The sequence below is a fragment of the Vanessa atalanta genome, chromosome 15, assembly GCF_905147765.1.
Source record: "Vanessa atalanta chromosome 15, ilVanAtal1.2, whole genome shotgun sequence".
Lineage (NCBI taxonomy): Eukaryota > Metazoa > Arthropoda > Insecta > Lepidoptera > Nymphalidae > Vanessa > Vanessa atalanta.
The window spans coordinates 3,413,408-3,892,736 of NC_061885.1; the positions used below are offsets into that span (position 1 = coordinate 3,413,408).

General features: G+C 31.7%; 7 protein-coding genes across 15 annotated transcripts; 4 read left to right on the forward strand and 3 right to left on the reverse strand.

Moving 5' to 3' along the window:
* Positions 1 to 241: 241 nt before the first annotated feature.
* Positions 242 to 72,679, reverse strand: LOC125069110 (cyclin-dependent kinase 14). Of its 3 annotated transcripts, none has more exons than XM_047678479.1 (11): positions 72,485 to 72,679; positions 45,630 to 45,716; positions 24,087 to 24,245; positions 11,090 to 11,295; positions 7,730 to 7,821; positions 4,468 to 4,642; positions 3,959 to 4,083; positions 3,720 to 3,856; positions 1,931 to 2,070; positions 1,568 to 1,829; positions 242 to 875 (listed from the first exon to the last, which is right to left on the reverse strand). In XM_047678479.1, exons 1-11 carry the CDS (start codon positions 72,552 to 72,554, stop codon positions 826 to 828), a joined length of 1,503 nt encoding a protein of 500 aa, XP_047534435.1. In that variant the 5' UTR covers positions 72,555 to 72,679; the 3' UTR covers positions 242 to 825. The 3 variants fall into 3 exon arrangements, with proteins under 3 accessions (XP_047534435.1, XP_047534437.1, XP_047534436.1); XM_047678481.1 differs by lacking the exon at positions 72,485 to 72,679 and adding an exon at positions 65,970 to 66,397; XM_047678480.1 differs by lacking the exon at positions 72,485 to 72,679 and adding an exon at positions 60,527 to 60,920.
* A 290-nt stretch (positions 72,680 to 72,969) lies between these two features.
* Positions 72,970 to 75,801, forward strand: LOC125069474 (islet cell autoantigen 1). Its single transcript, XM_047678976.1, has 4 exons — positions 72,970 to 73,650; positions 73,760 to 73,990; positions 74,295 to 74,540; positions 75,038 to 75,801. The coding sequence occupies exons 1-4, from the start codon at positions 73,081 to 73,083 to the stop codon at positions 75,254 to 75,256; spliced, it is 1,266 nt and encodes a 421-aa protein (XP_047534932.1). The 5' UTR covers positions 72,970 to 73,080; the 3' UTR covers positions 75,257 to 75,801.
* A 2,885-nt stretch (positions 75,802 to 78,686) lies between these two features.
* On the forward strand, positions 78,687 to 89,215 carry LOC125069453 (85/88 kDa calcium-independent phospholipase A2). Its single transcript, XM_047678952.1, has 16 exons — positions 78,687 to 78,720; positions 78,890 to 78,973; positions 79,051 to 79,261; positions 79,344 to 79,434; positions 80,051 to 80,218; positions 80,425 to 80,556; positions 80,880 to 81,057; positions 82,428 to 82,869; positions 83,825 to 84,010; positions 85,068 to 85,336; positions 85,633 to 85,776; positions 85,983 to 86,109; positions 86,931 to 87,076; positions 87,227 to 87,342; positions 88,014 to 88,228; positions 88,614 to 89,215. Exons 2-16 carry the CDS (start codon positions 78,961 to 78,963, stop codon positions 88,615 to 88,617), a joined length of 2,442 nt encoding a protein of 813 aa, XP_047534908.1. The 5' UTR covers positions 78,687 to 78,720; positions 78,890 to 78,960; the 3' UTR covers positions 88,618 to 89,215.
* A 25-nt stretch (positions 89,216 to 89,240) lies between these two features.
* LOC125069454 (protein cueball) lies at positions 89,241 to 124,586 on the reverse strand. The gene is made up of 7 exons (XM_047678953.1): positions 124,366 to 124,586; positions 103,482 to 103,878; positions 102,757 to 103,410; positions 102,321 to 102,509; positions 101,664 to 101,858; positions 100,618 to 100,726; positions 89,241 to 91,677 (listed from the first exon to the last, which is right to left on the reverse strand). The coding sequence occupies exons 1-7, from the start codon at positions 124,427 to 124,429 to the stop codon at positions 91,567 to 91,569; spliced, it is 1,719 nt and encodes a 572-aa protein (XP_047534909.1). The 5' UTR covers positions 124,430 to 124,586; the 3' UTR covers positions 89,241 to 91,566.
* Positions 124,587 to 139,911: 15,325 nt separating this feature from the next.
* LOC125069574 (MATH and LRR domain-containing protein PFE0570w-like) lies at positions 139,912 to 246,198 on the forward strand. Of its 4 annotated transcripts, XM_047679105.1 has the most exons (5): positions 238,799 to 239,278; positions 239,821 to 242,829; positions 243,034 to 244,144; positions 244,347 to 244,863; positions 245,963 to 246,198. In XM_047679105.1, the coding sequence occupies exons 1-4, from the start codon at positions 239,222 to 239,224 to the stop codon at positions 244,508 to 244,510; spliced, it is 4,341 nt and encodes a 1,446-aa protein (XP_047535061.1). In that variant the 5' UTR covers positions 238,799 to 239,221; the 3' UTR covers positions 244,511 to 244,863; positions 245,963 to 246,198. The 4 variants fall into 4 exon arrangements, with proteins under 4 accessions (XP_047535059.1, XP_047535061.1, XP_047535058.1 ...); XM_047679103.1 differs by lacking the exon at positions 238,799 to 239,278 and adding an exon at positions 139,912 to 140,223 and having other exon boundaries at positions 239,821 to 244,144; XM_047679102.1 differs by having other exon boundaries at positions 239,821 to 244,144.
* A 1,247-nt stretch (positions 246,199 to 247,445) lies between these two features.
* On the forward strand, positions 247,446 to 434,578 carry LOC125069572 (supervillin-like). 4 transcript variants are annotated; one of them, XM_047679098.1, is made up of 26 exons: positions 247,446 to 247,687; positions 268,326 to 268,630; positions 268,924 to 269,896; positions 281,997 to 282,108; positions 348,548 to 350,915; positions 353,019 to 353,491; positions 354,055 to 354,327; positions 354,753 to 354,935; positions 355,244 to 355,579; positions 356,819 to 356,949; positions 357,365 to 357,931; positions 358,373 to 358,512; positions 404,440 to 404,511; positions 408,504 to 408,615; positions 422,915 to 423,025; positions 426,014 to 426,183; positions 426,797 to 426,975; positions 427,108 to 427,276; positions 427,497 to 427,648; positions 427,814 to 427,974; positions 428,948 to 429,060; positions 429,148 to 430,820; positions 430,931 to 431,020; positions 431,382 to 431,575; positions 431,868 to 432,029; positions 432,983 to 434,578. In XM_047679098.1, exons 2-26 carry the CDS (start codon positions 268,515 to 268,517, stop codon positions 433,067 to 433,069), a joined length of 9,117 nt encoding a protein of 3,038 aa, XP_047535054.1. In that variant the 5' UTR covers positions 247,446 to 247,687; positions 268,326 to 268,514; the 3' UTR covers positions 433,070 to 434,578. The 4 variants fall into 4 exon arrangements, with proteins under 4 accessions (XP_047535054.1, XP_047535056.1, XP_047535055.1 ...); XM_047679099.1 differs by lacking the exon at positions 247,446 to 247,687 and adding an exon at positions 253,929 to 254,087; XM_047679100.1 differs by lacking the exon at positions 355,244 to 355,579.
* Positions 434,579 to 435,202: 624 nt separating this feature from the next.
* Positions 435,203 to 438,236, reverse strand: LOC125069524 (uncharacterized protein DDB_G0290685-like). Its single transcript, XM_047679043.1, has 4 exons — positions 438,204 to 438,236; positions 437,618 to 437,832; positions 435,731 to 437,218; positions 435,203 to 435,607 (listed from the first exon to the last, which is right to left on the reverse strand). Exons 1-4 carry the CDS (start codon positions 438,208 to 438,210, stop codon positions 435,203 to 435,205), a joined length of 2,115 nt encoding a protein of 704 aa, XP_047534999.1. The 5' UTR covers positions 438,211 to 438,236.
* Positions 438,237 to 479,329: the final 41,093 nt, after the last annotated feature.

Genomic DNA, 479,329 nt, shown 5'->3' on the forward strand with positions numbered 1-479,329 from the left:
TTACGTCGGCGACGAGTGAAAACAAGCGTGCGATACTTTAGGATAAAATACCCGATGTATTTATTTCCTATTGGAACAACAACGCGTTGGTGATGCCGAAAAATTTCGACATCCAAATTTTAAATCTTCAAAAACATAATTCACCACCATCAGGTTCCTTCGATAGCACCTCAGGAATGTGCACTTTAAGACAGACGCCAAATAAATTTACTAAAGCTCTAATAGAAATGACAATTTATTTTACTTAGATTATAGATTAGCTCATCCGGTGCTCGGTGATTATGATACAAGGGTCACTTCATAAGACTGCACTGATTCCATATATCCCTTAGTAAATATAAATAAACATCTTCAAAATTTTTACCAAAATTATGAGCATATATCCAGCATAAAAATCTTTTTAAAATAACTCGTCATACTCTCAGTTATAGATATACATGGCACACTGCTCTGTTTATATATATTTATACAAATAAACGGTACACTCGACACCTATCAGTATACCTTGTCACCATAGAATAATTGAATTACATGGATGGATATTATTAGAAGCTTAACAAGCGCTAATGTAACATTAAGTCGAAGCGATCGACGGATGGATAGGTTCGACGCGAGCTCGAGAGAGACCCGGCGCTGCGCGGTCGAGTCCTTACACTAGGAGAGTGGAGGGGGCGGCTTGGACTACCAGGAAACGTTGGTCCGTCGAAATGAGTGAACCGTATTTCGACCGTTGATTAAAACTATAGGAATTGATAGGTACTAACTAAGAATGTCCCACTCGGGGAGGAACAAGTGAACAGATTCTACTACGCGTGCGGTGGGCGCCTAGTCTTCGGGGTGTAGGCTCACGCCTTCTACTGTGAAGATCGACACCTCTGCAACAAACGAACATTTCACGTTACAATCCATTGACGGTCACTGGTGAGTCTGTGCACGATGAGGCAATGCAAGCGAACAGGTAAATAAAAATTAACGATAAGTTAAAATACTTTAAATGTTGTCCATGCCATCTTTAAATTCGTCAACATAAACTCACGTTCAGCAAAACTGGAGTTTACTAACACGTCTATTACAGACTCCGCTAACCAAGGCACAGCTTCTTCTTTCAAATCGATGATAGCAAATGTGGTATTGTGAATTGTCGTCCGAATTACATATTAAGTAAGCCCTCCGTTATCCGACAGATGTTTTTTTAAGGCGGTATAGGATTGAGTTGGTCAGACTAGAGTGCCAGCAAACTTTTACAGTCCGGATTTTTAAAAATTAATGTCCCGTAATTTTGTTCATATGTGTGAAAACCGCAAGCAAAATGAGACAACATGAATCAAAACACGTGACGTTGTTTATGTCGGATTACAAGGGAGATTAGACACAGGCCGGATTACAGAGAGTCTACTCTATTGGCAAACTTTCAAATATATAAAGCAATTAGAATTAGATAAAACCGACTTCCTTGATTTATGTACATGCTGACTTAGTTACATACATATGAAGGGTATAAAAATTAAGGAGGCACAAAAAGTTAATCGATTATTTATATGTAATTGTAAGTACGGGGATGTGTTACCATCAGGTAGGTGCGAGAGGCGAGACGGCAGCGGCGAAAAGTACTCGTGCGCGAGCGCCCGCGGCGCGGCCAGGCGGCGCGTGGGGTCGGGCTGCAGCAGCGAGGCGGCCAGGCGCTGCGCGTCCCGCCCGGCGTCCCGCAGGCGCGGGAAGGCCGCCGCCAGCGGCCGCGCGGGACACGCGCCCCAGCGGGACACGTGCGCCCTCAGGCCCGGCAGGCGGGACACGCCGTTCCAACTGTCTTCTGTGGGCGTGCCGACCACCTAAACGAAGGAACACAATTGTAAGCTAGTTGATATCGACTATTACGAACTTCACCTGATTATAAATCTTCATCAAAATTAAATCAGCGATTTATAAATACCTTGAAGATTTTGTCGAGTTGATCGTTCGTGTCTCTGACTCCCGGGAACGTGGGTACGCCGCAGAGCATTTCTACGAATATACAGCCAACTCCCCACATGTCCAACGACGTTGAATACTCTGTGCTCCCGAGGAGAACGTCTGATTGAGAAAAAATATTTATATATTTTATTGCGTATAAGATTGTTATTATTTTAATTGTAAGCAGTTCATGTAAATTTTAATATTTCTGAACTAAAATATAGGTTTCAGACGAACCATCTTCGAATAAAGCTTATTTTATGGTAATTGTTTAGATTTTTTTCATCGACAGACTGGCTACCTCCACCTGTACCACTCGAGATAAATTGGGCGAGAGATCTGAAGCGTTTCAAGTGCTGTATCATCCTCGAAAAATCGATATTCTGATAGGCAGCCGATTGGAAGATATTAAAATAGAATTTTTTTTAAGGATTACCGTCCAGGAAAAGTTTAGAAAGACATAATATATGAATCTCAAGACCGCCACGATTACGAATTATATGGCTTATTTATTGAGGAAGTTTATAGGCTATGTAACCACACGCAACAAATATGATAAGCGGAGAAATAACCATAAACATCGACCAGTAAACTCATTAAGTGAATAAAACATTGATGGACACAGGCTTCCTGTACTCTTGAGAAGTTTTCGAGATTATTCCATCGCATAGTTTGAATATGAGTATGAAATCTACTTCGTGATAGGGCTTTATGTAAGCCCGTCTCGGTAGGTACCACTTACTCAACATATATTCTACCGCCATTTCGCTTGAGTTGTGTTCCAATTAGACGTGAGTTAGTCAGCAATGAGGGATATAATATCATAGTTCCCTTGAATGGTGGCGCATTAGCGATGTGAGTAGTGGAGATTATTTTTTAAGGTGCCAATGCCTATAACGTTGTTCTGACCATCAAGGTGGCTTATTTGTCAGTCCGCCTACCTATATCATAAAAAACTCGCACACACATCAGTGTGATGATGTGTGTGTGTGGCAGAATTCCATCCCACGAAACTGTGCTTCGAGTTAAAGACAACGTAAGCACATGAAAACTTAGTGTTCCTTGCCTTTATTTCAAACACTAATTTTCAGTTAAGACTAACGTAATCCTAAATTTATGTTATATTACGGCAGAATTACGCGTTTTAAACCTTACTTTGACCTGATTTGATAGCAATATGGACATTGCAGAATTATTATGCAAGAACCGGTACATCTGACATGCTTATTTGAGCGGGTAATACTATATCTGTGAGGTATTTAGGCCATTAACATATATTTCAATACAAATATAAATTCAATAACATCTGCGTTCATCTGCGTTAGGAAATCAGTGCAAGTATAATGTAGTTCAAATGGCGTTGATAATATCATTATATATGCAATCAAAGTATATCATTTGTTATACACAAATATTTTAACACTTTCGATTTCTTACAAAGTTATATAATTCAATAATTCCTATGACAAGAGCTGACTTCGTCTAACTGAGATAAGAATTGTATTTACTTTCCGATCGCAGCGCCACCTACCGTGTCTTATTTAAACCATCGAGGGAATAAAATACACACAAAAAAAAAACATAAAAAACGGTCGAACCGACGAAGTTCTCCTGCGCGATTTACAATCACGACTATCAATCCTAATTCCTAGCTAACTGGGTAGGAGATATTATAGTGCACTAAAGGGCGTCCGCTATTTTCTCTCTTAAAAGCTCCGATAGTTCGACCCGAGAGAGATCAGGCACATGGAATATAAATAGTCACTAACCTGGTGGCCTGTACCATAATGTGACGACCTCGTGCGAGTACGTGTGGCTAGGAACAGATTTCGCCCGTGCGAGTCCAAAGTCGGCCAGCTTCAGTTCACCGTGCGAGCTTATTAATAAATTCTGTGGTTTGACGTCCCTGTTTTAAAGAAAATTATATTAAAACAAATAAATAACGTTTAATTCTGTGTAGCAATATAGTATCAATTATATGTGAAAATGTTAAACGAATTTCAATTACCTGTGCAACACTCGTCTCCGATGGCAGTAGGCGAGACCTCGGAGAAGTTGGAACATGAAAAGTCGGACATTATGCCGATTGAGACCGCCGGGGTGCATCTCCATATATTGCGATAAGTCTGTGTCCTGTGAAAAATGTTAAAACTTTAGTAATAATAATAATAAGAATAGACCCAAAGATAACCAAACATAATTAGATATCTTAGGATTAAATCTCTACCTCTTCGGTATTACTAGAGAATATTTTAAAGACTCATTTTATTGACTCTAAAAATAATAATTAATTTTATTGAACGCAATTTCAGAAAGAAAGTAAGTAATACTATTAGATTCTTAAAATATATTTTTGAAAAAATCTCAATATGGCTTCGTATTATATATGTATATGATAGTGTGTATACACTGAAATTGTAGACAGTTTTTGTACAACAGTACCATTTCGGATAAGGTTTACGTATTGTATCCACTGGCCAAACTCTATACATGTATGTCTGTATATAACCAACTCACCACGAACTCGAACACGAACGTCAACGTTTCCCTCGTGTGCACGATGTCATGTAACGTTACAATGTTGGCGTGTTTCAGTTCTTTGAGAAGTGACGCCTCGCGTATCGCTGTGAAAGGCGCGCCCTCCTCTTCTTGCAGTCTGATCTCTTTTAAAGCCACAACTTGTTGTGTTAAACTGTGAAAGATTATTGTATGATAATATTTGTCGATGTATTAAATATAATTTTATTAAACGAATATGTGTTTAAATTTAAAATAGGATTTGGACGGAGACCTAACGAATGACTTCTGATCACCACCCCCAATGACTGTAAGTACTGTATGAAATATTAACTAATTCTTACATCGTAAACTCTTCGCAAGCTAGATCTAAGATGTTTTTACATGATATAAATATTAATTGCTGTAAATACCTATATGTAATATATGTAATGTAGACTATGCGATTACTCATATCGAGTACATATTGTTTCGATTACTCAAAGTTAATCTATAAATAATACAATCCAGTTAGAATATATAAATAATGCAGACAGCTTCGAGATAACTTAAAGGTTATTATTAAAGGAGCTATGATGTCAACCGAGCGCGCCACCCACATCTCATTGTATAAAACTACATAATGTTAAACACAAGATGCGACGCCATCGAAACTCTCACGTGCACGAGTTCCAAGTTCCTCACACCAACTTGTAATGGGGAGTTAATTATTCAATCTCAAGTATTCGTAAGCTAATTTGTTGTGTTGCTTCTTCAGAGAACACGTTTATCTCGGTAGTTCTGGTGTTTTCATATTAAAGCGTATATAATGTAATTTAATTAATACAAATATGAATATTACAATAAATAAGTTAAACTATTCAATACATCAATTTGACTTATTTTATTTATCTACGAATATTTGATATTTTTTGGGCAACTACGGTATCCATCGTCATAGAGCGGACGCGTCGAAATCAAGTGAAACCGGTTTAATAATAATATGAACACTAGAAATATTTATATAATAATATAAATAGAACATTAAAAATAAGATCGTAATAAATTAATAGGTTGATGTTCATCGAATATAAGCATCTAACTGCCTCATTGATCTAGCGGCTAGGTGATAAAGCCACACATACCGAGGTTTCGGGATCACCTCAAGTTAATTCACTACAATACAGTATGTACAAACACTTCTGCCCTATAACTTAGCTCTGTGTTATGCACAATAAGCGACAGGGTGTAGCAATGTACTAAAGAAATCGGACAAATAAATGAAATTTTTAAGAGACCATTCGCTTTACTGATGGTCCGACTTGGCCATCATTAGTGGCCTTGAGGCACGGCGCCTATTTTTTTTGCATCCTAGATTATGAGGGGTTTATGACTGCAGTAGCCGAAATCAGTCTGATTCAGTCATTTACCAGTCATTTATAAAGCATGAAATCTGGTCTCAGTAGTTTCATAGCACAATAATTGAACCCAATCTGTTCTACACGAGACACGATTTCCGGGAGGTGTGAGCCGACATCCTCTGGCCTCGATACTTTAAATCGAATATAATTGAATTTAAATTGAATATAAGTTTACTGATACGGCAACGTTTGAATATGGAATTAAATATTTATAATACGAGTATGTAAATACCATGGCTTAATTCTGCAACCCACGACTACACAGTAAAATAAAGTTGTTGCTTAATTCTGGTCTGACTCTTAAAACTGGGACATTTGCAGACTGTTACGTTACTTTTATAGTATAATATGCAATTTATATGGTATAAACAATTTGATATACTAAAAATAGTCTTTAATAATTAACGATTTCACTACATATTCTAACAGTTAAAGTATTCATGAAAAGTTGCTGCTTACATGACTCCTAAATGTGACAAAGTTATCGCTGAAACTTTCACATGATATGAACATAGCAATTCAGCAAATCGTACGTGCTCGTTACTTCTCTTAGATTTCGTTAGAAATACAATTTCACGTATAAAATCGTCAGTAACCAGTTTTACAACTGCTAATACATTTCGACCTAACTCTAACTCAGTAGCGAAAACTTGTGCATTAATTGGAGTTACCCTAATATCTCTAATTACGGTCTGGTAATTCAGTGAGCGTACACAAGTACGGCAATTAAAAGGTCTCGACTGATCTTATATAACGTGCTAATCGATTCGAACAATTGGTTAATCATTTGTGATTAGTTAACATGGATCATTAGTAAAATATAACATAGGAATTATTATACAACTCGTCATTTTTTAATTCACATATTATGAAGAAAATAACAATATTTAGGTTGAATAAATTACCAGTTTAAAGTTAATTAGTTTTCAATTTTACTGATAAATATGACAAGATAAATTTAACACATACTATGATAGTTGAAACAATATATTAAATGTAAAAAATAACAATGCTAATGACCGAATGATGATTGAAATAAAACATTTATTTTTAATATAAAAAAAAAATATATAAGTCAATTAGTTCCGGCCTATAGTCGTGTTTACATATAAATACCCATGTCAAGTGGAAACATATCTCATATTTCAAATCCATTCAGAAGCTCTACAATCCAGCATAGAGCATGCAACGTTGCCCGCGTTATGCAAACCGGTGTCAACAATTCAACGAAATATTCAGCGAAGCCAACAATGCTCCATTGAATATTTCAGAGCTCGTTTTAAAGCGAGAGGTCCGCATAAAACACGGTTGGTTCAGAACAAAGTAGGCTAAGAGGATCCTGTTTTGCATATCGACCAAGTCAAAGGGTTTACCGAATGTATAACACCCCACGCCGTTCGATATTTTGTGTCATTTAACGAGGGTGGTAATCGATTCTTTTAACGAATTAATGATATTGAAGTTATGAATCTATCGGGTCTAAAACATTAATTAAGAATTATTTAATATATAATTTAATTTATATAATATTATGACGATTATTAATATTTTTTTTTAATAATTCCAATAAAAGTGGATATAGTCTTTTCTTCGAATAAATGTTATACGTGCGATATCTGGAACTGATATGAATACAAAATAATTCTAAGATTTGTCATTACGTTATGAATAATAAGGTGACTTTTAATTCATAGAATAAATAACATTATATTTTGTGAGTTGAAAGTTATTCCGTTATTTTCATAGAAATATCATCCAATATCAATGTCTACCAAAATTTGTTACACATTATTACAATCATTGGGTTGAAGATATTTTTATACATGTTTTATTAGTATTATATTAAGATAAAATATACTCACTTGCTATATCCCTTATATACTGTAGCGTAGGAGCCTTCGCCGAGCTGCTCCAGTTTAATATAAGCCTCGGATTTTCCGAAGGGGGAGTCACCCTGCCGACAATAAGATGACCATTCGTCAATGTTCACTCGACAATTGAATCGCCCACGGGCCTCACGTAACTGAATAACTATTCTATCCTTATACATATATCTATCTATCTTTTTATAAAACCGCTTAAGATTCTAAAACTCAAAAATATTGATTTAGACAAATCTAAAAAAAATATTTAATCTGGAATAGTATTTGAGAAACTTAAATAACAGGAAATCAATAAAAGTAATTCATAGAAAATGACGTCTATTTATTGCGATTGTTCATTTGATTGATAAAATTGTATAAAATTATTTTATTCGGTATCGAATATTATTAAGAAGTGGACAAATAAAATAAAAGTAATCTATAATTTATATCTGTGTAACTTTAAACAATTTCTTATGTTAGATGGATAAAATTATATTGAGAAACATAGTAACAATCAAATAAATATATGTATATACATACATATATATGTATGTTAATGTATATATGGCAATACATATTTGATGAAATCAACCTAAAATACCAGTTTCATAAAAACATAAAATTGATGTAGGCTTTATAGCTCACGTTATTGACAATAAAATAAAACCTGAAAAACTACACGGCACTGAATTGACAAGGCCGAGTTGAGGTTCAGATTAAAAATACAACATATGAAAATATTTTGTGAAATTTTCAGTAGTTACTTATTTTTAACTCGATTTCCATCTGCCTTTTTTCATAACAAAATAACTAACATGAACTTTAAAATTTATATACACTCTTTTTTATTGTAAAGGTAGTAATCGGACAAATGGCCCAGTGGTCACCGGTCACCACAGCTCGTAGACATTGGCGCTGTAAGAAACATTAACCATTCCTTACATCGACATTGCGCCACCAACCTTAGAAGCTAAGATGTTATGTCCCTTGTGCCTGCAGTTACACTGGCTCACTCATCCTCCAAACCGGATCACAAAAATTCTAATCAAATCAAAATACTTTTTATTGTTCACCAATAAACACATACATAAATCACATTCAAGAAAGATGGACAAGAGGCGGCTTTATCTCCAAAACAGCGATTCTAATTATTATTGCTGTTTGGCAGTCGAAGCTGATGAGTGGATGGTAAATACCCAAAGGGGATTACATAATGCCCTACCACCATGCAAAAATACAGTTTAAAAGAAAAATCAATTATTTTGTATGTCAAATGACAAAAGTTATCATCTCATATAAATAGTAAAAATGATCACAATGATCACTTCAGTCGGTTCAATACAATTCTGAAAGCGAAGCCTTTTAATAAAGTATGATAAATATCTATCAATAATTTGTTCACAGGGGAAACGTATAAATAAGTACATACTCCAAACGTACGACTCCGTAGCGAAAGAATGTGGATACCGTAAGTAATGTCGCGGCAATTTATTATCGCTTAGAATATCTTCCGCAGCAGTTGTTTATAACGATTAGTCTATCTTGAAGTGCTCTCAGCTCCGCAGCTATGCTGCCGTATATTTTATATCTTATCTTCGCAATCATACATGTACAGTGTAAACGATACGTTTGTAGAATAATTTTATTAAAATCTATTTCATTAAAGTTATTAAGCACCAGGAAAACTTATTTAAAAAAAAATAATGATATATATAGTTATGTATGTATTTGTAACAAAGATGTATATAATATATGATTCGAGAGTAAAGATAATTCTTAGGGTTCCTTAAAAATGTATTTTAAAAAAGATCATTTTTAACTTGTTTAATGTACTAAGCCCGTTTCGTTAACTAGCATTTATAAATATAACGTAGTTTTCCAAAGAAATGTTTAGTAAGCGCTTGTTCGCGTTATCTCGAACCGTAGTTTAATTCCCGCTTACTTCGTTTCGCTTTCTTCGCTAGCGCCTGTCTAAATATTTGATTTAACTAATGTGATACGGTTTGTTACGGCAGTCGGTATGCGGGCTCAGGCGTCGGGGAAGTTAGAAATAGATGTTCGTTGTCGTTTTCTTAATAAATATTTATTTTCGTAGGAATGAAGCTGAGGAGTAATTAATGAATACATGCCAAATAAATATCTATTAAAAATAATTTTAGTTACGAAAGTATAACATACAATATGTTAGATAAAAAAAGTATAACGTCAATAGCGCAATGGTTTATGGGCCGCGTAGCGACGTAAAAGTCGCAGGATCGAACCTGACCCCTTATGAGATTGTCGTCCCCACTCCTAACACAATTGATAAACTTAAAAGGAGGGGTAAATAGGAATATTAGCAATTCTTTAATTAGTTTTGGGCATTGCTACTATTCTTTTTTTTTTTAATTAAATAAGTTTCGATGAATTCGATGTTACAAAAAATAAAACAAGCACTTTAGTAAAAAATATTATAAACAATGAATTAAACACACCCGAAGTTAATTTCCCACGAGAACCAACATTAAATAATTTGCGTTCGGTTAAAAATTACATATATGCAATAAAAAGACCAGATATTCGAAACATTAACACACAATGCATAATGGTTAAATTCGTTCCGTTTCACTTTCCGTCGCCCAAGTACGGTGCAATCAGATATTTCATTGTCTACATACTGTTCGAACGATTTTAATAAGACAGTTCTCACCTTATACGGATACTGTACGCTAAGGCAATGTCGCGGGTTATCTTTATATGCAAATATCACGTGAAGCCTTTAAGTGACCGACGGTTCGTTCTCCGACTGCATACGTGCTATTCTTGTGTCAACAAAAGAAATATCTCATTTCCATTGAACATTGCGAAACCGAGAATTTCTAATTTAAAAAACGTGTGAGATAACTTTGAATATGACTTAATATCAGACACATCTCTATGATATGAAAATATCACATCCGTCACTGTCGGAGCTTTCTTTTTGTATTCATCATCAATGCGAGTCACTGAGCGAACAGTGACTCCATTATTTTTCCCTCATGGGACCTTTACGAGTGACCGCCCTGACTTGCTAAATGATCCACGAAGATCTCGACACATAAAATGGTTCTATGACCGCAAAAACATTGTGATCATTCTCACTAAACCCAATTAATATAGATTTAGTAGATAATATTTAAATACGTACCTAATTAACAGTGTATACAATGTATAGTTAACACATTTTTGCATTTAAACACAATTAAATAAATAACTTCACGTACTTGAGATATAATATAAATGAAAATATTAAAGCAACTATAGAACACCAGATGCTCTGAATTAATTAGCACCATAATAACATTAAGACATACAAACCACTAAATAATTTTCACTCACCCCAAAGGCACTAAACCGCTTGGTCCGACGATTAGAATGTTCGTGTGGCCCAAGGAAAGCCTCCGACTTTGGCCTGGGTGGCCGTTTCGGCCTCATGACTACCCTCGCGTCCTCCCTCGCACCCTCGTCTAGGAGTTTCGAGTCTGAAGATACCGACAGCTGCCTCCGAACACGGTACTCGCCGTTGCCACCACCGCCACTCCACTCTACGACAATATATATAATGTTGTTAATATCACAAATGGAAGAGCATTCCCAGAGGCGATGGGAGCACTTCGGTAAATTAAATTTCTAGTACTTCTCTTCCTTCTCTTTGTTAAATCAGGTTTCTTCATACGAGGTGAAATTAATATTTATTTATTTAAAACATTTCATATTAAATAAATTTCATCTTAAAAACAAAAATAGTTTAAATATGAAAAATATCCAATAAATAACAATAATTGAAAAATTTAAATTGTATTCTATTTAAAGATCTTTATATGAAAAAGAAAACCTGTCGAAATAAATGAAATGCAACTTACAAGCACTTTATTTTATTCGTTTCTCTTTCTATTAGAAGAGAGGCGGTTAAAGAAAAAGTATTTTTTACGGCGTCAATATTACCGCTCTGAAGGGCTCTCCGAAGCGTTAGCGTCACAAAGGCGCTATCGGCGTGGTGTAAACACGATGCGAATAAATCATAGCAGGCAGCGAAATCGGTTGTATCATACAAATCGATTTCGAAGACAATCGATCACGTTGGATAAATGGGGGATAAGTTGGGAAAAAAATTGTGATTTACAGATAGCGTTTTTCAATATTTAGCCATAGATGTTTATGAGGGGTATTAATACCAATTTATTACAAAAGAAAATTAGGAGTTTGTGATTATATTGATGTATAATGTACATCGCAAACAAGATATCAATCTACAAAAAAAACCATAAGACAAAAAAAAATTGCGGCAATAATGTAACATTTTGCCTCCAAATATCTTCTTTTATGTATTATTTAACATCTTATTTTACTATATGCATATGTACTAATAACGAAAGAACACGTGGAATGTAAAAGTAACTTTAATTATTTAAAGTTTTTTTTACGTTTTTACTTTGACATCAATATGCACGAAAAGCAAAAAAACTGCGATATCGAAACAAATCTTTTATATAAAACAAATTTCAAAATACACGCAAATGTCGCATCATTACTAGAAGGATATTACTACAGAGATGTCCCCGATGCGTATATATAAAAATAAATTCCCCAGTCATTGCAGGACACTGCGACTATAATGAAAATAGGTCAGAGCGAGGACTTTTACCTTTATTTTCTAAACAAATGAGACTATATAGGGAGCTAAAACATCGTACATATAAATTAAATTAAAATTGCATGCATAAAATACACGAACACGCAATTATCATCTATATAATAATGTAAGTAGGTCACAGGAACATAGTTGGGCGCGGTTGGTGCCAAATTCAGGGATGGGTGTCGGAGTACCAGTCCTCACACAAATGATATCATTTAATATTTCTACGTAACACTAACTTAAATAAAAATAATAAATAACATAAGTAATACGGGCATTGTATTTTTTTTTTTTTTTTTTTATTGTCCGGGAGGGCAAATGACTCTGCTCCACCTGATGGTAAGTGGTAGTAGAGTCCAAACGCGACGACGGCTAGTGCAGTTGGGAAAGGTGATCTGCTCTAGCCGCCCCCGCCTTGCCGGCCCGCAAGATGCCTCTTCACGCCTCGCTTGAAGGAACCCAGGTCATAAGAGGAGGGGAATACGTGCGCTGGTAAAGAATTCCATGTTTTGGAAGTGCGACAAAGAAAAGAGTTGCCAAATTTCTTTGTACGCGATGGAATTGATGTCACAGTTAGGCGGTGACATCGAGAACCAGCACGCGTGGACTTGTGAAGGAAAGGGGAAGCAGGAATAAGGGAGAATAGTTCCTCTGAGCACTCGCCGTGACACATTCGATAGAAAGCGCTGAGTGCCGCTATCTCTCGACGCAATTGTAAAGGCTCGAGGGTGTTGGTGACCTTTACATCGCCAATAATGCGAACCGCACGTCGCTGCAACCGATCCAAGGCCTCCAGTAGGTACTTAGCGGAGCCATCCCAGAGGTGCGAGCAATATTCAACGCAGGACCGTACCTGTGTTTTATACAGCAGGAGCAGTTGAGCAGGCGTGAAAAAACGCCGCACCTTGTTCAGGACTCCGAGTTTACGTGAGGCTGTTTTTATAACAGCCTCGATGTGATCCTTTGGATTGAGGTCGCACCGAACGTCGATTCCCAGTATGGCGACTTTGCTATGTATCTCCAGCGTGGTGCCACAGAGGGAAGGAGGAGGGGAAAATGGTGACTTTTTCGCTGTGAGAGCGCACACCTGAGTTTTCTTGGCGTTAAACTCAACAAGATTGTCAGAGCCCCATTTGGCGATGAGTCCTAACGTCCTATCGAGCTCAACAACAAGATCCCTCCGTCTCTCCTCAGTTTCCGCCCGTCCAGCCGCTGCGCGTCCGTGGTATCCCCCGTGCACTGTACTGTCATCTGCATAGCAATGTATGTTCCCAAGAGAGAGCATATCATTGATATGCAGAAGAAAGAGCGTGGGGGATATCACAGACCCCTGGGGGACTCCAGCATTCACTACATGGGATTTTGAAGCGCAACCATCAACTAGAACGCGAAGGCTGCGCTTGTGTAGGAAGCTAGCAATCCAGGTGCAGAGCTGAACCGGCAGACCGTATGCCGGCAGCTTGGAGAGAAGACTTCTGTGCCAGACTCTGTCGAAAGCCTTGGAGATATCGAGGCTGACGGCCAACGACTCTCCACGCTTATCGATAGCTTCACCCCAGAGGTGTGTTACGTACGCTAGAAGATCACCTGTGGACCGTTTTGGTCGAAACCCGTACTGACGATCATTAATTAGACAATGATCTTCTAGGTAATGGATCAGTTGGTTGTTTAAGATCCGTTCCATCACCTTACAAAGAACTGAAGTGATAGCTATTGGCCGATAATTTGCCGGGTCAGATCGATCCCCTTTTTTGGGAACCGCTTGCACATTAGCTTCTCTCCAAGAATCCGGCACACATCCTGTAGAAAGAGACAGCTGGAACAGGCGCGTTAACACAGGAGACAGCTCCGCTGCACACTTCATCAGCACTATGGCTGGTATTCCATCGGGACCGCTAGCTTTCCGCACATCAAGTGATTGTAGCTCTGCACGTACATCACGTTGCCTGATTTTGATGTCAGGCATCGTGTAGCCACATGAAGGAATTGTTGGTGGCAGCGCACTACAATCATTGATTACGGAATTATCCGCAAAGAGTTTTGCCAGAAGATCAGCTTTCTCCTGCGGACTGTGAGCTAGCGATCCGTCCGGATACCTGAGCGGTGGCAGCGAAGGTTGACAGAAATTGCTTTGCACAGATTTGGTCAGACGCCAGAAGCTACGGGAGCCTCTAGGTTGTGAAATAAGGTCATGGCCAAACCGCGCAATGCGCTGTGCATCCGCTCTTGTGTATGCCTTCCTACAAGACTTGGAAGTTTTATTGTAGGTTGCTTTCAGTGAGTCAATGTTAGATGCCTCACTAACGCAGCCATTGATCCACGCGCGATAAGCCGCCTGCTTAGAAGACACAGCATCGGCACATTCGCGAGTGAACCAACGGTTACGCGTACCCTTACTGGCGAGGTCTGAGTTAGGAATGTAGTATTCCATCCCCAACAGGATCTCACCAGCAATAGCAGCGGCGCTAGCTGTCGGGTCATTCTCACTGAAGCAACGCTCCTTCCAAGGGACTGACGCATAGTAATCGCGCAAACCGTCCCAATCTGCCGACTTATAGTGCCAAATGCGACGTTTGCTTACCGTTGGTGGCGGCAGCTTGGCCTGTGGCACTTTGGTAGATATCAGGCAGTGATCCGAAGAACCAAGTGGAGCCCGAACCTCAACCTGATATTCCACCGGGTGGCTAGTCAGCAGAAGGTCCAGTAGGGAAGGCGCTTGCCCGTCAATGTCTGGGATCCTGGTGGGCTGATCAACCAACTGGGTCAAGTCATGCGTGAGAGCGAAAGCATGGGCAGTCCTTCCCGCATGGTCAGTTTTGGAGGACTTCAACCATGATTCATGGTGAGCGTTAAAGTCCCCCAAAAACACCAGTTCCGCGTTAGGAAACTGCTCTTGCGCAGCATCTGCCACCCGACTAAGATGGTCAAATAGTCGGCTTGTCTCCAAGTCACCATTGTGGGATCTGTAGAGGCACACGTAGACCCGACTCTGACGAACCAAGTCCACACGTACCACTAACAGGGAGAAGGAAGGGTCCTCCAAGCAGCGCAGACGGTGACAACAAACATCCGTCCTGACGAACAAGCATACTCCGGCTTTCGCTTTGAAGGATTCTTCAAGCATGTAGCCGGGATAATTAAGGTAGCTGGTATCGACAGGACGGAGTATTTGAGTCTCCGTCAGAAACAACATTGCTGGCCGTGCTGTCTCGAGATGGTGGTGGACAGCATTGAGGTTAGCGTGGAGTCCACGGATGTTAACGAACTCAACCTCAAACAGCGTGGGAATGGTGGGGGTGTGCACCGCTGTACGACCGTCATTTCTTTTATGCACTGTCATGGATAGGGGGAAAAAAGAGGAAGAGACGTGAAGCGAGCGATGCGTTGCCACGATAAGGACGGTCAAAGTGTGGAGCTGTGTTTCCCCAATAAGTTGCCAGAAGAGAAAATAAACTGACCCGCCGGGCGGAAGGGCCCCCGAACCCTCCCGGTAGTGGCCGCCGGGACCCCACCGTCCGGTCACCAACCGGCACGACGGTCCACACCGGGATTATGCGTGGCCTGGTGGGGCAGCCTCGCGAGCTGGTTAGGAACGCTAAATTGATTTTGGTAAACAACTGTCAATTCAATATAGATTAGTGTTATACTTTCTTTATATAGAATTTAAAAATATTTCAATACAATGGAAATAGGAGATAGAAAAGACATAATTCACGTTCATCTAACTTTCACGCTCCGAAAAGGCTTTTACACAATAATGACACACTAAAAGGCTGTTTCTTCATCGGTACATAATAACAAATTTTGCCGATGTATGTGAGTATAAAATGAGTCTTGCGCTGCTCTCGACTGTTTAAATTTGAAATTTAGAGAGTGGTTTACTTTTATTACATTGAAACCCGGTAAGAAAGGATTTTCGCAATTTCCACCGGGAGAAGAAGTGGAATATTTTAATATATTGGCTTCATTGAGTAATTAAATCGTTAAACAATATAAATATATTTTCACATATGTGTAAGTATGTCTTGACATTTGTGAAAATATAATTTTTATGCAGAGATTTAAAAAATGTCTCCGGCTAATGTTGTTTGTGTTTCGACTATTAAATAAATGATTGACACGACACTTTACTAAACACCATAAATTATTATTATCAAAATATTAATAAGTATTTTTTTTAAATGCAACATTCAACTTAATACCTCTGATTCACGATAACAAGTCGACTGCCTAACGGAGTCTCACGAGATGTACCGAACGGATTTAATTATGCTTTACAGTTACACACCACCGTAATACCGTCTTTATGGACTGAATTGAAAATAAAAATACACATGGAAGAGTTTATACATTTTTTATGAATGAGTGGTATATTCAGATAAAATTAAATATATGAAAGCTTGTATATCTCAAGAAAGAAATTGTTTACTCGGAGTGTCTTGGTCCACTCATCAGATCACTCAACCGCCAAAACAACAATACTTAGTATAGTTGTGTTCTGGCCTGAAGGGTGAGTGAGCCAGTGTAACTATAGGCATAAGAGTAATAACATCGTAGCTCCCTTGGTCAGTGGCTATTTGTGGTAGTTAATATTTTTACAGCGCCAATGGCATTGGGCTACGGTCGCCTAACTATACCATAAAGAAAATATAGTGAAACTCCTTTCTGCATCCGACACTTTACATGTGAAATTATTAAATTAATATACGAACTTGAAAGTTAACCGTCGTCGCAGCCAATGAATTAGTAAATCGGTAAATTAGTTCCAAAGACTAAAGACTACATAAATTATTATTTCCTGACATTTGGATATGGCAGGTTTATTTTACGGCAACGGTCTCTTGACATTCGTTGTGCGGCACGTGACGTACACGCGGGATTCGTTGGTATCGTAATTCATAGAAGAGAATAAAAATGTTTATTGGGCCCTAAAGCGACAGTCAATTTCAGCCGGCCGTTCGTTTTCGGTGACATTTCCGTAATTAAAATGGACATTTGGACATTTGCCATTTGTCATTTCAGGTATGAAAAAAGGTAAAATATGATTTAAGCAATTAATAAAAAATAAAGGTATATTTTATACAAAAACGATATGATATGATATGATATGATATTTGTTACAAATCATCTCGGTCCCCTTTTCATATAAATAATAATTTAATACAAAACAAGTGCTTTCAAGCGTTAATATCTGACATTTTTTTTTAGGTTAATAACTATGAACAATATATTATAACTGCAAATCGGGTTTATGATTACTGTTATAGCCTATTCTAATGGGGAGTACGAAAAAAAGATAAACAAACCTTAGATTTACGTATTTAATTCACGTATTAATTATATATTGTGCACTACTGAGAGTTAATGATTATTATTATTATAAATTATATATTAAACTTATTTCCACTTTAATTTTACTTCCAAAATTCCGATAACAGTTTCGTCGACGTTCAAAACGCCATTTTGTTGTAAATTCATAGTGAAAATCATAGATTAATCAAGCTCTCGACCAATGATATCGCGTCATTTCGCTCTCAAATGTTTTTATTGGCTTTTTTCCTGTTATGGTTGGAATAGAGTATACGTATTTTCATATACACTGAGCATGATCGGTATTCTTTAGAGTGTTTGCCGGTCACAGAGACTGGTATTCTCGGATTACCAAAGTGGAATCGGCGGTGCTCTGTCGAGAAGGTTGGGATCGAGATAGATTCTCCCCTATCGTAGTAACTCCTGAGTTATAAAAAAATTTTTTCCTCTTCCCTAAGGAGCGTTTTGCTGAGTACACCAAGCGAGATTAAAATAAAACATTTAGTGAAAGAGATAGTAATTAATAAAATTGTTTCAGTCTATAGAAGGTTACAAAAACATAAAACTTTTTTTAAAAATTCTTAATTAACTTACAATTATTTAGATTAATGTCAAATAAAAATTGCGTATAGTTGCAATTCCCTCCGGGTGATTGAAATACGTAAAATGGGAGTGCCAGAAGCGGGATTACTATGATTGATTACAACATTTATGTATTACTAAAGAATATTTTAATATAATAATGTCAACACACCATTAATAGAACCCGCGCGAAGTTCGATCGGATAACTAGTAATAGTATCCTATGAAATGTTAATCGATTACACATCGACCCCAATCATCTTAATGCATACAAGATGTAGACGATGTTTAACATTTAATCGAAATGTATATTCAGTAGAAACTTCGCACATAGTAACATGATTAATACCCTGAACTTCATGCATTACGTTATTCAATTAAAGGCCCAATTAAATACAAGTAAGTAGATAGGAACACGAGTATCAGGCGACGCTTCCCGAAACCGCTCGAGGGTAAATTTGACTATTAAATTATCTGTGTTGATTTAGAAGGAACTAATTACTACGTTAATTATATTGTTCGAGTAACTTTATATTAGTATTTATGAAACGGTCTCTTGTTACTTTATCAACTTAAATTTTGACATTTAATTAAAAATATACATATCACGTTATTTCAAATGGAATATTATATAACATATTTTCTCGTGAATTTATTAAGTAAAAACAATAAATACAAGTTATTTGTGAACAGTAATTACCGACTATTTTTCCGGTTCTTCTCCGTATAATTTACAAAACCCAAAACTGGTTAGTAGGTTTACGTTTAATCAAATTTAAAATTACTCAGAAATGATTTACCTCTTTCAAATAAACCTACTTGCATTAAGTATATTTTAAATAAAATAAAATAATTTAATAAATGTGCTTCGCGGCTTAACATATAGTTTGCCCGTATATGGTCGTAGAGTTTAGTTAGCCTTCTAACGTTACGTAACGTGGCTATTTAACGCAAAAATATTTTTTCCGAATCGAACGTTCGAACATATAACCACTGCAGCTCTATTCTATAAAAAATGATATCTGTTCCAGGTGTTAGAATATTTATTGTTTTGTATGTATACGAAATATTAATAAGAATTATGAAGGCCCTGGGGCTGCGACGTGTAAACCTGTGTCCGAAACACAAACATTTATTTCTATATTACTTGCTTATTCATGTTTTAGAGATTCCCTTCTGTGGTACGAATATTGTTTGCCGAGTGTTTTGTGTACTGCTGAAACAATAGCGACCAATTTTTTATTTTATTTATTCATATGATAAACAAATGCCAACTAACGAGAGAATATTTTACTTTAAATGAATATAAAAAATAACAACAATATCATTTGTCATTTACGTTTTAAAACAAAAATTCACGTACATTTCGAATTTTTACAACCTATTAATTAATTTTACCTGTTAAGTAAGGGTCAATTATTGCAACTGCATTTTAAGCCGCATCCGCCTACCTGATTAAGCTTAAATTTTGTACGACATAATAAATAAATACTTTTTCGTAAACAGATTTACTAAAAGTTCTTTTTTAATGTCTTTTATTATTCTCTTATTATATTTTGAAAGCTTTGAGAAAATTTAATTGATATTAAAGTCATGTTGAATGGCATGGAAGACGGTATGAAATTTCGAACTCCTTAGTTTCATATAACAAGATTATGATTATATTATGTGAGTTAATACGCTGTAAATATAGTTAAAATGTAATTCGTGTAAGACGACGTATTAAAAAGAACTATCGGTTTAGGAAAATTAATTTAGAATGAAGATATGCTAAAAATAATAACTTAAGACAATTATAGCGCGATTCAAAGAATTACTAACGGCATCTATTAACAACAATTTAAATTAACATAAATATGAACAGTGATATTCAACTTATAATGTACTGTGACTGTCTCTAATGTATTACTTTCGAATGTATTCATTGTAATGAAATATATCGAGTTTTTTGTTAAACACTTGAAATCAAATAAGATCACACAATTTTGCACTATAATTTCTCCTACGCATATCTTATCTCTGAAACTGAACACTGTGGTCGAAGTTCGGTCATTTTTATGTATAAAGTATACCAATAAAATAATAGAACTTTAGTAATAGCACTAGAATAACGTCATGGATTTTTGTCATTTGGTTACAAATGAAGTTTGAAGTAAGCTCCGAGCGTCATTATAAGTAAAAATATTTGTTCAGTTGTAAAACAGTTACAAACTATTATTGTTATACATATATTAAAATTGTTAATATTCATTCTTAGAGTAGTTGCTATTTTAATTAAAAACATAAGATTTTAAAGGCAGTATACGATTTTAGGAAGCAAAGAATTAAAAGCCGAACGGGCTTAAAAAACACTCCTTTCCATACTTCGGTTCATAAATATTTATGTAGGCGGTTTATTTACTCGTGTCAACCTCGCGCAGCCGATGTCAGAATGTCAGTGCGGGTACCGGCGTATGTTTGGAAGCATTTATTTACAGAGATAAAAAACCACATGCAAGATGATTCAGAATGAATATATTTTTAAGTTCGTGTATCTTGTTTAAAGTTCAATTTAAGAACTTATTATTACGTGACCAACCTGTGGACTGTGAAACGCTAAGATGTGTCGAAATATATATATACATCACCGCTGTCGATCGCGCCGCTAACATGGAACTTGGATGATCTATGTAGGTGGTACGTGGAACGTAATTGTACTGCCTCATTCAACCGAAACATTCTAATACAAAGTAATGCTGTAAAGCGGTAGAATAGTACGGTGGTACCCACCCTAATGAGTCTCCACAAATCCGTACAGTAGGAAAGAAGGTAAGATACTTGAGTTGTATATTGTTATAGTATGACAGTTGTTAACAATTTCGTTTAAATTATTTACGTAAATGCATAACGAGCACCTAATTATGTTTTCATTTAATTTAATTCAAATATTTAAATTTTAAAAACTATTCTAGTGTCAAAGTTTCATGGGATTTCGACACTGAAAATATCCTCAATCTTAAATGTGATGCTTTGGGTTATAAAAATAAGCACAGCAAGGGACATTAAAAAAAAATAACAATAAGATACACCAAAGGCACGGACAGCATGTCAGTGGAGATATAAACGAGAAGTGTCTTGGGACACCCGGTTGGAACGAAGTTACTTTCTATTATGTATAATAACAGTCACAATAAAATCGATTTACAAAATTAGAGAATAATTAAATGAAACTGACAAAACTTTTATTAAATATCATATTAAAAAATAAGTTTAAATAATATTATATAAAATCATGTGCAATAGAAAGAGAAAGAGAAAAAGAGAGAAAGATCGCCTGAACTTTTTCCTTACGTCACTTTATGTAAGTTCATCCCCCTAAAAGCCGCGTATTAAGAACTTTCTTAAAAAAAATACATACAAAAACAAAAATGGACCATTTTTAAAAGTTACAGTTCATAAATATGATTGCAACAATTGAATTGAAAAAAAAATTGAAATTAAAATATTTTCAGAAATAATAAAATCGCAATTCAAGCGAGATCGATATAAAGCAAACGCCTAGTGATTTGTGTTCTCAGATGCATTCGTGCGTTGTATCACGTAAATTGTCATCAACAATGTAAATCGCCCAACCGTCTGTTTACCCGAACGTATACGGTTGAACGGTTGAGTCGTTTACCATGCATATTGTAGATTTGTATACACACAAGTGTTTGTGATCAAAGAGATCGGTCATAGGTATACAATACAAATTCATAATTTAATTCTGTTTGAAAAGAAGTCGCTGAAACGGGACGCCCGGCGGATGTGCAACATTGACATCGATAAATTGAAAGAATTTATAATTGAAGAATGAAAAACCAATAAATATTTATTAAGTAAAAATTATAACAGTTCCCTCACTAAAATTGATGTTATTAAAGTAGTATTATAGTTAATCGTTTCAACTTTGTCAGGGTGAAATGAGAAAATTATTTATTTCCCGATCGCAGCCCCACCTACTTGATGCAGTCTAAGCCACATGAAATACACAAAAAAAAATCATCGAAATCGGTCTAAGCGTTTAGGAAGAGATCAGTTACATACACACGTACATAGCAACGAAGTACATGCATGTATAGAATACACAAGGGAGTAGAGATATCATGATAATTTGCCATCACAGCACACCGGTCGATCTTACCCAAAGGCGCAACAATTTTTCACATCACAGCTATTTAAATTTAAAATCTGAATCTAGCTCAACATTTATAATGGTTTTTGAAGACGTATCAAAATAAAAATGTCCATCTGATTGATACAATGTAACATTCAAAGTCAAACGAAAACTTATTAAAAATTATGTATCCGATGTTCATTTCGCTGTGAAGCTTCAAAGAAATTATTTTGTAACATGATAAGCAGAAATGGATTACGTCATCATTGATAGCTATTCACCGCGCCGCTGTAATGGGTTCGGCTATAGCTGTTTAATTAGCGGAGTAAGAGCTTGAAGCGCTGCATAACGATCCCATTAACGCATAACGAATCCGGTGCTTCTTTGCTAAAAAATATCGACTTCAAAAATTGAGAATAGTTGAACAAGTTTGTAATTACAAAAAAAAGATTAGACACTGTTTATTTATAATTGAAATATCTGTTATTTCTTTATTTTTCAAAAATATAAACTTTTTCCAAATAAAAAAGGTGCCTGAATATTACAAATAAAAACTTAACAACGGTCAATATCAATGAAATTATGACGGGACCAATTTAGAGCAAAAACAACGCCAAAACAATCATCTAAATACATATACATAAAGGAAAATATACACACATACAGACGAATTAGAACCTTTTCCTTTTTTGAAATCAGTTAAAAGGCACTGGAAATCATAAACATGTTAATAATATTACTCTTCCGTATAAGGATAAATCATTCAACAAGATAATAAAGGAATTATAAGGAGTAATAAATGTCAAGAGGCTGGATTTAGATAAGAATAATTCATCTACTCTATCGTTTAACTAAATACAGATACGAGTACTTGTGTCTCTAAACTGGCGAAATATATTTCCTGACAGTAATAATAGTAAATCCTCCGGGCAGCTATCAGCAAGTTGTACTTAATGACGCTACCGGCTCGAATGCCTATGGGATTCTCCGACCTTCGCAAATGTGCAGGAGCAGAATGTTCGAATTGAAACACGATGCTGGATATTGTGATACGAGTCTACAATGGATCATTGCTAGCTACTTATCAATGTTATGTGGTCTGTGTGTAAGTACAAAGGTCGGGGTGTTGAATATCACACGTGTTGCGGTGGATAGTTCGACTGTTTGAGGCTTGGGATGAAGTACATTGTGCTGGTATTACGATCTTAGTAATAGTGTTATCGTATAATAAACAAGTAAGAACATCTAAATAATTCTAAGTATGATTTGTAAATACTTGATAGGTAGAACAAAAATCAATAAGTAACGTAAAAGATTTCAAATATGCTTTTACGTTTGCTTTTCTCTTAAGCTACTTACTTTTTTAAATACTTCTTAAAATTAAGCGAGTTCTTTAAGTAATTTTAAAACTCGAACATTTTCTTCGATATCGAATTCCTTGACTTAATTTTACTTAAGTAAGTATGTATAATATTTATTAAATGAGAATCCTCATACATATTAGAATATTCATTACAGTTCTAGTCGATGTACTGTTATAAAAATAATAATAATGTTATCTTAAGCTACACTTGTGTGCCCGAAGAATTACACGAATGTGTTGTTATCTGCAACTTTCGGTAAACTTCTGTGTCTACTTCCCATATGAGGTTCAGCTTCAAGTGTATACTCACCATAATGGGAATCCTTATCATTAGGTATGTTGCCGTTGGGCTCTAGTCGATCGAGGCACTCTTCCGAGTATCCGTTGTAGGGTAATTTGCCGCGCGCACCGCCGCCACCGTTTTGTCGACCCCGACACTCCCCTTCAACTTCTGACTCGTCTTTTGTTGCTGTAACAAATAAAAAATGAATTATTTCATTTTCCCGTTACAAATTAATTAATTTGAAACAAATGAAACACCATTGACCTTAATATATTTCCGCTTACACCTATGACATCATTATTAAATGTAAAATAACATGAAATTATAATAATACATTATACCTATACATAATCTTAAAATGCAACAACTAATTTGTGAGAAATTCAATATAGGTTAAGTTTCTAACATGAATAAATAAAGGCAAGAATTTATTCAGATTAAACAATTACTATTAAGTTTATATACAATAGTAAGATCAAAGCCATTTATATCATCTGTAATGTAAAGTTTTATATGGAATGTTCATTTTATTACTTACATTAGGCCTTAACCCATAAATAGAAAATTTGCAGGCTAAACTTAATTAGTTACTTTTTTTTACTACACTACGTATTCGCAGGGGTACAATAAAAAATAATCTACATGATACTGTTAAAAAAATGCGTCATAGAGAAATACACAAATATTAAAAATGTAATTTAATAAATATACAATGGCAAATTAGTATTTTGTTGATATTAATGCATGATTAACTTTATTGTATAATATGATTCTAATATACATATGCAGTGATCCAAATAGCAAAGAATGGATATGCTTAAAATTAATGTATTATTTATTTTGATAGAGAACAATAATGTGTGAAAAATAAGTCGAACTAAATATATCGTAATCATTCCAATTTTTCTTTTTTACATCACAAAAATGTATATATTACTTCTCTGTGTATATTACTCTCTAATTGTTAATTATTATAAAGTATCTGTTATAGTTTAATCAGCGTTAGACATATTAAGACCGTAAGAGCACCCTTTAACGACTTGATTACAAAACAACAAAAATCCACCACTACCATAATACGAATTCACAATATAATAAAATGATATATAATTATACACAATATAATTCCAGAAGAAATTATAAGCAATGTAGTGAAAACTTCATCAGAATGCATGGTTTATTTCAAAATAAGTAATCGAACAGACGAATATATACTAAAAACGACATTGTATTACACAAACGTAATATTTAACCATTTAAAGTGTATATAATACATATCGCAATATAAGAGATAGTGCACAATATTTTCGAAGTATAAAAGGCCGTTCTATTTCGTAAAGGGATGAAAATAAGTAGCTATAAAAGCCAGATATTTTGCGGCAACAAACCTTTGTTGCAGGATAACGGGACGTGTTGATATGGATTAATTCTTCTCTAAGCTAACACCCACACCACTTAGCTTTATTGAAACTTGTCTTTAATTCTTATTCCGTGAAATATATACTGTATTGGCTTTCTGTGGATTCAATATAACGTCAAGTGTGTTTTATAAGATTGAAAGCGTTAAAGGCAGATTTTTTGAGTCTTTGGTGTTAATGATGTCCTTCGTAATTTAGATGTCTTATTAGAGTTTCAGTACCTCTCTAACTTAAATGGACTGTAGCGTCAACTATTAGCAAGCTCAATAGTTAAAGACGTATTATTTATGTATGTATTCAAAATTCATTACAACAAGTTATCATGGACGAATAAATTATTACGAAACCCTAACAAAACCTATTATAGCCCGTATCGAAGATCGAGATTAATTAGTTTAATATTTTTAATATTTAAATGAGTAAAATTAAAATATGCTCTACATAAAATACAAATTTCCGGTACATTACCTGTGTAAATATGATCTAAAATTTCAAACAAGTCAAAGGCTGGCCCGGCTCAAATGTAACTCACAATTCCGGCAAAAGCATACACAAGTGCGGTGTAAATTCGAGTGAATTCAGCCTGTCTACGAAATTCAAAACACAATCCGGGACAAATTGCGCAGCTTATCTTTTGTCTCCGGCGCTCGTCTCGTCTGCAGCCACCGAGTAACCGATTTTCTGGAGCACAACGGATATTAAGGAGACGGCAACTGACGCTCCTGGCTGTAATAGAAACCCAGCCCTCGCGAGAATCTTCGCTATTCACCTGATATAGTTCTCACTCCGAAACGCGTTAATTAAGCGATACGAGAGCGCGACGAGTAATCCGCCGTCCCAGCGGAGCGGCAGAAATCAGATAACTCTATTAAAATATCACAGTGTTCACACGGGCGATAATTCTTGCAAACAGTTTGTGCCTCGTGCAAATATGGTCAAAAAAACAAAGGCTCTTGGATATTTTCCGGATAGGATTAAGGGATTAGAGTCGAGTCGTGTTGGAGCACGTGCGGAGAGCGGATGCGATAAGACCGTCTTATAGTATGGGTAAACAATGGACGTGCATGTATGCGTGCCAATAATACCGGTTCCATTCCGTCGAGATGCAATTAGATAGATTGCATTGTTTCTTATATTCAAGCAATTCCCAATTCCGGTATCGATTTTATCGCTGTAGCTCATCTATCTCGACTTCCTCGTGTCACATTTGACAAACGTGAGCTATATGTCAGGGAATATTGAGTTTTCGCACGGGATATTATTATGAAGTTTACCTATTTTATCGAATCACAATATCGTACACACGTAGCGCTTTGTTATTAATACATTATCATATTGATATAGTTTATGCGTTTCACATGCCTCATTTTATACATATGTATCGAAAATAATATAATTTTGCAAATTGTAAACGCACTATGAGCATATACTTGAGCATTTCGATCTCTTTGTTGTCGATACGAAATGCAGTCAAGTAACGAGCTTGTTATTTTCGTTTGGAGATAAGTTCTTTGTCTCGAAGTTAAAATTAACATATCGTGAACTTGATTCGCTGAGGCATTGTCATTGTCAATGAATTTGACACGGTAATTTGGTTATAATTACCGTTGGTTAAGATTAAATACCGCTTGCATTCTATTGTGCCCGTACTCAGAACTGATTACTGACATTCTAAAAAGTAAATGAGATGGCCCAAGGAGCCGAGATGGCCCAGTGGTTAGAACGCGTGCATCTAAACCGATGATTTCGGGTTCAAACCCAGGCCAGCACCACTGAAATTTCATGTGCTTAATTTGTGTTTATAATTCATCTCGTGCTCGGCGGTGAAGGAAAACATCGTGAGGAAACCTGCATGTGTCTAATTTCAACGAAATTCAGCCACATGTGTATTCCGCCAACCCGCATTGGAGCAGCGTGGTGGAATATGCTCCAAACCTTCTCCTCAAAGGAGAGGAGGCCTTTATCCCAGCAGTGGGACATTTACGGGCTGCTTATGCTTATGTTATGTAAAAAGTAAAAATATTACGAATGCAATACTTAAATTGTCGAGCTCAATAAAGCTAACTTCTCCTAAGTAACTTGTTATAGGGTATTAGCTACGTATTCAGAGGAGTTGTGGTTGTTAGCACAACATGTTTTCCCTGAAAATGGCTTAACACTAAATATAATATTAATATATTTTTGATTCCTAGTACTCTTAAAGGACACATTCTCGACAAAAGGTTTCAAATACTTGAGTCATAGTACGGAGAGCGTTGCGGCTACGTGACTCATAAACTCGGCAACTATTCGACCTAAGGTCAAGACATAACATGAATGTTTTATTGTAGAATGAAACTTGCGCAGTATATGTGCAGTATAACAATTTATGAGCACAAAAGGGTTGTTTTATAAAGCAATTATGTTGGCTATATCATACCTCCAGTGACATCGCCAACTTGATTTATTATTATTCGGTTTAATATTAATAAAGTTAATTTATATTCTACACAAGGGGACCTATAGTATGAAAATATAGTTTGAAATTATAAACAAATATTAAATTACCTAATCATTATTCCACTCTACTATTATATGAATACGTCAATTTCTGACAAACAAAACTGTTTTAAATGCGTTATAAAAACGTTTATCGCCGACAAATGTAGACAACACTTAATTTAAACGCTGTTATATTTCTTATTGATTATATATAACTTAACATATTTATCTTACATATCGATTAGCTGGTAAGCGATATAATAAGACCTACTGATATTATAAATGCGAAAGTAACTCTGTCTGTTACCGATTTAGATGAAATTTGGTATAGTGATATTTGAGTCCCGAGGTAGGATATAGGACGTTTTTTTATCGAGAAGGTAAAATAGAGTTCAAGGTTTGTGTGATATAATTTCACAAAATTTCGCGCGGTCAAAGACGCTCGTTCAGCTAGTAAAACAATAATAGTATTTCAATACATGCATTTTAAATAATAGTTATTACCTACTTGTAGTAACAATTTTTTTTTTTCATAATTATAGTATCACAAAAAACACTCAGCTCACTAAAATAAAACTAAACTGTGTTCGTTTAATTCATAACAATATTGAACTACAATAAATATCAAAGAAACATTTCATTGTACATAAAAGTATCGGGTTGCGGAAATGAATCGCATGACCAACGACCTTGCAACGGCAGTGGTTTCATTTGTAGATATCAAAATACAATTGTATGCGATATCCATTACCTGTGCAATAATATCGTAATACTATATCGGATGTATTTTACGATTTCATATACATTAATATTTATATGTAATTTTTAAATCATATAAATAATAAATACATCATAAATCAAATGCCTAGTATTACAATGATTATATCTTAAAGAATATAGCGATTCAGGCCACGTAGCAGAATTAAAACATTTTTGCGTCAGACTCGAAAAAGAAACTAAAACGTTAAACTCAAATTCAAGCTTAAAGTTATATTATCATAAATCCTTAAGAAATGTTATGTTTTTAAAACTAGAATCCGATATTATTTTATGTTTTGTGCCTATATTTACATTGGCTCACTTACCCTTCAAACCGGAACAAAACAATACTAACTTGTACGGTTTGAAAGATTTCACAAAACCAAATAAGAAATATTATCATAAGTTAATTCAATAATAAATAAAACTACATCTACCGTTAATCTACATTTATGAATACGACGAATGTCAGACGCTTGTGTTTTTTTAAACAAAATGTATTCATTCATCGATTGATGTTATTCAGCATAATAACGAGATTTAACACGGCTATAAAAGCCGTGATTCATCAGATATGTAATGACATACGTCATACATCTTGGCTTGAGAATAATTTTACATATATATATTATAAACTTCTTCATACGAAATATTTTATCTGTAATATTTTAATAATATAGTCAAAATAAGTTTCGAAATAAATTACGTATATAGTAATTTATACATATCTACGAACTATTAAAAACATTTAAAACGATAATAAATTTAAGATAATAAATTTAAGACACTATACATATTTGGTTAACTTGTACATTTATCTCTTCGAACCCTAATTACACAAAAACGTTAGCTTTACAAATACGATTTTAAAACAACATATTATATTAATTTAGAAAGATAAATTTTAAATAATAAAATATTCGTCACCGTTAATGTAATAATATCTTTAAAAAAAATTCATTAATTGGACATTAAAATCAATAATAATTATTTATGAATGTATTAACATTAAACGAGTTCGATATTCTTGCAAAATTATATCAATAACATTAGAGTTTCAACAGAAATATCGTGTTTTATGAAAGGCTTGAACATGCTTATGCAACTGTACCGTAATGGATCGGTAAGATTGCACTTCGACTTCGTAAGAAGCGTTCTACCTTTCTTCTGAACTCCTTACGTGGGCGTAATTTTTACGACTATTATACGCAATGCAGGAAAACTTCGAAACGATTCAAACTTTGGTATTATACCTTTAGTGAGAAACAAGAAAGTAGTACGTAACACGATCAGGGTATTTGTTTTTGAGATAACTTTCACGTACAAAGTCGTATATACTAAATATCTATAGTAGTTTAAAGAACTGCAATTTCCCAGTGGATAGAACACGTGGATTTTAATCGGGAATCGAAGGTTCAAATCCAGGCGAGACCCGACTGTGTTTTCATGTGCTTAATTCGTGTTTGTGTTTAATCTCCTGTCCAGCGGTAAAGAAAAGCATAGTGAGTAAACTTGCATGACATTTCTTTTAAAATTCATGCATGATGGATGATACTTCAAGCCTTACTGCTCATGAGGAGGCCATTGCCTAGAAGTAAGTTTACAGGCTTTTTCCTTTCATTTTCTAATAATAATATCATACCGAGTATCTACCACAATAATCATACTAAATAAACCAACACGAAATAGAGTATTTATGTATCAATAATAACATTAGCAAACATATTACATAATAATGTTCTTAAAAGACTTTAGCGGTAACTATCACAGTCCATTAGCGGAGCTAAAATTATATCTGATATTTACATATTTTGTTACGTTTCACAAGCAAAGTGAAGTGCAAATAGTAATTATTAACAAACGAGAATGTTAACCTGGATATACAGTGGATCGACCAAGCGGTATCGCGCTATACACATATATCATTTTAATCGCTTAATTATTAATTTTACTCGTACAAATAATTCTGAACTAAATATAGCGCGCTAAATTCTTGATATAAACGATGTGAACGTGTTACGTAGAATCTATTTGCATTCGCTATCATCCGATATATGTGTATATTAAAGCTTTCTAGCGCAGGTGTTTACAATACAACATACGCTAGAACCCAATATGTACTAGTTAACAAAGTTTCATTGGGATCAAACCGATATTATAATCTAAGAACGTCATGAGTACTATTACTATTCTTCGTGATGTAAACTTTTATACTATGCTTTATTTATTTATGGAATCTTAGTAAATACATATATATAATCATATATACGTTCCCTTAAATTTAATACAGAAAAATCCATGCATACCCCTAAACTAAGCTATAATCTAAAACCATCCTACTAGCGATTTGAACGATTAAATAATGTTACATAAACAAGAAACGGTTCAACGCCGTCATCATAAAGCTCGCCGCATCATTGCCGTTTGATACGTTATCACTATGACACGCTAAAAATACCGTAAAACCTTAACGCCTGAAATTGTTTACGCAAATCAAGAATGTAACTTAAAAAAGTACAGTCACGCGGCGAAGTTTCAATCGTTAAGTTTTAGAAAAAAAAATACGAAAGAGGAATGGTTCCGCAACTCATTAGCGTTAAGTTAAAGAAAAAGTGCAAAGCGCGGAAACATAAATGAATGAATGATGAAGGTATAAAGGAGAGGGGAAGTTCTACTCAGTTTGTATTATACTTACATAGGTATGATACTTTTCCTCTAGCGAGGTTAGAGAGGCATGAAGCAATTGCACTTTATGAGGTCATATTCAGTGCTCCTGGTATTCATGAATGTGGAATATTTAGAAAATATGTATTAGGTTTATTCTTCATTTATCATGGTGTACTGCAATCGTGACAAACATACATAGTTTATTATATAATTGTTCTCCATGCACGTGCCAAGGAGTATGATATTTTATAAATAATTCAACTCACTCGAGGAAAAACGCACTTTATAAACAAATTTAAAAAGGACTAGGAAAATTAAATGAAAGCCATCTGTAATTCTGAAACAAATATTTACAACTTCCATTCCGTACCAGCAGACATAATACTAACAAGGACGTCAAACTTGTAAGTACTTTTGTAGATTTAAATCTATACGAGATGTTTTATGGAGGCACTATAACTACCGATATCGAGTTCAAAGGGATGACTAAAAGTTGTTTGACGACATCAAAGTTGGGAAGGGTCCATTCTGGATAGTTTGCGGTCAGCAATGTCCTCGACGATACCGACTTGTGGACAATTGATGTTAGAATCCGATAGCTGTATTGATTTTGAAGATAAGCTTTATGTAACATGGGCTATAAGATCTCTAGGACGAAGAAATATTCTTCTTTATCTAAGTAGGCTCATATAAGCACTTTTGAATCACGTTGCAGTATTAAATAAAATATATAACTTCTAACATAAACCTTATTGCAGAAGCGTAAAATATAACTAATTTCTATTTTTTTCGTTTAGTTTATGAAATCCATTAGTGGCTATAATCGAATAAAGAATTATCGCGGAAAGCGTTAAGAATACTTTACACATACATTTTTTAGGGTTGTTTTAAATTTGCCGCATCACGATTGTGGCGAAGGGCAGACATTTTTTAAGTTACTTTCCATGCCCCGAGTATCACGACGTTTTCTTTAGAAAATTTTAAAGATTTTTTTGGTCGATGCATCCAACTCATTGACTTTTCTGTCATATACATTTGCATTGAAATTGGGACCGTATTTCGGCAAAATTTATACTAGACCCTGTTAAATATAGTCATTTGAGAATATAAAGTTCGTTCGTGTAAGCATTTTGCAGGGCATAGTAACTCGTTCTGCGGGAAGTTTAACCTTTTCGTCGGGATTTCGGTTGCGACCCGTCCTTGTGTTGAAGTAGGTCGATTAAAATAAAATTTTATTTATTCCCAGTTTGGTGATCATACACAAAAGATTTAATACATGTGGAGTTCGTTAACTTGAGTTGATTTACTTAATGTAGAAAAAAATGTCGGCTTTTAAGGGTATTTTTTATTTTGTCAAATAATTTATATTTGACAAAATAAAAAAAATATATAATTAAAGTGATACCTTTAATCAAGGATGTTACGAGTACGAGTATAATCAAGAGACTTACATAAAAAGAAAACAAAAACATAGCTAAAAATACACATTATTTTTTTATATTTTTTTAATTTAAGCCATTCAATCTTTTATATTTATTTATATCTTTTCGGTCTTTATAACATTGTTTCACAGCATCATTACTTCGTAGCAACATAATACAAACATGGCTCTCAAAAAGGTAGACCAAGTAATATCGATTCTTACAAAGGTCAAGTTAGGTTGCTGGAAACGAACAGGTAGAATATAGTGCTTGAGTTTAACCTTTTTATCGTTAAACTATTACGTTAACGCTCTAGTGGTTTGGAAACTGAGATATAAATATTATAATTAATAATGAAATAATATCAAAATGAAGTATAACATTTATTATATTCAGAACAAGGCTTCTGTAGCATGTTGTTTAATGGCTCGTATAGTTAGAACAATTGCTACTAGCTTGAATTATTATGGATTATAAACAAAGCAGTTTTAAACAGTTGTAAACATATCAAATACAGTTATTGGATTAGATATTGATTTATTCAATGAAGGGCAAATGAAATAGACGCCAGTAAAAACAACTTTAGGGAGCAGTGTTAAGAAACTTTCCCAGGAGGCTGTAGGAGTCAGGGCCAGTCATTAACCCGTTAACAATCCAGGTCACACTCGCCGGCGCAGACTTAAACAAACCGACTGACGATACGTCAGGAGCAGACGCGTGACTCATTGTAAACTGTGTTAACACACAATACGTCATCGCCATGTTTAACTGAACCTTAAGTGGTTTAAAGAACTTTGGCCTTATTGTGTAACTGTTGACAACTCTCCACTCTCGTACTCGTACACTCGTAACAGGGTATGAATGTTTTGATTCTTCAATATGATCCATTAAACCGCCGACAAGGTTTATTATTACGTCGTAATGTTCCGAAATACGAGGTCTTCTTCAGTCAAGACGTTGAAAGGCTTTGCGATACAAGTAACAAAATTAAAGCTTAACAAACAAAACGATATATTTATGACTTAAAAATTGCAAAATCATATCTACACAAAATAATATAAGACCTGAGTCTGTAATGCCTAACTGACAAGAACATTCAGCGCATTTTGGAAAATATTTTAGTAGACTATTAACGTGATAAGGGTGAAATTCGTGTCCTTGATTTTTTTAAATAATTTTATACGAGGTTTTAATTTGTTACGTCACTATTTTAAAAATAGCTAAACATAACTGGATCAGAACATCTTAACATGAAGTCGATCTTTAAATACTACATGGTATTTGATAATTTGCCAAACGCAAAGGATGTAAAATATAATACAAACAGGTTCGTTGAACCGGTGGTTTTATCAGTCTTTCGAGAACAGAACTAGTATTAATAGAATAGGATAAATAATTCATTACAAAATGTCAATAAATAAATCGAAGACTTATAATTCAAGTGCGAAGTGTAAGTTATGACGGCAATAAGCGCTGATAATAATCGTAATAGCCCGCAGCGATCATGCACATGCCGAGACTGTTATTATCATTGCAAATTATTTAGTTCTTTATTGGTTGTTTGTGAATTTGTAACAAAGAAATATGGATAAGCCGGTTTCCATGCGCATAAACCTCGTAAAAAAAATATTTATGATAAATTATGCAACAAATCTATATACGGATATTACGATAGTGACATATTTAAGACCACCTATACCTATTTTTATTTACGCATTTAATACCTCAAATTACCAAGAATTTTAAGTCTTTATAATGCATTAACAAGCACTAACCTAAATTTATGCTTTACAAACAACATCAACAAGTCACACGGAAATAAAGAGACGACACTGTAATATTATGACACACACACACACACACACACAGGCGTAAAATGATTTGATCAACAAAACAGTGCAAGTGCACCGAACTCGGGGCGTAATAACAAAGCTTACATAACGTACGTTAAGTAACAAATAATTGAAGATACGAAGGCAAACATGATGGAATCTATTAAAACATCAGGACCATTCATATGTACCTATAGCGATAGGACATCGTTTTAAACCAGCAAACGAACGAGTTAAATCATCAAGAATTTGTTTAATTGTAAAAAAGCTGTTGCCTTTGTTTGTGTTAGTTAAACAATGGGGAGTCTACAAAAGGCCTTCCAGATTTCATGGCTGCGTTGGAGGGAAACAATGCAATGTTCCTGTCGGTCGAGTGACTCAACACACCCGCGTTAGGGCGTTTATTAAATAAAAAAACTTTCAACTTACGTCGAAATGTTTTAGACAGTATTATTCCATGTTGTGGTATAACATAAAGAAATACGTCAATAAATTAGAAACATGATATAAGACTTTGTGGATGCGTTTAGAGATTTGTATCGAGTTTAAACGGTGATGGGTATCAAAACTAGCGGGGCATTTATTCGTGAATACACGGAAGTCTGCTATCAATCAACAGCTAGATAATGGAGATGTTGAACCCCTGTGACGCGTGCCGGAAGACACCGATTCTGCTATCGTGTCAGGGTTTTTGGAGTTGCAACATTTTCGTTTATAAATAAATTTGGGTTGAATATTATTAACTTAATCAATTTCGCCATCGCCGTTTCGCTTTCGGTAAATTAAAATAGATACATATTATATGAGTGAATTTTCAACGTTTCGCTTTTACCTTATCCCAAAAACGTATATCACAATATTCGGTCGGTATACTGGTTGTAGCGCCTCGTAACATCAAAAAATCACAAAATCCTTTATCAGTTCGTCTTTACATAACGAAACGAAGGTCCTTTACAAATTTCAAGTCTTTTAACTGTGCTGTGTTAGACGCAACCATATGCAATAAGAATGTACATATGACGGATTTAGTAGGATATATCATCAAACGTTACAAGCTAACTGTCACAGTCCATACCTACATACTAATATACTATAAAATCTTAATAGTATTGACGAGATGGTTCCTCATATGGTCTTTGTGAGTCACAGTTGTAATAAGCTGATTCATACCTTGAAGGTTACACCTACATCGTGAGATAATAATCAATTAAAAGTTAGTTCTTCCGGCGCAACAACAATTATCAAATATAAAACTGTGGCTTGTTGCTACGACTAGAGAACACGAGGTCTTAGGTTCAAAACTCAGGCCGGGTTAGTAAAAAGTATCGAATACATCTATGAATTCTCAGTAGCAGTACTGAGTTATGAAGTTGACCGTGTTACACTACCGGGCCTTGAAAACCATGTCATGGCCGACAATCGATCAGGAAGCCATTATTATATTATATGATTAGCGATAGCTATACAAATTATTAATAGTAAAAATCCCAAAAAAAAATCATGTGATTAAACTAATATTTTTTTACACCTATATCAATCGCTGTTAATTAAACGATCATCCCCTTGTCGTGACAAACAAATATATATGTTTCTATACATATAGTGTATACAATAATTAGACCATGTTGTGCAAAAATGTTCCAACCTTCAAAAACAAGTAAAAGTTATTATGATTTAAAATAGAAAATAATTGTGTGACATTTGTATTTCGAGTTAGACGATTCACTAATTAGCCTTTTAGAAACCAGCCGTAAATGTTTTAATATATTGTTAAGCTTAAACAAAGATATGAATTCATTATGTATTGTGATATTATGCTAAGATGACCGTGATGTGAATATGTCGTGTTATTATTTCAATAACAATTGTGATTCACAGTTCTGTTTTGATGCCATTTATGCCACGCCGTATCATATTAAAAACATTTTAGAATATAATGCGACCGAACCTGAACACCAATATATATATACAATATGTTTTATTTAAAAATATTCCAGGCCATATATTTTATAGCTAAAGTAGGCGAAGACAAAACACACTTCAATAAATTTTAAATGTGTACACGTGCAAGCATGATGCTCTACTCGAAATGTTAACAAGAGGAACCCCTATAGCTAACAATTAGTGTGTTTTAAAAAAAATGTGTTAGAAAAAAAACTTAACAAAAAATCACAACGACAAAAGCAAGAGCGACATAATAGAAACTTGCACTAAGCGAACGATCTTTATTACAGCGTAAGTATTAATTGTTTCACTGAAAACAATGTCAGTCGAATCTTTTCAACGGGTCGGCTCTCAAGCGATCCGTAAACAAACCGCGTAACAACTTATAAACGCCGTAAACGATTGATGTAATCGCGTTCGTAGTAAACAACTATTGTATTCGATATCATAACGTGAAACCGTTCCAACGCACGATAGTTACACGCGTTATCTGTTTTACGTAACGTATACGTGACGCTGTCAATTACATATTCGACTGACCAAAGTCGATGAAAGAATAATGTTTTTGTTTACAAATTCGTGAAAAATGCTTGTTTCATTTGTGTTTTTTTATTAAACGAAGTATTGAGTTATTGCAATACATCTTTGATTTTTTGAAGTAATGAAAATCACTGATTTTTATGTAGGTATATCGGGCTCTTACATAAATTTCAAATGACTCACAAAATAAACCCCACGAATTTGAATTGACAATAAAATTTTAAAAAGCGAGACTACGAGTGCGTCGCATTTATCGATATTTATAGGTCCATAGCTCTTGTATTCCTATAAGACACATTATTAGCTTCATTCAGATAAATGTTCATTTTACCGACGTTCTTTGGAGAGTCATTTCATAAAATTCAAAATTAGAAACTAACATCTTATAACGTCAAATAAAATATGTTGATTTATCTATTCTAGAAACAACAAGAACAATTCCAAATAAACCAAATTATTAAGATGCCAAAGTATTTCCACATTACACATAATAATATATAAATTTCATGGATTCCTTTAATTGTTTGAATTATTTGATTATGTAATTCATACTCAACAGCATTATACTACGATACATTACTTGCCATATAATATTAATCTAAGAATCAATTCAAGCCATTGTAATGTGTAAATCAAAACATTGTGGTAAACCACACGTAGAGAGCGGGTACTGAACTCTACGCATAAATGATTTATAAACAACTGTTCGGAGAAGGTCATTGTGTTATTGATCCAAATAAACAGATTAAATATATATTAGTATGAAAAGCTTCTGTGGATTACCTTGTAAACATACTAGTTTGATGTTTTTATTAATTTCATTAATTCTAAATCACATCATTTTCTTTTAGTCTTTTTTTTAAATGATAATAATGTGATATAGTTACATTATCTTCAAACATATTTAACTATTTATATATTATTGTTTTATTTACTTTTACTCGACGTCCATTGTCTCGATTTATAACTTCCAAGAATCAGTCTGTATTATAGAATAAAACATATATAATACAAATGTTGTTTCTTGTATTTTGTTGTTTCGTTTATTACAAAATAAATAACGCAATACAATTTATTAAGAACTTTAACGAAAAGCAACCAGCAACAAAAATGCAGATACTTACAATTTTTATAACAAAGCCCATTACTTATTTAATTTGAGAAAAATGCTGATGAGTTTATTGCTGATTCTTTATGATAGAATCTACATGCCAAATCAGTAGTAGCTTTACATACAAATTAATCTCATAACACAACGTATTAAAACTAATTGCTTAAAACAACCTACTGGAATGAACTATATTACAGCTTGAATTATTTGTAAAATTACTCTTTTCTGTTTTGTCAAATGCAATCGTTTTCTTAAAGCTGTTATTAACTTATTATTATTTACAATGAGAACTTGAATAAGCATCCAAATCATAAATAAAAATAGCTATCGTACAGATCATGACTACGGAGAATGATGACAAGAAATGCATCATATCCCAGTCATTCGATTCAGTTGCAACTCTGTTGATGTTTGACGCTTCAACGTCGCTGACACGTGTGTAAATGTTTCTGGCATAGTATCATTAATGTATCTACAATAAATGACGCTAGATATATGAATATCATAGCAAACATGATTTATTTATTTATTAGCAATTAACTAGGAAAAGTAATAATAATAAGTAATGTACTAAATCAAGCTTGAATTGTTCTCCTCAAAGGGAGAGGAGGCCTTAACCCAGCAGTGGGAAATATACAGGCTATTAATGCGTGTGATGTGTAAGCTTGAATTATCGAATAATATACTACATATGTTTCTCGTATTGTACTATTTTCAAGTAAATACTTTTATTTTTTAGTAGCAAAGATTTTATCAATGAACTTAAATGCCTCGTGTCGTATCTCCATATGGTTATATTGATTAATTAAAATAATCGTACAAGCTAGATACATCCTTCCTTATTATCCTCATTTATTGCATTGCTATATAATTACAGTACACAGTACAGTACACGGCTATTACTTCCGCGTTATTTTTCTTTGATTGCAGTCTATAGTTAAACATAGTAGATGTTTTCATGTTATTAAAATTATGTATTTATTGATTTCTTGTATTAACAAGCCTCATTTACTTTTAAGGCTTTAACATAAATAATGTGGAGTTTTATAAACCAGTCAGTTCCAATGCAGATTGATATATTTTTATTTTAACTTTTTACTTATAATTGTAGTATGATATCTTCGTTAAATATGCATTTGAGGTCATACAGATATTTTACTAACAAATTGTCACTTTATCGGAATCGAATCGAAACAAACCATTTTCTATGCAATAATTATTGACACTACGCGTAAAGGTTGACAATTAAGATTTTTAAAAGTTGGCATGTATAAAGTAATAAATTGGTTTTAAGACTCCTTTCAAAGACACTCTTATTAATTGTTATAACGTGTGCCTCGTCAATCTAGTAGCAAGCTTAAAAGGCAGATCCTGAGGTCGGTACTATAAAATATGATCGTGTTTTTTCTGTCAAGGAATTCTCAGTAGCAGACCGAGGTTAATAAATTAACAGTTTTACACTCCCGTGCCTCTGAAAGTACGTAAAGCCATTTGGTCTTGCGCCTTATCTCTTCTGTCGTGTCGTACTGTACACATACAAAAAATATCCAATACGGTAGACAAAAATTTTATAAATCTGTTCAAACTCAGAATGACTGCCATTGCCGAAATTAGTATATAAATGTATATTATCATTATTATAATAGTAACTAAAGTAACAACATTAGATCAATTTTTTTTATAATAAACGATAAAAATGCATAATTCTTTTGGATCCACTTCTAAGATATGCTTATATTCTTAGATAATTACAGTCATATCTATGAGCTACGATTGTGGAAACGGAAGTTCTTTTTCAATGTAATTCCTTGTTACTAAAACTTAATCATCGTCCGGTACTTCGCCGTTGAAGTGAGTGACTGATAAGATTTAATCAAAGAGGGCAGCAGCCGCCCCGTTTAATCGATGAATCACTTCCTATCGTGACACAACAAACATTAACTATTTATTGTTGTCACAAAGATAACTTAACAATCTATTTACGGAAAATAGAATTTTTAATACAATATTTGTGTATGATAGTTGTAAAATTTCTTTAAATACGTACCTAATAAATTTTAAAATGTTTGTATGCTGTCATTAAATATTCAGTTATCATTACAACAATACATTACATAGAATATGTACTATTGTTTATTATTAATGTCACTGTTTATAATTAATTAAATAATAAATTAATTGTAGTAATAAATAAAGTCAGTCTTAATAGACATAAATATTTATTTATTGGAGTAACTGTCAGTGCACAGTTGAAGCCATAAATGCATAAATACTTCAAGATTCGAGGAAACCTTCATTTCGTAATTTAGATGCGCACTGACAAAGGATTTTCGAAACTTATACTTAAAGTAGGCGTTGTCTTAATCTTCAAGCGCATCAAATCCACCTGTTCAAATCGTTAATAATTTAAGCGAACCGTGACAAAATTAATATATTTATATAACATATTTAATTTCTAATTAGTTTTTTAATAGCTTATAATAATTGAAGTGCATTTATTACTTTGCGAGTAAAATCACAGTGGGTAATGCTAGTCTAATTTATAAAAATTATAAGCTAATCGTTACACATACTGACACTGTTATCTTAAGTATAGATTCTGCGACACACAAAGAACGATCCATATAACCTTAATCTCTCAACCCATATTTCTCTTTGAACATAATTTTTAAACAATTTTCGGCGCCTCTCACTATTGTATACTCGTAAACATGACATGATTTATCGCCTGTATCTCTTACTATAGTGCAAAGCGTCGTATAAAACGAACGATATTTTTAAAATATGCATTCAATTTTCGACTTTATTTTTAAGACGTTAAACTTGTTTTAGAATTTTTTTAAAAGGAACATATTTACTTGAATATTTTATATACAATATACTATCAATAGTCTGGGCTAAATTTAATAAACTATTAATCATGATAAGGCTTCATTATCTGATATAGTAAGAAATATTAAAGTTCACTTGTACCGAATTCTATAAGGGTGATGAGATGAGTCTATTATAAATGAACTGATATGTGATCAAAGAAGGTCCTTTATGATTTCATATTTATTTTAGATGTCTGTATGAGGTGAGCAACCTCATGAAGGTGATGATGTATCTTTGCGCATTCAGTCATATTTTATGGGGACACATGCTTACATATCTGCATTGGTTGAACACGATCATACGATGACTTATTTGATTATATTTGCTTCATTTTCACAATTATGAAAAATACCTATTCGTTTTCGTCTACCTGTCGGTTACCGGTGCAAATCCAAATAAAATAAGACAAGTATTTGCATTGACTGTCAAATACCATTATTCGACGTGTTAGTTCACGTGATTATCGTGTTTATAATATTTGGTCGAATAATGCGATATTGACTCGCAAATACGCTAAACCAAAAACTTATATATTTGTATATAATAATGACTTAAAAATTAAATATTTTATATAAATCTTTATTATATTATATAAAATATGACCTACTTAGAATATGTATTTCAATACTTTCTGTAGTTTCAATTAGGTAAATAACTTTAAACATTTTATAAAATATTTATTCCCACAAATATATATAATGGAATAGTTAATAAATATACTGAGTGTATAAACTTAATCGAAATGGTGCAGTTTATAGGTACGTAAATATATTTAAATTTCAAAAACATTGCTGTTTAAAATACGAAACGATTTGCAATAGAAAACAGCAGTTTCATATACGATAAAGACGTGTTTAAATCTTTACGAGGCAAACGGCCCTTTGAGGAAAATGGCTCCATCGAGGGGAGAGAATCATCAGGGATTATAGAAACGGCTTAACAAACAAACGTAAGTGTCGGTAAGAAGGTTACAACAAATGAAGCAATGGACATCGACTTGTGGAAAAAGAACGTAACGTAAGAAATTGCTTGATTGCTGGTAGAAAATAATAGCGTTAAGCAATGGACCGTAAATATATTACTTCAGGACAAAGATCTTTTCTACTTCTTTATGTGATGGAAAATGAGCTTTATTATTCAGGTATCTCATTTCATACATACAGATTATTCATATTGTATGAGAATCCATTATGCTATACACTTGTACGTTCGCTCAGAAAGTTTCCTATACTATCGAACAATAGATGTGTACTTTCGCGATGCATATTATCGACAATATATTATAAAGAAATAAATATATCGTCCAAAAGTTGTGATCACGGTTAAATGCCGAATATAATATATAAAAGTAGACGAATTGTAAAGAGAAATTTAACCCCTATAAGAATTCAGAAATACTTGAAATGAACCCGCGACCTTTATTTGAGATCAACGTACTCAGTGGACGATCTCGACTTAAATAACGGTATTAAATTAAAATTTAGTAACAGTTATTTTTAAGAAATCATATTTTAAAAATTTAAGTGCAATTGTTGCTTTAACTATTTATTTCAAGAACAATGTTATCGTTTAATTGAGGTTGCAATAAAATAAAATAAAAATGGTAGCACAATATAATGCACAAAGTTACGAAAGCTATCATGAAAATATACATTTATAATCGTATTTCGAAGTAACGTAACTCATTTATGCAAAACTTAAGCGACGTTTAGGTTTTATTACAGGCCATATTTATTTATTTCAACATTTCATATGCGAGCATCGAAAAACTCGCACAACTCACTTTTATTACATATGAGGTGTATTAAAGAATTACGACGGGCAAATCTCCAAAACCTCTTCACTTGATTGGTACTCGAAAACATGGTTCGTATGTTGTAAAAATAAACATTTTACCTTTAAATGGTACACTGCATCCAATGAGTGGTATACGTGGCCTTCTAAATATACACGCGCACATGTTTCATAACAAGGATTTACTGCAAGCTACGCGTACCCAGGACAGTCGTAAACAGAGTATTTTATTCGATACTAGGTCGCACGAAAGTGTCATATAATCAAAATATAGGGCGCCATTATTGAGGAAAATACGGATAACATTTCGCTAAGAAAGACCATATGAAAGGTCGCTTTAAAATTATGGTTTTATTTTAAGATCAATGACATTTTTAAATATGGAAGCATAATAAGACTATTTTTTACATAAAATAAATACAGTGACACGGTTCAATTTCAATTCGTGGGTAACTAAAAACTTAAAATGTAACAGTTAAACTAGTATCTGTAACGAAAACTTTTTTGATAATTTTTGGATCGATAGATCATTTTTCTAAATTTCAATGGAATTATTGAAACAGGGGACGAAACAACTAAGACTAGGTAGTGATGCATAGACACTAAACTTTGTGACTAATGCACAAGAATTACGTCGCTGTAGCACCGCGAGGACGAGTTTAACTGCCTAGCTGGTTGGTTACCTCGGTGACTAAAATTAACAAACGAGAGTTCGAATCCTGTGTATCGATACGTATTTTTCTCTCAAACAAAAAAATAATGAAACAGTGAGGTATTAAGAAACTCGCGACTAGGGAGTATAGCACGTGCCTCGCAAAGCTCGTAAAGTCTGTCTGTCTGTCCCCGCCACCTGATCCCTCCATTCATATTTTCGTCCCATCGGTATACGAGATTCAGGTAGAAGAAAGAACACCTGTGTTTACACATAAACTTGTGCACTATATTATATCTTGCGTAGGTCGTCGTTGTATGTTTGTATTCACTAAATATAACACTTGATTAAATAATAGTACGAATATAATTGTAACATTAATATTGGTATGTTACTTATATCCTATCTTAAACAATACATGTAAAGATATTTAATAAAATTCTAGAAACTTACGGATAATTCGTCAGTAACCCAAACATTTTTACACGTCAACAATTCGATATTACAAATACCAATAAAGCATACAAGACACAACAAAAATATTACAAAGGTAAATTTATGAAACTGTTCATAGTGATAAAATTAAATAATTAAAAAGAATACTAGATGAGTCTTGTTACACAATAGTCGAACATATATCATGGACCAAGGGCAACATTTTCAAAGTAAATTCATAACATGGCGATCCAAAATTTACCTGAAATACTTTATTTATTAATGACGAAGAATCCCTTAATATAATTGTAAGAGGAACCGCTTCAGAGAAATCACAGTTTCATCTGCGTAATTGCGGATTTATTAATCTCACTCGTTATTTATATAGTGAAAATCAATAAAATTTAACGTTCGTATATAAAAATGTCATCCAGTAGGTATGTAATCAATGCCAAAATATGATTACGCTCTGTGCGTCAATAGTCCGATTTGGCATGCTCTATCAATTTTATCATACGTCTATGTGACTGTCGAGCTAATGCGTGCTGATGAGATGGACGGACGCAAATGCTATGTTAATAAAGACTGTTTCCACGCTGTCTGCTTGTACCGTTTACAATTAACTATTTGCATTGTCGTGGGAAACTTGATATAACATTATAGTGATTTGACGTGGATATTAGGCTTGTTATTGTGAACATATATACGATTCTAATTGTCGCGTTTTTGGGGTTGATCGTCAGGTGTAAGACATAAAAATATGTATATGTCCTTCCTTGGAACTTAAGTTTGCTTTATACCAAATTTAATAAAATTCGGTTCGGTGGTTTATGAAAGAGCAACAGACAGACAGGCAGAGTTACTTTCGCATTTATAATATCAGTATAGATTGTTTAAAATTAAACCACGTATTTGTGTGGTTCATTAAGTAGGTATTATTATGTAGAATTTCAATTTTCTAAAACATACAATAACATAAAATGTGTATTAAATTATATAATTTTCAATTTCAAATTAGTTTATGACCAAATAAAATAAAAAATATAACAAATTATTATTTTTGTGTTTATTTATTTTCTTACAATATTCATTGATATGATATTTAAACATTAAAATAATAAGTGAACTCCGACTCACGTACAATGTACAGACGTACAATATCCAAACTCCAACACAATATTTAAACATGTGACCAAAATTATGTATATAGAAGCATATGACGTAAATATGAAATTCAAACCATAATATTCATTATTTACGCTATAGTATAACATGTCACTATAAAGATATTTCTCAAGGTTCAAGGTACATATTACCATAACATTCATAGACAAATAAAATTATAATAAAAATACTTTACATTATTTTTCGTGGGCGTCGCCCACAACGTGTAAATTAGAGTATAATGAAATTGATATTTTTGTTCAGTCCAAAAATAACCTCCTCATTTATAAATGATCGTCATTGTTACGTATTTTCGTTTTCAAATTAACTTTCGTGACGATATCCACACCTATTAAATTAGTCTAGTAGGTAATTACTTTTAATGTTTTGTATGTTTTAATAAATAAAAATATTTCTCGTTAGAAAACGCTTTTTTTATTTTCATTTGAAAAAGAAACAAAAAAATGTATATACTTACATAATCTACCGAAGCTTAGGGACAGGCGTTTCCTGAGCTTTTGCATTTTGCTCATAGCGCCTCCCCTTTTTTCTCTCATTGTCACGCCTGTGGGCAAAAACATATTGATAAAAAATCGTTCGTATAACAACACCGACAAATCTATATGTTCGAATCTTAAACACAAAAAAAAAAGAAAAGATATACTATTTTTTAATTGTATTTTATTCTGTGCGTTTAGTAAGGCGAACTCACCCTGAGTTCAATGATTTTAAAGTACGCAGACCGATCGAATATTACAAATTGAATATAATAATGCCGATAGAACCTTGTAATGAATATTCAGTCTTGCAATTTCTGTATTTCCACTAGCCTTGTGGTCATCATTACACGTGTAAATCTTATAATATATTGAATTTTAAACACGCGATTTCTAACGAAATACGCCTCTAGTTAATGCGTGGTATGAAAATCGGTTGTCACGGTACAGACAATCAGATAATACATTATTACCATAATATACTATGCAATTGGGTTCATCTTTAGAATGTAAACTTTTTCATGAACTATAAATAATGTTATGCTTTCACATCACGAAAACCTTAGTTTTATTGGTAATACAAATGTCAGAATAGTTCACTTTACAGTTAAGATAATCGGAATTAGGATTCAATTTTTTAAACTATTTAAGCCTCCTTGTTTGCTCGTTGAATTGTTCTCCTGTCATCATATGGGCATTTGAGGCGCTTACTTGCTCAATTGATTAACGACGTATACGATAATGACGCTTAGAAAAAAATATACTAATTGCTCTATTCTACAATTGTCCGTGGCGACAACGATTACGTATTAAATTGTAAAGAATTACATGATATACGACCTCTGATACAAATGCATGAAAAATGTGTAAGTAATTTCGTATTATATACCTAATTAATTTTTATTAATTTTTTTAAGCAAACATCGTATTTATGTGTGGAAATATTTAACATGCTTATTCAAACGCAATATGTACAGAAACTCGTAAGAACAGGTTATTCTCAAGACTGCATACATGTGCTTGAAATACCGCGTACGTCTTAATCTGTACTTTTTAGACAACAATACGATAATAAAATAGGAAACACCGTAAGTCATAGATTAAAACCATCCCTTTATGTATTTTTATATACTGATTAATTTTTAATTCATTGGATAGTGTGTATGGATTTCATCCGACAACAACGGGTAAAAATACGAGTAAGCACCTCAAACTTATCACATAGGTATATTACTAGTGTACAAAATTCATCTCGTAATCAGTGGAAAGAAAACATCCTCACGATGTTTCGGATAAAATCAGAGTAGAGCAACGTGGTGGAACAATCTCCAAAATTCTCCTTTCCATTCTTAACAGATCTTTCGCTCGCATTTAAGGGTGGTCTTTAAATATTAGGCATAAAAAGTAGCCTATATCCTTTCTTGGAGTTCAAGTTTGCTTCATACCAAATGCTATCAAATTCAATTCAGTGGTTAATTTGTTAAAGTGAAACAGACAGATAGACAGAGATACTCTCGCATTTACAATATTAGTATATTATTATTACTGATAAAATATATTAATTATTTTCACAACAAATTAATGAGGCTACGATGAAGTTAATTTATCTCAAGTTATACTTACTGACCCATTTAATTTGTTTCGCTAATGAAACGTGATTCAAAACAAGATCTCACTAAAAACTCGTAACGTCAACGTAAATTAAACGGGCAATTACAGGAGTAAAGCAATTTGAAAGTAGCTGAGAATTTTTATATTAAATTTCAGAATTCTCTGAGTAGGTCAAATGAGATTCGGTAAAATGTTTCATCATCATCCTCCTGCCCTTATCCCAATTTTACTTGGGGTCGGCGCAGCATGTCTTCTTCTTCCATACTTCTCTGTCAGACGTCATCTCACAAGTAACATTCTTTCTAACCATATCGTCTTTCACACAATCCATCCATCGTTTCTTGGGTCGTCCCCTACCTCTATATCCATCCACATCCATACTCAAAACCTTTCTCACAACATTCGGTAAAATGTTTAACGTAAATTTAAATTATGCAAGTTTGAAATAACATCATATGCATTGAAACAGTAATATAACATGTACGTGAAATGGGTAAATAAACGTATAAAATAAATATTTTACTATTGATCTTTGCCAATATCGAAACACTCGTTATATCTTCATAAAAAGTATATAAGTATAGTACTTATAAAATGTAAGCAGATTAAAATTTTATAACTGATAACAGCCTTAAAGGCCGTAAGATACAGTTTCTATTTGAAATGATAAAATATAGTGAAAAATACAAGCAAAAGAATATAAAATACAAAGTTGATGTCGTTCGTACAAATCTTAATGGTTGCCAAGTGTATCCCACAGGCGACATTGTGTCGCCACACCACGTTGAGCGATTATTCCTAACGAATTTCACAAATGGTTTTCATAAAAAAATATGTTTGCATCGAATAAATTCTTATAAACTATGATTACAACGAGATTGTACAATTATTCACATTCCTACATATTTTACAAATATAAATTAATATGAACATATGTACTAAAGCATATTAATAACATTTTGATAAACACAAAGACTCGGAGCATATGACGTTAAATTTTATCGATCAATCTGACGAGATGATCCTCAAAAGGCCTGCGGCATGACCTAAATAATTCCGGGTTGACGCAGATGGCAGCAATAACGAACTCATAAACAACTCTCAAGGAAAAAAAAAATGAGGAATACGCCAATTAAACGATAAAACCGTTTCGGCCCGATCGACTGGTTTTCTTAAGTTTGGCGCGCGGCCGAGTGCGAGACGAACCGCAATCTGCAGTCATTGAGGCTATTTTATCACAAGTTAACTGCATTGAATTAGATTGCACTGACCCAGAAAACGATAAACTATTTACCTAAACTCTTATTCAAATTTCTTTTAATTATATTTAAAACCTTGATCTATATATAAATAACATATTTTAGTAATTAAAATACGGGTCGTTTTGATTTGTTAATATTAGAACCGTATTTACTGATATATCTAATGTATCGAAGTAGAATAAGTAAAGATGCATTTGATAACCGGTGTTTAAAATGAAAGCACATATAGCCTAGATAATGTTGAAGAACGATGTATATTTATTCAGTCTGATTATAACCTGAGCTGTCCTAGAAAGGCTGATAAATTTTCGATTTGTAAGTGTTTGGCGCCAATAAAATCGATTGGTCGATGCGAGTTGGAATCATAAAGCCAAATTGCAGGGTTCAATATTGAATGTAAGCTACGGATAGGATTCGGCGTCAATGTATAGTGCGTCAGTCAACACGCCTAGGGCTTGCACAAACATGGCCACCATTGACAAACATTCACGATGTCAACGTTATCTAATCTGGAAAGCGACAGGAACTATATTCATTTTATTTTTACATCATTATTTATATTAAAATGAACTTAAAGTAATTTTGGTTCATTTTTGATTTTATCCAAAGAATATATTTTATTATTCATATTTTTATTATAAATATATCGAAACCGTAGAAACACAGACGACTCGATAGTAAGTGATCACTACCAATGCTCCGCCAACCTTGGAAACTAAGACATTATGTTCCTTGAGCTTGTAATTATACTGGCTCAACCTTTAAAACGGAACACAGCAAATTATTGCTCTTTGGCTATAGAACAATTGATAAGTGGGTGTTACCTACGACGAAGGGCTTGCTCATAGACCTACCTATATTAGCGACCTAAAAAACGAACGAATCAGTGTCCTTTAGACAAATCAATGTCCTTAACTATATATTATAATTTATAATATAATAAATCACATCTTGTCATTTAGTAGTTCATATAAATGGGTTGTACAACATGAAATGTCTTTTTAGATACTTTTACCCTGTTAATAAAGAAACATCCATATTTTTAAGATTTCAGTTTTAATTTACTTAACATTTTATTCAGTTAAAATATTAGAGAGGTTATAAAACGCGGCTGAGACCTACATTTGAAGCACCATTTGCAATTTTACAAACATAGACAAAACTTTTAAAAAAGTATGAAAACGCTATTATATACGAAAACTCACGAGGTTCACTGTCTACGATGGAGCTCTATAATTATATAAACCAGAGCGTTATTATTTTCAAGTAAAGTGATACGTATATAATTTATTTTTTATTTTTATGGAATAGGTGGCAAACGAGCAGAAGGCTCACCTGATGGAAAGTGATTACCACCGCCCAAGGACATCTGCAATACTGGGGGGTTGCAGGTGCGTTGCCCGCCTTTAAGCTATGTGTTTAAGCTTTTCTTGAAGATCGTATCGGTTTGGAAATACCGCCGGCGAGTGGACTGTTGTGGCTTTTCGGACATTTACGTGGTACGCCTCCTTATCTATACTAATATTATAAATGTGAAAATAACTTTGTCTGCCTGTCTGTTGCTCTTTCACGACCAAACTTCCGAGCCGAATTTGATGAAATTTGGTACGAAGCAAGCTTGAACTCCAAGGAAGGATAAGCCTTTTTTTAAGCCAAACCTGACGTCCAACCCCAAATAAAGCGAGCGAACCCGCGGACGACAACTAGTTATATATAAAAGTAACAACCTCTAAATGTTCCAATGGAGTAATTTGATCATATGTGGCAGGTTTTCATTGGATACGACATGATTACCTGGGGGATTTGCACAAACAATAATCGGTTAACATTCAAGTGTTAAGCACTGGGCTATCACATCTAATTTAACAAAAAGATTATCATATCAGAAATACATATTAAGAAATTTCTTATCACACCTTATACAACATATTAATAAATATGAAATTACTTTTAAATGTTAATGATAAAACGATATCAAAAGGAATGCATTTCCGTATCTTTGATAACGGCCTCGTTATCTTATTTCTTCCGTGTAAAGGATAAAAAATGTAATTAAAACATTACCAACAACATGTAACTTCTAATATTTTATAGATATTTATATAAAGTAGTCGGTATTTTGATGTTCGAATGATATCGCACTCTATATGGTATTTTATGATAGCGACCGTTTAGAGAAATAAATACAAATTGAAAAGGCAGAGTACACATAGTTTACGTAGTCTTTAAAGAATAAGGTCTGTGAAAGACCTTCTTTTTATTACTGACATTTCCTTGTCCTGTAGGAACGTAACTTTATGTTCCAAAAGTCTTTTATGCTCATCCACTTTAATTTCATTGAGAATCAAATAATAAATTAAATTTTTCAGCATTTATTTAGTATTAAACTTATTTTTACTACTTACTTTTATTTTATTAGACCCCTTCTTATAGCAATATAAAAATAAAATAGAAAAAAAAAATATTTTTCTATATTAGGTAATACTTACATTAAGTATTTGTAATTCAAAATAAGTTCGGTAATATATTTTTTATGTAAAGTACCTTACTCGAGTTCTTTTACTCAGGTAATAAATGCGGTCGTAAGGTAATTCCCTCCTCGCGTCCCGCGGGAAACTGTTTAACTGGCAATTTAAGACCGTAATCCATGATTAATGATGTAAAACATGAAATTAACCAATTTACGTTTATTACACTGATGTTGTGTCTCGCCGACACACTCGAAACAACGTGTTGAAGATTTATTCCTTGAAACTGTACTAACGTGTGAATAGAGTCCAAAATTGAACTAAGTTAGCAATATTTTTACTGTTTATATGTGTGTAGTTTATAACTTGAAGACTTCAATTGATTTCTATTCATTTTTAGGTATAATACGTATAATAAGACCAGTTGTAACGGGCGTATAAGGTTTTCACTTGATGAGCGGAAAATATATTAGAGTTTTTTTTTTCTTGTATTGCTACTATAAAGTTCTTGGACTTGCATATAAGAGTAAAAACCCTTTTACTTAGACATATCAAATTATATTTGAACATCAAAACAGGTATACCAATTTTGGGAAATTTAGTAGGGAGTAAACCTAGATAACGAGAAACCTTAAGACACTGAAATATGTATAGTAATAGGTAATTCCAATCCAACGAAGTCAGCTAAAGTTAGTATGAAATATACAGAACGGCTACCCTCTCGAATAGAACGAAACAGGTCTTGGCGTTGGTCAGTGTTTATCCACATAATTTACTTTAATAGGGTTTTCGTTTTAAAATCATTTGTTTATATTAAATAATACTATAATCTTTGAAAGTTTACAATTGCTTTTTTAACATGTCTAAAGGTATAATAAATCATAGTTTTGATTGTAATGTATGGCGAACACTCATGTTCTTTTCATCGTAATTTTTTCACTAAATGCGTCTTATAAAAGATTCTATAAATAAAAATAATTAAAGACTTAATAATTATTTTTGTTATTTAACATTTATTGACGTAATGCTGAAGTACATTACGTTGCAAATAATTTTCGATGTTTGAATTTACCATTTTTACAAAACAATTTCTTAAAAGGTTACGAACCTTAAACTTGTAACTGAAAACAAATTACTGTTCGAAAAGAGCAAGCTAAAGAAGGACGAATGGAAACCAGTTTGTGAGAAACAAAGCCGAAAACTTTTAATGGATTTTACCACACATGTACGCTCGAACTCGTTTAGAATTATCGATAAATTATTTTTGACCTGAATATGATCACGAAACTTTCCAAACTACTATTATATAAGCACTTTTTGTCTGTAATTATTATGAACCTTTGTGAAAAAACTTTTATTTATTAACTAAACAATACAATATTTTGTCACAATTGGGGTCTAAATCAATCATCCGTCCTACTTGCAGTCAAGTGCATTGGTGACAATAAATTGGAGAGCAGACGAACCAGATACCCAGTTCCGCATACCGGGATTGTCCGATGAACCCGATGTTCTCGTCTCGCCCACGCCGACCATCGCCACTCGACATTAATCCAGCTAAATGTAAGTGCTTTGTGCCAAACTGATATACTCAATTCGATTTCCAGAAAATTTTATTATAAATAAACGTAATTAAAGATCAGATGTAATGTACCTACTTCATTAAAATATTAATAAAATTATTTATTAATTAAAATGAAATAATTTAAACGGTGGATGCGTAACTAAGCAAAGACGAAATCAGTTTAAAAAAAATAACAAACAATACCAAACCATTCAATAATTAAATTCCCTATTTAAGCTTAAATCATTAATTAATCATTCTTTTAAGTCAAATAATATTAATAAACTAACTAAAATTACGTGTGCGTAGTCCTAAAATCTTTTTTATTATAAAATAAATCAATATCGTGTTTGTTTACTAGTTGGACAAGTCGAGTTTACTTTCACGAATCACACAGACAGTCATTCTATTGTTATGCTTAAAGAACTAAAAATAACACGGAGTGCTATGGTTAGATTTGTAACAGAAATAATGGACTAGCCATTTATGATCGAAATACAAAGTCTTGGCAAAACAGAATTTATTCGAAAGTGAATATGAGAATTTGAGAGTACAATTCACACTTTAGTGGGTGGTCTACGCGTGTATCACCCACATTTAGACCTTGAAGTCAGGGTTTTTATAACACCTTATTTTACCGTACAACAGAAACAAAGTTTACCAAAACCTATACTTACTTATTTAAATGTTCGCTTTAAGCAGGGTATTCATTTGTTTAAAGAATAAAATTTTACTAACAATTCTTGAGATATACAAGACAACAACAACGAGGAGAAAAGAGCTTTACAAATTTAATATATATGAGTAAAACCTAAACTAATCTTAGTTCGCAAATAGCACTAAATAAAATGCTTTCACTTGACATAAACCTTTAACGAGCCTTAAATGTTCACCATAATGAATTGTGGACTTAAATGGAAAATTACTTAATGTGAACACTAGTGCATATAATGCTTCAAAGCGAAAGCCGGAAAGAATCTGCAATTATAGTGCAGTTGAATTAACATTGCATTCTCAGTCCGTCCATTTAAATGTAAATTACAATATACCAAAATTACTGCAAAACATTTCGATTAGGACCAACTCACAGTCTGAAATAGAAAAAATATTTTTACAAACAGTATTTCGATCGTAAAATATTATGGGATAATTATGTTACGCCTTTAAAATAATGTTATTACCATTATACTAAATAGTAGGTTACATTTCTCAATGTTAAATGTCAGTGTATAATTTTAAAATAATAATATATAATCGTATTAATGATTATGTAAATAGATCTTAAACGAAATCAAATCAATCATTATTATTGCACATTATTACTGCTATTGCACATCTAAGCAATCTGAGCAATAGAAGCAACAAAACCAACACGGCGACTAGCGTGTTTTGAACGTGCGAAAGTCGTTCGTCGACCTTGCGCGGCGGACCGCGTGCCATTCCACCCACCGCGCTGCGCCTGCGCCGCTGCAGTTAAACTGGTGCAGTCACGGTGGGATCATTTAGTTACAATATTCATATAGTTTACGCTTATAAGTATTTTCATAATAATAATAAACCATAATTGTTCAATTAAAGAATAAAGAGAAGCAGTTAATACTGTAATCGTTAAAGTAATGTAAAACGTAACATGAAAGTCGTAATCTCCATCAACGGCTTGCGTTAAAACTCTGAATCATCCAAGCTATAAAACTAAGTGACCATTCTGTTTGAGAAATTATTGTTTGACTTTTTGAAGTAATAAGAGTCTCGAAAAGTATAATGTTGAGAGATAAAATGTCAATAAATGATGAGAAGACTGGCGCCGTTACGCGATGGAACTCATACCGTAGGCATTTGAATGTGAGCCAAAAATATGTTTTAATACGCTCCAGTTCTCGTATGTGACAATTTTCTGACTATTCTAACCGATATAGTAGCAAATGTGGCATTTGCTGATACGTATAATTTTCTATTGTCTCAATTGGACAATATATGATAAAGCGAGGTTACAAATATCGTTCATTGTTTAAGACCTAAATAATGTTGATGAAATATTTTTCAAGAATATTTGTGTTTGAACAAGAAACATTCGAATGCCTGTTACTGTTCGCATCATACTATTATTGTAAGCGTTAGCTAGAAACAGAACAGTAGCATTATTTTGATGATTCAGAGGGTAATGAGGCATATTATTGTTAAAACAAGCACTAACAAGTGCGTGGGCTATGATGGACTTGATTAGAGCGTTGGTTATTGCCAATCTGAGAAATCGAACAACAAAACGGTGGAATCCCTTAAATAAAGCTTATTTATTTATTTCTTAGACAAAAATAATAGATTTTTAATTATAAGCATCCTATTTTTATCCAGCTATTATACAAGAAAAATATCGAATCGCAGAACACTATAGTAAAATGTCAAAGTGATTTTAATAAATACCTAAACTCATCAATACAGCGTTTTTTCAACATTTCTCAAATGATGATATGAAGTGAGTTTTACAGAATAAATACTGCAGATCATTGAATCCGATTTAATTTTGTTATAAGTGTTTTCATTATTACATTGTGTGACGTAGTATAATTATCATTTAAAATGTTATTCTCTCAACAAACTGTTTCTGCTAATCTGTTCAGCCACACCTTGGTAGTCTAATAAATGACTGTTATCCTCTATAATAAATCAGAGTTCCGATACTCCAATTGTGCCTGCACACATTGCGTCAGCACTTACGGCCAATTCAGAACGATTCACAGGATCGGAATTCAACGATGATTTAGGTTTATATGAATCATTTACTTTAAAGACTGGTGTTTTATATACAGTTTGATATTGACTATCAAATAATTTATAATTTAACAATCGCTTAATAATAAATTCTATTAATTTTAATCATGTTTTAATAGCATATTCAAAAGCAATCACACCAATTGCTTTGTATTAACAAAGATACAATAAAGTAATTAACTATAGCGTTGACAATTAAGGAATGTAATTAACTTATATAGACGAAGAAAACACATAACAAATAAACTATATAATTATTTTAGTTTTGAGTTATGAATCCATACAAATCTTATATTATTATTATTTATTATTAATTATAAAATTCAATATTGCTAAGAAAGAAGCACAATTTCTTTAATTAATTCAAGCAAAATTTTAGCATATGTGTAAATGTTATTATCACTGTGTAAATATGGGAAATTTGTAAAAGTATTGTCCCTGAAATCTTGTTTATTTGCTTTGTCGAATCTACCTCGTAATGTTAGTCATATGACATAATTATCAAACCAAGGACCGCTTAAGCCGTTTTCAAACAAAGTGAGTTTGTATTACGTTTAATTATCTCATATTTATCTATGATATCCAACGTGAAAGTGAATAGATAAAGTTTTTGAATAAGGATAAATAGTCGTTTTCCAATGGAATTTTCATTTTTATATTCTTATTCGCGAATAATAATTAAATCGGAATTAAGACAGAAGTATATAGATAATAGAAAATCTTATTTAATATATATATATTTAAATCATAGGTGCATTTTTACTTCTAAAAACAGTTTGGACAAGGGGTCATGAATATGTAATATATGTAGGTATATACAATATGATAGAATATGTATATAATCTAAAACAATAAACATTAGATCCTTAAAGCGACATATTTGATTTAGCTTAGATTGAAATTGTTGGATAGCAGAATTGATGAATAAGTTACCCGTTCAATTTTAATATAAATCACTGCGGTAGGTTAATACTACGATTATCATTCACATACTCGAGATAGAGGCCATTCAGGACAAGGTTGAGAACAATAGATTGTACACAAAACCTATAACAATAAGCGACGAAAAACTATTCAACCAGAACTGAAATGAGATCCCTGCCTCGCTCCGAAACTCGCTTGGAATACTAAGCGTTCATTTTTTTTTATATAGTGCAGCAGGTGTTTATAATGCGTTCTGTTCCCGAAATTGTTAATAAAGCCTTGACGTTAACAACGTTCACCTTGTCCGCTTTGAGACTATTTCAAACTTCTCATTTTGCTCAAACTTTGGAAACCTTTTCAAATTATATCTCAATTAAGCAGCCTGCCTCGAGTATTCCATCAGATGCAAGTAATATTGTATTATAATATCTCTCAGAAAATGTAGATCAGAATATTAGAGGATGTAACGGTTGGATAAGAAACGTAATATTGCATGATCACAAAGGCATTACGAGTTGCGCACGTTACACGACCTCGAACCTGTGACCCTACACACAATACGATCTATTATAATGTAAATGCGAATTGAGCTATGCAACTCTTTGTATACCGTTTATAAAGAGATCAATTGAGAGGATTCGTTACCTGCATATTTTAACATAAAACTAAACATTCCATATATCAATAACTTGCTTCCATTCAAAGGTAAACAAACAAATCAATACACGGTATAATATACAAAACTTATTTATATATACGCAAATCACGTTACTAAGGTAAAATATTATTTATTTTCATTATATGTACTTAAACGTTTAATTGATCCGCAAACATTTACTTATATTAACAGATCACGAGATAGTTATACTTTATCCATACAAACTTTTTCTCGTGACTTAAGTACATAAATGCAATAGTATTTATCTTGAACGTTTCAATCTTTGTGATACGCTCGTATTTTCTGGATTCTGTGTAGGTTCTAAAATGAGTGAATGCAGCCCTGACCTAACGTCGCGGTCAGCCAAGCGTTCATTTCGCTCGCCAGACTTCGAATACCAGTACCTATCTAAAAGTATCAATTCTGATTTATTAGCTCTTCGCTAAGAACCTCCACTCTAACGTAAAAAATTAGCTATGCTTTATTTATTAAGCAACTCTAGCTCTCTATAAAATGGCAATTATACTCTTGTATGATAACTTGATCAAAGATACGATTTTTAAAAATCTCTTGTTGAATTTATAAGTATCTTTAACTGTGCTAACAGAGAAAGCAAGTAAAATATTAACTTTCCGTCTTCATTTTGGTTCCATTAAGTCTTTCAAGGAGTGAAAGACGGTTTTTACAACGTTATAAAGCATAATGTTGTCGACCGAACAGATTAATTTATACGGCGCGATAAAATCTGATTTCCCTCCACCCATACATTAAGCCCTGTCAGCGCTTCTTCAGGTAAGGAAAATCACCTCAGAATTGCGAAGAGCCAACAAAGTTAAGATATACTTATACACGTGTATATTTGAGCTATATTTAGAATCGCAATCTTACAAATTATTCAATTTCTAGTACTGCTTGTTTCCCGAAAATAAAAATAAAATAAAAACCTAATACAGTATATATATATATATATATATATATATATAAAGTATTAATAAAACTATCTCACACCACTATTAATAACTAAGGAGGTAATAAATATAACGTGCTAAAGTATCTACCGTCTCGTTTTCTCGTCCAAGCGTTTTAAGTCGAGCAACTAAGTAGCAATTATTTTTTCCACAAATTATACTGGAGCCATTATTTAAAAGAAACTTCAGCTCTTTTATATTTTAAATGGTACAAATTGCAAACAATTTATTTAAATACCTTTTTCAGTTAGGGTATCAATTGAGAAGACAGACTTTGGCGGCACATTATTCTTAATGATTAAAAATAATATTCATCTTGAAGCTTTGTAATTTAACCCATAACTTGTATGTAAATAGAAATACAAGGAATAATATCAAGAAGTTATAAAGTATACACGAAACATATGAAAGATTGCCAAGGTTTTCAAACATGCTATTCACAAGGTTTATGTTTGTTATTTTCAGTATTCCTTTAATACTTGTCATATTCTTAGGTATTTTTTAATCAGAGTCAAGCCTCATTTCGTTTTTACACCGCGTAAACCTTGATAGTGTGAGATCCACGACTGTATTGAAAATTACTAGACAGAAAAAAATGTAGAATAGACATCGTAGGATGTCGATTCTACGTTCAAAAATAATACGTATTCCTTAAATATTTTATAATTGCAACGGCGTCTATGAATGCCGCCAGACCACTCTAAAAATATTACTAATTGTAAGGACAAAAAGTTGAAAATCCATAAGGGTTTACTAGCATCAATTAATTCACCGAAGTGATCATTATTTTAGTAAAAATTAAACCTCTATTATTATATACATATATATGTTATACAACAGAAAATTTGCTAACTATTAAAAAAGTAACCGAATAATTTGTTAATTCTTGTTAACGTGTGAGACGTCAATATGGCACGCAATAAATCGAAGTGATATCTATCAAAAGACGAGCGTTAAATAAGAAATTACCGGCTCATCGAAATGCTACATACATACGACATGTAGGTTTTGAATACATAATGAGCTCAGTATCGCGCATACGCTACAAAAAATAATTGACCGAATCGAGTATTAAATTGATCAGATTGATTCATTACTTATAATTTATTTACATCCTGTAGTCATTGACCTGGGCGTGTCGGCACCTGCGCTTGCGACTAACATCTGACGCCTGGCGGATGCATCGTCAAGGTTGATATGTCCAGTTTCAATCGATTGCTTTACAGAGATTTCCGATATGCGGGTCATGCTAAGCATCTGGTGCCACTTCCTATCAAAGTCAAGCACACAAGGAACGTGTAACCTGTTTTAATAAATATATTGCCTTGGAAAAAATAAGACGGCGAAGTATTCCGTTTACAAAATAAACCTTTACTATACTTCCTTAGCATGTCAATAAATTGTAACAAGTTAGTTGCGTGGCATTATATCAAAACAATGAGATAATTGCATATTTTTTTTAAATTAGCAGTCGGGTCATGTACATATGAGTCAGTTCCTTATTACTGACCTTCATAAAATTTATCGTTTAACATTAAAAGTAATTATATTATTACATACCGACTAAAACATTAATTTAAGCGTATATTTAATAAATTGTTCCAAATAAATTGACCCAGATAAAATACTAAAAAAAAAAATCAGAATTTAATGTAATTGTTACTTACACCTCTTGAAAAATACAAATTTCGGATATCAACAGTAGCGAAGTAAAACATTAGTGGATAAAGATATGCAGTCGTGTGTTTATAATTTGAAATTACGAGACCGTTAACGTTAAAACTAGCTTTACTCAAACAGGGCGGAAAAAACACGGCAAAAAGTAGACGGCCTTTAGCAAAATACGTCTTTTGTTCAACTGTTTCTTTACGAGCATTTAAAAATAAAATCATTCGGATTATTTATTCTACTAACTTAATAGTTCTATTACTTAGATAATAATAAATTTAATTATTTGATTATTGTGATCTAATAAGATAACTTGAATTCAACAATGTTTTACATAATTCTGATGTAAAAATGATTAACAAAAACGAAGATCTTGGCAAAAGTTTAAAAGATAAACTAAAATAAATAATAATAAAGATGTCCTTAGGACAGAAAATATACTTTAAAATGGTGCTACAAAAATTATCAATTGATAAAATCTATGTAGATCAATTTTTCAAAATAAAATCATCCCTTATTTTCGCTATGCCTTTCTACTTTGACTTTTATTTGAAAAAATGACTAAGCATTATATGTATACGTATGAATTCAAATAAATAAAAAAATCTGAAAAACTTATAAACAGTTATAATAAGCAATTCTTTGGTTACACTTGACGCGGTGTATCAAGTTTATGTAACTAACAAGATAGAACACGCGCCGAGGGTTAGAAACACCTTAAGTGCCGGTCTCAAACGTCGAAGGGTGAGAAAAACAAGACATTTTTTATTAAAACAATATAAATTCCTTGCTTATGGATGTATAAGAAATATAATAATAAACCTTAGAATTTTGTTTGTTTGTTGTTCATTTTGGATTTAAGAATGTTATCTTCTATACATAATGTTGTTGATGTTGATTTGAAAACAAATTTAAATGCGGCTTACATTCATAGACACCTACAACATAAAGAACATTAGTATATATATATATCTTAGTAGTATTACCTTCTGAGATCGTGGGCAGCACGTTGACGAAGTTAACAATCCCGACGCCTGTTAGCTGACTCATTCACAAAATCAATTCAGCACTTCTAAGAAACGTCTGCAGACTGTATCCGGTCGGATTACAACAAATAAAAGCCTCAATTACGTTAACACTGCGGCATCACATAAACCACATAGATAAATCCGACATATTTTGGCACTTTAAATTTTTGTAATCACACCTGTGCATCGAGAGAGCGGAGAGATTATATTTGTAAACCGTTAGAAATATTAACGCGGCGCGGTCACTGAGCACTTTTTCTCATGAGCGAGAGAAATGTGAACTATCACATGAGTGCGACCTAGATTTATAAATGCGCTGCGCGCGCGCCGTCCTCTCGCACTGAAGCGCAGGGGCCTACTGGACAAACGAGTCGACAAACGCCCGTTCACTAGTTTACATACTCTTATCTCTCGATGACAGCGCACTCGCCTGCTAACTCGGCACTGCACTTACTCGGCCGCTTTCATAAGAGCTGCACAAGGCAGCACACAATTGAAAAAGCAAATTAAACCAAAACATAACCAACCTCCACGATAACTTAACAAATTGAAATCAAACACTAAATACCTAAATCCTAAAAAACTTTGACGCGAGCCGCAGAAAAGACTCAATTGTCTTTTCAAGTATGAATTTCGGTTCAGAAAATCGGAATATAATGTCATCATGGCACTATATCTTCTATGGAATTAAATGATTGGCATCGAAAACGGAAAAGAAGGTACTTATACAAAATGTAAACAATCCAATGACTACATGTATAAAGCAACTAATACATTTAGAAAGTTTTAATTCCAAACAATATTTTTAATTTATAGATAAGAGTATATCTGCGCAAAGGACAATTTTCTTCGCACGTTGTTTTAAATCATGGAACGCATACATCAACAAAATTTTATTTTTAAATTTGATTTATTGAATTTGCCTGCCTGCTTAAGTATAGATAGTTTCATTCTTGTAATTCAACAATTTAGTTTTTTATATATCTCGCATGTACAATGAAAAGGAAGGAGGAAAAAACATGGGTAAGATGTCTTGAAGACTGCCTTTTAATGCTATATAAGTGGCAACTACAATAATTAAAAATAAAGATGGTTCCTTCATTTACCGCCCCCTTAAAGTTGCTTTCTATCCCCAAACCTACTCTGCCTGCTGGCAAATCTACCCATGAATGCTAGTAGCATTGCTTTGAACATAAGAATCGATTATTGATTGATTTAAAACTGTAAGTAGTTTTCTCCAAACATTCCAAAGGAAAATACATTATCATTATCTTAAATTATCCTGTCTTAAATGAAACAAGCGCCTTGCACTCAGTCAGCAGTGTTGTGGCGAACTCCGCTCCCCCAAAAAATATATTCTAAAAGATCTTCTGGGGCGCTTAACCTATGTTTCCAGGCTTGACCATATCGTTGCGGCGACCCCATCGCGCAGTGACCGGGTTTTTTTGCACCCCCTGCACCTTGGGTTAGACGGGTCTTCATATATTTAATATGGAATATTGATTTTATAAACAGAGCTAACAGGCGCTTATATAGAGTAAGGCCTCTAGAAATATCAAACGTCTCAACCGAACATTTGTTAATGTTCTCATCGCGGATATTCACTAATTATTCGTGACTTTTGTATAGATTTGACATCTGTTTCAAATCAGAAATGTTTTTTCGGGAAAAACGGGTCTACTCAATATGTATTTGGTTATTATCAAATATTTCAAATAAACTGGTATTTATTGCCGCACTGACAAATACTATTTCATGGACAGCAACAAGATAGAACCGAACTAACAAAAATTGGTACCACCAGAAAAGATAGTCCTCAATTTAAAATTTCAATATAAACTCAATATTGTTTAAAGAACAAATTCGAGTTACATAAAATTCGAATATTTTAGATACTGTATGTAAAAATAATATACAAATTCTAATGTAGTTGTAAAATAATTGATTTCAACGGTTTATGCCACTGTAACGAGTACAGATTTGTGTGTGGCCTCGCACATTTTTGGTTGAGGGCCAATGCCAACAAAGGTTTCATCGTTAGTTCTTCGTGAAAATAAATAAAATATTTTTAGATAATCTAAAATGAATATTTATTTGTTATATAAGTATGATAAGGTATCATCATAATTATTATTATTTTCCTAATAATACTTGCAGATGTACTTGATACTATTAAATATAAAAAAGTTAATATCCCTCGGCTAAGCAAAAGCAGCACCTTCCGTAGAGTTAGTACCTTAGTAGAGTCCTCAGTAGAGTCCTTAGTAGAGTTTAGTTGATATACATTTTAGATGTGATATATGATTCAGAATTACACTTTATACTGAGCACAAAAATACGTGGTGATTTGAAATAAGGTTTCAATTTTGATATTTTATTTAAAATCCACGTATTCTACCACTACGATATCTCTTTTCTTTACAAATATTTCTTAACATGATTATCTATACTAATATCATAAATGCGATAATAAATCTGTCTGTCTGTTGCTCTTTCACAGCTAAACCACTGAACAGAATTGATGAACGAATGAACCAAGCTTAAATTCGAAGGAAGGCTAAAATAACTACTAAAACGCGAGCAATGTCGCCGACGACAGCTAGTCTTCTATATCTTTTAAAATATCTTTGTTTTTATTGAACCCGCATCACGTAAAAACCGATGAATATTTTGACATTAAATTTAATTATTATTTTTTAATTGAATCATTACAATAAGCGTGTTTCAGAAATGGTTTTCTGTTAAACATTATCATACAATATAATTCAAAGTATATTTTAGCCACAGGAACGAGTGGCCGGGACTGCTAGTAAATATAATCAACTGCAATAGAATTATATAAGAGCAAATTTATATGAAACGGTTCTAACAGTTCTATATTTTATCCGTATAATAATGTTATTTTCTTATTGCGTATTGTATAACGTAAAAACATTTTACTCCTGGAAAATACTTCCACGTAATCTAAGACTTATGTTTTTCTAAGTCGAGTTATACTTGTTTCCATGTTTAGTTTTCAGTGACTTAGGTAGAAATAAGATATCTTCAATAAGATCTAAGAGTCTAACATCATATTTTAAGTGAATAAAAATATGAAGATAAACTGACTAAAATTTCATTACAAAATCTCCATCTCAATGAATATATCGTAAGTTGATACAACATGTACAATAATTTAAGTCCATTTAATTAGTACCCCTACCTGAAAGAATTTAATTATTACTAACCGCATTAAAATTCTTGCCTTTCGCAAATGTATTTGCGGTTACAACTTGTAATTAACAATTGTAAAAGAGAGCGTTAAAACGATCGATGCTACATTTAAAAATGCAACCTTTTCATTAATTTGTTACACATTAACAGCTTGTAATTTTCCCACTGCTGGCCTAAGGCCTCCTCTTCCTTTGGGGAGAAGGTTTAGGAACATATTCTGCAACGCTGCTCCAATTCGGATTGTGTACACGTGTGGCTGAATTTCGTTGAAATTAGACATAGCAGGTTTCCTCGCAATGTTTTCATTCACCGCCCAGCACGAGATGAATTATAAACACAAATTAAGGACATGAAAATTCAGTGGTGCTCGCCTGGGTTTGAACTAATTGAACTGACCACTGGGCCATCTCGACTCTTATTAATATTAACGTATCATATAATTTTCATTGATCTCATCATGATGTGAAATCTCACAAAACACCCTTCGATAGAAAGTCGAACCTGAGCCCTCTCATGAGTTTTCCTTAACTGTCTGAGTGCTCACCACCCTTTGTTAAGCTATCTATAAGGCCACTAGGACAAAAAAAATTAAATACAACTTCTCACATGTGTGAATTAAATCACGCTATATTTAGTAAAACACAACAACAAACCGTTATCATTTATTGAGGTTAAAGTAGCTTCGAACTCACATGGATAGTTCGTGACTGCTAATTTTAGACTATAAGGAAACATATATTCTATTATTGTAGTACAAATAATAACATTGAATCATTTTTCCAGAGCGTATGTGCCTCTGCTAAGTAATGGTTTATTTGTGTAACAATTTTAACGTACTCGTCTAAATTCTGTCGGCTATTGGTCTTCAAAGGTTACAAGGTTATATATTTAATTATTAAACACTCCAAAAAGTTTTGATGCAGTATATGTATACTACAAAACCCTGAATAAAAATACAATTAAAATCCAATCAAGCCTTAATGTCTACCTCGAACGCTAGACATATCTGAAGAATGTGAAATATATTATAATACAAATAACACTATGCAAACATGGGACGAACAAATCGTGAACGTTTGCATACAAAGCATTAATTATTCGTATATGAGACAATATCGGGGACAATGAAATATTTGTTAGCTCACATCCTTACAAATGTGTGTCATCGATAATATCGCATGTGAAAACATCACGACGCTTATTTATCGATTGAATACTTCATACATTACATGTTATCATTAAAATTTCATGAGGCGACTTCTAGAAGCACGACTGTTTGATATAACGTCTTTGTATTAGTATCCAATTGAGATTCATATTATTGTATTAAGTTCTGAAAGTTAAATTCTTAAGGTAAATAAATTAATTGTTCAAGTCGATCTTGAGTTCGATTTTCGAATTCAAATTTTAAATGATCAGATTCGAAGCCGGTTTTCTTATAAATTTAGATTTTTTAGATATTAAAAAATAGAAACAATATAATCAAAGATTATTTTCTGTGTAAATTTGAGATATTACATCGACAGCAATAAAATACATTAATCCTGTCCTACTTGGCGATACTTGGCTTGACTTCAATCTTGGTAATAATGCATTTTGCTAGTGTGAACATGGGGAGTAGTTACCTAGAAGTGCACACTTGGTGCACATGCAAACGCCCTATGTCTATTTACAAACTAGATTAAACCTTTGAGAGTGCATTTCCTTCATTACATATTTCATTCCCATTCGCAGCTGGGACGGTTGCGTCATAATATGCTATCTATTATCTGTGTGATAATACAATATAAACATAATGGCGGACTTTACATTTCATTATGTATAACTATTATTTATTTAATATAATTTAGAATATGACCTCCATATAAGTTAATAAAAAATATATTGAAACCGAAATTGCAATCAGTTATCAGCTGTTTAATTAAAACCCTTAATTAGCGTTTAATTTGAATTCACAGACCGTTGCTCTATTAGTGTATTGTTATAGTACTATGACTAAACCAAAGTTTTTTTTATAAGACTAATTTAAACCGTGAATAAAATTTGAATTGCCGTAAACCTTTTATAAGTACAAATTAAAGTATAGTAGTTAAATTATAAATCTAAGACATTTAATGTATTTTTAAATACATCTACAAATCTACTACTACAATCAAATGATATATAAATTCAATTAATATGAACTTACTTTTCTTATGAGTCCCGAAGGTGTCCTCATGACCGTTGTACGCTCTGTCTTCATCGTACTCGTACTCCTTAAAACTGTCGAAGGAATACAGTTTGACGGCTTTCTTATCTCTTTCACTTGAATAAATGTTCTTTTATTTGACAAACTTTTAGTTTTGGCACGCGGTAGATTTTATTATCGGTTTATTTTTAATTTGGTAATTTTTTGAACAAACAAATCGTAAAAACGTCACTATACAGAATTTGTCAGGAGAACTTCGTCAGCACGTTCGAAGACAATTCAATAATCCGAGCCGGAAGCGGTATTACGCACGTAGCATTGTATATTCGAACAATGGATTTTCAACGAGATAGGTTCGAACTGAATTCGGTATTCGAATTTTAAAATGCACGAGTTCGTAATATGTTCGGGAGTCAGTTAGGCGGGAGCGCTCGTCAGGATGACCGCGTGTCGTCTGGCTGGGTTGCAGTCTCCCGACTCGCCGCGCCGGCGCCCGGAATTGTGTCAGACGGCACCCGGAGCACCCCGGCCTTTCATGAATACACCTCGCACGAAGCTTGACGCATCAATACATTCGTTACCGTATGCACGTCGGCTTCGTAATTGCCGCTTACCCTTTATTTACTCGGATATAAAATATTATGACACAAATTACGTACTATTTCGAGCTAAACTGCACTGCATTTATATATAATGTCTTGTTTGTAATTTTAAAAACTACGAACGGTAATAGCTGTTGTGAATACATAAAAAATGACACAAATAAAACGATAAATACAAAAGAATGACGTATATTCGTGTTCCGATTTCGTAATCAAGCACGCAGATAATAAAGATAACAACATTAATCAGAAATTTTTGAACTGATATGCAAATAAAATACTTCCCTATAGTTTGGCGGATTGAATAAATTCAATCAATGTATTGTACGACGCCAGGTGCAAAATTAAATCGAACATTTGTGATTTGCGAGGCAGTTTATTCAATACAGGCACAATGTACGTACACACTACAAAATACTAACGAGACCTTTGTTTATTTGCACATTAAAGTTTTTCATATATTCGATTGAAATAAGAAAATTAGTTCCTATATGAATACTCGAGTGCGTCTCATACTTCCTGCATTTATTGTTGTTTTTAAAAACGTTTTACCACAGCCCTCGGAACAAAAAAGTTTTTACAATTTGTAAAGGCCTTGTTTGCTTCAAGATGATTATAAAATTTAATGTAACTTTTAATTCAACCTTTCAATTACTAGAATTTCATTTGAAATACTGAAAACGTATTTTAAATTAATTTCGTTCATTCTTTCAAAAGAAAAAATACATTCCAAAATATAAAAGAACAAAGAGCAAGAATCGCTTTAACGTTCACGTAGGAGAAATTTCTATGAACAAGTTCGAATTATGCTAAATTGAAAGTCTCATTCGATCTAAGATTTGCTTTAATTGAAAATCAGAAGTATTTTGATATCATATTAAAAAATACCTTCTTCATTCTTGAAAGGTCTTAACATATTATAAATTTGAAAATTGCAGTAGTGAATTTCAAAATTAAAAAGGGTCACTGCAAAAAGTTTTTACATGACTTCGTAATAATTATTAAATAAGTACCTACGTTAATTCAAACGTGCGGAGAAATGTAGCGCATACTGCAGAGGATATATTTTCATTTTTCACCTTTATCGTATAACATCGACCTCTGACATTTGTAAGAGCATTACAGGCCAGCAACCTGGGAAACGTCCCGAAACTAGGATGAACCAGTGCTTACGTATCTATTCGGTTTTAAAGCTAGCTGTCTTCTAAACCTCATCCCGTTTGCAAAAGTAATATTATACATAAAAATTGATATTGTTATATCTGATTAAGATTAATAGATTTCGACACCGTTTGACTGATCACAATGAAAGTTGACCCTAGTAGTTTTTTCATAGACAAAGTTTTCATAGGTACTAGCACAATTTCTATACTGTTCAAAAATGCGCTATGAAAATTGGTATACATTTGAGTGAACATTTTAGCTCAAGTCGTATCGTATAATAGTTTACAAATAAAGTTAGAGGCATTGCAGCGCAGCCGGGCATTAGATAATTTGGTATATTTAATTATACCAAAAGGTATACGATACGAACCGATATAATCTATACTCCAAATACTTCAATCGACTAAACCAAAATAAATCTCTTATAACTAAGTACACGCAAAATAATTGAACCTCATGTTGTAACTAACGTAATGCGTTTTTCAATTAATTTCATAAGTATTATTATTTATTATGATCCCTAGTCGTGTTGATAAACAAGATGATTCATGTGAAAGTGTGATTTAAGAATCTTCCCTGATAATAGTTCTCAATGATGTACGTTGTTACGTTTTCGTGGCTAAACCGATTTCGATATATACTTAATTTAATATGGTTGTAGAGCTTGAACCCTGGCAAAGAATATAAAGCTTCATTTTCAAAATATCTATTTCGAGAAAACAGTAATGAAAGGTTAATGAACGAAGACGCGGCTTAGAAATAAATAAGATTCCGATATTAATCCTTTTTTTAGTGTAATGGTAATACAGGTATTTACCGAACAACATGTTTTAATAATCGCGTGAAAAATGTATACATTTTAACGGTAAATAAGAATTTACAAAAACTGCCAGTCCGCAGATATGTGCGATAAATCGCCGGCAACTCAAAGAATAAAAGCCTGCTGATTTCAAAGCTATTCAGAAACTTGTAATTTGTGTAATATTGTATGAATACAAGCGAAATAATTACCGACTCTGTTTATAGAGTTTTTTAATAGATGTTTATTTTTATCTGTTCCGAAGGCTACTGGACAAACTTTAAGAAATGTAATGCCCGGTTTAAGTTTAATATAATAAATATTCAATAACCGATTTTACTTAGGCTTTTTGCAAGCCCATCTTTATACCAAGCACTTATAACACAGTCTACCGCCAAACAGCAATACTTAGCATTGTTGGATTTTGGTCAGTAGGATTGAGCCAGTATAACTACAATCCTACAACAACATCTTAGTTCTCAATGTTGGTGGCACTTTGAAGACGTAAGGGATAGTTAATTTTTCTTACAATACCAATATCCAGGCGGTGTTAACCACTTGTCATCAGATGGTCGATTTGTCAAACCAAATAAATTTAAAAAAAACGTTTCTATTGCCGTACGGTTAGTAGAACAATTGTCTACTATACGTAACTCAAAAGTATGCGTGTAATCGCATCTATGTGACGTAAAAATGTTTATAGGAACCACTGACGGCTCGTGGTTATACATATATTAATAACGATTGAATATCGATTCTGATGTTATAAAGGAAACGGGCTTTGTATGTGATACACGATACAATTCTAATGTGCTCTAGCAATTCTATGTACACACGTGTATTGAGATTGTAACTGCACAAACGTGATCTTTGATTTGTTTTTTGGTAAGAAAGTTTTTTTTTTATTTAATCGCATCGTCGACCATGCGAAGTGAGCTGTGAACGAAATCTGTAATATGGATATGAAATATAGGAGAAAAGAGCAATCAAATGAGTTTAACGATCCTCTGTCGTGATCATTATATAATTGATTAAACGCGACTCTTTTAATTTCACACTCTTTTTTGTTACCCATGTAAGAACTTTCTCAGTGGACAAACAGAGTAGTATGAATGAATTCAAACTCCACTTTCCGTTATGTAAATGTTGATAATTATTTAGAATGTTTTTTTTTATTGTAGTAGATGTAGTATTCGTCCTAAGACATCATAAATAACCGATTTTTTTTTATTAAAAATAATGAATTTTGCTGCAAACGCGTGATATTCATTTAACCTATTTTTAGTATTTAAATATTACATATTTCATAACAGTCTCTCTCTATAGTCCATAGTAACAACTTTAAATAATAATGTCTTAGTTATTAAAATACATAAATAATATCGCGACTATACTATAATTACATAACTCGTAAAAAATTTTTAAAGAATTAATAAAAAATTTTGAAATTACATCACTTTAATTTCGATAAAATATTAAGATCTTATTAATATTTATTCATATTATTCCTGAAGACTTTAACGGCACACTAACTGAGAATAAAGCGACGTGGTTTCAGTTCGTCCGCTCAACGACGATGACAAACGTAGTCTTAACGAAATATATGAGTCAAAAAAATATAACCAAAATCAATTAATAATAACTTGATACTATGATTTTTAATACCAAAGTATTCTACATAATTTAGTTATATTAATAAATATTTAAGCGATGATATCGTCATTATTCTGGTGTATGTTGTACGTCCATTGATTGGAATTCATTTAAACGATGTCTACTAAACTCGTATTTTTATTTATGTACTTCAGTTGAAGTTCCTTATTAAATAAGCTGTAAAGAAAAATGGTTGAGGTAATGATAAAAATATATGAGCCCTTACGGTTCATTGATACGAACACTCACAGAGTAGTAAAAGTTTATGAGAAACAGCGTAATGATATTTGATTTTAATTGCAAACGTTAAACAAGCCGTAACGTTATACCTAAAGTTGGTTTTATTAAAATTACTAACATATTGTTACTATTGATATAAATGGTCGTATGTCAATTTTATTTCCTTTGCAGAAAGCAAGAAATAATAATTTCCATACTTTTACAATTATACAGTAATCTAAAAAATATACATCTTCCTTTTTTACCAATATCTAAACAATACATAGCATTAAATTAGTAAATGAATCGAACCAGTTTACGAATAACAACCATAATCAGTTTTGAACTTACAGTACTTTTAAAATAGAGACATGCATTAAATAGACACTACGTTGTCTATTTAAGTCATTTCAACTACAAGATCGTAGTTTCAATCGCCGCTTATAACAATGAACGTATAGGCCATGCGGGTGTTTTAGCATTCCGAAAATTGTTAGGAGAAATGATTGTACAGACAAGAATTCGAGGTGTTATATTCAAGTAAAGGTTTTTGCACGATTACTCCACGGTTCATCAAATGTTTCAACTCTAAACGGAACAAAGACATAATTTGGAATAAGAGACGAATACTTGTATCGTATATTCAATTCATCTTTTTCCGCGACGGTTTTCGCATTTAAATTCATCGTTTTTAGAAAACAGATCCGAATTGTTATTTTACATACAATATTAATTTTGATTTCACTTTAGCTAAACTCGAATCCGAAGATAGTATATTGATCGTACTTCCGAAATAGATGCGCTATTCACGGTACACGCAGCCTTGACCTTAGAATCGGCGAAACACCTAAAAGAATGATTTTTTTGTCTAAGATTCATAATTAAGTGCCAAATACTACTTAAAAAAAATGATTTATTGTATTTTGTACGAAAATTTATTATTTGTAATGGCAATACGAAATTGAAGCAGCATGTGAAGCTTGTGTATAAAAGATACATCCTATGTGTTGTTATTGTATTAATAATTACAATATCTATATAAGTAGTGTTTAGGGGAAAATATTTTCTTCATTCATTAAATTCCAATTTGAAATTAAAAGATGTTGAGAAAGTTTATGTACTGTGTAACTTAATCTATTTATATCAAATTATTTTAAACTATGATAAGGTTACAAATTGGATTAGGATACAAGCAATTTGAAAGAAACAACTTTTAATTCATATAATAATTAAAACAGTAGTAATTAAATTTGAAAAAAGTGTTTTTCTTCGTTTTTGTTGACTTGAAATATAAATTTATATTTTTTATTCAGCGAGCTAATTTGAACTGATAATCATCCAAAACATTTAGATTAACTATACATAATACTTGAGAAATTCTAATTATGAAGTTTTTCTAATTGAGAACACGAACAGCAATTTCATTCTAACTGATGTACACCATGTCTTATTTAAGTTTCTCAAAATAATATCCTGTATTTGTAAATTCAGCTTTTACATTTTTTTATAACTATAAGAAATACCTCATGAATCTTGTAAAAAAGTAAATAATATGTATATATTTTACCATCAATAAATTATAAGATTTATAATTTAAATGCACTTATTAAAATAAACAAAGAAATATTTTAAAATTTTACTCATGCATTATCAACAAAACCTTATCCTCTTGCCTTATCATTTATGATAATAAAAATATTGTTTCAAACCTCCATTAGAAATAGACATTGTTCTTGTGTGGTGATTTTATATTTTTACTAACAGATGTACTTATAACAAATGCTTTCAAACTATTAAAGATAATGAACTATTTAAAAAAAATGATGTAGGTAGATAATTTACAATATGAAATAAAACCCCAATATCGTTTAAAATAAAATCGACAAAATAACTGATGAAAATATTTACTTTACAATAACTACGATATTTTTGTAAGATCGGTGCAATACATGTTATGATTTTCTAAGTGCCGTAGTCTTTAATAATTCTCATGTATTCTTGATATGGAAATTTAATCAATTTAATTTACCTACATAACCAAAAACGTTAAAATTCTAAATTGACAACTACAAACTTACCATCTTTGACATTCTTCGAAGACTGCGAGGATGACACTCCGGGTATAGTTTTATCACTCGCACAGTACATCGTAATTGTCTTCACAAAAAATTGTGTTGCTTAAAACTATATTGTTTAGTACAATGTAGCATATTATTATCTAACAATCAGTATAATAACACAATACATTCGCACATAATGCGAAACGCGTCGGCCATTCCACATTCCGATTGTAAATATGGCGTCATAGACAAGAGACAAATAAGGCTGAATACCTACAATGGATGTTCCTAATTATTTTAAGCAGAATATTCCAACGCATTAAATATTATTAGAAATAATTTTAATCAATAAAATGAAATAAAACAATTTCTATATATATTATATGGGATTAGCTTGAGAAGTACATACCATAAATTTTTAAATATATTGTACAATGTCTGTGGCTATAATTCTATTATAAGCTGTGAAAACTGAAAAGTGACATTTTTTATCTTTCAGTCTCTAAAAAGTAAAAACTGAACGTCACTATTTTCAGTATTTTCAGGAGCAAAATGATGATATTTGTGACTATACTATAAATTTTCATATTTAAGTTAAAAGAAGTGTTGTAAATATGATGCAACATCAATATTGGGTGACTAAAAAGACTGTTTTAAAAAGATTAGGAACTAAAGAAGATGATTGTATTGTTTCATCCGACGCCGAGCTTGATGCAAAATTAGAATTGTTTCGATCAATATCCGATAGTTGTTTGCAATTACAACGAGTTTTAGATCAGTACCAAGAACGCCTATGTATTTTAGCTCAAGAAGAGAACGCTTTAGGAAAATTTTTACGTGATGCTGGAAAAGTTGGCGACGCTTCAGGGAAACACATGGTATCGGCTGGTAAAGCTATTTCTTATTCAGGCCAGCAGCGCCTATCTATAAGACCGCCATTGTTAAGGCTTTATCATGAAGTGGAGACGTTTAGAGTTCGCGCTGTGAAAGATATGCGAGCAACAGTGTCTGCGATGGAAAAAGCCCGCATCGAGTACCGCGCTGCTCTAAGCTGGATGAAGTCTACTAGCGCCCAATTAGATCCCGACACTGGACGTGGGCTTGATAATTACCGAAAAGCGCAACGACAGGTTCGCGAGAGTAAGAAGAGTTTTGATAAATTGACCTTAGATGTTTTACAGAAGGTGAGAAAGTAATTACTAATTAAATATATTACATTTTATATGTTAATTTGAATATCATATATTTTTTCTTTGAAGATATAAAGTCATTTATGGTGATATAACTTTTTAGATTGATTTATTAGCTGCTGCAAGATGTAACATGTTTTCTCATGTTCTATCAAACTACCAAAATTCCTTTTTAAATTTTTCAACAAAAGTGACTCAAACTTTGCAAGCTACTGTGGATACTATGAATGAAACTCCACAATACGAATTTAGTATTCTAAAAAGTTTAGGAGAAATGGAATCCAACCAAGATGAAGACGCTGCACCAGATAAAGATCAGATGTTATTTTTCCAGGTAATATTTGAAAGCCATAATTCATCATTATGCAAAACTGCTAATCTACATATATTTAACAGATTTCACTATCATAAACTAGCGACCCACTCTGACGTTACATGGAAACAATTTATTAATAAATAAAATGATATGACATAAATGTAATGTATTCCTTACAACACTCAGGAATAAAATAGCCTTCTACCTTCCTGCTACCCCTAAAAGCAAATAAATTTTACACCTTCATAATATTAGTATTATAAAGACTAATTAGTAATTTAGCTAAATGTTTAGTTAATCGATTTAATTAAATAAAATTCAGGATGATTACAAAGATGAAAAGCAAGAAAAGCCTTCAACTGATGCTAAAGATGCTAAAAACGATAATGAAAAACAACCATCCAATGACAACAATGAAGAACCATCAACATCGACCAATCTGATTGATACGGAAAACCAAGCATCAACTAACAATGAAGATATTAATGAAGATTTAGCAGGCCTGCAACTTGATTGTGGGGATATTCCAGCTAATTTTGGATCCTTTATGCCTTCCCAACTATTACAGGTAATAAGATTAATATAAAATAAACCAAATATTTTATTATTTTTATTTTTTTATGTGGATTGTTTTAATAAATCATCACGAGATATAATATATTCAAGCATTATTGATTTTTCTTGTCTGTGGCGAAAGATAACATTGTGAATAAATTGTCCTTTTTTGAACGAAAATCTGCATCATGTCATCAACCAACCTACTACATACTTAACAAAATAAGTCATCTGATTATATTGTAAGAGACTAATACTTCAAAAGCAATTTCATTTATAAAAAATCTGTTTTGTAAGTAAAGGATTCATTTGGAAGCATTTATCAGTTGGTATAAAGGCTTATTAGAATTAAATTTATAAAACTTTCAACTTTGTCTTATGTTTTAAATATGTATCTTTTAAATTCATCCTAAAGAAGTAATAAAAAATATACGTAGACATGTAACAAAGTATAATAATATAAAAAAAAAATGTTAACATAATTTTAATAAAAAGCATTTTCTATTTCAGAACATAAATACCAACCTTTTACAAGGATCATTGGCTCCAGTCCACATTAATAATGTAAAACCAACTAACCAGCCAACAACGAGCCAACATCAAATTACAAAAACTGTACCAAAGAAGGAAGACAAGGCAGCTTGGTTTAAATTATTTGCTGAATTGGATCCACTTGCAAATCCTGATAATTTACCTGGATCTAATGCGAATCAAAGTCATGCAGCTTGAATATTATAAAAAGAATGAATATTGTAAAAGGAAGTGGTCCATTGGTAATAATTTGAATAATTAATTTTCTTGCGTGTTGTCTATCATTTATATATAAATCATATAGATAATATTTAATTGTGTGAAAGATACAACATAATCTTAACATGAACAATGTTTAGGTTACAGTCAATATATCTTAACTTTGTCACTTTCCAATAATCACATGCTTACAGTTTTATAAAAATAATAATGTTTGGATAAAATGACAGACAAATTACAAATTAATTTCTAAATAGTGAAATCAAAAATATTTGAAATATAACCAATTTTGGTGATACCTTTGAAAGCTAATGCCTTTGAAATTGATTATCAATGATGTTGACTCTGTATAAGTTTAAAAAGATCCGTGATACAAACCACATACACCATTCCAGTGAAAATTTTATGTTTGTTCAATAAATAAAAAAGCATTAACATACTGCCACGCATTTGAGGTGCGCAATACCAAAAATATTGCTACAATAGTCTTGTGGCCTCAATTTTTATTGATTACTTAAACAAAATATATATATATATATATATATATATATATATATATATATATATGTATATTAATGCATGGTAAGGCTTACGGAACACTGTTTCTTTTATATAAATGTAACTATACTGGGTATATATAATGTTAATTAATATGTACCTAAGATATGTATGAGGGACAATTGTCCATTTATTTTTCAAAGTTTAAGATTATGTATTAGTTGTTAATAGTTTTGGTATTAATATGAGTGCACTGTTGATTGGAATATGGAAGAAATCATCAATCAATATATTTAGTTAAATCTAAACATACTAAACTTTAAAGGTCAATGTTTTTATTAAATTGACTTTTGCCAAAAAATAGAAAAAATCAAAATAATACAAAATAAATAATAATATAAATGTCAGTTAATTTTTTTTTATTTAATGTTAAATGTGATTTCATTTTAAACTAAATATATATATTATTGATATGTAGTGTACTACATACTACGTAAATTTAGTTAAATATGTTTTAATTTAATTACAAATATATTAATTTTTAAAAGATTATGTAAAATTACTTAATACTTGTTTATTTACCTAATGTTTATATAATATATTATTGACGCAAGTGTTTATGCTTTTAATATCATAGTACTATTATTTAAGAAGATATTTTTAGGTTGAACATTAAAATTGAGTGCATAGATCTATTCTCTTACGAAGTTGTGTACCTGTACGATAAATTATTAATGCGTGCATTAATATGACTGACTCTCATGCCTACAAGATTTCTTAGTGTGGGTGAGATGATTAATGTACAAAAAAAAAAACAGAAAAAATTTACAAATAAGGTTTTATTTGTTACTTATAGCGATAATTTAACATGAGGTGCGCGCTTTCGTAAGTGAAAAGATTATTAGCTTATGACGGATAATTTTTCACATCATTGACATATTAGATTAAGTCAAACATTCCTTAATTTACAAATACGTAGTCATTATTGTCTTGGCACACAACAAATTACATATGGTTGGTCGTCTTTATGTAATAACATTGTTTTTGTATTAAAAATATAAAATATTCCCCCATTTGCTCTTTCTAGTCAAGTGAATTTCATTTAAAATGAATACAATACCAAAGATTTTGTTGAAATATTATTATAAAAATATTTATGTTAAATTTACATCCAACAGCATTATTGTAATCTCTTTATATTTTAATCTATAAAAATAAAATTGGTGTTCTACTTTATTGCAGTTTGTTTTTTTCTAATAGAATAAGCAATAGTTATGTATAATAATTTATTACATTGCATAGGTGTAAAACCTTATAATTTCCACGAATCATTGATATTAAATAGTGTAAAATTAATCATAAAAAAAAAAGTTTATTTGAAGTACTTTACCATAACCAATTTAAAAAAAGGGATTACGGATTACCTTACGATGTTTAATAATGGTTTTCTAAATATCTACTAATTTAATGATTAACTTATTTAATACTAGGTATTCAAATCAAAGGTAATTTTGTCGAATTACGGCTCCACCTTAAAACAGCTCCAATTTTTTCCTAAGGTTATGGTGTACATCATTACCGAATATCTTAAGAATATGCAATAATATGGTGGTGCATGCTATAAATTGGGAATCGGAATTAATTTATTCTGATTTAAAATCCTCCAAACTCTAGGGGGATTCTCGGGGTACCTAGAACCGCCCTAGACCTTGCGGCGCCTATTGAGGCGGGGGGAGAAGGTGCGCGTACCGGTTTTTCCTCCTCGGTCGTCTTCGGCGGAGCGGGTTGCAATATTATAATTTCGAAGGAGCGCATCTCCGACCAGCACGCCTCGCTACCAAGCATCGCGTTAAGCCCCCACGGCACTCAGCAGTACGCCGTGTCCATTGGCGCACCACACTCGTGGCAGGAGGGTGACACCTCCCGCCAAGCTATCCCGTGCAGGTACTCACCGAAGCATCAGTGTCCGGTATGTACCTAAGCATGTAAAAAATCTTTTTTTTTTAGTTTTACGAGGAGGACATGCATTTACGCATGCCGCCTGGTCGGGAGACCGGGACGGGTTTGTGTGACTCAGGAGCCTTCTGTCCCGTCCTACCCACTGTAACCTCGTCGAGTTTCAACCGCGCCGCATAATTGTCGGGCTACGGGAACGCTCGTGGCTTACTATCGCGGCCCCGCCAGCGGCAAGGGCGCGCCTTCCTCCTCTGCCTCCGTCCCGTACCGTGACGGATTCCTAAGAGTCCGCCACTGGAGGCCATGGGTAAAATATTTTTTGTTGTTACTGACTAATCTTTTTAATTTACTGCGTTTCGATGGGTAGACTGCGAGAAAATAAATTATATATGTATATATATAGGTATGTACAACATATTTCACACGTTTATTATTTTACATAGTACAAACTAAAATCGAATTCATGGCAAGTGTTTGCAATATAAGGTAAAACATAATTTTAACTATAAGTATAAAGTATGTTGTTAATTTTTTTTTAAAGAAAAAGCATTACTCTTTTTATTATACGACTTTAATAATCCATATATCAGATTTTAAAATAAAAGGTAAATGAAGCGCGCGAATTATATATAATATAATAATTATAAATAATAGATTATGTGTAACAAAAGCGAATACAACAGTGCATTTATAATTAAATACAATTTTATGTAATTTCTTTATGAAAAATGATTTTTTTGTTAGTCAATTATGAATGTTGAAAACCTACTTCTAAACTATTAACATTATTTAAAAGAAATTATCGCATTATTCTAATATAAAATTCTGATCTAATTAAATTATTTGGATGTTTAACAACATCTGTGGTTCAATATCACTCAAACAAAGAAAAATAATCATAATACAAAATTACAAATCAGAAATCATTAAACCAACTCTGTCATATCTGTCAGAGTTGTGTCAGAGCATAAAATCACTTCAAATAACATGTACGTATAATTTGTGTTTAAATTTTCTAATAATTAGATAAATTATTTGTCTTGTGAAGTCGTCAGTAAGCATATAGTTACTACGTTTTATTAAATTTTAGCCAATATCTAACAAATGACCTTTTATTTAGTTTTGTGATTAAAAACTCTATTGGATTTTCTTTTACAGCATAAGCGGTATCACAACAATATAAAATCTAATTCGAAAAATTCTATTAATGTGAATTTTATAAATCCAAGATGTTGAATTCATGTAAGTGTATTTTAGGAAATTACACATCATTTTATCATACATATTTTGGCGTTAATAATGATTATTTTTTGCAATAGTTATCCGGGGAATTTTTAACATTGAGGAACCGCCTAATAAAGTTCTAGAAGTTAGATCAGACAATTATATATCTCGACCGATACAACAAAGAGCTGACTCAATGTTACTTTATGGACCAACTGCATCTTCTGATCGCAATAATCCACGGGATAAATATTATGAAATAATTCTACACAAACCATTTACAGTGAGCATGCACCATATGTACAGGTATGTCATTAATCTTTTTAATTTAATGATTTATTTCTACTATTAAGATGTACAACAGTAAATATTTTTCATTTGTCATCAGTTTATTGCGTACTGAGGATCTTCGGACTTGTGAAGAACTATTTACTGTATATAATGAAAAGATTCCGCATTATATTAAAGTAACAAAAGATGTGAGTAAATCTACACAATTTTAAATGTACAAAAGATATTATATACGTATGGCATTACATAACATTCTTAATAATCATATTATTTTATCTGTGTAAATAGGTCAATTGATTACAATTCATAGACATCACACTATTTTTAATTACAAAAACATGAAATATATTTTACATTAGAGTAAAAGGAATTTTACTTATTAGTTATTGTGCATATGCAATTGAAATATTAAAACATTCTTGCCATTTTTCTATCAATTACTAACTAATCATGTAGCTAGATATTGCAACTGATATTTGAGACAATATTTTTATTTTACCACATTTATTTAGTAGCTTTTATAAGTTAAGTAGTGATTAAAATTTAATAAAATAAATAAAATATAATCTTGACTATAAATGGCAATACTTGAATCTTGTTTTAATATCATTTTTGTTTTTTATTTGTGGTACATAATTTAAATTTGAATCAGTTTCAAAAATTAAATAGTGTGGTAATATGTCAAATTCATTATGTGTAATTTAAATTAAGTATACCATTGGTTTTTATTAAATGCTTAATAAGAGTTAATCTTATTGACAATTTTTCCATCCTAACTTATTTATTATATATTATAATTTATAGTGTTCAGTAGCGAGTTTGCAGAGAATCTGTGATACCTTAACTGAGAATAAGTCATGGTCATTAGCTCATATGGTGGCTCATTTTGGCCAGTATGAACTATTTAATGATCCTGATATACAGAGGCAAATAAATGAAGTGGACTCAGTCACGGGAATAACACCTCTAATGGTATAATTTATATTTTATTCTTAATAATTTATTATAGTAATGATGAACAGAGTTAATGTGGATTAAATAATAAAAAAGAGAGGACATTAACAGTAAAAGGAGGTTAACGTTTAATGAAAGAGCTGTAGTATAACTGTGATAATGTTGTTTTTTTTTTTACAAGTTTTCATAATTTAGACTAGTGTTCCAATTTTTTATCTGTGCAGCTATCAATAAAGAATGTCAATGTGCGTATGGTACAGAGCTTAGTTTCATTAAACTGTTCTCTGGACACATTAGACCATCAAGGGAATACTGTGCTACATTTTGCAGCTGCCAGCAACAAAGACATTGTTAATGTAAGTTGTTTACTTAGTTGTTAAATGCTTTTTAATTTTAGCTTGTAGTTTTTCATTGTATTGACAATTATCCATACTATATATATTATAGGATGTAGGAACTTAACAGCTTCAATTTGAATCATTTGTTCTTAGAAATCCATTAAATTATTTTCTAAGTTATAAATTTGCATAAAAATACATACAATACAATATTTATAGTACTTTTTGTATTTTTAATGAATAAATAGTTGTGTAGATATTTATATAGAAAAGAAAATGATTTTGTGAGTTATATCTTTATTTAATGTATCTTAAAGGTTGAATTTTCATTCAATATTTAGATCCTAGTAGGCAAAACATCGAATTTGCTGAACAAATATAACAAACAAGGCTACACCCCTCTGCACATGGCATGTATTGCAAATGCACCGGAATGTGTGCGTGCACTAATAGTTGCTGGGGCTGATGTTAATTTACCCGCTACTCCAGGGACTACTTACACCACTCATGCAATGCCAGGTATGTACTACTTTCGATTTTTCTAATCATTGTTATTTAAATCAGAGAAAAAAAAGACAAACTTCCTTATAATCCTTATAATAAAATAATAAATTCCTAATAATAAAGTAAAAAAAAAAATCTATGCCTTTTTTTCGGTATGAACAGATGAAATAATTAAATTTCAAATAATTGCGTTAAAGTGTATAAAATAAACAATTCGACTAAAAATAAACAAATATTAGATATATAGATAATCAATACAAACATCCTGTCCTTTTCTTGGTTAGAAACTAAACAAATATTATTTTATTTGTGATACAATATTTATTCATCCTATTTATTATTAGTTTTACTTTTATTTATATATTATGTAATAATTTCTCCCTGGTAGCTTCGTGATAAGACAATTGAAAATTATGTTTATCTCCATATAGTATATAACGAAGTCGCTTCCCGCCATTTGTACGCTTAGATCTTTTAAACCACGCGACGGATTTTAATGACGTTTTTATCAACAAACGAAGTTATTCCAGAGGAAAGTTTATGTGTACAATACATGCATATTGTAACAGATAAAAGCCGAGAATTTCAACTAGCTGAATTTCTTTTTATTTTTGCTCTTCGATCTAAAAGTTGTATATAGATCATATTGTACCTGTGACTGTGTAATGTAGTTTAACTATATATTAAAAGCAATATCTTGAATGACAATCTATAAATACAGTTTAATCTGCAACACATCGAATTTCTATAATATAATATATAGATATGAGTTTGTTATTTTTTTTTATTTTAATTTTGAGGTTACACTGCAAGTGCTTTCTCATGACATCCATCCAATGAACCCATTCAAAGTCTTATTCTATTTCAGCGCACCAATATCAATTAATATTGGTGTATAAATAATTTTCCGCGTTTTATGCTATTTCTAGCCTTATTACGCTTATCGCTTTCGGAGAATTCCTGTATTCACATGGGAATCCCGATCTTCATTCTAAACGCGTTAACGCGTCATTATTTGGCGCTCTTCCTAAAATTTAAAGTCATTGAAACATGAAACAATAGTAAATAAACTATAATATCGTAGTTACATTGTTGATATGGCCCAGCTGACTAAGCCACCGAAATACATTACCGCACTAATATAGCATATAAGCGACTGATATGATTATATGGTTTCAGTCTAAAGCGATTTGTTGTCGATAGTTCTTGTGCAAAATGGAATCGAAATGTTTTCTTGCTGATTTTCTACCAGAACTATCAAGTAATTGTCGACGATTTTAATGTTTTATTTTTTTATTAGTGATCTTCTGTGAAAAGTGTGTTAAATATTTTTATTTAATATTATGTATAGAGAAAATGTTCGTTTTGCCCAATGACTGTTACAGGTATAGTTGGTGATGTTCTCCAAGAAAGTCAATCGAAATTATTTCAACAAGACATGAAACGCGGCGGCACACCATTGCATTGGGCTATATCTAGAGAAGTCTTAGAAGCGTTAGCAGATAAAAACTGCGATATTCACGCTAAGAATTTCGATGGAAGAACTGCATTACATATGATGGTATTGCGAGGCAGATTGGAATGTGCCATAGCTTTATTGTCGAGAGGAGCGGAACATTCAATCGGAGATAATGAGGGGAACACGCCTCTTCATTTAGCGGTCAAACAAAAGAATATCACCTTAGTACAAGCTCTGATCGTTTTCGGCGCTGATTTAGAAGCGAAAAATAAAGCAGGCTATACCGCGAGGCATGTTGTCCCGACAGAAATGACAAATAGCAATTTTGACAAGATCTTATATGTTCTGCATGCCGTTGGGGCTCAAAGGTAAATTATATTCTTTTTTTTTTTAAATGATATGTTAAAAGTCTTCCTTAATCTTCAAATTCGAGTAAATGTTAAAAGAGAAGACCTCTGAGAGTAGAGACTGTAATCATTGTATTAAAATAATGTATTCATTGCATTTGCATTACATTTAGTTGCAATAAACCAAAATAAATAAAAATATAATCAGAAAATTTTAATCATCATAATATATAACTACAATATGTAATAGATTATTTACTAAATTTATCTTTATTCCGGCCAAATAAGATTGTACCTATAATAAAGGATTGTTATCCTTAGTTTAGTGATTTGTCGGATACCTCGTCGACGGGCGTGAGTTGGACGCGTTCGTCATTGTAAATTTTAACAAATTCCTAATAGTTCAGTCAGTAAAGACAAAAAGGAGCGTTTAAGGGTTTGGCTCTACAAAGGGTTAAGGAGAGCTGAGAGTTTTTGATTCACAAATGCACTTTTAAGGCTGATAAAATTGTTATCATTTTTTTTCCAGTTATTCTAAGAATCCCGAATATGAATTAGGATAATAAACTATAGTAACATTTACTAAATTTCAACTCTCCTTGATCTTTGGTAAAGAAGAACCCACCCAGTAACTGGACTATAAGCCGAAGAGACCTCCTAGAACACTCATATCGATAAGCCTTTACTTAGTGATATTCATCATATACTGTTTCACTTAACAGCAATATTTAGTATTGAAGGGTGAGCGAGCCAGTGTAATAACATCTCAGATCATCTAAGGCCGGTGGCTCCTTGGCGATGTAAGGAACGGCTAATATTTCATACAGCATGAATGTCTATGGGCGGTGGGGACCGCCCGCCATCAGGTAGCCCACTTGCCCGTCCACCTTCCTATGTAATAGAAAAATATGCCACGCATATGAGTAATGCAAACCGATCAGAAGAGAGTCGTCGGTACAGTGCGTGTGTGCCGCAGGTGCCCGTCGGACGCGAGCGGCTGCGGCGCGGGCTGCGCGGCGCGCGGCGAGTACAACGGCGTGCCGCCGCCCGCCGTGGCCGGCGCCGCGCCGCGCGCGCACGTGCAGGACATGCTCGCCGCCGCCGCCATGGAGCGCGCCGCCGAGCACGCCGCGCAGCGCCCCGCGCACGACAAGTGCGGCCGGTGAGTCGCTCCCGCTTGCGCGATGGCGCCTCACTCTTACGTCTCTTACGCCTCACATCGTACTCATTGAAGGAAACTCGTGCAAGTTTCCTTCACCGAGTACGATGTGAACATTATGAAAAGCTAAGATACAAGCGAGATGAAAAGCTTAACTGCCAGCGGTGAAACCGTCGTGTGATAAGGGGGGGGGGGGGGCAGATGTTAGGTTTAGCGTAGAGAAAACTAACGAAATTGATAATATGCACAACTCATTCAAAAATATTGATGGCTTAGTGTTCGACTCTATCGCACATCTCACCGGTTATTCCAAACTAGCAGTACTGATGTCACCGCGCTCTTAAATGGCTAATGCGTCAATTTAGATTCCAAGAGTGGCTGGGTGATACCATATTGTTTAATTGAGACGATGCCTTTAATGATCTAGAGCAACGGTTGTCGTCGTTATGTTATCAACGAGCTTATAACCAGTTTCTAAACGATAGTGTGCAATTGGAATTATTTAAAAAGTAACTATAGCTATTTATCCTGCATATCTCGATAGTTTAAACTGAACGCTTGAACTCTTCAGTTGCCGGCCCATTAAATTATGAGATTAATGAAATAGAGGATGCACTTGTGTTTACGCACATACTAAAGTTCTTTAAATGAAATAGGAAAAAAGTTAAACAAACCTTAGATTTACATCATTCGTGCGATTTCCTTATAACTCAACTATATTGTGCAATACTTACAGTTCTTGATTAATATATCTTTATTTATAACACAACACTATTACACTTAACTACTTATTTGCACTTTATTTTTCCTTCTAAAATTCTTAAAACACTTTCGTCGACGTTCAAAACGCCATTTTTCGCAAATCCACAGTGAATATCATAGATTAATCAAGCTCTCGACCAATGATATTGCGTCAATTTGCTGTCAAATGTTACTTATTTGGCTTTTCTCTCGTTTTATGATTGGAATAGAGTGTAGAACTTATTGAACCCTCGTAAAGCCGGGACGGGGCTAGTTGATACTAAAAAATATTTTTCATCTATAAATTTTATATTTTTAGCTTACTCTGCTTGGACGGAGGCGGTATAAAGGGCCTGGTATTGGTGCAGATTTTATTAAATCTCGAGGCAGTTGTCGGGAAACCGATCATCGAATGCTTCGATTGGGTGGCCGGGACCAGTACCGGAGGTATCCTGGCATTAGCCTTGGCCTGTGGAAAAAGTCTTAGAGATTGCCAGAAGTTATATTTTGGGATGAAAGAGCATGCTTTTGTGGGAAGTAGACCTTATCCTACCGAACCCCTGGAGACCATTCTTAAGGATTGCTTGGGTTTGTGTTTTTGTTTATTATTGTTGTAATTGTAAGACCTGTTAATACCATTCCTAAGAATTTAATCTACGTAATACAAGTGTCAATGTTAAGTAACTTAAATTTTTTAACCTAATGTTGTTAACACCACTTTATTTCTTTTCATTTTCTTAAATTTTTGTAAACTATATTATTTTCTTTCTTTTTTTATGTTTTTGGGTAGTCTAATTTTATCAAAGCAAAATTAAATTTTTTATTCAATTTGTGTTTCTTCTGATCTTATAATTGACATTGACATGACATTGACACATTTTCAGGAACTGAAAGAGTAATGGCAGATATCGACCATCCAAAGCTGATGATTCTGGCCGTACTAGCAGATAGGAAACCCTTAGATTTACATATGTTTAGAAATTATCAATCTGCACAAGAGATTCTTACCGAATACAATGGCACCTATAGTGAGTATTTTACCATACATGTTGCATTTTAGTTTGCAGGACAATTTCGTTATTGATAATATATTATATATCAATCAGTATATATATATATGTTAAGGGACGTTAGATATAAATTAGGTATAACTTGTCTTAGAGGGCTACTAGGTGGCTAGTCATAAAGTTTTATAACAACATTATCAATAAAACATATGTTTCAACCATTCTAGGCCCAATGATGGAGGGCGGCGACCAGTCGTGGGTGCTGTCACCGCCCCTGCCGCCCGCCGAGCAGCTCGTGTGGCAGGCCGCCCGCGCCACCGGCGCCGCGCCCTCATACTTCCGCTCCTCCGGCAGGTACGCACACGTAGACCGAGAGAGCGAGAGACGGAGAGGTAGGGGAAACGAGAGTAAAAGAGATAGCATATAGAAATAGTACTGAGTGATAAATGAGAATTATTTCTAATGGTACACTCTTCGTCTGTTGTGGTTGGTTAACATAAAATTTAATATACAAATATATTGTACATAAAGCATTTTACACATTCATAGATGTCTTAGATTTACTCCAATTGAAGGAGAAAAAAAGGCAGATAGGAAAAAGAAACTACTTTAACCTTAAATTGACATAATGATTTAATCATTAGTGACTAATTGTGGATTTAGTAATCAAATAATAATAGTGTAAAAATTAATCAGAGATTTTTTTTTAATTAAAAAATAGAATTTTTTTGAAACGGGCATTATTGACCAAGAAACTAAAAATTAAAAACTACATATTCGGGACTATATGAGTCGGGACCTATTTGTCAGCACATGAACTAAACAGAAGTATTTCTAATAGTATCAATCGCCATTATTTTTCGTTAACTTATTACTAACATGAAACCACATACCTAGGGATACTGATAAATGGACCACCTAATGGTAAATCGGCATCACTATCCATAAACATTGTAATTAAATAAATATTAATCATTCCTTACATCGCCAATGTGCACTAACCTTGGGAACTAAGAAGTCCTATCTCTATGCTGGCTCACTCACCATTCAAACCGCAACAATAATTTGTACGACTGTTCAATGGTAGTAATAAGTGACGTATATCTACCCAGACTTGCACTAAACCCCACCATAAAGTGTTGATCAGAATTCTACTGTTTTATTTATTTTTACAGATATCTAGATGGTGGACTTATCGGTAATAATCCAACTTTGGACGCATTAACTGAGCTGACTGAACTGAGTTACGCATTGGAAGCAACGGGTCAACATGATAAAGCTAAGGTGGCGCGTCCTAAAGTCATCGTTTCTTGTGGAACAGGTTAGTAAACACTAATGGAAGTGTTTTTTTTTTAATATGTGATGTGCTCAGCCTGTGAATATTCCATAGCCTCATCTTTTTCCACTATATTTAAGTAAGGGCTAATTATTTAATTTAAATGCTTAAAATTGAATTTATTTTAAATTTCAGGATTGGTGCCACTGACAGAGTTAAAGGATATAGATATTTTCAAGCCTGAGGGTCTCTTCGAAACGGCGGCGTTAGCTTTTAAACTGCCGAAAATGGGAAGCCTCTTGGTCGATCAGGTTTGCGCTCGTTTTGTTTATTGGAATATAAATTGATATATATTTACAGCTCCAGTCTCTTGTCGTTGAGGGTACCTAGGGTCTTATACTTATTTATATAAGTATAAGAATACATAATGCAAGGTGTTTTGGTGTAATAAAATGCGTACCTTTTGTGGTAAGGTGTTCCAAGACTAAAATGGGGGTGTCCTTATTACTTTTAGGCTCAGATGTTTCATAACAGTCGCATATATTATTTTTGATTTCACGGGCTCATATACATCTATATAATATTTAATTAATTTATTTTTAAATTGAGTTTACTATTATTGTCGTAGTATTAGAGTATAAAATTATTACTTAAATCTTCAATTTCTCTACAAGTTTTTACTATTAATTATTTATGTATTATTTGATTTTTAGCTGGGTCTATAATTTGTTCTATTCCTTCTCAGAGCCTTTGTTTTAACCAGTAAGGTCAATCGTTATTTTGGAGTCAGTGTGTGTGAGAGTATTAAGAATAGCTTTGGGATTTTCGAGATCTCATTTCGTGTCAATGACATTGATTCAATAAAGTCCTTCTTTACTCACTCATCCTTCCACCAATATCCGTCTGGTTAATAAGATTTAAAAATACCAAATAATCAAGACGGTTTAACAGTATTAAATTATGTTTATGGCTGTCGTTGCAGGCGACGCAGTCGGACGGGCGCGTGGTGGAGCGCGCGCGCGCGTGGGCGGCGGCGCTGGGCGCGCCCTACTACCGCTTCACGCCGCAGCTGTCGGACGACGTGGCGCTCAACGAGCGCGCCGACGAGCGCCTCGTGCCCGCGCTGTGGGAGGCGCACGCCTACATGCGCGCGCACCGCGACCGCCTCGCCGAGCTGGCCGCCGTGCTGCGCGACGCGTACGTACCGCGCGCCCCCCCGCCCCGCCCCCGGGCCCCGCGCCCCCGGGGCGATTTTGAATTTCGAAATGAAATTAAAAAGATATTTTTTTGTTTATTTCCGGCTAGAAAAAAAATAAGCACGAGTTTTAAATATAAAAACCTTCCTCTTCAATCGCTCTGTTTATTTATGAAAATCGCATTAAAATCCGTTGCGTTATTTTTATATTAGTTTACAAGATCTAAGCTTGCAGACGACGGGTGATGACTTTGTTTTATACTATGTAGAGAAGAATAAATAAATTAATATAAATAATATTATTTTGAAAAAGAGTAAAGATCATTTATTTGAGATATGTGTCCTTGTCTAAGTATTTTTGTTTAATTATTAATATTTTGTTTTCAGGTGAATTGTTATATAGAAAATATTCTACACGCACACCGCTTGGCTGTCAAGCGTCACGTACCTTGCTAGGTGTAATCAAGCTGAAAGCTTATTTATATTCCAATATTACTTATGGGTATGTCTTTTAGTTTATAGAGATATAAATCTGCATTAAGTCAGTTGTTACTTGTTACAGGTTAGTTATAACGGAAAAAATCTCCATAGTTGATAATTAGCACTTGTGTGTGATATTGAAATAGAAAATGTATTAATTATTACATTTTTAGTATAAGACGTAATATATGTAATCTATATGACATGAAATAGTAATTTTAATATTTATTTTCAAATGTTTTTTGGTGTTGAGAGTTGTGTGTATTGATTGTGTACATTTATTCTAGAATTAGAATGTGACTAGTCAACCTTTAAAACTTTATGTGACTTGGTATATCGTAATAATGAATTCTGAGCTTTCAATATTATGTACTAAATGTAATATGTAAACCTTGTAGCTTAAATATAAGGTCGATATTGGCGCAGCTGTTTTTTCATCCTGTATTGTAACTGTGATATTTCAAAATTCTGTAAAATGAAGAGAATAAATAATTGTTACCGAGGTAAAATGTATTTTATTACAGAAACACAGGATTTAATTTGCAAAGCACTTTATTTGTAAAAGTTTTCACTAATGGAGGCTCATACAAAGACTCAATAATATCACATTTCTGATGTGGATATTATTAATCCACGAACTAAGCTAATTCTAATAAAAATGTTATACTAAATTAACTAACTATACTAAGTACCAACATTAAGTGTTTGAAGCGAAACAGAAAATGAATGTGCCTCTCACGGTCAACAGTGTGGTAACATATCCAAATAAAGACAGAAATTTTGAACAAATTATTTAAAAGAAAATGTAGATGCGAGTAATTTTGTGAGATTCTACAAAAAAAAAAAAGAAAATTTGACACCAAGTATTATAACAAACGGCATACAAATTTGTTATATTCAAACATGTGTATAGCCAGGGTTGGCAACACCAACCAGGAGCAAAACGCAGTATAACCTTCGTACTACATCATAAATTGGTTGCATGTCATGTATTCACATGTAAAAAGTTGTCAGGTGGGTCTTTATTGAACACCTAATTTAGAATGCTAAGCGAGAATGCTCTGAGGTACTTAAAATGATTATACAAATATAGGAACGTAGACTCTTACTCTAAATGTATGTTTAACAAATTATTACCAAATATTATTTGGAAACTTAAGTTTAAATAAACAACGCACATGTAGGATATTCACAAGGTAAATGGTCCATAATGCTTTCAATTTAAATTAACACCAACAAAATTTTACTTTTAATACCATAATTATATAAATATACAATTATTTGTTCATTTTATTTTTCTTATGAATATTATTTGCAATGCTGAAATCATAAAAAGTCAAAAACTGTAATTATTAATATAGTTTTTTGAAATAATACAAGTCGCTATTAATATTAATATTTTCTTAACGTTCCCGGCGAACATACGGGCTAACCTTAACCAATCCTTACATGGCCAACGCAACGCAAACGTTGTGAGCTGTAATGACCCTTTTTAAAACTTAAAACAATAACAAATATTTTAAATCTATTTACAGTAAGCGATCTGTATTGTTTGACACAACTAAAAACCCTTCAATTTTGGTTTCTTTACTACTGATAATGAAAATCACACTACGTTATAGCTTATAGACTTTATATGAACCATGTAAATTTATATATTATTAATATGGAAATATTTAACACGAATTAAGAGAAAATTCTGATCGGTTAATATGTATAAATTATTCAACATTCAAATTCAATCCAAGGATGAAGGGTTGGTAATATTAGAATTTGAAAGCAATGGGACCATTTTCGCTCATTCGTTAAGTGTTTAAAATAAATAAAACTATGAAATTATATTAAATTATTGAATGACAATTTATATACGTATTTATTGCTTGGTGCAAGTTTCAAGTTAATTATTGTCAAAAGCGTAAGAATTGAAACACATTTTCACATTTTTTTTCATTTAAGTAATACAGTTTAAGTGTTTGATATATTTTGTTATAGATTTAAATGGCCTTTACGCTTTTTTTTTTATTTTGATATGCTGCATTTTAATTTCGTAAAGACTGCAACAATTACTTGCTTTTTTTTTAAAATCTTGTTCTTAATTTGAAAAATAAAATAAAGATGTCAGGATAAAATGACTTATTAATTGAAATTAATTTTGTTACAAGTCTAAATTAATAAATAATTAAATAATTTTGATTACTTCAAAAACTTATTTTTATCATTGAACATGTCACTAAGAACGATAAGTATAAAATTATAAAATAATTTAAATAAATATAGGTAAATGCGCCTAATGATCAACTTGCAAATTTACGGAATTTGAGAATTTTGAAAAAAAAATTAAAAAAAATATAACAAACAAAAATAATAATTCAACTAAAATTAAAAGTAAGTACGTGAATTTTTTAAATGTCGATTTTCATAAAATCCTATTAGAAGCCGAGTTTAGCTAAGTTTATAAATGAACATCATGTGAAAAGGCACCTTGTGATACAAAAAATCATATCAAATCAATAATCCGAAATACATTCCAATCTTTTGTACAACCTTAGAATAGGTTAGCTTAAAATCTAATTCTATTGGACTTTTAGCTGCCTTAAAAAATCTATGGGGTCATAGGTTATAAAAGTTACATACTTAATAACATTAAAATATGACAGTCTACTAACGGTATTGCTGTGTTAAGTATCAAAAAATAATTTGTAAATGGCAACCCCGTATTCATAACCTACAATCCATCGAAACCAAAATAACTTTAACGTAACCCGTTAACATGGTTCTCGCGCCCTACATCGAATATCACAATAACCTTTGGACTCATCACCAAGTACATAAGTACGTAAGATATGATTTTCTTTTTTTTTTAATAAATATCGTCTTGTTCCATATTCGCGATTAAATTACGCTTTTCTTCTTTACCAGGTTTTGCATCAACTAGAGTCGGTCGTATCGCGTTTCTTGGTTCAAAGCAGGGCTGAAACAAAAAACAATAAAAATGAAAGAGGTTGTATAGTTTAATACTTTAAAAATTTCTAATTAAAAAAAATATCTCAAATAGATTAAGGTGTTCGAGTTCTATACATATTATAATATAAATAATAATAATCAATACAAATATTAAAGCAAGCTGGAATCGCTATTCGCAGTTGACGTTCGACGTGACGACGTTCTGCAATGCGATTTTGTAAGAATTTATTTCGTATATCACTCGTGAAATGTTGACAACTTATAAATTTTATGATTAAAAAAGTCAATGTCACATATAACATTCTGACATTTCACGCACTTGTTATGCGGTGAGATTCGAGTTTCTTGTTACAGAATAGCCCTACAGATCTACGTTGCAAAACAAAAGAATGTTAATGTAATTAATACGCTTTGACATTATTAATTAGCATAGAAATTAGAATTTATAAATATTTATATGGGCCTGGATTAGTGTTTTCATTGAGGTTAATTAAATAGGTGGACTATTTGTGTACACTGTTGCGTTTCCATTCCATACAAATAGGCGGCAATTTATGTGTCTGGATGTGTTTGCAATGATGAATTTTTAGCAGCAAATTTAAATAGTTATTACAGTCATGTACGTCAGTCTTTGTTAAAATAAAAGAATTAAGTACAATTCTAAGGCGTGTTATTGGTTTGATACACAAACACACACACATATACACACACATAGGTAGTATAAGTTATCAATCGTAACAATGTTAAGTAAAAGAAGTGAAATGAAATCAATTATAATTGTTTTGATTGTGTGAAAGTATTATTATTTTCAAGAATATGAATTGTGCATTTTCCACATCGTAAGTGCTATTACGTTTCACTTGTTCGTGTGTGAAACCCGAGTACGCTACGTTTGAAGAACAGTTGTAGAATAAGATGCGAAAAATATAAGGCACATAATAATTTCATCTTAATTGCTTGAAATGTTTTTAATTGCGTAGCGTGTGTATCGCTAGATATTGTAAAATATCCTCACGCCGCGTCTGTACGCGATTAACTCAAAAACTACCAAACGATTTTTTATACAGTTTTCACTAATGGACGGAGCGATTTATGAGGAATGTTTAGATGTAAATTTTTGAAAAAAATTATATAGATAGAGATAGAGATACTGTATATTATGATATAAATATTTTATGAAGATCTTTATTCTACCCGTGCAAAGCCGGGTATCAAGTCTGATCTAATATATGAAATGCCATTGTACTTTTGTGTTATGAAATAAATAATTTACCAAACATAAACATTAAACGACAAAATGTTTTAAATATTGTTCAATAACATGAAAATATCTTTATCAATAGACGCACAAAAGTTATAAGCTTTTATCAAAGTGTGAATCCACGCGTGAACTTACATAAGTGGATATTGAAAACGTTATATGGATATTTGTTTTGAAATTGCGAGTTTGAATTTTAAACATGAAGTTTATGTGCTAGAATTTCTATACCTTCTAGAATATTCAATGTATGTATTTATTTATTTATATATGTATTAAGATAATAATAAATCACTTTCCTTTTAGATAAACTGTAGGTGTCAACTCTCTCTAAATAGGTATAATTTTAATTATTTAATTGTTTATAAGCTTGATAGCTTCGTACTATCTGTAAGGTCAGTTCTTAAACGTAATTTCTCTGAGTTTCGGTCTGTATTTGAACAAAATCAGTCCTTATGATAAGTAGGTAAGTACTAATATTCTTCGATTAAATATTCTCCATATCGATTTCGCTAATATGCGAATATTAGCTGCAAGACGTTAATTATAAGTATTATCTTAAGAATATAAATAGAGCCTTTTGAGTAGGTAGTGTAGATACATCATTTCTTTATAATTTTGTACAATAAGGTCTATTATTTTACAAAATGTCTATGTAGTACCATTTACTATTATTGCCAGAAATGAAGGAATGTAGACATGAAGTTTAAAATAAAGAAAAGTTTTCTTTCTATAAGAGAAAGAATGGATTGTAACATTATAAATTATCTTATTATGATGTCGTTCTGACCAATTTCGGGAATATCGGCCAATGTCGAGGGCATATTATAGTGTTCAATTGTGTGCCCAAACACAGGTGCACTCTGAAACTGGAAAGAGTTTAGGCGCAGGATCAACGACATAACGTGCTTTCCGCCTTCCGGGAGTGTACACGCTTCGAATTTCTAAACTTCGGACTGTTACTGAGAATTTTTCGATAGAGAAATCTTTTACCGGTCTGACCAGAGATTTGAACCCAAAACTTCGGGATTTGTGGCTATGCAGACAAACAAAACAAAAAAGGCAGTCAATATGTAATGTAGAAGCAATTATTGAGCAAGGCAACTTTACATGTGGTTACTGTAAGCTATAATATTTTACTTCCTGTAGTTGAAAACCGGAATATTATTATAAAATATTTGTATAGATTAAAGTCTTAACAAGTCTAATGCTTTATATATCGAGTAGGTCCAAAAGGCTGACCGCTAAATCGAAACATATATTTCCGAGCGGAAACCGAATCATTTAATGGCATTGAGAGGTCGTCGTTATCACTACGCCGGCGGTCATTTTCTATTCATATGATTAGTATATTTAGTCTTGTCTTTATGTTAATTATAATTTTGTAGTAAATATTTTCAATTACGAGGCCAAATATAGATTTTGGGAAATGTATTCTGAATGCGTCTGAATTTTACAAAAATCTGTTCTTAGACTAAATTTAAATTTCCTAATGACCTATTTTATAATATTATAAATGCGAAAGTAACTCTGTCTGTCTGTTGGTCTGTTGCCTAAACCACTAAACCGAATTTGATGAAATTTGGCATGAAGCAAGCATAAATTCCAAGGATTTTATGCCTAACGACTGACAACCCTTAAAACGTAAGCGAATCCGCGGGCGGCTACTAATTAGTAATAACTTTAACATAACGTAGATAAATATACATACATGAATGTATCTTGATATAGGTATTTTATACAATAGAATTAAAATGTTCCGAAAATAAAGTTAAAAAAATATGTTCAACTTCAAGCAGAAATTTCTTATTGAGAATAGATCATTAATTTAAGTTACGAATATCAATTGTATAAGAATAATCATTTTTAATATAAACTTATCTAAAGTTATATTATTACGTAACTTATTTGTCTGTATTGTCGGTCAATACACTCAATATTATTCAGAAAAATAAGGCGGGGTGTATATCGTTCGCGTATGGTTTTATATATTTAAAATACGCATTTATTTAAATTAAAAATCATTTGTTTTTATCTTTAGTCGCACTAATCTCAAGTAATATAGGCACAATTTCCATAAATAAATTTATGTACGTTATAGGTAGTCAATTACAATAGGTTATGTTTTCAGGCTTACGACCCTTAGGGGCGAAACAGTATGCATTATTAATAATAATAAATATAATAAACTCTATAAACCTATTCTCCTAACTTATAAGGGTAATGAATAATAATACGTTCTCGATGCAACTTCTGTTATTATTCACAAAATATAACCTCAGCTTAATCGTAACTGAGGACTTATATTTGTTTAAGTCGCGTTACGAATATATTCCGATCCGAATTTGACCGAACCTTTGTAGAGTAGGTAAATGCCTGAAGGGCAAAGATTACGTTTCGATTCGGTTGTAAGCTACAATATTTTGTTAGTAAATTTAGGCTCTATTGCAACCATAAGAGAAGAAAAGCCCAGTAAATAATAATTAACAGCAAATTAACGCGACATCATTTGTGGAGAACTTGATTAATCTATGATATTGCGATAAAATGGCGTTATGAACGTCGGCGAAACTGTTATCGGAATTTGTGAATATAAGTAGTTAAATGTAATAGTGTTGTATTATATATAAAGATATATAAATCATAAACTCTTAGTGCACAATATATTATTTATTAGCAAATCGCATGAAATACGTAAATCTAAGATTTGTTTATCTTTATTCCTACTCCGATTGGAATAGGCTTTAAAATAGGTAAAAGCTGAAGGGCAAAGATTACGTTTCTTTACAAATGAGGGCCCAGGAAATTCGTAATGTTCCAAATTTGAAAAGGACAAAGCTGATCATACTCGTAGTTTTGCAAAATATTTCAATGACCTCGAGAAGTTTTATGTTCCAGTCTAAAATAATCATTATATTAAAGAAGTAACATTAACTTACATTTAATAACATCACCGACGAATGTTACGTTGACCTTGGAGGTAACAAATAAAAATAATATTTAAGTCACAATTACTTACGATATACGTTTACGTTTATTTTTGTACTTAAAATAATTTCTCCTTGACTGTTAAGAAACTTTATCTGATTGTTTTAAAAACCATTGTTGACCGCGGTCGTATTATAATACTTTAATATAAATATAATTGGTGAAACCCTGAACGCCCAGGGTTAAATACTTATTATTAATATTAAAATGGTTTGAAGTTTACACATTCAAAGAATTATCAGGTTCGAAGATACTTTGAAATCACGCCTTTGTACGTATCGATTGTATAGTCGCACGCATAATTTCAGTTTATTTAATTTGAAGTTTTTTTTATATATTTTAAGAGGGAGGACCACCTGTTCGTCAGTGGCATAAAGCGATTAAGAAAGCTTATAACCTCATTAATAAATGGACTAGATAACGCGAGGAAAATATTAAAATCGAACTTGCCGTTCAACCATTAATATGGTTGAACTTATCAGCTTTATGTTCTAGATATGAATATATTGTTTAAAAGAAAAAAAATCTTAACTCTCTCTAAACTAATAAATGAGCAGACATACTAAACCAATATATGTATGTATATTTTTTAATGTAATAAGTAGACGAACCGGTATATTGGCTACCTGATGTTACGTGGTCACCAACGCCCAAAGACATTGGCGCTGTTAGAAATATTAAACATCCCTTAGATCGCCAATGTACCACCAACTAAGATGTGATGTCCCTTGTGTCTGTTACCCTGACTCACTCGCCCTTCAAACCAAAACACAACAACACCAAGTTTTGTTGCTTGGCGGCATAATAACTTGCTCAGAGCCCTACCACCAAGTAAAAATATGCATAAAACATATAATTATACAAATAAGTAACGGCGACTCGCAGTTTCACTGGCTTTCAAATTTTGATTATTGGCGTAACAATCGTGAACTTTATGTCCTTGTACTTGTGAATATAATGTTAATATGTAAAAGTTGTGTACAAAATAATATTTTGTATTATATATAATTACATGTATCGGGTTGACTAAGACCGCGACATATGCCTATAATAATTGTAAAGCGGTAATCGAACTCATGACCTCGCACGCATATGACAACTACACCAGGTGTTCGTGTATAGGAACGAGGAACTATTAAAGCAGAATTATTTAAATGAACAATTTATTTAAAATGTATAACTGTGCCATTTATTCGCAGGTTGAATTCTTTTTTATTACATATTAAGCTTAATATAACCAGAATTCTGGTTTATACGTCTGCTTTTTTTTACTTAAAAAGTTTTACTACCACAGTATATAAGATCTACATTCATAATAGATAATTCAGTGGAGGAACGTACAGCGCTCCTAGCGAATATGGCGGTTACTATAAAAGTTAGCACATACATTTTTAAAGGAGATATTCTATGAGATGTTATTCTATCGGAGGTCAAGATGCAGCAGATTAACTATACCGTTCAACCCATCGCCATGACAATTGGCGAAATTCAATACGGATTATATATAACGCATGTCATATCGGAAAATAGTTTTTACATTACATTACAAGCCTGTAAATTTTCCACTGCTGGGTTAAGGCCTCCTCTTCCTTTGAGGAGAAGGTTTGGAGCATATTCCACCACGCGGCTCCAATGGGGGTTGGTGGAATACACATGTGTCAGAATTTCGTTGAAATTAGACACATACAGGTTTCCTCACGATGTTTCGTTTGTAATAGTTATCAAATTTAATTTTAGAAACATTCCAACGCATGTCATATGAATACTATAGAAAATAACGTTTCTGCAAAATACCGTTAAGAACGTGATAATTCCGATAACAGTTTAATGACTATGTAACGCGATTAAGTAATAAACGCGATCATATGTAAAGTGCACTTAAAATATAAAATTAAAAACAAATACAAGCGTAACAAATCGGATAACAATAAGTTGAACTTGACCTGTTGATCTCGATTCGTTTACGTGACAATTCTACGTCCATTGTATAATAATAGCACGTTTATTTTACTTCGATGTTAATTTATAGAGATGCGATTATACAGAGGACATATTTGTTATTTGATTTAAATAAATATCGCGTTAAATCAGTAAATTGTTAAAAAATAATAATCGAATAAATTCGATAACATTCACATGATATCATATTTCGGTTAACAAATTTTATAAGAATTGTTTTTTTTTTTTTAAATATCGATGAGTAAAGTAGATTTATAATAAAAAATAATATCACCGGTTAGACGAATTTAAACGTTATACGTGAAAAAAATCTCACTAGCATAGACATTGGCAATCTAAAAGTTTTATAAACAACTTTGCTGCTTTCTACACGAAAGTATAATACTTTATGACTACCTATAGGTTTATATTAATGTAAATATATCATAATCTATTTCACTGCAAGAACAGCAATGTTAATGATGTGAAACTGCAGTAAATTTTAGTGCAATATTTTTATATAGGGCTACCACAATTAACCGCATTACGTTGTTAATTTCGTATCGTGCAACTTGATGTGTGATGCAAATTTTTAAAAAGTGCAACGTTAATCTTCACGAAGCAACGTCGCAACGTGCCACGGCACTATATCCTAACGTTCTTATGCCCTAAGTGTAAAGGCCTATCCGCATCTCCACGTTACGTTGCCGCGTCGTGCTAGTGCACGGTACGGCAACGTCGCCGTGGTACGGCGCGTCAGTCGGCGCTCGCTCAATTAATGCTTAATTGTCAGCGATAAGTTGTGATTTGTGAATAAAAATGGCGAAGAATATTGACTGATTTATTGATTTCACTTGTCGAAGAACGCCCAGTGCTTTAGGACAAGACAATAGATGATTTTAAGGACAAAAACTTAAAACAGAAGTCTGGAAGGATGTTTGTCGAATCATTTTTCATGACATTAACGACAAAACCAATAAAGAAAAGACGAGGTAAGCGCAAAGACGACGCGCAGTCTCACGGCGACGTTGCCGTACCGTGCATATGCACGTTCCACATTGACGACGTCGTGACGTGTAGATGTGGACAGGCACTAACCTAGCGAATTGCTTTAATGTCATTCAATAGCGATTGACATTAGAACAAATCTTTGGTTCGTTTTATAAAACGTCAACCCGTTCTAATTAATGTTAAAGGTGTCTTTGGAGTACGCAAGGTTGCCGATATCACGCCATTTCGTTGTATTAGAGTTATTGGTTGCTAAGTGATATTATTATAATTTACTTGACTATTTATTTTGATCTTGAACCATATTTAATTAATTATTGTAACTGTTACATAACAGTAAGGTAAATATATACGATAAAATATTAAAGGTAAGTTCGTTATTTTATAAAAAGATAATTAATTACTGATATAACTGTACATATTCTCAAAAATGATGATTAAAATATACATATATATTATCTACGAATATTCAATAAACATACGTACTTTTAAATTGTTTTTATAATAAGTTTTTTACAATTAAATAATGTCATTCATTTAAACAGAGATTTGTCTATTTTTGTCATTATTGATTTGACAAACCAAACAAGAAAACAATCTCCCGCTATACAACTTTTATAGGCAAAGTAGTAAACCGTTAACTTAGCATTAAAGAGTATATGGGGATAGACTTATACAAAGACAAACAGTCTCAGAAGGGTACAGTTGTATCTGACAGGTTCAGTAAATCATTATTTAGTATATTATTAACATACAAACACATTTAGGTAATCTATTATACGAAAAGAAAAAGATTTTATATATAAATAAATTGAAATAAATGCAAAGTCCAAACACAACACACTGATAATGGCTCATATATTATGTGATGTATATCATACAAATACATATATAAAACGAAATGATTTTGCGAATAGAACAAACTCGAAACTAACCGTAGAACACGATCGTAAAATGACAAAAATTGCCTTGCGACATTGACAGAAGTAAAAAGAAAGAAACAACAACGCATCATCATAGTATATTACTATAAGGCGGTTTACCACATTTATCGAGATGTGATTTGACGAGTTTGAGTACATTGCGCAGTTGTGATGCCAAACCTAATAGCCGAACAACTCAGCCAGTTTGGCCGCTATAAAGCTCGCTAAATTCTAATGAAATATAAATAAAATCAAATGTATCTCGTTTGCGAAATAAATAAATAAAATGTAAAAAGCCTAACAAAAGCCGGACACGGCGAACACCGTATATTTTGGGCGGACACGCAATCAAAAAGCCTAACTATGTTCTGCTTTATCCGGATGCCTGGCAACCCTAGTCGTGCATATGGGCCACTCAATGATAAGTGGTAACTACCGCCCATAGAAATTGGCCCCGAAAGAAATTTTATCAACTCCTTATATCGCCAACGCGTCACCAACCTTGGGAACTAAGATGTTATGTTGGGCCTGTAGTTACACTGGCTCGCTCATACTTTAAACGGGAATACAACAGTAAGTAATACTGCTTCGCAATAGAATATGTATGTAGTAGTACCTACCCAGAAGGGCTTGCACAAAGTACTAACCCCAACTAAAAGTACAAGTAAGTAACGAAGTTTTTACGGAATAGATAATTGATATTACAACTACAAGTCTCATTTTGTTCAAAATAGGGAACTAAAAGCCGAGTGAGATACAAGGTGAGTTCTTTCATCTTACGGAATAACGATATTGTTAATGAGGCACAAGGTGGAGCTGTCAATAAACTTACCGTTTCACAGATGTTCATGTTGCAGCAGTTCTCGATGGTGATCTCACACTGGTCGGGTCGCGCCGTCAGCGGCGTCACGTTCTTGTTAACAATAATACGCTTCTTAATCCTAAAAATAATGTTTTCAAATATTTATACAACATTATATATAATAACGCTCACGATATCTCCTACGTGAGATAAAATTAATTATCTATAAAATGTTTTTTAAATTTTGTAAACGTCATAATTATAAAATAAACAGTAGCCCATTGACGATAGCCGTTATCTTATGTCATGAAAATATAAAGGCGTAACTGTTTTCATTTTTTTTAAAGATTTATCGTTATGATCACGACTCTCGACTATAGTCAATCAAAATATTTTTTTTTTCCATAATAATAATTAATTTAGTTCGTACATAATCTTCTAAGTTCAAAAGAGCAATTTAGCTGTACATAAAAAAATACATCGAGCGAGATGCTCGTAACGATTTCGCTTAATTTATTTTATAAAGATAAGGTTTTTCTTTTTATGTTTATCTATATATAAGTTTTTCCTCAAAAAATTACTACTAAAATTCCAACCAAACGATATTTACTTATTTAGATAATAATTGTTAATAAACTCCCTGTGTATGATGTAATATACCTATAAACGACAAATATCATTATTGTAATTTTAAACGAAAATAACTATTTATGTTGTTTGTGCATTATTTATATAACTGTAACTAATTTTCTACTTGTAAGTATAACGGGTGGCTGTTTTTTTTATGTCTTAAAGTTTTTTAATTAATTCATAATTTTCGCTTAAAATTACTAGACCTGATATGTTTAAGGCTACTTAAAGCTATATACTGATTTACGCAACGTTCATGTACGTCCATAAAAGAGGACTCTAACGGTTTTGTACTTTTTGCGCTTTCTAAATACACATACACTTAAATAAATTGTATACCTTTGGGTTATGAGAACGAATTTGTTAGAAAATACAATACGAAGAGTCACACACACTCAGCCACTAATAAACAACACACATGCACAGGCGCGTCATTTAGTCATTACCTGGGGCGCCTCTTCAAATACAAAATCTTGGTTATAAGCATTGCACAAATGAGGCAAAGCAGTCCACAGAGTGTTCCAAGCACCATCAGTATGGGATCTCGTATCGGGTCCCATCCCGATGAGCAGTTCTCATCTATGTAAAGATCGTTAGAGGAAGTTCCTAAACTCCTTGTGGCGTTATCTCCTTTTGTGCAACTGGAACGAAAAAAAAGATTTGAATGTTATTGATGGTAAGCTATTTTTCAGTAGGTAAATGGTTATCAGAATTTAATTTTTTATTGAAAATCTTATAAAGTAACGACTCGTGACCGATCTTCAGATCGTTATGGTCGAGGTCTAGATCCTTTGTTAGATTAAATCTCAAAAAACTTGACACTAATTTAAAGTATGTTAAAAATTGACGTAATATAATTGTATTAAAAGTACAGATCATGTGTACAATTTATGTAGTCACAGTCCTAGAACAGATAGTTTTGTTTAAAATATTTTTTTTTTATAGTAATTTTAATTATAGAGTTAAAACATAATTTAATAATTAGCGCATATAAAAGCTTTAAGACGATGCACGTAAATAATTGCAGATACGTCTCTGTACAACGATTATGACGACATACTTTTCAATCAATGTGAATTTTTTCAACGATTTCATTAACTTACTTGCAAGATTCAATAGTCGGTGCGACTGTGGCTTCAATTTTGCGCGATTCACATCGTTCTCCAACGAAGCCGTTTGTACATTTACAAACTAGCTTGTCATTATTTCCCAAAGAACACACGCCTTCGTTCAAACAGTACTGAGAACAAATATAGGCTTCGCATCTCGTTCCTTTGTAGCCTCGTTTACATCTGCAGCGAAATTAAACCAATAACTAAATCTTTATTTAAGAAAATTCATTTATGTATCTTAAAAGATATTTTGGTCCATAGCTTCTCTCTAGTGCATTAAAACAAAACTTTTAATTTAATAAAGACATTAGATTGTAGCTGATAAAGTAATACATTTGTTAATGTATCTTTCACGGTCAAAAAACATAATGAACTGTTAAATGAATCGAGCGTTGCTGTAATGTATTTTATATTTTTATAAACTCACTTGCATTCTGGTTGACCTTTGTTGTTGACGCTACAATCGCCATTAAAACAGAAATTTTGGCAAACCGATATTTCACATCGCTCGCCAGTAAACCCGGGAGAGCATTTACAATCAGAAATGCCAGTTTTAACACCGTGCAGACAAAATAAGCCAACGTCCTTTGGAATATTCATTGCTTCATTGATAAGAGTCTTGTTTTCGGACAGACCAGCCAGTACCGTGCAATCGGTAACACCAGCCGTTTGGTCCGCTATTTGATAATTCGCTACGATTCCAAAAGGAACCTCGTTGTTGAAAGCTATCAATTCTTCAGGTTCTGTATTAGGAGGAGCGTTCTTTGACAATTTCCAAACTGATTTAAAACCCCAATCGACCCAATAAATATTATCTTTCGATACGGTTAAAGCGTTCGGCTGGTGGTAAGTTCCGACTAATCTTGTCTTTCTATCTTTTCCCTCTAAATCTGACGATTCAATGGAGTAGTGAATGCCTTCTTTATCGTCGGCCCAGTATAGGCGCTTCGTTCTCTGATCTATCGCGATACTGACGGGCATGTGGATATTAGTGTCAACGATAATCTTCCTTTCACTGCCGTCGAAACGTGCCCTCTCGATTGTAGGTTTTGTAATGTTGGTGTTCGTCCAGTAAATATAACTGTAATAGAATAATTCATAAGAAAATATTCTTTAAAATATATTTCATTGGATTTTCGTATGTAAACTTACCCCCTACAACTGTCAACGGCAATGTCTCTCGGGATTTCGTCGTCCATTTTTATTAAGAGATTACCGTAGATGTTATTCTTCGGTCTCGGCCAAAGTGATATCCAGTATACACTTCTCTCGTTAGTATCGGTCCAGAACATTTTGCCCGTTACAGGATCGAAAGCTAATCCTTGAATATTTTCATAAGATCTCCGACCAACTAGAGGTTGATATTTCCTAGTGAGTAAATTGTAGCTAAATATCGAAGCATTGTCATTTTGCTTATCGACAAATAACAGCATGTTGTGAACCGCGTCGTACGCTAATGCTGTGAGATCTCTAAATCTGATCCCTTCATTGCTCGTTTTTGTTTGATTCGTATAAAATTCTAGTTGGTCCCCAGTAGTTATAGCGATATCTGAAACAAAAATGAAACAATTAAGGACCGTTTAAAAACAATACAATGAACCACGTGTGTAGTACAACAATGTTACCCTTTTTTAAATGGGGACTAAGTCACAATCGGGCAAAGGCCTACTTCACTGGCGGGTATGAAATGAGTTACATCACAAATTAAGCTCATGAAAATTTAGTAGTGCCTGTCCGGCATTGCTGAATCGAAGATTGCATGGTCAGGCCATGCAATCTTCGATTCAGATTCGTGTGTGCTAACCACAATTTAAGAACACAATGCTTTTGTTTATAAACAAAGGTTATTTTAAAGACATTACTAACTACGAGTAGTCATGCCGATTGGATTCAATCTATTATTATATATATCTATTATATAATCATGCAAGCATTAAAACGATTTCAGCCATTGATACATATTTTGGCAGCAATGCATGTTGTAGTCATCTCGTGACCATTTCGAAGTTTGTAGCATTTTTACACTTACGTAATAATTGCCATTAGTGATCTATGATGTTGCTACATGCAGGAACAGTCTCGACATATCAATTACATAATCAGAAAATTTAAACATAAACAACTTTTGAGAAGAATTGAGTTCGAAGAACTTAATACTTTATATTTAAGAGTTAATATTAAAATACACTGTGAGTAGGTTTATATTTATATAACAAAGTTCTTCCTTTATAAAAGAGTCTGTCAATATACCGCTGCTGGAGTAATGATTGGAGCTTATTCCACCACGCTACGATACTTCACTTCAGCGCTCAGCCCGGAATAAATTTTAAATACAAATTAAGTGCCAATCATCGGTTAAGATTTACGTGTATCAACCACTGAGCCATATCAATAAAAAAATCAGATTGTCATATAATATTGTACATTAATTATGTTTGGGTAGCAACTGACAGACTTCATATTGCTCGTTATTCATAAGAGTCGCATCCTAACAGAGGTCAAATATTTTAATTTATTTGCTACCCATACATTGCTGGAGGGATATATTTATAAGACATGAAAATAATTATCAAAGGTATTCGACGAACGTATTTCTTAGTATGAAATACTTTTATTTGCAAGTCTGAATTGACTTATGAAACAACGTCCGAAAAAAAAAAACAGTTCTTTTTTCAAAAAAACTCAATGGTTCGTTGAAACAATGAATAAATTATGTATCATGTATAATTCATTATAAATCATTTAAATAAAACGAATATCGAAGTATAAAGTGGTAATGGTTTATAACAAATATTTTCGACCTTACTTGCAGACGTATAGTTAGTCTTGTTTGTCTCTTTCTATCATTACTGATTTGATATTTGAAAGAAAAAGACATCATAAAAAATATTTCGAACATTGCCTCATTAAAGTTTTATGTTTAAAAAATCTCAATAACATATTATTTTAAATATAAGCCAGGACAGGTAACTATCTATATATCAAGCAATGTGTATTGGAATCCGCCCAAGTGACTACGTAATTTTACGACGAACTCAAGACACCTTGTTTACGTTTGCGTGACGTAGGTGCGCATGCGCATTCGCTTTAACATATAACACCTACTTTCTGACTGACAAGATTTTCATTGATTATCATTACCGTCTTTACCATAGTGCTATGGGGCACGTGCCCATGGCCCCCATCCTGAGAGGGCCCCGAAGAACCAACAATTTTCTTCATACATTTACTGCTTGCACGTTGACTGCTATGTATATTTTCGAAAGTGATATATTTGTAAGAAATAACTAAAATATTTATCAAAAAAGGCTATTGACGATAGTCGATATTAAAAGTAGAAAAACGTGCTCTTCGTAATAGAAATCGATATACTATAAAATAGCCATAAGATTGTACAACCAATCAGATTCCTACGAATTTACGAAAAATTACGGCACCGTTTATTTGAAACTATACTTAAGGCCTGTCCATAAGCAAATTATTTGTACATGGCAGTAAATATCTACCAAAAGGGCCTCAAATTCATGGGTGCCTAAGGTCTTCAGCATAGCTGGAGACGGCTCTGTTGATTATAAAGATTAACTACGCTATGTCTATCAAATATTCTTACATACATTTGAAATAAATATCACAATAAGCTTTAACTGTGATTTAATATGATCTGACGAACACTTTGGTAAATTAAAAACGTGATACGTAATGGATAATGTTTTCAACGAACAATCTTTAATATTTTCATATATAACAGGGAAATTTTGTTTACAAGTAATAAATTATGAAATAAGGTCCCGGTCATTGTCAATATAAATAATAAGTTATAAATAAAGTTATTATCATATTTATAATTAATTCAAAGAACGACGGATAAGGAGTAAAAGATACATTTTTCAAGGATAATAAATTACTTCTGTGTAATATAAATTATGTTAATTGAAATTGCAATAGTTTTGTTCTATGAAATATTTCAAAGAAAAATTGATAAATCATAATTAAAAATTATCCACAGACCAATTTTCCTATTAAGAACTACAATTTAAACATCTAAAAATAATGTATTTAATTTGCTTTGAAATTGTAAGATTTATTGAAGTTGATTAATTTTATCTTACAATGAACTTGAAAGGCTATGAATAATGATTTTAATAAAAGTAGTTTTTATACTAAAATGCAATATTCTAAGGTAAAGAAAATCTGTATAGGGCTTAACTTTAATTTATCGATAGATAATAGTTCATCTCTCAGTACAAATACTGCCATCAAAAATTAATCCAACTGTAAATAATACATCTATGTATTAATAATATAGGTGTAGTACAAGTGTTATCAGGTCCAATAAAATATAATGAAAATAAATATACTTTAAGAGCAACGTTATATACTTAAGGATTATATTATGAAAGGAACAAAAAATTGGAATTCGTTTTTTAATGAGATTATGTATTTAGTCATTGAATTGTTTAATGGTTTGAATTAATATCATAATCAAACTTAAGTTCATCTGGGTGAAGTTGTTTTGAGCAGGATTAATCTCACATTTCAGAACAACTCAATCTTGAAAGGACAGAAAGATATATCAAAAAATGATTATAATAATTATTACAGTTTAAGGCTATATATATAATATTCATATTAATGAGGTATCATATATTTTCAATATTTTACGAGTGAGGTAAACGAAGTAAGGATACTGATTATCTCCTTCGCTATTGACGTCCTAAAACCAAGTTCTAATTCTGCTATACAAATAATTTGACCGGGCTTTGAATACAAATCAACTCATTATATGGTTGTCTGTATAGTAATACTTCCCATGGAAGTCGAAAATAGCCGAAACCGTCAACATTCAATGCTTGACAAAAGATAGTAAACATGTGCAAACGCATACGAATTTAAATAATTATAAACTAAGAAGTTGATAAATAAAACCTTGTAAGCGAACTTGTTTATTAATAACGAATGTTTGTATATAATGACGTGAATGTAAATAATAACATTAACAACATTCAGTGAGTTTGGATCGTGTTTGTGTATCTTGTGTTACGTATATTCTAGCAATGGGAATAAATACCGTATTCGGAAACTTATAAATTAAATATTAATGAGAAGGAACGATTATGTCTATCTATATTTGCTGCTTAAATACGTCATTGGTATGTTATATAAAGCATGTGACATACGAAATAAATTAAGATTTAAAGTTAAGAACAGACTCAATAAGTATTGTCTTTATTTATTCAAAGCATTTTTAGTCAAACGAAACCTTTTTTCATCTATATATAATATCCTGTCTATTTTTTTAGTTTTAAAACAAGTTTGATAGCAACTATGTTTCGTATTTATTTACATTTACATATGTTAATAAGCAGTGCATTTAAAATAGATACTGTACCCAAATTGTTGACAATCCTTAAGCGGCTTAGTCGCAATGAAACAATAAAATAATGATGATAATTCGATAAGAAAACATAGTTTAGTAACATTATTAAGCGTTTTTTTTAAATATACAGAATATGTAGGCAATTAGAAGTAGATTAACACTTCGTTCTCGATTCATAATTGATAAATATAAAAATTTTGGCGCCACTATTAATTAATACGTAAGTATTGTTAAATATATTATACATAGTATTATATACAATAAGAAACGATATAATAATCTTAAGTTTCCTTAAAAAATACTGACTGGTAAGCCACAGATAAAAAACCCTATTACCATCTATAAAATAAGTTTGTCAACATTTTATACTGTTTTTGTGTTTTTTTTATTATTTTATATGTGTGTCAGTGGGTACGTGACATATTATTAATAACAGATTAAACTTTGTGTACATTTTTATCGATTTATCTCTTAAATGATAAAATACAATGTTGTTTATCTGTGCACTTATCGCGTGGAAACCAACATGGATTTTAATGCACTAAACAAAAAATAAATACTTCATACAAGCCATTAAATCGCTATTTTATAAAAGTAATTAAAAGCAATTTGACCTAATTGAGAATTATATTTTGTATCGGTATCAGGATAGAAATAAAAAATTACAAAAAGTACTTCCTTGATTTAAATATATAATTTTAATATCAGTTTGAAATTTAATAAGTAATCGATACTCGGTTGTACCCACCAACTCATATTCTAACAATGTGGTGGAATAAACTCCCAATGTTCTCAAAAAGGAGATATAGGACATTTACAGGCTGGTAGTATATTTTATCTGTTGTATCATATTTTTAATCCTTCTCGCATAGGGTCGTCAATATGATCTATGTATGATATGATGTTCTAAATGTAATCGAAAAAAGTTTACTAAAATATAAAGATATGTATGTGTAAATTATTATTTTAATACGAAAAACACCGTTGCCTGGTGTGTGGAAAATATGTGGTCGAAGATCAGGCGCAGGCTTAGCAAATGCCTGTCCAGCCGTCGAATAGTACAACTTATTAATTTCATAATAATATGCCAAAAATTCAAAGAGCGATAAATATGTTTTAAACATTTGTTCGTGGGATTTGTCTGTCCACTTATCAACTTCCTTTAACCCATCTGACGCCCTCTCTATTTTGCAGATTTAACGATAAAAACTGACTTATACAAGGAAAATCAATAATATAAATCATGCATTGACGTGTTGGTTTCATTTAGTTCGGAGTCCATATGATTACTTGTACCAAGATATGTAAGATGAAAGTTCACGAACATGTGTACGTATACACACATCCATACACGCGAGACCTACACAGACACACTTTCTAAAGTTGATTTCCTAAGCCTTTGATTACACAGGTGTTTGAAGTTACCGACTTGATGGATCCTAAAGATCCGTACAGGCGAGTCCGCACAAGCACGGATAGCACGCTTCCCACAATTTCGATAGTTCAAAGTTCATTGTTATTGGTTACAACTAATTTTGAAATTAATAATCAGAAATTATACTTATATTATCCCAATCGCTAAGGAATAAAGATAAACAAACATAAGATTTAAGTATTTCATGCGGTTTGGTAATAGTTTAGCTATATTTTACACTACAGTTCAGCAACAGTTCTTGATTATTATGTCCTTATTTATATTATCACTATTTCACTTAAGTACTTATATCCACTTTGATTTTACTTCCAAAGTTTTGAAAACACCGTCGTCGACGTTCAAAATGCCATTTTTCGCAAATCCATAATGAAAATCATAGATTATTCGAGCTCTCGACCAATGATATCTCGTCAATTTGATAACAATATCGTTTATTTTATTTTTGCCCTCTTGTGGATAGAGTATACAATAGTATCTGATTGACATTTAATATTAAACTTTTAAAGAATGTTTCATAAACTTAATATTATACTTAGTAGATTATTAAGGAAATACATAAACGGAAAATGTATAGTTAGTTACATTCGTATTTACAAATTGTAGGAAGATGGGAGTTAATTGTTTATCCTGCTAGTGTTACCTAACTCCGCAAATTAGTATTTATTATATGTAAATTTGCGGAGGTAGGTAAAACTAGGTAGACTTAGGTTTGCTTAGATACAAATGATTTAATTGAATTGCTGTCTGCCTATCAGAATATTAACATAAGCACAAATTTGGAAGTTATTTTTCATTTATTTTATTGCGAATAATATTTAATTGAGTGTTACATATTACATAGTAGGTTTAATCCCTGTGTTTCATGAGCTTGGGTGACGGTTTTATCATTTTTTTTTAATTAATATAACAATGACTATTCTTAGAAACATATGTAAATGTAAAGTGATGTTAGATTTAAAAAAAATATATAAGTTCTTTTAATAAAGAAACATTACTTTTGTGTAGATAAATATAAAATATAAAGTTAGTAGATTAATTTAAGTAATCATTATTTAGATTTAAAGCAGTAATTGGTATGTACTAATAAACGAAAAAAGACATCGATTAAAAATAATTTTAGAGAACAATTTCAAACACAAGATGTCTTACGATAATAATGATTATGACAAAAAAGACAAAAAATTGGAAAACGCCTTAAATGTAGCGCTGAAGTAACCGACCGGAAAAATGCAAAAAAATTGCACAACTAAATAGCTACCGACAATCACTGAATAAATCAAATAAAATGGAGCAAACAAATGTTTTAAATTTATGAAATCCGCAAATGTTTCAAATTTAACCGTTTTAACATTACAAACGAAATAAGTTTGTAATTTTAGTTTTAATCAGATTTGTCTGATTTTAGCGGATTTGACCCGGACGAATTTTGAGATTAATTCCTAATATGATTTTAATTTTTACTGTAGAACAGTCCTCTTGACTTGTAGGACGGACGGATGGTTTACATAAAAAAAAACAGGGTAGCGACTTGTCGTAGGTACTTGAATATTAGCATAAAACTAAATGTAGGTCGACTGTTCTATAGTCATATTTTTTGTTCAATCAAATAAAGCATAAATTCATTTTTACATTATATATATATATTTTTGTTATCCTTGTTGGAAATAAAATCGACGATGATAAATGATTGTACCTACATATTTAATTTAATGATTAATTATGGGATATCTAATTTTTTTTAATGAAAATAATAACAAATAATTTCGCATAATAAATCAATATTCGTTGAAATATTAAGACAATTAGAAATTCATTCTTTTGTAAAGTGGGAAGCATTTATAATCATAAGTCCAATAAAAATATTCGGCCATTACTGAGAAAAAGGGTCTCGAGTCTCGACAGACTGATGGATAACGATGCGATCAATGTGGTTTCGTATTTCATTTGGGTAGGTACGTCGTTTTCAAATAATTGGATTATCTATCTAAAAGAACAAAAAACAGTGTGAAACTTAACATTTTTTTAGGTTATTGGAATATCATTTTGAAAATTCATTCAATTTTTTTATATATTAATTTGAGTAAGTACTGGTTCGACAACACCGACAAGCTCAGTATGCAATTAATAACAGCTAAAAGTTTTTATATTTATATTTAGGGCAGCCCCACGCCGGAACCATTCGCCTGTATTGTAACAGTTCAGATTCGAGCATTACATAAATTGATGAGAAAGACTGAGCAAAATAGTGAGCAACCTGTAATAATACAATATGTAACATTACATCACTGAGAGAAGAATCGAGCATTAGTGTGATAATATAATGTATGTATGTTTATATGTAATATCACTTTATAAAGAATCTTTTCTTTTGCACGTTAGTTAATGTCTTATTCGCTGGCGTCATCGGGATTGAACGAGTTTGTTTTTCGGCTCATTAAGAATCTATCAACACAACCCATATTCACATCTATTGCCTTAACTACAGTATAGTCCAAGAGCTAAGTGCTATTTTTTATTTGTATAAAAAATCCCTTCACTATAGTTTAAATTATATTAGCTTCAATTTTAATTGTTAAATTTGGATAACAAATTTATAAATTATATAAAGTTGCAAAAATGATTGTTTCTTATAATTAAATACTACTTTATCAATAATGAGTTATTTCTAATTGTTTTTTTTAAATCGTGTTTTGACCATTACTATATTTAACAGTGCAATGTACAATTAAATGTAATGTACACATAACATATCTACTTAAATGCATGGTATTGCGTAGTACTCATGTTAATGCCATTTCAAATTTAATATAGTTTTCTGAATTGTTATTTAGATGAAAAATATAAAAAAAAATGTTATGTGCCGTTTATGATTGTTTTGAGACATCGACTTTTTAAAGAAGTTAAAGAAGAAGTTTGTCTAAGTGTCTCTTAGACTATGGCCCTATCAATTCTTGGCGTACGTGACCCAAGACTCCAAGCAAGCAAATACTTAGGCTTCGTATTTCAAAGGCTTCTTGTTCGTAAACTATCCGAGTATCGTTATTATGAAACGTGAGCGATTATTCACGTAATTGTTAATAAAATTTGCATTATATAAGCTTGTAATTCGATACTTTAAAGTGGTCCTAAACGCTTTGTCAGCGTATTTGAACTGAACTCGAGGTTGCTTATTTGAATGATTTAAAAAGTGAGCATGTTTTTTTAAAATCCTATTGTATCAGGTACAAATAACAGTTCTTTTTTTGTCATCGATTATTTATTTGAATGAATTATTACAAATCTGATGAAAATCCGACTCGAGTAAAATAAAAAAATAAAACTAAACAAATACGTAATCATTTTCTTCTCATATAATGTCCCCGTAAACGTCAAACATGGCCGCCCGAAACTCACGTGATTATATTATGGATGGATATAACATCGAAACATAACGATTATACGAATTTTGTGGAATTTTTTGGATAGGTTTCGATCGGATCTATCGTTTTTAAAACAGATCTGCAAAAAATAAAAAATCGCCTGTTTCAGAGCTTATTCTGTTTGTACAAATACAGTTGAAACGCTAAGAGTTTAGGCAAATCAATTCTACTATGAAAATTTTTAACTTTACAAGCGGATTTAACTTTAACATTCCGAATATTATCATAAATTATATTATTTTTTATTTAAAATAAGTTCTTTATTTGAACTGAATGTTACAATATGTAAGTGGGTCGATATTGTCATGAATAACACATGATACTATAGTTGAAAAAACCGTTACAGTGTGAGGGAACTGTTTTGATTTAAAAAGAAGCAAAATTTAAATTTGCCTATTTTTATATACCAAGTCTTGACGGTTCAAGATGTTTTTTAGTCTATAATGCAGTCAGCGAGTTTCTAGTTATAAATAATTTTCATATAAATTATACCTAAACGTTAAAAGCTATAATTAATTTTATAACATACAATATAAAATGTAATTTTATATACCATGTAACATTATTTAAGACAATCTTTGGCTACCACTACGATCTATCTTAAACATTATAATAAACTAAAATATATTTTTTTTTGTTTTTTTTTTGTTTTAATTATTCGACATCTAAATCGACATATAAATTTCCAACATATTTTGTTCCTGCTGTTTTAAAAACGAAATTACAAAATGGCGACGTTCATAATTTTACTTTGTACCTAGTTTTTAATCAATATTAAAACGACAGATATGCGAATTATAACCGGTTTCTAAAATAATACTAGCGACGATTCGAAGAAGTCGTTTGCACATATCATAATATGCTCTAGACGGACGGATGTGATAGTAATTATTGTACAAGACTTGTTGATTCGGAACTTTAAGCATGGGATTTTGTTTGATTTTGGTTGTACTTTTGAGTAAAAAAGTGCGTATACTTTGATTTAATCTCATGGAACTTTGCTTTTATTGTTTATATTGCTATACTAATGTTATAAAGGCGAATGTAGATCGTATCTGTCTGTCTGTTACGCTTTCACGACTTAACCAGTGAACTGAATTTGATGAAATGACATTGACAAAGGGACATATACTTTATTTAAGCCCTTCGAACAACAATCATGGTGGTAGGCTTTGTGCTAGCCTAAATACCACCCACTCATTAGATGTTCTACCGCCAAACAGCACTACTCAGTATTGTTGTATTCCAGTTTGAAGGATGAGTGAGCTAGTGTAACTACAGGCACAAGGGATGTAACATCTCCGTTCCCAAGGTTGGTCGCACATTGGCGATGTAAGGTTTGGTTAATATTTCTTACAGCGCCATTGTCTATGGGCGATGGTGACGGTGATGGTGGTGTAGTAGTATTGTTGATCGAAGTTTAATCCTAATAGTTACGGCCCCGAACTTGTAGCACGCGGGTAAAAAGTAGTAATTAATAAATAAATTAACTAGAATACAAAACATTATTCTTATACGTAAGTATATGTCTTAACAATAGTTGGCTTAAATATATGCGTTTAATATAAATTGCGGTGAAAGAGGACTTATATGTTGTGAAGTGCTTGTTTTTTAATATCTTATCGAAACGAGTATGGCGAGATTAAATGTATCAGTATTTCAGGGAACCTAACAAAATAGCATTGTCATTATCGGTTTTGTATTTTATTACCGGTTCGCTGGTAAATTGCTTTTCGTTGTGCACTTTAACCATACTAATGGTATTTAGATTTCTTTCTTGATATCGGATTCACGTAAAGTTAGTCGTGTCAGACATATTTAATAATACAAAGATCCAGGGCCGGACCGTGAGTTTAGGTTGCCCTGGGCTAATACTACTTAGGGCGGCCCCTTAAGTAGTATTAGCCCACTTAAGACACACCTGCAGGTAGACTTGAATTAAATTAATTGAATGGGTTTAATTAATTGCAGGATTCGCAGGGCTGCAAACCATACATATATCTGTTTAATTTAATAAAATGATTTTCGTCTATTTTTGACTTTGACTTGAATTAGTTGGGGCCCCTTGAATGTACGGGGCCCTGGGCTGCATCCCAAAAAGCCATACGGTAGATCCGGCCTAGCAAAGATCAACCTTTTGTATAAGTAACGTTTTCAATAGGTTCTCAAAAGTAGTAGGACGTCACACTGTCACTTTAAGAAAGTTGGAGAGCGCGTCCTCCTATTGAAATCTTTTCGGTCGTGTCGGCTTTCGCAGAGAATCGGTGCACACTTGTGATCTATAATAGTACCAGAACAGTCGAATCTCTGTTCTGGCTGAAATTCGAAGGACATTTCCATCATCGTGATAATGTAATGTCCTTAATTTGTATGTTTAATTGTGTATAAATCCTGGAGTAAAAATAAATTAACTGTAAAAAGTTGCCAAGTATAATAGGAGCTTATCGGTTTCCCAATATTAGAGAAAAGGTATAAAATCGGTCCTGAACTATTTGAAACAAGTTAAGATTGTAGTAGATTAATACGTTTCAAGTCAGAGAAAACATTTCTATTAACGAAGTAATGATTGGTATAGATCAATCATTTTCTGCGTAATTTTAACCTTCCTCGACCTGTCATAATCTAGCTGATTTGAACTGTATTAAAATATCAAGACTTGGAACACAAAACTCATGTTGTTGTGACTTTAGATGCGTTAGTATAATTGTATAGTAGTTATTGATTCATGTTTTATCATTAAATTATGTATAGAATTATTTAGTACCAAAGGCGCGCCCCTCGACGGTAAATTTTATCTGCGTGCACGGTAAATTATAGTAAGGGTGAAGCTCATGCTCTTGATTCATAGAAGTATAAGATGGAAGAGTAAAACTAAAAACAGCTAAAAGAAATACAAAGTGGATTATATTTGCTAATGCACGCCGCGTTTCTTGGATTTCTTTTGTGAATACTAAGAGTATTTCATATTTAAAGTCGGTCTCGTAATCCAGCCAGAAGGGACAATTTCATTGTTTTCAGGGCATTGCTATTTTATTGTAAAGAATGTTGGTTTTTTTTAAAGAGCGAATGTCTTCATATTGTTTTAAATATAAAAAAGACATCAAACCATTTTAAAAATAACAAATCTATTGAAAAATATAGTTTGAAAGATAAGTGTGATCACTTCCTGGTGACACCGACCAGTGAAAAATTTCAACCTTGCAATGGTGAAAAATTTTGATTTACATAAAACAGATGAATACATTTTTATTATTGTGCTTTCTGTATAGAATTATAATTCGCTACATAATAGTGTTAATACATATAAATCTGGAGCATTAGTCATTAAAGAAAAACAAATTCGTTTTAATTGATGTTTAAGTTGTATATTTTTTACAGTTACGAAGCAATTATATTATATATTTTTTACCTATTTTACAGATCGTTATCAAAGTTCCTTGTGTCCTCCAAAGTATATTATAAATTTGCAATATTTTTAAATTGATTGCATTAACTTGTAACATTGTTTACTAGAGCTAAACTTGTTGACTTTAAGCCAGGATATATTACACAGTATTTAACTAACATAATATATCTCAAATGTTGGAAGAGATGTTGGTAGTTTCTTGCCGGTTTTACTCGGTAGAATCTACATTCCGAACTGGTTGTAGCTTTACTTTAATCTATTTGTAAATATAAAATAAATGATGATTCAAAAGTGCTTGTTAAAGCCTTCTTGAAAAATGTATGTTTTGATTTGATTTATACAAAATATTTATCAATTTATATGTTGGATTTCCTTATATAATTATTACGATTAAAAATAATTTCAAAATGTTTAAAATATTTTTAAAATTATACTTTAAAATACTTCCTATTATGATTATAACTTGGAAATGATAACTATAGAATAAAAATTAAATATTGACAAAAGACGAGAAATAAACTACTTCATTTTTCGTCTTTGGTAATATCAGGGAATGCGTTTAGTGATAAAAAAAAAATGTTTGTTTGTATATATTAATCGTAAGCCTTGTTATCTTGAAGTAGGTACTTAAGACTGAAACACATGATAATATTATTTATTTCTCAATTATCATTAATTAAAACACTAACTACTTATAGCGAGTACTTGAAAAATTTCTGATTTTATTATAATTTGCGTTTTCATGTTAATAATATCAATAAATAGATATTTTACCACTAATCAGTAGTACTGAGTTTAGAGGAGTATTTTAAAGGATGAGCCAGTGTAATTACAGGCACAAGGGACGTAGCATCTGTTCCCAAGGTTGGTGGCGCATTGGCGATGTAAGGATTGGTTAATATTTCTTACAGTTGTCTATGGGCGGTGTTGACCACATACCAGCAGGTGGCTCATTTGCCCGTCCGCTTAACAACTATCATACAAAATAAGTTCAGATTTTATTAGACGTTCTACAAGCTTTTTATAATAAATAAGTTAATTTATTATATGTGGTTCTTGAACCATAATCTAAGTCGTCTAAAGGCAAAAAAAAAAAGTACTTAATCAGACCGTAAACGACTCTTATAGGCGACATCACTTTTGACCCTTATTTAATAGAAATACAGTTACAGGTTATTTTTTGTTTTATTATCATCCCTGTAGTTCATCTAATCGAAGCGAATAAAATAAAAGCTTTAAAGATTCAGACTTCACGTCTAAATATTGGCCCACCAGTTTCAATATACGCTTTAGAGCGAAACTAATGACGAGGTAAAAGTCGACATTTATTTATTATAAATACAGATATCTAATATTAGTTATTATTATGAATATTTGCATATTAAAAAAAACACTTATTTAATGTAAATTATATTTCAATAAATATAAATTATATATCAATAATGTAAAAAGAAAACAAGTTTATTTATTTCCTATTAGCTATTTAATCTTCTTTGCGGGGAGCGAAAGTCGGTCCGGCTAATATTATCATTTCCAAGAGGTAAGTAGAATTTTCTACTTACCAATATATATGCCTCGGTTATCTTTCAAAGAAATACTGTTCAGCGGTAGAATCATTCGTAACAGGATGATATCTCCCAGCTGACGCGGGACCTTAATAAGGTCGGATCGTCGATCAAAATAACATATAGCTAAAGATAGTGGTTGACAATTTAAAATAAACAATTGTTCAATCAGCAAGTATTGCATTATCAGAGTTATATTTAAAACTCTTGTAAGACTGTTGCTATATTATTACATTGTAACAATCTTATAATATTATTAATCCTTATGATAAAACATTTTAATCGCTTAATTATTAATTTGTTTGACGAGTACTTGTTATGTAATATCATATATATTTGTACATAAGGAAAACAGAAGTGCAAATAATAATGGTAGTTGGTAAACGCACCGCCAACAAGAGAATCTATATCGGTTGGTATTTGGCATATGTGTTTCACTACCAACCGTCGGGGAGGCCAGGTATTATGCTCTCGCGATCCCATGATCCACCTCTGAAAAGACGGAGTGGTCACCGCTGGTTTTTAGTGGATATTCCGATGTAATGGGCGCAGGATATGTTTCACTATTTAAGTTCATGTGTTCGAATGACTTGGCTTGCATAAAGCCGTATCCATATTATTTTTACCTACCTATAACTAATATTTAAAAAAATTGCGAGTTAATTAATGTACACTTTTATATGCAAGATTGGTTAACCACTAATATACATTTCATAAATTGAGCTCCGAAAAAAAAAAAATGGGCGCTCGGCTAGTTGCAAGCCAAACTATTAATATCAATAAATACATCTATCCCACAAACCCAAAAAAATAATAGTTTTAATATGTAGATACATATATACATACAAAACATTTAATCTAATGTTTTTTTAATCATTTGTAAAATATATTCAGTAATTACTATTTTGACGTCTTAAAATATGTAATTAAAGTAAGAAATAGTTAAATAAAGTAAATAACTTATTGTTATTGTAGTTATTTATGTATACTTAACGTTTAGTATTCATGCCAAAGGGCAATGGTCCATATAACACGCCAATGACAAGAAAAATTTAAGCCAAAATACAACGTACGTATTTTAAAATCTTATAATAGTATTATTGTTGTGATAGTTTTAAAAAATACGATTTAAATATTATTTGAATATTAGATTAACGAGGATAGTATAAATATACCCACAATGTATAACAAAATTGGCAAGAATATTCAGATGATACATCATTAAAAACAATTAAAACATCGAACAGAAACCAAACTTTACGTTACTAGACTTCTGACGTAACGTTCGAAAAAGAACTACGAATATATCAACGATTAAAATTTAGTAAAATTAAATAAATTTGTACACACAGGTACAAGATCTATTTACGGACACAGGTTGTACGAGTAAACATAACGTATTTCAATAATTATATAGACATAATATTATGTAGACACATATGTAACATTCGCCCTTTAGATTGTTATGCTCAGTAATAAACAATTTCGGTAAAAAATCCTTTGGATTTTTTTATGAAGTCATTAAATTAAATTATCATTAGTAATTTAAGTTGGAAGTACGTAAAGCAACTAGAAACTTTGGGCATGTTCATTAAAGTTGTATCAGATGTAATAATAATGTTTTAAAATTCAAAAGTGTTTTTAGGAAATATTTGCGAATACGTTTCAAAATATTGTCTGTTACCAAATTATTAAGTGAAACTGTACGAAGTTAACATTTTTTATTAGAAGGTTAACGAAGATAAACTGCATTTTTAGAATCTTAATTAAGTAATTATAAAAAAACGATATGTATATTCAAATAATCCAAATCAAAATATACTTTGTTCAAGTAGGCTTTTACAATTTTGAATCATCATTTAACAAGCTATTTTATGTAAAGCTACCACCGGTTCGGAATGTAGATTCCGAACAGAAGAACCGACAAGAGACTCAGTAGTTACTCTTTTTCAACATCTAAAAATACAGTCATGTTAGTTAAATACATACAAATACAAAATTAGTTACAATTATGTAATATATTTTCCATCCATACATGACAGGATTTTTGTTTATTTCGGTTTAAATCAAACTAAATTAACTTTATAAATGTTCATAACTATCGCCTATCCCAACCGAAGAAAGAATAAAGATAAGTAAACTTAAGTTAAGAGAAGTATTACATGGAATTTGCTAATAACTTAGCTATATTGTACACTACTAAAAGTTTTCGATTAATGTATCTTTATTTATAATCCAACTCTATTTCTCATAGCTACTAATATTCACTTTAATTTTACTTCCTCAGTTCCGATAACGGCTTCGTCGATATTTAAAACGCATTTTGTCATGTCATAGATTATTATTATTCAAGCTCCCGACCAATGATATTGCGTTAATTCGATGTCAATAGTTGATTTTTTGGCTTTTGTCCTCTTATGTTTGGCTAGCTTTATTCAATTTTATCCAAATATTTCAAATATGTAAAATAATTCCATAAAAAAATAAAGGGACAGCTCAAAATCGGTGTTGTATCATTCAAGTAAAAATGTTCTAAGATATTATTATACAAAAACTTATAGAACCAAATCCGTGTCTTATAAACTTAGCCTAATAAAAATTTAACCGTCGTATCTAAAAACTGACCATGCCCCAGTTACTTAGCTGGTCATGTACTGACAACAATGAGAGGTTACAATTAGGCAATAGGTGATTAATGTCATCGGATTTCTTTATTCTTCGATTGAAGTGACGAGAATTTTCGCTTCGATTGTTATGCAATTAACCCATTTTTAAAGATATATTTAATAGCTATTTCAAGTTTTTAATTATCGTTTTAAGCACTCTGTGGTGTAAGACGTAATTTTGTATCGGAAAATTATTACGATCATTTCCTAAGGCTTTAATTCCATAAACAGTTTTTGCTAGAACATTCCAAATTTTATGCCCTACTAAAAGAAAATTTTAGTCATTTTTACTCAGAGCGAGAAAATTTGATTCTGATTTCTAATGATCGTTTAATCTGTTAAAAAAATAAAAAGATGTTATCATTATATATTTCAGAATTTTCTAATTTATGAGTTTTTTTTAAAAAAAAATGAATTATTTAGCAATCTTTTTCGATATATAGCAAAACAGATAATATTTTGTTCTTCAAATGAAGTAAAATGCGCTCATACCATTCATACTAATATTGTAAAAAAAAATTATTATTAGTGTTTACTATATAAACATATAATATATATATATTAGATACTTATAATTAGCCGATATCAAATTCTCAAAAAATTAATACGGAAGCTAAGTCTTTGATAAAAAAAATATTCAACAGACAGTAATTATGATAATATTTTTAATCAAATCAACTATCAGGTTTTATCTGTAAGCACAAATCATGAAGACTACATGAATATCTTTGAAAGTATTCGCAAGGTTTTGCTCATTGCTGTGTTCTTGTTGTTTTGTCACGATTTCATGTCTATCAAACAATATTCTCAAATGTTGCTCTTATTTGAACTAGATGGCGTTGACAATATATTTATATATATATATTTAATTCCGAAATTTACATAGGTGCAATTATTTATGTATATAATTTTAGGTAATAAGATTTTTTTTTCATTTTTGATTGCAGATAAATAAGTATATAGTATTCTATATACTTAATATAATTGAATTTTAAAATAATATTTCGCAATTAATTTGCTAAAAGAAAACTATAAAAAAAGGATATGTACCAATTTTATCTTTTATTTAATCCGAAATAATGGTTAAAAGAAAATCATTCATATTAAAATAAATTACATTGTTTTTTAAAAAATAAACTACATTCCCATTAGAAGCTAGGTATAGGTTTTATATTAATGCAAAATTAAACTTTAGATTTTAATATGTCTGACATTAAAATAATTCAATCATTGCAATTGCAATCATATAAAAAATAAAACATTACATGTTATTCTTTTTTAATTTTAAAAATGAATGCGGCGTAAATCATTTCACATCGTAATATCTGCTTTCTTTGCCTTGAACCTATCAACTCTGAACCACAGATAATCAACAGCAAAGAGTTTACTTAATTATATGTATAAAATAAATACGATAACAGTCGTTATTGAAAAAAAAACTGCATATTTATTATTATTCAGAATGAGTTTGAATTTGGTGTAATTGAGTAAATTATAAATTTATATCTAAGCAATAAATTCATGAAACATTATTTATTGTGTTAAGCCCATGACAAAGAAAAATTGGTAGGACAGATATCACTTATTACTTTAATGTAGATTTAGAATTGTGAAATTATATAATATATTTTATAATATTACCGGTTTTTACAGTTTTGTAAAGATATTTCAGTAAATGTTTTTTATATGTAAATATTCAGCAACGTATCGAATAACGATAAGTTATATATATTTATTTACTAATAATAAAGTATTTTAACTCTAGAATGATAATTATCTACCCTAGTGATGTAAAAAAAATTGCTATCTAACAATTTAAATCCATGTTTGTCGTCAGAGAGAGAACTTTACTTTTTAATATATACTTTATTACAAGGTATTGTCAATATGAACTTGTTTATTTCACATATTTTAAATACAAATTCTAGTTAATTGCGTATATTTTGTTTTTGTACTTTTACCAATTAAATAACAAAAACCTTGGCATAGTTTGACCATTAAAACATTTTTTTTACAGATAATAGGAATAAACACAACACAATGTTACAATACAATGAATTAAAAAAGATTTGCAGTCGTAACTAAATTTTATTAGGTTATAAAAAAATCTGTTGGTACCTATTTACTACCACTTATTAACCCTTCGGGTGCCTGGTGGGTCTGACAGACCCGTCACTTCAAAAAATCGACGATACCTTTTAAATTTTTGAAGCAAACTCGCTGCACACCTGTGTAGCTTCGCGATACTAACTAGCGGTCATTTTGACGTTCCTCCCGCAGTTCGCAACGTGCACGCGTCCGAACAATATGCATTTTGTATGCGCTCGGGTCTCAGAGACCCGACCAGGCACGCGGCGTAACTTTTAATCGGTAAGTTATTATTTTTGTTTTATCTTTTTATTATATTTTGTGTGGTAAATTATTTATTCAAACAATATTGTTGCAGTTAAAAATGGCTGGGCGATTAACAAATGATGAAATTAGTCAAGCTTTAGAGAGAGATTTTGAAGAAAATGAAGATGACGATGTAGTTTTTGATGAAAGTGAAAATGATTCAGACCACTTGAGTGTACCACATGATTCTGATGATGATGAGGAAGAAGCAGAAGTCTTTAATGAACAAAATAATAGTGAAAACGATGATAGTGATTTTGAGATGTCCCAGCCATTGAGTAATTTTGCTCACAGATCAATATATAAAGGGAAAGATAATACACTTTGGTACCATAATCCTCCGAGTTCTCGTGTTCGCACAAGAGCAGAAAACATTTTAACAGGAACACCTGGAGTAAAACTTCACGCAAAGAATGCTCTCCAAGAACTTGATTGCTTCTATCTATTTGTAACCGAAGACATGTTGAACATAGTGCTGGAACACACTAACAATAAGATCCGCAATGTGAGGCAGAGTTATGAGAGTTCAAACGAATATGCATATTCAGAGACTACACTGAGTGAATTAAAAGCAGTTATTGGGTTACTTTTCTTAGCTGGAAATCTGGGAGACAAAACCTCAAAGACATGATGCTGGTATAAACAGGCGTTGATATATATGTCCTAGCCAAAAAGATCGGAAGTCTAAATACACCTGTGTCTCTTGCACAAGTCATATTTGCCTGGAACACGCGATTTTGGTTTGCGAAAATTGTCACATAAATACTGATTAGTTATAAGCAATACCTTTGTTACTTTTAGATCAAAATATAATAGTTTGTAAGTTGATTAATTAGTGCCTTAAATTAACGTGAAGTCTGATTGTTGATCTCAATTAAAAAGTTTAATATTGTGGATTTAAGCATAAGTGTTAATTTTTGTTACGTAAATTTAGAGTCTTTTTAATTTTTTCAATATAACTTTGTAAAAGAACTTTAGTTTCATTTTATTTTTCATTCATATAACTAAACAGCTCTAAAATAAGTATAAACACATTATTTGGCATTCTGACATATTAAATAAGTAAAAAACAAACATTTTGTTACCGGGTCCCACAGACCCATCAGGCACGCCATGTGATTTTTACCCACCAGGCACCCGAAGGGTTAAGTTTGTGAAATGTCCTCTTCTTTTGACATGATGTGTATAAAAATGACATAGATATGTCTTGTATCTACAAAATTCCTAGCCTATTCTATATGTTACACATTTTCAATTTATTTGATTGACAAATAGATGAGTTGTTCTAACACAAAGTTAATAATAATCTACCTCAGACTTTGGAATAATCTTAATCTTAATTCGTCAAAATACCGAGTAATCGACTTAGATTTTTTTAAAGTTTCCGTTCTACGACAATATCCAAGTCTGCACTCTGCACAGCGCTTTTCATTTTCCATATTTTCAGGATGATTACCCGATTTTGTTGTATAGTACGAAATATGTTTACGCGTGATAAAATTTCTCTGCCTTCCCAATTCGGTCGAGTTGCCAGCGGGCCGCTCGAAGTGCCTACGTGACTAGCGGCCCCTTACATCGGCGTCGTGGCGCCAAGCGAATTACCGCCTTATTGCCATCTAGTGGTACTACACTTTATTGAATCAAAAACGTATAAAATAGTTCATTCTTGTATCATTCCGCAATTATACAAACTTAACCCTCATCGTTGCGTAACATCGAAAAATTCGCACGTGTTAAAAAGTCACGCATCAGCTGATCTTTTTGCGATACTTACCCCAGGAGTTCACTAGGTTGATCGTGATCGCGAGGATAGCGAACAAACACTGCATTCTACACATTTTGTTTCATAAATTTCGAATATTTCCCATTAAATGCACATTAGATTGGACAGTATATTTGTGCGAGTTTCAGCCAATGTCAGACAGAGGGCGCACGCTCACAACGACCGCACCGACCGCGTGTTAGACCGAAACTAAATACTCAAATCGTCGTCCGTTTTGCCGCGAAGAGAAACACAAAATAGGTTCATTGAAGTCACTGAGCGCATGCTCATGGAACAAGTACGCAAAGCGATATCTTATCAAACCGCGAATTTGTAAGATTCGGAAATTGCAAGGCGCTTTACCTTGGTTAGTAATTATCTTATAATCAAAAGATAATTAGTTATATAACGTAATGTCTGCGTTACATTTGTGTACAACTTTACGTTGATTTATATTATGCTTTAATGATGCAAAGTTTTATAACTTTCCTACATAAAAAAGTTTAATAGGTACTACTAGAATATTTTAGCTATTTAACTGATATTTTAGATACGTAAATATTGATATAATATGTAGCGTTATGTATAAATAATAACCATATATTCAAACACACAGTAAGTATAAATGAAACAATCACCAAAAAATAATACCTCGAAAATAATAAAAAAAGCTGGATTTCATAAATAATAAATTCAACTGAATTTTAAAGTAATTGCTTTGATTAATTTATTTTATTTTGTCTTTAATATTGTAATTTGTGCGCGTTGACGCCTAATTTATGTATTTCTATGATCCTTATTTTAACTAAACAAGAAATAACTGTCTCAGATTTTTATAATATCTAGCTAAAATAATTAGGCAGGCATTATTATGCCTGCCCGATGCTATTATTTTATTTTTAAATTCTGTCAGCTGTGAAACTTTTTATAGTCTATAACTATTATCTTTACCTATCAATTTCATCAACATTTAAATTTAAATAATAGCTTATCCAGAGAGCAATGAAATCAAAATAAAAACAAAAACCTTTGAAAAAAAATTAACTTATGTCGAACTTATAGGCTTTTTTCTAAGTTTTATGTTTATTATATTTTATCGTTCGAATTAAAACTAACCTAAAACCAATTTGCATAATACATTTTTTAATTAAGCGAAATCATATAATTTATGTTTAATTACTGAATTTATTGTTTTAATAAAATAATTATCAATACAAAAAAATACCTAGATTATTAGTAAATTGTCAATTCTTCTTAGAAACGGGTAACAAACTTTCTTGAATGATTTTATTGTCTTCAATAAGACATTGTAGATTTTTTATTCTTAAATGTAGGTAAAAGGAAAACTATAAAAGTACTTCGTTGATTAATTATTAAATTTTATGGTCGGTTGGAAACATTAACTGACGTCAAGAAAAAAAGGTAGGTAATTATTTCTTCTTTTGTAACAAAATTTAAACGTAGGTGTTAACAATTGTTTAATTAATGTAGGCCAATGTCAGGAAGTTGTACTACATTAAAGAAAAAAAGTTTTACTCTATTAACAACCGGCTTTTCAAGATTAAATAATAATTATACATTTTGAAATAGTAAGACGTAGTATTTATTAAATAACAGTTTTTTTTTAAACATTATTATGAATAAAAAAAGTATTACATAGATAGAGAGATATTTTACATAGATAATATTATTTAATTATCAATTTATTATACTAACAGATTTTTCAATCGTAAATTTATTATTATGTAGTGTAATGTATTATGCACAACAGGCGGTGCAGTGCTGAAGATCTCTACCCCACCCCAAAAATAACATTTACCGCCTCTTCGGTGGTGACTCCCGACGACGGATATGTAACCTTAACAATAATTCGCACATTTAAATCATTACATCAATACTATATTCTAAATGCTTTATTAAAAGTCATATTATGTACATAATTAACGTTTAAATAATTGTTATTAAATTAACTTTTTAAGCTATCTCAATTTATTTTTTATATAGTGTGATATACGTATACTAAATATTTTGGATTACTTATATAATAATTTATTATAAAACAATTTTATTGTTTTAATACAGTAAAATTAAGACAAACATGTATGTTGAACAAAGTTTTTATTTGACAAACGTATTATATAAATATTTAAGTTTAACAAAAATGTATCGAAACTACTGTAATGATAAAAATAAATAAATAAGATTTAGCTATTTATACACGGTCTTTTATAAAGATAAGTTGTATAAATTTTTGTAAAATAGATACACAATAACTGCCGATGTAGTTGCAACAGTTAAGCTTCCACTCCTGTATTATAAAGCGATACTCTAAAAAGAAATTCGGAACACAACTAATTAATTATTAGGATATACGTATCAAAATTGCGTATCACCGTAAGTCGGTCGCCAACATTTCACCAGTGATAAACGAAGAGAATTCTTTCAGAATCGCACGGTTGTTAAGGCGAAGGTATGAAACTTATTCTACTAGGTTGCTCTAATGTGGATTAGTATCCATATGGCAAAATTTCTTCCGAAATATGTGTTTCGTCACTTCTAAGTATGAAATGATTAATAATTCAAATTTAGGACGTTGACTTCTGTTCTGACTTACCTGGATTTAAACCCGGGTTAATTCCTTGCAGTTAAGACCTACATATTTCATTTACTCTATATTAGTTAGTACCGCTATTAGAAATAGATGTTACAATAAGAATTAAAAAAAATGCTTAGGTATATTCGAATCAGAGCATAATAGTATTATGCCGTAGGCATTTTATAAATTAATAAGTTAACTATTGACAACAGGATATAGAACAGCGTGAAGTCCATTTGATATGTAGTATATACCTTTTTACTAAATCGTTGATCACATAAATGTTTATTGTTAATTGAATGCGGATATCCGGTATCCAAACTTCCTGAAACAATAATTCCTTGAAAACGTCTATACGGACATTTCAGGAAATATGTCACCATTAATTTACAGTGTTAAAAGTTTTTATTTATGTTATTAGTAATTTATATTACATATGTATGTTATTATTAAGTTCAAACATTTTTTTTTAAACTATAGACAAATACCTATTAAAGTTTAATTTTTAATATCGCATTAACAACGCATGAATATGTTCCAAATTGCATATTTGGAAGTAGGTAGTTATTTATTTTCATATCAATTCTATAATAAATAATATTTCAACTTGTAGGTACTTGATATAATAACAATTTTAGCACTTTTAGTAAAAAGTTTTAAGGACTATTTCTGCTTTAATATAAATGTTACCTTAACCGGTGCGATACCGTACATCGTAATGGTATAGTGCTTAAATGTTCAAAATAGTTTATGTATTGTTTTTATTTCATAAAATAACGAATTAAATATTAGACCAAAATGAGTTTTGGAAATTCGTCAAAAGACTGTACATGTGGAATACAACGGTCGACGCGCTTATGTGGATCAAACATAGCAATCTTATGAACCTTAAAAGCTATCTGATGTCTCACAACAACCATTTTGAAAAAGGGGTTAATTTTATTTAGCCCTCAATAAGTTACTTACGTAATAAAATGTGTGGGTAAGATTACTTAAACGTACTAGGTACAATTCTTAAATACATTAGGGAAATGTACTTACACTTAAAATACCTTCCTATAAAGAAGTTTCAAACCGATGGTGAAGAGGCACATAAAAAATAGGGTCGACTACCTATCCCATCTTTATTAAAAAAAGTTAATTATCTAAAATAATATAAATACTAGTTGACCTTGCGGCTTTAATCGTGCGAAATTAATAAAGCATTACCTATATATAGCACAGCAACCGTTAAGCCCAATATTACCCCCCGAGGCGTCCAACTATCCATACTAAATTTCATATAAATAGGTTTAGCGGCTTAAGCTTCATCATCTGCCGCTCTCATCCAATCGGCTGTTTCGCTCCAGTCATGTCTAATTCTTTAAAAGCCTTTAATATTTGTATGTGAAATAATATCTGTTCTAGTCATAAAGTGTTGTATATATAGAATCGGTAAAAGCTCATTGTTCCGACATTCCATGCAGTTACGGTGTAGAAGGTTATTAATACGTTCTATGAATAAACTTACACATGTAATTTGTAGGCGTCATTATATAATTATCACTTAAATTAATATATAAAATATTATCATTATTATGTGCTATGTATAAAATGTTTAGTTTTTTATAAGATCGTGCGTAAATGTGATTTATGAAGTGTATTAGAATGAAGATTATATTTGTAGCTAAAACTTCTTTCGAGTAGATTAAACGCCCAACTACGCGCAATACTACGGGGCAATTGCATTAGATATTTTAACATGCTTTTCACATTAAAAAAATATTTTCAAGATTAATAGTACAATTATGATAGTAAACAAATTGTCGGTTTGTGTAAACAGACAATTTGTTTATAAATCACATTTAAGTTAAGTAATAATATCGCGTAATTTGTTTTAACGTTAATCACATATTTTTATTATGAATTGATTTCGCTGATGTAAATATAAATCCTAAGATAAAATGTAAATATGTATTACTCATTTGAGTTTCCGTAAAAGCTTGTAGTGACATCTAATGATCCGATTTGCTAATATTACGTTCCATATTTAACCTATGTCTAATGTTTTAGTAGTTAGTAAGCACGGCAACAGATGGCGCTGTTAACAAAAATGTTAATTTATTTAAATTTTATCGTTGTTGTTTCGTCTAACGTGTTAACCGACTTCAAGGAGGAGGTTCTCAATTTGATTGTTTTTTTAATATTTGTTAGCTCAGAATTCCATAATTTATAAGGCGATTTGGTTTATGTTTGATTTTTATCAAAATCCATTCTGATAATGGGATCCATGAGGAATTGACGGATCTCCTTAAATTATATTTTTTTTATTTTCAATGTGATATAATGCACTTATTGTTTTTAGAGAAGGTGAGAACGTATTAACAATAATATAAATGTTACGAATACTAATACTAATGCAATAATGATAGACATTGAGTCGTGGATAAAATCAATACCAATAATATTATAAATGCCAAAGTAAACGGCCAAAACACTAAGCCGATTTTGATGAAATTAATTATGAAGTATGAACTTAAAAAAACCTATTAATTTTCATTGTGTGCCATATGTCGTATTGTAAGTTACTATTATAAAGTATCATTGAGGGGTAGAGGGATATTTTTAAATTGTCAGATGTAGAACTCTCTCGTCCATCTGTTCAAATTATTACAAATTTTTTTTAAATATTTATTGTTAAAGACTCACAGGCAACCAGCCATTATCAAGTAATAACAATTTCTGTAATTAGTAATTTGTTTAGTAAATCTATATATATATAAAAGTGAAATACCACTCACTGATTAATCACGAATTCTCAGAAACTATAACACCTACAAACTGGAATTTTGTCAGGTAGGTTCCTTGTAAGGTGTAGACATCTGCTAAGAATTTAACGAAACGCCATCCCTAAGGGTGTAAAACGGGGATAAAAAAAAGTTTGTGTTTTATAAATTTCGCGCGGGTAAAGCCGCAGATTCACCTAGTATATTAATATATTGTTGATATTTTGTAAATTAGAAACGAGAACAATATCTATACTATATATTTTTATATATTTTGTACCTTTTATAGTGAAGATTATAAATTTATCATCATTTTCAATAATGCAGGCAAATCTGCGGTCAACAACTATCATATAATATCGTGTGAACAAACAGACATTTTAAATCCACCGGGGTTTGCGGGGTAAATGGATTAAGCTAACCATTATTGTATTAGCGGCACTTGTTTGCCGCTCCCCAAGGTCTACGAGTATGACATAGGGGCATCGAATTCAGAGAAAGTGTGAAATAAAAATAATAAACACACCGCTTTTATTACTTTTTTTTATAACATGGGTTGGCAGATGAGCAAATGGGCCACCTGATGGTGACCTCTGCATATAGACATTGTCCCCGTAAGATTTTTTATTGTGCCACCAACCTTGGAAACTGAGATGTTATGTTCCTTGTGCCTGTCGTCACTGGCTCATTCACCTTTTCAAAACGAAATATCAGTTCTAATTATTGCTGCTTGCTGCTGTTAAACCCGAAGTTAATGTATGCTGTAGTTTCGTCTTAACTTCTGTCACATTTCGTGGTTATAATTACAAGTATAATATTTCATTATTCTCAACCTCCACTCCTCCTCGCTACTAAAATAACCTATATCAAATAACACTTTTTATTGTAGACGCCTATATTTTTTAGGTTTTTTACACAAAGTGTAAAATGGGACCATATTAGTAAGAGTCCGCTGTTCCTCTATCCGTCCGTCACCAGGCTGTACCTCATGAACCGTGATAGTTAGACAGACTAGAAAACAGGATAAAATAAATATTTAAGGGGGCTCCCATACAACAAACGTGATTTTTTTGTTCGATATTGATAACAGCATCAGGTAGCCGTTTGATATATTCGCAGAATATTAGTTATATATTCATTTTAATAATAAATAATTAAATTAAAACTAATATTGAAGTGGGGCTCCTATACAATAGACATGATTTTATGCCATTTTTATAGATAATGGTATGGAACCCTTGGTGCGTGAGTCCGACTTGCACTTTGCTCGTTTTTGTGTCTAAGGAATAATTTATGATATGCCTGTAATTTTAGTTTTATTTTCTCGTTGCTAATTATATTTGAGTGAACATTTTTTTAAATATTATATATGTTTTTAAATACACATATTTTTAAGGTAAATTAGTATTTAAGGAATGCATATTTAGCCTCTGCGAGAATTATTAACCAGTCCTTAGACCATCAATATATCTACAACCATGAGATATTTCTCTTATCTTTAACTGTATTTTTAGATGTTGAAAAAGAGTAACTATTGAGTAGCTTGCCGGTTCTTCTAGGTAGAATCTACATTCCGAACCGGTTGTAGCTTTACTTTAAATAGTTTGTTAAATGACGATTCAAGAGTGCTTGTAAAAGCCTACTTGAATAAAGTATCATTTGATTTGATTACACTGGCTAGTTAGCCAGTGCTGAAGAGTGAATACATCATTTGACCAGTAACACAATCCCCTGTAATACTTGATGAATAATTAATGATCACCAGGTACCTTAAGAGGTAATGCCAATGAAGGAGTAAAGATACTTTGTCATTGCCTTTATATCATTTTGTCTCTTTAGGTCTTGAATAGTCTATGATGTTCATAATGGCTTCCCGAAAACATGGCGGTTTAAATGTCACTGAATTTGTAATGAAATTTTGGAAGTAAAATTACAGTAGTTTAGTTGAATAGTGTTTTATCATACTCGTAAATCTGTATATATAAAAGTGAAATACAACCCACTGATTAATTACGAAATCTCTGAAATTATAATACTTACAAACTTGAAATTTGGCAGATAGGTTCCTTATAGGGTGTAGACATCCGCTCGAGTCAGATCGGATTTTACGAAGCTCCAGCCCTAAGGGAGTAAAACGGGGTTTGGAAGTTTGTGTTTTATAAATTTCGTGCGGGTCAAGCCGCAGGTTCAGCTAGTAAATATATTAATCAAGAACTATTTGTATTGCATAATAGACCAGAGCTATTAGCAAATCGCATAGAATATGTAAATCTAAGCTTTGTTTATCTTTACTCTTCCTTCCACTGGAGTAGAGCTTGGATGCGTATATACAGTGTAATTCCGTAAACAAAGCATTAAAATCGGATGAAATGTTTTTTTAAAATAAATTTTAATATTTCTAAAAAGAATGAGCTTAGCCTTAACTAAAGTAATACTTTGTTTTTTTTTTTTAATTGAAAATACATTAATAATAATAACGCTAATGCATGCACTCATAAAGTACCAGGGTGCCATGAATATGAAATTAGTTAATCCTTTCCCAACTAGACCGTGGAATTTTATGTCAAAAGTTTGGTAGAACGACTCAACTTCAGTTAACTCAGTTTTCTCGAATTTAGTAAGCTATGTATATAGCTAAAATAATTTATATATTATAGCTTTATTTTAGCCGCGAATAGCTTTTCAATGGAAATATATATATTTATATATATTAATTGTATTGGACAACTTCGTTAATAACATGAGAGTGTGAGATCGCAATTATGAAAATCGGTTGGACGGATTTTGATAAAATTTAGAGTAGGTATAGTTTATAGCCTGACTTACCTGCCCACTCCCATTCCAAGAAGCTAGTAAGCCCATAAATAGTTATATTTTTAAATTGGTGGAAGAGAGTTCTTCGTCGTTTTTTCTCGATTTTACATATACATAAAATAATGTTGTGAAATCAGCTATTAAGTTTCTCGCAGTTAGAAAAGTCGAAGATCCAAAGACGCTTATTTCCTCCACCGGTGACAGGAATTTTTGGGCTAGAGAATCAGAATTTTAGTTCTAGAAGGACTATTCTGCTGTATTATTGCGACCCTTCCATTCGGTCATGATTTGTACAGTAACATTTTTTAATAATTCATGAATGTGAAATAAATAGCTTTTATGAATTATTATCCATGTTAGTTGTTTTAGAATGCAATGCTTACGTATATGTAGAATATTTTAACATTGATTCGTTTCTTTTTTTGTCAAGGCTTGTATTTTAAAAATCTTTGATAAGATGTTCGAAATAGATCTAAAGGGAACGTCATCACTAGCTTGCGCCTACAGAATTCAAACGAGCAATATTTGGAAAGGATTCAATTACCTACCTACCTATATGATACATACAGACACACGTAATGTAGATACGTATTTACATTTTGTTCCGCATGTGTTACAGTATCGCTGGTATCGACATCGAGTTTGTTTTCCTCGTTACCGAAGATTTTATCTCAGGAAATTTGTATGTATTCGGGAAAAAGATTTTTACGGGATTTCAAACGTATTTTATTCAGTTCTTTCATCTTAGATGTAATAGTTTCACTGCTGGGTTAATGTCACCTTTCTTTTTTGAGGCGAAAGTTTTAAGTTTCTTCCGCCACACTGCTACAATGTCACCGGTTTGAAAGGTGAGATATTTTAATTTCCAAGGTAGGTGGCGTATTGACGAAGCAAGAGATATTAATATTTTTCATGCTGCCATGTATGTAGGCGGTGGTGACTTACAAGTGGGGTGCCTCCGTCCCAATGTCTAGGGGGGAGATGACACTTTAACAAGTGACCCCTCTATTGTTCGGCTCAGCCCTACTTGTTAATAAATATGATGAAATGGCTTATGATATATTTCTTTTTTAAATTTACCGGGTAGACATATGACTCCGCTCCACCTGATAGTAAGTGGTAGTGTAGTTCAAATGCGTAGATGGCCAGTACAGTAAGGAAGAACAAACTGCACCAGCTGCCCTCACCATGCCGGCCTGCAAGATGCCTCTTCACGCCTCGTTTGAAGAAACTCTGGTTACAAAAGGAGGCGAACAAGTGTGCTGGTAGGGAATTTCTCTCAACACAAAACAACAAAGAAAAGTATTGCCAACTTTCTTCGTGCGCGATGGAATTGATGTCACAGTTAGGCGGTGACATCGAGAGTTAGCACGCACTGACTTGTAAAGGAAAGCGTCTTCCCCTTTAGATTAGAGAGAATAATTCCTCAGAGTACTCGCCGTGATAAAGTCAATAGAAAATGCTAAGCGTGGATATCTTGTGACTTAATTGTAAAGGTTCGAGGGTGTTTGTAACCTTTACGTCGCTAATAATGCGGACCGCACGTCGCTGCAACCGATCCAAGGCCTCCATTATGTAAAGTGGAAATAAAACATATAGCACTGTAATATATGTTGCTTAAAATTAATATAGTGTAGTGAATAATTCAAAAATATTTAAAACAATAACTACATTAAAAGGATATCGCCCCTGAATCCCAATGGTATTACTTCGCTCCGCAATTTTCCTGTGAAGAATACTTTAACACACGGGCAACACAAAGCAACACGTTTTTCCCTCAAGACTCTGGGGGATTATCAACAAATACATATTTTTCATAAGGTTTTGGATCGAAGTTCTTTTGCGCGGCTTACAGTAGAGTGAACTAGCAACAATCAGCACGTATGGAATAAACGTTTTGCCCCCTTAAGGCGACCTTTCCCTCTCTTTTTCTTTTTATTTATTATGTAGGGTTTAATAATATTATTTAAACATGTACTGTACAAATGAGAAGTGTTTTTATATATACATTTAGATTTGGTGTAACATTTTAGTTTTACACAAATTGAACGCTTAGGATAAGATAGTAAGCTTTTTAATCCTATTATAAAGCTTTACTGCAATCCAGCAGGCCCTGTTCCGCGCTCGATCATAGAGTGTACAGCCACGGCAAATCTGATGTCGCGTTTGTTTGTAGATGCCTTGAGGCTGTGGACGAACCTAGACAGGTTGGTCCTTTTTTGGCACCCGCCGCTTGGCCGATGAATCTGCTGATAGTGCCGTCAGTATCTTTTGTGTAATAGACGCAGGTGTTAGTGTGTCCAGTGATTGCCACAACTGCGTGAGAAACACTTTCGTGAATACGGAGTCTCACTTTCTTCGACTGCACTATGATAACGTCGCCGTAGGTTAGGCAGGCTGTTTCTGAGATGTCATGACGCCTGATCCTTCGCCTTTTCCATATCCCTGGTCAATTAGGATTTTCTTTTCTTTCTGCGTATGGACCAGTTATAAGGTTTTGGTTTGGTCGGCTGGTATGTCTCTCCATTTCGAAGGAGTGGACACTGGGGCTTGCGGAGTAGATGCTACGGTAAACCTCCCTAATGGCGTATGCGACTAACAATTATATTAATATTTACATAATCTACACAAATAAATAAATTATAGAAAGATTTACCCTGTTGATTGAGTAAGTATTGAAAGACCCATAGACACACACAAACGATACGCAGTATTTATATTAGTTTATTTGAAACTACAATATAAAAGATGAAGAAACATTAGGTTTGGTAAATAAATATTATAGAATATCTTGTCTGAGTTCCACATAAGCTTAACACTAATACCTAACAGTAAAACATAGACATAATTCTAGTCTCCGTACCATATTTTATTCTCAAATTGCGAAGCTACCTTTTCAAATGTTGTGTACATTTCTGTCCCTCGGTGCGCGTTCAACACCCGAAGCTGTGAAAAAACTTAAAATATTTACATTGACGGAACGTTGCGGACTGTGCGGGGTTATTTCGAACGACCTCGCCCGTTTCCCGTGCCAATTGCTTGTCAAAAATAAAATTATATGTATATAATATTACTTCTAACAATTATCTTGACGATTGACTGACGTTACAATGTAGGAAGCATAACGTTCAACTTCCGCCATTACAATAGAAATTTAAAAAAAAACCTCCACTGGTGACAGAGGTCTGCTGAATTTTACGAGCAAAATTTCATGATACCGATTCAACAGCTAAATACTGCTAACATTCTTCACTATTGCAGTCTGTCATAATTTGTACAGACACAAATTATGACAGCCTGGAATCTCGTATATACTTACTTTGAAAAATAACTAATACCTAACTAAACAAAAAGTACACTATTAAAAAAAATATATATTTTTAAGTAAAAACTATTTTACTTATTAAGTCCATAATATTTATAAAAATATGACAAACACACTTGTTTATTATTAATTAGATTTACAATCAAATATTAAAAAAAGGAACTGATTTGATTAAAACAATTAAGAAACAAAATATGATGTATGAAACGAATTCCATATACTTAAGAGATTCATAATTTTAGACATAAACAAATAATGTAATATGTTAATTTATTGAAATATTAATTGTATACAATTATAAATGTCATCAACGTAGTCAAAGAACAAACTGTTTAAATTTTATAATCCTTAGACCTTCAAACTGAATCCTGAATCGAGCGTAAAGTTGGGATTAAAGTATGAATATTTAATAACTGACTGCTATCTGACTTTGCTTGATGCTTGGTTATAATTTTGTATACATTTTGTCGTAATTGATTTAAAATTAAGATGCTTTCCACACAATAATAATACAAAATAATTTTACATAATATTGCTAAAATTTCTCGTATATATTTTGCTTGGTGTTTTGTTCAAATTTTAAGTCCTCAATGGAAGTATAATATTTTTCTTTAGATTTAATTTATATAAGTACAAAATATTTTACACAAAATTCAATATTGTTATTGTTATATGTTAAGTGTTTTTTGGACTTTGTACTAACTTATCAAATCGAATCGGGATTTTGTTAAGGTGATATTGTCTTTGGATTATGATATTGATATTGTCTATGGTGACGCGTGTTTGGATTAATTTAAGGTGATGTTGTCTATACTCGCATATGTATATTTTGTATGTTTGTTCTTCATGGTTAAGTCACTGGAGGGATGTAAATTTGTGAAACGTTCAAATATAGATACATTTTGGAATTAGTTAATTCGTAAGACGAATCCTTTTTTAAAACATAGTAACCGGATATCAAAAAAGTGTTTTCACCAACTTTTCTGATCATCATCATCCAAACAATAGGTTTTAATAACGATTACTAATATACAAGTGGTAATAAAAACTACAAAGTCCATTTCAAGTGCTCTATTGTCAAGAAATTACTCCAAGACAAGTTTCCAACAAGTTGGAAAGAGCTGAGATCTCGGACAAGTTGCTACAAACATGTTCGAATAGTAAGATTCGCTGAATCGTTGAATACTTAGATTAGTTTAGTTACGATACTTATTGAGTGAACGGAACAAACTTACATATATTTATGTCAAATTTGGCTTGAAACGCTAGTTAAGACCATTATTTAACTAATATTCAAACTGCGACAGTTCAAATGTTTTTGTTTGGTACTCAATGTCGCTAGGATTAAAGTTAAAATTAATCTTACTCGTATATTCCATGTGATTTGCAAATAGCTCTGCTGTATTAATTGTTCGCGATTAATACATTTTTAATTTTAATACAAGACTATTCACATTAACAACTTATGTCCACTTTAATTTTATTTAATATTATTTTATCCAATAACAACTTCACGAACATGCACCGCTTTTAAGCGAATCGATATTATCATAGATTTTTCAAGATCTCGACCAATGATTTTTATTATTCAAAATATTACATCAATTTATGATAGACTTTTGAAATAAATTGTAAAAGAAGTAATTTCTAAAATCTAATTTAAGATTATCTACGAGGGTTGTTCGTCTAGGGCGACGATAGTAAAGGATTTGGAAGGTTCTGTAGAGTGTCTTTTGGATGAAGAGCGTTTAAAGTGACTTAGTTTACAATATTACACTGTGGGTACAATTAATCTATATTAGATTATATACTTAATATACACTATATACTTATATACTTGAATAGGAAAACACAAATATTAACATAATTAGAAAAATATAAAACAAAAAATAAATTTGATAGTACCTTTTTCTTCTTTGCTTGACAAGCGATTTTAAATATTTTTTTTGTTAGACATTAACGTGCTAAAATATAAAAACTACTGTTTCCAACGAGAGTCGAATTTTTTTTTTTTTTTAAATAAAAATTTGATATTTTATTATTTTTTAATAATAATCATTTTCGAATTATGACCACAGAGCAAACACTAATACGCCACTAAATATAGCTGATTATTCTTATAAATACCTATTGTACCTATATTCACGTGTTCTAACTACTGGACATTCTCGGTTTTGCATCTTTTCAATAATATTCAATAAGTCAGCATGAGGCAGGGTTTATTTATTATTACAGATTGGAAAGAATTAAATAATTTAACGGCTTTAGGGCTGTATTTATAGGCCTCAGTTATAATACAGAACTTGGACAAACGGCCACCGCACGTGTGCGTTTATGCAGGGGAGAAATCTCTTGTTGTCTGCATATTTTTGCAATGCAAATATAATAAAATATTTTCACGAAGAGTAAATTTATAAGTTGGATTATACTAACATAACCAATTTTACATACGGATAATACGGAATTACCTTACTTTTAAAATGTTGTAAAACTACTTGCAGTACGAAATTGTAGGCTATTTCGATCTTGTATACTTTAAAATTTTGTTCAAGAACACTTGATGAGATTACTTTTACGTGTCCACTATTTTCTGATAAAATTTTGTTTTGTGATGAATTATATGACTTACCAATAGCCGTTATATGTTTGTGTACACACAGGTGAATTCTGTGTTCATTCCCGTAATCCGATTGGACGGCAATCACGACTCGAGAGAGTTTAGGCGCTAGACTATAGAGTGCTATCCGGAACTTGAGAATCTAACCCAAGCTTTAATTCTAAAATAATTCAAATATCAATCAATAAATATGTTAAGTCAACATTTCTAATTATGTATGAATAAACGTATTATTATTTTTTTTGTATTTCCTAATGTAACCAGCAAGTTGGAAAGTTGACTTTTAGAATGTAGCCCGGCTTTAGAACGATATACGTATTATATATGTACATATATATTTATATACATAAATGTATTAAATAAATAACGATGCAGTTTATTCCGTATGGACAAAACTTTTAGTATTTTTATTTATAAAATCTTCTTAAGTAACATGTAAAGAATAAGTTTTGTGTAAACACATTCGTGTTTGCTTCGTAAGTTTCTCAGAAATTCTTTTTCTTTCGAAACTCTCCGAACAAACTTTGTAATACAAATAGTATTTACCGAGACTCGTGTTAATAATTCTTATAAATATTATTGTAAGTACCGTAATTACGGTACATGGTTTAATTTTAGTGATCGTCACGTTGTCATTGTTATTTCGAATCATTTATTACATAAATTGATAATAAATAAGCAATTTCGATACATAAGCCGTACTTATGTATCGAAATTGCTTATTTATTATCATGTATGCTTCTTTCCGTTAATGAGATTTGTCAACATACATAGTTTATTCCAATTAATAAGAAATAAAACGTTTTTATTGATGAATCGATTAAATTTAGAATTCAGTACTGTTTAATGACGAAAATTTTATTTTTTATTTTTTCCTACAATTGTTTCAGCTGAATTATTTAAGTAATTAAATATTTAGTGCTATATTCAGTAAAATTGTTACGTAAAATGTATCAGAATTTAATATTCTATGTCCTATTATTAAAATTTATTTTAATCCTTATATTTATATTTGTGATTTAGGTAGAGCAAAGAGTTCTTAACGAAAACGGTTGAAACGCTTCTTAGCAATAAATTGGTTAAAATTAATCCAGAGATGCAAATAATTCATAACAATTTCCATTATTTTGATATATCGCTGTAATATCCAAAAATACATCTTACCACTTATACCGACAGTGTTCTAATTGCAAACGTATTAACTGACATAAATCTCTCATTCAATAATAGAGTTAGCTGAACTTTTGGAACTTTATCGCATTAACATTTGATTGCAGCGAATTGCAGTTTTAATTACACAAAAGGAAATATATTTGTCTCTTTCTAATTTACGTTACAACGCATGGTACGAGTGCGTGAGAGATACATGAGGTAGTATTTACAAGGTTCGCTGTCGCTTGTGCGTTGGATGGACATCGTCGCCTCAGTCAGTGCAGTGTTTTGTAAGGAGGCAGAAGTGTCGTTCGTTTGTTCCGTAAATGACATCGTATTTACAAACTTTATAAAATTGTTTTAATAGTGGCACTTTTGAACTGTAAACCGCGTTAAATGACCGGAAAATCGTGACTTGATTTTTTTTATTTGTTTTAGTTTCACTTGTTTTAATTTGTGTTAAACTAGTTAGTGCAGCCTTGTGTTTGTTGATCGACGTTGGCAGGAGTTATTTTGGCGGTTATGATGTAACCGGCGGGTCCCAGGTTCGATTTCCGTGGGATGGGACAGAACTGAAACGATGCACACCTCTATGATGATGGTGAGTCCTAGTTTATTTTAAGCGTTTCGCCAATACAACTGCACTAAGTTTATATTTACAAAACTGTGAGTCTGTCATAAAATTAGATAATTTTGGATAGAAATAAATTTGATTTTTTATATTTTTTTTTTATTTAAACAGTAATTGAAAAAAATATAAACTAGTGATGTAGTCCATGATGTCGACCGTAATTACTGAAATTGTCTTATCAAAAATGTGTATTCTGATAAATTGAATTACGTGAACCAGCTCATAGTGTAATTATTACAGATTAAAATAATTTTCATTATAAAAACTTTTCTAATACTCTCCTGATTAATCAAGATTTAGACGAATTTGAGTGCAACGATTATATGTAACGTTTCACACTAAAAAAAAATCTGACATCTCACTTTCATGTTGCACGTTTTTAGTTCTGTAATTTATTTTTACGTTGGTGAATAGTTTACTTAATAGGGAAGCAATGTGACATGTGTCATCACCTGTCTTATTGTTGTCGTCCAGCTTGCCCTTCCTGATTTTATATTAAACCCTCTCGGTTGACATTTCTATAAAAAATCGTAAGTTGCGGCATCTCTTACGTTCAATAAAGCTAACGAGTACTTTTTATTACTATTTAAATAAGCAATTGATATACGTAGTGAGTGTGTTATAAAAATAAAAATAATTTAATTAATTTAATAAAATTATTGATTTTTTTGTATGATCGCACTTATATACGGAACTAAATGACAGACTAGAAAATAAAAATTGATTGCATTACATAGCCCATTTATTGGGGACTTAGTTGAAACCATTTTCAGCTAATCCGTTATATTGTATATATGTATTACAACACTCAAGTTATTCCGTATACATATTATAGTGTGAAGTTGCTTTAGTATAACCGACTGCAACGTAAATAAACATTTGAATTTCGAATTGGAATAGTTGCAAGATAAGAGAAGTAATGAGTTATATAATTCTTTACTATTTAACATATCTTCTTTGCGCATGCGTTGCCGACCATGAACTTCTGAGAATACTTTTTTTTTATCTACAAATAATAACTGACTGTACTTGGACTTACTCTTTACATTAAAAATACAATTGTACTTTTAGCTTACACAAGGTTTTACTACGAATATTGTTCTTAGTTTGTGTATATTTTGTGACAACTAATCATTGTATTACGAGAGTTTACAATGTGTTGGTGAGCCCAAATTACTGACTGACTAATTTTAAATGACATTTAGTTTTAATTGTTGTCAAAAATTGTCAAAACAGCGATTGGTTACTAAGCAATTTATTGTTATTATGTTTCGGAATTATAAACAATTGTGAATCATTAGAGTTAATCTGAGCCAATACGAAACTCACCGTAAAACAATGTGATGGCATCTCAAACAGTTAAACATGGGCAAATATAACATTAATAGACATCGTAAGTCGGTTTCATCACGAGTGAAGTACGAATCGAGTAGGCATAAAACTACTGTGTGTTGTACGGTTCGAATAACTATCTATCAGCCTCTAAATCTGTCATTGCAATGTAATCGATCTATATGATTGCAAAGCGAGTGTTCTCAGACCATTTTGACTTTCTTTATATGTAACTGCCTTATATATTCAAAACGTCTTTCTTACTCATATGAATTACTATTATAGAGTACTATAGTATTACAATTGATATGATAACGATCTCAATAGAGTGTGTGACCGTGAATGCGATAATATCGTAATTATTACGTTGTTAACAAGGTCGTTCACAGCTACATATAACGCTTACACGTTTTTACCAATTATTACTAAATAAAATCGATTATATAACTAATTATGTAAGCGTAAATCATTTTTATATTACACATATTAGTATAGATTTTCAGATTTGTATTGATTTTGTAATAATGTTTATCCTACGGTAGCACGTAGGGATGAAAACCTAAACTAAAAATGTTTAAAGAAGTTGTCTTATCAAATTTCGGGTCGTATTTTCGTTGTTAATTTTTGAAATACAAGTCGATGAAATTTTAATTAATTGCTTAAAACGTTTTATGCTCGTCGTTTTGTATAAAAGAGATCCGATGCTAGTGCATGAAATATTTGTTTTGGTAAGTAACTAAAACAGTATTTTAGTTTGTGTTACGGTAAGCATGCTTCGAAGATGATCCTAAACTTCCTGGGTATTGTTTATAAGGTATATACATTGTACGATTATGAGATATACACACATTACCAGATGTACATTAAATATAACCCTGTACTATGACGTTACCAAAGTTCTCATAAAAGCCTACTTGACGAAAGAATATTTAAATTTTTGGGTATTTTTAGGTAGCTACTTGATCCTAAGGATTATGGTATGAAGTATTGTATAATGAGATCTATTAAATTTGACGTACGTTTCAATCGTCTCCTAGTTTAACGTATAATAAGTTTTGTAATGTTATTTTAATAAGTATTTTAGAATTATAACTGGCCTTACTATAAATTGTTAAGGTTGTATAGCGAGTGATTAGTGGAACACTGATTTCTCTGTCTCTTTCTGTCATCATTGATTTGACATTTAAAAGAAGGAGACACATTATTTAACTAAGCAACATTTTCATGTACATGTATAAATCTTATTTGAATCATGTTGAATGATGATGAATTTATATCTTATTAATAAAACTTAGGAACAGTTAAGAAAACGCACCTGCAAGTAACCCGGTGTTGCAGATGTCCATGGGAGCTGTTAGTCATTTTCCATCAGGTGAGTTTCCTGTTCGTTAGTCACCAATACCATGAAAAGTCATTCACGCTGGAACGGCTGAATGAATGAATATGAATGAAATTTGACACAGATATATTAAAGTCAAAATTAAAAATATATTATGTAACTCCCGCTAAGCTCTCCCCCCCACGTTGATGAAGAATACTTGTCTATTTCGTGTACGGTCGTCTCAAGGTCCAAACAACGTGTAATAATTCTTTTGTTCGTGATAACGAGTTATAAGTCTGTATCTCCTTACTTCCACGTTCGTCAGAGTACCAAATTAGTACGTGTTGGTTCACTTCACGTTTAATATTGGAATTGTTCGACTATATTTTAATTAATAACAATTTTTGTACCTTGAGCTATTCAATTATTAAAATATTAATACTGTTGGATTATTTTCAAAAAAAGTCAAGATAATAATTTTATAATTTGGTGTTTTTGTATAATAATTTATAATTTCAAAAAATTAAAATAGTAATTAAAATTTCCGAACGATATACATTATACAAGTCGAGTGACATGAAACCAATACTTACATCGCCAATGTGCCACCAACATTGGAAACTGAGATGTTAAGTCCTCTAAGTGAGCCTGTATACTGCCTCACTCACTCTTCAAACCGGAACACCACAATACTAAGTATTGTTGTTTGGTGATGGAACATCGAACCGAGACGGTCCAGTGGTTAGAACGCGTGCATCTTCGGGTTCAAACCCAGGCAAGCACCGCTGAATTTTCATGTGCTTAATTTGTGTTTATAATTCATTTCGTGCTCGGCGGTGAAGGAAAACACCGTGAGGAAACCTGCATGTGTCTAATTTCAACGAAATTCTGCCACTTGTGTGTGTGTGAAATACGCTCCAAACCTTCTCCTCAATGGGAGAGGAAGGCTTAGCCCAGCAGTGGGAAATTTACAGGCTGCTAATGGTAGAACATCGGATGATTGGTTGGTATTAAAAAAAATCTAAATGAATAGTACAAATATGAATTTATATTTTGTATGCATTTTTCAGTCGTTTGAGACACGGAAGGTATTGAAGCAGCGTCGTATACGATTAATTTGCTTCACACGATACCGTATTTTATTATCATTAATATCATATTTTTCTATGACTATTCGTATCGAAAACAGACAAAAACACAATATACAATATTTAATCGCATAAAAAAATATACATTAATATTATCCAATCACAACCAGTTTTATTTCCTGACACGTGATGCAATAGCGTTTATTGGTGAAAGTGTAGATCGTTGTTCAATACCCTTGTTGATTAAATAAAGGTATTAAGGTGTATTAGCGATTTGCTGATTAGAGCCGTGACTGTCGGCTTAAGTGGCGAGGCGTTAAATGTCACTGACTTGCTTTTTAATGTTATGATTTCTTACCCTACAACGCTGTCAAGGTTGGTATACCAAATCTTAAAAATAATACAAATAAATCATAAAGGTTATAAATGTTCGACTGCTTGGCAGAGACCTCCTGAAAATTGAGCAGGTTTAGAACTGTTTTAATCGGTTCGCTGTTTAGCGCGAGCACATGTAGAAGAATTTCATCCCTCAAAAATCAATAATCGACTTCTTATTTCTACTAGTATTATAAATGCGGATATAAGTCTGTCTGTCAGTCTGTTACGCTTTCACGGCCCAACTACTGAACCAATTTTTTATACCTATGTTGGGTATGACGATCGACCGCTAAAACGCAATCGAAACTGCGGGCGGCAATTAGTTAAATCTAATAATATAATCTTTATTTTTTAGTCAAAAAATTTCCACTAAGTAATAAGCCTAACATAAATCTTAAAGGTATACTTTTCAAAGTTAAAATAAGTTATGAGAACAAGACACATAATTTATAAAGATACAATCAAACCTCTGTCCCCGAGCTAGGTTAAAGTCTGTATTTCAGGCGACAGTAATGATCTTGAAAATAGCGGCCTGTAAATGTCAAAATGTGCTGGGTTTAGTTCACCACTCTGTGCCAATGCCTGTTGCTACACACACATTCAACTGACACATACATATATAGGGTTCCTCGCGAAGTTTTCCTTTTCCTAGCATGAGATGAATCAATTTATCAACAAAAATTGCACTATTCGTTTAAGACTGGTACCAGTCCATTTCGTCTCATTCATTAATATTTCAGAGAATGTGAATAAACTTCTGTGTATTCCAAGAAATATTCTAATTAATATAAATGTTGATAGCGCAATCAGAATTATATGACAGACCGCAATAATATCACATTGTCAAGTATTTATTATAAATTGTGTGGAGCTACGCTTGTCTAGCTGTCTGGTTACTAATAGTGAATATGTCAGTAAGAGCCCGTAAACCTTCCATTGCTGGTTAAGAGGTTGATGTATGTACCCCGTTGATTTTGCTCAATTGGCTTCCAATAGACTTTGCTTGTGCAGATCTTTTCCATCAGAGTTTCGTATTACCGGGATTTGTATTCGCTTTTTTTGCTTTAACTTAAATGTACGGTGCGATCCATTTGTTTCTTTTTTTTATAAAAAAAGAACCATAATACTTTAATACGTAATGAAAAAAGAAAGGTAGAAATATAAATTACTTGGTATTTTTAATAATTTGGTAGCGTGTGTTTTTGTGTTGTGTTCCGGTTTGAGGGGTGAGCAGTGGCGTAGCTATCGTAGGGCCAGGTGGTGCAGTGCACCAGGGCCCCTGAGCTCTGGGGGCCCTCTAACCTAAGCTATGGAAAGAGCTTTGAATAGAGATGAAGTATGGATTTAACTTACTAATGATATGTTCAACTCACTGTATCCTGTGTCCTATTCTTATTTCTATCTATAATTTTGAAGGCCAATATACGTTGAAGAGGGGGCAAGGGCACGATTCGTTTTCTATGCACCGGGGCCCTTACCCACCTAGCTACGCCACTGGGGGTGAGTGAGTCAGTGTAACTATTATTAAGGAAGGAAAGATTACAATTACTTACAGCACCAAAACATAGGGGCAGCGGTGACAACTTACCATCCTAACTTTGCTATAAAATATACAAACTGTATTACTCAATACAATAAGAAGTTTTACGGTAAATAAAATTGCATGCAAAGGCGGCCCCATCTCTTTCAGCGATCCGAAACGTATTACGGTAGTACTCAATTCTTATAATACACATAATTTAAATGTCTTAAAGACGATGTTAAAGGCAATTTAAATGTGTTTAAGTAATCCTAACAATTCGATAAGCATTAACACCATAACTTTCACAAGAAACACCCGGTTTTTAAATATAATATCATTTAAATTACTTTAATACGTAAAGAGAAAGTTGTGTTATGTTTTTGATTTAAAGATTAGTTAGAATAGATTCTTATGACCAGTTTAATTCGTGTATTGTTACTAAATAAATGGTGATATTAACCTATGCTATTATTACAGTTGGTTTCGTTTTTTATTGACTTGTATTAATATGTACAAATAAATAAGCAAATTAGTTTAATATATAACATTATAAATAATACCAAAACATACGAAGAAGTATTTAAAACGTGGTGGTTTAGTAAGTATAGGTGTAAATAATAAAAAAAACTAAAACAAGCTAACTAAAATATCGAATGTTAATTTCAGCAATATATACAGTATACAAATAAAAAAAACATGCATACATTTAAAAAAATAAACTCTATTAGATAGACAAAGATCTCCCATATTCGTCCGAAAAAAAGCCAAGTGCCAATTATACAGTCTACAAGAAATATGTATTAATTAGGTTCATCAATTGTCTCTTTATTTCACGAAGCTTTCATTCAATACCATTCATTCTTTTGTAAGATCATAACATTGAAGTTTATAAGCGTGGTTGTTAGCATTCCAATTTGTATGCAACGCATGAATGAACGGACAACAGAATGTTCATACATAAGGGACTTATATTCCTATGGTTTTAAATTACCTAATTTATTCTATATTAATTATATATATTTACTAATAAACGAGTTATAAGTGATTACATAATTCTCTGCGATCGAAACGAACAGATTTTTGTTATTATTTATAACTTTTATTCTAAGTTCTTGGAAATAAGATTAAGTAATCTCCTGCGTGAAACACTTAAAAATATCTCGAAGGAAGGTTATAGGAATAGATACATCAATAAGAAAAACAAAAAAGAAATTTCTAGAATATTTTAAGGATATTGAAGAAACGATCATCGTCTTGTTAACTTTTCATTTATGTATGTGGTTTTATATTCACAGTGAAGCGCTTGAAAAACCTAGCAGAAAGTTAGATAGTTAATGTGGCATGTGGTGTAGAGCGATTTGCACGTTCCAGAATATTCAGCTATTTGCATCAACACGTTACCGTCAACTACGATCACAATAATATATTTCATACAAATTTTAGATTTATTAAACTTTATATATGTATACACTAAAAAAATAGCTGTTGTTACAAATATAAATGATGATAAATTTTATTTAATAAATCGTGTAATAGACTAGCAACATTCATACATAAATTTGTATGTTGTATAATCACAAATGTATTACTACTTAGTAAAGGTTGAAAACATTATATTTTAAGTCTTAAACGTAAAAAATATTTTTTTTTTGTAAATTCAAGGGATTTTACAATTTATTTCAATAAGTATTGCCACGTGAGAAATGGTTAAACTTACAATCAAAATGTAAGTTTGTTATATTTATTAATAATATAAATACATTTCAAGTAATTTTAATATTAAGTCTCAATGCATCAGAATGTTTTATAATAAAAATTATGTATGTATATATAAATTACACGATTTCCATTGCATTCGATCGGAAAGTTCTAATATTTTTTGATTATATTGGTGGTAATTGGTGATCATAATAATACAAGTGACCGTCGAACAAATGAGCCACCTGGTTGAAGGTCAGTGGTTGAGCCCTTGCCCATATACACTTTATAATATATATAAACCACATCTTACAAGGTCACTTATCCTCTAAGCAAGATATGATCTCACTCTTTTTAGTGGTGCCCACTGTAGAGACAACATTACATACATACATTAGCAGCCCGTAAATGTCCCACTGCTGAGATAAAGGCCTCCTCTCCCTTTGAGGAGAAGGTTTGGAGCATATTCCACCACGCTGCTCCAATGCGGGTTGGCGGAATACACATGTGGCTGAATTTCGTTGAAATTAGACACATGCAGGTTTCCTCACGATGTTTTCCTTCACCGCCGAGCACGAGATGAATTATAAACACAAATTAAGCACATGAAATTTCAGTGGTGCCTGCCTGGGTTTGAACCCGAAATCATCGGTTAAGATGCACGCGTTCTAACCACTGGGCCATCTCTGTAGAGACAAATCACTTCCAAATTCAACGTGAAATACTGACTGAATTTCAAATGAAGTGAAAGTCAAATGAAACATAAGTAAATTAATTTATACAAAGATCTTACTTTTTAAAAAGAAAATAGTATTAATTATGAACTGTTAAAACGACTCCCAAAGGCATTAAGAATTTATATGAGTATTTTCGCATTCAGCAAAGTTGAATGAAATTTACAAACAGACTTCTTACTTTGCTAAGTTTTAAGTATTAATAATTCGCTAAGTCTCAAAAGAATATCAAGTTCAGAAACCTTTTACACAGGAAAGTGAAATGCACGTACTGTCCTATCTATGTATCTTGCAGTAAGATATCAATACTTAATGCAAAGGTATCTAACTTCAAAAAAGGTCACTGAAAAATAAAACGTATACAAAAAGAAATAAGGTCAAATATCGTATCAAATAATTTAATTTGTATTAGACTCTATCAATGTATCCGTAATAGAGTTTTCGGATAAGCGAAGATAACCGCCAGGCGACGTCAAGGACACACCGACTTGTAGACTTTTTGATAAATATTGTAAATATTGATATATTTATACCGTAATATATATTTAATATTTGTTGATCCTTTTTTGAATTCAGTCAGTAATATATTTGGGACGAGTCGATGTTTATTTACAGTGATAATGTTAAGGATTAAAGATTGTTTGATGAGTGAGATAGGTTGATGGAATTATAAGGGAAAATTGTTGCTAGATCGATAGATAGAAACTCTTCTAGTGTACACTGCATGCATGAACACACACACATATACATTCACAAGTAAAATTTTATACGCGCTAGTACAATAAGCAATTGAAACATATATTAATCGTTTTAATATATGTTTCAATCGTTGTTTTGAGAATGGATGTAGATGGATATAGAGGTAGGGGACGACCCAAGAAACGATGGATGGATTGTGTAAAAGACGATATAGTTAGAAAGAATGTTACTTGTGAGATGACGTCTGACAGAGAAGTATGGAAGAAGAAGACATGCTGCGCCGACACCAAGTAAAATTGGGATAAGGGCAGGAGGATGATGAAGATGATATGTTTCAATCATTAGAGTGAAATATTTAAAGATATGAGACTATATATATATATACTATATGTAGATAATATACATATTATAAATGTAATTTATTCGTTTTAATTATATGGTCTTTTACAAGTGTTTAAAATATATTAATTGTCTAGATTTGTAAAAATTTCGTGAAATCGCATTTCAGGGAATAATTACCTGAACTTATATAAAGGATTTTAAGTACTTTTGTTTGTATTTTGAAGAAATTATTAATTTTAAACCTTCATAATTCATTTTTATAATTACCATACTGTTCTTTAGCTATTATGAACATACATTGGTGAAAAACCGTAACTACTGAGTTTCTTGACTGTTTTCCTGTCTTAAAATTACTATCTAAGCCGTTACTAACTTGACATCTAATGTAATCTTGTAAAACAACGATACAAAAGTGCTTGTAAAAATTAATTATTTATATATAATTGCAAATTGCAAATGTAAGTAGAAAAAGATGTCAAGACAAACCTTCACTCACAAGATGGTAGCATAAATTGAAGATTAAATGTAGGTATATGACAAATTGCTTAGCTTAAACACACTGACTCAGAATAGCGCGCGGTAGGCGGATGCGTTCTAAAATTAACGCATCGCGTGGAAAAACGCGTAAACAACGCCCTTCAAGCGTTAATTACAAAGGTACTCGAGATAAAATGAACTTATTTAGCTCTATTATTCATTGACGTAAGTTGAGTGCGTTGATTGTTTACACTGCGTTTCGTTAGGAATGAATAGATATATCTTCTCTCTTCCTTTCATTATTGGTCGTAAACTTAGTTTTTTTTTGTTTTGTTTACTCGTCACTTAGAAAGCTTTTTATTCATTTCTTTTTAAATTAGATATGCAGATAATTAGGAATTTGGCACTTAAATAATAAATATTGTTGATCAAAAATTATAATAAATACTGTATGATATGTGTTCTGTTTATTTTTAATATAAAAATAATAGTAAAGCGTTAACATGTGTTACCGCATCTAATTCTCTTGTACCTGTAGTTACACTGGCTTATTCGCTCTTCAGAAACAACAATAGTAGATGTTGTACATAAGTAATATTCACGTTTGGAGGTAGAATATATGATAGGTTGGATGGATGCTTAACCAGACAGGCCAGATTCTATCATTCTTTACTAAAATCTTTTGTCCTAGCCTCTTCCAGGCTTATAATAAAAGATTCCCATTAAATCCTGCCTTTAAAAGTATAAAAGGTGCAATCTAAATCGATATATGATTTCAAAACGATGAAGTAAATATTAAATACTGCAATAAGTAAATTATTAATTCCTATCGACACGCGAGCTTTAAAGATTTATTGGCGGTTTAAAGATTTTAAATCAACGCCGTTCGGTTGGCAAACCTCCAGATATGTGTAAGATCTTTCATTAGCAACGTGCCTATACTTTATCTGTTTATTACGATCGAGGAATTATTGAACACGACTATTTAAAAAAAAGTTATCATCCATTTACCTTATAAACCTATTTGCTAATAATAATTGTTGACATATCGATTACGTTGATTCGTGTTGGAATCAATACATTTCCGAACATTTATAGTGAATAAATGTCTCCTGCGGCTTCGCTCGCGTTTAACGGCTTGGTCGTCAGATGCCGAGCATAAAAAAGTAGAATATGTTCTATCATCAAAATCAGCACATTGGTTTCACCGTAAAAGAGCATTAAATAGTTAGTACAAAGTTACTTTCACATTTATAATATTAGTCTTAATATGTATTATTTAGAATGACATAAAATGCTGCATGGTCATAAATCTACTTGAATGAAATATACATAATTTATTCATTGAATTTACTTTAATAAAGTTTATTTTGATTATGTTAAACTCGTTGATTCGATAGATAACAGAAGCAAATTTACTTATTACTGTAATTGTAATGGCACTCATATTAGCAGCTGTGTAAGATGTGAAAGTTTAAATAAATTAAGTCGTCACGATTTTCTTACAGTTCTTAATGCATAAATAACCCTATTTACTGTTCATAAATATTCTGCCGGCCATTTATTAAGAATTATATTTGGTATATTTGTAAGGACATATGTAGATATAACAATAATTTCACCGCCTTTAATTTCACTTTCCTCAAATAGTTTATATATAACAACACTGAAACACAGAATACAGACGAGGAAGATATACAAAAGCAGAGATTTTGCATTTTGGTTGATCCCATTCGTAAATTTTAATTACTGTGACCTCATTTAACTGTAATATGTCATTTTGGCATAAATAGAGTCTAAATACATACGGTTATACATATTGATGTGTTTATGGTGATTGGTACAATGCGCCTTCTTCACTCGATCGACGGCAAGATAAAACAATATTTAAGTAACCACATATAAACAACGATGAATAATATGAAATGACTAGACTTAAATATGCCAATAGTTAAATGCTGTTTCGAATTTTTTTTAACGTGTTCGAAATTTGTTTAATGTCTATGGGCATTCTACTTTTCTGCCTTCCTGCTATAAATAAAAAAAAAAGATATGTGAAATAGTTATTAGCAATTGAAAGCCCTGCTGACTCATCACACCTACTTATTTACGCTCGGATAAACGACTGGAATCATTTCACTTCGACGGAATCGCGTTCGATTTCACCGTCTCGCGACGCACGCGCATTCGAGTGCTACTAAAAATTGATTTCATACATTTTTTCTTATTTAACATGTTTAATTCGCGTTATCAACAGACAGTATGTAGTTTATTTTATTTGAAATAAAAAAAAAACCAGTTGAAGCTTTATTTAAATAGGTTTTTAAAGCATTTTTGTAATTAAGTACTTATTTTATAATTGTGTATGTTATTATTATTTTTATTTATTTACTATGAGGTATCTATTAACAGCTAAATATTAATAAGAAAATGTTCAAATGTCGATGGAATAATATTTTATTAAAATATATAAATTATTTCTAATTGTGTTCAAATACATTTTTAGTGTAGTAGTTTACATTTTACCTTGGGCAAATATTTATTTTAAGCAAAATATATTCAATTTCATTTTTTAAAAGGAGAGAGTCTGCCAAAAATTACATATCGTAAATGTTAACAATGTAAGTAAAAAAAATAAGAGACAACCATAAATAAAAAAGTCCAAAATTTCACCTTTATTGTCATCAATCAATGTCAAGTATATTAAAAAGGAGTGCAGTCACATTTTCTCTTATTAAAAATTACATTATTTATTCGAAAGTGAAATATTTCACGTGAATGATTATATTGTATTATCTATGAATTCTTTGGCGTTTACTCTTTTATAATTAAAGCGGGATGAGAAATATTCTTTAAAAAAAAATAAAATATGGGCCAGGATTATAGTCTTTATAATAAATTCTATTAACGTACGAGAAAGAAATATACAGGTATGTTTGCAAATTTACATGCAAATTATTTTGTAAACCTGGTTAGTAAAGGAGACGACTATAAGCCCCGAACAGACATAGAGAAAATTAAAAAGTTGGGTATTGTCTATGGATTATTATTATGTCACATTCATGTATACATAATTTTGTGTGCTGTGTACTATTTGTTTATTTTTTTGAAAGAGTAATTTTATAAACATGTAATAACATTATGTAAAGCGATAATATTATTTGGTAATTATTGCTCGGGTGATTATTAAGAAATGAAGTTAATTACTAAACCTACAATAATTAGTTTTATATTAATAAATAAAACTGTTACAAAACTTTAACGTATCAAGTTGGAAATGTATGTTGAATTGTGTGATCGGTTTTAAAGATAATGGGTAAAATTAATCATTAATAGCTTTTAAAGTGAATTTACATAATAAGAGTTTTAATTAAGAGGGACACATATTACTGTGCAATAATAAATAAAACATTATATAATTAAATATAAATGATTTTCATGTATTGTTTTAAAAAGATTAACGGTATTAAACATTTAATTTATACACTTTTTTCTTTTTTATACATAATGCATAGTTATTACCTTGGTAATGTAATATGTAATCAGTTTTTTCACAACTACGCGTGATGTAAAAATAATTGTTACTGTTCTGTTTTGTTCTGGGCAGAAGTATAAGAATTTTTTATAGATGCTATGGTGTGATATATGATAATATAGATAATTATATGGATAAAATTATAACATAAAAACTCAGAGGTTATTTCACCGGTACCAAACAGGACGAAGAAATTAAGAAAATTTGAATAAAATGTGCTAAACATTAAAAGTCCAGACCACATTTCGGCTTCGGCAACCAATGTCATAGACTAAAGATTTGTCTAGTAAATATAATAATTCCCAAGTGTATGCCCAAATACAGATGCATTTCTACGATGTCATCATCATACGAGCGCACAATCCCACAAATCTGCAGGTGCAGGAGCATATTTACGTGCTTGCGAAACGAGAGTATTTTTTTACCATTTATTGAGAATATCTCGATAATTTATTTTCATTAGCCCAACCCTGGATTAATAATCTTTACATGTATATAATATAGCCATTAATTAAGACAGTGTTCATTATTATTAATAAAAATGAACTTCCTAACTTCATATTTAAAGTCACGTGAACGAATCCATTGGTCCCATTTCTAAATCATTCATCGTGTTGAAATATCATCCGAATATAACAACCAGTTAAGTCTGTAACAGGGATGTATGATTAGAATCGTTTGTTCTACTTCATTTGTTATGATTAAAGTGATTTGGACTGAATGCAGTCTTATTTAAGGTATGCGATTCGTTCGACAAGGACGAAAAATGGCCTTATTTACACCAAATTACGTTAAATTTATATTTCTAGGGCATATCTAGAGTTTTTTATCGTCGAGTATACTTGTAATGTCAAGGTTAGAAGTAAAGTTGTTATGTTTTAGTAATGTAAATATTGAATAAGCCATTACGGTTGATTTTGAAAATCGATAACAACATTTCCCTACATACATTTTTTACTAAGTGTTAAAATATTTTTTTTATCTTTATCGCTCTGGAAGATTTGGTTTCACTTCAAACACGTTCAATAGCAAAATATTATTTGCTACAATTTTATTTATTCGTTTTGATAGTAATTGTTATCTCAGATTACATTCACGTGACCGTTATATCTATCTATGTAAACATATACTTTGATATTGTGTCATATAGTATCGCTTGCGATAGCCAGAATATGACACACTATGTGGGTACATACATTTTACACATTATATAAATACAGATAGGCTTATATAATAAAAATAATATTGTTAATGCAAAAGTAGCTATGTTTAAGAACTAAGTCTAAACTCAGAAATAAAACGACGTTATAAGAATAATAAATAAAATGTTTTACTCGATATGCAGTTAAAAATATACATTCGAGAATCAATTTTCCCGCCATGATGAGTATCTGTCAATGTTCATGATACCAGATTAAAAATATAATATTATAATGTGTAATAGACAAAGTGACAGATACTCGTCTGTAATATACAGATAATAATAATCCGTATAATATTTAATATAAAGTAAATTTCTACATACATATATCGGTCTAATTAGCACTCCAATTTCAAGATTAGACCATTGCAACCAACGTACATAGATCCTAATTAAATATGGTAGCAGGGATTGGTGGAAGCCTGTCTGTGTAGGTACCCTCTTAAAACAGTTGTTGTTTTGTCGTAAAAAATATTTAGGTGAGTAAGTGGAATTGCTGTACAAGGGACATAACATTTTAGTTCTCTGTGTTGGTTTCGCGTTGACAGTGTAGTAATAACTTAACATCAGGTGTATTATTGGCCAGTTTGCTTATTTATTTTAAATAAAAAAAAATTAAATACCTGATTGAATTAAGAATTTAAATTATAGAATTAATGGGGAAAATTTCGATGCAAATAGAAGCGCGAGTACAGTGAGTATGATTAGTAATAAAATTAAAACTGTCATCTAGAGCAGCTTATAGGGCCATTTCGCAATACTTTTTCCTAAGAGCTCACTTCGAATCTCACTCGTGAAATGTTGGAAACTTACGGTTTACGGGTTACAGTGGTTTATTCCTATAGAATAGATCTACTGTTGCCAAAAATTAAATTAGGCTCTTTTTCTATTCTTTCTACACGAAACACGATAACATGATAAATATCGTGATTAATTAGATTGATATTGGATACGACACATTCGCTACTAAGTTCGTAGTTTCTTACTTTTAAATTCTTACTATATATGGACAAAAATGTATGCGTAAATATGTGTCAATGCACACGAGTTACTATCTATATAAAGTATTATATGGCTGAATCTACTTACGGAATGAAGCCAGTGGCCTGTTGCGTAACCTAGTTGACTTGTAAGGTGCATTAACATAGTACGTGCGCTTAACGGTGGTGCGATTAGTAAAAAAATACGTTAACGAACCGTTTTTTCGTAATTATAGCAAACATGGGACTTTTAATAATTATACGGGGCGATAACTATGATTTAATACTATATAACGTGTAAAAGTAAGGTTTTAATAGAAATTTAAGTATCAAAATGTTTTATGTAATTTAAACTATTTGGAAGCAAATGTGTATTAATTACTAAGCCAGTATGTAATCTTATATTTACGTGTAAAACTAACTAAAAAAATGCATAAGGCAGACTACTATTGAAAACCAATTTGTTATGGAGCACGTCAATCAAACATATTTATACCTCATCTATTGCCAAAACTATCAACTATCGTATCTGTAAATTCATATTGAATATTAATAATATAATATATAATTATATATAGATCGAATGACTCATCTTATATATTCTCTCTATTGCTAGTATACTGTTTTAAACGACAATTAATTATATACTGTTTCTAAAATACAGTATATATTTATTAAAATTAAATCTCCATTACGATATATTCTCAAATGTAGAACAGATTAAAAATACAGCCCGTCATCGCTATGATTGTCAGTTTTGTCCATTGTCCGTAGATATTTTTTTCAAGATTGTTTTCAACGAAGCGAAAAATAACGTCAGCTTCAAGGTTTTGGCAAAGAAAACTAGTCAACTCGTCGATGTAAATAAACAGAAAGTCTATTTCTATTGTAGAAGAAGGTTATCTAAGAGTTATCGTTTAAAACTTAGCTATTTTAAAATGGGTCATACTGTATATTATTATTTATTGCATTATTTTTAAGTTTTTTTTTTTTACAAATGTTTACAATTGTATTTCTTATCTGGTATAAATAGTTTTTTTTTAATAAGAAAGATGAGCAAAATGTGCCACACTATAAGTGGTCTCAACTGTCTATGTATATGATATTGGCACAGAATTTACTAAGTAAATATATCTATTTGAAAGGTACCACCAACAGAAGTAACTAAGATGTTATATGCCTTATAATTGTAATTACTGTCTTGCTGTCTTCCTAGTATACTGGCTAGCTTATAACGCTGTATATTCCGACCTCATAGGTTCAGGCTGGATATTGGAAACTCGAGATTGTCTCGACATTTTCAACATTGGACATTCCGGGTTCTGGGACTTTGAGATGTTTCTAATTACACAGTTTAAATGTTGAATATTAGCAAAACTCAACATTTTTAACTGAATTAATAATTTTTATTAAATTTAATTTTTTATTTTAAATAGTGCACCTACATTCGTTGAATAGGTTATTAAGTTGAGTACATAAAGTGCGCTTTATAATTAACTGATAAAGATACGTGTACATTGTAAACATAGACGCATCCTGAATTCTTGATAAGTTCAAGTAACGTTGTAGTTAAGTTTTATCTACATATTCATAGATGAATATTTTAGGTTTAAAAATAAAAAACATTTCATGGGTACTGCGATTGATACGAATCATTGTACATAATGTAGTTGATATAAATTTACTTAAAATATTATAAAAACATAACTATGAAGATTGTATTGGGTTTGTTTTAGTTTAAAACAATTTGTAAACACTTGAAATATTGGTGGTTTTATCGAGTTAACGAGAATTATATATTTATTTATTGTAAGACACTTTTATTGCCATCATTCAGATGTAAAAGCTAAACAGCAGATTGATTCTGTATTTTCTGTTAGTAGTGGATAAGCGGTTAGTCCAAGTCGTGTTCAGAAATGCGGTCGTTTCCTGCTTTAACGCCTATGACGCGTAACGAGGACGTATAGAAGTACTAATTCTTCTCAAGGAATAAATTATAATCAAAAAATAGATCGTAAACATTACATAGGAGTGAGATTAAGACTACCACTCTGGGTTCTTAGACACATGCAAAATATGTCAGAATATCTGTCATGATAAACCATTAAAATCGTTCATCGCTAAGCTGTTTACTAAAAAGCACGTGACGTAAATAGTACGCTGTACTTTAGTAGCACTTTGGTATCATTTGGTTTCCCTGGTTAAGGGCTTTCAACTGTGTAGAAGTATGTTTTTATTTACAGGAAATAATTTGTATCTACTATACTAATGTCTATGAATAGAGGTGACCTCTTATAATGGTGGTTCATATGAGTACAGGGCCCTGCTGTCAAATCACGAGCTAGGAAAAGACCAAGTTAAGGATAAGTATACAAATTTTAAAATGATAAGGGTAAACTAATCAAACATTGCGATCATTACGTATGACTTGCTACATTATACATACATATGTATTCGTACGCGTAGTTTTTGAGGACTTTTAAAAACCGTTAGACACGATAATTTTTAGTGTTATTGATTAGCATTTGTCTTGTTTATTTATCCTATTTCCCTTTTTTAATTGTGATTTGTCCTTCGAATTCTATCATTATAAGTTTCGTTAAGTAGGATGTAATAATTATTGATTTGATGTTAATGAAATACAATTTGTAATCGGAAACGTAATCAATTAGTTTTAGCTTAATTGGCAATTATCTCGAAGTCAACTATTGTCTGTTCAATTAATAAACATTGTTAAACTATGAAAACTCAAATATATATATAATGTCATAAGTACCGGATCATTAACTTAGGGATGTTACATCTTTTCTCAAGTCGAAGTCCCAAAGATGATAAGGGCGCCCTACTTCCAAGTAATCTACATTTATTACTCAATATCTTTTGATATTTAAGTAAGGATAATGTTATGGTTGCCCCAGACGACATTTAGGTAAATGTAGAAGTTTTATTGTAAACATATATTATATAAATATATAGATTTAGTAATTTAAAATTAACTTATTAGATATACAAATAGGAACTTATAGTATTTATTTAGCTAGAGAGTGTTGCACTATAAAATAACTAAATCAAACGAGCCAACTTTCTAATATTGGTGTGCCTGACAGCTCGAAACGTCATATCAGTCAGATTTGACAGTCTATCTGGATATATAAATAAATTCAGAGAATAGGATATAGATAGATATCGGATTGCTAGTTTTTACATTACAATAGTAGTTTTAAGGTTTGTTTCACGTTGAATTTTTATGATTACTTTTAATGATTTTAACTCGTTGTTTTTGCGCGCAAACTATTGATGTCTACAGAAATAGAGCGTTGCTCAATTGCTCGTGACGGAAAAAGTTAACGAAAGTTTGCTGATTATTCGATTATAGCGTTAGATTTTAATCTGATTAATTAGGTCCGTAGTCTATTCATCGTCTCATTTTCACGGTATTGTTTTCACTTTTGCTATGAAAGTAAAACAAATTTGTTTTTTTTTTAAACTACCGTTATAACCTGTAAAACTTTTCGGTGTAAATTATATATTTTTTTTTACTTGTTTTAATGATTGAGCTAAGTACTAGTTATTTAGTTTACCCCAAAGAAAATTTAGAATTTATTTATTTATTTATTTATTTATTTTAAGGAAGACAAACAGTTATAAAATACACACAAAGAAATATCACATTACAGAAAAAAAAAACCAATCAAGTCTTCACAATAAACTATATCAAAATCATTACATAGCAGATTGATATAAATATTAACAAAAATTGTATAAAAAAATTAAAATTAAATATTATTACTACAATTAATAAAAAATAACAATTGAGTTTGATTAATTAAAATTTCATAAATGTTGATTACACATTCATTTTGTATTTTAATTAACTTAGATGTGTATGGTAATTATGTAAGTATTCATTTGTCTTAAATTCATAGTAATAGTGTAGTAGAGGGTAGGTATTTTTGTTTGTTTGTTACGTTTCAGCAACTGAACCACAGACACGTCCCTTTATACTGAAATTTGATATAGACACAGCTTGAGTTCTGAGGAACAATAAATTAAATATGTAAATCAAGGCTAGGGATAAACTATATCTAATTAAACGAAGTCACTGTAAAAGTAAGTCTCATACGTACGTGGCCTTTTTCTGTGAATATTTCACAGTGGTATAGAAACAAATAAATATTTAAGGTGTAATATTTACTTACATAATAAATAACGGGCTCAGAGCCAGACTGATTTATAACGCAACTCAAACGCTCGACCTATCTGAATAGTTAAAGAACGTGTGTACTAAATACATATAAGTAATTTTAATTTATAAAATACCAGCGACCCGCACCAGCTTCGCACGGGTGCAATGCTGATACTAAATATAGTACTATTGAATGTCTTATAAAGTTCACAGTTTTTTTTTGTCATTAGACAATACAAACCGCTATGTTCCTGCATTAAATCTGTAATATCTTCGAAAAATCTTAAATGCACAATGTACTTAAGGTACTTCATTGGATATGGATTGAAGCTGTTTTGCTTAAAATCGCTTCATAAATAGGCTATTATTTCTCGTAAAAAGTAAATGATAAAAAATTGTTGTTTTGAGCTATCCTTAAGAGATAGACATATACCATCGCGGAGTTTTTTGAAGATCTTTTTAAGGTGTACAATACTGCAGTTAATTATTTTGATCTATCTTGTAGGGTTCAGCCAGCGATTGCGTTTAAAAAATGTGTTTACTTACGACATTACTAAAATTATTAGTATTTCTCTACTATATTGTGCATGTATTATACATATAAACCTTCCTCTTGAATCAATCTATCTATAAAAATCATCACCGCATCAAAATGCGTTATGTAATTTAGATGCAGACAGCGGTAAGCGATGTAATATTGATGGGCGGATTGGTAAATTGACCAACTAATGGTGAGTGGTCAACACTAGCCGAAGACATTGGCGATGTAAGAAATAATAATGAATCCTTACTTCCACACCCACATTGGAAACTAAGGCGTAATAAATTGTGCCTGTAATTACATCGATGGTAATCCCGTACATTGTTTATTCAGCAAATCAGCAAAGTGTTATATCTATATAGTTGATGTTGTAACGAATGACCATGTTATATCAAGTCTCAGATAATTTTGTTATTTTTATTCTTTGTATACTAAAATATTACCAAATTTATCTCAAATGTGACACAAATGGGAAATATCAGAGGAATATCAGGTAGAAGTAAACATTTACCTGATTACGATAAAGGTCATTAACCGCTGCAAATAGACGCGGCTCGGGTTGTGAAATTTTAGAGCCTATAATCACGTTGTGATTTTTATTTATGAAGCTAAAAATATTATAGCTCATCGATCGATGCAAATGTTTGCACATTTTTGTGATAAATTGGATACAAATATGAATTGTTTGCTTATCGCTATCGCCATAACCTTGACTTTAACCTAACGATCGGACATACGAAATGAGCTTAGCCGTGACGGTTCAATGACCCATATATTATGCGACTGAATTACCTAGATGTTTAACGTAATGCATTCTGTCACTTCTATTTGGGAACGCTTTCAAAACCGGTTATTCAATGCCTATCTGACGAGCCGTCCGACACGATTGACGAATGTAGGTGAAGAGAAAGTGAATTAGGATCTTATTGAATTTCTTTTTATATAGATTGATTAATTAGGCAGCGGTTTGCAATGATCGCATACTATGTTAATTAAATAGTATATATTTAATCTTAGGTCACAGGCAAAGTTAACTATTCTCTAACTTACTTACATGTTAATTAGAGATATTGTAATTATATGTGCACTTATTTAAAAAAAAAAAGTATTGAATCAAAATAAAAAGACCTTTTTAAACGGACTTAATAATTCTTGAATAATTTACTTAATTAAATAATACTTGGTGGTAAGGTAGGGTAGAGAGATAGTTTCCAGGGTAGCGTATGTATGTATTGACGGTGTAAGAAATGGTTAATATGTCTTATGGCGCCAATTTCTATAGGTATTTACCCATTTACTTAGCCCATCTGCCCGTTTGCATACAAATATTATCAAAATCAAACTAATATCTTCAATAATAATCATACGTAGATTTTAAAGTACGAAGTAATTATGAGATAAATATTATGATATTTTATTTGTTAATAATTTTTTAATGCCTCTGCCTCCATTGCGTATTGTTGACTGACACGGCTTACGTACGGCCATGGACAAAAAACAACAGCATAGTTTTTTTTCCAATTATTTATACACGTGTTACGATCAAACTACTGATCGTAAAACAAAACAAAAAAAAACATTTTTGGGCAAAGTCTTTTTGAGTACACGATTGTAATGAAATAGGTGATTATAACTTATTTTTATTGTAAGTAAAATTACGATTTGCAAAATCAATGCTAGTGTTAAATTTTGCTCTATGAGAATTAAACTAAGATGCAGTATAACAATTTGTAAACAAAGTCATCACGATTTATACGTGCGATTTTATCATCAATTTCGTAGCCGCATTAATAACTATGAATGTTTCGCGAGATAGCGAGAATTAGGGCACCACGCCTGTCTTAGGGTTGCCATAACTATTGAACTAGCTTTATTCTAGTCAAAATTATAGTTCAATATACATTTTAGTATTTTTTTTATTAATTAAAATCGATTAATGACACGTATATGTTTTTATAATTATATTAAGTAAATGCTCAAATGGCCTTCTCTCTTCATGAGGACAGTTTAAAGCTTCTTCCATCACGCTGATTCAATGTGGGTTGGTGGATGTACATGTGACGGAATTTTCTTCAACACATATTATGGAATTATAATGATAAATTAAGCATATAAAAAAATGGTGGTGCTTGCACGCGTTTGAACCCGCGATCATGAGTTAGGATTTACGTGGGTAGCCTAAGGGTCTAAGTCTTTTTATTTAATTATACATACGGATGAAAACTCTATTTAATCTAAGAAATTATGTGTGCCAACTTTAATTTGCACACTATGTAAGTTATAATCAATCAAAATTATCTACAATTCATACCGGTATTTACATTTATTTAACAAACTTATTTAATTTCTTTCTCTTAATTTTCTAAAACCAATATATATTTTTTAATATGGCAACCCTGTCGACACACCTTAGATTTGTAGATTAGTATTAAGTACTCTGATAATTACTTTTATTTACTTTATTACTTACCTTACTTTATTAGTGGTAATTACGAGAGTGTTGTAATTGATTTCAGTTTCACTTTTCAAGTTACGTAACAAATGTTACAATTGTTTTAAATATTACATAAATATTATGTAATATTTAAAAATAATCAAGTGATAAATATGATGCAATTAATTGAAATAATTGTTACGATATTTTATATTTATTCTAATTAAAACTGAATATTTATAATTTTGTCATCAATGCGTTTTTAAGTGATTCATCCGATTGTGATGAAACTTTGGGGTCTCCTAAAGTCACACACACACACACAAGACATAAGCGAGACAAATTTATCCTGCCTATTCCAGTCCCAAAAGCAAAGACTTTTTTTTAGTTTTCTATTTTACTTTCTTAATATACCTTTATTCTACCCATTCGAACCCGGCATATATATGTAATACGTAAAAGGTAATTTCCTGACAATCTGACTCAGCTTATAGACACAGCTTAAGCTATAGGTCATCGAGACTCGGAAATTTGAGTATATTGCCAAATTTTAATGAAATATTTAAAAACGCATTGCGCCAGAACCATTGCCGGCATTTTGCGAGGACATCTAAATAACGACGACATCGAAAACATTTGGCAAGATATTATGTATTTCATTTGTAAGAAAAACATGTATTAATAATTCATATCGTATTTTTTAAATGCGCTGTTTAGATATTTAACTTATTTTTAAATTGAATATGATGAAAAAAGTTTTTACTAAATTTATTTTTCATAACAATATGTATAGTATTGCTTTTTATGTCATAGCTGGAAAACCTTCAACTCCTTGGCTTGGCTCGGCTCCTTTGTCTTAAACGCAAGCAAATATAAAAGTTACAAGTAAATATTCCACTACTGCCCAATGTCTCTTCTTAATTAAAATGCTTGGAGATAATTTCGCCACGCTTTAATAATGAGGTAATTGATATACAAGCGACAGATTTAAACTGATACAATAAGCATTAAGAATAAAAACTCAAGTGGAGAAAACTTGCATTGAACCTTATCTTCAATTAAGATCCATGTGTTCACTGAACTCGGGTACCTAATCGCTAGAAAAGTTGGGTTATGTTCAAAAGTATTACAAAGTTATGGATTTACTTGTCGAAAATCAACGATAGCTAATATAATAGCTTTGTTGTAATATCTTTTACTAATTTTATTGTGGAAGTTGTTAATATAATTGATAAAGAATTATTAGTATTCGCTACCTCTTATTCGATCCATTTAGATTCGTTGTGTAAGCTGCAAATAAACGCCTTGGCAGAATTTTATGGCTGGCCGCCTGCCTGACGCCAATCCACCTATGGAATGCTTTTACTACTGGAGTGCTCCCCTACCTTGCGGGTGGTTGAGCCGCTTAGGTGTTAAATGTAATTAAATGTAATTGATTAATACCTTCTTATTACTTTTGTGACTTATTTTATTCAAAATAAAGTTACTTCAAGATACGTCATATTAACAAAATATTTAGCTAAACTTATATACAATAAAAGTTTATTTGCTGTTCCTGTCTGAAAAAAAATACTTTCTATCGAAACAAAAAAACATCTTCAAAAATTAGCCCTAGTATGTTTTAAATAAAAATGAAACGATGTCCAATCAAAAGTATTTGGGATCCCCAGGAAGTTATGCTGAACCTAACGCAAATATAATTATGGATATCGATTATTAAAAATTACATAACACATGAATTGAGAACGTCCTCGGTTTTTGTCGTACACCACGCGTGCTTTAATAGGCTAATCAATAAAAATTCAAGACTAATAGACGGCTACTACATTTTTTCTAATAAAACTAATGTGCGTTTATCGGGGACCAATCAATATGGCCTCGTGTGTACAATCAATCACAATTTAATAATACCAATAATGGCCCTATTTTGGACCTCGTTTAAATGGTCAGCCCTTAAATGTGCCCCTAATTGAACAATAATGATTCGGTATAGGATTTTGATGAGTGGTTTTTTTTGACTTTATATATTATGTATTTTGATGAAAGAAATTGATATTCAGTATAGGAAAAAGGCCGTAAAGAAGGTATTAAAAAGTAATTATCCGCGATGGCACTGTTGATAGATTTTACCGATTGTAATTTATATTATAAAAGTATAAATTGTACCTGTAATGTCTAAACCGGATTCTGAAATTAAACTGTAAATTTTAATAATTTTGGAGTGTTTATAATATATTTCTTGTACTTGGTAAAGAATTTGATGAACTCCAATTTTTTTTTCAACGAAGGAGGATTCATTTGCCTAGCAGTGACTGACTGTCGGACTGTTAGTGCCGTAAATATCTTGCAGCTGAGCAAAGATCTTATTTCATTAAGGAGGTCACATAATCTCCCATTCTATTCTAACGTCAAATATTATATATATTATAAAATGTAAGCGAAAATTCAACAATTTAATTCAGTGATGCAGTTGATGGTCAAAGGTAATATCAGACTTATATTACATAAGTCTATTGAAGTCATTTTGACTCAATATATAGCAGCATTTTTCTAGAATTACTTGCGACATTCTTGTGAAGTAGGAAAAAGATGATTACGTTCGTATGAAGCGATAAGCCGACGATAATAATGGACGTTCTATTTAGCTCTTCGTAAATAATTATTTAGTATTTAATTTTGATTTTTTTATTCGTAAGTGTCGATGTTGACTAAAACATTGTTTAATGTTAGTAAAACATTCTGAATATCATATATATTTTTTCATGTTGCTCAGAAATATCGATTGAAAAACTTGCACTATTTTATCCCTATAAGGACGTTTGGAATTTGTGAACTGATCGTTAAGAAAATATATTTAAGGTTGTTCGCTTTTCAGAGCAGTAAAGAAATTTGATGGAATAAGGATTTCCAGCGCGACTTATGCTTAGTATTTCAGGACCCATATGAGTTCCGAGAGTAAAAAAAAAAATTCAACAAAAAATAATTGCTAGCGACAACCTCAAACGATTTAAATGATTATTGTTATTAAAATGTTTATTAGTAAATGATCACCATGTTTAACTAACACTCATCATAGTCATAGTGGTATCTGAATTATGATTTATTCTAATATACATATGTAACAATTTTGACCACGCAAATAAATGTCGTAATTAATATTGTTGGTGGGAAATGTTCATTAATTTGTGGTGAAATAAATCATAATTATTCATAATATGTCAACGACATCAGCTGACAGTTATATAAATGTTACTTTCGTTTCAGATCGGTGAATATTTTTAACATTAAAAAAACTCATCTTGTTTTAAAGCAAAGCAATAGCCTTTTAAAATCCCCGACTGGATTGATTTCTCTGGACCTCTTGAGGAGCTTATTCCACCACGCTGTTTTATTGCGGTATAGTGGATACTAATGTGATTGAATTTCACACACATAAAGATATCCTCACAATATTTATCCTTCAGTTGCCCGGATTAACCCGGCAATTTTGATTTAGAATCATGTTGTTTGTGATCTTAGTAATGCTATAGACGTGAGTTTGTTTTTTGTTCGAGTCAAGCTCTATTAACCTCTTAAATATGTCATTAAGGGCTTACCACAATGCTAGTAAAATTTTACATAGGCACATAAAAATATTGAATATTTTATCTCGATAATGTGTCATATAAACAGATCTATTACAAAATATGTCCTTTATTCATTATTCAAAACGGATCTCATAAGCACTTTTGAATCGTCATGCTATAGGGATGTAAAGTTTCCGCCGTTTCGAATGAAGTTCAGTAGTCATTCTTTTATTCAAGTCAAGTATGGATTTGAATGTTCATTATGGTATCAAGTATTTTTTACCGCACGTACCTATATCCTAACTTTTAGAGTAGAAAGAAATGAGTTTCCAATATTGTCCAACTCCCTTAGGAAGGGCTAATGTCTGAGGCCAGCCATTATCATACTAACGTCCGAATTTTCACTCCATAATGACGGTCTCGTAACCCAAAGTGGTACGCCGTCTTAGAAAAAATATTTGAAAAGTGCTGAATGTTTTCAATGTATTATATTAAACATCGGTACTCCTTTTGCTGTGTTCTAGTAGTTTAAAGGTGAGTGGGGCATTTAGAGGCTGTATGAGGGAGATATAAAGTCTTAGCACAAGTGGTTGGTTATGCATGAATGGTGTCTATTTCTTGCCAGTGCCAATATCGGTGGACGAATGCGATTATTGATCACGACCTAGTGTATTCCCTGTCGTTACTACTGATGATGTCATATTAGAATAAATTAAAAAAAAAACAAAAGCAGAGATATAGGAAATTCTAAATAATACTGAATAATGATAAAAAAAAATTAATAATTTTTTAAACATATAAAATACACTAAATGGGTACATATAATTAGTAAAGTAACAACTGTTGGCTAAAGAATTATTTGTCGTGCATTGAAATTGTTCTTTCAATGATTTTATTAGATTATACGATATATCCATACGACATGTATATACGACTCGCGTGTCAACTATTGTACGTTTATGATAGGTCATTAACTCAAATAAAAATTGTAAAACTGAATCAAAATAACGATGCATGACCGCATAAAATATGAACGAAAGCGAGCGTAAAATTTTTAAGATTCGTAAGAAAACAACAGAACCGAACAACCTTCACGCGAATTGTACTTGACAGATTTTTAAATATTGTTTATCATGAAACTAAAAAATGTGAAAAACTGGGTCGATTTTTCGAGGTTTACGATAGGTCATAAAGTTTTACGTAATCAATAACAATAACTCGTTAGTTAAACTTTGTAATATTTGACCAAAATCGGAATCGAACAAACGACCCGTGAACGCATAGAATACGAACCAAAAAAGCGTTAAAAATTCGTAGGAAAAATCGAATTATCTTCGCGCACGTCTGACTCGCACCTCACTTTTATTCAAATCACCGTTGCTTATGAAAACTAAAATAAGTTCAAAGCTGGATCGATAAAAACTAATTTGATATTCAATGCTTTTAAAGTAACATGAAAGGTAAAGAAAGTGTGTTCCAAAGTTATTCCCGCAACGTGTTTCGCATTTCAATGGGTTTTTTGAGCACAGATAAAAAAAAACATTCAACTTTTTAATTTTAAATATGAATTATTAATAAAAGCAAGTTCCTATTGAGAGATGTTTTACACGACTTTTAAAAAAATATTAATTAGACGGCAACACTTGCTTTTTTAACGTTAAAAATAGTTACCGTATATAATGTTTTTTATATGCAGGGTTTATAATGCATCGGACATAGAGTTCCAAAGTTCTCCCCGTTCCGTAATTAGTCACCTTCTGCAGGTAATCGGTCCTTCTGGCAGGCGACATGTCTGCCAATTTGCGACTTTCACTCTAGTAATTGTCTGCGTCGACGGCCCTTGATCCCTCAACATACGTTACCAGCCCACTGCCACACTTTGTTGCTAATTTTGCAGCCACATAATATGTTGATTGTCGAGAAATATGGTTCTTAGTCTGAATTAATAATTTCTTATTTTATCCTTAAAACATATTTCAAGCATAGCTCGCTCCATTAATTTTATTTAATTATCTTGTATTTGAGGACTTCTCCGCAGTGTCCATGATTCGGTACCATGGAAAGTTTTGGAAATGTTGTTGAAATGGAGTTCATATAAAAATTTGTGTTAATAATAGGCATATTTAATTTATTATCACTTTGAGAGCGAACATTAAGATGAAAAGTGAAATCAGATCCAAGAAAGTAAAACATAATCATGTTACGCTTTGCTTCTCCTCATAATAAATCATATTACAAATTGAGCACTTATTAAAAGTTATGACAGGTTTTATGTCAACGAGACAGCCATAACGAGATTGACTTTCTTTGAAGCTACGCTGCCATCGTGGAAAACATGAGTCATATTCACACCATCATTGCTATGTTTCCGTCTGGGTGATCAAACAAGTTATCGTACTTTCACGGTGGCAACAGGTTATGGACATCTTGATGTGGAAAGGCCCTTTACACTGCAAAATGAGGCAGGCATTAATTTTCTTTTCAAACAGCACCTTATTCTCTGATTGATTAAGTAATAATAGCAACTGCATTTTAAATTTAGAATAATAGTTTTTTTTTGCAAAAAAATATGGTTGACCTCCTTACATACGGTGAGACTATAAAAGTTATTAACCATTCCCTATACCGTGCGATCTCAATTGGGACTGAAGCAGGATAAGTGGGTGAACCCTACCCACCCTGTCAGTTTGCAACAACAAAGAAAATGTTCAATGTTAGTTTATATTTATGTTCTAGTCTTTAAAATTAAATAGTAATATCTCATCTAAATATCCTTTTGTAACCGAGGAAACAATAGAGTACATACGTGATGACATCTGCGCCTTCCACTGCATCCAATAAGACAAAAAAAGGTTCACAAAATTATACAAGGGCAGAACGAGAACAAAAGAGTCTTATTCAAATATTCCTTTAAAGGCTGTACGCATTTCCACTTCGCGTCATAAAAAGATACTCATGCGGGTGTAATTTGGTCGAGAATCTTAAATTTTTCCGAACACATCGAGGACGCGGGGCTTCAACGCGTATTATTACGAAATATTCCTCGCTCCTGTGTTTTCTTGTGTGCCAAATTATTACTTCTACTGCTTTTGTCTTTACCTGCACGTTCAGCCTATTACTAACGAAAAGCTATTAGGAGTATCGCTTGCGAAGTTTTTTTTCGGCATGTAAATTCCTTTATTCTTTTAATAAAGCGTATATAAGAAGAAAAGATTTTTCGGAAATTATGCGTATAAGTAACGGGTTATAGAGGAAAAACAGTATAATAAATGTTTTAAATAATTAAAGGAATTTCTATATCAGGTGACTCCTGGCTTATTCATACGTGGGAATAAAATTATAAAAGTAAATATTTTTGTAAAGGTGAAGATTACAGGTAACAAACAAAACACAAAAATGCCATTATTATTTTTAAATCGTAAACTCACGTATGATGACCAGGTTTCTGTACGATTTTACGTTCCAGCCATTATTATAGGAATTCTTATCCGATAATATCGATGGAATGGAAAGTGGTTTTTCAAGCTCGAAGTTTAACTTCTCGTTTTCACCTCTTATTTTGAAAAGGATATATCAACATATTGCGATATCAATGGTATTTATTCAAGTTTTAAAGAAAGCAGGCGTAATGTGGTCTTATGAGTAAGACCTCATAGTATCTTGAAAAACGACATTACTATTTAGCATCATACATTGTACAGCAGCGCATTGAGCACTGACTTTGTATTTCACTCGTGATGTTGAAAACTGATTTATCGTGAGATTCTATTTTGATGCGTGTCCTTAAATGTATGTTATATATACATATATAATAAGCTGTTTGTTGGTTTTTTGAACACAGTTATCTTTCGTTCTACCATATTGTTTTTTTTAATGTAGTGTAGCCCATTATTTGAGAAAGGTTATTAGATTATTATTATATCCAGCTACGACCTTCAGCGGTGCGTATAATAGGTAAAGTCGCGCTAGTAATATAATACAAGAAAATACTCGTAGTTGTCTTCGTAGACAGCAACTTCATGAGCCGAAAACCTGTCATTTTTATTTTTCGTTGTAATTTTTTCGTTTGTTATTGTTTAGTTACATATTTCTTGTCTGTTATTTTATGATATTCAAATAACTTTTTTTCGTGTAACACACACTGATTAAAATAGAATCAAATATTTATCAATTCATTTATTCAATTCCGATACAGAATACGTTGAATTTAATCTCGTTAACGATACTGTCTACCTTCATACGATATAAGACTCGCCCCATTCTCCCCAAGAGAGTAATTTCTGTTAACATTAAACGAAAGACTTCCCAGTACAAGTCGGAACGAAATAAAATATTAAGTACATCGCACTCCACCTTACGACCCTAATCTAGTATTCGAATACGATAAAAAGAAGGAAATCCCCTTGACAATTCAACGTATGTATACTGATTTGCAAATTGCACCCCCTTTTATGTTTACTTTGCCTCTGTTTACTTTGTATGTTTGTATGATGCAGGGTTGTTACCGTTATAGAACTCGTGTCTTAACTTTGATCTATCTATCTGTTTTATTTTAATAAACGGAACATTAAATATGTCCTCCTGTATGACTCATAGCTCTATTGATGATGTTGCTTGTAAAACATATTGAATACAGTATTTAAAACTATTATATTTACCATGTTTTTTATTTTTATTTGTTGGAGCTCGATATTTCGACATTATCTACGAATGTCTTGTTCACGAGTCTCGTGAACAAGACATTCAACATGGTAAATATCCCGTTTTAAATACTGTTAGTAATAAAAATAACCATGTTAATTTAAAATCTTATATTTAATACAAACGCAACGTCCGTATCATGTTTTATAAATATGGATGAAAGTTATCACTTCAGGTATTTATGCTCTCACTCCATCTAACAGTGGCGTGTACTACTCGTAATTCATTTATCGAAAGTTTCATGAATGGTTCCGTCCATCTTCGTTGTGACTTTTGGTGAACTGGTTTCGTTTTATTTATTTGATGTGCAAATGCGCTTTAAAATGTAATATATACGGAAGTCACTGGCTATTTCTTTTTTTCGCTTTGTCCAACCGATTCTGGCTGATAAAGATGTTAAAATCAATAAGTACCTACTTCTTAGTTTCATTACGTATACGAAATGTATTTGTTCTTTTATATAGTAAAACAATTATTATTGTTATATAAAATACTTCTAGCTTCTATGTTTAGGGAGAAGACTGATTATCCTTAACACAGGTTATTAAATTAGCCTAGCTGGGATACCCAGTACCTGATAGCGACCCCTATTGTCCTTGATCGACCACGTAATTGTTTATAAATATTATTTTTGTGGAATAAAATGTTATTATTATATACTATTTTCTTGTGGTATAAAATTAAGTACAAATAAAGAGCAAGGTAACAGACAGATGTTAGTTTATCAAACCAAATCGCATCGAACAATCACTGCACGAATATGCAATCGACGCCACATTCCTGTCTTCACAAACATTCACCTCAAATTACCATTGATATGTCAAGGTGTTAACGTTTGGCTTTTGATATGAGGTTCTGTTGGTTGTATGTTGTTGTATGTATTTCTTTTACCAAATAACAATTTTAGTCGTGTTTCATAGGTGCCCATAAACGTACTAGTTAGAGCCACTACTTTGTGTGCTAGGTACCAGACCACCTCAGATATACTGCCATTTGCCAAGCATCTATAGAGACTTAGTAATGTTTTGTTTTGGTTTGAAGGGTGAGTGAGCCAATATAACTTCAGATATAAGATACATAACATCTTCGTTCCCAAGGTTGGCGCCAATGGCTAGTGCCAATGGCTATAGGCAGTGGTGACCATTTGCAATTAAGTGATTTTTTAGAATCATTAAATATTAATTAATTTTTCAATGATCAGTAGATATTTTAAAGTTAGTGTAGAAAAATATGAGAAGATTTATTATCATCATCAACACGGTAAGATCTTATTATGTTACGTCAAATTATCCAAGGTATGTAACCGAGTAAATAACGCTGGTAAGCTGATACTTCGTGGGTTGCAGAGTTCACACGAAGATAGCTTCGTCTGTGGTCTCTTGACCGACTACATAAGATAAATTATACTAGTTCATTCATTACATTTAAGGTGATTACTGATAGTCTGATGTAACAGCATATATAAGCCAATAATAAAAGCATTAAGAAAATAAAGTTACTCGGACTAGAATCCTAATTGAGTTTTAATTTGAATAATTCGTACCAGTCCTTTATTCAATATAGAAGCATTACACTTACTTATTGATAGTAAGGTTAGGTTCTGGAAAGAAAATACCCAGATCTGAGAAGAACAGGCGAAAGAAACAGAGCGGGTCTTTTTTTTTGTTAATTTACGATTCATTTAATCGGTTATGTTTAAGTTACAAATACATAAGGGACTGATTGCGTAGAATGAAAAAAACGATGAACGAATAAGATGTATTGAGTACGAGTATCGTGAGTGTATGTATGATGGTAAATTACATTTGAAAGGGAGAATGGTAGTTGAAAGGGAATCTATTAAGAGGTATCTAAGCTGAATAAATTGTAAGATTAATTACGATTGAAAAGATTAAACATTTTTATTCCTCATCCCAAGTATATATGTATGATTTAAAGAAACAATGAAGCATTGTGTTGGATTCATTTTTCATCCTAACCTTTAAATCGAGAGGAACTTGTTTGCAAGGAGGAATTCGATTGATGTTCAACCCACTTTTACGTTTTAAGCTGACATTATAAAATTTTAAAATTCACCAGAACGATATTCCAAGACACCAATATACATATGATCAAAAATATTTCTTATTTGAATTCATATGAACTTTCCCGTGCTGTACAAAAAGGTCATTAACTTTTCTGACTAGGTTATTATAATCTATATTAATCTAACGGCCCCTTTCTCTTTATTCAGGTCTGATTCGATGAATGAAGGGTATCTTATTAAAACACAATCTAATCATGTATTCAATTCAAATTCCAACCATTGTTTTCAGACTACAGAGTCATGCATGATCCTTTTACATATCAATGAATTTTCTAGAATCTGTCGTATAGGATTTAAGCCGTTATTTCGCAAATATTAAGGACCACAATAGTATCTTTAGTATATAGTGTATTTACCTTCGTAGACCACACATGGTTTATTATCGTGTGGATGGAAGTTTCGTGATAATAATACGATGGAAATAAACATAACTTGCTTGTTATCATTAACAAGTTCTTGGCTTCAAGAAATCTAACAAATTTTCTCGTTATAAATACGTATATGAAGTGACTTAATCTCCATAAATTTACCTCAGATTCTGCTGATCTTTCGAAACTTGATTGTGTATTGCCACATTTGTTGCTCGTGGATTATGCTATTTTCAGTATAAGACAGCAATGGATTTAGAATGGAGATTTATGTTATTTCGCTCGCATCTTGGTTGTTATGTTATGTTATGTTGGAACCGCTCAAGATAGTTGCGTTAAATATGTAGCATTTCTGGAACACAAAGTGCTCTTGAAATTGTGGTACGAGAATTGTACTAATGTACAGACTCTTGGTATTTAATTTCAAGTAGAGTAAACATTATTGACATTACGCTTCTATAACCTTTTGTAAATAGCACTCGTATTCTGAGACTTCTAATGTTTTGTTTTGTGAGGCTTCGCTATAAGAGAACGTTGACTGCATGTTTAATAACAAGGTTCTATTACAAATAATGATCAGATATTTACTTATAGAAGTTTTATTATGATATCGAATTCAAATATTATTGATACTTTTTTTTTCTTGTTAGATAATCATCTAACAATAAAAAAATACACGAATCAATAATATTTGAATTTCAAAACGCAATTTTAATATTTGACTCGGTTTTGGTAGCATATTTTCGTTATTAACTAATCAGATGGTTTAGTGTTAGGCAGGTTTTCAGTACTCCATTTCTGAATTACTATTTCTTGAAACCTTATCACAATGAATCTAACAAAACCACGCCAAACATTGATCAATACGATGTCGTAAATTGCCTACATAATAAATAATTATTATTCCTTATACCGAAAATATGCTACCAAAACCGAGTCAAATATTAAAATTGCGTTTTGAAAAACGACATACCATAATTCTTGGCAAATATTATTCACATCACGCGTCGCCGAGTGAGATTATGTGGGGATGGTGAATCGATTCCGAAAAATCCTCTCAATCGAGAACAGGCGTTCGCTTTCAATTTATTACCGATACTTTTATCGTTAACTCGATATTTTTTACACGAGGGTTGGACTTTTATCATGATAAGCATCATTAATTTTCAAAAATGGAACGATGACATCGATATCTTGTTAGCGTTTATTTTGTATGGCAACCATTTTCCTGTCCATTTATGACCATCCGATCACATTCTAAGACTAAAATCCACAATGAACGATGCAACGGGCCAATAGGTCACGCATTATCATACAAAACCTAAATATTCCAACCTGCATCTTGCAGGTTCTGGCTCTTAATCCTATCGAGAATATAAACTGCGTCTTTCTTGCCATAGTTTTTTTTTTTTACTTCAGTTGATCTACAGCTAAAGAATCAAAAATAATGTTGATTGCCGTTACATCTGCTACATGAAGGATAAAGAGTGCCTGCGCTCTATAATATGCCGAAATTCTACGACGTACATATAATATTTCTTAACAATATCCATGTGCGCTGATAACCTCACCAAGAGGCCCAAGATCAACAGCCTACATAAAAAAAAAAAAACAAATTATTACTTACTTTTTATTATTGGATGAATCCTTAGGAAGTAATGTTGGCCTGTATTTTAATGGCTAAAATTTAACCTTACCAAATCGTGTACTTAGCCCTCGTTATTAAGACTGATCATACATCAGGGTTTTTTGTATTCATGCTTATGTTTCATTGCTCTATATTTTTGTATATGACATTAAATAGACTAGTAGTATAAAGAAATATATACTAAAATCGTTTTCTATAAATTGTCTGAGTAAAACAATTAGTGCTGGAAATCCTTTTAAGTAGTCTTTGTGTCTTAACGATACTGGCTAGTTCTATTCACAATATATATTTAGCAATGGTTGTTACGTTTAGAAATAGTATTAATCCGATATATAATCGGATATCCTTCATCTATACATTTAAAATGATTAAAATATATATACACGATGTTCATTTTAATATCAAACAAAACATTATTATAATTTTAACATTGTATTATAGTTATTATTATATATTTATATATTTGATAAATTTTGTTCAATTAATTTACGTAATTTAATTTTTACTTCAGTCATTTGTCATACTCGTAAATTATTCAGGATTATACATACATATCTGGTAGTGCAGAACAAAATTTTACTCAAGTGTTTTTGTAATAAGAGTTTTGAAAAATCGTTGTTACTGTACCTTATAATAAAAATATATATTTGAGGTATGCCCTCCATAACTCAACGGTGTATGATTCGCCTAATGATGACAGTCGCTATTTTAATTTGCAATCGCTTTTAGCATAAATGTAACGCTTAGATGGAGATTGATGGGGAATAAGAATTGATTAATTACTAAGACATTCATAGCAGCGGAGTTATTCTGTAACAACTAACTTCGTATCTCACTTGAGAAATGTTGTAAATCGCTAAACGCTATTTTTTTGATACATATATTATTCTCATGTTATAATTATTATAACTCATAATTTGTTAAATCACTTTCTGTCATTTCACGATCGCGTTCTGTGGTGAAGTTAGAATATTCTTACAGAAGAACTCTACAGGTACTATTAGCTAGTATTAAAGTGAATAATAATTCAGTTATATGTTTAGAAAATATACTAATTCTTAGGAGGTAAATATTGAGACGAAAATGTGACAACTAAGTTTATCTATATGGGTTTCTTTGCATGTTCAATTACAACAGGTGTCTTGAGAGTAACAACATTTTTAACAAATATATTAAAATTTACGTAACTTTTAGTTTTAGTTATCTCCTTTTCTGTTATCTCCTTTTTAGGGTCTAGTAAAATTACATAAATAAATCAAAATACTCTTAAAATATCTTGAATTTTTTTCTCGCCTTAACATCTTGTGAAATATTGTATCTTAACGGAAAATCAACATTTTCGCTCGTAATATCTTTCTCGGTATTGCTACGCTAAATTGCTTTTTACGACATTCGTAATCGAGGAACGTTTACGGCACTTACACAACCATGTAGGGTGAGACAACCGGTTCCCATGTAGAAAGGGACAGGGGTCACTTTCCCACATGAATCAATGGTTCTTACCCTTTAAGGGATACCCTCGATGTGAATTCTTTGAACGCGTGTTCGAATTTCTTTCACTGAATTTTTTGTTAGGCCTTTGTAAATTGGAATCTATTTGAGATGTTTGCTTTTTTTTACATTTGTAAAATGCGTTAATAGATTCAGCCGTGCCTATTGTATTTATCCAATTGAAATCTACGAATGTTTAAATAAATTGTATTTTTAAAATAAACTTTCGTCGTATAAAGTAAGACATCGTTTAAAAAAAATTACAATAAAACTGTATAAAATTTCTATCGACATATTGTTTATTTATAACGATTATCTAATAATATTTTATTACGACAGCAATAAAAAAATATTACACAGATCTCATAAGGTTAACAATTAATAATCTAGCTTTTAATGGCATGCCCATTATTAATAATAGGACAATGAATATAGTTTATATTGAAAATTTATACAAATTGAGCAACTTTTAATTGGTTTGTTCATAACGAAACAATTGAATATAAGGATTATTCGTTAAAACTGTCTTAATATTGTTTTTTGTAATATTTTTTTAATATTTCACTTCTTTACGAAATCTTAAGGAGTTTTTTAGCCTGTTCCACCACGCTCGTACATTTGACGAAGGATTTATGTATGTAATTGATCAATCAATGCAGAAAATTGTTGGGAAAAAAATACATTCGACGAATAAAAAACATTGCCTTTATTATTAATATTTTGTAAATTTCTAATAATACACTATAAGTTTTAATTTACATATGAGCTATATAAAGGGATTAAAGTTTTGATATAAAAGAGAATGTATGTTTTTATGAAACTTTGCCCCTGCTGGGATAACGTTATGAGAATTTATCTTTATTTTCATCATCGTACGAATAATTTTGTACGAACGAAAAAGAAAACCATTAAGTATAAAAGATACTTTCTTCGTATAATATTGATCAAAGAAAAAAATTCATTTTTTTCTATGTACGTATATGGTTTATGGTTATTTTCTACGCGTTACGTTCAGATGGTTTTGTCTTCATATGTGTTAAGCTTTATATTGGCGTACTTAGTTAAAAGTGTTTTTGACTATGAGCTATTTTTCGTTATTTTTATAGAAGTAAAACTATCTCTGACATAAATAATTTAAAAAAAAAAAACCACAAATTAAAGATACACCAAATGCATGTCTGTGGCATATATATAACAACGATAAAAAAAAAACTAAATTTAAAATACGATAAATTCTTATCAGCTTTGATTGAAAAAAATGTTAACTAATGGTGAACATTTTTCTTATGTGCATGATTTGACATACACTCACCTGATTTTTTTTTTATTTCGTAACGAATAGTCAAACTAATATTTAAGTTATCTATCATCACTTATTTATGAGCAGGTCACTCCTGCAAGGAATTATTCACAAAAATAATATTATATTAAATTGATGTATTAATTGTATTTGTGTATCTGTTTGTTACAGGTAAGTTCTTCAAAGGATTTTCGACGGAGATTTGGTAATGTAATCTCTTTAGTATCGAGATGAAACGAGCTGTCTCTCTGTGTCATGTGAGCTTTGTGAGTGACCGACATCACTGGGTATTATAACATTAACGTTCAAAGAAAATCCATTAAAAGATACATACTACTATACTAAGGAATATTTAGCCGTATGTAATTCCCTTTCAATTAGAAAAGGAATTAAGTTTATATCTTTAACTTAAGTTTTAAATTTGGAATAAACATAGTATGAATACTAATATTATACATGCTAAACCCCTTCTGTCTGTCTGTTGCTCTTTCATGGTTAAACTACTAAACCGAATTTGTTGAAATTTGGTGTGCAGCAAGCTTGAACTCCAATAAACTTATTATTAATTAAAAGAGTACATTTTAGAAAAAAACGCCTGGATTTAGGCTCGGTTTCCATCACAAGACACTAATTATTGTAATAAAACAGTTTTTTCTCGCTGGAGGCTGCTTTCCAAAACGGTGGTAGTAGTATTTTAATATTGACGATTCAAAAACGCTTCGTTGTGAAGTTTACTTGAATAAACTTGATTTGATTTGATTTGAATTATCAATTAACTTCTGACTTTTTACACCTAATATCCGACGAAAACCCCATAAAACGACAGCGAAGTCGTGGGAGACTATTTGTTGCCCGCGGCTTTTTATAATTGACACATTCTGTGCAATACAACATGATATATATGTTGACATCCTCAGCTAACTACAGACAAGTGTGGGCAAAACATATGGAAACAAATTTTCCATTGGAGGCCGCCATTGTGATTGTACTTTAATATATTTGAACAAAGTGATACATTTAGTGATAGATTAATTGCTTAACCTCTATTAAACTGTTTGTGTCAATGTTTGTATGTAATTCGGTGTATAAATTATAAATCATTGTTTTTATATCCCACTCTTTCGCTAAGGATTCCTGTTTTTGGAGATGGTTTTGAGTATATTCATCCATGGTACTTTAATGCTGTTTGTTGGATACCCGTGTATTCGGCTAAAATTCAGATATTCTAACGTTATGACCATTACGACTGTTGTGCAGAAACTAAACGTGGGATTTGAATGTTTATCTCTTGATATATGATTTTCAGCTATACCAATAATAATTTGTATTATTAGGCGTATGTATATATTTACCTAATATTATAACGTATTTAATACCATTTTACTAGTCCTTGTACAATTTCATTTTTTTAATTGGCTTTATATCTAAAACATGGTACTTTGTGTATGTAGGTATTGTTGTGTTTCCGGTTGAATGGTGAGTGAGCCAGTGTGACTACAGGCACAAGGGAGATAACATCTTAGTTCTTACGGTAGGTTGCGCATTGGTAATACTAGAAAGTAATAATATTTATTATTTTACTAACGTTTAGGCCAGTGGTGACTACGTAGCATCAGGTGCCAATTGCCTGTACGCCTATCTATATGATATAAATAACGACCATTTCCATCGTTAAGCTTAAGACGATACATTCCGAAGGCGACTTGACATAAAATCTCAAACGAAAAAGATTTTAAAAATGTGTAACTAATGTCATTAAATTTTTTGTCTCCGTCTTTTTATAAGGAACAATATGAGAAACGAATATAATTTGTGATCCGTTTTTATCCTGATAACCTTGAAAGGTCTATTACAAATAAGGGATTCCCTAGCAGGTAATAAATAGTTCGTGTTCTCAATTGAATAGTTAACACCATATAAGAGTATCGGAGCAGTCGCGGTCGTAATTCAATGTCATGGACCAGATGTCTTTTAAACTTATCCGCAGGTAAATACTAAGTACAGGAAGTTTAAATATCAATACAATTATATAAATGTGTGTGTTTGTTTGTGAATATCGGCCATATTCTAAAAAGAGGTAATATATTTCTAGCTAGCAATCCATATAATGTAAGAGTCTCACAAAATAAGTTTTCCTTCTAGAATTTTCTATTTCAGTCAAAACAGTAGTTTTTTAATTGCAACATATAAATAATAGACCAATTTTTATGTCTTTACAACATTAAATTGCTAAAATATTTATACGTTATAAAGTCGTGCATAAATATTAGCAGTAATATATGAAAGTGATTATTTTTTTCTAGTAAAGTTACTCTATGAGATGTTTGTAAGTCGAAGTAAGCTGCATTTAGCTATTCTAAATTAAAAAAAAAAACTACTTCAAAATTTTTTGTTGTGGTAACCCTGGACACATATTATTTTATTTAATATTAGTTCATACATGTGAAAACGTGAGATGATATTAATGAATATATTCTATAACAGATCAACACAGTGACAGAATGACGTCACGTCTATTTAATCTCTTTGCAATTGTAATGTATGCGTAATATATAAATATTTAGTTTTTACAAGATACTGCGTGCGAGGTGAATGACCGTCCAACACATGTTTTTATCAGACAAGAACAATAGTTATTATATTTGCACTTGCAAGAATGGGAACGCGTTCTTAATTACAATATATATAATATAACTTTGGTTATATAATAAATGTGTGGAGTAACAGATTTTTTTGAATTATATTATAACAGTTTATTTTATTTACAAATGAATGACTAAATTTATCGATACTAAACAAAATTAAAAATTGTCTTATTAAATTATCTTATAGACTTTATAAGTTCACTAGTGTTCGTTATAAGTAAGGTTAAGTCTGTACAAGAGCCCTAATATCATTTCTCTATAAAAAATAATAATAAAAGAGTGTGTTTTGTCTGAAAGAAGTGTACTAGATAATATCGTGTAAATAAATTTAATCATCCAACTTATTTGTTTGTAATTATATATTTTGTTGCCTAACGGTTCAATTTCTAAATCCGACGTTCAATCATTATTATCATAAAAGTGCCAAAAGCGATATCAATGAATCACATTAATAGATTCTATATTATATTTAGAGATACAGGATTATAATATATTGAGTGCGTTGTTACTTTTGTACGTATAATATGCTACCATCATTTGCAAAAGTGTCAACAATTTCTGGGCAGTTTTACAGCCAATGTGATAATTGGGATGAAGGTTAATGAGAAACGCATAAAAAACCAAAATCATTAGATACAACAGATTTTAAGCCACATTATCGAAGTCATTGTCGTGCGTATTTATTATATTTTTGTATTATATAACACGTAAATTTTTTTATATGAATAAAACGATAAAATTGTTTAATTGTTCAAAGTGAAACTTCCTTTTGAAATTATTTTTTATCGTAAATGGAACAATGGGTTTTCAATAGAGCTCTAGACTCGATGACGAGAGGGGTTTTTCAAATAAAACGCACTAACGACCTGGCAACGGCTTAACAAGTGCATTCAAACAGATTCAATTTTGAACGCTTGAATCGTGTTCGGACATTTTCAACGTAATTGGAACCGACATATGATATTAGATATTTTGCATAGTTCTCATGAAAAATATTATTTAAATGAATCCCTATATCCCTTGGTTACGCTATGGCTCGAAAACGACTTTACCGATTTCAAACATCTTTTATTTTTTAAGTTTGTCTAATATTTTGTAGAAAGTATATACTGAAAGAAAAATTAAGAAAAATGTGCAGTTGAAACTGGTTTTCTAACAACTGTCAGCCAAATATTTATCAGTGACTTAAACAAGAAAATACTAAACAGGACAACGTCTATCGGGTCAGAGTTTAAAATAAAATAATGACAACCTAATAGTGGTATGAGAAAACTATATATTAAATTATATTGCTACCTATGTTATGGCGAGTTCAGCTTTAATATTAAAGGTGGTCGTTAATCTCTTAAGTGAGTTTTAATTCGAGTTCATGAAACTGTGTAATAAATATCTGTCACTTCCGGTCTTCATATTGTTTCCTTGACGTGAGACGAGGCTAGATAGCCTACAATTGTAGACAAGATTGTCTACAATCGTAACGTCCCACAATTGGAACTGTCACCGTTTCCAGAGAACTAGTATTATGCTATCATCATGACTTAACGACTTATTACAGATGTCTTGTAATCAAATGTCCCGATGACAAATATTTTAAAAAGCGATTCAGTAAAATTCTATGCCACAAAAAAAGACACAAAATTAGCATACTTGGATTTTGTCATTGACTTTAATTAACATCGAGGCCCTGTTGTGATTAACAATTAGCAAGTTCGAAACTTTTGGAATTAATTAAGCACTTTCTTTAGTCTGATTACCCTATGAATATTAATTTATTATTGTGAAAGTACCTAATAATAACACAAAAAATTGGTGCAAATTTTGTATCTTATTATTTGATATACAAATAAAATCAATATACATATATATAAATATTAATAATAACAAGAAACTTTATTTGAGTCAATAGTTTGAACACGGGAATCTTTAATGAAATTGCTGGTTTAAAGCCAGCCGAATCGCCAGGTAAGCAATATCGCGAGGAAATTTGTATTTGTTGTACTTGTGTGCATCTTTGTGTCAAATTTCATATAAATCTATTCAGTCGTTCTAATGTGATCGAGTTACAAACTATCTATCCATCCAAAACTTTCTCATTTACAATATTGTTACAATATTAGTAAGATTAGTCTTCCCCGAAACGCACTACATATTTTGATATAAGTTTTACGTACACCATTGTACGTAAAACTTAGAAGGTATTTTTTTCAGGCATCAAAAATATTTAAAAAAAAAAACTTATTCACGTAATTATTACAGTAGTAATAAATACTTATGATGTTGACATACAATACGCGTTTTATCGGTCTGACCTTCATAGGTGTATTTAAAACGATGGAACTTGTTTCAGTTACGCTTTGTTTTTATTTCAGACATGCTTCACGACCAAGGTCGGTTATAAACAATATTATTTACATACTAATCATATGCAACACTATACCATGGGTTTGGCAGGTGTTTAAAATTAACGGATTTTGTTAATGCGTGTATATCCGTAGTTGATCTTTGTTATTCGAGGAATATTAGTACTTGATATTTTGTTTTTCCAAACCAATACGATTCGTCGTGAGCTTTAAAACAGAAGTCGTCAACATTTGTGATTTATCGAAAGTTTTGAGAAATGTGTTCTAAAATATTGGTAAAAATTGGTTAAAACTGTTATTTTATAAAATCTATTTTCTCAATATTAAAATATCTTTAATGGGTGTTTGGTGAACATGTCATGTTATGTATATAAAGTGTATATATATATAAACTACATATGATGTTATTTTATAATTATAACTTCAATGTCAATTAGACATAAATTAATAACAGGCTTGGAATGTGAGATGTGTTAAACACCGGAAGGAAACCAAGCAATTACTTTTATAGACTAATAACAGTACAAGTCAATTAAAATAATTATTCTCTATAATAATATCAACAATTGATCGACGCTTTTAAATAACAATTTAATGTATGCTTTATCTATTAATTATTTAATGGTATATGAAAAAACAAACATTCCGGCAAGACACCCGTATAGTCTCATGTAATAAATAAAAATTAATGTTAGTATGTTTGTCATCTATGCGTTTTTAAGCCATTCATTCGACTGTAATGAAACTTGGTGTGTTGTTCTTTGTATGTTTGAAAAGGTAAATTTTCTGCCTTGCACTAACACTCTGAGGAACTAGCTTTCAGCGACGGTTTTTCGGACCGATACGACTTGGTAACCTTGAAGAAAAGAGCCTATACGCCCCCCGCAGTTGAAATTGTTCATGGGCGGTGGTAGTCACTTTCCATTTGGTGATTCCTGCTCGTTTGTCACCTTTATCATAAAAAAAAATAAAAAAGCAAGGTTATTTCTTGATTAATTTGTCCTTTAGTCGAAACGATTTATGTAGACCCTTATTCTAGCCGTGAGAAGCCGGACCGGGTTCCTATTTGATTATAAAATTAATTAATGCATTAATTAGCATAAGTAATCGGAAACCAAGTATTATATAATCACAATCGATTATAAAACAAGGGCTTTATATCCGCACACAATCTGTGTATGTTTAATAACCAAGAACTAGAAATTTAATCGATAGTGCAGCTTATCTTAGTGTGTGTGCAAGTAATATAAGTCATTTATGTAGAAGTAGTCAATTAAATAAACAGACATTTAATGTTCTTGGCCAAATATCTATGAGTACTTTTGTCTTAGGTTATTCCACCACGTTCTTGGGATCGATCCTGTGACATTCCTGTCATCCTGCCACACCAACTCATAGTGTTGGTGGTAAATGTGACAGAATCGATATATACAGTATCCTGATTATGTTTCCTGTCACCAAAGTACGATATTTTTTTTCTATAATATATGTGTGAACCTGGTGTTAAGTGGACACCACAACTCATAGACAATATCACTGTAACAAATATTAACCATCCTTTCTTTGCCAATGCGCCACCGAATTTTTTTTCACCCTTGTGCCTGTAGTTACAGGCTCAAGCCTTCCTATTGAACGGAAAGCCTACCCTTCAAAACGGAACACAACAATACCTAATAATGCCGTTTGGCGGTAGAATATAAGATGAATACGTGGTACCTACCCAGGCACTTGAACAAAGCCCTATCACGTAGTGAGTAATACGTTTTATAAGCCCAAATGGTATTGTATGATTTCTTTACTTATATCAGGCTGCCCTGAACATCTTTCATATAAATATCATATTAAAAATGTGGACGTTAAAATATTTAAAGTGTAAAAGTTGTACTTAAACACTTTTTTTTTCACTTCGATCATTTTTTATAAGTGAAAATAAAGGGATAGTTAAGAATACCTGCCATATTCATCACTCTCACCACATCGTATAAAAATAAATAAATCAGAGCTGATAAAAAATACCATAGCGTCTAAAGGTATTTTATTAACATATTTAAACCTCCTTGCTAACGAACGATTTAATAATATTGTTATTATCTATATATAAGCATATATAGCAACAATACAATACTGTAGTCCGGTATTTTTAATTCACGTTTCTACCTCACAGCTTGAATATAAATTATGTTTAGTGAACTTAGTTTCCTACGTTACTTATCGTGCATCAGAACGATAACCGTTCATAGAAAACGTGCCTTCGTCTATCTCTATGACGCAATTAATAATCGCTTTATAATTATCTACTTACCCCATTGTTGTAATGCAGTGTTATCACAACAATTATTTCGTATAATTTATGAAAACGTTCGTGAATCGAGTAGAGTCAAGGTTTTCATGCAATTATCCTTAAAACGTCTATTCCTTATATCCAGTAATATTATTCGTGTGATGTTAATTTAAATAATCTCTGTATTAATTATTATACATTAATATTAGGCAGCGTGAAATATTATGTTGTTTAAATTAAAAATATCACCAATGTTACCTAGCTGCTAAATCGCAATCTGAATTTTGGGATGTATTTATTACAAAGAGACAACCATCCAGCTTTAATTTCCATCCATTCGTTAAAATACTTTGCAGGTAACGAATACAAGAAAGTCTACCTAAGTACGCTCACCAGGTTTTCTAGCGCCAAACACCAATAATTTATGTTCTTGCTTGAAGTGTAAGTGAGCCAATGTAATCTGTGTGTACGATAGACAATAGACATATCATATGCCATCTAACGTTGGATCTAGTGCTTTTTTTATTCTAGTATTTTTAAGGGGCCTTTATAGGCAACCTATCTTTCGATTCCAAATCTATTGGTTGGTGGGATATAGACGATGTAAGGCGTGGGTTATATTTCTGACATTCAGTGTAAACGGTGACCACTTATCAGACCGAGCAGTTACTAATATAATACCTTTAATAAAATAAATAAATAAATTCTATGATAATTATTTATAATAAATCCTCTTAATTTTTAAATTATTAAAAAAACCATTGTATATATATATCGTAATTTGAAAATAACCGTCTAAAAGTGCGTCGCAATATATATTTAAGGCATATAAATGATAGCCGCATAAAACTATTTCTGTACTAACATCTGTTTATTGCATACATTACACGTCTTAAAGACTACTAAATACCTCGTAGACACGGTACTGGGCGTGACATTAGTGTATCTCAAATTGAATGTCTGTAGATACGAGTATATTAGATGGTAACGAATGACTTGAGTTATATTCGAGCAGATGTCTTTAAATTATAAAACCCTGATTAATGGTACACAAAGTCCAAGATCAATTGTCGATCGATGAGCGATACCGACAAATAAAAAAAAGTTACGTAGGTATATATCTATAATATTAATATTTATATTGATCGGCTATCTTTTATTAATGTTAATTTACATTATAAAAAAAAAAATAGTTTCTCATTACTTTACTTCTATACTATTAAACTAATATGCCCTGGCATCGCAGGGAAACATAGGTATATTAGTATAGAAAATAAAATGATATAAATATAATTTATTCTCTACAGCATTCAGGAATAAAAGTGTATCAGTATTTTTTTTAAAATGAGATCATTAGTTTTGGAGATCACTCCATATATACAAACAAACAAATCGTACTTCTTTATAGTATTAGTATAGATAAAGCTGAAAAGTTTGTTTGTATGAACATGCTAATCTAGGGTTCTGCCAGTTATCTGCCAGTATCAAAAATATATTGTTTTATTCTCATTAGATAATATTTTTAATAATGACTAAAAAAATAATAAGTAGTCTTTCTTATGATAACAAAAATAAATGTAGGTACGATTAGTCTTTGTTGAAAGTTCATTGCACTTGATTACGTTTCTGTGTTAATTGCATGTTTTTATTGTCTACTTGTCTAAATCTGATAATAAAGAGATAAGATATTAAAAAAACGTTATAATAAATTCGTTTTAATATCAGAGTAAATAGTACAGTAGCAATCCAGATACTTTTTGTTAACTTACCAGGCCATAGTATGGTAACTTACCTTAGTCCATTTTTATCAATACGACCATCCTTTATACCATCAACGCACCGCTAATCATAGGATTTAAGATGTTATGTACATGTAACTAAACTTAGTCACCATTCAATGTAGGTAGATTGATATGTGGGTGGTAGCCAGCTTGTACGTGACCTAGGTTACTCAACTGATAAAGTAATTCCCGTTACTGACACCAAATGTAACACGATTATAATTAGATTTAACATTTAAAATCAACTCATTCAAGAATCTTGTTATACAAAATTACATTTTGTGACGCTTAATGTTGATAAATCTCATATTTTAACAAAAGGCGATTTGAATATACGAATAGCGATTTTTATGGCAATCAGTTGAAAAGTATAAAAGGTGATATGCTACAGCGCCATCTAGTGTAGAGCTACAGCATAGTTCATTGTAAAAAACCTATTCCATGTAAAATACATATATACCAACTTACATGTAAAATAATCGAAGCTTATTAATCTCAAATACATATATAACAATGAAATATAATACAGTTTAATATAAAATTTAGATACGTATTAAGACTTCCCTTGGTGTCATTTAAAAAGTATTAAATAAAAAATATATGGACACATTTAAAAGTTAATGGTTGGATTCACCGCGTACTTGTACCGTCTGAGTGTCTCAGTATTTCCATATCCTGTGGAGTTAAATTGCGGAAATGTACTAACATGACTGACGAGGAAAACGTGGCTTCGCTTTAAAATAGAAAATTGTGTAGATATTTTTAATGTTAATATTTATCGTTGGTACTGCCGTACACATTATACACTTATTATATGTATATAGAAGAATTACTTACATAGTTAATACATATTTATGTAATAAGTGAATAGTATTTAAATACTGAGAAAGTTCTTTGACCTTATATATATATTTATTTATTTATATCGCAGGTAAAGTTGCACGATTATTTAGATATAATGATGATTAATTCATTGATTTAAATCAAAACTCGAAACAATAACCTTTTTACAATTATTAATTTAAATTCAATCGTCAGAGCTAACATTATCAAGTTGAAATAATATTATCATGCAATTGTACGAACGCATGTTTGTTTCTATTTCCTCCGTGTATCGAATACGGTATTAGAAACAACATCGAAATATTTGGGATAATAGGTGACCTAGAGTTGGATTCAGTACGAAAGAGAGGTTCGATAAAATGCCATAGAGAGTCGTATCACGTCTCACTTGCACTATAACAAAATGTCAGTAACTGTCCCAGGGTAGCAAGTTGTCCTACGATAAAAATGGCCGGAACTAAAGGCCAATTTGTATAAATATACGAAGTACTCTGTACAGGATACGTGACTTTGCTTCACAAGTGGAATTAGACATGAATTAATTCATATTACATCGATGATCATGTCAATTGAACATATTTATAGAGACATTTTGTAAGAACGAATTCGAAACTCACAAAACACTTGGTATAATTAAAAAAAAGTGTTACGTGACATTCACCTTGATAACTATATTATTAAAAGGATACACGTATCAAAATAGTGTAAGGCAATTTTCAAGAGATTTCTTACAAAATATTCATATTTATTGTTACAATATAATTTATTTAAAATCATTGATAAATTACAGTAAATAATAAAGAGCGTACTCCTTCCTCAAAGGCCGGCAACACACCTGCAAGCCTCCCGGTGTTGCAGATGTCCATGGGCGGTAGTTGTCACTTTCCATCAGGTGAGCCTCCTGCTCGTTTGACACCTATCACATAAAAAAAATCTCATACACATTGCTGTAATTTCATAACTATATGTAGTATGTAGTCTTGAAAACGGTGAGTATTATCAAAGTCGCATCAAAAATAATCCTACTAATTCTGATATGTTTAATTCTCATAATGCTGTACTGAGATCGATCTATTATCGCTGACAGATACATCACTGACAATAAACGTGATATATTAGCAGAGAATCGACTAGCATGTCAAACAATGATCGCTGACAACGCTTATTCCCGTGATGATAATCTCGTAGTTGTAATTAAAATCAATCTGGAACCTTAACCATTGGTAGCACGGGTAAATCTCTGTTATTGATAGGAGATATTTTTATAATTATATATATTTTTTATTCATGATACCCGTTAACATATTTTATAATGTGATGACGGAGTTCCATATAAACGTTCAATATCATTTCACCCCCTTAGGGTTTGAATTTCCAAGATTCCTTTCTTAGTTGGTGTCTTCTGAATAAAACGATGTTACTCACCAAATTTCAAGGCCCTAACTTTAATAGTTTACGTTCGATGATGAATTTGTCAGTTAGGACTTTTATATTATAGTTATTTTATATATTAATAATAATGTGATCAGCGAAATAAAATTACGTAACTTTTCTCCATTAGGAACAAGCCAAATAACAGGATATATTATAGTGCATAAGTGTTTGCGCAAAAACGGATGCACTCTATTCCCTCACTGTCATAATCTTATGGGAAAGAATTCAAGCGGAACGCAGTTCAGGATCAACGGCTTCACGTGTTTTCCGAGGCCGGGAGTGTACACGATTCCAACGTCCAGACCAGATTATTCGAAAGGAAAATCCAATAATGCTCTATCGGATCGACTTGTAGTTTGAATTGAACCCAGTACCTCGGAATCTGTAATTATATCTAGCCACTAGAACAACGAGGCAGACAATTCAAATCTCCTTTAATAGCTTACATGAAAAAGATTACTAATTAAGGAAATAATTAAGAGATTAATTATCATTACAAAATATCGATACTTCGTACTACATTAAAAGGAATACGTTCATGTGACGAACTGTTCATTTTATGAAACTGTTGAACTCATAAAAGCTAAATTCATGGAGACAAAGAGCGAGCTGATCTCGCGTCAGGATACGTCTTTTTTCTTAATTAGTGATGTTTTCGAAACGGAACGTGGTCGTTATCTGTACTTACGTAATCTACTATTCTATCTCATGTGTAATTTTTTAACGTATACAAAAAAATTAAATATATACGGATATGCATGTATCAAACTTTTAGTTTCTACACGATGAGCCCGAAAAACGGTATAATTAAATACTTAGCTCATAAAAAAAATGAGTGTTTTTCTCACTTAACATATATCCACTGATCATAGTTTGATTAGAGCATTACATTATCATATATTTTTTAAGAACGTCACTGGGTCAAGTAGCAATGCACACCGAACATGACCGTGCCAAAAAACAGTACATAATATGGCCGGTTCTGCATTGCTACGTGATTCGTTAACCAATGCTTTGCAATGCTGACGAAGACTTTGAATCTTGTCTTGTTTGCTCCGAGCCCCTTCTATCTTGTTACGCCTTAGAGGAGTCTCAAACTTCGAAACAAAGGGATTCTGTTGATCTTATCCTTTCTGTCAGTTCGTTTGTTCTGTTTTTATTTATGTTGTGTAGTTCTGACAACTTAACAAACCGATACATTGGTAGTCTGTTTAAATACAATTGAGGAATATTGTACTGGGTATATTTTTAGTACTACATTAATTCTTAGAAAGGAAACTAAGGAACAAGCTAGACACTTGACGGCGCGGCTTCATCATAATTATTACTATTGATTATTTCAAAGTGCAATCAACCGTGGCATCTCAAAGGTTATAGTCTCTTGTATCTGTGATAATGACTTAGTCATCCTTGGAAAAATATATACAGCAATATAAATATGACAAAGTTGAAAAAAATGGTAAGTAGGCGTTAGCTACCAATATAAGAAAAACAAACCTCTTCTTCACTAAACAATAATAATATATTATAATATCCCAATAAAACCTAATGAACAAAAGTATAATCATGTGTTGTCGCCCATCAAATCAAAATAGTATCATGACCCATCGGTTTTTGATCGTAATTCAACTGGTGATTGTACCTATCCAGTGCCTTCTAAGACATAACAATAAGATTTTTTGTAATAGTGATGGATTAATAAAGTAATGGAATTAATTACGTCATCGTTCCAAAATTCTCTAATTATCTCAGAGTCCTAATGTGATTCCGTCCCTAATTTAATACCTGCTGGTGAGGTATTTTTCTTATTACTTTTGCTTGCCGGCGCATGTCATCTAATTATCTCGGGCCGAACACGTGATATCTCGACAAATAAACCAAAACAAATAATGGATGCTGTGGGGAATTTATCGGATTGCAGAGATATTACTTATTAGGAAAAGCCGTTGACGTAACGAACGCGATATTACTTTCATTTATAAACGAGACTAAGTCTCAAGAAGTATGCCTAAGTCGTCTGTTTGAGTCTAAACTTATTTTTTTTTTATGTCAAAAAGTGGCAAACGAGCAGGAGGCTCACCTGATGGAAAGTGACTACCACCGCCCATGGACATCTGCAACACCGGGGGGCTTGTGAACCCCGGGGGGTGAATGGTAGTGAGACAAGGATCAGTGCTTCCCCGTCTAATACCAATTCAGATTCTCTATAGCTGTTATATGTTTTAGAGTTGATGCGGCAGTATTACTACGTGAGGTTAGTGTTTGAACTGCAAGCCAAATAAATATATATAATTTGGAAATATTTGTTTAACAAAATAAGATAAATATAATCCTAGATTATAATTACGTATTCCATACGTACTTAAGATTCCTCGAGAGCAATTCCCACATATCAAACAACACAACAGAATAGCTATTAATACTTATGAAGAGAATTATTGTATGAAACGTGCGGTGTGTTTAAATGCGGTGAAATGTTTCTATCACAGACACCGCCTCGTATTCCCTTTGTATTGTTCATTTGAATATTAATAATATCGTGATTAGAAAATTATAATACATTCTTTCTGTATCAATACTATAATATAATCTTTATTTAAATATATAAAAAATAAAACAATTACGACATAGCTTAAAACGTGGAAATATATGTATTTAAGGTGTTCTTATTTGTGTTGCATTAAAAACTCTTTTAGGCCGAGATGGCCCAGTGGCTAGAACGCGTGCATCTTAACCGATGATTTCGGGTTCAAACCCAGGCAAGCACCACTGAATTTTCTTGTGCTTAATTTGTGTTTATAATTCATCTCGTGCTCGGCGGTGAAGGAAAATATCGTGAGGAAACCTGCATGTGTCTAATTTCGAAGAAATTCTGCCACAAGTGTATTCCACCAACCCGCATTGGAGCAGCGTGGTGGAATATGCTCCAAACATTCTCCTTAAAGGGAGAGGAGGCCTTAGCCCAGCAGTGGGAAATTTACAGGATGTCAATGTAAAAACTCTTTTTTTCTCTAAACGTTATATAAAACGTCACAACTGATTATTGGATTAAACGAATCGAATATACATAGTATTTTAAATATTTTTTTAGTCTATGTTACCTCAAATCGTTAATAATTGTGTTTCAGTAGCTTCAAGAATAAATTAGTTAATTACTCCTATACAGCTTCAAAGTATGTACAATGTACTTATTTATTATTTTATCGTAATTTCCTGTGCTTTCAACGTTTCGTAAGCATTATGAAAGAACTTCCTGTAACAAATCTTTGCAGGTAATTTTTCCCACAAATTCATTCACACGATATTTAATCACTCATCTGTTTATATCAGAAAAATGTTTACATAATGTGAAATATGTAATATAGCGAGGTCGTGGTCTTGAGAGGCCGAATATTTTAACTGAGTCAAGGTTAAACCGCTGTCTAGTGAGTTAATTGTATGGTGAATATAACAATCATACTAACTTGTTTGTTTTATTAATACTTTTTTATGATATGCGAAAGATTTTATATATTTATATTGGATGGAATTTGTTGAGGCAAATTATAATTAAATTTTCTTCATTAAATATTGGATTTTATATTTATTTATTGATATTCAAAAATGCACTGACCTGAGATGAAGCGACGAAAGAATTTCAGTGGGTTATTTCCATAAAATTAAAAAAGATAAAAAAATATTCAATATAAAATAGATATAGGTAGCATACGTTTCATTCTCAAAGTGAAATTTACGAACGCACTAAATAATAAAGTTTTGTATACAAAAGTTATTTTACATTACAACGAAAGGAATGTCATAACAGGGACGTAGTTAGTACGTTAGGCATATAATTGGCGATAATGTCGTGGATAGGATATTTTCTTAATTCATTCAAAAAAATTATATTAAAATTAAGTTCACGAACAAAATATTTCCGACATTAGCTAGTATCACACCAATATTATAAATGCGAAAGTAACTCCGTCTGGCTGTGTGTTGGTCTTTCCCGGACTAAATCGTGAGCGAAGCCGCGCCTCACAACCAGTTATTTATATTTGTCCGTTAATTTTATATATTTCTATAGCTATAACAAAAATGTTAGGACGACAAAAATCGTAATTAAAATCGCATATCGAAAATGTAACGGCAAATACACAATGTATACTTATGTTTATGTTTCGCACGAACGAAAAATGATATAGTATCAATCAAATGAAACACGACGTATTGGATTCAGATCACCAAACAACTACCACAAATAACGGCCTCTGTCAAAATAGAAAAAAAAGTAATTTCCTGCGATCAATGTCTATGATGTGACGGAATAATATACATAATTTCTCCTTTTTGCGACCACTCGGTATTATATTTCACTTGACATTTTATTTATACGGATATAACTGTTATCAGCAGTGTTATTCTGACAGATTTTTTATTCGTGTTTTTTTTATATCTGCAGTCGTGCTACTCCATAACCGAATTATGCTGATACTCCATTTTAATACCTATATCTTATGAATTTTATAATTATTATAATCAAAGTCGCATATCATACATTCTGTTATTTTACGTGTTACGCGCTGAGTTTCGAGATTGTTCTTACAGAATGCCATGTACTGATTTACGGTGATACGCTCTTTTGATATGTGTATCTTTTAAAAGTTATACTAAGAGTTTATTTTTCGAGTTTATTTACATTACTGTCGATAGTCAGAATAGATATGTATGTATAGAAATTCAATTTCCGTTTTTTTTCCACATTCGTGTACGTATTACGGAAGTGGATTTATATAACGGCTGATCGTTAAATGTACTTATATATTATAATATTTTGAAGTGATACTTCTTTTCAATGGAATAATTTCAAACATCGTGTTTAAATGTAACTTATCGTCTGCGTGAAATATTCTGCCGCAAATAGTTTAAACTTTAGCGTGTTCTAAATTGCACGCATTTGTTTTATTTTTTAATATTTTGCGTTTGTTCTCTATTCCCAATAGGTCCGAGTATTTTCCTATTCGCGAAGGTTCATTGAATTGTTTATGAGTGTGAGACGCTAATCTTTACATATAAGGGTGCGTGTGACGTATTACAGTAACAAAGTTGGAGTTGTTTATTACAGAAGCGTGACTTATTTTTTATTTTACGTCTTAATTCTTAATGTCACACCTAGGGTCACGTGACCATATAATGATTATAATCAGCAAAGGAATATTCTGAGTGTAATATAGTTGCATGTGCATGCACAAATGCATTAATTAATGCTCTATCGTAAGCAAGGAACGTTAATTGTTCAAATAAAGCGTAACGTTTTGGGATACCTATTCCAATCAAAGATAAACAATTAAATTTAGGTACATGATGATTTCCATGAGACCTCCCTTTTCCCAAAAAAATATTTTTAAGAGATCTCATGGTTCGCCTCATCGATGATCTCAGCTGACCATTATCGGAGAGGCGCCCTCAACACACGACGCCCGAATTTCTTAACCCAATGTACCCTGGGTTAAGACATTTATGTATTCAAGGTTTTATTAGAAAAAGATAAAAATACATTTTTGATAAAGTTAAGAAATTGAATTAAAATACATTAAAATAAACTTTTTCAAAACGACCTAGTTATCAATCGTCTATGTCACTCAAAGATACAATATCGGATATCTCTCGTTGAACATGCCCTTCAGCGGTAATCATCCAATTACATACCAGCGTAAGATCTCAGATTAGTCTTAGGTCATACATCGTCAACCTGTGGCTTGAAATAAATTTAATGACCAGGCATTTAAATATAGAACTTTCTATTAAAATTCCGGCAAACACCAAGTACCATATATATGTATTTATAATCCCCAGAGACTAATCCTACAATATTCATAGTATAGCCATCATGCACGACATTAGTTTCCTGTTGTTGTTTTATATTCTTGGAAGACTGTTGGAAATTTAATCATACAATACTTATTAAAACAGGTCAAGAGTATTAGGTTTTAATTGGTAACATGAATAAATGAACAAGCTTAACGGCAGATTCCTTGATTGCATAAGGCAAACAATATAGAAGATATTAAAAATATGTTAATGTTAAGTTAAAAACTTATTACATACAAATAAAATAAACTTATTACACCAAAGGTTGTCCGTAAGAGATTGCTGTGCTTAAGTGGTGAAACCGCCGTTGCGCACCATTTTATTTAAATAAATTCATTACAAAATATAATAATAAAAAAATATGGAAAAAGGTTGAGTAACACTGTCTAGTTATTCAGACTATATTTTATTCTCACCCCAAGGTTAGCGCCACGATGTATTGCGTAACAGGCATTAAGTTAAGAGTACCGTTTAAGGATACAATTTTTTAGCTTAACCTGTTTAACATAAAACTCGTTTTCTTAAGTATAATCCGAAGGAATTTCTTGTCGACTACACATGAAACGTGGAGCGCGTTGATCCTAACCAAAAGTTAAGCACACCTGTTTTCAAACATTTAATTTGTAGTAAAACATCAATTCAAACATACTATTTTAGATGTTATGTGATTTAATATATACTTACAGTAGTAAAACATCGCGCTGAAATGTATAGATTTGTTATAGATTATTTTATATTCGGTTACAGTTGAATTTTGTATTATTATGATATTTTAACAATGTAAAATTAATTTCAAATATAGAAGTAGTAGAGCTTGTCAAATCCATTGGGGAAAAACTTATATTCTCTATATTTTATAGTTAAAAAGTTTGCATACGTTATTTCATCCTCTTATCTACGAATAACTTCTTTTAATCAAATATTTTGTACTCATAGACAACCACAAACATGAACCAAAATCAAAAAAGTTCGTATGTAATTGATTTGAAAATAATATATTTAATTGCGTTTATTATTCAAGCTTATAAGGATGATATCTGTATATTATTATAAACTCTCAGCTGTCTACGCTTAAACCGTTTAGAAACCGATATAGATTAAATTTGGTATAAAGATATATAGTCCCATAATGTAAGAAGGACATAGACTTCTTTTAATTTACCTCTCGAATGGGTAAAATGGAGGGTTACGGTTGTATAAGGTTTTATAAATTTCGCGCGGGTAAAGCCGCAGGTTCAACTAGGATTAACTATCTACTCAGAGAGTGGTGAGTGATGATAGCTTATAACGATTATTGATTTCATTCTGTTCTGTTCAATAAAATCATTTCACAACTCGAAGATATCAAGGAACGTACACGAAATAAAAAAAATATTGATAACTCATAGGAAGAAAAAATGTAATAATTTTATGGGATATTAATTTTAAAAACAATGATTGCCTGTCAGTGTTCTTATAAACACAAACAAAATTGTCGTACGGTTCTTACACCTGATATTGGCTATTATTAAAACATCTTACGACTTGGCAGTTTCGTCGGACGCGATCGCCAGACCGAACATTTGTTCCATGAAATGCCAGCTGATATAAGGTCAGCCACATCATTTGGAATTCTTTCAAGCATTTTATAGTGTTTGTAGATATACGCGTTTAAAGTAAAGTAACAATACAAAATAACAATGCGGTGTGACATGTACTAGGTTTTTATTTTTTATTTTGTGCGTAATACTGGTTTCTCTAACAAGAACACATTATACAAAATACTTCAACGTTAATTGTGTCCTACTCAGGGTCGCCGAGAGGAGGGTGCAAGGGGGAAAAAATAGACCCAAAGTTTTTTTTATTATTAAAGTAACTATTTGAATTAAAACTTAAGCTGGCTATTCATTCATTCACCGATTCGAATTGATGTAAATCTCTTCTTTAATAAAACTCTATGGATGCACTACAAAAGATTATATATTATTTGTTCATTGATATGAAAATGCAGATGTACCTCCTTGAAATAATCCTGTAGAACGCCCATGGTCATACTAGATGCGAGCACAGACAGCTAATACTCAAATGACTTTAATTATTTAACAGTTTCAGACAGAAAACAAGCAATGTTTACGACAGGTAATGTAGTAAATTGTACACTTTAGTCAACGTATAGTAAAAATAAACGAGCCGTCGTTTGAATAAAAACTATTTACTTTCTATTGATTGTCAAAAATATTCAACACTTTAAACTTAAAGAGAAATAGCGAATATTTTTGCATATTTTTTTTGTCCAAATCGCTCTATTCTTTACTGAGTAATCAGTGAAGATAAATTAATAATAACTTACAAATTATGATATACCGTATGCTGCTCGTGTTTTAGGGGTAGGTCGTAATTGTTAAATCTAAAACGTAGCCTTATTTCCTTTCATGGAGTTAAAGCTTGCTTCAAAGCAAATTTCATGCAATTGCGTTCAGTGGGTTGACTGCGAAATAGCAACGGAGATTTAGCATTTATATATAAGAAAAAATTACTCCTTTTTTTTAAATATAGATAAATAACTGAAAGCGTTTATATTAAGAAAGGCAAGTTATCAGATGGTCTATCAATTTTTCGTCATATTCAAACCGTTGCAACTTTACGTGACTAAAATAATTTCTATAGTGAATTAGAATTGATTTTTTTTTATCCGAATGGAAGAAGGTGTTTTATTTTGTAAGTTATAATGGGTGTTTCATTGTACTTCGTCATTCAACTTTCTCCGCTCTTGAATATTCATTGCCTATCTCAATGAAAGCAAACGTCTATTGTTTAGCTTTTTCTTCATTTTAACTCGGGATTGTAAATAAACTATCGATATGCTATCGTCTAAATAGTAATGGCTCAGCGGTTACAAGAATCTTAACCGATAATTTTGAATTATTCATTTATAATTCATCTCGTGCTCGACAGTAAAGGATAATATCACGAGGAAACCATAATTTAGTGGACATGTCACGTGTATTTACCAAGCTTAAGTAAGCTTCAAATCATCTCAAACGGGAAGGACTTTGCCCAGTAGTGGGACATTAACCGACTGTGTACTATATGTAGTAAATAATTAATGATTTCCTTTTGTAAATAGAATAAGAAATCACGCTACTAACGGTGATCGGGTGACCGTTGCTTAGATATTGGCCATTTGTGACGTCAGTCGTCCGCTGTTACATCTAAATTATTTTCCGTATAGCTGTTAACTTTTATATTGCTTTATTTACTCTTCATTGTAGAAATTACCTTAAACAAAAAAAAAAAAAAACAAAAGTAAAATCAGACAAATGTCAAATATGACATGTGAATCTGACATAACACCTATTTCCCAAGATTAAAGGATTGGTTTTAATTACTTGCGGCGCTAATGGTCTGTGGTGAACACTTACCGTCAGGTGGCGGATTTGCTCGTCCAACCAATATTATATAAGGTATTCTAGCGATGTTTTCCTTTACCACCGAGCATGAGATGAATTATTTTAACAGTCACTGTTGCTTTTCCGGGTATGAATTTAATTATTACGTGTAAGACAGACGAAAAGTAATCTCAGTAAGCCATCGTAATAAATATTGCTCGTTTATCAACACGAGTGAGAGTTTGTATGCAATTTGTTTCAACAGAGGCACTTATTACCCTTTATACATTTCTATCTGATTTTCTTTTGTTTTAATTTAACTGCTTGCCAGTCGACAGAATTATTAGAAGTACTTTACTCTCGAATAATATCATTTGCTCATACTTTTACAATTATAGTCTTTATTATAAATATACAAGTATCATAGTCGGATGACACAATGATAATAATCAAGACGCTTCGTTACATTGAAATGACGTATTACTTTGGGCAAGATAGAACAAAAAATAACAATATATTTAAAGTTTTTGCGCGACTAATATTCTGCTATGTTTTTGAACTGCCCTTGAGGTTCATGTGGGTTGTACACATTCGAAGTAGATGTTAGCAAGGTGATTAATCGTAATAGTATTTGTTTGGGTGAACGATATAAAAGAATAGACCCGGCACCAGCTTGAAGATGATGAGAAGATGGCACGAGATAATGGCTTTTCACACTCTGACTGGCAAACTACAAGATATTATTTTGTTTAATATCTTTATTATAGTTTAGAATTCACAGACAAGAAAAAACTTAATGCTATTTTAAATCTATAGTGACGGGCATTTTATCCTAAACAAAAAATATGCCTCGTGCGTCCACTAATCAGCACAGAAACAGCGTGGCGGAAGCTTCTAACTTTAAAAAGGAGAGGAGGCCTTAGAGGCCTTAGAGGAGGAAGGGACATTTCCATGGTGCTATTTTACATATAAATAATTATTCTAAATGTATTAAATTGCATTTCGTTAATTAACTAATTTAAACAATACGAAATAAAAAAACGTTTCCTTATTTTTGTATATTTTCGACACTCTTTGTCCTTTAAGATTTAAAATAGATTTAATGTATGATGACATTATAAATTCTGGGACTTTTTGTGCGCACGACATTACTCATTTTTGTCAAAGTCATACTTTTATGAATATACGTCTTCCGCGAAACATTTAGTAGAGACGGTTTGTACATTTGTCATTTTATGCGTATTTTTAATTAGCTGTAAATATTAATTAATTGTTTATCAGCTTAGCATTCCAAGAATATTCTAATAAATATATTTTACGTCAGATTTTAGTAAAATATAGCTGTTCTGTGTAAAGTTATTCATAATTAAATTAAAGTTGCTTTTATATATAACTTATCATAAATAAGTAAAATATAATTTTAATATGTATAACATCTTGACTGCGTAACTTTAAATATATAGCTTAAACTTGACTGTAAAGCTGCTAAATTCTTATTTCGGAATTTCATATGGGCATTTTACCGTCTCAATGGGTAAATTTAATTAACCAACTCGTTTACATTTCGTTCCGTTGAGGAAACCAAGGAGAAAAATAATAGTCATCTCATTATTGAGATTAGACAAACGTTTCACGCTGAAGGCACACCAATACATTTTTAGGGTTTCGTACAAAATAACGAAACCCTAACAAGTATACTCCCGCGTCTGTCTATCTCAGCGGACTCTCAGCGGACGTAGCGACAAATAATATGTTCACAGTTCTTGTTTTTTTTAAACCTCATATTCCAACAAACCTAGCCTATGTCTTCGTATTACCAAGTTTATTGTTGCCGTCGTATTAAATGTCAATATTAGCAGTAAGTCAAATATAACAAAACCATTTAGGTTAATATTGCTGAGCTCATGTGTGTACTGTGTACCTCAACCCGAATAAACATCCTACGCCTACAGAATGATATATTACGCAATTATAGTTCATAACATTAAAAGCATAAGCATTATAATCCAAGGTATCTATATGAATCACTGTCTGTGTGGTTGCGGTTGTTTTGATACCTCATTATTAGGTTCAGGCCACATGTAACAGACACTCGTTTTTCAACATGTCTTAAGTCATTTATAAAGTCGGTTACATTTTTTGCTTTAATATTTTAGCTCTATATTATAAGAAAACGATATTTAATATAATTATAATACAGGACTACGATATTGTTTGTTTAAATTTTTATTTTTTTTAATCAAATGAGCAATTCCTTTTTTGAAATTATAGATTAGATCTATTTTTTATTTAATTAGTTTTTTGAAGTAAAACTCCTTGGACACGATATGTCAAAAAGTGCATTCCATGTAACGTTTCTATATATGAAATTTGACTGCGTAAAGTATCGTTGTAATGTTTTTGAAGTAGGTCACACACACGACTTCTGCCACGTATAATTAGTTTAAGGCTTTAATTAGACGTTTGTTTGATTTGCATAATTAAAATAATAAAAAAAATATTGTACCTGCGCCTTATTTAAAATATACACAGAAACTTTAGATTCGTAATTTTTACAAACTCTTTCTATTGAAAAAACACGCGCACATTTCGAAACGTGGATTAATCAAAAAATCCTAGAAAGTAGAGGCGTGTCAGCGGCGAACACAATGAAAATAAAAAGTTTTTTCCATCTATCCAGATGGATGACATAAAAGTCTTTGTACGGAGTTGTAGCGTCGATCAAATGAATGGACATCGACTCAGTGACATAAATACGATATCTTTGTCTGTTCGACAAAGATTTTTGAAGAAAAGGACTTGAAAGGTTTATTTCACATATCGACTTTTAAACAAAAGTGTTTATGTGATTTATCCCATTGTCCATTTCTATCTAGACATGTTATATCGATGATTTTATGAAGTTTGTGTCCACGATTGTCTAGTAGCTAGTAATTCGGGCTGATTTGGCCGATTTTGAGAACATTCGCAGCATCATTTAGAAATTGGCAGTCATTTGTTCTTCGGAAACCACATGAAGTCCTTGATCCTATGATCGTCGGTCGTATCTGATTGCTATCCATTAACTAATTATTATACAAACGTTGCATTAAACGTAGTATAAGGTGCTCTGTATTGAACAAATATATGGATTATCAATTTATTTTTATAGCTTATATAATACGTACACGATCAGTAATAAATCTGGCATTTGTAAGACTTTGATGAGATTACTTCGCAATCAATGTTTTTGATAAGGTTTCATAGCAATTGAATGAGATTATTCCTTTTTTTTAAATTTTGATGTTTACCTGTGAATGAATGATGCGCCAAATAATAGCGATTTAGCACTTGGCACAAGGTTTTGTGCAAGACCTGTGGGGTAGGTATTCCGCTCATCATCGTCAAACTGTGTTCTAACACAATACTAGGGTCAAGGCTAAACTACTTAATGCCCATCTTTAATGCCATGGTGCCAAAAATGACATTTAAGAAACATTTATTAATTTATTAAGTTCGAATGTCCGTGGGCTAAGGACCACTTACCGTCAGTTGCAATTGACCGTCTGTTTCTTATCATAAATAAAAAAGCTAATACAAATGACTAAGGCCAAAAGTTGTGTTTGTAACGACATAATCAGTTGACAAGGGAACAATATACTACTTTACTTAAGACTTCGAAAGTAAAAGAAAAAATAAAGAAAAAATGCTAAATTGTTATCGTTGAAAGGAGTTTATCATTATTGACAATATATAAACATTATCTACAATCATTTGTTGCAACATTCCAGCTCAATGATAAGTTGTTTTACCCACATAGTCATGTCATTTTCCTTTTTTTTTTTTTTAAAAGTGGTATTTTTTCTATCGATGTCAAAGTTGTAACAGATTTTTTTATAATGCCGAAACATTATTTTTATAAAGTATACTTTTGTTGTTTATAAAACTAAAAAAACGCTAAAAATACTATTTAAGAAGTAACAAAATACAACAAAATCTTATACGATTAGATGGTTTCGGTAGAGGGTAGGTAATCTCTCTATTTGCATGCACAAAATTCTGATTTTATAACCTACTTAAATAAAGTATATTCTGATATACTTTATTTAAGTAGGCCATACCACCACTTTCGAATAGTTATTTTTCATGATTGCATTAAACTTTTCATTGCACCTTTTGTATATCACCGTTTCGGAAAGTACACATTTGTTCTTCCTCCTCCTTCCTTTACTTCGAATATCAACTCATCATAATATGTTAATCAATACCGCTCTCTACAGTATCCCAGTTGATGTTTCTGTAATGACGACAATCGCTTATAATACGACACAACTTAGATGTAGAATCGGCAATATTCGTAAAACCGATCACATCCGAATTAAGTGACTTCAAAATCATCAATCTTTATTATTTCTTATGCGTAAATGATTTTTACGCAAACGTAATAATTTGTAATGTCATATAACCGAATACATTTTTTTTTTAATTTGTCGACGCTACATTTAAATTGTGTCGTACTATACTACGGCACTGTTTAATTACTTCCCCTAAACAGCGTTTATTTATATATAATAAATAATAGTATTAAATGTTATTGTGTCTGGTTTCAGGAGTAATGTTAGCATGTCGTTTAATTCTGTTAGCGAATTAGTTTAAAATTACGCATCGGTAGTCAAATTAACGATTGATTAACCGCCCGCTCGCTTTGATGAATCTCATTGGATGTGATTTAATTTTATGTAAATTATTAAATTATTGTTTTTGAATATATATCAATTAGACATACATGGTGAGGTTATCAAATATAATATATGTATTCAATAAATATGTAAAATAATAATAATTAATATTCTATAATAATATTTTTTATAAATAGTAGTATTCTGGCGATTATATAATTGTATTTAATATTAATTGAATTTATCTCAGTCATTATGTAAAAAAAAATTAAATTAAGTGCTCAGCAGAAATGGAAGCAAAAATTAATCTTTTATCAGATTCAAAAGGTTCTTGGACGTACAACGAATACGATTAAAACGATTTTTTTTTGCTTTTAATACTTTCTTTTGAATAGTCAGGAGACGTAGCGTTTCACGAGCGACTGCTTTAATAATTAATATTGATCGGTTTCGCTCATGTAATGAAAGTAGGAGCCAGCAGCGCTTTCATTAACAACTTAAATGCATAAATGTTGCAACTCACGACTCGTACATTCAATTTACACCTCTAAGTCAACGATATACGATTCAAAAATACTTGGCATGAACTAACGACGGCTTATTAGGTATAGCAGACTGATTAATCAAAGGTTAAGTGATGAGCAGGAAGAAAATCTCAGTTCTCGTATGTCAATGGTATTGTAAGTTTTTAATATGATGAGGTCAATTGTATGATAAGGTTTAATAACCATTTCATATCTCTCGGTAATTCTTTTATAGTTTTTTAAGACTTATAAACGTTAGTCTTACTCAGCTTTAACGGTAAAACATCTGATCATGGGTGGTACAAATACGTAATGTTTGTTCGTAACAGTTTTTTTATATAAATACACAAAGACAAAATATATCAGTATAAATTCATTTTAATTTTATTGGTCAACCGATTTTTTTAGCGTTAGTGTTAACACTAAAATATACAAGAATTATTATAGTTGGAATTCGACTAGTTGGCGATGACTATGTACAAATAGGTCTAACAAAAATGGTCTTGCATACGTTCAATTTTTAAATTTCAATCTTTTTTTTTTGAGTTCAATTAAAATAACATTTTTAAACGCTTTTTATGGTAACCGTATCCACGATACCGCACTAACCGACTCAAGCAGACACCTCGATGGACATTTTTTCCCGATCAGCTATCGTTTGGTTTACTCGGTTTCCGTGACAAGAATTAATTTGGAACTATTTGTTTTCATTGCTTTTTCCTGTCATTTAACACTTTCTTTCTTTCATTCTTGTGAGATATTTATCTCTTTAAAAGATTAATCCTTTTTGGTTTTTTCTTTTTGTTTATGACAGACTGCGGCTCTTCCCTTAATATTAAATTACACTTAAAATTCACAAGTGCCCGTTGGACATAATTAGGTGAAATATTACTCAAAAACGCTGAAAGCATTTTTTCCCTGAAACTTGTTGTGAAAACGCTTTTCTTGTACTAAAGGTACAAACGCTAGGCATTCTAGATTTTTCTTTTAGATTTTATGCTTTCTTATTTTTCCCGACCCTCTTGAGACTTAACGCAAAAGTCGAAGGTAGTAAAGACTATACAGAACTGTATATCTTAGTCATATTTTTTATAAAAGCTTAGTATGTGTTTTAATTAAAAAAATATAGTATAAAGCATTATGCCGGTATTAAGACAAAGAGACATCTTGAAGCTTCAATGTTCTGTTCCTATTTTTATAACATAATTTAAATTTGGAAACAGTACTGACAAAACAATCCACCACCAAAAAATTTTCCACGCCAAACGCCTAATTATTATTTATTTACGCGGTAAGCACCGTTCCTACTAATTTATTTTTATAATTCAATTATTGTCAACGTCTATTGAATAAGTCAGCATCCTTGATATTTTCGGATTCCTAAAATATCCTCAATATTTCTGGTATCGGATTCGATATCCTCATGTAATTTTGCATTCACGGTTCAAAATCTGGTGTATTGGACAATAAATTCATGTTGTATTGCAAATTTTATAAGATTGCTCTTTCGATAGCGGTTATTTTCAAGGGAAAATAGGCGATTTCTTTTGATTGGACGAACGGCTTTCGGCACTCCGATGGAAAACCTGTCCCTTTAAATCTGGGTCTGAATTGAGATTTATTAGTCATATTACCTTATTTTATTCATTATTTCTCAACTGGAAATACTGGAATTAAAGCCATTTTGGCTTTGTATAGATGTATAAAATAGTTAATTCATATTTAGTAAATATTATATGTTTACATTACATTTACATTAGCAGCCTGTAAATTTCCCACTGCTGGGCTAAGGAATCCTCGCACTTGAGAAGAAAGTTTGGAGCATATTCCACCACGCTGAAATTAGACACATACAGGTTTCCTCACGATTTTCCTTCGAGCACGAGATGAATTATAAACACAAGTTAAGCACATGAAAATTCAGTGGTGCCTGCCTGGGCTTGAACCCGAAATCATCGGTTAAGATGCACGGGTATTACATATAAATATATCAACTGTCACGCTTTCATTTGTTATTAATAAATATGTTTATAATAAAAATATTGTACGCTAGTCTCTTTCTTGAAAACAAATTATTATAATAATTAAATTATTACTCTCAATATATATTTTTTTAATATTTGCGAAATAATTAGATATTTTATTGCGAACAAAAAATACGTTATGAGATAAGATCAAATAATTTATTAATATTTTTTATACTGTAATGTTTCAAATTAGCATTTATTAAATTAGTATAAGATTCAACTTTCACTATACATGGTGCTGTTAATTCTAATGATTATGATAATATTATAAACGTGAAAGTACATTTTATGTTCTTCAAAGACTGATTTGGCAGAATTTCTTTATTTTATGTATTCCTTATTTGGTATAGTTGTCAATTGAGTTATAATATATACATATATATTATTCGCTATTACACTTAGGAATAATGTAGCTTCCTACCAGTTATTTTTTAGAACTGAATAATTTGTTCCATAGACTCCTACATGGAAAATTACGTACAATTTATTGTACCTCTGTTTATGCTCCGTCGTAATATCTACAGCGAATATCATATCTATTTATCATAAAAAAAATTAATACATAACCCCTATATACGAAATTAATTTTCTTCATATAAATTACATAATGTTGCCAATACAAAAAAATAATGTTTGGCTAAATTATAAAATATATTCTTGAACAAAAAAAATAAAAATAATTAAATAATATAAAAGCAAAACGAGATGAATCAAAGTAAATTTTACAATTTCACTCCATAATAACATCTCATCTCGTCATAGTATTAACTTTCCCTAATAACGTTGTAAGAACTTACTTTCTGTGGTTGTATGAATTAGCAGTCCTTGTGTTCTTAATACAAACTTTTATTAATACGTATAATCTATTTGCTATGCTGTATTGCCAAGACTTGACACATTAAATTAGTTAAACTTATAAATTAAAATCCGACCCTTATACTTATTCTCTGAGCAGTTCAAGCTCATTCCTCAATTGTAGGGAAAAATCAAGAATATTTGTAATTCCATACCACTGATAGGCCTTATTTAAAAATATTCTCTTGTCAGTGCCAAACAACCTATGATCAATACGTAAATGTATTGTAGCCGATATAAGAACCCACTGACCTTTACCTCGACCCTTTTTACGTGCATTTATAATACTTTATCGCTTAAGGTAACTTTTTATATTTTCCTGCACAAGTTTAATTGCAAAAAAATATATATACGTTTTTATAAAATATTTTAGGCAGCGGCTTAGGGATGGGATGGGGCTTAGGGGCTTTAGCGTAACAGACAGACAGGGTCAATTTTATTTCATTTGTTTGCGTTTAAGTCATTTTTATGGTAACACCAGCACTTGGTATTATTACTTCGATCGAGACGAAAATCGATAAAAACGCTGTCAGCAGCATGAATTAATATGCATTTAAGTAATATATTGCTTAACTGCCTCGTCGATCTAGTGTCAGCGTACAAGGCGGCAGATCTTCAGGTCCTGGGTTCAAACCTCGAGCTGGCCCAGTAAGTTATAGGTTTCCTTTATTTATTTTTTAATAGGAGTTCTTGTTGTAATCCTTTGCCTAGCGAAGTACGCAAGCCATTGGTCTTGCACTTAAAACTTTTCCGGTCTGATCGAATTTGCCTTACCATCTGATCATTCTTCACAAGTGAGTGGCGCAGCAACCTCACCCACAAAAGTACACTTATGCTTGAGTATTCTAATCAGCCGCGAAAATGACTTACGTGGCCAATATCGGAAATCGGATATTAGAACGACACCAAATTATTATTGTCATCATACTCGATGGCACATAGAAGATATATATGTGTATGTGACAACATGTAACAACATTTGTTAAAGTAATTTGATCTTTCATATATTATTTGTAAAACTTATAAAATCTCTAGAGTATACTTCGTTACAGATAATCTCATTTCTTTTGTCTTATATGACAAACCAAAGCAACTAATAAATATACTACACCGAGATGGGAGAACACATTTCACAAGTCGTTTTAGAAGAACTTTTTCTTTCCATTTTATTTTCCAGACTAGGATAAAATATAGGAGCTAAGTCACTGTGTCTGGATATTGACTTATATTTCTAAAGCTATAAGGTTTAAAACAGATTGTAAATGAATGTTGGAATCTTTCACAATATTCCCGACACTACACTACAATTCCATTACGCAATCATATCCCATCGAGACAATATACGTACTCTACAATAGGAATGATTACATGTCAGTCTACCCACTCATTGTGCTATTTATTTCTCGAAGACAGAACGCATTGTATGCAAATGTCGCGAAATATTCGCAGATGAGAGACGATGATGAGATTATAATGGTGGTCGAAGGACAAACGTTTTTTTAATTATTTGATTTCAAATAGTAGAATATCCAGTTCTTTGTAAAAATCTTTTTTATCTAATCCAATTTCTATGTATAGAAATTTCTCGATTAAAATACAAATTGTTTCTATTAAGTTTTATACGTAAACGTATATTAGATCTTAACTGACGAAGGCACGCCCGTTGATTAGATATTCACAATTATTGGCAATCAAATAGATAGGTTACAAAAATAAAATGTAAAAAAAATACCTACTGGAATCGTAAAATAAAACCAAATAATGATAATATACATTTAAAACCCGATTTCATTAACAGCTTCAATTGGTTTTAGTCCTCGATGAGTTTTAATTAGGCCTGAAAAAAAAACAAAACGTAGAATTTCAATTAGTAACGAAAACTTTTCTTAATTGTTTTTGATTCTGTAAAATTTTCTTTGTTAGATAACTTCAGTAATTTTGCTTAGGAACTCATTATAAAAAAAACTTTTTTGAATATTTTTTATTCTTCTAAGAATGTCTGACTAGTTACAAAAAAATATATGCCTAACTTTTTCCTGACACATTGTTAACGTTTAATTGGATAGAAGTATTTTTTTTACATCAGCGAAATGCCATCAATTCTAGCTTCAATCCAATTTATTAAATGTATCTTTTTCCACAACATTGAATAACCGCATGTACTTTTTGTAAATAGTCTGTGACTAAAATAAAAAAAAAAACAAAAATAAAATCAACCACCTGTAAGTATTTTAATGTTGGTCTTTATCCTCCACTACGTTTGAGGAAAATGTTGGGAGCTTTTCCCACCACGCTGCTTCAATGCTGATTGGTGGATTCACATGTTGTAAATTTGCATCTGACATGTGCAGGTTGCCTCATTCATTATGTTTTCCTTCAAGATCGAGTACGAGATGAATTATAAATACAAATTAAGCCCATTTAAATACTGGCGATTTCGAACAGCGTAGGCTATTAAAAAAAATTGCATTAGAATATTTTTGTAGTATTCTGATAGCTAGAAGAAGTACTATTAAGTAAGTATAGTAGTATTCATAACGAAAATTATGAAAATTATGTCTATTGTTATAGTCAGACCTAAGACATTTAGGACCGCACTAAAAAAAACAAGTAGGTACGTAATAATAATAAAGCAATAACATAAAAACATTTATAAATGGAACGAAATTGTAGCAATTGTCTTATTTCGACGTGCAAAGTTCTCGATAAGACTATGTACAGGCAGGTCGCGTCCGACTCATTCGATAATGAGTTTTATTACCGACCCGCCGGGACAAATACTGCGGGACGAAATATCACAATTCGACTTTTTTTGTAGACACAGAAAATATAAGATTTCAAGTATAATTTCAGATAGAGAAAGCTTTGTTTTTTATTCTGTATTTATTTTTTCATAGAATACAATTGTTCTTTTTGTACATTTTACATAAATGGCGAATGGTAAACGCTCTTTGCGAGCCTATCTGGGTATCGACTTCTGATTACCATACATTATTCTAGCGCTAATAAGTATTACTTAGTATTATTGTGTTATGGTGCGGGGGTACAAAAACCCTTGGAGCCGCGCTTTGGGCGGCGCCTCGCTGATAATGGTCAAGTCTGAGATCATCTACGAGGCGCACCCAGCAAGTCTCTTAAGGACTTTGTTTGGGTAGGGGCCATAAGATTGATTAATCTTGATCGCTTCTTGTGATTAAGACGGACTGGTTCCTAATTCCCATCAGTTTCAATGTCTATCGGCGGTGATGACTACTTACCATCAGATATTTGGCAATCTGCCAACCTATTTAAAATAAAATAAAATAAAAAAAAACTAACAAAATAACATATTTATTAAATATTCAAATAATATATAACTTCCGGTCTTATTTAAGACGTTTCATCGAAATAAGATATTTTGTCATAAAATGGATTGTTGTGTCGTAAAGTAGTATTGTGGAATACGTATAAGATGCTGAGGTCAGAAGGTCCGAGTTTCTGATTGATCGCATTTTTATATGCTACGTTTGGTTGGAATACAATATTACTTATTTAGGTATGTCGTAAAACAAATGTACGTGGATTTTATTTTGTACATGTATTTGTCATATATAGTTCACAATAGTGTACAACGAAACAGTGATATATATTTTTTAGCTTTACAATCCTGAACATGAGCCACAAGGCTGCCAACTGATCATGATTAGCGATATATATCTGGGAACTGATATTTTCTCAGATAATAAGAGCAAATTAATAAAAAAAATATCAAAATTGATCGAGTCGTGAAAAAAACAAATAGCCTAATAATCGTATTATTGTTAATAGTCCATTAATAAAAATAAAAAATGTATTAATAAACATAAAAACAAATAACGAAAACATATATATGTATTGTGAAACATTATGATGGTATAATTTATAAATTTTAGCGATATATTCGGAATATTAAAATAACGTAAATACATAAATATTCAAATTTACCTATTTCCGTTTAATAAATAAAAGTAAAAATTTCAAAACTTTAAGACACAAAAACATACGGAATAATCAAACGTCAATAAAACTCAAATTTAAAATTCGAATTAATGCATAAAGAAATCGTTAAATGTCGTAAAATGAATACTCGTATAAGAATATTTTTAAATAATTACCTTTTTCTGTGTATTCATATAAAAGATCTTTGCAACATTTAATAAAGGTCAATATTGAATGGTTTTGGGTGTACAGTTCCTTATTTAAAAATATAATTGCTTTTTTATTGATCATATAATTACGAATGTGTGTAATATAATTATTACGTTACTAATTGTTTCTTGAACTAGTGAGTTTATATATGTATTTAACAAAACTCGAATATAAAAAAGGTTATTTTTCTACATTTTATCGAAATTAATTCAAGAACGATTTTTATCATTCCTTCCGATACCTTCAACCATAAAATAGTTTAAATAATAAAAATGATAAACGGGCTCCTTATAAAGATACTTTAGCAACAAATCCAAGGATCCCTCGGTGTCTAAGCGAATCCCGTAATAAATTTCGTCGGAGGCGGAGATTGGATGTGTTTCCATTGACTTACGACTTATTTCTAAATCTCAAGTTAAGATTTAGGAATTCAATTTATAAATTAAATTTGTGTAAAATTTATATTGTATTATAATCAACCATTAACTAAAATACTTAAAATAAATATTGACGGACTAAATTTTAGTTATATACAAAAATACTATGAAATCCATTATGAACACAACTGACAGTTAAATTTTTTACCACAGTGACAATCCAAGATGGATGCCCCTTTCTTTTACTACGTCTCAAAAGTGACATCACTTCCTTGAACACGTCGCTCAGTTTTTGTCCAACAATAGTATATATTCATTTGTTAAATCACAGGAAAGTTGCGTTAATTTTTTTTACGTTTATTCAATCACAAGAGCATGAAATTCAATCTTGTCACGTCAGTAGTATAAATTTGAAGTGTGGGAAATAAAGCAGCGCAGCTACTCATATAAAAACTATATCTATATATATCTTATTAGTAACTAAAAGACTCAACGTTTTTTTTAACTTTTTCAACAAAATACTGCCACTAGTTGAGCCATAAAAGAATGTCAAGAAATTAATACATAGTTGAAAAAACGAACAATGAACTCAAAAAGGTCTTATGTAACTTGAAGCTTTGTGACCCACTCAGCGTAAAATTGGGACTAAAAAGTCACAAGGACCCTAGTTTTTGTTTTGTGACGTTTTAAGTCACAAGAAAGTAGCATCAACAGCGTATTGTAATGTTAACAACATAGCTGGCCTGGATTAAATCATCCGACCATTAAAAAAAACTACTCATTTTACAAAAAAAAAGTGTTTATAACAATTGACACTTACAAAAGTTATAAATTTTAATTAAATTTTAAACATCTGATTAATCAAGGTACTAAATGAAATAAACTCAAACTCCTTTATTCAATATAGAAACATTACACTAACTTATTGATAGTCAAATTAAACACTACCACCGCTTCGGAAAAGGAAACACCGTGACCTGAGAAGAACCGGCGAAAAAAACTCAGCGGGTCTATTTTTTGTCAAACTAATTAAATACATACATTGAATATGAATGGAAATAGCCACGAGGCGATCGTTTCATTCCCAAGGTGTGCTATCAATCATAAACTCACTAATTCTTAAGTAAACCTTTCGCACACGCGTTCCTTAACATTTTTTTTTTATTTGGTAACAGAAACATTTTGAACGCTTTCTGGGTATATCTTCTGAATTTTAATATTCGGTACTAGGTTTTTCTTACATAGTCAATTAATTTTATTGTTATCTGAGAGTTTCAACTGTATCTAACGATGAGACACAAAAGGCAAAGCCCGTGTGACATCCGATACTAAATATTTCCTAAATACTAAATAGTTCCAAACAATGGATACATTCTATTACACTAGGAAGATCACGCACAGCACCTGCTTCTAACTCGTGACTTCATATTGAATTTTATTTTGTTATTCCACATCTCTGATATTATTTTGTTATCTATAACTGTAAATTTGTTTTCAACAATATTCCTAGGGCTTACTAAACTTGTAAAAAAATTTTAAAAAAATGTGATTTTTGGTATATATACCGTGTATACACATATATGCATTTAGTAAAAAGCGGTTATTTTAATGTTACAAACAGACACTCCAATTTTATTATATGTATAGATATAGATAATAAATAAGTATGTAATAATATTAATATAGATTTGAATATAACATTTCTATCGCTTTTTTATCGCATTACTAGTATAAATGTAAATTATACGTGGATAAATTCCAATAAAAAAGTAAAACTGTCATAATCCCAAAAAGCCTTAAACGACACGCACCATTACGTTCACTTTGGCTTTAATAACGTTACTGTCTCATAAATTCAGACCAAATCCGGGCCAGGTTCACGTAATTAGTTCATTGTGTGCCTACATAGCGTCGAATTAGGGTAAAAAGGTAAGGAATGCAATTAAATTCACGAGGTTTTTCGGAACATAGGTTTGGGAGTAGAGATATAAATCCTGCTGGGTTAGCTGTCAGTTGCGAATACAGATTAAACAGAATAATTTAGTCGCTTGAACTGATACAGTGGAGAAAGCTTATAAATTACTTTAGTTTCCTCTAATATAGTGGCTTGAAGTTAAGATTAAAATTTACATTCGGGAAATATATATTCCATGAATTCACGAAATATTTGATTTAATTTAATTTCAGTAATTCGTATTTTAATATGTTTACAAAGTATAAGTGTCAAAATTAATTTGTTATTAATTTTTAAATTAAGTAGCTATTACATACAATATAATTGCAATCGCCTTGCATAACATTGGCCGAATATTTAAAACATAAAGCGAGCACCAGACTCATGATGTAGATACAAATATCGACTCAGAACAGATATCGAAGCGAGAGAATGCGCCCCGCGTGAACAGACGCGAACAACAACCATACAACAACGGGATTAGAAAACACACGTATCCAGCTACACACACAAAATTATAATAATAATAGCTGTCAAATATAATATGATTTTATCTCATATAAATAGTATTTGTAAGATTATATGTATTTTTTGATTCACGCTGCATTAACGTGCTCTAGTGTAATTTGATTACTCAAGACTGCGCCAGTTTATCCTTTCATACCAGTAGCTGTTCTATTGTATGGTCGATTTCCGTCATTCTTACTAAACAAACGAGAGTACCCCTCAGCGACGGCGACGGATGAACAAAATGGGTAATTACTATGTAATTGCTTCCCAGCAGTGCAGTAACATTGTACTCCGATGTCCTTGTTTAGTAGTCCAGTTTGATTAGAGCCAAAATCCGGAAGCTTTAAGTTTTTTGCTAAGTCATTGTTTGAAAAATGTTTAATTTAAATTATAACTATTACAATTTTATTTACAAATTAAATTAAAACATAAATAATGACAAAAGTTATTTGATTTTTAATTAAGAACTACTTAAAACTAGACGCTTTTTATTTCGATAATATTTTATATACATGACGTGTATTTAATGTATTTAATAAAAATAATAATAGCAAAGTGGATCACCCCAATCTTTAGAAGTACCAGGATCGCAGCTTAAGCAAGGAAGTAGTCGTTTCTTTCTTCTTACAAAGACATTTCGTGTTTATTAAAGACTATAAGAGAACCCACGGTCGCTACATAATGCGCAATAAACTGCTATATGAAGAGAATTTTGTAAACAGACCATAAATAATGTGTTTTGTCGTGAATTGCCGTCAATACAAACAGCTCGGGTTAATCTTGTCACATCCACGTAGGTAAATCCATGCTGTTCGCTGCTAGTGGATAATTTTTCCTTGAGCTAATATTGTCCATATATTAAAAAGTTTTATAATTAATTTGATTTCTCAATACTAGGCTTTCTTAAGGAGAATTTGGAGATATAACCAAGCTGCTTCGACTCTACATAATCTAAAAACTCATATAAATTATGATAGCACAAAATATATTTCGTCAACTTTAAATATACAAATGGCATAACAAAATTAACTATATCGTTTTTCTCAGCCATAGTATGTTTGGGGACGTATTATAAGTGTTCGTTTTTAAACTCGATGTCATGTAGTAAGATAAACAAATATGGCGATTTTTTTTTTGTTGTCAAGTCCTTATTCGGGATAAACACTTATGTAGAACCAAAAGGTCATACCCTCAAATGAACCTTGTATTGCTTAAGAAGGTAATTGACTTAAAGAAATTGGATTAAGGTTGAAATCCTGCTGTTAAAAGGCTTACTAATAAATAAGACAATAGCTTATTGATGTATAAAGTATTTAATTATTCTAAAGGATTATATTAACAACTGAAGTATGCTCAATTATATAGCTAATTATACGAAATATATAAACTTTAATTAAATGTATATAATATAATTAAAAGGAAATATTTCATTCCGTATCATTGTTAATCGTACCTATTCTGAGGCTCGCTAACATTTCTGCGAAATACAAGACAATGGAGTACGCTATCGCGTAGCGGTTTCTGTACTAATATTCTTAATAGGCTAACGCCTGTCTATCTGCGAACGTAAACAGACACCATTCACGTAATCCATGAATGAGTTTCTTGCTGCATTGTAAAAAGGATGTTCTTTTATCTTTTATGCTACTGTTTTGTTAGATCTCAGAAGAACTGCCAAGTCTGACACTGATGCCAACGTTGGCCCTATCTCTTCTGACAAATAATACTTCGTTGAAACGTATAAGTACGAATCGCATTTTAAAAGTATTTTATTGTTATTGACTTAAGTTAATACCTTTAATGTGGTTTTCCAATTAAGGAAAACCGACTTCCGATATAAAAAGTTGAATACTAAAACAGTTACAAACACTGCAAATGCGGGAATGACTGTTCAAATTTGCATAAATTCTCGACCAATATTTGTTCCAACGTTGCGTTAACGTAATAACAGGGTTGACAAAACTTCTCGTTTGCAGTGCATTATGAATTTCGATGTATCATTTATTGACATTTATAAATATATTGAATACTTTATTGTTCTTGTCACACCACTGACACTTGTATTTATCGATTTTTGTCATTTATCGATTCACATTAATATCAGTTAAAATCCTTATATTTTACTGTAATCCATTACTAGAGTACCTTAATCAGTAGTTTGTCAAAATGTAAGTTTAACTTTCTATAATCAAATATTTAGGTTGAGTTTTTTTCTAGTAGCCACCCTGTTTAATGGACGGTTAGGGCAATGTTGGATCCAACTTCTGATTCAGTAAAACAATGGATTCTTTTGCCAGGTGGTAGTGAGGCGGTGCGCCGTCACGACGGCATTCACATTAGTGCTAATGGGTTCATGTCGGCCTCTCCTTCCTGTCTACACACCTATCGCGGTAAAAGAACCTTTGCACACAAGCGTTTAATTTTAATTATTATTCTCTTAGATAAATCTGCGGATTTATCTAAGATACTATAGTTGTTTAATATTTATTTTAACCTCCTGCATTGTGCTTTATGGTACATATTATGAATGACGTTCATGATTTTTAATAATCTTTTATTGCTTCTTCTATTTACCTTGAATATAGTTTAGATTTAAACGTTTTACATTATCACAATTCGATTTTAACCCTTACCGGAAAGAAGGATCGTTTATGCAATTAAAAATAATAATAATAATAAAAATATGATGCAAAAATTATTAAAATCAATTCAACATTTTAATTATATATATCAAATGACACATAGGTACGTATAACAAAATATTTATTTCAATTTTAATTGCACCAAGCAACGCTGCAGTGTTTAAACGCTTGCATATCCGCACACAACGCATCCTTAGTCCGTTACTGGTATTGAAAGGTGACAACGGTAGTGCAATACAATGCAACTTTAACACTCCTATTAAGGTTTTGTACATGAATAAATAAACAATTGAACATCATTTTCGGAATGTAAAACAATTATTTAAATAAATCAATGGGCGAAATTTAATCTACCTGTAATAATAGTACATAGTTGATTGATTATTGTTTCAAGATTATATAGATACTAATGAAGCGTGGAGCTAATACTTGTTGACTTTCAGACATTATAATTATATTATATTTAATTATTTTTAACTAACGTAATATATCAAATGTTAGAAAAGAGTAACAACTGAAATCTTGCCGGTTTTTTTCGGTAGTAAAGAAGTAAGTAATTTACATTTCGGTGGTAGCTTTAGTTTTATTATAGTTCTTTAAATTGACGATCCTGAAGTGCTTGTAAAAGCCTATTTGAATAAAGTATATTTTGATTTAATTCTCATTGAATCATGTTCCCACAGTGTTTTGTGCATGCATATTTTGTCGAGAGCTTGTTTCGCATATGTACATCAATAAACATACAATATATTATTGAAAGCTAGCTCTACACATTGCTAATTGAGTGCACTAATTGAAAAACAAACTACATTTAAAGTATAAAGGCGTTTATACTGTTAGACGAACTAATTATACGATCACGGACGTTCGATCCTCTAACAATGCCACTAGCATCTAAGTGCATTAAATTTAGCGCCGTTTAGCCTTACTAAGCTTTCATAATTTAGAAAAAAATAATGTTTATAAAACATGATTAAATTTTAATTTAAGTACTTCATTGTATACCATCAGATTGAGTTGAAATTTTACAACAAAGTTCGATGCAAAATTTCAGTTCGATTCGCGGCTCATTTGGTTGGAAATGTTTTATAAGTCAGCAGTCACATTACCGACGAAATTTTTGGTCCACTTATATAAATGCCACATGAAACCAATTGAATGATCGGTCGTTGCTTCGGATGGCATCTAGAACTGGCACCGATAGCGCATTACTATAAGAGAGTTCAGAGACAATGCAAGGTTGCTATTATTGAGTTGCTATAAATAATTAAACCAATGCATTGGTCTACAGTGCTGTATACGATAATTGCGTCAGTACATATAAGTTTTATATACACCCTGTATAATTTACTGACGCTCTTGATTTCTAGTAAAATCCGACATAAATCGTCATGCTTGTATGAATTTACCAGTTGTCATAGCGATCGGTTGAAAGGTATTGAAGTTGATGTGCTGCGCCATTTACCGCCGAGTAACAACAAAATGAAAATCCTTATCCATGAACAAATGCACACGTCATCCGATTAGTAGAATAATCTCCTTGGTCTCTATTTTGATTGTCTCGTTGATCTAGAGGCTAGATATAAAGCCACATATACCGAGGTTCTGGGATTAAGGCCCAGTTCGGGCCTGTAAAAGTTTATTGAGTTTTTATGTCAAAAAATTCTCAGTAATACCCATGTATCCACCAAACCGCAGTGTGGCGAAATAAGCTCCAAGTCTTCTCCTAGAGAGGAGAGGAGACTTTTGTTCAGTTGTACATTGACTATATTTATGTTACAAGTAAAACGTCAAAAGACCCAAAAATATATATAAAATTGAGTTAGAACTGGGAGAAATAGCAAGTCGACGCATTACTTATTAACGTGCATTTAAATATTTATTCAAAAGGGATCTGTTTGTTTAATTTACATATACAAATTATTTATTTAACATGTGGTTATGCCCACGTGGAGAGCCCAGCCTTAGCCTTGGTCGTAACCCACTTTACGACTAAACAGCAAGTCGCAGATTAGCCGAGATGCTTGACCTAAATTTTACGACTATTACGTTTTTTTACGTTCTTCCACGTATCAAGTTTAGTTAACTGGTAATTGACACAACGACATTTATAGTTAGAGTTCAGTCTCCTTCAAATTTTTAAGGTTTATATCTTCATGTAAAGACACCTTTGAAGACGTATCGCTTTGAATGTTTGCAATATCAGTTGGTAATTTTAAGTATTTAGTGATAAGTTGATGATGTAACTATTTCAATAAATAAATAAACAAAGAAGCGACAAAGGAATAGTTCAGTTCCTTTTTCTTGTGTTTATCGACGGTTTATTTTTTTGTTTTTTGCTTATTAGCTAACGAGATTTAGTATTAATAAAAACAATTTGAAAATAAGAGGGAATAAAAATGCTCGAGACATCCAAAAATGTTTTCTTAAAATTTTCAATAATAAAATTATATTTAATTTCGGCCGCTGGTCGAAAATTATTGCTTAAAAATATTTACCATGTACTAATACTATATTTTTTATTTTCAGGTACGTAACACTATCGAGATTTTGTGATAAAAATTACAAACAAGCTTCCAAAGTATTTAAATAGGTATGCTATATATGAATGTAATGGTAAGTTGACATTTGAGCATTTTATAATTCAGGCAATACATGTTGTTAATATTAAAAAAATTGTAAACAAGTGGAATATCCTTATGTCAAAGTTGGACTAGTTCTTTTAATATAAAATTATTTTCATCTATCATCTATCAACGGTTTCGAAAGAAATTTATTACAATACTGTAACAATACAATATTATGTTTTCCTAAAAATCAAAGATACTTAACATCTTCTTCACCATTATATACCTAGATTAGTTCTGATAGATCTACCTAAGAGGAAAATAATTGTATAGTATTTGAAATGTAAAAAAAACCCAAATGACAGTAGCTCGGAATATTTGTTTTGAGTATTATTTTACGCACCTAATTAATTATTATAATAAACATTATTATATACGTGTCGGAGGAGCTTGTCTCAGCTGGTTTTTAAAAAATGACGTCGGCATTGCTGACGTTACGAATGTCAGGGTTCTGATCCATCCTCGGAGGTACGAAATTAAACGCAAAAAATATTCTTCTCTGATTTATTCCAAACTGAGGAGAATAACAAAAATGGGTGGGGGCACTATTCACTCAATATAACACCTATTTATGGACGGTAAAATATTTCAAACTAATTTAACATCTCAAAATTCCCTAAATATTATTAATCTAATAATCAAACAGTTTTCAATTATTAAAAATAATTAAAACAATAATTTCCGGGTACGTGTTTTTCTTAAATACGTGATTTCCCGCCGACATACTTATAAAAATATAATGCATATTATATTAGGCTTATCAAAATTAAAACATTTATATTTTATATTACATATGTACCTTGATTATCGAGTTTACTTTCAAATATATTACCTTATTAATATTTAGCACAACTTCTAATAAAAACCATAATATATTGTTTCATTTAGGTTTTTATTCGCCTTTCAATTTCTAATTAAAAATGTCTGAAGTTTGACCGGTTTGCTAGGTCAGAGTGCCGCACCTTGTTTAGTTTTTAGGGTACCGTATAAAATCAATAAATAATCATAATAAATAACATTGTGATACTTTTTGGTTCTTTGTTTATTTGAGGTAAAACAATAGGTTACAATCTGAGCAAAAATATTTAGAGTAATTGATTTTACTGAAACAAAAAGTGTGACAAAATGAACTAGCCGAGAGAGCTCCGTAAAGTCACTAGAATAACACGATTTACGAGGGTCTGGGCAACATCCAGTACTTACTAGTTGGTACCGTGCCAATCCAGAACTGGCACCTTGGTAAGCGTCTAAACTGTATTTCTAAATGGTAGTATGTGCACTATTTCAAACTAATTGGTTTATGATTTAGTGGGAAGTAAAAAAATCATTTGCAAAATTTGACCTAAACATAAGAATTAATAGATGAAGTCAAAAAATACCTTTTAAAAAGCAAGATTTATGAGATGAAATAGCTGAGAAATAAGTCATACATAAACGGTCTTTTTGTAAAATTCTTCTATTATTTATTATAAATTATTCGGCACAATTGCTCAAAGCATTTTTAGCTAAAATCCGTGACATTGAATTGATATATATTTTTTAAATAATATCCGGAACCGTCAAGTAAATTTAATTTAGAAGCTCTTAATGCACGTTCTTTAATAAGTTTCTATTCAAACTTAGCGGTAATATACTTTTTATTTTTATTATTACTTATTATTTATTAGTGGTATTTCAAAAAAGACGGTTATGGTACCATATCAATTAAATTGTACTATAACCATATATGTACGAATCATTATTACACTCGAATAATAACAATCACAATAATAATAATTAATTAATTTCTGTGTTATCATACTTTGAGTATTGCTTAAGTAATCGCAGTAATTTGTATTACGTGTGCTTCGTGATTTAACATCGTTATTATGGACAATGTTAAATGTAATGTCACTTAGTGAGCGTTGACACGCGAAGGAAAATCGAGAAAGCTCTGGGAAAAACGACTGTGGCACTTAGTGTTATAGTCTAAGAGCAAATAATTGCTATTTGGTAATGGTTAATTATATTGTTGTTCGAATTAGGTACTTATTAGAAATATTGATAGTAAATTTTTAGTAGCAAGCCAGAAGTTAAAAAGTGACAATGATAAATCCTTTGCTTCGGAAAGCACGTGAATCCATTGGTCTCCTAAACTTGATCTGTTAGTGGTGCTAATAATATTTCCTGCGCAGTTTATAGTTCTTGAAATTGTCCGTCGTGTGTTTTTTTTCATTTTTTTTTACAATTTGCCTATAATTAAAGTAAAAACCCATAAATGTCCTAAGACCTCTTCTTCTTTTCAAACAGAAGGTTTGGAGCTTATTCCACCACGATGCACCAATGTGAGTCAGTGGAAGCACATGTGGCAGAATTTCATTTGACAAATGCAGGTTTCGCCCACGATGTTTTTCATTCGTATTTTGTAAATTCAGTGGTGTTCGCTCGTCGTCACATATATTCAAATTTTGAAAGATAAAATTACCTAACAAGTGAGATGATCTAATAGGTTCTCATTAATGCAAAAGTATGATCCTGATCGGTTGAGATTTGTTTTCCAAATAAAGTATACTTATGATATTGTCTCCTAAAGTATAACTTCACATTACACAGAGCTAAGAGTGAGGTTAGTCATTGCGTTCAACTATTGAGATCTGTTATCGCTCTAGTTAAAACGCGATTACCTCTTTATTGTTAGCATTTCGTTTTCAACGATTTCAAGCGATATTTAATACATATACACGTTTTCTTCTAACATATCTGAAATAAATATTTTATTAAAGTAACAGCTTCTATATATCTCGCAGTAGGGCCAAAGGCTCTCCTCTAAGGGACAAGGTTTAGAGTTTATTTCAACACGCTGACCCAATGCAAGTTGGTCGATACACATGTAACAGAATTTCATCCAAGACAGGCAGTTCTCACCACGATGTTTTTCTATATAACCGTGTACGAGATGAATTATACACATATTCTATCATTCTATCTCGTGAACAAGACATTCGTAGATAATGAAATATCGCGCTCCACCAAATAAAAATAAAAACATGGTAAATATCCCGTTTCAAATACTTATAATTATACACACATATTAAGAACACTACTTTGTCCGGACAAAACTCATACGACGTTGTACCTGCCATTCCGTTTTCAAAGAAAAAAATTCCAAAAATCCTTTCTAACTGAAAATAAACATCGCAATCGGAGTAAACCTTGCTAAATATCAAGTCAATCGGAGATGGAAACATAAGTGGTATTTCGCTAATATATACTATCATCGGTATACAATTTCAAGCTTCGATTAAATTGTCAATATTAAGTCCACTAATCGTTTCGGGTCAACCAACATCTTAATTATAAACAAAATATGACAATGGCGAAATGTTTAGAAAGTATAAGACTAAACCAGTTCTTTTAGTAGTTTTTTACGTCTTTCGGACGCAGTAAATTTATCTTTATTTTATTAGCAAAAAGGTTTGTATGTCATTCGGTTACTAGACTCTTCCTGATCAGGTTTAGAATTTTAATTGATTTACGTATTATTTTTAGCATAGACATTATTAATATAATTATTTAAATTTTATTAGGAATCACTTTATGATATGTTTTAATTCCTCCTTTCTAATTCTTTAATTACTAAATATGTACTTTAAAAAATCCGCACAGATCTTGTTCGTATTTAAAATCTTGTTTGAGGAAATCGTTTAATTAATCGGAATCGTTTAATTGCAAGTAATAAAATGTCAACGTATATTAAATATACTTTTTTTTATTTATTTTGCGGAGTCTTGGCTTGGCTAAGCTGATGTTTAGTGACCACCAAATATGAACAATGGCTGAGATTGTTTCTGAAACGAACTCCATATAGTAATGTTGGGCGGGATAAATTTGGTGGGATTTAGTTCCATAGATTGTAGGTGCGTGAAAGAAAATATTTGGATTGGAAGAATAAGTAAACCATTTTTTACTTATAAAACTTACTACCAAGTTACGACCAGGAGTTCAAATGACTCTTTCAAAGAGCCCGAAGTTTCTGTTGTTGATAGAATATACAAAGAGAGCAGACCTCCCTAGTATTTAATAATGTATCTGGCGGAAGACAGAAATGAGACGAAGAAGTTTTGCGTGAAAATTTACATTTTTTTTCTTTTTACAGTAACTTTATCATGAACACTGCGTCCACGTTTAGGTAAAACAGTTTTTACCGTTTGTAACATAGAATACGCCGTTTCAAACTACGCTTGCATTCGTAAACTAGATTTCAAATTTACATTTTTCTAGAATTTCAATCGAGCTACAAAGGCTTTGTTTGGTATCGCTTGTCGAACACCGTGAAATACTGTCTGAAATCACTTTAGAGAGCACTCGGAAATATTGCACTATTGTGTTTATTGACCGCCCAGCATCATTTTGGAGCTTTAAGACATCCGTTAATATTGTTCTTAGATTTCAAGACTCTGTCGGGATAATAGAAGTAGCTACGTAAGTTTGGAAAAAACCCAGTTGCCTCAGTGTTTATAATTAATGCATTTGAATCATCGGTACAAACTTTCAAACTTGGGTCAACATCACAAAATTTTCATATGCTTAATTTGAGCGTGTTCTAAGATGAAGGAAATTATTGTGATTAATTCCATCAACAGGAGAGGTGTTCTATGACCAGTAATAAGACATATATTGACTGATGTGATGTGATATGTATATGTATATATTCTCTATTTGTAATTTAGATTTTTTTTTCTGAAGTTGATAGAGATCGCTGATACAGTTTGTTGTCTATAATATTATCAGCATAAAATATATGATTATATCACTCAAAATTGTTATTATATTAGTTAACTTAACACTCAACTAGAACAGACATTGACGACCTCCGTGGTCGAGTAGTGTGTACACTGGCTTTCATGGGTACGTCTCTCCGGGTTCGAGTCCCGGCTGAGTCGGTGTAGAAAAAGTTCATTAGTTTTCTATGTTATCTTGGGTCTGGGTATTTGTGGTACCGTCGTTACTTCTGATTTCCATAACACAAGTGCTTTAGCTACTTACATTGGGATCAGAGTAATGTATGGCGCCCAATATTTAAAAAAAAAACTAAAAAAAAATATCTTCTACGATTACATCTTGGCTAACTATAGTAACATATAATTAATAATAAAACTTTACTGCTTAACCATTCGAGTATAAGGTACACTCTAGAACTTTGACCCGGTTTCAAATACCGAAACGAAACGAAGGATAATGTCCGAGAATACGTGAAACGTATGAACAGGTGTGAAAATCATATTCGCTTTGTAACAGTTAATTTAATGCCTGCAGATTAGGCTGTTTAAAAGCAATTATGTATCGTAACTAAGACACATTTGTAGCCTGTAAATTTCCCACTACTGGACTAATGCCTCCTCTCCCTTTGAGGAGAAGGTTTTTGGAGCATATTTCACCACGCTGCTCCAATGCGGGTTGGTGGAATACACATGTGATGTTTTCCTTCACCGCCGAGCACGAGATGAATTATAAACACAAATTAAGCATGAAAATTCAATGGTGCCTGCCTGGGTTTGAACCCGAAATCATCGGTTAAGATGCACGCGTTCTAACCACTGGGCCATCTCGGCTCGTGATAATAATAAAATAACGTTTATTTAATGTACGTTTTTAGTAACAGTCAATATCCTTAGTGCAAAATCATGTAGCGAGGATTACGTGACTCTGTATAATCAAAATGTTTTGTATAAATCTTTATAGCGTCATTTCTTATGAAATGTTCATTTTTATTGTTATTAAGTGACGTTCTTAAAAGGAAAACCTATTACGGAACCCTCGTTAACTTTCTCTGTTAATTTTATTTTTCAATAAATTTAATGGAACTGCTTAATTAAAAAAATATTAAACAAAACGATAATAACATAAAGTGTGCAACGTCGTTTAAAATTTAAATATGTATTATAGGAGACCGTTTCTAACAATTTGGCTGAATCGTTCATGCTTCTGGTTGCTGTTTCATCTCGGTTGAGTTTTCATATCGGAATATTAGTTAATATTATCGCGTCCAGCCATACAAACCTTGTTGCTTTATAATTTATACTTATGACATAAAATATCCATCATTTTTAATCGTAATTATATATTTGTTTAGTTTGATGTTATTTCTTGGGGAATGGATGACACATGTCAGAAAGACTACAATAACTAACATCACGAAGCAGACGCGTCAAAATAATATATAATCGTAGAATTTAGATTGTTTTTGTAAACATATCAAATTAACTAATGGTATTGCGTGATGATTTTCATTTATTACAATAATGTTCCTTATTTTTATCCCAATCAATAACAATAACAATAACAATAACATCGCAGATTTAGTAACATATCAACATATCAAATGTATATATCATATACAGCGTGAAGTACTGTGAAAGTACTATATAATATTTCTCAATGCGTTGCACAATAACAGAAGCTTATATTAGAATATAAAGAACCTATTGCTTGAAACTCGATCTTGATATAAGCAGCTTATTTATCAATATTGCAACATTCCAGTATTTCGTACAGAACTATTTCAGAAGCAAACAGCACAATGTACGTTCAACCTCTTTCATTTACACAAAAGCAGGTGTAACTATAAAACTGAGTGTTTTATCGTTTCGGAAATAGCCGAACGTAGCGTGGCCCGCTCGCTTGTTTATTTTCTATTGAAACAATTGAACGTAACTGACCGAAGCCATCTGAGTCCGGATCAATGACCAACGCGCAATCCAATTAGTTTTTTTTTTTTTATCGTGATAACATCGATCTTTGTACCTCCTTACTTTATACACACGACTGACAGATAACAATCGATCGTTTGAGAATAGCAAACTACGCTACGTTTAATCAATTAACAATTATTGAGATTTGTAAAAGGAAGTTGGTTGGTCGGTAATAGACGCTCTAAAGTCTGAGAGACAAACGAACAAGGACGCAAGCAAATAAACCGAACCTATTATGTATTTATTTTTTATTTATAAAAAGAGACATATTTGAGAGATTTTTTTTATTCTGTTTTTAAGATTTGATTTTGTGAGCTGCGATGGACGTGGTTGTCAGCTTCTCACGACGTTACATTTACAGCTAAGACACGATTTTTTCTCAAAAACATGCACTACTATTGTGTTGAATAACTTTTGAAAATTAATAATAGTTGTAGAAATACAATATAATGAAACAATATTTGAAATTATTCTCATATATTAAATTGTATTATTTCTTAAATAATTAACTAACTATATAGCATCATATACTAACTTAACTATACGGATATTAAAGATTTCAAAGTAATTTCTACTGTTCATGCGATACGTCATATATTAATAATATAATATTAACTGACAGCTTCGAAATTGATACAAAGCTTATCATCTCGTAATCCTGCTTTATAAAAACAAGAATTGATTTATTGATCACGATTCGTGTATCAAATTGTATTTTAGATAAAAACAGAGGCATTGACCTTTCATTATTACATAGTGTTATAAATATAGACCGTTAGTGGGCTCGTGTGTGTGTTAAGATATTAACCACCATCTCCCAACAGTTTCTGGGGCGATGTCCGTGTTATGTGTAGGTGAATGTTGAACGTTGAAACACTAATTTAGGCCAATACTATATTATAACCCCGATACTATCAAAATAGTCAAAAATGTCATCAAAATAGTCATCAATGTGATGTTTTTTAGTATAAATTTAAGGCTGATTTTTGTTATTTCAGTTGAAAGCTTGTATTGCCGCAAACTCGGAGGTCATGCGTCCAAACCTCAGGTCAAGAAATATATGGGTTAGGATTTTTTGTTAAAAAAAATCCCGTACTAAGTCCCTACTCTATACTCTCCCATAAAATTGGTAGATGTCGGAAATTGAGTTAGGACATCATCGTATTAAAAAAACAAAGCTTTAATACACAAGATAATATAAACGTTAATTAGTTACGAGTTAGTAGAACTACATACAAGCAGATTAATTTGAATTTAAATGCAAGCTACAGATAACAAAATCAGGGTCAGATGAATCCCGTCACCACGCAAATGATCGTCATGTATTAGAACATCAGTGAGGCACCCCAGGAGGTTTCAGGGAGAAGTTAACTCGCTAGAACAGTGATTGCAACCGGTCACTTTCTGTATTAAGAACGGGGCTGATGTAATTGTTGCTATTCTTGTCAGTTTTTATGGTAGAATGGTTATTGCATAGCAGACTAAAATTACAAGTAGCATAAAATTAGTCGGCCATGATAGTCTGCAAAATCTGCAAAACAAAAAATATATTATGGAAAATAAAACTTATTTTACAATCGAAAGTTGAGAGTACAAATATTTATAAGGATAGGTAAATATGTATGGTATTTTCATTACGTTTATTCGCAATAACAGGAACGTAGATATGAAATGCCTGCCGAATGATATAATTAGGAATATCTGCCTATGGACCTAGCTGTAACATTTGTAGCCTCGAAAACCTTTTGCAGGTATAAATTATAAAAAAATGTTTTACCCAACATTAGGTTTAACTGTGCGATTCATAACTTCAAACACGAATTACTTTTAGAGAGTAACACTTTGAACAATGTTGATTAAATCCTTTAATAATATCATAAATTAAACTCTGTGACGTCACGGTCGTTTATAATAAAATAATTTGAGTTATGGTACGTTCGTTAGCGAGTAGGTCAAGTGCCAACGAGTGGTAGTGCATACTAGGTCGGGTGGCAAACTAACAGACTGAAATAGCCCCGAAGCAGTTCAACAATCCTGAAGAACGCTTGCATGCGCTACAACTCGTTCGCGTTACACCTGACAGACGTTTGACGTGTATGAACTTTCTTAGTGTTAAATCTTGCATTTCTTATAGAAATATTAAAAGTTAAGTAATTGAGTATTTATGTCCCATTTCGAAGACTACAGTTTCTTTTGAGGAGGTTTGGAGCATATTCCGCGCTGCTTTGGATGTTGGTAGACATATTACTCACATAGTAACATGACGTCAATCGTGTGATAAGGACAGATTTTATAAACATAAATACAGCACTAAATAAATATATGCCCTATTCAAGTAAGTAAATTTTAATATAAAGCTGCCACCTGAATGTTAATTCTACAGAGGAGAACCGAGATGAAACTCGTAGTTACTCTTTTTAAACCAAAAACAATTCACATGTAATAATCATATACAATTACACTTATGTATCTGTGTGACCGTGACATCATTAATACATTAAAATTCCGTGATGCTTGTCCAGTTTTGCACTAGTTATTCGACCCATTGCAAAGTATATTGCAAATAAATAATATAGTAATGGTATCTACAAATCAAATCAAATCAAGATATTCTTTATTCAAGTAAGCTCATATTGCACGTTTGACTCGTCATGTTACCTGAATAAGTTATCAAGATAGAAAGAGATAATAGATGCCCAAATTTATGCAAAGATTCCACAAAAGTACCCAAATACATTTTCACCTCAACTTCGTGAGTTTGGAATTTATAAACAAAAAATCCTAGTTATTCGGAACATTCAGGAATTACGATCCCGGGTCACTCTGGAACATTGTCACGTCCCTAATGTCCTATTTTACGTTATTAGGACATTTCATAAAGTCGGACTTTATAGAGATTACTAAAAATCGTTTCTAGAAATTGTAATTTTAGCGTATTAAGTTTAGCTTTGTTTTGTAAATAGTATTATTATCGTAACTTACACAGTTTTATGTTTCGGAAAAATATGAAATATTGTAATAATAATTTTTATTTTTTAAAATAGACTGTTTATAGCAAATACTATGGTGCTCATATACATTGATCATATAGTAACCATTTTGCTATTTCTTATTTTATACCAAAGGGAGAATCGAATAGGTTCCTTAACTGTTATAAAGAAACGCTTCAATAGCACTGCACATTGCACAGCGTTGTACTTCGTAAAATGACTGGTGTAGTACGTATTCTAATGAACACTCAATTTTCAATAACTAATTTAAAAGCTTAAAGGTTACCTTTACAACATTTATACGTAGTCGTAATTAACTGTTATTCATCAGACTCTAAGCGCTTTTGACAGCATTTTATCATTAAGAAAAAACATTAGTTTTTTTATCAGGGATCAGTGACCTGAGATGAAGTCGTGTGTTACATTGTATGAAATTGTATGTTCTTTGACGTCACACGCCTAATGTTTATTATTTCCGTTGTAATATATTTCTCATCAACACATTGCCGAAGACATAGTTTGTCCATTTTTTATTTGAATTTTTAACGTCTTCGTAATTTATTTAACATCCCTACATAGAATGGAATATTGAAATTAATTAAATCTTAATAACAATCCGCTTTTCAATTTATTTGTTCCACGAACTACTAAATAACATATAAATTAAATAACTTTTACAAGGTTTTGTTTGATTTTCCTCGTATATGTTTGTCGAATGTTGATTTAGTTTTTAAACAGTTCCAAACAAACGGTCGCTCTAAAGTTTTGTACATTGGAACATGCGCTATACATTCTACTTAGGAATTATTTGTTTTACTACATAGATTAATTGATACCCTTGGCCTTATACCTAACATATAAATATATAAATTGAAATGTTTTATTTTATTTTTGGTAAATGGCTTAATATTTTTATTTTTATTAATATTTATATTTAAACAAATTGCGATTCCTCCTGTTCTTAATAGCGGCTTGGGGCTGATGAAAAACTTTATACAGAATGTTTAACCATATTACTTCAGTTTTTAAAGTACAAATTTAAAATATATCAATTTTACATTGAGTAGTCAATTTATCAAGTTCTTAGTATGACTAGCTATAGGAATTAAAAATATGCCAAATTATCAATACATATACAATGCATTTGAAACAGATAAATTGTCATAAAATTTTAATTATAAATTTAATATTATGAATGATAAATAATTCATCCTAATATATAGAAAAAAAAACTTAGCTTTTAAATAAGCTTTCAATATCTAAATGTATTCTATATCAATATTGAAAGCTCGTAAGCTCCGTATTAATCTTCAGAAAAATAAAAATATTAGCTATTTCCATAGCATTCAGCTTAAAGCTTTGCTATTCGGATTTTTAGAATGATTTAAATTTTTCATTCGTTCATTTTAACTCGAATGTGACTTGGGAACGATCCTTGCTACGCGAATACGAATACCGAGACGGTTAATGCACTTACCTTGTTTCGATTTTATTTTGATTAACAGACTTTTCGTCTAAAAAGGTTTTGCAGTAGTGTTTATAACTCTTAGTAAAATCTAACAAGAGAGCTATGAGAATATACTCGAAATCACAATACTGTTATATTTATAACATTTAAAGTATACACATATAAATAACGTAGCTGTTGTCATCTGTCATAATAAATAAAACTAATTTAGACTATGAATTTTTAATCTATACTAATTATAAACACGAAAGTAAGTCTGTTCGTTTTTTTGACGTAATTTGTTCGCATGACGGGAAAATAATTTAACTACCAGATTGAAAGTCAATTCAATGCTTGAGATTAAAATATTACAACCTAAGTCGTTTTTGTAAGTTTCAAGCAAATAAAGTGACATAGCTCAGCACATACGTACGTGATTCTATACATTTCAACCATGCATCTGTACATATTATTTATGAGTTAATTGTTATATATTATATTCTTGACTACTAGATGGCGCTTTATCAAATCTATGATATTTCTATATCGCGATGGCAAGATTAGCTAATTGTTTCATATAGTGCATTAAGAAGAAATATTTTCAAAGAGGTTCTTAGTAGCATTTAGTTGTAGTTTCGTTTAACATGTGCAGCACCTTTGGATCTAGTGATCGAATTGTTTCATATTCTTTAACATTATGTTACCTGAATTGAATAAATAGGAATTATATATTTAATTAAATTTAAATTTCACTCACAATAATCGTAAAAACCTCAGTAGTACTCTGTTGTAACAATTATGTTATTCAAATAGATTTTTTTTTTTTTAAATGGAGATCAATGGATGTAGTATTCATTCGCATTTTTTTTAAATTTATGTTATGGTCTCTCGATAATACGTCTTGTCTATGTTTTTATAAATTAATTTTAAATTTATTAAATGACAAAGCTAAAAAAGATTTTTATTCATAAGTATCGTTAGAAAGTATATTCGAGACAGTTTCAAGGTATGCTCAAGTGTTTGTTGTCAGAGACTGCAGCGAGCTGGGTCAGGTCATACGTCAGTCCATTGTTAAATATTTGATAACTAACGATTACTGCCGTACCGCTGTATACGCGTGCTCTACTAAGTTATTTTTTTCAAGGTCTTTGTAAAAAAAGGACTCATGTTATGAAAAAACGTTCTTCTGATTCATATTAACATTATTTTAAATTATTATTAGTTTATAGCTTTAAAAAAGATTGTCGTATTAAAACTGAAAAAAAAAATCTTTATTTTAAAAATATATATTAAGTAATTTCTTCCTTCGTTGTTTTATGTTAAAAATATAAAATAAAATATTCACACAGACAGATATATCTTATTTCTCATTAGTAATCGAACCTACTGCCATGCATTGAAGTCTGTTTCACTGCCAAGGATCTGGACGTTGCTGAAGAAATCGATGGATGACATGTAAGCTTGAAAATAAAAATGAACCATTCATAAAACAAACGATGAAAACCGTATGTCAGTGAACTATTTTAGGAGAATGCCATTTCACAAAACAGAAAGCACTTTATCGTATCTTGTCATTTAGTTTACTGAATAAATATTTCTATTCGAATGTATGAGTCGCTTTTGCGCTCTTTTCATGCATATTTATATTGGATATCCGTTCATACCCAAATGGACAGCCGGAAACGTCATAGTTCACGTCACTGTCTCTTTTAGCGTTGCATTAGTTTACCACGGATTAGCAGACCGTATGAGTGTAAGATATGACGTTAGCGCTTATCACATATATGGTTACGGCCTTCCTTTACTTATTTTAAAGCTTTTTTTTGTGGTTTTTGTCTCAGGTTATATCTTGGCTTGGGCAGGCTCGTCTAAGTAGGTACTACCCTTCGATTATATATTCTTCGCCATCCAACAAACAAAACTACTTATAGTATTGTTGATCCGTGAAGGTTCAGTGCTTAGAACTCGTCAATTTTAACAGATGGTTGCGGGTTTAGGTACCACTACTTAATTTATTATTTTTTTTGTATGTAGGTATATCTGATGCTCGACAATGAAAGAAAACATCGAGAGTGAACCTGCATGTGTTGAATGAAAATCTGCTAACAAACAAAAAAATATTTCCAAGCCTTCTCCTCAAAAGTAGAGGAGGCTTTAGCCCAGCAGTCGGACTTTAACTTGACTTTAACTTTTTTTATATATATAATTGAATAGCAAGATAAAATATTAACAAGTTTAACTAAACAAGTATTGGGTATAAATAAACTTAAATACCGCTACGAATAAGTCTTACTTTAAAATGTGGGTATTCAAATGCTGAAGCCCATGGAAACTTCCATGATGCTATTAATAGCATACAAGAAATTTCAACACAATTTCTAAGCGCATCATTGCAACTGTTTATTTATAATAAAATAATCCCACACAGTTTAAATCCAGCTTGCACGTAATAGAGGGGAAGTGTAGTATTTTATTTGTCGAACTCCCGGCTATCGGATGGGCAAGGACGTCATATCCTCTGACATCATAATGCACACGTGGGTATGTTTTAATCCTAAACAGCATCACAGAGTAATTTAATTATAGAGAAATCTATACATGTAATAAAACTGTTGAATTTTTATCTCTGCACATTATTTGCTACAACACGAGAGAATAAATTAATTACTGATTAATCCATATATTAAGACAAAAAAAATATCTTTTATATTTTTTAAAACATTAATAAAGATAAACGGCCGTAATTGGTATTAAAGATTTTATTAAGACGTCTTTAGATATTTTAATTAAACATTAAAATTTGAACCAAAATATTACGATATACAGCCTAATAAGCTAACCTACATAGATCAACAACGTTCTTAGCTATTTAAACATGAAACACATGCAAAAATGTCCAATTTCTTTTTGACATACCTTTAGAGTATTTTTCATACATACAAGAAATGAGTAATATTTTCTCAGATATGTCTATTTAAGAAAGTATTATTCGTTAGCAATTTGTTCTACTTTATACAAAAAAAAAAACCGTAATTTCCGACATCTAGATCGGACGAGAAACAGGAAGTTTATTTCCATTGCTCAAGAAAAGTAATTCTTTTTTTGAACGTAAAAAACCTTTCAAAGACTCACACAACAACATTTTAGTCTTTTTCTTTTAGATAATCTAGTAAAATACTCGCTTCCCTTCACTACACACGCATCTGTATAGAATTACACACTACCATTTTTAAATATGTGCTTATATTTTTTTATTGGAAGATCGAAAAGTATTCATTTTGGAATAATCGATTTTTAAAACTGTTATCGTAAAAAAACATATTTTATTAAATTGCGAAATAAAATTTCAATATCGGATTTCAATGTCACGTTTCAGTGAAAAGATTCCATCACAAATGATTTTATTAAATTTTTGGTACGTGTTATTCGGTCTCACTTTGGTATATTTTTTCTAAGCGTTCGTCAAGTATACAATATATTCTGTTATTTTCCTGTAATATATATTAAAGTCAACATGTTCTGGTTAAACCTTAATAGGTCATAGCCGACTTACTATAATTGACCTTCAAGGTCTTCAATGTAAGACTAATGTATATAAGATTATAAGAATAAGTACTAAAATGGAAACCTGAAAATCTAGGTCAGTTAGACCCTGATTTAATATAAGGTATAATGTATAACCCTTACTATAAATCTTCCTAAGTATTCAGTCTCAACTAACATTTATGCAATCATTATTAATAAATAGGTATATGTATTTATAAAACACGTGATTTTTTTATAAAAAATGCCTTTGAATAGAAAAGATTTGGTCTTAGGGTTTTTGATAGCAATTACTACTATAGTAACAACCCCTCAACACCTAATTAACACCAGACAGCAATACTTTATTTTGCTTTGTTTCAGTTCGTGTTGTGAGTGATCTGTGTAGGAACAAGGGATTATTAACTCGTTACCAATAGTTTTCGATCCATAGATGGTGTAACGGATGCTTATTAAGAAGTGTAGATAAGATAAAGCGTATAAATAAACATTTCTTATAGTGCGAATCTCTATAAACGACCACGTACTATCAGATTTCTTATATAGAGTTTGAACACTTTCACAATTGACAAATATATAACATGCTATCAAAATGAAAATTCCTATTAATTGGCTTGCCATAAAATAAATAATTAAAAGTATTAAATATTAAGTGTATTTTATTTTTTCGAGACAAAAATAATCCGATCCGGAGAAATTAAATTGTTAGATAAGTTTGAATTGGACTTATTGTTAATTTTTAGATGTAGCAACACGAACCGTCAAATATACTTAAAAAAATATAGTTCAGTTATCAATCATTCAATTAAATTTATATAATTCTTTATATTTTAAGTAATTGTAATATTTTAGATGTATGTGTGATTCGAATAATAGCATTACATTTACGACTATCTACTTCAACTTTTCGACTAAAATAAAACCGATTCAACTAAAAATGAGACAGAATTAGTTCATAGATTATACTAACGATTTGTCAAAAATATATTAAAATTTATAACCAGCCAAAGCGTTTGATTTATTCCAAGACATATTTAACATTCGTGATATATCAAGCCAACGACACGAGCCGAAATAGTTTATGTAGGTATATTGTTCATTTAGTACTCAGTTATTTCGGTAGTTTATGTGGTTTATGTGGTCCGCAATCGTAATATTTGGCATTTAGCAAAAAAATATAAGCTTAGGAAGTAACGGTTTTGTTAACCTTATCCTTCCTAAATTACATGTAGCTATAGCGTATTATAAGTAAAAAAATGCATAAAATATAGTTTTAGTTGTTAGTTTGTTTGTTGTTGTAGTGAATTAATATATGGTACAGGTATTGCTACCTAAATTAGCATTTGAAACCGTTTTAAGAATAACATAACTAAATATAAAACTTTTAAATCAAAATATACTTTTATCGAGTGAGATTTTATAAGATCTTTTAAATCGTCATTTAACAAGATAAATTAAATATGAAGCTACTCATTCAAAATTTATTTAATTTAGTTTGAGTAAAATGACTAAATCTATTAATTAATGTTTACCATGAAATAAAAATAATAATAATATTAAACTTAAAATACAATGTCTAGTCATTTGGACTATTACTTACTGTTTTACGTAAGATAGAATTATATCGAACAAAACTACGAAAGCGTCTACAAAGACATTGCACAAACGTCTCAGTAATGACAACGCTACTGACTAGGAAATGACGGCCTAATGATGAATAATGTCTTCGTGTGCTGCAATGCGTTATGTACTCGTATAACAAACAAAATCTACGAACCAAGTCGTAAAGCAATTCATATAATCAAATCTAGTACATTAATAGTTATGGGCTTATATAAAAAAGAAGGTATTCTGTTAAGCATAATCAGCTTATTACCACTGCGTCACCGTCAGAGAGTTATCAAGAGAAGAGGTTTTTAAATATCGAAACGTCTTCGATTTCATCAAATAAACAACGAGTTCTTCCCGCAAGTCTTTTAAACTACCTTTCGCGAACTGGAAGAGTCTTGACATTAATATCGTTATAAGTAATGTAGCGTTAAATTAAATTTAATACGGCGAACTTAAGACGTCGTACAGTGTATTGCTTTTCACTTATCTGAAAGCGATTTATTTCTTAGTTGTGTTTTAATTTTTAAGTATATATTTATAAAACTGAAGATCTTATCGGTCCATGATTAGATTCGAGACGACTTGGATGCACAATGTCTAACCACCTATTCAGTTCTCGTAAATCGAATACTTGAGCTATAAATATACGATGCTAACTACTTTTAAAAGTCAAGCTAGATAGAGTTCTCATATCAATCGTATAACCGTAAAACAGTAATAAATAAGGCGTGTTTCACACCGGATGCGTATAGTTGTCACGCTAAGACGATCCTGTCACGTATCGCCAAACTCATAAACACGCTTGACATTTTAAAACTGCTCTCGTTCGGTAACAGATTATCAAAGAAAACGGAAGTTGTTCCCTTCTAGTTTAAAAATAAAGATATATGATGCTCGGCATTGTTGCTTAGGATAATTAATGGATTTTTATACGTGGACCGAACTTCTGATGGAAAAACGAACTACTTTGACAGTTTGTGAAAAAAAAAAAAGTTTGTGAGATACATTGTTGCGTAGTTAAATATTTTATAATAGAATGTAAAAGCGACACATTTCTTCGTCTCGTAAAAATGTATTAATGAGTCAGTGATACCACAACGTGGGTGGGCTGGCACTTATAAATTCTCTACAAAATGATAATTACGTTGATGTTTTAAAAACAAATATTATTCAAAGTCAAAATTCATTTTTAAAAGAACGCATAAAGTGTTATATCCACTCAAAAGAAGTCTTGGGAAAAATATAGAAAAATATATATCCGTTCTCTAGTATATATCCCTGCACCCGAGACGTAAGCAAAAGATCAACTGAACCACTTACAGATATTGCTCGAATTCCTTCTTTCGTTAAAACAGATCGCATCCCTTCACCGAACACCAGTTACACACTCTGTCCGGTGTTTACAGTACGGCATTTTACAAAGTACCTAAACTATAACATTTAACGGCGGATGTCAAATTCACGCTGAGCAAAAAATCGGGGGTACTCCTAAACCGACCCTTTCCTGGGAAGGTATACTCCGATACGACTCCTTTGATAGGCAAACGTTGTGATAACAAAGAGTTCCTTATGACTAGCGTGCTAAAATATTATTATTACTTTATAGAAATATGCTGGAAAATAAAATAATAAATATAATTGTATATCATCAGTCAATAAAAAATTATTCAAGTAGGTTCTTAGTGGGTACATACAATTGGCATAATAATTTTATGAGATCCAAAATGTTTATACTACACTAATTAACAGTAAGAAACTCGGTAATTAAACTTCTAAATCGATTATGACAAATTTTGCCATGTATTATATTATGTGTTTATAATTAAATATTGTATGACCGGCATAAAAATCTACAAATACCTGCTACCTATTTATAACACTTTCTTAATTATTTGCTTTGTCTATCAGATAATTATGAATAGTAATAGATTTAAACTTATTTGGTAGCAAGTAAAAATATGTCTGCGTGATTTTATTATAGAATCAAGTACCTTCGGAAATTTAATTTATTTATTAAGAATAAAAAATATAGTCTATATATTTTGTGTTATTATTGAGGTATTTAACCTCTAGGTAATTTATAAAACAGGTTAATTGCTCGATCCATTGATAATATTTTTGTTATCACTTTAAGACAATGAGACACTATATGTACATTTTGAATCTGTTTAATTAAATCGAATCACATCGAATATGTTTTAAACAACCAAATTACAAGTTTAAAACAGTGTGGTCGAGACTTTATTAATTAAATTAAAAAACAAAGTTTGAGGTTGTAATTGTGGTAGGTTATTTCGTTTATAATGTTGTATGTGTAATTTTTGTATATGATATTAAAAAATATAACTTTTAATACACTAATGTTTTTTTTTGTTTGTAATATCTGAATTCTCTGACTTCTTTAGATTGAAGATAAAATGATTGAGATTTTTAATTGAAATATAAAATATTTGATTGTGAAGTTACTACATTGAGGTTAAAATGACTTTTTACATTTCATTGACAATATTTTTTTCATAATAATTATCATATTTATAATAATAAAAATTATAATGATTTAGATTCTATTCGACGATGGACTAAAATATCCTTTTCATAAAATAAAACGTAACACCATTGGACTCATTTCTATTCAAATGACAATTCTCATCACCAAATAAACCATGTGTTAAATTGATTACTTACATATTTGAAGAGTATACACAATACACGCGTGTTCCCATTACCGTCGATATCTTCTACTTGTATGTATTATACGATACTAAGCTGTAGGGATTGAACTTGACTCATGCGATATATTTGGACTTCGAAAACTCGCGCGAGTCAGACAGAATACCTTTGCTTTTTATTAGATTTTTATTTTACATGCAGAATTGATTCTATTTTGGAAAGTCCAATATTTTTAAGAACATTTTCCAGATGCTTAGTAAATCTCTGCAGAATATTCTATATACTAAAATAAATAAAAACGTTAACTATTTATAAGTAAGACCAATTATCAAAATAATTAAAATAAATCATAAAGACTTATTAAAAAAAATATAGCACGTATAAATCACTTTAAAAAAATAATTTATGTTATCAAGAGAAGTAAACCAAATCCTACATTTAAAACATTCGATGTCAGTTAAATATATTATACAAAGTAAAGTTTAATTAATTCTTAACTTAATACGTTAAACCGATAAGACGAATAGAGCTGCTAAACCAACATTTATCAAGATGTCTTTAAACTATTTATATAATTAAATTGCTATTTTATTTACAGACTCAAATAACATCAGCTCTCCTGTAAATCACGGTTTATTTTCGTAAACATTGACTTTACTAAAAAAACATATCTAAACTGGTTTGTCAAATAAATTCCGAACGTTGCTTTACAGAATTGCATTGGTTAAAAAATAAATAATACGTTCTATATTTATAAATAACTATATTTGTAGAGCATCGGGCTGATGTTTTATTATAGGATATAAAATGTAGGACCGTTTACATCTTCAGATATTTCGTTAACATTGTATTAAGAACATACATTCAAGCTTTATGGTTCCACCAACTTATCTGTTATTCAAACGTTTACCCTTAAATTTCCAAGTATGTAACAATAAAACTACATCTAAATCATGTCGTATGAGTATAAGCGGTCTTTCGATTCAGCTGCCTGAAATAATCAGGAGTTACCGCGTAGAGCGCGAAACGGCGCACACGCGTCTCGCGTCAGCATCTGTGCTTCTCGATTGTTGTTGTGATACAATACAATACAACTAATATTTTTATTAAATTCGTACAATATACTCATTTCAAATATATAATTTTAAAATTATTGTTTAAAAAATGTGATACGAAACAATTGTGAATAACTGTAAATACCGTGTAAAATAAAAATTATTAATATTGCACATAAAACATTCTTCGTTAAGGCTCAAATAATGTAGACAAGTACAAAATAAAGATATAAATATATGTCATGTGTAATTATTATATTTAATAAAATGGTCTAGCTTTCAGAATCATAATAAATGATAGTATAAAGTTCTGTAAAATATCTGTGCCGTTTTCGTGCCAAAAGCCATGTGGGTGTGAATGTATTTTAAATAAGTGTTTATGATTTAAACATGGTAGCTATTCTTGAAGTCGGTACTAATAATAACTACTTCGCTTCGTTTTTACCTGTAAGTTTTGTATAAAATAGCATAAACCGTTTGTTTTTTTATCTATAAAATGTACAGATTTAAATAAATGGTGTTTGCGATTTTTTGCTACCGTTACGCACTGTTTGTTGACTCTCAGATTGGTTTTGGGGTATTTTAAAATTAATTTTAAACATTTGGGAATAATTCGCAGGTTACTAAACTCTTTATTATGTTTTTAATTAGTTTTCTTACGATTGAATATTCTTAAGTGTTAATTTTTATTTAAATCTCTGATTTAATATATATTATACTATTGCTAATATCGAAATACTAATTAATATAAAAAATAATACACATGCTCACATGTTGACTGCAATTGTATGTGCTAAAATGTTTTCTATACAGTCATATATAATAACGCGACCTTAACCCCCGGCCCTATTATCTTAATTCACTTGAAGTCTTCCTATCTTAAAACTTCCTTAATTTGACAACAAGCACGAGGAGTACATATCTAGAAGATAACGTACATTTATACAAAAGTATAAACATAATTTGACTATATTTTTTTTCAATTTCAGACTGTCAATTCTCCACCTGTTCCTCATCGCGACATCACTGGAGCATCCACAGCATCTTATAGGCCCTATAATGAAGATTATGCTTCCGTCCAGCGTCAATTAGACCGACCAATTCAAACTGAAATCGATGTCGAACGAACGAAAAAGGACAAAAAATGGTCCATTGGAAAACTTTTTAGAAGAAAAAAGAAAGATGAAGAAAGTGATTCATCATCACAAACCGACGAAGGTGGTACTCGTTCTCCTTCGAAAAAGAAAAGTAAAAAGAAAAAACGCACTCCTGCAGTCAATAACTTTGATCACATAGTAATTAGAGATGGCAGGCGCGCTCAAAGTTTAGCTAACTCTAATATACGAGATACTAACGACGATGGAGTTCTCTCTGATCCATCAGCTGGATTTATCAAATACAAAGATAAGCAAGAAACATACAGTGCTTCAAAAGAATCGATGCAAATTAAAGATAATATGTCAAGAGCCGGAAAGGGAATATTGGAGACACCTTCACGTAAAAAGAGGAAAACTAGACTGAAAGCGCGAGTAGAAGCTTTGAGAAATAGTATGAGAGGAGAATCAAGCAGTGATGAAGAATCATTAAAATCCTCTTCTAATTCTTCTTCTATGATTAGATTTCGAAGTGATGATTCTCTAATGAGATCACGAGACAGTTCTCTAAATAAAAGATCTCGAAGCGCTCGTAACGAAAGATATATTAAGAGATTGTCACGCGATGAAGAAAATCTGTTAAATAAGGAAGCAGAATTACTTCAACAGGGCTATACAAAGGCGGAAGTTGAAATGTTGACAAGGACGCCAACAAGTCAGAGCAGTGGCTATGGAACGTGTAAACGAGATACGACGTCAAAAATAGCTTCAGAACCATTAGCTATAAATGATATTAATAGGCGTCCACTAAAATCTGAATCAGTATCATCTTTCCCATCAACACAAAGTTACCCTTCATCCATTAACTTTAACGCTAAAGTTAACAATGAGCGTATTAATTATTCCATACAATATCCAAATAACAACACTAATCGAGGATCATTATATCTTAACAATAACAGAGAGAGTAGTGTATCGAACCAATATGAAACTCCTGAAAATATTATGTGTGTAAAATTTCCATTAGGAAACGTAACTAATATTACAAAAGAAGAAAAAGCACCGCCAGTGCCACCTCCTCGTGATATGCATCGAAAAGTAGTAACACCTTTGTCAATGTATTATGATAATAATTCCACTGTGGCCGATAGAAGAACTAATTATAATGTGAAACATGGTGTTCCTAATAATGACTTTGAAAGAATAATGAGACGAAGTCAAGAAAGATTAGTTGGTTACGGTCTTAACGGGTTGCGACGTCCTATATCGAATTCTGAAGATCATATAGCTATTCAAAATAATGAAAATATTCAAAACTATATGGTTAAAAACGAGCAGCCCCAAAGACCAGCATCGGTGTCAGCTGAACCCAATCATTATGGTTCTTTTGTTAATAGTCCTCCATGGAGAAAACAGATAAATCAAACCAGCGTTGTAAAACCTGAACCTGTTCAATTAAGACAAGATTATCTATACTATGCTGATCAAAGCCCAAGATCACGTAGGCCAATAAGTATTAAAAATACTTTAAACGGTTTACAAAACCAATACCTTAGCGATTCTCAAGTATCAGTTAATGCTAATGAAAAAATTATTCAAAGACCAAGAAATGCTTCCGAATTTTGGAAAAAAATTGATGATGCAGAAAGACAGAGAAAACAACAAAATATATTTGCGAATTCAAGAAGCAGCAGTGAATATACAAATTCTTCTCAAATTAATAAATCTTATCCAGATCAAAAAAAGTCAACATGGAATAAAATTAGAGATAATACTGAAAGTGCTGATAGTTTAAATAAAAGTAAATCTATTGATATTATAGATGGTGCTAGAGTATGGAAAGCAACTACTGAGTATAAAAGATCGACTACTGTAGAGCCACAAAAAACTGTCTCTCCACCTCTAAAAACACACATTCGTCACAAATCAGATACTTATGTTTCGGGAACATACCAAATGCCATCGGATGATGAAAAAAGTTCAGAAAGACGAAAATCTACCAACCTTGATGACGCACTAAATGAATTGGAGGCAATTTATAATAGTTTGGGCTTAGGTGATGAAGATTTATTAGATAGAGCTGAGCGGCGAGAGTTAATGACGCCTAAATTTTATGACCATTTAAATGACTGGAATGGAAACGATGATGATATACAATTGAGAAGTCAACCTACGACTCCACTTAGGCGAATATCGAGAAGATCAACCTTACCTGATAAATTACAGGATGATATGGCTTTTCGCAGAATGAATTCCTTTTCAAACAAAGAAAAGCCAAATCACAAAGATACACAGGCTCAAATAAGTTATATGTTGGCTTCGCCTGTCTATGTTCCCTATGCATCAGATGACGACAAGCAATCAGAACGTAATGAACCAGATGTAGTATTTGATGATGTTGTTTACAGAAACATTAAACAAACGAATAATCGACTCAAAACTGTTGAACCACAACCACCATTCGGTATACCTGTAGGTCCTATCTCGCCAGCTCCACAAAGTGATTACTTACATGCTACACCCGAAAATAAAGGACGATCTCGTTTTGTACCAAAGAGGTCGCCTGATATTGTCGCTGATGATTTAGCTTACCGAAGTTTAAGAAAAGACAGTAGACATTCATCTCTCTTTAACGGGGAAAATTATAATGGCTATGTTAATAACAATAGCTATGCTGAATTTCCCTATGCAAAAGATTCAGCTGCTAATATTAAAAAGAAACGAGCTGTGAGATCTCTTTCAGCGAATATCTTTACTATGATACAAAAAGAAATAGACGACGCTTTGAACATTAGTAAGATGCCGTCATTACAAAAAACACATAGTAATAGTGATGTCATGAAGAGGCTTCGTGATACATTTGAAAAAAATGATAACCAAAAGGAGTACTGTCCTCGAAATAAGGTAAAACAGCGACATAATACTGTCAATTTATTTGCCAATAGCACCCACACACCTTCACATCATTTTGCAAAAGATGACTCATTCATTTATAACGACGATATATGTCTTGCTAAACCACCATCATGTGATAAATCAAAAAGTTCATCCCCATCAAATCGATCACCACAAACATCTAAACGGTCATCAAAAGATGAATTTCAACAGGTTCTAAGTATGTTAGCGCAAGAAGCTATGGATACTAGTAATAAGTTAGGAGTCGCTTTAGCTGAATTAGATAAAAATCGAAACAAGAGTGAGATATCAGACATTCAGAATAGAATATCAGATAGTAGAACTAATTTTTTGAACGGCTTAACTGCTAAAACATGTGCAAATTCTATAAATGAATTAAATCAAAATACGGAAAAATTACCGCAAACCTTAGACACTGACGAACATTCTAAAGCAAAAAAAACTGAAAATAGTTTACTATTAATATCAGATCAATTGAACAAAGTTGAAGACCAGTTAAAATGTACTTTTGATAAAGAGGTTCAGCTTAAAAATGAAAGTTCAACAGTTTGTAATAAAGACAATTTAAAGAAATCATTTGAAGAAATAGAGACATCTACATTATCAGTTGAAAATAGTATTATTCCCGATATTGTACCTCAAATAACACAAAAAGAAAATATCGTATCTGACACTACATTTGAGGGCCGGGAAAACAGGTCTCCGCCGCGATTCAATTCTCTCAATCCATTTTTGAATACTGACGATAAAGTAAAAGAGCTAAATGAAATAAAGGCATTTAAAGAATTAAAGGATGGGATATCTGATTTAATAGCGGGAATAGCTGAGGTCAATGAAAAACTTTTTGTTTCAAAATCCTCAAAAGTTGATAATAATCAGCCTCAAGCCAATGAATTAATAACTACAAAGTGTAGCGAAGCTTCGAACGAAGTTGCAACAAAAGAAAGTCACATAGATTCATCTAATAGAGCATCTATTAGTTTATCTATATACGAAGATGATATAGAAAATAAAAAAGATGCAGCCGATTCAACTGAGTATAATTCTTCAGAAGAACTTGCAACGATATTTAAACTCGAATTTAACAAAGAGACACAATCCAATAATAATGACAGTCATAATAATAATGACAAAAGAGAACGCAATAATTTAAACTCTCCGAATCTTGTAAAGACAATGAGTCAAAATTTGCGGAGATTTTCTGTAGATGAAAGTACTAGTCAAAGTAACAATACACTGCCAACTACCGTAGTCCCATGGAGAGCTAAGAGGCAAAACAATAATTCACAAAACGAAAACAAAGGTACGTGGTCTCTTATCATGCACGGTGTTTGGATTTCACTTTGATCATTTGCATCCCGCTCGATGTTTTGTCCGATTCATTTTATGTTCATCATATCGAATGATTGTTTTAAGTGTTTTAACCTTATATTTATATCTAACTTATTTTGGAATGTAGATCTATTTTATTTTTATAGTTTGTCTTGTCTCTGTTATTTCGGCAGGCGATAATACGAAGTCAAAGCGCAATTGGCACGACTCAGGCACGTTGATGTTAGCTTGTTCCTACACCTTAATGTTCTCGCAGCACCTGGCAGACCTGGATTGGTTGACGCTGCTCGGCTTGCTGTTGGCAATGATCACAATCATCGCTATGCTTATAATTTGATTTTAGACGCTATAACGTATTAACTCTAAGAATATTATGTACCATAGTTACGTTTTAAGTATTATATAAAACGAACTTCTTAGGCACACAAATTCAAACCTGGAATAGAATAATGAGAATGTTTTTTTTTTTCGAAATTTGTAATAAGAATTAATAAAGTAATTCATTGAAAAAAGGTTTTATTATATTGTAAAAAGAATCGTGGTTGACATTAATATATTATAGTACTTAATACGATTTTATACTGTGATTTTATATTTTAACTTTTTGTGCTTTTTTAAATAAAAAATTACCTTAAATGTGTGCCAAAAATGACCACAGCGAATGAAGATTATATGTTATTTTTTACTTTCGTAAGTAATAATGCATGACTTACATGTTTGCATGTTAATTATTTTCGTAATGTCGTTGTGTTTTTAGATTTTATTAATATATAGAGGTAATATAACAAACCATAAACATCCCACTGCTGGCCCAATGTTATTTAGTTAAGAATAACGATTCGATTAATATATTGAAATACATTACTTGTCTTATTGTATAAATAAAAGTTACAACGAAAACTTCTTACCTATTTAACTTTTTAAATATTTTGTAACCAAATTTATTTGATCATGTATTTTAGTTAAGTTCTTTTATTTTACATTTTCATTTTTTAATAAATATATACAATTGTATTCGTGTAGGTATTTTATACATTGCATAATGTATGAAATACATTTTAAATTGTAAACAAAACTTAATAATGAATGCACTTGAACTTGGTTTTGTTTTAAATTATATAATTTCTTATCTTTTGTCTTATATACTCACACATATATACTTTAACGTTATTCACTATTATTGTATCGCTATATTGAGATTATATTATAATTTCACAATCGTCGTATTAATTCAAGCGGTACCTCTGTTTTGATTATATAATTAAGTATTTTCTACTGCCTAATATTGACAAAGTATCGATGCTTATCAACGAAATCGTTTACATTTAGATCGGAGTTTAATAATTAAAATAAAACGCATTATGAGCTTAAATGACAATATCTGACCTCGAAGTATTTCCTTTTATATTTATTAATTTTATTTAAAATCAACATTAAGATCATTAAAATAAAAAAATCTTTAAAGAAGTAACTTATCCAAGAATGTGAAGTGAATTCGATGCAAACTTTGCGAAATGGAGCGTATCTTTGACGTCGAGATGCAGAAATAACTCTCGCCCAAGTGTTAAATACAATGTTATTAGCCGCTCTTAGAATTAACAACGCTTCCAAATTTATTTGAACTATCAAATTATATTCAATGAAATCAAAAATGGCCGAAATGTTACCTTACTTGTATGTTTTTATTATAGCTGCATGAATTCATGTTTGTTAATATTTTTACAACTACTTATGATTAATTGCGAATGTAAATAAATAAACATTATTAATGAAAAATGTCTTTTTCTAGGTGAAAATCAATTGCCACGATAAGTCCTCTCCCGGCCAATTTTAAGAGTTTACTCCGATATTATTTTCTAAGCTATTGTAATTAATTTGTGTATAATTATTACTCTATTATTGTACTTTATTCTACCGTTGTATGTGTAATTACTACTTACTTTTATGTAGAGGCTTCCAGTTACGATTTAAAAGAGCGTTATTTATATGAATAAAGTTATGATTCAAATAAAATGTTTCAGTTAATATTTTGTTTCATTTCTCTAATAAATATCCATAACTAGGATAGCTCATAATTTAGTTTACTAATATATCTAAACGTTACATTTATTTGATCACTTACAGAGAAAAACTGTAGGCAAAACTCAGTAGTAAATAATAAATACTTATAGAAAATCATACGAAAATGTGATTCAGTAATTACTTCTCCATATTTGATTATGATTTGGTTCCATGGATGTAAAATGTTTTTTTTTATTCTGGCTTTTATATGAAGTAAAATGATTCAAGAAATTTAAAATAATAGACATTTAACATAAAATTGCCAAATAAGATTGAAGACTAGAAGTTCTATGAATGGGCCATATTCGAATAGACCATTCATATGCCAATACATACTTGATTGATTACTTTGATCTATACTTGATTTATAAAGCGTAAGTATTTGGGCGATTTGTACACATACGTAGGATACTTAAAATATAATAGTTTTACGTAAATATAGTTATAAATAAAAAGATGCGATACTCATTGTAAGGTTAGTTATTAATATAATTTTAAATTAAAACGTTCTTAACTATCAACCGTCAATGTATCGCAGATTTTTTTGTCACATTAGGTACTTACTTCACAATAATAAAAATCGTTAATTCACAATAAATACTAGTTTACGTTATATTTGGTAGCTTCTCAAACGATTATGAGTAATTTCCAAGTAAAACCAATATTGATAAGAATATTAGCAACATTATCCTCAGGTATTAATTATGATATAACCAATAAAATATTACCTTTCATTTTAAGAATTTTCAGTTAAATTACAATTCCATATTATTTTAACGAAAACAGAATAATTATCATTGGACTGTTAATTTGAGTAGTTAAATATGTGTATTTTGCATTGTAATCGTCCTAGCAATATTTGGCAGTTTTGAAAAAATATATAATTATTTATAGAGACACCCATACAATAATTTACGAACTAGCAAGACAGCTGTACTGGCGTATGGTTAAAGAACGAAGTACCTAGCATTTTACATAGATGGCGTTAAAAGTATGATGTATATTATTTAGTTATTATTTCAAAGAACACGCTATTTTAAGAAATCTTTTTGAGAGTTATATCAAATCTAATAATCGTTAGAGTTATTCATATTTGTTTAGAAATTATAATTTAATTATTTTCAATAAAAATACAAGCGATACAAGCGACTGGCAACATTGTACTGAACTTGACATCTGTCTTAGAATATGCAATACCAATACAAGAAAAACTGACGATGGTTGCGTCGCGTAACATGCTGTGAAATATTTTTGCTTACGGTTTTATTAATTTTTTGAATTAACGATACATTTATCATTGGTTGTTAATTATCGATAGTAACCGTTGTATATTTGTAGTATTTCGAGTTATACAGACATTGTTATGTGAGATTGCACGTGTATTTTTACTGTAGAGTTCATAACATCAACCTACTTTGTTCCTGAAACCTGCCAGTGCTGTGGTTTTTAAAAGGTAACGGTTTTATATTTTTTATTATTTGCGAATATTCGAGACTGCTTATATGATTTAAAAAATGCATTTTTATTTATTTCACAAGCGTATTCCTTGTTCAGATAAGTTAGATGTCGAGTTGATTGACGTTATCACATATTGTATTGTATTTACAAAATCGTATGACTTCAAACGAATATTTTAAAACTAACTTTGTATGTTTTTTTGTCTTGTGAATTGCTCATGCTCATGCAACAAGTTATTAGAATTTTAAATTATGTATTTTGGGTCACTTTTTGTTACACATACTAAAGTATAGATGGAAAAATCTATGTTAAGTGTTTTTCAAACAACTATTTAAATGATTAAATATGACTCTGCAACAAATGGCTCTTGTTTATAGTATATATAAATTTGAAATTATAATATAAAATGCTAAATATGATTAACAAAATATAAATTCAAAGTAAATACAAGTATAGGTTTCTTTCTTGACTTATTAAAACTTTACTACAAAAGTTTAGTTGCAATTTGAGGTTTATTATAAATAATGTTTTAAGCAAAATATTTCTCTGTATTATATTATATTGCAATTAATAAAATAGAATCAATCAAAATATCCTACCATATATATGGTTAGTAATAAGTATCTTGCTACATTTTATGCCTTTAAAATTTAATACATATTATATTTTATTAAATGGAGGATGACAATTGATATTAGTACATTCATACTAATGCATTTTTTTTTCACATGAATACAAGTCTAACATACAGGCAATAAGAAATATCTCTTTAAAACCTACACATGTCAATTAATATCCAATAATAACATATATTTTTTTATTATTTATTTGAATAATATTTTTTATCAAAAATATACAAAACAGATATGACAGTACTGAACAAATCATTTTGTTTGTAATTTGTAAATCTTTTTTAACAGTAAAATTACAATATTTAACAGTATGATTTAAAAAATATGTTTTGGTATTTGAAACAACATAAAAACGATCTCACCACATGGGAAGCAATAAATCTGGACCGTCATCTAATTGGGCAAAGAAACTCATGCTATTTTTAGTGGCCATTCATAAAATATCTTCCTGGACCTTAAGGCCAAACTTGTTACAATCAGGATAACATCCTACATGGATGTTACATAAAAGTGAATCATCATTGAGTACTTTATATATATATTTAAAATGATTATTTTTTAAAATTATATTTCATATAAGATGTCCAGTGTTTATAATTTATTGTTTATATCAACATAAATCTTTATATTTACAATAAACATTTTTCTACAATTTGAATAATTTTCAGAATAAAAATGGCACTTTTCCAATTGGATAATTATTTAATTTATTTAATTATTTAAAATATCAAAAGAAATAATGATAAAAACAATAATAAAACTGTGAGACTAATTATTTATTACTTTACTACCTCAAATATTTTACTTCACTTCCTCAAATATCTATTTAGATATTTGAGGAAATTTAAACAATTTTTGATAAATATATATGTATTATAACCAAATACATGATACATAAAAATTGTTCAATGTGATTTAATTTGAAAAATCCTTTTAAATTGGTTCTATTATAATTGTCCAAAGTAGAGTCCAGAAAGTTTTAAGTAACGAAATCAGAATAATAATTTGTTCCAATAAGGGTGACCTGCAAAATATAATGTAATTGTAAAACATACGGAAATTACCAAAAGTAGTGTTATCATAAAGTTGCCTTTTCAAATACTTTAGTATTGGTTCTTGATATGCCAAGTAATAAAAGTGAAGTTTATTTTAAAAGGTGTTTAAAAAATAATACGCAACAATGCTCATGATTACTATATTCAATGCAACAATCACAACAACCAACGAGCCATATGTAACTATGATTCTGTGCCAGGCAATAATCACAGTTTCCGTTAAATGTCTCAGTGTTCTAAACACTGGTATTCATCTATTTCGCTATTGTTTTGTATTTATGGGTAATAGAAAATTGTTGTTCAAATTAATGTTATCAAAACATGTAGAGTTGCAGTTTCAACCCATACATTATTTTTAAATAGAAAGTCGTTCTTTTTATATGTCGGGAATTTTTCTCCCTTGAGGTAATTCTGAAATCCATTGCGAAGGCTGTCCTCTGCATTACGCTATCGTTTTGACATAACGCATCTGCGGCCCCTCCAGTGCGCCGCCCGCTCGCATTCGGCAGAACTCTGGGGAAAGGGCGCGACTCGTCTCAAACCTGATTTCGTGCCTCAACCACCCGTATGGTGACTTGGAAGCGAAAATATATCTAAGGATTATGATAGGCATATATATGCGAAATTAACTAAAACCAAAGAAATAATTACGATTAAAAAAGAAGCTCATTGTTTCTATTAATTAATAAATTGTTTAACTGGTAAACAAGATATTTAATTGGGTGCAACTTCAGAAGGGCTTATATACAAACATATAGATAAGCGTAATATAAATATTTAAAAGAACTTATTCAAAGAACATGATATTATATACTAATACAAGTTATTGGTTATTTTCAACTTATTTTATTTAGAGTTGTAACTTTCGCATATTTCAAACGTACGTTTTCGTACGTAGCCCAACAGTGGGGTACAAACTATGCACAAGGTGATTTCCCGTAGTAGGTACAAGTAAAGTTAGGAGATTTATACCCGATCAAATAACTATTTTTATCAACGTAATGCACAATTATATTTTTTTTATTCCGTTACAAGTTTAATGGCATTCAACACAGATCATTTTGCTTGACATTTATGATTTGTTGTACCATATTAAGCTACCAGTTATAGTTACGGTTAGTAGCAACGGGATTAACTTTCATAATTTAAACCAATCCTAGGATTCACATTGCGCGCCATTTTCAAAGTAACATCTCATCATTTGAAATTAATTTTAATATACATTCAGCGTTTGTCACAGTTTCCATTTTCAAATCTTCTTTTTTCCATCTTAATCTCATCGTGGATTTTCGAAAAGAAATAATATTATAATTATAATAATAATTATATAACTATGCTAGTTTGATAAATCTGTCCAGAGCTCAAGTTCTTTTTATAAACTAATTAGAAAGAAACTCAAAACAGAATTTGCATTTAAATGCAATCATGAATGTTTATTGTTATAAACTGTTGCGGTTACTGTCTTCAAAAGAAAATCGTTTCTAAAATATTGTTGACTTCGAACATTCAATGAATATTACCGACCGAATGATTTTTTTTACTAGTTATCGCCGATGTTTCGCTCGTTTTCGGGTTTTGTCGCCAGGTATCATGTATACTATGTACCTTGAAGTTCAAGCTTAGTTCTTACCAAATTTCATCAAATTGGATTTAATGGTTTAGCCGTGAAAGAGAAACAGACAGACAAAGAGATAAACTTTCTTATCTATACTTATAGATTAAACCGGAACTATCCTACTGAGTAGCATTGAGTACTCGAGTGATTGGTCAATTTCTTTAATTCGCTAAAACCCTTGCCAGGCTCTTTTTTTTAATAACATGTCTTGGCAGATGGCCAAATGGGGCTCCTGGCGGTAAGTGGTCACAACTACCCTTTGGCAAAGGCGCCGTGATATTAACAATTTTTTTCAATGTCAATGCGCAAATCAAACACCTTGGTAACTAGTTCCTAACACAAGCACTACCCGACTACTACTTCCTAACATGTTATGTCCCTTGTGCCTGTAGTTACACTGGCTCACTCAACCTTCAAATTGGAAACACTACTCAGTTTTGAAGCTTAGCGGTAGAATATATTATGAGTGGTCGTGAGTTGATAGTTACTGTTACTGTTTGATAGTTTATATGCTCAATCCCTTTGCTCGCTTAAGGTACCAAAATGCTAAAATAAATAAGAATTAATGTAGTTTTAAATTTCACCTTTATTTAAGAGATGTATCTTCTGGTTTGATTAGGTGAGCCAGTGTAATACAACAGGCACACGTAATAAACATTGCAGTTTTAACGATTGGTGGTGTAACTTAGTAAGGAATAGTTATTACTCGTTTAAGTAGCTTAATCCTTGGGTGTAGTTGACCGCTTATCAGGTGGCCAAGGGTCCAACAGTCAATCGGTCAAAATATAAATAAAAAAAATATGTATATAATTGTTGTCTTTCGTTATTTAAACTAACCTCTTTAAATTATCTTATTTTAAACATATATTTATTTTGTTTTACCAGAACGTTCTATTTATTTGGTCGAGAATATATTTACTTTTTCATTAGTAAAAATATGTCAATTTTATTTATTTATTAGTACTGCGTTGTATATGACACGATATAGAAAAATATTTAGAATATTTTTAATTGATGTGGTATGTAACTGTCATTGCGATAACGTAGTAATTCTGACCTTATACCTACATTAAAACAATTGTACATAAATTCATAGTAGATAGCTACTTCATGTCTCAATATTCTCGCGACTATGTCTCGGGAAAAGTAATGTATTGTTTCTGTAATTGCTGTACGAAAGTAGGGTACAAGGCCGCGATTTATATTGCTACCGTGGAGACGGAAGCCGGAGACTTGTAGCCAAGTGCTTGCGGATAGATATCACTTTACACATTTACTTACCATCTCGAACGAATTATTCAACCGGCGAGTTCCGATTTCAAATTGATTAGCGGCTTCGTTCGAAATATTTGTTTTCGTGCAGAACATGTTATTATTTTTTTTAATATTAGATTTATGTTTTGAATATTCAAAATAGAATCATCGAAAATTTAAATGAAATTGGTTAACCAAATAAAATTCTGTGAAAATTGCAACGCTTTTTTCTTTATGAAATCATTTCACAAAATCTGTAAGCAATGATGACAATACCACTTACTTATCACCAGTTCGTTGAAATGATAAGAAATTACAGCAAGAACGTTGTTATTGTGGTTGCACTTGATACGGGTTTAACGGAAATAGACTCCCAAGCAATGTAAATTGGGAAAATTCTTTAGGCCAAACTATGTATAAGATTAGAAATTTGTAGGTATGTTAGGTAAATCTTAAAAAATAGTATGAGTTACTAAATTTTACTGTATTCATTACCATAGAGATGAGTATTCAGGAACTTAACACCAATATAGATTTCCTTCCAGAAAACTTACTCTGTTGGTGTATTCTTTATTTGAATATAAACTAATAATAATAAATAATTTGATGGTGATCCTTTCAAGTAAGTAAAACGCGGTAGTCAAAGCTATGAGACTCATGAACTTGGAATTAAGCAAATCTACTATTACCAAACAAGTATTTATTCATCAGAGCGTAAGAAAGTCACAAATAATAACACAAAGCGCGATTTGATAAAGAGAAAAATAAAAGAAAATAGAGAAAAAAATAACAAGAGTTCTGGGGAAAAAAAACCTAAGGTTTGATCAAAGTTCACATTGTACTAACATATTCATTAATCCTGTATAAAAAAGTCGTTTCGTCTAGGAAAATAATAACCGAAAACCTAGTTGATTATATATGTTAATTGAAGTCTTGCATGTCTTAATAAATAAAAAAATATAAAAAAAAGAAAATAGCTTCGAGTACATCAAATGGTAATCTTTAAGATGACGACGTATCGAGTGACTTAAACAAGGTAAACCCGTTTAATATGATAATCGATTTCCATTAAATGTTTTATCGAACAGAGTCGACCAAGTAAGCTCACTTTCACCACATTTGGCTTGCCATAAGGTCACCTTGGCAAAAATTAGTTCCTTATTTGAAATTTCTTATTTCCGGTATTTGACTTTACCACTATGGTGCCATAATGCAATTTTATGAAACCATAACGGAAATAATGTTCGCTGTATATTCGTTCACCTTCATACTTTGTTCAATATTGTAAGTATATTTCTTACCATATTATATATTACCATACCAAATCATATAATATATTCTTGCTCAAGAGATTTATACTCAACTTTGGTCTTAAATAAGATGCTATAAGACCTTTGTTGCAAGCTTGATGATATTTAAATCGATATGCAAAGTGTTTATTGTTTACATAACTTGATAGATTTTATTTTCGCTTAATAATCAACAAGCAATTAATTTAAAACTTGGTTGAATTAAAAGAAAAGTAATAAGAAATAATTCTTTTTTTATTTCAATCTACAAATGCATCTGCTTCTTGATTTTATTCCAAGTTAGAGGTGTCCAGGACAGAACCGGCTTCCGCGTGACGTGTTTTGAGCGCGACTAATGGGTCGCTTCGTGCCAGTATCGTTCTTATCGTCGCGCTAACAGGTGCGCTCTTGGTATTCTTGCGTCTCTCTGTTATCCTGGTACTTTTCGCGACAATCCAAACAAGGAAAGTGGTGTGTTTTGTGTATGCTAATTAATGTCGACCTGGAAATCGAATATTCTCGCAACCCAAGCCGATAACTCCTATAAAAGGTAATCCGTGACACCTATAAAATATATTTTTATATATATATTTTTTTCGGTATCATTTACGAAACATGCAATGGACGCAATTTATCGATATAATCGCAGCCGTTAATTTCACTGGTCGCGCATTCAATTATCGGTAAATTTTACATCTATCTTTTTAAATTGGGAGAAAGTTGCTAAACTAACTCAATCGAATGAAACAAGATATTTTGTCCTTGTTCGTATAACTTTCTTCCAAATCATCATAGACATATAATTTATTTGTTGAAATGAAAAAAAATTAAATCCAAAAGTGACATTAACATAAGCGATGATGAATCGAGCCGTTACTTTAATCTAGACATGACCTTAACGGTCATGAATATTAAATATGGTTTAAACGGACATGTCTCGCACTTAAATAGTCCGTGTCGATGAACTTGATAGTTGTTTAATAAAGCGCTATATTTATCTATTATCGTGTTGTCATTAAAAATAGCAACTAATCTTTTGTTCAATGCATAACTATAGACGACGAAAATACATTCGATAAGGTTGTTTTGTCGAATAATTAAAACATTTTATCTGTATAATGAGCCGAGATTGCCCAGTGGTTAGGACGCGTGCATCTTAACCGATGATTTCGGGTTCAAACCCATGCAGGCACCACTGAATTTTCATGTGCTTAATTCGTGCTTATTATTCACCTCGTGCTCGGCGGTGAAGAAAAACATCGTGAGGAATTCTGCCACATGTGTATTTCACCAACCCGCATTGGAGTAGCGTGGTGACGAGGTGAGAAGGTATTGTACCTTCTCCTCAAAGGAGGCATTAGATCAGCAGTGGAAAATTCACAGGCTTCTAATGAAATCTGTATAATGAAAGATGATGATTGAGGTATCATGTCTGAGTCGCAAGCAACTGAAGCAAAGAGAATGAGTTATAGAAAGATCTTTTCTTTCATGGTGACAAACATTGTGTTTGGATGACTTGAAAACAAGATTATTATGAGAAATGTATACACTAACTTACTAATATTATTTCAAACAACAAATAAATGATTTAACATAACGTGTATTGGATTAGTTAAAATTTAAATGTTTAATAGCTACACATAAACTAAAATGGTAACATTTAATGAAATAGGTAATGTAAATAGTAACTAAATTGTTTAATTAGTACCTCCTCTATTTGACCGTGTGACCTATCTAAATAATTTGCGTTCATTCGGAATAGCGTATGTATATAAAACGTAACATCCAAAATAGTTAATAGCATGAGAAGGACGAAATAAAAAGTTGCAAGTTCGTATGAAATGTTGCAAACGTCTACACATGGACAGATGTTTTAAGAAATTGTTGTAAGATAACCAAACATATATTTTTTTTTATTTCGGAAGCTGCATCTGTAGTTTAACATTAAAAAGCCGGATCGTGACTCATAAATTCGCAAATGACACAATTTTGGATCAAAAGTTGATATTAACTTGAGTTAACTGAAGTTTTTTTAATGTACTAGTTTCGACCGCGGCTCTTCTTGCTAATACACGGTTGCATTTGTTTATCTTTATTCCTATTATATACCCCTTAGACGTATGCAAAATTCATCATAAATCAATTTTATGATGTTCAGTAGTGAAAAAGCAATAAACAAACAAACTTATGCATTTATAATATTAGTTCGGATACCTTTGGATTGTATTTTGTATACCGTGTAATTACACCGTATAAAATAACATACATAAACGTTTTTCCATTCTTGTAAAACCGTCGCCGTCCACTGATCTATATTTATCGTTGAATCATTCGCTTTGTGGTTATAAATCTCAAAAGAAGTCAGATATTCTATGACATTCATATTAGCATTACGAGTTATTTTTAACGTGCTAATGCTTTATAAATATTGTTATTTGATAAACCAATCCGTGTATTTAAAATAAAGATTAAAACAGAATTATATTTAATAGTGAATGCAAAAGATTTCATATTTTATTGATTGATATATGTTATAAATGTAAAGAATTATTATTATATATATATTTTTTAAATAAATAAAGCGTGCTGCTTTTTTGTTCTTTTCTTGACGTAGTAAATCGATCAAATGTTCATTTTAGCTTAAAGTATAAAGACCTTTTATGAAGAGAAAATTGTTAAGGCGAGTCGATAAAGTTGATGTGACGTTGCATGTATTTACACGATATACGACGCAGTGCGCTTATTACGCCAGTAAGGATGTTCATACTTTTCTTGGTTGAGCAAGGAGAGCTATAGACGTATCCTACATAGGTATATCATTATTAAGAAATCTCTGTTTTCTAATTCTAAATGCTTACTCGTATCGATTTTACAATTCTGAAAATAATGTGATTTGTGTGTGATAATAATGATATGATTTTATCATTTGTAAAAATATTTTATTTTTGTTTATTTGATATGTAGTTATTTTTAGAAGTAAGATAATCTTATCAATTAAAAACAGTTAAATTTATAATAATTTCCTGAAATATTAGATTATAAGACTCGTACTTATACTTATTGGTTACCGACTGGTCTGCTGCTGGTCTGCTGCTCCAATGCGGTTTGGTGGATCCACCATTGGAGCAGCGTGATGGAATATGCTCCAAATCTTCTCCTTCAAGGGAGAGGAGGCCTTAGCCCAGCAGTTCTTATGGAAAATATCGTGAGGAAATCTGCATGTTGGTCGTATCACTCGCATTAAAGGATCTTAGTGAAATTTTTCTTTATCTTAAAAGCAGGAGGCCTTTGCAAAGTTACATTTACGGGCTTCAATTTGATGTATTGGTTGAATGAGAGAAACAAAGAACAATGCAACATAAAAAACATATCTCGAAATTTACGGTACTTTTTCTGACTGCAACGAGACTCGCGTTTTTAACTCTCCTGTCATGATTTTATTTCTTGAAATAAAAATTAATAAAGAAATTAAAAGATTAAACGTTCTTGTAATATTGTATCGAATTTGATAATATATGACCAATTTACAATTTGAAATTTATTGTCGTTGATAAGATAAGAAAAAGTTTCCAATTTCGCGTAGTAAATCAATCCATCATGGGGCAATGTATTCGATTTTTCATTCGCAAAAAAAAAAAATGACATAAAATAGTATTTGGCATAAATACTAATAGATTATAAAAAATCGTTAACATTAACGAATTCTAAACTCGTTGAATTTCAAGCGTTCTGTTTCCATCTTGAAAAATAGCAATTAAATTTTTAACGATCCAAAATGCATGCAGTATTTTATTTTATTTTATTTTATTGCACAAGTGACTGTCGTACGAACATATTTTTATAATAAATATTTAAAATGAAATGGTGGTCGTAAATGTCCTAACAATGTACAATTACATATAGGGCTCAATATATATAATAGATCAATATAGTGCCCACTTAATAGTCAATAATGTTTAACCAGGATGTTTATATTTTTTATTTTATTATTATAAGGAGCCCAGCAACAATTTTAAGAGTGTGTTAGATCACACTCTTAAAATTCTTGCTGGGCTCTTACAAAGAAATTTAAATAATTAATTTATTCTATACCGAAGAAAACAGAGACATGAAGCAAGCTATGTTTTAATTTATAGATAATTCTGTTGCGTATCTTAAGTCAATCACAGTCCCATATTCCTTACGCAAAAACCCATATTTATTTAGTTAATTAAGTATCTTTGTTTTAATAATTACACTTATCAATATTAATTGTAAAAGAATAATGTACAGTTATTCCAAACCTGACCTACTTCAAGTGACTACAGATACTTCCAAATGCGGATGCTGATTGGTCCGTGTTTTTTTTTTGCGATTCTTTTTTGTTTTATGTAACAGTCTTGTTCGCTTGTTGTCATAGCGATTCTTCATTCTGATAATATATATAGAACATTTTATTACAATTTGTTTGCATTGTTCTGATATATAAGTTATGTTATTTGTAAAAGAATTATAACCTTGAAAGTGCGTATATTTGGTTCTGGAAAAAAAGACACGTTACAGGATTAATTATGCAGGTTTTTTTTAAATGTAAATTTAACATACAATGTTTCACACCTATTCAACTAAATATCACATTTAAATCAATTGCGAAAATAATCTTTTGAAGTCGTTATAGACGCAATAGTTTGAATTTCAATTCAGTTATAATGCACTATGCTTAGTATCTTCATTTGTCATTACATGATGGCATAGGAAAAGACAGTGAAGTCCTATATAATAACTGGTTTACCTTGTCATATTGCGGAGGTTAGACAATTAATAACCTCTCAATTCATCTATAGACCTATTCAATATTATCTGTTTATAAGTTAAAATGTGTATTGTCAACATAGAAAAGAACTAATATTTGATTAGTCATTTCTCGAATATACCTTATCGTAATATTAATAACGCTTCAATTCGAAAAGTATAAGTGTTTTTTAATATCACAAATCTAGAAGACGTTGTATCCCGAACTCAGTCTTCTTTCTTATTGTATTGTTTACTGACTATTTGTATCTTTCAGTCTATTCTGAATAACTGAGCAAAGCAATTTAAATGACCTTATGGTAATTTCAACATCAATCCATATTAGTCACATTAATTGACGAAGCATTAAATAAACTAAGACATAGAGAAATTGATTTGTTTAAGCGTATATATTATATGTCCATTAGTTCGAGATTAAACCGTTTGACGGGCATTTCTAATCAACTTAATAGCTTCCTAGCAATAGCAAGAGAAGTACGTAGCTCTGAATCATCGGCGACTTTTGTAAATTGCGATAATATATTTATGCACATGACTCGTGTGACGAGAATGATTTACAGAACGTTAAGTAACTTCTCATTTAAAACGTTTCGATATCGGTTAGGTCGTTTGATATTCACATTTTATTTGCCCCACAATCCGATTGTAATATTGAAAATCACTTTAGCGGTTTTTTAAAGTAACAAATAAAATGGGATATATTCTCCTTAATGGCTACGTATGAGACTATTAGTAAGTAGTCATCTTCGCTCATATCGGCTCTCTAGAATCATTAGCTGTTCCTTAATCTCGGTAAGTCGAACGTCGATAAATCGATAGCACTCTACAATTCCGTTGAAACTCTTGTTCTCTTCTATTCAAGCCTCAATACTTCTAGGCGCTTCCGAAATAATCAATTTTTCTCTCTAAGCCGACCATAGCAAGTTCGAGTAAGAAATATTGTACCTGTTAAATGTACTGGCTCGCTTATCTTTTATATCAGATCTTGGATCATATGAATACAAAGTATTCACATTTAGCAGTTTAATTATTTAATGAGACTAATTGTCCAAACGTGCTTTCCTTATCCCCCAGGAAATATGAAAGATATATATATATATATATAATCTTTCATATTTCCTGGGGGATATATATATCTGATGCACTTACAAAATAATTTGACGACAAAACAGTAATAATTACTTTCTTACTAAATATTAAAAAATAAACGTTTTGACATTTTATTAATAAAATGTACGTGATGAAATTTAAATAATATAATTATTAATTTCGACTTACGTAAATGAACAAAGAAAGTATCGAGGGAGCGTTTCGTAAAACAAGTTTGTGATGTAAGGAAAGTCTTCCGAACGGACGGTCGACTGCTCGTCGCATTTATGTTTATGAGCTGTGTTAATATTGACATATAGTATTATCGTATTCATATCATATGTCACAGTGAAGTTAAGCTCACGTTCAAAGATAAACTTCCAGGAATGGGTATATTTACAGTGCCAAACACTCGACTGAAATGAAAACATGTTTACGCTTATCCTAAATTAATTTCAGTAAATTATAGGTATAAATTTACAATAAAAAAATTAACGTAATGTAACCTTATCTCTATTAATAAATAAAGCGGCGTTTTTTGTATTGCCTAATTGAAAAACTTGTGAACCAATATACATACATGACACTTATACCATATGATGCAGCGAGTTCCGGAGGTTTTCGTATATAATACGTGACAACGTCCGCCGACGGTTTCGTCAAATAAAGTCTTAAGTTTTCATTTCTATTTTTTATATTTACTTTAGTTTTGTGCAAAGTACCAACTGTGACCAGAGCATTAAAAGTGTTTCTGAAATTTTTACCTGTATCCGCGGTGAGGACTAGTTAAGAATTCAATTTCAAAACGTGACCTATACCATACATATTTACTATAAAAGCTTGTAAAATTATCACGGCAACAAAAAATCTACTCTATTAAATAATAAATAATAAGTATTTGTTAGATGAGGCGTGTTGTATAATCCGATGTTTTAATTGCAAGGTTTCATTAAGCATCATTAAATATGTACGGTAACAGTCTATAGAATAATATTGTCTCAATAACTACACTGCTATTACTATTGATAGACTCTAATTAACCTCATACAGCATAGCTTTTGCATTCAATTTATCATTGTCACGTGCAAAATTTATCATGACTTGTTTGTTTTCCATACTACACTTGTATAACTTTGTAGTTGCTTCTTCGTATTTCTAGTGAGATATAAAGTTAACTAAAAGTATATACATTTGTGATATCCTCCTGACCAATTTAGCCGTCGGCGGTAATTCTCAAGGGAGTCCAGTCATTTTCGCTGGACGTATACCTAGTAGTATTCAAGTGTGTCAGCAGACATAAATGTGCACTATATTTTCTCATAATCCGATGGGACGTGAAATCTGATTCTATTCGAAAGACTTCACCTACAGGAAAAAAGTGTTACGTGCTTGCCGAAGCACGGGTGTGTTAACACAGCCAATTACCAGACTCCGTGCTGCTGACTGAGAATTTATCGATGCAAAAATCCAATAATATTTTAACGGTCAGAACATCGAGTACTGTGGCCTCATAAGCTATTCATTAGATTAACGGTGCATCCCATGTGTATTGCCTTAATGATCTCGCTGTTTTCTTATATTTATGTCGTCAGTGTTATCGTTAATGTTCTTAAGAGTCACTCGGGACTCCCTCTTTTATATGAAAATGTCCTCGATCCCTTATCGCGAATACTCGAGACCTCGTGCAGAGATCGTTTTCAGTGTGATCTGAATTTATTTTTGTTTCACTCCCGGAGCGGGATGTGGCGAGAGTAATGATTTATGCATTGAACTCTGCGAATAAGTGTTATATAACGATCGTTTCGATTTATAATCGTCTGCATTGGCAATACCAAGATTGATGGAAGTCGATGTAGTTTTTTGCATCATGATTCGAACGCTATGATGTAATTCATGTTGTTTTTTGCTTGTCTTCATGTATTTTTTGCTCATTTAAAATGGTGAATTGGCTACGACGTGGTCACATGTGCCTATTGGCAATGTATTATTGTTATTCAAATTTTCGGCAATGTCGAAGCGCTGCCAATCGACTACGTTAGATATCGACTATTTGTATTTTTAATTTACTTCTGCTTGCTTTAAAATAGTAATTTAAATTTTATGTCTAAAATTTATGCATACATATATCAATTAATATTATGTGTTTGTCTGTTTGTGATTTCAAAGTACTAAAGAACTAAAATCGGTAAAATAAGCAAAATTTAAATGGTTGGATTGTTCTAAGGATTTGTTGTTCTAAGCCACTTATTTTAAAATGGTTACGGATTTTTTTATCGCTATTTGAGTTGGTACTGAACGTGGTATTAATCATAAACAAAAAAACATGCAATTATGTATTTGAGTATAATTAAGTGTAATATATCATTGTATAACAATGGTTTCAAAACCGCGAGAAAGCCAGTAAATATATTGAGAATATTTAAATCCTCAACGAGTTTATCTTTGAAGCATGAAATATTCGTGCCATATTTCAAAGACATTGAAATACTCGTACATCAACAGATAAGGTCGTTTAGTGGGGTATCAGAATCCGTTCCAGTTTGTATTCGTGAGAATGATAACGTAGCTGTCATGTATAATCATCGCTGGTCTCGTTTAAAAAAAAAACCTCGAATATTGAAATTGATGTTGAAGCTGACGAGCTCGGTGACTAAGGGATATACATTGGAGATATCTCAAATATGATAAAATATTGCTCGTTACGTCGAAACGCGATGATTTATAACGTAAAACCTCTGCTATAAATACACGTTGGTATTTTCACGTTTAGATGATTTTAAATCTCAGGATAAAGTAAATTCAGACCGGATACGACAATGAGTACAAATATAAAGGCTATGAGAGTAGCGCTTGCCATTGTCCCACTACTGGGCAGAGCCCGCTTGGGGAGAAGAGTTGGTGTTTATTCGACTAATGCGGATTTCTTGGTGACCATTCGACACTTGCAAGATTTCTCATGACGTTTTTCTTCACTGCTGAATTAGAGCAGAATTATGATAAACAAAAAAGGGATATAAAAAAAGTTGGTGTAGTGTTCAAGTCAGTAGTCCATATTGAATTTGAACTTGAATGATATTAAATAATTTATTATAATATTGTATCAATATATGTTTTACGCACGATTATATACGTACGTTATATCAGTATATATCTTACGAGCACTTTTAAATCATTCACCAGTCATTGTTATATATTCATTTTAATTGAAAGTACTGAATACGGAATGTTCAATAACAAGAAGAATCGGTAAGACACTGAGTACCTAGTTTCTCTTTACCGACGGTTAAATTAATTAAATTATTGTTTATTCTGCATGGAAGTTAATGAATGCCAGCTTCACGCTTTTTTATAATCTTTATTATCTTATATTGTGTAATAGACCGTATTAATGGTTTTCTTTTAACATGAGGTTTAAATTAATTAATATTCAATATTTGATTTATCGATTATATGGAATGGAGATTGTTCCAATAGGAAATTGACGTCGAAGTGATGATTTTCCTGTAAGGCTTATGGTGTCACTATGTTTAATCTGAACGACTTTTATTTTCTGCGCTATTAATCTTGCAAAATTGTATTCGTGTTAAGTGCTAGTCATCGCGCGGACCCGTTGTTCACTTATGCTTAAACAACTAATTATGTATAGTTAAATACACAGGAATGGTATTTGCTACTAAGTGCTTTCCACACTTGAACTTATAAATTGTTTTGTAATTAAATTAGGTATAGTTTTATTTGGTTTTGCAAGTCAGTCTGGGAAGGTACCACCTACCCATCACTTCGCTAAGCTGCAATACTAAGTATTCTTGTGTTACCTTTTTGAGAGTGATTGAGCCCTCATAATTACAGACACCACATTAACAGCCTGTAATTTTTTCACTGCTGGGCTAAGGCATCCTCTCCCTTAGAGGAGAAGGTTTGGAGCATATTCCACCACGCTGCTATAATGCGGGTTGTTGGATATTATATTACAGACACGGGTAAATAAAATATTAGTTTCTAGGCTCGGTGGCGCGTTGCCAATATATGCATATCACATATACACCTACTAATATTCTACCTAATAATATTTATTCAACAGGTTTCTTGTCTATGCTTATTAATTAAACTTTAGTTGGTTAAATTAATTAATTAAGTGATGTAGGCCTCATTTATATCTGCCATTTATATCTGTCCGTGGTGATGGGACAAATGTTCTGCTGTCATATCTATTCAATAATAAAATTGCTTGGTTTGCGCTGTTAGAAACAGGAACATTCATGTTGTAGTAAAAACATTATCGAAGTAATTAAATTAAATAGATGAGTTTAATTTTCTCAGTAGAAGCCTTATGTTACTTGTATATCCGATTGCTGGGCTTAACTTTCTTCTCCTTTTGAGAGTTGGATCTTATTCCAACACGCTGCTATAATGTGTTCAGGTGGAAGCAAATGTGGCAGATTTCCATCGCACACATATGTTTTCCTTCAGCCTGGCGTACGTTATGAATTATAATCATAAACTACGCATATGTCCTAAAGAACCATTACACTGCCTTTAATATTTTCCTATCCGATCTTAAAAATATCATAGCACGTAATGTCGAAGTATATATTCGTTTAGTTAATGCGTAACCCGGCTCGAGTGTGTAAAAACAACGTAAGCCATCGATGTGGCCAACATAATCATTGCGTCTCTGACGTGTGAATCAGAGTGTGAGAGATGAACACAGTATGATAAAAACTGTGGAATTGTTCACTTGATTACTTCTAGAGATACATTTAGATAACTATGCGCTTATTTGCTTACTGTTATTTAAATATAGAAACATTCTAAGTAATATTATATAGCAATTTTTAATGTTTTATGTATATTTGTTTCGTAGTAAGTATTGACGAACGCTTGTTAATAAAAACCGTTTAAAGAAAGGTAATATCGCTCTAGCTCGCTGAATATGAATTAATTAATTTGTCGATGAAGAGATCTTAATGTTATTATTCAATAGTGTTTTGTTTCCTCAGCTATGTATCATATCAGTTGATTATTTCCTCAGCTAGTTTAATTTAAATAATTAACTATCCGCATAGTTGTTTCGAAAACATAATGAAGACACTCTGTGGTCAGCCAATGTACATTTAGAATGAATATTTTGTGTTACTGTTTGTAAATATATATTTTGTAAGTAGAATTTCATATAACAATTTTTTTTTTTTAATTTTTTGTTAATTTTCGATGTTTAATTTTCGATTAAACTTTTCGTATCGTCCGCGGTGTGATTGATGTTGCGAGCAAATGGCTCACGGAACGTGTCTGTTCTCGGTGTATTGTTTAAGAGTGATTACTTTATTGATCTATGTTATGAGGTTATCTGTTTAATACAGCACGCTCGTAACGATTAATATTATCTGGACGATGCATTTATCACACGATGTACGCATTTGCAGATTTATGTTTCGAGATATTCGAGTTCGATTTTAATGCGTTTATTAACGTTTGTTCGTTAACCTATCTTGGACTGATAGGCTTTTAATTTGAATCGTACCTAAACAATATCCAGTTCGTGTCTGTGTGTGGATGTGAGTATGGGGATATCTTAACTATAACAGACACAAGTAACACTCTTAGGTATCATTAGGTATTTTAAGTAAATAGTTTTGGTGTATTATATTTTATTGGTAGAGACAAATTATTATTAATTTTTCTCCGGGTGAAAGTGTATTAGTGACGGTGTCTATATCCTGTTTATTGTATAAAGAATCTCTTCACTTTGCCCTGAACTAATATATATTACTTTGTTTATGAGAATAGTAAATATTAATGGCACGAATTATAGCTTTATTTGCTACCTACGTAGATTTTATTCGTTTTAGTAATTTATGTTTATCAAAAATTCGTTTATAGCGCGTTGCAAAACTATGAGTGTTTTTATTTAACGTGTAACTAATTTGAAACGGCTGGATTTTTAAGGGATAGTAATTAAACGAGTTAACGTAACATCTTAGTTGCCAAGGTTGGTGGCGCATTGCTTCTGTAAGAAATGGTTAAAATTTTATACGGCGCTTATGTTTAGGGGCAGCGATGACTACTCACCATATCCACAAAACATCCGTAAAACAAATCGAGTTAAAGTTAGCTTTGATCAATATATATCATCATTATAGACCATAATTATAACACCTAAATATCCCTGCATAAAACATTGATACATACCGAATTAAATTAATGTAAAACATCAGAGAATGATGATATCAACTTTTCAATCATAGTTCATACACGGTATAATAGCCAGCATTTCAAACGAATAATCAGCCATATGCAATACCGAAAATGAATATTCGATCCATCGCTAATTCTTAATTATTATTCACATTTAGGAAGGATAACTGGGCAAAATTGTTTTCTTGTACCGGTGTACGGTAACTTTTATATCTAAAGAAGTATTCTGTATTTTTTGTTATAACAAATTATTAACATTAATGTGATTACTAATTGTGATATAAATGGGTAATTAAATTGATAGATTTGTATAGTTGTATGATATTAAAATGAAATTGATCGGTGTGATTATTTTTTATCTTAACAGCTTAAATGTTCGCATGTAGATATATGTTAAATTAAATGAATATAGATAGCATAAGTTGACATTTTTTTTTGTCACTGCTATGTGTGACACACTTCATTTGAAAGTATATAAAGTTTGATTTTATTTGTTAGTTACTCAACGGATTATTTTAAAATTTGCCATGAAACTCGAATATTGAAATATGAATGTCGGTACGTTTATAATAATAATTAAAAATAAAACACAATGTAAATTTTCGCCGCCCGCTGGGAGTCGGTTTAAGTTCAGTTTCGTTGCTTTGCTATAAAAATCTAAAAATAAGTTGAAAATATTTTTACAATAAAACTAATACTTGAATCAGATTACTATAACAGTTATTCTTTTATCCTAGTTATTACGCGTAACTTTGTTAAATTAGAATTAATTTATAAATCATGTAATTTATTCATTTGGTAAATACATTAAATGTACATATTTCCATTCTCACTCTTATAACAGACATAAAGCTATTTTGCATTTTGTTGATTGATCTGATGGTGCGTTTGTTTCTTTTAAGACACTGGTGGTTTTTCTTATTACACATTGGTGTAATAAGAAAAACCACTCTTTAATCATTGAGATTTGAGACGATGATGTACACTATATAATAAAACATAGCATAGACTCACGCACATTTCTAAAATGAAACACTACAATTTTAATTGTCACCTAATGTTTTGTCGAGTTTTTTCATAATGTCTCACTGATGATATAAATGTGTTTGATCTCTGGTCGCATTGGTAACATATTGTTAAGACCGTTCTTTTAATTTTATTATACATTTTTTGTACGTTTTCTTGAAGTACAATTAAAAAAGTTGTAAAAATTCCTAATATGGATATCATGGTCAATTGAAAATGAAACCAGTTATAAAATATATTTTCCTCATATTATACAATAGTTTATGATATTCTTAAGCGAGAATGTGAAGTACTTATTTTTTTATATCTGTTTTTAAATGATTTCGCGGCCTCTATGACTCACGCGTTGCATCGGCCTCACCTCGCTCTGAGTCTTCATTTCTCATTTATTTCAGAAACTAGTGGACGAAATATAGTTTTATTGATTCATTAAATTTTCATTTAGTATTATTATAAAAATCTAATTTCTATATTCTACAGTACCTACTCTACTACAGATGCAACCCCAAAATCGCAAAAAGCTTTAACAAATTGAATTTCGACCGAGCTTACAGAATAATCCATTTCAATGAACCTGACGTCAGGCTCATTGCCAAAATAAACAAGATTTGACATCAAATCTTATATGTGCCAATTACACAACTCGAAAACTAAAATAGTAATAAATGTTGATTACTATTATATTTAATAGTAATAACTAACACAAAAGCGGTTGAACAACCGACGGATGAGTTGAAACCCAAACGGCACTTCACAAAACTCTACCACCCGGTTTCCTGGTTAACAGATGTTATATTCATACTAGAATATAACAATACAATTTCATGTTGAAATGATATCAAAACATATTCAATTAAAACAGCGAATTATTTTTGGCAATTTGACCAAATATAAAGATGCCGATTAACTAAAGCTATTTCTTCATATGCTGTTGTATAGTTGACTTTTCATTGTAATGCTAATGTAACGTTATAGTAATTATAAGTTCATTCACACACACACCTAAGACGTATTAAATTGAGGACAAGATAATCAAATAATTGTCTGTTTTAAAAGATTTAAGAGTTGTATATTACGAGATGTGTATTCAGGATTTGATTTATAATATCGTCAGTACATTGCCTGTTTTTTCAAGTGTAGGTTAAACATTAACACAATCAATTATATAGTGACTAACAGAAAATTCATAATAATTAATAAGATAACAAAGGAATAATGAAAGATGATTAATAACTAAACAAAAAACAAGCCATTTCTTAAGTGTGACGCTTAATGTAGTGCGTAACACAACCATTCCTATTACCCATACTTTACGGGAGGAGCGTAACAATGGAACAAAGGCCGATGTGCCTTGAAACGCAATCTAAGCTTCATGATAAGTTAAACAGCATTGTTTTATTCTCCGATTTTGCTAACCGCCATCTCTCGTATTGCACGCGAGAATGATGTCACACCAGATCTAATTTCACACGTGCGGTCCACTTTGGTTTTAATGGATATGTGGTTTGTATTGCTGCAAAAAGATAACCTAATTAATTTGTAGAGAATGAGTGGATTTGGTCTTCTGAAATGTTATAAAATGATTGCAGTTATACAATTACATCCTTTTTCGTCGCATTTTGTTTTAAGATAAAAATAAATTAAAGAAGAAAGTTTTAAGTATTAATTAAAATGTTTTAAATTTCAGATACCGCACGAGCTTTCAACGCCTACCTCCAGCCTTAGCCTGTATACATCACTGCCAATTATTCCGCCCTACTACTTGCTTAATGTCGCAATGCTAGACAAGATACACTCTAGATTTAAGGACGCTCAAACCTTTAGAAAAGACAAACATTGTTGGCGTACGTGACATCATCTGAACTTCGAGGACGATATGAGTCAGTCCGCAGATGAGGCCCGAGCGGCCAGGATACAAAAATACAAAGAAGAGCGAAGGAAACAACTGACAGCAAGGACAGCGACTCTATTTTCCGCAAATGTGACTGAGAGGTGAGCCAATAGATCTTTTAATATCAATTATTTAATTTTATGTTTCAATTAAATAATAATTTAATTGATTTTAACATATATATCGTTTTTTTTTTATAAAGAATAATATATATTTTTTTCAATTTAAGAAAAATTGAACATTCATATTTTCAAAAAATATATATAACTAAATTCAATAACGCGTAAGCTTGTGCTAGGAATGGGGACAACAAAAGCCCAAAAAAATAGGATTTCAATTAATTAATAACGCTATTATAGATTTAAAATAAATCTTAAAATACTTTTCATTTCAGGCGTCCAAAGAAAGCAGCTAGCCGGTCTCCATTAGAAGATACAGTAACTAATCTTAAGTCTTCTTCTGAATTAAATCTCAACACAGCCTCTACTTCAGTTCCTATTAGAACTACACGAACGTCACGTCTCAGAGCCGCCGCTACTAACTCTGACTCTTGCCAGTCACCAAAAAAATCAATTAGAAGCTCTTCAGTGCTATCTCTATTAGAAGAAGAAAAAAATAAATCGCCGAAAAATGCCAAACTATTAGATAGAGATAAAACACGAACAAATTCTAATAGAAGACAAAGCCATGAAAAAGAAAATTTGAAAAACTCGTCAACCACGAGCTTTTCGGAAAAAGAAAATGGTGCTACTAGATCGAAATTAAAACATTCCATTAATAAGAATATTTTAGAAAAAGACAAAAGTAATTGTTTAGTGAGTCCTAAAGGAAAAATTGTTGACGATAAAAACTGTTTAAAATTAGACGAAAGGAAAAATAGAATATCTTTGACTGATGAATCTAAAATAGGTTGTATAAATGACGAAGATAAGAGCGTTAACGTCGATGATATATTGAATGATATCCTTGGTGAAAAGAACCAATCAATGAATTCGGAAAAGGATAAGTTTGAAGATTTGTTTAATGACCTGGTAGATGAAAATAAGAAAATTGAATGTCAGGTTAATGATGTTTTTGTAAAAGACGAAACTCCGCCGCAGAACGACGTGCTCAAAACTAGTTGCAGTAATTCATACATTCCCATAAAAGAAACAATAGCTATTAATAAAACTGACGATAAGGTGAAAGTGGATAAAGGTGTTGTGCCAAAAGTAGTGGAGTCTGAAGTTGGGTTACTAGGTGCTGTGTGTGTTCGAAGAGTAGAAAGATTCAGTGAATTGCTCAGTAATCTTTGTTCACCGTGCGAAGCTGATGTATTGTTTGAGGATATTCTCGTTGAAAATGGGATAGACGGTGAAAATAATTCGGTGAGTAAAAAGTAGAATAAAGTAAACGTAATTAAAAATTAAGTTTTTCATTGTTAATGACGGAAGTCATTTTAGTTATGTAAATTTAAGACGTAACTTGAAATTTTAAATACATTATACATAGCTTTGCAAAATTTAAATGGGCATTTATTACGTTTTACTTAAACTGTAGCGGAGTCTAGGAGTGACAAAATACACAGAAATAGAAAAAGGGTTTTGAATTTAATCAAAACTTGGAAAATTAATTATCATCAGATATTTTACAGTAGCATCAACCCTAGTGTGTTGCTACTTTTAATCAAGTAGTTATTAAAAGGCTTCTTATGTTACTTCCGTTTCTTCGAAGACAAGAAATCAATACGTGTGGGCGTATAACACGTCGACTTCACGCTTAATTTCCGATAATCTTTAAAGTTAAAACTAAAATAGATAGTACATTAATCAAGGTTATTTCTACAATTTAAGTTACTGATGACGTCGAATTAAACTGATAACGAGTTAATGTAGGAAAAAACAAAAATAATCTAGATATTCAGATTTTTAATCATTTATACTATATTGACTAGGATAAAAAAAATGGGACGCGTTGTGCAGAAATGATCTGCAATGACGTGCTTAGAAAAATGAATAAAAGTTTTAAGATTTAAAACGGAATACAATTGTTCTAAAGACTTGTAAAGCAATAACAGTCTTTTACACGATATTATACACATTATTTTAAACGTATATTTTTTTTTTATTAATTTCAAAACTGAGATTTTCTCTTCCAAATCTCAATTAAATTTATTTTTGAATCTATAGGTTGGAACAATTTTACAAGACATGATCAATTATTTTGAAATTGTCTTTAACAAAAAAAGCGAGAATAATTTCTTTGATTCTATTTCTTCGTTTTTCTCATTCGTGGGTATTTTATTGGAATATGTTTAATTGTGTATTCGTACTCTATAGATTATTGTAAACTGAATTTAAATTATGAACTATAACACAAAACTTATTACTTATATATTAATTAAGCACTAGTTTGTTTTCGGGCGTTTATTTACAGACCGATAGGAAATATATTTCGGAAATAATTCTTCCAAGTCGTTCCATTATTTAGACGTTTCATATAAATAATTAGAAAATATGTCGTGTAAAATTTTTTATTGTAAAACGAACAATTATTATGTTCTTATATTAGCTGTTGTAACGGTCAAAACTTTTTTTTTAATGAAATTACTGTTATCTGAACAGACGAATATGTAGATTAGTAGTAGATTAGTTAAGGGTTTGTTATGCTCACTTTGAAACCTTATCAACAATGTAAAATGTCTTGTCTATGTCTTGTCTAATATATCTCACAAGGTTTCATAATATCATTTCAAAATTATTTTATTTTATGTTTATGAGGCGATAGTTTAATTTTAATCACAACGTATGTTAATAGAGACATATCGATAGGTATTTAAAAACAACGTCGCAAAAAATAAACGATCATGATAATGTCCTTCGCTGAGGTCATTCGGTCACGAATGTCGAGCTCATAGAAGACTAGTTAACTGCGCTGGAGATAGTAGGGTAGGGTATACTGCAAAAATGTGCACACATGCAGAAGTGCTCCCGTCACAATCCGACGGGACGACAATCCGACACAATCACAGGACCAAAGTCTCCACGTGTTTTTCAAACCACGCGTCGGCTAGTGTGAATTTATTTATAAATTTTTTTGCAGGAATTTCAATCCAGGGTTTTGTGGTCTAGATAGCTATAAAACTTACGAGTCGGTCGTTCGTGAATAATGTCAATATGCGATTTCTGATTAGTCTTCTACAACTATAACTAACAAGTTGCCCTCAACATGTCATACTTGACACCATTCTGCTCGTTCATGCTCTATTGGCAGCCTTTTATCTCCTATTGGACATAAGGAAGTCTATTTAAGGGCAAACTAAACCTAATTTAATAAGAATGATTTATAATTTATTTTGTAATGTGATTAGGAATTATTTTATAATGGATTAAATTGGCATAATAAATCCTATTGTTTAAAGGTGGCATCGTGGATATGTTATGTAGATCTTAACTGATGATTATGGGTTCGATTCCTGGTAAACAACACTGTTTGCTTAAAGTGAGTATTTGATAACAATAACAATTGTTTATTTTTTAATCGTGATTTATTATTGATATATGAAGCAAAGTGTTATGAACATCGTCATTATCGTAACAAATTGGATACTTTGAACTTAGATAACAAAGGTATTGAATTAGGTATACGCTTTATAATAATAATATTTCTTTACTTGTAAAAATCAATTTTGTTTACCGAAATTATATTATTTACGAAAAATTATTTTAGCTTTGAAAATGTGACGGTTCTGATAAGTATCTGTAATATGAACAGAATAATTACCCCGTTCGTCAGTAGTTACTTTGACATAAATTAATTATAGGTAGCAACTTTTTGTCAGGCGTCTGTGAATTTAACCCGATCTACAATTCGAAGGCCAGCTAATAATAGTGGACTTGTTTTAATTTTAAATAATAGTAAGTTGTTAAACTTGACTCTCCGTTAGTTATTACAACATACCAAATATGGTCTCCTCGTACAACCTTCACCCCTGTACGTTGCTAGTTACAAAGATAATCTACACTCAACAGCTATTCGCTTGGCTTTTCTGAGGAAACTGCGATCGGCTATTAAAGCCAAGGTTTCGTCTTAAATTTATATTACAAATGATAATATTTCCTATGCAATAAAACATTTGAATAATTGTTACTTCTCAGATATGTTAACAATGTGATTTTCCCTTACTATATTTTTAAGGCAATTAGTTTGTTGACAATTTGTTCTGCTAAATATTTCCGCATCGAACCGAAGCATATTATTATAGTAACCTTTCTCCGTAAATGTAGTTGTCTTAGTGAGTTCAGATATTTTTTATGTCAGACTTTTGATCCTCCTGATGTTAGCGTGTTCAAGCAATCGAACTTTTTAGGTTCATAATATACACATGTAACACACACAGTGTTGATATGGATAATAATGGCAAATTATTTGTAGGTACAAAACGTAACTGCACGAATATAAATCATTCGTTACAATGTCTATGCACCGCCAACCGATGTTATATTTCTCGTGTCCTTAATTAGACAAGATCACTAATCCTTTATTTAAACAACAGCTAAACGATTATATTAATATTCGTTAGTAGAGCAACTTAATAAAGAAAGGAATGTAAAACAACAATATCGTTTACGCGTGTTATTTTTACGACAAATAAACGCAACGTAACATTGTCAATTTGTAATCCGTTCAATAAAGTCCACCGCTTTATTGCAATTAGGCCACTGTGATCGCGTTCGATAATCAAACTTATCACATGCAAAGGGGTCAAGTGTTCGAGCGAATATGGCTATGTCATATTGCATGTAAATTATCGAAGCTTCATTTAAACGCCTCATATGGTACTCTGCCTTTACATGGTAGGAGCATGTAGTATGCGTAATTTGTAAGCCAATTATGTACAACGTCCGCGCGTTTAATTTTTATTAAATAATTTGTTTGCCTTAATAGTTTTAACGGTTAAGAGTTGCGAGTTCCAATGAAAGAGATAAATCAATAACAACTTTGTGTTGGTTCTCTTATTACTTTTATTCTAGGTTTCTTAGATAATAACTAACTAAATATTTAGGACGCGCCCATTATTCGGCGAAATGATTTGTTCATTTTCAAATGTGTTTTGTAATATTTCTTCTTTATTTTGAATAAACTGGTGATTGGCAAATTTTTTATAGTTTTATTTTATTTCTTCAATTGCTTTTTGGTTAACGTTAATTGATTTAGAAAAAGATCTATTTAGAATCAACCGATATAGTCGTCTTACCTAAAATTTTCCTTCATGGCATTGGAGTAGATGTTCCCTGTAAGCAGGATAGAACACATACATAAATGGAGTGTTCAACATCACAGCACCAATATCGGCAACGCCGGCTAAGCAGAAACTAATTCGACGTGCATCGCGTCGCTCGTCCCGGTGTGAAGACACACTCGTTGACCATCATTTTTAGTTAGTTTATAACGCATGGAGAAAAACATTTGAATTGGCAGACGTTGATTTGTGTTGATAATTGTATGCGTTTTTCTAAAAATTGTTATAATGCCCTAATTCTTGCATAAGCCCTTCTTAAGACAAACAATAGTTTTAATTCCTTTATAAATATTTTTCAGATTAAAAATAAGATCAGGCTTTTATTTGGTCTTCGAAAGTAAATATTCTCTTTCTTAAATTATTAAAAAAAAAATCTAGTTTTGCATCTTTTTTAATGCTTGTATTTTCTGGAAGAGCAGTTACTGAATTGTTAAGTGAATAAAATATTCTGTTATAATCTGTTTTGTAAAGTCTTCCTGATTACAGAACCGTGCAAGACCGACTGGATTTTTTAGGAATTTCCATACCTAGACAGGTTTTGTTTTGATTTCATTTAATTATAAACTGCAAGTCACTCATCTACGTTTGGCTCCAAAACGATGAAACTTTTTTTTAATGAAAATTTTAATATAAAATAGTATACATTAGTTCAGTTAGAATTGAAGTTTGTCGAAAACAATTTAATTTATTTTGTTTCTGTTTTTCATTTTTTTGTCTTATACATCCATAGCGCCGCTACCTAAACGGCCAGTAACATTTTTCAAAAGAAATTATTTGTTAATTCGTAACAATTTAGTAAAATCTCATCAAGAATCCTCGTTAATTTTCTGCCCATCTACGGCTAGAACTCTTCAAACCATCTCTCATCTATCTCTCATCTATCTCCCCATAATACCTGGGACAAAAATAGGCTTACGCTATTAATATATACAATATTCTTGTACATATGTAATACTATTTTAAATTGTATTTGTTTTTAATATTTTCATTGTATCTTTTCGTTAGACAATGTTTAATGTGTTAGTAGTGTACATCTTTTATTACACTTTTTATTTACTTCGCAATCACTTGTAATCTTAGCAAATGTTCAGTATCATTGGGAACACAATCCTATTTAACGTTTCGCTTCTCAGAAATTCTAAGATGTTTCGTAAAATTTATTGCGCTTACCGAACGCAGTTGTAGTAAAGACAGTTTTATACTGAATGAATAGTTACCAAATCGATTTGGTGTATGTAAAGTCTAATTATATCACTGAGGTTTCGCTAAAAAAAACTCTGCGGTGATACAATAACAACATTCTATTTAAAAAAATGTTTTAGTTATTAGACATGGATTAAAAGTACATATTTAAAACTAAAATATATATTATGAAGACACAGCTTCAAGAAAAGGGAATATCAATAATTTTTAACAAGACCTTACGATATATCTTTCATTTTACACTGAATATTCAGCATTTAATGGCATATATTCAAAATTATCCTGTTTTACATTTACTTATAAAGACTTCATACTAAAATGTATCTAATACATTTACATATATAGTTCTATGATAAATTCTCAATTAACATAATTTAATAATAAAAGACTTACAACTACTACCTAGATAACGATTTAAGAGAATGTCTTAATCCATTATTACGAATAAGGGGATCCCGTTTTTTCATGAAAAAATGTCATATTTTTTTGTATACTTCTTTTTCATTCTTAATTAATCTAAACTAATCCAAATTTTTATAACAATTCATTGTCTCCGTTCATAAATAAACTTTTTCACATCAAGCAGCCGCTTTACACCAGTCTTCAACCTTTAACCAATTGTGTAAGACCTGAGTGAAACTTTTAATAATTTATTTTAAACATTAAATACTTAACTTTTTTTTTTTTAAAGTATATTTGGCACAAGTTGAATCGGGAGGTCTTTAGAAATTGGTCAAGCGCTGTTGCCAATTTTGGTAGCACCCACAGTATAATTGTATTGTATTGTATGGAGACGCGTTGATATGCGGGCGACCTCGTCTGTTCGTACAAGATATCTTCGTATTTGGTTATGATTATCGATCTGACCTTATTTAATGTTATGAAATAAACGTTCGATTCCAAGCAAACCTGTTACTTTTTTTGTCAAAATTATTGTTATTATTATTCTTTGTTTTCGATTGTTTAGTATTAGCTCAATAGTTTCTATATAGCTTAATTACGTTAGTCTGTCCGTGTGAGTACTCACTGTAAGTTATTTTATTAGCTTTGATATTTTTCGTTTGCCTATAAACCTACGCATCTTATCTACCTTCTTGACGAATACTCCTCTCATATCTCGAGCGCTGGCTTAAAGGGATCCCTTAACGGCATAAGTCTGCCCTTATCAAGTGAAATTTTCTTGTTTAGTTTCAGTTATTCTTGTATCATCATTTTTATTTCATCATTTGTCATAGTAATATTTATTGTAAACGGGTAATAGTTTGTTTGTATGTAGTAAGTAATTTCTGGAACGAATGATCTACTTCTGAAATGTTTTGTTTGAAATTCATCATCATAATTATTCCTGAGTGTAATAAGGTTGTGAATTACATATATATTTTTTTATTAATAAATTGCATCCGTGCGTCGGCTGGTCGTAAAGGGATTTACTTTACAATGCTTTCTGTAGTTGTGTGGGTGTGGTACATTACAGACACAATGGATAAAACAACAGGTGAATAGGAAGAAACATAAAACATGTTGTTGCCTGCCGTATTAACACGAAGCAGATATACTAGCTCAATGGTTGAAAGTACTTTTTTTTATTCATTGATAGATTTACGCAGTTAATTAATTGCAAGATTTACGTCAGATATAAAGCTTTGATAAAAGAGGCCACCGGATTTACATATAAAAAAAAAAAAAACTATGTACACACCCAGTCTTTTTGTTTATTGTTTTGTTTATGTAATATTCTAATTAATTATTATTAGAAGTAAATTGGAAAATTAAAATTTCTTAGTAACTATATCGAAATATTAAATATATATTAAATTGTTCTTGTTCAATGAATGCACAAAATATCAATATGACTTATTATAAAGACATTTCTCTGAACATCGGACAAATGAAAGCAAATGATCAAGACTGTTCATTAGCACTACAATGTATTAGTTATTATTTTGTCATTTCTATAGCGTTGTCCATCGTTCTATCATGGGAACTAGGTTGCTGTATTCCTCATGTTCGTAATTATACTGCCATGCACACCCTTTTACAGTTAAAATAACCAGTGCTTGGCTACCTACTGACACTGCTAGCTGCCTACTTCTTCCACCATACAGTATAACTGTATTCAATTTTAATTATCCAGATATTTATTCGTACACGTTTATCGTTTACGTTTAACATAATAACAATAATTACTGTATGAATATGTGTGTGTTATGAATTTATCGTTCATGCATGAAATTCGTAATGTGCACGACAGTGAGACCGGTTTACTTCCTAAAAGTAATATTGTTTATATTTCAAGATGGTATACGAACTGAATTTATTTGAAGCTTCAATAGTGAAAGTCGCGTTAAGGTCTGGATCGTTGACACTAATATCGTAAGGGATGTAAGTTGTGCGATAGTGTAATATTAGTAATTCCTTGAAAATCGGCATAATTGATTAACGTTTAATAATTAAAAAAAAAAAAGAATTTGAGCGTAATTAAATAATATTTGGTTATTTATGGGTAGTTTTTGTAGGAAGATATTAATGCATTTTTATACACACTGTATTGACAGTACCAATTCTTAGTTGTATGATCATGAATATCATTTCATCATCATACAGTTAAGAATATTCTTAATTTAAAATCTTTATTAAAATATATATTAGATATACCACTTCTTTCAGTAGGGTTATTCGGTAATAAGAAACTTGAAACTCACCGCAGAAAACGAGCTTGGAATGTCAGGAATGTTGCATATCACAATGCAACATTGATTACAATAAGTATATTTACACGTATCAAAATGGCGTAACACCGTAAGCCGGTTGTCATTTAATGGGTGAGATACGAAGTGATTTTTTGACAGAATCGCACTGCTGTATAGTATACGGCACAATTACGAATTCAATTCCTTGGGATAAAAGTCTAGTTATGTAAATGAAAAGTCTATTCTCGATATAGGCAATATGAACGATATAGACTAACTTTCGTTAGAACTCACTGGTTTCTCTTATGTATAGTCAAGAGGGGGGAATACTTGGTCATCGAGGCCACATATAGAAAGAGCATATAGAAACAAGAATTTTATAGCAATAGAAAAACATTTTTTGTATGTCGATATATTATTCATTTAAGTAATAAAATATTTCGAAATGAAAATTCAAACTATGAAGCCAAATAATTTTATGTTCACATTATTAGTTTGACGGCCGGGGACACACACCTTTACCTACAATCGAAACTAAGTGAAAGACTTGTGCGATCTGCGCTTGCGCACCTCCAGTTGCGAATACGACGCGCACGCGACGCGCATGTACTGTTTGTGCTATAAATTAACTGCTGTTAATTCGGTTATTCATCATCGTTGCTTAATCTTTTAACTTTTTTTCATCCATCTTAAACGTTTGCTCTAAACACGTGTAACATTTGTTTGTTTGTGTAATTTTCATACATTTTCTTGTTATATGTTATTGGGTCACATTACGAAGTGTTGTTATTTATATTGCTTTTGAAATAGTATAGTGTATCGTTGGCCGGTGTTTGGTTACATTGTATTTTATACTATAACGAAATTATTATATGGTGAAAGTTATATTCTTGCTTAGAAGTGACGTCATAAACTGAATTACAATAATTTACTATCTTAATCTTATAGATGGGAAAGTTTGTTTGTTTGTTTTAACAGATGGGTGTTTGTTACTCAATAACTCCAGAACGGCTGGATCGATCTGGATGAAATTTAGCTTAGAGATTAATTGTGATCTGAAATATCAGATATGTAGTTCGCTTTTTATACTGCTCACGCAAACGAAGCCGTGGACGGACTCTAGTAGTATCTATATAAATCTCATATTTTTTAAGAATCGATAGATGCATGTTTCTTTATAAGCGATTATGTGATTTTGGTAGACGTATTGTGTTTTATGAAAGTACAAGTGTTGTACATTAACTGCAGTTAATCAGTGAAATCATTTCTGTATACATGTACAGAACTTCCGTTTGGTCGTCACGTCAATTCACATGTTAACATTATCAACAGTTCAACTTCATATCACAAGACGCGAAATGGTTCAGTGTTTAGAACACGTGAACCTTGATTGAACATTGTAGGTACAAAGCCGGGCAAGAACTAGTCAATCTTTATTTGCTTAGTTTTGGTTTATATATGACCTCGTGCTCGGTGTTGAAGGAAAACATCGTGGGAAACCGGCTTATGTTGAATAAAAGGCACATGTGTATCCACCAATTCGTATCATATTGTGGAATATGCTCCAAAACGTGGCCCTGTCGTGGGACATTAGCAGGCCGTCACTTTACTTTTTTTTGTTTTCAATGCTAGCTTACATACACCATAGTTGTGAAAAATAGTTGTTCATAAGGTCGCCTGTTATTGAATTGGTATTAATTAATCTTCTATAGTGAGTTGGTAATAAGCGCAGTGTGGGGGTAACCTCGTTTATGCGATCGGTCCTTATAAGGCGAACTGTTAATGTTAATAACTCATGGTACCCTGGTGCTTGAAGTCGCGACAGGATATCACTGCAAGCGTATCTTATTTATTTTATATATGTGGTTTTTTTTAATTCAATATGTACTAATAGTACGAATGGAGATTTTAATCTTTCCTCGAGTAGTCTGGCTTCAATTTTAGTTTATATAAATGCACAAATAAAAAGTATCGGAAAAAAAGTAACAAAATAGTTAGCAGGCATTTCTAATTGAATAAAAAAAAATATGTTCTTTTAATTTATCCAATTGTTCTATTATAGTTTAAAAAAACGGCTTATAATATGAAGTTGTTAAGTAAACTAGTACTCTTTATATGTCCAACTGCAGGGATCATTCGTCTCCTTTGAGGAGAAAGTCTGTTTGACATTTATTCCAGCACGTTGCTCAACTCGGTTTGGTGGTTGTACATGTGAGAAATTTTCATTCGAAACATGCATGTTTCCTGAAGGCATTTTTTTCCAGCATAAAATGCATTATAAGCACAAATTAAGCATATGAAAATTGAGTGCCGCTTGGCGTATTTCAACATACCACCCTTACGCTGAAATACGCCAAGCAGCACTCTTAGGTTAAAATTGATGCTTTTTATGCGCTGGACTATCCTATATAATTGTGTAGTATGTACAGACAGAGTTTTATATGTTCAAATAAAGACATAAAAATAGGAAAATGTTTATAAATATCTGACGTAATATCTTTCATTATTTCGTTTATATAATGTCGATGTTTCAGTTAACGTAGTTTTCTCATGCGAATTTATTAAGCGTCAGATAAATCTTTAGCTATCAAATCTTATAGGTTTGTTCACAGTTAGATTACGATGTTAAGTTATCTAAATTTATATTATTCAAGATGACGCATACAAAATTCAAAGTTGTTAGTGAAGTAAGTAAGCAAGTGGTATTTGCAAAGCGATTTTTTTTATTCATTACTCATAACTAGCGGAAGGTATAACTACGTGTTACTTAATTATCTGATAATCAAAACATAGATAAAAAGTAAATTATTTAAAAAAAATTAATAATAACATGAAAATAAATTTCAAAGGAATGATAGTTTAATTATAAATACAATTAATAACTAATTATTAGTAAACATTTAAATTACTCATTTAATTTTTAATGTTATTGTTCAATAAAATTTGCTGCATTTGTTACAAAACTATGATTATCCTAGAAACGGCTGATGTATCACGCTCTGCATTGCCGATACCATCGCAGAGAAACTGCGTGTCTAAATAGATTCCAATATTTATAACGAGCACCGACAGCTCTCGTTAACTGATAAAACGAGTTTCACTTTAAAAGCTATCACGTCAATAGATGAAATTACTTACGTATCGAGGAAATTGAAATATGGAACGTTTTAGCATCTTATGCTATCCTGATTAGGGTAACCACGCTCTGAGAAACAAAAGCCGGACTCCGCAATCAATTACCCTAGATATTTTGCTCCAAAGACACTTTTATAAAGCTAGACTTACTTGGTAAAAACAAATAAGAGTATATAATTTTTAAAGTTGGACATAACTCTTTTAATATTCGGGATAGACTTGCTCTGAATCGCTGCAACTCGGTTATAATCTGTGGAATATATTAACAAAAAATCTTACTAAAAGTAGAGCCGTAACTATAATATTTATCCGGACACGACCGTGAGAAGCTTAACTTGACCATCATAAACCTTGGTAACCCTAATCCCGGTAATAGAATTTTCAACCGGTTATGAATTTGTAGGGACACCGGCTATTAATTTGATAGTTTTGCGTGACGAGTTTGCATTGTGGGCGGTGTACTGAGTTTATCTAGATCGACATTCTAGTCTGCGAAGGACGCTGTCTGAGTCGTTCGAACCTAGCTTTATATTTCGCAATGAGAACTCGTACCTGCTTCTTAGTTATTTGATATTAGTCTCGAATTACATTTGTGGTAATTGTTTCTAGTTTCGTAATTTCGTCTATATCGTTTTCTAGTATGCTCTTTAGGAATTATAAATTGTTGGAATTATTGCATTTCCAAAAAGGTTTCTTTTGTATTGAGCCAAATATCTCTACTATTTATTAATTTTCCTGTTATTAAGTTGTCCTTTTGAAACATTCGTCAGAAAAAATATGGATGAAGTTACTAAATAGTTAATTTTAATTAATTATGACATTTATTACTGTAATGTAGGCCCAACAATAAAGTAACTACGAGGAATTCTTGAATCTTATGCAAAAATTATCATAAAATTCATGAGTTTTATCTAAAAACAAAATGAGAATATACTTTAAGGAGAGCAAAGTTAAGCAGGTGAGTAGGTTTTTTGTATAAGATCACTGTGAGATCGTTATCACTTTAATGAAAATCTTAAGATTTCTTTGAAAAATAAACAAATAATTCTAAAATTAATTTATTTTTATTCGTATATTATGTTATAACTTACTATTATGTTATATCTAGATATTTGTGAAAATTAATATATTTTTTTAAATTAGTTATTTTGTTGCCAGCGTGCAAAGGCACCAGAATGCACGCCGCCATGTCGCCGCGCGCAACCTCGAATAACAAGCACGCCGAAACGTTCTATCGAAGCGCGTGCGCCGCCAACGATCGACTCAGACGGTAAGTCGCCAACTATTTATTTAGATCAATATTACATTTCTGTTAGATTACATTACACTAAGATCAACACTTCATAATAATAAATAATATAACGATTATCGAACCGATTGCGTGTTGACAATGCGGTAGGTATTATTATAACAAAGAAGAAAAACGTAAGACATCCTTTTTGGTTAAGTAGGTAATATAAAAATATTACATAACTTAGATCCAAAACGACATATGTAAATATTATCTCAACTTTTAATATTATCTGACTTTAAATTAATTATATATAGGTAATTGCTGAAACCTTTAAAATAAAATCATATTATTACATTTAATTACACGAAAGATACTGTAAAATTATTAACAGAGTAAAAATAATATTCTTTAGTGTAGAATTTAAAAATTGAAAAGTATTTTTCATTACCTATAACATTTTCGGCTTAAAGGTCAAAAGTCAAAGTTAAAAATGTATTTTACCTGGGCTGTTTTCTTTTTATGACCCTTTATATATTTTACACGGTAATTATAATTTTAAATACGGTAATGAAAACCTAAAGATGAATTGTGTCCGAGCAACGTCTGTACATTTTTGCGTGCGTAAGTGCGTATTTCTCTGTGTGTGTTTTCGTTTATATATGTGTGTGTGTACTGAAACATAATTCATTAATCAAAAATAATTATTTAAATTTCTTCAAAGGTGAAAAGAAATGATAAAAATATCTTTGAAACGGTAAAGTACATGACATATAAAATATGTATCTACTAAAGAAAAAACACGTCTTGAATATTTTGCTGCGAATAGCTCCGTCTTATTTCTGAAACACGTTACGCCTTTCCTTTATGTACTTACTTATCGTAACAAGTTCTGTGACAAAACATTTCTTGACACGCGAAGATATTTTTAATATTTTATGTAACTTGCATATACGAAAATAACTTCATATTGTCATACTGATTATGTAGTTTATATACTCTAAATGAATTTGATAAATCTAAAACTATTGCTGTCTCTTTCCCTTTTTTGAGCTTAAAAAGGATAGCAATTCTTTCAGCCAGCAAATTGGATATTTCTTCTAGTACAGGAGTAAGGTTTATGATTTAAATTTTATTTTTTTATGAAATCGATTGAGATTTAAGTCAGCATTTTTTTTATATTATTCAAACATTACAACAAGACCCTACCTGGATTGGTCTTGTATCGCAAACAAATTAAGAGTTTTGAAAAGAGATTAGAGGTCCAGCCAGCAGGTCTAATATATTTAAAAGGAAACTTTTTTCTTAACTTCTACTAAAATACAATATTTGCTTTAGGGTTAAAACATATTTGTTTTTATCACCATCTAAGATAAGTTTTAAAAAAAATACTTAATCATGCTCCATTTGAGGCAATAACTAATACATTTAAGTAGTCCCAACTGATAAGAAACGAAGCTGTGAATTAAATATAAAGTTGAACTACTGGGACTATTATCGTAGATGCACAAGTTATATTACGAAAAACTCTTTAACGTTCAACAGGGACGTGCTTTATCGTTCACGTATAAGGTTTTTATTATTTAAACGTTCCATTTAAAAACTAGGTAAAACAGCCGTGGGTACTAGGAGAGTAGAATCGTGCAGCGTTCGAAGCACACAGGAGGTATGCATTATTAAGCCAGTGTTCTGAGGGTCATACTAAAATATCGAGACTTGCAGCCTCAGGTGGTATATAGGGCAAGGATGTTTGTAACATGCGCAGTAACTTTATATAACTTATTTTATCGAGCTATTGTCTTGTGCACAATGACATGCTGGCGATAAGTGAACTTGTTTCGAAAATGGCTGGAAGTAGCCGGGTTTTCTAAATATCATGCAATTTTCTCAATAAAACTATAATTGATATATATGTATATTTGAATACGATTTATCATCAAGGTATGGAGAAATTGGCAAAAGTAAAAGTAATCTTTCACCTTAAAGGAGAAAAGGCAATTGCGATGCAGTGGTGATATTTAAAGCTCTTATTTTTTAAACATCCTTAAAATCATAATTACCTTCTCGTATAAATGTCAACGGATTAAGTGTATTAACGTATTCTTCTTAAATATATTAATCGAGTTGTATATGTGCACTGTGCAAGCCCGTCTGGGTAGGTACGACCCACTCCTATTATCGATACGACCCAGATATTGTACCGGCAAATAGCAATACTTAGCAGTAGTGTGTTATTGGCGGATTGGTGTAATAATGTAATGAATGGTTAATAGGTATTTCTTACGGCGCCAATGTCTATGGACGGTGGCGACTACTTACTATTTACAACCCAAACCACTGCCTAGGTCGTCTATGACAAGCATTTGAGAAAGAAATGGGAAGAAACAGCAAGAAACTCAGCATGTATTCATTTTTGACGAATTCAATAATAAATTGTACTAGTAGTAATTATTTGATGACTGTCTAGTCGGAACAGATAACACTATTCCATGCCATTGAAATTAAACGGCATAATCGAGTTGTCCTTAAATTAATCGTTTTAAACTTGAATGAAATGCTTTTGTTACATACGATAACTAATGTTTACATTTATCGTCGATTCGAGTCGAGACCTTCTGAATATCATTTAGACTTTGTTTCTTATGAATGATTCATTGATAAATTCGCCAAAGGCATGTTCATGCTGTGGCCACATATTCGCAACACGTCTGTACTAGCAATTTATGACGAATTGTGAACGCTAATTCCCTTGCGTGCCTGACGGTAGGCTTGACAAGGCTCGTGCGGTTAGCTAAACTTCGCGTGCTTATAGGGAAACGTCTAGCGGCGTGCACGTCACGTCTTCCATTTTTTTTACCGCGTTTAGTTCGCATGAATTCGTCGTTATTATGCGATTTTTTTTTAACGTGGCCGGTGCTTTACTTTGTATAGCCTTTTCCAATCAAAGGATATAAACAAACCTTTGATTTCGCATGGAATTATATTATTTATAGGCGAATTTATGTTTGTTTGTTTTTATGTCTTTACTCTTTTCGTGATTGTTGTAGGTTATAGATAGAACAAAAAGTTTAAGTGCGACAACGCGACACGATTATTTGCGCGAAAATATGGCCGTAGCATTACTGAATTTAAATTACTGTATTTTACGTTTCATTTTCATTTTTATTCCGCGAATTCTGAAACTCTGTTTATTTTGTTTGCCGTTGCATGAAAGTTAATAAAACTAAGATGGAGGTCAGAGTATGTTGGTTCCCGAGGAAGTTATCCTCTATTGCAACTTTCACAAGGCCGCTGGGATGCAGTCCTGACCTTTCTTATATTATTTTCTCATTTTCTTTTTAATATAAACTTCGTTAGAGAAATAATGAAGAGTGGATTTTTAGAATCCATCGTTACGTTTTCGCTGAAATTAATTAATCGCAAATATTTGATTTCAATTAATGTTTTTGTTATTAAAAGTCGGAACGTCTTGATTAAATATTTTAATTATGGAATGAGTTGTAAATGCATTAGATTTTTTTTTTCTTTTTTACAATAAGTTTAACGAGTTGAATTCTCGCTTTACAATAAATATTTATCATAATTGGTTAGTTTATTTATTATATTACCCATGGGTAATTATACACTTTGTTTAATGATTGATGTATAAAGGGTAAAAGTTTCGTTAAGTAAATAATAATTGTGTTTCGTCCATTCGCCATAAATTTACTTTTTTACTCAGTTTACTTGTAGTCCACTGCGAAAGGGTCGACGGTCTGTTATATAATAATACTTAATGAATACAAATAACTGAATTGTTTCGGGTAATGCTATAATAGTTTGTTCAAATACTTGGTATAATTAAATATTAACTAAATATTATATTCTAAGCGTCAATAGCGTTAATGGCTTACGGGCCGTCTAGCGGTGTAAAAAGTCGCAGGATCGATCCTGAACCCTTGGGCTATTATCTAACCTAACACCACTCGTGTTATACCTTAGCCTTAAAAAAAAGAGGGGGGGGGGCTAAATATAAATATTGCTAATTCCTTATTTAATTTGGGGCATTACTACTACTCTTTAAACAAATAATACATAAGCTGTTTGTCTATGTCAAGTTCACACCATGACCTAGAGTCCGTTTCGTGGTTCCCACTGACGCTTTTCTTCTTTAGTAATGTTTTTTTTTGTCTGTTGAGCAGTTTGATGTCAAGCCAATGAGCCACATGATGATAAGTGGTCATCACCGCCCATAGACATTGGCACAGTAAGAAATATTAACTATTCTTTAGAAAGCCAATGCGACACCAACCTTGGGAACTAAGATGTTACGTCCCTTCAAATCGGAACATAAGAATTCTAAAAAACTGTAGGTTTTATATATGCTTACCTACTACCTGTGTCAGATTGATATATTTAAGGAAAACTAAAATATTGTATACGGTACCTAAATATAATAAACTCTCGCGTTTCCTTATTGACATTTCTTGTACCCTCAATTTTCTTTTTCAATCAAATCCCCCTGGAAATCGAGATATTCTACTTTCAGAATGATTACATACATATAGATTTATATTTATGTGTGAAGTCTTAAAATCGGAACTGGGATGTAAATAAATGCGCTCTAAAACGTAAGAGTATTTTTAGTAAGTGTTTTATCAACATATCAAACAACGCCTACAGCATTGTGCTGTTAATTTGAACTGTTTGCGGTGATCGTAATCATTGAGATTAATGTTCTTTTCGAAAAAAAAATGGTTATTAATAGCGGATCTTTAAACACATTTTCGCGTTAATATCTGTGCATTAGGGACAGGTGCAACACGCTAGCTTCGGTCTAAATTAACAAGTGAGTGTTCAAAATGGTGTAAGTAGAGTTTCAGCCGCTAGTTCTCAACTAAACTCAGGCTGTTATCGAATAGCCACCAGTACCTAATATTTACATTCATTGGTTGACATTTGACTTATTTAATTTTACGATGTATTGAATTTGCTATTATATATGTAAAGGCATTTTTTAAGGAAAACTATTTTGTCGTATTTGATTTTATTAATGGTGACAGGACGTACAGTTAGCAACGAATATCCTGTGAGTGTATATCCCATCTATTATTGCTAACATTAAAGCTTAAATTAGAACGCTGTATAGTGAAAGTTAAAGTAAAGCTAGTTCTACGACAACGGTGTTTGATTTATATATAATCAACGATAAATACATAATGATACATTGAGAGAAATTTAGCCTTGAATAGAAGTAAGAATAGTCTATATATATAAAAGCGAATACCAATCAACTATTAATCGCGAAATCTTAGAAACTTTAACATTCATATAACTTTAAATTTGGTAATTTCCGTACATGGTGTGGTTAAGTACGGACTTTACGAAACTCCACCCCTGAGGGGGTAAAACGGATGTTGCAATTTTGTGTTTTATAAATTAAATAAAGAAATATTGGACAACATCACATACATTACTCTGATCCCAATGTAAGTAGCTAAAGCACTTGCTTGTGTTATGGAAAATCAGAAATTAGTAGTAATAATTTAGTAGTAGTAATTTATATGAGTGTAATATATAAATAATATAAATAGTTTATTTTTATTTTTGCATAAACGTTCAGATTAAGTAGTAGATTGTTTTGTCACCACTAGCAAAATCGTGTTAAATTGTGTGGAAATCGTTGTGATTTTCAGCCCAATCGGAGTGGAAATCTAAAATTTATTTGAAATATTTGAGTTACACATATTTGTAAGTTAGGATAAATACAATAATTAATACATGTAAAAGTAATGATCAATCTCACACGTTAATAAACTTTGTATATGTATATAGTTTTTCACGCGAAGTCACTGGATCCTTACGTAATAGAATGTAATAGATATTTATCACTTACAATTAGGTAATATAAATTCTTGCGGAATTAGATTTCCCTAAGGCTCTGTTCTGCTCAGAATAACCTGGCACTAATGCGAGGTTGGAATGTTTAATGATATATGTGTAATAGTCTATCCTGCTTCAGAAATATTAATTGTAATTTTTGCGGACTCCATAAAATATGTTATCAATAATTATGTAACTACATATATAATCTAAAATTAATAAACGAGCCGATTAGAAATTGTATATGATTAATATCCCCTTATATTATATCCCCTTGTTTATTATAAGGCTTAAAAACCCGTCTTAAAACAGTGTCTTACGTCTTATTAGTATTGCTAGATATAACATAACCATACGTATTAGCTATCAACTAAAGAATTTAATGTTACGTATTTCTTTAAGAAACTTTCTGAAGCAAATTGTTTTTTGTCAACTTCAAATAAAACTGCTTCAAAGGGAACTGTTTCAATGTTCCATACGAACTTAAAAAAGCTAAGCATTGTTCACACGCTTCCAAGTGTAAGGGCGGGATAATATTTGTATTGTTTTGTTAAAGCCTTTCGTTGGAGTATATTTACCACTGGCTCCACTGAACTACATATTGCAATTTTGATCAAATAACGTTGACAGCTGAAACCGAATGACCGAAACACGTAAAACGTTACTCGTTAAATAACGTAACGATAGATTTTATAATATAATAACAAGGTCATTGGGTAAAATAGTAAAATATTATGTTAACTTAACGAATCACCTATATTTATAATATAGTAAGTTCTGAGATATATGTGGTTGGAAAATACCACTTCTCTGTCACTTTCAAGTATGGAAACATACTTACCATACCTTTGTAAGCTTAATTACGTAAATATTTACTTATTTATGAAGCTATGTTTAACAGTTATGTTGAGAATGAATTTCTGTAAAGTCTGACAAATTGGGACGTGCCACATTGCTTACTGTGCAATACACATTCTCCGTTATATAACGTCACATATAATCCAAGTATTTTATTATATTTTTAAGAAATATTCTTTGTTTATAGTATTTATTTGTGTGAATGTTGTAAAATATTATGTTGAACTACTACTGAATAAGATACTATCCATAGAATTGACTCGAACTTGTAGATTTCTCTATAACTCGATTTGTGACGTAATAAATACATTTTTACTTCTTAAGTTCACACAGTTTTGTTAAGTTAATTTTACCCCCTTAGGGGTAGAGTTTCTATAAGGAACCTACCTGCTAAATTTCCAAGTTTGTAGGTGTTATAGTGTCTGGGATTTCCTGATTAATCAGTGGTATTTCGCTTTTATATATACATATATCTTAATGTTTATGTTTATTTGAGGGGCACCAAAACCAAAATGGTGAATAACAGAATGGTGATGGTGATATTTCTTGTAATAAATTAACTAGTTTAAATAAATATTATTATACAGTTGATAATGATAAAGAGAAAAAAAAACAGAAGGTAAATTCAATTTCCTTTTTATGAATGAATACAAAAACAGCGTCCATGAAACATTGTCTGGGTCACGAGAAAGGTTAGATTCAAATTAAACTGCAATTTCAATTCTATTACTGATAATATATAGTTTAAAATCACATTAAAAGTAATTATTGAGTAATCATATTTTAAAACAGATTAAATTTCGTTTATTAAGCTAATTTCGACATTATTTAGTAAGAGAAAACTAGTGTTAATCATACTGAAACTGTGTATCCTTCGCATATTATGCCTGCATGATAATGCTTAAATAGAAAATGAATATCTATTCAAAGGATTATGTTATGACCCTTAAGATATTATTAGATTTGGTATCTAATTAATGAAATGAAAGAACAATTTTATGTCATTCACTTTGAGTGCAGATGTAACTATTATATGTGATCAAATGAACTTCTTGAAGTGAAGTTCGATCATTATTATATGAGTCGCTTCATTCGAAGATACAATTAACTAAGTAGTCCTTTTAACTCACAGGCATTGTCCGCACGTTTAGAGAATCGATTCATAATCGACCTCTTTTTATTTTTATTTTTTATAGCTTATTTTTTCATGTCGTACTGTCACTTGTCACATCATTCTTGTTTAGAGATTTACAATAAAAAGTTTTTAGTCTGGCCGCGGGTGGGTGGGAACATTGTATCTTCGAATGAAGCGACTCATATAATAATGATCGAACTTCACTTCAAGAAGTTCATTTGATCACATATTATATGTTCGTCGCTTCATTCGAAGATACAATTAACTAAGTAGTTGTTCAGAGATGGTTATTATGAATAATGTTTTATGTAGCCATTTCAATAAAATATTCATATAACAAATAAAAACTTTTATTCTTCACACATATATGGATTTTATTTATTTGAATTAACAAAATTATCATTTTAAATTATACATATGTATTATATTAATATAATTATTAACCATTATCAATTCCACAAACGGAACGTGCGAATGTTCCATCATTCGTAAGGGGTCGGTTATAAAACCGAGCAAACGACAATGATGATCTAGTCCAGCCCGCTGTCTTTCTAATAGTGTCAATGCAGACTCCTGCTGATGCTGCTGCCGAGGTGGAGGCGTGACGAGTACTGTGTGCACTGAACACAGATACGTCAATGCCACTCTCCGCTAGAGTCTGCTTGATCCACCTACTTATTGTTTGAGAAGATACTGTTTTGTGAGGTTTCTTACAGCTCAATAACAGTCTATCTGTGTCTTCAGACCGCAACTCTGATGTTACTTGAAGGTAATCCTCCAATGTTTTTGCAGGGCATATGCTTGGGTTGTCCATAAAAAAAAGGTAAAAATAGTACAGGCTGGTCACGATTAGTTGCTGATGTCTTTATTATATCAGATATTGTGATCTTTATACCAGAGGGAGTCTTATTGATATTGGCCACTTTGATAAGTGATAACGTTTGGACTCGGTGAGAAGTACATACGGCTAATAAGATTGTCAATTTTTTTGTTAGTTTGGCTAAATCTAGGTCATTATTAGGGTACCAAGTGGAGACAGTGTCGAGTACCAGCTTTGGATCCCATGTTGTGGTGTATTTAGGCCGAGATGGCTTTTGTCTATAAATTGCTTTTAATAAACGTTTAATACGCTCGTCAGATCTGACATTATTTCCGAGAAGTAATGATAGGGCAGATCGATGATTATTAATGGTACCATATGATGCACCCTCGTTAAACATTTTAACTAAAAATGATATTACTGCTGACAGTGGTGCTGCAAAAATACTAACCGAATTTTTTGAGCAAAATGACCACCACAATTTATAAGTGACTGAATATTGTTTCATTGTATTATCTGAAATTGAGGCTACCATTAAGTCTAATGCTATTTCGGGGGTTCCTAATCTATTAAATGCTTCCCTGAGAGCGTCGCGGCCCCCAGGGAAAGGCTGCGGTGGAGTCGGTGGCACGAACTGAAATTTGAACATAAAAGATCTTTACTGGGTTCGAAAATCATAATATCTGATATGATCATTCTTTTTAGAAGGGGAAACCAAGCTTGTCCAGGCCAATACGGAAATACCAGAATACCCATAGCTTTGTCCGTTATAACTTTTCTCAAGCATTTAAGAATAAGAGTAAACGGTGGAAATGCATAGAAAAAATTTGGATACCAGCTGATTGTGAACGCGTCGACTGTCATTGCATCGGGGTCTGGTTTCCAAGAAATATATTGGCGACATTTTGCATTGATACGGGATGCAAATAGATCAATTTGCGGTTCACCAAGGATATGAATTATCTTTTGGAATGCCCAGCCAGATAGTTCCCATTCTATATCCACGTTAGGTTTTCGTGATTCTTGGTCAGCTTCAATATTTTCGTGAGTATTAATATATGATGCAAATAAAGAGATCTCACGCAATTCGCACCATTGCCAAATTTCTTTAGCCAAGTCATTTAAATGAGGAAACCGAATCCCTCCCATGCGATTTATATAGCATAAGGCTGTTGTATTATCTACCCGTACCAATATTGAACAATTAGAATGTGAGCTAGCAAAACATTTCAATCCTAGAAAAACGGCTAATAGTTCTAAACGGTTAATGTGGAAGGATGATTCCTCAACTTTCCATCTTCCATTTGCTCGTTTCCCGTTGCAAAAAACTCCCCAACCGGTTTTAGAAGCGTCAGTAAATATTTCCAACTCAAAATTCGTATCACATCTTAAGGATTTTTTAGTTGATAATATGTTTTGTTTCCACCAATATAAGTCACGTAAAATAATGTCAGTTAGTTTAATTTTTGCCTCAAAATTTACATTTATTTTTAGTGCTAAAAATTTCTGACGTTCGAGGGTTCTGGTATATAACCAACCATATTTGACTGCTGGACAAGCAGCAGTAAGAACTCCGATAAACTGTGATAATTCTCTGATAGAACATTTTGGCAATAAAATGAATTTATTAATTAAAAACAAAATTCTATGACGTTTTTCATCTGGTAAACTTAATAATTATCAAAATTGATTACAAAACCAAGACATTGAAGCAACTCAAGAGTTTTGTTGACGTTGTCTTGGCATTCTACGGACGTATTTCCTATGCATAATATATCATCAATATATATAACTGATTTATAACCCTTGTTACGTAAATAGTTCATGACTTCTTTCATTAACTTTGTGAAAACTCTAGGCGCTACTGACAAACCATAAGGCATGGCATTAAATTCGTATGGAATACCATCAAATTCAAAACGTAGATATCTACGGTGTGATTTTTGTATAGGTACTAATAGATATGCCTCTTTTAAATCTATATTTGCCATGAAGCCATCTTTTGGAACTAATTTAGCTGCAGTTCTGTAGTCTTCCATTTTAAAATGTGTGGTATGAATAAATTTATTTAATGATTTAAGGTTAAGAATAAATCTCTTTGATCCATTAGGTTTAGGAGCTAAAAATATACTAGAACAAAAATCATTTTTAGATCTATTACATGGAGATATAGCGCCTAGGTCAAGTAATTTATTAATCGATACTAACATATCGTCCCGATCAGTACCAGCAAGCAAGTTCCTTGGAGTTGAAACTTGCTTAGGATATTTCCAAAATGGAATAGCATAACCATCTGAGACCCATTTGAGTATTTCTATATTATTAGAAACGTGAACCCAACAACTATAAAAGAGTTGTATTCTTCCTGCATGTACCTTTATTGTTGAGCTATCGCACGTGGTTGCTTGCCCTGCGTAGGCGGCTTCTGTTGTGCAGGGCCCGTTGGTTGGTATTTCCGACTCAATAAAACACCTCGGCCTCTCTGTCCTTCTCGCCCCCCCCTGTTCGATGAAAAACGAGGGGGGGCTTTCCAGTTTCCCTGGGGACGTGAGCGACTTGTCGATGCTTGATGATTGACAGGTAAGGACGTAGACAAAGATTTCAAGTTTGTAGGAGGCTTCTTTATTAGGAATCCCTGCTTTTCAATCGCTTTTGATACTTTAATTTTTTCGTAAAGTTTATTTCCAAAAAGCATGTCGTCGCGATCCATATCTGGCATTATATTTAAAAAGGCCTTGTTTAAGCCTGGTGCAATAAGTTTTTTTCTTGCCTCGGTCTCGGTGTGATGTAAATAACATAATATGCGACAACTATCGCTTAGAAATTTTATGGCTTGAAGCCTATCTTTGCCTTCATCTAATAGTAATTCTAAGCCTTTGTTAAGTGCAGCTATACCTATGCCTAATTGTTGCTGAACCGCTTCTACCTTTTTATCCCGGTTACGGGTAGTTTCAGCTATGGCAGCCAAAATTTCCGGATTTAATGTTGGTGCCTGTAGTAACGAACAGTTTTCAGGTATCGTGTATTCTTTCATAAGTTTTCCTTTGGTATCTTTATTAAGACCCTTTTTTAAAATAGGCAACCAAAGTTTCGAAAGCTTTTCATGAATGCTTGGCCCGAATTTGAGAGGTTCTTCAGCAATCTCGCCCAGGGCGCAAAGAATATCCGGATCCAGCTCCGGAGCCGATTCCGGGACTGGCAACGAAGTTAACTCTTCACTACCCGCGACATTTTCCTCTAAGTAATTCTCTCTATCACTGTTGTGTTGTGATTCTCGTGTAAGCTCGCCATAATCGTTGTCTGAAAAAATCAGACAAAGAGAAATATTATTGAGGGAAGCCAAAGAACTTTAATCGATTTATAAAAATAATTCGAATTCTATACCAGAGTGTGAGCATAAAAATTCTCATCATGAGGATACCCGATCTAACTCTGGCATTATATGGCAGGTAGTATTAGTTATGTAACAATAAATTGCTTTCGTGAGGATACACAATCCACCTCCCAGCATCACATGGGTTGTATAAAGTATATACAAAGAAATTGCCTTTGTGAGGATACACGATCCACCTCTGACATTATATCGCAGATAGATATTATTTGTATAACAATAAATTGCTTTCGTGAGGATACACGATCCACCTCCCAGCATCACATGGGTTATATAAAGTATATAAAAAGAATTTGCCTTCGTGAGGATACACGATCCACCTCCCAGCATCACATGGGTTATATGAAGTATATAAAAAGAAAATTGCCTTCGTGAGGATACACGATCCACCTCCCGGCATTATATACTTAACCCAATAGTATTGAGAATGCATACTCGACTTAGTAGGATTTTTTGACAATCACTAAAAACCCACGTGTTAACTCACGGTTAACCTCAAGGGATTCAAAATTGCCTTTGTGATGACACACGGTCACCCTCTAGGCGTGATCGTCTAGTATTTTAATTACTGATATCAATGGATAATGGCTTCAAAAAAAAATACTAACCGGATTGATCGGAGTCTGATGTTGAGTAGACGATCCGATTACGTTTGCGTTGTTTTTCTTGAAGTTTTCGGAGCTTGCGCCGATAACGACTAATCTTTTCCTCATTTCTTCGTTTTGTCATGATGATTTTTTTTATAAATTTCCTAGGCCCGTGCGAACGTTGCCTCGCTCGGAAAAAGAATGATGTGACAAGTGACAGTACGACATGAAAAAATAAGCTATAAAAAATAAAAATAAAAAGAGGTCGATTATGAATCGATTCTCTAAACGTGCGGACAATGCCTGTGAGTTAAAAGGACTACTTAGTTAATTGTATCTTCGAATGAAGCGACGAACATATAATTATAAATAATGTATGTATAACCGCATCAAAATCCGTTTTATAATTTTAAATATCGAAACATACATAGGGACCGACAGCGGTAAGCGACTTTGTTTTATACTATGTAATGATTATATCAACAGATAATGTCATTAAATGAATTCTAAATATGTTGTTTGATATTCCACCTAATATGTTGCCAATCGAATTTAAAATGTATTGTTTAAATGGAATGATATTTTCGTATCTACAACATCGACATATATATGTATATATCGTATATATACATATATAATAATACAACAGTTGCTTGCGTCGTATTGTTTATATATCAGTTCGTCGACACCTAAACTGTCTTAAATATCAATCAAATTGACGCAGTTAAGCTTTCTTCGCTTCCATGATTGGTTTTTTGTTTAATTTGCCCCTTGGGAGGCGGTTTTATTTTCGTTATCATTCAAGTATATTCCGACAGATGTTAGGACGCGTGCGCCGGAGCATGTCAGTCTACGATTCGGGTTCGTTGCGCGCGCTTATCTGATTAGAGATTTTATCGGGACCTCGGATAAGGAAAATTTAATTACAATAATCGTACTTAATTAATAATAACTGATAATAAAATCTATGTCATTTATTAATCGGACGTAATTGTCAATAGATATATATCTTTAACAGTAAAGCGGTGTAAATGTTAACGTGTGAATTAATACATTTTAATCTGTAGACACACGTAAGAAAAAAAATAAAAGACACGAAAGCATTTTACCGTTTTATTTTTCAACGTTTTTTTTTTTTTGCAAGACGGGTAATTGAACGAGTTTTCATACGCTTGGATCGCAACTCCCGCGCATGTGCCAAGCGGTCGGCGCATATCTTTAGTGTCAGCTAGTGACATCGACCCGTCTACCCACATAATCACGCACAAGGAAACAAAGGAGCCTGCGTTTTATTTTCTAGTTGAAAAAAATAATTCATCCCGTTCTGAGGTTTTGTACGTGTCGATGTGACAATGGAGACTCTGTTAGTGCAAGAAGGTCCCATAGTTATATCTTGGATTGTCTTCTTAGTGTTGATATGCCGGTGTTATTATCATATCGGTGAGTTTTTATAAATTTTCTTTATTAATAAAAAAATCGTCGAATGTTATTAAATATTGATATGACATTATCCGGTTACATTTATTTGATTTCGAAATTTTAATGTTGAAATAAATAAATCTTGTAGCAATATTTTTCAAATATATTCGTGTTTTGGTGTATTCCAAATAAAGTTTTTTTTAATGTTTAATACTAAATGCAATACAAATAGTACACAAACGCTCAATGTCAACATATGTACATTTCACGCGCACGCGCTCATCATCACACACTGCATGTGATGAACTCTTAATCTGCATTCTAGTTCTTATTGACATCAGCTTAAGAACTATCGACAATATCCACACGATATATATACACTCTTTTTATTACTTTTCATAATAGTTATAAGGATTATATTGGCTTGAATCGACGATAGACTATGTCTGTAAGCAACCATGCGTACCTCATTCTCTGCCGACATTTCTGACAAATTGTCATTCGAAACTCGATAAACTCATAGCTATTATATACATAACTTTTGTTTTTATAATTATCTATAATTATCGTCTTTCATAATTGCATGTATATATGATTATTGTATATGATTCACGTGGTTGACTGTGGAATTAAAACTATTTCAATCTTATTTGGACACGGCACACACGCATATAAGTACGATGTGTTCGAATAATTATACTTCCCGGACATATTTCTGATTAATTAAATTTTGTATTACTATATGATATAATAAAGAGTGAGTTTGTTTCGATGTTTATTGACCAATCACACTCAAACACGCATATTTAAAATACATATTTTTTATTGTATTTTTTTTTATTCATTCAAGCCTACGGTCGAACGTATGCAGGCAATCTTGTATTAACTAAATATATAAATAAATTGAAATATTTTGTTGAAACTGATGTTTTGATGTTGGTTATAATCGAATTAACTAATCGTTCATCAATCATTAATGTATTTTTTTAGAACTATTGAAAATGATGTAATTGTATTGGCTAATTATATTGATTCTGTTTAATATGTTTTAATTATAATATTGAAACGAACTATTGTATATAATTTGTTACTAATCTTGTTGGTATAAATATTTATAGCGGTTTAATTTACATTCATTCCAGATTGTAATCTTTACACTAAACAAGCATATCATGTTGTAAACATGAGTCATATTGGTCGACTACCTATCGGATTTTTTTTATGAATATATATAAAAATTATTATATTCGAATTAATCCAATGAAGATATCTCTTAAGAATAAGTTATCTATTATTTTAATTAACCGATTCTAAATATAAGAACGTTAAACACTTTACCGTTTCTGAATTAGGTCACTGGGGAAAGTGCCTAACAAGTCTTACGTTTCTAGCCTTTTCCTACTTGTACGGAACGAGCAGTCGCTCGTCGCATACAAGATGCCCTCGAGAACACGAGAGCGCTCTGCAGCGCTTTTCATCCGAACTTTTACTACTTAACCAGGATACGAGTGGAATATATTTTTATTGGTGCCGTAAATTGCAATACTTTATCGTAATAGAAGTTCACTTGCTCTATATATTATCTTGACGTAATTAATGTTTTAGCGAACGCTTTGTACGATCTATTTAACTAAACGTTTTATCTCTGTTTAACTTGACTTATTGCGAGAGAAAACCATCGGTATAGTTCGGTTCGTGTGTGTGTATTGTACACGTGTGTGTAGAATCAACTATAATTATTTTACTAAAATTGTTATATATAGACTGAAAGTATATAAAGTATCTATGTATTGAAATATTCTTAACTATTTTCTTTTTAAGTTTCTTTATTGATAATCTAAACGTCACCTATGTGTCATGTCCTCTTAAAATTGCATTTGGTTTCTGTATATTGTTTTGAAACACGATAAAATATTGTCATAGATACGTTAGCCTCACTTAAAGGGCCGAGTATGGTTTTTAAAACATGTTGAAATCTTTATGGCCTGTATGCTAATCTATATTTTTTCTTTTCTTTTTCGATGATGTTTATATTTATTAATACTTAAGTGAAAGTTACCACGGATTAAGATGGCTTTATTATGTGATGTAAACCACGTGTACAGGAAATGCCAGCCATGGAATAATTACAATGAAAATATACGATACAGCCCGACATTAATTACTTAAAATATCAAATAATAAGTACAATCACCTTTTCTTTTCGCATCGGTGAGGCGAATTCTGTGTCGGTCATTGCTTTTATCTTTTCGCCGTGATTCTGTTATGTTTTCGATTATATCGGATATGCATGGTATTTGTTTATAGGCCATAAACCGGGTCGCGTCCGTCCGTGCAAAAGCAATATACATTAACATGGATAATAAAAACACGTGCACCTCTAAATATTCATAGATGTCGCGTAATCGATACACATATTCGTCGTGGCTTACCTTTTATGACCGTGACGATATTGGTCGTTTGTAGATATTCAAAACTATATAAAGGTCAACAATTAGCATTAGCATTAGCATTAGCAGCCTGTAAATTTTTCCCACTGCTGGGCTAAAGGCCTCCTCTCCCTTTGAGGAGAAGGTTTGGAGCATATTCCACCACGCTGCTCCAATGCGGGTTGGCGGAATACACATGTGGCAGAATTTCGTTGAAATTAGACACATGCAGGTTTCCTCACGATGTTTTCCTTCACCGCCGAGCACGAGATGAATTATAAACACAAATTAAGCACATGAAAATTCAGTGGTGCCTGCCTGGGTTTGAACCCGAAATCATCGGTTAAGATGCACGCGTTCTAACCACTGGGCCATCTCGGCTCCAGGTCAACAATAGTAACTTCATTTATTAATCACGGATTAATTTAAGTTACTTATTTATTAGAGGAATGCATGATGTATTTCGGGAAGTCTCCGGCTTTTATTGTCATGAAGTAGAAGCGTTGAAGTCTCGTCGCCGTCAGCCAGCCATAGTCTTATCAAAACACGTCGTCGACTAGAGATGCCAGGAATAGTTATTTGTTAAGATTGACAGAATATTCGACGACGTTCTCGGTGGAAACGCCGTATATTTCAGAGTTCTGGTGAACGAAAACAAGCAACTCTTGAAAAGAATTAATAAAACAGTATATGTATGAGTAGTATTGAAAATAAATTGTTGAAACAATAATGCAGGCGATCTACTTAACATGTGGTTTTTATGTATGTAAAGTTATGGAGACAGTTGTTATTGTGAATGAGACGAAGAGAAATGCTCACCTAAATTGGACGATGTAATACGGTTACATTAGCCTCCAAACGCAAACACAGAACAGTGTTCATGCGTTACAAATTACTTTGATATTCATTTATTGTTTCAATAGTGAAAAGTTTTTCTTTTTCAGTCAGGTGCAATCTATACGGAAAAGCTGAACAAAAAATTTTAAAAATATTATTCAGAAAGTAGTTGCATTAGTTTTTTTGTTATAATTATTGTTCTCTCTGATTGACCAAATAGCATTGTTCGAATACCGAAGAGCGATCGAATATTTGTGGAATCTCCAGCATTCCTCGATAAATATCTCAAGAGAATCCGGATCAATTTATAATAATAATATTATTAACACTAACGGTTAATTTATTAGAAATATAACTTATATGTCATCTCTTTTCTGTATGCTTGGAAAAGTTATTTTACATAATTTAAGCTCTGATAATTTATATTAATATTCCTTTATGTTTGATGTTTATATAACTAAACATCTACTGCAACATTTGCATACTAAATATTTAAACAAGTGCATTACAGTCAAATTATTAAAGTGAGGCATGTATTTGTAAAAGCCGTATTTGTTAAAACTTACCACCATTTGTGTATTAAATATCCCGTTGTTGGGCAAAAGCCTGTCGAGGAAAGTTTCACGGGAATGTCTCGTTCCATAAATCTTTGTAAGATTTTTTTAAAATAGATTATTATTCACATCGTTAAACTCATGACCCGAAATTTTGTAATATGTATGCTCTATTTATGTAGCGGCTATTTCAATATAAATAAGTAAAAAAATCTGTTCCATACTCATATGATAATAGTATTCATTAGTTCATAATATTTAAATTCAATAATAATAACGTAACATTGGTATGTAAATGCAGTACACATTGTTGAAAAATATATTTTTTTGCCCAAATATGGTTTGCCTCATTCAGCTCTGTCTGACGTATAAAGTCCTTAGTGCTATTCGGATCTAGGTGACCTGGTTTGTGCCTCGGTGCCGTTGCAACTGTCCGATGCGCTTTGCGAACTGTTTTGTTGTTTCAATTTCGAGGATTTTGTTACGTGGTCATGCTATTTGTGGTTAACAAAATAGTACACTTAGTTCTATTGTTTCTTACTATGTCAATGTAATCTTCTTTATTATTAGAGACTAGGTAACCGCGTCGCTTTCGCACGGTTACGGTTTCGTTTTTATGCGGTTTTTGAAAATGAGAATTTAAGTATTGAAGCGACTTCATATTATTACTATTTATCTTTAGTAGAAACTTTAAGCCGTATGGGATCGACATTGATATACTATATTCTTCCGCACGAAATTATACTGTAATTTGTTGACACAAATATGTACAGATTCACTTGTGCTGGGGCTTTGTGCAAGCTTGTCTGGCTGGGTACTGCCCACAAATCATATACCTACTCTACCAACAAAACAGCAGTATTGTTGTGTTTCGGTTTGAAGGGCGAGTGAGCCAAAAGCACAAGTGCTTGTAGTTACACTGGCTATAATATCATAGTTCCCAAGGTTGGTGACGCATTGACGATGTAAGAAATGGTTAATATTTCTTCTTTGTAATGGTGTGATGGGGACCACTTAACATCAGGTAGCTTATTTGCTCGTATACCTATATCATTAAAAAAAAAAACATCTCATGTTTCGAGTAACTTACGCTTTTGCCCACCAGGTACATTTACAGTCCGTTCGTTTTTTCCCCCTAAAATATATGATGCAATTGTCAGTACTTAAAATTGGAAAGCATTCTTTTGTAGAAAGTTTATCAAGAAATTTTATGACTGATATATTTAATAATTATCTCTAATTTAGTAAATTCCATTTGGAGATTTGATGTTTTTTAATCATTCTTCATGTAAACTTATGCTTACTTTACTCATTGAAATTTTGTTATCTTTAAAAATATATTCCTTTAGGTTTAGTGTCATTAGTAAAATAATCGTTCTTTGGTTCGTCTGTTTGTTGAAACCAACCCTAAGCCTATCCGTAAGTTTCTTTAAATAGCCCGGATGAATTCAACTTTAGTGATATTAAATAATCGAATATGTTATTTAGGTTGAACTGATAAATCTTAACACTAATAATGTTACGCAGACGCGCTTCTCGCTGAATTCAGAGTAAAGTAATAACAATGTCGATCTGTGATTGCTTTTAGTTCACTACAAATCTTACTTCTTACTATATTATAAATGGGAAAGTTTGGATGGATGGACATTTGTTACTCAATCTTGCCAGAACGAACACAAATCGGAAATTTATGAAATTTGGCTCAGAAATAGACTTATCGTCCGAAATGGCACATAGGATTCTTTTTATCGCTACGGGTACTTTGCACGGGTAGCGCGGTAGAGCTGTAATGTATATTATGTGACGGCATGAAAGATCAAATGCTCCACGAATTATTTCTTCATTAAGGTATTTTGAACAAAACTTAAATAAAGTTTATAAATCTCTCCGGTGGGCGGAAACATAATGAATATCTCTGCAGAAGTTTAATTCCTCTTTATCTTCCCTTGTAAATAAATATATCCGAAACGATTGGCGCGCCACCTATTGTTCTCTGGTACAATGCCAGAAACCTCGCGCGCAACTGTCAACAACGACTGAACAAAGTTACAGAGCAATCGGATGAATGGTCCAGGAACGCATATTACACAAACAAGAAAACATTCATTTTTATATTTTTTATAGGGCACCTGATGTTAAGTGGTCACCACCGCCCATAGACAATGGCGCTATAAGACATATTAATCATTTCTCACCCCGCCAATGCGCCACCAACCTTGAGGACTAAGATGTTATGTCCCTTGTGCATGTAGTTATACTGTCTCCCTCACCCTTCAATCCGGAACACAATAATTCTAGATACTGCTGTTTAGCGCTAGAATATCTGATGAGTGGCATACATAAATATGTATAATTATCCTACACCTCCTAATCCACAGAACCGATTTTAATTAAAAAAAGTGTTCATAAGTGGTTGGGTTTCTGTATAGTTTACATTGTACCCGCTAAATATAATAAAGTCTTATTTCACTGTACAAAGTCGGCACGAGCGACTTGTATAAATATACATATATTATTTTTCATGTTTTTTTTCTTCGCTCTTCATGCATTTAGTTTATAGATTTTATTTTTATATTAATTCGATCGAATACTCTGTCAAATTTAATAATCCATTAATCGGTTCCAGCGTGAACAATAAACACAAATCTCTTATTATATAACATGTTAATTTATGCGATTGTCGCGTGACTCGGAAAGCACGTGAAATCGTGTCGGATTAGTCGTATCATAGGAAAGTGTACTTTAGTCTGTGCACATACTTGTGCACTTCAATATTTCCTGCGCTAATTGGCAATAAAATTCGTTGGCCGATCTCACTCGAGAAAGAGACCACTGCGGCCAAAATTGTCTAGTAAGATATCACCATCGTGGTGCAACATAAATATTTTGAAGTATTAAACAGTACAGAATTTTGTTTATTATTGAATCGTACAAAAGCCGGAATAATAAGCCATAACCATGATGAAAAATACTATTCACTAATGTTATAACGCAGTATAATGAATACATTTTCATTTAGGTACGCAGTCTTAAGTAATTACACGAAAGAGTCACGAATTTAAAGATGAATTTTCATAATGACCATAATATATATTTAGATCAATTTACTTCATTGAATATAGAATATTTTGTAGTGAATAGTTGTTCGTGCGTGTCACGAAAGTTCATCGCTCTAAGATTTAGACGTCGACTGACTCATGATTTAAAAACACACGTTACTTGTGATTAATCACGTACCTACGAGAGTTTTTTTTTCTTCATTATATTGTATTTCATATTTTAATTACTTTAATGAACAGATAATCATTTGTTTATTGCTTGGTTTAAGTTAAATATTATACCAACTGTATGTATTACTTAAGCTAACGCTGACGAAATAACATTAAAAATTAGATGTTGCTATGTAGGTGAGAATTATAGGCATTTAAACTGTTTAACGGATAACCATAAATGTTGTGATACATGTGTGTTTTTAAGGAGGAGGCTTTTATACTTGTTGCTAGAAAACTTCTATACGATTAACCAATTCCTATGACAGTCAATAATATTGAATATGTAATATACAAACAGGAAAACATCGAGACATCTTGATGTTATTATAATATAAAGGCTAAAATATGTTTTTTTTTTTAATATACATATGTTATTTACACTAGAACAACAGGACGAATTCTGCTTTATGTTTAAATATAAGGTCACGAGACTACCTTATTTAATTAATTTATAAATAAATTTTATATATGTAGAGTGAAGCGGGTTACAGCAAACCGTATCAAATTTATTTAGTAAATATATACTAGTGCATTTTTTTATATAAATATAAATTTATACATCACGTTATAAATATTTATAACGTGATGTATAAATCTATATAATAGATTTACTTTAAAATCGATTAAATCGATTTTAAAGTAAATCGATTTAAAGTATAGATATATTCTTAGTATATATATAATTGGGCTTTATTCATTTTTTTTTATAAATATTTGTTTAAAAAATCAATTATTTTTTCCACTTTATGCTTTTATGCGAACACGAATGAGGAGTGCTTACCTACCTACTGGTCGTCTCGAATGCGCGATAAAAACTGCATACCGTCGAGCGTAGACTTCAATTAATTCTAAGTTATTCATATTTGTTATTCCTGTAAAAATGTTCATACTTTTTTAATGATTTTCGTATGAATAATATAAAATAAAATATGTCCGATGCAAGTGGTATAAATATACTTTTTGAATGGTTGTAAAATGGATGCATTTTTTTCCGTGTTATATTCGTTCGAGCATCTGATTCGATCTGATTGGGTTTGTTAAGCTAGACTTGTCGGATAATTATTTTCAAAAAACAGGTTTTGTAATAATTAATACAAACTCTATGCTGTAAATCTCTTTTTGAATATTATTAAATAGTTATACATATATACTTTCTCCACGTGCTTATTTGTGTTTAATAATAATTCATTTCATGTTTGTAGATGCAGGAAAATGTCACTAAGAAATTTTCATGTTTAGGGTGAAATTATAACACTTGCATATCTAGAGCAACTTATTTGAATAACTTAGAATTTCTTCCTAAAATAACAAGCGTTTATCCGGTGGCAGGTGATTTACGGATTGTTGATATGTAGGTACATATTTACAAACATATAAATAGTTAGTTGACGCCCGTAGTTTCGCTCGCGTTATATGTAGTAAGTACCCTATGTCGTTCCTTGGGATTAATGCTAGCTTCATACTAAATTTCATCAATTTAGCTTCATGTTTTTTTCTATGAAAGAGTAACAGACAGACAGAACTACTTTCGCATTTATAATATAGGTACGTACTGTAATGTATTGCAACAGAGAGAAACTAAACTAATCCCAGTAATACAATGTTGTTGCACCTGAAACTTTATTAAGATTCGGAGACAACGATAACTTGGAAATATATTACACAACAAGATATTACAGTAGCTGGCTTATTCAATTTGGTTTGCGTAACTCGTATTCATTTTGGGGTAGCGGGCTATGTACCTACTCTGGATTTAATACTGCATTGTACATATCAATCATGCAATATTATTTCATAGGACGTTAGTATATTTTTTATTCTTTAATTGTTTGCTGATCGTTGAATGTCGGTTATGTTTAGAGATTATTTTGTCAATATCGATGACGATAATAAGTAATTAAAAAGTCATTGTTTATTTTTCTGCCGTCTGTACGTCTAGATTTTTTAAACTACGTAACGCATCTAAAAATAGAGTGGTTCAAGAGAAAACTTATATATGTAATACATGTTTCTTCTCTTATCTAGCCGGAAAATGGCAGTTATTTTTCTTTTTATGTTTGTTCTTGAATCTTAAAAGTTGTATACATGAGTGAAGTCGGGACGGGTAGCTAGTATGATAAATTTATTAATTCACAAGCAAACCGTCGGCAGACCTTGTCTGGCTCATCGAATATACTTAAGTGTTTTCCGAATCGCTCTGCGTCTTTTGGTATAAGTTAACGCATAGTAAATATAGTTGTCTTTTTAGTTAGCAAACTCATATATGACGTCTCCTTATAATATAGATATTTAATATATTAAACTTATTTTCTACTTATTTATCACTAATAGTATGGCTAAATATTAATAGCTTATTGTACTCCGGCTTAAAAGGCGGGTCAGTGTAATCATTTAATTAAAATGTGTAAAATAATTTTAAATGTAGGTATCTTTGCACGATGAACATAGCAGTGAAATGGTGCTAATATATTTGGACGGATTGTACTTAACACTGCCGCCCCCGCTGCTTGTGCTGACGTTAATTTACTCAAAATATTTTTGTTGCAACTTCGAGGAGGGTATTTACATATATGTTTCCACTTCCGTGCTCATTTTCCTGCTCAGTGGCATTGAATTGGGTTTGATGTGGACGTGGCGTTATTTCTTTTGAATTCCCTTCATAATAAATCTCGTTCTCCAACAAATGTTCGAGATTGTCCCGTTCTGTAATTCAGGTCGTCCTCTCTATAGACATTAACAATAAAGCGTTGTCTATTTCCGTACAGAACGCCGATATTTCTCTGTATGTCTAACTTTAGATGAGATTGTAAATCTAATCCGATCTCGGGTTAGGATGCTATTTTTTCTATTTTACATGTTGGTCCGTTGACTTAAATGTTTTAATTTTTAGGGTTCCGTACCCAAAGGGTAAAAACGCAACTCTATTACTAAGACTTCGCTGTCTGTCCGTATGTCTGCCACCAGGCTGTATTTCAAGAACCGCGACAGCTAAAATTTTTACAAATTATGTATTTCTGTTGTCACTGTAACAACAAATGCTAAAAATCAAAATAAAATATCGTGTCCCCTACAACAAACGCGACTTTTTTTCGATTAAAATTCGAAAATTAAAATAAAATACTTATATATTAAAGGACGAAACGCCATATTTTGCCTATTTTTGCTCAGTATCAATAAATGGTTACAAGTATGCACTTGAAATATTCACAGAAATATTAAGTTTTATTTAACAATTAAATATTTTACAGAACATTTACTTATATTTAGTGTGTCGAGTTATGCCCCTTTTTTAGGGTTTCGTACTCAATATGAAATTTGTGTACCTACAGTAGTTTACCAAGTCAATGTAAACTTCATAGGCGAGTCCGACTCGTACTTGGACGATTTTTATATGTTTAATATGCGTCCCTATTCGAGAATTGTATTAATTTATATGAAATAGATAGACCAAAATATAGACCACCTAATATGTGGAAACCGTCCACATATAAACCTTATATGTGGAAACCGTCGCTTATTAGAATTTATTTATTTGTGCTTTAAGCTACTACCTCACTAACACATGAAACCAAAATACAATAATACAAACACTTACTAAAAAATAATACGCTGGCGGTAGGATGTCTATTGGATGGTACCTACTCCCGACGAGTCCGATCTGACTATAATTCACACTCACAAGAGTAACGTAATAAAAAGTAACATCAACGTAACATGTAACGGGTTCCATATTTATGCAAATTGTACAAAACAAAAGTAATTACTGTGATCTACCGGGCGTATATCCATATCCCATCAAAAACATAAATGTAAAAATGAGAGCCAAGTTAAATATTATGATATATACCTTGGTTGTTGACTTCAACGACAAAAGAAGTGAGATCTAAATTTTTGCCAAGTTAAATAGCCCTTCTGAAATTTATTTATAACTACATAAAATAGCATTTCTTCTTATAACTTGGGATAATATATACTACTACTTATATTTAGTGTGTCGAGTTATGCCCCTTTTTTAGGGTTTCGTACTCAATATGAAATTTGTGTACCTACAGTAGTTTACCAAGTCAATGTAAACTTCATAGGCGAGTCCGACTCGTACTTGGACGATTTTTATATGTTTAATATGCGTCCCTATTCGAGAATTGTATTAATTTATATGAAATAGATAGACCAAAATATAGACCACCTAATATGTGGAAACCGTCCACATATAAACCTTATATGTGGAAACCGTCGCTTATTAGAATTTATTTATTTGTGCTTTAAGCTACTACCTCACTAACACATGAAACCAAAATACAATAATACAAACACTTACTAAAAAATAATACGCTGGCGGTAGGATGTCTATTGGATGGTACCTACTCCCGACGAGTCCGATCTGACTATAATTCACACTCACAAGAGTAACGTAATAAAAAGTAACATCAACGTAACATGTAACGGGTTCCATATTTATGCAAATTGTACAAAACAAAAGTAATTACTGTGATCTACCGGGCGTATATCCATATCCCATCAAAAACATAAATGTAAAAATGAGAGCCAAGTTAAATATTATGATATATACCTTGGTTGTTGACTTCAACGACAAAAGAAGTGAGATCTAAATTTTTGCCAAGTTAAATAGCCCTTCTGAAATTTATTTATAACTACATAAAATAGCATTTCTTCTTATAACTTGGGATAATATATTGTTGCCTAAAGTCTGACTTGGCTAGTTCTCATATAAGAATTATATTATAGCCTTCGTAAGTTCTAAGCCTTTACAAATGAATTATAAACACAAATTAAGCACGCAAATATTCAATGGTACTTGTCTAGATATGAACTCGCAATATCTGGTTAAGATTCATGTTTTCTAGTGACTGGACCATCGCAGCTCTTAATGTACGTATATACTAACTAAGCAATACTGAGCTGTCCTCCATTCTTCTTAGATGTTCTGAGTTATAATTTGTTATTCTAAACACAAACTACAAGTTGTGTTTATAAACATATAAGAACTAGCCAAGTCAGACCTTAGGCAACAATATATTATCCCAAGTTATAAGAAGAAATGCTATTTTATGTAGTTATAAATAAATTTCAGAAGGGCTATTTAACTTGGCAAAAATTTAGATCTCACTTCTTTTGTCGTTGAAGTCAACAACCAAGGTATATATCATAATATTTAACTTGGCTCTCATTTTTACATTTATGTTTTTGATGGGATATCACTACTTTTTGTATATAAATTATTAATAGGTACTTATTAATAACAAAATTAATACCAAATGGTTTTTGTTAAGCTATTCTATTTTCCTACGTTTACGGGGTATAATTGTCTTTTTTTTGATACGTTCTTATTTTTCTTGTAGGTACCTCTGAAATGTCCGAGTGAATTGCCCATTCAGTGTCCGGATTTTTTTTTACGCGTTTTCTGTTTATACTTAATTTGGCCAAGTAGGGGTGGTATAACGTGCGCAAACGGTTGTACTCTACAATAGAGCTCTCTTGTGTCTTGATTTGAATTGGACCTAAATTGATAAGATGTACTCCATCTAAGGTTTTAACTCTAGAGAGGCCAACGTAAGCCTGCTCTTTACTTAATATAGAGGAGCCTATGTCGAAAAGAGCACCGTCAAGGCGAAGGCCTTGTAATTTGTGTATAATAGTAGAATATGCTAAGCAAATAGAGAATTATTTCCTTTGAACATATATGTACATTACTTAATATCTGTAACTTGGTTTTGACTTCTAGTTCGCAAATTAAATTATGTTTAAATTGAATTGTTATTTTACGTGCGCTATTGCTGTTATCGACGTCCCCAATGTACCTTCTCTATTTTTCCATTGGACCCATTCATCAGTCCTTTGCTGACATCAGCATGCTTGCTCGATACTGTTCTTCCAAGCAATAAGGATCCCCGTTTGTAGCACTAGAGTACTTAAATCTATACATTACTTAAATCTATAAACTTAAATCATTCCATTTACGATATACATACTCTACTACAATCTCACGAAACCTATTTTATTGTTGTATACTAGTATACTCAAATAAAAAATATGCAGTCGAATAGACTAGGCAGTTTCCATCGGAAGGTATTGAAATAATTCTTATGAGCGCGGTTACCACTCGCTCAGACACGTCCGCGTTAAGGTTTAATCGCAACGCTCCTAACCCGCTGCTCCGGCGTCGCGTCGCGCGCCGTGTACCGAAATGCCTATTATTATTATTTTTTTAAGTATAATTATTTGGCACCATTGATGTGCGCTAAATGCTAGTTAATAACGTAATAAAAACGAAAGTCGGCTATACTCATAAGTACTAAAACGGAAATATTTGGATTTAAAAAACTTAAAGGTGGTATTCAACTTGTTATATATTCACGTGAAGACCTTAAAATCCACATGAAGACCGGCTGTCATAAGTTTTGATTGCTGGTTCTTACATCATTTTTTTATTATTACAGTTATTACAGGAACTAAGTATATAAGTGTTCCTATAGACCCAATAAAATGAAAAATTATAATAAAATGATAAAAAATTACCAGTTTCAGATTTTTTCCTTTATATTGGCCTAATTATCTACCTGCATGCCAAATTTGAACTTTCTAGGTCACCTGGAAGTAGGATATAGTTTTGATCTATAGGTCAGTCAGTGATAAAAATAACGATTTTTAGACGTTAATATCTAAATAACCATTTGAGATGCGTTTATGAAATTTGGAACACATATGTATCTCGCGAATCTCAATATATGAGCCAAATTTGACACATCTATGTCAAATAGTTTTTGAGTTATGAGGAGGTCAAAAGTGGCTCCAAATGGTTCGTGTAATATTACACACGGTGCTACTAGCCAGTTCTGTTACTAGAACTTGGCTGACACGCTACCGCGTGTCTAGATTCAGGGAAGCATCACTAATTTTTCATAAGCTATTTTTGGTTTGGTGTTGAAGGAAATCTCGTGGGAAAGCTGCTTGTGTGGAATTAAATTCTGATTTTGTTGATATATGAGTGTATCACGTATTGGAGCAGTGTTCTAGAATATTCTTCAGCTTCCTTAAGAGGAGATGCCTCTGTGCAACCCTGGTACGTTTATCAGTTGCCAACGAATGCGCGCAAGCAAACACTCGTTGGGAAAACACTGGTTCCTAATAATGTAATATTTTGATATAGATATAAATAAATAAGAATCCCTATTTTCCCTGATCACGATATTACTGTAAACCTAAACGATTACATTTTGCTTTTTTTACTTTCCTACGGAAAGAAAAATGTGCAGTAAATTGGAAACTTTCAGAAAACTTAAAAGCGTTTAAGCCGTATTAGCAGTTTACACGAGTTTTCTTTTTTTTTATTATTTATTAAAGTTCGAACTGAATATTACTAGCCAAGGCAGTATCAGCTAGTAGAATGTATTACAAAAATTGAGTTTCTATTTATAGGAGTTTCATGAAATTTTCATAGTTGTTAATCAAACTTTTATCATCAGCGACGGGCCCGATTGTAGACTTGCATACACTAAGCTTAAAATTACCATCTGAAACATCACGTTGAATATTTAACAAGTGACCTTTATTCAGCTAACTGAGATGACATTTTGTAAAGCAATGAATTACAACTACAACAAAAAGCTTAGCTCGTAGAATTATGATAATATGCTTAGAATAATTAGCAATTTTATTGACTGAAAATATGTTCTCCTTTTCATTCCTATAAAAAGAAAGAGATGGCAATAAACAGAGTAATTTTAAACCATTTTAGGCGATATATAATAATGTCCTATCCGAATAGTTTAGGGGTGTAGTTACATTTCCCATAAGCAATGAATTTATTAAAACCTGTCGTAGTCAAATATGACTGAAAAAGTCGATTTGACTAGCCTTACAAAACATACTGAAATATGAAATTTCATATTTTATAAAGTCGTTGATTTTCCTGATAGTTTTGTCTGCAATAAAACTAACATGAATACAACAAATTAAGTGAATAAGAATTTAAATAAAACATGATAAACATTATTCTTTATTTACAGTCGGGTAAACATGATTGTGTACAAGATATGAAGACATGACTTAAAATCCAAGTCTTTATCTGTTTCATTAGTTAAACACTAATTCCGTTCATGCACTATTTGTTTGAAATGCGCTCTCGGTGCAAGTAGTAACATGAAGTTGTCTAGAAGTCTCCAGACTAGTCTGGGCGAGAGATGGAATCGATATTACATAAATGCATTCGAGGGGATGAACTTAAACGAAAAACTTTTGACTGATATCGATCCATATAACCACTACCAGAGATGCTATTATTCCTCATTATGGTAAATAATTTATTTCTAAATTCCTCTTATATTAAACGAAAGCTACTTGTACTGTACTTTGTTCATGGGTAAGGAATAAAATCAGTATCGAGCTGAACGATCGATCCGCTCGTAGTATGCTAATATATCTTCTAGGCAAAGTCCACGTGTTTTTTGTGTGATTTTGAATAAAATTTCTCGTTTACTCGTAACCTACGAGCCCCAGGTTTAAATTTTTTTAACTTAAAAAAAAAACGATTTCACTTATTGTGTTATCCTTTTTTAACTAAATAACATTAATGTAACTTTATAACAGATAGATAAGATATCTGGAATGACCGTGTTTACATTTTGAAGAAGTTCAACGTACATACAAAGCTATCTTGCGTCGGCTTCAGCGTTTCCTTATAATGGGAAATTACGTAAATAAATAATTAATAAGCGAACTACATACGTACATACATATATCTATCCTGAACCAATCATAAAGATATACCTGTTCAATAGTTCAACTTCCATTATAATTGGACAAGTCTCTTTATGTTCGATAAATATATCAAAAGTTGTATAATTAGTAGGCAATTAAGTATAATTTTGTCGTATTTTTAAGCTAACGTCCTTGAATAATACGTTTAAATATATTCATTATTTAAATTAGGTAGATTATAATGTTCGCGAACTCATTTGCATTTTTCATTTAGCTTATAAAAGTTGATTCAATTTACTTTTATGTACATTTTTTTTTTATTATTTCTGTAACTTTCATACGTTTTATAAATACCGAGTATATTTAATGAGTACTGCTATTTTTATTTGTTTCTATGTTTTCTGTATGTATCTTAGTTGGTATTTGTACCGTGTATCTACTGGATTCTAATTATAATTCTTCAGTGTACGACATGTTCGTCAATCACGGCCATTATTAATGATCATTTTTAACTTTGTAATAGTTACTTCATAATATAAACACGTCTTTCTAAAATTATAAATTATTATTGATGATGTCCTTCTGATCTATACTGGCTTCGACGGTCTCTTCAAAGAAAGTAGATGTAAACACAGTTGTACTGGCAAACATCCGACTGCCATTGCGAATTTATTGATTACTAGATGAAAACCCTGGCTTCGCTCGGGTAAAAAAGATGAGACTAAACAAATATAAATTATTACTTGGAACACACTTTTTAAACGCACCCGTAAACGTCAGACACGGCCGCCCGTTGGAACTGTCATGTCATGAATTTCATGGATTTAATATCGAAATATCCCTATTATTCGAGTTTTGCTGATATATGTTGACGACTAAAAAATAATAATTTCTAACGATCTATAATTGTATTGTAGGTAGGTTTTGGTCGGGTCTATCGTAGACCTGCTCGAAATTATTAATATAAATATCCCATAGCTTTTTAATTGGCTCAAACTGTTGTTTCTGAGCCAATAAACCAGTAAAACATTCACAGACCAGAAGCTTCTAACTAATTAATTGCATTTTTTTATTATCATTACAAGAAAGTTAAATGCAACAGACGATGCAAGATACAGCTCTATTCAGCTTTAGTATAATTTAATGCATAAATTTTCTGATTTAATTTATGCATCTAAAATGGGTTGCAACAAGCTTACCTCAAAAATAACCTAAAAATATATTCGTTTTTCAATTTCCACGGTCACCTACAATATTTAAATTGATATCTAAAATATTCATGATTCTATCGAGTATATTAAATTATTTCAATAATGTAATAGGTCGAATATGTTGTCCAATTTTTAGAATAAAGGTTGTGACATTTTTTTTTAAATTAATAATATAAATCATATGATTCAATCAAATCAAAGTCTTTTAACATTACTCCCAAAAACCAAATGATTACTGGCTTTATTTATAATTTACAATTCATAAATATATGATTGTATGTATATTTAATGATTATTATTTTACTTCATCAACATTAATGATTGTCGAAATATATAAGTATTTATGTAAATTTTTGGAAGATTTTATATAATTGTAAAAATATATATCCTAGTTACATACAATTGTAAGTTTATAACAAGATTAAGTTAAACGTAAAGTTAACTATGTTTCGGTGTGTAGAACTATTTATTGATGCTAGCTTAGTGTGTGTGTGTATGTAGTTACCACCTACTTGTTATTACTTACACTGGTTCACTTTGTATACATCAAAGTGAGCCAGTGTAAGTAGTCTCCGAGACGATATAACTTAGATTTTATGGCTTGTACTATATTGCACTATTACCGTACTTATATAATATACAGAAGACGCCGATATCTGTTATGTACAATCATTATTTTTCTTTGAAATAAAATAATACAGTAAATTTTCCTACGTAATCTTATGTTTTGTAATCAATATTACAGCGAAACTTCAATGGCAGTAACATAGTACATATAAGTGACTCACAATTATTGAGAAAGGGGTCGGTAGCACCATGGTATTATTTCCCGCTATGACGTCATACATATGGCCTTCACGGCCGGTTGATGACCTCCGCGTACCGTTAGTGCGAATACTATTTTGTTTGTGTATTCAATAGAAACAAAATGTTGAATGGTTTCGTGTTATTGAAAGAAAAAAATGTATTGTAATCTAAAAAAAATATTGTTGTTATTTATTATTTATATAAATAAAAAACATATCTATTTTATTTGTAATCAACGTAAATAATACCGTGTTCTATTACAATAAGGTAACATTATTAAATAAAATATGAGAGGGTAGCTATGATGAAAATTTTTCTCAGAGATCATATCACAAGATTGTAGGTCAGCGTATAAAATATTATTGTTACTACACGTTGAGCTGAGAAATATTCTTTATAATTTTTCTTATAGATTTTTCTATAAGGTACATGTTTTATTTTTTAATATTGCTAATTGAAACGGAATGACGTTATCATTTAATTAGTCATTTAGTTCATTTTAAATATATTGTTCCTTAAGTTCCTACTTACAAGAGATTAGTATGTCGAAATAAACAATAAATTAAGTAGTTTTATTGCGTATTTCAAAGTCGAAAAGATTGTCTTTTTTTTTTTAATGCGCTATTAAGATAGTTATTTGTTTGAAGTTTTCATTTTAGACAAAAAAATCGTGACTAATGTGACCGATGAGACTAGCTCTAGAAATAGCCGATCTTGAACTTTTGTCACGACATCGATGATTCAGTATTGATTCGTTTTTCTATACATACACACTTTTTAGTCGTGTTAAATAATACGCAATTAACCAATTATACGTTTTACTAGTTCTCAATTACAAAATTATAAACAATTTGCCAAGATTTATTTGCAATGCCTCTTTAGTTATTAGTTAAATAATAATCTGATACTATATGTGTGTTCATGTAAGTTTCAACTATCAAAGATCTGTGTGTGTGTGTGTGTTTGAATTTGTAAAATACGTAGAAAACAAGCATTATATTACAATTCATGTACATAATATTGCAAACTATATTACTTTAGTGTGACTTTACTAATTATACCAATAGAATTTCAAACTTAAAAATCGTTCCTCTCCTGGCATCAAAGTAATAGATACGGCTGCCTCGTTTTTACTACATAACAAATTGTTACTTTGATGTATGTTACATTAATAAATTTGCAATTAACACTTAGGTTCATATCAATAAAGGCGTCATCCAAATATAAATTTAGGCTGCCCGTTTCAGGGATATTTCGTAATAAATTAGTCATTTTATTGGAATTTTAAGTGCATAATATTTCACTTAGTTTAGTGCAAGTTAGTTGCTAAGAAGCAAACATTAATTTGTATACATAAAGTAAATGGCTGAGGCGCTTCTTTCGAAACGAACCAACGAGCTCAGAGATTAAGGTGAACCATTCAAGTTATTCGTGGAACGTGAAAACGAAACAGACTATTTGCTTACAAAATAATTTGCAATATTGAAATGATTTGTTTTAAGCGTTAAACGGTTAATTGAAAACGTAAATGAAATCAAATTAAACCATCGAACTAGTTTTCGTTACTTAAGTGAAATCTAAATATTAGAAAATCGTATGATTGATGTGAAATTTTCAAGAAAGAATTTAATTGAACGAGACCTTTATTCCATTTCCGTCGAAATAACGGGATAAACGAGGTACAAGTGATGCCGATATTTCAGTCTATTCCTATTTCCCAGTTTGGTCGTTTCGTGAAAATTTAATGAATCTGCGGCTAGTTGCCTCTATTTCGGTTTTCCTAAAATGTAAGAGAAACTAGGTAATAGAATAACCAACGTTATAACTGCCTACGTTTTCGGTATGTTCACCTAGTAACAGTAATAATTTATTTGATTCTTTAATAAAGGACATTATTACATATAAAAAAATATCTTGAAAAAACAACCTCTCCACATATATATACATATATTCAAATAAGTCGGTACACGTGCGAGTGTTAAATTTTAAGCCGAAATTTTTAGTGCAACGCTTCTACATATGACGTTTTAAAATTTAACGTAATGCGTGAATATTTTGTTAATGGATAGATAAAGTTTATTAGGTATGTACTTAATATATTGATATATATACACTATTAAAGATATTACACCTAGGGAATGAAACGATCACAAATTTAATTCCAGGTCCAATTTACACTTAACTTGTTAAATTATAATTATTGTATTTATAGCAATTAATATAAGAGTCATTGTTTAATTATTAAGTATTTAAAGTAAGCGTGCAACTCGTATTCGAGAAGGTTTGGAGTTCATTCAATATGTCTTGCCCACTAGGCCATTTAATCGACTTAATGTAATTGTAGTGAAATATAAACACACTTAGCAAACGAACGATTCAATTGATTTTTCAATTTATTTGATTTTCCTTACTCCATTCTCAAACGAAGTAGATTGAGAAAGGAAGTCGATTTCTTGACTCTTGAAAATTATACTTCAACGCTAGAAACACTACTTTTAAAGTTTTTAGCTTCTCGGAACAAGACAGCGGCGACCTCATGATAGACTTAGTCGTAAAAAGGTTTCTTATTGAATCTAGAACTCTTACATTCTTCTCGACTAGAGATTGTTGTTTAAAATAAAAAACTTCAGTCAGAGAAAGACCAATGCCATTTTGATGTGTACTTTTTTTACTTTACCTCGAAAGTCTAGTTTTTAGACTTTACGATTCCAGGTTATAAATTTTAAGATATGATCGCTGGGTTCGTGCCAAAATAAGTTATTAGATTTTAGGTCAAAAAAGTCTGCTGTAGCCAAAATATAGAAAGTTTGCAGGGCTTACAGGTCAAGTGAAGTACTTAAAACCCTCTGAGTCTGATCTCACTTTGCTCGTTATGATTTTACTATATCCATACCTTCTCTCTAGTACGCTGAGGCCGACATCAGTCGCGAGTATGTCCTAAAGGATATGTTTATGAATTGTGAATATGCACGTGTCTGTTTCAGCTACAACGTATTTATACTTTTCTAAAATTCTTTTTTTTCATTAGCATATAACTATTATTATTGTAATACATATACAATAATTACCTTAAATTAATGTACGTTTTTACGTTACGTAGTACTTAAAATATAATAAGTGCAAATAATAGATTTTATAACCTAATATTGATACTTGGTATGGTAATTTAGTTGGAAAGTTAACTAGTCAACGTTAACGTCTAGGGAAAACTTGTTGGACTAAATGGACGATTACAGTCAAGACTCCTAACAATATGTAAACACGATTTAGTACTCACTAGAGCCGTTTATAAGCTAATATATTTATAAAATAGCATTCTGTATGATGTTTTGATTTGTTACATTATTTTAAACGAAATATATATGATAGTTATCTTAACTGTAGTAGTTACAGAATATTTTGCGAAAACTGCCACTGATATCTCGATCTTCATTGAAAATATATTAATAAAAAAAATAAACAACCGAAATGTCAAAGTTTAACAATGACACATTCTATACAAAACCCAACACAAAAAAGAACGTCAAAATTGTTTCATAAACAATGTTGTTTTAGATATATATGTTTATATACAGAGTTTGAAATATTGAGAATATTTTCTATTTTTGAATTATGTCTAAAAAAATGCAAGAACTTATGACAAATCGGACAAAATAAATGGCGGTAATTCTATGGATATACATAAAGAAATCATGTCTGTTTTTAACTTAGCTTCGTTATACACAGGGCCATACTCACTTGTCTACATGTAATAAATTATATCTATCTTTTATTATCTCACAAATTTTAAATAATAAAAAAAGGAATTGAAATAAATTAGCAGTCTCATTAGAACACGATTCTCCAACAGCAACGGTCGAATTAACCCTCTCGCTCACCTCTAATGTCCACCGGTACACTCGTACCGACTGACTACCCATTTAGCTTTTAGACTTTTAGCTTTATATATATTATCGTTAGATTGTATACTGTTGTATCGTTTGATTATATACTGTTAGATTGTTATCTATCTCGCGAGATTGTAAACTGCCGATGTGTTGTGAACGGTGATTTCATTCGGAATAAAAGATCGAAAAATTCGGATAGTTTATAATATTTCGGTTAGTTTAGTTTAGTGTTTATAATTTAACTGAAATTACGCACTTCGATAGATTATAATGTACTAAAAATAATGTGTTAAATTGTAAGCAGTATGTTACGGATCACAATCTTTCGATAGAGTACAATCTCGCGAGATAAATTATGTGTTTACAATTTTATGGTGACATTATATTATATAATTTAAATTTTTAAAGGGCGAAACAAAAATGGTAGGCAATAAATAATGAATGTAAAATTAATTTATTATTTATTTTAAATCCGTTGTGCATTAAACATTATTCGGACCCTCTCGAATAATGATTCAATGAAATATCTTCCAACTAAATAAAATCTTAACCGTTAAATGTCGAATAGTGGATTCAATTCCTATAACACATGTAGGCGCGCACCCGGGTAAAACTGAGTTTCAAGTGCTCCACTTGTTAAGAGTTCAGCGGTAAAGAAACTCATCGTATTGAAATTCTGCTGTATGTATCATCTGCTGTGGAGTGAATAGGTGTAATGAGCTCCAATTCCTCCCAGTCCTCCCCTCCCACCCCGGACTTTTACTTTACTTTTACTTTAGATATTCTTTATTGATTGCCTTACGCTTGATTAATGATTAATAAAAAAAAATCAATTATAATAAGTTCTTCTTGAATGTATTAAACTTTTTATGAACATAACCTTTATGTAAATGTATTTAAATGTATTTACCTTCTTGTTATGCGTTTTAGTCTGTACCGCCTTTCAAGTCGAGTTTGCAATTAAAATTTAGACGTTAAGTTGGACTTTTAAGCTATTTACTTAAAGCCGTACTTTCAAAGCAACTAAATTTTTCATAATTTACTCGCCAACCCATAAACTTTAATTAATGTTGCCTTTATTTAAAGGCGACATTAAAGTACTCGTTCCTAAAATAAACATTATTACTAACGATAAAGTCGGTACTGTGAATATTGTTGGCATTTATAACAATGTCGCTAGTAATTTGATAAACGCTATAATAAATGAAAATTAATACAATTTTTTTCGTTTATTAACGTTTGGTCAGCAACAAAGGCTTTTAACAAAAATAATAATTGTATTAAAACATTATATTGAAATTTCGCCTACATACTTTCTGTCCTCGTACAAATGCTTTAGAGATTATCATGTGAAAAGTAAAAATACGTTTTTCTTCCTAATGCTTAAGATATTTATTATTAATTAGGTACTTATTAACCAATTATTTCCTTCTTGTTGAAGTGAATCCCTTGGTCTACTTACGAAGCAGACTTCATAAAGAAATTAACTGTTTTATCTCTAGCTTGATTAGTAGCTCGACGTTGATACATCGTCACCGTGTTATTTTATAAATAGGATTTAGATTAATTTTCCATATAATTAATTACCTACTCAAAAAATATTCAATCCGATTCTTTACTTCTTCAATTGTTTTGCATGCATTTAAACGTTTGTATATAATCATGTGTATAATTATTATGATTTATTTTTATTAATATCTCTCATGTGGGTCACAAATAGTTTAACACCAAATTGCAACCATGTTTGTTATTATAGTGCTCAATGTATCGATAGTGATCTACCAGTTGTGTCTCGTGGTTTTCCTCGCGTTTGATTTGGTATATATATATCATACAGCTTACTATATTGGTTGACGTTTTAGGACTCTGCTTTTTAGGTAGCGATCAATTATAACGTCTTCAATTCGGACTATCTGTCGCAAAGAGAATTATTCAAATCGGACTCGTTATATCTGAGAATTGCGTTTTCAAATATACGAAACAAGCTTTATCTCTACATAGTATAAAACTAAGTCGCTTTCCGCAGTCTGTACGCTTACATTGTTTGAACTACGCAACGGAATTTAATTCGTTTTCATCAATAAACAGTGTTATTCAAGAGGAAGATTTATATTTATAACACATGCATAATATAGCAGAGAAAAAAACAATGATAATTTCGTTTGACGTTTGTTCTTAAATCTAAAAGTTGTAGGTATATAGGCCGTTGTTGTACCCATGTGAAGGCGGGTCGGGTTGCCAGTTATATAAAATTAAAACGCATTTACCAAACTTGTACATGAATAACTTTCTGTTCGTTTTGCTATATTTGTATTTATGATATAAATCTGATATTTTCGATATGAAACTGTGAATCGGAAATTAAGTATAGGGATTGTGGTGCGGTGACGTTTTCGAGCACAAAGTTATATTAGAAAACTGTTATCAAAATCAGTACGGTTTTAAATGTTTCATTAATTTATTTGTTGCGATATAAGTGGTTCTACATAAATCTATAAACACAGTGTTTTTATATAATAATGAAACTTTTAAGAATAATGGTAAATGCTGTTTTTATATTTAATATAATTATGTTTTTTCTTTTTTTTTAATTTTACTGTGATATGTAACTGTCCTATAAGCAAAAAGTTTTAAGAAAATGTTGATTTCTTTGTTTAATTAGTGATACTTTTTTTTGTTTCGATTTCATTACTTTTTTTTCTTTTTAATTGGTATTAATTTACGTTCTTTCATATGGTTGTTCATGTTTTTTTTTTATTTATATTACCGTAGGTGTATCAATCTGCACCTTGTTTCAATTATTCGATAATTTGTGAATATGCCGATGGTATTTCGAAGATCTATAAATAAATAAATGGTGTTGTTCGTATACAAGTAATATAAGCAGATCATGATAATATCTTTATTATTAACTAGAAAGACTTAAAATTAGTGTTACTTGATTGAAATAATAAAATGTTCCAGACGTACAAATTTTACGTCTGCGCTGTATATACAACATTCAAACAAAATAACCAAACTTAATCCTAGTACACTTTGTAATAAAAGTTTTTAATGCTTGTAACATTGTTTTACCGTTTGACGATACTTGGGTTTTGTTGTCATGGTCTGGAGCATCGTAGCTGGCCAGCGGAGCGTTCTGCATTCTTGATTGAAATGTCCTTTTACCATGAGACAGGTTACCCGCTTGTTTTTTATATACCTTTGTGAACATGATTTTAGTGATATTTATTTTCTCTTACAAATCGTACATAAGTATTTAAGCACGAGAACTTCGTCAAGTTGTTAAATAAAAGTATAAGAAGAACTCACTTATCAACTTTACAATAACAATGTTTATAAACGTAATCTAATAAAAAAAAATGTTTCGTTTTTTATGTATTGTTATTCGCCTGTGCACAGCCGCGCATAGTACCTAAATTTTCTACGCCTTCTGTTAGTTCGTTAAACCATTTAGGTAGTTATAGATAACAATTCTAGGAATTGTTGAAATAATCTCTTTAATAACTATCTTAACGTTCTGTTAATCCTGAAATATTTAAATCAGAGCAAATCAGGTTCTATACCTCGTTGGATGCCGTCCCTGCGGACTCTTGCATTCTTGATTGAAGCGTTCTTAAAACATGAATCATGTTGCCAGCTACAAATGTATATCTACATTAATCTATACAAATATTAAAAATGCGATAGTAACTTTGTTCGTCTGTCTGTTGCTCCTTACGGCCAAACCACTAAACTGGTTTTGATGAAATCTAGTTTGAAGTAAGCTTGAACTCTAAAGAAGAACATAACCTTTACTTTTTTAAGCCAAGGGCGCCGCTATAATTTTACTTAACTCACTGATATTTAATTTAGGCAGAATTAACAGTCGAAACGACGATTCAAAATGGCCTACTAGAAAAAGGAATATTATGAACACAATATTTTGAACTAAAATATATTAATGTTAAGGACATTCCCAGATTTAGACGACACTGTAAGAAAACACGACATATAGCATTGTTTTAAATTAAATATAAGTTAAATAAATCTTAAAATATTTGAGTAAAGTTTTCTAGGTTTTCCGTTTATATAAAGACCTACGTGGTTTTTTGAATATTTGCGTAAGGTTGAGCTCGGAAAAAAGTCAGTCGATTCCTTGCATCTTATATAAGAGAAGGAAAACTTGACAATATTCTTTATATAATATCGGTTCTTTTAAAATTGAAGTGATATATGATGCAGATTTAATATTTGTTATAAAAGAATTCGATGTATAATAGATTGAATTATTTAGCTACAAATGTTGCATTTTAAATTTTGCTCTTACGTAACAAAAATTGTGGATCCTTGGATGTTTGAAGTCCCGACAGTCTGAGATATTTTGGAAATTCTCTGAATTGACAAATGCGGATTCATGGAAATTTTAAACTTACGAAACGTTATTCCTTGATTGATTGAAACCTTTTCATAAATATGCTTTTGAATTACGCTTCCTAGACAAATCTACCGTCCAGACGCGTGTCAATATATAATTTTTATATAGTGATATATAATGTGATAAGGAAACGAGATGTAAGTAGAGAAAATATATGTCTATCAATATCAGTAAAGGTAATTATTCTAAGTTAAATTTATGTTAATTTAGAAATTAGTATGATACGTGTCTCGTTGTAAAGACGGGCGGTAATAAATTGGAGCACAATGCAACACTAATGATAGTTATTGTTAATACTGTTGTATTACTTATGTATTGTTATATATTAATGATCTAAATTTGACTGTCTCGTTAGTGTCGCATTTTCTGAGATCTTCGGCTCATATTCCAAATCGGAACAATGAAACATTATTGGGTTTTATGTCGAAAAATTATCAGTTAGAAATGTACACACTTATGTGCCTCGTAAAAGCGTTAGTACTGTGTTTACGCACACACTTGTGCATTGTAATACCTCCCGCGTAGTTTGCTAGTGTCCCTTATTAAAGTTTTAAAATAAAAACTAACATGAAAATAGTTTTATGTAACGTTATACACGTTACATAAAACTATTTTCATTTCACGGTAAATAATTTTATTACTGCAAGGACATCGCGTGTTTATGTATATATAAATAATATATATAAAACGTAGTTATATTTAAATATATTATTTTATCAACATACTAAAATAATAGTGCAACTCCTAATAAAAAAAAGTGCAATCAACCACCTAGAACACAACAATACCACAATATAAAAAATAATATTGTTGTTTGGCGGTCGAATGTGGTGAGTAGGTGATACCAGACGGGCTTGCACAAAGCCCTACCACAACATAAATACCAAATCGGTTGGTTGGAACTAGTTTAAAATTTAGTTGTATTATTTGATTCAAACTAAATTGAAGTTTTCATACATAAATCGTAAACACAAATATCATTTTTCTGTTCAATGATAGTATTTCCTCTTTCGTCTATCAATATTGGTATCTTAATGCCGAATGTCTAACCACGCGTATAATACATATCTCGAAATACATATCACGTACGTTTATGTTACGTATACGCATACGTTAAATCTAGAAATATTGACTGTCAAGTAAATATATCTACTTGTATATATATGTATATATATAGTCGTCTAGTCTAGACACACAGTCTGTCTTCAATTTTAAATTTCTGTCATTTTACAAAACATCTCGTGACTAGTTTCAATATTCAGTTTTTTTAAAAGCATTTTGATTAAGGATTACGGAAACGTATATGGCAATCGTTCTTCAGTTACGTTTAGTTCCAAATTTGAATAACGATAGAATCGACATATTTTTTTCTCCAGTCGAGAATAATGTCTCATAAGTTAATTTTAAAATATCTAATGTAAGAAAATGATTGAATTGAAAAGTAGGTTCTTCGATACGATACGGTAAAAGCATTCGTCATGTTGCATTACATGTCCTTGGCGTGTAAATTCCTTGTTGCATTTCCGGTTTAAGGTTACTAACATCACATCTCTACATCAATGCGTTTCGCCTTGTAACTGGAATGTTACCTTAGATACTTGTATACATTTATTTCTTTTACGGCTACATAATAAAGATCATTGCCGATTAATTTATTTCTCGTAAATTTATCACTGCTGCTTTTTTCTCCGCTCGATTTGGGGAGTAGGTTTGTAAAAACAAAATCAAAATATACTTTATTCAAGTAGGCTTTTGGAAGTAGTAGTAGTAGCTTGAGTCGCCATTTTACAAACTATATAAAGTGAAACTACCACCGGTTCGCAATATAGATTCTACCAAGAAGTACCGGCAAGAAACTCCGTACTTTTTTTCAACTTTTAAAATACAGTCATATTTGTTAAGTACAATTTTATATGTATAGAATATATCCTGCCTGGAAGTCAACAAGTATTAGCTTTACGCTTTTTTATCATGTAGATTGTTCCAACTGCTCTAATGAGTTTGTTGTATACATATGTGAAAGAATTTTGTCCGAGACATGCGAATTATCCAGTAAAAGTTAAATTATAAACACAAATTAGACATTTGAAAATTCAATGATTTTTGCAAGAGATTGAACCTGTTAGGCTATGTTTAAATTCACGGGTTCCAACCCCTTGACCACCTCTCTATATTACTTTATATACAGACGAAATAAGTACATATTAAAAGTATTGAGGTGATGCGTATTCATTAATTTAATTTTATAATATCTTATAAATAACTTCAATTAACTGCGAATCGAATCATTAACCAAAAGGTGATTTATCGTATAGTGTAGCCTGTTTCATCGTAATATCCTAAATGGTTGTAAGACGATCTCCTTTATGTCGATGTGATTCGTTCTTACTCATAAACAAAATTAATATGTAAATATTAATGTTTTTAAGTGCATATGGTATATATGTCCCTTAGTATACGTAACAATCATTTATATATTTTGGATTGTAACTGCTTGATTCGATTCTTTTGGGTGAATAACAATAATTTCCAAAAGTGCTCTATATTTCAAATGTTATGGCTAAATACTCCGAATTTATTGGCAATCCTTGTTAATAGGACACTGTATGGACGTCGATTCTGTGTATTCTGTTAGTAAAAACACTATTTGTGATCTGTCTATAATTTTTGTGATTAATGAATAAGCCTTTTATTATTCATTGATTGGGTTATGTATGACTACAGATATAGAGTAGGCAAGATACCGCATGTTCATTAGATAGTACGAAAAGCGAGCGTGTCATTTTTTTATAACTATGATGACGTCACCCCAGCCATACTTGAACATCATAAAATTATTTTAAAATGAATTTTAACATTTAAAATTCAGTTTAATTAAAACAACCGTTTGAGCAACAAAGTAGATGGTTGGTAATACCTACTTTGACATTATTGACTACCCTGGAAGAGTTTTTACAGTTTATAGTGGTACAATTACAAAAACAAAAAACAAATGAAAGTAGCGCGACAAATTTATGCATAGAACAAACTTGGGGTGCGTTTGGTCCGAAGGCTTGTGGTACCTTGACTACTCTAAATCTGTATTTATGACTTATTTTTGGAACTTAAATCATCGCTTGCAATTATGGTATTTATTTGGAGTCGGTTCAGTGTATTATAAGAAAAAAGGACTTAGTAGTAACCTTGAGAATGATTGTGTTGGTGGGTTCCAGTTATACTTTTTTTTGTAGTATAAAACTGCCACATTCAAATTGTTGTCAACTCATCTTGGTGACTAAAAACTTTTTGTAATTGTCCTTAGCTGTTAATAAAGGTGGACTCAATAATGTGTGTTGCTAACTTTCGGAATAATTGTTAGTTAAAAATACAGAAATCAACGATTTTAGTGGAAACAAGTTTCGAATGTAGATTTTACTATAATGAACCGACAAGAACTCAGTTCCTCATTCATACGAATTACAATAGAGGCATAAATTAATAATATTTATAATTAAATTCTGTATATGAAAATTAATAAGTACAAATTTCACGTCTTTTGTCATCTATAAAGTCGATTGAATTTCATTTCTATGAAAATAAGCTTAGAAATATATAATTGTTACGGTATATATAAAAAAAGTTTTGAATTTCAAACTAAAAGGAAACCAATCCTATAAGGCTTTGAGGACAAGCCTCAATGGAGTTGCTAACTCATTACGCGGTAAATAGAGGCGACTGTAATGGTTTCATTAATAAGAAGTTTCGCCGTAATTAAAATACGTGTAATATTGCTTCTTTAATGTTGATTTCTTTTGTATGACGAAAAATAATTGTATTTTAGTTTTGAGTTTTTTTATTACGGATTAATAGGTTTTCTATTATGTGTTTTTTGTAGAGCATGATGCTGTATATATGTAGATTTTCATAAACGTGCTGTATAATAATGTACCCAATAATATATTACTCAGGGTAGAGGAGAGCCCAGTTTTCAAAATCATTATATGCTTTATTCTACTTAGCTTTTATAAGATCATGTTGAATTATATCTTATATATATATATATATATATATATCTAACGAGAGCATGTTTTTAGTTCATCCTTTCCGACAATTAAATAAAATAGGTATGTTAATTAATTACATTTAAATTATGATTTATATCTTCATAATCTGTTTTCCTGAATTGTAAGTAATTTATGTTTACTAACAACAAAAGTATGCGATGTTTTTGGAAGGATGAATGAGTCAGTTCCCAAGGTCGGTGGTGCATTGGCGAAAGTGCAATGGTAATCACTTATCGTCAGGTGGCCCGTCCATCTGAAAATACCATAAGAAAAGATTCATACTTTATTCAAGTAGGCACGCTGCACTTTTCAATGTTGTAGGATTAAATTGAATGTATTACTAACGTACGTCGAGGTAAGATTCTGCCGTCGAACCTCGGTAAAACAAATTACTCGATAACATAGATATAGTTACTTTTTTTTCAATAAAAAGACATGCGAACGACGCACACGTTTATTTTAATGAAATGAACGTAAAAATCCTCGCTTGATATATTATTATGACATGACATGACATGAATATATTATTTTATTGTGTGATATGCTTAGTTTATTAATATTTGTTGAAGATTAAAATCGGAATAAACAAATAACTAGTCTGAAGGATGTATTGAATTTACTGACGCAAATTTAGTGTAATAGACTCACCTTTAATTCTCGTGCTTACAGAATGATCGTCGCTGACGCTATGAAATATGATATTATTATGAATATACGACAAATTTCAGTTAAATGGTGACTAGTTGCTGGTTCCATAAAATGTAATGTAATTAATGAAAGGAATATAAATGAGAACTTTGTGAATTGCGGGTTTTTTTTTGTAGCATAATATTATTCATATTAATTATAAACAAACAAACTTATAAAAAACACAAACTGTAATATAATATATTTTAATTATTTACTCTGTTCTTTGTTTTTTAATAAAGGCGAATTAATAAAAATAAAATATATCACATTTAATGTATACTTACTATCTATACAAATTTACTTTGGTGTGCTATTCGTTAAGTTTTATAAATTTCACGCAAGTAAAGCCGCAGATTCAGCTTAAATTATCAGCTAGTACATTCAAACAAATAGCAAAATGCTATAACAAACATACTTAGCGCCGTGGATAAGCTGTGAAGGTTAGAACATGATTCTCATATAGATAAGAAATAATACACTCTCGATAATTATCTCTTTTATCAGAGGTTTCGATATCGCATCAGCTACATAACGTATTCAGTCACACCTCGTTTTCATACCTGACCGTTTTGTTCTCAAACCACAGCTGCACCGAACCACGCGTGCTGCTCCGTAGTCCGTAGTCAGTACTCCACCGACTGTCGCCGGAGACGCACGTCCTTCGTCCTCCGATATTCTAACCCTTTAACTAAATCGGGAATATATTTGAATTCATCCACAGAACTTCGGTGTGCTAAAGTGGTCCAAACTAGTCCAGTGTGAGGAAGTTTAACAGACACGAACGTTTCGTGTTTCGATATCAGAAGAATATTGTGTTTACAGTAATATAAGGTGAGTCTGTTTATACGTCGATCAGCTGTGAAACATAGGAACCCTCCTGACGAGTTCGTGATTGATTACTTTATAAACTTTTTGTTTTATAAATTGATATAAGTACTTACTTAAAAATGTATTTTTAATTTATATTACATAAATAAATATAGAAACTACTTATCGCCTGATGTTTTAAAAGATGCATGTCACGAAATATGCTCTTTTGTTTGCAGTTGAACAAAAATAGATTATATTTGCGGTAGAGTCAGCCGTAATGATTTGACATGAGTTTATGTGTCATGTTTCTCATCTTTGACTGAAAGTAAATAGAAAATGTATCTTGCGTCACTAAAGATCGAGATGCTATAGGTTTTTGTACAGCTGTAGGTGTTAATTGTTATTTGTAATTGTTTATAGTATTGTCTGTGTATATGACGCACGTATTTTGTAAATTAAATGACTTGAAGCGAACAAGCGAAGCGTCATTTCGCCAATAGTTGTTTTTTTCTGACCGAATTTATAAATTAAAATATAAATTTTGTTTTTAAATTTGCAGTACTTTTTTTTCGTATGAAGGAATAAATAAGATGTATTTTAATTTTTATTTTATTTGACGACAGTGAGTTTTCGCTTCAATATTTTTTTGATCTCTATACAGATCTATATCCAAGATAAGCCTATTGTTTCAAATAGACACATTGATAATAATGAACCAACGTATTATGTTATCAAATAATAATAAAACTATAAAGAGTAACGCATTTAAGATATATTATTCATGTTTAACATTTTTAGGACCAACCAAAAAATAATGACCCTACTTTATTTATTCAAAAACATGCATTTTACAAGTATACATTCATGCAGAAAAATTTAACGCCATATATTCAGTCTCAACCTCAATGTTAATCTGGCACGAACTGTTAATAATGATATAATACTCATTTATACAAATGATATTAAAAGTATTTATAGATATATGTAGTAGGTAGTTAGTAACCAGTTAATACATGTTGCTGGGAAAAGCTTCTTCCCGTAAGAATACGTGGCTTGCATTTTGGCAAATATTCAGAGAGGTTTCCTTTCGATGCGATCCTCTAACGACTAGCACGAAGTGAATAATTATAATGACATAAGTACACGAACATCAATTAGTTATGAAAATAGTATTTACTAATTTTAAAAATCCACATTTCTATTATGTATTTTATGTCTTAGTAATAACGACCCGCCCTTGCACGGCTGCAACTTATTAATAAAGAAAATGATATAATAAAAATATAATTCATACCCTACAGGAATACTGTAGCTCTGTACCAATAAAGTTCTGAAGCTTACCCCCGACATACAAACAAATTTTACCTCATTACAGGATATTGTAAAGAGATACTGATAAGTGTAGACATCATTTTCCAAAATGACTTTACCGTATAGTATACAACCGTATAGTCTAAAATGCCCTAGAACCTTCTTGTAAGAAATGTTTCGATTTTGAATAAAAATACGCATTACATTTTTAGTCTTAATAGTAAGATAATACAGATTGCTGCTGATACGATAAAATGTTAGGTATGTTGTCGATGTCAGAAACGAAATTGTTTTGATAAAATTATCAAATGTTATCGTTGTCAAAAATCATTGCCTTTCTCTCGCCGATAGAAGAAAATCATTGATTAATGATTACAGCAATCATGATTAATTACATATGTATGTATGTCACAGGTTTGTCAAAATCGGAATAATTGATGATTATTATAAATTGAATAGTGACATCGCAATTTCACGGAATTTCGTCTATGTACTTAATTTTACGATAATTACAATTTCACAGATCAGTTTTCATGGAATGGTTATTTCATTGGACACGTTTGATATACAAATATTTATATATTTTGATGTTTATACCAAATGAATAACTATTTACAAAAACGGTACAAAATTGACACAGTCCAATGGATTGTAACCTATAACCTTTAATTAAAAACCATCAGTTCTTTTGACTAAGCCTTCCGGCCGATCAACGCATTAATTTGTATACTTCAAAATAAAATATTCAATTACTTGGTTTGAAAGGCACTCCAATAAAATGTTACGACAGTGTTCAACGAATTTTAATTTTGAGAGGATTCGAGGGTGAGGTTACCAACGAACCTCCTTTATAACGTGAACTATAAAATTAATAACCGAACTATACATAATGGTTATCATAGCGTGTTTGTATTGAAATAGGATGTACAAACACCCACACGTGTTTTATCCTAACAAAGACTTACTTAATCTACACAGAATGAGTACTCATAAAGAAAAAAAAACATTGTAACTAATAATTTTTATTCTATTTTCTATTGGACCTTTTTCAATTCATTACGATATAATCGATTTTTTAATGAATGCATGCATGTTCTACCCAGATATCAAATATTTTTATTATTTACCAATTAACCTTGAAGCTTATTTTAGGTTAGGTACAACAGTAGTTTAAACTGGAATACCTACGCCTTTTATCACCACAACCCATAGACATTAGCTGTAAGAAATATTAACTTTTCCTTACATCGTCACTGCACCAAAAGTATGAGAACTAAGATGTTAGGTCCCTCGTGCCTGTAGTTACACTCACTCACTCAACCTTCGAACTGGAACACAACAATATGAAATATTATTGTTTAGCGGTAGAATGTCTGATGAGTGGGAGACACTTAACCAGGCTTGCACAAAGCTCTACTACCAAGTGATTTTACATAGCTACGAGGTTTACCGTTGAGCTAATCAAGTTTTACACGTTGTTTATTCATAAATGATAGATGCTCAAGTGTTCTTGGTACCTATGTAGCTTCATTTTTGGGATAGTATACTATGTTCCTACTCAAATTAGAGTATAATAGGATGTTGATTTTACCGACAAGAATCGGTAAGAAACTCAGTAGTTTCACTCTTTTTAAATCAATAAAATATCCAAATTGATTTAAATTATAAACAAATCGTTAATTTTAAAATTCTTTACACTGTGTAAATCAACATCTGTTTATCTATGAAATAACATCGCATTTGGTTTTAAGAGTTACGAACCCACTGTTATACTTAAACATAAATATTTACATAGAACATTTAGTTACGTATCACCATAACTATATGAAACGCAAACGATGTCCTACTAAAATGAAACGAAAATAAAAAAACAGTTTCCGTCATCCGTGTTGTCACATTTCATCGATTTTTACAGCAACCTTTTATTTTATTTTCAGCTCGAACATTTCGATGTTATAATTTGTCTGTTTTTTTTACGAACACGAGTAAATAAATATTTGTCTTTTTTTTAAACCTACCACAGTTCAATCTGCATTTGTGGGTATGAAATCCATAATCAAAAACGTGTAGTTGTGTAGGTTTAAACTGGAACCTCCTCATAGAAGATGATCGTAAAATGGAAAAAATGAATATTTGGCATTGATTTTAAAATAAAAATCGTAATATTTAAAGGATACACGCATCAAAACAGCGTATCACTCCAACTCGGCTTTTAAAATTTCACTAATGAGATAGAATTCAGTTCGAATAAAAAACAATGCTGTGCTCACATTTGTATATACCTACTACGAAAAAACATATTGCTTGTTAATTTTATCTGGGAATTCATTTATGTTACTAAAAGGTTTTTTGTTTTATTGTTCTAGTTAAAATGAAACAGACTTTAAAAATCATGATGTAACATAATGCATCCTATATAATTTATATTGTGCATATTGGTTGAAATGTTAAGATAATCTTGACGATTTTATGGGGTATATTTTCTCCTCCGCCTCGGCTCCGCACGAGTGCCATTTATTTATAAATAAAATGATATTATATAAATATCATTTTTACCCTATAGCACTACCAAAATATACTCTCTATCAGTAAAAAGGTCTGGAAATTATCTATAAAAGTAAATACAAACAAAATTTACCAATTCATAATATTAGTATAGCTGTTAAAAGCTATATACACTTGGCATTTATTTCAGACTTAAGGTAAACTATAAACAAAAAAATAAATGTATTCATCATAATTCCTGAGGCAATAATGTATAAAATATAATCCAAGAGATAGATAAGTCAAATCATTGTAAGTATGTTTGCAGTAAAATGTATGAAACAATTATTTGTAAACAAGAATGCGAAATTCACGCTTGTCACTGTCCAAAGCGAGAGAAACTGTGAAGCGCAGCTACTTATATTATAAAATAAACCTTATCCAACTTCTGCTATAAGTTTTATTATGTAAATTGGTTTAGTGGGTTTTTCAGCGACAGTTATTTATGATATAAGTGGGTAGCACGGGTGAATGATCAGTAGCGCCCATAGGCAAGAAATATTAACCTTTCCGTACGTCGCCAATGCGCCACCAAGCTTGGGAGCTAAGATGTTATGTCTCTTGTGCCGTTAGTTACACTGACTCACCTAACCTTCAAACCGGGACACAGCAATACTAAGTGTTGTTGTTTGGCAATAGAATATCTGATGAGTGGAATAGAACCACGTACTGCAATTTATTAAATATAAGTAAAATACGCAGAAAATGTTTCAACTCGTTAGACAGTTGCCGTACGTATAAAAATCTTAATAAAAAAGCTCAGGGAGTCGTCTCTTACTTTTTAGTGCATTCTCTGTTATGTCTGTAGTCGGTTTAATTTAGTTTTTTTTAATTTCTTACGTCATGTATTAGTTTTATTTGCAAATAGTCGTTTCTAGTCATGTTAACGTTTCGTTAGTGGTTCATATTTTAGTACGACCTAGTTTCGTTAACTAAACGTACAAGTCTAAGAGTAATCAACATTGACCTATATCGATAATGAGATAGACGTGTGAAACCTATCCTATTCCAGCGACTATTGCGAGATGGACTCCAGGTTGGCTTAACATTTATAATAAAAATAATAAGTAATTAAAAGTTCGCGTTCATTAAAATAATTATCTAACTGGCTAGTTTTTATTTAAGTAACGAACATCAAACTCTGTCTAGAAAAAAAATATATGTCAAAGATATAGCGCGATATTTGCGTCTATGGTTTTTAATTATGATCCACATGACGGTAAGGAATCACTTATTACCTAATGACAATTGCCCAGTGAAAGGCGTAACAATTATTATTAGTTTAAATGATTTAGGATATTATGTCCCTTGTGCATTTATAGGTAGGAGGCGTAACCCGATTATTATTGACGTACGTTAGTAAACGTAGTTCAATAATCAGGATAGAACAAAAATTACACTGGCCAACGTAACCTTTTAAATAAAAGAAAACATGGTAAACGAATAACTTTAAGTGGACGGTGAAGGCCTACTTAGCAGACTAAATGTTTAATGGATGAAACTTCTAGAAGTCAAGCTTATACGAATTCCACCTCTAATTAGTCAATTCTGTATGAAGTCCAGTAGTTTAAATCGATTATAAAGCATCGTACACATAAATAATTCAACGTTCTAATTTCGCTAAGTCTATCTTTGGATTGCATTCGAAAACCCAACAAATATAAATCTGTTTAAAATACCAACTTAAGCCTTGCATTAATGTCGCGTTTCGTCGTTAAATGTATGTATTTTGTTAGTCAAATACTATTGGTGTGACATAAATTGAAGTTGATATTTTAGTTATTTTAATCTTTGAGGATTTACTGACTTCAAATAGTTTTAAGATAAATTGTTAGCTGTTATTTAATCGGTCCGATATAAGGTTGTTTTGTAGTCGTTGTGTTGAAAAAAATAACATTAATGCTTTAAAGGGGTAACCGTCCGTCAATGAGACGGTTCAATGGATCAGTAAACGCATCCATCTTAACCATTAAAAGTGGATAAAATCTGAGCAATTTTGATATGCGTACTTTATTTGTGTTTATAATTCATTTCGTGTTCGGCGATGTTTTGTCACGATGTTCGTTGAAATTTTGTCACATTTAAACTTCAAACCTACCATATAAAGAACAAGAATAAGCCGTAGTACATAAACTGTTTTTTTTTTTTAACTAGCTGTGCCCTCGATTTCGTACGCGTTTGAATAAGGGGTAACTTAGGTACAACAATAACTTATTTTCTAAAAAATATCAGCTACCTCTCAGTAAAAGTCCCATCAAAATCGGTCCAGCCGTTACAGAGATTAGCCGCAACAAACAGACAGACAGACAAAAATTGTAAAAAAAAATATTTTGGTATATGTATCATGTATACATACATATGCATTTAGTAAAAAGCGGTTATTTTAATATTACAGACACTCCAATTTTATTATATGTATAGTTAACAGTATCAAGTGTTCACTCATACCTAAAGAGCGAAATATTTACACAATAAATAATTTCTTATTAACAAAGAACTCGTATTCTTATTTAATCAATTCATTGTATACAATATATCGAGCTGAAAGCATGTGTTGATTTTTGATTACTTTCATTCAATTATAGTTCGTTTCAAGAGGGAGTTTCGTACAAATTCAGAATAATTTCTATTAATGAAAAATTATTATCCATAGAAAAACTATTCGTTAAAACTATTGATGCGTCACAGTTAGTTTCGTTAACACAAGATAATTTTATCCCGGTAATTAAAATCGTACAGACGTTAGCGTTTTCGTTCGGCTCGTCACAGATATTGTTGCAGCTTTGTGTTCAATACTAATTATAATAAAGCTTATTTTAAATTTATCTACGAGCTCCACATACGCGCAGTCCACGAGCTTCGTCCAGGCGGTATCCATGTCGCTGCACAGCGGGCAATCGATGTAAACGCGTCTCGCATACGGTTTCGAGACTAAAACAAACTTCAAATAAATTAAAAGTTAAAATATCGTTTATTGAACCCATATATTCAATCGAATATTATTTAATATGGACTTTATCGTCACCAGCATTAATGCAAAAATGCAGCTTGATGCTACTGCCCGTCTGGGTAGGTAGCACCCACTCATCAGATATTCTACCGCCAAACAGCAGTACTCAGTATTGTTGTGTTCAGGCTTGAAGGGTGAGTGAGCCAGTGTAACTACAGGCACAAGGACGTAACACCTTGGTTCCCGAGATTGGTGACGCTTTAGTGATGTAAGGAATGGTTAATATTTCTTACAATGCCATTGTCTATGGGAGGTGGTGACCACTTAACATCAGGTGGCCCATTTGCTCGTCCGCCTATCGATATAATAAAAAAAACACTGTTTGCAAGATTTAACCCAATACACTTAATAGATGAAGCTATTGAAAAAATTAAAACAGTCGAAGTCGTGGTCAGGCCTAATGTAAAAGAGAGTTACTAAAAGTAAGTAAGTAAATCTCAAATCGGAGAGGAAACAGCGAGTCGCTGATTAACGAAATTAAACAATCATCGCAAATTATATTTTTAGTGGTGACTTGTCCAATAAAGTGATGAGTCTATGATGCCAAGTTCGTTAATAATCATATATCACTCGAACAGCTATGCATAAGTATTGAATTATATGCTAATAAATGCCAAGTGCATTATCAAACTCACTTTACAAACGGACGTTATAAATTCAACTCTTTGATCTTCCGGATACACCTTTTCTCGACTCTGCATATAATCGGTTTTATTTTAACAATCATAAATTTAATTCAAATATTAAATTGATTCACTTTAATTAAAACATATTGAATGAAAATTGAATAATAAAATGAAACAAGTCAAATGTACAACCGTGCTCATGATGATCATCATTTTTCAAAGGAATACAAAAATTAAAAAAAAGACCTATATATCGAAGCTCAAAAACTTAGGAAACTGTAAAGACACAATTAAATCATTTTAGTACAAATATAGTGTTGTGGAATATTTACAATTTCCGTTATTAATACTAAACAATGTTGTTATCGTTGATTATACTTATGAAAGCGGTGAAATATTGCATATTACAATATTTGATATATTCGTCACACGTGTGGTTAATCCGGTATTAATCTGTTTGAACTGCTTACCAGAAATAACGTGGAGCCGACGATAAGTTCGCCAACGTGTATCCCAAGAACAAATATGAAATGTTTACTCTTTAAGCAAACTCCGCTAGATGTTTGTGTTTTATTATATAAGAACAGTTCGCTGTTTACTTCGAGAACATTTTCGAGAAGTTGTTTCGTTGAGAAGTTTTATATTAACTCACATTACGTGTAGTCGTAAGCCAATTGTGACAAAATTTTATCAATGGTTTTTTATTTTTTTAATATTTAAGATGATATTTTTTAACATTTGAATTTAAACAAAACTATGAAAGTACTTATTTAAAATTTCACACAATAAATATTTAAATATTTACCTATATGGGTATAAGGTAAATATAATTAAATAATTTGCAAAACTCTCACAAAGTACCTTCGATATCGTTTAGGTTGATGAAAAAAATCAGCTTTTCATTCTTAGTTTTGTTTTTCTCTGCGTAATCTTAAAAGTGTTAAAACAATTGAAACGTTCTAATAGCAAATTTTCAACTGACCTTTAAACATCGTATTCATTTGTAAAGACGCCAACAAAGTTTATAGAAGAAATAGAAATTTTTCCCAATAAACGTTTGATCCAAAGTGGTCTCCTTCACCCGAGGACACTGGCAACGCAAAAACTAAACATCCTAACCGTATATGCGTGGGTAAACATAGAATGTTATGTCCGTTTAGTTTCAAAACTTCTTCAAATCAGAACACAGTATTGATGTTTAGCGGTAGAATAAACGATAAATTAGTGGTGTCTTCACAGAACCCTACCACCGGTTGGAGTAAATATAGTCGCATAAGTCGATATCTAGACAGAGTCGGACTTAAAGGTCTGGAGGCTCTGGGGCCACAAAGGAGTGGAGGCCCTAGACCAACAGAGGCGTGGAGACCCTAATAATTATATTATGAATTATTAGAATATATCAATTTCAAACAGTAATCAATAATTTATTTACTTGTATTGGTAACATTTAAAACAGTAATTAGAAACATTATTATAATTTGATTATATCTAAGTATTTGTTAACTCGTTTGAATCTCTGTTGTGGGGATCTCATGGGGATCTCATGTGGAGATCACAGGGCCGTTACCCCGGTCCCTAAATCCGGCCCTGTATCTTGATGTCTGACCTAATAGCTGAATTGCCAAACTATTCGGTTGTATTTGGATCGATTTTTTCCAGTCGCAGTTTTTGATATTCATTGTGTTGATTGGTTCACATATTATTTCAAATGAGGATTGTGTTCAGTTTGATTTTAAATTTATTCTTGACTATTCAGTATTCAGACGGATACGAAAATATAAAGCCGAATACCGATCGATACTCGAATATTTGTTCCAACTATAATTTAAATAATTAGCCAGTTAAGCGTTTATTTTTTTACATTATGTCCTTATACCGTTTTTACTATAAACGAAGGCTATGTTTATTTTCTTGTTTATTAGGAAATTGTAAAGGTAATTTAGATGTTAATTGCCCTCGTGTCTAGGAACTAGTATCCACGTGGGAACTTATTTACATATTGCAATTAGGTAAACTGAGTATATACTAGGTGAGCTTTAATTGTTTTAACTCGCGTAATAAATAAATACCCTTTAATTTTTTTTTGCCGTTGACACAAAACAAAAATTAACGTCGTTCGTAAAAGATAACATTCAGTCGATTTTTTCAGATCAGAGAACAGGCGTATGTTTATAACAATTTTATCATCGATTACAATATTTATCGAAACCGAAAGAGATAGTTTGTTTGCTTGAACGCGCTGATCTCAAGTTCTACTCGTCTAATTTTAAAAATATGCGTATGAAAGGCCTTTTGTTGAGGAAGGTAATGTACTATACAGTATCACGCTACGACTCATGAGGACGGATATTCTAACGAGTATATAGCAACGATGAGCAGCTTGTTATGTTATCATACATCCCAATACTAATGAAAAAGATGTTTTTTTAAACTGTTACTTTTTTTTGACCACAAACAAATTGGCATCTTGATGTCAAGTGGTCACCACTACCCGTACACATTGGTGCTGTATGAAATATTAACCATTATTTCCATCGCCAATGCGCCACCAAAATTGGGAACTAAGATATTAAGTCCCTGTTCCTTTAGTTACACTGACTCACCTAACCTTCAAATTGGAACACAACAATACTAATTGTTGTCTTTTAGCGATAGAATATATGATGAGTGGTACTTACCGTGATGGGCATAAAACCTTACCACCAAGTAGAATACGTTACTGTTTCTTCAACAATCTTTATATATTAACGGCTATACTTTTTCCTTTCAGAGTTATATGATTATGATTTCATTATATTTGTAAAAGTGTTTAATTACCACCATCAATATCGACTAGGGGAAGTGATATAATGTAATTCTTTTAGTTGTGAAATATTTTAGAGCCCTCATTAATTTTTCATTAAATGCTATACGATATTTTGAGCTTAAATGACGGTTAATTTATGAAATTCAATATTCAGTAAAACGAATTTCACACACAATGAATTTTAAGAAAATTGACATTTGCGACACGTTTAATTTCATTATTTTGTCGACGAAGTTTTCGTTTCGATAAAACGCAATTTTTGTACCATATACCTATTGGTTTTATCTCATTTAATCTCTACAGAAAAATAACTGGGAAAAAAAGTTTTATTAAAGTAATTAATATAAAATTAATTATGGTTTCCGATTTAATATCATTTAATCACATATGTATATCTGTTTTAAATTGAAATATCGAAATTGTAATTATTTATTAATTTGAAATAAATAAAATTTATATTTGAATAGTTCATTATGGAATTCAGACGGTTGCGTTGCGTTGGTTCGTATTCATTAGTAGTTAAACGAAACACGTTTTAGCCTTTATTGCCTTTCATTCCTTACAGTTCCATTTTCTAGATCGCATTGCATGAATACATAAATATAAACTAGCAGCTATTGAACATTTTCAATAAATAATGGACGAATAATGTTTAGTTCTCGTTCTAGGGTCCTCAGCTAACCTATATGGCCGCAGACCGATCTCTAAATGGTCGTTAAGTGGGGAAACCTACATTCGAGTTGTGGATTTAAAAAGTATTAACGATATTCAAATTTGTTTTTTATTTCAATACTATAACTATAATATATGCTTAAAATAAATGTCGTTAATTAATAGCAATTATAATATACTTTGGGAGTTGTGATGTAGAATTTATCTACAAGGATCGCTAATAAATTCAGTAGTTCCAACAAAATTCGAAATTTATTAGGAAATACGGATAATTCATTTATAATTTAACATAGAGCTTATTTAATAATATAATTATACTGTCGTTTTTATGAATATAAAGTAACGAAATATGTAGAATCCACGTCACGCAGACACAAGGGAGTAGAGAGCGGTGGTGGGGAGGGCGTGACGGCATACGAGAGCGTCACGACGTTCGCTGACGCGGCATACGAGACTTACCCCCCAAGGCGCGCCAAAGTTGTTTCATATGAAAAACCTTTTTTTTTTATCGGTATTTCGTGTTGTTCATATCTTCAAAACTGAGTAAATTGTACTTTTTAGTGATTGGTTGGCAATTTTATAGACAGCGTCTACTAGACACCATTACCCGACTGATATTTTACTTGATTACAAATCACTAATGTATTATTTATTACGTTCAGAAAGCTATTGTGGAAGTTTTTTTTTTATATTAATACCCTATTTTTTTTAAGTCGATAATGCCCAGTTTATCTGTATAAACTATAGTTGGATGTTTACCGAGTTTGGTATCTAGCTGGGGTCGGTACTAGGGATTTTCTTTGCTTGGCTTGTGTTCATAATAATTTATTAATTATACTGCTGTTCTTACTAACTCTTCAAACCGAAGTACAAAGTATAATATTGAGTAGTATTTAACATTATATGTAAAGTTAAGTACTACTTAATATTATATGTCGGTTTTCGGAAGAGTTAGTGAGCCAGTGTAAATACAGGGTACATAGCATAGATCCCACGGTTGGTAAAGTTTTGATGATGTGATGGATGGTTAATATTCCTTACAGGGTCAATGTTAGGATGCTGTTGACCACGTGGCCCATCTATCAGTCCGCCTCCCTATTATAGACAAAAGTCGGTTATTTGTCAGGTAAAATTCTACCACATTTTCCGGCACTGGAACAGTTTGTTAAATATTTTCCTAATACTTCTTAAGAGAGGGAAAATTACTTTAGTTTATATTTAAATATACTTTTATTAATTTAAAGAGTTGAATCACTTGGGTGACTATTTTGCTTTGGTAGGTTACACAAATATTTTTTTCGTTACATTAATAATAATAATAATATCATGTTTACCTATATAATACATAATTTTGGCTAGCTCTGAAGTAGGATTTGCAAAATACGTATTACATATTATTCCCATTGATCTATCGAATATACTTAATACATATAATTTTTATAAAATTTAAACCGCAACACTATTGTAAATTTTCTTCAATATCTCGTAGATATTAATGAACTTGTTGATCGATTTATTTATCTAAGTAGTTTGTATGAGAGTTCTAAGGTTACAGTTTATACGCTTACTAAAATATAATATTATAACTTAGCCTAGAGATATTAAATTCCCGAGTAACGAAAACAATTTCGCATCTAAGAGCTAAAATATCGATTTTACTCGAGTACCGCGTAATTCGATTATAAGTAAACTAAATACTTTTAAATATATTAATAATCATCGATGTTATTAGGCCGAGTAGATCTAGTAACTACTTATCTGATCGCCTGTTTTTTTCAACTAGATATTGATTAAAAGATAAACCGAGTTTTGTTTCGCAACGGTATAATCTTTCATGTTATTATTAAGTTATCGTGAAGTTTCATAACAATTCTCGTTGCCATGACGATGAGATTATTGTCTTCCTGAAATAAGTCGATTATTTCGCGATAATTAACGTCTGTGAAACCGAAATCTGTTATAATGTAATTGAAGTTCTCCGTTGCGTTGGACCGATTTCGATGACTTTTTTTTTTGGTGTATTTTGATTGGGTTACTGGATGGCTTCGATTGGATCTGGCTGCTGTGATTGGGACCTAAATAAAACTCAGACGAGCAGCTAGTAATATAACCAATAACGGTTAATTAAAAAAAAACTAACTTTATTTTTTATGTAATTAATGATGAACAGCGATCTTACTATATATACATACGTCGTCTTTTGTATAAGTTTTTTAATCTGATTTGTCGAGTTATTTAATTTATATCTTTAATTGTGTATGTATTCGTTATGGTTTCATCGTTGATTTCAGTAAATCGCATATTCCACGTTTATTTTACTCATTAGCTCTATTTTAAATGAGTCAAAGTAAATTAATATAAACACGATACGAGTAGATGTTGTATCACATATAACATAGTGTTTTAAAATACCTTTTCATTAAGAGAAATTCTTCAAATAACTTGATAAATAAATTTGAATAGAAATGCTTACTAAAGAATATTTAAAAAAAAAATGTTCTAGTTATTTTTTTTAATATATTTCTTTATAATCTTTTATTCTATATTTATAGTCGAAACTAACAAGACAATGTGCTTTTGTTTTTATTTGTCATCAGAACTACCTTGTGAAATGAATGTCTCTCAATTTGCAACCAAAGATTTTAAGCCAGTCGTATTGTTAACTCAGTTAACAATATCAATTTGTAAATGTTCACCGGCAGCGATTTTTTTATGCATTTTTTTCTCATAGACATGAAAATATTTTTTTTTATTGTTGTATGAGGTTATATTTATTGTACATAAATAATTACAGTTTGATTCGTGCTTTCGTAGAAAAACGTATTTTACTGCGTGGGCTGATGTAATCTTGCTTTAATGCCTTCTTAGATTTTTTATTGTTAGAATGCGTTGTTTATACGATTTAAAACTTTTGACAAACCTACACTTAAATGATAATTTAAAAATTTCCATCAAACTCCTTACTAAATATTATTTCTAGCACAAAAAGTCACAAGCTACGATAAAAGACCCTTTTATCGCAAACAATTATGAATTTAAAATATAAGAAATGACGTCTGTGAGGTCGTTCTGCGTATTGTAATTTTCGCTCGGCTGTCAAAAACATTAGAATTTCCACTTATAAAAGCTTCAACCAAGTGAAATTGGTATATGTTTTCAACAAAATTTTAAATTTTTGATATAAATATGAATTGGTAAAATTTTATATTTTAAAAATAAGTAATATTTGAATTGTTAGATTTATTTTATTAAACATATTTCGTTGTCATCTTTCTAATTTAACTAATACAATAAGTAAAGAAACTTTGTTAAGAATAAAATTAAAGTATTATACCGTAGTCGAAAAAGTCGAAATAAGAAAATTAAATCACTCTGAAGTTTGGATTTATGATAAAACTTTGAGAGAGAAAAAAATCTATATGAAATCTATATCAATATATTAAGAAGTGTAAATTAATATGGTATAATATAATTGGTAATTTTTATTATCTACGGAACCCTGGCACCCATATCTTAACTATAAGTAATGCCTAAAATCAAAATATTCTTTATTCAAGTTGGTTCATAAAATCTTTTTTGAATCGTTTACGTTACAGTAGTTGAATTAAATGTTAATCTATCACTGTTTTGGAAAGTAGATCCTACCCAGAACTTCAAGGAGCTCAGTATTACTCTTATAAACCATTTTAATTGCAGAGTATGTCAATACTATTAAATACTATTAAATTTATAAATATATCTTGCCTAAAAGTCAAGACTATAACAATACTAACACACATTTTTATCATGAATATAATGTTGTATTGAGTACTACGCCTCATTTACCAATATTTTTTTGACATCATTTTTAAATTTTTAATATGCCAAGTTAATAGAACTGTGGCATTTTATCACATAATATATTAATTTCCTATTTAACTAATTTAACCTAAACTGAACTCTTTATATTGTTCAACATTATTATAATTTTTATAATAATGTTGAACATTATAATATAATGTAATATATATAATAGGTATATATTAATATATTGATGTTATAGCTAAAACCAATGCACAATTACTTTTTAAAATGTGAAATATTTTTTGTCTATGAATCATTTAATCGAACAGGTCGTTATCCCTGTTCGTTCTTCGAACCTGCGACCTCGTGTCATTGAAACCATTAGGCAGCCGGGATAGTGGGACTGTCGTTGACCTCGGCTTGTTTCATTCATCTTTTATCATAGATTATTTCACTCGACTTGTCATAATATATTGCAAGTATGAATTTCTTTATTTTTACATTAGCAGCCTGTAACTTTCCCACTGCTGGGCTAAGGCCTCCTCTCTTTGAGGAGGAGAAGGCTTAGAGCATATTCCACCAAGTTGCTCCAATGCGGTTTGGTGGAATACACAGTAGACACTTGCAGGTTTCCGATGTTCACGATGTTTTCCTTCACAAGATGAATTATAATTCAGTGGTGCCTGCCTGGGCTTGAACCCGAAATCATCGGTTAAGATGCACGCGTTCTAAAAACTGGGCCATCTCGGCTCTTTTAAAATTTTTAATTTCTTTATGTAAATCAATAATTTTACTAACATAATACATTATATTAACAAAGTTGGGAAACCGGGGAAATTTTCTTCGTCAGTATAACAGTATAGACACTGTATTTTTGTTTATTTGCTTATTTTGAGATGTCTTTCTGGGTGTTTAAGAAAAAAAATAATAGGTTATCTGTGTATGTGGGGTAAAAATCTGACACATTTGATGAATTTACATTTTGTTTTTATACTGATATCTAAATGTGTTTTTTATGGCGCTCATTAAAGGCAAATCAAAGCGATGTAACCCCTGACCATACTTGAATATTAATTAAAATAATAAAAAAAACTAATTTAAAACGTTTTATGACGATTTTATTACGGCTGTTGTTAAAGCCATAACTTTTTCACTTTATAACTTATCGTTCGAACTTGATTTTATTAAAGACAATGACTTCCAATACGAGATTCCTTAAATTTACTGGTAATATGTTAAGTAAAATTCCTATATGTGTCCTTTAGGACTCATTTATGAGAATAATGATAATTGATATTAAATCAACTCAAGGACAACTGGTTATATGTTATTATATTTTAAAATTGAAGTAAAAATTTAGAAAATTTGGCTACAAAACTTTTATCTGGCTTTTTTTTTTAATTTAACAATACACCAGAACCGTGTACGACTAAATTGTAGAACTAAAATTTACAAGTTATAGTAAAGTTTCTTAGTATGTATTAAAAAATATATGAAATAATACGGATTTAATTAAAAAGAAATTTGTATCGCGTCATTTTATTTGAAATTAGTTACATAGACGATTTCATTACATTATTATGATACATATACATTTATTATTTATTAAATCGATGATAAATACACATATAATACGTCGATATAATAAGTATACCATATATATGAAAAAAAAACTAACTATGTCAAAAATCGCTTTTTGGTAAGAGCATGTGACAATTACAATAAACATAACAGTAATCTTTAACGTGAATTTGATTATATCTATTAATTATTATTTAATTATCTTATTAGATTTACTCCATGTTTTAATGTAACAGTGGATACTTTTTTAGCTTATGTAAGACTTATTTTGGTATCTAATGTCTATGTTGCTATGATGTATGTTTCCCGATAATACAATAAATAAATAATAAATATACTTATTATATCGATGATTAATTGAAAATAGGATAGACAGGATATATTATCTGTTTGACCAATTGTTTATAGTTGATATATTTTATTTTGTTTACTGCCTTTCTTACGGTTTTAATAAGTCTAACGAATATTACATTTCAAATACCCATTGCCAGCCATTTCCCGATAAAAGATATCCGGAAGGACATAAACCGTCGTCTTGTCCGTCGTTAGGTGCCTTATTTTATATATATTTTTTATAGTACCTACATCTCATTTTATTGTCCTCGCATAAACATTTCATAGCCTCTTCAAAACTGAAGATATACGATGCACTTCAAACGGAAGTTTAAAGTTAGACTTATTTGATGTTACATGGACTTCATTCTCTCGTAATTTCGCCTTCACCATAATTGGGTGCCATTTCGCAAACTATATATATCGGTGTGGATTCTCGTGGCTTGTAACGTCGTACTTAATCAGTATTACGTAAGATGAAACCTTTTACATGTACGTTACTATTTCCTGTAGTAGTAATGTAGTATAAAATATTATTTTATGTATAGTTTGTCATCTTGTGTTCTGTCAACTCTATTCAAATCATGTGGCGAAATTTTAAGAACCCGTAGTGCATACGCAAGTCGAAAAATAATAAATATGTAATCTCGCCTTTGGGAATCGTGTTTAATTGCCTTTAAATTGATTTTTCCGCTTGACTGGGTGCGTGCCAGGTCAAGGTTGATATCAACTGGCTAGGCTGCAAATCTTGTTAAGTATCGCTGGTTAAAAATTTAATAACTTATATTAATCTTTAATGGTGATGATGCCCGTCGGACCGGGTTCTAATTGAGTATTAATTTTCACAAATATGTGCTCTAATATATGTACTCACTCTCGGTCTGTGTCAGGTAACACAAGACGAAAACTGCTTTATGATCCTTCAAACCCCAAGCCTACTGAGTATTCCTTGAAATTAATCCCTTTTTTAAACTTAGTGGCTCTATCTAAATTTCAACTCAGGGATTTGGGAAATGTATTTGCCTTACAATTTAGTGACTAGACAAACGAGGTCCAAAATAATTAACAACCAACTGAATAACTAGTTACCAAAATTTTCCTTAATAAGTCTTCAGTGGAGTCGTAATGATATTATAATCCCCAAGCGTATTATACCTACATCATACCAAAATTTACCAAATACTCCCATTTCACGTAAGGTGTTCTGACCCCTATTTGTCCACGGGTTCACCACATCGGTCTAGGACGATGACTTTGTAACCCGAACTCTATATACATTTATATTTCAATCCACTTTGAACTCCACTGGGTTGACTATGTTGGAAATTAAATCTTCGCTAGTACACTTTGATCTGAAGCTTGTGAAAATTAGTAATTTACCTTTGATTATGTTTGTTTATTTGAATTTTTGATTAAATCGTTATATTAAAAAATATATAATGAATGACGTTATATTATACATTGTGTTTATTTTGTATATGATTTTGTTCATTATTTTTTACATTTCTTTTTGCATTGCAACATATTAAAACGCAATAAAAAATTATAACCCAGTATTAAATTATTAATATTATCGGTTAAAGAATTTTTTTTGGAGAAATGAATGCTTAAATTTTATACATATATTTCGACCGAAAAATATTTTTGGCAAAAAACATGGCGAAATAAATTAATTACTGAAGTTTCACAGAATGTTGACTAACTTATGCAAACAACCTTTGACACACGACTGGTGTGGTAAGGTCTAAGCTCGAAATTAGTATATATTTTTTTCATATTATCGGTGGTTTGCTTTGATATAAGTAATGATTATATATATATATATATATATATAATCATTACTTATATCAAATATCAATATATCCTTAATAAATATCAAGATATCCTTAATCTTACAGTACCTTTGTCTATGATAATCACTTACCATCAGGTGTTCCATTTGTCAGTTCTGCTCGTGTTTCATAAAATAAGAAAAAAAGGTTATATTTAATAAATCATTCCATAAGAAAAATTGTAAGAAGAGATAACTTAATTTACTCACTTGGAACATATGTCTAAAGGGAATGTCCATATCAATAAAAGATTTCTTACAAAGATTTACATGATATCTCTTTAGAATTATTTGAATAAATGATCATGAGTAGCTTTTTATGTCATCTCGAAGTATAGAAAATACAAAAGCCTACTTCTACGTCGCCTACACCAAACGGACTTTTCTCCCATATTACATTCTCCTTTGTTACCAAGCGTGGTCGAAACTGGGACGAACGAAGTATTGGTTTGGCTTTGTCAAATGTAATTTTTGCTTCGAAACGTCGCTCTTGTTATTCGAGTCGTTGGAAAACATTGCTCTTTTATCCGATACAACGGATGTGTCGCGCCGGTTCGTTTTACGTGAATAATTGTTTTAAATCTTGTCACAATTGTGTTGTCGGCTTTTCATATCTTCGATTTTTAAACTACTAACACAAGACGTGCAAACATTATTTTGAAAAAGATTCCTCCAAATCGACTGTTCTCTAATTTTAATAGACAGTTTTTAAATTGGTGACCAAAACAGCTGCCTTAAAGATGAAAGATAAAATAAATCTCTTATTTTTAAATTTCCGCAGTTGATAATTTGGAAAAATAACACGTCATAAAAGGAGTTATTTCAGTTAAAGCATTAACTATATTAAATTTTGTATCTGGATAAAAACCTCTAGGCGTATAATTTTATGAACAAATTTTGTTGTATTAAAAGTCAATATAGTCACTGTTCTACAATTACTGGATACGCCAGCTAATGGATTTCTGTGAACACAAAACCGTAATGATGACACGATGAATGAACGATTAATATATGAGGTTATTTTGCATGACCTCTATGAGTCAAGAGGAAAATAAAAATATGAGAATATAATGTTTATTAAAATTATGCACGTATAATCATAGGTAAATACTCTTTCGATATTGCGGACTTTTAACTCATAAGCAAGTTTTTAACACATATTCAAGTATTTTATTCAATCACCAGTAGGTCTAACTACCGTTGCATTTAAATGCAATGGTGTTTATTTATTCATTAAATGACTATACTATTTAATTTATCACTTTGCTTTAGCATTTGCAAGTTTAATACCGAACATAATGCCGTTGGATGTAAATACATAGATTATAAGCGTCAAGTTTCTCGCTAATGGATCCTTATGACATAATTATAGAAGGTATAATATTATGTTACATTATTATTACAATCGTTTTATTATATTTACGGACATCGTACAATTGCAATGACATCTTGACTTTGACCGCTTTCTAGAACAAAGCTGTTTGGACTGAGACTATTTTTACCCGATTACTGCAAGACAAAAAGGAGGATTTGAAGTCATGTATGTTTATACGTTCCAGTATGGCTCCCAATTTGCATATTATATCCAAACAACGGATGTAAATCTAATCATACCTAAAAAAATCTTCAAAAAGTCTTGATCTAATGTTGTGGTATGTTTTGCCATGATCAGGTGTGATATACCTACACACTTCCATCTCAAACCACTTTAACCTCAACCCTTGCCTTGCCACGTTCCCAGGAACAATCATACTAGTTCTACGTGTACTACGTGTAGTGGATTTGTTTCATAATCCAATGATTAAATAAATTACTTGATAAATTATTTTCATATTAACATTTTCCTTAAATATTAATAAAACATATTATGAAGAGGTTTCCGCTGTTTTAATAATGTATTATAAATAATATTTGTTTGCATACATCTAAGTTTGTTTAATAAATATAGGAATGACTCACTTTAAATAGTAAACATTTGCTAGAATCAGACCTGAATAATATTTCTTTAAACATAATAATTACATTACACAATGCAACACGTGTTACGTTGAGGTCACTTAACAATCTCTGACGATATCCAACTAAAAGGCACGATCGACGTTTGCGCAGCTGTCAGTGAACTCGTGTAGAACAATACGCTCGCTGGTTTACAATTTCCTCTTCCGTTTAAATCTCGTTACACACTATGTATTATTATCAAACAGAGAAATTAATTTTGTTTTGTTTTGTTTCAGGAACTGCTACAAAGACAAAAAACCGTCGGTCTCTAGAAGCAACGCATCTCAAGAACGAAGTTTCACAACAGTCTTCCAAAGTATCACCTAAAACCAATAATTTACAATTTGGTTTCAAATCAATTTCCAACAAAAATTCTGCAATAAAAACCACTGATAAACGACGTAGTGTTGAAGGTGGTATCAAGCCTAGTTGTATACCTTTGTCCAAAAAAAATCTCGAAAAATCAGGTAATTATAATTCAACGTCACCCCTTAAGCAGGAATCGATAAAAGAAACGACAACGAAAGTGGATAATACAAAAACTAAGTTGGATCAATCTAGAGGAAGGTCTTTACTTAGAAGTCCTGAAAAATCTAAGAGTGATCCAGAAAACGGTCGTAAAGACAAAGTTCATCGAGCTCAAAAAAGTAGTGAAAGTCTTAAAGAAAAATATCATAATTCAAAGAAAAGACTGACTAGTTTAGATAATTCTCTAAAAAGTGGGAATAATACTACAAATATATCTAGTAAAATTATATTGAATGATAATTTGAACACGAATTCATCCGTGATTCCTAATGTTGGTGAGTTCGGAAATTTAAAAAATAGTGCAAACATGTCCACACTCCATGATACTGTTAGACCACATGCAAGCAGACTTTCTCAGGAAATGGATAGTTTAGCTGCTTTGACGAAACAAACTTTAGATAGGGTTAACAAATTATCGAATAACTTAACTAGTAATAAGTTACATGTGACTGTACCAGATTCTCCTCGTTATGACACTTTATTTGCATCGACATCGGAACAAAAAAATAATAGTCATACATACAACTACGGATTGGTTAACGAACGTTCTGTTGTAAACAGAGGCGTCTCTGAAAGATTAAAAGATATAGACACGGCAGCACAGAGACTGATCGATTTTGAAAAACAAAGTGCAATGTTTTCTGATCTCAATAATGATTCTTCTAGTCAAAATCGTCGTCTTGATAACTCTTCGACGTCTCACCATACGCCTGTGTCTATATTAAAAAGGAAATCAATTCATGAAGAAAATAATATTACAAATCCCCCAAATAATTCTATTACTTCTCCTCCTGTTACTTTCTCTCCAAGCGTTATTGAATCTCGCAGTAAATGCCGTTCTGAAAACCGTCAACGTCAAGGTATATTAAAAAAACGTCGCAGCTTGGATGAGTCACAAGTCGCTAGGCGAAGGTCTTGCAGTCCGGAAGTATCGTTTGCTGATGATGGTTCATCTGATACATGTAAACCAATATTAAAGAATAGAAGATCATCATTGGAAGACGTTGTAAGGAATCGGTCACCAGATGGTCAAATACAAGGCATCTTAAAAAGAAAAATGAGTCGAGAAGAAGATCATTTAAATGACGATATTTCACACGGTTCTCCGGAACCACATGGTATTCTAAAACGAAAATCGAATTCAAGTTCCAGTAGCAGTACTACATCATCTCATGTATCTATAGCACAAGCTGTGCTGCTGGCGGCTGCAGGTGGTGCTGAGCTAGTTGAAGAAGATAAAGAAGCAGTACGACCTATTCTAAAGAAAAAAAGTTTTTCTGAAGAAAGACCTTCTCCCGACTTACTGTCCTCGGACACACCAAAACCGATATTAAAGAAAAAATTGACAGAACACGACGATTACGATTATGAATTTCCTAAAAAACCAATTCTAAAATCATCGAAAAAATTATCCAGCGATGAGGGACATACATCTAGTTTCGACATGAGCGAAGACGACAGAAGTTCGCGAAGACCATCACTACTTAGATCACGAACTTCAGATCATTCTGGTTCAGAATGTGAGGCGCTAGTTAAGCCAATTTTAAAGCAGAGAGGCTCGAGTCTAACTAGGGAACGCAGCCAATCGCCACGCCCACGGCTTTCATTTTGTGCAGACAACGATGCGAATATTAGTGCGACGAATTTTAGTAGCGATGCGAACGACTTGTTGGCGGCTGGTCCGCGACGAGTCTTGAGTCTCGACCCGGAAGAAAATTATCCGAGTGCAGTGATCCGACGGAGAAATTTACGACCCAAAGCAAACCCTCGGTCAATGAGTTTGGTGTGTGACGTGAACGACGAACTACTCTCGATTTTAAATAATCGCCGATTGAAAGTAGACGAAACTTGTGAGAACGGACTTTGTGACACTTGGGAACGGGATAAACTTACAGACGATAACAATTCAAAAACTTTTCCATCGATTGCGTCTCGAATTAAGAGTATGGAACAAGCTCTTACTAAAGATAATTTCTTAAAAGATCAACCTTCAACATCCAAAGTGAAAAATCGTGATAAAGAGCGCCATAAAACTCAACCTGTCACCATCGACGAAATGAGATCGATAGCAACAAGGTAAGATATACATACATAAAGTATTTTTTTCTATTACTAGTTTGTGACTCATAACGGGGTTAGAGTTTTAAATCTATTAGATTTCACTATTTAAGTTTCAGTCATATTAAGCATTGTCAAAATGTCACGATTTCTAAATGTTGTCATTACTTTATTGCAAGTAATTTTGATTTTCCGCATCGACGGTGTCCTTAAATATTGTTTTCCTGATGTAAAGGTGATTATACGCTTTGTGTCGATTGTAGTGAAAGAAGCTGAGTCTTGGCACGTGTCCATTATTTTGATGAACAAATACATCGTGGGCGTATATCAAATGTTACTCTCATTTTACTTTTTGGGTTTTGTTTTCTTATTGAACACAGTTTAGTTTGCACAGCTAGTTAGTTAGTTAGAAAAGAAGTAATGATTATCTTAATTATATATTTTATTCAATAAGATACAAATATATGATGTGATGAACAATATTTGAGGTCCTGCTTTTTTTCTGGTAATGCTTACATCTCGCTATCAACGATTTTGGTTGTATTTATTATAATTTTTATACATTTAGTAGATGCTTTTAAAAAAACGTGTTTATATATGAAATTTCTGAATTTGTCTTTGTTGAATTAGTTTAACGAATAAGAAAGTATAAAATGCATAAATATCTCCTAAATATTAAACAATTAAAATTCCTTAGCAATCTTCCGACGATTTTAATAATAATAAAGATAAGCAAACTATTTTTTTCTCTCAAATGACGAAAGTTTTTATTTGAACATTTAAATAATTTAATTTTTAAATTAAATAGAACTCTAGATTTACCATTCTTTCGTCAAGACGTCTCATTTTGATCTAATTGTTTTTCTTCTCAAAAGGATAAAAGTAGTTAATCAGATAATGTCTTCTAATTAACGTTTCGTAACTTTGGTAAACATTTGATGCTAATTTTGTGAAGAGCAGTCGTCTGACATCATCTAGTGGTTCAGCTTACTGTTTGAATCATTTACAGTCTGGAAGCGTAACAATTAAATTTGGATCGTGTAGCTCTATCATTATTTTAAGTATATAATTCTGTAAATAATAAAGAAAGTTAAAAATGTACCGGTTACTTGAAGAGTGGCCACAATTTAACTTGTAAGTATTATAAATATCTAGTCTTCCTTACGTTTTAACATTGTATTATTTAATCAAACTTTGTCTATCCAAATTGATTGTACCTTTTTATTGGCTTACTTAATATATAAACAGTGGTTACATTACGTGTAATAAATTGTTAAAAGGTCAATTAGTCTTTCTATCAGATTACCTACTATGCGTGATATTCAAGACGTCGTTATTTATACTTGGAATTCTCACAGACTATATGTCTTCTTGGTCGTATTTTTATTATAATGTCGCATTCACTTTATCGGTCTCTTCTAATTTGGGACGATATAATTCGTCTTTTTACGTACGTCTGAGATTGCATTAATCTGGTCAGTGATTAACTTCGTTCGTGGTAGCATTTACTGGTACAGTGCTAGTTAAGACGGCATGTTGATGACGGAAATAAGCGCTCCAGTCGTTACTGGGTCAGCACTATTTCTGGCTCTGTTGTGCTACGCAGCAGGCATTCAATATTTTATGACCAGAACATCTGATGCGGGGCAAGCTCTTGATGCCCTTAATTGTTGCTTTTTAATTTATGGCTACAGCGATGTTTTTTATAATAAAAAAAAAACATGCTATTCGCAAAGTTTACCTTTGATGTATTATATGAAACAAAATAAGTTTTCTATCTTATAGTGATTATCATAAAATAATAAGTAAATGAATGAATATTTATAAAATTATTAAAGAAAAATATCTAAAAAAGAAATTAAAACAGTACGAAAAGGATAAATTAAAAATTCGTGATAAAGTCTTATGCTAATAAATCACGCGATATCAAACTGGAAATTTATATTTAGAATAAATTGCCAATGGTGTCGAACTCCTTTAAATCCATAAACAAGGCTGCCAGTCCAAATCACTCATGCTATAACTCATCAGAACATATAAAATGAAACTGAAATATCAACTATCTCTTTCTAACTAACGACGAATGTTCTACATTAACGCATTTCTTTTCTCATTTCGCAGTTTGGAGCCGGGCCAAGCGAATTTCCAAGCGTTCGGTATAGCGGGCTGTAGTTTTCCGACCCGTTCCGTCGAGTCCGGTGCTGTTCTCTCGGCCAAGGGCCCCTGTCTGGGGGAGCCCGAACGAGATCCTTTTGCAGACCTCGACTCACCACAACTGGATTCCAACTTGTTCTATGCAAATTTACCGATAGAAAACGGCGTCTTAAAAAATGTTGTCGCTAAGAAAGACAGCTTTGGTGAGGCTACGTTTCTAGATTTTGAAAAGATCTGCGCCGATAGCGAAGCAAAACAATCCACTCTAGATGAAATCGAACAAGAAGTAAACAAGGTTCGCGTCGCTCTGGACGAGGACTGTCGTGCTCTAGATGAAGACGAATGTAACCAAGCCGAAGCAGATAATTGGAGCCTAAACGTGTCTTGTGATAGCGGAGTTTACAATCGCGCCTCGTCCCGCGACTCCGGGCCGCATTCTGGTTAGTATTACATTAAATGTGTTATTAATCACCGTTAGTAAATAGCAATTGGTCAGTTTGAATAATCATTAAATTTATTTTTAACAAATTGAACGTTCTGGATGAATGTACGTCGAATCCAACTTTTGACTTATTTAGTCTTTGGGGCAATCAAAGCTAACTGTAACAGCGGTCATAAAGGAAACATGTGGAAAGAGTCGAAATAGTCGGCTTGCATTAAACGATGTTTGTTTATGTTTATCGTTAAAATTAGAACTGTCTCGCTAGTCATATTAGGATGGTTTTCAAAATAATTCTGTTTAACCTTGTCGATGTGTTTCTGTCCTTTCATTTAGGTCAATGTAATACGTGTAATATTCATTGTCAGCGCTACATTTTAAAGGTTGCTGGTAAATTATCAGTGAAAAAAAACAAATGTATATTAATGTATAAATTCGATCAACGTGTTTTAATTTCAGTTTCAAAGTAACATTGTAGTCAAATTTCTTGCACGCAATACTGTATTTTGTGTATGTCTATTTTTGTTCGTGCTCGAGACTAATACTTATATTATCGATTTTCAGGCGAGGAGTTGGGTTTGATAGAGTGTCAAGAAATACATGAAAACCAAACTACAAACAGCAGTAACGATTGGTCATCAACATCTATAGAACAAGGTCTGCTCAATATGGACCGTCACAGAAAGTCAACGGAGAACGAGGCCCTTCGAAGCCCGGAGGGAAATCAGAGTGACGATGAGAACAACGATCACTCCGGGTTCGCTCTCGGTTTGGTGAAAAGCAACAGTGTAGTTGCTAGAGCCAGTATGTGGCAACAGTTACAACAGCAAGCTAAAGGTTAGTTGTAATTATTTTAAAACATTAAATTCACATTAAAATTATATAATATAATTATATTTGATATAATAGTTTGGATATATCGTGAGGAAAATGCTAAACATGATTATATGATATGCATATTGGAATTATGTTTGTGTACTACGATGGTCGATTAAACAGCGTACGCTTTTTCTTATAAAATGTCTTTCTTCAGTAACTATGTAACTAAACCCCATTCCAGTAAATGTACATACAGGTCGACAATGAATCCGTTTGATTTTATTTAGTTTGATGTAAGAATGTTTTTTTACATAAATGTGTGTATTTTTGTCGTTATTTTTATATTTTATTACCTATGCTTTTTATCAATATATCTGTGTATGCCTATCATCTTATCTGCTGTGTTTTAATTTATATCTGATCAAGCGTATTTTCAATTACAGGAACACCAAAACCGCTGATTCGTCACAGTCGCTCAAAGTTAAAGGAGGGGCCTTCGGTGACGGAGCGGTTCAAAACACAAGCCATCCCAACACAGTTTCCAGAGGTTACCAGCCCCCCAAATGAGGGGTTCTCTCTTGCGCAATCCAAAAGCACTGCAAACGTGCTAGACAGAGACGAAGATGGTAAGCCTATTTAAATAATTTAACTGCACATTAAATATAATTTCCTTTACTTTATTTTCATAGCGGTAAATATTCATTTTCATTATTTATCAATATAGTACGCCGTGATTATTTACTACCGGTAACATTACGGAAACGTTACTTAAATAGCATGTAAATTGCATTTGGTACCGACGAAACGCTTTCTGTCTTTTGATTGTCGGCTTTATTTCTTTTTTGCATGTCCTCGACTACTCTACTATGTGTATGTCCCGGGCTCTGTTAAATGCACAATGTAATGTATATACGCACACTCTCACCGGTGGCAGCTAAGTTAGACGAGGACGATCCAGCCAAGATGTCGCTCGCAGAGAAGATGAAGATGTTCAACGCGAAGCTAACGCACAAACCACCCGTCGCTGGACTGCCGCGACCCAAAGACGATAGGGTGCCCAGGGCGTCCAGGCTTAGGACGATGCCGGTTCTCGCTAGCCAAGTCCAGGAGGCGATGGAGCAAAACGAGAGACTGACCAAGTCTTTGACCCACGAAGACGTACCCCGTAATTCAGATTTTCAACTCAAAATGGAATTATTCCGATCGGCGAGTGCGAGAAACACGTCCTTAGAATATCTCATGAGGCAGAACGCGAAATTCAGAAGCTTAGGTCTGATTTAGTTCTTTAATTTGTGTTTTTTTTTTTTGTCGATTTTTCCGCTTGTCGTTTCGCTTATTTGGGTTCAGCACTAATTTATTTCTTAAAAGATTCGCAAGGTAAGTGGAATAAATCTCTTCGCATGTTTTTCTTGCACGAAATATACTAATGGTATTATTTATCTACTTATATAATTCTACAGGATTTTATTTATATTTTTGAGGTAATAAATAATTATATAATTTTGTGGTGATTTTCTTATTTTTATAAACACTAACACGTATTTCCTACTCCGTTCCCGTCCTGACTATGTTTCCTTATTTATCTAAAAACAAAACAATTAACACTTTGCCGCATGCATTGGGAGTAATCTGTAATTATAAATCTTATATTATGATATGTTTAATACAATTACTAGCTTTTGCCTACAAATATATATATCCGTATGAATACCTTCAGGCGGTTTACTAGGCGAGTTAAAGGAAATAAAGTAATTTGGACATAAATCTAAATGAAATCCATCACATTTAGCGGATGGGATAACTTGAATAATACCTACGTTAATATCACAATTAGCGTGATGAGATATCTGGTTGAAGCTTGATTGAGTTGTATTCATTATGGGATATCACGTGTACACTGTACATCCTAATATGAATACTATAGATGATGGTTCTTTGAAGTTTTTCTCGTATATAATGAGAATTCCTTCTTATCATATATACCACGGACAAGAAAATACTTTAAATATTAAAAAGACGCAAGCAAGAAAAAGTCCCCAATTACATATCTGAAAATAACTCGATATTTCAACATCCTTTCGACTCGTTTAACATGTTTACTTTGTGTATAATTTGTATTGCACCAAACTGGAATCTATTTCGAGAGAGCAAACATGATATGGCACATTGTTTTCGTAATAACAGAATATTGACTTCGTAATACTAAAACAGGTGTTTTATTTGGCAAATGGACAATAATCATTCTTATTTATAGGATACAAATCTTTCCGTTTTATTGTCTGCCTCTGTATATTCTCTGTAAGACGTTGATCTCTGCCTTAAAGTTGTATTGAAAAATGCTGGGTTTAAGTATTTGTATTGTACTTCTTTAATGACAAGTTCACGAGTGCGTTTTATGGGTATTTTTAATATATTATTAACCAAATGCTTCTAATATATTGTATGGATATTGTTTTAATAGCCGGGCTGTTATTAATATAATCTTGTTTATATAAAATTGTTTGTACAGATCTCGATGATGACTCGCCTACCGAAAGAGCTCAAAGGATGATAACGCCCGAGGTTAGAGGCATACTGAAGTCGGGGTCGACTGTTGTCCCTTCGAAGCCCAAGACGTTGACGAAAGGAGAAAGTTCTGAGGTTAATAAATTATCCTATTTCTTTTTATATTTATCATATTTTAATATATAATTTTTGTATGATTTAAACTGAAATGATTTATAAAAAAGTAGTTGTCGCCCGCGGCTTAACTCGCGTTTTAGGTAGTCGTCAGGTGTCAGCTTAGGTTAAAAGAAGCCTATGTTCTTCCTTAGAGTTCAAGCTTGTATCATACCATACACACATACAAATTTCATCAAGTTCGGTTCAGTGGTTTACACGTGCGAGGGTAACAAATAGAGTTACTTTTGTATTTATAATATTTGTATAGACTAAATATTCTATAGTTTTAGTTAAAAAAATATGTTTTAAACCTTATCTGACTATATATTCAATTAAGTGGTGTAGTACATATTTAATTTTATAACTATTAAGTATGTTTTTTTATTTTCTACAGGGCTTAAAGGATGAGGGCATTGACAGTTCATCAGAAGATGAATCTGCATCTGCGTCCAGCGTCTCATCATCAGAGAAAAGTTGTTCCTCCTCAGATAGTTCAGAAGACATACCAGACCCAAAGCCTCGAAGATTCCAGCGTAAGAACAACAAGCTGAAATCGTCCAGAACCGACTCTGATCTTACGAGAATACTACAAGATCCATACCCTCGCAAGATCCAGCTACCAGGAGCTAATGAATTAAAAGAGCGTATCAACCAAGCTAAAAATCCAGATGTTAAAATACCAATGTTGGGGAAACTTGGTAGGAAACCATCAGAGGAACCGAAGAGCGAAGAAGATAAGGCTAGATACAGAAGATTCGTTAAGAAAATCGATGAACCCTTGCAACTCGGGAAGTTACGACGGCCAATGGAGAAAGTCTCGTCTATGGAGGAAAAACCGCCGATTCTGAAGATATCCGCCTTGAACCAAGCGGCCAAGAACAAGTTCTTCGGTTTGGAAGGAGATAAGAAGGAGAAGAGTATTGACGAATTAACAGCAGCTGTTCGGAAGTATATACCGACGGTCAGTAGATGTTATATAACATACTATCTTATTCTAACGAAACGCAATATTTATTAACGATCTTAAGTACGAGTACAGGAGTATCTGGTTGTGTGACGTATAACTTATTTTTTTTTTTTTAAATAAATTCAAATATTCGAAAGACAGATGCAAAAATATTTCGATAAAACGTCTGTCTGTCGTTTAGGATTCTTAGGCTATGACGGTCCTGAGATCATGATATTCAAAGATTTTTTTTATTAAAAATAACTTAGTAGCAGCTTTTTAAGTGTTCACCCACATTATTACGAGTGGATATCTAAAGAGTGCACCTTTGCTCACATACATGTCCCGCATTGTAACCGAAACCAGCCGGACGACATTATTTATCAATGTTTTGTTATGTAATATTAAGTTACGTCATCACTGCATGTCCTCTCGCTAACCCGAGTCCGCCCGCAGATGTGCAAGTCGGTGTCGAGCCACGCGATGGAGGCGGGCGGCGCGGGGGGCGGCGCGGGGGGCGGCGCGGGCGCGTCGGGCAGCGACGGCGAGTCCAGCGGCGGGCGCGAGGTGCGCCGCATCAACTCGCGGCGCCACCGGTCAGTGCTCCCTTAGCTCTAGTACTCGCGGCCGCCCGTAAGCCCCTGAGGCATTGGGAAACTTTTGCCGTGTTTTTTTTTTTCATACACTTTATAGAGCCGAAATGTGCAGCAATGCTAATTTCTACAATATAGCAGGAAAATATTAAAAATGTGATATATAAGATGAAAACTACCAATGACGCCTATTCATCGTTAGTTTAGCTTATTAGGATTTGTTTTTATTTTATAATGCGTGAACGTGCAAAAAAATTTCAAAAATTTTCTGCTAAAAAACGTATGAAAAAGAAAAATATTTTTTATTACATTTTGAGTTTCGAAGTATTTCAGATTTCATATTTACTAATTTTTTATTATTAAAACGATTTCGATACTCAAACTATCTTACGATGGCAACATTTCTATCAACTATACAGCCTGCATATTATTATATAAACAAAAAATACACTAGTTTATTTTTCTTTGGGTGCAAAAAAATATCTTTCGATATAACAACCAAAGCTACAGTCTGATATATAAAACGCATAATATATACGGTTACAAAGATAATGAAAAATATTACCTCCTGACTACGCGATAGTCGAAAAAAAATGCAAGATTTCAAAGATTAAATAATAATAATAATAATAACAATGTATATAAGATAAGTAATGAATACATTGATGCAACTATTATGCAGTCGCTTCTGTTATTATAATATTATTGGGTGACGTAATTGGGTTGCTCTATGATTATGCCGTTTGCACAATATGATATCTGTGTTCGAATGTACGTTGCGAATTCTTAAAGCAATTTGAATCTTTAAAACATGTTTTCGAATTTCGTCAATATCTTAAATTTATTTTGTAACAAGGAAACCAATCGTATCGTTAGCGTAATCAAAGTCGTGTTGTGTGTGCGCTGTATCTAAGCTCCTTATGGGAAAAATATTACTTATTTTCGAGGTCAGCGCACGTACCATATTAATACTATAGCTTATTGCAATCGAAGTAGGGATAAAGGTAAACAAACCTAAGATTTACGCTTTTCATGCGATTTGCAAATAACTCGGCATATTTTGCACTATTAAGAGTTTCTGATTGAAATATCTTTTATTATAATGCAACACTATATCCACTTTTACTTCTAAAATTCCGATAACAGATTCGTCGAAATTCAAAACTCCGTTTTTCCGCAAATCCATAGTGAATATCATAAATTAATCAAGCTCTCGACTAATGATATCGCGACAGTTTGGTGTTAAATGTTGTTTATTTGGCTTTTCTTTATAAAAATGTACAATTAATTTCGAGATTGATCTTTCCGTGTAGGTGGGTATCTAACTATAAGTAAGGTGTCATAGTTACTGTATTACGGCTCGTTGTGTAATGAGAAAGTGGACTGAAGTGTGACAGTTAACTGACGTTTTCTTCTTTGAATCAACAGCTATACTCCTTAGTCCACAGTGAAATTGTTCCATACTTAATGAGTTTTATTGTAATGATCATTGAACATATGATATATGTATGATATATGTATATATTTAAATGATAAACAAAATATCTGATTCAATAAATAAAAAAAGTCCTTTGTTGACCAGATATTTGTTATTTATACTTCTGTAGAAAAATTAAATATTCTTCACCTTCCGCGGTTAATTGTATTTTAAATCTTAGTTGAAATAGATATTCAAGGTGAAGTCAGTCATCGTTTACATTTTTTCTCTACATTTGCATAACTTTAATTACATCGAGACGAGAAGGTCTTAAAAGTTTTCTTATAATCAATTTGAAGCAATCAAAGGCAGTGGTGCGTTGAAAGCCACAGTGAAATTTTCTTTTCTGTTTTGTCACGGATTTTCTTGTATCGATTTCGTTTTTAATCAACCAAGTAATTAAGCTATAATATTATATAAACCATAAAAAAAAGCATCGGCGAAAGTGTTGCTAATTTGTTTTATTTTTTATGGTTATGCTAACCGTAATGTGCGTATCGTTCCGGACGATTTAATGACATTAGACAAATTATTTTAATACAATTAAAATATTTTATTTTAATTACAATTTGTTCTTGTTAAATTATTACTGTTTTTTTGGTGTTAAAACATAGTGATTAAATTAGAACTTAGAATTTGCAGCTACTTAGAGTAAAATAGGCTTGAGACAAGGCTTTCTGATCATTTATTACTTTAACTAAAATTTAAACAATACATACTTATTTGTAAAATACGTCGAATTGCCAAAAAAAAAAAAATCTGTAAATCGCAAACTTTAATTTTTAGTCATATAAACACTGCAAAGCCACTAAGGGTATTGTTACCATATACGAAATTAATTTAGTTTATTATTTCTTAAGATCTGTGACATTTATTTACGCTGTTTTATTAGAATATTATACTTTCTTTATTAATTTATTTAGAATATTGCATTCTGCAATTTAAGCTAAAATTAAATTACCTAAAGTTACGTTTTATTTTCTAAAGTAGTGAGTCATTACCATTGAAGTTTAGTATGTTTGTATGTACATGTAGACGAAGTGTATGGTTTGTTGGTTATTTACACAAATTGACCTTCACTTTGAAAGTACACGAGTAAGGTTGGGCTCATTGCCGCAATACATCGCAACGACTTTTGTTTTATATAATGCCCACTAATATTAGACTTTTATCATTTTCATTTATAAACAGTGAAGATCTAGAGATCGGTTTCTGTATATCGATAGTGTGTGTGCAAAAACAGACATAGTCCTTTAAAGTAGACCGGGGTTAAAATAAAGGACCTGTGGCTTTTCGCGCTCTCTGAGGCACTGGAGATAGACTACTTACCTGCATTAACTGAAAAACTTATAAACTTTGATTTGTCCGCCATTGAGATTTGAACTCTGGACACCATGATCAATAGGCAAATGTGTGGTAAATGGACAGTGAGCATATTGGTAACTAATGGTAAATCTTCTTTATCTTCATATACATTGGTACTCGATACCAAGACAGGTTACGATTAGATTTATATTAGTCAATGTGTTCCAATTTCAAAAATAGTTGTATTATAAAACTTTTCATAAATGTACAGGCACCTAGTGCGTGAGTGATCGACTTCATTACGATTAATTATGAGTAGGTGAGCCGGGGAATAAATGTAATATCACAGTCGGCCTCCAAATATTGCCACTCAGAATATTAATTAAAATTCTCTCGTTTTTTAAATTGAATCCCATGAAATAATATAAAAACACAAACATCATTTTAAAGTTGAATATATTTTTTTAATTAAATTATAGTTTGCGCGATCATGTGGGTCAAGTACGGTATCGATGCTTGCTACAATAAACGTTGAATTACTACTTGAATCGAACGCTTTTTACACATTAATAAAGTAAATTATATATCCGATATATTTATACAAGCAATTTAAGCAATAAGTCGTCAATTTTAATAAGATTTATAGCTGTTTCTTTTCGTTTCATAATGTTTTGTATTTAATGGATTTTCTAGCCGTAACTAAGTAATTGTTGTCTTTAATTATAAATACGGTATTTGAAATAAGTCTTCATATAAAAAGTTGTTGCAAAACGTAGCATATTGAACTAGAAAAGTATAATTGATTAGTTTTTTAATTTGAAATTAGTCGAAGACATTAAAACTGTCTGTGATTTAATTTCATTACATTTTATTAATATTTAAACTTTTTAGATACGTGCCTACTAATTATGAACTAAAGTTCATTAAAATTCATTATTGTATGGGTTTAAAGGAATCATTAGTCGTAATTTATTTAAAGAAAATTCTTTACGTATCTATTTGCTAAAGTAACTTTTTTCATTAGGCACTATCACATTGCCCTTCGGTCATAAATTAAAAAATATATCTTTGTAAGTATGTATAAGCAAGTACAACCAATCAACATTTGAATAGTTATAAAACAACGTCATAGCTTTCACTCGGGAGCCGGTATACGGCAAGGTATCTTGCGCCCGCGGCGTGCTTAGTCATATCGTAAACCCGGGCAACATTGATGACGACTATTCAAGGTGCTTGTTTTGAAGGTTTCTGTTTATTTTGTTATAAGAGTTAAATTATAGTCTTATAAAAACAATTGTGTTTTTTTTTGGCCACTTGATGGTAATTGGTCACCATCGTCCATAGGTACATATACTGCAAGAAATATTAAATATACCGTACATCGCCAATGTACTACCAACCTTGGGAGCTGGCTGTTATGTCCTTGCACTCACTCAATCAGCCTTCAAACCGGGACACAACGTCACTAATTACTGCTGTTTGGTTATAAAAAATTTCATTTGTGGGGTAACCTAGCCAGGCGGGCGTGTACAAAGCCCTACCACCAAGTAATATACTTTTAATGTTACTTATTCTATTGATATATAAAGCTTATCTTCATAGATAATAGGTTATAGCTTCTATATGTTGATGATGTTTTTATGAATAAATATATATTTATGTTAAAATATTATCAAGATAAAGTTCGAATAAATATGAAAAAAAAAAATGTTTTAAGAGATTTATAGATATAGAAATGTCGTTAAAATGTCCGTGGCAGCAAATACCAGTTTTTTTTATTGATAAGCAACAGCAACAATTACAATAACAAGTTTTGTAATAATATGAGAATAAGGTAACGGTATCTTCGGTCTTGATTTATACATTCGCAATATACACATATTATGTATGTATATATTTATATTATATAATATTTATCAAGATCTATGTAAGACTTGGTTTCTGAACAACGTTAAAGTTTTTGATATGACGTATAAGAAAAAGTTTATATAATTATTGTGTATGTATGTGTTGTTGAGGTAGATATATAGATAAACTAGGTAGGTTATGTTTACATATATCTTCATTTTCGTGGTATAATGATTTAATGACTACTGACTAGCTCCTAAAGCTGCAGATTCCGAGCTAGTGGCATCAATCACGGGTTGGGCCCTTAAAAGAATATTGAGTTTTCCTACAACAGACATTCTCAGAAATTCTTGTGAGGGCGAAGCAACAGAGAAAATTGTGTACATATAAAGTTGAAGAAGTTGTCTAGTCTCTCTTAAAATATGCTCGCCTTAATAAAATTGGTCAGGAGGACATACTCATCAATCATCAGTACAGCGTGTTAATATTTTCACATGGGTTTATTGTCATAATCACTGACTCACTAGTTTGATGAATTTTCGAATACTAGGTATTTTATCTCGGTCATTAAAATTACGCTTTATCTCTTAAATTCTATATAAAATTTGGCCGTGTGTCAGAATTTATGGCTAGTGACCTACAACTTAAAAGCTAGCTCATGAGACAGGCAGTGAGGCATAACTTACGGAACAATTGCACGTCTGATGTAAATGTTTTTCTTTGACATCGAGATAAACCGATCAATGAAATAGAGTTTGATAAGCTCTGATTTTTCCAGCCGTGTGTCACTACTGTGCTAAAATACAAACGCATTGCAAACAGTTGATTCCGCATCTATGAATATATTTTTGTCATTATCAATACGAGTCGTAAAACCTACTTTTGTATTTGGCTCACACGCGAACAATATCGCGATAATTATTCATTACACAATACAACACAATAACGCGTTCAACGCGAATGGCCCACAAACCTAGCTTTTGTAACGCCGGATAATTGCGCCCGCGCAGATATGTAGGTACGATCTCGCGTCTAATGTTTTGATTTCGGTGACTCATTGGGTAATTCTTTGCTTTTAACTTGTTTGGTTTTTTTCTTAAAAACGATATAGATAAGAAATTATGTATACGATAAAACGAAACCGATTATACGGAACGAGATAGCCCAGTGGTTAGGACGCGTGTATGTTAACCGATTATTGCGGGTTTTAATGAATTTTTGCCACATATGTATCCACCAACCCGCATTGTAGCAGCGTGATAATAAGCTCCAAACCTTCTCCTCAAAAGGGAGATGAGGAAAGCTGTTACTTTACTTTACAGTACATAATATAGGATTTGTGAGTTAACCTTTATACTTATAATAGTTAAATGTGTCGATAATCAATTCGACATTTAACTTATATATGGAACTTTTTAATCGTACATTTACAGGGTTCAACTAAATATCTACCCCTGGTACGGAATTATAATTGGTTCGAATGATGACTCCATATTAATACGGGAAGAACCGGCAAGTAACTCAGTAGTTTATATTTTTGACAAATTAAATGAACTTGGCACAATTAAGTTCAACGCTCTACTCTCGGCGTCATATATATAATTTATGTATAGAGTAGTATGTCTTAGTTTTTAAATTGGCAAAATTAAATTAATGGAATATAAAAAAGTCTTGTACTTTTGTTGAGATCTTTTATGTATTAACGTTTAATGAATTCAGAAGCTATAATATCGTAATTTATTGCCATTATCTTCAGACGCGATACTTTATTTTAAGTTCACTGACATTCTAAAAATGTCACGAGGATTGATAGAAATACATATTTGCACGTATAAAATTATTATTTATATTCGGATTTATATATAAATAAAATACCACCACGAATGCATATATTTTTTTTTTTATATAGACAATTATTCTCTGCGATCCGTATCAAGTGTATTATACATTAAACCAACGAGGCAATCTGCTATTCATAAAACTAGCACAGTAAATATTTATAAATCAATGTTACGAAAATAAATGACCTAAGTGTATATATAAGGTCAATGCTGAGATGCTTTACTACGTACCTACTTCCGTTCCTTAAAAGGTAAAAAGTAAATGTAGAGAGCGAGTAGATGCTATGACAATCTTACTCTATACTAATATTATAAATACGAAAGTAACTCTGTCTGTTACCACTTCACGTGTAAACCGCTTAACAGATTTCGATGAAATTGTGTATAGAGATAGTTTGAGTTACTCGAGGGGATAAAATGGGGGTGACGGTTTAGGTGTTATGGATAGTCTTACAAAATTCGCGTGGGTAAAACCGCAGTTTCAGTAAATATTAGGTATATAAAAGTTACGATTCAGTATTGTCTTTGAAAGTTTGTTATTAAATCACGCTCTCGGCTTAAAGTTTATAATGATATACCATCAATGTTGTATAATAAGTTATACGATGCTTTATTAAATCTATTCTAATAAATGAAAAGATGTTTATTTTTAATGTCCAACTGAAAAAGCTCCTAAACTAAAATTAATTAAACTGGTACCGAATGCAGCGTGTTTCGAAAAAGGGTTTAGTGTATACTAAATATTTAATATTCATATTATTTTATAATTATAAACTAATCAATAATCACAAACAACGAAAATTATAATTTAGTTAATATAATAAAAAGAAATTTATTTACGATTTATTTACACGTAAATAAAAAAATGTTGACTTAATTATAAGTGATACGAAATAATACTCGCTAATCTTCTTAAAGGTCATGATCTGTTCTTCATAGCCGACATTGACCAATAGAAACACGTGGATCTTAACTGAAGCTATGTTATCATTTATTTTTCAAAGCTGTATTCATTTACCTAATATATCTTTATATAAATCATCTCGTAGTCGACGGTCGAGGTATAATTCTAACACATTTGTATCTACAAAGCAGAATTGTTGAATTTCATTATAAGGAGACGCGGCTACTGTGACTACACAAGGACATTTTACGAGTTATTACTGTTATAATACTCTTAAACGATACGTCAGTTTTGATTTACTTTTTTATTAAAATTAAAGAATAAAATATCCAAAAGACAAATTGAAATTAATTATGAAATTTCACGTCTTATCAAAGCTTAATTAACAGCGGTGTTAGGTGAATAATACGCCGAGTTATAGGTCATCAACTCATCAGTGGGTAAATGATAATAAGAAGGCGAGAGGTTATTGCCATTATATCGTCTGGACTTTTAATTCGCATGACTCAAAAATCATATGTGCGATATTTGGTCTTAAGAATTCATGTGCCGCGATAACATTTTCTAGGTCTTATATTTTGTCTTGCTTTCACGTCTCACTGTTTCAACGGATCGTCATGAAATTAGGTTCACGGATAGTTTAGCAAATAGAGAAACGGTGATGGATGGAGGCTTTTATGAGCGAATTCCGTGTCTCAAAATTATTTGTTTTGAAATTAACTGGCTTTTGCCCTCTGGCTATAGGTACACGGTGAAATAATTAATAATAAAACCGTTATCTACCGCGACTAGCCTTAAGTACATTAAACGTTGATCAAAGTTAGATTAATACTTATTTGACTTTAGAATGAACGGTCATTGGTTAAAGTCAACCGATGACACAAAAAACGACCAATAAGGGTTCAGTATTCAGTCAGATAAGTAAATCTGAGATTGATCAGTATTTCAAAAACTGGCAGCAAATCGACTTGTATATCAAATTCCACTAGAATCCATTCCAGCGCGATTTGGTAAGAAATGTAAATCATACAAGTTTTGCATTTATAAATGTTTTAGTAAAATGAATAAAATGAATTCCTCGATCGTATTTCACACGTCTTAAGACTACTATATAACATCTTTAGGTTTCAAGTATAGAACGGAAGTCTAGATTAACGTAGCGTAAATTATTTAATATTCATATGATTATCATTTATTATTATTATATAAACATGTAATCCAATTATTACATAAAGATATTTTATGCTTGGCAGCATAAATTGAATTTTTAAAATGTTTAGTTGTATAAATAAAAATAGATATTCTATTCCAAAACATTATCCATTTCTATTGCGTAATAAATAAATAAATAAATAAATAAATAAATAAATAAATAAATATTGGACAAATCACATACGTTACTCTGACCCCAATGTAAGTAGCTAAAGCACTTGTGTTATGGTAAATCAGAAGTAACGACTGTATCACAAACACCGGGACCCAAGACAACATAGAAAACTAATGAACTTTTTCTACATCGAATCGACCGGGAATCGAACCCGGGACCTCGGAGTGGCATACCCATGAAAACCGGTGTACACACTACTCGACCAAACGTATTATTATTTGATTAAAGTAAGATAGACGAAACGTCAAACATACCAATAATTCAAGAGTCAATTAGCCAGACATGTCGACAATGTCTCGTCTAAACAAGGTTTTCCGATATGTCCATATTCGAGAGTAGGAAGTGATTATAGGAAACTTATATAAGATAAGTGTAATGTCTAAGATGTTGGCCGATGTATGTTATTGCATATAGTTCCGTAAATTTCACCTTGTAAGAAATAGCAGAGATGGCCCAGTGGTTAGAACCTGTTCTATTCAATACATGCGTGTAAAGAGTACAATTACATTAATACCTTATTTTCATACATTCAACTTTAAAAGACTCACTCGACAGAGACTCGATCTCTGAAGAGCCGAGATGGCCCAGTGGTCCCAGTACTTCGAACGTGTGTTTCTTAACCGATGAATGCGGGAATAGCTCCGAGCCTTAAAGGGAGAGGAAGTCTTACGAGTGGGACGATTAGAGACTGTTACTTTTACTTTTAGTTTCCTCTATTGTGATATTAGTTTTCTAACACGGCTTCGCCCGCGAGGTGCAGGTATCAGGTACTCTATGTCATTTACTCTACCGCTGGAAACGTCGTTCAAACATTACGATAGTCGGTTGAATAGTTAAGATATAATATATATATTTCATATAAGCATAATTATAATTTTTAATTTTCACGTAACGAGGGATAATTAAATGTAAAATTGATTTTTATTTTAATCGTAATAGTATTTTATTGTGTATACTGTATTTTAACATATTGGTACTGTGTACTACTAATATTAGTTAGAATATGTACACAATAAGGAAGAATCTAGAGGGATGGTCTAAATAACTATGCGGTACTAATTAGTATTAAATTAAAGAAATAATTTCGAAAATAATATAAATTTAAAAGTTGATTTGTGAAAACTATTCTAAAAAGAAATATGCAAGTTTTAGTAGTGATATATAAATAAATTTACATCATTATAATTTATTAAAGAACAGGTTGCGAAAGATAATAAATTTACGTTAAATAATGATAAATATTTAATGCTATGTATAGAGACCGATTCTGCTTTGCAACTCAAAAAATCTAAAAATATATTTTTGGTAGACTGCCTTTTTATTAAAATCAATCCAAACTCATGTTTAATTCCATAACGTCTAGACATTCAATTTAAAGGAATGAAAGTGAAATACTTTCATTGTGATTTTTCATTCTGAAACTTTTCCTAGAGAATTCCGAAAATTATTATCATTTGGTATTTCCTAGACTACTTTATCGATTTAGTCCTGAGGTCATAAACACCGTCCCGAGTCAACTTTGCCAGAATCCTGTGTCTAGACCGAGTCTAGACTTAAACCTTACTCAAGTGAAATTCGAGAGCGTCCGTGAGGAACATTCAGAAACACTTGCACACGATAACTTACTTATTATAATCCTTAAGGGGCAGCTATTCTCGACAACCTTATCTGTGTTAAACATGTTGAAATTATAAATACACCTCCGAATCTTACTCCGTACTCCGTACTCCTAGACTGATTAGCTTAAGGAGTCGTGGCTTAAATTATAAAGTCTTCGTAAATAATAATCGGCAATTAAACCCAAAAGTATTTTTTTTCAAATCCAACTATTAATTCCTGAGAAAAGCCCTTTCAGATACACAGACTCTTCCTTTAATTTTTTATTTTACTATATATATTATATGTAGTAAAATGAATGAATAGGTATATTAGATTCGCCATTGTAGTTTTTGATAAATCTCAAATCGTATAAAAAATCTTTTCGACATTATTGCAGTCAACCGCGGAAAAATAAGTTGCGTCACGTCACAGAGAACGATTCAGTAATTCAAGTCTTATGTTTTACGGCGAAAATTCCATCTAGTGTATTATTTTTTTACTTTCGGTTTCGACATAAATGTGTAATGCGTTAGTGTCGGTGCACTGATTCCGCTTTACTTCATACGCAATCTGTTATGAGTTACAATTCGAATGTAGGTTAATGTTTCTGAGATCGACTTCTGATGGACGGCATGTTTTAGTCCGTTTCAATGATAATTTGATAACGCACGATGCGTTGCCCGTTGTACATTCTCGGTTAGTTTTAGTCGTGTGGTCTAAGTGATCGTTTGATTTATATTGAATTTTATTATGAAAGTAAAATCCTTTTAAAAAATCCTCAATAATAAAGTTGGAAAAAGTTCAACAAATATATAACATCAGAAATTATTCCTCTTAGATTTTATTAAAATAAATAGTTGACCGATTTTACATAAAAAAACTACGACTCTCTTGTTTCCCTGATTACATTCTTATCTGTTATCTAACAAAACTCGTTTTGTGTGTTTATTTAAATAGTGTTTTAGGATTTTTTACTCCTTGTATGTTGTAAGTATATTTGGTTTAAATTTGACCTCTTTTATAAGCTCTATATATAAGTAACTTCGAAGAATTTTAATAATAGCTTCGCACATTTCAATTTAAAATGCCAAAGTGCCGTGCTATTTAGAATCTTTGCACCGCACGTGTACGAGAGAGACCGACGATGCTGTTCAAAGGTCAGGCAGTGAATAGAATATCGCAGATGCTTTTTAACACAATACAGTAACAATAATTCAACATCACTTGCGTAAATCGGGAAGACGGGATGACGTAAATGGTTGATTTTTGACGGTTCCTAGTAATTTGTCTTTGAATGCTTGCATCTGTCAGACATCGACTAGTAATTCTATTGAATTTCCACATCCCGTCTACATTCAGCCTCTAGCTAGAGCTGTTTTAATATCGATAGCCTCTTCACGGAGGTCGTCATTGTTTATTCAAACTTGAGGAATATTATAAAATAGAGCTTTTGTTTTTAATGTATTATCGTTTTTGTATCATAGGGATCTATCTCATCACATCGAATAGATACTATTGTTTAATCAAGTGTTTCTTGTTTGTATAAACGATACAATGAATCATTGATTGATACGTCACAGCTGATTGCTTCTTTCATATTATTTATATTACATATTTAAAATATATCTTTTTTTCATAATCTATTGACATACATTTTGATGTCTAATTTGTAAATGTACTTTATCGTCTACAAAATATAATGGAAAGTTATGATAGATAAATATACAAACAAAAACATCCGTGAGATCAATCCATTAATATATTCCTAGTGAGTTTTTTTTTTAGTGTAGTATCGACTATAAAGTAAGACAAGAATAAGAGTTGTTTGTTTACATGTCCGCTGTAGTACGGCCGCGTGTAGGTAACGGGCCGTTAAGATGCCGCGGGGCGCTTCCATGGCCCGACATGACGATACGGACAAAACCAGCCACTCCAGCCGGGCAGTCGCGCGCGGCGAACGCGACCGTTTACACACGGTGCCGGTCGCTCGCACCAGCTGATCGCAACACCACGTATAAAATAAATATCAATTAAAATACACGTGTGAACAAATGCTCGTTTAGTCTACTTGATTATTTGTAACCGATGCGATGAGACGCGTTGCTCGGTGCACAACGACGGATCGATAAAGCGATCCCGCGCTCCAGCGAGAGCTTAGCAATATTTCGGTGCAATATGTTTAGCGTTGCAATCAATTGTTGAGTTAATGAGAACTGAATCGCGATAGTTTCTGACGAAGGGCAAGGACTGGGACTGACCGCAAGAGTTCGCCTTACAAGTGCAGTGTTCGTGAGAATGGATTCCCTTGATTGATTTCCTCTGTGTAGTTGTCGGTGCTTGTTTATTTTATTCTAAGACGAGAGTGAGTATATATTTACTAATACAATTCTCACGCTATGATTTGTTTGTATTACTACGCTTCACGACTTCGCTTAGTTCGTTACATAGAGCTTAATAAATATTTTATTAAATAAAAATAGACCGAAATTTGTTTTCTCATCTAAACTTCTTACGTATAAATTCTATCTTGTTATTTTTTTTTATATTATAAATTTATTTCTCATTATTTTTACATATTTCGCGCAAATCAATCGTTTCGCATGACCGATATTGTTTGCATGTGTGAGAAAGTATTGCTGTAGTCGCAACCCCCGACTGACTGTGAACTTGAAGGGTGCGTTACCCCCTAATTCCGTACAATGCAGAGTCTCTTATACAAGGAGTTTTAAATATCCAGTGTCCAACATCTTTAAAATTGGATATATATAGCATGTGATATTTAATTTAATAGTCTTCCCATAGTTTTATTTGAATAACTGATAAAGTTAATCCTTTTCTACTGGTGCTGTATGATTTTCATATTAATAATAAAAATGTTTTAAAACGAGCTAAGTAATTGATAAATTCTAGTGAAATCTAGTAAAATCATCTCGCCAGCTTATCTAATAATTGCACGCGACGACGCCTGGTAACAACAAGGACTTTCACTATCGACATGTACCTATTATGAGGAACTTGAAATTATTCACACATTGGACTACTTTCTACCCTTAAGATTTCTCGACTACCTCTTCCTTATCAACGATCTCTTTGTGACGAGACTCTTGATATTTTATTCTCAAAAAGTATGGTATTTTATATTTATTTCGAATAAATGTAGGTTTGTAGGTTATTTTTTTTTATAAAATTAGGATTATATTCGAATACAAGTTCGTTCAAAGTTCGTCCGGGTGAAATAAGAATATTATTTACTTCCCGATCGTAGCGCCACCTAGGGGGTCCGATCTAAACCATGCAGATCCACTCAAATACATACATACAAAATAATTGAAATCGTTCCAACTGTTTAGGAGAAGTTCAGTAACATACACACTACCATACATATATGTATATACATTGTCCGCTTCGTGTATTCATTGCGGAAATATTAAATATATATTTTATAAAAACTCGTCATGGTTATACCATACTATTGTACAAAGTATAAAAAATATAAAATAACAAAATGTTAAACAATGTGTAGACGTTGATTTCTTTTGTAACAAAAGTATTGCATTTGATACTTATTCAATGCGTGAATTGCGGATCCACGGAAGGCGGTCAGATCTCTGTGATTCGTTCGAGTCATGAGTTTCACCTTCTTTCGTATTCCAGGAAGTGTCAGGGAACATTTCCTAGAGATATATCCGTATGTTATTAAGCTATTGCATATAATGTCTGGCTTTTATTGCGTTCATTATAAATCAAACTGAATTCGTACTAATTGCACTGTTTGTTGTTTCGAAACGAGATTTTATGAAATTTTATATCTAATTACATTTTTAATTACTATTTCTTAATTAAAAATAATATTTAGGACGACATTGCCTTATAATTTCAAGGATGTTGTGTATATGTCTTAATTAATTTTAATTTATAATCTTGAATTTAAGTCTTGAAGTTATTATTTCGCGGAGTTTCATCAAAACCCTTTTTTAAGCGATTTATTTCATTTACTCGTATCGTTTTAACCGACAAAGAAGAAATATCATCTGTGTCATTCATAATTGAATGTAGGTATGTGTGTGTGCATTTTGCAGATAATACAATATCCGTTACTAATTGACGAAGTCGGCTCATTTAGAAAAATCACATATCGGTAAACATATTTTCTTAATGACATCGTGTGTACTTAATGTAAATTGATTCGTTGTTAAGTTTTTGAATGTTTCTGTCGCAGTACAAACCCTATACACGATCGTGTTCTGTCAACCGTGACTTAAGTTTTTTCGTCACCGTTAACCGAACTATTTATGGACTGCAGACATTATGGTGACAGAAAGAGAGAATAAATTATTATTTAAAATCAGATTATTTGTTTTATAGATAATAGGAAATTGTTCTTACAGCCTCTAAAAATAACTTTGAAGATATTATATTTGTAAAATGATAACAACAAACTCGGTATGAACATTTTAATGTTGTTGGTTCTAAATAATTTTTAAATTTCGAATCGGTGATAAAATTTATAAAATGAAGATTCGTCGTAAGAGTCTATATGTAAACATAAAACATATATTAATAAAAATTATGTAGTTGTTTTAAAGAATATGGTTATGTAAACAATGAAAAACAAGCCTTATTTACATTTTATCACAGTAAATTTAGATAATTTTCGCATACAGTTATTTTCGCGGTTTATTATTCAATTACACGTAAATGAACTTTGTGGTTCAATTTTGTTCTCGGTTAGCGGACAAGGTAGACACGTCCAAGGCTGGGTAGTCACGTCTCGATGTAATTTGTTCTAGCGTTTATTATGCTTAGCCTTAACATTGTTAGTTTTTACAACATTCGCGTAAGTTTTATGCTTGCTTATTTAAATATATAATTGAATGTCGTAGCCGTATGATAAAAAAAATATATCTACGTGGTAATTGGCGCGTTCAAAAACCTAAACTCTTATGCTTTATTTAGAAGTAACTACTTACTATTGTGAAGTTTTCTAGAGATTTAACTTTGAACATACAAAATACTTACTTTTATCAATTTTGTTTCAAGTAGCAAGGTTTCCAGTTTTGTAACAATTACGGATGTTGCTCTTACAAAAAAAAAGTATTTCTGTGTGTTTGGATAGTTTAAAAGTAAATTTATACGTGCCACGTTTGATGTTCGTATTTTAGTAACATTAACGACGGGAGTGTTTTAAACCATAGGTGTGTTCAAATTAAACTACTCGTAGTAATTAACGGACATACTGGGGGTTGTCTTCCGCAGCCAAATTTAGACTGTTGATTGACTCGACCCTAAGATGTCTATTTTCATATTGTTCGAGTTGTTTCCGCTGTTATTATTACGTTTCAATTTAAATACTGGAATGTATTGTTGTATGTATTATACTTACTACTGGTTTTGGGATGTCATAATTAAGGTTCTGTGATGGACTCATGGATATCTTACCCGATATCTTCTGCGCGATTCGCTTGATAGCAATTTAAACCAGATTTCTTTTATTGAATTGGTTTCGAAGTTTTCTTTAGATTTTATTTTTAATAGCGGCCTGTAAAAAATTTGGATAAATCTCATGTAATGGAATCTTAGTAGCTTCTGAACTTAATCCTTGGCATATCAATGTTTATCTTAAATTCCAATTTATTGGAATAATAATGATCGATATATATATATAAATTTGGCTCTGAGAACTGTATCAAATAATAATAACAGCTATGAATATATGATAAATAATTATATGTCAACAAAATAGGTAGGTAACCTATTTATAATAACATATGGAATTTAATATCTACAAGGAAATACGATGTATTAAAATACATAATATGATGTTAGTAACAGTGTTATGATCACACATGTGCTATTGAACGGTTACGTGATAAACTTGCTTTTGATTGCGACTTCTTGATGTTCCTGTAATTTGTTTTGTCTCAGTTTTATACCTCATTGGTTTCCCCTTTGAGGGTATCCTAATCCTTTATAACAACAAAAATGTTTGGCTATATGTAATACTTTTTAAATGATGTGAATTTTAACTGAAGGACGCGGGTTCAAACCTAGGTAACACTGAATGTTTCTGTACTTATTTTAATATTTTTTCTGTTGAAAGAAGATGTCGGAAATCTGTATGGGCGTGATAGAATAAGGTCCATACATTCAAAGGCAATGATGTCTTAGGTATATAAATATACATGTATAAATGTAAGTACTGCCAAATATACTGCCAATTTAATGTGACAAAGAAAAAAAGAACATACATCTTGTGGATGAGAATTTTCAACAACATTTGATGCACAGACAACTGAGTGTGTAATAAATACGTATATCGTTCAAATCAATAGGTCTCAGTCAAAAGCTTTAATTAGTATTGAATGATACGCGCACCGGCTGTTCGAATCATTTATGTTTATTTTCATCAAACGCTTTTAATTAATCCTAAGTGCAAAGTGTAGTCATATTTATTTTATTTTTATACTCGTATAATCTCTTATTAACTACCTACTACGCAATTAACTAATTGATATATATATTTTTTATTATTTTAACTGTACTTTAATTAACACAAGTATGAGTTAAAATCTATACTAAAATGATGAGAGTTATTTGTAATGCCTAACTGAAATAACTACTAAACTAATATACATAAAACTCGTAACAGAAGATAGAGCAAGTTTCGGAGAAAGTTTTAGTGTATAATATTATTATATCAGGAGCTGCGCTTCGCAGTTTCACTCGCTTATATTTAGACTATTCTTATATGTGACAACCGTGTTTTTTATATCTTTGTATCTTATATGTATAAATACGATAACTTTATTTGTTGCTTGTACAAACATATATATCGCAGTTCTTTTTGTGTGGTAGAACAGACGCAACGAATACATTTAAAGTATGATATAATAACTCATAATAGATTGTAATTATGTACTCTTTTAAATATTACTATGTAGAAATAACAGAACGATGTTTATATTCGTTATCTGCAACTGGTATTTTGTTATGAAAGGAAAGTTAAGAATATTTTATTTGTAAAGCATTAATAGAGTATCGCTGCAGGGTCGAGCGTGCGATTCAGCTCGTTGAAGGGCCACGCCCATCGCTCATAGCGCGCATGCGAACGCCGCAATATCTACAAAACGCATTTAGAACTAGGAATGTACCGACTTGGATTTAAATAACCGATTTTTCTTCAAGATATTTCATTGTACATGAAAATTGTACTAAATATATGAAATCTCGTTTTGAATATTTAATTTTGAAATCAGTTTTGTCATGTTTTTTGATATTTGTAGTTTTTAAACGAAATAGTGTACGGTTGTACGGTTACATAGATAATATAAATAATGAAACTACTAGATTATTAATTATTTGATGATGAGGAAAACATTTCGATAATCGACAATTTCCGTTTTAAAAGCGACTCGGTCCAACACTATTTAACGCCATTGCAGACCTCGGCAACGCACTGCGAAATTTTGGTCGTAGTGTTTTTTGTAGATTTAGTTGATAGTTTTTTTGTTTAGTTGAACTAAATAAGAATAGTTAGAAGGTAATAAATAGCGTTTTGAAATAAACTTCTTTTTTTAACATTACGCGATGAATAATTCAGTTATTGTTGCAGAATTAAACCCAAAAAAAACCTATTTAAATATAAAAATAGTGCGAATAGTTTTTAATAATTTGTTTACGTGCTAGACTGAAATTTGTACCTGTTAATTTGTTTCTTATGTTTTTATTATTTGTATACATTTTATATATAAAGATATTTTCATTAAAATTTAATTGAATTTATTTTAATTGCTTTTTGTGTATTAATTTACATATTAATTTTCTGTTACATATATACCTATAGAAATATCACTTAATATAATACTTTTTTCGTAGTATTAAATCATTTTAATTTTTCTATTCGCTCGTAAGCGATTTCTTATCTGCTCTTCTAGATTAATTTTCTCAGCATCTCAAGGGTTGAAGAGATCACTTATAGGAATGAGCCGACCGCCTTTGTACGTTTTCATTTTCTTGTAAAGTTACGTCACTGCTTCTCTATAGTGAATATATTTCGATAATAATATATTTTAATTATAATGTAAATCACGATTATACTTTTATTTGCAACTATATTACTTATTCGTGTACTCTATGCGTTTACAGTCGTGTCGTGTGTCGTCGTTTACAGTCGAACGTAATATGTATGAATCCTTGTGTACGAGGCGACATGTTTATCAATATGATTGCATAATCGCATGGACGAATACCTGCTCGTCCGACCACGAGAATCAATCATTCGATTATAAAATATTTTAAAGTTAAATTAGTAAGAATTATTTATTAAAATTAACGATAAATCGCAGCAAAGTAACTATCTGTTAACTCTTCACAATAGGGGTTGACAGTATGTATGCTATTGGTATAGTTTTATAATTTTTTGGGCGAGTAAAGCCGCAGGTTCAGCTAGTCTAGAATATATGTAAAGTTCTAAGAAGACGTACGTATGTACCACGTTTGTAGCCCAGATCTAGGTTTCACGAGTAACGAGTGAATGTATGCTACTATCCAACTTACCCTACTTTAATAATTTAATTTAAAACAAAAACAGCTGAATTTTGAAACAGATTGTGTAGCTACAGTAAAAAAATAGATATTAAATGCAGTCGTTAATAAAAGTAGGAATTTTAAGACAAAACTCAGGAACAAATTTGTGAACAAAATGTTTATACGCGTGATCTGACGATATAATGCGCTCCTGATGGATTTCAGTTACATTACGATTACAGTATCTATTTCCTCTCTCTTAATCTATCTTAGGACTAACGGCTTTGCCTGCTATCCGGGCCAGGAGACTGTATCACTGCCTTGAACTTAAGGCACTTCATCGAACACTTATAGGGTTTCGTCACGATGTTATCCTTCGCCACTGAGCACGAGATGAATTATAAATACAAATTGAGTACATTAAAACTCGGTTACTAGAAACTCCTTCCACGTCCTCTGCGGCCACGTCCAAGCAACATTTGAGACTTGAAGAAGTTAATTAAACAAGCGGTGCCTTTTCATAAGACTTACTTGCTAACGGCCGACCGTGGCGATATCGTTAATAAGTAAGATATTAATGCGAATTTTATAGCAATGAATAAAATCACGGTACATCTTGTATTGTGAAGCGATGCGGTCACGTAATGCATAATAGTTGCGTGTAATAACAACTTGCGGGTAACCCTATATTAAAACCAACCGCGACATTATCTTGATTAATTTTATTTCATATAAATCTTCAATTGTTTGGATGTAGGTTAATAGAATACAATGGGAATAAGCATCGGCCCAATGGGCCTAATTAATATAAACTAGCTTACTGAGACGCGTTGAGTTTATTTGTAAATGAGCATTTGTAAAAATATTGGTAAGTCATCACCATCGCTCATAGACATCGGGAGCTAAAATATAAATTTCCTTGTGTCTGTAATTACAGTAGCTGACTCCCCCTACAAACCGGAACACAGTAATATTAAGTATTGCTGTCTTATGGTTTGGCGGTAGTGCATATATTGTGATGATGGGATGATGGGTGGGTGGTACCTACCCCGAAGCGCGTGTACGCAATACGACCAAATAGTTCAAAAAAATATATTTTCTTTTCAAAATAGTAGAGGAAAATAATAAATTTATTTATAATTAAGAAATATCATAACTGCGTTCACTAGTATATTGTATATTTATTTAATGTATTCAAATCATAATATAGTGATGTATCTAAGGCTAAATAATCGTATAAAATAATAATTATCAAAGCATCCTCGTACGCGCTATCATTGAATAAGAATTAAATTTAATTTAAAATTATATAATGACATATCGGTTGGTATAGAAACACTTGTCTAAATAACAAAATAAAAATTAAACAAAGACAGATGCTAACGACGTAAGCTTACTTTTATAAACATCTGTCGTAAACGTGCGAAACACTTGACCCTTACCTTGAGCGAACTTCACTTTATTGTAAATTTGATGTAATATATTATGTATGTTAAACAGATGATTTCTTAATTTTAGAAACGAACTCTACTTGCTTTCTGGGTTAGTGTACACACTGCCAACTTCTAGATTCCGGACTGATAGAACTTTTCAATGCAAAAACCCAATCGGCCCGGTCTGGGGTTTGAACAGGTCCTTGGGGTCTGCAGCCTTTTATTGTATCTAGCCACTAGATCAACAATGCAGTACGAGGCAGATTAGAACTACAGAAATAGACGTAATATATACGCTACTTAAATGCCGTAAATAATTATAATTTGTTCATTGGGGTTTTTTTGAATGAGACAGTTAAAATATTATTTTTAATTAGTTATTAAAAACAATGTCTGTTCGTTGAAAGTGAACTAATATGATACTCTTTTCCTTGTAATTTATTTGTGATTTATTTCAAAGAATTTCCATTATATTGGTTGACTAACCGTGATATAATAATCATTACCGCAATTATTAATGAAAGGCTAGTGAAGATGAAAAAAAAAAACGGTATTATGGTATTGTATTTGACTTTCCTCGATATCTTTGTTCAGTTCGCGGTAAAATATTTACTGCATGATGAATAAATAATAAATAAGAAATATTGTACCTACTGTAACAGCGAAAGAATTAAACTTACAGTATATACCATTGCTTCAGGTCAAAGGCCTTCGCGATAACGAAGTAGGATTCAGAACTTATATCGACGCGGCTCTATTGCACGTGTCATTAATGCAAATTTCTGCCAGCATAATATTCAGGTTTCCTTTACGATGATTCCCCTTACCGCCAATGGATACTCACTGGTTCTTGACAGAATTTAAACTCGCGACCTTTGTCATTCATGGCATGTATTCGCAGAGCAATTATGGGTCAAATGTTGATTTAGACTGAAATGTATCTAATTTAGAATTATTTAAATTGCCTGTAATTTATTTCGTATCGAGTTATTTTCGCTGATTATATTATACAGTACCGTTTACGCCTCTTAAAGTTACTCCATGTAAATAATCATGTTGGTCTGTTTATTATTTAAATCGTTAACTGTTTACTATTCATACGGTTCGCTATTCATAGCGCGGTTGTTATGCAACATCAAAGTCATTATCTCGTGACACAGATTCATAATAGTGCATTTTAATGTAATGATATTTTTATAATACCTTTTAAACTATAGACTTTCCATATTATCGTGTCTTGAGCTTGAGAGATATGTTGTAAGTTTGATGTATATTGGGTTAGTAGATTTTTAGTTAGGGATTACTTTATTATAAAAAATCTTTATTAATTTATTAGTATAGTTTTTTTTTTACAAAAATATTATTTAATATGTTCAATTAATAATATACCATTAAACAAGTTTAATCATATTTGTAAGAAATTATGCAATTAATACGGTTAATATAAGAAAAACTGTAACCACTTTCTCTAGCGTTCTAGTTATATTACTTTTTACTTGAACTATAATGAGGGCATCGGTCAAAATAGACGATTAACTAATGAGCTAGAAAAATGTCCGCTGCTCGAGTTATCTAATATGATGTAATGAACATTTGTACGTACTTTACGTTGAGTAAGTTTTTGCGTTTAAGTAAAAACGCAGAGTATTGTTTAACGATGCGTACCATCGCCGTGGGAAAAACTTTTACAATAACTTTACGGTTACATTTTTTGTAAATAAATTACTCTTTATGTAGTAATAGAATATCTCCGTATTTTTTTTTTTAACTTAATCAGTAAACGAAGGTCTTATTCCATTATACCTATTCGAAAAACAAAATTGAAATAGGTATACTTTAATAGAGTCAAGCAAGCATTATTGAATATTCATTTTTATTAAATGTAAAGCCACCACTGGAATATACACCATACTGGAATATATACCATATCTGGAATTTTTAAAATAAATAAATAATTACTACTATAATAATCATCTTTAATTGGAGCGTGGATAAGCTAATCATTTCACATTATACAGTTCAAAGTTCCGACTAGTATTTTAAATATAGATGACAAAATACCGCAACATTTCAAATGAATATAAGATGTATTTTCTTAGATAGGCTTTTGTATGAACCGTGACAGTTATTAATGATTTTAATTCGCATCTCAATGAGACATTGCATGCGAAGGTAAATGTTGGCAAGACATCTAAGGACAGTCCCGACATTCACCGAATCGCAAAGTGCAGCGGCTAATGAACGGCGGTCGTACTTGAGACCGAGTAAGAGGCAGGTAGGCTGTGGGAGGTAGACGTCCTCTAATATAACGGTGGTTATACAGGGCTTACTACACTTAAGGCAAATGAGGCGCGTTAGAATACATAGTTATAAGTTTCAATTAAATCATTTTAAACTTGGAGTTTAAAAGGATTAGCTTTGAAATAATGTCTCCATTAAAGTAAAGTAAATAACCTGATGGGTCTTGACTTTTTCTCATTCTGAAAAGCTAATTTAATCACGCTTCTCCAATGTGTTGGTTAAGGCTTGGTGGTAGATTCACGATGGTTACTGTCGAGTTTTTTTATATAGTATAGGTAGACGGAGGGACAAATGAGCTATCTAATAGTAAGTGGTGATCGTCACCCATAGACATTAGCTTCGTAAGAAATATTATACATTCCTTACATACTTGGGAGCTCAGGTGTTATATCCCTTGTGCCTGTACTTTCACGTGACAACCGTAATTATACCTATAAATCTATTTAACTATATCAAACGCAGCGAAAAATATTGCAGGATTATTTTAATCAGATTACAGGACTGTCCCTGTTTGGTAATTTGTATTTATCTCTTGTAAATTTAGATATTCAATGATAATAGAACAATAATAAGCTTAAATTTACACAATACTAATAATAATAATAATAATTTAAGATACAAATTATTCGTAAAGATAATTTAAATAGGGCAACGTAATATTTATTTTAATCTTTATGTTCGTAAACCGTTACTGCAGTATCGCTTTTTTAAAAAGTTTTTTTGTAAAGGACTTGATCACATCTCAGGCGTATTGCGTCATTCACTTGTTGTATGCTAATAATGTGCAATGTTTCCATACCATATGCATGTATATATGTAACAATAAATCTCTATCTTAGTTCTCTAACAAGAATTATTACAAATTAACACTGACAACGTCACTATCCATTGTTAAGACAGTTCTAAAAACATTGTCTATTAACTGTTGTTAGTTTTTTTTATAAAGGCATTTTTTTTAAAGTGTATTGTCACAAGGCCATCAGTATTGTATGGTTCCCTTAAGCGTGGTTTAATTGTGGTTATTAAGCGGGTTTATACATTACCTATTTAGTGACTTAATTAGACTAAATATAATTCCAGCTAATATGGATATACGTGTGCCGTACAAAACTGAAATGGCTCTTAAATGGAGTAGAGTGTTTCTATTTTAGTTTTGGTGTACGTTCTGATCTTTAGGGGAAAATTTTGACGTACATATTTAAATGACTAGTGGTATTTCACGATTTGACTTGTGTTTAGTTTGTACAAGATAGATGTATATCTCTTTTATAGAATGTTGTCTTAGATTTTCGCGATTATTACACATTGAAATAAAACTAGTTTTTAACGGATTTAATCGCGTATATTAATTATTTTAACATCCCGACGTTTCGAGCACTTTGCAGTGTTCGTGGTCACGGTTGCTATAATATTTTAGTTACTTAGTGACGTTGATGTAGATGGTGTTATTTTTTTTGTCATTGTACGGACTATCCAACTCAAAATTAATTTATTAATTTAGAAACGTACAAAATCTCTAGTTTTGTAATATAAAGTCTTGGTTGAAGAGGCAAAAGTCATTTAATAAGTTACAAAGTGGTATTTGCGAGACGATGACTCAAGTTATGTCCGTTTATTCTACGGTCAAACACAATATTACAAGGTCTTATGGAAAATAAACTAATCTAACTTTATTACTTTTTTTATTTGAAAACGAACGAAGGTACAAATTTAATCTTCCACAATAATAATGTATAAATATAATAAAACAATTTGTATGAAGTATCCACGGTTATCTTTATATAAGCTATTGCTTCTTATAAACCTGGAGTAGGGACTAATTCAACTTGGACAAAGCCGCAGGAAATATTTAGTCATTAATAAATCATGAATGTACGTTGATGTTACGAAAGATATACAAAATAGCCGGTTAGAAAAATGATTGTAGCATCAAATTGCCTACTTGTCGATGATAAATTGGTGGCTAGTTTTTGATGGCCACCTGCAACGTAATATTACAAGTTTACGATAATACCCAAGCGGAATACGCTCGGTACGAAGTTTCATATGTGCTTAGGAGCGGCAATTACGTACGCTAGAGGTCTTGATGTGAAAATTGCAATATTAATTGTGGCTTGTATTAGATACATCCATCTACTGGAAATATGTGCAGTATATCTGATGAGTCATCATTAAAATACTACCTGTTTAGCATTTATATTTAATGATAAATGCCAACATTTTATTAAGTAACTATTGTTTTGTTATTTGATTTAGGAATTTTCTTTGTCTTTTCACAGATTTTTTTTTTTTTGAGATGTACATATATTTATTTCTGTTGCACTTGTGTCTTTTATCATGTGCGTTCGCTTATTATCGAAATAAAATATCATATTAAGGTCAAATTTAATTAATTGAAACAGCTCTACATCATTATATTTCAATTTGAATATGAATAAATCCATACAGTAAATTTATTTAGGAAACATTTCCTGATTTTCCTGAGTAGACTGATAACTCCTAACATAATTTTGTATGTATGCCTGTCTCTCTGTCGCGAAGCGAAGCCGCAGGCGACAACTAGTAGTATAGTATATCTTATTTCATAAAGCATTGCAAATTGTACGCATTTAATAAAGTTTGATTAAAATAGTCGCTTAGGTCCTTCGGTCTATCTACGAGTGACCTACTGAGTGAGTGAACTACTGTGTTCTATATTTTTATCTGTGCAACGACTCGACTCTTTGTGGATGTCAAATGCGACCGTTAGTTGAAAGGTGTTCAGTTGCGTTATGAAATCGCGTGTGATATCGCAAGTCTTTACGCAATTAACAGCGCCCTTTCTGAGCTCAGCAGGATGTCGTTAGATTTCTACTGGTCCCCATATACCTTATACAGTAGTATGTGACACTATTATTTTTTATACATTCCGTTTATGAGCCTCGATGGCCCAGTGTATAGAACATTTGGATCTTACTTAACCTAAGATAATAACTGGTTTAAATCCGATCGAATTTAGAACCTCGCTGACTTTGTAAAAAAATAATCTCGGGTTCGGTGGTCAAGGAAACCCGCGTGAGAAGTCCTACTTGTGTCGATTAAAATGTTAATTCCTAATAAATAAATGAGTAGGATGCATGAAAACAAATCATGCAGTATTTGGTTTAGGACAACCCGATAGTTTTGTCTATACTTATAGGTATTATAAATGTGAAAGTTACTCTGTCTATCTGACTTTTGTTCTTTCTGTCTGAATTTGATGACATTTGCCATGAAGTAACTTTGAACCCCACGAAAGGACATAGGACACCCCCAACCCTTAAAACGAGTGTGAAGCTGCGGACGATAACCAGTGTTTTATGTTATTAATTTTTTTTTTATATCGGTTGCAATCACCTTTTTCTTCATCGAGTCTTAAAGTTTGGAAAACATACAGATATTTTTTTTTTTGAAGTTTTAAATAAAAACTTTGATAATATATTGTCGCTACTCTAATACTTCTGTGAGTCATCTTTATTCCGTTCAAGCTTTCAATTTCGTAGAATGTTAATTTAAGCAGAGAATTAGATAAAATCTTGCTATTCATTGCTTATCTGACACCTGTTTCTTATCTATTAATCACTGGAAAAACTTTAAACTTAAATAAAACTTAAAGTAAGATAAATAGAGTTTCGTTTCCCCTAAATACTTTCAGTTTTGTCGTTATTTTTCTTAGTGTGTGACAATTTCTGTATCGTTAAAACGCTATTGAATTTCCGATAGAAAAATTGAAAAATTTAGTATAGTATAAGCTAACTTGATAACATCCCATTGCTGGCCAAAGACCTCTTCCTGTTGAAGAGAAGGCTTGGAGCTTACTTCCCCATGCTGCTCTAATGCGGGCTGGAGGATACATTTGTCGGTTTTAGATCCATAACATGTAGGTTTCCTTACGATGTTTTCCTTTCCTGCTGAGCACGTGTTGAATTATATACAAATTAGACGAATACACGAATTCAGTGGAACTTGACTCCGAGTTTGAACTTAGAATCATCGGTTATGATATAATAACCACTAGGACATCTCGGCTCTTGAAACTTAAATTGTTATAAATATTGACTAGTTAAATAATCGATATTTCAATAATTGAACATCGGAAAGTGCCGTAGATACATTTCATTTGGTATATATACAGGGAATGAAACTTATGTGTATCAGTAGTACTCTTTTCCGTTAATTAAATGGCATAGGTATGCTAATTTCATGTTCTATACAAACAAATATGAAACACTTACTTTCCTAATCTAGTTTAGGAATCCGTAATACAACTTGCGGTTCAGAAGTGGAAAATATGGCGGAAATAAGGAGTTGGAATGATAAACAGAGCGCATCCATACTTATCATTGAAACTCGGATCGTTTCCGAGCCTTTTTAATGTATGTTTATTGATTGATGGAATACTTTCGTACATATTCTGCCGTCAAATAGTAATACTTAGTACTCTTGGAGGGTGAGTGAACCAATGTAGGATAACACTTTAAATCTCAGCTGGTCAATTGGTAATGCAAGGCATGGTTAATGTTTTGTACCACTGACCATCAGTAGTCCCGATTTTCAGTATTAAATTTAAAAAATCAAAATGTCTACTTTATGAAACCGTTTTAATACTTTCAAAAACATTTTAAACAAAAATCTGCCTGTAAGATATTTTGCATAAGTGATGTAAAAAATTGTTGCATAAAATTTATTTCAAAACCACGGAAGCAATTTCAATTTAATATTTTTAATATCATACCTAAATGCATTCGAAGTACATTTGTAACAAGAACGCATACTGCATTAATGCTCGACTGAAAATGTTAACGATCAGAATCTAGGTCACTTTTAACGTGAAGCTGAAAAGTTTTTTTTTACATATCATGATATATGAGTAAACTTCGAGAGCGTATTCTTGAGATAAAATAGTTACGGATACGTCGAATATTTTAAAATATTATTTTTTAATGACAAAAGTATAGCAGAAATATTATTTGGTTATATCAAGTTTAATGGAGTAGCTTCGAATAAATACAACCGTAAGAGTTAATAATATTATCATTATTAAGTATTTCGATTTTATTTACGTTAATTATCTGTGCTTTGTGGCAACGGTAAAGAATATTATGCCAAAAACAAAAGAGACATAACCGTAAGCGTTCATGATATTATTATTATGTGATTTCGATTCAATTTATCTTAGTTATCGAATAATGCTTAAAATGTTTGAGTAGATTAAGGTTCCCATGATCATGGATCGAACGCGAAGTGAATTTGACGGCACGACTTCTCTTTCGTCCGTTTTTTTAACAATTGTTACTTCCTTTGCGAGATGAAGAAGGCTATTTGATAGATGGCTTGTAAATTGCTATTGAACAAATTCTCATCGCGTTTAAGAATAATCGGATTCTGTGCATTGTTTGTTTTGCTTAAAATTCATCCGATTTTTTCCGAAAAATCAAATAAAATTTCTAAACAATTTGGACCCGTAGCTAGTTCAGGTCGCAGTATCACAACTAAATTATTTAATAAAGTTATTAAATAATTGAGTTGATAGTTATTAAATAACTTATTTGGTAATAAGTTTATTTTTTTGTGGATTTAAGCAAAACTTACAGTAAATAAAAAGATAGATAAATATCATGCTACCGTGTAAAACCCTCTATTGTAAACTTGATATTATTTGAAAACAAAAATCAGTTTTATTTAAGCTTAGTGGTGTACGACCTTTACTTACACCTGCAAAAAATTAGTTCACCTGTTCAAACTTTCACGATTATTTTTTTAACCATATTTATGAATGAGCTAACATGTAAATAAGGCCAGGTTATAATATATAATTTATTTTAAAAAACTCTGCATGTTTTAGGGTCTTAAATCGCAACGTTTCGCATAATGTTGTCATCTATTCACCATTCAATGGGACATTGGAGAAGGCATCTTTTAAGCTGACGCATCTATACCTTCAACTACACTCACCCACACTCGGGTTTCGTAATGGTCGTGTAAGCCTACAGACCATAATAAAATCACTTGAATGTATCGTCATTATTTTCCAACTACACGTGTTACATCAGCTAAACAAGGATTATGATACGTTATACAGGAGCATTGTTCTTCCATAATCCATCGTATCAGACTAACGAGTACTAAACAGCGCATCACAATTTGAACCGTCACGTTACACTAACGCTACCTTAATGGGATTTTCCTTGATCCACGCACACTACCTGATAAAGAATATTTTCTAAATATGTATACAAGTTTTATAAGTGTGTGAGTGTGACTTATCTTAATCGAAAGACAATATTTATTTTGGTAAAAAGATCTGCTCAAAATAATACAGTCCAAATTGTAATATTTAAAATATGATCTTTGTAAGTAAAATTAATATGTATATAAGTGGTTAAGCGGAATAGTCTTTTATAAATAAATATTTATTAAGCAAGTATTGTTTTTAGCGCACAATAAAGTAGAGATTATTGAATACGCAAATCTAAGGTTTGTGTGTCTTTAATCCGTCAAATGTAATGGGCTATATACATAGTTTTATAACGACATAAGATCTAATTATTACCGTATAACACACAAACAAATACAACTCACATATTTATTTTCTATTATCAATGGAGTATTCAATAAAGATTATACCTTATTAATTACTCCTTCATGTTATTACATGCATAATACAATATTAAAATAGTTTTATGTATTATTATTTTAATAAAAAAAATTAGTTTATTAACTGGGTTTAAGCTTTATACGAGTATATAAGCCAAACTTTAGATGTTTTTAGAATAATCTGTCTACAATGATTTACATTGTAGAAACCGTATAGCTGTAATCGTTTATCGTGGTCTCATTGGCTACTTATTTTAATCCTTCGCAATTGATACGATTAAATGCAAAAAGTGCAATTTCACGTGACGCTTCTAGGGTCTCCCGTCTGAAGCCCGGGTTGTGACAGATGGTACTTTGTACCTACAAAGTTTACTCTCTTGTTAGAATTCCCTTCTTTTAAAATATCACAATAAAATTTGTTTATGATATTTGATACGTTACATTAAATAACATATTTTAAACCTTTTTAAATCAATGCCCTCGAAAGACTTATTAGAAAAAAAAAATACTGGTACGTATATTTTCGAATCCACTGTGATACAATTAAACTTGAAAATATTACGAATTTTACCTGAAAAATATATTAAATTATAATACAAATCATTAACTGCATGTAATATATTTATATATTTAGTGAATTTAAGTATGAAAATACGGTTATACATAACTAGCTGTTTTAAATACTTTGTAATTAAAAAACTTATCATACCATTAATTTAATGTTCCACGAAATAAGCGGTAAATATTTATTTTATTAGAATCCCGTACACCGTGCGAGCCTTATCGAGTAAAAAAATTAAAATACAAACTTTTATGTGTACGATATTAGCAACATCTCAAGAACTTAACGCTTTACCCGACAATATTTAATTAAATCTTCATTACGGTGCTTAAAATTTTGTTGCAGATTTCAATTGCTTTCACGACAATTAAGTTTCCAACTTCACAACCGGTATATAATTGGGTTAATGAGTTACAGTACTAGTAATCCTTATATTGCTTGTCGTCCAGCCGGTGTAGGCGTGTTAAATCGGCTTATACAGTGTGGGCGCACTGTCTTCACTCTTGCTGGAATACATTAATAATGATGCAGTTTCGTTTGGACACAATGTCTTTAACTAAAAGCTTACCTTCCTTTTTTAACCCCACGCGTAAGAATAAGATAGCAGTATTCAATTAATTCTCGAAATAGTTTATTATAGTAGGTAACATTAACGGTAACTTAGTTGATTGTAATTGAAATAAAGCGCTACTGAATTTCAGGGTGCTCTATTTGTTTTTATAAATAATCGCTCATGGAAATCATCGTGAGGAATTGCACGTGTCGGATGTAATTGCCACATGTGTATCCTTTAATAAGCAGCAACGTGATGGAATAATTTCCAAACTTAATTAACAGGAGAGGCCCTTTGACTAGAAATGTGTCTTTATTTGAATTTTTCTTTTTTTTGTACTGTTTGAATTTTATTAATAATGTTATTATTTTTTGTTTCAGGTACGTATAGCTTCGTTTATATGTCAATAATGAAATATATAATTGCGGTAACGGTAAGTAGGTAAAAATATATAGGTTATATTTAATGTGATATCTAGTTTGATGTATTCTACACAGATGTGTACTTTAAACTCTGGATTTGTAAATATTTTTGAAGATTTACATTTACGTACACACACATATATTTAAATTCGTACGTATAATGTATTTATTGATAGACCACGTTAAAAGACCTATGGAATCTTAGGACCGTACAGTAGACCGTAGTATTATTATAGATTTAAATTCAAACAATGCCGGCACTTAATACTAAGTGAGAAGTTATGTATACTTATACATAACCTCTCCATATTGTAACTTGATACTGAACACCCGGTGATACGATTCTATTTTCGAGGAAGGAAATACAATTCAGTTGCACTTGACCACGATCACTTAGCAGATCGGAATAAATGTTTTCGTAAAGGTCAGTGACCTATACGCTGCCGTTGCTATTATACCAGTCTCTACATTGTAAGGAATCACTCTGCAAGCACATAATGCTTTATTTAGGGCTATTGTTTATATTTATCCAGAGTATATTATAAATACGTGGAGTTTAAGTTATAAACGATCAATAAAAACAGAGTTTTTATTAAATTAGTTTCCTTTATATGTTACATTATAGTTGCTCGATTTATTTTCGTTACTGACAATGTCCGCTATATATTTATTTAAATTATAATTCTATTGTAATTTATGAAGTTTAACCATTTATTTCATACGATATATATATAATGTTTCATTTAATATCACAATTATACATAATATACGACACGGAGTAGTCTTAATACGAAGCTAACAATAAAAATACAATATACTGAGGAACTATACGGGACAGGGTAAACATACTAACATAAACAGACTAAATCTAATTAAATTTTACACAATTAAACGAAGAAATACTTGTATTAATGCAATATTCATAATCAGAATTAGCTCCAAATCTTCACTTCAAAGGTAAGGTAGCCCAGCAGAAGGGCATATACCTACAGCTGTTATTTCATTTACTTATATTAATAAAATACATATTTATAATTACAAAGGGCTTGTAATGATCTAATAGTCCCGGTATCATTAACTATATTAGTTGATAAAACGGTAGATTTTTACTTTTTCTTTCACTTATATAACACCACATACAGGTTTTCCCATACAGTCAGGTGAGTATTAATTCTGTTCGCGCCATGTTCACGGTAATACTTTAATATTACACCGTAGGCGGCTCGTAATAGAAATTCTTTTTCACGGTTCCGTACGTCGTATAATAACATAGTTTCAATGATATGATCGACGTGAAAGTCATTCGATATGGGGTGTTTTAATAATATGCTTAGACCATAGGCATAGAGAACATACTCTGCAAAGTCTTAACTAATTGACAACTCTCCAAACAGAGACAAAATGACTGCGGACATTATCTTCCTCAAACGATTACTGGCTGCACGATCGCTTTGTCTTAACAGTTTTCTGCTGTGTGGACTAAAGCTGTATAGCTAACTCTCGTCTCAGCTGAATTATCATATTAATTTTACTTAATTGCATAAAATATCGTTGATAATTATTTAGATACTATCCAAAAGTTAGACACAATATTTCAAAATTTTTTTCGACAACTCAGTGAAGAAGCCTAAAAGCTAGCTTTAGACTTAAACTAAACGAATTCGGTAATATAATGATTTTATCTTAAGCATTTTTTATATGACATAGATATTTAAGATGTATTATTGTCATCAATACCAAATGTATTGTCATTATATGATTTTTATGTCATAAAATATGAGCTAAACTATAAACAAATATGGCTTCAATTTATTCGGTAAATCGATTGAGTTCCATAGCTCGCTCCAATAAAACCACACATTCCCGGTACTTGAATGTCAATAACTATAAGGGCTATAGTGCGCAGCCTAAATGAAATTGTAGACCGAGATGCGCATCCGACCAAGCACTTCCGGTCTGCCGGCGGGAAATCAACTTATCTACCTGACAAACATGGCGGTGTATACGCAATGTTGTCAGTTTATTGACAGCTATTGAATATGCTTCATAGATATTGTGAAATTTATATTTCAAAATGAATTGAATAAAAATATTATTTTTGAAATAACATTTTATATTTTATCAACCCAATTTACTCTTACTTTATCTGTATATAAATTAAAATGTTAGTATTTATGTTTGTTGTAACTTTGAGAATCGTTAACTGAATTTAAATTTGATTTAAAGAAAATCTCTTACTACAATTGGCGTGATAATTAAAGTTTAATAATGAAACGTATCAAATTATCAGTTTTTTTTATCATCTAATATTATCGCGTTTTGATTTTAACAGATTTAATCGTTTTCACGCAATAATTTTTTACATTTTTTTGTATGCCTAACTGCTATACGAATCTGAATACACTACTAATAAACTATAAGGATAAATGTATACAACAATAAATTATATAATATTTATAATTTATTTATAAATTTATTATATAGTTTATTAATTATAATATTGATAATACTTTTTTATGTTATAAGTTTATGATTTCACCGAACTTGGTATGTTTTACATGTCTACGATGACGAGAGTAAAAAAAAAAATCATAAAAAAGTACCTGCGAGCATAAACTAAAAATTTATACCTATATACTTTTATTTTCCTATTAAGTGCCATGCCATACCATATCACAATCAATTCTATGGGCGATGAAAAGAAAAACTTTTTTTTTTGTATTATAAGTCGTCATGGATTAATTCTTTATTCATTAAGAGTATTAATATTTTTTATTAATGTTCTCGAGTCAGTGACGTGTTACAGTGGGGAAATTCATGAAATACAATGATTTTATTTGCAATAATTAATGACTTGATTGCTCTATATTGAAAACAGCGATAAAAATACTCATTAATGAATGAGTCAACAATGATATAGGTAATTTGATCTGTGATCGGTTTCGTCATTCGAATAAACTGAATAGGTTTTTAATCAACTTTATCGAGTAAGAATCCGCTCCACACCAATAAAACTCATTATTTTTTTATTGTAAAGTTGTGAGGCTTGCATCAGACAACTTGCAGCCCTGATGCCCTTTGATTAGAGGATGTTTACTTAATGATTAAATATAAACGTGTGAGGAAAATGCAAGTTAACTTTTGCTGCTAGCCATAGAATCCGGCTCCGACGTAAGGGTTTTGCCGTTGAAAGATTTTACTCGTGGCAGGGGCTTATCTTAATCAAGAATGCTTGAATTGTGAGGTGTGTGCACCCTAAGCACTTGTATACGTCAAAGTGGGAAAACATATATTTTTTTAATTCATAGTTCGAACTTAAAAATTTAATATTTTAAACGTACTTTTTTATCTATGTTACATTCATTCCAAATAAATGTATCAAACTTGTTTCTTATAATTAAATTGTATACCAATTTAGAAAATATGTATAACACTTAAATCAATCAAATAATTAATTACTTGACTAATTAAATAATAGTAAGTTTTGTTTTTAAACAATTAGTACAGTAACATAATTATAAACAAGTTTGTGTATCGTGCTGTGTTATGTAAACAATTTTTAACTCATAAAGATTCCAAGTGTGTTATCGAATTAATTAATATGCATTATGTAAATCATTTTAATTGTCCGTATCGTGTAAATGATATTATGCGTCGGTTACTTTTGAAGATAAATTGATAGAAGTTCATGTGATAAAATCATAATGTGATATTATAATTCGATTATTGATACTTTTTATATTGTTAGTGCTGGTATATTAAATGTTTTTAATTTAAAAATGTGGACTTTCGTTTTCAAACCGTATTTCTTTATCATTGCCATGAGATGTTTTCATTCATATGTTTGTAAGCGCCTGTTGTAATTTATAAGTAATGTGCAAAGCATTGCGTTGCTATAATTTTAATGATACATTTATCTTCGTTATAATTTAAAGGTTGAAGTGTTCTAGGGACGTCTATGTGCATGTCAACGTGAGAGTAACTAGCAGTTGAAATTTCACATTTCATCTCACATGTATAAAGAAAGTCAGCTACGTGTTTTTTTATTCTAGAGTCTAGACGGGGTATGGGGTGGAGGGAACGAGAGGGTTCTTCTCGCTGACTTCACCCTTTAGAAGGTCTTATTATTTTCTCTTATGAGATGTTTTCTTCGTATTTTTCACTGTTTAGTTCTTTTGTCAGCATATTTTTTGTTCAGGACCGTAAAGAGTGTTTTTTTTTCCGAGAAATGTTTTTTTAACAAGCCACTGGTTATAATAGTTCGTTCGTTACAATTTCTTGGCTCACTAAAATCTATTATTTCAATTGTTTTTTTTTAATTCCTGGATTCGTTTCTTGCTAAGGTAAAATATTTTAGTTATACAAATCATTTTACTTCTAAATATATTAGGATAGTTAAAAAAAAAAAATCTTTCGATTTGTTTCTACGCTTTATTTGTTAAGGAATGTGTTTTGTGAAGAAAAACATCGACTTGAAACCTTCTTTGATGGACATAAAAAAGTTACATCCATATTGGCAAAATTTACGCTTTACCCACATATATGTATAGGGAGATTGGTTGCTTGCTGAATATGAGTTAGCTGCTTAAAGCGAACAAGGAACAAAGGGATTACCGTACGGTATAATTACTATGGGAAAGCCTAGGAAATATGACGCATGTTGGAAAATATCCAGTGCAGACCAATTACGTATCTACTAGCCATTAGTCCTTTTTGATTTTGTGCGCAGTTCCAAAAAGACATTTTTTGGTGACAATATGTTTTTCCTACGTTTAATGCCACTATAATATATTTTATATTTAAAAAATCCAATAAAAAAGCCTTTAAGTCTAACAATACTATTAACTGAAATAATTTCTCAACTCGCATACAATATGCATTGTTTAACTATCGGCAGGAGTAAAATACAATGTTAGTAGAGTGAGCAGTGACATGAAAATGTAACCGAGCACAATTCTCAAGTCGGTCGCCGAGTCCTGCTTTCATTTCCTCGTCAAACTGTCCGTGTTTCCGTGTACGCTATATGTATTAGAAAATTATATTTCTAAATAACGTTGCAGAACGTGATATTTACGGTGAAATTGTTGGATATTTAGAGAGATCGTTTACGTGGTGGGAACGTTACTCCTGTGCTGACGACTTCCTCACTAAGGTTCCCTTCGAGAATTATATGAATTATTAAGCACACGAAAGCTTCGCCTGGATTTCAACTCGTTATCTTAGTTTAAGATCCACGTAATATATCCACGGGGTCATCTGTTACTGCACAGAATTTCGAGAAAATTTAAAAGCACACGTTGGTCAATTTAATAAATCACATCAAATCGCTTTGGAAATTTTATAATGTATTACTTCCTTATTATTACTCGTTTTGAAGTCATACAAATTCAAAATGAAAATTTTATTTATATATATATATAATTGCAGATTATTTAAAAATATAAAATCAATTTTAAATTATTTTCTAAAACTAAATATAAAAGTTGTAATTTTTCATCAATTAAATTAAATGGAACCTTCAGTTTGGAACGTAGACTCTGCCGAGAAGAAACTGAGTATATAATAACTTTTTTCATCAATCGTATAACATAATATTAATACACGATTCAATTTATATATCCTGTATGAAAATTAACGAACACGGACTCGACGATCGAACACGATGTTTATCAAAGTCAGTATTTGCAAATGTTGGACCATTCCTTATCTGTATTCCCTTCGAAATCTAGACAATGACGTATGCGTCTCGCCGTCTTTGACAATTCATGAAAGACGGTAGAGTTTCAACGTGTTTCGACATGTTGTCCTTTCACATTTCACGGGAATGGATGGGGAGTAAAGAGCCTATCAGTTGTATTGTGGGAGTCGAAGCGACCCGCACTCCCTCATCACAGTCGCTTGTATAAAGTTTTTCATTGTTATCTATGGAAGACGAGATGTTTCTATGCTTAGTTTGTTTGACGTGATATGTGATTTTTAGGCATCTATTTACAACATATATATTACTAAAAAAGTCTATTAGGTAATCTCAAGCTGACAGACGAACATACTTTTTTATATATTTTTTATATTATATCGCTTACGCTAATTAAAAACTTCAATGTCTGAAATACCTATAGCTACTTGCGACATGTTAATATACCTATTGAATAAAAGTTATAACAGTGGGGGGTTACATATCGCGGTTTTCCGAACGATAAAACACTGTTAAATGCAGGGGTGAGGTGCAACGTAATGTATGGTTTTCCAGAATTGCTATCGGCGTTGGTCATCGGGTAAGTTAAGCTACGCTTTATAGTTATAAAATCGACATGGTTTTAAATGTTTTATTGCGGAACAGAATACTTATAAAAGTGACTTTGTAATACTTAGCTAAAAGCCGAGATGATCGGTGCATCTTAACAGATGATTGCGGGTACCACTGAATTTTTCATGTGCTTAATTTATCCTTCTCCTCGAAGGGAGAGGACAGGCCTTAGTCCAGCTGTGTAGGATATTTACAATTTGTTATGTTATTTTAAATACTTTGCTCACTGTTGTTTTTTCTTTAAAATAATAACAACGTATAGTCCAACATGTAGATAAACCCTTTCTACAGTTAAGGAAAAGCATTTGTTAATGAATTGATCCCGTGATCTTGATTTAATATTCATTGTCATGAAATTAAGTAAGTTGTTTTTTTTTTTTTGTTTCAATCATTTTCATAATTAAGAAAGGTTTAAACCTTTTTAATAAAGAACTATAGAAAATTACTTACTGAATTATTCTATAGTTAGAAAATATAGAGAATATTTATCGAAGTTACTACCGAACTTGTTCAAATAATAAGCTGATATTTGACTAGACATCATTAATAAATAACTAATTAGTCCAACGCTGATATCAGATAAAGGGTATATATCGTGACTCGTATAAGTTATTCTTCCAGGTATTGGAACGCGCACCCTCTATTAAAATCCTTATGTTTTATCCACTGATCTCGACTCGATGCGATGAATTAAAAAATGTAGCAATTTCGTTTAATAAAACTTGAATTGGTCAAAAACAAATTAAATTCAAAGTCGAAAAGATATTCGAACGAGATTGAGTTACGAACATTCTACAAACAAATTATGTATGTATTTGCAAAGAAATATAATAAGTAATCTTTTATTTTTTTGGTATGCCTTACTACTACACGATTCACAAAAAACTTGATCCCTTATTAAAACTCTTCAATAAAAAGGATTTTAATAAATTTCTGACAGTGAAATTGTTATTTGTAAACATTTTTAATGTCCTTGTTACGTTCGATATAATGGATACGTCAAATCGTATTATACGTTTCATTTATTAAATAGATAAAAAAACGTTATCTATATGGATAAAACTTGTATCTATCACACGCTAATTTATCCAGTGCAATTTGTTTAGCCTTGTTACTGTTGTGCGTTAAATTCGGTCGATATACAATATAAGTGTTTTTAGAATCGAAGACTATTTATTTGTAAACTAATATATTTATTTAGTGTATTAAGTTCTATATAACACAAAGTTTATAGAAATTATACGTGATAATGGGGAATAAGTAAGGATACTTTCTCATTTGTGTGTATAATAAACGTATGAATCGTAGTGAGCGAAAGTGTCAGTGTCAAGTTACATATATGGAAATTATTTTAATCAATCTCAGAAGTGATTTATATGAATACCTATTTCACTATGTATTTCATTTGAGAAAAAGTATTTTCTTGCCCGTTCTTTGCGTTTGAATCTTAATTCCGATACAATGGTAACTGTACATTAAATTGAATCCCATAAGATGATCAAAATGTTCTTATACTACTGGAATAAATATTATTTTCATTTTGGTTTAGAGATATTTGACATGATTATTTATTGATTATTTATTGATTATTTATTGAATCTTATTGCTAAAACCAAAACGCTATCAATTGTTAAAAAACTTTAAGTCTCTTATAGTGTAGTTAAGATTGGATTTAAACGGACCATTTATTTTATGAGCCGCTATGACACCCACCAACAAACATCAACTCGATTCAATTACTGAGTCTTTGTATTGAACAAATTATTATTATTATTTGATATTCATTTTTAATTTACTCGTGATAGAGTTCAATTTTGATTGTGAATTATTTCGTTTATTTATCATACGTTGTATCGATATGTCTATTTGTGTCAATGTGCTTATTAATTTATGACAATGATTAAAGTCTTATAATACACTATTTAGTTCTAATTATCGGTCGTGGTGTTTGTGGAAATAAACTAAATAAACATTGATTTTTATGGTGAAACACTAAAAAACTAGATTAAAGCCATATTGAAGTTGTGTAAAAGACTTGCTTTACAAAAACAAAAAAAAATATGTAATATCAATTTAAAAACTGGCATGCAATTGCAACCTTATCGCTTCCAATAAAATATTAAAATAGGAAACTTTAAAAAGATGTAATAGTTTAATAAAACGTACTGATTTGTTACATTATTAAAAAATAAATTGCAAATGCATTGTTGCGTAAGAAATCTTATTGCTAAAACCAAAACGCTATCAATTGTTAAAAAACTTTAAGTCTCTTATAGTGTAGTTAAGATTGGATTTAAACGGACCATTTATTTTATGAGCCGCTATGACACCCACCAACAAACATCAACTCGATTCAATTACTGAGTCTTTGTATTGAACAAATTATTATTATTATTTGATATTCATTTTTAATTTACTCGTGATAGAGTTCAATTTTGATTGTGAATTATTTCGTTTATTTATCATACGTTGTATCGATATGTCTATTTGTGTCAATGTGCTTATTAATTTATGACAATGATTAAAGTCTTATAATACACTATTTAGTTCTAATTATCGGTCGTGGTGTTTGTGGAAATAAACTAAATAAACATTGATTTTTATGGTGAAACACTAAAAAACTAGATTAAAGCCATATTGAAGTTGTGTAAAAGACTTGCTTTACAAAAACAAAAAAAAATTGTCAACAAAAATCGACTTATCGTTAAGAATGTTTTAGGGATACATATTATCCGTATTAATAATAATAATAATTTTCTGTGTAAGATGTTATTCTCACGCATTCGCCTGTTATTCTACTAGCAAAACTTCGCCTTGATTTGTACTGGTGTATCAGTGTAATGTAAGCTCAAGGATCATAACATCTTCCGCGGTTGACGTGACTTGGTCTGTTTGATTTGCATTCCTAAATGAAACTAAAAAAAACTTTATTCATATAGCGTCGAATTATATATTACGTATTACATAATAACATAGTATAAAACAAACCGCTGTCAGTCCCTGTGTATGCTTTGGCCTTTAAAATTACACAACGGATTTTGATGCGGATTTTTTTTATAGATAGATTCATTCTAGAGGAAGGTTTCTATTATGTATAATACATGCACAATTTAGTAGAGAAACAATGATTATTGTAGAGATTTTTACAGCATGTAATTTGAATGAATATTTTCGATGATATTACAGATTTTAAACGCAGAGACATAGCGGTTTGTATTGTCTAATGACTGAAAAACTGTGAACGTTGTAAGACATTCTATAGTATATTTAGTATCAGCATTGCACCCGTGCGAAGCCCGGGCGGGTCACTAGTTGCTTATAAACGGATACATAGTATCCTCTTCACGTGTTAATACATATTATAATATATGTTTAAATAATCAGGTCTAACGTCATATTGTTTTCATAACAGTTGTAAACATGTATTATTAAAGTCAACTATTATACGAAATACCGGGCGGAACCCGCTGTCCGGAATCATATTTACACATTGCTCCGTAAACCCGACATTTTCGTCTGTACATTTTCAGCCGAGCTATTTACTGCATAGCTATAGGCCTAGTAATGCAGGCTATGCGGTGTGCTTTGTCCGTGGGTATGATACACTATTTTGAATTGTTTTGATGCTTCCTTATCTTAAATTAATCCGTTACGGACACGTTTATTTATTTTTGTTTTATTTATGGACGCAGGCGTTGCAATGTTTCTTAATTAGTTTGTAAACAATTATCCGATACTACTAGCGTGCCATCGCCATATACGTTGATCCTAGTTTGACAAGAAATTCACACGAGTGTTGAGAACTTTACACTCTCACACTCGCAACAACAACAACTGTACAAAGATACAACTTATCCACTATATATATATTAATAAAGTTAAAATTATTATAGCCAATCAAATTATTATTTATCGTCTATTTTGAACGCATCTTTAGTTAACATTACGGCAAAGCGGAATCATAATTAGTACGTTGGGTTCGCTCCAACAGATGGGACTAAGTCTAGACGTGTCAGGTGATTTCAATATAACAATAACGTATGCGCGATGTGGGACCAATGTATGTCGATGTGTGCGTTTGTGAAAACGTATAGCTTGAAACGAACGGGCTATTGATGGCATGGTCCCTTACAGTTCGATTTTCGAAAAGTCAAACACCTCAACCGATTGGCTCTGATATTTCCGCTACGTGACTTCTTGGTGTAAATTGTAAATTAGTTCGTTCGCTACTAGATGTCGTGCAAGCTCAGCGCTTCGGTAGTGTTATATTTTAATGAGCGTCGCGTCGCCATAACCCTTTGTTTGCACACAATGCAGTCTGAGTATACAACTATAAAAGCCGGAAAAGTTTCATTGTTAATATTCTATGTTAGGAGCTTGTTAAACGGCAGCCTCCTGTATCAGTAAGTCGCGATGGATATTAACGAAGGATAGGATGAAGCTAAATATAATATTGAATTAAAATGTTTATTAGTAAAATACAAATCGTTTCACCTTTAAAGTGAAATAAATAATTTTAAACATACATATATGTAATGAAACAGCCTATAAATGTGCCACTGAGATATTACCTGATCTCCTTTTTTAGACAATGGAGGTTTGGAGCGTATTCCACAACGCAACTCCAGTGGCAGATTTTGACATATCATATACAAGTACACACGATATTTTCTTTCAACGTCGAGCACGGGATGAATTATTAATCAATCATTATACACGTGAAAATTTATTGATATTTGTCCATAAGTAAACTGAGCTCAACTTAATCAATTATAAATATGTATTGTAATATAAGAATATAAGTATATATAAATTATTTTTGTATTAAATATTTCATTGGTAGCAGTTAGGCAAACTACGGTAATGGACCAAATTAATTGTAATTGGCCTCTATTACACCGTTAATACTTCAAAAAGCTTTAACCGTACCTCACATCGCAGCTAAGGTGTCCCTTGTGGCTTTAATTAAACGGGCTCGCTCGCCTTATGTTGTATTAAAGTTTGGCGTTTGAATAACTATAAAATTAAATATAATATCTAAACTGTTCATAATTAATAATAATAACAATATTTATTTTATTGTGTTTGAATAAAAATAAAGTTAACGTCCTTTAAGCTCAGCTCAGACGTTATAAAAGCTAGTTCTAGTACGAGACATTAAGGCTTTATTCCCTGTAAACCTATAAGCGGCAATTGCAATTAATTACGTTTGCAGTGTCATAAACAGAGAAGCCAATAAAAGCCGGATATATTCGCTGTGTCTACGGATTTTGCCATGCCTCTCCTAGGCAGGCGTACCTACAATAGAAACACGATAAACAATTGAATTTCTATAGTAGCCATTCATTAGTTAAATTTATCCATAGGTTTTATATTTTATGCTGAAGAATTATAAATGTTAATGTTACATCTATAAATGTAATGTAAATTATTAAGCTTTCTATCCTTTTTGACAAGAAGCCTTGGAAATTTTACTCCAAGCTGATCTAATCCAGGTCGGTGGATTTCTTTCACATCCGACCACAATTATTAATCAATTATAAAGACACTCGATGGTGCTTATTTGGCCTCAAACTTGTCATATTCGCTTAGTAATAATTCAAGTATACCAATCATTGAATAATTCTTACATAAAAATGGTATTGTTTAATATCAATTTCCTTTTTTTTTTCATTTTAGTATACGATTTAACGAAACTTGTAGATAGGTTTTGGTTTTGTACCGGTTTCACAAAATTCATAACGCAAAATACTAGGTATCATAGATATGATTGAACGCGCCGCCCGCCCAGCCGCACTTCGTTCACACTAGAGTGCATTCACATTTTGCATCTGAGGACTAGTCGACAAGACGGCACGTGTCCTTTATTTTTTTTTCTGGTTGCTTTTGTAATGTATGAAGTTTTTCTTCATTACAATTGTATCCGAATTTTGTAATGTTTATGACAGTTAATATATTGAAAAATGTATGTGAAACGTATGTGGAACGTTCCAAGATTAACATTTAAAAGATACAATGCTTTTAGTACTATTAAGCTTAGTAGTAAAAGTTACATAGTTATTTTTGGAATTGAAACTCGGAATGTACGTGACCTCGTCACAGAATAGGTTTTAAGTTGTAGTAAAACATTTAATGAAAATCACTGACCTCAATGTAAGGCAATAAGGTAATGTTGAAAAGGCCCTTTTCTCTAGTGCGAAAAGTCTCTACTTTTCCTTTTATGGAGACGCAGCTTAACACGTCAAAGCGCCCGCCCGCCCAGTCGCGATGCGAACGTGGTAGGGCGCGCTCGCGTGTAACGTACGCCTCCTGGCGAGTAAATATTTAAATAACACGTGGTCTTAGTTTCAACCAACGGTAGGTATATGTAATTATTAAACATTTCCAATTAAAAACAAATTTTTTGAGCGTCTTAATGTAATAGATCAGCATTTGCATTGAATTTTATTTAAATATATAACCTTACCTTTACGCATTATAATACGTTACAGTTGAGTTACCCTTAATTATTCATCATCATTTCACATCAGACGAAAAAGCCTTTGAAATGGCAACGTTATCTTTGTCCACATTGCTGATAAACGTAAAAGTTGATTTTCATTAATTGCTTTGTTTAGTAAAATTAAGCGGAGTGTAAAAGCCTTAAACGTCATGTCGTAAAATTATTTCAATACTTGGTATACATAGTATATACATATATACGGTATTGTTTAATACAATTTAATAACATTTCCATATTAATTTTCTATAGTACGGTATTTTATTAATGCTCGTAGTACGTAAATATATCAACAGCATGTAAAAATCCAGCATATCATTTCTTTTAACTGAATGATTTAAATATTGATATGCGCCGCCGTAAATATTCTTTTATTATCGTTTTCTCGTTCACCGAAAATGTAATAATTATATTTTTAGGCGACAAACCCCATAGTATTTCACTGTCAGCTTTAATTATACTTGTATATAGGGCAGCTTATCGCCACTCTTTCCGATTTAACTGTAAACTAACGGAATATTATCGTCGGCCGAGTTTGTTTATACCAACATGAAACAGTTTCCTCAACTCGATATATTATTGTGCTATGGAAAATATTTACGTAGATATAATCCTATAAGGATGTTAAAATATATTAAATAATAATTATTATTATTTTCTTGATTAATAACGTGATAGTAATGTTCTTGTTTCTGCTTTATGTTTCGTATTGGAAAGTCAGTGTTTTTAGTTTTATTCAAAAGCTATTAGTTGAACCAATATAGCGTTATGTTTTTTGTCAATATTAAGGAAACCTTAACATCCATACAGAAAAAAAAATCAAAGTGTCACAGTCTTTTGTTTAATGTATTTTTTTATACTTAATAATGTTAAGAGCCGAGATGGCCCAGTGGTTAGAACGCGTGCATCTTAACCGATGATTTCGGGTTCAAACCCAGGCAGGCACCACTGAATTTTCATGTGCTTAATTTGTGTTTATAATTCATCTCGTGCTCGGCGGTGAAGGAAAACATCGTGAGGAAACCTGCATGTGTCTAATTTCAACGAAATTCTGCCACATGTGTATTCCGCCAACCCGCATTGGAGCAGCGTGGTGGAATATGCTCCAAACCTTCTCCTCAAAGGGAGAGGAGGCCTTTATCCCAGCAGTGGGACATTTACGGGCTGCTAATGCTAATAATGTTAAACATCAACGAACGCGAAGCGGCTTCGTAGTGCTTCGAGTATAAAAGCGGCGTCATAGTGCTCCTTGTATCGACTGAAAATAAGTACTTTTTTATTACCGAGGATAATTACTAACAATTTCATTTCAATAAAACTTGTGACTACAGGTTTTATTGTAAAGTGATAATAAATTATCGAACATTTTATTCTTTTATGATATAAGATAGCTACCACATAATCGGTAACTAAACATAACATAGATACAAAAATTAAACTTATAAATATAATCATATATAATTCTCGGTGTACTGTCCTTTTCAATTGCTTGCAAATAATAATAATAATACTACTTATTCAACAGTGTTCAATTAAATATTAATTTAAAAATATTATATCTGTCCGGAGTCCATGAGCACTAGACTTGAAACTTAAAATAAATGTAGATGAATAAAGTAACGATTGGTACAAACTTAACAATATTCAGTTCGTTTTGTTTATACGATAAACAATAAACACATTAATGGCACACAAGGATAACGGGCTCGCCTGTGACGAATGCAAGGGAAATATACAAACTCATCAGTTAACGTCTGAACGCGAACGAAATCGAACCGATGACAGACGTCACGTCGATGTACTCCGTCACAACGAGCCCCCTCATTTAAACCCTTTTTTTGTTATAGTTTTTGTTACATCGCAAAGATGCTAGTTTGAAGTTTTTGTTATATCGATATTTATATCTTAGTGGTTCGTTTTAAGTGAAATTTTATAAGTTAGTTTTATCTCAAAATGTTGTCAATGAGACCGGTGGACGAGAGACTCTACAGTTTTAAGAGTCTCAAAGAGAAATTTGAAAAGCCAAGGTAAAAATTTCATTCATGATACACGGTTATTATCACAATAATACTTTAATAAATTATAATTTGTTGCCATTATTATTATTAAAATCCTTTAGAAATTTCTTTCCCTCGTTTAGAAATATATTTTTTAAATATTTTGAACTCGTTAGTCAAAATATGTTAGTATGTTCAAATATAAATTAACTGGATTGCTAATCTATAATAAAAATAATTAAATAGGTGCTATAGGTAAAATTATACGGATCAAAACCTTATTAGAAGTGAAAAAAGTAATATATCGTTAATTTTATTATTTATTAAAATAAATATTTATTTGTTTGTCTGCAGGTTCGCTGGTGGCGTCCAGCGGAGCGCCACACACTCCGATATGCCGAATCGAGGTGGCACTATCGCTGAGCGGTATGTATCTAGTCCGTTGTACCAAGTTCTTCCATAAATATATCCATTATTAATAGTATATAGCTTATTGTTTTGTTGGTTAACGCGTTAATCTCAGATTCTTCAAGATTCTCAGATTCAATCTGTCAGATTTGACAATTAGTAGTATTAAATTAAAAGCTAAGTGAATTTCAATGTGTTAATCTCGCGAACTACGAGTCCTAGTCGAAATCTTTTTGTTTTGTATAGTACGTTTCCCAAAAAATTAATTAATACAGAATTTATTAATTGATAACTTAAGTAACAAAAATAAACATCAACGAATCTAATATTTAGTTAATGAGATGTTTATGAGATGTGTATATGATTGTCTCATGTAAAAAGACACGTCAAAAAATAAAAAATTGACAAAGTAATAATACTCGTACATGAATACAGTTTTATCAAAATATCACATTCTGTAGTGAAACTTCTTCCAGATTATATCTTATGTACAAAGTACCTACTACTTGTCTTACTGAAATCTTTCAAGGAAAAAAATTACATCCATGTTTAAAATGTGACCAATATTATAATACTACAAGCAAATATACATATTTCTGGTTTATAAATAGTATAAACTTTTGTAACATTTCAGTAATTCCTTATAACTCAAGCATATTATAATCATTCTTACTTAACTAAATTAATCTTAATCTAAAATTAGTAATTGATAGATGTTCTTTTTCTATTCCTTAACTGAAAAAAAACTAATAAATCTAAAAAATATAACAGAAGATGTAGAGCATTTCGAAGACGGTTTTGATATACATGGCGGATAACGTATATCGACGGATTTTACGTATTAAGACGATGCTAACTTTAATTTAAAGGATAACAATGAATTTCCAAAAAAACATTGGCCATATTTATTTTTGAATATGAAACGTGAATAGGCAATATTTTTATTTATTTTTATTTATATAGGTCGACCACATAAAACACATGTTAATTATGAGTTAAATATGCGTATTAAATTACTGAAACATATATATTATAATATATGTAGGAGTTAAACTATTTCCCTTGTATTGTTTTCTAATATTTTGCACACACATAAAGTGCGAACATGTCAGATAAATATATTAGTATGAGACAGACAGCAATAATTAATTTTAATCTGTATTTCCTCTAGGGCTGAGAGCGCACACTTGAGGCGATAATAGTGTGGGTCGTTGACATTGTATATTGGTTTCGATTGCATCTATTTTAATTTTATCAAACATCTTAATATACGTATCTCGTGTTTCCAGACTGATGCGCTCTTTTGTATTTCAATCTTCTATCCCGTTCCTTTGTTGTAACATAATAGCCTATAAACGTCCCACAGCCGGGCAAAGGCTTGGAGCCTATTCCACCACGCCGCTCTGCTGATTGGTGTAATAACGTTCTTAAAGCGTATCATTTTAATGATACGCTCAAAAACCTCTTTATAGTTTCATATTGAGCGAATGTACTGGCACCGCTCACAGCATAATTGCATTTTTATAAAGTACCTAATTAATAATTTTTCAACAACAGGTTACATATAAATATCTTCTATTAGCTTACTTGGAAGGTTGCTTATATGTCCGGTTTCATTTATTCCCGCATTCTTCACGACTTATCGTGTTTTATGTTGCTTTTAGTCAACAAAACTCAGGTCTGGATGAATTGTAATACGTTTTTTTTCGTCCGATAAATGTTAATGACAATTAATTTCTTTAATACTTATACCTACTTCTCTTTTTAACTTGCAAACATAAAGGTCTAATATTATAAGTCAGTAATGTATTTCTGTATATAATTTTTAGTTATTTTAACTTTTCCTTATTTAATAACAAAGAAATACTTTATTGCACATTATATAAAACTATTGTATAGCATTCAGAAACTGGGATTAATAGCTTTTGTACATTGATCCCTGGTTTTATTTAAACGTATATTTATTGTTTCTAGAAAGTAATAAATTCTAAGTAAAACTTACTTGTAAAAGATTAAATTTATGACTCAGGATGCTATATAAACCGGAATAGAAGTAAAAGAAATGCAAATCTCTGATTAAAAGTATCGAAGACAATACGAAAGGCTTTTGTGAAACCGCGGTTGCGTTAGTCATTAGTTAATGTATTACCTACTGTCGTGAGGCGTCACTTTTAACTAAGGAGCTCAAGTCACAGACCCTTGAAAGACATGGAGATCTTAGAATATGTCAGCAGGTGTTGATGATTTTAAAATATTGTTTGTGGGATTTTATTATAAATTAACTGAATGTGCATAGAATTACAAAATATACTATGCATTAATTTAATTAATAATATGACGAATAATACCAATTTATTTCCTCTTCGATGCTCTAGATCTAAGAAAGCCTAGCCTGTTACTAGTTTGGTTTTTTTCTTTTTTAGGAATGTGTATATTTATTTGTACTCAAAATAGAGCCTATGTAATGACTGAGTAAGACGAATAAGTATGGAAAAACAGATGAAACATTGCGCTTCTTATACAATTCTTGCATGAAGGAGCTAATATAAATATCTAAAAATGAAGTTATTTTAAATCCGTATTTATGAGCCTGACAATAGGAATCACTATATGATTGAGTCTAAATATTAACGTAACAATACAGTCGGTGACTATTCAAGAAATGATAAGCCTCCAAACACATTAAGATATCTTATCTTTTAATCGTTATTTCTTGGAAATGAGCGATTTGTTTTAGTTCTACTTTTGTTATCACTATAACGAAAACTTTTTTTTTGTTTTATCGTCGGCGGATAAGGGTCGTATTGATCCCATTTCTGTGAAACTATTCATTATTTTAGACATCCCTTTTCGAATATTTATAGTTCAACTAACTTTGGAAAAAATATTTTTCTGTCTACTTAATATTTTACCGTTGTCTAACTTACATTATTTACTTACAGTATTTTATATTACTTTCGGGGCGTTAATAAATAAAAAGGAAATAACTTTTGATATTATTTTCTTTTGATTCTAACGGTTGATTCATTTTACAAAATTTTATTCTAAATATTTTATAGAAGTGTGTTTCGTTCAAAAAAATATAGAATTCAAAACAGTGGTATTAAATTATTAAGAAAAAAATTTGGGATATAGAATTTACCAAGGTAAACCGACAAGGCTCAATAGTTACTCTTTTCATCAATTCTTTTACTGCAAAAATTGACGAGTTAATGAGCCAGTACAATTAGAGGCACAAGAGACTTAACATTCAAAATGATTTGGTGGTCAAGGCGTAGGAATAGTTTTATTCTCAAAATAACCATTAATAAAAACATAGGTGATTAGCATTTGGTTTCCTAGTTAAAATAGTTTTTTTTTTTTTAAATAGCTGACACCAGACTGCTTGTCTATGCTTCTTGCATTTTACGAGTAGCTAATTAATTATTATGCCAACCATAATCAACGAGACATAGGACATCCTAAGAGCCACTTGTTTTTTCACAGCTCTCTCAATCTCCTCAGCGGAAATTTTATTAAACATATGTTCATATGCATATATAAAAAGCTGTCAATATATCACTAGTTAAACGTGTATTTCAAAATTTGAATTGGAACGTGAAGAACATTTATAAGCTTATTTGGTCATTTTGGTTTATTTGGAAAACGTCAATAATTATTTTCATTTATTTATGTAAATGATTGGCAATCTCTGACCAACCATCTTTATTATAGGTTGTGTAAATACGATGAAACTATATGTAAAATTATATAAATAAAAGTTATAGAAATATTTTCGAGTAAATTGCATTTGTTAGAACATATGGTTCATAACAGAAGATGATGAATTAATTCTTGAACACATAAATTGAAGCACATGAGGTGCTTCAATTTATGTTTGTAATATCGTCTTGGTGATGAGTTTTAACATAACAAAGCCTAGAGGAGGTTAGAAAGCCCCCCCCCCCTAATGGTCAGTCAGGCTGTTACTACTTGTAACTTTTTACTAATAGAAATTAAACTTATTTCAGATTGGCGGCTCTTCAAGCGGCTGGCGCGAACGATTGGCGAGCGAGAGTGTGTCGACTTAGTCCTGAGCGCGAAGACAGCAAGGCAATAGAACGGGCGAAGAACAGAATTAACGTGAGTACATGCATGTTTTCTTTAAAGTTGCATTTGGACGAATTTAACGCCCAAAAACATAAGAAACTTATGATTAAATTTCTACCACACCTGATACTGGTTATGGTAGACTTTTAAACAAATAAGATTCTCTTTTTTTAAGTTTAATAGTCTTTCTTTTGTTTGATTCTAGTTCAATAAATTCTGACATAAAAAAATTGCAAACAATACAACGCCGCGCTCATTCATAGCATTACAATGACCCTTGGTATACAATGACATAACACTCGTCTCAAATCCTTATAAGAACTTCGTGGTCAAGACATTGTCTCGTATTATACTATCTCTGCTGGCAATAAAGGCTATTTGTTTAATTTGTGAGTAGGATGATCATTATTATGAAACAATTAAAAACGTAGAAGCACCAAAGGATTTTATTAGTGTACAGTCGATATTGCAAAAAGATATTTATTACGTTTTTTGTTGCAAATGCATCTCTTTGATGTATTTATACCTTGTTTAATTTGGTTATGGTACAAAATATGTAGGCCTGCAATGTCACCTGATCGTAAGTGTACACCACTGATATTATTGTCTAAGTAAGAAATATTACTTCCATCAATTAACCAACCATAGATTTGTGTCGTTTGTGCCTGTAGTAACGATTCAAATAATTTGACATACAATTAGTTTGACGGTTAATTTTCCAATGCTTAGTTCAATAAAGCTAAGCTATATATAAAGCCTCTGGCCTTCCTCCAATAAGCAAATTAACAAACTTGGTGCTTCTAAAATATTCGCAATAAGTTTAATCTTTCAAAATATCATTAAGAGTCATTCCCTCTCTTTCTCTTTTTATCCGTCTCTGTCTATTATGTACGGATTTTTAACATTATTTATTTTTATTGTTTTATTGATACAGATTTTTTATTAACAATTAAATTTCTTGTCATTTATTTTTAACTATTATTAATAAATATGTATGCATAGTAAACGTACTGACGATTAATCTGGTTAAATGTTTCACCGTTGTCATGTAGCCAATCAAGTGATGCAATTTGTTATGTATTTTATAACTTCGTTCAGCGGGTCAAACAATACCAGGCGTTTTGAATATAGCATTTATTTTAACTAAAAGTCACCACACACACATAGGGCAGTTGGACTGTATAAACAAAAGGCAATTTATTGGCTGACTAATTTTATCAAAACAAAGGCTAAACTAGATAGAGACGACAAATTGAAAAAAAAAAGAGTTTCGTTTCGATAATTCTGCGAAACTCTTGATTTAAATGAAAGACGTTTTATGTACGATTCGTGTTAGTCATATAAATTTGTGGTATCAGAAATATTTTTCTAAGTTACTTCATAAGACGATCAGATATCAGAAAATGACATCGACATTGAATATATTAATTTTAACATTTGAAGGCGTATCAAAATCGCGTATCACTGTAAGTCTGGTAACAAGTCCCGAGTGAGATACGCAGTGAGTTCTTACAGAATAGCTCTGAAGATTGCGTAAAGTATCTACGTGTCCTGTTACTATGGCCATTTATCTCTGTTTTTAAATGCTCCTTCAGCTTCGACTCTACACCAGACTTTGATTGCAAGAGTTTGATTATAAGTCAATCGCCTATTTCCTGTAACTGTCACCCTAGCCCACTAGCTCTGTAACTTCATTCGACAATTTTATCTATAAAATTAGTGTTTGCAATGAAGCCTGGCTACTTTAGTCGAGCTATTGTGAGTTATTACGCGGAAATGTCGTGTATCCCGTCGTTAACAATTAAACACGGAAACGCTAGCTTTATTATTATTGTATGAATCTATTTGTGTACATGAAACTATATTGTTAATTAAATAAAAGTAATTCCCTATTAAGTTATTTCATAATGTCAGTTGTGACCCGTGGCTGTACTCGCTTTCGGATTTTACGTCTGTTTTTTACAGTTTTGGTGTGTTGTTTAACCATTATGGGTACTTTTGGGTCATCGTGTGGAAATATATTTAAAAAAAATGTGGATATATATTCTCAGATAATATCATTGCTTCCTTTAATTAACGGGATATCTGAGCAAATAATAGCTATTTTAATCGGACCCGTATACTCTGAGTTGAAGCACACTGAATAGACAGCCTTGTAAAATTATAACTTTTCCCATTTTTCTTAAAAATAACTCTCAGTAGAACGCTAACCATATTTTAATCCATTTAACAAAACCTTGCAGAGGTCCTGTCTGTGTATACATACACATTGTCATGGCGATGTATTAAACCGTATGCAAGACTGTGCTGCGTCGCCATCTTGTGGCGATTTACAATCAACATATTCATTAAATAACAAAATAAACCTGGCTGCTAATTTTTATTTTCGTAGGTATAAGAGTATCAAAGTTTATTAATAATAATATTCGCATTATTTTTTATAAAATTTCATATAAATATCCTCTATAGTATGTGTATCCCACACATAGCAATTTTTGTTTTTTTGCCAATAAACTTTCTTTTTTCATGTTTGTTAATAATAGGCGATTTTTAGTTTTATTTTGAAAACAAAACATAATTTATTATCGTTTTTGTTAGCATTTAGAGAAATTGTTAGAAGGTTTTAGGTTAAAGTTCACCCGCTGGGCGAATACTAGAAAATATAGATAAAATTATCAACCTTTGAATTATATTTATTATGATTGGTATTTTATCGGTCTGCTAAAGGTGCGTCCATGCTATTTCAACGTTACTTATAAATCTATCGTGTTTGGGTCTTGAGTTCGACGCGTAAAATGGTGATATCTCCGCCTGGTACATTGCTTCGACCTTGATGTTCCAATGCATTGATTATTGTATTGTAAAGATGTTAGCAACGGTCTTTTAGTCCCTTCCCAAAATGTTCTTAATTGAGTTTTCATATTACTTACTACGTAAATACTGCCACGTATTTTTAAACTGCGGTTAGAATATGTAAAACGAAGGGAACATAGGGATCTATGTTCCACGAGCCGAATGGAGTGTTGTAGTTGATACCACTAACTAATATACTTTTAAATAAGCCAGAAAACTTGAGCATCATTAAATCACGACAAATTAATACAAACTTTTAACTTAATCTGATGCCCGATGCGTGAATGTGTTTAATAAGAATAGAAAAAATGACAGATTATTTAAAGAATATTACTTAATTGTGATTAAAATAAAATACATTTTTTATGTTTGGCGACACATAGTCAATTTTTTCCTTTCAAAATTAACGCCGATAATTAATTGTTAATATCGAAATAATTCATCATAGTGTATTGATAGTAATATCTATCATAGTGTTTCACAATTTCAATCAAACTATTATTATAAGGGCGAAAGTTTGTATTTACGGATGTTTGTTTCTCTTTCGCGCAAAAACTACTGTAAGAATTTTATTTAAGCTTACATGTACATCAGAATAACACAGGCTTTAATTTATAAAGATATTGTGTGAATAATAACTCACAACAAACGAAGTCGTGGGCAAAAATTGGTACCTACTAAATAAAAAAATAATAATGGCTATTATTAATTGATAAATTAATTATTCATACTATCGAAGACGCGTGTTATGTACCCCTCTAGCTGGGAATGTCAATTAAGAACTTGAGATATTGTTACCGACATTTCGTAAGACACAATTACTTAAGCCCTTACAAAGAACTCCTTTAGTCTTCGTAAAGTTTGCGTAGCGAACAACCAATCGAATTTTGGAAAACCATCTTCTGTAATTAATTAATGTTGCAAACAATTTTCATCCTTATCCCTTTAGATAAAAGTCCTTCCTATTTTCAGTTCGGAAAAACATTAACCTCAATAAGTCTTGTCTCATTAGTTATCCGTGACGTTACATTAGCGTTTTAATCTGAACAAGACAGATGAGAATGAATCGACCTAAACTTCTCATTTTCCTTGTTAATTTTTCTACGTATAAGTTGTAATAGAATAAATTAATAAAAACAAAATAAATAACTTGATTATAACTTTTTTAACGGTATATTTTTTTTTTATTCGAAGTCTATTCTGACCTTTGATAATTTCATGTCAATAATTCTGTTGTGCTCGTATAAGTTTTAAAGACTAGTTATATGTCAACGGCTACATACGATTAATAAAATAGTATTCGTTGTGCCATAAAATGCCAGCGTTTCAACCTTTTGCTTTCATTATAAATTTAATATGACTCTTCTTGACACGGTTATTCCTTTGACTTGCGTTTAAAGCTTATGGTTATGCTAAAGTACAAAATAATGTATGATAAAAATATATTACCTATAACTTTTTAATTACATCTAATTAATAAAATTACTTCTAAAGTTAATGTTTTATAAAATGTTATTTAGCGTTCAGCGCCACCTACTGTCAAATCCTTGAAATTGTAGACGGTCACAACCAGCGCCATCTAGTATTAACGAACATAAGTCACATCGCTAATTCGTTTTGGGAACGACTGTTTCTTTGTATTGAATATTTTTGGCGCTCAAATACAAGTTTATTAAATGTACTCACTATTAAAAATAATACTATTTCTATGATTCTTAAATAATAAGCATCATAATTAATAGACAATCTTTGAATCTTATTCCCGAAATTGCATACAGGAAGTTTGTGTAATTCTAACGGAACTGTTAAAAATAGTACAGGCAGTGTCTTATCGTGCAATTAAAATATTATTCCTAATTTGTATGCTTTGTTCATGCCAGTAAGTATAATATGTATATATGACACTAATGCATACAAGGCCTTATAAGGCTGTTATGCCTCCTAAGTTGGTGCAAAGAGGTCGCCACTTCCAATGTTTGCTTAATCGGATTACGTTTTAAGGTCGAAGATTTCTATATCTTTAAACGCTACAAATGCGAGAGCTGACGATTAGTTTAATTAACATTCGACCTTATACAACAAATTATTTATATATATTTTAACGAGCTGTGAATATTATATTTTATAATGATTTTTTTAATTGATTATAGAGTATTAAGTCACCTTATGTTAATGTATCTATCGCTATGTTTAACATAATTCAAAGCAAATGTCACCTATAATGTTTTATGTAAATCCATGATCACTTTAAATCAGATTATAATATAACCCAACAACGCAAACAGACCAATGAGATTAACATAAAAACGAAATAAATCTATAAATGGATTGAATTATACTGTATCTGTAAAAGAAACTAGAACATTTCGATTATGTCATTTTAACGTTATTAATTAATTATTGTTATTTACTCTTTTAACACAAATATAATTAAGTATTCTCAATAATAACGATTCTTATTAATAGATATATACAAATAATATTTGTTTGTTTGTCCGGTATTTTTGTGTATTGGGAGGCGCTAGACCTCGCTAAGGATAGGTTTAAGCAATGTACCCATTAAAAATATATATTATCAAGTTCACTTTAAATTTTTGTCTCTGTCTTGACTCAGATTTTGGGTTAAAATCTTGAGTCCCTTAGCCCTCCCTGATTTCAAAACTAATGCATATAATTATAAATGACTTATAATAATGTACTGGCGGGATAAGCAAATTGCTTTCGACAGTGTCGAAGTGATTTCGAACTTCGCTTTCGCCTCAATGAGCCTTTGGTTGATTGAAAAAAAATGTCAAAGAGATTGATCGACGTCGTTTTCTAATGGTCAATTTTGTGTCATGTAATAAATCTCGTACATAATATTTTGTTATTTCCATACATTTAGATGTTTTCTACAAATGTCATCGTCAATCGTTATGGCATCTAGTGCCGCTGGACGTAGCTTGCGTAATATATTATATTTTCATAAATTCATTTCATGTAATTAAATTAACACCAAACCTTGGCAAAGAAAGTAATAATTATTTTAATTAATTCCATTTACAATTGTATAATTAAGATTCTCATGTTTATTAGTTTTCTTATGTTTATTAGATGGTTGTGAAGATAATCTATGAAAAAAAAGCAAAAGTTTTACAACCACAAATAAAAACTCGTAATGTTTTAAAGATTCCTCAATATATTGTATACAGCCTCTTATATCAGGGTTGCCACTTTATTTAATGTGTAAAATGTAAATATATGTTTACCAAAAATAGCGATATAAGTCACTGATTTGGAAATTATACAAATAAATATGAAATTCCTACGTAAAAACGTTTAAATTATTCAATGGTTTTAGAAAAAATGCAAGAAATTCTATTATCAGGTTACGTCGTCGGGACAATAAAACTCAAGCTATCCGAGAATATAATTAATTTATGAGCTAACATCTACCTAATAAATTAAGCTATATTATAGAATATTTTGTTTGAAAAAATAAAAGAAACGATGCCTGTTTTAGTAAAATTACTAATATTCCTGTTTAGGGACGACTTTAAATTTGTAGTTCTTTAAACCTTTATAATAAATTGGCCTCCTGTTGGTTATTAGTCACCGTCCATATAGATATTTGCATTGTAAGAGGGATGTCGTCAATGCGCCACCGACCTTGGAATTATGTCCCTTGTACCTATAGTAACAACGGCTTACTCATCCTTTAAACCGGAACACAATAATACAGCGTATTCCTGTTGAGTTCTTATATGATGAGAGGGTGGCTAACCTAACCTAACCAGACTTACTTGCACAAAGGCCTGGTAGGTACCTAGTAAATATATTCCCACAAGAACAATTATAGAATGATAGTTTATATTTTTCTAATATAGTGTCTACTTCTCGTAAATAAAAGGTATAGAGATTCAGCCCTATATAAAGCGCTCGGTACCGCGAGCGCGTCACGATCAGAGAACAGGTTTCTCGGGGCAGTTGCAAGGCTTGCGCATTTTGTATTCCTTTTTTCAAATGTATGCAAACCGCATTGCTCTGTTTGATTTATTTTCTTGCGAGATTTTATAGTTGAATAGTTAAACGGCTCCACTAAACCTCTGGCAGGATTTCTATGAATATTAGTGTTATATAATATATGTATTATTTTACTTCCTATTAAAAATTGTAAATGTGATTATTTGCATGTAACGGATTCTAGTCGGCGTAGACTTGGATTTGCGTAAAATATGATATACATACATAAAAACCTACATTTAAATTTACGCCTAGCTAAGCGAGCGGCATCTAAAAATGAAATCAACGAATGCTTAATTTTTTTGCTCTCGATGGTTTAATAACTTTATAACAGTATTTTTCCCTATTAAGCTAAATAAAAAGTGCTTATAAATTTAACAAAACTTGTAACAAATAGTGCGATATGTTTAATTATATATATTGTACATAATAACCTTTGTCTTTTATTCAAAGTCAAATAAATATTTAATTAGACGTTCGTATTGTAATTATTACGTAATTGGAATATTTATATGCATAATTCAAACTGTCTATATTTATGTATGCATCAAAGAATATTATTATTATGCCCAAAGTACCTGTTAACCTCTTAAACTATCATCGTTTACCACATACAAATACCATTGAGATATCTGATACATCGCACATTTAAAACTATTACTAAAACACCCACGCTCAAAGTGCAAATTTTTATTATTCATAATTCGAAGCGCCTAAAAATAATCATCTTGCATATTTCGCATTTCATTCAAAATAATTATCACAAATAGTTAGTGATCTCATTAGCAGAGAAACTATGCCAGCTCACTTATACCGTAGACGCTCTACATAATGTTTGGCGCACACTCGAATACTAATAATAAATTTTGACCAACGCCGTGTTTATGATCATATTGAAGAAAAACAAGCTTATGGTTTTCGAGTAAATATTTTCAGTGAGACATTATTTGTATTTGTTAGAAAAAAAAATTACGACGCTGTTTTTTTTTAGTATAGAAATTAAAGTTGATCTTAAAGAAAGATAACTTATTTCAGATATTTAATATGATTGCGCGATATTTGTTACAAATTATTTGATAAACTAAAGAAAAATATAATTGCTTTATTACAAGTGTGCTATTTTGATGGTAGTTTATTTTTAAGTTTGTGTTATATTAGCTGAACTCTGATTCTACATATAACATAATGATAAAAAGTAAAGTGTATGACACTTAATGTCTTCTATTGTCGAGGAAAGGGTTGAGCCATTCCACTAAACTTCTCCGATACATTGTTTTTGGTGGGTATTTATTTTGGCAGATTTCAGTATCGTGCAGGTTTACTTAGGAAGTTTTCCTTTACCGCCGACTATCAGATATAAATTAAGCAAGCAAAAAGTCAGTGTTAGTAGTCACTTGTGATTATCGACCTAAGATGCGCTTTTGCAGATATGGGCCTATAACTCTACTAACTACCTAATCCTAGACTATCAGAATGCTTGGAAGAAATTAACATTTGAATCCGATACCTTGTGACTTTGACTACCACCGTACAAAATAGCCGCTAAACCAAGGCGACAATATGCAAACAAATAAAAACTGTAACTGCCTTTGTATGTTTTAAAGTAAAATGATATATGAATATGAAAATAGTAGAAAAACTCGCATGAAAATCTCATATAATAATGTACATTGTTTAAGTCGTCGTAGTGGCCCATCGGAGAAAAACATGGATCACAAAAGAATATTGGCGTTTTTTTCCGGATGGGAACTCTACTTTTTTTTTTATTTGGTAAATTAAGTTTATCTAAGTGGTAGAATATAATATATATAAATCTTTGTTTAGCTGTAGGGTATTAAAGACCTGTTTACTACTGTACGTTTCGTAATCTATATAAATAAATAAAATTCAATTTTTTACCTATTGTATATGATGTTTTATTGGTATATATAGGGTACGAATAACAACATAACAACTTCGCAAATATTTGAGCGTCTGTTCCGACTAAACACGAAAAAATTCCTGACCGATTTTAAGAGAATTTCACCGGCTGACGTTATTGACTCCTATAGAGCATATTACGTTGCTTTTTAAAGAAAAATTTAATTTTCGTGCTATAATTTTCATTTTATTGTTTCGCGTGAAATTGTTAAAGACATCGGAATCAACTTCCAAACGGAAGTCGTCGATAATAACCAGTAAACTAATGAACATATCTATGAAAAATTTCTCAACAATCATTTCACAGGAAAAGAGATAAAACCATATGGATATTGTTATCGGCGTTATTACATTCAATTACTATATCGTAACTAAACTGTTATTAATAAATATAATTTAAACACTAAAATAAAATTGTTTATTTCGTTATAACGTTTATTTACTACGTAGCGAGTCGATTTACGTAAGATCTGATCTTGAAATACAATCTCTTATAGCTCGTTGTACTTGATTTTAATAATTGTGTCCGTGGAGTATATTATGTACTTTGTTTTAATTTTATTACAACTACCACTAATACTAACAGCCCGCCCCGACTCGCACAACTGAAACAAGGATTTCATCTCTCTTTTGTTTCCATTTTGATAACGACGGTATATGCAGGATATAAATTATTTATATTTTTGTTTCGATCAAATCAAAATATACTCAAAAAAAAAACTCTCTCATTAAAAAAACTATAGATAATAAAAAAAAGTGTGCTTACTTGATTGTTAAGGGCTTGAACAATTTTCTTTTGGACTACCACGTTGATATAATAAGCTATTTCTCAAAAAATAAACGGCATATAAACATATAGTAATCTATGTTCGTCTTAAAAGTATAATATATCGGGATACTTTAATATCAATCGGATTAATTGTACTTTATAAAACGTGTTAGTTTATAGGCAAATCATTTTTATCAATAAAGTGCCCAGATATGTGTAGTGAAATAATTTCAACTATGACGGGTAAAGGTAAATGTATCACTGAAAAAGTTAATAAAAAATACTACGTTTAATCGGTGCATGAAAAATCACGCGATGGACGCTAATGAAGCTTGTAAAGGATGTTACCACATAATCTACGGAATTCAATCGTTCAAACGATTAGTAGTGTTAACACGTAATAGCCAAATAATGGTTCTTAATTTAAAACCATATGTGGTATTCTTATTGCGTACACGATGACCCTCTAGTCTCGACACAGACTCGCCGGCACCGCACGCGCACTGCCAGTTGTTTTGACGGTCCCGGCGGACGTGCGCGCGCGCATAAAATCTACGTATATACATACAAAACCAAAATTTCGCTTTCACCGCGACTTCGTGAATCTAAATTGAAAAGTGCGAAGTAATATACATCTTGTATAAATTCGTATTCGGTGAAATTACACTGTCATTTTAACGGTTTTATGTACATTAAAATAATACATTTTTTAACCTGGATTAAATTTCGTATGTTATGATTGAGTGCGATGATTCATTATAATGTACAAGTGTTTCGTTTGAATCGTTTCGTCAAAGTTATATGTGTATAATCTTATTCATAATATTATAGGTATCGTTAAGAACTTTGTTTGTTCTACGGATTATTATATTCCGCTATCATTTTTTTGTTATCTTCACAGTTCTTTATTATGTCCTTATCTTGCTGAATGTTCAAGGAAATTTCTTTCCTTCGTGCATTTTTATGAATTTTTATATAAAAGTCTTCAAACAGTTTCATGCGACGATTTTCCAATAGTACTTGAAGTTGTGTATTCGTTCATCGGAGAAAGTCTCAAATAAATTTCCTTAATTGTTAATCATTAAAAGTATTGAAACGAACCATAATTATTTTGCAAAATTAGACGTTCTTCGAATTACATCTCACGTAATCGTAATCCATTTCTTTCAATTTAATCAGTAAATCCTCTTTTTTAAATTTTTTATTTGATATTGTTTTTTAATAACAGCAACACTATTTAGTAATATTTGTAGTTTATTTTATTGCAATTATGTAGCAGGAGTTATCGTTAAATGGATAAGTTGGTAATTAATTCACGTATCAATTTGATGTTGGTAATAAAATATTTATTAGTTTGTTATTGAAATAATCTAGGTATTTCAAATTACGGAGAGATTTTGCTTCTTTAATGCTGGGCTGAATACTTTCTTTTCTTTTTGTTTGAAAATTGAATTATTCGTTCCTAATTTGAATCCCGCTAAAATAATACCGGTTCATTATTTGAGTGGTACTGGCATCAATCAAGGCAATAAATGTATATAAATGACAATAACAACGTGGTTTAATATTATGTTGTTTATTATATTGAATCAGGATTTATTTCAAATTATAACATCTTGCAAATTTGTTGTTTATGAATCTCAATCAACTTCGTGCTCGTTCACATAACTGACCGTTTTAGGTTCGATCAACTTTGCATATTTGGGAACTTGTGTCCGTCACTTAAATATTATTCGAACGAAAAAAATGTTATATTGTATGAAATGATGTATGAGGAAAAATTTAAGGAAATCGTGTGTGTTTTTAATGTACATATGTCAAAATGATTCAGTAATTAATGTATCACAGTATTTAATACAATCCTTTTTTAGCAATATAAACTTCTAATTCAACTGGGTTTCTCGGTAATTGTTATGAAACTAAAATAATATGTTACCCTAACAAATTACGTTTATAGAACTTGTCGTAATTATCTTATCTATAGGGTCATTGGAAGTTCTATTGCACCCTGTTTAGCTGATAAACTTCATATTTTTCCAATTACAAGCTCTCTTTGTTGGGTAATAAACAAGGTTTTATCTCCATAGTAAATCGCCTTCATACATTATTTATTAGTCTGGTATTATACTAAACCGTTTATGTAATTATATCGAACCATTACAAGTTTTAGATCGTAACAAAAAGGGTCAATACTCTTCTGTTGGGCTCGGCAAGTTTTCTCCAGTCAAGGTTACGATAAGACGATTTACTGGTTTTGGCGCACCTTCAGTATTTACTATTCTAGCATCACGTATGATGCGTCATTTGTAACAGCTACTGGGTCGATACTGTTTACCGACATTCTAGGATCTGCGCCTGAGTCTGAGTCACAGCCACTCGGTTGCCAGATAATTGCAACTGTTCGAGTTCGATCAGTCCGCGTTTGTCAACCTCTTGATGCACTCGCATCATGCCTTGCACCATATAACTTAGGTTTTGTTTATCTTTTTTTTACAGTCGATCGTACTAATTGAGGTCAATTGCATCGTTAATATTTCATGTCAGATCAGTATCAACATAATGTATATAAACTATCTGTGATATACAGTGCAAAACAATTAATTACTATATTATAAATGGAGCACGTCTTACGTGAACATATAAACTTATTCTAGTCAGTGATGTGATTGGACTTAATCAAAATGTTTTACGGAGTGATCATTGCGTTTGGCGCGTTTCTATACTTCGTGTGGAAGTTTTTGTTTGCAAACAATCTTCAGCCGAGTTTGAAAGCAAGTGAAACTTTATTTGAAGACAAAGAAGATGTAAGAAAAGATGAAGATAGTAAAAAGGAATCAGAACCTATTCCCAAATGTATTCCTGATCATGTCAAAACAGGCACGGATGTAGCTGATAGTCTTAAGAATTTAAATTTAAATAGAGATGAAAAATATACCAATCAACATGACATTAATTTTGATATAAAACCTTCCTTCCAAGATAAACAAAAAGAAACGAAATCTGAAATGATTATCGAAAACGTTCCGAAAATTATAGAATTGCAAAGTTCAACTGTAGTGCCAAAATTAAAGACTGAAGTATATGAATCTGAAAAATTGATAACTCCCAGTTTACTTGTAAAGCGACAAAATGAAAAAAATAAAAATGACAGTTTATTGAAAAGGGATAGTCCGCCTAGAGAACGTTTCGCTGAATTCCTTGAAAAGACTGTTTTAAATGACGATAAATTGCAATCAATTATAGAAAATTTATCGCTTAATGAATTTCCCGTAAATACTTCACAATTAAATGAATTACAGTCAGAATCTGTTAGTAAGGAAAGCTCGATAAGCGAAAAGGCAGCTAAATTGCAAAAGTCAATAGATGAAATCGGCGATAAGTTTAAACATTTAAATGAAAAAATTAGTTGCGAAGAAAATAAAAATGATCATGACGATCAAACGTTCGAAGACCGTAAACCGATACTGCTCAAACGTTTCGAAAAACAATCAGGAATGCCAATTGGGTTAAATTTTGGTTCAGTAATTGGGGAATTGAAAAATCGAACAAAAAATGCTAGCAACGGAGCTCTTAAACCTGTTTTCAAGAAGTTTGAAACCGACACAGTGGACAATCAGGCACGTTACTTACTTTAACAATATAAACAATTTAAAACAACTCGAATCCATCGAAGTAAAAACCTTAAAACATAATATACCAAGACAGTAATTGTCTGAGTTGGAAGTCATTGTTTAAATAATTATATGTTTCTCTTTCTTATAACATCTTATACAATATTTACGATGCGAATGTGGTGTGATTGTCATCCTCATAGTCGTAACGTAATAGGGCTTGCGATGAGGGGTATCATTAAAATTGTTCACATTATCTTGTAACGTTACTTAATACTTTACATCGTAATTACAAAAGTAAATTCGGTTAAAAATAATCTCGGTCCAATTTATTTTTTATAAACGCAACTTAACTTTTTCTATTGAATAAAATGAACCTTTTAGTAGTTGATAGTTTAATAGAAGCTTTTTAAATTAGCATTGCTTTAACGTCTTTAGTGTTAATTAAATCATTTTAGCTACATATATCTAATTCCAGGACAATGACAGAGATACTATGAATTGAAGTAAATAATTATTACGATACTAATGTTCTCAAGAATAATCACTTTTATTGTATTTATTATTTTATTATAAGCACATATATTATATCGTATATCCATTTAATAGAAAATATGATTTTCTTAAAATAATCAACACTAATATCATAAATGCATGTCTGTTACTTCATTGCTGAACCACTGAACCGACCGTAATGAAGTTAGGCATTGATGTAACCTGGGACCCGAATATGGAGTTGCCTGGAAGATCTAATTAAATTAAATCTATAACGTTTACATTTACATTAACAGCCTGTAAATTTCCCACTGCTGGGCTAAGGCCTCCGGTCCCTTTGAGGAGGTATGAAGCATATTCCACCACGCTGCTCCAATGCGGGTTGGTTGAATACACATGTGGCAGAATTTCAATTATTGAAATTAAACATATGCAGATTTCCTCACGATTAAACTCCTTCCTTCCTCACGATTAAAATCAAGGAAAACTCCTTCACCGCCGAGCACGAGATTAATTATAAACACAAATTAAGCACATGAAAATTCAGCGGTGCTTGCCTGGTTTTGAACCCGAAATCATCGGTTAAGATGCACGCGTTCTTACCACTGGACCATCTCGGCTCATCTATAAAGTAATACAATTTATAAAATCGAAGTTTAATATTTATATTTTATTGTTCCAGGAAACATTAAACGCAGCCGTCGATGACAAGAAAAAGGTGCACATCGAAGAAACTGAATTAGGATCAAATATTTTAGCAGATAGACGGAATAAATTAGAAACTGCAGCACAGGTATGATTCATTTCTCATTAGACTGTACCCGCTATTTTAGAAACGTTTATGCGGAATATAATACCTACTCGTATTGTCTTGTATGGATCACACTTCAGTATATTGCTTACAAATATCTCAAATCCTATTTCTAGACCCTTAATAATGATTTTACAGAGATAGGTATTTCTAAGTATTTATTCTTAAACTGTATTTCGTTCAGATATTACTCTGAATTACGTCGATGTGAATCTAAGATTATATTTATAAAAATAATAAATAATGTAGGCTATAATACAAGGATCACAAAGGATGTACAAGATTAAATTCAATAGAAATCGTCTTAGGGGATAATGTTTGCGGCGCATGGAAAATTATATTATTTTACGATTCGAAGGATTGGATGACATTTTTTGCACTGCCCATGAAGATGATTCTTGACTTCATGTTGCCTTTATAATAAAACTAGTTGCATTCTGCGGCATCGCTCGCGTTTAAGGGGTTAGTCGTCTGGTTTTAAGCATAAAAAGCCTATATTTTTTCAAGGTTCAGTGTTTTGGCAGTATATTTTATTCATAAAATTGAAAACCGTTTAAGTCCGTTGGTCAAATACGTTAATTAAATATTTAAAAACATAACTAGGATACGTATTGGCTTCCATTTAGAATAAAAACTCTACAATATGTAGATTCTTGTCTAAAAATTTACGTTAATCCGTTCGTACCCAAATTCGAACATAGAATATTTGTATTGGAGCTTTTGTTTAATCGGCTCACCAAACAGATGTTAATTTCTGGTCTCAAATATAACTAAATGTATGGACAAGTTTCTTGGATTAGCATGAAACTTCGAACTGAGAAAGCGGTCAGACGGTCACGCTCCGCGGCCGTACAACACTCAGTACTTTGTAATATAATGCTGGTATCAGATGTATGCTGAACAACTCACTGAATGGTTCTTACATTAGCGGACCATTTGTTTTAATGAAATACTTTATTGATACATAAACCTTCGTCTTCACGAATGATAATTGAAAACTTATTCTTTGTCAATAAACTTTTAGTAATAGTTTCTGTGCTTTTCTTGTATTGTAACTTAAAAGATAATTTTAAGTGATAATGATCACAAAATTTGTGATCAATATCAGTGAAATACATTAGGTACTATTTAATATAATAATCTTCATTTTAAATATTTTACTTCGATGTTAAGTCGAATAACAGAAATCATAACTAATAAGTACATTTGTGACAATATGTATCCATCTTAAATATATCATATCCGGCTTAAAAATTACAGCAAAGTGTATTTGTATCCTCAACATCTGTATACAAAGGATTTGTGAAAATATCAAGGTCTTATAATGTATTGTTTCGCTGTTAATTGGACCGACCTATATTATTAATAAAGAATGTTTCCGTCTTTCGAAATCCTTTGTAAAAGTCGGTCAAGATTCTGTAATGTTACTTTTATATCGTGCTGTAAATTATTTACCTGTTAAAGTTATTTACCATGTTTCAATGAGGAAGAAGGAAAATGAAATGTTAACATAACCGTTTACTTAAGTGTACATAGGTTGTCTCTGCAAAATAAAACAATGAAAGGTTTCAAATCTTTTATGTGAGACTTATTTATATCAGAAAATACTTATTTTTTATGAGACAGTTGTTAGACAAATATTATTCATTGCTAATTGTAAGCTGAAATCAAAAATACATCATTCACAAGATTAGGTTTTCTGTTATAGTAAGCTTATTTTGTGTTAATATCTTTTTTGTTTTTTATCTGTTTTATAATAATTGTCTATGATATACTATAAGTGCCTCGTCTAGTGGCAAGCTTAACATAAATAACGAGGCATAACATAAATAATCCTGAAATAACAAGGCTCCTGGATTCGGGTATGTTTCGAAGAGCAAATCTTCTCACGATACTTCTCTGGAATAAAGTGGGTTGTTTGTAACGCTACAAAGTCGTTCGACTAAATATCGAGTCGGGCTGAAGTTTTTTTTATTGATATACTCTCTAGTAGTAACTCAGCGATAGACATCGTTTTACTTCAGTGCCACGGAAAACACGTAAACCCATTTGAGCTGATCTTTGTTTGGACATTTCGTAATTATGACAGTGCCTTAATAAAGGGCACCTATTGCTCATGCTTTTCTACAATAAACCTTCCTGCTATTATATTAATAAATGGTTTAATAATTAGAAAAACTAGTCGTGTCAGTTTAATCATTTTGATTGGTTTAGTTTGAAATTTCCTTACTCGAATTTTATCATAAGATAACACTAAACATGTTTTCCAATGATTTTTTCACTCTCGAAAATACTTAGAACGTAGTGCCAGTTGCAACAGCGTATAGGCATTTTAGCGGTATGAGTAACTTCGAACCTTAGCCATAATGAGTCATTGACCGCATACTGATATAATGCAATACGCAGAATTACTAACAACATTCCTACTGTAAATAATTGAAACCGCAATTTTTTGTGTAACCCTTTCGAAGTTCACAACTTAATTTTTGGGAACATATAATAAATATCATTGAGTATAAATTGAGTTAAATCTCGTCTCTAATAAACGTTGCCCTTGCAATAGATACACAGTACTTTGTCTTTTTCTTTCATATGTCAATTTACTTCTGGCAGAAAGAGATCTGTGTCTAACTTACCCTCTATATATCGTTTAATTGTAAAACCATAAAGATATAACCGAAGATTAACACAATAAATAATATTTTTAATGTCCAAGATAAGATCAAAAATGGTCAATCTTGCAAACGAAAATTCAAGTATTTGTGACTGGCGTATTTAAGCGAAATGTATTTCGAAACAGATGTGCGGTCTAATACCTTATTTTAACAATATTTTAAAAGGTTCTGCAAAAATAAATATACAAACGAACAGATTAAACATTTGCCATATGTTACAACATTTGTAACATCAAATGACCTCTCGTTACAAGCATTGTCCTCAAGACGTTTATCAATAATGATTGTTTAACAGGGATGGCGAAAACGTGTCCCGCAAACGGACGCTTCTCTGTTCACCGTCGCGGGACGATTGGAACGCGACAAAGTCATTGCCACACCTCCTCTAACTCCGCCACCACTTACCACTCCGCCTGCGTCATCGCCAGCGGTCACGCCTGCTGTTCCAGCACCAAATAGATTTAGGTAAGATTTATGTTGTATTATAATCCTTTATGAATCCGTTTTTTTTTTAAATTAAAATTGAAAATTATTTTAATTCTCTAGCGTTTTATAACAATAATACTTTAAATGGTAAAACTTTTCTGACCATATTTGCAATAATAAATTATTCTTGTCACTTCCGTGAGAAAGTCGAAATGGGAGAGAATGTCAAAAAACTAACCAATCAATAAATTAATAATAATAAACGATTTTATGTCGATATTATCTTTCACCTCGGAGCAATTGATTAATAAACTTATATAAATTGAACTTCAAGGCGACTTTGTCTCGAGGTGACACAGCATCCGCTGACAATGCGACCGCACACAGCTTCAGTTTGTATAACCAAATAAAGACAGCAATTCTGTTTAATCGTTGCATTAAATCTGTTCGACTTACGATACCATAAAAGGTTTTCGGACCGAATTACTTTGTTTTAGATGCAAGGAATTTATTTTCATTTATATTTGCCGTCATTTCTTTAATGAATATAAATAACATTATCTGGTATGGTAGTTTGTTTGGAAGATAATTTAATTGTTCTTTAACAAATGAAACGTATTTCCCTACTGATTATGTGTTTTTTTTTGTCCAGATCAAGAAAAGCTCCTACATCTCCTACAAATGGCTTCGCATCTGGGCCTCTCAGGTCAGCATCGTGCGCTGTTATGAGCGCTGTTGTTGACAACAAACCAAAAGAAACTCCGAAGATAGATCGTGAATCGTTCAAACGAAGTCACTCCGTTAGCGAGAGCATTAGTCGAGTTGATGAGAGTAAGTAAAACTATTTAGTTAATATTTTATTAATTTCAATAATTAAATCCCCCTAAATATCCTCGATGTCCATTTTACTCTTATTGAAATACCGTTTTATTACAATGTTTATATATTATTATTAATCTTTAGAAGAGGAAATATCTTCTGGAGCGGAGAAGACTGGGTGTCCCGTCCGTGTTCCGCGGGCGGACGACGAGACATTCACGGCCTTCTTCACGCCTGCCCTGCAGCAGGAGAAGTCGCAGCCGACTGACGTTGAAGTCGATCTCGACGCTATCGACAGCGGTTCCAGACAACTGTGAGTATGACTTGTAAAACATGTTACCCCTACAAGCACAACTTGTACAAGTAAACTTATTGAATTTAAACAAAAACACTACTTTTAATGTAACAATTACCAACGGTCTATTAACCACCTAGCCACGTGAAATTTGTAGCTTCGATTTAGCCTCTCTAAACGTTACCGGACAAGTTTTCCCAAAATAATTAAATTTTTAATAAATATACAATCGATGTAGCCTAGCGAGCGAGTGGGCGCGGCGCGCCAAGCGCGAGCGTCGCCACGCGTCGTCGCGCAACCCGCTGCGGGCGCTGGCGGCGCGCACCGACCTGCGCCAGGAGTACCTCGCGCAGCCGCTCACCGCCAGGGACCAGCTGCTCAAGGAGAAGAGTGAGTACCCAACACACCTTTCCAAACAAGGGCCTGCAGAATTTACAAAAAGACGAATGTACAAAATGTACAAAAAGTACAAAGCAGTCTTGGAAGTGACAAAAGTTTCAATTTATTTTTATTCTTTCTTTGAATTTTCCTTTCATAATGTACTCTCATCACCAGTAACGGCAAACTGCGGGCTCGCCGCGGAAGCGCTGGCAGCGCTGGCGAGTAAGGAGGACTTCTCCAACGTCGCGCTGCGCAGCGCTGCAGCGTCGCAGACACTCAGCCCCGGCACGCGGGCCCTCATGCTGTTACACGTCAAGGGTCGGCGGCGAGTGCAGGTAAATGAGCTCAGGGTCTTTAGTAGAAATTTCGGAATCAAGTCTGATCATGAAAAAAAAATCCTAATACTAAATACTACTTTATTCGAGTAGGGTTTTACAAGCACTTTGGAATCGTCATTTTACAAAATCTCGAACGAAAGAACGGACAAGAAAATCAGTTGATACTCTTTTTCAACATTTAAAATACAAAGTTGTGTTAGTAGTAGTCATATGGCAAACTATCGCCTGACCGGATTTATTCTGTCGCTCGAAGGAACCACAATGATATCTTATGTGTACGTCAAATATTAGTTACCTTTAATTAAAGTCAGAATACACAATTTAATATATAGATATAAAAATAAACATTGTGCATATAATAAGAGACTGAACATAGTAATAATTATAAAAATAGGTTTGTACATTTAAATTCCAATCAGGTGAAGGGTGAAGGTTTATTATAAGGAGTGTACTCCTAGCTAGGTTATAAGATATTCCGTTAAGGAAATATTATAACTTAATATTAAAACTTACCTTCTGAAATCGAAACTAAAATAATATATTCATATGTTTTAAATGGAATGCTATATTTTTTTGTGTGATAAGAGAAAATTAATTAAAGAATCAATGTATTATCGAAGTACAAAATGTCACACTGATATAAGCGTGTGAAATTCAATCCTTAATTAATTACAAGGATATTAACGCAGTTATGAACATATTAAATGAGGAAATGTATTTTATTACAAAGAACGTATCGCGTTACGTGGGTTTTTATTACGTCGCGGTATTTATTTAAATATTTATGTTTACAACAATTGAGTTGTTTCCGTAAATTTCCTTTTTTAGTATATCTGTGTACTCTATCAAGATAAATAAACTATTAAGTAAATTTCCACTGTAAAAATTTATGTCACAGAAATATTTAGTTGTCAGAAGTATGTATGTTTAGTATATGTAATTACAACATATGTGTACGAAATCTTTACAGACACGACTCGTGGAGCCTGTCCATATGAACGTGAACCGCGGCGATTGTTTCCTATTGGTCACTCCGGACCAATTGTTCCTGTATATTGGACTCTATGCCAATGTCATTGAAAGGTAACGATTTCATAAATATTAAATAAATAAAATCTTAGCTTATGATATTTTTAAATATGACATGATTTTTTTTTTTTTTGCTTTTAGAAACCGAAGCACAGACATCGCACAACATATACAAAACACAAAGGATCTCGGCTGCAAGAGCGCAACAGGACTCATCAAAATAGATGAGCAAACTAAGAACTTCTCCAACAAACATTGGAACCAATTCTGGTCGCTGCTCGGTGTCACCGAAGGCATCGAAGAATATAAACCCATAGAAACCGGCCCCGCCGATGAAGACGAGATCTACGAAACTTGCATCGTACAAACAAATATGTGCTACGAGGTTGCGGATGATGAATTAGTGCCGATTAAAGAATATTGGGGCCAAGTACCAAAGATAGCCATGTTGCATCAATCAAAAGTTATCGTCTTCGACTTTGGGTCAGAGATGTATATTTGGTACGGGAAGAATGTTCCACTAGAAAGTCGCAGACGAGCAGCGCAACTTGCACAAGAGCTCTTCGATGAAGGTTACAATTACGAAGAGTGCCACATCAACCCCTTAAATGCCGCTGCGACCCAGGGTGCTAGAGAGGATTCTAATATTTCTACTAAATCCGCTAAAAGTCGACCAGAATGGGCCATACTATCCAAAATCACTCAACATATGGAAACTATATTATTCAAGGAAAAGTTCCTCGATTGGCCCGATTACAGTCGCGTAATTAAGGTCAAACCTCAAGAAAATAAAACAAACAGTATCGAAATAACCCCTTGCGATGCCGAAGAGATGTGGTCTAACGAATACCAAGATCCCGACCTCGTTTTAGAAGGTTCTCACATCGGTCGCGGCACGCATTACTACGACAAAGAATCGATGCGTCACTACGATATTAAAACGAAATCTGTTTGCAAGTGGGTTATTCAGGAATACGACTACCAGAAAGTCGAAAATGAGGATGAAATCGGGGAATTCTTTTCTGGCGACAGTTACATTATCAGATGGGAGTATCAGATCACTGTAACAGGACGCGAATTAAACGGAAAACCTTCGAAACACAACTTGACGGGAAGAGATCGATGCGCGTACTTCTGTTGGCAAGGAAAGGATGCTTCTTCTAACGAAAAGGGTGCTGCGGCCCTGTTGACCGTAGAATTAGATAGAGAAAAGGGCCCTCAGGTGAGGGTTGCTCAGGGCAACGAACCGCCAGCGTTTTTGAATCTCTTCCAAGGTAAATTGGTAATCCATCAAGGAAAGAAAGGGACGGACAAGAGTAGGTACAGATTGTTCGTCACTCGCGGTAATCTTTCCAACGAAGCGTATTTGTTACAAGTACCCTGTTCCGTGCGACAGTTGCGTAGTCGCGGATCATTAATTCTAGTCGATACGGAGAAAGCCTGCTTGTACATATGGCATGGTTGCCGAAGTATGAAGCACACGAAGCAAATGGCGATCGAGCTGGCGAATAAATTGATTGCGCGGCAGTCGAGCTATTTATTCGGAAGTGAAGACATAAATATCAGTGAAGTCAAAGAGGGCGAAGAATCGAAAGATTTCCTCGACTGTTTGGGAGTTACTAACAAGCAGTATTACAACTCCGTTCTAAGTGGAGGAAGGGACTGCGGGGGAGGTGTAACTCCTCGGTTGTTCCATTTCACGGATCTGGGCGGTCAGTTCGAAGCCAATGAGGTGCTGTCACCGCTAAGGCATGAACATCTGGTGACACCCTTTCCTTTTGAACAAAAGGAGTTGTATTCGGCTTCGCAACCCGGTGAGCATACATAATTATTTTATAGAAATTATATTCGAACTCATATAATAGGAATATGACATATTATTATTATTTGAATGTATTACCCTAATGTTGTGTTATTTTATCAGCCCTGTTCCTACTGGACGACGGACAGAACGTGTGGGTGTGGCAGGGCTGGTGGCCCCACCACGCGGACCTCGATCCCGCAGAGAGGAACGGTGGGTCCACATTTTAAATAATAAACCTTGTCGAAACTAAATAACAACACTCCTCTGTATTTTCATAATTTAAAAATTTTGAGATAAACTTGTATGTGATATACAAGATAATTTTTTATTTTTATTCATTCATAAAAAAAATAATCTTCTTAAAATAGCTATTTAAAATTTCTTATAAAAGCTTTTTAAAATCATCATCTTAAAGTCATCATTTTAAAAAACTATATTAAGTGAAGCCACCGCCGGTATGGAATGTATAGTCTACCGAGAGGAACCCGCAAGGACCACATCAGTTACTGTTTCCCAACATTTAAAACGCAACGCGGTAGGCGAACGTATAGTAACGTGTGCCGGTGCGCAGGTGTGGGCGCGTTCGCGGCGCGCTGGCAGGCGCTGCGCGCGGCGGCGCTGCGCACGGCGGACGCGTACCGGCGCGCGGCGCGCTCGCCCGCGCCCGACGTGCGCGTCGTGGCGGCCGGCCTCGAGCCGCAGGCCTTCACGCGCCTCTTCGACGCCTGGCTCGAGCACGACGACGCCGCCGACGCGAATATCGCGGTGAGTGCCGACATATTTAGTGCATCGAAGTGCACCTAGCGATAGATTACCGATAAGTGTATGATAAATTGGTGATGGTGAAATCTGGTGTACAGTGGATCGGGTACGATAAGATGGAGCAAAATTTACTGAGGGAGTGAAATTGCTGCCGCATTTGCACACACTGGGTCGGTCCTGATGTTTGACAAAATAATAGTTTTGTAAAATAGTGTTAAATTAAAAAAAAAGACATAAATGACCCGGCCTACCTGGGCGCACTGTTGGCACTCGCTTGACCTGGCTGGCCCCGCAGCACGGCTACAAGGCGGGCGAGCAGCTGTCGGGCGCGCGCGAGCTGTCGCGGCTGACGAGCTGCGACGCGGTGTTGCCGCTCGGCGCGCTGCAGCGCCGGCCGCTGCCCGACCACGTGGACCCGCACCACCTCGAGCGACACCTCGCCTCGCCCGACTTCCTGGTACGACGACGCCCCACGTTTGTTCATGTCGTATCGCACTACTCACGGATATAGTCATCTCACTTCTGTACCAACTTACGCAATTTTATCATTATGTAAAAATTGTGTTCAAAAAACTAGACAGATAGTTGTTTCACTCTCATCTCATTATTACTTCCTCTCTCCCTTTTTTTTCAAATCTCAGTTATATCTTCAAGACTGATCCCTGAGTAGGACGAGTGGGGTATTTGATAAATACAGTTTAATTGAGGCAAAATTCATCTTAAATCTCACATTTGACAACTAATTGTAGATGTCTTGTAGCCCATTTAAGTAATATATTTTTTTGTTGTTACAGATATGTATTTATAAACATTATACAATATGATATTAGTTCTAAGTCATGTATATTTATGCACTTAAAATTTAATCTGTATTATAGCACCAATGTATATTAATAGCACATTGCTTGAAATTATCGTATTATACAAATAAATAAAATATAAATGATTATACTGAATATTTACATAGGTCTATTTCACTCAGTGGTATGGCCCACTCATCGTTTATTCTACCACTAAACAGCACTATTTAGTATTGTGATCCGATTTGAAGGGTGAGTGAGCCAGTGTAACTACAGGCACAAGTGACATGATAACTTAGTTCCCAAGGTTGGCACGTTGCTGACGTTGAGAAATGCTTAATATTTCTCACAGCATCAATGTCTTTGGATACTGGGTTGAACCACTTACTATCAAGTAACCCATTTGCCTAGTCGCCGACCTAATAAAATTAAGAGAACATAGCAGTATATTTAAAATATAAGCCTATCGTAGTATAAAAATCACATTTTTTATTTCTCAACTTATTTTTGCCAACTTATTCTTACCTTATTATTACCAACAATTCATTATATATAAAAAGAATATTACTATCTGAAATGTAATTGTAAGATATTTTTGTTACTTTTCCAGGAGGCATTCGGCATGACCAAAGAAGAATTTTCAGTGCTACCAGCCTGGAAACAGACCAACATGAAGAAGGACATCGGCCTGTTTTGACCCATCGGCACAGTTCAAGCCGGGTTCAGTTTCACCGCCAGGGTCGCGGGTTGATGTCCTCCGAGGGACATAGTCTAAACTTTTTGTACAACCGCCGCTATTTCGTACTTTTTTACCGAAAATGTCGATGGATTTGATACGATTAATGTTAAGAGCACGCTTTAAATTTTATAGCATTGAAAAAGATTTTTGTACTAATGGAATGTAACTGTGTATTCGTTGACGTGATATTTTCAAGTAAACCGCGTAGACTAGGCAAGTAGGAAGCGATAGGATTTGAAATTCGGAATTGTATGTAGTTGTATTTCGTCGCTTCCATGCTGTGTTATTTATTAGCTGTTTTGTATATAGTCGTTTATGTTTGATTATTTATTATTATTTTTTTTAATTTCATATATTGTATTTTAACTTTACTCGTACTTTTCTATACATTTGTAATATAATAATGTATTAAAATTTTTAGACATACATTTATTCATATTTCCCGCATGGAAGCGTCAAAACGGCAATTGTGTAAACGTGATATTTTTGTATTTTGCGTTTTAGTGTTGTTCAAATGAAATGTCGTTTATATTAAAGCGAATTTTACGATAACATTATACGCGAAAACTATTTAGCGAAAATGTATCTGGTCAATGTATGAATATCGTTTAAATCGCTAGATAAACCGATACTTATACTATTATATACGCTTTAGGGTAGGCTTTTATAGTCTGTGGCGTTCGGAAATGACACGAAACTTGTGATATCTAAAACTGTAATCAATACGAGGTCCAGTCAATGTGAATGTTTCCGCGTCACAGACGATCTTTACACGTTTAACACATCACATATCTACTCATTAGCTACTTTTGTACTGAGCGTTGGGAGGACCATGTTTAAAATTGTTGATTCACTCCTTACTACGAAGATATCTTAGAAACTATACCATTATACATTTTTCTAATGTATCTAATATTTAATGTATGCAGACATAATGTGATTTCTAACTAAAGTTGCACTACGACTTTCTAACTATTGAACAATTCAACGAATCCTACATTCGAATGGTATTAGTTTATATTTGTTTCTAGATCAACCTGCGTCCGATAATTTAGAGGATTTTACTCCATATTGGCTTGCAATTTATTTATTACGCTATTTCTATGTTGTCTACAATTTTAGATGTTTATTTTTGTAACTATTTTAGCTTTAACATAACGTCTAATCTCCATATTTACCCGGGCGTCTGTTCGTGATGATGCCGGTGTGAAATCGTTCTAATAACTGCCAATGAGTAGAAAATAACATTTTAACTATCAAGTCATACTTTAGTTAACGTACTTAGTTAACCGTGTAATCTTCGTTTAATGCATTTACGGCCGGTCCAGTCCGGGCCCCGCGGCAAGAACTTCTCTCAAATCCAATGTTTAATGTTTTGCTTTGGTTGTGTTACTTATACTATAATTATTATTGTATTTGAGATTTATTTTGTATAATAATGATGTAATAAATTTGGCTAAAAATTTGCAAGATTTTATTATTGAATTTCCACCCAAATGCTCTTTAATTAAACTTCGTAAATGTTCAATCTTTATTAACATAATACTGTATTATTTAATTTATTGTTCTATTATTATTATCAAAATCGAAATAAAATATATAGATACTTTATTCGAGTAATCTCTTACAGACATATCGTCATTTGACTTTAATTGTGTTTGTATGTCAACGTCATGAGGAGTCTGATAATAATCGATGTATAAAATCACAGTTACGAGTACCTGATGGATACGAAATGGTTCAGTGATAAATAAAAAACTGAGTACTTTACTGGACTATCCGTCTTCCACTCAGTACGTCGACTATTTTGATCGCAATTAAAAAACAATATCGACTAAATATTTAACTAGTAGTTAGTAGTTATATAGCATTAATAAATTATAAAATAAATAAAAACAAATAGTTATAGTAATATAATAATTTATTACACATCCACGTCAGTTTATTTACAAAATTGCACAAAGTGAAATCCTACTCACAACACTTAAGTCTAATTTTTAAAAATAAAATTGTTTTCATTGCTACCTAACTACCTACATTTCAAGATAGCACTCTTTATAGAGATACTTTTGAAATCAAATGCCTATCGTTTTAAGCGAATGCACTTATTAATCTTTTGAAAAGCATTTTAACCCCAAATTCTTCATTGTCGGTATCATTTTCCGTTTCATCACTTTGACTGTCTTCACCGTTTTCATCATCGACATTGCCTTCATTGTCACCATCATCGTTATTATCATTATCACCATCATCATCTTCAGCATCGTTATTCTCATCATCATCATCATCATCAACATCATCACCATTATCATTTTCACCGCTGGTATCCTCATCACCGTTACCATCGTCCTCTCCATTACCATTGTCATCCTCATCACCGTTATTATTGTCATCTTCGTTATCATCCCCATTATCGTTGGCATCGTCATCACCGTTATCATCACCACCATCGTTAGCATCGTCATCACCGTTGTCATCACCATCATCGTTAGCATCGTCATCACCATCATTGTTAGCATCGTCATCACCGTTGTCATCACCATCATCGTTAGCATCGTCATCACCATCATCGCTAGCATCGTCATCACCGTTGCCATCACCATCATCGTTAGCATCGTCATCACCATCATCGCTAGCATCGTCATCACCGTTGTCATCACCATCATCGTTAGCATCGTCATCTCCGTTGTCATCACCATCATCGTTAGCATCGTCATCACCGTTGTCATCACCATCATCGTTAGCATCGTCATCACCGTTGTCATCACCATCAACGTTAGTATCGTCATCATCGTTAGCATCATCATCGCCGTTGTCATCACCGTCACCGTTAGTATCATCACCATCATCGACAGCATCGTCATCACCGTTGTCATCACCATCATCGTTAGCATCGTCATCACCATCATCGCTAGCATCGTCATCACCATTGTCATCACCATTAGTATCATCAACAGCGATAGAATCTTCTTCATTATCGTCACCGTCTTCATCACCATTACCATCTTCATCAATATTACTTTCGTCATTATCAGCTTCTTCTTCCATCTCATCATTAACTTCTTGTTCTAAATCTTCTTGTTGTTTTAAACGCCTAGTTGACCAAATAAAATCTACGACAGCATCTTCCTCGCCTTCCTCTCCTTCTCCAGATCCTTCGACATCGTTAGAAGAAGGTTCGTCATGTTCATGTTCATGTTCATGTTCATGTTCATGTTCATGTTCATGTTCATGTTCATGTTCATGTTCATGTTCATGTTCATGATCATGATCATGTTCATGTTCATGTTCATGTTCATGATCATGTTCATGTTCATGTTCATGTTCATGTTCATGTTCATGTTCATGTTCATGTTCATGTTCATGTTCATGTTCATGGTCATGGTCATGGTCATGATCATGGTCATGATCATGGTCATGATGATGATCGTGGCCGTGATTGTGTCCATGGCCATGTTGATGCTGGTGATTATGATCATACGATGCCCGGCGGACTACAGCTTCTTCAATCACTTCTTCATTATTCAATTCTTCGTCATTGTTTTCTTCCTCTTCTTGTTGTACGGTTTCTTCTTCATCTTCTTCGTTTTCTTCCACTTCCTGCTCTACTTGTATTTCTTCTTCTTGCTCTTCTACATCCTGATCCTCTCCTTCCTGGTCATCTACTTCCTGCTCTTCTTCGTCCTGTTCATCTTCATCCTGTTCTGTAAGTTCTTCTCCCTCCTCATTTTCTTCATCATCTGTATTATTTTCTTCTTGTAATTTTAATTCTTGTTCGTCTACGTCCTGTTCATCAGTTTCTTCTTCAACATTTTCTTGTTCTTCAATTTCTTGTTCATCAACTTCTTGGTCTTCTTCAACTTCTTGTTCATCTACCTCTTCGTCTTCTTCAACTTCTTGTTCATCTACCTCTTCGTCTTCTTCAACTTCTTGTTCATCTTCCTCTTCGTTTTCTTCAACTTCTTGTTCATCTTCCTCTACTTCTTCTTCAACATCTTCCTCTTCCTCGGGTACTTGTTCTGATTCCTCTTCAGAACCAATTTCTTCCTCTGGATCGTGTTCTTCCTCAATTTGACAGCTTTCTGGTGGTGTAGATTTATCGCAAATCTACAAAAGATAAAACATAAACAATATTAAAACGTCTCCAATCAAAACTAATTTTTATTTTTTTCGAAATATGCATGAATCTTCATCATTATTTAAAATAAAGTTACTGCCCGTAAATGTTCCCCTGCTGGCTTGAGGCTTCCTTTCCGATTAAAGAGAAAGTTCAAAGCTTATTTTACGAGGCTTCAGATTAGACACTTATAAGTTTTCTCACAAAGTTTTATTTCACCACTAGATTAATTGTAAACACCAAACTAAAAACATGAAAATTCAGTGGTGCCTGCCTTTGTTTTAACGCGCAATACGGTTAAGATAAACGTTGTAACCACTGTGCCATAGACTCAATATCTATGTTAATTATTAAATGTATGCTTAAGTGTAGTATATAAGTAAATTTACCTGCTCGTCCTCATTAAACCACGTCCCCGAAGGACATTGCATAAGATAAGCACGACTTGAATAACATTGGTAGTAGTGCAAGCAGCTGTCGACATAGGCGATTCGTAGGAAATTTTCTTGGCCAATGCACAGTGTCTCCGGATTTTGTCTCAAATTGATTGAGAACGCGGAGGCGCTGGCCAGCGCCGCCACTAGCAACAGCAGCCCTGTGGTCACTACCGAAATAAAATCGCTTGTTTAAATTGAAAAAGAAGGTTGCTACAAAATTAGCTTTGCGACAGTAGTAAGCAGATTATACTATTCTTCACTTTTTTTTTTATAAATAAAAAAAAAGTTGACAATGAGTGTCGCTCAAATCCTACGTTGATTGAATTTTCAAAAAAAATAAAACTTGACTTTTACACTTTATATTTTCCACATTTAAACTACACAGCATCTCAGTCTAGTATCACGTGTTCGTAATTACATAATGCACCGTAGAAACTACAAACTATTTTTTTTTGTCTCTGAATAACAGTAGTAATTGCGCGCCTTTTTAAGATAACAGAAAAGTTCATCTCAGATTTTAAGGGTCGATTTTACTTACTCTTCATTTTGACCGCAAAATGGCTCGTGTCGTGATGCGATCAGCTAACAAAATAATTTTATTCTGAGGTAAGACACCAATTTTATCGAGAACATTATATCTAAAGAATCAGAGATAATGTCAGACAGTATTGTAACTGGAGATATTGTCGATCACAATTTATCATACATACTTTCCGTCCCTTAAGCCGCGTTTAAGTTATTTAATTATTAAATAAAGTTTTATGCGATTGATCTATGGCAAAATTCAATATTTAATTTTTTACAAGATGTTTTGTGAATATAATTATATACACTTAATCCAGTAAAATAAAATACCTAATTTAAAAGTAATGCAACAATGTTTTTTTTAATATGATGCGATTAATAAACTCGGCTTAATCACGATAACACTCGAATGAAGTAGCTTGCCTAACTTTAATAAATTTTCTCAATAATTCCCTATTATTTTTAAATGTGTTCGAGTACATATTGGTAGGATCAGGATTGGCTTTTTGACGACATTTTGCAATCTAAATAATTTAGAAACAAAACCTCTTTGAATGGTTCTCAATTGTTTCATTCATTCATATAGACTTTGTGTTAAGTAAAATATTATTAATTCATACATTTATATTTTCGTGCCCGACATGTTTCTTTATAACACGGCTTTATAATTCCGGTTGTCAATGAAATGCCATTTTTGCGTTCTTCGCATGTTCTTCTACATAACCTTGTACTTGATGATTGGTCATAGATTAGAATACCTTTTTAAATGATTCAACGATTGAGAGAGTACTAGATACATGTAAAATTCGAACTTGTGAACATTTCATTGATTCTATTTCATTTTGATTTAGATTATTTATAAACAATTTATAAATGTTTTGTAAAATGTATTATACATAAACATAAGCAGCCCGTAAATGTCCCACTGCTGGGATAAAGGCCTCCTCTCCCTTTGAGGAGAAGGTTTGGAGCATATTCCACCACGCTGCTCCAATGCGGGTTGGCGGAATACACATGTGGCAGAATTTCTTTGAAATTAGACACATGCAGGTTTCCTCACGATGTTTTCCTTCACCGCCGAGCACGAGATGAATTATAAACACAAATTAAGCACATGAAATTTCAGTGGTGCCTGCCTGGGTTTGAACCCGAAATCATCGGTTAAGATGCACGCGTTCTAACCACTGGGCCATCTCGGCTCATAAATGTATTATGTTAGTACCTAATTAAGCCTATGCTTAAAACTTTCCGAAAAAGTTTAATAAATCTTCTATTTAGACTCAGTTAAATTAAGATCTGTGGAAGTACTGTAATTCTTACTTTCGTAATTCTTAAATCCTGACTAAATTCTTACCACTGGATATTTAGATAAACGTATATTATTTCCTTATTATATTTAAAATAACAACGTCATGAAAAGATTGATTTGTGTAACTAATAAAAAATATTAACTTTTAAAATTTAAAATAAATACAGTTCCCATTTTCGTATTGTTGTTTACACGTTACTAATGTTTCGAAAGAATGTAGTAGAACTTATACATATTTAGTATAAGTATAATTATTACCATAAATGGTAAACATGCGTATCAGCATCCATAAACTTACGGCGTAGATTGATCGATAGGATATCATTAGGATGTTGCTATCGTTATCTAATATACTTAACGTTATACTTTATAATAATTTATATAAAACGCGTTATTACTTTATAATAATATGACGTTGTAATTCCGTTTAAATTTACGATAGAAGCTGTCCATTAAAAACATTTTACATGTTCTAAGTTGTTAATATTAAACGTTTTTCTTTTATAAAATAATAATATCGCTATAATCTGACGTTTGTTACTTATGAAATAAGGCAAGTCCGTTAAGTAAATACGGAAAATATAAACGGACCAAGCGTTGATCCTTGTAGTACACCTCTTCGTTGACCCGAGTTTCGGGAGATATATTTCAGCATAAAACTTGTATTCGATTTCTCAATAACACTCAAAAATCCACTGCTTGGTAAATATATATATGTGATACGAAATCAGAAGATTTAGCGCATCATCATTGATGTCATTGTCAAAATAAAAATATCCTTTAATCAAGTAGGCTCATAAAAGCATTTTTGAATGGTCATGTTACATGCTTTGAATTAAATGTAAAGATTCGGAAAGTAGATTCTACCGAGAAGAACCGACGAGAAACTCAGTAGTAACTCTTTTCAACCTTTTTAATTACAGAGTATGTCAGTCAAATACAATAATATTTATATATGTTCTGCCTTGAGATCAATAAATAAAAAATGCACCCTTATTTATCTTTAATAAAATCTTGTATTGAGTAATATGCTTTATTTATCAATTATTTTTTGCCATGAGCTTTAAATTTTTGAATAGGCCGAGTTAACTAATAACTGGGGAACCTTATTATAGAAAATAATACGGTGCTCCAGGAAGGATATATTAACTTTGCGAAGTCGGAAATTAAGTGTTATGAATTTCCCTTTTCTCCTCGTGTCTAAACAATAATTGTCACCGTTTCTTTCAAAAAGATCTATATTCATGTCAATATACATTATATTGTTGTGAGCAACTGTAAGTATCCCGAAGCTCTAAAATATTATTAAAATACCATTTGATTTTGCAGGATGAAAATAGTTTCAATATCTTTAGCGCTATTCGAAAGCAAAATGTCGTAAGACATAATACTATGAAAGTAACCAATGTATACTAATCGAACAGTATCAATATCAATTAGGCGTCTAACTTTTCTAACCGCGTATGCTGCGGAGCTGATTCTCCCTGTCACGGACGATAAATGAGGATTCCACTGAAGTTTTGAATCTAAAGTAATCCCTAGAAATACTGTAACGTAACTTGAAATTTGTTTTCTACTTTAAGTAAGGCAAACAGAATGCATTTTGTCTCTTTGACATTTAGAACTAAATTATTTTTTGGAAACTTTGTATCAGTGATAATGCATTGTTTACATTGTCATAATAAATTTTTTTTCTATCAACTTTACTACAACATAGTATAAAACAAAGTCGCTTCCCGCTCTCTGTCTGTCCTGAGTATGCTTAATTCTTTAAAATTACGCAACGGATTTTGATGCGATTTTTTTAATGTATGAACTGATTTAAGAGGAAGGTTTATGTGTATAATACATGCATAATATACTAGAGAAAAACTAATAATTTTAGAGGTTTCTAATGTGATGTCGTAAATAAACACTTTTTTGTGCTTACATTGCAAACGCTGGCCGAACCCTATGAGGCAGTTAAAAATAATGTATAGTATTGTACACATTAAAAATGTCTGTTATCCTTTACTAAGATAAGTTTTATCCTTTACTTTTTACGAGAAATAATGGCTTATTTTCGAAGTGATTTTAAACAATACAATTTAATTAATCCTTATCCAATTATGTACCTTAAATACATTGTGCATTTAATACAGCATGTATTTTGAAATTGATATTTTCGAAGATATTATAGTTTTAAAAGGGTCGGAGCGGTTTGTATCGACAAATAAAGTTGTTAACGTTGTATATAAAAAGACAATCTGTAGTATATTTTATATCAGCATTGTATCCGTGCGATGTCGGGGCGGGTCGCTAGTTAAAAATAAATAAGGTATCATCAACAAACAATACAATATTATATACCTTTAAAATAAAAAAAGAAGATCATTTATTTATAACAAAAAAATTTATTCAAAAATCCTGTGGAATGTCCTTTCTTAGAAAAGTTGGATTTTTTGATTCAAGTATTAAGCAATGAGTTTGTATAACTTGTTCCTTGCTTGTACGTGCTCAACACGATCGACCACAGTAAAGCCGAATTGATCACTATGAAAAATTGTATTATATTTATACCAAAGTGAACCAGAAGTTGATTTACCATTAAATTTTCAAATATTTTGCTCAATGAAGCAAGAATAAAAAAGGACCTATAATTATACGGATTTTCTTTATTTCCACTTTTAAAAAAAGATACTATACTAAATAAATCTATACTATCTATATTAATATTATAAATGTGAAAGTAACTCTGTCTGTCTGTCTGTCGCTCTTTCACTACTAAACCAATGAACCGAATTTAACGAAATTCGGTATGAAGCAAACTTGAACTCCAAGGAAGGACATAGGCTACTTTTTTCCCATGACAACATATGACCATAACGGACCACTAAAACGCGAGCGAAGCCGCGGGCGACAACTAGTAAATAAATAAATTACAAAAACTTGTTAAAAATTAAGGCTATATACGAATCACAGAGGTAATTCGTATAATTGATATCTATTCTTATAAATGCTCGCAAAAGCAACAGAAGCCCTCACTCAATCGCTAAACTTCAATTTTATATTCGTGTAATATGTTTTTATTTTAAATATATTTTTCAAATTCCCAAAGATATTCCTAAAGTTTTTGAAGATGTTCAGATTCTCAGATCAGATAAACGAAACAAACGCAGACCGTATGTTTGAAAGCTATTACATAAAATATATTACTATCGATGCATGCGATGCACGCAGACATATACGATCATCAATCATAATCGAAAATCGGAGCCAAAAACTAATTCTTTTTAAGATAAGATAGCTTTCGGGTTGGACAGTGCGACAATAGTTTTAACAGTGAACTTGAGATTACGTTCTCGAAATTTTGCATCTTTTTTGTTTCTATGTAACGATCATTATCGCTGATTTGACAGCTCGTGATAATCACCACACTTGGTTTCTAGTTATTTCTGTAGCTGTTCGCTTAGTTTATAAATGTTTATTGGAACTTAGCAGAATTGTACATCATTTACCAATTTCACAGCGAAATATTTTGAGATAATTTACAGTTACATTTCAAGGTCGAATATGTGTCTACGTTTTAAGCAATAATTTAAAATTATTTTGATGACGGAATAGGAGTTTTACTTTAGTCACTTTTGTGTGTGTGGATGATCGATGAAGGATGAACGATAGTTATTCTTAAACCAGACCAGACTAATGCAGTGAAAATATTTAGCACACAAGTGACTGTGAAAACACCCCTGGACCATTTCCTCATTCTCATAATACGATGTGACTTAAGTAAAAAACAATACGGCGACCTCAGTGGTCGAGTAGTGTGTCCACCGATTACCGGTCGAGTCGATATAAAAAAAGTTCATTAGTTTTCTATGTTGTCCTGAGTCTGGGTGTTTGTGGTACCGTCGTTACTTCTGATTTTCCATAACACAAGAGCTTTAGCTACTTACATTGGGATCAAAGTAATGTATGAGATGTCAGAGTGATGTTGTCCAATATTTATTTATTTTTATAGGACCAATCCAAAGCCCAATTTATTTTATTATATAATTATATATATATATATATATATATATAGCTATATATATATATATATATATATATATATATATATATAATATTAAAATCAATAATAAATTCAATAGTTTATTATTGATTTTAATATGAAATTCAGTTGACCTCGTAGTAACCACGCGATGGTCATTCGTTAATCTGTGGCGCCATGCAGCATCACAGCTCTAATCTCGATATTTATCAGGTTGCGTTAACACGATAAACGTTGGATATCAACAAAGTATTTTTTCGTATATCTTAAATCTCCTAAATGTAAATTTTACTTACGATATTAATAAAGGATCGTGCCTAAACATAAATATATGAAAAGATAAATCTCTGTGGACATTATTACCGATACAGCGAAATAAACAGTTTGTTACAGTTTATAAACAGTTCACGAGAGAATCTATGACACCTTGGACTTGGGTGAATATTGATAATATTTAGTGTGGATACGGTCGTATCTTGTATCTCTTTCGTTCACCTTGAATAACCATGTTGAGTTTTTTGTTATCTCATATTTAAAGATTTGGTCGATTGCAATATAAAGAAATATATTATTTTTAATAATTGACTTACTAACAAAAAGACGCGTTACGCTCTATCGGTAATTTGTATTTGCTTTTATTTCTTCACGATAATGTTCTTTTCGTTTTTATAATCTGATCTAGTCTGGTCTTTATAATTTTTATAATATTAACTTTCGCGGGCAATTTTTCAGAAACTGTACGACGTAAAAAAAATTAAGAAAAGAGCCTACTCATTTCTTAACCACTTGTTTGTTTGCCACCTATATAAAAAAAAAAAAAACTAAAAAATTCCCTAGAAATAGCAAGGACGGACACGTCCCTAGATTTTGCACCAGTAAAAAAATGAAAATGTAGTATGTGTATTCGTTAAATAACCAAAACCGAAACGACAACTGCGCCACCGTGCAAAACATGCGGAAACCGTATAAAAGATTTATTTCCAGTTCAATTGAGAGTAAAAATTAATTTTCAAACTTTGTAAGGCTACCGTCGAGGTGCACTGAATGTTTTTAATTAGTAGCAATAGTGAGAGTAAGTTTGATTTTCTTCAAAAACCCCGTATATTTTCATGGGTTTCCACTGAAATGAATAGTTTTTTCGAGTTTGTGTAGCGATATATTTATTTTCACTTGCTACTTAAATGTATTGTAACGGTAATTTATATATGGTAGTTTCATTTCTATTTTTTTTACGTTATTGGACGAATTAACTTTTCAATATTTAATACGGAATACACTTTGGAACGCTTTATAAAAAAAAGCGTTCAACATAATTTTTAATCCGAAAAATAATATTTATTTATTTTTATATGAAATAATACAATGGAAGTACAAAAAATTAAGGATACGATGAATAATGCTAGGAACTACTGATTTATTCACCAAACCGCTGATGGCATCTGTAACCAGAAGTACTAAAGGTATTTGGGCTTGGATTAATGAAGATGGGCATATTTATTTTTGCTCTGTGAAGCAAACTGGTTAAATACGCGGGAATAAAATTCTACCATTACAAAAAATGTAATTAAATTGATAAAGTTTTATGACCAAAACCTACCTGACTGTATTGAAGACTGTCTTTCACAACAAAAGTATTAAAACTATAAAACTAGTTAAGTAGAAAAAAAAATTTAGGCAAAATTAAAGAATTAATAAATATGTAAGTGATATAAAACTTGAGTCAAGGACGAAGTAAGGGATGAATATTATAAGAAATATTACAGTGTCTGTGTATTACGGGCGCTGGTGACCGCTTACCTTTTGATGGCGTAGTTGTCTGTTAAAAGTTTATTTACCTGTAAATATTTAATGTTTTGGAAATTCATTTGTATGTACGTCATCAAGATGTATATGTTAATATAATATCATGTATTTTATATTATAATAAAAATCTTTTAAATTTTCAATGGATATGTAGAATATCAGCAGTGAAATTCTGTCAACCATCTTACGTTGATACGGCATTTTGATATTAGTTCCCTATAAGTTTTATAATTATTAAATTAATTGTCGTCGTCATTTTGACACTTCACGCTCGTGTTCTGCGGTGAGTTTCGAGTTTCTTCTTGTAGAATACCTTTACAGGAGAGTTTTATTGTAAGAATAAATATGCCCAACAACAAATCTTTCTTATATTCCTAATTTATTTTAAATGTTACAATTAAGACATTACCTTTGAACATAAACATTTAATTAAGTACATCAAATACTCATTATCTAAATAAATTGTACATAACATGTTTAATAACCTTATAACAACAATTACTATACATTTTTTTTATTTTAATACAGATTTTCTTGATATATACAAATGAGAAGTAATTTTAAAATATAGACGTCATTTATGTAAATGATATAGTTAAGTTCGATTAGATTAAAATAATTCAAGCGAGAATCCCACGCAGTAACGCAGGGTCATTTAACAGGAGCAACTTAGGCACCGATACTCAGTATTATTGTCTCGTAAATGAACGGTAAATACTTAATAAATGGGTCTAATTAAATTTTCTCGGCGCCACTTAACAATTACTTAAGCCGGAACGGAATACTCTCTTACGCTAAATAGAATCCAATTGTATTGCGGTCTCGTATAAACGTATCTAAAGTCAATTCTCTGATAATTTACGTTCCTTATTATCAGACGTGGTTTTATGTCGTGAGTCGAAATCGCCTTGTGGTTGAAACTCGTGAATACTAATAGAAAATTGCGGATTCAAACTCAGCATCAATGACGATGTATTTTTATATGCTTGATTTTCGTTTATACTTAATTAATCTCATGCGGGTTATTGCGAGCGAGATCGTTATGAAACTTGTTATGTATCTACCAAGGATTGGAGCGGCGCTGGAATAAAGTCAAAAATCTTCTCGTTTATAGGAAGGGCGGTCTTTATTTAGCAATCGTATTATAAAGGCTACTTGTTACTTTAAAAATTCTCGAGTCAATACAGCTTTAACCTAATTGTTGTTTTAGAATCTATGAGCTAAATCGGTATCCAAAATTAGCGAGATGTGAAGTGCATGTGAAATTTATAACAAATCATAGCCCAGTCAATTTTTGTTAATCTTAAATTATAGCATGGTACATCTGTTGACACTAAAGTTTATGGTGTATTTTAGGCAGTTCGGAAAATGGGCCATCTGATGGTAAGAGTTCTCCTCTCCCATAGACGAGGTTACTTTAAGAAGTATTTTATGAGAATCATTCCTTATATGAGCAATGCGCCACCAACCTTGCAAGCTAAGGTAGTGCCTGTTACATAGGCTCACTGAACCTCCAAACCGGAACATAACAATACAATTACGGTTTGGCGATAGAATATACGATAATTTCGATGTACCTATACAGACGTGCTTGCACAAGCTCTACCGAGAAAATTCGAGGTGGATTTTCAATTTTTAAATATAAATCGTTTTGTACATAATGCAATTTACTTTCTGATAAAAACTTTTATAAAAGACCTCAATCAAATTAAATTGTTCACTTTATCTGTAAAAAAGTATATTTAGTAAATATACTTTAGTTCCGATGTTTCATAGGAATGTTTCTACGTATCACCTAAATAAATCGTAACAACTTCAGACCCTGTGAAATATCTCAATAAACGCCGTACGTGGGAAGATGGCGAATGATAACAATATATTTTCTACAGCTTTTATATCGACGCATGAAAATTAATAAGATCTTAGTCGTTAGGTTGGCAATACACCTATGTCAATTTATATGCTATATACTATCTTTGAGCATTCATAATTGTATATATTTTTTGGCATATTAGCATATTGGATTATAATGGTCTTAAAGTAAAACGAATTTATCGGAGGAGCTTAAACTAGTTTGTGTGGCACTATAAAACTAAACAAAACGAGGCAACTTTATTATCTTTGTGTACGTGATAGCCGCTTACATACTTATTTATTACGTTGATTTACTTGGTGATATAGCCGTCTGGGTAGGTACCACCCACTCATCAGATATTCTGCCACCGAGCAGCGATAGTTGGTATTGTTATGTCCCGTTTTTAAGGGTGAGTGAGTCAGTGTAACATCTTAATTTCAGAACCGCACAAGGGACATAACATCTTAATTTCAGAGATTGGTGGCGCAATGGCGAAGTAAGGGATGGTTAATATTTCTAACTATTTAGTTAAACAAAACTTTATACGTAAAGAAAAATAGTATTTACTGAGCTTATGAACGCATCGATCACTAGCCGTCAGTATCACGTGGTTTGCAAACTCCTAATAAACGTTTTTCTTGATTCGGGTACGTTTAATAGTAAATAAATGTGTATATATGAAGCAGTATGGAACTTTTCTGGTTATTTAGCGTATAATTTTGGAATTATGGAATCTTTCGAACCGGCTTGATCTGGTACATGTATAGGGGAAGTAATGTTACATGCTTATCTTTATGAAAAACGACTTCTTTAATATATGATTATATTTCTGATAAATAGTCTGACGACAAATGTAAAAAAAAATATATTATTTATAGTGCGAGTTTATATAAAAAATTTCCTACTAAAAAAAACTAAACTAAATCTTCTTGATTATAATTATTGACAATTTTTGTTTTATAAATGTATTTTTTTATTTCCACAATCAGTGCTCAGTAAAACTTTACATTTTTGTTGTGTTTTTGCAAAAGAACTTTCCTTTTAGAATTTTAGAGAAGTAAGATACATCAAATTATTATATTTTTTTTAATATTAATATAATAACAAGCTCTTTATATTACATCCAGCTAAAATCATGAATACGGTACAATACCTTACACAACTTAATACACGTGTGTAATACATGAATTTATACGGCAAAAACCTATATGTAACTGCACAATAGATCTATCGGATGATGACATACGTCACAATCAAAGAAACATCCACTTTAAGAAAATTCATTCTTTATAAGATTTATAACAAATACTTATTTATTTATGGCCTATTAAAAATTAAAACACCTAACATAACTCCTTACTCAATACAAGATAAAAAAGCGTGGACTTATTATTTATTGAATTCTAGGCAGGATGTATAGAAAAAAATTTGTTGTTTACAGACATACTCTATAATCAAAATGGTGGAAAAGAGTAACTATATCATTAAGAGTAATCAAACAGTATAACTTTTACGGGCCTAATTGAAAAAAGAATATTTTAATTTTGTTTTAGATTTATTATATATCCAACTTACTCATATCTTAGTGAACAAGCATTTTTCTCACAATAACCGTGTGATACATCGAAATACAGGATCAAGACATCAATTCGCGCAACACGAGACACGAGAGTATTTACTTTAAGTCGTAGAAAACAATTTATTACAAACAATGTAATAGTTTACTGAGTTCCAAATATATATTGTAACACGAGAATCATTAATTATCACATTCGAAGAGAAGGGATTTAGTTGCGGATGATAGATCATATTATATGATAATAATAGTCATCTTATTATTATTATAGATAGATATTTACGAATATACGAACTTTATTTATACGTATAATATAATAATATTAAATATTTTTCTAATTATCCTTACTATAATACTTTATATCTTACTATATAAAATGTATGAAATTATTGATTAGATATTCTAGATATATTTTTTATCTGTGGTTTTTTCAAAACGTTGATTGACTCGTTTGTCTAGTAGCTCAAGATCCCCAGGTCCAGGATTCAAACCAGGTCAGGCCGATAAAAAGTTATTGGATTTTTCTCAGCGATAGTCCTGAGTCTGGAATTTGGAAGTGTGTACACTCCCGTGGCCCGGAAAGCACGTGAAGTCCTGATACCGAAATTTTTCTGATCTTTTTTTTATGTAATGTTAGCGGACCGGTAAGTGGGCCACCTGATGTGGTGATCTGAGTGTTCACCAACGCTCATAGACATTGGCGTTGTTAGAAATATTGACCATCCCTTACTTCGCCAATGCGCAACCAACCTTGGGAACTTATACTGTAACTTATTATGTCCCTTGTGCCTGTAATTACACTGGCTCACTCACCCTTCAAACGGGAACACAACAATACTAAGTATTGTTGCTTGGCGGCAGAATATCTAATGAGTGGATGATACCTACCCAGTGCGGTTTGCACAAAGCCCTACCACCAAGAAAATTGTCGGATTAACCGTCCCATCTCAATATGAGAGTGAGATAATAGAGAATGCATCTGGGCTTGCACACACACTTGTGCACATATAATATGTCCAGCGTAGTTGACTGATTTCTCTTGAGATTTACCGCCGTGGTCGAAATCGATCTGGATGACATCAACATCAAATAATTTTTTTTTTGCAGTTCTGCTTAATTTGTGTTTGTAATTCATCTCGCGCTCGGCGGTGAAGGAAAACACCTGCATGTATTTAATTTCAGCGAAATTTTGCCACATGTAAATTCACCAACCCGCATTGGATCAGCGTGGTGGAAAAAGCTCCAAACCTTCTCCTCAAAATTGAGGAGGTCTTAGCCCAGCAGTGGGAAATTTATAGACTGCATATGTGATGTGATGTTATCGGTAGAGTTTAGGAAACGATTCTTTAAACAATTTGAATACACATATAAATATTTTTCCATTCGATTTGAACACGTGAATTTTGAACCAACTTGCGTTTCAACGGGAGAATACTGCTAGCGTTCTTTCCAACATTCAACGTGATCACGATTTGTATAGTAACTTTTTTAAATTTTATTTTGTATATAATTAAAGCCCTAATGTAAATAATTCTCATGTAATTAAATATTATTATGTTGCATTAATATTTCTGATTTACTCTTCTTTATTTATACACAGCGAACAAGTGAAGACATAAATTAGCAGATAGTGTAAAACATTCTAAAAGCTAAATAAATTTTGCCAGTAATTCTGATAAAATCAGAAAAACTAAAAAAAACTAAAAAATATTGGAGTAGTCGCGACAATCTGCCACAATAAATATCTCGTTAAATGGAATCCTGTCGAGACATTTCGATGAAAAAATACAAAATCCAAAGAAAAAGAGGTTTCTCAACAATTTGCATTCAAATCAGTTAAAACGATGTTCAAGAACGCGAGACATACTTGTATCTACATATTCAAACCACCCCATAGCTTGAGGCTTTTAGTAAATTGACTTGATGACATCGCGCTCCATAAAAATGTAAACATTATCGCTTTTTTGTCTCAATTTTAGACCATTTGAATGCAAGATATAACAAGAGCTTAGTGTAACTCTTTACATACCTCAAGTCTGAATGTTGAGAATTTTTAATATCCTTTTTTCTTGAACGTGTCATCACATTTCTGAATCCATTCTACCTTCGCTTTTAAACCCTTTCTGTCTGCTTTGATTTCAGTATTCACTATTTAATGTGTTAAAAATAAGACCATAGATATCTACAATATTTCACCTTTTAATCTATAAATATATATCAATAAATATTTGCTTGGAAAAAGCTGACGTACTATACTCGTTGATTATAATTAAAAATTGATAAAATACTAACTAGTATTTATATGCGTATTTAAAGAATATTAGAAGAAGTCGAATTTTTTTTAATTACAAACATATTTTGTAATATGACCTCGGTAAGATAAGGTAATTGAATAATGAAAATTTTCGATATATCTGAACCTAGTAAATGGATCATTTATTATTTTCAAAGCCCATTATAATTGAATTAAACTTAATGTTACACACTATTTAATCACGCACGAACATCAAGACAGACTATACTACATTAAATTTAATAATAGCAAAAAATAAAATTAAAAAAAATGTTTTAACTAAAAATAACGACTAATGAACTAAAATGTATAATATTAATTATTTTCAAGCATTTAAGTAAATGAGATAAAAAAAACGTTGCTATTAAAATAACCGTTTAATTATGAGAAGAGCTCCTTCCATTAATATTTTCTGTAGCAATTAAAAGTTCATATCTCATTTTATATTTGAATAGGGTGCAGTTTGAATTAAAACAAAATAGCACGTTCGCCTTAAATACTACATCATTAGTTTTAATTCAGCTAAGAACAATTGCAAAAACTTTGCTATTAATATTTAATAAGAATATTTACAAATTATTTTTTATCGTTATCATCTACATTTATATAGATTACAGAAATATAAAATACATTTCATATAAAATTTTTGTATACGGGGCGAAGAGACACCTCACTGCTTTAATGTCAACCCACACTTGTTTACATGTGGCGGAAAGCCGACAAGCAAATTTATTGTTAAAAAAAAAACACCTGGAAGAATCAACTTATTTTGTTTCAAACAATGTCTCTTTGAAAACAACAACACAAAATCGTCTTTTTTGGTAAACAAAGAATGGGATCTCATTATTTTTATATTTGCGTATAAGATGCCAATAACGATAAAAGAAAAACATTTAAAATAAATTTTAAATTGTAATAAAACCACGCTAAAAATCATCCCTAGTTCGGTCCCAAATGACTGTGTATTTTGCGTTTAAATCATACTGAGAACACGTAGCAAAATAAATTGCTATACTTTTTGTTATAAGATTAAATTATTTAGAATAGATTAAAATCAGTTGGCATTCTATGAACATTTAAATTATTTAATAATATCACTAAAAACATTTTGTCATGATTTTTTCATCATTCTTGTTCTCTTACATCATTTGCTTGATTTAATTTAATAGAATACTATGCAAACATCTCTTACCATACCCGACAGAACATGACAAGGACAGTAGAGAAAAAAATAGAGCGAAGCTTTCGCAACACCTTAATTCGCAAGGTTGGCGCATTGGTAATTCGTATATAATATCTTTAACGTGAATCTGTTTAAAGTTCTTAAGCCTTAAAAACTATTTGTCATTAATATTTTTTGTTTTGTTTTTGGTTTTTTTGTTTGTTACAGCTGATGACATTTTTTTGAAATAAAACCTAATTTTATATATTTTGATTATCTATTAACTATCTTATTAGATTTCCTCCATGTTTTAATGTAACAGTGGAAACTTTGTTGTCTTATGTAAGACTTTTTTTTGGGTCAAGTTTTTGTATAGTATACTATGCTGTATGTTTCTCGAAATAAATTAAAATAAAAAAAATAAATATGCATGGGTAGTAGGGACCATCTTTTTGCCAGTCCGTCCATCTATATGATATAAAAAATTAGATCAGATTTGTCACAGGACAACATAATGTAAAATATAATGACTTATGTATTATATAATTTTTATTATATACTGTATTATATATATACTACTGAATTTTACATTTAATATAATTTTGCAAGAATACATTAAATAAAATAAAAGCTATAAATTTTACAATATATATATTTTTACTCATCACAGATGTAAAGTAACATCCTGGAAATGTCACATTGTTGAGTTAAGGTCAACAGAGGGTAAGGTATGGAGCTAATTCTACCACACTGATCCAGTACGGGTTGGTGGTAGCACATGTGGCTGAATTTCACGAGAGGAATTGTAAACACTAATTAAGAACATGGAAATTCAATGGTGCTTTCCTTGGTTTGAACCCGCTATCATCTCGGCCCATCTCGGCTCTAACCCACAAGTATTTTATACTGAAAAAGAAATACTTTTTTTAAACTTCAATTTCAAATTTTAAAATATCACCAGTAATAGCTTAATTCATAATATAAGCTATAGTCAACAAACAAAAGACATCTAAAATTATTCGGCATTTTTTGCCATTCAATTATTAGGTCAAGCAGATATTTAGGATATCAGCATACTATGTAATAACAGCTTAGTAAAAGTATAATCCTAAGTTAATATGAATATTAAAAAATAGAATACATATACGAATACATACGTATGCTCATGGAATAAATGTGAAACTGAAACAAAGTGCGCTTATGGTAAATCAGTAACATTTTTAGAAGAACCTTCTATCGTAATTGATCGACAATCTGCCATTTTGAAATTCGAATACGAAATTCGCGAAATATTGATCGATCATTGGTCGCCTATCACGTCATCATCTGCCATCGACCAATAAAAAGTAACATTAGTAAATTTTAAAAAGTATATATGTATTAGTTATATAACGTATTGACTAATTAACGTGAAGCAAAAATAAAACAACAATGACGGTACGAAGTGTATCTATAACTTTGTAAAGACGTCACTCTGTGAAAGACTGGCTAATACTAGTCGCAACGAATGGCACATTGTAATGGACTCCATCTATTGTTGTTCAACAATAACTTATACTCTTTGTTCATAACTTCAACTGTTATCTTGTTGTATGGGATGCCTAACTTCGTATTTATAGACTTCGATGTTGAATTAGGTTAATGTGGTATTAACATTTCTCTGCATTTCAAACATGCGGACGTTCGTTATGGAGATGCATGGAGTTTTTTTTAGAAGTTAATGCAAGTGCTTTCGATAAACAGAAGATTTTTATTTTTATTTTATTTCTATATAAATATAAATAATGCACTTAGAAATAATCTTATTACTATTTGAAAGATTGTTTTGCAAGGTTTGATATGAAATCAATTGTCATTTAGACTATTTTGCATTATAAAAAACAGTATACATAGTACTGTTTTTTAAGTCGTTTTGTTGACTTCCTACATGTCACTCGAAACGAATTTCGAATATGACAAAACTTTTAAGTTATTTAAATTTAGCTTGTCTAGTTTAAAGTAGTTCTTACTCGCGATTTAGGGGTTGGTTGTCAGGTATTATTCACACAATATCTTTATCAATTATAACCTGTGTGTTCTTATATATAAGCTTAAAATCTATTGAGCAGTTTTTGCGTGAAAGAGTAAAAAACATCCATATATACAAACTCTTGCCTTTATAATGTTAGTAAGAATTAAGAATTTGATAATAACACAGATTTTACACCTAATTTTAAACAGCGCCATTTGCCTATCATAAACATATCATTTATTCGAAATTTATTTGTAAAAGGGACGAAGCTTTGGTAGCCTGGTTAATGCAGATAAACAAACGCGGATATTTTTTTAATTAAAAAACTTCAGGCTATCACACTGAAGTATGAACAATTGGTGTAAGGAACACCTTTGCTACAAACCATAGAATCCCTTGTGTCTTATTAAAGTGCCTTACTCACTGCATAAGCACTTGAAAACGAGACGTATTTACGATATAATCTTTAATGTCAACACTAATTTATGTGTATATATTCTCAATAAATAGAGCACAATGTTAAAAATAGACGATATTTTGATAAAACTTAATTGTTTTATGTGTGTGATCAAACACAACCCTTGAAGTTATAAGTAATTATACATACAATACTTTTTGTTTTACGTTGAACTAGTATTAACCGGGCAAAGTTAAAGATTTACAATTCTCCTTTATATCCGCTCTTAAATATAGGATCCGAGAATATACTTACATAAGTCTAAACAAGCAAAGTAATTTACAATTAATATAACCTAATTTGGGAACCAAGTATCACTAGTGATTTCATAATATATAATAATTTAAGAGATAAATTTTGTTTGCACATTTAAATACATTTAATATTCATAAATGGATTATTAACATAACATTTCAAACGCCCAGAGGCGATTGAAAATCATGGCGTAATTTGTCAAGCATGCGTGAAAAATATGCACTATTTAAATATCAATTCAGCTGTTGGTTATTTAAATGATTTTTTAATTTTATTGTTTTCAAATTCATAGACTGTTAATGCAAGAATAGAAATTTTAAAGGTAAAAGGTCTTACGTGTGATATATTATAAAAACTGATGGTGTTTCTGTTTGAGATAAATCGACTTTGACATCATATGACGATAAAAATGATTTTTTCACGATTTTTTCATACAGCTACAGTATAATAACTTTAATGAATTTTTATAACGTTATCACTTTCATAATCAAATCAAATATTTAACACAAGCAGGACTATGTTTATCGGATTTTGGTGTAGTTTTTTTGTTGTTCTTATATTTGTATCTCCACAGACATGTTGTTCGTGCCTTTTGTTTATCTATCTTTGATTTGTCTTTTTTTTATACCAGCATTATTTTACTAGACGGCATCACAATTTAAATTCGAAGATTTTTGCTGTCAATAAAGAATTATTTTTTTGCTTATCGATCAGCAGTCCGTGAGCCAGAGTCCACACCATTGTATATGTGTTGAATATGTATATGGTACAGGATGCTTAATATAATATACTAATAAAATATATACATTTGGTTAATTTATCAAGTAAATTAAATAACAATATAACTTCATTTGATTGTAGTTTTGAAGCAACCTTACAATGAATATTCGTTTTAAAGATTAAAAAAAATAACAAGTGCCAAATATTCGTACGTATCGATTGGCTCAAATTATTATCTCATAAAACGCAATATTTGATTAAACATTGCGTTTAGTATTGAAGAAAAGTGAGACAACCATAATAAATTAGTTTAAAAAACCATTAATAAGATAAATGCCTTTAATATCGATGTTTAAATCATACCACTGACTATGTATCGAATAATAATTATTCTTTTAATGCAGGCTATTAATTGCTTTCACCCTGCAAATTCTACTGTATTTGCATTTTAATTAACATTTTTACATATTTAAACATACAAATGACACAAATATAATTATGGATAATTATGAGTTATGTCATGTAAATTTATCAAGTACCTAAGTTAAATAAACGTTAAATAAACGAATGATCATTAATTTATTTTACGTTATCTATAACTATCAACGCGTCCTGACTTTGTCTGAATATATCGTTGGAGTATTTAATAATGACTTTTAATATGTTCTATGCGTGTACATCAACACCATACCTTACGAATTAAAAATGTATAAGTTTTATCCCATAAACCAATTATTTATGTATATTTTGTATATTATACAAATAACACATTTTCGATGTTAATGTATATATATTATTATGAATTAGATTTACTTAATCGTTTCCTTGCAACTGTGTCACACTATATTTGCAAAAAATAATATTTGATACCGCAAAGTCAATAAAACGTGCCTAGGATATAGCATTAGTTTCGATGTTAAAATTATTCAGTTTTTTTTTAATTTTATTCGATTGTTTCTTTTAAATATTAATAAATTTAATCCTTTATATAAATAAAGCGTATAACTCCACTTAACATTACATAGCTGCTAAAGTGTGGAGTTAATATTTATTTATATTTTGGAGGGTTATATGAATTTAATAGTATTCATAAAATTCATGATTAAAACATATGTTAGTAAAACGAATAACGATTAAAAAATTGGTGTATTTTGAAGAATTACTTTTTTTTTAATATTACCATTCTAAAACATAATTAAGATAGTAATAAGTAAGATAATAATTTAAAAATTTTATGATATTTTATTTCGCGAATCTTAAAAACTTTATACTTTTCTGTCTGTGAGATTAATAAATATTTATACACTTTAAGCTGTATAGTAAATAAAATGGATTAACAAGTATAATAAACAATTTTAATCTTGTTCAAAGTTATTTATTCAATATTAATCAGTAACAAGATTTTGTAATTAAAACAGCACAACTTTATTCACGTTAAACGCCTTAATGGAAAAGCTGAATTGGCTTATTAATTATAAACAATTTAGCCTTTGGAGAGATTTTAGTCGTTCAGATAGTTAATCATTTAAAGAGGCGCACAATGAACTGTACATGTATTTGATTGGTGGTTTTTCGAAATAAACTCTAATTAAGTAACGTTTCCTGACGTGGCGATCCCTCGTTTCTTTAGATATTTATAAAAGGAAACATCGTTAAAATTCGTTTAATTTATCATGTTAATGATCATTTTAACGAAGTTAGTTAAATTTGTTTTGTAAGACAAATTATACACGTTCGTTATCGTGAATTATTAAAAGTAAGAAAAAATTCGTTGACTTTTAAATGTGTTAAATATAAACGTTTTGAATATTAAACGTTGTTATTTCTTAGTATTTAAGATTTTAATTATTTGTTACGTTACATCTTATTGTGTAGTATCTCAAAGTTTTGACTTCATATTTAGAAGGGAAAACGTCATCATATTCAAGGTCCGCATCAAATCTTAATGAGTTTATTAATAATATTGATGAATCGAAATGTTTTACTACTATCCTAGCTCCGTTTTTTTATTAAAATATATATTTGGTTGTTGGATTAAAATATTTATTTTTGTAAATATAAAAATACATTTTTACTTTATTGAATATGTTACATTATTTAAATTTTCACACCTCAACGGGAAAAGGGGATAGATTACACGGGATTCAATAAATTATAGCCTACATAACCATCTTCGGACGATACTGCGTCGATTGGTCTAAATCTCATAGTGATAAGTTCAGTAGTTTTCATGTGATTGGCTCACACGAAAAAGAAATCATTACATATACATAAAAGAATATTATTTACCACTGTCTCTCAACATATATCCTTATAAACATTATAATACAATTTTACTGGCAGTATGACGACTACACTGGTATTATAAAAGCCTTTTTAAATGTTTTTATTACATCATGCTTCATTTAGTTATTGGTAATCGATAGAAATGTAGTAATATCAATAGAACTGATCGCAGTAGGTAATCAATTTACGATATCGAGGAATTTAAACACAGTGTTATTATTATTGAACTTATTTTAAAAAAGTACAAAAAATATTCCACAATTCAAAAAATTATGAACGCAATCGTATTTTTTAAACTGTAAAATATTATTTTGTAGTTTTGTCTATCTTGAACGTGTGCCGATCATTGGACTTCGGGTTCGATTTAAGGTGTGCGTGTCTAATTCAATTATAAAATAAGTAGAGCTTGTTGATGATCCATTGCTGGGCTAAGGTTTCCTAACAATTTTTTTTTATGATATAGGTACGCTGACTAGCAATTAGGACATCTGGTAGTAAGTGGTCACCACCGCCCGTAGACAATGGCGCTGTAAGAAAGATTAAACATTCCATACTTTGCCAAATCGCCACCGACCTTGGAAACTAAGATGTCTCCTGTGTCTATAGGCATATTGCCTCATTCACCCTTTCAACACATTAATACTGAGTACTACTGTTTGGCGGTGATTATCTTATGAGTGGGTGGTACCTACCCATACATGCTTGCACAAAACCCTACAACGGTTTGAAAAATATTTCACGACGCTGTTCCAATGCAGGCTGGTATCGCACTACTGTACGATAAATTCTGTTACCTATGTATTCATAGGTAACAGAATTTCGTCCAACATAATTATGTATTATAGGTGTTCCTCACAATGTTTTCTTTCAGTACCGAACTATAAAAATCAATTAAACACATGAAAATTTTATTGCATTGCACTAGTTTGGTAATCTTAGGCACAGATCATCTTCACGTGTTCTAATTCGACGATCAGGGCTCTCAATGAATTGAATGCTATTGTTTTTATTCTAAGAGATTCTCAGCTCGCAGTTGTTGCTCGCAGAAGCAGAAGTTGCTTCTATCGTTTTCCCTTACCTTTGATTTCTCTGGTATATTCTAGTGCCAGACTTAGAAAGAGGAAACCTCTCATTACATTTATCTCTTATACGGTGTTTAGTCTTCGTTCAAAATTATCCCCATGACAAAAAATTGGTATAGGGTGAATTGCTTTTTTTGTATAAATAACATTCAAGTATATATTAATAACATTATTTATTAACATAAGAATTATTGAGTCCTTTAATATATACAAATATGAAGTAAAAATAGTTACTGTATAAATCTTGACCGCGTGAATGGTGGCAAGAATGCTAGCAGCATTTCCCCTTAAATATTCATTTCAAATATAGGTCACGTTATGGACTAAATGAAAACTATAATGGCCAACTACTGGAACTGAGTGGTAAACGTCAATATTAACGCGTAAATTTTAGCATATACCACTCCTTACATAACCAATCCCTTAAGAGCCAAGGGATTGGAATTGCCATGTCCCTTATGCCTTTTATTGTACTTATATAATACAAATAAACTTATTTTTATAAAGTCAGATACTGGCTAGCTAACAAAACTGCAGACTTCGGATCCTGTGTTCAAATCCCGGGTCAGGCCAGTAAAATTTATTAGGGTTTTCCGAAAAGAAATTTCGAATCTCAGTTCAGTGGCTGTCTGACAGTTGACAGGCCAGAACTTTTCTGTTTATTCCCATCGGAGTGTGAGGGTGATGGAATACGGAGTTCACCGGTGTTTGAGAACAAACTTGGGCATTATTACATCTCATGCGCACTTAGTTATTGAGTTATATGATAAATAAGTTCTCAGTTGAGAATGGCAGACATAAACGAATTTGCTCTTGAAGGAGGACATATATCTTAAAACATTTTTGATTTTTTTTTTATGGCAAGGTTTTGTTTTTAGTATATAATAGGAAGTCTGAAAGTAGCGACAATCATAGAAAAAGTGAAAGAAAACCGTTTGAGTTGATGAGTGAGGAGGTGAGGAGACACATGTAACTAAAAGAGAGATGAGCATGAGCGTAGTGAGAGGTAGGGGAAGGGAACGACCTAAGAGATATGGATGGAGTGTGTCAGATGACGGATAATACAGGATAATGGAAGAAAAAGACACGCTGCGCCGATAGGACATGGGCAGGGAAACTAAGAGGTAAGTTTTTTTTTTAAATATATGGTTCAGCGGAATCTTTTGGACGATAATATTATGTATATTGGACTATTGAGTCAGAGCACGCGGTTAGAGCATTACATGTAAAAATATAAATATGACTGAAACATTACATAGCCTATGTATATGTATGTCTATAACATGTATTTATTTACTTCCGAGCAAACAAGCTTTCTCGTTGTGAAAGAATAACTAAAATCGGTTCAATAGTATCAGACTTCAGAGATTACAAACGAACGAATCTTTTTTTTAATGTCATCCCATGCGAACGGTGCATATTTCTCTGATAAATAATAGGCTGTATCATTCTCTGACTCCTATACAAAAATCAGATCAGACCAGATCGATCCCTTGCTCAATTGGTCCCTCGCTGTGAATGACATATCATATCTATCCCCTGGGAACCGTACATTTTCCGGGATAAAAACGTGACGTTTGTGCTATTCTAGACCTATAATTTACCTCTGTCCCCATAATATTAGTAAGATTACATACTAAAACCATCGAAACGCAGTGATTCTTATGTAGTACATTTTTTATGTAAATTGGTTTTATAGTTTTTCCGTCTCCACTCGTCACCGGCGTCGTTCGTGTTTTAGGGATTGTTGTCAGGGGTTAGGCATAAGAAATAAGCCTATTTCGTCTATGTCCTTGGCCTTGCAATTCAAACTTGCTTTGCTTCATAACAAATTTCATCAAATTGTGATAGTGATTTGGTCGTGAAAGCGCAACAGACAGATTTACTTTCACATTTAAATTAGTAATATAAATAAAGCGAGTAGAATTCGAAAATATTTTTTGATAACATATTGTAAATAATAATAATAACTAAAAAATAAACACGAGGGAATAGGCCATGGCACGGATGAAAATATGCATTTAGTGTATTGATTCACAATATAGATGATAAGGAGGAATATTCTTCAAATCCTTTACTTTTTTTGTCACTAAGTAAATGTATAATTGGCATTGTCCCTAACACTAAATAAATAAGAATAAAACCTTTTTTGACTAAAAATAACAAGTTAAAAATATAATTATGTAAGTAGAAATAGGATACTTTTAAGAGATAATCTCTATGAAAGAGAATCTGGATGAAGGTAAAAAAGTAAAGGTCCATATAAAAACGATAATATACGCTTTTTATCCGATAAAATTGAAGCGATGAAATCGTTAGGTATATTGTTTCTCGGATCAAACGTGCCGTGTCGTAGTGTTTGAATCAGGTGCCTTCAGTGTCAGACCCTACGAAAAATATATTTTATTATCGTACTTACCTGGACTAATACACTGTCCATACTTTATGGTTTGAAACGGAAAAAGTTTATTCTTCTTTCATAAAACAATACTATTTATGGAAGGTGTTTAATGTTATACTAGAAGCGTATTAGTATTATGATTGACTGCAAAAAACAAAAAGAAAACAAAAGAAGAAAGAAAATTGCTTCAAGGAGTGCCTATCTAGTGAGTTCGTTTTTGGAGAACTCGATGCAGTTGTTGGGTGTTTCTTCAAATCTAATTTGCAGTTTAGCAGCTCTGTAACAGAATAATTATTAATTCTTTATCAAGTAGTTGAATAGTTTATAAATGTATTTATTTATATTATTTTTACTAAAAAAATTTAGATGGATTGGTGACTAATTAATTGATATGATATGTTTAGTTAGCTGGATTAATGAATCTTGAATATACAACAGCCCATTGTACAAGACGTATTGTAAAAAAACTTACTTAAATAGTTCTTTTTTGGTAATGATATGATACAGCCGATTTAGGTTAAATTACTTACACCCATTTTAAACCTTTTATAAATGTAATAAATCCTTCGAAATCACAGACTATGATTATGATCAGTTCAAATCAAGTCACCAATTTAAAGTATACAAGAGGATACATATTTTTCAAGCTGTAAGATATTTTCATCTTAACATTCGTTGAAACATTCAAAACGTTTTTTAAAACCAATCAATAGCAAAGTTTTTCGAACGACTTACTCTTCATTTTTTTTTATTTGCCTTGATCTTCGAAGTCTTTGGGGAACATTATCATTAAATATATTATTTGTCTTGCCTAAATACGTCCAAGTGACAGATTTTGATTGATTTTAATTTAAATTTACGATTTTTTAATCTTCACATTATCTACCTATGGCGACGGTCCAGGATATAAAGGAATGTGCACATACACTCGCTCTTTCGTGTCTGAAAGAGCGTTTCAATTATTTCTTTGAGGTCAGTGATGTTCGTCTGAGATCGCGCAGAAATCTTAAACTCGCACTACCAGTGAGCTCTTCACCTCTATTGTAGGTCGTGTCTTATATTTTTTGTCCGATTCACGTTCTTTAACAGCATCTCTTCAAGTGAACTTTTCAAGAAACTATTATGGATTTTTATGATCATTATTTTCGTGAATTTTTAGTTAATGCTAAGTATATCAATTTGTTATATTATTTATTGTTTTATACTTACGAATATATACAATTCAATATGTATTCCTATTTAAGTATATTTATTTTATTTTTATATTTATTATACTAAGTGAGATTTTAATCGTTTTATAAATAATTTTATTTAATGTATTTATCTGTGTTATAGATCAATTACGTTATTCTTCGCTCAGTAACTTAAACGTTGGCTTAAAGATTTGTTCGAGATGAAATACTTTATGGGATAACCTTTGTAAAATTTCAAACTGCATGATTAACGGCTCGAGGCGCTGACCCGGCACAATTAACTTTAGTGGTTTCGAAATGGAAAGCAGCGGGCCCATTTTCACTTGGGTAGTAAAATCGTCCACGTTATAGACTAAGCTTAGAATAGCTAATAATGTAATTGTTTTTGTTAATAAATTTATATATATTAATATAGAGGCAGGTAAGAAGAAATGTCAGAATATGTCATGCGATATTTACTGTTATGATTATAAAATTTATAGGATACAGGTATCAAAATGGCGTATCACCGTAAGTCAGTTATCTACACTTCACAAGTGCGATTCTTGAGAATTATTTAAGAAAAAAAAAGGATATTCAATTCTCCTTATTTCTTTATTAATTAATAAAAAAGTATTAGCAGAAATAATACGGCTCCTACATATTTCGAATCGAAAATCGAAGGCAAAGCCAAATTGGCATCAAAAAAGCTTGGTGTGCTCAGCAAGGCAAGACAGTATTTCACGTCGGCCCATCGTCTAAGACTATACAAGGCGCAAATTCGGCCTCACATGGAATACTGCTCTCACCTCTGGGCGGGTGCTCCCCAGTACCAGCTCCTTCCATTTGACCGTATCCAACGTAGAGCGGCTCGAATTATCGACGATCAAGCCCTTTCCGATCTGCTTGATCCTTTGGCTTTGCGTAGAGATGTTGGATCGCTCTGCATCTTCTAGAGAATTTATCACGGGTAATGTTCCGAGGAATTGTTCGGATTAATCCCGGCTGCTGAATTTCACCTTCGGACATCTCGTCAAAATTCCAAATATCACCCGCACCACCTAGATGTCCGAAAATCCACAACAGCGCGATTTTTAAGACATTTTCTGCCTCGCACAACCACTCTGTGGAACCAGCTTTTGCCGGCGGTTTTTCCGAACCGATACGACTTGGGAACCTTCAAGAAAAGAGCGTACTCTTTCCTGAAAGGCCGGCAACGCACCTGCAAGCCCCCCGGTGTTGCAGATGTCCATGGGCGGTGGTAGTCACTTTCCATCAGGTGAGCCTCCTGCTCGTTTGCCACCTTATGACATAGAAAAAAAAAAAATATATCGCTCCTTTATAAGGCGAAAAGAGATAAATCAGTGTTTACTTAAAACATCTTTTACTAACTGAGTAATGAAGTTACAATGCAACTTTAAAAATCACCACTAATAAAGTATATCAACGTATATGTTAGCGTTGATATTTACACTGCATTTTCCAACTCCATCCCAGAGTTAGCTTACATGGAAAACAAAAGTAAAAAGTACAACAATAAGAATTTTTCCAGCGAACGTTATGTACTAGTCTTCATAAAACGTAGTTTGTAAATACTACCCACGTGTGTTTGAAATGAGAACATTGTGTATTTAATACGGAAACATGTTTGTCTATGCTGTCTCTATTTCATCTGGAATTTTATTTTTAATCTGTTGCACTCTAGTACGTTTGTAAATGAACAAAGTCAATACCTGCTAGATCTAGTCTACACTATTATACAGAAATAAATTTATGGTAAAAACTGAAAAGGTGGGTATGCTGGTAAGTTTCAAATGCCACAAACATTAGATTTTCTATTTAAATATTTTTGTATAACAACCAACTTTGTAACTTTTGGCTGCTTATCAGAATTTATTGCCTAAAAACATCAAATGATAAACTTTGGATTAGAATCCGGCCTTACGAAATAGTCTAACGAGGCGTTTTATTAAAATGGTTCAAAAAAAAGGTTTAGATAAACAAAATATTATACCATTTTTGTAATACAGAAAAAACAATATAATTTACTTAAATCTTACCGATAAACATCCACAAAAAGAGGCGATTGTAAGCAATTTTCGAAAAGCAACATTACACTTCCACTGATTCGATTTAATCGTTAGTCATTTGTTAAAATTTGCTTAAAATATATATATTTTTTATCTTGAGAGTTGAAAATATTTGAACGTTTTCGGGGATCTTGTTTTAAAAGCATTGTCCCACGAATTAAGTTAAGTAACCCTGTGTAGTCGAGTAACAGAAGTAACAAGTTTACACTTGTTCTTGTACAATGTATAATGTCACGTTTCTTAGAAAAATATTTAATATTTTTAATAAAATAGATATAATGTATTTACAGTCTTAAATCTTATATATTATATATCTACTGATTTACTGACTGATGATTGACTATTTGTGTACTGATTTAGTCATAAATTTTAATAGAATCAGTCACGGAGTCTGCTTGCGTCTAGATTTTTAGATCGCAGAGCACGAGGTGCTGCCTGATGGTTTGAACACCATCGGGCCGATAAAGAAATATTTTTTTCATCGCAAAAATTATGAGTAATCGCACGGAATCTGGAAGTTAAAAAAACCCTCCAGTGCCTCGGAAAGCACGTAAAGGTATAGTCGTGGCTTTTCCAAATGGTCACAATCGTGATATTTACCTAAAATTAAATTGAGTTTGCTATGAGGTGTATTTTTTTAGAATTATCAGAGAGTCACTGCAACATAGTATCTTTAATTTAATTTTATTTAGTTACTAACTAAAAAAAATCTAAATAACACACATACAACTTCATCTTAACAATTATTAAGTTGTTCGAGACGTCGTTTCGTTTTCCAATAGATGTCTAAATTTTTTTCACTACCAGCTTCACACAGCCGCATAATCGCTATATATTTGATACCTGGTATAAAAATTTTATAAAGAAAATTATCAATACGGGGTAGGTTTTCGGAAATATAAAGTATTTAATTGCAAGCCATTACAAAGAATCAAAACACCTCCTTCACCATAATAGAGAACTATGATGAGTTTAATAATGATGTTGAAATACCGTGAAACTTAAGTCTCTGTGTCAAGTTCCTGTGACCCGAAGTTTTAGTCCTAATTTCACATTAGAGTTGAAAGGTGAACAGTCTCTAACTTTGTCTAATTACAAGCTTTCATTAGAGAGACAGAACCGAAGTGATTTATTATGTATAGTTTTAGATAGTTTGTCATAATAACAAATAAGATAAACTATACAAAACAATTACTAATAAATTAGAAAAAAATATTGTGGGTTATTCTCAAACACTGTAACATTTCATATATACTCAGAAAAACTCAAACCCACTCCACGATCGGTCAAAATAACAAGTGAATGTAACTTAGTTTACACGATATTTGAACTACGACTTTAAAAGAGTTCGGAACAAGAGTTGATAAAGTTTGTAACGTAAATGATTTTAAGCTTCTTTCTTATCGTCACACTAATTAAATTTGAAATTTGTAAAGAATAATTGCGAGCACAAACTTTGTTTTGACGTAAGAAAGCCGGCTATTGACCTTCTAATCTTTATTCATTTCATTTTTTTGTGAGAGATTTTATTTCTTATTTCGTTTCATGATTAATAATAGTATTTATCATATTAAATTTTCTAATAAACACATACCATATTATTATAATATAAATATTCAGAAAATCTAATTATTATTTATTTATATTGTTGTAAATACATTGTGATGCAACTGTGCAATCCTTTAAACACATTCCGAAGGCACTCTTAAGCTCCGAGACTATAGAGATATTGACCAGTGATTTTAAGTAGAATGGAAACAATTTCAATATCTTTGCATTAACAGCCCGTAAATGTCCCACTGCTGGGATAAAGGCCTCCTCTCCCTTTGAGGAGAAGGTTTGGAGCATATTCCACCACGCTGCTCCAATGCGGGTTGGCGGAATACACATGTGGCAAAATTTCGCTGAAATTAGACACATGCAGGTTTCCTCACGATGTTTTCCTTCACCGCCGAGCAAAAGATGAATTATAAACACAAATTAAGCACATGAAATTTCAGTGGTGCCTGCCTGGGTTTGAACCCGAAATCATCGGTTAAGGTGCACGCGTTCTAGCCACTGGGCCATCTCGGCTCAATATCTTTAATATTTCGTAATGAATGAAAGAATATACTGTATGTAGTTATGTTATAGAAATATAATAAATGCATGTCATATTAAACCATATAATATTTCAGGTAATAAAAATAATATATACTATACCGATTTTTAATAGAGAAAATTTGCATGAACTTGAGATTTTTTTTTTAAATTAATATACAAACTTTTTTTTCCAATTGTGACCACAATACTCCATTATATTCTTCTTGGAAGTTAAAGTCTAGTATGAAAATATAATATAGACACAAATTTGTATTATAACTTTATAAAATTTCATTTTTGAAATTTGAATAAATTTAATAAAACGCTCCGTGGTCATGTGAAAAGGTAAATAAATGAAGCGATTCGTCAGACTTTCGTGCCGCGTTTAGACCACGATATACGCCAACTGTTAACTTTACACGAAAAGTCACTCGGCTTTATACATTACAATTTAGATAGTATTTATCACAGCATCCACATCAAATATTTAAATATACTCAAATAAAATCTATATGCGTAAATTAATTTCTCAAAATACATTAAACGAATAACAAATAATTTACATAAATTAACTAATCTTATTCATTACGCGTTTGTTACTTATGAATACTGTCTGTTAGAACGCGTACATCTTAACCGATGATTGCGGGTTCAAGCCCAGGTAAGCACCACTGAGTTTTCATGTGCTTAATTTGTGTTTATAATTCATCTCGTGCTCGGCGGTGAAGGAGAACATAGTGAGGAAACTTCCATGTGTCTAATTTCAACGTAATTCTGCCACATGGAAGCAGCGTGGTGGAATATGCTTCTAACCTTCTCCTCAAAGGGAAAGGAGGCATTAGCCCATCAGTGGGGAATTTACAAGCTGCACATGTTATTGTCCTACTGACCGATTTCACAATATACCAATCACCAATCGCAATTATGAAGTAGAGCTGATTACAGAAGATATATTAATATATTATAATGCACAGATACAAGTACGCTCTTTATTCCATCTCTCGCATAACCCATTGGATTGGTATATTCAACAAGACCGGAAACTGCACGCGCAGGACTGGCGAATTTATGTGCATTAAATTGTATATAACAACTTCTAGACTCCGGGCTGTCATTAAAAATTTCTTGACCGAAAATCCCAGTAACCTTTTTAAGCTAGACCCAGATATTGCACGAAAGAAATAGGGATCCGTAACCTTACATGCAAGCAAGACTAACGAGACAATCGAGTTGTGACATACTGATTATTTAGTTATATTAAAATCATCATCGGTACAGGAACTTAAATACGCAATTGAACCTCGAGTAGGTACCATTTATAATCGATTATTTTGTCGGGATTCACCAATATATCTTTGAGCATTTTTGTAGAATGTAGGTTTGGTAAGTTAGTGAAATGTCATAAATTATTTACAGTACGAATAACAAGCATGCCTGCCTTCTCATAGTAAACTAATTCCAAAACTCGTGCCTTTAATGTTTACGTTACCGTGGGTGTATTCGAGTATCATTCTCAAAGAAGGACTAAATAAAATATAACTTCACATGATACATCCTCACAGGCAAACTCCTGACATAATATTTTGAATGTTTATTACCCTTTATAAAGTGAACTGTTCATACTTCAAAACGTTCGCTCGCGGAACAACTACAGTCACGTTTAGGAGAAATGGAGTTGTGTGAATAGTTTAAATGTGAAATACATTATTCTAGAATGAAAATTCAAATTCATTTATCACAAAGGAAATATCTATTTAGGGTTATTTAATACTATTTATAGCGCTAATTATTATTAAACGACTAAAATCTTTACCGAGCATTGTACTATTTTTTTTAATCAGTACTGCCAACCTAATTATGTTATCGATGTTTTTTGGTATAGCCTGTTCCAATGAAAGTAGGAAAAAATAAATAAACAAAACTTAGATTTACGTATTTCATGCGATTTGCTCAGCTATATTGTGCGCTACTAAGAGTATGACTAATTTAATTTTTATTTATAATACAATACTATTATACATAACTATTATTTCCACTTTAATTTTACTTCCAAAACAGTTTCGTCGACGTTCAAAACGTCATTTTTTGGCAAATCCATAGTGAATATCATAGATTAATCAAGCTCGACCAATGATATCTCGTCAATTTGCTGTCAAATGTTGTTTATTTGGCTTTTTTCCTGTTATGGTTGGAATAGAGTATACAGTAATAAAGTAAATATTTTCCCGGGTTTCATCCGCATAATAATATATAATATTCTTGATAATTTTCTTATAATGCAAGATAATGCTCAGCCTTGATAGTAGTGAGAGTAACACAGATTAGTTTTCCGCCACGATTTTTTTCCATAATCCCTTAATGGCTATGTCTATGCTACTTCAAAGCCATAAAAGGCTTAGTGCTTTAGTCGTAATGAGGTATCAAACAGGCATACTTAATTATTCAGAAATACTCTCGTGTTTATTATATTTGTTTAAATACACAAGTTTAAAGACTCTGTGTGTGCCTACAACTAAACCTAGGACATAATATAATGAATTTCCACGGCTCATTAATCTTTACCTTGATTTTGTATCAGTAAAAGTAGTTCAAAGTTAAAAATAAAATATTTAATGCATAGATTATATAATATATTATATATTATACAACATTATATAACATTGTTGTAAGGATTGAGTTAGATCAAAAACATAAGAGGATAAAATTATGTTAATAGGCAAAAAAACAAACAATATGAACCCGTGGTACACTTAATGCTACAGGGTATTGAGACAAAATGGGATGCTTCATTATATTTACACATAGTTTATTGCTTAATTACTTTTTTTCACGATTGATGTTCGATATTTACACTTGTTTAATAAAGCAAAGCATCGCACAAATCTTAAATTACATAGCCCACTTTCACAAATTTACAATGCTTATGATGAATATCAAAACAGTGTCGACCTAAATGTTACGTCCATTGCGTCCATGAAAAAGATCGTACTGGGCAGCAAAAATGATGTCTAAGTTGATACATCCTCATATTTTTATTACATAGTTTTATTTAATTTTTTAACTTTATTTTTCCTTTTAATTAACATTTAAATAGTTTTTAAATCGTTTTTAATTATGTTGTGTTCTTCTTTAAGTAATTGTGACACTTAGAATATAATTTTACTTGTTATATTATTATTATTATTTGTTATAATCAGTGTACACATTGTTGAAGAACCAAATAAATAAATAAATAAAATATTCAAAATATTATATTAAATATTGTTATATCATCACTCCCACTACCGTACGGTAGGGTTATGTGTGGGAATTAAATATTTTGTTTCTCGTAATAACTATTTATAATAAATGTATATTAAATATTATTGAAAAAAGTTTTACTCTTTTATTGGGTCATATATATACGTATTTACGGTTATTTGGTTTTATTAAATAATAATAATAAATAATAATAAATATTGGACAACATCACATACATTACTCTGATCCCAATGTAAGTAGCTAAAGCACTTGTGTTATGGAAATCAGAAGTAACGACGGTACCACAAACACCCAGACCCAAGACAACGTAGAAAACTAATGAACTTTTTCTACATCGACTCGGCCGGGAATCGAACCCAGGACCTCGGAGAGGCGTACCCATGAAAACCGGTGTACACACTACTCGACCATGGAGGTCGTCAAATCAAGTCGTTATTGAATTTATAAAATTCGTTCTGGCAATTTTAATAGACGAAATACAGAATTTTTATTATATACAATTTCGAAATTCAAATCTATTCAATATCTAATTAACAACAGATATTTTAGTAATTATCTCGTTTAAATATGCCAAGCATATCCTGGAGGTGTGCCTCGCAAAAAATGCAGAGAAATGAACGAGAACGGTCAAGACCATTATCTGAGAATAGTCGTATCGGCGTTGAGAATTGTAGTTTTCCACCATTGGACCATCGTGGTCCAGAAGAAGACGGAATAACGGGATCTGTAAGGAAAGATCAGTTTAGTGGACACAAAAGCGATAATTAAAAAAAAAGAAGAATATTAGCACAGAATATAATGATAATAATAATACGTATTGGTGAGGAAAAAACAATATAAATGATAAAAACGTTCGACCGTTTAGTTCCCAGGTGGAAGGAAATGTCGAGGTGGCGTAACGTAGTATTTGCATTTCCATATTTTATCTTCACCCACCCGGACAGATGTGTCACATTATGTTTTAAGATTATATTTCTCGAAATCCATTACAGAATAAAATAGACAATGTTTACATTGGTAGGGATTCACACTAGTTTTATTTATGAGCTATTATACTACAAACAGACAGTCAATTACTTTACTCCGGTGAAACTTCTAGGTACATGTACTCGTTTGTTTTTTTTTTTTAATTTTAACACACACCACGCATATCATGTAAATTTATATATATTATGAGAGGTTTTGCCATTTTGTTTTGCCAGCTGTAAATATTAACTGTTATGTATTGTGAGCAGTAGAAATATTTAAAAAGAAAGTGCATTGCCTACTCTTTTGTTTTAATATATATATTTTACTCATCAGGGCATCGGAAATCACGCAAATCGAACTCTTTTCGGTCATGTTGGATAAATCTATTCCCATAAATAGAGACTGCATCTATTTTAGCGCTCTTACTTTTGCACCATAATAACTCCCGTTCAGTTGGCTGTCAAAATTACGTAATAATTGTTTATTAATAGTACTGTATTTTGAAGTGCATTCAGCAGAAACTATTAACATACTCCGGGGTACATTAATGAGTTATGCTGTGTTTCCGAGAACGCGTTACATCCAAACAATAAACACAAACCACGAACATCAAACATAAGTATTATACGAACGAATATTTTACGTATTCATAAACTACATTGGTTATTAAAGTAGCCAGTTTCTATCAACACTCCAGTCAGTTGAAAATATCTAAAATTTCGAAATACATATCGTTAAAGAGTTTAAAGTTTACGTAAGTAATATAACATTATAATAATTTTAATCAACACGACTGTACACGGTCATGCGTTAATAACAAAAGGTTACTGCCTGAACGCACGCACATCAAATTATTTCACGAGGGACTTTAAGTCCAAATGTTTACAACGAATTCACATTTCAACATTTTCATTCAACACACTCTTCATACGATGAAATTTTATGAGCTAATATTTTGTTAAGGCCACCCTTAATTTTGTTTGTTCTCTATTAACGTATCTCGACAACGAATCTTTTATTATATATTAAGTACATAGTATATACTTTTGTAGTTTTTTAGAATCTGTTAAAATGTTGGATTATTACTACACGTGCATTAACAGACTGTAAATTTTCCACTGCAGGGCTACGGTCTCGTCTCCCTTTGAGGAGATGGTTTGGAGCATATTCCATCACGCTGCTCCAATGCGGTCCTTCGCCGCCGCGCACGAGATGAATTATAAACACAAATTAAGCAAATGAAAATTCAGTGGTGCTTGCCTGGGTTTGAGAGATTTTCTTGATGGAAGAGTTTTGTGCAAGCCAATGAGCCAATGATTGTGTGTGTGGTAGCTACCCAGACGTGTTAGCTACCACCCACTCATTAGGTATTCTACCGCTAAACAGCAATCATCAGTATTGTTGTATTACGGCTGGAAAGGTGAGTGAGCCAGTGTAAATATAGGCACAAGGGACATAATATCTTTGTTCCAAAAGTTGGTGGCGCATTGGTGATTTACATCACTAATAAATGGTTGGAAATGAATGGAATGGTTAATATTTCTTATAGCGCCATTGTCAATAGGCGGTGGTAACCACTTATCATCAGGTAGCCCATTTGCTCGTTTGCCTACCTGTATCTTAAAAAAGAACTAAGCAGAATCTAAATCGAATTGGAGCAGTAAAATTTATTAAATCAAAAGCTTCAACCTTCATTGATTCAATTTCAAATATTTTTATTAATTATCAATTTTTGGTGATTATTATAATATATTAGACTAAAATTGAACCACGAGTACCAGATAAATAATACTGATACGATTTAAAGATTATTACGATCAAATGTCCCAAACGATACCTTAATGTGATCTCTGACGATATGGAATACAAGGACAGCATCCAATTGAATTAAAATACCATAACGAATATATGGCAAAGCGGAAATTGACAAAGCTCTTGTACAGGATGCTCCTCAAACATCTACTGCCTTTGCGTATACACAGATATTCTTTGGGCCTAAATATCGAACTAAGTGAATATACAGCTTACAACTTGCTGTGTTCACTGGAAAACTGTTAAATTCGTGTTATGGCTATTACTACTATTAATATTATTCTATTGAAATTTTATTTTCTATCTTTTAATGTTAAGTGTATGTGGACGGGTGATGTTAAATGGTCGCCACCCTTATACATACATTGGTGTTGTAAAAAATTTTAACTATTTCTTACATTTCATTGCGCCACCAACCTTAGAAGCTAAGATGTCATGTCCCTTGTGTGTTGTGGTTTAAAAAGTGGGTGATATTTATGTTCAAGTGTCAAAGTTAGGTCCTTTTCTGAATTCCTGACAAGGTAAATTCAAATAATGATTAGTTGAATTCTTAAGACGTGGAATAGTAACAAACTCGCTTTCATATTTATAAACCACCAATTTCTTACATTATTATGATTAAAACTAGTTTTTAACGGATTTAATCGCGTATATTAATTATTTTAACATCCCGACGTTTCGAGCACTTTGCAGTGTTCGTGGTCACGGGCAGACCTGCCCTGCCTTTATTTCAATGTGTAATAATCGCGAAAATCTAAGACAACATTATTGTGATTATTTATAATTAATTCTGTTTTTCTGTCTGTTTATCTATCTATAACGCTTTCACGGTTCAACCATTGAACCAAAATTGATGAGATTTGGTATAAAGCAAGCTTTTACCCCAAAGAAGGACATAAATACTCCTCAACACATATAAAGCCGTTGGCGAAAACTATAGTTTTATATAAATTCAGGAGGCCAATCTCATAAACAATGTTACTGTCTGTACGTTTACTTTGCTATCATGAATTTTGTATGGATTACTCCCCAAAGTTTCTCCTTTAATAACAACACCTGTCTCTACATAAACAACTCCTTTAAAGTTCAAGTATCCGTAACCCATTAAGGAATATCCGGACCCTTCGACATGGGCTCTCTCCGAGACAATATTTTATTAATGAGGTCTTCAAAATTACTAACTTTAAGATCTTTTGATTTCAAAATGTAGAAGTTCTAGAAATATCTAGAATATATAAGTATAGGATATTATATCATATACAAGCAAGATGGTCCATAAATTTCTGAGTAAGCAATAGGTTTTAAGTAAGTAAGTAAATTATTAGATAAAGATACCAAAAGTATCAATAAATAAGGTTTATTATTGCGTGTAAGATTATATATTTGTTGATTTTCATACATGATAATTCAATTTAATTGTCCGTCTTTATTACACGTTTGACTAAATAGAATTAGTACTGAGTTCTCAGTCGAATCTGCATTCCGAATTCTGTAAATTAAATTTAATCTTTTAAAACGATTCAAAAGCACGTGAAATAGCTTATTACGGTAAAGTTTATTTTCTTCGCCAAAATAATTATTTTTCAATGGTTTTAACAAAGACAAAGGTAATATATGTATTTTTTTAAGTTTACTTACATAGTGTTAATAGTTAAGTTTTAATTAAAGGAATCCAAAATCTAGTCACTGTCAGAATAATATCATTCAAACGGGGTCTAAAACAACAATAAACATGAATTTAATAATATATAAAAATAACTCGAATAATTTAAAGCAATAACAAGAATGAAGTCGTCAAAAAAAAAACGCTTATACAAAACTCAATTAGAATCGTGCGTAATAATGTATAATCCTTTGAAATCGTAAAGTATATATTATACGCAATAGAGTACTCAGTATTATGCCGTTATTCTGGTCATTATTGTCCTTATTAGATCGTAAAGGTGCCAACATATAAATTTTGACACCTTTACCATTTACGCGATCATTTTTCGCTTATTAATTTTGGTTATTGTATAACCACGATAGATATTCCGTTGATTATTATATAAACAAAAAGTATCAATAAATTTTTTTTCTATTATCTACTATTAACAAATTAATTTTATATTCCTAATATAAATAAAGAACGATAACTAATTAAGTTTACGCAAAACATGCTTACATTACAATCTAATTGATATTTATAAAAGTTGACAGGATCTATAAAAGAATCTTCGGAATTATACTTATACACCGAATAATATGAGTACGAATTATTATTATTAGGACATTGATGTTTAAAATTTTACTGCCTGCCAGTATTTTTCTATTTACAAATTTGCAAAGTTTTTTTTTCGCTCATTGTGTATTTTTTTTTTAATTTAACATTGAAAGCGAAAGAGACCTTATCGTGGAGGCCCAAGGGATTCCTTAGTCCGCTTATCGTTAAAGCCGCCACTGTCTATGACTTGCGATTAACTTCTTAACCATCGAATTAATTAAATGTTAAACAAAATGGAAATTCATAGGAGTGAAGATCTAACTTTGGTTGAAAAGAAAAAGAATTCTAGTTTGTGATTTTGTTCTTCAATGTAAACGTTTTATGTAGACCGTAGTAAGCTGGGACGAGTAGAATTGAAAAACGATAAAGATTTTAATGAAACTGTGTAGGTATACACTATACACTTTGTTTCAGCGTTACCAAAGTTTACATAATACACATTTTTTTAAATAATGACCATATAATCTATCTAATTCTAATATAAGGCTCCAGATCTTGAATTCTTAGGTTAAACCCGCAACCAAATTTGTGGTAAATTATGAATTTTGCAAATAATTTGGAATATTACACTAGTTTTGGGAACTGAACAGGTTATAAAATTTCAATTACCACGAAAACCATAAGTCTTTTCATACCTTCATACCGTTCCATGAATTTACTTTTACAATTAGCTGGAAATAAAAAAGTTTAGATATGGAGGATTCCACTACTTTCCACGTATATTTCAACTTCATTACGTTTAAAATCGAACCAAAATAGAAATTATAGTAGGGTTTTTATTATTTTGTAGGTTTTATTTACAGTATTTTAAACACAATATACAATTTTAGATTTCGTCGTTCATTATAATAGTGACAAATATATCAAAACATTTTGAATGAATTTTTAAATCTTTGTCAAAAAAGTATCAAAACGGCAATCCTTTCCCTTTCATCTAAAGAATGAGTATTAAGAAATCTTTTGTTAAAGTTTTAAAACATTGTTAAGAAATTCCAATTGTTTGAAATTAAACGTCATTCTTACAGACAACGTAATTTCAACTTTAAAATATTTATGTTTTATCATGCCTTTGCGCTTTCGCTTAGATTAAAAACAATATTTTGGCTACAAATTTCCTTAGAAAATTGTGAAATTTTCAGGTTTAAAACAAGCTTTGTATATTTGTTTTTTTTTTTTTATAAATAGAAGAAGATTTAATTTAGTTAATATCAAAATTATTATAACTTATCTACCTAACCAACAATGCCTACCTAAAATAATATAAAAGGATTTTATTTTAAACATCAAATGATTCTCGGTGAGAATTGTTATGATATTTTTTTATGATATTGGCACGCGGATGGGCAAATGGGCCACGTGATAGTAACTCACTGTCCATAGACATTGGCGTATTAAGAAACATTAACCATTCCTTACATGCCAATGCGCTTCCAACCTTGAGAGCTAAGATGTTATGTCTCCTGTAGTAAGTGTCTTCTTACTATTTGGTGGTAGAATACTACCACCACCAAGCCACCACTAAATACCATACTTGGTAGTGAGGCATTGTGCAAGCCCATCTTGCTAGGTACCACCCACTCATCAGATATTCTGCCGCCAAGCAGCAATGCTTCGTATTGTTGTGTTACGGTTTGAAGGGTGCGTGAGCCAGTGTAACTACAGGCACAAGGGACATAACATCTTAGGTCCCAAGGTTGATGGTGCATTGGCGAAGTAAGGCATGGTTAATATTTCCAACAGCGCCAATGTCTATGGGCGGTGGTGACCACATAACGCCACATGGTCTATTTGCCGGTCCGCCTACCTATTACATAAAAAAAAAGAAAAATAATAACATACTATTAAGAGCATATATTATGTGAAACTAAAATAGCACTCTGCACATTTTCATTGTGGATTAATGAATATAAAAGAGTCAGATGAATTATATGTACAAATTAAGCATACAGATATATGTGATGTTTGCCTATGTTTGAATCCACAATCACCGGCTTAGATTCCCGTATTCTAACCACTGGTTCATTTTGGCTCGTAAAAGAACTGAGTACCAAATATTTACCGCTTCGACGTAATGTGGGTGTTTTTTCATTAAATGTATTTTGATTTGTGTCAAGTATTAACAGCTTTCAATTGTTGAATCCTGTTTACTTTTTTAGTCAGTTATTTTCGTATAAATTTCACTTAAATAGTCATAATAGTGTATCATAATTATCAATTGAATTCTGAAATGTTGGTTTAAATAGTGCGAATTTAATGATAACATTTGTTAAATCTAAATATAATTTAAATGAGAACAGAGAAATTTAAAATGAGAACGTTGCTATTTATTTATTATTATAGTACTAGTTATTTATAGATCAGCTGTTTTAAATATTGAATTATGGTTATGTATAGTAATAGTATATCTGGGCTAAGGCCTCCTCTTCCTTTGAGGTGAAGGTTAGGAACATATTCCATAACGCTGCTCAAATGCGGGTTTCGGGTGGATTCACATGTGGCAGAATTGCGTTGGAATTAGACATATGGAGGTTTCCTCACGATGTCTTCCTACACCGTGGAGTTCGAGATCAATTACAAACACAAATTAAGCACATGGAAATTCAGTGCTTTTGTCTGGGCTTCAACCCGCATTTATCAATTAAGACGCGTTCTAACCACTCGACTCTCAAATTAACTATTATGTTGAATGGACATTTTTTAATAATTTTACTAAAAAAATAAATTCTAGCTAATAACAAATAAATACTAAAAATTAAACTATCTAGGGTAAAGAAAAGTGACTATGACTATGACTTCATAACTAAATTTAAAAGCTTACTGAAATACTTATTTAACACAAAAATAAAATTTATTAATAAAACAATTCGGATACTTCTTCGGGCATACGGCTAATAATAATAATAACCTATTAAAAGCCTCCGTAAGTACACTCATAACTGGAATACAAAAGGTAAAACAATATTTAGATCCGAGACATTCGTCTGCCTTATTAATTACACAAAGGAAGTCAAAATGATTTCGCGTACCTCGAATATTTTCAAGTGATGCCGGGTCATTTATTCCATTTCGGCTCACGACCATTTTAATATAAATATTCTGTCTAATAATTTCGTTATATTAAGTAATAAGTTAGCATTACTTGAGCTGTATATGTTTTATATTACATCTATTCTGGTATTATAAAGCTGAAGATTATGTTTGTTTGGTTAAACGCGCTTATCGCAAGAACTTTTAGTCCGATTTGAAAAATACTTTCACTGTTAGATAGGCCATTTATCTGAGAAGACTGGGCTATATTATTGGCGATTACGTTACGACCAATATATCATCAGGAGTATCAATAAAAAATGATGCAAAAACAGGAGAAAAAAATAAGTCCTTTTGAGAGTCTTCGTTGCGTGCGCTCCGTAAGCGTGAAGTTTTACAAAAAACATGTATGACCGAACCTTTATGGTAATCAAATTTGTTCTGCAATTGCGAAGGTGTTTTATAAACATAAAATTAATTTTTATCAAAATAATGATCAAGTACTACGTAATTTAAAAAAAAATTGTAAATTATAGTTGCCTACAAATTAAGATTATAACACCCAGTACTTATACCAAACGTTCTAAAGTTACACTCTTACTGATAACAGCGTACTGTACCTAAAGAGCTCCTTAATGTATTTAGACTCTAAAAATATTTTCAACTTCTACGCGAATGAAATCACGGAGAAAGATGGTAATTTTTTTTTTTGATGACTATAATTATATGTGGTAATATAGTAGTATAGGGATAGTATCCGTTACACTTGTGATTTCTAAACGTAACTTAATTTTTAGTGTTTCGAAAAATAAAATTATCGAGATTAATATTATAAATGTTTTCTTAGTAACCACATTACATGTTTTAGCTTATCTGAATACGTGGGTCGGATGCATTAACACCTCGTCGTAATACCTAGAGTACATTGTATGCAAATTATATTTAAAAGGCTTCTGAGTAAAGTTGTAATCCCTTCGCAATTCCCTTTATAGTTTTAGTTAATTCTTAATAGCTTACGTTTAAATATTTTACTGTGGTCTACATGGAAAGATGGATTATGTGATGGAATGTGTGTTGACCGCCTCGTTAGTATTTTGGCTAGCTTTTTAGGCTGTATATCTCGTGGCTTAATTTCCGATCGAGCTAATAAAAAAAAAAAATTCTCTAAAGGAATTTGACAATATTTACATTCTCGTGTCTTGTGGATAGTGTTAGATATGCCC

Coding starts and splice junctions, on each gene's coding strand:
- LOC125069110 (XM_047678479.1), bottom strand. CDS start 72,554: ATGTACTGTGCGAGTGATAAAACTATACCCGGAGTGTCATCCTCGCAG. Junction 4,643..7,729: donor GTATATAAGGGATATAGCAA/GTGAGTATATTT, acceptor AATCTTTCACAG/TTTAACACAACAAGTTGTGG. Junction 4,084..4,467: donor CGTTCGTGTTCGAGTTCGTG/GTGAGTTGGTTA, acceptor CATTTTTCACAG/GACACAGACTTATCGCAATA.
- LOC125069474 (XM_047678976.1), top strand. CDS start 73,081: ATGATGCAACATCAATATTGGGTGACTAAAAAGACTGTTTTAAAAAGA. Junction 73,991..74,294: donor ATCAGATGTTATTTTTCCAG/GTAATATTTGAA, acceptor AATAAAATTCAG/GATGATTACAAAGATGAAAA. Junction 74,541..75,037: donor TGCCTTCCCAACTATTACAG/GTAATAAGATTA, acceptor TTTCTATTTCAG/AACATAAATACCAACCTTTT.
- LOC125069453 (XM_047678952.1), top strand. Junction 79,435..80,050: donor ATATTAAAGTAACAAAAGAT/GTGAGTAAATCT, acceptor TATAATTTATAG/TGTTCAGTAGCGAGTTTGCA. Junction 84,011..85,067: donor GCGCACGACAAGTGCGGCCG/GTGAGTCGCTCC, acceptor TTATATTTTTAG/CTTACTCTGCTTGGACGGAG.
- LOC125069454 (XM_047678953.1), bottom strand. CDS start 124,429: ATGTGTAGAATGCAGTGTTTGTTCGCTATCCTCGCGATCACGATCAAC. Junction 102,510..102,756: donor AAAGGTCAACCAGAATGCAA/GTGAGTTTATAA, acceptor ATTTCGCTGCAG/ATGTAAACGAGGCTACAAAG. Junction 100,727..101,663: donor TATTTGAAGAGGCGCCCCAG/GTAATGACTAAA, acceptor CATTATTTTTAG/GATTAAGAAGCGTATTATTG.
- LOC125069574 (XM_047679102.1), top strand. CDS start 239,222: ATGGTAGCTATTCTTGAAGTCGGTACTAATAATAACTACTTCGCTTCG. Junction 239,279..239,820: donor ACTTCGCTTCGTTTTTACCT/GTAAGTTTTGTA, acceptor TTTCAATTTCAG/ACTGTCAATTCTCCACCTGT. Junction 244,145..244,346: donor TTCACAAAACGAAAACAAAG/GTACGTGGTCTC, acceptor TTATTTCGGCAG/GCGATAATACGAAGTCAAAG.
- LOC125069572 (XM_047679098.1), top strand. CDS start 268,515: ATGAGTCAGTCCGCAGATGAGGCCCGAGCGGCCAGGATACAAAAATAC. Junction 269,897..281,996: donor TAGACGGTGAAAATAATTCG/GTGAGTAAAAAG, acceptor TTTTGTTGCCAG/CGTGCAAAGGCACCAGAATG. Junction 431,576..431,867: donor CCGCCGACGCGAATATCGCG/GTGAGTGCCGAC, acceptor CTGGCCCCGCAG/CACGGCTACAAGGCGGGCGA.
- LOC125069524 (XM_047679043.1), bottom strand. Junction 437,219..437,617: donor GGTTTAATGAGGACGAGCAG/GTAAATTTACTT, acceptor TATCTTTTGTAG/ATTTGCGATAAATCTACACC. Junction 435,608..435,730: donor ATGCTAGCGATGATGGTGAT/GACGATGCTAAC, acceptor GATGGTGATGAC/GATGCTAACGATGATGGTGA.